At 42.9% G+C, this 461,251-nt stretch overlaps 5 protein-coding genes and 1 long non-coding RNA gene across 11 annotated transcripts; 4 read left to right on the top strand and 2 right to left on the bottom strand.

Annotated features, from left to right (window-relative positions):
* Nucleotides 1-2,163: 2,163 nt before the first annotated feature.
* On the bottom strand, nt 2,164-238,921 carry LOC142001564 (uncharacterized). Its single transcript, XR_012642523.1, has 3 exons — nt 238,868-238,921; nt 159,449-159,530; nt 2,164-2,177 (listed from the first exon to the last, which is right to left on the bottom strand). It is a non-coding gene; the product is annotated as an uncharacterized LOC142001564 (long non-coding RNA).
* Nucleotides 52,927-104,916, top strand: BARX2 (BARX homeobox 2). The gene is made up of 4 exons (XM_074977015.1): nt 52,927-53,281; nt 95,274-95,568; nt 102,626-102,710; nt 104,127-104,916. Exons 1-4 carry the CDS (start codon nt 53,095-53,097, stop codon nt 104,376-104,378), a joined length of 819 nt encoding a protein of 272 aa, XP_074833116.1. The 5' UTR covers nt 52,927-53,094; the 3' UTR covers nt 104,379-104,916.
* Nucleotides 214,917-249,266, top strand: LOC142001563 (transmembrane protein 45B-like). Of its 2 annotated transcripts, XM_074976945.1 has the most exons (7): nt 214,943-214,967; nt 219,875-220,010; nt 238,890-239,092; nt 239,908-240,120; nt 243,464-243,648; nt 245,500-245,645; nt 248,530-249,266. In XM_074976945.1, exons 3-7 carry the CDS (start codon nt 238,909-238,911, stop codon nt 248,645-248,647), a joined length of 846 nt encoding a protein of 281 aa, XP_074833046.1. In that variant the 5' UTR covers nt 214,943-214,967; nt 219,875-220,010; nt 238,890-238,908; the 3' UTR covers nt 248,648-249,266. The 2 variants fall into 2 exon arrangements, with proteins under 2 accessions (XP_074833047.1, XP_074833046.1); XM_074976946.1 differs by lacking the exon at nt 219,875-220,010 and having other exon boundaries at nt 214,917-214,954.
* Nucleotides 249,267-266,602: 17,336 nt separating this feature from the next.
* TMEM45B (transmembrane protein 45B) lies at nt 266,603-272,780 on the top strand. The gene is made up of 5 exons (XM_074977016.1): nt 266,603-266,786; nt 267,560-267,772; nt 269,618-269,802; nt 271,869-272,014; nt 272,651-272,780. The coding sequence occupies exons 1-5, from the start codon at nt 266,603-266,605 to the stop codon at nt 272,778-272,780; spliced, it is 858 nt and encodes a 285-aa protein (XP_074833117.1).
* An 8,409-nt stretch (nt 272,781-281,189) lies between these two features.
* On the bottom strand, nt 281,190-355,120 carry APLP2 (amyloid beta precursor like protein 2). 2 transcript variants are annotated; one of them, XM_074977218.1, is made up of 17 exons: nt 354,970-355,120; nt 316,128-316,301; nt 314,349-314,478; nt 310,405-310,517; nt 306,976-307,157; nt 306,099-306,307; nt 304,152-304,319; nt 301,973-302,103; nt 301,508-301,582; nt 300,001-300,159; nt 299,494-299,622; nt 290,000-290,099; nt 288,762-288,935; nt 285,055-285,137; nt 284,066-284,140; nt 283,461-283,616; nt 281,190-282,715 (listed from the first exon to the last, which is right to left on the bottom strand). In XM_074977218.1, exons 1-17 carry the CDS (start codon nt 355,054-355,056, stop codon nt 282,614-282,616), a joined length of 2,247 nt encoding a protein of 748 aa, XP_074833319.1. In that variant the 5' UTR covers nt 355,057-355,120; the 3' UTR covers nt 281,190-282,613. The 2 variants fall into 2 exon arrangements, with proteins under 2 accessions (XP_074833319.1, XP_074833320.1); XM_074977219.1 differs by lacking the exon at nt 304,152-304,319 and having other exon boundaries at nt 281,191-282,715.
* A 24,838-nt stretch (nt 355,121-379,958) lies between these two features.
* PRDM10 (PR/SET domain 10) lies at nt 379,959-454,167 on the top strand. Of its 4 annotated transcripts, none has more exons than XM_074976974.1 (23): nt 379,959-380,029; nt 393,663-393,852; nt 396,408-396,572; nt 397,461-397,520; nt 400,863-400,982; nt 402,085-402,304; nt 402,731-402,972; nt 403,897-404,100; nt 410,401-410,473; nt 411,418-411,535; nt 412,669-412,798; nt 422,661-422,888; nt 434,641-434,988; nt 437,322-437,477; nt 439,276-439,455; nt 440,576-440,686; nt 441,633-441,833; nt 443,043-443,186; nt 444,274-444,444; nt 447,302-447,442; nt 449,214-449,382; nt 451,477-451,589; nt 453,512-454,167. In XM_074976974.1, exons 2-23 carry the CDS (start codon nt 393,760-393,762, stop codon nt 453,746-453,748), a joined length of 3,624 nt encoding a protein of 1,207 aa, XP_074833075.1. In that variant the 5' UTR covers nt 379,959-380,029; nt 393,663-393,759; the 3' UTR covers nt 453,749-454,167. The 4 variants fall into 4 exon arrangements, with proteins under 4 accessions (XP_074833075.1, XP_074833077.1, XP_074833076.1 ...); XM_074976976.1 differs by having other exon boundaries at nt 453,577-453,764; XM_074976975.1 differs by lacking the exon at nt 400,863-400,982.
* Nucleotides 454,168-461,251: the final 7,084 nt, after the last annotated feature.

The raw sequence follows: 461,251 nt of genomic DNA, 5'->3' as shown, positions 1-461,251 counted from the left end.
TTTTTCTATGCATACACCTTCTTTTAATTAAATAAATGCAAGTTTGCACAGGGACACCATTATTTCAATTTGTGTGATTTACTGCATTTACTGTGATCTACAGAAACCAAAACAAACCACTCAGTTACAGAAATAAACTGTGTACCCACAAACTGGTATTGATTTGATTAAATGAAAAACACAACTTTAGTTAAACTAGTAAGTACTACATGTCATAGACAAGCCCCTAAATTTCAAGGGTGAAATGCTGACCCTTTTAAAGTCGATGTGAGGGTTGCCATTGACTTTGTGGGCCAGGATTTCATCCCAGGCCTAGATAATACAATGTTGAGCAGTCTAGATATGTTCTAAGAAGAATAAACATGTAAGTCAGGAGATGTTTAAGGGATAGCTTGTTATTTAAACTGTTTCCAGTGAGAGTAAAAAATTGTTTTTTGTTTGTTTCTTTTTTAAACTAAATCTAAATTTTGCACTGTGTCCTTTTTACTAGTCATCTGATACATTTTTCTCAGGTACTGAACATTCAGTATTAAAAACTTCAGCTATTACTAATTAGATAAATTACAGGTATGGGTGAATTTTTTTCAAAAGCAACCCAGATTTTTAAAATGGGTCGCTCCTAAAGATGCAGATAGGCATCTAGTGGGATTCCAAAAGCACCTAGGTGCCTTACTCCCAGGTAATAAATCCTAAATACCTGTAAGTATCTGTCCTGTAAGAGCCTAAGTCTCAATGAGACTTGGCTCCTAATTAACTTGTGCCCTGTATAATTTGTTACAAGTGACTGAGATGTTTGAGACCCAGAAACAGAACAATTATTGTACTAAGTGGACCTATAGTCTGCTTTCAGTGATGACAACATCCTACATGTCTCACCATCAGTCACTGATAATATACTCGTTACCAGAAACAATGATGCTATACTATATCTGTAGTAGTGGAACCCCAGTGTGCTCATGGATAATGCCATAACATACTGCCATTGCATAATACAATCAGACAGGTACTACAAGTGATGAGCAGGTGGGTTGTTAATAGCAGGCTCTTCGGATTGGAATCAGTGTTGTTGGCAAATTGCAGTCCTGAAGATAAATTACAGACCTTACTGGCATTGATAGAAATACTATGAAGTAGTTAAGGATCCTGAAATGTGTCTTCCCTTAAATAGCATAGGCAATATTCTGCTCTTCTTTACGTAAGTGAACATCTAGAATAACCCCATTAACCTAAGTGGATTTACAAAGATATAAATCCACAGGAATTTACAGCAGAATTTGATGAGAATAATGTAAGTGAGGAGTTCATAAAAAAGTCTAAAAATGATTTTTCCATAATATTCAGCAAATACTGAATACATTTACCACAAATTGGACTAATTTGGGATGATTCATAACCCCTTGCAAAAGAAAAAAAGAGTCCAAATAACTAATTGAAAGAAAAAAGGGATAAATTCATTACCTCTACTGAGAAGACTCTGTCAATGCTCCTTAGTTATAAAAGACAACTGAGATATTTACAGAATCAGGGTCTCAATATCCCTCTGTCCTGCGGTCACCCGTTTAAACACATAGGCTACGTCTACACTATCCCAAAACTTCAAAATGGCCATTTGAAGTTTACTAATGAAGTGCTGAAATACATATTTAGCACCTCATTAGAATGACGGTGGCCGCTGCACTTCGAAATTGCTGCGGCTCGCCACCACGTGGCTCATCCAGATGGAGGTCCTTTTCGAAAGGACCCCACCAACTTCAAAATCCCCTTATTCCTATCAGCAGATAGGAATAAGGGGATTTCGAAGTTGGTGGGGTCCTTTCGAAAAGGACCCCCATCTTGACGAGCCACGTGGTGGCGAGCCGCAGCAATTTTGAAGTGCCACGGCCACTGGCATTCTAATGAGGCACTAAATATGTATTTCAGCACTTCATTAGTAAACTTTGAAATGGCCATTTTCATGGCCATTTTGAAGTTTTGGGATAGTGTAGACATGGCCATATTTTTACAAAGTTGTTTGTGTACATAAGTAGTCCCTGGGACTACACATAGGTATAAAGTTAAGCACATGGGTAAATATATGTACAGTAAACGTTTCCATACCTGGCAGTCCTGGGACCAGGAATTTGTTGGATATTCAAATATTCTGGATAATAAAGAGCTGTACCTAGCCATGCATAACACTAAAGAAAAACAAGATTAGATACTAAGAAACAACAATGTATGCAGAATACTTTATCAACAACAGTAGTACTGTACACTCTAAACTTATACCTTATTTATTTGTATTTACTTTCACTAAACTGTACTTATGAAAAACAAAACAAGTTTACTTATGATTAAAGTACCAGTTATTTGAGAGTTCTCGATAATAGAATGCCAGATATGAAGGAGTTTATTGTCAGATGAAGGCCTAACGTTTTGATTTGCTCAGTCTCCTTAAACAAACAAATCCATCCTAATTAGAACTCAGCCTACAGAATGGAAATCCCCCAGTTTTCAGGAGTATTTTTATTCCCAATTGCATGCAAACTTGATGACATGTTTGAGATGGTTCACTTTTGATTACTTTTATGATCACATATATTCTTTTTAAGCTATCCTGGCATAAGGCATCTATGGCCATGTCTACACTTGGCCAAAAATTCAAAATGGCCATGTTAATGGCCAAATCGGAGAATACTAATGAGGTGCTGAAATGAATATTCTTCACGTCATTAGCATGCTGCCAGCTGCAGCACTTCAAAAGTGCCGCATTTCGCTTGCGCATGGCTCATCTACGTGGGGGTCCTTTTCAAAAGGACCCTGCAAATGTTGAAATCCCATAAGGAAAAGATACATGAAACACCCCCCCACCGACCCATTCATCTGATGAAGCAGGTCTTTGCCCACGAAAGATTATGCTCCAAAGTATGTTAGTCTATAAGGTGCTACAGGACTTGTTGTTGTTTCTGATAGCAGCTGGTGGTAACCAGAGATGAGCAGTTTATATCTGAACTTCCCATAAGTTCAAGGGTGCTTGATCTTGCATGTATGTGACATCAGTGGGCTTACTCTGCCCTTACATAGGTGTATCTGAAAGGAGAGTTTGTCCTACTGTATGAATACATCACAGCGGTAGAATGTGAAGTCAATGACTATCAGAAATAATATATAATCAATCAGTGGAACTAACTGCCACAAGATATTACATCTCAGAGCTTAACAAAATACAGATGTCACTGGACATTTATATGGAGAATGAAATATCCACAGTTATATAATGGAAGCAAATTATTATTAGGAGAAGAGCTATTTAAACCTCATGTTTTGGGGCATTAGTCAACCATTAACTGACGGGTCAGAAAAACTTTCCCTTTGGGTGATTATTTAATACTTTTTCATCATGAAGTTTCTTGTATCTTCCACTAAGCCAGTTGGTTCTAGCCACTATCACAGACAGCATGGTGGATTTAAATAGGCTGTTGATCTAATCTGTTAAAACAAATCCTATTTCAAGTTCCTGGTGTATTTCATGAGTGCATATGGGTTTGGTAGCCATGTCCCATAATGAATACTTGTCCATATCACAAAAATAATGATGACAAAAGAAAAGGTTTCTATAGCTTTTAATTTTTGGTGGTTTGAACGAGAAAGACAAATTCTTAGGTAATATTATTTAATTTATTCTAATTTCCAAAGTAATGGATAATTTTTCTGTATTAACTCTCACAAAAACATTCAGTTGGGATAAAAAAATCAACTTACTCCAAGTTCCCTATTAACCTGAATTACATTGTGGTATTTTCTTCACTTAATTTTATAAAAGATGCTATGCAAAAATTTATTTAATAATCCTATAAATATAGAAATCTATTTAAATTAACATCACCCACTTTAAGCTTCCTGAGATTTAATACGGACTGAAGATAACCTCTAACAAACTTTCAGCCGTATAAAGCTTAACACAGACAGACTGTAGGAAACATCAAAGCTTAACACTTTATCTTGACAGAAATAAAGTTAAAAGCTTACTACTGTGTTTTGTAAGCCCTGTAAATCTTAATACAGATGCTACCACACATAGGGTCAAGTTATAATCACTCTGAAGTCTATGGCAACATTTCTGTTGCTTTCAACAGCCCACAGGTTTTGACCAACAGCTTTTTTTAAACTCGCTTTAGATACTATTTCACATTAAGTGCTGAATATAGAGCTTAAGTCTGAAGCTAGAAATAAGGCTCAAAGCTTTAAACTGCAAAGCTTAATACAAACAGTAGCTAAACAATAGATAGAAAGAAGACTCAAGGTTTATGCTTTGGATTTAGTGGAAAAATACTAAAAAAAGGCCCCTTAGCAAGTGTTACTAGTGAGGACTGAAGTGCTTTGGCAGAGCTCTGCTCTCAGCCGAAGATTGGAACAGGGATGCATTTACAGGGAAGTGTCTGTGTGTAAGTAGAGGAGGAATTGGAGTGTGTCCAGATGAAGACTGACCTGGAAGGAGCTGAGTAGGATTGAGATGTTAGGTGTTACATTTCAGGATGTATATGCCTCTGCAAAGGTGTATATGGCCCAGTACTGGAACATAAGAGTTGCTTGAAAATAAAGTAGGGCAATTGCTGACATGCATCAGAATTCTTTCCTTTGGCATTAGCTACACCAAAGACTCTGAATGGATGATGAGCAGCTGTGCCCACTGAAGACACTGATATATGTGTAACTGCAGGGTGCTAAGACCACATACTAGAGAGAGTGAATTCTCTGCTCTACAGCCTGTGTTGTGACCCAGCTGGCCTTTAGCTCATGTGGCAAAGCATAGGGCTTTAGCCCATAAGGTTGCTTGTTTAATCCTTCCTACAGACAAGCTGGGTTTGTTGACATTATGTATGTTACATAACGCTAGGCAGATAAAATTGCCCAGAAAATTGCTGAATAGCAAAACCAACAATAAATATGAATTTGAAATGAGGCAAGCTGAAGAACAGCAGGATCCCCCTATCCAATTTGCCTAATAAAAATTGCTTTGTGTCTCGCCATTTGACCTTTGTTGTGTATCTGCTACTGTACATTTCAGCTTTTTGTTCGTATGGGACATTAGACACAAGACATGGGATAGTAGCAAGACCAGTGTCAGTGATTGGGACATGGACTGTCGTATTTGTTGGTTAGAGCAGGCATCAGTAGCCAGGAGTTGGAGCTCAGGGCCAAAGGAGATATGTCTGAAGGTATGCCTATGTTGCAATGTAAGTCCAGAGTTAGTAGCACTTGAACTATCAGACTCTGGGTTTGTTAACCTCAGGGCTGAGTATCTACACTCACTTATAACCCAATGTTATGAATTGTTGAACCCTGGGTCCCAGTTTGGGGCTCTAGCATTTACATGACATTATGTGGGTTCAAGTAGGACTATCTGCATCCCAGACATCCTAGTGCACTCCTAAAGAGAAGCTGCTATAGCCCTTTGTTCCTAGTGCAGTATGAGGAAACTTGTTTGCCCACCAAACGTGACTGGCCAGCAAACAAATGGCAGTACCTGTCCTTAGGGGATTACTTTTGGTGGGCTCCAAGAGCATGAGCCCAATAGAGGTCAAAGCCCAGAGTATATCTACACTGCAAACAAACAAGTGTAGCTAACCTGGGTTAGCTGACTTGAGCTAAGGTGGCTTGGGTGATGAGGTCTCCCATCTTATGGGATCCCAGAGCTTGTGCTCCTGCCTGAGTCTGAATGTTTATATCAAAATGTTACTGCCCTACACCCTGAGCCTAAGTCAACTGAACCAGGCCAGGTGGGATGTTCAACTGCAACATACACATACCTGGCTCATCCCAGGGATCTAGACACCTGCTTGTGGCCCCCAGAGCAGAGCTGTGGGACACCAGGCACACACTTACTTTTATAGTACCAATCCGACTATGCTGCTGGATCTAAGAACAAAACAGTTGGAGGAAGAGAATCTTCAGATCCAGAGGATCCCAGGTAAAGGAAGCAGAGCCATTGCCCATCTTATTAAGTAGTCCCAGCATGCTTGTTTCTTAAAGACAGTGTGGTAATTGGTCTCTGTGCAGTGAATCCACAGGTTTAACAGGTAGAGATTCAATGTACAGGTGCTATGCACAATACCATTAGCAATAACAAACAACAGTCAAGGGAAGGGTAACACTGTACTAAGACATCATTATGATAAAAGGAGACTGCACTATGATGAGAAGCAAGCTAAGGAGAAGGATCTGTGTATGTTCTGCAAATGTGCCACACACACATCAGTCTCTGCAGACAGATGCTGAACTAAAAATAAACCAAGGTGTCCCAAGCAGCTTCTTCCTATTCTCCTTTCACATGGCACTCTTCCTTTGTTGTCTGGCCCATAAGGAATCAGACAGAGCCCATGAGGAAGCCGACAGAGCTCCTACTGTCTGACAGTCTGTTCTGGAATTGGCTTGCTTTGCACTGTACATTTATGTCCCCACCTGTCATGAGCTTTTGGAATGTGGAGCAGAATATCACAACTGCAAGTTAAGGATGGCTCTGTCTGACTGAATCACTCTTTATTATTGCACCAGGCAGCGGATTTCAGACATACATTTCCAGCAAACGTTTATTAGATTGTGTATCAACCTGGAATAGATAATCTTTTTTATCGGCAAATTATGATGTGTCATGGAATCTATTAAACATATAAGCTCAGTGACGAGGAGCTTTTATCTGATTTATTTTAAGGGATCTTTCTATCCTTTCATTATTGTGTTTTGTTAACTTAGTCATTCTGATGGATGCAAGATTCACAGCTCCTGAGAATGAAACTTCCCATGTGTCCCCAAAACACTTACAGCCTGAATAGCAGAAGGGATCACGAGGAAGTCCATGGGATATTCAGTTCTCAGCTTTTTTTCTAAGACAGTGAGACTGCAAACAGTGCTAGCATAGTTGTGGTTTTCATAAGGTGTTTACTGGGAGTGAGACCCAGCAGACTTATTCCATATGTCACCACATAGCCATTGGAAAAAGCACATCTTTCCATCCCTGTTCAGCTGAACTCAGACAGACAACTAGGAGGTGAAAGGATCCATGTTACATTACCAAGACCAGGGTTTAAGGGTGCAGGAGAAATACATAGTGTCTGACACAGAAGAGTTTACACATAAGACCAGTTCAGCTTTTTCATGCTCTTGCATGATGGCTTTGTGTTTTACAGGTGTCAAAGGGAAAGGCTGCAAGCGTAGAGTTAGAAAGGAAGGATGGCCCAGAGGTTAGAAAGCCAGTTCTGACTTAGTGCAAAAGAACTTCAAGTCCTGCTCTGCCCCAGCTATCTAGTAAGAGTCAATGGAGGGTTAAAAATAACAATAATATCTTGGTGTAAAGATGGCTTTCTCTTTAAATTAATTTCTCCTTCTGCGTGATACCCCTTCATTTATTGCACAGAAAATGTGTTTGTTTCTGAGCTCTGCAGCTGTTGTGGGCCCTGCTGTTTATTGCAATTTACCTATAAGTACATGGTAGATCTATTTCCCTACCTGCCTTGTACTTGTACCAGCCTTTGACTTGTATTATCCCTTTGCCTGTTTTGCCCAGAACAATTTGGTCAGTGAACACACTGGGTCTGATTCTCCTAACATCCTTACTCAGAGTAAATCCTGAGTCCTGCTACTGAAGTAAATGGATTTTACTTATGTTGTTGCTGAGAGGAGGATCAGGTTAACTGATGCCTTTAAAAGTATTATCAGAGCTTCTACAGCACTTTTCTCTGCTTATTGGAGTGCTGAATCCAGTGTCCTGACCCATTTCTAGCCCAAGTTATTATGCTGATGTTAATTTCCACTGTATTCACAATTCATTATCTCTCCTTTATAGCTGTGTAATCATCACACACAACACCCTACTAGAAGGTGCCTGTCTGTTTTCTGGTCAGCAGAACTGGACTGGATGGACGTGGCACAGGGTTGGGACAGCTTACAGTGGAAGCTGGCAACTTCTAGAAACAGGCCAGCAAAACAGATAGCTTGTAGTATTACGTTAAAAATTAGAGTGTCTCTGATTAAAAACAGTGTGCAAAACCTGTGAGAGTCCTGACACTCTCAAGAGAAACTGCAGCCCAGATCACCACCATTTCTGCCTCTGTTTGGGCCAGAAATCAAGCAGGAAGACCCTATTCTGAAATAGCTCATTCTACTTCTGACCTCCACAGAAGAGCAGAGTAGTTGCAGAAATGAAAAATGATTGAGGGGAAATATTAACATTTTCTCCAACGGATGCTCAGATAATGTTATCTATCTAAAGTACTTACATGGCCCCCATTACAGTGATGGCACCACAATCTTTTGTGTATTCCTTCTCACAATGCCTCTGAAAGGCAAGGAAAAACAGCTGTTCCACAGATGAGGAACTCAAACTGAGAGAGGCTAATTGTGGGACTCAGAAGGGGGACTGAGTACTTCAGTGCCTAACTTTTGAAGTGCCTCACCAGCAGGGCCATCCTTACGATTTATGGGGTTCTGCACACTACTATTAAACTGGTGCCCATTGGCCCAATGGCAGCCAGGGAGGATGGATGATTTTCTAGAGATGTGATTTTATACTCTTTAGCAATATACTAATATTTTTAAAGCAAATTTTAAACTAACATCCTGAAGACCAGAGTGCTCAAAGTGGGGGGTGAACGCCCTCATTGGAGCATGAAACTTCGTAAGGCGGGGCACAGCACCTTTGCCTGCTGGGTCTCAGGCTCATCCATCTCATTAAAAATGTTGAACTGTGTTACTGTTTTTATGTCTCTGTATTCACATTTATATACAGATTAATAAAGTTCTTACATTCCACAGATTTATTTTCTTACACATATCAAAAGGGATTTTTTTTTCATATGAATATAACCAAAATTTCCATTGGTTTGGATTCTATTAGACAGGCTGGGTGGAGTGGGAGGGCTGTTAACTGCAAGGATGAGCGGACATTAAGACCCAGTAGGCCCCATATTTTGGGGGCCTGATGCAACTGTATTCTACAATATTCTGCATATGGATAAGGATGGCCCTGTCTGCCAGCAAAGGAGAAGTCACAGCCAAGCTAAGCACCCAAGCTCCCCAAAATGGTGAAAGGAGGGGTGTTGGCCTAAGTCTTACTCCTCAAAGGAAATAAGGATACCTCTATGTTGTAAAAATCTGGTGGCAGTGAGTCTCAGAGTCCAGGACAACTGACTCAGGCTGCTGCTTCAGGGCTAAAAATAAGCCTTCCTGCTTGGGCTGTATGTAGTCCAGGTTCTGTAACCTGGGGAAGGGGACCGGTCTCCAGCCCACCTGAAAATATCTGGGCACATGGGTGTTGGAACAGTTTTTATTGTGAGGGTGCAGAAGATGGGAACCAACTATGGGCCAGGTGGTAGGGCACCAGCCCTGGTTCCAGCACCTATGTCTTCACAGCTGGGCTTTTAGACAAACCCTTTGGCATCCAAGGCGGGGCCAGAAGGAGCTGCGTCCTCCTGCTCAGGAGCTGTAGCCCTGAATTATCTCTTGAGAGTAGGTATCTAAGCCAAGTCACTGCTTTGCCAGGAGAAAGTGCAGACATATTGCTCCTTTCCCTGTCATGCAGTAGCTTAGTGCACTCACTCAGAGTGGACAGCACCTACTTTTGAATTCCTGTTCTGTCTCATATGGGGCAGGGCTTTAAACCGAGGTCTCTTACTTCCCAGGAGAGCATCTTATCTTCTGTGGTATTCTGGAGTGGGTTGCTCTATCTGGCCATGTCTACACTAGCCAAAAACTTCAAAATTGCCATGCAAATGGCCATTTCAAAGTTTACTAATGAAGCGCTGAAATACATATTCAGCGCCTCATTAGCATGCGGGCGGCCGCGGCACTTCGAAATTGATGCAGCTCGCCACCACGTGGCTCGTCCCGACGGGGCTCCTTTTCGAAAGGACCCCGGCTACTTTGAAGTCCCCTTATTCCTATGAGCAGATGGGAATAAGGGGACTTCAAAGTAGCCGGGGCCTTTCGAAAAGGAGCCCTGTCTGGACGAGCCATGTGGTGGCGAGCTGCGTCAATTTCGAAGTGCCGCGGCCACCTGCATGCTAATGAGGCGCTGAATATGTAAACTTCAGCACTTCATTAGTAAACTTTGAAATGGCCATTTGCATGGCCATTTCAAAGTTTTTGGCTGGTGTAGACGTAGCCTCTGTTCTATAGAAGCTGTTCTATATTGTATAAATAAACATTTAGGGTGCGTCTACACTAGCCGGCTACTTCAAAGTTGCCAGCACAATGTCAAAATAGCACGCGTCGTGTCTACACTCGCCACATGCTATTTCGACGTTGAAATCGACATTAGGCAGCAAGATGTCGAAATTGCTATTCCCACCCAAAGATGGGAATAGCGCCCTACTTCAACATTCAACATCGAAGCAGAGCGTGTGTTGACAGTCCACATCCCGCTATTTCGAAATAGCGGGGTCCTCCATGGCGGCCATTAGCTGAGGGGTTGAGAGACACTCTGTCCAGCCCCTGCGGGGCACTATGGTCACCGCGTGCAGCAGCGCTTAGCCCAGGGCTTCTGGCTGCTGCTGCTGCTGCAGCTGGGGGTCCATGCTGTGTGCACAGGGTCTGCAACCGGTTGTCGGCTCTGTGGATCTCATTCTGTGCAGGGTGAGTGTGTCTGGGAGGGACCCTTTAAGGGAGTGGGTTGGTGCTTTGCTGGCCCCTTATTTCGAGGGGGAGCGCCTGTGTGTGTGGACGCTCCGCATTTTCTTCTGGGGTGGCTCCTTTCAAAGTTCTCTGTCCCTACTTCGATGTTGAATGTTGATGGCACCAGCCCTGGAGGACGTGTAGATGATACACGTTGAAGTAGCCTATTTTGATGTTCTTACTTCGAAATAGGCTACTTCGACGTAGTGTGCTAGTGTAGACGTAGCTTTATTGGGCCAGAGCCTCTAGAACCCAGGGGCTAGCAACTTTACTCACTCAGGATATTTGAATGGCAGTTCCTGCTCTGATTATGTTTAATTTATACAAAATGAAACAACTTCAAGAGGACAATCTGAGAGAAACCCACCCAAGCATTTCCGAAAGCCTTCAACCTGGGTTCAAATGCCCACTCCCCATCAGGCTGAGTGGGGATTTGAACCAGCATCGCCAGAGCCTGGCTGAGTGCTCATACTACTTGTCACAGGGCTCCCCACAGGCTTTATTAAAATTGGTTTAGAAATAGGAATAACTGGAAGATGCTTCATGCAAAACAGGGCATGTAACACACAGTCTGCTGTATCTGTATATCCTGTTTTTGTCCATGTATCATTCTAGTATGTAAAGTTAGAAATATGAAGTGTGGATCTGTTTATAATTCTACATGTGCTAATAAGAGCCATTATTGATGCTCCAGAAACATAATGACTCAGTACTCAAACCAATGACCTGCGAATGGCTGTTTGTCCTATAAGCCCAAACTGTGATTGGTCCTAGAAAAACATGGGACCAGGCCACCTTCTACTGGAATCCATCTTTAACCTGGTATTTTTCCATGAGGATGGCAGGGGATGTGGGGATGGGATGAACAAAGAATCTGTTTAAGCAAAGGGAAGCAATCAGTCCTTTTGTCTTCAGCTGGCCTTTGAAATTGCCTGACCAATCCTAAGAGAATACAAAGGACTCCGAAGAAGCTGTAGACCCAGGACAGTGCAAAGATTAACCCTAATTTGAAGCTTTTTACCTGAGATAAGAAGAGCTGTTTAGGGTAAGAATTTGTATGTAAGAAGTTTCTTAGTGGATTAGAATTAGGTGGAGAGTTTGTTTCTTTTAATTTATTAACTGACTGATCAGTTTTCACTTGCAACCACTGTAGCACTGCAACCACTCTTTCATTGATGAAATGGGTGGACCTTATGAGCTTTCTCTATGCAAAATTTTTACATAAAGATGGATTTATTTGGAGTTTTGGTGCTTTTCAGGGTTGTTTCCTGGGTGTTCAGCCCTTATTGCTGATGTGTTGCTCTGCAGAGGGGCAGTAACACCAACTCTGTGCTTTGACTGATGGGAGAACAGAGCTTGTGGCCCACCAGGACAGGGTGGTGGGCAGCCCCAGGGTCAGGACAGCAGGCATCAGTGGCTTCATTAGCATACTGGAGGACATCCCCAAAGGGATTTCTGTGATTCAACCTGTCACACTACTGCAAACTGATGTAGATCAGAAGGAAATCATCCCTCTCCATAGCTGTGTTATGTGCAGGGTCCAGAATGGCAGACATGTGACCAAGGCAGTCTCTGAGCCTGCTGACTGGATCTGGCCTTACAGGTGAAGCTAGGTGGGGATTGTGAAGTCTTATGGGGCTTAGGCATGAATTAGGCACTGAATTGCTCAGTGGTGTTGAGATTGCTATGCACACATCTGCCTCACCAGCAGAAACTTATGCATTCTGGGAAATTTACCAGGAGAAGCTCGGGCAACAGCAGAGTTAGGTGGTAGGTGGGCAAGCGTTTTGGGAATACCCCAGCACTGAAATGATGGAATTAAGTGCCTTCATCCCCCACATCCTAACTGGTTTGACCAATGTCATGCAGGAAGCCTGTGGGAGAACCAGGGAACAAACCAGGGGTTTCCAAGCCTTCAGCTAGTGCACTAAGCACTGGACTTCCTTCTTATCCTTCTAAAGGTCTGGAAAGAGTTTTGACCAGGCTCTAGTTTCTCTGAGATGGTCCTCCTGCCTCTATTCACAGTCACCCAAGTGGTTTCCTTCCTGCTTGAACCTCAGAGCACTTTTACTCTCCAAATTGTTTTTTTGCTGAGAGGATCTAAAATAAACTTCTAGTGCTATTACTTGCAGCTTTCAGGTTGTTAGCAAAACCTGGTGTTTCAACTACTTTGATAAATTCAAGTTGGGTGAGCATCGTCCTGGAACTGATTAAGATCAGTGTCTGGGTTTACCAAAGAGAAGGAAGTCCATTGGAGTGAGACCTTCACAATGCACTGAACAGCTAGAATCAAAACACTTCCTGGTTTTCCCGAGGATTTTATGAGTCTTTTTAAAACATTGTTGTATTGATTTTCTTTCAAACATGAAAAAAAGGAAAAGGGAAAAAATATAAGGATGCATCAGAAAGAATTTAAAAGAGCAGGGAGCTACATAAGCTGCAAATAGATCCGACATCACAGAATTAAACAAAAATCATTATGATTAACAGAGATTCAGGAAAACGAGAACAAATAGCACCAAAGGGATCCAATTTATCAAGCCATTTCAGCAAGAGATTTTCTAATGGACTAGGGTCAGCACACCAATACTCAGCAGCTGGAAAGAGGTGGATCTCCCCTGCTGCAGAATTATTTGTTATCCAACCTTGGATATACAGTAACATGACCGCTCTTGTAAAAATCTTGGTGCTGTCCCATGATTGTCACCACTGCTGAGGAAAAGCCAATGCCCCAGTTAAGTTGTTAGTAGAGATTGAACCCCAGACTGCTGACTCTGAAGGCTCCAAAACTAGCCCTTGACTTAAAAGATGAACTTCACTAGCAAGGAGAAAAAACACACTGCTAGCCTCTTTAACACAGCAGGGCCAATATACATGTTACAGGTTAAACCTCTCTAATCCAGAACTCTCTCATCTGGCAAACTCCATAATCCGGCATGATGTTAATTTGCCAGAGAACTGCTTATCATGGGTGTGGCCAAGTTTCCTGTGGTCCCATAAAGTTTGTTTACAGCCACCAGTCCTGGATCTTGGTGTTCTGTTCTGTTTTTTACCTCTAATAGACCCCTAAATGTCTTCAAAGAGTATAGCAAGCAATGGAAGTGTTGGTAATGCTGCTAGACAATATTGATCTCTCATTGTTTGGCAAATCCTCTTGTTTGGCACTGGTCAGGTCCTGTGAGTGCTGGACTGGAGAGGTTCAACGTGTATTCTGGTGAATTATAATAATTATTACTATTTTTTATATTACAGTAGACCTAGAAGTTGCAATTTAAGGATCACTGCCATATTATGCTAGATGCTGTACACACATTACAAAAAGAAGATCCACCCTATTTTTTACATATAAAGATAAATTATACGCTTACCTAGTGCCTTTCCTTTACCGTGGAAGATGGGTGTTATTATCTACATTTAGGATCCCATTATTCCACTGTCATATGAGCTTATGAGGGACTGGGAGGAGAGAACTGATTTTCTTTTGTTGAAGGATATGAACTATAACATTTTAGTGCCGTTCCCAGAAAAATTCCAGGTCTAAGTTGGGGTGAGCAAAATGGTGGTCAGGTCTACTTGGAGGGCATGAAATTTTATAACGGGGGCACAGCATGATCAGCTGCTGGGTGCCAGGCTCCTCCATCTCATTTTATGTATGTGTATTCAAATTTACATTCCAATTAATTACTTTTTTACATTCTACAGGCTTACTTTCTTACGTGTGCTGAAAGGGTTCTTTTTCATGTGACCATAACCAAAAGTTCCATCAGTTTGGATTAGATTAGACAGGTTGGGAAGGCCCAGCTATTTGTAGGGATGAAAAGTGGGGCCCAATGTAAAAAGTTTGCTCACCCCTGGTCTAAGTGACATGTCTGGTGAATGAGTCAGAATAGATCATATTATAGGCCTCAATATCCCACCCAAACCACTGGATAACATGTTTTCTCATGTTTCTCTCTCTCTCTCTCTCTCTCTCTCTCACACACACACACACGACTTAATATGGCCAAACAAAGCCCCTATTGGCAACATCAATAAACATTTTAAATCTGCAAGAGTTCACTCTCTTTGCAAGAGGCACTTTTTACACACCCAACATATATATTTAAGGCTGTGTCAACATGGGCACCAGTCTTCGAAATAGCCATATTTCGAAGATTACTAATGAGGCGCTGAATATTCAGTTCAGTGCCTCATTAGTAATCTTCAAAATGGCCATTAGCATGGCCGTTCTGAAGATTTGTGCCTGTGCAGACACAGCCTAAGTGTTGTAATAATTCTCCTATAACCTGCATTTTGGACCATTTTAGTACTCCTTTGTTGTGTCACTACAGCTGCATTCTCCACGACTCCACAACCAGCTGAGCAGTGCTACTATATTTTCCCCATTAGTTTGGGTCCTACAATTCTTCTCTAGACAACAACTGGAATCTTTGAACCTTTGGCAGAGCCCTGCTGTATAAGTGTTTCTTGATATGAGTAAGCTGTCTGATAAACCAAAACAAGATGTGGCTTCTTTTAATAGTGGTTAAGTACTGCTTGAGTGTCCTTCTAAATGACAGGGCTCTGGTGCCAGAGGCAGCTGCATGATCAGTTGCCCTGTGCCAAGCCCTGCAGAAGTGCTGGCTGGGGCAGATGGTGAGGTATGGAGCAGGCATGGTACATATTGAAATGTATAATGAACAACACATTTTGTGCCACTAATTTGGTTTATGTTCCAGAGGGGTCGTGAGAAGCATGCTAAACTTTTCAAGCAGTGGTTGCCTTTGCAGCTAAAGTTACAGCTGAAGGGCTCCTGGCCTTCAGATCCTGGGAGGCAAGATTCTTGTCTGCTGCCTTTGCAGGGATGGATCTAGAGCAGTACAAGACCAGATAAGTGTTAATGCTTTTCTTGTGCTGGTGACATTCCCTGGAGGTCCAAAGATTCACAGACCTCTTCCTACTGTCCCTGCAATGGGTAGATGTGATTTAATCTGCACCCACCATTTGGTCTCTTCCTGATATGTAACAGAGATTAGCTTATTAACTGTAACAACTCTGGATAATATCAATAGCCCCACAAATGTCCATTTTTGAATCCTGAAGGCAGATCTTGAGCTGGGTGAAAATGAGGACAGTGCAACTGGAGTCAACGGAGCTATGTCAATTTATAGCCACTGAAGATTTGTCTTCGGGTTTAAATATTACTTCAAGCTGCTGAGTGTTTGGTAGGCAAAACCTGGAAAACCTCCACATAAGAAGCCATCTACAGAAGTGGTGGCCTGTGGTATCATTGGAGAGACATTGCAAACTCTAGTATTTTGGACAGTTACTGAATATGCTAGTAGTGTTTTATAGGGGTAGGTGCTTGCTATTTGCAATTAGGCATGCGTATAGGATCAGAAGAGTAGGAGGTCAGTGGGCAGGGAGTAAGAGGGATTGCGCAGCCACTCCCATAAATTATATACGACAACAATAATCTTTTCATTACATAGTAACAAGAAACAAGGCAACATTGGTGTGTAGTTTAGATGACTACATATCAGGAGTCATTTCCTGGCTCTGCCACTGACATACTGTATGATCTTGGCGATGTCACTTTCCCTGCTATGTAACTCAGTTTCCCCATTTGCGAAAAAAGGCTTATAATAATACCCGACAACAGGGGTGTTGGAAGGCTTAATTCGCATCTGTGACCAGCTATGAGATGCTAGTGTGGAAGCTGCTGTATAAATGGAGGGTCTTAATAGTGTTTTTCTTGTTCTGCGTTTAAACTGTTAAACTTTAAATTTGCATGGCTGCCTTAAACAGCTTGTGCAGATGATCTGTAAAGGAACAAACTCTCTTTCTGTACGTAGGTTTTGAAATGTCATAATTGCAGGGGAAAACCAGGGAACTGTTACTGCCAGAGGGAGGTATAAAGGCCCGGGAAAGGAACTAATGCAGCCCTAGAAAGAGAAAAGGTAAGAGACAGCCACTCATACAAATCAATAATGGAAAATGTAAGTACCACCAAAATGATCCCCTAAACCAGACTGTTAAAAAGATTTTCTTATAATAAACATTCCTTTTATAAGTAGTACGACAAAGGCAGTCATCTATCCAGCAGAACTCCCCTGGGTGTAACTCAATAACACTTTACAAGTGAAACTGGTGCTGTTCACTGGAAGAGCTCAAAGCTTTTTACAGGCTTCAGTGTAAACCTCACAGCATCTTCTGCGTGGTTGGCAAAAGTCATTACACCCATTTTGGAACTGCAATAGATTTGGGAAACAAAAGGTTCTAAGTGCTATGTATAGTGTAGACCCCAAGTTTCTGGGCTCCCGGTCCCAAGGCAAAAGCAACGGATGTGAGGATGTGATAAAGGTGTTAAAGGAATACATCTGTCTCCTAAAGTTGCCCAATGGTTGAGAGTGGCTGATTGTACAGGGTACATGTGCCAGAATATAAATTAAAGGCCAGGATGCATTGCCAACCTCATATCATTCTTAGTTCATGTGACACTTAAAAGTGCCCTAGATGCAAGGCTCTGGTGCCTATTGTGTTGACATGGCCTAACTTGTGTCACTATGGATAGAATATGGATGGAAGATTTCTAAGTTCTGGTCCACACCTAAAAATTAGACAGATGTAACTACACCACTCACGTCCAACATTTCCTCTAATTTTTCCCATCCACATGCAGATTTTTTCCATCCATGTGCAGAATACACATTTTTATGTGTACCAAGGCATGTGTGAATGTGGACTCTCAGGAAAAACTAACATAGCTTTGGGTGCTCTGCTAATCAACCTGGTGGCATTGCAATCTCTCCTGAGTGGCCACACAAGCATGCAGCTTATAGGGAACATTGCTTGGGTCACTGAAAAAATTAAGTGCCCTTGTGCCTCTAGCCTTTTGAGCTAGTCTCATTACAGACCTGCAGTATGGTAATAGAGACATGCTGCATAAAGTCATGCTGGAACTCTTCTTTGCAACAAGGCCCATTGCCAACTTTGTCCACATATCTATTCTGGAGATACCATCACTGGACCTAACCAGGTTATTCACAGAATCACAGGCACATTCTCATATTCCTCAACTAACATATACGCCATTACGTGCCAACAATGCCCAGATGCTTTGTATATTGGACAGACTTCAAATGGTCGTAGACAAAGAATTAATGGGCATAAAACAGACATAAAAACACTCCTGATTCATAAACCTGTCAGCACTTTAATGAACTGGGCCATTCTGTTAATGACCTGAAAGTTTGCGTTTTACTGGAGAGGAATTTTCACGACAGTTTGGAAAGAGAGGCTGCTGACCACTCTTTTATATTCAAATTTGACACATTAACATGTGGTTTGAATTGGGATGGGAATTTTCTAGGTCATTATAGGGGAGCTTATACATACTTGGCTTAATCTAATTCTTGACTCCCCAGCTCACCCCTTCTGCCCCTTTGCTCTCTGATTTGCTCATCTTGGTAATATTTTTCTGATTTGTCAACCTTGATTACTATTTTTGGTTCTCTGTGCCTTAAATATTGAGTCTGTTCTGGTATGGCTGTGATCTGAAGAAGTGGGTCTGTCCCACGAAAGCTTATCACCTAATACATTATTTTGTTAGTTTTTAAAGTGCTACTGGACTGCTTTTTTGTTTTGATAGCATATAGACTAGCATGGCTATCTCTCTGTTACTTTTTCTCAAGGATAAGGATGGTTGCCCATTTCCAGCTGAGTTACTTCTGTTCTTCCTCCATACATTCCCCTGCAATTTTCATGCAGAAGTTATGACTCCTCTGCCATTGCTGTCCTAAACTGTTGTCATTGTGCAAACTGCTGTTAAATACCTGCTGCATTTTGGTCCTGGGAAAATTATTCCTCATGTAAATGTCTTACTTACCCCAATGAGCCATTAGGAGGGTTAATGAATTGTTTATTAATTGCTTTGTGACTCTTGGATGAAAGATGCGGCATATATGCAAAGTAGTATTTATTAGTTACTAACAGAACTGCTCCGCGCCAGCTGCCTCGTGAGGCTGTAGATGTTTTCATTTAATTTTAGAACATTATATGCAGTGCGCCTGACCTAACTGGACCACTAACATATTTGAGTCAAACAAATATGTATGTACACTGTATGTGTCATGTACATTTTATCGGCCACATTTAGAAGTAACCAAAAAAGTTAACAAAATGTGTTCACCCTTGCTCCCTCTGTCAACAGATTGTATCCATGCTTTTAGATTCTCCATTGACTGTGGGACCAATGCATTGTGGGTACGTAACCCACAGTGCCTGGTGACACCATCTGTTGGTGGGTGTGTGGGGCATCTTGGGACTGTGCTTTCCTTTCATGCCTTTTTTTTTTCCAATTGCCTTTCTCTGCTGCGTACTCTACACCTGCACTGAGAAACAATGGATCCTGCCCTCTTCTCACTCTGTTAACTGTGGTGAGGACCTTGAGGATGGCAATGGAGATCATCTTGATGTTACTGACAGAGGAAGATGACTTGGAGGACCCTGACAGTATATACAACAAGGATGGTGATGCAGTAGGAAAAGGGATTTAAATTTCATGGGGCTTGCAAGGGGGCACAGAGGGTAGCTGGTCATCTGGCTGCAGGGCAGTGGAATTCAAACTGCTGACCAGGGAAGCTGATTGAGAATTGTGGGACAATTCCTGGAGGCCAGAATCAGCAACCAAATGCCTCAAGGTATCCACATTGGATGTTTTTTGACAACATGGGAAGGGGAAACACCAAAGTCCTCATGGAGCTGGAAGTTTTTTGCTGACAAAAATGGATGTTTTTCACTCGTATTGCGGTGTGAATGCTCACGCAGTTTTGTTGACAAGAGGCACTTTTCCTCCATAAAACTTGCCAGTATAGAAAAAGCCGTAGAGATAGTAAAGTGCAACTAGAAGCTGACAACACTGATGCTGGCATTCAGGGTGATGGGGTGCTGCCCTGTCCTGAAGTGGTTTCCATTCAGGGTTTACTGTTTGATTCAGTGGCTCTCAGCACCCTCAATACAAAAATTGTCCCAGATTCCCTATCTGCAAGGCATCAAGGGCTTAGAATTCCTATCAAGTACCTGGGGACCAGGGACTCTCAGGCCCAGATCCTCAGAGGAATTTAGGTACCTAATGCCTACTAATTGCAGTAGGATTTAGGCTCAGCGCCTTGCAGCATTGAGAACATGGGTGCAGGGTTGAGCCAGTAGGTATCTTCCCATTGACTTCAGGGGCTTTGGATCAGGCCCTTTGTGCCCATTGTGCAGCATTTGTGGTTCCATCCCCTTCACTACCAAGCAGTACTCTCCTGGTGCAAGTGCTCCAGTGCAAACAACATAAATAATCCAGTAATGATAATACCTGAAACTTCGTTTAGTGAATAGGGTAGACTGTAAGGCTCTAAGTTTAGTTCATTGATGATGAATATTGGGAACTATCAGTTGTCATCTGCAAAGGGAATGGGCATTTACTCACAGCTGCAAAAATGTGAATGGGTGGATGAGTTAAGATAAGTTAGATACCAGAAGTCCATATTACCAGAAGAGGTTTGCAAGATGACACTTTGCTGATGCTCTGGCAGAGGGAGAAGAATGGTTTCTTTGCTTCTGTCACTGTCACAGCCTAGGAATTTAAAAACATCCTGAACTTTGATTACTATAACTCAGAACAAGACTTCCATCATGAATGCTCCAACTGCCTCACTTGCCACTTCATCAGCCTTTGGTCATCTGACACCCAAGGTAACCAGGTAAGATGAGGTGAGAGGTAGAGGTGGCTAAGCACCAATCTTTGTGGATACAATGTTTGATGCTTCTGCAGCTAACCCATTCTGGCCAGATCTAATCTCTGAAGGGTATCTGGAATCCAATCACATACAGCAGGGAGATTTCTATTTTCACAGGGGCAATGAACAGCTTGACTGGTGGAGGAGATATTAGCATAGTAAAGAGTTGTGTTTTACACTTCCAGATCCACACCAAAACTTCTTATTCATATTATGGCGGCGCCCAGAGACCCAACCAAAGCTGTAGCTCCGTTGTAGTAGGCACTGTGTAAATGCGTGAAACTCAAGATCTTTGTCCTAAGAAACATACGGTCTAAATTTGCTTCATTAACTGGTCCTACTAGTGACAGGTAACCCTTTTTTTTTCCTCCTCCTACCCTAGATTCTGCTTTTCTACCTCATTTTTCATCTGAAGAAGTGGTTTTTACCCACAAAAGCTCATGACCTAATAAATTTGTTAGTTTCTAAGGTGCCACAGGACTTCATGTTATTTGTGAAGGAAGTGACATTATTCATCTTTTACAAATAGGGCATTGAGCCACTGAGCAGTTAAGTGATTTGCCCAAGGTCTCTGACTAAGATTGTAGCAGAGATTTACTGAGTCTTCATCCAGCACCTTATCCATAGATCATCCTTCTCTCCCACTAACAGCCACTCTGTGCTGACTGGATCCTGAAACCACCTTGGACAGACCCCTAAATGTGCTGAAGGTCATGAGAGCCATGTGAATACAGAAGAGACATCTTTGATGTCAGTCACACTGCTCACTGCCATTAGCTCCCTTACTCAGCATTTCCTAAAACTAGTGAAAAACAAATCTACAAATTCAAATCAAGATGCCATTCAAAACAATGGAGAAAAGAACCCACCTCTTTGAAGACAGTGTACCAAGCCTCAGACCCTATTGTGCTTTATCATTTGGTGTCAAGGGGCAGGGATGTGGCCACAAGAAACTTCTCAATTGTTGGACCTTAACCTCCTTCTACAAAGAGGATAAGGATGAAAAAAGGGGGAATAATTTTCAAAAGGCGCAAAAAAATTGACCAGTGGGGAGAAAAAGATCTCAAATATCTCCAGCTCTCCACAATGCTCTAACATCCCCACTTCCAAACACACACATACACTGTGCCAATATTTTAGTCCTCCATGGGGTCCCAAACATATCCTGATAACTCTCCATCTCACACTCACTTGCCATAAGCCAATAGCCATGTAACAATACACCCATTCTGGTATCTACAGTTACTGCTGAGTTCCCATTCATCTACCCTCCCCAAAAACATGCACTGCTCTAAGAATTCTAGCCACCAAGCTTCTTGGTTTGCCTTCCCACCAGCATCTCCCCTGTCGCACACATATCTCTTTGACACCATCCCACCTCACTTCCCTCACAGCCTCTCCTCAGAGTTATTTATTCAGCCTAATTTACAGAGGATACAGAGTAAAAGGTAAAAACAATATGTACATAATTTGTCTTTTCTAAACCTTAATCTTTCCTTGCATGTTTTGATTAGATCTGTTCAGCCATATTACCTTCATCTCTGGAGTGGGAGATGCAGCCCACATTGCTCCATCACAATCCTTTGTCTCTCGCAGTTAGACATGCATCTGCTGCCATTACTAGCAACCCACTCAATCTGTCTAGGGCAGTTAGCATCCTTAAGGCTTAAGCACTCCTTCTAAGGCTAGATTCAGAATAAATTTCACCAACTTACTTGGAATCAGGCCAGGGATTTTCCCCCAATTAATTGTTCCCCTAACAACCCTTGGCATGCTCTGTAATACTACCTTATCTTTGCTTGCCAATGTTTCATTCCCTTTTGGTTTCCTCCTCGCTGCCTCTTTTAATCTAAGTCTATGCAGTCAAGCAGGATAATGTCTCCCAAGTAACCTGAAGTGCATGTGATGTGTATTAAAAATACAGACAGTGGTTTCTTTCAGTCTTCCTGCAGTGTCACAAAACAAATTGTCTCCCCAGATTCCATTCTATTTATTCCTTGCCTCTACCCTCCCTTCAGGTGTGGGGCATACCCAATAGAATATTTCCTTGCCCTAAGGCTTAGCAGTTACTCTGTTTACTTGGGTTTTGATGGACTGGCATTCGAAAGGAGTTGTTATAGAAAGATTCTGAGAATAGAATGGATGCAGAAGGTCACCAATGAGGAATTATATAGGAAGATACAGCCGAACCTTCTGCAGAAGGTTATAAAGAGATAAAGAGATAAGATAAAGGGAACCTTCTGCAGAAGGTTATAAAACAGAAGCTACAACTATTTGGACATATTTGCAGAACGAACGATGAATGAAAAATCAAGACCCTAATATTTGGCATAATGGATCGTTCGAATAGGAGAGGCAGATCCCACAGAGGATGGATAGATGATGTAGTAGATTGGTGCGGAGCTAGTCTACAGAAACTAAGCCACTATGCACAGGATAGGGAAAGATGAAAGGAAATAGTGAGAGAGGCATCAGACACCAACAGGTGCTGAGCCCACAGTTATTGAAGTTGATGTTAGGGAACAAAGACAGCACTTTTACCCTGAAGCTGTGCAGCCACCTACCTGAACCCTGGGGTAAGCTAGGGGAGACTCAGAGCCCAAGGAAGCAGAGACCAGTGCACTCTGGCTCAGTCCTGACCTATTTCCCTATGCTGGGGGCTATGAACAAGCTCTGCTTAGAGGCCTCAGATCAGCTTTATACTAGCCTGAAAGACAGGCACCCTACACGTGGCAAAAAAGTTAACTATCAGAGAGATAGCCGTGTTAGTCTGTAGCTTCGAGAACAACAAGTCCACACAAGAAATTCACTTCCTGGACACTACTGTGCAGATAAGCGATGGTCACATAAATACCACCCTATACCAAAAACCCACGGACTGCTATGCTTGTCTACACGCCTCCAGCTTCCATCCAGGGCATGCTACATGATCCATTGTTTACAGCCAGGCGCTAAGGTACAACTGAATTTGCTCTGATCCATCAGACAGAGACAAACATCTACAAGACCTTTACCAAGCTTTCCTCAAACTACAGTACCCACCTAAGGAAGTGAGGAAACAGACTGATAGAGCCAGACGGGTATCCAGAAGCCACCTGCTACAAGACAGGCCTCACAAGGAAAACAAGAGAACACCACTGACCATCACATACAGCCCCCACCTAAGGCCTTTCCAGCGCATCATCAGTGACCTGCAATCCATCCTGAACAATGATCTTTCACTCTCACAGACCTTGGGAGGCAGGCCTGTCCTCACCTACAGACAGCCTGCCAACCTTAAACAAATCCTTTGCAAATCACAAACCAGTGACTCTAGGCCTGGAACCAGCCCCGCAACAGTCCTTGCTGCCAACTCTACTCACATATCTACACCAATGACATCATCACAGGACCTAACATCACCCATACCATCAGGGGCTCCTTTACCTGCACATCTACTAATATAATATATGCCATCATGTGCCAGCAATGCCCCACTGGAATTTACATTGGCCAAACTGGACAGTCTCTCCATAAAAGAATAAATGGACATAAATCAAACATCAGGAACAGTAATGTACAGAAGCCAGTAGGTGAACACTTAAATCTCCCTGGACACTCAGTGGCAGATTTAAGGGTGACAGCTCTGAAACAAAGAAATTTCAAAAATCAGATGGAGAGAGAAATCTCTGAGCTGCGATTCTTTTGCAAATTTGACTCCATTAACCAAGGATTAAACAGAGACTGGGAGTGGCTCGCAGTTTACAAAACCAGCTTCTCTTCCCTGGGCATTAATATCTCCCCATTAGACTCTGACAAAGGCTCACATCCTCCTGTCTGATCTAACTTGTTTTTTCCTCTTTTGATAAGTACTATTGATACTGGGCCATTTCCACCTTGCTGAATAGATCTTGTCAGCGCTGGCCATCCCTTTTACTGGGACCTCACTCTTTAAATACCCCTCTGAAATCACCCCCCCCACTCATGCATCTGATGGGCTATGTCTACACGTGAAGCCAACATCGAAATAGCTTATTTCGATGTAGCAATGAATAACATCTACACGTCCTCCAGGGCTGGCAACGTCGATGTTCAACTTCAACGTTGCGCGGCACCACATCGAAATAGGTGCTGCGAGGGTACGTCTACACGCCAAAGTAGCACACATCGAAATAAGGGTGCCAGGCACAGCTGCAGACAGGGTCACAGGGAGGACTCAACAGCAAGCCGCTCCCTTAAAGGGCCCCTCCCAGACACAGTTGCACTAAACAACACAAGATACACAGAGCTGACAACTGGTTGCAGACCCTGTGCCTGCAGCATGGATCCCCAGCTGCCGCAGAAGCAGCCAGAAGCCCTGGGCTAAGGGCTGCTGCCCACGGTGACCATAGAGCCCCGCAGGGGCTGGAGAGAGAGCATCTCTCAACCCCACAGCTGATGGCCGCCATGGAGGACCCAGCAATTTCGACGTTGCGGGACGCGGATCGTCTACACGGTCCCTACTTCGACGTTCAACGTTGAAGTAGGGCGCTATTCCGATCCCCTCATGAGGTTAGCGACTTCGACGTCTCGCCGCCGAACGTCGAAGTTAACTTTGAAATAGCGCCCGACGCGTGTAGCCGCGACGGGCGCTATTTTGAAGTTAGTGCCGCTACTTCGAAGTAGCGTGCACGTGTAGACACAGCTATGAAGCGGGTCTTTGCCCACGAAAGCTTATGCTCCAAAATATCTGTTAATCTATAAGGTGCCACAAGACTTCTTGTTGTTATTAAAGTTAATGGAGCTACAAGGGTTTATAACAGCTTGGATCTGGACTATCAGTGTGGCAAAACTGCTTAGTTAACATTGCTGGGGGAAACATCACTTTTTCATCCCTGGATTTTTTTTTGGGGTGGGTGTGTGTGTGTGTGTGTGTGTGTGTGTGAGTGTGTGTGATTTTTTTAACTATGCATTTTCCTTTGTGTTAATGTAGTTTTCCCTCTGTCACAGACACTCTGCACAGCCTTTCAATTTTCAATTGAGGACACTGTACTCTTGAGCAGATAAAAGACTAAACCCTAACAGAAGAGAAAATAGTGCTGTGCTTTCTGCCAACTGGACTGGGGCACTAAGTAATTCTGATTTGCTTTTGTTGCTGCTTACAGCACTGTGGGATCAAGTCTCTTTATTCATGGCTGGCTGATGGGAAAAAACAAGAAATCTCATCTCTGGTGTGAACTTGTCTGCTGTGACTTCTACTTGAATAAGCAGAAAAAAATCCATATTCCACACATCACGCTTACAGATCAACCACGAAGAGAGCCTTGAATGAGAGAGAGAGGGAAAGAAGCTCTCTTGCTTTATTTTGGAGCATAAGCTTTTGTGGGTAAAGACCCGCTTTGTCACCCATGAAAACTTATGCTCCAAAATATGTTGGTCAGTAAGGTGCCACTGGACTTCTTGTTGTTCTCAAAAATACAGACTAACAGAGCTACCTCTCTGATACTTGTCTCCCACTTTAGCAATCTTTAACACCTCCTCCTTCTCAGTTGCTTGAAGGAATGAAGCTTTGGAAGGACCTCACTATGCAGGAACTTGGGGTGAAGAAGAGGCCATTAGCACATCTAGTCATCTTCTGATTCATTTAATAATAGTCTTTGAAAAGATTTAATTATATTCATCAAAGTTCTCAAAGCTGTTCAAAGGTAAGGCCATTTAAACAGATGGGGAAAAACTAAAGCACAGAGAGGTGAGATGTTTTGCCCAAGGTGAGTACTGACTGAAACCATGTCTTTACATCCACAATTGAAGGAGAAAACTTTTGTCCTTCAGAGCTGCTAAATTTCCCTCCCAGCAAAAAGACAAAAGATTTGCCAGAGCAAGTGCCAGTGTGAACAGCATATTGTTGGCAGGAAGACTTCTTGCCAACAGTGTAAATGTCGCTTTTTGAGGGTGAAATATTTTGTTAGCAAAAGAACTGACAAACAGTGGCTGCACTGTCCAACTTTTAGGGGGATGTCTGTGTTCACACAGCCATAATACTAAATGCTTTCCAAAGCTACTCCATGTCCTGATTCCCACACTCAGTCACTAGGCCACACTGCCACCCATATTTACTCTCGCTCCCTGTCGTGCAGGCTTTGTCCTATTGGACCTTAGAAGCAGGTCACTCATTTTTACAGCTGGTAAAAATAAAATACAAAACAAAGAACAAAGAAATAAAAAACAAACCACCCGCAAAACAAAAACAAACAAAAAACCCAACCCAATTGACCCGAATTGTGCAGCAAAGTTGAAAAAGCAAAATCTTTTGCCGAATTCAAAGTTTTGAAAATATTTTATTTAAAACATTTCAGTGTATCCAATCAAAAGGATTTGGGCTTTTGCGTGCCGTTTTTGGGTAAGATCCAAGTGTCTATTGACTGGGGACCGTGGCTCAGCCCTTTGGGGCCTGGGAGAACCTGTGTAGAGTTGGTGAAATAGGTTTTAAAACCTCTCCCCTAAGTTTGGGAGAGGGAGTTTGGTTATTAGTTTGGTTTGGTTATTAGTCTGGGCTGGTATAGTAGCTGAGAAATCTGTGGATTTTCTTGCGTGGTTTCTAGCTGACCAGTGGGGCTGGCAGAGGTCCTTTAGTGGCTGATTGGATTTGCTTTAGTGAGAAGGAAATCCCAGCCTGGGGCTGTAAGTGGCCCAGTTTTAAGCAAGGATACCCTGGATTTATTTCTCTAGCTGTGCCCAGAAACTCTGTCATATTACAAAGGGACCTAGTCAAAAGCTTTCTGAAAATCTAAGCACACTTTATTCACTGCATAATCATGGTCCACATGCTTGTTGACCCCCTCAAAGAAGTCTGGAAGATTTCTGAGGTATGAGTTTCTCTTCACAAAAAATCCCCCAAAAAACAAAAAACACAAAACATGTTCAGATTCCCAAATCAAAATGCTTTGTTTCAAGTCAATGTGACATTAACTTATATCTGCTTGAGGGGCCATGGCACCTGATGGGAATTATAGTTTGAATACCTTAGGTCCCATTCTTCACTATTGGCCAGGCTCTTTGGCCAAACTACATTTCCTATACAGCACTGCATCAGTTCAGTAAGGTGCCCATGGAAATTTTGACTGAGGAAACTGCATTTTCTGTTCACATGGACACCACCCCCCACCAACAGAAAATTCCCACAAATTCAGCTCTGTTAGTTTTACACAAAGGGGACTTTCAGATGAATCAGCTACTCTGCCTGGAAATTAAAGATCCCATAAGGCACTTCATATAAGCATATGGGGGGTTATCTTGTTGTGACCCAAAAATTGTCCTCTCCACCCCATTTTGTGTATTGTGCTGCACATTAGGTACCCTCCATACCAGAAGTAGCTGTATTTTGCAACCACTTCTGGTATGGAGAATATCTAACGTATAGCACACTGCACAACATTTGTGTATAGAGTTTTCAAAGCACTTTGAGATCCTTTGGGAAGAAAAGCTGTACTGAAACATGAGAGATTGTTACAAATCCATGGTCACTCACAATACCACAGTACCATGTCACGTACGTTGGCTGGTACTTTACAGTAGCCGCATGGATAGAACTCAGATCCTCCTGCTGCAGAAGCCCAGTCTCCTACCATATGAGCAAGAAAAGAGACTCTCCATAATCATTTATGATGGAACGAGTAATGACAATCATGGGACCGCAATTTATTGGACTGCAGCAGAAATGAAGTAGTAGGGCATGTATACACAATATCTTCTACAGACCTTTATCTTTTCAAGTGGACAGTGTCCCAAATTATGAGGGCAAAGAGGTGAGAGAACTAGTTGCCAAAGGCAAAGCAAACAGAAAAAAACAATATTTCTGATCATGACAAAAGCTGCACCCCTCGTGGCTGTGCTGGAAAGTGATTTATCCCAGTCGGTGCTTGTCTATGCTCCTTGGACTGTGTCTACACTAGCCCAAAACTTCGAAATGGCCACATAAATGGCCATTTCAAAGTTTACTAATAAAGCGCTGAAATACATATTCAGCGCCTGATTAGAATGCCAGCAGCCGTGGCACTTCGAAATTGACGTGGCTCACACGTGGCTTGTCCAGATGGGGCTCCTTTTCGAAAAGACCCCCGCAACTTCAAAATCCCCTTATTCCTATCTGCTGTTAGGAATAAGGGGATTTCAAAGCTGCTAGGGTCCTTTCGAAAAGGAGCCCCGTCTGGACAAGCCACATCAATTTTGAAGTGCTGCGGCTGCTGGCATTCTAATGAGGTGCTGAATATGTATTTCAGCTCTTCATTAGTAAACTTCGAAATGACCATTTGCATGGCCATTTCAAAGTTTTGGGCTAGTGTAGACATAGCCTTGAAGACGGACACGGTTAGGGTTGATCTTCCAGAGTTCGATTTCATACGTCTGGTAAAGATGTGCAAATTGATCTGTCTGGGGTCAGCAGTTGACCCCTGTACTCCTTGCTATTGTGAGGACTAAGGGAGGTCAATGGGAGACGCTCCTGTCAACCTTCTTTGGTGAAGACAACCACAAAAGTCAATTTCCAATATGTCGATTCTAGCTATGTAATTGCTGTAGCTAGAATTGTCTATCCGAAATTGATTTTCAGGTCTACTGTAGACCTGGCCTCAACTCACCCACCATCTGTGTTGCAATACCATCTCTAAGGGATGGCTGTGTGGAGGGGTTAGTATTGGGACTAGCAAACACCTTGGCTGCCCTGGTCCCATAAAGAGCTATGCACATCAGTGCTCTGGAATCTTTGCAGAGAAACGTAGAACTTTCAGACCATGAGACTGTGCTCCAGGGATTGACGAATACACAGAACAAGAAACAGCCAAAGACAGTTTTCTGTTCTTTCTGCCTCCTGCTCTTGTGTTGGCTCAGGTCCTGCTGAGACCCTGAAGACAATTCATGATCTGCATTTCCTTTTCCTCTTCCTCTGGGAATGGATAGCCATGTCGAACTGACCCTGGCCCCCTTTCCTTTCCCAAAGGGCTTCTGTAGCATACCTAGCCATCTGGCTGTTTGTTGCACCATGAGTTGAGTTCTAAGCTATATCCTTCAGAATCCAGTTCAGTTCACATGATTTTGCCTTTTGTCTGCATCTCTGAATTTCTTCTCCTGGTTAGCTGCTGTCCTCAGTGTCCTCCTTCACTTTGAATTCAAGGCATCTTCCCATCCCTACTGCACTCCCCAGATTACCTATGTTTTTGTTGTTGTACTGTCAGGGGCTAGTGGGTCCCAATTCCAGGGCACTAAAATCACCTGTCACAAAAACTGCTGCCTGACCATCGACATCAGCCTCTCCTGCCCTTACCCCACCAATCTAGGTCAAAGCCCTGACCTGAGATACAGTGTGGAAGTGGAAGATGCAAATGGTACCCGAGGAAATTCAGCCTTGGAAGCATGTGTCAAGGTAGTGAGCAAGAACCCCAAGCTCCCTGTTTGTGCCAAGAAGAAAGCACACAACAGAAAACCTGCATAACTCTTTAATTTTCAGGAGCAAGTACAGGAATGAAAGGGTATGTCTACATCACAGAGTTATTCCAGAATACATTATTCCAGAGTTGTTATTCTGGAATAATGTGTCCACACAAAAGGGAAGCCCCAAAATAAGCAAAACTTATTCCAAAACAGTGTGTCCACACCCTAACCCTAACTCTTATTTTGGATTGGAGCCCCTGGAAGCACCCTTTACGGAAGCACCACTTCCAGGGGCTCTAAGCCAAAATATTGGCTGCATCTACACTAGCGCTTCCTTTTGGAAGGGGCATGGTAATGAGCGAGTCAGAAAGATGCTAATGAGGCTCTCCCATGAATATGTAGCACCTCATTAACATAATAGTGTCCACACACGATTCAAAAGGATCTCCCTGGATCAAACCCAAATAGGAAGAAGGGGCTTTTGGAGCCTAGGGGGTCCTTTTGAAAGGCCCCCATCTACACAGGTGGTGCACGATTCAAAAATAGTGCTTTCGAATTGTGCACAGGCACTATTATGCTAATGAGGTGCTTCATATTCATGGAAGTGCGTCATTAGCATTACCATGCCCCTTCTGAAAGGAAGGGGCTAGTGTAGACATAGCCAATATGTCTACACAGCAGCTTTATTTTGAAATAAGCTCCTCTGGAATAGCTTATTTCAAAATAGTCCCTATTCCCTGTCTACACATAGAGCTATGTCTACACTAGCATTGTGCTTTTGAAAGAGGTATGCAAATGAGGGAAAATTAAAATGAAAATGTGGCACAAATATACATATCTGGTGCCTCATTTGTATATTTTTTCAAAAGAGCTTCTTTCGAAAGAAGAAAAGCAGTGGAGACATGGCTCTTTCAAAAGTAAACTCCGTCTTTGGGAAAATACGGGAAGGATCCTTTCGCAGATGGGGCTTACTTTCAAACGACCCAAACACAACTAGGCTCTGGTCCTGATTGGGTGCTACCATGATACAAACAAAATAATAATACTAAGGTGACAGAGGAAAGATGGTGAAAAAAAAGAGTATCAGAGAGGGAGCCGTGTTAGTCTGTAGCTTCAAGAACAACAAGAAGTCTTGTGGCACCTTATAGACTAACAGATATTTCTATCAACTAACAAATATCTGTCAGTCTATAAGGTGCCACAAGACTTCTTGAAGAAAAAGAGATCGATGCAACAGTGGTTATGCCCCTCCTGTTACAGATCTCCAGCTTACAGCTTTATAGAAAGAGATTTGGCTCATCCTATATTTTGGCAATTCATTTAATTAGTTGGGAAGGTTTTTGCAATGTACCCTTGGTCTGAAATTATGCCTTTACTCATGTTGTAGTAATAAAGGCTTCTGTGGACTACCAGCCTGATAACAGCTCCCATTGATACACTGCCATCTGGTGGATTCTTCCCCGTGAAATGGTTGTTCTTTGCTACTGGACGCTCACCTGTCTGCATTCTCAGGAGTCCACCCAAAGTAATTGAACTCTGTAGAGGACAGACGCTACCCTGAGTTAGACCTTCAAGGGCTGAGACTACAGATGGCAGCTGGATGTTCCAAAGCAGGGTTCCAGTGTTTTTTTTTTTCAAAGTACATTTTTAGTGCTGTTCCAAAGATCCCAATTTTTGATTTTTTCCAAGAAAAAAGGTGATTATTTTTGTGCGACAAACACTGTAAAAATCCACCACATTTTTCAACCTAAGCTAGTAAATTTTCAAGATAATTTGGACAAGCCATTAAAAAGGACAGAAGTAGGGATCTGATGCCAAATAATATTATGCAATTAGCACTCAGAAGCTGAAGAGAGACAAATTCAGATTAGAAATAAGGCACTCATTTAATAGTGCAGGTGATTAACCACGGGAACAAATCATAAAGCTAAATGACTCTCAAATTCTTTACATTTTCAAAGGAAAACTTTCTAGAAAATACACTTTTGTCTAACACAAACACAGGGGTTAACTGTGTAAAATGTTATGGCACATGTTGTAGAGGAGGTCAGGCTACATGATCCCTCTCTGAGTATGAAATCCCCACCTCACCCAAACCAACCTATGACTTGATTGCTACTGCTTGGCAGGAAGGCTGTGTGCTGTAGCAATTAAACCAGAGGATTTGGATTCAGGACTTCTGGGTTGTGTTCCTGACCCTGGGATGTAGTGGGGTGTAGTAAGACAGATTAAGGGGGAGCTTTGTCAGGAGTTTCACTGCCTGAAGTCAAATTGTTTTAAAAATGTATTGGGTTAAACTGGTGCAAGCCTCCTTTTGGAAACATGCATCAACATGAAACTGGTCTTGCTGGTTTAGCTTTTACTTGTAAAGTCATTGACACAAGCTAACTTGAGACAAGCCAGGTTTAAATGACATTGTGAGTGTCCACACAGGGCTTTGAACTGGGTCAATTGGAAGGGCTTACAAGCCCACCTTGAATTAAACCAGTTTGAGAACCACCACTAAGTCAGGATTTCTAGCTTCTTTCTGGCTCTACTGAGATCATCAGTGTTACAGCAGGTTGGTCAGGCTTGACTGAAGTTAGCAAAGTGCTTTAAGGTCCTTCAGTGAAAGATAAAATAAGGGAGCAATGTCATCACTGCTTTAATAACCTAGGAGTTCCTTGGCCAGCTCTTTCTAGATGTTATACCATCAAGGAAAGAGGCTTCTTCCTTTCAAGATGGGGATCATAAGGGCAGTCACAACTCTCAGTTAGTGCTCCCTGGGACTCAAGCACAGTCTAAGATGTGTCATGGCCAGTTGCAGAGGGAAGTATGCACTGAACCTAAGGGCTGGCCTCAAGGCTGGCTCCTGCTCAGTGTTCTTGTAAGCTGAGTGCTTGGGTGGCTGCCCAGGAATATGCAGGTGTCACCCAGCTGATGAGCAGAATGTCCACAGCCATCCACAGTGGGCAGCATGTGTTTCTGCCGGTGGTGCATATTCACACATGGTTTGGTGCACACAACAAAATTTATTTTGTCCACAGGTGGAAAAAACATAGAAAGAACACTGGTCCTGCTCTCCAGCAGCTCGAGGAAGCACTGAGTATAAGTGGGCCTTAGGACATGTAAAAGAGATCCTGCAAGTCTTTATTACCTGTAACACCTTTAGAACTGGGAGCTGTCATCAGAGGGCACATGACTAGGCACAAGCGCGTCAGCTACAGCAAGCCAGCTACAAAAGGCTTCTAGCCTCTTATAGAGGGGAAACAGACAGATAAGTCCAGGGTCAGAGTAGATGCTCTCCACAATAGATCTACAGAGCTACATAGTGAGGTGGGGAGTACACCTCCCAGCCTTACCCTTGCCTCATTTCAAGTTAGGGAGTGCAGAAATCTGGTGTTAAGATCTTTTGTATTGCTGTGAAACTGTCCCCAAGCAAAGGGATGTGGACATTGCCTTAAGGATTTGGACTTTATTTGGACTGGCCTGTTTTGGACAATCTGTCCATTGGCTTACACTAGCCTAAAGAGAGTAAAATGAGAAATGTCTGAAATGGAACAAAGCTCTCACATTATCATTAGGGAAGGTTGTGCCATGAGGTCACTAAACTGTGATCAAGATACCAGGGTCTGGTTTCCAGCTTTGTCCCCAAAAATCACTGTGTTACCTTGGAAAGTGACATCGTGCCTTCTATTCCTCAGTTTCCCAATCTGTAATGTGGTGGAAGTGATACAGCTCTACCTCACAGGGCTGTTGTGAGACTGCTCAGATGCCATGGTGATTGCAAAGCCGATAAGCAAACATAAGACAGCAAACAACAAATATGCAAACATAAGCCACGAACAGGCAATTCTATCTTGCAGGTTTTAGTGACTCCTGGTCTCTTGTCGTGAAAAATGTCACCGTAAATCCTGATGCAATACTAGTTTTGTAATGTGTAACCCACACACTTCCTGGGTGTGCCTAATTGTCCCAAGGAGTGGCACCTAAACCACTTACACAGAGAAAGAATGAGTCTGTGCTGCTGCTGTAGCTGAGAGGCAGCTGGCTTTTAGTCCAAATTGTAGAGGCTTCTGCACTAAGCTCCAGACGTCCCAGGTTCAAGTTCACATGTTGAGGGTTACAACTGTATTATGTATCCCATACACAGACCTACATATGCACCTCAGTTCTAGAGAGAAATCAAGAAGCTTTATGTTCTGCACATGCACAACATGCAGCCTTAAGATGCTTTGCAGTGACTTTGCTTTTTCCCCCTAACCTGGTAGCAAAGCATTTGCTTCTCATGTATGTCAGTAATTAGATGCTATAGCAGCCCATTGGTATTATGGACAGGGGTGTTCTAGAAAAACCTTAGACGAGAACAGAGAGGTACGCAAAGTGATAGATTTGATTGGTCATATGCTAACTTGCTAGTTACCACACACCAGCCACTCTGAGTTATAGGAACACACAAAAAGAGGACAACATGTGGCAGAAATGCCATCACAGCACATCCCCTCATGGCCATGCAAGGCAGCCGCGTAAGTTTCCCTATAGGTCTTCAGTCCACTTTAGCTATAGCTATAGCTTAACCTCTCCAGCCCAGGCATTCCATAGAATTCAGCCCCCTCCAGGGTAACAAAGACCTTTAATTTCAGTCCACCAGAAACTGAAAACCAAAGAATCTCCAGGACAGCTTTTAGAGACAGGCCTAGACGCAACAACCTGCCCTAAACCATAACAGGTTCCTAGACTCCAGCCAAATCACTAGCATTGGCCTACCCATCTGCCTAGAAAAGAGTTCTTGCAAGCTGCAATCTTCATACAGCTTCTAGTCCTCAGCCAGGCTTCCTCCTCACATTGCCATCAGTTGCCTATTCACCATTGCACCCAGCCTTCTACTGGTGGGCTTTCCTCTTCATAGGTCCACATCCCAGGCCTAGTAACCAGTGCAGGTGTAGCAGATTGAGGCGACTTGAGCTGCTGGCTTTTTGTGCTTATTTATACACATACATCAATATAGGGAGAGAGCCAGAGCAGAGGACTGGGAACCTGGACTCTCGATACTATCAGCTTGCTGGGTTGACATTAGGAAAAAAAGTACAGCAAGGAGCCAAAAGTCTGTTTTACACAGTAAGGAAGACATTAAGAATTAGCATTTTGGTCTGATTCTAACGTGGGAAGGTAAACTTCAACTGACTTCCATGGGAGCATTGGGGCATTGTAGGAGCACAGGATCAGGCATTTGTAAAGATACTGGAAAAGCCTGATGAGACACCATTCACAGTAATAATTAGAAATATCCTTGGAATTCATGGGTTGTATAATATGTACTGTACCCTGATGGCATGGTATGCATCTCTATCAGAAGTGGCTAGATGATACTCTTTTTTTTTTCCCCCAGTGATTTTGGTTTGATAAGGTTATCTTTTCCATGAATGCAGAAACACATCAGTCACTCAGACAGACCACTGAAGAGAAGGAGGTGTGTGGGAGGGGAATATCTGACTTACATGTTCTCTGCAGGACTTTCTGCCTTCACTGAGGCTCCTGAATCCCATTTCTTTATTTGTAAAGTTGGCTTATCCAGCTCTTGTACCATGCACAAGCCCAGTGGGCCAAGAGAACAGGGAGAGATGGTTTTGTACCTAATACATTGGCCAGCAACTCATGAAGCCGAAGTTTTGTCCCAGCTCTGCCACGGACCTGCTGTATGATGCTGGGCAATTTACTTCCTTTCTTGGGGCCTCAGTTTGCTGTGCTGTAGAAGCTCTCCTCTTTCTTGAGGCTGCTGTGACCTTTGAAACACTTTGAGATGTTTGGATGAGAGGTACATAGCACCACTGTCACCACTGTGATTATTTGGATACTTTGGTGAAAAAGCACTGATGATTAAGTTACAAGATAAACTTAGCCCTTTGAGCAATTTGTGAATTATCTGTGAATGGAGTTTGATTTTCCATGGTTAGTGTGTAATTCAAAAAGTCTTCATGAATACACCGACCCAGATTTTCTGGTCTGGCTGAGACGTGCTGAGCTAAAGGCCAGAGAAGGAGAGGGGCAAAGATGGCATTGTTCTGGCTTAAGCTGGCAGAGGTCTGTCAGCCTACATCAAAAGCAAAATATCCAATTCAAGAAATAATTGGAGTTGCAAGCTGAAAGTTCTGCCACCAGAGAGCACTGTGGTTCTTCCAGCCAATGACAGTGCATGCAAATAGTGAGAAATGCACTAATAAGAGAACTACTGAAGGTTTCTATCAGGCTAACTCCTCTTTCTCTCTTTCTCCTGTGGCACCCACTTTAAAGGTTCCCTGCCTAATTGTCACACAGGGTCCTCACCACATGATGGTAGTAAACAGGAATGTTCAAAATACAGCCATTATTGCACGGGTATCAGAATGGCCAACCTCAAATGGTCAAAAATCATATGTCTAACCCAAAGAAATCACAAATTTGGCTTAAAAATAAGTTATTTTTAAAAATCACTTTTTTAAAAAAAATTTCCTGCGATCATAGCCTTCTAGCTTTTCTCTGCAATCATGAGGGCTAGAAATTGATTTATAAGATAAAATCTGAGACTCTTCTGAGGCCTGACTTCAGAAGTGGGGATTTAAGAGCAGCACCAAAATATCGGGAGGCTCATGGGGAAATCGCAAGTGTTGGCAACCTGGCTCGACTCAAATGCCTATCTAGCCACTGGTGCTGTGGGAGAAATTACTGGGTGAGGTTTTCTGGCCTGTGTTGTGCAGGAAGACAGATGAGATGATCGCAGTGATCCCTTCTGGCCTTAACATCCAGGAATCTATCCATCTGATCCTGGGTGTGTGTGTTGACAGTGGGAATGCAAATAGTGATTCTTAAATGCACCAGTGGAGTCAGAAGTAATGAGCCTGACTCACTTCCAAGCCTCATTCAGTAGAATAGGGAGTAACCCCATTCAAGTGATTGGAATTACACAGGTGTGTGCTTCTGGGGAATCAAACTCTAGATTAATTTCCCTTCCAGTTTTGTCCTTATTAAATTTAGCAGATGTTGGGCCAGATTTGGATTTCATTTCTTTCCTAACCACCCTTGAGCAAGCCTGTCAATTTCAATGAGGTTACTCTGGGTTTACATACACAGAATCTAGCTCATTGATTTATCTGCTTGCTTGTACTACAGAAACCAGTGTTTTGGTTACTGTTGCTTATTTATTGCACTGCCCCAATACAGAGCAGCACCCCAGTGCATTAACTCTGAACAAAAAAAGCTCTCTCCAAAGAGCTTACCCTTGTTCTATGACCAGAGATGTTTGGAATAAGCTTTCTTTGCTGCTTGGAGACCTCTATTGCCATGGAGCAGAATAACTGGTATGGTGGGGATATGCTGTTCTGGAAGGACAGAGGGGACAAAGAGGGATGAGGTTCTGCATTATACACCAAGTCTATATACACTTGCTCTGAGGAACGGGAGGGTGTAAGGGGAAGAGCAGTGTCTGGGTGTGAAGGAATTGAAAAGAATCCAGAGAAGAGCCACAGAAATGACAAAAGGTTTGAAAACCTGATCTATAATAAAAGGTTAAACGCCTGGGCCTGCTGAGTCTTGAGAGAAGAAGACTGAGGGGCTGTTAGAAAAAGAACAGTGATCAGTTGTTCTCTATGTCCTCTGAAGGCAGGGTAGGATGTAATGGGCTTAATCCAGGGGCAACTGCTGAGGATGGACATGGGGGTGGGGGCACTGGCCATATGACCACCTCCCTCATGATTCCTTTGTGACTGACCTCTAGCCCACATTTGCTCCAAACCCTAGCCCTGCCCCACCTTTTCCCATCCCACCCCACCCTTGCTCTGCCCCTGCCCTGCCTCTTCCTGCCCCACCCCACCCCACCCCATTCCTGCTCCTCCTCCACTCCACTTCTTTCCCCCAGCTCTCTCCCCTAAGCCACACAGCTCGGGGACTAGCAGGGACAGGTCTGCTGATGGGGAACAAAGGGGACAGTTGCCCATGGGCCTGGCATTTCAAAGGGGCCTGGAGCTCCAGCTGCTGCTGCTGCCAGAAAAGCCCAGGTGACCCTCTATTGTCCTTTGAAATGCAGCAGAGCACGGAGGAAAGAAACTTTGTGCAGGCAGAAAAAATAATTGCATGAACAAACTGGGACTCATGGGCTACGTCTACATGTGAAGCCAACATCGAAATAGGCTATTTCGATGAATAACGGCACCACATCGAAATAGGCGCTGCGAGGGTACGTCTACACGCCAAAGTAGCACACATCGAAATAAGGGTGCCAGGCACAGCTGCAGACAGGGTCACAGGGAGGACTCAACAGCAAGCCGCTCCCTTAAAGGGCCCCTCCCAGACACAGTTGCACTAAACAACACAAGATACACAGAGCCAACAACTGGTTGCAGACCCTGTGCCTGCAGCATGGATCCCCAGCTGCTGCAGAAGCAGCCAGAAGCCCTGGGCTAAGGGCTGCTGCCCACGGTGACCATAGAGCCCCGCAGGGGCTGGAGAGAGAGCATCTCTCAACCCCGCAGCTGATGGCCGCCATGGAGGACCCGGCAATTTCGACGTTGCGGGACACGGATCGTCTACATGGTCCCTACTTCGACGTTCAACGTCAAAGTAGGGCACTATTCCGATCCCCTCAGGAGGTTAGCAACTTCGACGTCTCGCCGCCTAACGTCGAAGTTAACTTCAAAATAGCGCCCGACGCGTGTAGCCGCGACGGGCGCTATTTTGAAGTCAGTGCCGCTACTTCGAAGTAGCGTGCACGTGTAGACACAGCTATGGAGACTCACTGATATTTGTACAGTGTTTTGGGATTTGTGCAGCAAATGTACTATGGAAGAGCACAGCAGCACATGTAATGAATCAGGTTTGTATTTTGGCAGCACCTGGAGACTGAGTTGAGGTTGGCACCTCCACGTACTGTGTTTCTAAGGCTACGTCTATGCTAGGTCAGAAGATCGACTCACTCAGGGAGAGGGGAGGAGTAAGGGAGGTCGACCTTCCCCAGCATGGACAGCCAAGTTAGCTGAGTGCAGATACGTTGATTTTACCTACACAATTGCTGTAGCTAGAATTGTGTATTTGTGGTTGACTTGCTTTGCCTAGTGTAGACATAGTCTAGCTCTTCTGTACAGGAATGTGACTTCCCTGACTTCTGCTGTATCATTTCTCCCCAGATCACCCATGCAACCTTGTCTGAGAGGACTCACCAATATTGGGGCACCATGGTACTGATTGCCCGCAGATAATCACGGACTACCCCCCCCGTATGATCTAAACAGATAAAGGAATGCAGGGGAAACAAATGCACGGGGATGTGAAGACTAGCCTGGAGTCACACAGCAGGCCTACAGCAGAGCCAGATTCCCTGTGTCTTAGCCCAATTCCATGTCCAGTAGATCACATTTCTTCTCAACGCCTGTGTCTGACTATTTATTACCGATTCTCACAGGCCTGTCCAGTGCAATGACTCGGCTTTGTTCTTCCTCTGTCTGTTTCCTCCTCTCTTCTCCCCACTTCAAACCTTTCCTTTCAATCTTAATCCATAACGCAAATGTTTTGCCCCTCAGTTTGCTGGTGTAGGGCAGGAAAGCAGTGGAGAGACTCATCACCTTAAATGTAATGGAAATATTTGCGAATGAATGAGCCCTCGTTACACCCGTTGCAAGGAAACACTGAATTGACAGTAGCCACCGGCTCACAGGGTTTAATTAATAAATCTGGGTGGCGTCTCTTAAACCACAGGAAGGGATTATGGGGTTAATGCGTCTGTCTGATGTACTTTTATGGAAAAGATTTGCTGCCTGTCTTTAACTCACTCATCTTCCACCTGGTACTTGTGAAGGGGAGTGTCAGTTAGGAAGGAAAACGCAGCGGACCTGTCTGGATGTTTGAACAGGGGTGGCATCTGGAGATGGGGGTTGGACCAAGGCGATATTTGTTCCCTCCTCCTCCATCCAACAACTATGTTTCTATGGTGCTATCTGCATTAATAACTCACGCATCATCATGTGTTCCACAAATGAACCTTTCTTGAACATAATGGGCTCATTAGCTTCTCAGAGCTGCTCTTAGCAGCAGCCATGCTGCTGGTAGTGATGCTTTTGCTTTGGAAGCAATTTGTGGGCCAGATCCAGAGCTGGTGTAAGCTGACATAGACCCACGGACATCAGTGGAATGAGTCTGATTTACACTAGCTGAATATCTAGCTCCATATTTAATTGAAAGCTGTTCTCTGGTGTGCTCAGAGAGCTAGAGCCGGATTCACTGAGGACAGGTTTCCGTTCCCCAGGCTTCCAAACTGCTTGGATGTTAGGCCCTTTCTTCTTCACACTGTCCCTTTCCCAGGGTTCCTGACACAATGTGAACAGCTAAGGAAAGCCCAAGGACTGCTGATATGATGAGCGTCCATTTGAATGAAAGTCTGATCACAGATTCTTTTCTATGCACCCGCGAGGGAACTACACCAAAGGCCTGATTCTCCACCACCTTATACTCTGGGCCACCATTTATACCTCAGCAAAGCAGGGCTATCAGCAAGCTCTCTGACCCAGGACCATCTTTTTGCTTGCTGCTTGTATAGCTGCTGCCTCCTATACCTAGGGCTTCTCAGTGCTATTGCAATACAAGGAACTAATAACCATACCAAATCCAACAGAGAGCATTTGCACCCATTTTGCAGCTAATTGAGCCCATAGTTTTCTGGTACTTGGGCTCCCTTCTAAAGAGGTACAGAAGGCAGCGGGATTTGTGCTTCCTAATACAAGGAAGTTTCATATGCACATGTGCATTAGTGTATGGGCCAAGCCCTCAGCTGGAATAAATGGGCACTGCTCCTCTGGAACCAACTCTGTTTATACCAGCTGAGGATCTGGCCCATGTATATATATTTTCACACTGTAACAAAGAGACAGTGGCGCTTTCCACTTGAATAGGAAAACACTAATCTGGTTTTAAGGAGTGCCTCTCTTCAAACAATCTTCCCTGACCATGGGAGAAATGTCTGTACATACGAACAGGAATCTCATGCAGCAATGCAGCATTACCAGTTCTGCTGAAAGTGATTAGATACATAAAACCCCACATAGAGCCTCTCCCAAGGAGATGTTTGTGGTTCACCACCAGACCTTTGATAAATCCCTCTCCTTGTAATTTTATGCTTTTTGGTTTTGCTCTGCAAACTGTGTTACTATGTGTAAATTGGGGGGACAAGACATGACAATATTCAGGGTTTTATCTTATCTACAAAACTACCCCTTCCAACAGCCTGGGGAAAAAAAGTGTCCTGATTTTTCATCTGGTCACCTAAGCGCAGCTGCTGGCAACCAAAACAGCACAAAGAGACATTTTTTTGAATTCAGTAAAAAACTCAATAATTCAAGAGCTGCAATGCGTGAATAAGACTTTTGTAGCAACACAATTGAAACACAGATACAGTATCATATCCCACAATGCACTGCACATATTAAAGGAGGTGTTAGCCAACATTTTTGAGATCACATATCATTTGCTACTTAGATGTGAGTTGTTTATTGTTGGGCTTTTGGACATTCACCTTTTATTGAAAATAATCAGGAGGAGTTTGGGTGTTTTTTTGCTGGTTTACTTTGCAATTATACTGTTGGGAGCCACAAAGAAGTCCTTAGAGGGCGGCATGTGGCTCCGGAGCCTCAGGTTGCAGACCCCTGCCCTCGAGTAACCGTCTCTTAAAACTTAGAGATGCACAACTTCTGCCCCAAGTGAAATTGTCACAAAAACCCAAAGAGCATCCATAGAAGTCTATGGAGCTAACCTGGCCTTTATACTGTCTGCTGACAGCAGAATTTAGACAAACAAATCTCTTTAACTCTAATGGCTTCAGATCCTCTGATGATTTTTGTGTATTTGGTACTGTGCACAGATTGAATTGTCAGTGGATTTGTCCATGACGTAAGAAAGACATGAAGCAGCTGGACACTGTAAAGAGAGGGCCTGGTAGAGGTGGCAGTGGTGGAAGCTTAAAGTCTATCGAGTCAAAGGCATCCCTGGGCACACTTTGAAATCCCTGCTGTAGGCTATGACTAAAGGAGCATTAGGAAAGAGAGAGAGAGAGAGAGATTCTTTTCTGACAGAAGTGATTCTTTGTACCACCTAGAAAGGGCCCATAAACCTCACCCTGAGAACTGCTCTCCCAAAGCTGGCACTAAAGTATTGTATTTATCTAGTGCCATGGCACCCTACCAGTTCTGTAGTGTTACAGCTAACCAGCCACATTATTCTGAAAATATATTTATTGTTCAAGCCAACTAGTCACACTCAACCAGCCAAATATCCATGTGTGGCTAGTGGCTAGCGTGTTGGACACCATGGATGTAGCGACAGGGCAGAGAACAGAGCCAAATAGCAAAGCAAATAGACAGAAGTGCCAGATTTTCACTCTGGGATTGGCATTGCTCCCTCTAATACCAGGACATTGAGTTCTCTCTCCTTCTTTCCACATCCCTTCCAGTACTGAACAGTATGATGTTGCTTTGCTCCAATTCTTTCCTAGATCACAAACTCTTTGGGGTAGGGTGCATTTTTTTTTCTGTTATATGTTTGTACAGCACAGAGTACAATGGGTCCAGGACTGGGGCTCCCAAATGCTGGCACTATACAAGCAGTTATTAGTCAAAATTATTAATAACCTCAGATTCCTGTAAAGTGGGGGTGAGCAAAAGTGGGGGAGGGTGTGAAATTCCATACAGGGGTGCAGCACAATCAGCTGCTGGGTCTCATTAGAAATGTTGAATTATGGTACTCTTTTTATGTAAGTGTAGTCACATTTCTATACCACCACATGTGGAAGGCTGGTGTGGAGGTGTTCCGCTCAGGTAGCAGGACAAGCGAGGGACTCTCTTTGGCTGCCCGCCCTTCCACCTCTGAAATAATGGAACTAAATTTAATTGCTTTAACTGCTGGATCACTCCCATTGTCCTGCTGGCCATTAAACCAATTAAATTTGGTTCTAATGTTTCAGTGGCAGCAGGGCAGAGAGCCACAGAGGAGTCAGCGAGAGCAGTGCCCAGAACCGCAAATGACTCCTTAAAGAGTGACATGCAGTTCTGGAGCTGCAGATTGCTGACCTCTGCTCTAGGTATTACCAAGGGCATAAGTAAGGAGTAGAAAGAGTCTTCTGCTAAAAGTAGGTTGGAATTCACTCTCCTCTCTCTGCACACCTGGGATGAGCCTTCTTCTTGGCAGCAAGTGTCCCTTCCTGTTTCAGTTTGCTCTAAAGTCTGCTGGGCACTATTGTGCTATAAATATTAGTAAATCTATATGTGGAGCTACACCTATCTGCACTTACAGCAGGACCTATCACCATCCCTAATGGATTTATTCCAGATCCCTAAATGGCCCCCTCAGGGACTGAGCTCATAATCCTGGATTTAGCAGGCCATTGCTCAAACCATTGAGCTATCTCTCCCCCCATCTATGAAATGGTAGCAGTGAGTGAGAGGAATCGAAGAGGCTCAGGTGAAGGCTCAGGTGAAGGTGGGAAAGCATGTGCTCAGACAGGATTAGAAACTCTTGGTAGATAGGGGGTTTCAACCGTCAGGAGTTGCTCGTGCTCCAGAGTTGCAAAGACCACAAGAAAGAAGGTAGGAAGGGGAGTATGGGGCTACATGAGAGGATAGGAGAAAGCAACAAAGATGGACCAGGTCTACAGAGGGTTTCAAAAGCAGAGAAGGTGACTCTGGGTATGGGAATTTGGAGCTCTTACAAAAGGACACAAGGTGACCTTGGCATAAGAGTGGTGAGAGCAATCTTCTGTACATGCTGGAGTTGGGAGCACTAAAACCATGTCTCAGCTCAGCCATGACTGGTCAGCAGCTAATGTACCTGCTGAGCGCCATTGCAGATACTGCCAGGTCTAATTTGTACCATTTGAACTAACTCCCTGCTGGAATTGGTTGCCCGTTCCTGTTGGCTGGAATGTGAGCTAAATCCCAGCATAGGCATGCCTGAGACCCCTAGTGGCTGTAGCAAAGGGTGTTGCAATAGCCCAGGCTTGGAGAGATGAAAACTTAGATGAGGATTTCACATGAGCTGGCACGGAGGCACCATAATCACTGCGGTGGCTGGAGGCAGGTCTGCAGACACAGGTGAGGTGGAGGAAAGGAAAATTCAGGGTCAAGGGTAATGCTAAGTTTATGGATACTGAACATTAATGTGGCACCTTATAGATGATCAGATATTTTGGAGCATAAGCTTTTGTGGGGAAAGACCCACGAAATGCATCTGATGAAGTGGGTCTTTGCCCACGAAAGCTTATGCTCCAAAATATCTGTTAGTCTATAAGGTGACATAGGACTTCTTGTTGTTCTTGGAGATTAATGGGAAGTCCAAGTCAAGGAGACAGGAGAATTACATTTGAGGATGCTCCTTACACACACAATGCTTGGCATTGCTACCAGTTGTTTAATGTAATATACCACCCTTTCACTCAATATAACACAGTGAAAACTCCTAGGCTTATCCAATGGCACCAGGGCTCAAACCAAGGTCTTAACAGCTACATGAATTTTAATGTCCTAATTATGTGCAGTGGCAATTGGATTATGTCTGACCTCTCATGGTACCTCATTGATACTGAATGTTCTTGCTGGGGAGGCAGGGTTATCCCTAAGTGGCACAAGACAGACTTTTCATGCAAGCACATCACACTAAATGAAACAGCAGTGAGTTGGAGCTGCCAGAGCGGAAAGAATTTCCAGATTCCTGAATTATCCTTTGGGTCCTAGTCAGTAATATCATGCTAGTTAAAGTCAGGAAGACATACATTTTCTCCCCCACTTGACCTTCTTCTTCCTCTCTCAGATGCCCCACACGTTGCCAGCATCCTGACCTCCCCCTAAACCAGGAGCTTCCCCTTCCCGCCTTCTGACCTTTCCCCCTCAAATGTTCTGGGATCAACACAGCTATAAAATAAAGCACAGCTGGCTCATTCATGTAGAGCAGAACCTTGATTTCACCATACTCACAACAGACCAGGTAGATGAAGCCTTCATCCGGCCCTCTGAAAAACCAAATTATGCAATGAAAGTGATGCTGATGAAGAATAAACCAACAGCCCTTTGTATTCCCCTGACATCAGTGCACTTGAAATTGCTTTCACAGAGAGTTGCAGGACCCATGGTAAATGATGCAGTGCTCCATATTGCAACTTATGCACCATCCTGCCTGTCATTTTGGGATGTTTGATTTTAATTAGTTTGTAAAATTGGGCTTCTACTGTAATGCCTTTTCCCTCCCAGTCAGTGCATACAATGACTTCTGTTGTGGTTTATTTTGTATCTACTCCCAGGAAACCTACCTTACCTCACACTGGAGTAAATAAAGAGTAACTCCAGTAAAGTCAGTGGACTGCACCAAGGTGAGACATGTGTAAGTGAGGGGAGATGAGGGGTCTTGTCTTTTACACTGAATTGTGGTATCAAAGCTCCTTACAGAGCTTGGTCTGCACAGAATGTGGTCCCTGAGCTCTCAGTGTGGGCTATATGGCACCTTCAGTGTATCTTAGGTGGGGCTATCTGACTCCCAGGTGGAATAGTTGTACTGAGGTACTTTCTGGGCTCAGAGCTGGGGGCCTGCAGAACTATAGGGCATAGGACTGAAGAAGTCCATCTAGAAACCAGTTATAAGGAGTGGCATTTGATGGTGTCCATAAGTCCCTTCTTGCAGGCTGAGCTAGTTCCGTGATGTTCCTCATGCACCTTCCAATCCAGTCCTTGTGGAAAACTCCCATGATTGCAATGTTCTGTGGGTGTCTCTGTGGTAACTGCAGACATACTCTTGGTCTATTGGTTTGGATTTTTCCCCTTCTCCCCTTTCAGGTAAATCAGCCCAAGAAAAAAGAAAAATCAAGCAGGTCTGATCCCTGTGGACCATGGATGCAGCATCGGTAACTGAACATCAAAGGATGTTTCTCACCACATAGAAATTGAAGGCATCAGTGTTACAAGCTACCACCCAGTTCAGCAGACATCTGCCCAGAGCCTGGCGAAAATAATTGGCCTTGAGTACAGCTTGATCCAGATGTGGACTCTGATCAGTTTTAGGCCAGGAGCAAGCTAAAGGACAAACCAGGGCTAGAGTTTGGAGTCCCTGGTGCCAAAATCAGGCAAGCTGTTTGTTCTCAAGATATTTCAGCCTCAAAGGCCAGGGCTATACTAGCCCCTGCCTTTCGGAAGGGGCATGCTAAGGACCCACTGTGGCAGATACTAATGAGGTGCTGTCATGAATATGCAGCACCCATTAGCATAATGGTGGCCATGTGTGTTTCGAACTTACCGCTTTCGAAACACATGCCACCCCTGTACACAGGGGCCTTCTGAAAGGCCCTCTGGGTTTGAAAGCCCCTTCTTCCCATGTGGTTTTGGGAAGACGGGGCTTTCGAAGTCTGGGGGTGTGTGTCCTGAGAGATGATGAGCCAAGTTTTCTGATGGTCTGATTTCAGACGCTCCAACTCTGCATACTTACTCCTCCTCCCCATACCAAATACACTCCAGTGATTCAAATGGAAGCTCCTTTGATGCTTTTCCATAGCAGAATACAATGCCTCAGTTCTTGGGCTAGTTCAACTCCCGTTGGCTTTACTAGGAGGATTGGAGTCACATGGTATACAGGAATGGTCCTGAAGGTTGCAGCATAGACATATATCATTAGATGGGCCTGAGATAATGACAGCTACTTAAAGGGAGCGGTTAGATAAGATGAGGCTTAAGTTGTTTTTCCTCACTTTCATTGGAGCCAGGGAGGACTCTGGTGTTCTGCTTCTAGGTGTGCCACTGACTGTGGGCAAGTTGCTTAACTTTTCTGTGATTCAGTTTAACCATCTAGAACTTGTGAATAATAATAGTTATTCACCTGATGTAGGTAAGAAGAAGCTTAATTATATTCTGTCCCAAAGACCGTTAATGTCCTTTAGTTTAAGGCATTAATATAATTACAAAGTATCCAGTAGTATTGTTATTAGCATTCACATCAGATTTATTTATAGATGTGTTACTTCCTTCTACTTTGGGACATTATAAGAAGAAAACCTCCAGACTGAAAGCCTGATTCCAGCCTCACACTCCTTTAATTCTGGTGTAACATCATAATCAGGCTCTGAATGTGTAAACAGGGCAGGATCACAAGAACAGAAACATGCTCTCAAAGAACTAGGGGACACCAAACGAAATTAATATGTAGCAAGTTTAAAGCAAAAGGAAGTTTTTCTTCATGCAGCGCATGGTAGGCCTGTGGAACATCTTGCCAGAGGATGTTGTGAAGACCAGGAATTTAAAAGGATTCAAAAAAGAGCTAGATGAATTCATTGAGGTTTAGTCCATCAATGGCTATTAGCCAGAAAGAATAGGAATGGTGTCCCTAGCCTCTGTTTGTCTTTGGCTAGAAATGGATGACAGGAGAGGAATCATTTTGATGATTACCTGTTCTGTTCACTCCTTCTGTGGCTCTGACATTGGACTGTACTGGAAGAAAGGATACTGGGCTAGATAGACATGTTAACTTAATTTCCCTTGTCCTTGAGCCTGCTAGAATCAAAGGGAGTTTTGTTTTGAGCTTCAGCAGTGGCTGGATTGGACCCCTTGGAATGCAAGTATTCTCCTGGAAAGGATGGTTTGGTACTTCATGGGCTCAGTGGTGGGTGTGCCCTGCATTATTTAGGGTTCCAAAGAACACGCCAAACTAGCTAGAATAAATCTGTGCTAGTCATGGGGCAGGATCACTGGCAGAATTGGAGCTGTTTAGAAAGAGGTTTATGGGGCGGTGCAGATTTTCTAATGGGCGTTAACATATCACATACACCTGAATACATGCCAAGAAATGTAGGCCTCCTTTTGTCAGGTAAACATTAGGTTGTTGACCCCCTTGCAATGGCTGTGAGTCCAGAATTGGGACACCTAAACCAGAGCTGGGGAGGCTGGAAGCTACAGCAAGAAAAGCATGCCAGCCTGGATCTCCAGACATAGAAATAGGAGTTGACGTGCAGGATAGCCACCACTGCCTACCCTTAGAGCAGTGAGGAAAGCAGAAATGAAGAAGAGCTTTGTGTAAGTCAAATCCTTCTTCTGATCTCTCTGAGCATAGTGTGAGGTGGAGTGAGTGAAGCCAACAGATGGCTGAATCCACTGCATTCATAGCCAGGTGCTAATGCAGCAATTTGCAGTGGTTTGTCTGCCCAGCCATTTGCCCCACCAGCCACACACTGAGATCACCTTCCCCATTTTCTCTTTCCTCTCACACAGGCTTTAAGAAAAATGCTAAAAACGGAGTATCTCTTTACTCTTAATTCTGAAAACTGGTGTGTCTGTCACTCTTCCCCACCCCAGGCATTGAACTGAAAAAACAGGGAAAGAAATTTGTCCACAGACTTAGAAATAGCAGCCTAGGGTCTCCTGAAAGATGCCTTGGAAGAGTGAAAATAGTGCAGGGCAAGATGCAAAAGTTTTAAAGCTCAGGTGCTTTTCAGGTAAATCAGGCAGGTGGCAAAATGATATCTGGGTTTCAGTGTCCTTTTTCTGCATGTACTAAGTGCTAGTCAAGGAAGCTGCTTTGACAGGTCCTTTGGGACTGAATACCCCTCACTAGACATAGGTAAGGCATGTCGGGGCAGGGAGAAAGTAACCTTTTTTCTTGTGCTGTTGGTTGCACCACTGTTAGCAAATAGGGGAAGGACTAGTAGACAAGACACAGCATTCAACCTTTCTCAGAGCTCTCCTGCCCTCAGTGCTGGAGTTACTCGACATTCTTAGGATTCATACCTCCTGCAGTCGTTCACAGCAATGCCAAGCCAGTCCTGAGTAGGTGGTGTTTTGTAAAACATCTGTAAAATGGGGCTAAGAGTGCTGATTTCCTTTGCCAACTGGTGTGAGATCTCCTGCTGAAAAGTGCTACCCCAGAGGCTGGCACTATTATTTGATGCCTGCTATGCAGAGGTGTAAATGAAGACACAGGGTGTAGGGCAACAGTGAGTCATGCAAATGGTGTTGTCTAAAATGTCTTATGACTGGATTGCGGTCACATAAGCTGGCATCAGAGCTGGAGACAGAACCAGCATTCCCTGTAAACACTGAGCTTGTGCAGCTACTCAGTAGAGATTCAGTTGCTGCCCCACTGATTAGCAGAGCTCTTGCAGATTTTTTTTTGTTTGCTTCTATTGGTGGTGCACATTTACAAATGCCTCAGTGCACAAAAATTATTCTGCACATGGATGGAAAAAATCCACACATGGCTGGAGAAGATCAGAGGGCATATTGGACAGAACCCATGTCTCCTGCAGCCAGAAGCCCAATGCCACCCCTCTCTCTCAATTGAAAGCCTCTTTCCGGAGGTGGGTGACTGTTATTTGCACAATTTGCTTTTGTTCCTCTGTCACAAGGGATGAGCTCTCTTGTCTTCATCCTTACAGAGAGACCCTAAGGTGAGGGACCTGCTCAGATTCTGTCTAGTTTCATCCCTGATTCTGACCTTGCACAAACAAAATTCCCACTGGAGAGGATGGACTGCAGGATCAGATCCCTGGACTCTCTGCTCTCTCTCTCCCCACTACCTTTCTCTCCCTAGTAAAAAGGCACATGTGGAATCCCCATCCAGTCACTGGTATATTTCAGGCTGACTGGCCAATGCCTCCCTCACATAGGCACATGCATTTCACCATCCTCCTCCTCCTCCCCCTCCCCCTCCATCCCCACTCCTCCCATTTCTTGGGAGTGAGGCAGTCCTAGGGGAGAGGCAGTTACCAGTCAGACGGCCCGACTTTGGGAGATGCTTGGTGGCTCCAACAGCTGTGAGAGGTTTGAGTCTCCTTGGCAGATGTTTGCTTTTCCAGCCACTTCATTAATGTTAGAAACCAAATCCCTGATATTCCTGACCAAAGCACTCCCTTTATGATTGACGGCCAGTGTGTGTTTCATTCGACATAACCCATCTCATGGCTCTAGCCCTTTTTCTTTTCTTTTCAAAAGTTCTCATTATTAAAAATAATTCCTTGAGACACTTTAGGGAACTGATCCCATCTGCCAATTCAGCTCTGCCTGCGTCTAGCAGGGAGTTTGCAGCTCTTACGGTGGCTGAGGAGAACCTGCTAAAGGCTAAGTGTCAGCTCCAGTTCTGCTAGGAATCAGATGTTCAGATGCAGAAGTGAAATAAACAAGCAACAAAGGAAGCAGGTCCTTTAATCAGCTGGGTGTAAAGAATCACAGGTCCATTGAAATAGATTTCTGCGCTGCAGCTTGTCAGTTTCATGAAAGCATCTTTCCTGCACACTAAAATTAGCAGATGTCATAGATATCTCTACTGTGTCTTGTCAGCCTCCCATAAAGCTATTTCGTTCCAGCCACTGCACACTGAAATGCAAGGGGAAATCACCCCTTTCCAGCCACTGCAACAAACACAACCCTCAGCAAACGCAGGGCAGCAAATTATCCCATTTCTTTTCCAGTTGGGAAGGTTCCCCTAACCCCCGTTTCAGGATTCAAACCCCGACTTCTTTAGGATTTTATGTATCTATTTATGGTCGGCAAACGTTTACTATTTACTGTGACACTTTGAGTTACCATCGGAGATTTTATTTCCTTGAAATAATCCTTATTCATGTAATCTTTTGCACTGAAAAATGTAGTAATTAAAACCAATTTGGTTTCGAATTAAAAACTGCTATTGCAATAAAATAAATCATTTTTGGGGGAGGTTTTTGAAAATTAAACAACAGTTCCTCAATTTAAAAATTAAAATAATTAAAAGCATTGGTACACATATTTCTTTAAGCCCCATTTAATGAAATTCTTGTTCACCTTTAATTTCTCAGCAGTAACAAGAATAAAGTATATTCCAAGTACAGCAAAGAAAATACTATTTATTTATCTATTAATGCTTTTCTAATTGATTTTAATGAACAAGATTATTGGGGTACTCTCTGATTTACTAAAAATGCTGATTTTAAATGTAAAAATATTTTGGGGGAGGGGAGAATAAAAATTAGATCGTCTGTTTCCCTAAACTTGCTATGTCAATTTTGACAATGTTTAAACAGGACATAAGCATAGTATTTTTATCTCAGTGGGGTAGTTGTGTTAGTCTGTAGCTTCACAAAAAACAAGTAGTTCTGTAGCACCTTAAAGTCTAATAAATTTATTTATTAGGTAATGAGCATTCGCAGATAAGACCCACTTCTTCTGAATTCTTGCCCAATAAATAAATATGTTATTTTTAAGGTGTTACAGATCTGCTTGTATAGTATTTTGTGGTTTTTAAAACAGATCAAAACACCAAACAATATTTTCAACAGAAGAGGGAATATCGATCAACTGGAAGACAGTTTTAAGGATTCCAATACACGTTTTATTGTGGGTTCCACAGCAACAAACTCTACACTAAAGATGAGGAATAGGTAGTTTTTTTCTCTTTCAAAACACATTAGTTAAAAAACCCCCACAAATTTTATAATGTCTCAACTTGCTAAAATTAAAATGTTTTTTACTGATATTGAAAATAAAACGGGGTAATAAAGTTTTGTAGACGACATTAATGTATTTGTTATATCTAATAATAAATCTAGAATTCAGTCTATAGCTATATTCTTAATTAATGTAACAATCGTTCGAACCATTTATTCGATTCACGCAAGTTAATTAATGAGGGGCAGATGAGAATCAACAAATAATTTATGTAAAAAATAATTGAAATAATTCTGGTGCTGAAAAAGTCCGGTTCAAAGGAAGCGTAAGAGCTTTTTCAAAGCAATAGAAATTATTACCGACGAACGATTCTCCCTGCAAATCGGGAACAGAAGCCAGAGAAATAAACATCAGAGCAAAACCATCAAGAAAGTTTTGGCTTCTGCAACGCACCGGAAAATTGCACGGAAGCCCAGAGGCATCTGAAGTTTAAAAACAAAGGAAAAGTAATAGTCTTTAGAGTTAAACGACTTGACACATGAGCGTTTAAAAGAAGACGAGCAAATGACGCGCAGCACTTAAGAGGAACACTTATGGAACAAGAAAAACAATCATTTCGGCAAAACGCTTGCAAGCCGTGAAAGTGACGCTATTTGTCAAGTATCGGAGGGGTAGCCGTGTTAGTCTGGATCTGTAACAGCAACGAAGGGTCCTGTGGCACCTTGTAGACTAACAGAAACGTTTTGAGCATGAGCTTTCGTGAGCACAGACTCACTTCATCAGGTGCTGGTCAAGTGAGTCTGTGCTCAGGAAAGCTCATGCTCAAAACTTTTCTGTTAGTCTATAAGGTGCCACAGGACCCTTCGTTGCTGTTACTATTTGTCAAGAGTCTCTTTCCAGGTTTAATGTGTGTTAGCTTTACACCAGGGCGAGGTGTTCAGTGCTCGTTACGGGGGAAAACTGCCTTTCCAAATACCATAAAGTGTTCCAATACACAGCCGAGAGGAAAGAGCCAAGTCCTACTAACGCTGCATTGGTGGAAAAAGTGTTCACTATGAGCGATCCACCTATAGTTTTTCTCTGTGTAATACTTCAAGCCCTTCTCCGCAAACACAGCAAAATTCCTCAATTGTTTCGTCATTCACAATAGCTTTGTTAGCTTCCAAATACGTAATTACCTCCTGTTTTCCCCCTTTGCACGAACAACCTGCAGAGAAATGCTCAGTTGGGGGTCGGTGTGGGCATACAGCGACAGTGACAATTCTTGCAATGACAGTTCTTGCAAAGCGAGAAAAAAAGGGATGTCATTGGTTGTTCTGACCCTAAAACAGCGTCTCGCTCTGCAACGCATTTCGGAGCTGTGCATGTGCTTCCAAGCTGCAATGGTTCCAAAGTGCTTAATAACACTCCGGCGGACCACATCGCTACTTGAATTTTCAAGCCTTTGACTAAGTGCAGCTCGCTCGGGGAGGTGGGGGCGGGGGAGGGGAAGAGAGGGCGAGTCACCCTGGAAGTTTTCCAGCATTAAAAGGCAACGCAGAATGAAGCACACGCCCCGGCGGCTTAAAATAGAGCGCGCGCGCCCGTGCGCCCGGGATCCTGCCAGCCGCGAGACGCGCAGGGGACGGGAGCCGCAGGCTGCCCCGATTGACGGGCGGAATGTCCTAAAAAGGGCTCGCCGAGATGCTTATCGGGAGGTTTATATAGCAGCCGCGCGAGCGCACGCTGGAGAGCGCTCAGCCAGGCGCGGAGGGGGCGAGTCGCGCAGACCGCGCCTGGCGTGTGTGTGTGGGCGGGGGGTCGGCAGCTTTTTGCAGCCCTGCTCCGCTCCCCGGGCCCGCTCCTGCCCCCACTGCCCGTAGAGAGAGAGAGCGAGTCCGGGCCTGGGGCGGGCTCGGGGAAGGGGCTGAGCCTTGACCATGCACTGCCCTGGCGAGCTGCGGCTCGCCTCCCCCGGGCAGCTCAAGGCAGCCAGGAGGCGCTACAAGACTTTCATGATCGATGAGATCCTCTCCAAGGAGACCTGCGATTACTTTGAGAAACTTTCCCTTTACTCTATCTGCCCTTCCCTCATCGTCAGACCCAAACCTCTGCACTCCTGTACTGGTAAGAGCTTGAATTTTCTCATCTCCCCCTTAACCCTCTCCCCACCATTCCCCTTCTCCCATGAAGACTGGATGGGCGGGGGGTCTGACCCTGGCACCCAATGCCCCAAGGCTTTGCTGCACCAAGTCACCACCAAAGGAAGGGATTTTTGTCTCTGCAGGATCAATCCTGGGCCTGAGGGCTTTGTCTGTGTGGTTGGAACTAGCAAGGGTGTGGTGAGGAGCTGGCTCTGTACAGGGCTGGGTGCTCTCCTGGACCCAAAAGATTTGCAAGCAGAATCCTGGTTTGCTGCAGATGGTGGGGGCATCTGGGAAATCTTCCAAACCCTTTCTCTGAAACTGTCTTCTCTTGGGCCAGAATATTCACATGCTCCTCAGCTGGGATGTAGCTTTTCCTGCCTCCCTGTGGTTTGCTAAATATCCAGAGACACCGATCTGCGACTCTGAGAGCCACCTTCAACCATCTCTATCTTCCACAAATAAAAAACAAAAAGCAGTCAAGTAGCACTTTAACGACGAGCAAAATAGTTTATTAGGTGAGCTTTCGTGGGACAGACCCACTTCTTCAGACCATAGCCAGACCAGAACAGACTCAATAATAATCACCTATTAAACTATTTTGCTAGTCTTTAAAGTGCTACTTGACTGCTTTTTGTTTTGATAGTGTATAGACTAGCACGGCTTCCTCTCTGTTACTATTCCACAAAGAAATGATTGTGGGGAAGAATATGGAACATGTATCCCCCCGCCACACTAAATGGATTAACACCCTGATTCGGACTCCAATTCATGGGTAAAGCTGTCACTGACAGCAATGGGAAAAGGAACCAATAACAGTAACTCTAGAAAAGTGATCCAGTGTTGTTCAACAGCCTGATCTTGCATTATGTAGACACCAAAATCTCACATTAGCTTTCGAATAAGTTATGACGTGTCACGTGAAGAAACAGAAAACGTTCTGGTTGCGTTACAAACACAGGGCTTTATGATACACACAGATTTGTACCATAGAATAACAGAGAGGGAGCCGTGCTAGTCTATATCCCTATCAAAACAAAAAGCAGTCAAGTAGCACTTTGCTCACTTTGATCATTTTTTTCTGATTTGTCCTCTTTGATTATTGTTTTTGTTTCTCTGTGCCTTAAATATTGAGTCTGTTTTGGTATGGCTATTGTCTGAAGAAGTGGGTCTGTCCCACAAAAGCTCACCTAATAAATTGTTTTGCTAGTCTTTAAAGTGCTACTTGACTGCTTTTTGTTTAGATTTGTACCAGTAACCCCTCCCACCCCACACATTTGTGGAGCCCACTGACTTCAGCTGACGGATGGCTTCGGTTGCTGTGATTTGCAGAATCAGAGACACATATGCTTTTGCAAACAAATTAGTTTGCCCTCTGTTTGTGTGCACCCAAAACAAATGTCATGCTGCTGATACATTACAGGAGAAACGTTTTCTCTTCTCTGACACTATGAGCTTGGCAAGATTGCCACATAGTTAGATGGTTCTGCAGACTTTATTCACCGCAAAACTTTTTGTACTTCCCACACATGTTGGTAGAAATATGTGTAACTTTGGAGAATCTAATGATAACACTGGGCATTTTCAAAAAGTCAGGTTAGAAACATGTTTTGAAATAAAGGACACATTTCCAGTCATGCAGATGCTAAAAATGCATGCAGTTATGACTCTGAATATAAAAGAAGTCTCCACTGAAACTGATGAGGAGTGCTGCCTACATATTGATGGCACACATTTTCGCACCTAATTCCTCTGCTGCTTACCGGGGAATAAATGAAGAGGACCCTCACTGATGTTGATGGAGTTACACTGATATAAAACTTTAGTGAAATCAATCTGACCCATGGATTTTTTTTTTTTAATAGAGACCTGTTTAGTTCATGCAACGTCTACAGCTCCTATTGCCACTATACCTCAAATTGCAGATATTACTAATTTTCGATCAGGAAAGGTAATAATGGTCAATACGTTATCAAGCCCCAAATTTACCTGCTTTTGGAGAGAGTGGGGTTATGGTGCAGTTCTTATTCATATTACATTTCCTCAGATTGATTCCTGCTTGATTTTTATCACCATTTCCAGACAACCACAGATACACTTCCGGTGGAAGGAACAGGTATTAATCAAGATCCCACTGGTGAGGGATTGTGTGCAGTTAATTGTCTACTACAGTTTAGCCAGTGAAACTCTGTTCGTAATGAAAGTGGAATGAAAATCCCTGATGGCACAAACACGGAGGAGAGTGTAGGCCACAAAACCTTAGAGGGCCAATCCTGCTCACATTGGAGTCAATGGCAAAACACCCATTGACTCCAGTCATGCAGGAACAGGACCAAATACTCCAAGACAATCTCCTACTCAAAGATGTTTCCTTTATTGTTGTAAAATTCTATATTTTGCATGGAGGGGAGGTACCATAAAAGATGGCAGCTACTAAAAATCCCCCAAGCCCATCAGAGGAGCAATAATCTAAACATCCAGTAATTTACCAGTCTGTAAGAATAGCTCAGCATTATAAAACAATACTTAGCTGCTTCTCTGGGGTAAGCACTTCTGATTTATTTTCAGTGGGTGAATAAATTATCATTATCTGCTTCGTTATCATTCAGCCTGTGGGAAGGTTGAGTATATTTTTATGGGTGATTCCATGCCAGCTATAGAAAATGTTGGTTTTGCAAGGCTGAAATAGTAATTCATAGTTAAATGAACTGACTCAGCAGATGATCATGGATGATACTATCATGACACATATGTTCTAATTATTTAAACTCTGTTACTTTTTGTAGTCATTCACTGAATTTCCCTTAGGGATTCTGCTCATCATCTCAAATCCATCTGACCTATGCCAGGGCTGGGTTTATTGAAGATTCTGGTTTCCACTGGAATATGCTTCATTAAATTGAGAAGCACTGGGAGAGATTGTGGGATTAAAACCACCAGAGACGTGGCTACCCTAGTCCACTCTTCCAAACTGTAAGCCACTGATGGATTTATAACTGCAGTTAAATACTTAGGTTGTGTGAGTTATGAGAGATTATTATTATTATTATAAGAGAGAAAATTCTGTCATTGGCTAAGAAATGGAATTAAACCCATAAATATAAATAAAGATGAAAGGAAACAAAAAAGCACATAAAGCAACTCAGTTATCACTACAGTCCAGACCAAAAAATGTCAGCAGGAAAGGCAGTTCTGTGACTTTTGCCCAACTGTCAGACTGTCTTTTTGCATGAGTACATTTTAAACTCTAAAGTTTGTCCAGCTATTTTAGTAAAGGCTGCTTTGGAAATGCTTGAAAATAAGTTAACTAACCACTTCAGCTCAGTATCTCATTCTTGTATCCAGCTCAAAAGCCTGAAAGCAGTATTATATGAAGAGTTAACAAATCTTTCATTTTACAGCAAGTGGGATCTCACAAGGCTTCAACTTTTTGTGAGGTTCCCTCTTGGGTTGAGCGGTATACAAAGATGCATGTCTAGCAGTGCAGGTGTCCAACGTTGCCCTTTTTTGGTAGGAAGAGAGGTCTTAGAAGCACAGGAAGTCAAATGGAAAATGTTTTTCTTTTCCCTGCAGTCAAAAGTTAAATATTTAACATGTGCAGTGGGATCAGCACAGAATGATCTCCTCCTGCAGAGTGTGGCAGCGAAACAGAATGAAAGTTCTGAATTGTTTCACTGTGTCTGAAAGGGTCATACAGGTTGAACCTCTCTTGTCCAGCAACCTCGGGACCTGACTCGTGCCAGATGAATTTGCCTGATCATGGGAGTTTAATATTGGTTAGCACATTATCAACACTTCTGCTGCTTATGGAGCTCTTCCAAGACATTTAGGGGTAAATTGCAGCTAAACAACAGCACAGAATACTGAGAGCCAGGACTCATCACTGTAAACAAACTTTATGGGACTACAGGAAATTTGGCCATGCCCATGATAAGTGGTTGTCCAGTTAACTCAAATCATGATGGATTGTGTCTGTTGCCAGGTGAGAGAGTGCCAGATTAGAGAGGTTTAATCCGTACTGGAGAGATGAACCTAAGTCTTCTGAAGTGAATGGAAAAACACCTGTTGGTCATGGATCATGTCCAGGGTGAAAGTGGGATAGGGAGGAAAGAAATAACTTCACTATATACAAGATCTCATTATGATATACTTACCTGTCCTGTAGAAGTGTAAATATCTGACATCTGTTGACCAAAAGCAACAAGAGGGCCCTACCCACACACAATTTAGCACAAAATTGTTAGCCAGGTTCAGTTATATGTTGTGGTTAAGATCCCTCACAATCAGATGCCAAAATTACATATTCCTAATAAAGAGGAACATTTTTCAGATGGTTGCTAATAGTTTTCTGCTGCTAGCTTCTTGGACTCTGACATCTCAGAGAGTAAGATCATCCCTCTTCACTCATTTAATGGCCTTTGTAAATTGTGCAGCATCTAACCTGATCTGTTAAATTCTACTGTTCTAATGTTCAAAGCTTTCTATTTGTGGGTTTTGTTATTGTGAAATTTGAAGACATGAGAAACTTGAAAAGACTATTTTCAAGAGTGTGGGAATAAGTTATCAAAATGCCTGCCTATAATTTAAAAAAAGACTAAGTAAAGTAAAGTTAAGTAAAGAATATGCTTGAATGAGCATCTATTAATTCTTCCCTGTTTATTGGCTTTGTGGGGTTTTTTTTTAATCTTGATTTCAGTCATTAAAGTTGACACCGAGTTAGCTCTTGGAGTGTGATTTACTGCAAGTGTTTGAAAATTAATTGTGTATCAGTTTCAAGAGCTAAAATAACTGCATTTATTTTTACCTGGAACTGGTCATTTCAAAATAAGTTGGCTCCTTCGAAAAAATAAATATCAGGGCATTTGGATACTTTAAAACAAAATATTTATCCCACCTTGTGGTGGGGTCCCTGAAGTTAAATAATAAGAAACACAAATAATATTTGCTCTATGCAGCCTAAACTATTTACATTCATTGGCTTTGTGTGATAACACCACACCAAGAATCTTGGATCAGGGCTCCATTTCAGTACTGCAGAGCTGATATTGCAGGAGCATTCATTTTGATAGCCTATTTTATATATTCCATCTCCCACAACATCTATACTGTTGCTCATCTGAACTTGAGTAAAGTTTCAAAAATGCCCTGGTGACTTAGAAGCTTGGTTTACCACAGTTCGTATGATAGGGTCACTATTTTGAGGTAGGGGTATGCTTTTATTTTATTTTTTTAATTGAAGTGCACTGATACACCCCTTGTGTGGATGCAGTTATATTGGTATAAAGGTGTCTTTTACCAGTACAGTTTGTCCCATATGGGAATACTAACACATTTATAACCACATCCACGCTGGTGGGAATCGTGCCATTTTAGGTATATAGGAATAGTTAAAGTGCTACGACTTTTTTGCATAGACAGATCCTTAAGCTCTGAAATCTACTTTGCTTTTTTCCCTCTTCTAGTTGTTCTTTTCCATAGATACCAGTGCTTCCAAATGTGACTTTCTTAGCTTTATTCTGCTCCCACTGAAATGATACTTTCTGCTGAATTCAGTAGTGACACAACTCATTTCTATTTATTGTTTACATGAGACTTGAGGAATATGATTGTCTAACACAGTGTTTCTCAACCTTTTTTTTTTTAATAACGTGTCCCCAGTAAAGACAATTTTCAGACCCACGAATTTGTTTATACCATTGCAACACATTTGTTTACTTCTTAATAATTGCCTCAGTGTTACAAACCAGTGGCACTCAACCCTTCCAAATAAGCTCAGGTTCAGGAGTCTGATGGGAGTATGCAAGATGAAAATTTCACTTCACTTTTAAAAACTACTTGCTTCCAAAATCAAACCTTAAAATACAGAAGTGTTGCAACACACTATTACTGACAGTTTGCTTACCTTCACATTTGCAGTAAAATTATAAAATAAATGAATTAAAACATAAATATCGTACTTAATCTGAGTGTGTAAAACACAGAGCTGTACAAGCAAGTCACTGTATGAAATTTGTTTGTACTGACTTCAATAATGCTTTTTCTGTAAGCCTGTTGTAAAACTAGACAAATAGGTAGATGAGTTGACGTACCCCATATGGGTACAGGTACCCCAGGCTGAAAACCACTGGTCTAATGTAAAACCTATCCGAGACTTCAATAGTTGTTCAACATCTTTCCCCAAGGATGAGAGGGAGAAGCCGATATCAGTGCTTTTTAGGCTGCTGTTTTTCTTTTCTCTCACTTTTTGCTATGTGGATTAAACTACAGGGCATCTGTAAATGTTGGATCATATGGGAAGTTCTGGGCTTATGCCACAAAGCAGGAACACTGATCATTCTGAACTTCTGTCAGGCTTGTAAAGTTTTAGGAGAACACGCAGAGAAAGTAAAATTTCTTATGTCTTTAGATAAGTGACCACAGACCAATATGAAATTCCATGTTGTCAAGGTTGAAAAAGCCAAGGAAGGACAAACTTAACTCTACTTTGAATTTGATCTGGAACACTATTTAAAATCTGTGTGAAAACCATTTGTGTTGGGCTAATGTTCAGCCGGACCTTTTCCTTTTAATTAAAGGGATACTGTTACAGAGCTCCAGGGGGAGGACAGGGAACTGTGGGAAAGGAAAGGAGAATGGATACAGCATATGCATCAAAGTGTGGAGGAAAACGAGATTGTCTTCCACCCAAAGCCTATTATCTGAAACATAACAGCTGTATTAATCCAGTTCAATAAAACAAATTTAAAGTTGTGAGTAATACCTTCTAACAGACTAATTTACACCTGAGTACAACAAAGCTCCTGTCAGTCATGCAACTTGCACAGAGACTGAATTGCCATCACAGAAATATAATGCAACTGTAGCTATCCAGAACTAACAAAACAGTGAGAGAGGCCAAAGTCATCATTCTTGTTAATATAGCCCCAAAACAGCAGCATGCACAGATTTCATCACATTTGGTTAGGTTCCTCATCTCTAAAAGATTGGTGTGTAGGCGCTGATACCACAGTCACTTTCGTCTAGGTATTTGTACAGTGATGCAAGCAAGAAAACAAATCTCTCTCACTCTTTTTTTTTTTTAAATTCAGTTTTAGTTACGAAGACAAATAAAATCCTGTTGACTGATGTCAAACAATAAAGACAAAATTCAGAAGAAAACAGTAACCCTGGAAAAAATATACTTGAGAAATAATGGTTCATAACTCTCCAGATCACTATGGATTCTTTATTAAGATATTCCTGAAAATAGTCCCTAAATATTCCTAATAATAATAAAGTAATTGAAGAAATATTTTACAGTGTAGGGAGACAGTACCATACAACCATGCTAATATATTGTGAAATACAGCAACATGTCAGACATTGTACTGAAAATCTCTAAGGCTATACTTTGCCACAAAATTCTCTTCTGAACCAGACATGCACACAGGGTTTTGTTTTTGTCATAATCCCAACAAACAAACTTATTCCCATCTAGCATCAATCAAAACATGGCAGAAAAAAGGGCAGATCTGGAGCTAATGTAAATCAGCATAACTCTGTTGACAATAGTGGAATTGTGTCAATCTATAATGACTGAGTATTGGGCCCTAATAATCATTTTAAAGAGTGTGGTGTGTTGTATGGTGTCTGGACTTTGTCCTATATGTTCTAGATATTTGCAAGAGAAAAATAATAATTCATAAAGCGGCAAATGCCAAAATGTGATACATGAAAGAAAATAACGAGCTGGATAATGATAGCAATTAATTAACTATTTAGCAAAGGGCCTGAGCCAATGTCTCAGACCTGAATACAGTCAGCTTTTCACAATATCTGAGATTCAAAGCTGGATTGAAGGACTGAATATTGCAAACCTCTTTCTACTGAAACCGCACAGAAAATCCCTGATCTGAACAACTCCAAATTTTGCAGTGTCTGAAATTTGACTCCAAACCTGAATTTTGCAGCTTTAGTCCATTGCTAATACTAATAAATAAAATAACCAACAAAAGGCAAAATTGCATGGAATAAAACATTGACAACTACGTCAGGAAAGAGAAAATGGCAAGTGATCAAAGTTCAGTCTGGTCCCACTGTGTGAAAAATAAGCATAGATATAAGTAAGCCAAGATTTTCACTTGGATAACACCTTTGCCTGAAAGCTTGACTGAGTACTGCCTGAGCCCACCCAAGGGTATTTTCAGTGGATTGTCTGTAAGTCACATACAGTTTTCCTTCTAATTTTTTCCACCCATCAGCAGAATAAATTTTGTTGTGTGCACCAAGGCATGTGAAGATGTGCACCACCCAGAGAAACACCTGCTGCTTACTGTGGGAAGCTGTGGGTACTCTGCTAATCAGCTGCGTGGTACCTGAATCTCTCTTGGGCAACTGCCCGAGTGCTCAGCTTACACTGGTCACATACCAGTAGGGTGACCAGATATCCTGATATTAGGAGCTTTGTCTCATATAACTATACCCACCCCCTCAAGAAAAAAAAAGTGTCCTGATTTTTTCCACACTTGCTCTCTGGTCCTTCTATGTACCAGAGATTTTAAAATAGAATACCCCACTGGAATCAATAAGCACTCTGTTTGAAAACTTATGGTGCTATGTGGCTCATAGTATGTTCCCTTGCAAACACCCTGTGTTTTTTATTAATTAATATTATTGTTAGCCATGTTTTGTGGGTGTCTGTAAAATAAAGCTACATAGGGCTGGCACATCAGAATGAACATCTCAACAGGTTTTAGTTCAGAAAGAACAGGACCCCAGTGAGTGTTAGTCTAGGGCAGTGGTTCCCACCCTGGTGTCTGTGAGGGTAATGCGGGGTGGGGGGTCTGTGAAAAAGATAAAAGCTAAGTAAAAATAATCATAGAGAATAAATTTTAAATAAATTGCAAAGTTACAATCAATTATTAATTTTAAATTAAATATCTTCCAATAATGTTATCAATTGCTGTCTGAAAATCTATGTTGTTCCTTTTTCATGTAAGTAAGCGCACACAATAGCTAGAATTGGCTTTGATGGAGATCCGCAAATGGTTTGGGGCCGTGACTGGGAGTCCACAGTGGTGAAAAGGTTGGGAACCACTGGTCTAGGGGACTTGGATGGTAAAGAAGGGTCCAGACTCTGTGATGACTTTCAAATACCTTTCTGTCTTTTGTTGTCATTGAAAAATGTGTAAGTGAGATGTGATTTATATGCTATTCAGTAAATATAAGACATGTGGAATGGGCCTTTGACAATTAGCAAATGGACACTGAAGAGAGGCTGCTAGATGTGTTAACCAGTGCTGATGCATATCAGTAAGGGGCCATATTCTGCTCATGCTTACTACTGGGCATCCTCCTGGATTCCTATACATTTGGATAATGCATTCAGTTCTGTTCAGAGGGGTTGTAACTGACCGCCAAGTCTGGCACACAAAGAGACTAGAACCTGTTTTCTTTACACATGCCCAATTGTTTTTTGATTTCCAAGAGAGGCTGGAGTGCGCTCGGGGTTTGGGCTGTGGGTCTTCAGTGTGTATAAATGACACCTTCCCAGCAAAGGGACAACAAGAGGAGTCCACTGGGGTGGGCTGTGGTGGCTGGCAGAAAGGAGCTATTGGTTTCACTAAGAGCAGTCAGTCATCTGTTTTAACCTGAATTAGGTAGAAAACGGGATGATTCTGCTAACATGGACATCAGCGGAATCTAAATCATTGGAATACACTGGCATACGCTTCACTGAAGTGGCATAAGGGAGACCAGGATTAGGTCTCATGGAAACAACTTCAGCCAATATTCTCAAATACTTTTTGAAATCCACACAAATGCCTGTCCCTCATTTGCTTTGCTTTTAGTTTCCAGGCCTGATAGGAACGTTTTCATAGAACCGTGGTCTTCTCCAAGTGAAGGTATAGCAGTGTGAAGTGTAACCTGGAGCAGCAGCAGGGCCAAGCTCTTTATTTTTGAAGAGGTACAGTTGCTTCTTTGCAGCTCACATAGGAGAGGCAGACCCCCCAGAGAATGGGTAGATGATATAGTAGATTGGTGTGGAGCTTGTCTACAGAAACTAAGCCACTCTGCACTGGACAGGAAAAGATGGAAGGAAATAGTGAAGGAGGCATTGGACACCAACGGGCGCTGAGCCCATGATTGTTGTTGTTGATGATGATACACAGTTGCTTCCTTGTGAAGATTCCCCTCTCCCTCCAATATGAGTGCAAGTTATCTAACTCAGATTATTTGCTTTTGCAGCGTAACATTTGTACTGCCAAATAGCTGATATTTTTGCACTGAACAGTAGACCACCAACTCGAAATTGTGAGTGGAGGGGAGCTGGGAATCAGGCACCAGCCTGGCTCCCATCTCCCCTCCATTTGTGGGAGCCTGGAGAATGACCAGAGCTGCTGCGCCTGGCTCTGGGCTCCCCGCTGCTTATGGGAGCAGGGAGCCAGGCACATGCAGGACCAGGGGACCTGAAGGCAGCAGGGCCCCTCTCCCATCCGGTCCCAACTTACACAAAATTTGACTTACGTGTGGTTACCCAGGAATGCCACCTAACTGAAAGTCAGGGGTCTACTGTGTATGTATATAAGTTGCCATACGGAACTTGCTCCCAGTGAAGTCCATGACAAATTTTAGAGAACACCAGGCTTACATTCATTATTAGTCCTGCTCGGGAAATTATTTGTTTTTTCCCCTATGGAAAAAATATTTTTGTCAACTTTTCTTTGAAATGCTATGGGTCCAAAAACAAGACGCCTCAAATAAAAAAGTTTAATTTTCAGGTTTTCAGTTCTTTAATGAAAGACCATTTTGGACACCAAAAGTGGACATTTTCTGTAAAGCTTTTGTTGAATTGAAAAAGAAAGAGCTTTTGTGAAAAAAGGTTTTGATGGAAAACTTTCACATTTTGATCCGCAAGGCTTGGAAAATGCCTAACAATGACCTTGTGGGTGTGAGTGGGTGTGTAGACCTGTGTTTCTTAAACTTTTTGAGACCATGAAACACCAAACAATAATATTTTAATGCAGAACACCTGTGAAAATTTTCTTCAAAAAAAACCGTTGCTATATTAAAAGCAAAAACAAAAACAAAACACAAACCAAACCAAAACCAAAACCAAATAAAATAAATCACAAAACCAAAAACCAAACAGCAACACATACAGCAAAACCAAAATGAAGTAACTTAATCAGGTATCATAGCAATGAAGAAGTAACATTGTAACGAGATTTAATAACAGAAAATATATGCAGTCAGTGTGTGATATCAAAAAAGTGTCAGATACTAGCTGTACGCCTGCAAGTTGTTCAGGGAAAACCAGTGTTCTGCAGAACATAGTTTAAGAAACTCTGTTGTAGACCCTTATGGTGTGAATGTTCCTTACTCATTTAATTAGTTGACTAATTTAATTGGGACTGCTCACCTAGAGTAAAAGCTTGATCAGATTCTACATTTGCAAGGTACTTTATATAGTATTGTTAGACTATTTACCAATTTCTTTCAAAATAAGGGGTAGCTCCAACATAAGCCTAGTCCAAGTTCTGTAGTGTGCGCACAGTTCTGGAGGAGAAACACTGCATTTTTGAGATTCCATATGTTAATACAACATTTTATGTTGAAGTTTACACATGGCAAAAACAATATATTACTCAGGCCCAGATTCTCAGCTGATGTCAATCCCTTGATTTCAATGTATTCATCCAAAAGACCCTGAATTTTTTCAAAAAAGCTTGAATTTTTACGATCAAAGCAGAAGAGGGAGTAGGATACTATGTCTTACAGCATACAGGAGCCTATTCCCTGCTTACTACACCTAGATAGATGGCTTAAGAGTGGTGTTCTGCCCGGCAAAGATATGACCATATGTTTGTGATTGCTTAGGAGATCTTTTAAGACTAATTGTGCTGGTCCCTGGATAGGATTCACTGTACTAATGTACATATATGAAAGAGTCTAAAATGTAGCTATATTGAAATATATTAGGAAGATTGTGTGTCGGGGCTTGATCTTATTCACAAGTAGTAAAGGACGTGACAAATCTGACTGAAACTCGGAAAAATAAGGAGCTATACTATTTTGTTGCTGAGCATGTTCATTAATATTTTACTAACGCACCTGCCTTTATCCTCTTTTTGTTCAAAACTCCCATTTGACCTCAACATTTGGACCACATTTTATTTTCTTAGGACTGAAAGCTGAAGTAGTTGATATTTGAGATCTATATATTTTAGAGAGTTTGTCTATCTGTCTGTTCAAGAACACATACAGGGTAAGAGCTAGGACCATCAAATTCAGTACACAACTTCCTCTTACAATAACTTGAAAGCCAGTTTTAAGGGTTAGGTTGTGCCAGGAAAATGGGATTGCTTCTAACAAAACCATATAAAAAAGAGACAAATTCCCCAGGCAGGTGAAAGAGGCTGGCTGAGGGCACATCCCCCCTCCTTACAGGACTCCCCCAGCCCCAAGCCTTCCACTGCCCAGGTGCCCTTTAGGGCTAGCTGTTCCCTTTCCTCAGGAAGCAAGAGGAAAATGCACAGTTAGCTGCATTCCTCAATCTGGTGAGGGAGCACAAGAGGCAGATGAACCTGGACCTGTCCCAGCGGAAAGACATGTACCCCAACCCATCTGTGTCCGCTACAGCTGCAGTCTCCATAGCACTTCTCACCTGGCCCCACGCTGCTATGATCAGGGAGGGCTGGGGAAGTCCTTTCTCCCCAGGGCAGCCTGCGTACTGACTCCACATCCCCAGCCAGACCTCAGAGCAATGATTTAAATGAAGCATTGGCATTTCCATTTTATTTGCCAAAAACCAAAAACTGAGCTAGGGACCCAAGCAATGCTAGGTAAATCTTCCTCTCTTTTATAATGTAGGAGCATGATAGAAGGGACTACAGATAATTGCAAACTCAGTGATGTCCTTTTTACTTACTTTTCACTATTAGATACGTTTTAGATCACTTGAGAATGGTGAGGTTGCATTATTGGTGTACCTGTATTGGTTCAAGGATATTGAGAGAGATAACATGGCTGATGTAGTATCTTATTAGATCAACTTCTGTTGGTGAGACACACAAGTTTTGGTGCTAACACAAATCTGAAGAAGAGTTCTGTGCAAGCTTGAAAGATTGTCTGACTCACTAAAAAGGGTTGTTACAATAAAGAATTTTTTTTCACCCATCTGCTCTCTTTAATAGCAAGTTTGAAGGCTGAGTAATAGGGGACTGCGTTAGACTTTGGAATAGTTAGTTTCACTTTGTTGCAGTAAATCACAGAACAATAATAAATGGAACAGAGTTTGATGATGAGGATGAAGAACAATTGATGGACTGTTTTATTTAGAATGATTAGAGGTCAATCCAACTCTGACTGAAGTCAATTAAAGAGTAGTTGGATCAGGGCCTTAATGAGTCAATATGAATCATGCTCTCATTATAAATGCTTAAGTCATATTATTATCAGGTAGTTTAGCACCTATATTTAAGTAATGTTTCAACAAATGTTTTTATGGAAGCTCAAATTGGTAGATTTAATAAGAAAATTAAGGAACTCATTTTGTGTTTGGATTTAGATGTCTCTTACGTGCTTGAAAAGCAAATGTTGCAACACCTGGTGGTTTTTAAGTAATATTATAACAATACTTCTTTCTTCAAAGCCCAGACAGCTGCAAATCACATGAGAACAAGCAAGTGAAGCTAACCAGAGAATAATTTACGAAGAACCCAACCCCAAACACCTATATGTGTAGGACTTTACTCAGGCAAGCCCATTGAGTTAAAGGGACTGCTCACATGAGTAAAGTTACGCTTAAGCATTTGCAGATAAGGTACCAGCATGGTAACGATTGCTTTTATTCCCACTGTCTAATCTGAATGAAGCACAAAGCACAAAAGGTACACAACATACATGTTAAAAATGAGGTAGGTCTGTAAATTTTTCTGTAATCTAGGTTTACTTGGGCCTGCTTTGGGGTGGGGGAATGAGCTAGATCAGGGGTGCATAAAGTGTGGGGTGGACCCCCTCGGAGAGGTGTGAAATTTCATTAGGTGGCACAGCACAATCAGCAGCTGCGTCTCAGGCTCATCCATCTCATTAAATATATTGAACTATGTTACTGTTTTTATGTCTGTGTATTCACTTTTATAGAACTATTAATAAAGTTTTTACATTCTACAGACTTATTTTCTTACATATGCCAAAAATTTTTTTTGCCTATGAACATAACTGAAATTTCTGTTGGTTTGGATTACATTAGACAGGTTGAGGGAGGTGGCTTTGTTAACTGCAGGGATGAAAAGTGGGGCCTGGTGTAAAAAGGGCTAGGTGACCTTTCAAGGTCCCTTCTAACCTTACATTTCTACGATTCTTATAAGGAGTTATCAGCAACATTTGTCAATAATTTGCTTGGTAAATTATTACTTTTAAACCCAACTTTATCTCTATTTCATATTATGCGCCCTGACGTGAGAGAGAGGTCATGATTATTTAGAAAGCCCAAATATCAATCCCTCTTATATTCGGTCCATCCCAACATTTCTCCTAAAACAATTATTTTCTGTAGAGTTCAAAGTTATATCCCTCTTTGTCTCCCCCAACCTCCCTATTTATAATGTTTGCATGCCAGTAAGTATAGTGGCTCCTGACTTGGTTGTTCTGAGAGACAGACTGTGCTTATGGGGTTGTGGTTCCTAGCGCTATCTCCGTTAGTCTGTCAAAAACATTGTGGATTGTGACCATATAAGTGGGCATGAGTAGGGCTCACTTCCATCTATCTGTCTGGACTATATTTGTCCCTAGAAACAGGAGGCCTTTTATTCTCTGCCAAACATTGAAAGGAAGTTTGCAGGGTTTAGTACGAGGGGCCTGTTTTGTTGTCACACTTTGTAAACAGCTGTGTTAAAATGAAAGATGAAGGGCTGGATTCCCGTTTTCACTAAGGTTGCTTTACTTTGCTGTGGCTGTGCAAAAAGGAAGTAGACAAATTCCAGAGCAGTGCAAAGGAGCATCAGTGTAAATAAGACTTTGATCCAGATTGTTTCTAATGCCTGTTTTCGCTTTGTACTACTAGCTGTTAGAAGCAGGCATGAATGTCAAGCAGCAACTGGATTTTGATAACATTTGCAAACATTCCCTGATATTCTCCTTCTGATTCATAAAAAGGAATAAATCTAATGGCCAGAGGGACTCAATACTGAGCTACCCACAACACTTGGCAAACTTAGTGGGAACTCAGCACCTCTGAAGATGTGTCTGTAGTCATTGCAGCTTTTCACTCATGTTAAAATACAGCTAAGAATACAAGTGGAAAATGCTGAGGAAATGGATTGAAATTCATTTAGGACCATCTCAGGTCTTTGACTTTTGTTTTAACATAGACTTTCCATTGAAATGAATAAATAAATTGAGAGCACAGCTAGGGCAATAGCCTCTAAGTTCTGCAACATAATTTAGCCGGGTAAATTGCCTATATTATGGGGTTGGCATATTTAATTTGGAAACTGCTTCCTGTCTGATGGCACATGTCTTCTATCAGATAGTTGAGGTGTGATTTCATCCTTTCTTCGTTCTGTTTTCAGTGCTGTTCCATAAGAGACAAGCCCACTTAAATGGTCTTTCACAAGTGTTTTACAAAATGCTCGTTGGAAAAAGAAGAGTTTTTTCTGTTCTCTCTCACACTCACCCACAGAGTACTGGAACCTTCTTGTGGTGAACTCACACACAGAAACACTCCATTGAGAGTGGTGAACAAAGACCGCCCCTGAATGCTTCCATGCACCACAATGTACCAACTGTAATTTGGATTACACAGAACCTGTATGTAGAGGGAAGTTGTTGCATGAAAAAACTAACATCACGAGGTCTCACTTGCATAGTTGTTGTAGATAAAAAATCTGCAGCTGAATAGCTTCTCTTGGCAGTGAATTATTCTGTTTATTTTGCTGTGAGGTTAAAAAAAACAAACAGAAGAAGCCTAGAGTTAATTTTTGGCTTTGGTTTACAGCACTATTTAAGGTGCAGTGGGTTATTATATATTTTTTGCTAAAAATGTTTGCTTTTCTTTCTCTCCTCTGGGAAGGATGGCCCAGGCATTGGTGTATTTGCTTCAGATATGACAAATCCAGGCTCAATCCTGTGCTCTCCCTCAATTTTCCTATGTGACTCCTCCTCTGGGTATGTTTGCCATCTGTAGATGCTTCCATAACTCAGGGGGCAAATCCTGCAGAGCATCCACACACAAAATGCATTTTGTTGCCAGTCTGTCTGTCAACAAAACTCAGCACTTCCGCCGACAACCTTCTACCTCTCTGCAATGAGGAGTAATGCCTTTAATCACAGTTTCTGTTGACAAATAAAGCCATGTTGATACTCTGGGGCAGCCTGTCATCAGACAAGGCTTTCGGTTCACAAGGCAGGCCTGTCTGCTATGCTTCTGGTTGTCTGTTCTGTTGAGAGAGCAGCTGGCAGTCCGGCCACTCTCTGTCAACAGAGCAGATCGACAGAGCGATCCATTTTTGTGTGTGGGTGTGATCTGTTGACAGAAGTTTTGTTAGAAGATATCTTCTGAAAGTAACGTCTGCCGACAGATTGCTGTAGTGTAGATGTAGCCTATGTGATCTTCAGCAAATTACTTCCCTCATCATGCCTCAGTTTCCTGATCAGTAAAATTAGACTGGCACTCAACCACTATTATAAAGGGTTTGGAAATGCTTAGAGAAGAAGTGCTAGAGAAGGGCACAATATTATTACTCTGTGTACTTTTCTTCACAAAGTTGATTCAACTCAACTAATGAATTTAATAGAGAAGCCTCTAACCCAGGTTAGCCCTCTCCAAAAGTTACGCTGATACAAGCGGGAGCCCTACAGACAATATGTAGACTTTGTTAATTCTTTCACTGCCTTTCTCATTCCTCTCATCCGCTTCTTTTTTCCTGTTAACATTTCATTTGCTTTTCACGTGACCCATTCTCTGCTACGTTTTACAAGGTGTCTTTTTACTGCATTCTCTCTCTCTCTCTCTCATCCTTTTTTTCAGTCACTCTCCTAAGTGGAACACTGACTGGATGGCATTTGAGTTCAAGTCAAACTTTCGAAGCTGTGACATTAAGTGGATTTGGAATTAGGCAAAACCAGTTTGCCCATCCCTCATTGTAAAAGGGTTAATCCTGTAAACTACTGTGAGAAGGGCAGGGAATTATGAAAGAAACCCTGGCTTTATGAGCATTTCTATTACCAATGGTTGGATACCAGTAATAAGTAGGTTGCTCCTATGATTAATGACTGGTTTTCAACATGCGGATGGCTTATGATATACTTTATTTTTGTAGAAGACATTTAGTGTACAGGCTTCTTACCACGGCTGTGTTGGAAATTAGATGTTAATATCACAAAGAGTTATTTGTTTCCTGTGAAAATAATTTAACTAAAGGTGAACTGCAAAAGAGGAGAACATAATTTATCATGTTCCCTGTTTTTCTTCCTTAAACATCTTAAATAAATTCTTGAAAGGCTTTTTAATTTAGGCTTCTTTTTACATTAGAAATATAGTTTTTGTTCACCCCAGAAATCTGTGTGGACCACTGGAGAACTAATAAGATTATGACATCATGAATGAAATTTGATTTGGAACAGAAGTTATTTGTGGTCAGGCTCTTCGAAGCTTTTTGCTTGTTTATATTTTTGCTAACACTATTTCAGGGAAGAGCTGGCACCGAAATCACTAACTTGTGAATTGTACCATTAGTCATTTCAGGGCAAGATTCTTATTTTGGTTTAGGAGTATTTTATTTTGATTTAATTTAAATTATTCTTTAACTTGATCATTTGCTGATTTGAGTTTAAATTGAACTGGATGCTCTTAATCTGAAATAAGCAAATCCTTACATAAATTTGCACTGAAATAACTGAAGATATGAAAACAAAAAGCAGTCAAGTAGCACTTTAAAGACTAGCAAAATGGTTTATTAGGTGAGCTTTCGTGGAACAGACTCACTTCTTCAGACCATAGCCATACCAGAACAGACTCAATATTTAAGGCACAGAGAACCAAAAACAGTAGGCAAGGAGGACAAATCAGAAAAAGATAATCAAGGTGAGCAAATCAGAGAGTGGGTGGGTCTGTCCCACGAAAGCTCACCTAATAAACCATTTTGCTAGTCTTTAAAGTGCTACTTGACTGCTTTTTGTTTTGATAGTGTATAGACTAGTACGGCTTCCTCTTTGTTACTATTGAAGATATGAAGTATAACTGATTTAATTAGTTCAATTTCAACTTGTATGCAGACACACTCTGCAAGACATGGAAGGAAAGAGTAATTTTTAGGAGTTTTACATCCACACTCTTCAGTGAATGGTTGTGATACCTCCCAGAATATACGTTTGAACCTTTGGGTAAAATCCTGGCTTCAGTGCAATCAATGGCGAACTGCCCAGCATTTCACTCTAGTTAAACTGCCACAACATTGAATATAAAAACCTCTTTTTAAAAATGATTTAGGTGTGCAAATGGAAAACCCCCATGTGGGCACTCTTAAATCAAATGATGCAAAATGTCATTGGAATCTCTTATACCAATTTGATCCTCTACAGGAGCACTTGGCACAGTTTTAAAGAAGCCAATTTTAAAACTAATTTGTAGTGAAACTGATACATCAAACCATTAGCTTCCCAAAGTCCTCTAGGAAAAATATGGCAGGAGGACAAGACACAAGTGGCTGATCTTTCTAGAGGGAATGACGTTTAAAAGCCCCCAAACCAACAGCAACAAATCCATTTTTCACACCAACTTTGTGCTTCACAAAGAACCGATAAAAAGATCACAAATATTAAGTCAGTACTTGTAACGTGTGGGTTGACATCTGAGGCCTAATTCTCTTTTCATTTGTATCAGTATAAATAAGAAGCAGCCCCATTAATGCAGTTGCAGTGGTTCAAAACTGGAGAAAATGAGAGGGTAACCAGATCCTCTGTAGGCAGAACCTGCCTGTCAATGGACATTGATGTAAAACCTATTAACATCAATATTAATACTCCCTTTGGCCTCAATGAGGTTAGTTTAGGCTGTGAATGAAATACCTGGTTATCATAGAAATGCAAAGGCAAGCCAAGAAAATCTGAAAATTCTACATCATTTGCTCTCAGACTGGGAGTTTGTATTTAGTGCAATTTCACATAGATGTGTCCTGTTCCATATTTTTATTAATGAGTTAGATAATGAAGTGAAGATTACACTTATAAAATTTGTGGATGAGTCCAAAGTGAGAGAGATTGCAAGCACTTTAGAGGGTGTGATTAGAATTCAAAAGGACCTTGACAAATATGAAAATTGGTATGAAATCAACATATGAAAAAAATCAATAAAGACAAATTAAAAGTACTACACTTAGAAAAAAAATCAAATGTATAACTGCAACATGGGGAATAGCTAGCCAGTTGGCAGTGCATCTGAAAAGGATCTCAAAGTAATGGAATCATAGAGCACTGGAACTTGAAGGGACCTCAACAGGTCATCAAGTCAGTCCCCTTCCCTCATGGCAGGACCAAGCACCATTTATATCTATATCATGTGTTAGATAGTTATCCAGCCTTTTCTTAAATATCTCCAATGATAGCGATTCTACAACCACCCTAGGCAACTTATTCTAGAGCTTAGACAGGAAATTTTTAGTAACAAGGAATCCTGTGGCACCTTAAAGAGTAAGATATGTATTTGGGTATTAAGTTTTTCTGGGCAAAAAAACAACTTGTAAGATTCATGGAGTGGAAATTACAAAGACAAGCATATGTGCTGCATGTAAGATGTGGGAGATTGTCGTCTTGCTCTATTCAGCCCTCAGCTGCTGTATTGTGTCCAGCTCTGGATACCATACTTTGAAAAAGATGTGGCTCAAACTGGAGAGCGTCCGGAGGAGAGCAACAAAAACGACTAAATATTTAGGAAACCTGATCTCTGTGGAAAGCTTTAAAAATGTGCCCCGTTTAGTCTTGAGATGAGAAAACTTAGTGGGAGTGGGGAACCTGATGATAATCTTCAAATATGGTGAGGGCTATTATAAATGAAATGGTGATCAGTTTTTCTTTGTGTTCTCAGAAATTAGAACAAGAAGTAAGGCGCTTACTATATATCCAGGGACATTTAAATTAGATATTAAGAAAAATTTGTAACTAGTAGTTAAATTCTGGAATTGGCTTCCAAGGGAAGTGTGGAATCCCTGTCACTGGAGGTTTTTAAGACTAGATTAAACAATCATTTGTCAAAGATAACCTATAGGTGCAATTGGTCTTGCAGCAGTACAGGGGCTGGACTAGATGACCTTTCAAGGTCCCTTCCACTTCTACAATTCTATGCTTCTAAGATCGTCTAAGAACATATCAGCTATTCTAAAGATATAACAATAAACCCGAAGGAGTTGTCTGACCTGGTCAGTGACTGAAGTTACAAGTTGGTCACAACACCTGTTAAACTGAATCTCTGAAAGTGTTGTAAAGGCTTCAGCAATGCAAAGGAACTACATTTTTCAGAGTACAGCAGGAAACTGCTGGTATGCCAGATCTTTAAGTGTTCCATCCAGATCTGAGAAATCTGTTTGAGAAATGTCAAAATATTTGCTTTGGATTTATGCCTTTAAAATGATCGTGGTTCAGAATTTGGGAGGGGAGGTTGGTACTTGGTTAAACATGCTCTTTTCTTTCTCAATTTCAAAATTATAGACAGGCACAAAGTTTTATTTTGGTTGTGAATACTGCACACAGTTTAAGTGCCTGTTACTGGAGGTGGAATTATTATTACTCCCATAGAGCACTGTCAATTGCAGAAAAGCAGGCTACATACACTGCTTATTAACATATATATTAATGGAACATTGAGAAATTTCATAATCATATGACACAAGAGGATTCTCAGTATGCCATTCATGCAATTTACTTATATGGAAATGTGCTTAGCAAGTTGTGTGATAAGAATATTTTTCCCTAGTTCCATCTGAGGATCTCACAGGGTTTTTGCAAGAACTCTTGTGTGGTAGGTATCATTATCCTTACTTGACACATAAAGAATGGAGAGACACAAGGAGGTTAAATGACTTGGTTAAGGTCACACATGAAGTCTATGGCAGAGACAGGATACTCCAGGTCTTACACTTTCGAGACTCATCTCCGAACTATAAGACCATACTAGTCTATCATGGGCCTTCTCAGAAACAGAGTAAACCACATAGTCATGGCAATAGGGTGCTTTCTATGTCTTTTTTTTTGCCATAGATTTACCTACTACTTCACAGAACAGCCCAGTATTAACTTCCACAGTGATAGATGCCTTAGAAAAACTTCAGATAAGTAGATATACAGTTGAAAACTAGAGAAAGGAAAAAAATGGATGTTTGAATCCAAACCCCTTCAATCATTAAAATGGGGAAGAGTCTCTTGTTTGCATCATGTTTTGTTAGTATTTAAAGTGCTACTGGACTGCTTTTTTGTTTGTTTGCATCATGTACTGGATAGATACAAAACTCCAAGGCACCTGTTTTCTAGTTCCAGATGTGCCTTGCAAGATTTCAATCCTATGTGTCATGAATCTGGTGAGATCAGCTCACAATAAGAGTTTGCAGGATTTCAGCACCATACATGCCAAATTCACACTCTAGAGCTAATTAGAACTGAACTCCACCCCATATCTAATCTGAATAAAGATATGAACACTATGACCCCTTCAATCAACATAGAGAAAAAAAGTACTGCTTCGAAGGCTAACGTGAGTGGTGGTCATATTAAGGCTCAACTGACTGGAATTTCTGGCCCAGCTGAATCACTCTAAAACAATATTTCTCAATGACCGGTCCCATGGACAGGTTCCAGCCCATAAGATCTCTCTGACAGAGTTTAGGAAGGCAGCAGGCCAGTCCTTATTATCACAAAGATTGAGACATACTGCTCTACAGCTGTGTCTACGCAGCAAAGTTGTCTTGAAATAACAGCAGTTATCTCAAAATTCCACGAGGAATAACGCCTGTTTCGAATTTCCTATTTTGAAATAGGTGGTATTAAGATAGGCTACATCTACTCTACTGAGATCTTTTAAAAGAACTTCTTTTGAAAGCATGCATCCACACACAAAAAAGTGGATCAAAAGAATGATCTGCTCTTCCAAAAGAGAACACCCACACAGCCGCTGCTCTCTCAAAAATAAATCAGGTGCCATGAGGACTGTTCTTTTGAAAGAAAGGCCCTGCGGGGCATCTACACACATTTTCTTTTGAAAGAAGCTTTCAAAAGAAGGTGTTCTTTCTGAAACGGGAGTGGAAAAGTGCTTTTGAAAGGAGTGCCACATTCTTTCGATTTACTTTTGGAAGAATGCTTTTGCATGTAGACGCTCAGTGGGAACTTTAAAAAGATCTCCCTTCTTTCTAAAAATCTTTCAACAGAACTTGCTAGTGTAGACGCAGCAACATGGAATAGCGCTATTTCAAAATAAGCCAAATGGGCTTCAATGGCACAATTTCAAAATAGCGCTATGTGTCTGTAAATGCTATTTTGAAATAGCTGGGTGCTATTTTGAAATACATTTTGTGTGTGGATGTGTTATTTCAAAATACAATTTTGCGAAACAGCTATTTTGAAATTTCTTATTTCAGAATAGCACTGCCATGTAGATGTAGCCTAATAGATCTGTGTTGTATTCAGATATGTAACCAAAAGGAGAGGTTGTGATAGGGTTCTCTGATTCACACAGCATGGCATTTTTCTATAGTGCTTGCCACACATCAAACTAACATTTTCAAAAGGGAAAACTCATTTGGGATGCTTTAATTTTTGGCACACCTTTGTGGCTGATATTTCAGGGTGGCTGAGCCACAATGGGAACTGCTGGGCTTTTCTGACCATTTTTGAAAATACTGACTTAACTGTTAGATCAAAATAGCATGCAGCTTTTAAGATTTTTCACAAGCTTGAAAGAAAGATTCCCTACCATCACTATTCAGGACCTTAAGGGGGAGGTCTCCTTAAGGGACCAGTGATTTTCTATTATTTTTTTGCTGCCTTCATCATGTTTTCCTTCTGCACCCTTGAGAATGGCAATGCGGTCATCTGTACCAGCTTGCATTTGCAATGTCTGTCCTTCAGGAAACCATTTGTCAATGGAGTCTGGAGTGGGAGCTGAACATGTTCTCCTTTTGAGGAGAAGAAAGCAAACTTTAGGGCCAAATTCTACCCTTTAAAGTGTGCATAGGGCTTCAATGTAGGAGGGAGTGAAGCGTGTAATTAACAGCAGTTATGTGGAAAATCTTGGCTTCTGAGGAGTAAATGCCATTCTCAGTTAGATCTGGAGTAACCCATTGACTTCAATATGGCACCAAAGTTACGGTATTTCCTCTAACATTGGATATGTGGAATGAATAGTAGTTCATGAGGATTCCTGTATCACACTTCTTTTTCAACATAACCTTGCTGGGAATCCTATAACCTCACCCATGGATAAACCCCCTCTGCCTCTAAGAATGGCACTTTATAGACTAGCAGATACTTTGGAGCATAAGCTTTCATGGGCAAAGACCCGGTTTGTCAGATGCAATACCTATTGCACTCAAGAAAGACACGTCAGTTGTGTCCTCCAGTGCCTCATTTCTACGAGAGAGACCACAGCTGTCACATCCCATGCTAATGTTTTGGGAAGTATTACAAATGTAGCCAATGTTCTCCAAATGCAGACAGTAGGAGGACTTGTGCCATATGAGCACTCTCAAAGTGGGTGTTGCTCACGGCATCAGCTCATCTGCATATGGAGGACCTCATGCTAATCTTCCATCAGTTTCAACACAGAAATCATAGAATATTAGGGTTGGAAGAGATCTCAGGAGGTCATCAAATCCAACCCCCTGCTAAAATCAGGACCAATACCAACTAAATTATCCCAATCAGGGCTTTCTCACACTGAGACTTAAAAGCCTCTAGGGATGGAGCCATTAGGGATAGATAACCCATTCCAGAGCTTCACCATTCTCCTAGTAAAATAGCTTTTCCTAACATCCAACCTAGACTTCCCCCACTGCAGCTTGAGACTACTGCTCCTTCTTCTGTCATCTGTCGCCAGTGCGAACAGCCTCTCTCCATCTTTGGAACCACCCTTCAGGTAGCTGATGGCTGCTGTCACATTTGCTCTTTTCTCTTCTGTAGACAAAATAAGCCCAACCCCTCTTAGCCTCTCCTCATAAGTCATGTGCTCCAGCCCCTTAATTGTGTTTGCTGTTCTCCACTGGACTCTCTCCTGCGCATCCACATCCCTTCTGTAATGGGAACCTCACAACTGGATGCAGTACTTGAGGTGTGGCTTCACCAGTCCTGAATAAAGGGGAATAATCACTTCCTTAAATCTGCTGGTAATGCTGCTAATGTATTCCAATATGCCTTTATTCTTCTTGGCCGCAAGAGCACACTGTTGACTCATAAACATCATCAACAACAGAAGTCAGGATTGGATGAAATCCCTGAGCTACTGAAGGCTGGTCCTAGTCTATACTCCATGTGGCTATGGATTCCAACATGCATGTTCTGGAGTTCTTTGAATAATACTGCTAGCCTTGATGTATGTTGCTCCTTCATTACCCAGCCATGAGGGATTTGTCTCTGATCTAATTGACAAACACAAAGGATAGGAAAGTTGGACAAAACTTGTTTGTATATCATTTGCATCCTTCTAAATTGCATTGTGCATGCAGCTGTTCAGTCAAATCGCCCACCGAGTTTATTTTTGTCCTCAAGAGGAAACAGAGATGGATGTTCTCTCTATTTGGGCAGATCCAAGATTAAAGAATCACATGCAGCCAGGAGACACCTTCATTGGGGGTTTTGAGTTGGAGCGAGATTATAACAGGACAACATTTGATATTATAACTGGCAAAGTTTTACCAAAATGCAGTACTTCTCTAGCTGATTTACACTGGCACTTGTTGAAATGTTCCTTTCATTTCCTTAATAGAAAGTGGGGCTTCTTCCAAAAAAGCAAGAATTAAAAATTGGTCATTGGCACAGAAGGAGAAGGCGTTTGCCCCAAGGCCTGCCAAGCCAATATGAAACGAATCTCTGTTTAGCAATAATTAAACCCTATTGTCATTCACCAATTTGTTTTATGCCTCTGAAGAAAGAAGAGGCAGTGACATTTAGGGCCAGCTTTTTGTTGGCATGAATGGCAAGGGTGGGCTTGTGGAACCTGATGCGGGCTTTTGTGTGTGCTGCTAGACAGCAGTCCAAAGTTAGTGTTTGCTTATAGCTGTTGTGATAACAATTAACAGAGCAGGAAATAAAGGACTGATTGATTTAGGCATCCATGGCATGATGTGTGTAATTTAGAAACAAACAAGCCATTCAAAGTGGGAGCTGGCCTGCCTTTCTAACATGTGTTTCCAGGGGCACTTCAGAGTGGAGTCTTTCAGTCAGTAAACCCCTGCCAGACTACTTTCCACATCACATAGGGACAATGGGCCTGTGCAGGGGGAATCACACCAAGACTGTGCTCCTTTAGCAGCTGGGCACAGCTTAGCAGTTTTTCCTCCTCAACCATCTCTCACTGGTTGCTCCTGCCCTGCAGCAGTCTGTGCCTTCTTGTGACTCAGTCCTTCAGCCTGGCCCTTCAGCCTGGTCACCCACCTCTCTGAGGGTATCAAAAAGTCCAAGCAAATAATTGTCCCAATCCTTATGCCCAGAGTTCAGCCCTCAGCTCTGGGGTCACTATACCCTTTCTCTCAAGACTTTTAACTGCCCTTTATCCCTTTCTCAGGCTTTCCCATGACATTTGGCTCCAGTCTAGGGACCCCATAATCAACTGCCCAGGTCTGCTTCACCAAACTCTGTGCTGCACACCCTACCGCAGCCTGTCAGCTTGCCTCTCCACGTTTCACTCTTCATCTAGGGTGAAGGCTCTCACAGGCTTTTCCCTGGAATTCCCCAGTAAATCCCAAAATCAGAAGTGTAAACTGAAATCAGCCCCTGCCCTCTACAGGTTTAACCTTTCATACCTCTGACGTTCCCCTTTTTCTGTTCCTGATTTGAGTGTCTCTCAGGGCTCTTTCCCAGGCAGTCCAGATCCTGCCATTTCATCAGGGATCTTTATCACTGGAAATAGTTCTCACTACTAAGATGATGGCTGCTCCATGTCTCTCCTAGCCTCTTGCCAGACTTTGCTACTCAGGAGAGGGTCCCCTGGGCTTTTTCTTTGACTGTCCAGTCTCTAATGCTCAGAAGCATCCTTTCCCTCTCTCCTTCTAATCTGTGCTTTCTTTGATGATAGTCACTGCCCAGGTCCTTTCCCATCTGGGCTTCCTCTTTAATTAGGCCTGGCTCACTCAGTTGGGTTAATGGCCACTCAGGCCCATCTTAGATCTTTCCTGAGTTGATAGATAACCTATCACAGGGTCACATTCCAACACTGTTGATCATCAAGAGTGACTCTGTCATAGCAAATGGAGTAATACTAGTGTATAACTCATCCTCAGTGCAAGACGAGGCTCTCCTAAGGGTATGTCCCAATGGCTATGTCTACACGAGCCCCAAACTTCAAAATGGCCATGTAAATGGCCATTTTGAAGTTTACTAATGAAGCGCTGAAATACATATTCAGTGCCTCATTAGCATGCGGGCGGCCGCGGCACTTGGAAATTGATGCAGCTCGCCGCCGTGCGGCTCGTCCCAACAGGGCTCCTTTTTGAAAGGACCCTGCCTACTTCGAAGTCCCCTTATTCCTGTGAGCAGATGGGAATAAGGGGACTTCGAAGTAGGCAAGGTCCTTTCGAAAAGGAGCCCTGTCGGGACGAGCCGCGTGGCGGCGAGCCGCATCAATTTCAAAGTGCCGCGGCTGCCCGCATGCTAATGAAGCGCTGAATATGTATTTCAGCGCTTCATTAGTAAACTTCGAAATGGCCATTTCGAAGTTTGAGGCTAGTGTAGACATGGCCAATGAGTGAAATTTGCTGCAGTACTTATACTGGAGCGAACCACAAGGAATGGTGCTATGATGGTATTACAGTCCCCATCATGGCCAGGTGCATGCTAGGCTAGACCCCTCTTGACAGTCACTCCAGCATCCTGGAAGTTTCTCTATTAGGTAACTCAGCCCCTCTCATTAGTCCACCCCTTTTGGGGTAACCATTCTCCAAACTAAAGTTCAGAAAGGCCCTGGACAGAAATGAAAAGCTTCTACTGTCTGGGGCTCTTCTTCAGTCAGGTCACATTCAGTCTGCTGCTCCCCTGGCTGGGATCAAGTACACTCAAGAGAGGCTTATATGCCCACTCACTGGGACTGGTAGGGGAACTTAGTCCTACCCTGGACTCCAGGTTCCAGTCCAGGGCCCTGAACTGTACAGCTGCCGTATCTTCACTGATCAGTATTGAAGTTTTTTCTGGGATCACTTTCTAACTCCCATCTTCTCTTGCCTTCTGGGTCTCCAAGTTACAACTATACTGCAATAATAAACCTACAGCACCATGTCTCAGAGCCCACAGCAACTGATCCAACCCCGCAGGGGTTGGCCTCAGGGCTAAAAATTGCAGTGGGCTCAGCCTGGAGCCTTTGCTCTGAGACGCCCCCCACCCTCTTGTCCATAGGACAGCATTTATTTCCACTGTGTACCTGTCTGCTTCCCCTTCTTCATCTTTCCAAAAACACCCTCATATCTGGTATTGGCTAGCCACTCCGCTGCTGCAAATCAGCATAGCTCTACTGATGTCCTGACTTACACCAACAGAGACCTGACCCTGCAATTCTAGAGCATCCCAAAGTGGTCAGTGTTCTCTTTAGCTCAATGGGACTTAATGCAGCAACCAAACGTTTAAAGGCTGGGGTCCCCTGGAGGTGGTAGCATTGAATCTGAAGGCTGATCTATGCACAAACTTGCACCCAACGGATGACAAGTGAATTATTTTGGTGCAAGTCTGTGCAGACACTCATGTCAGAAATAAAGAGCCACTTTATTTCAAAATAAACCCACCTGCACACAGACTTGGACTGAAATAGTAAAAGCTATGAATTCAAACCCAGTAGGTTATTTTGGTGTCTGTATGTTTGCCTGTAAACCAGACTTCATTTTGGTGGCCTCTAGCAGATCCTTAAAGATCCTGTGCCTGGAAAAAGCTCAGTGTATATGAATGCCTCCCAATCGCTTTAATGGGGAAGCATTATCTTCATTATACAGATGAGGAATTGAGGGACATCTACACTACCTAGGAGATCAACCTGGTCAGGGTCGATCTTCTGGGCTTTGATTTCATGCACTGTGAGATGGGTGAAATCAAATTATCAGCATCGACAGTTGTCCTCTGTACTCTTTATTCTCCCAAGTTTCTCCCATCAACCTCCTTCAGTGAGGATGGTCAGATAAATCAATCATAGATATGTCGATTCCAGCTACTGAATTGCTGTAGCTGGAATTGCATATCTATGATCAACTTTAAGGTCTAGTGTAGACCTGCCCTAAGTGACTTGTCCAGCATCACCCAGGCAGTCTGTGGCAGAGTAAGGGTGATTGAACCTGGGTCTCTAGATTCTTACTGAATGCCCTGAATTTCCTTTTCATCTAACTGTCACCTGTGTAAGACAGTTTCTGAGGACAATCTTGAGTACACAGAAAGCTGTATCTCCTCCATGCAATATTCCCTTCCTCATCCTGGTAAACACCACCAGATGCTAAAGGTAAATCATTTCCCTGACTGTAAGTACTTGATTCTGTAATCTTTTGATTACTACATTCAGTACATAAAACTCTAGAGAGTAGAGATGATCGGTATGTCCTTCCCAGAGAATGAGATTGTGGCTTGACTTTGTGAAGTAGAATAGATCAATTAGGAAAACAGCATGTATTTGCCATAGAAATGGTTAGTCCACAGTCATTTGTGCTGCAACATTTGCTACACAGGATTTTTTGAGACCCAAGCTGATGGTTTTCTTAAAAGCTGCTTTCAAAAATATCCCTTTCTATATTTATTTCCAGCACTCTGGAATGCTCTCCGACTTTACAGGGAGCCAGGGATAGGAAATGCTGTATATAACAGTAACAATATTTAGCACTTCTACCTAGTATTTGTCTGTCTGTGGACCTCAAACACTCTAAAAAAGGGCCATTGTCATCCTTTGAGGCTGGGAAACTGAGGCAAAGTGTAGTTGTTTGTTGTCCAAGGTCAGTGGTTGAGGTGGGTCTTCTGACTCCTTCTGTCCGTTCAGTGCCCCCTGCCCCCAGTCTTACTGCTTGCTGAATAGCACAGAAATACAAAACATTATTATTTATTATTGGCAAGAGTCCATTGGCAGCATCCTTCAGGGATCTGCATTAAAGACCTTTATGCTGCAAGTGCATTTTGCGTTGTGTATATTAAGGTAGAGTTAGATGCAACGGGATTTGCTAACTAATGCAGGCTTTTGTACGGCGTTACCTAGATGATCTCTTGCTCTGGGAGTGTATTAGGGCTTGTCATGTGTTCTGGGCTAATTAGTTAAAGTCTCCACAGAGCCTTGACGATGTAAAAGCATGGCATAAATATTAAATGTCTTTACTATTAAGCAAGTATTAATTATCTTTCTGGTTAGTTTTTGTTAATGCCTTCAAAGGCCTTCAGGCACGAGTGTCTCAATACAATCACACTTATTAAATACTAACAGAGAGGGAGCTGTGCTAGTCTATACACTATCAAAACAAAAAGCAGTCAAGTAGCACTTTAAAGACTAGCAAAATAGTTTATTAGGTGAGCTTTTGTGGGACAGACCCACTTCTTCAGACCATAGCCAGACCAGGACAGTCTGGTCTGGCTATGGTCTGAAGAAGTGGGTCTGTCCCACAAAATCTCACCTAATAAACTATTTTGCTAGTCTTTAAAGTGCTACTTGACTGCTTTTTGTTTTATTAATTACTATTATTATGTAACCATTATACAGAAACATGGAGTTGATAAGTTGCTAATGGGGATGGGCCTGAATCAAAACCCTTGACAGCTCCAGACTTTGGTGAAATTTCCATGTGTGGGTCAAACTTCTAAATTGGGTCAAACCCAAACCCTCCAGAACTTTTGTCATGCTCAGCCATGGGACTGGTTCTGAATTAGTCACTACGTCCTATGTGTAGTAGATAAATGCATATGCAGTTGATTTTTTTTATGAACTTTCTGATTTGCATTTCATGTCTGTGAAGTGTGTGAATGAAAAGCTTTGTTTAATTGCTAGCTATTATTATGCTAACAACAACTAATACTTACACAAACTAGGGGTGTTAGACTTCTGCTTGCAGTTGTTTCCAGGTGCAAAACTCTTCTCACAACATTGAAATCTGATGTTATATTCAAAACAATGACTTTTAACTGTTACTGACCGTGTCTACACTCGCCCCAAACTTCGAAATGGCCACGCAAATGGCCATTTCAAAGTTTACTAATGAAGCGCTGAAATACATATTCAGCGCTTCATTAGCATGTGGGCAGCCGCAGCACTTCGAAATTGACGCGGCTTGCAGCCGCCGCGCGGCTCGTCCCGACGGGGCTCCTTTTCGAAAGGACCCCGCCTATTTCAAAGTCGCCTTATTCCCATCTGCTCATAGGAATAAGGGGACTTTGAAGTAGGTGGGGTCCTTTCGAAAAGGAGCCCCGTCGGGACAAGCCACGCGGCGTTGAGCTGCGTCAATTTCAAAGAGCCACGGCCGCCCGCATGCTAATGAAGCACTGAATATGCATTTCAGCGCTTCATTAGTAAACTTTGAAATGGCCATTTGCGTGTCCATTTCGAAGTTTGGGGCTAGTGTAGACACGGCCCAAATGAGATACAGGGCAACCAAGAATAGGGTTCGTGGTCAGAAAATCTCAACATCTGAAAACGGTCATTTGAAAGAGATTTTTGACAACAATTGTTTTCCTCCCATTTTCTTCCTATTTTGGATACATGGGTTGAAATCTTGTCTCCACTGAAGTCAATGGGGGCATTGCCATGGATTTCAATGGGAATCAGGATTTCTCCCAAGATAGAGAAACCACTGGTTACTGAGAAGCCCTTGGATGCTTGATTGGGTTGTATATAGTTGTGGCAATACTTGTCTTTCTTGTCATGCTAATAAATAAAATACACTACAACTATACCTGTGAACTCACCTGTGGTGAGTTGCTGCACCATGTACCCAGTGAGTAACCTTGAAGAAAATGTTTCCCTGGCAGCAGCAGAAATGATTCTGTGGCAATTGTGTAGCTGGAATAGACTTATCTATCATCAGTTTAGCTGGCTGTCCTCAGTGTGGGAAGTCAACGGGAGAAACTCTCACAAGATTAAGGAGTACAGGGGTCAACTGTCGACCTCTGATAGCTCAATTTTGCACATCCTTATTAGGCATGCAAAATGCAAATCGACTCTGATCAATTTGATCTACCGGGTAGTGTAGATGTACCCTTTTCCTATTCACCACCTCCTCCTCCCATGACAATAGTCTGATGAGCTGGAATGAGTGAGAGGAGATTCAGTGTCTTAGGTCATCACTTTAAAGCATCCCCTAACAATCTTCTTACAGTACAATTTTGTGCACACTTTGGTTTCTGAGCAGGGTGCCAGATACCTTGAAAATAATCAGACACAGGTAGCCATGTGTCACTATGGTTAGGTCAGAGCCAGATTCCTACCGGTTTGCGTAGTGGTCCATGGGTATCTGTGCGGACTGTGGGTAACAGCTGCCCAGGGTGATAGAAGGGTAGCCTCCATGGGATTGCTCCATCCCTGCACAACTCAGTAGGAATAGGAGTAGATGGGGACAGGAAAGAGTCTGGACCCTGCTCACACCACTCGCTGCCTGGAGAAGGAAGATTGGTGTGCTGGGGAAAGTAGCTCATCCAGCATGGATGGTAGTTATCAGAGGCAAAGGGAGGGTCTTAGCAGTCAACCTCTTCCCTCCTCTTCCTCTTCCTCTTCTGTCAGTTCATGAAGGCTCCTATAACAGCTCGCAGACAGGTGACTCTTTGCCGTAAAGTGTATCTGTTCACTTAAAAGTGAAAAGCCTCTCAGCTTTCCAGACCTATTAGCATAACATTGAACCTGGGAAAGAGCCTCAAAGTAGTAATTAAATCATTTAGGAGGCTTGTGCCAACCCTGAATTTACTGGATAAAAAAAAGTTGCGCATTACTATGTCTACAGGCTTAGTTTAAAATTCGCTTTAAATATTTCATTAGTTTATGGCTGAATCTAATAAAATCACATCTCTAAAAATCCTGGCATCGATATTTAGATACAGAATCTGAGTATTCAGCTTTAGCCTTAAATGCTTGGATCTTGAGACATAGCTTTTTAAATACATTTTTCAAAAGACCATCTTTGTCTAAAATACACGTTTTAATTTTAATTACTATAGTAAAAAAAAACTTGCTTCCAAAATGTTCCTGTCCTTTCTATACATCCCTAATCTCATTTTTACCCCCTCTCCCCAACTTGAGAACAGCCCTTAAACAGGCAACATTCCTTTTCTTCCAGATAGCTCAGTGGTTCCCAACCTTTTGAAGATGGTGACCCATTTTGACAATTCAGTAAGACTCTTTATTGAATTTCACCCTGTTTACTCAGACCATGTCTCCAGTTTGTCCAGGTCATTTTGAATTTTAATCCTATCTTATTTTAATCACAATAGCATGCAATATTTGTCAGGCAATCTCCAAATGATGGAGAAAGGTAAGTGTTCGGGGGGATGCAATATATACACAGACAAATATTCATAGGCAAGGAGGAAGGGAAACAATGATCATATATTGCCTGTTATCAGGTTCTCAGTCCAACATCATGTGCTGCACCAAACAGGCAATAGATACTACAAGTCAATACCTGAGCACAATCATACACACATATAAGCTTGGCTCCTGGTAGACAGCATGGGAGAAGTCGGTGTTTAAGCAGGGTGTGAATGTGAACACTGCCGGTTGCCAGTTCATGTAATCTTACTGCAAATCTCAGTACATGTGCTATTTCTCTTAGAACCCTCACCACTGGAGTCTGGAATTACAGATTTCATTTAAAAATAATGTAAGGTTCCAGCCCTTTGGGTGGAAGGGAAACTTCATTTATGTGTAACCTAACACACATGTCTGACAATGAAAGACAATAAAAGGATACCAAAATATATTATGGCCACCCAGGAGTGATTCAAATGCTACCTAGTTGATTAGCAGAGTGCCCACAGCCGGCAGCATGTGTTTCTATTGGTGGTGCACATCTACACATGCTTTGGTGCACGTAACAAAATTTATGATGCACCTAGATGGAAAAATTAGAGGGAACATTGATTATTGCTATTTTTTTTAAATCTCTTGATAATTCCTAGCTTCAAAGTATGCCACGTATTCTTGAGCACCAGATATTGGCACCTTATCTATGAAGAACCTATTTCCACATACAGAGGGACAGAGCACTCCCATTACAGAAAGAACCATCCAGGCAAAAACCTATTTGGACGTTAAAAGTTAGTGCACCACGTAGCAGCCTATTAAAGATGCAGAATTTCTTGCTGTGAGCATAGGCAGCTGGTGCTCCAAAATCTGTACTGTCTGCCTATGCAGTTTGGACTGGAGGATAAGCCATTGGAATGAAACTAGAAAGGCCTAACTGTTTTCGGACCTTCCTACCTGTGACTGTACCCCTCTCACTGTGCCATACTGCCATAGCAGATCAGCAGGGACACAAAAACTGGATCCCCCCCACAGAAACAGATTTAAGACTCTTCTGTGGCTTTGTCAAGGACCCCAAGGAAGCACCTGAGCTATCCCTGATGGATACCTGGGGGATATAGACAGTGGGTGAAGCTGCTGCTTAGGGAGGCAAGCTCCCCAGCCTGTGACCCTGCCCATCCTCCAACCCTGCTCCTTCTAGGCCCTGCCCTCTCCTCACTGTCCCACAACTTCCTGATTGTCTCTCTTCTCTCTGCTCACCCATTCCAGACAAAACAAAAAGCAGTCAAATAGCACTTTCAAGACTAGCAAAATAGTTTATTAGGTGAGCTTTCGTGGGACAGACCAACTTCTTCAGACCATAGCCAGACCAGAACAGACTCAATATTTAAGACACAGAGAACCAAAAACAGTAAGCAAGGAGGACAAATCAGAAAAAGATAATCAAGGTGAGCAAATCAGAGAGTGCAGGGATGGGGCGGAAGATCAAGAATTAGATTGAGTTAAGTATGCAGATGAGCCCCTATAGTGACTCAGAAAGTTCGCATCCCGATTTAAACCATGTGTTAATGTTCCGAATTTGAATATAAATGTCAATTCGTCCGTTTCCATTTCTACAAAGGAGCGATAATCTCTTTTCAGTAACACACATACCTTGAGGTCGTTGACAGAATGGCCCATTCCATTAAAATGTTGAATAACTGGTTTGTGGATCTGGAGTGTTTTAATGTCTGTTTTGTGCCCGTTGACCTTTTGTCTAAGGGAGTTAGAAGTCTGTCCAATATACAAAGCATCTGGGCATTGTTGACACATGATGTCATATATGATGTTAGTAGAGGAGCATGAGAAAGTGCCCGTGATTCTGTGAGTAACCTGGTTAGGTCCAGTGATGGTACTTCCAGAGAAGATATGTGGACAAAGCTGGCAGTGGGCTTTGTTGCAGGGAAAGGTTCCAGGACTGGTGGTCTAATTCTTGAGTTGAAGGAGTACTGCAGAAGTGGATCTAGGGGTCCTAGATCTAGTGGATCTAGGGGTCATAGTGGACCACAAGCTAAATATGAGTCAACAGTGTAACACTGTTGCAAAACAAGCAAATATCATTCTGGGATGTATTAACAGTAGTGCTGTAAGCAAATCACAAGAAGTAATTCTTCCTCTCTACCTTAACTGGAGGATGGTGTCTAGGCCTGGGTGCCACATTTCAGGAAAGATGTGGAGAAACTGAAGAAGGTCCAGAGAAGAGTAACAAAAATGATTAAAGATCTAGAAAATATGACCTATGAGGGAAGATTGAAATAATTAGGTTTATTTAGTTAGAAAAGAGAAGACTGAGAGGGAATATTGTAACAACTTTCAAGTGTTTAAGTGGTTGTTACAAGGAGGAGGGAGAAAAATGTTTCTCCTTAACCTCTGAGGACAGGACAAGAAGCAATGGGCTTAAAATGCAGCACGGGAAGTTTAGACTGGACATTAGGAAAAATCTTCTTAATTGTCAGGGTGGTTAAGCACTGTAATAAATTTTCAAAGGATGTTGTGGAATCTCCATCATTGGACAGGTGGCTATCTAACCTGCTCTTAAGTATCTTCATTCTGAAAAGCACCCCTTTAGAAAATGAGCTGGACTCCTCTTTGCTTTCCTTTTGTTTGACACTCAGAACTCTGCAGATTTATAGACTTTCTCATGTCATACATTCATTTGCTTCTTTTATTTACCTTTTGCTGCAGCATGTTTCAAGTGAGCTCTCCTCCTGCCTGGGAGCTGAGCTGACCTGCCAAGAGCAATTGATCCGTAGATCTTTCCTTCCTTTGCAAAACAGAATAAGCTGATTTAGCCCAGGAAGTGATATTGTTCTGCGGTTGCTGGCAGCCAAACAGAGCAATTAATTAGTGCTTTTCCTTTTCTCTTCACCCCACTCTGCATTCGTCTGTGTCAAAGGTAGGCAATATAGGTTTCACTGAGCCAAGAGGTGGAGGGGAGAGGGGGAAAGTTATTTCATTTTCATTAAACTTTTTAAATGTGATCCGGTGGAGTAGTGGTGGTTTATACTGCATCATGTCCAGTGGTCATAAGGAATATAATCAAAACCTTCCAACACATGGTTGGAGCTCACTTCAGGTTAGTTTAATGAAAAGCAAGAGTTTTCTGTTCCCATTAGCACACTGGACTCAGAAACAGTTCACGGGAACCTGAGTTGCCATTGGCTTGCACTTTGTGTTCACATCTGTGAGTTGTAGATATAAGATGCTGACATATGAGTTGGAGTTGTGCCCGAGAAATGAGCTCACTTTGGTAAAAGTACTCATTCGAGATTGAATCCTTTTGGGGAAATGGGATGATTTTCCTGATATTTTCTTTATATTCATGACAGGGGAAAAAATCCTTTTGTATGCTGAGCTGTACTGTATTTTGTTATGAATATTTTACGTGCCACTAATATGGGAGCAGAACTCTGGGTTCTTTCTATTCCTGGCCCTGTTGTGCTGGCAATATATGGTCTTCAGCAAGTCAGTTACTCTCAATGGCCGTGTCTACACTAGCCCAAACTTCGAAATGGCCATGCAAATGGCCATTTCGAAGTTTACTAATGAAGCGCTGAAATGCATATTCAGCGCTTCATTAGCATGCGGGCGGCCGCGGCACTTCGAAATTGACACGGCTCGCCACCACGCGGCTCGTCCTGATGGGGCTCCTTTTCGAAAGGGCCCGGCCTACTTCGAAGTCCCCTTATTCTTATGAGCGGATGGGAATAAGGTGACTTTGAAACAGGCGGGGTCCTTTCGAAAAGGAGCCCCATCTGGACAAGCCGCGCGGCCGCAAACCACATCAATTTCGAAGTGCCGTGGCCACCCGCATGCTAATGAAGCACTGAACATGCATTTCAGCGCTTCATTAGTAAACTTCGAAATGGCCATTTGCGTGGCCATTTCGAAGTTTGGGGCTAGTGTGGACGTAGCCAATGTGGCTCATTCATTAACCAGTAAAGAGGGCATAATAATAGTCATTCATCGCTTAGGGGCAATGCGAGTCTCAAAAACACTCAAGACAAAAAGTTCTATAGAAATGCAACTATTATTATTCTATAACAACCCTTGGAAAAACCATCCTTAACATCTGGCCAGTTCAGGAACAGATACAACTGAAGAGTCCATCTGTTGCTGGTGGTGAGTACAGTGATGTGGAAAAATCTATAGTGTATATCCTTTTGGAACTGTTCTGTAATATAGAGCTACAGAATGGAAAAAACAGCTGTCTCAGCTCCTTTGCATTTGAGACTGAACAAGTCATGACAGCACTGAGCAGACAGAGCTATTTGCCAATATTTAATTTACTGTAAATTAAGAAATTGCTTCATTTCCACAATTACTGTGTCTGTGTAAAGAAGGATCCAAACCCTGTTGAACTCTGGGATGTTCAGAATCTGTATTTGTGTCCAAAGTTGGGGGATGTTTGGAATCCAAAACTGTATTTGGATTTCAGTTATGCAAATGGCATTTAGATACCACAGTGCCTGAACCCTTATACATGGTATAGCCAGAACAGGAAGGGCCTTGCATTCAAATTGCCCCTAATTTTTGAGGTATCTATGTTCACATCAGTTAGTACCCTCATTTTATATTTTATGATCTAGAGGCTAGATCAATGATCTATACTTTATTAATTTATCTAGTTAAATCCAGGCAGGTCTCCTGATCACCTCACTTATACCCATATGGCTTGGATCTTGGGGACTGGATGCGTAGTTCCCTTAGGCTCCTTTGACACCCAATCCAGGTCTCTCTGCCGGTTACAACAGCTATTCCTGATTTACAACCAGTGGAAGAGGAGATTGAGGTCCATAGACTTTGGCCTATTTATGCAGCTGTAATCTTCTCTCAGACAGCATTGGTAGCTTCAGATTCCAAGTCTCTTTTTGAGTACTCTTGTTGTATCTCTCAACCATCCTGTGCAGCAAAATTTCTTTATTCCTTCAGAACTAGAGATGAGAACTCTAAAAAATTTTGGCAGGTGCTAAAGTGAAGATGAAGCATCTTTCCAGAATGATAGAAATATAGGTCTGGAAGGGACCTCAAGAAGTAGTCCAGTCCATCCCCCCATGCCAAAGCAGGATGTACCATACCTAGAAAGAAGCCTAAACACGAAGCTTTCATTGGGTGCAAAAATAATCTTTTTGTGCTATGTTTATACCATGCCTTGCACAATGGGTTCCTAGATGCTATGAAAATACAAATAATAAATTATCATTTACTATTATTATTAATAGTGGTCACTCAAAGAGATGCTGCTACCATCGTTTGCCCAATATTTGACCTACAGTTTTTTTTTATATTCATAAACAATAATGCATAGAAAATAGTCACAGCCAACGACTGTAGCAAGATGCCTTGCTGTCTAACACTCAGGAGCAGCCTGGGCCAGCATTCAAGCATCACAGACTAGATTTTCCAAAGTAAGTCAGTCCTCCTGTTCAGACACCTCAGCTCTTTTCAAAATCCAGCTTGAGTTGTCAACACAAGATGTGCTTCACGCTTTGGAAAATATGTTCCTTATTTATGAGCCTAAATAGGAGTTAATGCCTTAAAAACCTGTTCCGACTTGAGGAGACTGAATACATGAAGGTCTGGACACAGGCTCTTGTGAAATCTGGTCCCTTGTGCTTCCCTCCATTCATCAGCTGCCATACAGTAGCCAACCGCTGTGTCTTTAACCTGCACTCCTAACTCTGTAATTCATGTACAGCTAGTGATCCGGAAAGAGATTCCCTTTTCCCTGCCACATATTCTTCTTACATAAGTAGCTTTAAGAGACTTTCTGCAGACAATTTCTGAAGGATAATCCCTGACTCTGATTTTTTCCTAGCTCCATGAGGCTCTGGCCTGCCCTTCCCCTCTGCAGCCCAAAGAGGAAAGCAAATATCCCTGATGGCTCTGCTATAAAATACCTTTGCTAAGCTCCCTAGAGGCTAGTCCCTTGTGAAAAAACTTCCTCGCAAGGTTTCAGTCAGCTGAAGTCTTTCTGAAGTTGGAGCTTGGGTGATTTATTGCTCTTTAACATTCTTGCAGTTTCTTCTCTGCTATGCTGGAAAAGCACAGGAGGGTGAGAGAGAAATTATCAACTAGATGTCATGCTGGGGCCAAAAGCCACCTATGTGCAAGAATAGGAATGACATTTCAGGCTCTGAGAAAAGGTTTAGCCCATGAGCCTTGCAGAAGAACAGGGCGGTCTTGGGCTTTATAACAGGTTGCAAAGCTGTTAACTAGGCCTGCCTGGTATTGAGATAGGAGTGTGCTGGTGGGTATTCTCCTAGTGGAAGGCCTTGCAACTTGTTTGCCCTGGTTGTGCTGGCACAAAGGAATCTGCAGGCAGGGGCAACCCACATTGCCACTCATAAACTACACGTGCAGGAAAACAAATAATTGCGACTGCCTCACAGGATGATTCCAATGTCACGGGCAAGATTTTGCCCTCAGTTACTTCCTTGTGTCAATGGGGCTGAAGAGGTGTCAGTGAAGGCAGAATTCAATACACTGGGCATTGTAAAGCGGAGAGCAGAGTTCTGCCTCAGCTTACACTGCACAGCCACTGGTGGGTAAACTGGGGCAGAATTTGGCACAGGGAGCTGGTGGATTTGTAGATCTCTGCAGTTATGAGGTACCAAACCATCCATAGAAACAAAATATCACTATGTGTTTTTTTCATATTACACCAGTTAATGGTGACTGATAACTTCTTGCCTGGTCTTTTCTTGGATTTCAGGTTTTGTTTTTACAAAACAAAGCAGCAGAAATGTAGCACTTTAAAGACTGACAAAATAATTTATTCGGTGATGAGCTTTTGTGGGACAGACCCACGTCATCAGATCAATCTCATTTCCAATACAGACTGACATTTATAAGTACAAAGGACCAAAAAAAAAATTGCAATAAAAACTGACAAGTCAAATAGGATTGAAGGAGGGGGGCGATGGTTGGGGGGATGCTAATTGTCCTGTCTGAGATAATTACGAGTATTAAAGGAAGGGAAGCAGTCCTTGTAATGCGTGATGTAATTGATGTCTCTATTCATACCATGTGTTAATGTGTCGAATCTGAATGTGAACTCCAACTCACAAATTTCTCACTCTAATCTGTTTTTAAATTCTTTATGCTCTAGGATACAAATTCTCAAGTCTTTAACAGAATGGCCCACTCCACTGAAGTGTTCACTGACTGGCTTATGTGTATTGAGTTTCTTGATGTCTGCTCTGTGTCCAATTATTTTTTGGCAAAGCTTTGTCCCAGTCTGTCCAATGTACATAGTGGCAGGGCATTGTTGGCACATAATGGCATATATAATGTTGATGGAAGTGCATGAGACTGTGCCTTTGATCTTGTAACTAGCATGGCTAGGTCCAGTGATGGTATCCCCAGAATAGGACTGCTTCCCTTCCTTTGATGCTCGTAATTACCTCAGACATGATAATTAACATCCCCCCATCCCTCTCCCTCTCCTTCAATCCTATTTGCTTTGTCAGTTTTTATTGCAATTTTTTTTCTGGTTGTCTGTATTTATAAATGTCAGTCTTTCTCGGAAATGAGATTGATCTGATGAAGTGGGTCTGTCCCATGAAAGCTCATCACTGAATAAATCATTTTGTTAGTCTTTAAAGTGCTACATTTTTGCTGCTTTGTTTTGTTGGAGTACAGACTAACACAACTACCTCTCTGTTACTGTTCAGGTTTTGTTTTTGTTTCTAACTGAATAAAGTTTTGACATGATGGGAATAAATAGAGGTGGAGATCTCAAGCAAGGCTTTGTAGATCTCTGCAGCTACTAGAGGGGTTTGGGTAGCACTGCAATCAATAATATTCAAATATGACTAAATTTAGCCATCATTCTAGAACAGCCCTTTTTTAAGACTTCACAATGATCATGTAATTTTTCATTATTAAGCTGCTAAATGTTGGCTTTAGTCTCTGGTTTATTGTGCACTGCTTGCCATGTGGAACATGCTTGATTATATCTGACACCTCGTCCTCTAATTTAGAGGACAATAATATAATCTAACCCCAGTTGCATGAACAATGAGATTCTGAAAGGCTAATTTATCCAGAAAGAGAGAAATTCACTAGCAAATATAACTTAATTGCCCATCCTCTGAGCTCGATTCTCAGTCCCTTACCCATGATGTTGGGCAGGTGTTTGCGGACGTATTCCCAGTGAAGTGCACAGAACAGCTTGTGAAAAGATGTGCATCAAGAGGTTCACAGTCTGGTCCAGGGATGATAGTTATACCTGGCCTTTCCATAGCACCACTTGTCTACAGACTTCAAAGCACTTTCCAGACATTAATGCATTAAACTTAATTCCCCAGGTAAGTCAAGTCAGAGGAAAGGAATATTATTCCAGTGTTATAAATGTGGAAACTGAGGCATAGAGAAAATGCCATAACTTGCTCAAGATGACACAGCAAGTCAGCTGTAAAGCAGTGACTAAAATCTAGGAGCCTTGGCACTACATTTTTTGTACCTATCATATACAGCAGGGGGAGGTATAGCTCAGTGGTTAGAACATTGGCCTTGTAAACACAGGGTTGGAAGCTCATGCCTTGAGGGGGCCTTTCAGGGTTCTGGGGCAGGTTACATTTTGAAAAAAATCTGTCAGGGATGGTGATAGGTCCTGCTGTGAATGCAGGAGACCAGACTTGATGACCTCTCGAGGTCCCTTCCAGCTCTATGAAATATGATATGATACACCCAAGGTCAGCAACCTTTCCAAGGCTGAGTGTCAAAATTTGACCTTTTGACCACTATTTATGGACCGAGTGCCAGTGATAATTTTTAAAGTCACTAATATTTCTACTTACAACAGCTTCATTAAAAATAAATTAAAATGCAGAGCTTTATGGTTTAGGTGGTGGTTGATAACATTAGCTGGTCTTCTGTTAATCCACAGGCAGCTTGACTTTGAGCAAGCTCCTGGCTGCATGAGGGAGGAGGGGCGGAACTGAGCTCCTGCCTCTTGTGCCAATGAAAATCGGCTCATGTGTCACTCTTGGCACCTGTGTTGGGGGTTGCTGACCCCTGGCATACACAATCAAACATACTGTCCCCACAAATTTGTCCATTTTCACTGCACATAGGTTTAACAGGTTCTTAAAATGTAAATATATTAGACAGGTGAAGTGTTGCCTGTGGGAAAAGAAACAGAAGCCCAAAGAGGGAAAGTGGCTTGCTAAAGGTCACGCGGATGATTAGCAGCAGACCTAGGAATGAAAACTAGGCCCCTACTCCCAGTCTGGGACATTAGCCACTGTACCATGCATCCAGCAAACTGTACCTCCCTTCTCTGCTTCCTTCCTCCTAGGGTCCCCATCTCTGAGGGCATATCCTCTCATCTCCATCATCACCCAGCAGCCATCTGTGGTCCCTCACCTTATTCCTGCAGCTAGCAGCTCCCAAGCCCTGTCACCGCACTCCTCAGGAGCCAGCAGCTCAGAGCCAACAGCCAGTGAAACTCATGTCAGCAGCGAGTCAGAAGGGGAGCAGACTACGCCGCGGTTGAAAAAGCCTCGCCGAAGCCGGACCATCTTTACGGAACTCCAACTGATGGGGCTGGAGAAGAAGTTCCAAAAGCAGAAGTACCTGTCCACACCAGATAGGTCAGAGTAATGGGCTGGGGGTGTGGCTGGGCAGAGGCTGGGGAAGTGGCTCAAGGGTCATAACCCATAGAATAAACTCCTGCAACTATGAGTTGCAGAACCAGGCTCGTGCTTCAGCGCTAAAAATATCTGCATTGAGTTTGGACTGGAGCCTGGGCTCCAGCAAGGAAAGTAGCCCAAATATCTACATCGCTATTTTTTATGCTGAAGTGTAAGTTTGAGCCTGTACACCTGGGCTCTGAGAGTTGTTGCTGCAGGATCCTGATTGCTGTCTAGAGATGTACCCTTTGAGACTAGCCATCTCAAAGGGATTTGCGTATGTGACTTTTAAAAGCAGAAGGAAGGTAGGTAAACTCTGAGCTTACAGAGGCTTATTCCTAACAGCTTACAGATCTTATTCCTAACAGCTTATTCCTAACAGCTTATTCCTGTCTAACTGCCTGCCTAATCTAAACTTATTCCTAACAGCATCAGATGCATCTGATGAAGTGAGTCTGTGCTCACGAAAGCTCATGCTCAAAACTTTTCTTAGTCCATAAGGTGCCACAGGACCCTTCGTTGCTGTTACAGATCCAGACTAACACGGCTACCCCTCCGATACTTGAGGACCAAAAATGTTTCTTAAAGGGGAAGAAGGAGACATACAGAACACTAGAACTGGAAGTTATCTTGAGAGGTCATCGAGTCCAGTCCCCTGCACTCAGGGCAGGACCAAGCACCTTCTATACCATCTCTGACAGAGGTTTATCTAACTTGCTCTTAACTATTCCAGTGATGTAGACTCCACAACCACCTTAGGCAATTTATTCCAGAAGTTCCTGGCCCTGTTCCTGCCCCTGCTCAGCTATTGCAGTGCTGAGTGCTCTCCAGATGAACTTATGATGTCTTCTGCACTGGGAAAGATGACCCTGCTGTTGGTGGAGAACTTGGGCAGAGACCAGATTAAATTTCAAGACAAACTTTTCCCTGGATCAAAGGTGACATAAGTAGAATGAATAAATGGAAACCACATACCTTGAATGTGGTATACAGCAAGGGCTTGATGTGCAGAGATACATGAAAGAAACAGAGAGCAAAACAGAGAGCAAGTACGCATGTCTACTGCCCTCCCCCAAATTCTCGACATAGCGTTGTAGGAAGGTCACAATGTCTCCGTCAGTGTCTCTCAACCAATATTATTTATGTTTATATTTAGAGCTGGTTGAGATTTTATAACTTACAATTTTCCTAGTGGAAAATGTGGGTTTGGTGAAACTGAAATGTTCCATAAAGAAATTTTAATTAAATGTTCCTATTTCTGACTGGAAAATGTAACCTCCAAATATTCATTTTGAAATCAGTGTATTTTCTTGTCCAAAAACTAAACCAAAAATGACATTTTAAATTGTATCAAAATGTTATTGCTTTTGCATCTATTTATGTCTAAATAACATAAGAATGGCCATACTGTGTCAGACCAAAGGTCACTCTAGCCCAGTACCCTGTCTTCCAACAGTGGCCAATGCCAGATATCCCAGAGGAGTGAACATGACATGTACTCATCAAGTGATCCCTCCCCTGTCACCCATTTTCAGCTTCTAATAAACTGAGTGCACAGGCACCATTCCTAGCCATCCTGGTAATAGCCATAGATGGATCTGTACTTCATGAATTTATCTAGCTCATTTTTGAGCCCTGTTGAAGTTCTGGTGTCCACAACATACTCTGGCAAGGAGTTCCACAGGTTGCATAAAAATACTTTTTTGTGTTTGTTTTAAACCTGTTACCTATTAATTTCATTTGGTGACCCTTAGTTCTTGTGTTATGGGAACAAGTCAATAACTTGCCTTATTTACTTTCCCCACATCAGTCATGATTTTATAGACCTCCATCATATCACCTTGGTCTCCTCATTTCTAACCTGAAAAGCCCAAGTCTTATTAATCTCTCCTCATAAAGAAGCCATTCCAAACACCTAATCATTCTTGTTGCCCTCTTCTGAACTGTTTCCAATGCTAAGATATATTTTTGAGGTGATGCAACCACATCTGCACACAGTATTTGAGATGTGGCCATAATATGGGTTTATATAGATGAATAAGATATTCTCTGTCTTATTCTCTGTCCTGTTTTTAAACAATTCCTAACATTCTATTTGCTTTTTGACTGCTTTTGCACATTGAGTGGATGATTTCAGAGAACTATCCACAATGACTCTCTCAAGTGGTAATACCTAATTTAATCTCTATCATTTTGTACGTATATTTGAGATTATGTTTTCCAATATGCATTACCTTGCATTGATTAACATTAAAATTAACCTACCATTTGTTGCAAATTCATCTAGTTTTCAGAGATTCTTTTGAAGCTCGTCACAGCTTGCTTTGTTCTTAACTATCTTGAGCAGTTTAGTATCATCTACAAGTTTTGCTGCCTCACTGTTTACCCCTTCCTCCTGCTCATTTATGAATATATTGAATAGGATTGGTCCCAGTATGGACCCTTGGGGGACACCATTAGTTATCCCTCTCCATTCTGAAAACTGACCATTTATCTCTTTGTTTGCTTTCTTTTAACTTGTTATCAAGCGGTGAGAGGCTCTTCCCTCTTATCCCATGACAGCTTATGTTACGTAAGAGCCTTTGATGAGGGACCTTGTCGAAGGCTTTCTGGAAATCTAAGTACACCATATTTACTGGACCCCCCTTGTCCAAATGCTTGTTGACCCATTCAAAACATTTTTAGTTTGATTTTAAGTGCAATTTTATTTCAGGTTGGGAAAATAAAACATTTCCATTGCCAATTTTCAGTTTTTGGACTGGGGGAGTGAAATCTACATGTCTAGGGGTGATTCCCTGACCCATATTGTAACACCTAGACCACTTACACAGAGAAAGAATGAGTTTCCAAACTGTAGAGGGGTGTGCACTGAGCTCTGAAGTCCCAAGTTTCAGCCTTCCTGTGGGTGGTTACAGAAGCTTTACCCATTTCTCTCTTTTTTACACTTGAAAAAAAGGTCAAAAGTAAAAAAGCATGTGAACATGAGGTTAAAATCCACTTTTTGCATCTTTAGCTGTTTTCTAAAATTTTATGCACTTTCTATTCTCTGATTAGTTTTCCATTGTAAAGCAGCAAAACAGTGCAAAATTTGTTTTCATCCCTATTTCACATATTTTGTCCCTATTTTTACACCACTCCCAACCCCACCCCAATTTTCACAGGCTACGTCTACACTAGCCCAAAACTTCAAAATGGCCATGCAAATGGCCATTTCCAAGTTTACTAATGAAGTGCTGAAGTACATATTTAGCACCTCATTAGAATGGTGGCAGCCGCGGCACTTTGAAATTGATGCAGCTCGCCACCCCATGGCTCATCCAGATGGGGCTCCTTTTCGAAAGGACCCGGGCAACTTCATAATCCCCTTATTCCTAACAGCAGATAGGAATAAGGGGTTTTTGAAGTTGCCAGGGTCCTTCCGAAAAGGAGCCCTGTGTGGACAAGCCGCGTGGCGGCGAGCCACGTCAATTTCAAAGTGCCATGGCTGCCGCCATTCTAATGAGGTGCTGAATATGTATTTCAGCGCTTCATTAGTAAACTTTGAAATGGCCATTTGCATGGCTGTTTCGAAGTTTTGGGCTAGTGTAGACATGAAGGTTAAGGGAGAGACAAAAGAAGGGAAAAGGGAAACTCCTGAAAATTCAGTAAGTAAAATAGAAACTTGAAAATTTTCAGCCTCCTAAAAATGATGCAAAATGACATTTGAATGAAACAAAACTGTTAATTTTGTTTTGCCATTTGGAAATGAAATGAAAGTTTTCATTTCAAAGCACCATTATGAAATGAAACCAAGTGACGGTTTTTATTTCCTTTCTTTAAAATATTCCCATAGGACCCCAAAATATTTTAATTTGAAACATTTTGAAGGTGTTCCCCATCAGTTTTACATAGAATTAAGCGCGTGTGACTGCTCTTTGTCTGGAACCCTCACAAGGCGACTACCCTCTGAGGTAGCATGGCACTCAAGTGTTTTCCATGGGACACCTTACTGGTCTTGAAGCCAGAGGACTTGAATTCTGTTTCAGGCTCTGCTTGTATGCTAATCTGAGGCGAATCACCACACTGTGTCTCAGTTTCCCTTGTGTAACAACTGACCTATCTCACATACAGTGTTCTAAGGCTTAGTGTACTACTATTTACAAAGTGCTAAGAGATCCTCTCAGGTTAAAGTGAACAGATTTTTTTTTCTTTGTGTTACAGAACTTGTCATCCACGTGTCTGGGTGCATGGGGAGAAAAAATGTGGGGTTAAATTACAGAAAGAAAAAGGTTGCTACCGCAGATTAATTTTGCAAATCTAAATAAAGTGTTCAGAAGTTCACAAAATCTTAAACTCCACGTCACCAACCCAGAGTTTAAATTGTTTCTGAGATCTAATGTTTGAAGAATTATCTTTCTATAAGTAAACATCAGTGAATGCTGTTTTGATTGTACACACAGAAACTAACATTTTTTCCATAGATGATAATAAAACTTATAGAAAGGCAAAGAAAGAAAAAAATCCTGCTTAAGAACAACTTATAGTTTGATTTCAGGACATTTCCTTTGTATATTTCAACATTTATTAAGCTTTAACTCTTTGAATCTCAGTGTTAAATGTCATTAAATTATTATTGTGTGACTGCCTCCTTTTGCCTGATCTATCCCCACATAATCTCCTGTAACTATGGGTATGTCTACACCACCCAAGACAGAAATGCTTTGGAGATTGATTTCTCAGGGTCTGATTTAGTATATCTAGTAAGGACCTGCTAAATCGACGGATGATGGTGCTCCCATCAACCCTGGGTTGCAAGGAGTAAGGGAAGGGAAGTCAATGGGAAAGTTTCTCACAATGGCCTCCTGAGGGGCACCACAAAAATTCAACCTAAGCTACATTGACTCTAGCTGTACTCTTCTTGTAGCTGGAGTGCATATCTTAGGTTGACTTGCACTGTTAATATAGACCTGGCCTGTGACAACTTAAATTAACAATACAAACAGCATAAAATTAAATAGCTGCCCAAATTAGAAAAACCACACTTGGAATTCTGCCAAGCCTGCTTCTAATCTATGGGCTTATTTTTTCATCTGATGAATTATGGTACCAAAACTGGGGCTGCATTGTGCTCAACTTAGTTAAAGCACCGGCAGTCAGGGACAGGTTTTCAAATGACTGCAACTCTCATTTAAACCCCTAAAATGGTGGCAGATTTTAAGCAGCTCCCATAGTGACTCACATGCCATTATTTTGCAAAAGAGCTCAGTCCTCAGTATCGTGGGATATCTGGCCCATTGGTATGGTTCTATATCCCCTAAGGCTGAGGTGTTGTGCTGGCTGGCTCAGCACTGCTTCATGTGACTGGATGAGTGACACCATCAATCAAGTAGTCAGAGCTATTGAATTAATTAGAGACATGAAAGTTTCTTGGCTTTCTGTACAGCTGAGGCTAGTGAGCAATCTCTGGTCCCGTGGCTCTTCCTTTCTATTTGTTTCCTTGGTTTCCTAGGCAATGCCAGTTAGACTAATGCTCATGGAGAGAGGTTGCAAGGGTTACAGGTAATCTAGGTGTGACAAGACACAGGCTTCCTGGCAGAAGTTTGTCAAGCATATTTCCCATGTGAGCTCATACCCTGGTAATGCCGTGACAAAGCCATGGACTGAGATTTGCATTCACATTTGTGTCCTTTCACAGGGGGTATATTAAGGCATCTGGTGAGGTACGGAGTTGCATGATGAATTAGAACCAAAGGAGTATGCATAGAATGATGTCTGGAGCCCATGAGAGTATGTCTGTCTGGAGCACATGAGAGTGTGTCCAAACACGCTCATCTACTTTGCTCCTTTGACTTCTTTACCGCAGATGTTTAGTATAGTGATTAGTATGAGAAGGCAAATCAGACGCTTTAACTGCAAAGGGGAAAAAGTGTCGGTTTGTTTGTTAGGGTGTTTGAATATTGAGGTGTGACTGTCCCCACTGTGTGGCCAGTTGGAGCACAACTTTTGTTATGAAAAACAAAGTTCCTAACCAGGGAACACAGAAAGGTCAACAGAAGGTTCACAGGCCTGAAAATACATTTTGGTGCAACTCCTTGTTTGCCCCTGAAACCACCTGAGTTTTGCAAGACTTCACTTTGTTGCAGAATATTTCTTAGGACTTAGAATCCCAGAATCACACAGGCCAAATTAATCCCAAATGCAGCTCTATCACACCAGTATGCATGGATTTGTTCTCACTTCAGTGACAAAGAAAAGGAATTTTGTTGGAGATGAAGTCTGCCCTGGATCTCAAGATCTCAGGCTTTGTATAGAAATAAATAGATCAATACCATTAAAGGAACCTCTACAGAATTGGAGGTTTGGCCCAGATAAGTTTAGGATAAGCATCTGTGCTGCGTACTGTAGCTCTCCTAATGACCCAATCCACACAAGTCTATTTATAGGCATTTCTAGAATGCTCATCACTGTCATATCAGCAAATCAGTAAATTCAGACACGCAACACCTTTGTGAGGTTAGAAAGCATCCTTATCCCCAGACTATAGGTAGGGAAAGTGAAATACTATAAACACAAGGCCAACATGTTCAAAAGCGGCCTCTGATTTTGGGGTGTCAGTTCTTTGATGCTCTCTTGAGACACATTAAGTCCTGATTTTCAGAGGTGCTGAGCTCCCACAGCAGCACTTCTGAATATGAAAGTCACACTGATGACCAAACTTTTGTCTTCATTCACTTGCCCAATCAAACACACCAGAAGAGATGGAAATAGACCAGATATCCTATCTCTCTCCCCTGTGCCATCACCTCAAGACCATTCTTGCTTCCTCCACAAACTGGATTCTAAATTTGGATCATAGTGTTTACACTGATTGATAATTCCCAACTGAACTGGAGAGAAAATAGGAGAAATTGACAGATGTATTTTTCTGGAATTTACTTCCCTGTATTGGCTCTCTGCTGGACACAGTCAGAAGTGACTGTTGCAGTGCATTTGGATTCTACTTTGCCTCTGTCAAGTCTCTGTCTCTCTTGTCTTCTAGGCTAGACCTTGCTCAGTCACTGGGGCTGACTCAGCTCCAGGTGAAGACTTGGTACCAGAACCGCAGGATGAAGTGGAAGAAAATGGTAAGAGAACAGGATCCCAACAAGAGCTCCAGGCTTATGTCAGAGACAGATCTTGAGCTGAAGTAAATCTGGGTGTATGTATGAAAGTCTTTGGCAGAAGTTCTGCCAGTGAAACTATGCTCATTTATGCAAGCTGCAGATCTAGTCCAATATTTTAATATTCTGATTATGTTACTGAAAGATTCACATGGGTCAGAATGTTCATGGACAGCAATGTAGAATTCAAACTGAAACGATGAAATAGGGAAGGACAGAAATTTCTCCCATTGCATTTTTGGCATCCCTGAGATCTTTATTGCTCGTGAAAATTGCAGCTACACTTGGATGACAAGGAGACTTTAATTCAGTGAAACAAAGTTCAGCTCTCTTAGGCAACATCCCTGCTTCTCACTTTTAAAGCTGTCTTAAACTCTAACCATGCCTCCATCTCTCCCTGTACACTGGCTCCTGCTTCCTGTGGTCTACTCTTCATCTCCTACATACACTTCCAACTTCAAGCCTTTTTCATGCAGTTTCTCATTTAATATACACCAAGCCTCCTCCCTGTCCTTCAAAAAAAGCATGAAATCTAGAATGCCCATCTGTTCAATACATCATCCCAGCTAAATTAATGAAACACAATGCCTGTCCTGTATTATATTAGAGGAAAGGAAGGCCAGTGAGGTCCCATTAGTTCCTTTCTAGTTCTGTCTCTGCATAACCTTAGGCAAATTGCTGCCTCTCTTGACCCAGTTCTCCATGTGCAAAATGGAGATAAGAGAGGTGGTAGAGCTATTTTGCTGACTCAACCTGGTAGGAAGACCCGATGGGTCTCATTAGTGCCAAAAGAGGAGTGAACAGTAAAGGCTATGGTCTGAAGAAGTGGGTCTGTCCCATGAAAGCTCACCTAATAAATTATTTTGTTAGTCTTTAAAGTGCTACTTTACTGCTGTTTTGTTTTGAGGAGTAAAAAGGTTGAGTCTCTGAGAGTTGAGGGAGAGCCAAGAGAAGAAAAACTCACTGTGGAATCTCAGGCTGGGGTTTGATTGTTTTTACTTAAGCTAAGAATGAAAGTCAATCTCAGTAAGGGAACTGAATTTTGGACAAGCCTCTGTGTTCTGGGTTGGGAGTTGGGTATTGAGACCCTTTCACAACCTGCCTTCAACTCTGGACCCTAAATAGAGTTTGAAATGTAAGTGTGGGCTGGCTTTGTGCTTGCCTCCATTTAAATTGACTAGGTCTCTTTTAAGTCTCACAAACCCAAAGTATCACCTAAGTTTCATTTAAGTTCGGAGTGCAATAGTAGGGCCTAGAGCATGGGCCAGCTTTTTGACCAGGGGTAGATTTCAGCCTAATGTTAAAAGTACCATCAGGAACTTGGATGGTAGACACCCATGCAGTTTAGAATGGTCCAAACACCTCTTATCTTTGTTCCAGGTATTGAAAGGTGGGCAGGAAGCTCCAACAAAGCCCAAAGGCCGCCCAAAGAAAAACTCCATCCCCACCTCAGAAGAGATTGAGGCAGAGGAAAAGATGAACAGCCAAGTTCAGAGGCAGATGCCGGAGACATCTCAGGCCCCAGAAGAGCCTGAAGATACACAGGAGAAGCCTGAAGTCTCTTTGGAGACGGGAAAGTCCCCCGATCACGTGCTGGAGCCCTCCCAGGCAGAGACGATGCCCTCAAACTAAAAGAGGAAAAACAGAAGGAAAAACAAAGAAAAAGGAAAGAGAAAAAACAAAAATTAAAAAAATCAAACTAAATACTTGGTGCATAAGTCTTGTGCCCTTTGTGCCACTGGGAATCAAGCAGGATGGACTGCTGCGGAACAAAGAAATGCATATGGTGACAATCCTTCCCTTCCCAACAGCGTGTGTAATTCCTCCCTGCAGATAATGAGTACTTTTGAGTATTCTCTGGAGGAAACTGTGTGTCTACAAACCTGAGACAGCCTGGAGAAATAGAAAAAAGATCTCAAGGCTTTTTTCGTGCCCAGGGAGGTGCTTGTGTAGTGCTTATGACCATCTTGGAAGGTTCTGTGTATGTGGTTGGCCTTATTCTAACCTTTTAAGGTAGAACAAATGGACAGAGTACTTACCCCAGCCTCAAGGCAGTGACTGCCAAGTAAAGGGAACTTTTATGGCATGAAGTATTGGAGGGGTAGCCGTGTTAGTCTGGATCTGTAACAGCAACGAAGGGTCCTGTGGCACCTTATAGACTAACAGAAAAATTTTGAGCATGAGCTTTCGTGAGCACAGACTCACTTCATCAGATGCTGCATCTGATGAAGTGAGTCTGTGCTCACAAAAGCTCATGCTCAAAACTTTTCTGTTACTCTATAAGGTGCCACAGGACCCTTCGTTGCTTTTATGGCATGATGTCTCATTTAACCAGCACTTATTTCTGTTAGGGATGAGCCTGAGCAAAATAGATTTTTTGGAGGGTGCATGGACTCAGGGTTTTGGTTCAGACCCTTATAAAGGTAGATGACAAGATGCAGACCCAGGTCAAGGTTTAGATTTCAGACCTCCCTGGAAGGTTTGGGGTGATCAGGTCTGGGATGTGGAGCAAACTTTATAAAGATAAAGGCCACTGGATAAAAACTGGATTGAAGACATGGTTTGGATTTTAAGCTGCTCAGAACTGGGAGTTTGGCTTTAGGTACTTTTCTAATTATTGTAGGGTTTGTATTTTTTTTTCCCAAGAAGCACTTATATGTTTTCAGGGATAGGGTAAAGCAGTGGAGTTCAGAAGTTGCTGAGGAGTGTTCGTGTTTGTTTTTAAGACCTGTGTGCCAAGAATAGATATGCCTCATATTGCCTAAAGACTTGTTGAGGGTGTGTTTTGCCCGAAGGCTGCAAGAGATGTATTAAAATAACCTTTATTTTTTAATTAAAATTAAATATATGAATAAGAATCAGTGTCATTTCTCTTCCAAATCCTACACAGAGGATTTCTTCTGTGCATCAGACTCGTATGGGCAGTGTCAGCATTGTTCAGACTGGTTTGTATTCAGCCTTGCTACGCTGTACCACTCTCTCTGCTACTGTGGCTATAGTACTGTTTATACCAGGGGTTAGCAACCTTCCTGAAGCAGTGCCGAAATTTAACTTTTTGACCTCTATGTATGGTCCAAATGCCAGTGATACTTTTTAAAATCGCTAAGGCTATGTCTACATAGCAGGTGCTATTTTGGGATGTGGAAGTTTCCTGGCTTTGCAGGTGGAGGGGAGCCGGGAGCCAGGCTGCTGCTTGGTTCCCAGCTGCCCTCTGCTTGTGGGACCTGGGAAACTGAACAGCCCACTAGAGCTGTTCAGTTTCCTGGCTACTTCTCCCTGCCTTCTGCCAGCCCCATGGCTATCAGCCTGACAGTGACACCGCTGGGGAAAGGCAGTGAGAAGGGACTCTTAACCTGCCTAGCTGCTGATAGCTCCAGAGCAGCTTCAAGTTGTGCTTAACTCATGTTAAAGCGAGTTACGTGCAACTTGAAGCCACATATTTCAAGGGTTTACTGTATTTGGTTGTTTACTGCATAGTGGGAGGGTGTGTTCCTGTGCACTTAAGTAAGGTTTCTTTAAAGTTCAGCCAATTCTCCTGGACTCCTTTCTCCCTTGTTAGCGAACCAGGGGATCATGCTCATCGGTTCCCTGAGAGAATCAAGATCTTTTTTCCTGAAGTTCAGGTCTGTGTTTTTCTGCTCTCCTTTCTTCCTTTGGTGAGGATCCTGAACTTGACTATCTCATGATCACTGCTGCCCAGGTTGCCACCCACATCTGTTTCACCCACTAATTCCTACCTGTTTGTGAGGAGCAGGTTGAGTTGAACATGGATTCTGGCACCAGGAAATTGTCCCCAACATCCTCCAGAAACTTCCTGGATTGTCTGCACTACTGTATTGGTCTCCCAGCAGGCGCCAGGGGGGTTGAAATCCCTTATGAGAACGAAGGCCTGTGATCTGGAAGCTTCTGTCAGCTGTTTGAAGAAAGCCTCATCTACCTCATCCACTTAATCTGGTGGTCTATAGCAGACCCCCACCATGAAAGCACCCTTGTTGCACTCACCTCTAACCCAGAGACTCTCACCATGCTTCTCTGTTTTCATACTGGAGCTCTGAGCAGTCGTACTGCTCTCTGACATACAGTGCAACTTCACCACCTTTTCTCCCTTTCCTGTCCTTCCTGAACAGTTTATATCCTTCCATGATAGTGCTCCAATCATGTGAGACATCCCACCAACCCTCCATTATTCCAATCACATCATAGTTCCCTGACTGTGCCAGGACTTCCAATTCTTCCTTCTTGTTTTCCAGTCTTCTTGCATTTGTGTACAGACATCTAAGATAACTAGCCAATTGTCCTACTTTCACAGTATGGGTCTGGGGTCCTCCTCTGTTGCACCTTTCTTCATATATTTCTTCCTGGTATCTGACTTCCTCACTTACTTAAGGGCTTATGTCATCATCTACTGACAAAGCTAATTTAAAGCCCTCCTCACTAGATTGGCAAGCCTGGTGGCAAAGATGCTCTTTCCTCTCGTGGCTGGGTAGATGCCATCTCTTCCAAGCAATCATTCTGCCTTAAACATCATCCCATGGTCAAAGAATCCAAAGCCCACTCTCCTACATCACTTGTGCAATCATGCATATACTTCCAAAATTCGATGATCACTACTTGAGCCTTTTTCTTCAATGGGCAGGATGGATGAGAACACAACTTGCACCTCAAACTCCTTGATCTTTCTTCCTAGTGCCACATAACCTGCAGTGACCCACTCAATATCATTCTTGGCAGTATAAATGGTGTGCATGTGGTGAAATAGGAAGGGATAGCAGTCTGAGGGCTTGACCAGTCTTGGAAAACTCTCACTGACATCCTGAATTCTAGCTCCAAGGAAGCAGCACATTTCTTAAGTTTCCTGGTCTGGACAACAGATGGATGACTCTGTCCCCCTTGGGAGGGAGACCCTGGCCACCCCCACCCATCTCCTCTTCTTGGGAGTGGTGCTCATGGAACTTCCATCCCTAGGACAATGCACCCCAGGCCTTCTGGTTGATGGGGTCTCCTTCTGACTCATTCTCTCAGAGGTCTCTTCCAAAGCCTTCTCCACAATAGCATCTCTGCAGACAACCTGAAAATGACTACTTACCTCTTCCTGTACTAGGGACACCTGAGTAGCTTTTCTTCTCCTGGAGGTCACATGCTGCCAGTTTTCATCACTGTTCTGCACCACCCTCTCTGGTTCTTCAGCATGCAGTGCCTGCAGGATCAAATGCTGACTTGCATTCAAAAGCTGTTCATTTTCTCTGATGGAACACAGAATTGATTCTTGGGTCTCTAGTTCTTTAACCTTCTCTTCTAATATGGAGACCAGCTTGCACTTCATACAGACAATGTCTCTTCCACCCTCTGGGAGGAAGACAAACAAGGCACATCCGGTGCACATTCACAGAAGCTAAGTCCTCACAATCCACAATGCTATACCATATCATAGCAGTACTTGATATGTAGGAGCTCTCTTGCAGCTGCTGTGATAGGTCTGTGCCAAGAGAGAAAGGTGTGCAACTAGGCTGTTGCCAGGGAACAAAGGGAGCTAACCCTTCCAGTCTGTTCCAGCACATCCATTACCTGCTGGAAACATCGAAGCTATTGTTTTGTCAAACAACTTTCGGCAGGAGGAGGGTGAGTTGCTTCAGAAATACTAAGAAGCTACTCCCAACCTCAGGAGGTCCACAGCCAATTTAGCTTTTTGTTTTGCTTTCTGTGGGCAGCAAGAACGTTTAAAAAAATTCAGTAGACAAAACAGTTTCCTAGAGAAGAAAGTGGGTGTGAATGCCAAAGAGCAGGTACCAGCAGTAGCTGCCTTTGGGTGAATGCTTCCCACATATCCATCGGGGAAAGAAACCAATACACCAGAGACAAAAGTACCCCCACTTTACAAGTGTACTAAAGTCCCTCCCAAGCATTAGCTAACACTCATGCCCAGTAGGCAGGGTAACAGAATGGCCATTCATGCTCTCAGAGTTATCAGTCACCACAATGTTACATCCACTTGGAATTTCATAGTAGCACTGACAGAATTCTCACCGTCCTGTTCCAAAAGTGCAGGCCCTGGACATTTGAGCTAACGGAAAATCTTCATTTGCAGTACAGGGCCAGTGACACATGGATCAGCAATTCTGAATCAGTGCTTATGCAGACACAACAAATATGCTTAGGCTGCTGTTTCTGACTTTGTTTCTCCAGGGGAGGGCGAGAAAAACAGTTGTGGAGAAACCTGGATTGAAGCTGGAGTTTTCTGGTGGTTTCTTGTGCGGAGAGGAGCTTGCATGGCAATGTAGCAAGGAGGGCCCAGCAACTTCCTGAACAGGAATTAAGGACAGGCAGCGCTGTGGACTCATCAGCTGATCACAGAATCACAGGGCTGGAAGGCACCTCAGGAGGTCATCTAGTCTAGCCCTCTGCTTCAAGGATGATCAACCCCCAAGAAGTCATCCCAGCCACGACCTTGTCCAGCTGGGACTTAAAAACCTCGAAGGATGGAGAATCCACCACCTCTCTAGGCAACGCATTCCGATGCTTCACCACCCGCCTGGTGAAGTAGTTTTTCGTAATATCTAACCTACACCTCTCCCTCTTCAACTTCAGACCATTACTCCTTGTTCTGCCATCTGACACCACTGAGAACAGTTTCTCACCCTCCTCTTTAGAGCTCCCCTTCAGGAAGTTGAAGGCTGCTATTAAATCACCTCTAAGTTTTCTCTTCTGTAAGCTAAACAAGCCCAAATCCCTCAGCCTATCCTCATAGGTCTTGTGCTCCAGACCCGTAATCATTTTTGTTGCCCTTCGCTGAACCTGCTCCAGCAAATCCACATCCTTTTTATACTGGGGGCCCAAAACTGTACACAAGATTCAAGATGTGGCCTCACCAGTGCTGAATAGAGGGAAATAACTACTTCTCTAGATCTGCTCGAAATGCTCCTCCTAATGCACCCCAGTATGCCGTTAGCTTTTTTGGCTACAAGGGCACACTGTTTACTCATATCCATCCTTTCATCCACCATAACCCCTAGGTCCCTTTCCATCGTACTGCTGCTGAGCCAGTCGGTCCCCAGCCTGTAACAATGTTTGGGATTCTTCCACCCCAGGTGCAGGACTCTACACTTCTCCACAGGACAAAAAGACAGCACTGCCCCACTTTGTATATACATCATGGTTCTTCCAGGTTTATTTGCTAGGTGGTAGAATCTCTGCATTAGGAAAATGTTTGGTCAACTGTGGAGTAATGCTCCCTCTAATCTTTTCTATCCATGTGTGGAATAAGTTTTTCTGTGTGCACTGAGGTTTGTGGAAATGTGCAGCACTAACAGAAACAAAAACCCAGCTGTGAGTGCTCTGCTAATTACCTGGACAGCATTTGAATTTCTCCTGAGTGACTACACAAGCGCCCAGCTTACAGGGAACACTGCTGCTGAGTATTTTATGGACCCAAAGGGAGAGCTGGGGGACAAGCATTCATCTAGGGATAGCACATAGGAGCCCTAGAACATCATTAACCCTCCAGAATTGTTCTGGAGTCTCCAGGAATACAAGATTGATCTTTAACTAAACATTATGTTGTCTGATTAGTAACAGAGAGAAAGCCATGGTAGTCTATATACTATCAAAACAAAAAAGCAGTAAAGGAGCACTTTAAAGACTAACAAAATAATTTATTAGGTGATGCGCTTTCGTGGGACAGAGCCACTTCTTCAGACCATAGCCATACCAGAACAGACTGGTAAGCCAGGTTTGCAAAAGAGGCCCTATAATGACCCAGAAAATTCGCATCCCATTTCAAACCATGTGCTAATGTGTCGACTTTGAATATAAAAGAGAGTTCAGCAGCCTCTCTTTCCAAAGTAGTGTGAAAATCCTCTTCAGTAACACTCAAACTCTTAAGCCATTAACAGAATGGCCCACTCCATTAAAATGTCTGCTGACTGGTTTGTGGATAACTTGGCATAATCTAATTCTTGACTCCCCCCACCACCTCTCTACTCTCTGATTTGCTCACATTGATAATTTTTTTTCTGATTTGTCAACCTTGATTAGTATTTTTGGTTCTCTATGCCTTAAATATTGAGCCTGTTCTGGTATGGCTCTGGTCTGAAGAAGTGGGTCTGTCCCACGAAAGCTCACCTAATAAATTATTTTGTCAGTCTTTAAAATGCTACTTTACTCCTTTTTTTTTTTTACTATGTTGTCTGATGAAACTGCCAGAAAACTCCAGCAATATGTCCAACTAAAATTGGCAATCCGGTATTATTGTTCACCTGTGGTCTCTTTGTGCAGATCATGGGTGTCCAACCTTTTGGCTTGCCTGGGCTGCATTGAGTGAAGAGGAATTGTCTTGGGCCGCATATAAAATATATAATATTGTTAATGTATATAAATCACATAATAATGTTAAAAGTTTACGATCTTGTGGGGCCGCATTACTAGCTGTCCAGGGCTGCATGCGGCCCGTGGGCCGCGGGTTGGATATGCCTGCTGTAGATAGACTGGAACAAATGGGCTGCTTTGCAGGCCTAGGCCACTGGTGGGAATTCCTCTGGTGCAGTGGGGTCTCTATGCCCAGCAAAGAGAGGGTCTGCTTAATTCTGTACTCCACGGCTCCAGGAGCATTCTGGGGTATTGTGGGCTGGACATGGAGCAGGGTTTGGCTAGGGTAGGTCTGTGCTTTGGAGACTGTGCACCCCTTCAAAGCCTCAACAGGTGCACAAGGTGCAAGCAGGTGCATTGCAGCAGATGCACAAGTGACAGCAGCCCTACTGGAGCCCCTCTCCCCGGAGCTTACAATCTCAGTAACCCAAGGATAAGCCTGGTTTGTTGTCCCCTTCTCAATTCTCAGACCATTCTGCCAACTGAACCCCATGCTTTGTGTTCATCAGTTTGGTCTCTTTCTTTTGTGGCTTTACTAGTGAAGTGTTCTAAGGCCCAAGGAATGGGGGTTAGGGAAAAGGACCCAAAGATGATGGGCATTTGGGTGTTTGTCTATCTAAACTCAACCAGTCCTCCATCTTCAAATCTCAGAAGAACAAGATTTCTTGTGGGACACCCTGGTACGTACTGGTTCCACACTCAAGAATCAGAAAAGACCAAAAAACAGACTTTCATGTGAAATTACTGTTGGTTCTGGTTCCAGATTCAGCTAAATGCATGGAACATAAGACAGTGCAAGAATCACAACAGAAGTCAAATGCTTTTCCAAACTTGGAAAAGAAAGCTTTGGTTCATATAATTGGTGACGGCTCAAGCCTGTTTTTACCTGATTTTGACCAGTTAATTAGTCCAGCCCTGTTTAAATGTGAAAGGGGCTGAATATTTATCAAAATATCCACTGAATGGAAAAGAAAGTCTAACCTGAACCCCTTCCTGTGACAGCCCGAAGTGGAGTGAGGGGTCAGGGACCCTTCCAGAAATATGATCTGCATTATTACTCATGAGATCCTTTTTAACAAAGTTTAATATAATGGCAACACTACAGTATCTCTTGCTGTAGAAAGTGGTTCCCTGTCTTTTCAGTAACACAACACACTTCGATGTGACAAACAGTTCCTGTGCACATGCACTTTTTTCAGCTGAAACAATTTCTCATAGACATCACATTTACTTACATTTACTATGGTTGCAGTCTTACTAGAGAGGTTTGCAAAACAGTAGTGCCTACAACAAGGTAAACAAGGATCAAATGCATTCATGTTTCAAACCCACCCCAGAATACACCATCTTAGGTAGTGAGCACAAACACATTTTCAAAATCTGCTCAATGCTATGCTAGGGATGTTGAATAAATGAGTAACCACTGAAAGCAGGCTCCCCACCATGCCAGCCCTTTGGAGCCAGGATGCGGGATTTAAACAGCATCCCAGTTCCAACAGGCTCCTGCCCTCTCTCACTCCCCCTTTCTGCAGCAGGGAGTGGGGGAAGGCCCTCTGCCAGCTTGTTTGGGCCAGGAAGCAGCGTTTCAGCGGCCTCCCGAATGAATGGGGGCCTGCAAAGAGCCACAATAATGGGAAATTGACAAAATTTCACAGTGTGCTTGGAGAGTTCTCACAGTATACTAGCTGAAAACCACTGCAATCTGAACTGAAAAATTATTTATGAAGGAGAATCCAGCACAGTCTTTGGTATATTGTTCCAGTGGTTAATTACTGTCACTTTTTCTTTATCTTCAAATTCCAGCTACTGGATTGGGTTATATGTTTCTCTGCCTGAATGATGAGTCCATTATTAAATATTTGTTTCCCATGTAGATAATTATAAACTTCAGTAAAGTCATCCCTTAACCTTTGCCAAGCTAAATAGATGGAGTTTCTTTACGCTATCACTATAAGGCCTGTTTTTTAATCCTCTCATTATTCTTGTGGGTCTTCTCTGATCCCTCTGTTCCCTTTTTTTATGGGAAGAAGAGTTCTTTTGAAGATGGGGATTACTTTCAAAACAGCTCCATCTATACTGCTTTTCTTCTTTCAAAGGAAGAATATGCAAATAAGCTGCCAGATAGGAAGAAGAGGCTTCTGAATTCAGTGGGTCTTTTCGAAAGGCCCCCGGCTACATGGGCTGCCTGCATTCCAAAAGTGGCATTTTTTAATCGCACGTGGCCACCATTATGCTTATGAGGCACTGCATATTCATGTCAGTGCCTCATTAGCATCTTCCGAACTGCCTCAAATAATATGCCACTTCCGAAAGGGAGGGGAAATGTGGCCACAGCCAAAAATGCATTTTGAAATAGCACTTAGCTGTTTCAAAATACAGCATCTACACACATGGGCTGTGTCTACACTTGCATTCCTCCATCCAAATGAGGGAAATCAAAAATGCAAATGAGGTGCAGATTTACATATATCGTACTCAGACAAGAATCCAACTTAAGAGAGAACTATTGGTAGCAATGGAGTCACTCCAAATTTAAACAAGCATAGCAAAATTCCAAGTATCAACCTCACAGAATCATAGAATCACAGAATCATTGGGCTGGAAGGGACCTCAGGAGGTCATCTAGTCCAGCCACCTGCTTCAAGCAGGATCAACCCCCACTAAGTCATCCCAGCCAGGACCTTGTCAAGCCAGGACTTAAAAACCTTGAGGGATGGAGAATCCACCACCTCTCTAGGCAACACATTCCAATGCTTCACCACCTGCCTGGTGAAGTAGTTTTTCCTAATATCTAACCTACACCTCTCCCTCTTCAACTTCAGACCACTACTCCTTGTCTTGTCATCTGACACCACTGAGAACAGTTTCTCACCCTCCTCTTTAGAGCTCCCCTTCAGGAAGTTGAAGGCTGCGATTAAATCACCCCTAAGTCTTCTCTTCTGTAAACTAAACAAGCCCAAATCCCTCAGCCTATCCTCATAGGTCTTGTGCTCCAGCTCCTTAATCATTTTTGTTGCCCTCTGCTGAACCTGCTCCAGCAAATCCACATTCTTTTTATACTGGGGGCCCAAAACTGTACACAAGATTCAAGATGTGGCCTCACCAGTGCTGAATAGAGGGGAATAACTACTTCTCTAGATCTGCTCGAAATGCTTCTCCTAATGCACCCTAGTATGTTGTTAGCCTTCTTGGCTAGAAGGGCACGCTGTTTACTCATATCCATCCTTTCATCCACCATAACCCCTAGGTCCCTTTCCATTGTACTGTTGCTATGCCAGTCGGTCCCCAGCCTATAACAATGCTTGGGATTCTTCCGCCCAGGTGCAGGACTCTACACTTCTCCTTGTTGAACCTCATTGGATTTCTTTTGGCCCAGTCCTCTGATTTATCCAGGTCACTCTGGATTCTCTCTCTACCCTCCAATATATCTACCTCTCCCCCTAGTTTTGTGTCATCTGCAAACTTGCTGAGGGTGCAATCCAGTCCCTCATCCTGGTCATCAATAGAGATGTTGAATAACACCAGCCCCAGAACCGAGCCTTGCAGCACTCCTCTTGAGACTGACTGCCATCCAGATATTGAGCCACTGACCACTACCCATTGGGCCTGACCATCAAGCCAGCTTTCTATCCATCTTATAGTCCAAGAATCCAATCCATATTTCCTTAACTTATGGACAAGAATGTTGTAGGAGACTGTATCAAAAGCTTTGCTGAAGTCAAGGTATATCACATCCACTGACTTCCCCATGTCCACAGAGCTTGTTACCTCGTCATAGAAGCTAATCAGATTGGTCAGGCAGGACTTGCCCCTGGTGAATCCATGTTGGCTACTTGACCCTTTCACTTTTGAGCATTCAAAGGTTAGCCAGGAAATTCTGCACAATACTTTTACAATCAGTTTAAACAACAATCTCCTTGCATACCTGCCAATTTTTTTTTTAACTTCTCTGGCTTTGGTACATTTTTTCCTCTTCCCCTCTATTTATTTTTGTTGCAGATTTACAAGGCACTCAGATAAGTGCCATTTAGCTTTGCAGAACTGTCATCACCAGGACTTTATGAATGGGCTCATTCACCGACAAACTATTTAAACATTAAAAGAGGGGGAAACTACTGCCATAGGTCAACAAAGAGGCCACGATCAACCGAAACTCAGCTGTATTTCTCCTTGAGTACAGAAATGTGAGGAGGACACTATAAGAGTTTTCTTCAACTTAAAAACAACAAGAAGTCCTGTGGCACCTTATACAGGACTTCTTGTTGTTTTTGAAGATACAGACTAAAACTGCTACCTCTCTGATAGTTCTTTAATTTATTCACTTACATCAGATGTAATGTCATTTTGTCTGCAGTGATAGTCTGTCTACAGTACATGCTTTCGAATTTAGCAAGCACAAGATCTAGAAATATTAATATATATGCAATCATGGACCTGCTAGTAAGGCTCATGAAAATATATATATGTTCAGTCATGCAATCATGCTGTCCCATAAAGCATGAGGCCTTTACCACAGTTCAGCACACTTTTGCCAGCACCAACAATCAGTTCAAGGCAGTGAAGTTGTTTGAAAATGACCCAAGTCTTGCAAATGAGGCAATAAGCCTGTGTGACATTCTGTATTTTGTGAGAGTGCCCTGTAACCCCCAATATTTCTCATTTATATATAATTGTGATCTTTCCTATAAAGCTTTCCATGTGAGATATCGGGGAGAGGTATCTGTTTTCTATCTAAATATTTTATTTCATAAATACATATGGGCTATGTCTACACTAGCCCAAAATTCAAAATGGCCATGCCAATGGCCATTTCCAAGTTTCCTAATGAAGCGCTGAAATACATATTCAGCGCCTCATTAGAATGCTGGCAGACGCAGCACTTCAAAATTGACATGGCTCGCCTCGTCCAGATGGGGCTCCTTTTTGAAAGAACCCCAGCAACTTCGAAATCCCCTTATTCCTAACAGTAGATAGGGTTTTTTGGGAAGAAGGGAATTTTTGGAAGAAGGGGCCTCCAGAAGGAGGACTTCCTTCCGGAAGCCCCCTGGGGCCGTGCTTCTACACAGCGTTTTGGAGTCCGGAAGAACAGTTTTCCGGACTCCAAATCATGTGATGTTTATGCTAATGAGGTGCATAGAATTTGCATCCACACCTCATTAGCATCTTTTGCTCCGTGTATTAGCATGGCACTTCCGAAGAAAGTGGCCTGTGTAGAAATGGCCTAAGAGAAATAAGTTTGTTTACATTTATGGAAGACAAAGACGCTTGCTTCTAATTTACAATGCTATCTGAAAGTGAGAACAGGCATTTGCATGACACTTTCATGTCTGTCATTGGTATTTACATGCCAGATATGCTATCTTATGGACCTCCCCCCATGCTTTATGAAAATTAGTTTATGAATATAAATAAGCATAACTCATAGATGCTTTAGACAAAGTATCTCTTGTAAACTATCAATTTTAATGTTATGGTCTGCTGGATCTGTATATTCTATTTTTGTGCATGTATCATACTTGTACATGAAGTTAGAAATATGGAATATATGTTTGCTTATAGTTAATTAGTTAATGACAGCTAATTACTGTTGCCCTAAAACTGATGACTGGGTGATCAACTTAATGACTTGCAAACAGCCTTGTTTGTCCTGTAAGCCTAAAAGGTGGTTGGTACTAGAAAAACATCTAACTATACCACTTGGTACTGTAAGTCATTTTGATCCAGTATTTTTCCATGAGAGAGGGGGTTTGTAAAACAAAGACTTTTCCTATCACATGAAAAAGTCTATTTAAGCCTCCAGTGTCCAATACATTCACTACATGCAGCATGTGGCAAATAGGACACTGCATTTTGGTGAATACATGCATACCTAACTATAAGAAGTCATAGTTCTTCAAATTATCACATGTGCTCACCGAGGCAAGGCAGCCTTCTAGCCAGCAGTGAACCCCTGTGGGCACTGATGCCATCTGCACAGAAAAGGCCAGAAGGTTTTTTTTTAATATTATTTAATAAAGTTTCGTATCATAAAGCCTATGTCTTCACGAGCGTCCATTTGAAAGGGGGATGCTAATGAGACACTTCGGGATATGCTAATGAGATTCTGAAATGAATATGCAGCACCTCATTAGCATCATGGTGGCTGTGGCACTTCAAAAGTACCACTTTCAATTGTGTGCAGCTCATCTACAGGGGTCCTTTTCCGCACACTTTGAAATCCCCTTATTCCCATTTGGTTATAGGAATCAGGGGATTTCAAAGTGTGTGGGGTCCTTTTGAAAAGGACCCCATGTAGAAGAGCCACGCACAATTGAAAGCGGCACTTTCAAAGTGCCGCAGATACCATGATGCTAGTGAGGCATTGCATATTTATTGCAGTGCCTCATTAGCATACCCTGAAGTGTCTTATTAGCACCCCTCTTTCGAAAAGGGGGTGCTAGTGTAGACATAGCCATAATGTGGTGAATATGGAAAGCCAACAACCACAAGTGTGGTGAGCATTGAATTCCTGTTGGACACTGATGATTTAAACAATGTGAAGCTACCAGTTCTTTGTCTTCAGCCTGCTTTGGAATTTGCCTGACACACCCTAGGAGGAAACAAAGAGCTAGAAAATGCTGTTGACCCAGATCAGAGAAAAATAACTGCTCCAGTTGGAATATTTTAGAGTAAGAATCTGTATGCAATAAATCTGTTAGGGAAGTTAGAACTACCTATAAATTTTCATGTCATTTTATTCCAGTAACATAGCTTTGATCTGTCTATTTTTACTTATATCCACTTAAATCCTACTATATATGCTGAATAAAAACTCTTCTGTTTATGATCAAGCCAAGTGTAAGTAATTACTATGGGGAATGCCACCACTGTGCATATCTCCCTTCCTGAGGAGCCCTCCCTCTGCAAAATGTTTACAGAGAGACAGAGAGAGAGATGTTTAATTGGGGGGTTGATCCTTTTTGTGGGTTAGTTTCCTGGGTGCTATGCCCTAGGACTGCCTCCTCCATGACTTCGTCCACAATTCATGAGGTTATATAGCATCACACTGATAGACAATTTCTTTAATAATAAAAGGTGGTTTTGTTACAGCAATTTCAGTGCAAGTGTACAGAGTCATATTGGTAGATTAATTAAAAGGTGATTTTATTCTTCAACTCTACAAGAGGACATGCTTCTATGTTGATGCCAATAGTTTAAAAAATGCATTAATTGAACTCCTAAGGGGATCATTGTATGTTTCCTTCCTGCATTCTGCCATATATTTAATGTTATAGCTGCCTCAGATGTTGACCCACCACTTGTTCTTTTTAAGGACAAGAAATTTCATTGTAAATTTGACAAAATGCAAAGAAGATATCAATGTGAGATTTCTAAAGGTAGATACAGCACTCAATTCAAGGGTTAAGAATCTGAAGTGTCTTCCAAAATCTGTGAGGAAGACGTGTGGAGCATGCTGCCAGAAATCTTAGAAGTGCAACCCTGTAATGCAGAAACTAAAGAACTTGAATCACCAAAGGGAAAATCAGTCTTCTTCTGGTGGCTGCTGACTCAGATGATTAAAAGGAACTTGCATCAGTCTGTACTGCTTTGGCTTGTTATCTAGCAGAACCGGTCATCAGCATGGGTATATGTCCTCTGGAATAGTGGTTGAAACATGAAGATACACACATATCTTTAGCCTATCTTGTGCAGATGGTTATAACTGTGCCATAAAAATGCTTTTTCTCACTTTCAGATAACCTTGTGAAAAAGAAGTGAGCAGCATTATCTCCTGCAAATGTAAATGAACTTGTTTATCTGAGTGATTGACTGAACAAGAAATAGAACTGTGTGGACATTTTAGGCTCTAAAGTTTTACACTGCTCGTTTTGAATGTATTTTTTGTACATAATTCCACATTTGTAAGTTCAACTTTCATGACAAAGAGATCGCACTACAGTACTTGTATTAGATGAATTGAAAATCATCATTTATTTTGTTTTTTACCATGCAAATATTTGCAATCAATAATAAATAAAAAGCGAGCACTTTATAACTCCTATTCCATGTTGAAATTTAAATCAAATTATTTGAAAATGTAGAAAACATCCAAAACTGCTTAAATAAACGGTTTTCTATCTTCATTTAATAACATGATTGTGTGATTAATCATGATTCATTTTTTCAATCACACAGTTATTTATGATTAGTTTTTTTAATTGCTTGACTGCCATAATGGAAATGTAAAATTTCTTGCCAGAAGCCCATTTAAAACATGTTCTTTCAGAGCTGTTGGGAACTGTCTGTAAGGAACAACTCTGAATTGACCAAGTGGTGAGTAAAGAAGGGGGCCTAAGATTTCCTATTTCTAATGTCTATGATGCTCTGACTCAATGAATTTCACTACTTTTTTCCCTAGTGAAAGTTGTGTCTTTAGCTCATTCTGGGATATTGCCAGGCTTACATCTCATTATACACGGTGGATCAAGTTGTATTGTAAAGTTGACAAAAATAACAATTTTCTTCCCAAGCAATTCCAAATGACCACGCAAAGCCTCTTGACTAATACGGTCAGATTTAGAGTTAATCCTTGTCTGTTTGGTATATCTGTATGTAGGTATTTGAGAGATTTAAATAGACACTATTAGCTCCCAGGGGGCCTCATTTCATAACATACCTTAGAAACACAATCTGCTGAAGGAAGATGAGACACAGTGGCTTCCCTAGAGTAATCAGATATAATTCTACTCTTCTTACAGTGTGAAATTAATGAAAACAAGACCTTTATTCCCTCATATAGAAACCTTGGCTTGCTAAGTGTTTTATAAACATTAAGTTGCATGGTGAGGTTGATCAAACATCAATTTTACAGCTAGAGAAACTGAGGCATGGAGAGATTAAGTGACTTGCCTAATATTGCTGAGAAAGCCATTGACAGAGAGTGACATAGAATCCAGGAGCTCTGACTCTCCACTTTCTTGTTTTGACCACTTGACAACATGCTGCAGGGATAGACCCAAATTTTTAAAAAATAGTTCAGATGTTCATATTGATCTTAATTTGATGGAAAGTCATTGGTGAGATTACCAGGCCAGAACTCCCACCAGCTCAGGCCTGCTCATAAGTTTTCCTGAATGCCTATGGTTTTGATTTGAGTGAAAGTATTTTGACAAGCTTTCTGGTATTATTTTACCACCTGCAATTCCAGGCAAAATCAGTGGGTGCAGAGGAGAACGAAATTTAGAGACGGGAGATGCTGCAGAATTCAGATCTCTATCTGGATTTTGGAAGTGCAACAGTTTGAGGGTAGTTGGGATTCATGGTTTTGGTTTCATGGTACTGTAAAAGAAAGAGGTGATATTTTCAAAGGAACCTAAGTTACTTAGGCCCAGATCCTCAAAGATATTTAAGTGCCTAACTCCCACTAACTTCTCGTTAATGAAATAAATATCTTTGAGGATTTGGGTCTTAGTAGACTAAGTGCCACTGAAAATTTTTATTACTTGGACTGCTAAGTCACTGTGAGTTTGTTGAAAATGTAACCCCAGGGCCAATCATGAGATTTGGATATGGATTCTGGGTTTGATTTCAGAGTCACTAGCCCTGGATGTTTGAGGGGGAGTTGATATATATCCTGGGTATCAGTGATACATATCACTGAGATATCCCTAGGGATCATTTTGGCCCCGAGTCAGTAGAAGTCATGCAATAGTTTCTTAGAAAAGCAAAATAGTTTATTAGGTGAGCTTTCGTGGGACAGACCCACTTCTGGTCTGGCTATGGTCTGAAGAAGTGGGTCTGTCCCACGAAAGCTCACCTAATAAACTATTTTGCTTGTCTTTAAAGTGCTACTTGACTGCTTTTTGTTTTGTTAGTGTACAGACTAGCACGGCTCCCTCTCTGTTACTATAGTTTCTTAGCTGGAAGTTACTACCACTTACATGCTATCAGGCTCCACTCCCAGCATCTCTCTTTGGCTTTGGCTGCTTGATGCATCCCCTTCTCTATCTGTATTTTTTATTGTTTCTATGGTATGTAAAAATGAGCCATGTCAGAACTGACAGTTTTGGTTTCAGTGGCAAATAAAGACATGACATGATCTTCATATTCCCTTAATGTTCTCAACCAGACAGATTTTATCCTCAGTAGGTACAGCCTTAGGCTGAGTTCTCATCAGAGCTTATAAACTAGAGTTCCAAGAGCTGGTGCTTTAGAGGGAGGCCTTCAAGGAAAACTCCAGAGAAGTGCTGCAGCAATGTCTGTTAAAGTGAGTGGCGTTCTTCCCTTTGAGCCAAACTGAACCAATATCCTGGAATGCTCAGGGTGCGGGGAGACTGTGCTACCTTTTGGATGGGAGCTGAAGTTTTCATCATAGCTAATGATCTCATGGCACTGTTCGCACAAGTAAGTTTTTCCTCCTGGTCAAATTCTAACTCTCCATTGCATCTAAATTCCATCTGCAGCCTAGAAAGAAGGTGATATTCTTCATTTTTTCCCCAAAAATACTTTACAATTTCGCAACAGTTAAACTGCCAGACTAGATCAGTTCTACTATCTATCACCGTTTAATGTTCTCCCTGTGACAAGGGAAGGTGCAAGAAATGTCACAGTAGGCAGATGCAGAATAAATTGTCCTCCTTGACAGCTTCAGCCTAACCTCTGATAGCTGTCTTAACCCAGAAGCATAAGGTTTTATATTTCTTAAAAAAATCTTAGCATTCATTATAATAACCCTGGATATTGTAGTTATTGCTGAGGATCCATCTACACAGCAGCCTTATTTCAAAATAATCCATTCCAGAATAGCTATTCCAAAATAGCTTATTTAGAAATATCATAGCTACACACAAGAATGCATTTCAAAATAGCACCCAGCTATTTTGAAGTAGCATGTCCAGACACATAGTGCCTATTTCAAAATAGTGCCATTGAACGCCATTGTAGCTTAGTTTGAAATAGCATTGTTAGGTGTCTTAATAACTTCTATTTCAAGATAGCTATTTCAAAATAGGCATTATTCCTCCTGAAAAGAGGTTTACTAAATTAAAAACAATGCACCTGCTATTTCGAATTTATTTCAAAATAGAATATGTATAGTGTAGATGCTTGCAAAGTTATTTTGAAATAATGGCCGTTACCTCCAAATAACTTTGCTGTGTGGCCATAGGCTAAATGTCCAATTATGCTTTGGATCTTGATAAATTTTTGGTATCCTATCGCAATGAGTTCCACAATTTATTGTTTATATTTGCCCCAGATGGTGTTGCTTCTTTGTTGCTGTGTTCTAAGTTGGAGATTTCTGCATTTCAAAGACATGTGATATCATTCTCATATGGATAACTTCTTGAGAGCTTTTGGATGCTATAAACTCCCCTCCTACACAGATACGATACCACTGTAACTCCTGACTGACACTTCTGTGACAGCAGAGTCAGACTCTAAATGCTGTAAGATTACCAGGGCGATTATTATGAATAAGGTTCTAATTTTATCCTGGCTTTTGCAAGACCTACAGATAGTTTTGCATAATAACAGGCTGCATATTAAAAATAGAAAAGGCTGTTAAAGAGATTCTTAATAGTCCTGTTATGTTCAGTTCCATTTAAAAAACATGAAAGGAAGAGGAGAGGAATCTATGTTTGCCTAATAAATTATTAATAATAAATCATTGTTACTGTTATTATTCCATTTGGCAAAGACAAAAGTGTTCTTCCTTCCTGCACTGGGTTTCTGAATGGAGATGAAATTAATATGACCGTGTCTGTATAACAAACTCTATTTATAGGGCACAATCTTTTGTTGTGTCAAAATAACTTTATTTGTGTACCAGTAGCATTCTCAATGGAGTTAATTAACTTTTGGTACAGAGACAGACGAGGCCACAAGCGATGAATTTTGGCAGGGCCCAGAGAAGTAATGTCTGGGGTTTTTTAAAATCTAATTACATTTTTTAAATTCCATGCGATGGAAGGAGAAATTGAAATATCATTTAAAAAGATTCAGAAACCCAGATAATTTACCCCATTGATCAGAGTGACAGTGATCAACAATGACAAATGATAAAAGTAGAAAAAAGGCTCACTTTTTTTTTTTTTTTTTTTTTTTAACAGGAAGGGTAATTTAACAACGGAACATTTGACCAAGAACTGTGGCCCATTCTCCATCACTACAAGCAATTTTAAAAATCAAACTGGGATGTTTTTCTAAAAGACAGGCTGTAGTTCAACCAGGAATTAATTCAGGGAAGTTCTCTGGCCTGTGTTCAGCAGGAGGTCAGACCAGTTGATCACAATGGTTCCTTCTGGCTTTATAATCTATGAAAGTCAAACACTGCTTTTGGGAACCCATTGACTTGACTAATGCCAGGACCTTTCCTACAAAACCTGGAGCTGACAAATCCTTTGCGCAGAGTTTGGTTGGAAGGCAGAATGTCTTTAGTGGCATACAGCAGGGAGGAAATGTTTAAGGGCTTGACTGGGATTGCCAACCCAGTTTTGCTTAACATGGTTGCAATTGCTCTTTCAGCCCTGACATGCCAAACATAAAATACTCAGCTGGCAGCACATGGAATTGCTGCAGTGCAGTATTAGTCTTAATCTGGCCTTGGCAATAGGTGCACACAGTTACCCAGCATGCCTTGCCAACAATTTTGCTTTATAAATAGAGGTAGCAGAATGCAAATATTAAAGTGAGGAGGATTTGAGGTCCTTTACATGGTGTCATTGGGCATGAATTTATAGTGTACAAAGCGTGGATGACATTCAACTGCTGAGTGCTGTTTAATCAGAGGTCCCAAAACCAGTCTTTCTCCTGTACCTCTGCTCCTTCCTCTCCAGGGCTATGTCTACACTAGGACACTACATTGAAGTAACCTATTTTGAAGTATGTTGTTACTTCGACGCGTATCGTCCACACATCCTCCAGGGCTGGTGCCATCAATGTTCAACGTCGAAGTAGCGACGGGGAACGTCGAAAAGAGCCACCCTGGAAGGAAACGCGGAGTGTCCATACAAACAAGCACTCCCCATCGAAATAAGGCGCCAGGAAGGCCTGCAGATGGGGTCACAGGCTGGATTAGCCCTTCTGGGGCAACAGCAAGCCGCTCCTTTAAGGGGCCCCTCCCAGACACACCTGGCCTGCACAGCGCAAGGTCTGCAGAGCGCTAGCCACACCCTTGTAGACCGTTGCACTGCAGGCATGGACCCTCTGCAGCAGCAGCAGCAGTAGCAGCACCTGGAAGCCTTCCAGGTAGTCACCCAGGGATGGGCCTGGGGCACCCTGCACACCCTCATGGGCGCTTGTGTCCCCTCCCCACAGCTGGTCTATGTGCTCAATGCCATGCTGCTCCAGAGGGTCAGCTGAGTCAGGGACGTGGATGCAGCCATCGCCGGATTTGCTGCCATGGGGTTCCCAAACTGATTCGGGGCCTAGATGGGACCCACATCCTCAGCCACACCCCGGACTACAGCGGGGGAACATACATCAACCGGAGGTGCTACCACTCCATGGTCCTGCAGGCCATGGTGGACAGCTGGGGCCGCTTCCAGGATGTGTACATGGGCTGGCCCGGCTGTACACACGACGCCTGCATTTTTAGGAACTCGGGCCTGTGCCGCCAGCTGGAGGTGGGGACCAACATCCCCCAGGAGATCCCTCTGGGGGACACCACTGTACTCCTCTGCCTTGTGGTGGATGCGGCCTCCCCCTCCAGCTCTGGTTCATGTGCCCGTACACTGGCCACCTCACCACCAGCCAGGAGCGCTACAACACCCGACTGAACCATGCCCGTATGTTTTCTAATGCTTTTTTCTCAGCAACTTTTAAAATGATATGTCTTTTCTTCTAGTTTCAAGGCATTTCTAGTGAATGCATCACATTACTGTTATATTGAGATTCAATATACACAGAATACTATGAAGAATACCATTTGCTGGCAAATTCCCTGATGATTGTCACTTCTTGCTGTCCCTTGCCTTGTTCTTTTTTAATATTATTTGTTCTTTGTATTATTACTGCATCTAGGAATCTTATTAATGGATCAGGATTCTGTTGTACTAGGCACTGTACAACTGCAGAGGCTTCTAATTCTAGAGTAAACAAGGCATTCATCCTCATTCATCATATAACACTGACTCCTTTATTTAACACTGGTGCACTGAATGAGGCTGGTGTCCTGCAGAAAAATTAGTATGTGTAATTAAAGACTAGGGACCATATTTTTAAAGGCATTTAGGTGCCTAACTCTCATTAGTTTTGTTCACTCAGTGTAAAATCCCATGTGGGCACACAAACCAATTTAAACCTGATTTATTTTGAGTTAGCATAATTCAGTCCTTTGCCTCCTTAAGCTTAACCAACAAAAAACAGAATCAGATTTCCAAGGTGAAATTCTGGGGGCTGTACCATGAGGGAGGAAAGACTAGAGGATGGTGTTCCCTGTAAGCTGAGCGCTTGGGCAGCCACTCAGGAGAGAGTCAGGGGCCACCCACCTAATTAGATACACATCTTATAGAACTGGAAGGGACCTGGAGAGGTCATCGAGTCCAGTCCCCTGCCCTTTTGGCAGGGCCAAGCACCATCTATTTGTCCCAGAGCCCTAAATGGCCTCCTCAAGGATTGAACTCACAACCCTGGGTTTATGGGATGAGCAGGCGCCCACAGCTAGCAGCATGTGTTTCTATTAGTGGTGCACATCCACACATGCCTTGGTGCATACACCAAAATTTATTCTGCCTATGGATGGAAAAAAATTACAGGGAACACTACTCGAGAATCACAGTTCTGGCTTTAAAATCTATTACCCAAATTCAGAATGGCCACACAGGCATTTGCTCTAACAAAATTAGATATTACTTTAACCAGTGCAACTTTTTGAAGACAAGTTTTTAGACTACAAGAGACTGATTCTAAATTACAAGATTCCTACTGCGTCTGTGAAAACTGGGGATCTCATTAATGTATATGAGAATCAGGACCTAAGACCTTGGCCAAGGGATGGCCTTTATACCCACAACTTGCACAGCAATTAATACACTGTTGGGGTGCATCTACACTTGCCTTCCTCTTTCGAAAGAGGCATGTAAATGAGGTAAATGGAAAATGCAAATGAGATATAAATTTGCATATTTGATGCCTCATTTGCATATTTTAATTTTGAAAGCGCTTCTTTCAAAAGAAGAAAGCCAGTGTAGACACAACCCTTTCAAAAGTAAACCCCATCTTTGAAAGAATCCTTCTTCTCATTAAATAAAGGGAAGAAGGATTCTTTCGAAGATGGGTTTACTTTCGAAAGAGCAGCATCTACACTGGCTTTCTTCTTTCGAAAGACGTTCTTTTGAAATTAGAACATGCAAATAAGGTGCCAAATATGCAAATTTACACCTCATTTGCATTTTCTATTTACCTCATTTGCATGCCTCTTTTGAAAGAGGAATGCGAGTGTAGACTCACCCTTGGTGTTCAACATATACATAATTATTATGGAGGTCTGAGCCATCGAGTTCCATTTTGCACATAAAGCAAACATTTAACCTCTTTGTTGCGCATGAAAAGTACAGCATATCCTCCGCAAATGTAGAGCACTAAGTGCTTTACAAGTAATTTAATTTAACTTTAACTATTATTTTATGTTACTATTTGAATGGCTATGACAGATATTTTGATTGAATTCAATCTGAATACAGTAAATCCCCGCTTTATGTGATTTCAACATATGTGTTAATCTTATTAACACAAATGTGTAAATCCTGGGCTCCAGCCACCCACCTCCCCCAGCTGCGGGAAGTGGGCAGCTGGAGTCTAGGTGGGCACAGCTTTCCCTTTCAGGACTCCACTGCGGGCTTCCAAGCCTTAAGTTTCCTGCACTGGAATTCATGAAAATTAGGCCAGAAATGTAGGGTATAGAGAGGTTCCCTTCTTAACATGACATGTTCAGCTGCTAATCAGAAGGGCTGCAATGAACTGAAATTTGCTGGCTTTGCAGAGATTATTGCTGCTACCTGCCTGGGGGAAATACTCTCTTCCTTGAACTCTCAGGTTAGGCCACATTGTGCCTGTGGCTTTTTCACTGCAGAGAAGTTCCGTCAAAAAGATGACACAAGAGTTTGTTAAGAAACAAATATGTTCCCTCTCCTCTTGCTTCTTCTGGCCGGGGCTCAAAGGCACTCAGACTAGCAAAGCTCTACTGAAATGGGATAGACTCAGCGTATTAGTTTGGTGGCCCAGGTAGGCTTCCCAGAGCTGCTGCCACAAAACTTGGCACACAGCAACACTCAGAGTTATTTTGAAATAAACTATTCCAGAATATCTTATTTAGAAATAATGGTTCTATGTAGACATAGTGCTTTCAGGGGCTCTAATCCAAAATAGGTTTTATTGTGTGCAGACACATTATTTTGAAATAAATTTGGCTTGTTCCTATATCTAAGATGCCTGTATACCAATGCAAGAGGTATGGGTAATAAGCAGGAAGAACTGGAAGTGCTAATAAATAAATACAACTATGATATGATTGGCATCACAGAAACTTGGTGGGATAATACACATGATTGGAATGTTGGTATTGAAGGCTACAGCCTGGTTAGGAAAGATAGACAGGGAAAAAATGGGGGAGGTGTTGCCTTATATAAAAAAAATGTACACACTTGGACTGAGGTGGAGATGGACATAGGAGATGGACGTGTTAAGAGTCTGTGGGTTAGTTTAAGAGGGGTAAAAAACAAGGGTGATGTCCTGTTAGGAGTCTACTACAGGCCACCTAACCAGGTGGAAGAGGTGGATGATGTTTTTTTTAAACAACTAACAAAATCATCCAGAGCCCAGGATTTGGTGGTGATGGGGGACTTTAACTATCCAGATATATGCTGGGACACTAATACAGCAGGACACAGACTATCCAATAAGTTCTTAGACTGCATTGGAGACAATTTTTTATTCCAAAAAGTTGAAAAAGCCACCAGGGGAGAAACTGTTCTGGAATTGATTTTAACAAATAAGGAGGACTTCGTCGAGAATTTGAATGTGGGAGGCTGCTTGGGTGAAAGTGATCATGAAATCATAGAATTCACAATTCTAAGGACTGGTAGGAGGGAAAACAGCAAAATAGAGATGATGGATTTCAGGAAGGCAGATTTTGGTAAACTCAGAGAGCTGGTAGGTAAGATCCCATGGGAGGAAAAACTAAGGGGAAAAACAACTGAGGAGAGTTGGCAGTTTTTCAAAGAAACATTATTAAGGGCCCAAAAACAAGCTATTCCCCTATGTAGGAAAGATAGTAAATATGGGCAAAGACCTCCTTGGCTTAACAAGGAGATCCTGCATGATCTCAAACTAAAAAAGGAATCCTATAAAAAATGGAAACTAGGACAAATTACAAAGAATGAACAGAGGCAAATAACACAGGAATGCAGGAGTAAAATTAGAAAGGCTAAGGCACAAAATGAGCTCCAACTAGCTACAGGCATAAAGGGTAACAAGAAGGCCTTTTACAAATATATTGGAAACAAGAGGAAGACCAAGGACAGGGTAGGGCCATTGCTCAGTGAGGAGGGAGGAACAGTAACGGGGAACTTGGAAATGGCAGAGATGCTTAATGACTTCTTTGTTTCGGTCTTCACAGAGAAGTCTGAAGGAATGCCTGACATAGTGAATGCTGGTGGAAAAGGGGTAGAGTTAGTTTTTGAAATAAAAAAAGAACAAGTTAAAAACCATTTGGAAAAATTAGATGTCTGCAAGTCACCAGGGCCTGATGAAATGCATCCTAGAATCCTCAAGGAGCTGATAGAAGAGGTAGCTGAGCCGTTAGCTCTCATTTTTGGAAAGTCATGGGAGACAGGAGAGATTCCAGAAGACTGGAAGAGGGCAAATATAGTGCCCATCTACAAAAAGGGGAACAAGAACAACCCAGGAAATTACAGGCCAGTCAGCTTAACTTCTGTGCCAGGAAAGGTAATGGAGCAGGTAGTTAAGGAAGTCATCTGCAAGCACTTGGAAGGTAGTAAAGTGATAGGGAACAGCCAGCATGGTTTTGTAAAAAACAAATCATGTCAAACCAACCTGACAGCTTTTTTTGACATGATAACGAGACTCGTAGATAAGGGAGAAGCAGTGGATGTGGTATACCTAGACTTTAGTAAAGCATTTGATACGGTCTCGCATAATATTCTTATCGACAAACTAGGCAAGTCCAACTTAAATGGCGCTGCAATAAGGTGGGTGCATAACTGGCTGGCTAATCATACCCAGAGAGTAGTTGTTAATGGTGCTCAATCCCGCTGGAAAAGCATAACAAGTGGGGTTCCGCAGGGGTCTGTTTTGGGATCAGTTCTGTTCAATATCTTCATTAATGATTTGGATATTGGCATGGAAAGTATGCTTATTAAGTTTGCAGATGATACCAAGCTGGGAGGGGTTGCAACTACCTTGGAAGATAGGGTCATAATTCAGAACGATCTAGATAAATTGGAGAAATGGTCTGAAGTAAACAGGGTGAAGTTTAATAAAGATAAATGTAAGGTGCTGCACTTAGGAAGGAATAATCTGTTTCACACATACAGAATGGGAAAAGACTGTCTAGGAAGGAGTACAGCAGAAAGGGATCTAGGGGTTCTAGCAGATCACAAGTTAAATATGAGTCAACAGTGTGATGCTGTTGCAAAAAAAGCAAACATGATTCTGGGATGCATTAGCAGGTATGTTGTGAACAAGACACGAGAAATCATTCTTCCGCTCTACTCTGCGCTGGTTAGGCCTCAACTGGAATATTGTGTCCAGTTCTGGGCACCCCAATTCAAGAAAGATGTGGAGAAATTAGAGAAGGACCAGAGAAGAGCAACTAGAATGATAAAAGGTCTGGAGAACGACTTATGAAGAAAGGCTGAAAGAATTGGACTTGTTTAGCTTGGAAAAGAGAAGATTGAGGGGGGACATGATAGCGGTTTTCAGATATCTTAAAGGGTGTCATAAGGAGGAGGGAGAAAACTTGTTCTTCTTGGCCTCTGAGGAGAGAACAAGAGGCAATGGACTTAACCTGCAGCAAGGGAAGTTTAGGTTGGACATTAGGAAAAAGTTCCTAACTGTCAGGGTGGTCAAGTACTGGAATAAGTTGCCAAGGGAAGTCGTGGAATCTCCCTCGCTGGAGATATTTAAGAACAGATTAGATAGATGTCTATCAGGGATGCTGTAGATAGTGGTCGGTCCTGCCGTCGGGGCAGGGGACTGGACTCGATGGCCTCTCGAGGCCCCTTCCGGTCCTAGTGTTCTATGATTCTATGACTTCCCTGTAGTGTGGACACATTATTCTGGTATAGCTTATTTTGGAATATCAATTCTGGAATAAACAATTCCAGAATAACTCTGTAGTGTAGGCATCCTCTGAGGTTTACAGAAATTGAAATAAGCTGCCCGCTATTTCAAAATAGCAGTTTTGCTGCACAGATGCTCACAAAGTTATATTTTAGAATCGTGCCCTTTATTCCAAAATAACTTTGCTGTGTAGACACACCCAAACAGCCAGGGTCTTCTTTGTTTGCTGTACTGATCCTGTCTTTCCAAGCAGCTCTCTATTCCCAAAAAGCTTTCACTCTGAGCTTTCACTAAGGGTTACTTTGCAAGGTTTCTGTTACCATCTGCTTGGCTTTCTCCTTCTGCTTCAATTTATGGTGCATATCTCTCTGACTCTCTCACACACACAAACAGACATGGAGACAAAAATAATTCTACCATTTGAAATTCACACCCCTGCATGTGAAACACTTTTGGCCACATGGTTCAGCTGTTACATGTGCTTACATTTTGAGTGCTAATAGTATTGTTTCAGCTACCAGATTACAACAGGCTTAAGTGCCTATTGAAAGTGAATCTTGGGCTTCTAAGTCCTTTGGATGCTTTTGAAGATTTTAACTTTAAGTGATGGGGCCAATGGAATATAGGAAGTCTGTGGCAGAGTGGGATACTTGACCCCCTAGGTTTCTTAACTGCTAAGGCAATGCCCTGGCCACTGGACAACAACAGCTCACATAGAGGAAATATAAGAGCTCTGCCTGTGAGAATAAACCCCCTTCCAGTAGTCTACTTCTTGATAGCATCTCCCTAACATGTATGGAGCAAATCATTCATTTTTCTCTGGCAGTTAATGACAGATATGGTGACGATTTATGGCTCAGCAGTTAGTGGTTTGCTGGTGGACATGCAAGGCTCTTTAGATATCTCTGGGGTAGAAATCCATAAAAATGAAGGAGGAGTCTTCTGTGCAGGTAGTACAAAAAGTGTCCTGTTTTTCTGAACATAACTGTCAGCTTGTGAAGCTATCAGTTTTTTCTCTCTGCCTCCCCCTTCCCCTTTATTTGGCATAAGGTGTACAAATAGACACATTACCAAAAGAATGCTTCCCTCTCTAGGTTTACACATAAGGAACAGATGCTGCCTGCAGCAGCCTCAACCCACTGATACAGTGAGCAACTGCAGATGCTCACTTGAAGGATGGCAGAATTGATGGCAAAAGTAGATTTCCAGCAATGCTCTGGGAAGAACTGTAATAGAGTGCTTCCAACATGCTGGCAAAGGAAGTGCCATGTCTCCTTTGAGTGGCTGGTCCCCCTGGAGGATAGTAGTCTACCACTACTGACTGCTAATGGAGTTGCTCCATTGTTAGCAGTCTGTGTTTTTGACACTGGAAGTCCCACACCCAAAGTCTCCTAACTGCCTATGATGCGAGTCTGCTACAGGGGCAGGGTCCAGAACTACATTTCAGGGGCTCTCCAGAAGATTTCCAACTATTGCCATGCTATCTTATCTTTCAGCAGTGCTTTCTGTCTCTCCCTACTCTTTTCATAAGAACATAAGCTAATGCCAGATGTCCCAAAGAGATTGAACTGAACAGGTAACCATTGAGTGATCCCTCTCCTGTCATCTAATTTCATCCCTTCTTCCCCGCAATGTCTCTCCAGGACTCAACAGTTCTGTTAATACACCTCATATCATCCCTTCTCAATTCCCATCATGGGCTTCATATATTCTGGAGAACCACTTCATCTTTACATTTAAACTTTGCCTCATTCCATACATGCAACATTTTTGCCCTTGGGTCATTCTAAAATCCACTTCTTCCTCAAGCTATCTGTTATTTTGTCTCTGCACTGATACCTTTGCATCTTTCTCCCACTCCTGACTTTCTGCATGTCCCCAAGGTATCCTTAAATAGATGCTGAGCGCACTATTTTTATTATTGGTTATATCATGAAAGCAGCCAGCATGACTCCAGACTCAGAGGAAGCCATCCCAAAGAGTTTCCAACCCACTTCAAGCCCTACTCACAAATGATTTGCTAAGTGCAGGAGTGCCATTTAATACAACCTCCTGTTGGTTAGCCAGGCAACTTACTGACACATCTCTTTCTGCCCATGTGCCTACCTCACACCTGCCTGGGAACAAAAGGATGCATTTTGCAATAAATACACACTATCCAGCTCAGAAAGAAGTGCCACATGTGGGCCCTGATAGATATTCTGTTTTGGAACAGCACTTGAACAGAAGGTCTTTGAAGTACTTGGCAGAGCAGTTCTGCACTGATGTCTGACACCCACAGGCAGTGGAAAGGCTGGGAAGGGATGAGTTACACTCTGAGGTATCGACTGAAGTGTACTGTTCCTGCATGCGAGATGGGAAAGTTATCCCTGTCTTTAGCCAAGGATGGCTGGGGAATGCTAGACTCTACAACCTCATTGCCTGGGAGATTGGCAGCACCTGGGAAAGAAACTCAAACATTCAACCTCTCCTATGTGAGAAGAGAGCAACCTGGGTTAATTTTCTACTTTCCTGTTGGCCGTGTTAACACAGCACCCCAATGAGCGTCACCCTTGGGTAACAGTGTATATCAAGAAAACTGTACTTTTTGTGTGGCTGGTTTGAGTAACGTCTGAAAGTATTCACCTTGGGCTGCTACTTGCCCTGCCTCATTCTACTCCTGCTCATATTATCTCAGCTGTACTGAGCAATATGCTCCTCTAGCTACCAAAAACAATCCTAGCTGACCTCAATCACCTAGGCTCAGTCAGAAAATACAATCTTGCAACAGGAGTTACTGGGAAAAATTCTGTGGCCCATGTTATGAAGGAGGTCAGACTATCCATTCTGGTTTTAAAAACTAAAGATGAAGTCCCAGCTTTACTGATGTTAATGGGTATTTAGCTATTGACTTCAACAGAGCCAGAATTTCCTACTGTGAACTTATGAATCCATGCAGGATAGTGGAGGTCCATCAAAGGCCTGGCCTACACAACAAAGCTATGTTATTGAAACACACCTTCAGTCTCCCTTGGACACTCAGTAACAGAGCTGAAAGTTGCCATACTTCAGCAAAAAAAATAAAAAACAGACTGCAGCATGAAACTGCAGAGATGGAATTCATATGCAAACTTGTTACTATCAGATTGGGCCTGAATAGAGGCTGGGAGTGGCTAACTCATTCAAAAAAGTAATTTTCTCCTGTTAGTATTCTCACCTTCTTATCAGCTGTTGGGAGTGGGCCACATCCATTCTGACTGAACTGGTCTCATTAGCACCGGTCTTCTGCAAAGTAATGTAACATTCTCATCTTTGCATGCGCATATATATATATATATATATATATATATATATTCCTGACAAAAACTGAAATATCCACTTCATGCTTCTGATGAACTGGGCTCCTGCCCACAAAAGCTTATGCTCAAATTTGTTAGCATCTAAGGTGCCACAGGTCTCCTCATTGGTTTTGCTGAAACAGACTATCATGGCTACCCCTCTGTAATCTGTATTTTTTAGGGAACCGGTGTCCCAAGCCCTAAACTAGTGCTGTAAATACTGGACATCCTTCATTTCCTCCCTGATCACGTTACATGGTGCAAGAAATGATTGAGCAGAATGGTTATGTCTACATGAGAAGCCTCTGTTGACAGAAGTCACTGTCGGAAGGGATTTCCCAACAAAACATCTGTCAGCAAAGTGAATCTACTCATAAAAGCAGATCGAAAGAGAGCAGCCAGACTGCCCAGCACTCTCTTGACAGAATGGCTGACTGGAGGTTCTGCAAACAGGGCTGCCTGGTGAACTGGAAGCCCTATCTTCTGACAAAAGGGCCCCAGAGTGTCTATGCACTGTTTTGTCAACAGAACACTGTCAAGAGAAGCATTATACTTGAACAGGGAGATGTATAATTCTGCCGATGGATATGCCAGGTTTTGTTGACAAACTGTCAACAAGGCACATTTTGCATGTAGACACTCTGCAGTTTTTCCCAACAAAAGCCCAGTTTTGCTGGGAAAAGCCTCTTGTGTAGACATAGCCAATGTGAATAGAATCCACCACTATATGACAAATTTTGCTAGCTTTCAACACTCAACTCTGTGGTCAAGTTGCCACTGGGCCTATGCAGTAAAGAGCTGAAAGCTAGATAGAGGATTTCATTGAGTAGGATGCTACCTGACCTTTTTATACATGCTCCATCTTGCACCTCTCAGAGGTACCTCATTTTGAAGGATGTCACTTGTGAGCACCCTAGGCTCCACTTAGGGCTGGTGTCACGTACACTTCCAAAGTTGAAACAAAGAGCAATAAAGCAGAGGTAATTTACTCTACGTTAAAAATAAGCAAGCCCATAGCATTTTAGGGTTAATTTAATTCCTCTTTTGTAGTCTTTGTTGCTCATTGAATACCACACTTGAGCTGCTGCTCGTTGTGAGGCCTGCTGTGTTAGGTGCACTAGGAAACAGGGTTAATTTCTATGAATATATTGACAAAAATGTTATTTTTTGTCAAAAGCTTTGCAGAAAAAAATATTTTTGGCAAGCTATCAAATTGATATATTTCAGCCTGAAATCAAAATATTTCAATTCCAAATGGTACTGTGGCATATCCTATGAACTGTATTTCAGGTGCCTTATGCTCCCACTCTCCTGAATGCACTGGGGTTTCTGGCCCTCATGTTGAGTATGTGCCCCTGCATATTTTCCCCTCTCTTAAGGCCATGAGGGGATGTATTATAGGAGTCATAGGCTGTGGTGAATCCGGTGATGTGCAATCCATTCAGAGAACCTGGCCCATAGAGATAGAGGGCAACATAAGGGGCCAGAAACACAACCTCTATGAGGCACCACAGCACCAATTTGAACAAAAACATTGTTGGGGTTAGATTAGCTATTTCGAGCATTGAAATAATTAAATTTACCCCAACATAGACAATTTGGTGGGGAAAAAAAAAAGTCAAAACCTACTTTTCCACCAAACAAGAATCTACAAAATTTTTGACCTGGCCACAATGTTGCTCATCCCTATTAAAATATGGTGCTATTCCATAATAGTTTTCAAATCTTACAGGTTGCAATCCCAGTACCACAGTTTATGTGACATTTCTGTACATTATTTTTATTAGCGTTAATTATTGTATCATGGTAGCACCTAGATACCCCAGAAAGGTCAACAGATTTGTTTTAATGGCTGGAAGGGACCACTATGACCATTTAATCCAGCATTTCACATAGAATTTCATCCTGTGATTTCTAAGGCATCAGAAGGAAAGTTCACTTATTTAAGGTCACACTGGAGGACAAGGAGTAGAACTGGACTCCCTTGAATCCTAGCCTAGTGTGCTACCCACTAGATCCTGGTGCCTCTTTTCATTTATTTATTTATTTATTCTTTTAAATGCAAGGCCAGTTCGTGGCAATGTGAGCATCAGTTTTAGCTTTTGTGTTTTCCCACATCAAGCCTCACATTCCAAGCCTGTGTTCATCAGAGTCGGACCTGAGCCAAAAAACAGGGCTGCTTTCCCTTAGGCATGGAAAGCTTGATCAGAACTCTGGCCCTGCCCATTCTTGGATGCTTCATAATAATCATAATATTTTAATAGAAGATCTGTCACTCAAATATTTTAGGATTATTTTTAAAAAAGGAAAAAAAGGCATAACTAGAACCCCTGAGCCAAAAAAAATCAGCTGAAAAAAATGGAGTGGGTGAGAGACCCCAAACTTTAGCTGAGAGTCAGAATTCTTCTGGGAATCTGTTGGTTTTCTTGACAGAATTCCAGAAGGCTTTATGATTCATACACCAATCACATCCAGCAGTGGCAACTGCAGAGCAAATGAGGCACACATGGATTTTCAATTCAGATGTTAAACACACTCTCCCTCTTAGTCCTTCTCTCCTCTCTCTGCAGCCCTCCCTCAACCCCATTCCCAGGACGAGCACTAGATGCTTCAGGATGAGGTTTAGAACACAGCTGGTGGAGTTCCAGGAATGAGCAAAACAATTTGAAATGGGGCTGATGATTCCATGGAGCAGGGCGGGCAAAATGTGGCCTGTGGCCAGATGCAGCCTGGCAAGCTGCTGGTTCCAGCTCACAGCCCAGCAGGAGTTTTGGGCAGACTCTCAGCCTTCTGCATTCTCCCCATACTGCTCAAAGCTGCAGGGGCTGAGTGCTCTGCATGCCACAAGCCTCTGGGGGTGGGGGAGGTCTTTGCGTGCTGTCCCTCTTCAAAACACAGCCTTGCAGCTCCCATTGGCCCGACACCAGCCATTGGGAGCTGTCTGGGTTGTGTTTGCATCATAGGCAGCATGTGAGGCAGCATGTAGAGCACACAGCCCCTGCATCTGGCCACAATGCTCAGCATGAGGGTGAAGCAGGCAGGGAGCCTGACTGAAGGCCCCACTGGGCAGCTGGCCAGGAACTACCTATGTAAGTGCCTCCCAGGCAAAGCCCATACCTGGCACCACAGCAGCTCCCTCCCTCCAACTCTCTGCTCCCTCTCTGTACCCCTGCTCCAAGTCACAGCCCAAACCCTCCTGAACCCAAAGCCCCCAAAACAGGCCTTGCACCCCAATCCCTTCCCCCAGGTCAAAACCTCCTCCTTTATCCAAACTCCTCCCAGACCCACACCCCCTCCTGCCCGTAACTCCCTTTTGCACCCTAAGGGATGTTGTCACTTTGAGTTAATTGAAATTGACTGAATTTTTAAAATCTATTTTCTGATGGTGCTCCCTCTGCTGAGTATGTCCTGGCTTAATATTCTACAATTCCTTATGGAAAAAAACATAACAAGACATTCTTCCTGGTGATAAGTATGAGAGGGGTAGCTGTGTTAGTCTGTATTTGCAAAAAACAATGAGATGTCCTGTGGCACCACATAGACTAACAGATATATTGGAGCATAAGCTTTTGTAGGCAGACCCACTTTATCAGATGTGGCAGTATTTCTCATGGATTATCCTCCGGGCCGTGAGCACATTTCACAGTCACCCGATCATACACTTGTATGGTATCTAAACTAAATACAAAGTACAGTGGAAGTTTTCTTTTTCTCCCATTTGATTGTTCCTTTGGAACTGCAAGAGATTGGAAATGAAAAATGTGTTAGCTTGTATCAGCCAAACTGGCTGTTCCTCAAACAAGCAGATGGGAAATGATGCTTAGTCATTTATTTGAGAAACTGTTGGTTTTGGGAAGAATGGGCTTTCTAAATCAGCAGGGTCATTTCCAAAGGCCCCCAGCTACATGGGCAGTGTGTGTTTCGAAACCAGCAGTTTCGAAGCGTGTGCGGTTGCCATTATGCTAACAAGGTGCTGCGTATTCACAGGCCTCATTAGCATATTCTGAAGTGCCACATTACCATAGCCTTTCCGAAAGGAGGGGCTAGTGTGTAGCAGCTTTACTGCAAAATAACTTTTCAGGAATAGCTTATTTGGGAATAAGGCTGCTGTGCAGACATACCCTTAGGCTATGGCTACACTATAGTTGCTATACACTGTGCTCAAAATAGCAGTGCTATTTTGAACACAGTGTTCCACTTCCAGTACCCCTCATTGCACGATGGGTAGCTGAAACTTTGAAATAGCTGCTGATTTAGAACTTCAGTGCCATGTGGATGGCACCAAGTTTGAAATAAGATAATCGAAATCAATTATGTAGTTTGTGTTGTGCAAATTGCATAAGTTTTTTCAAGTTACTGCTACAGTGCAGCCATAACCTCAGAGACTAAGTAACAGAGTGAAAGCTGTGTTAGTCTATATACTATCAAAACCAAAAAGCAGTAAAGTAGCACTTTAAAGACTACCAAAATAATTTATTAGGTGAGCTTTCATGGGACAGACCCACTTCTTCAGACCATATCCAGACCAGAACAGACTCAATATTTAAGGCACAGAGAACCAAAAATAGTAATCAAGGTTGACAAATCAGAAAAAAAAATGATCACAGTGAGCAAATCAGAGAGTAGAGGGGCAGGAGGAGGGAGTCAAGAATTCGATTGAGCCAAGTATCCAAAAGAGCCCCTGTAAAGGCCCAGAAAATTCGTATCCCAGTTGAAACCACATGTTAAAGTGTTGAATTTGAATATAAAAGAGAGTTCAGCAGCCTCTCTTTCAAGACTGTTGTGAAAATTCCTCTTCAGTAAGACGCAGACTTTTAAGTCATTAACAGAATGGCCCACTCCATTAAAATGTTGGCTTATACAGCATCTTTCATTTGAATTTCTCCAATTACGTTATAAACACTTCAGAAGTCCCTAAGCGTTAAAGGTTATTTATCTCCATTTTACTGATAAACAAACTGAGGCACGAGTAGGTCAAGGTCATATGTCAAATCAGTTGCAGGCCAGAAGATGAACAAGCTAGGAGCCCCAGGGGAGTGAGGCAATACCTGTTATAGGACCAACTTCTTTTTAGCAAAAGTCCCTGGCTCAAAAGTTTGTATCTGTCATCCAAAGAAGTTTATCACAATAAAAGACATACCTCACATACCTCACCCATCTTATCTCTCCAATACCTTGGGACAAACATGGCTACAACTATGCTGCATAAAAATCAGGAGCCCCATTCACTTGTTTCAAACACTGCTCTGAGATTCTTCTCTCTCTCACACATAGAACAACTCCTCAGAACAAAGCTGCAGTCAAAGCTAACCTCAGGATGTAGAGGCATCATTGACAATGAATTGTACATCTTTTTAGAGGGTCTAAACCCTCATCCTGATGCCCCACACGATCGGCCTGGTTTGCTTTGCCTAATTGAAACCTCAGAGTTTTGTTGTAGGGCCTGTTGCTATAAACACTCTGCCAATTTGCATAAGTATGTGACATTGTTAAAGTTCCTGAAAGATTTTATCGTGTTGATTTTGGCTCGAAGCCCCATACTCATATAGAAATACCAGGTAGAAAGACAATGTTTGTGTATATTTTCAACTTCCTGAAGTCCTTCAAAGTGGAAAGGGAGTGGGTTTATTTAACCCAGGCAGTTGGAGACAAAGTAGTACAGAACAAACCTTTTCTTGTCTTTTCAGAACATTTTTCGGTTGTGCTCGTTGTAGGGGCAGTCTGTGAAATGTTAAACAATTCCTTATATCTTTGGGTTACTTGGACAATTTTTCAAATATTAATGAATCTATAAAAACACTTAAGCTGTCAAAGCTAAAAAACTGTGCAACATAACATTATAGTTACATAAACACAGCTGCTTTAGAAATATTTTTATCCAAAATACACATTTGTCATATTAATCATAAAGGTCTTTTTATTTTTTTTAAGCAACAAGCAATGAAAAATATCACACGAGCACTTGGCTCCATTGAAGTCAATGAGAGTTTTGTGCACTGAGCACCCATTAAGTTTTCTAAAAAGAGCCTTCGTGGGATGTAATTGTGTCTGATCTTTGTGCTGGTGCCTTTACACAAGGATGAATATCACTGTAAAATTGTCAGAGAAATGGGTACTGGGCAGTGCTGCTGATTAATCAAGAGAAATGAAAGCCTTTTCTCTCTAGGCAGACATTTAGAAAGGAAAGCCTCTTTTCCAGCATCTTTTGTGGATAGACACTAATTCCTTTCACCATGTTTGGGGCTGTCTGGATATCAGTTTGGCTTCCTAGATGCTTCTAAGATGTGTTTTGTTTTGTTTTTTTTACAAAAGTTCCAATTCAGCAAAGCACTTAAGAATGTGCCTAACTTTAAGCACATCAGCAAGTCCACTGAAGTCCTGGACTGCTCCTGTAATTAAAGTCTCATATGACTTAGTGTCCCATCGACTAAAGGCCTAACTAGCCAATTCATTAAATCTTCAGGAAAAAAAAGCCTACCAGGGTCATTAATAAAGAACACTCTACAAACAGCTGTTGCATTACCCCATATCAGATGAGAGTATGATCTTGTTTAGATTTATGTTCCAGAAATGCTCAATTTATTTTTTGTTGGCAGTTCTGGCATTTAATTCCTCTTCCCAAAAAGTAAATTAAAAAAAATCTTGCTAATCATTTAATCATTTTCTCCTCTTCACCCCACCCCAACCTCTGATAAGAGGTATGAAAGCCAAAGCATATTAACTGATTTTATAAACACTTAGTATCTTCCAGGTAGAGGTGATAAATCAAGATTGCAAAGTAACTAAATGGAACTTATAAGTCATATGTGAACCAAGCATGTTAACTGATGCTTTTAATTATGGATGCAAAGTAATATTTCAGGTTTAAATCAAAAGTAGAAATTGGATGACATATCAGATTGTGGTTAATAGCATATCAACAGTGGATGCAACTCTAGTAACCATTGAGATCTAAACACTTTTGTTGCACAACAGATGGCTATTTTTGAAATATTGTACTTAATGTTATTGCAAAAGGACCCTTAAGAGGTCATTGTTCCTGTAACTGTAGATTAATTAACTAGCAAGCAGAGTTATCTCCCATGAATTCATCACATGTACAAATGTGCAGAGGGATAATGATGGATTTGATTTAATAGGCCCAATTGCTTGCTTTGGTATCATTTACACCAGAGTGTGAAGTGGGTGTGAAAGGTTCACATCAGAATGGCTGTGGTTAACATCCACTTTGCCTGCCCTTTGCACTGATGCAAATGACACAAGGTGCAGGGCACTCAAGAATCAAACCCTGAATGTGTGGCTCACAAAAACATGAACAAAGCGCCACTTTTTAAAATGTGTTCAGTTGCCTGAAGATGCAGAGAGGGACCTGGTGAAATTTTCAAAAATGACTAGATACTTAACTCTCAAATCTTGATCTGGAGCACAAATTTGCTACTGATCCTGAAGGAAGAGGGTAAATAAATATCTGTAGGAGATATTTATCTTTTGAGGCATTTCCACTGCAGGAGTAGGAGTATGGAAAAGTATTAGGTGTGTCTTGTGTTCCCCCACTCCCACATAGGTAGGCAGGGAGTAGATAGAAAGGGGAAGGGAAAGGGTGGTTCCATCTCTGCAAAGTGCCAGCCCACACAACTGACCCAGAATGAGGAGTGATAACCTGCAACTGCAAAGGCCCTTACCTGAGTCTGGTTGTTGAAGACACTTTAGCCTTTTAAGCCATGTTCCCTCTATTTTTCCCATCCAGGTGCAGACCTTTTCCATCCATGTGCAGAATAAAATTTTAATGTTCACAGATGCATATGTCAATGTGCACCACCAGCAGAAACAAAAAACCTGGCCATGGGCACTCTGTCAATTACCTCGTTGTTATCTGAGTCTCTCCTGAGTGAACGCACAGATTACAGCTACCCCTGGTGTAAGTGCAGCTAAATCAATGGAAGAATGCTGCTGTTGACATATTTACTGTTGCTTGGGGAGGTGGCATTCCTACAGCAATGGATAAGCCCCTTTTGTTGCTGCAGCATCTGCTATGACAATAGCATGGCATAGCCATGGGGCTGAATCTGTCTCAGACAGGGGCTGTGACACACCAGAACCCCATAGCACTAGCTAGCTTTCCACATATCGCTTTGTCAAAGTATATAAATGCTGGGACATGCAATTCTGCTCTTCTACACTCAGCTGTTCTCTTGAGTCAGGCCGTTAGCTCTCCCTCCACAGAGCCTTAGATGGCACTTGTTAGCTGTGACAGACTGACAATTTCCTGAATGAGTGTTCTTTAGTTAACCTGAACTTCACTGAACTAGGCAGCAAACAAGCAAGCAGTCCTGTAATATCTTAAAGACTAAGAATTTTATTTATGAGCTTTCGTGAGTAAGAGCCACTTTATCAGATTCCTCTAATACATAAAAGTTTTATTCTTTAAGTTGCTACAGAACTGCTTATTTGGTTTTTTTTGTTTGGCTGTTTTTTTTTGTGAAGCTACAGACTAACACAGGTATCCCTCTAAGACTTTTCACTAAACTAGGTTTAATATCTTTGGAGCCCCATGGTGTTAAAAATGCAATTGGGTACCAGTTACTATGGAATTAATTAAGCCTCCTCCAGGTAGAGGGAGATGGTAATATAATTTTTGTGTTATCAGCTCTTTGAAGACACCCACCCACACCCCTGTGACCTGCACATGTAACTATTTCATACTGGATTCTTCAGGGACCAGCAGACCAAGGATCCATCCCCAGTCTTGGCTCCGCTCCTGTCCGGACACAGGGCCATTGTCCCTCTCCACCTAGTGCTCCAGCCGGTCTGAAAAATGGAGTCGGGGCAAGCTCTGCTTTGCTCACCCAGAGTTCCTGCCAGGGAATGGAGTTTGGGACACCCTGTCCCTGTTCCCTCCCAGAAACAGAAGGCTGGAAAGAGCAAGCCCCGGTGTCCCAATTCCACTCCTTGCTGGGAGCACCAGACAGGTAGAATGGAGAAAGCCCTGGAACACCAATCCCACAATCTGCTTGGAGCACTGGATGGCTAGAGTAGGGCAAGCCCACAATTCCAAACACTGCTCCCTCTTGGGAGCACTGGGCTGGGCAGGCAAAGCAGGGCAAGGCCCAACCCTGCTCACCACTGGGAACACCAACAGGGAGCAGCGTAATCCCCAATAGCCAAACCCAAACTCCCCAGTGGGAGCAGTAGCTGGAACTGGGCAAGCCCTTCACATCCTGACCCTGACCAGAACACTGAGAGTGGGGCAGGTAGCAGGGTAGGCCCCCAAACCTCAATCCTGCTCCCCACTGGGAGCACCGGACAGAGTAGAAGGACAAGTCCCCAGTCTCCCTCCCCATCAGGAGCACCCTGTGGGCAGAACAGAGCAAGGTGCCAGGTGGGACCCTTGGCCACTGTAGTTATCCCTCCCTTCCCCAAGGCTAGCTGGAGTGGCGAAGAGGTAGTCCCCTCTTTGCCCACCCACCTGAATTCAGGGCCCACCCACTCATCCCATCCTGGCTATGCCATTGCCTGGTAAGATTATAAGCATGTATATACATTTTTAATTGTTTTAAATATGTTTTCTTTGTAGTACTTTAAGAGTAAAATAGTCTGGAATAAACAAGAGTAGTATTGTACTTCATAACTGTACCACATATATCAGTTGACTATTTCTGAAGAGAAAGTTTGCAGGTGTTCTTGGGCAGCCTGTCTCTGCCAGGAATAACACAACTAAGGGAGGAATTTGGGCAGCCTAGAAATACGCTACTCAGGAAGGAGCGAGACGCCAAGAAAGGGCATGGTTGGCAAGCTAGAAAACTAAAAATCGATGTGCTTGCTGGACCACTGATGGTAAATACAGCTGCAGTTTCTGTGACCATAACTACCTGAAAACAGGCCAGTTTTCCAAGAATCAAAATAGTCATAGAATCAGAGGATTGGAAGAGACCTCAGGAGGCCATCGAATCCAACCCCCTGTTGAAAGTAGGACCAACCCTAACTAAATCATTCCATGCAGGGTTTTGTCAAGTCAGGACTTAAAAACCTCTAGGAACAGAACAAAAAAGAAGTCAAGTAGCACTTTAAAGACTAACAAAATAATTTATTAGGGCCTTGTCTACACTAGCCCAAAACTTCGAAATAGCCATACAAATGGCCATTTTGAAGCTTACTAATGAAGCGCCAAAAATATATTCAGTGCCTCATTAGAATGCTGGCAGCCGTGGCACTTCAAAATTGACACAGCTTGCCGCCACATGGCTCATCCAGACGGGCTCCTTTTTGAAAGGACCCTGCAACTTCGAAATCCCCTTATTCCTAACAGCAGATAGAAATAAGGGGATTTCGAAGTTGCCAGGGTCCTTTCGAAAAGGAGCCCCGTCTGGACGAGCCACGCATTGGTGAGCTGCAGCAATTTTGAAGAGCCACGGCTGCCGCCATTCTAATGAGCTGCTGAATATGTATTTTGGCGCTTCATTAGTAAACTTCGAAATGGCCATTTGTATGGCCGTTTCGAAGTTTTGAGCAAGTGTAGACGTAGTAGGTGATGAGCTTTCGTGGGACAGACCCACTTCTTCAGATTTGAAGAAGTGGGTCTGTCCCACGAAAGCTCATCACCTAATAAATTATTTTTTTAGTCTTTAAAGTGCTACTTGACTGCTTTTTTGTTTTGATAGAGTACAGACTAACACGGCTATCTCTCGGTCTCTAGTAACAGAGATTCTACCTTCCGAGGTAACCAGTTCCAGTGCTTGCCCACCCTGCTGTGGTCTGGAAACCAGTTTGTGACCTCTTAGCATCAAGCTCCCATTCATCGAGATGGCTGCTGCCAGCAAAAATTCCAGAAATCCCCCTGAATTTTAGTCAAACACTTATGATAAAAATGCAACTGAAAATTTGGTTGGCTCTTAAGTGTTGCTCACCTCAGTAAAACTCTATCCAGTGCAGATGATTCAGCACAAGGCCTGTGGACCACTACAATTCCACTTAAGCTTCAAGACAAGGCTTAATTGGTGGCTAGGCCTTAAGAGATTTAAATTGCACTGAGCTATTTTGCTGTTGCTCTGCCTGGAAGTATTTTCACGTGAACATTTAGGATGCTACACTGACTAATGTGAGTGCTTATATGAACTAGACCTTGGTTCCAAGAGGATGGAACATGTGTTTGACTCTCTGTCTTTGAGTGACACAGCACAAATCCTGAACTCTCTTCTCAGGCTTCTGCATAACAACAGTGACTCCACCCCCACACCTCAAAGAAAGCCTCTGGAGTGAATGAGTTAGGGCTGATCCTGCTTTAGGCAGGGGTCTGAACCAAATGATCTCCTAACATCCCTTCCAGCCTTAGGGTTCTATGATTCTGTGATTCTACAAATGAATAAATGCAAAATATTCCCATATCAAGTGTGTCTGGGGACAGGCAAACTGCCACAACTATCTACCATCACTTGTTTTCTGATTGCTGCAAAGAGTATTGAGAAAGGAACATGGTCCAGACTGCATAAAGGGATGAATCTGTGAAAAAAAAGGCTTTTTGATTCCTATGTGTCATTATTACAAATAGCTTATCAACACTTTCAAGCAGAAGTTTTCCATCAGAAAATGAGGATTCAATAGCACTGAAACATTCAGTAGGAACATGTTGATTCCATGGAAGTGTTCAGTGGAAGCTGGCAGCCAGTTGCACAGCTTCCTGTCCAGCTGCCCACCTCCCTGGGTCCCCAGCTATCAAGGGGATGGGCAGGCAGCTTTTTAACTGTATTTTATCTTTTTTTTTTTTTTTTAATTTTATGAAAATGTTTCAACCTTCTCAAAATGATAGGGGCAAAACATAATGTTTCCTTGATGTTTTCTGAGCAATGGCAATTCTGGGTTCTGACCAGATCGCTGGCTATGACTCAGCATGACAATGGCCAAATTTTGTTTCTTAAGTGTCTAGTTCAGGAATGCAATTAATCACATTTAAATTCATCCCAGTTCAGGAGAACACTTAAATACATACTTAATTGATCTTGGCTTTTACAGAAACTGAGTACATGCTTTCAGTTAAGCACGTGCTTAAACGCTGTCCTGAATACAGCTGTGTTCTTTTAGGACAGGAATGAAAGCTCATAAATTGGCAGTCAGTTGTTATGTATCCAGACATGTATAAGATGTTATTTAAATACTAATGAACTATAATTTATTAAAGATTAAACCATCCCCAAAAGGCATCTCTTTAGTCACATATCTATTACACCACTCTTAAGCCATTGTAAACATATTTCCAGCTAGCGCAGGTCCCAGATGTAGGAAACTTAACTGCATACTGAATTTTCTCCTTGCAAGTTTAATTATTTAAATTCTTTCAAATACATTTATCTAGATTTATGATAATTTTAGAAAAAGGCCCCTATCTAGTCACTGATTTAAATGCCCTAAAACCCACATACCTCATATACAGAAGGATAGTTTAGGATGACCCATCTCTGGCAAGCAAAGCAACTTAAAAAAACTCAAATTCCACTCCCAATCCAGCAACTCTCCTGCTTTGCCATTCTATCCTCATCCCTACTTTCAAATACGGAAGTAGCCTGAAGTTCACGTAATAAAGCAAGTTCCAAAGCAGTGGTCCCTTGAAAAAGAAATTCCTAAAAACAGTCACCTCATTCATATTGTAACAGGGTGCGCATACTTTGCACTGGGCTGGGAGGGGTATTAATGCCTGAAGGGCAGAGGAAGTTCTGCCCCCTGGCCATACTGAGCATGCCACAAGTGCTGGAGTACGATAAGGGGGAGCCTCCTGGGGATGTGCTAAATCAGGATGTTAGGGCTTGACAGTTGACCCTGATACTTCTTATTCCTGTGAGGAGTAAGGGAGGTCAATGGGAGAGTTCCTCCTGTCGACCTGCCTCTGTGTGGGCAACCTGATGAATTGATCTTAGATACATTGATTCCAGCTACACAATTCTCGTAGCTGGAATTGCATATGTCAGACTGACTTTCAGGTCTAGTGCAGACCTGCCCTCAGACCAGTTAGCCCAGTATCCTCTCTTCTTACAGTGGCCACTACCAGGTGTTCCAGACAGAAGGAGTAGAACAAGCAATCATCAAGCGATCCTGTTGGCCAGTCACAGTTTTTGGAAAACAGAGGCCAGAGACACCAAGTTTTGTGAGATCCCTCTATAACCCTTTTCAGTCTACTTTGGACGTAAGCAGTGCTTTTCTTGGCAGCCCCAGCCATGGGACTGGCTAGGGAAGGGGTGAAAGGATCTGGCTGAGTAATGAACTTACCTGTCTTGAGGAGTTTTGTATCATCCACATATTTTGCCACCTCCTTTTTTATCCTTTTTTTAAAAAAAAAGATTATTCCTGAACATACTGACCAGTACTGGTCCCAGTACAGACATCGGAGGGGCACTGCTATTACCACTTGACATTCTGAAATCTGGCCATTTGTTCCCACCTTTTGTTTCCTATATTTTAACTTGCTACTGATCTGTGAGAGGACCTTCCCCATTATTTCATGACAGCTTACTTTGCTAAAGAGCCTTAGGGAAAGCACTTTTCAAATGCTTTTTCAAAATCTAGCTACATTATACTAAGTGCAGTGCCCTGGTCCATGTTGCCCCTTCAGAGAATTCCAGCAGATTGGTGAGTCATGATTTTCTTTTACAAAAGCCATGTTGACTCTTCCCCACCAAATCACGTTCATCTGTGTATCTGATAATACTGTTCTTTACTATAGTTTCAAGCAATTTGCCTGCTACTGAAGTTATGCTTACTGACCTGTAACTGCTGGGATTTCCTCTAGAGACTTTTTAAAAAATTGCCATGATATTCGCTGTATAATAGCTATCTTCCAGACGTCTGGTACAGATGCTGTTTTATATGATAGGTTACATAGTTCTGAAATTTCACATCTGAATTCTTTCAGAACTCTCTGGTGAATACCATCTAGTCCTGGTGACAGATTACTATTTATCTTGTTAATTTGCTGCAAAACCTCAATGTGGAGCAGTTTCTTGGATTTGTCAGCAAAAAAAAAAGGCTCCTCACCCATGAAGACTGGTTAAAACAATTTATTTCATTTCTCTGCAATCACCTTCTCTTTGAGTGCTCCTTTAGCATCTTAATCATTCAGCTGCCTCACTGGTTATTTAGCAGACTTCTTGCTTCTGATGTACTTTAAAATATTTTTGTTTGAGTTGTTGGCTAACTGTTGTTCAATTTCTTTCTTTTTTTTTTTTGGCCTTCCCTAATTATATTTTTACACTTCAGTTGCCAAAGTTTATGAAGAGTTTATCCTTTCTATTTTCTTCTCTCCTTAGCCACATTGACACTTTTTGGTCCTCTTACTATTTTTAAAAAGTATGGCATATACATTTAAATTGGGGCTCTATTATGGTGCCTTTGAAAAGTTTCCATGCAGTTTGCAGGGTTTTCACTTTTGGCATTGTATTTTTAATTTCTGTTTAACTTGCTCATTTTTGTTTTGTTCCTCTCTCTGAAATTGAATCTGATTGAAATGTATCAACACACTCTTTAAATTGTGCTCAAGTATTTGATATACAAGTTATTTAACTATGGTTATAACAACTCTATTGCATGGCAGTGAAGCATGGATGCTGAGGAAGGCTGACGAATACTGGACTGACGTCTTCAGTTCTCATTATCTTCATCAGCTACTCCAGATTCAGTGGCTGGACAAGGTCAGCCGTGAGGATGTTTGTGGCTGATTCAAACAATCGCCTCCGTCCACACTGGCTTGGTTTGAGCAGCTATCGTGGTACAGATGTGTTATTAGCATGTCAGACCAGCATGCTACACAGACCATTTATCAAGAAATGCTGTTACGCAGCCAGTAATAATGTTGTTGCCAAAAGCTTTGGCTACATGATAAAATCATGAGTCACGGACACAAACTGAACGTCCAGAGAGGCTAGCGAAAAACCTGGCTATAAATTGATCTGGGTAGCGCTCATTCTGCAAGAGATGTGACATTCCGACAGTGGTGATGATTTGGAATGCAGGAGGAAATCCTGGCCTCATTCAAGTTAATGACAAAGGGCCCAGAGGCTCCCATAGAACCAGAATTTCACATGTGGAGTTAAACCCAACTCTGAGGTAGCTCCATTTGCTCCACAGGCTCATGCAATGAGGAAAGATTTCTTTGTAACAATCCTGACCACAGAGGATGTTGGGAGGATACATATTGCCTCTTGACGAGGAGTTAGAAACTGAGACCTCAAAGAGGAAAGAGGGGATCAGTGGCAACTGGTGAGGGAGGATTTGGGAGGGGCACCAGCTATGTTCCCCGTCAGCTGCTAACCCACCGGAAACACCTCCCCTTTCGCCATCTCTGTCCTACTCCCTCCCCAACACTGTTGTGTCTCTGCCTCCATCATCCTCTGGAAATGCCCTGCCACTTCTGGTGAGCGTGTGGGGAGGGGGAGCCTTTCCTCCAGTGCAGCGCAGCCCAAGAGCAGTACAAGCTTGCTCTACCATGTGCTGTTCTCAGGCAGTGCCAGTCCAGGGAGGGGCAGGTCTGCCCTCACATTCACTGAGTGCAGGGGGGGTGTTTGGTGCTGGGGGGGACCTATGACCCCTCATGTACCCCAAAGCATTGCCCTTGGCTGGGATGGGGATGGTGATTGTGAAATGCTCAGGGAGATTAAAGAGGCTACAAAAACAGAAAATTCAATAACAAGGAGGGATTTCCAATATCTTCATGTTGATTGGGAACCTGTCACCTCATGCCAGAATGCAGAGATACAACTTTTAGGCAATGACTGCTTCTTGGAGCAGCTAGTTCAAGAATCCACAAGAGGGGAAACGTAATTCTTGAACTAGTCCCAAAGGGCACACAGGAACTGGTCAAGGACAAGAGATGAATGTAGCAGAACCAGCTTGTGACAAAAAATATAATACAATTAAATTTTACATCCTTGTAGATGAAAAAATACCAAATAAACTAACTACACTAGTATGTTACTTAAAAAGGGGAATTGCACAAAAATGATGACACTAGTTAAATCAGAATTAGAACCGCCATAAGAGAGTAATGCTTGTAAGCTGCATAAAAAAATTTGAAAACCACCATAATAGAGGTTCAATGTAAGGGTCTGGCTGAACAGAGTAGAAACATGTTTTGAAACAAAAAGACACCCTTCAAAAATTGGAAAACAAATTGTACTGATAAAAAGAAAAAATAACAAGCTCTGTTTAGTCAAGTGTAAAAGTATAATTAGGCAGGTCAAAAACGAATTGGAAGAAGAATTAGCAAAAGAGAAAAAGAAAAAACTAGCAGCACCCATTTTATATTCCTCAGGAGCTGAAAGCCTGCCATTGAGGCAACTGGATGGTCACGGTGCTACAATGAGCACTCAAGAAGGACAAGGCCATGGTGGAGAAGCTAAATGAATTCTTTGCATCCTAGTGGTTGTTGCACCAGGGAGGCTTGGTGGTCAGAAAAGGAGTCAATAGCCAGAGGCAGGAACTGGTGTTAGGGATGAGAGCTGGAATGGATTGAACTGGAGTGAGGCTTGGAGAGAGACAAGCACGGGAGTGATTGCAGCTGTGGACGTGTGTATTGTGCAGTCAGACCTCAACTGTTACCCTTGGGCTTAAGAGCCAGTTTGCTACTTAGACACTCCAGCTGACTGAATGAGAATCAGGCAGCCTTTCTGCAGCTCAGCAGTGTGCTTACAGGCTGCCCAGAGACTGGTTAGACACAATTACAAATCCTCGTTCCTGACAACACCCAAGAGTTAGGAAAGCACTTAAGGATGAAGTGTCAGAGCTGCTGACAAAAAATATGTAGTCTGTCATTAATGTCCACTACCACAGCAGCACTGCATATGTTGTGCCCATCTTTACCCACGGCAATGTTTTGATCCATTATGGCAGCTAGCATTATTTACACACATATAGTAAGAGACAGTCCTTTCCCTGAGGAACTTGCAATCTGAATAGACAGGAAGCTATTATTGTCCCTAGTTTACAAATAGAGAACTAAGGACATAAGAATGGCCACATTGGCTCAGACCAATGGTCATTCTAATCTAGTCACCTGTCTCCTGACGGGGGCCAATGTCACATGCTTCAGAGGAAATGAACAGCATATGTAATAATGAAGTGATCCATCTTTTTGCCCATCCTCTGCTTTTGGCAAACAGGGACGAGGGTTACCATCACTGTTCATCCGGCTAATAGCCATGGATGGACCCATCTTCCATGAATGTATCTAGTTTTCTTTTGAACCCTGTTGCAGTCTTGGCCTTCACAATTTCCTCTGAAAAGAGTTCCACAGGTTGACTTGCATTGTGTGAAGAAATAATTCCTTTTGCTTGTTTTAACCCTTCTGCCTATTGATTTCATTTGGTTGTGACCCCTAGTTCTTTGATTAAGGGAAGAAGTAAATAACACTTTATTTACTTTCCTCACACCAATCATGATTTTACAGACATCGATCAGATCTCCCCTTAGTTGTATCTTTTCCAGGCTGAACAGTCCCAGACTTATTAATCTTTAGTTATAAGGTACAGAGATACTATATCACATGCCCAAGGACACAGAGAGAGTCTAAGGGGCATGTTGCAATCACATCTCCGATGGAAATGTTGTCCAGTAATTCAGCTCTCCTGAATCTCAGTTCAGGACCTTATCTCTTTGGGTTAAGGCAGGCAAAGTGGCAAACTTGAGTCCCATTTGTGCTTTCAAAATTCTCTCCCTTTCCTTCTCTAATCCACAGGTTTAGGCGATTGCCCCACACAGTCCTGCTGCCCCTTGACAATATGCTTGCCTAGGAAGCTGAAAGTGTTGCCAGGAAAGGTGAGTCTTCACAATCATGCCTTTTGAATTCACAAAGCTGCACTGTGTGAGAGTCACCGGATAGATGGAAACCTCCTGAAGGCGGGGAGGTTAAACCATTTTTTTTTTCAAATCAAAGAGCTGCTTTGTCAGTTAGGCTACAATGGCCTCACCACTATGGAGATTATTTTGACAGCACGGATTGGACTCGTCAAAATAGCAACATCAGTCTATCTCCCTGCCACCCCCTTTGAATTATTTATTTATTTTATCATTCTTCTACTTCAGAGCTGCTCCACCATTCCTCATGCCTCTGGGCAGATCTGAACACTTAAGCCTTGTGTGGTTTCCAGGATGACTGTCAGGGCCCCATTGGGATTAAAGTTATTTGACTAGAAGGAGAAAATGGCTTCGAAAAAAGCAAATAAATATTTTCTCCCTCACCTGTGTAACTTTGTGTTGTCTCTTAATAGGTTGCTCTGAAAATGAAGCCTCTTGCTTGCTTACTGCTCCTCTTGCCTGGAGCAGTTCAAACATTGGCCTCATTTTGTGGTTAGTCTTTCAGCTTCGATTGAGGGTGCTGGGTGAGGGAAAGGTGAACATTCCATGGGGCTTTCATTAGGCTTTGAGGGGTGAGGGCAGGGGGAGGGTACCTGCATCCTGTGTGTGAATGGAACTTGTTTCTATGATCGTTATCAACTTTGATTTATGACTCAAGAGTGTGATGCTATCATGAGGGCAGGTCAGTCCATTGACATTTTGGGCAGTGAGGAAGAGTTACTGTACATGCAGCCCATCCTCTCACTAAGATGGCATGGCTAATGCCAAGCATTCAAAAATCAATGAGTTTGGCTTCAAAATAATGAGATCTTAAAAATAAATTTGGGTTCTTTTTGTTTGCCCTGTAGGGGTCATGTTCCCAAATTATCTGCCATTATGAGGGCTTGAAGCTCTTTTTAAAATGAATGCCATGATTCTCCCATTTTCTTTGTTTCCTTATGCTCCTCCATCTGTCTGCTGTCCCTTGTTTTATATTTCAATTGTAAGTCATTTGGAGCTGGAACCCATCATGACAGCATCAAGCTAGATGGTTACGCGACAGTAATAAAAGGCAAGTATATTAGTCCCAGGTTAAATAGGCCTCCTTTCTTGGGGTAAGGTAAAGACAGAACAGTCAGGAACTTTCCAGAATCAATTAAGGCAGGCAAGCCAATTGAGACAATCAATTAAGGCAGACAGGTCTACTGAGGTACTTGAAGTTAATTGGAACTTTCTAGAATCAATTACGACAGGTTGACCAGGACACCTGGAGACAATTAAGAACCAGCCAGTACTGGTTAGAGAGGATTTTATGAGCTCACTGTGCAAGGAGTTGGAGGAGAGAAGGTGCTGTGGCAGGTCTGGGAGGGACAAGTGTAAGCAGGGACCAGGAGGAAGAGTCTATGGTAAGGAAGATGCTGGGGGGGGACCTGCAGAAGTGACTGTCACACAGCTAATACTGGAGACATTGCAGGCAGCTGCTGTCATAAGGCTGGAACCCAGAGTACAGGGTAGGGCCTGGTTCCCCCCATCTCAAACTCCCTATTCACCAGTGGAGAGTTGATACCAGCAGAGGGATGCACCACGGGGTAATGGCTAAGTTGGAAAAGGGTATGTTCTATCCCTGAATCACTTGGAGAGGCAGTAGAGACTATGGGGTTTGATCCTCTCTCCTTTCCCCCTTCTGTCCAAGGATGAGGGTGGCTAAACAAATAGCAAGCTTGTGCCCTAAAGAAAGCATCTAAATGAGGGTGGTTGTGAGGGGGAGTGTGGCGGCCATAAGCCTCTGAGTTGAGCAATCTGCCTGGAAGTGTTGGACTTGACAAGGCAGAGGAGTTTTGTTGTACCATCATTTTGTTCTGTGTTTGTACAATGCCTTGTACAACTGTGCCCTGGTCCATGACTGGGAGTCTAGGCACCACTGCAATACAAATAACAACACTCACATGACTCCAGGAACTGGCACTTGAAGTAAAACACTAAATTTCACAAGGCTTGTGACAAAAGCTTAGGAGTTGAAAACACTGCTACCAGAAAATGTGGTGGGGTGATTGAGTCTCTGCGACTGAACAGTCCAGAGCCTCATGCTGAGTTTTCTTCTCTGCTGATTTCTGTTTGCTTCCCTTTCTTTTTTTTTCCTGGTCACTTCCTTTCTTCCTCCCTCATCTGCTATTTCTTTTACTTCCACTGCTCCTCTGTTTCTATGGGCAGACGGAGCCAAAAATGAAACAGAGAAAAACTAGTCAATTTTACACTGCTCCAGGAGCACAGCAGGGATGTCAAAATGATCATAACTTGTAAGTTTCATTTCGTTGCTTCATCAGAAAAGGTAGGAGCCAGAGGCTCTTCAAGCATCAGCACAGAAGGCTTTGTGTGACCTCCCCTGATGGCTGGCGTTTATCAACTCCTGCCTCAAATATTCAGCCACCATTTTGATATATAATCACTTCCAGCATAGGTTATCAGCAGGGTTTGAAATTTCAGTGCAGCAGTACTGGACTTCTCTCAGTTGAACTAAAAGAATAATTCCCTAACTAGGAGCAATAGTAAACTCTGATCCTCTAGTAAACCAGCCATCAGAGGGGGGCATGATCCACACTTTGCCTAGTCTGCACTTTTTGACTGATTTACTATGTTACAAGGCTTCCAAAGACATCTCCGTGCTATTAAACTGCTCTTTTCAGAGCTATGGTAATTTGCACCCCCAGCTTCATTGTTCAACTAGATGGCTACATGAATCATCCTCCGTGATGTGTGGTGGACTTTGTGCACTGTCAGTGACAGAAGAAAAGCTGGGACAAATCTATCAGTGGTACAACATCACTTATTCTTGATTCCCAGTCCCACCAGGCAGAAGTGCTGAGATGCCACCAGCAGCATGCATAGTTCTAAAAGGCCAATGCTAAAATCTGGCAGAATAACAGCTTTAATCTTAATTACCTGACTTCTTATCCATTTGAATGGGATCCTTATCTCTGTTCACATAGGAGACTGTATTTAATTATATTTGGAGATAATTCTTCATGCACCAAGTGCATTATTAAGCAACTTCTGCAATACATAGTTACTGCATTTCCCATTATGATTAGACAGTGACAAACACGCTTTTTCTCCTTCCCCACTTTCCTGGGTAACTCATGCCAAATGCAGAGAAATAGGGTAAGAGAGGCACAGGGCCAATATGGGGTGCTGCCTTCCAAGGCAAACTTAAATAGAAAAGTGAGAGTTTATAGGGAAACCTATAGTTGGTGAGTAAGACCATTGCAAGGTGGGTGCTGTTAGTCCCAGGGGACTGATGTGTGTGTTTATTTATGGACAGCATGAATGGATGCACTGGGCTTGACTGAATGGAGGTTTGTTTCACCCACTAATGAGTATGTCCCATATTTCTCTCTGTGCAAAATTCAGAGGGCCCAAGTCTGTTAGAGCTTGTCCTATGGAGATTGAGCAGCTCACATGCTCAGTTCTAGAGGTCCATGGTTTAATCCCTGGTGTATTGACCAAGGCAGTGGCACACCTGAAAGCATCATAGTTTGGGATGTCGTAACATAATATTCCTGAGCTGGGTGGTCCCATGGTCCAATAAATCAATTTGGGAATGAGGGGAAGACACATTGCTTTTCCATGGCTGTCCTAGAAGAACCTGGGTTCTGTAAGCATATCTCCAGGGAGCACAAGGGGAGGAGAAGGGGGAAGATTGCTTGCCTCTTGGGGGCAGAGGAGGATCAGGTCTTTGATCATATAGCTATAGGCACTTGCTTTACATTCTCAAGGCGTAAACTAATGGGAGTCCCCAGGACATTCAGAATCAGTGCTACCTGAAGATTGCAAACTTCTCTGGAAGTTGTTTGGGGGCTGTTTGGCCAGTGCATCTGTCTGTCCATGACATCATCAGAGCTCCAAAGCTCAGTGTCCAGTGTTCCAAAAGAAATATATCTGAGAAAGGGAAGAGACTCAGCCCCTACCTGTTCTTTTCTCATCTGGAGGAAGAATAAACTCTGCAATGATGGTAGGCAGCTGGGGCTTAATGTAAAAAGACATTTAGTCACAAGATTTTTTCAAGAGCATCTAATTGGATTAGATGCCTATCTCCTTTGAGACAGGATTTTGAAAATCCCATTGGGCTCTGATCTGCATCTTTAGGGACATAAATATCTTCAAAAATCTGGCGCTTGATGCCTGGAGCTGAAGAAACAGCTGCGGGAAGAGAGTAGAAGGAACTGCTGCCAAGTGCAGCTCTAAGATTCCTCTCTTCACTCAGTCTTTAGTAGTGCAATGGAGACTTGGGCCCAGCATTTCTGAAACAACAAGGCTTTTATGCTTAGCTAAGCTGGGAATTTACCATGAGGATAAACAATATGGGCTGAATCCAGAGAACTCACTCATGTGATTGGTTTCACTTCTATGAAAAGGGATCTGATTCTTTGTAATGTTGCACCTTGTGTTATCATTTACACCAATTCAGTCTGCTACTAGATCAGAATTGCACGACTTCCACATTACACACAGTTTGCCAGTGACTAACCAGGTGCAGGGTAACAGTGAGTCCTGCCCAAGGGGTTTGGCTGAAGTGAGGTGTGCAGAATTAGAGTCTTACCTTACAAGTACAAAGCAGTTTACTCATAGTATTGATAACTTAAATCTCTCAAATTTCGCACTGAAATGTCTTGCAGGTGGTTAAATTTGCAATGTCTAGTTTGTGTGGGATTATCAGTGTTTCAGAGGAAAGTTACACATGCCCTGCCATTAATCTTACCTGGGATTGTTTACTTGTTCACAAGTTTTCTGATGTATAAGATTTATTCTAGCCTTTCTGGATCATTTGTAAGTGTTAAAAGAGCTATGGAGTCTACTAGAAAAGGTACAGTATAATTCCATTGATTTATACAAACAATGAATTGGACTCAGTATAACTTGTATATTGTGTTTGGAATCTCTTGCTTGCAAGTTAAGCTATGAAAAAAATGCATGTTGAGATTTTGAAAGAGGAAATATTCAGACACAACCAGTGTTCCCTTTAACTTTGTCCATCTATAGGCAGAATGAACTTTGTTGTGTGCACTGAAGCATGTGCAGACGTGCACCATCAATAAAAACACATGCTGTCCACTGTGGGTGGCTGTTGGCACTCTGCGAATCAGTTGGGTGATACCTGAACCTCTCCTGGCCATGCACTTAGCTTATAGAGAACATTGGACACAACTTCTGTCAGTCATCGCTGAAGATGTGTCCCATGCCTTGGTGCACATAACAGAATTTATTCTGCCCATGTATGGAAGAAATTAGAGGGAGCACTGCTGGTCATATATGTTATTTGTGCCTGTTTTTATCATTGTGTAAGGCTGATGAACACTGACTGTTGGCAAGAGGGACTGAACCTGCGACCTGAAGGGCTAAAGACATGTCCCTCTACAGCAAAAGCTAAAAGCCAGCTGCCTTTCAGTTAAGGCTGGGGAGTGGCTGTTACTCTCCCTTGTCAGTGATCTCATTGCCTCCAGGGTTACCATTGGATGAACAATCCACTTGTTGGTGATGGTGGCCCAACTGCTATGAAACAATGGTGAGCTGGAACCCCCCCACGTTGGTGTGAGTTTGGCACCTAACTCCTGTGGGCTCTTTTTTTAAAATCCCAGATGCAAACTCAGGAAGCCACTGGGAAAAGAGCAGTGTCTGGACCAGCCGGTGAAGATGCAATGATCTGGGCATCTTGCATGCCTCAAAAGTAATAGTTTGGGGAGGCACTCAACAAACAGGGGGTACCAAGGATGCCTGAGACACATTGAGCAGGGATTCATGTGGGAGGGTAAGGTGGATGCTGGAGTGGTTGGGAGCAAGTCATGGATCCTTCCTGAGCAATATTCCCTCTTCATTGCCTACATCTGAATGATATATGTGGATTGTTAGAAACCGCTGAAGTGTTTCACAACAACTCTCCCTATTCGGTGTATTCAATTTGCTGAAGCGTGTCCCTATTTTCTGTTGAGCAGCCCATCTTTATTGCTTTCAAAGTCCAGAAGGCTTGCCCCAGTAAGAATTCAGACAAACATAATGGATCACCCACCCTGGTCTTTAGGCGGAATACCCTGTTTTCCCCATTCACTACAAATAGCCAGGCTGCGAACAAGACTCCCATGGGAAAGAGTGTAACTTTTGCAGCACAGCATGCTACAACCGATGGCCCAAGTCTGACTCAGCCGGAATAGCAGCACCCACACGATTTCCTGTAGTACCTTGTATTTTTCTTGGAGGCTTCCCACCTGACTCCTTGCCCAGTCCAACCTGGCTTGGTGTAGGAAGGCTGACAGGATCACAGCCTGAGGGAGTTAAGCTATACTATATCATTGCTACAATATAATGGGGCAAAGGATTATGGGGATTATTCCTAAAGCTTTGCAGGAAAATGCTGTTGGTAAATGTAATGGAGAGGGTGGCTTTAGAGTCAATAAAAATGGATCAACCAATGCTGGGTCGTATTTCACTCTTTCAAAATATTCTTTAAGTGCTTACCAGAAAAACAAATTTCATTGTGCAACCTGAATTACTTTCCAGACGATTTACTGTCTCATTTCATTTCCTTGATATACAGTGGAAACAGATCTCTTTTGTCACACTTTAAAAGTTATAGTTACCTCCCCACTGTTGTGTGTTTGTGTGTTAAGTGATAGCCTACAACTCCAAGTGCGTAAGTGCTAATAGATCTCACAAGGAACTCTTTCATCCAGCACCCAACCTTTCCAGACAAAAGAAATCTTTAGTCACAGGTGGGTACAGGACCTCTCTAACCTTAACCTTGGAACATACAGTATCAAGTTAATTACATAGAGATAAATCCTTAGCCAATATAAACAAGTGGGTCTCCACTGAAATCTATGGAGGTATATGGATATATAAGAGCCCTGAAGAGCTTGTAGGGCCAGATACTCAGAAAAGCATTAGCCGAGCCTTTATTTTTGGACTTGCAAATAGAGCAAGTGAGGCCCCATTTGAGTCAGAGATGGACTGCACAGTCCAGTGTTAGTGTTTCCAGATCTCAGGACCAAGACCTTACCCAATGCACTGTCCAATTGAGGGGTGAAATCCGTTGCTTAGAGATGGATGTGATAACACTGCTCTGTCAAATAAATGCATGGGCAAGTATGCATACAATCCACAGCCACTTCAAGATGGTGTGCAGCCAGAATCCGAGGATGGTTCCTTTTGAGCCACTTAGAGCAACCCCGGATTGCCTTGATCTCTATGTGTGTGTGTGTGCAAGTGTGATATATATAATTGGCTTTCAGATGTGCCTCAATAGGGAACACTCATTTGGGCTTTGATTATTTTAGCAAGCTTCTTTTCCATTTCTCCATTTCACCTTGCCAGCTGCTATGCTTTACAGACCTACCAGTAAGGAGAGATTTTCACCTCTATCTAAGTAGAGTATTTTAGGGAGGCACCCTGTGTACAAGCAATATGCTCACATGCCAGTATTTTCTGAGCACTCAGTCATCGTCCCCCACTAATGAAAAATTTGCGAGGCGAAAAAGTATTCTGGGTATTACTGGCATGCAAATCATCATGCTAAGCACCTCTCTTTGCTTTAAGAGGAACAACAATAGCACAGTTGTGAAAGAGCATGCTGGGTAACAAGCTGTAAAGCAAAGAGACTTGGCTGGTTCTCTGTGTTCCAATAATAACTTATATTTAATAATACCTTACACTTTGATGGAAACGCTCCCAGTGCTTTGCAAACATTAATTAATCAAAGTCTCATAACAGCCTATGATTTAGGGAGGTGAATATTTTTATGGAGAGGCTGACATCCCAAAATCTGATAATGTCATGGTTATTAAGCTCAATGAAAATGAAAAGCTCACTATAAACAGACAGTATTGTTACATGCATAGAAAGGCATTTCATATGAAAATGAAGGACATTCATTGGAGAACTCACGGTTAGATTTGATTCCAGACTCTTCCACAGACTTTCTAGATTGCGGCAAGGAGTTAATATAATCTCTGCTTCTGTTTCCCATCTGTAAAATGAGCAGAATAATAAGAACATTTCTTTTCTCCCATACTATATTGTCCATTTAGACCTCAAGTTCACCAGGTCAGGGACCATCCCTTACTCTGTATATGTACAGAGACTAGCACAATGGGGGTCTGATCTCCTCGGTGCAGCAGCATATAAACATTAATAACAATTTAGCTCAGGACATGATAATATGTAGACTCAGCAGGTGGGGGAAAGATTTAAATCATCTAAACTACAATTCGATGAGGACATCAGGGTTGGGCTTGTCTTCCTACTCTTGCAAAAAACAAACAAGGCACTGGGATCATAAATTACCAACTATCAGCCTGGACTGGACTTTGACATATGTCCGAGCATCTCTAAGAGCAGTTTGGTCTTTAATACCTAATTGGGAGGCTATTTTACTATTGACTTGGGAATAAAACTACCATCTGCTGGCTGCTCAAACCCCTGACCCTCACCATGTAGATTTTCCTCAGAAGTCTCTCATCCAAGAACTGAACTAGGACAACATTTTTTATTGCAAGACTTTGGGATGGATTATTATCTAGTGGTTACACCAGAGCAGTGGGACTCAGGACTCCTGGGTTCAACTACTAGTTCTGCCACTGAGTCACTGTGTGATATGGATCAATACACCTGCCTTCTCTTTGCCTCAATTTTTCCATCCCTAAATGGAGAGGATGAACTTGTTCTACCATTGTGAAACACCTGTAAATTTTTGGCTGAAAGTATCACCTGTACCTGCACACCCATCACTGTTGTGCACAAACACACATCTGATCTGGTCTGAGCAAGAAGATATGACTGCAGCCCATAGTCAGAATGTTCTTCCATTCCCCACCTACATGTTAGCAGGGAATCCAAGTATCTCAGATATAAGAGAGTTCACGTGATTTCGTCCAGTCTGCTCTGCACACGAACAAAAATATCCATAGAGCCTGCAGTGGATCTAGAGGCCACCGAAATCTCGGAGTGTAGGTAGCACCCTGGCCTGTACAGACCCATTGATAAATATTTCCCATTCCCATGCTGAAGTGTGCCTGATATGGTAGGAAGAGCCAATATTTGGCTTTTTCTCTGAATTCATGCTCAGAGAAAACATAGCCCAAACCCATGGTTTGCCTGGCAGCTCCCTTGTTCCTAGTTTGGCAACAACAAAGAGCATTTGGAATTCATGAGGCCCCAAAATTGTCAAGCCAACAGGTGGCCAAAAGCAACCACACATCTTGTATCATTACTTTTCTGAGACTGTTGCAGGGCTGAATGTCGGACCTGCAGGGTTTAGAGAAGCAGTGCAGCAAACCATGTATGTGGGGTTTAATGGGCCACAGACTGTAGCGGGAAAATTCTTCTAGTGTTTTCTCAGGAACGTTTTTGCTTTGGGCTTGGAATTCACTTTGGCCTGGCTCAATGGTATCAATAACTGATATTAATGGTATTTAGAAACCTAACTTCTATTGATTTCAATGGGACTTAGGCACTTAAATATATTTAATGGCCTGGGCCTTTGTGGCAAACAATACACTATGCTTGTGATTCATTGATTACTTCACTAGATGACTTATCCAGAGTTGCCTGGGTGCAGAGTGAGGGTGCACACAGGCCTCCTGCTGGTGCTCTCTCGGGTGGCCTAAGGTCGGGGCTGGGTGGTAGGAACCATACAGGCCTCCCAGAGAGTTGTAACATACTGTGTTTGTGATCAGGCATGCTAAGTTAAAGTAGCTCACACTGCAAATCAGTGAAGAAAAACTGGGAGTGAGGCCCATGAGTCTTGGTGCCCCATCATTGGCTCTGACCTGGAAATGCAATTCTCCTTTAAAACTGCTGACTTTTTGACCTTCGAGTGGAAAGAGGCTGAAGAAGTTATTATGGATCTATACAAGATCAGACACAGAGGCGTAGGCATGTAAGTTCGTATCTTCACAAAACAAAAAAGTAGTCCTGTAGCACTTTAAAGACTAACAGTAGTTCATTAAGTGATGAGCTTTCGTGGGACAGATCCACTTCTTCAGATCTGGAAATTCTGATGAAAGTACGTAGGACAGAAGGGCATGGTGAAGGGTGGGGAAGAGGGGGAACAAAATTACTTACTGCAAATGTCTATTAAGTCCAGTGACTTGCCTGAGATTACTGCAAATATCAAAGATAGGGAAGCTGTCTTTGTAATGCATAAGGTAATTGCTATCTCTATTAAGATTAATGTCTGATTTGTGTCCCATCATTCTTTGGTGAAGTGATTGTCTGGGCTGTCCAACATACATAGCAGAGGGGCATTGCTAACACATGATGGTATATATAACTAGCAGAGGTACAGGAATATGAGCTCCTGATCATGTAATTGACGTGATGGTGTCTTCAGAGTAAATATGTGGACAGAGTTGGCAACAGGGTTTGTTGCAGGGAAAAGTTCCAGGATTAGCATTTCTGTGGTACGGTGAGGGTGGCTAGTGAGAATTTTTGTTACAGTATAGACATTAGGAATCTGAATACACAGAAACGTATCAGTGAGCATTTCAATGGAGCAGGCCATAGTATTAAAGACGTGAGAAGCTGCATCCTAAAACCAAGAGACTTTAACACCAGATTACAAAGGGAGACAGATCTGAAGAAGTGGGTCTGTCCCATGAAAGCTCATCACCTAATAAATTATTTTGTTAGTCTTTGAAGTGCTACATGACTGCTTTTTTGCTACACAAGATCAGTTAGCTCCCATGAAAGCCTGTAACACTCAGAACCACCAGGGAGGCTTGAATAAGCCAATCAAATTTAGGATAGACATCCAATTTTTTTTTTAAATTCTCTCATTTGAAAGGAATTGCTCATCATAAATTAAACTTAAAAAATTAGACCAGTGTTTTGTATTGTTTACAACAAGCACTTCAAGCTTATAGATGTTCCCTGTTGATTTATATCATTTAATATTCTCCCCTATTCAAGCTTTCCATAAATCAAGCAGAGATGTCAACTTTGTGTCAACATTTCAGTATGTCCACAAGCCACAGACAAGTTAGAACAACGGATATTATGGAGGAGGAGGTCGATTTTTTTCTTCCTCTTTCCTCGCCTGCTTTCCCATTTTGATGAGACAATATGAGGATGGGGCTGGTACTTGTCAGTTATTTCTGAGTCACATCTCATTAGGTCTTTTTCACACACTCTGGAGAACAATGTTAGAGGCAATACAGTCAAAACAACACATGTTCCCGCATGTGCACTTGTGGGATAGTCCAACAGCTGTCATGGAATTGCACTGGGAGGCTGAGCAGGTGTCTAAAGTTATTGGGCCAAGACATGACGCAGTTTCTAGTCAGATCTTATTTTGGCAAAATTCTCATCTTCATTAAGCCCAAGAAGGATACCGAGTAAAATTTCAAAAGCACTAAGGGCTGGTTTTTTAGACATATCTAAGTGCCTAACTCATTGTTTTCAATGGAAGTTAGGCACCTAAAAACTTATGATGATACAGGCTTAAACACCCCAAGTTTCACAGACGTTCAATAAATTTACGCTCGTCCATGCTTATGTCACTTTTGAAAATCCTATCTATAGTAAAAACTGAGTGTCAATTTTGCACAGTAATATTGAAAAGTACCATATGCATGCTTGGTGCTTTACAGACATATCTAGGAAGGTGCCTGCCCCTGCCCCAAAGACCTAACAATATACATATTATATGTTGAACCTCTCTTGTTCAACACCCTCGGCACCTGACTGGTGCCAGACGAGAGAATTTGCTGGAGGATGGGAGGTCAATATTTTCTAGCACATTACCAACACTTCTGCTGCTTACTGGTCTCTAAGAAAACATTTAGGGGTAAATTACAGCTTAGTAACTGACAGCCAGGACTGGTGGCTGTAACCAAACTTTATGGGACCACAGAAAACTTGCCATACCCATGATAAGTGGGCATCTGGCTAACTAAAATCATGCTGGATTACAGAGTTTGCTGGACGAGAGTGTCCCGGATAGAGAGTTTCAACCTGTTTAGGATTTAAGAGAAAACTCCAATCTCCAGTTTTCACCCCAGGTGGGGCAGACTGAACTGAAATCCTAGACTGAGCCCCATGTGAAAAAGATTTTGTTAGTTTCTGGCCAGTCCCTAGGCATATTTATCCCTGTGGCCCAACTCCCTTCCCTTCCTGCTTCCTTCCAAACATGCACAATATAATCAAGACTCAAGTAGCAGGAAGGCTGCCTGCTAACCCTGTGGTGCACTGTCAGACCTAGCTGTGTGTCTGTGGGAGGATATCAAGCATAATTTTACTGCTTACAGTTGCCTGACTCTAGCCAACCTGAAAGTTTCATAGGCTCACCTAATTTTAACACAAAAGTCAATAAATAATTTGTAATGGCTAGATGCTTCTAATTAACTATGTTGAAAAAGAGATTGATATCTCTCTTCAGAGCTAATAAAGCAGGCCATTTCATAACTTCACCCATTACACAGATTCCACTTGATCATTAAAAGAAAACATTTAACAATGCAGACTCGGATAGGTATCTGCTTTTACACATTGGTAATAAACGATTGACATTCCAGCAGCCGATCCCCATCCAGCCTCCACTGAATGCGAAGTGAAAGGTATTTATATGGCATTTGTGGAAAATAGATTTTCTGTTTTTCAGATGCAAAAGGAGATCTTTCAAAAGGTAATAAATAAAATAGAAACTAGGTGCTTTAACAAGACGCATGATGAGTCCTCTGGATTAGCTGAAATTAGTCTGTTGCTAATGGCAGGGAGGTTTGGCGGCTGGCCATTTATTTACCTAGAAAATGTAGAGCTAATTGGAAAAGCACCTGTGAGGAGGTATAGCTCACCACCTGCATTAAAGTGAAATAAAATAATCCTACCTAACTGACAACATTACTTACTGATATTATGAAATCACCTCCAGGCATTTTTAGTTTTATTTGTGTGTGTGTGCGTGCGCGCACATGCGCAAACTTTTATGAATCAAACCTTCGTCTCTCTCCCCCCTCCTTGGAAACCTCAGGATTGTGTCCTGATATCAAAGGCCACACATCTCCCTTCAGGGGAGACTCTGGAAATGGAATCCTTCCCCAGACAGGAGGTAATGAGACTGATACTTATCTGCCTGTTCTCACCAGCCAGGGTTACACCAGACGCCTCTTGAGGGTTGCCTGCATACTTTAGGGGCCTATTCCGAAGCTCTTCCTTGATAGAAGCCTCTTCATTGTCTTTGCTGGGCTTTACATCACTCCAGGGGCAAGCAAGCAGTCATGATTGCAAAGATATTTGCCAGCCCAGGCTAGCTGGAGCACGCAAAATTTTCAGTTGACTTCACTTGGAATTCTGACTGTTCTGTACTTAATTTACTTAAACCCTTGTACTCTGGGTGGACTATAGGTCATGTGTAAGTCTCCTCCACTTCACTCTGTCTAGGGACAAGACTTCTAACTGTCCCCAGCAGTACCCCAGTTGTTGTCCTTCAGTCTCAGTAGATCTTCTCCACATTGTCTGAGTTCTTCAACTTTTGCGTTTTCCTTGTGCATTCTGTTTGAGAGTTTGATGCACAATTCTGGATGATGGTTTCCTGAGAGTGTGGCCCAGACATCCCCGCTTTCTCCTCATGATTTGAACATTAGGTTGTTCTTGTCCTGCTCTGTTCCAAAGTTCTTCATTTGTGACTGCTCTGTACATCTCTGAAAATATAGGCTACCCAGTCCCTGCCCTGTGCAGTTCTTGATCTAATTTGGAATGGGATGCAGCTAGAAAGTGAGACAAACAAAATCAGGAAGGAGAGGTAAGATAAGATCATGAAGAGCTGTGCTTTTCTTTACACCAGCTCAGGAGCTGGTTGAATAGTTTGCTATATTGCTTTCCCTCCCAGTAAGACTGCAGCTTCCCCTCACTCCAGTATGAGTCCTTTTCTGCTTAGCTGCCTCTTGTACTATACTGCCCAAGCACTGGTCCTTCCCTGCTACATTTATTCCACTTGAAAATCTGGTCACTCCATGCAGGACACAGTCAATAAACCCAGTCAAATTGCTTACATTACCTTTGCAGCTGTGCTTTTGCTCCAGCAGCAGACAGTCACATGTTTGGGGGACACATATAATGTCCTGTGCCATTACAAAGGCACAGAAAACCTGCAAGCCTCTGCAAAGTCCGCAGCAGTTACTTGAGCCTTTCTTCCCACAGCCCCACTGAGCTGCCTGACATCCAAACCTCTGTGCTCATCCAGACTCCTCCATCTGACTCCAGCTGCACCTTCTATTTCCACCCTTTAAATCCCTTGCATGTACGTAGATCTTTCATATGAATCTCTCAGAATGATTTATGAACTCCTAAGGAGGAGGCAACTTGGTTCCCAATACTACGGATGAGGAAACCATGGCACAGAGCAATTAAATTATTCTGTCCAGTAATGGAGTGAGCGAGCAACGAAGTTGAGAATAAAATCAATGGTCCAAATCCATCCCCAGTAAAACATTAATAACTTGAATTTTGTCTTCATTGCTAAACATGTCATTTTTAACTTCTCTTTTTATGCAGATGAATACATGGCTAGTTCATAAAGGTAAAAAAATAGTATTCAGTTTAAATGAGAGATGGAAGGATGCATGGTTATTTGTAATATGTATTGTTTATTACTAAATGATTTTTATTTATTATTAATGATGATGATGACGATGAAAGGTGTCTTGACTGTCCTCAAGAGAGCCTTGTATCCAAAGACCTTGTGAAGGCCAATGGCTAGGCCAAGCACACTCTCTCAGGCTTAATGGGAGGTGAACATTTCAAGGCAGTAGAACAGCTACAGACAGAGGCTACTGCCTAGAGCACTGGACTGCATGGCCAGACCTGAGCAGAGCAAACAGAGGCTAAACTTGGCTTGCAGGCTCTACATACTGGAGGCAGAAAGTCTGGAGGAGCAGTTTTGAGAATTGCTGGGAAAGGAAGCAGAGAGAGCTTCTTCTGGGAAAATGGATTCAATGATATCCCTCAGGGGTCAGTCCTGGCTCTGGTACTTTACAATATTTTAAATATGACATGGATGTTGGAGTGTAGAATATGCTTATAAAATCTGAAGATGACAGCAAGCTGGGAGAGGTTGTAAGCACTTTGCAGGATATGATTAAAATTCAAATCAACCCTGACAATTCAGAGTGTTGCTCTGAAATCAACGAGATGAAATTCAATAAACAAGTACAAAGTACTACACTTAGGAAAGAAAAAAAATCGCATGCACAAATACTTAATGGACTAGATCTACTATTGCTGAAATGGGTCTGTGGGTTTGGGTGGATCACAAATTGAATATGAGTCAAAAATGTGATGCAGTTGGGGAAAAGGGCTAATATCATTCTGGATGTATTAACAGGAATGATCTGGGAAGTAATTGTCCTATTCTACTCAGTGGTGGCAAGGCTTCAGCAGGAATACTGTGTCCAGTTCCGGGCACCACATTTTCGGAAGGATGTGGATAAACGAGAAAGTGTCCAGAGGAATGCAAGGAAAAAGCTTAGAAATCCTGAGAAAGGTTAAAACAATCTGGGCATGTTTACTCATGTGAAAAGAAGACTGGAGGGGCAGCAAGAGACCTGACAACAGTGACCAATTATTCTCCATGCCTACTGAAGGTAAGACAAGTAACAGCTTAATTTAGAATAAGGAAGATTTAAGTTAATTATTATGAAAAATTTTCTAAGTTTAAGGATAGTTAAACTCTGGGCTCGGGTTCTAAGGGAAGTTGTATAATTCCCATTACTGAAGGTTTTGGAGAATAGATAGGCAAATACCTGTAAGGGATGGTCTATGTTTATCTGGTGCTGTCTCAGAACAGAGGGCTGGACTTGGTGACTTCTTTTAAGTCCTTTCCAGCCCTACATTTCTACAATCAGTGTTGACAGAGTTTTGCAGATATTGTCTAATTATAATTAACCCTCAGAACCTGTTGGGAAATAAGCAAGAAAGTCTGATTATCCCATTTTGCAGATGTTGAAAGAGAGACTAGATGTTTGCCTTCCTGTGATGAGAGCTTGGAAACCTGTCAGACCACAGATGTGAAGACAGCCTGGTAGGAGGAAGATCTATCTCCCATATCCACATGGACATCCCATCGGAGTTCACGTAGCCACGTGTCCTGCTAGTACTCTGCTTAGCCACTGGGGAATCCTCCTACTGGAGCCATGCTAAAAAGGGTCGGGGAAGGAGCAGCAGTGCAGAGGGCTGCTTAAACCACTGTTTCTCTGGGGCTTTTATTTCAGGAAAAGAACCTCATGTGCCAGGATGATTTGGACTCAAGAGAGCTGTTCAGAGCTACAGAGAGAGGTGATTCTGGGAAGATGTTAGAACTCAAGACTGCCTCTCAGACTGGTGTGCAAGTCACCAACCCACACCCCCTCCTGGTGGTGATATTTTTCCAGTTGCTGGGAGCATCTTGCAGGAAAGTCCAAGTCTTGATAATGAAGAAAGTTGTTTTTTTCCACTTAATAGCCTGTGCCTGCTCTCCATTTGAGACAGGATTACGGCGTTCAGTTCCAAACCTAAACTCCCTCAAAGCGGAGCTGGTCCCATGGCCCACACTACCCAACATTCATTAAAGTTTCCAAAGACTGGAGCCAATGTATAGCTTGAGATGGACTCCTGGAACCAAGACTTCTCAGATATTCAGAAGTCCTGGTTAAAGATGAGAGATGAAACCAAATCAAAACTCCAGACCCTAGAACCTTGGATCAAGTTCACAGCTGGCCCTATTTCTATGATGGACCTGAACTGACCAGATCCAAACCCTACTCTGAGCTTGGATAAGCTGTGGGTCAGATCAGAATCTAGATCCAAACCTCGTAACTGAAGCCCCTCTTTTATCAAGCTACCCAGTCTCCAACCTCTCTAGGCTCCTGCTCAAGCCATGGAAGATTAACAGTTTTGGCATTTTTGGGCAAAGCTGGGTGACATTCAGCTGTTTTGATTAAGCTTCTCTTTAAGGTATTCGGTTTCATTCCAAACTCAATGAAAGTCGTGGAATAGAGGACTCAGGGCCATGAAGCTCATGGACAGTGAAACCAGAAGAAAAGTTCATAAATACAACCCACTGATGCATCTTGTCTTGCAATAGTCAGGACACCCAAATAAGTGTGTGTCTTTTCTTTGGTGTGCATTATCTGTGGGCCAGAATCTGTTACACCAGGATAAGAGTATGACCCAAGAACCTGTTTGCAAAAGGGCACAGAAGAGATGCAGAGAGATTATAGGTATCTCCTCAGCTGGGCATGCGCATTTTACGACAGGTTGAGCCTCTCTAATCCGAACACTCTCGTGCATCACACTCTGTAATCCAGCATGATTTTAGCTAGCCAGATGACTGCTTATCATGGGTGTGCTCAAGTTTCTCATGGTCCCTTAAAGTTTGTTTCCAGTCACGAGCCCCAGCTCTCAGTTTCCTGTGCTGTTATTTAGCTGAAACTTACCCCTAAATGTCGGCTAAGAGCCAGTAAGGATTGGAAGTGTTGGTAATGTGCTAGAAAATATTGACCTCCTGTGGTCTGGCTAATTTTCTTGTCCGGCACTGGTCATGTCCCAAGGGTACCGGACGAGAGAGGTTCAACCTACACACCATAGAGGACCATGTGACCAAGGTCTAATAATTGTTTATGTCATAATGCTCCCCATAATCATTGCCAAATGTATGTACAGATGGTCTTCAAGGGGTTGTGTTTAAGTACTGAAAATGTTCAGAGTCTGACACCCACCAAAGAGGCAAACAGACTTTATTCTGTACAGGAAGTAAGATGTGCATCTTTGTGATTCAATGTGAACTGAGCTTTGCAAGCCAACACAGGAAGGTGCACATAGATGAAAAAACAAGCCAGGGGGTTAGCTTGGTTTATGCAAAGACAAGGAATACTGGGTGCATAGAGAGAGGCAGAGAGGAGGCAAAGGAAACACCCTCTTCTCCAGCTCCTAATAAGAAAACAGAAAGCCTCTTTACTTTCATGAAAATGGGAGCTAAACAAGGTTGGGTTAAAATCCTGCAAAGTATATTTGAGGTAAGTTTAGACATTAGGTTGGCTTGTTAAGTGCGGTCTCTAAAAATCATGTTATGATTTTTGTTTTGTACGTAAACCTGTTGTGTCCATTATCCTTTCTGGCTATCTCTGGAATCTCTAAACACTATTAATAAACATACTGCATGCATTATAAATATAACTCAGTGCTGTGCTATTCCATGGTGCTTCCCTGAAATTTGTGATCATTTGGCTTTTTGGGGGCTGCAGTGATTTACAGCCCCTACTGCAGTGTAACTGAGATCAGAATCTGCCCTGTGGAATAGGCTGTAAACTGAATCCACAACTTCACAGAGACTGATTTGTTTTCCCTAACACCCATAAGTCCTTTTTATACTTTCTCTACTTATATTTTAATTGACCTCTGCAGGAGAAACACCACCAAAGCTGGAGCTCAGATTACTAGAGTTTTTATCCCACTGAGTACTGAGTGACACGTACCTTTTTTATCCTTTTTTGCAGAGGCAGCAGTTCAATTAATAATTAATGTGTCTTAATCCTTCGGCTATTTCTCCTGTTGTAAAAAATTAATTGGCTTTTCCATCATCCATTTCACTATAACCTGAAGGTATTTGGCCCAACATTCTTGCCCCTGCTTAAACATGCCTTTTCTAATTGTTCTCATGCCCATGGTGCAAAACCTGGGCTATGAACAAATCAGAGACATTCCAGGCACCTCTAGGAAGATTTAGTAACAACAACACTTTGTTCTTATATAAAACACATCCGTCTGGGTATAATTAAGCCTCACTGCTCCCTGGTGAGGTAACTATTATCATTGTCAGTATGCGGACTGGTAAACAGAGTCACTCAAAGGTTAAATAACTTGGCCATAAGACCACACAGCAAGTCAGCAGCAGAGCTGGAATAGGAAGGATACTGATCAGCTGGGCCACACTGCCTCTCTTAGGGTACGTCTACACTTACTGGGAGATCAACTCAGTCAGGGTCAATCTTCTGGGGTTCAATTTTGCACACCTGGTGGGGATGCACCAAATCAAACTGTCAGGGTTGACAGTTGACCCCTGTACTCCTCATTATTGTGAGGAATAAGGGAGGTCAATGGGAGAGTTTCTCCTATCAACCTCCCTCAGTGGGGAGGGCCAGGTAAGTCTATCGTAGATAAGTTGACTCCAGCTATGCAATTGCCACAGCTGGAACTGCATATCTAGGACCCACTTGAAGGCCTACTAGAGACCTGCCCTTGTTGTGTTTGAAAAGTAGCCAGGGGATTTTAGTGACAAACAGGAAAGGTTCTTATACTGAGCTCCACCTTCAGGAAGATGCCTCCTGGTTAATTAACAATGATTTATTTATTGTCCCCATACTATTCTTGGAAGTGTGCCATGTATATTCTCAGTTGTTGACACATTCATCTCTAGAATGTAAACCCTTATGTAACACTCAAGCAAATTTAACCACAGAAGAAAGGCTCTGAAACAATCTAAAGTCATTCATGCAGCCCCAGATGGGCCTTTCAGTGTGGAGTTCTCTTTTGGTTCCTCCACTGGCAGGGATATGCTTCAAGCAAAAGCTGTTTCAGAATTACCTTTCTACAGTCAATCCTCTTCCTACGCTGACTCTGCTCAACACAGCCATTAACTTTTCAGACCACTTAGCAATGACAAAGAACCTTCTGCTGTGTCAGTCTAACTGCTCTTTGAAATGGGCTATTTCAAAGCCCATCACAGAAAATTGAGTGCACTGCAGTAAGTTTTGTGGCACTGAAGTGTAGCTGCATGGAAGAGTGACACCCTGACTTGCTACACACTAATGTCCCCAGTAGATAAGCCTCAAATGAGAGTCAGCACCAGGGAGAGGAGCTGCATTTGCAGTCTTTGCTGTTTTGCTCCCCTTCCATTTTATGTTTGTTTGTTTCATCAGGGAGAAAGGTTTGGACTTGGACAACAATGGATCCAGCCCAACTCAACTCACTTTTCCCTATTTCTCCTCACAAAAAGGACAGTTAATATCTTTAATACCAACTAAATGGGGTTACAAAGAGAATTTGCCTTATAAAAACATCCAAAAGCAAAAGGGAACCAGGGCTATTGTTGAAGGAAAAGCCTTGCTTAGCATTTCATTCAAATGGCTGGAAGCTGAACCAAGACATTTCTAATAGTGAGGGCTATTAACATAACTTAGCAAGTGTTGTGATGGCTTCCCCATCAAGGGCAACTTTGAAATCAATATTGGTTCCTTCTGTAAGCTTTGTTCTAATTCAAAAAGAATTATTTAGGGGAAGTTCTTTGCCCCGAGTTAAATTGGGTGGGGGGCGGGCAGACTAGAAGAGCACAATGTGCCCTTCTGGCCTTGAAATCTATGAAATGCTTCAACTGTTTCTCCCTTTCCTCACTGTGTCTTCACTAAAAGGGTCAAATGATTTTAAAGATGGGTTTGCCATGTCTCTATACTCAAAACTCTGAACCATGGGAACTGATTAGTGTTAGCGACAGGATTATTGCAGAAGAGTTGGCTCACTACCAGTGATGCACCCCCTTGTGGCTGGAGATGACATAACAGCTCTGTGATCTCCAGAACCACAAAACCATTGCGCTGGTCCCAAGGACCCAAACAGAAAAAAGGATTTAAGCAAAACGTACATTTCACACTGTAGATATGCCAGTACAGAATAATGACTGGAGGGTTTCCATCCCTGTCACTATACATACTTCAAACTTAACTATTTATAAGTGCTCTAAAACTCAAATAGTTACTTAGATTAGTTTGGCCAATCTTGGGATCATTTGACCAAGGAAGTCCCAGGCTGCCAGCCCCACAGCCCCCTCTCAAAAAGCCCAGGTTGTCTTTTGCTGCTTGTACCTTTAAACTTAGATGTGCCAATGACTGAATGGCAGCATTTCACTGAGGCTCTTCTGTTAATGCAACTAAGAATCAATGAATCATGATTACCCATTGACAACAAAGGGAGTTTTTACTACATGGCTGGAGGTTGCTACAGTTTGAGAGTAATGGTGGCAATTTAATCAAAATATTTTGGAGAGAAATGGATTTGTGAAAGATTCCTGCATGGAGAGGGTTTTTAGAGGCTAAGGGTGTGGGGAAATCAGAAGAGAGGGTTTGAGGGTACAGTGAAGGGAAAGAGTTTGTGAGGAAGGGTGAAAATGGAGATGGGAAGTGAGAGGGGTTGGGGGCTCAGGAGATGGAGGAATAGCAACTGCTAGATGTGTGAGTGATTCCCATCTGCCCTGCACCCCCAGCTCTGCCAGTGCCTGTTGGGGGGCGTGGTCTTTAGTACAGGTACCAAGCTGGAATGCTGTCTGTCCAATCAATCAGGGGCCTGGGATGTGGATGTTATGGGGCTGTAGATCTGGGGTGCTCAGGCTGTTGGTCATGGTTAGTGGCTCAGTGTAGTGTCAGGGAGGCTAAGGACCATGTACAGAGACTTGGCAGACCAGTGTTCAAGACATAAGAACATAAGAACATAAGAATGGCCATACTGGGTCAGACCAAAGGTCCATCCAGCCCAGCATCCCATCTGCCGACGGTGGCCAATGCCAGGTGCCCCAGAGAAGGAGAACAGAAGACAATGATCAAGTGATTTATCTCCTGCCATCCATCTCCTGCCCTTGTTCTGAAGGCTAGGGGCACCATACTTTATCCCTGGCTAATAGCCATTTAAGGACCTAACCTGCAAAAATTTATCAAGCTCTTTTTTAAACCCTAATAGAGTCCTGGCCTTCACAGCCTCCTCGGGCAAGGAGTTCCACAGGTTGACTGTGCGCTGTGTGAAGAAAAATTTCCTTTTATTAGTTTTGAACCTACTACCCATCAATTTCATTTGGTGTCCCCTAGTTCTTGTATTATGGGAAAAGGTAAATAATTTTTCTATATTCACTTTCTCCACACCATTCATGATTTTATATACCTCTATCATATCGCCCCTCAATCGCCTCTTTTCCAAACTGAAAAGTCCCAGTCTCTCTAGCCTCTCCCCATATGGGACCCGTTCCAAGCCCCTAATCATCTTAGTTGCCCTTTTCTGAACCTTTTCTAATGCCAATATATCTTTTTTGAGGTGAGTAGACCACATCTGCACGCAGTACTCAAGATGTGGGCATACCATAGTTTTATATAGGGGAAGTATGATATCTTTTGTCTTATTATCGATCCCTTTTTTAATAATTCCTAACATCCTATTTGCCTTACTAACTGCCGCTGCACACTGCGTGGATGTCTTCAGAGAACTATCCACTATAACTCCAAGATCCCTTTCCTGATCTGTCGTAGCTAAATTTGACCCCATCATGTAGTACGTGTAATTTGGGTTATTTTTTCCAACATGCATTACCTTACACTTACCCACATTAAATTTCATTTGCCATTTTGCTGCCCAATCACTCAGTTTGCTGAGATCTTTTTGTAGTTCTTCACAATCCCTTTTGGTTTTGACTGTCCTGAACAACTTGGTGTCATCTGCAAACTTGGCCACCTCACTGCTTACCTCATTTTCTAGATCATTGACAGGAGTCCTGTTACTGTTCACCAATACATAAATCATCCTTCCTCAGTCCATTCCCCTGTGGAGAGCTTCGTGGGAGAGCTTGCCACCAGTGCTCCTCCTCCTAAATAAAATGCACTGGGTGCGTGGCTGATGTGACAGCTTGCATTGCTGCCTGTAGTAGTCAATAGCTGTGCATTCATGTACATACAGTGTGTGAAAGAGTTTACTCAGGGAGAGTTGGGAGCTAGATGAGATTAGCCTACTGTAGCCAGCAAGTACAAACATTGTCTTAATGTGCAGCTTTGTTTAATCACTGTTGATGATGGCTTCAGCATGAAACGTCCTTGCAGATCAAACTTCAGGAGCAAATTCCTTTCCTCTGATTTGTAACCTGCTACCACCCCTACTGGGCACTCTTGTGCAAGCAGCCCTAAAAGCTATACATTCAGATGGAAAGCATGGCTTGCATGGTCCAAGCCAAAGGACTGTAATGGGGGAGGCTGGAAAGTTAGGGGGGAATGTATCATATTCTAAATCACCTTCTACATGTGTCAGGGCCAAGGTACCATTGACACAAGTGGAAACAGAGTCACATCCCTAAAAAGTCACATTTTCTCCTGCCTTACAATCTCTCCTCCCTTGGATAATGACATATTCAGCTGGATTCTCCTAGTGCATCTTCTAGCATTTACACTGTGGTAGCAGAACATGAGCTCACCTGCTGTGCCACTCGATACATCACAAAAGCAGAAGGTCCTCCTCGGTAAACAGCCCTAGTCTGTTTAAATGGATGTTTAAGCTGTCTCCTACTCTGCCATGACTGCAGTGGTCTTGCATAAGGATCCTAACCTGCCCCTAGATTTTCCAGGGTCCTGACTCACTTGGTATCATGCCAGAACCAATCCAACTTCCTCTTCAATTATCTCTTGGCTCTCCTGTCAACATTCATACTGAATACTTAATGGGTGATTATGATCATCCTTTCCCAGGCTGTGCCACTCCCTTTCTCATTCATGCTACTTCGTTCTGTGAATATTTCAGGTATGGCATGCTAGCTAATAACATGTTCTGGGTTTAAGGCTGGACTTGATAACCTCTTGAAGTCCCTCTAGTCATAAATTTCTATGATTCCATGAGAAGACTCTATGGCTGTATAAACTAAAAGGCTCTTTTTAAAAAGAATTATTTACAAGATGCTGCCCTGCAGCCAGCATTCTAGCCATGCACACACAGACTGACTTCCTGGTACTGCCTCCAAATGCCTTCCCCCACCACCTTCTGCCACTTGTTACACTGTAATCCCTGTATTATTAGTCGTCATTTTTTATTTTATGTATATGGGGACAGAGATGTGCTTGGCACTACAAAGAGAGACCAGACATGATCCCTGTCCTACATCATGCTAGTGAGAGCTGGGATTTCTCCTTTCCAGTCAGAACAGGCACAAAGCAGGTACGGCCAGACAGCATCAGACATTGCTAACAAGCCACAAATTCAGATGGAACCATGTGATGCAAGAGATGATGGCACTTGAACTGGTGAGTTGTAAGTGATGTGTGAGTTGTGGCAGGGCCTTATTGGATAGCAAAGGTCAAGTATGTTTACAGGCTTGAAAACAACAGAAGACAGACCTAAAGGAGGACAACATAACCCAGAAATGAGAGGATGCTCCTTTAATTAAGGGCTAATTACTAGACTATTTTCTATATTCCTATGTTCATAGAGTTTAAGGCCAGAAGAGATTGTTACAATCATCTCTTCTGACCTCCAGAACACAGAGAAATTCCCCCCTTTGATTTCTGCATTATGCTCTGCTTGAATTAAGAGCATATCTTTTAGAAAGAGATGTCTAATCTGTGTCTAAAAACTTCCAGGGAAAGCGTATGCACCACATCCCTCTGTAAGGTGTTACAATGGTTAATCATTTTCTCTCTTACAAATGTGCACCTGATTGCCAGTTGGAATTTGTCCATTCTCAGCTTGCAGCCATTGACTATTAAGGTGCTAATAGCTCAATCCTGTATTGTTAAATAAAGCCAACAGGACTCTGTGTGGATGCAACCATTGCTAACATTACCCAGTGCAGAACAGGGCCACTGGCCTTTACAACCTCATCGCAATGCAAGCTCCACAGTGGTGTCTTGGTAGTTGTCTTCTGCAAATTAATATGCAGCAGAAGTGACAGAGGAAAGTGTGAAATATTAGACTTTGCTTTAGATTTTCTGGAGTTGTCTTCAATTAGTGATGATTAATTTATTACTATTATTATTATTATTGAAAAGTATCCCTTTAATTAAAATTCCACTAAGGAACCGCCCACCCCTTTTCCACAGCTCCATGCTTATGAAGACTCTGGACCGATTTGAGATCTTCCATTTGTTTTTCACACAAATAAAGAGACGTCCATGGAATGAAACCCCAGCAAACCATCAAATTTTCCCTTTCTGCCTTTTACTCAAAACAAAACAGATTGTGAAACACCCTTTGGAAGGGCACACAGAATGAATGAAGCGGCCACAGGGCAAGCAGCATGGTGGATGAGTGCCAAATGACATCATCTCATGGATTTTTTTTTCTCTCTCTCTCAAATTCGCCCCGGCTCTTTTCTAGCAATTATCAGAAGTCACTTTTATTGAGAGCATGTCTGTCTAGAAGGCAAGCAGCACAATTCCCAGATTCGCTTTGTTTGGCTCACCTAGTCTTTTGATAGCAGAGCTTTGGGTTTATTTATTTATTTATTTTCCATTAAGGTGGATCCATTCGAAATGTGGGGGCACCCCAGAGACACAGTTTTAAATCAAAGTCAGTGAGGTTCCCAGTAGCAGCCCTCATGTTTTGCTGACCAGGGCAGAAAACAGTTCTGTCCATCCCCACCCCAACTACAGCAACCCTCCACTCCCAGCCTCCTGGTAGATGACACACAGGGCAGCCACCCTGCTTGTTTGCCCCTAAAACCATTCCTAGAGTGTACACCAATGCAGCTCTAAAGAAGGGGAGAATAGAGCCTTGTTTGTGTTTGATTTGTGTTGCATTTGACTTCAGTGTGGTCTCTGTCACTTCTGACTTGCTTTCTGTGAACATTATTCAAACTGAATAGCAAGTGGGATGAACCTTCTTTTCTTATTTAAATAATTACATTGCTTTAAAAAGAATGTGTCCAGGTAACAGTAATGGCAGCACAATACCTATGCATAACCAATAATACACATTGGGAACCCAGATGGTGCATTACACATAAGGGGTGACATTCTGCTCTCTGTTATACACATGGAAATCTAGAACGATGCTATTGACTTCAGCTGAAGTACACTGCATTTAACAATGTCAAATGGAGGAGCACTGTTTGGCGCAATAATCAACCTTCTTGGGAAGTAGAATTTATGCCTCATTTTCCCCACTTGTAAAACAAAGAGAGAGAGATGAAATAAGGAACGGAACAAAAAAGTGTTCAGAATGCTGCTATAACCATTGACCATTACTACACAGACCAACAAAATATGTCATTTGATAGGAACAAGGATCCTGTCTCATCCCAGTCTGGGGGGGTATGTTTAGGCCAGGGACATCGTCATCTTCCTGTCTGTCAAGCATCTCCCACATAATTTGCAGGATGTAAATAACAATTAGGTGACTCTTTACATGAAACTCATTTGCTTTGTTATTTAGGTCATTAGATTTCAAATCTTAGAGCAAATTGAAGTAAAGTGTTATGAGCAGATAAGGGGAGACAGAACTCAGGTTCCCAGCTCTAAATCTCTGCTCTGGCCAGCAGGCAACATTCCTAAAATGATCCTGGAAATTCTCTGTCAAGCAACCCTCTGCAAGAAGAGGCATTTTATTCATTAGGAGCTTGATCTTATGGCCATTGAAGTACAGGTGGTAGCTGCCCCTGATATCAGTGGGGCAGGATGACTCACTTAGCGCCTGACACAGCCAATACACTTAAAAGCTAATTCAGATTAAAGGAAGGTCTGATATAAATACACAAAATTTATTCTGGACTAACTCCCTGAGTTATTCCAAAATGAGCCCATCCACACATGGAGTTGTTCAGAACAGCTGTTCTGGAAAAAATATTCCAGAAGAATTTGATCACAGAATCATAGCATACTAGGACTGGAAGGGACCTTGAGAGGCCATCGAGTCCAGCTCCCTGCGTCAATGACAGGACCAAGTACTGTCTAAATGTGTAGACAAATTCTTAGGTACATGTTTAACCATTGGGGAAGTCAATGGGACCTAATGTGCTTACATGCTTTGCTAAATGGAGCCTTAGCATGTCTTAACGAGGAAGCAAACAGAAATTTAAAACTCTGCTTAATGGTGATATCAGAGGAAGCAAAGAATAGAGGTCAGTACAGCAAATAGATCATAATAGGTAAATGATCTTGAACCACTTTCATTAGAATTCTCTGCAATCTGCCACAAGAAAAACAGCCAGCAGTTTAAACTGTGCCTACTTCTAAGTGTCTTCAATTCATCCTTGATTCCTCTCATTTCAATTATGTAATTATTGCTTGTTGGATTAATATCAGAGGAGCCTCTTACCCATTAAGTATAAATACATACTTTGTTACCAAGGCTTTAGTCATTAATAGGTTGTATGAGGTGTGCATGAATTTGCGCTGGTGACCACATTTCATTCTGACCCTGCAATATGTCACATGCAGATCCATTTGTAAGATGTTAAAGTTCTTTAGTTTCAGCATCTACTGCTTGAGGAGCTATTTTCAGGTATTTGGGCTTCCTTGGGCCCAGTTTTGCCAACTAGATGTCAAGTCCTGCCCATCCCAACTGAACTGAAAAAGCAGAAGACCAGAAAGCTACCCAACAGCTAACCCCAAGTGGGTTGGTTTTACAAAAGTTCTGATTGCTCCCTTTTATAAGGTGTCTGCACCATCCAGGCTCTGAGTGCAGGTTCTCTTGATAACCATTTCCACAAGATAAAGGCATGATCTGCTTATGCACACAAACCCAAACTCCCTTGCCCTGCCTCGTGCCTAGCTCGCTGGCCTGAGGCCATGCCCCTGCCCTGCCCTGCCCTGCCCTACCCCTGCTCTGAGGCCCCATTCCTGCTTACTCCATTCCTCTCCCCCTCCCACTTCCTCTGTCAGCCCTCCCACCCCACTCACCTAGAGGCTGGAGCAGGAGATGGCGCAGAAGGGAGTGTGTGCTCTGGTAGGGAGTTTGGGTGTAGGAGGGGGTTCAGGGCTGTGCCAGAGGGTTGGGGTGGCTTGGGTAACCAGGTAATGATCATGTCCCTATAGCTCCTAGGTGCAAACAGGGGTGCCCAGGAAGCTCTGTGTGCTGCCCCTGCCTGCAAGTACCACCCCTGACACTTCCATGGGCCATGGTTCCCGGCCAGTGGGAGATATAGAATCAGCACTTGCGGCAGAGGCAGCACACAGAGACCTGCCTGGCTGACTCTGTATGTGCCTAGGAGTCAAAGGAACGTCCCACCACTTCTGGGAGCTGCATGGAGCCAAGGCAGGTGAGGAGCCTGATTTAATTTTGTTGCGCTCTCCCAAATGACTTCACTTAACATAAGAACATAAGTTCTTATGTACTTCTGGCCTATAAAATTCTCCTGGATTGCTTTTTACAGCAGCTGAAAGATTGAGGCCAATTTGGGGAGCCACCCAGCCAGTCTGGGAGGGTGTGGCAATCCTACACGAAGAAAAGACCATTGCTTTGCCAAGTCCAGGCAAGGTGGCTTTACTGACTTTCAGGATGCTGGTTCTGATTTAGCGATCCTAGGCATGTAACTTACAAAGCTTAGAGTAATAAAAAGCCTCAGAGGAGCCAGGCTTGGAGGCTTGAAGAGTGTAGAATCATAGAATACTAGAACTGAAAGGGAACTCAAGAGGTCATCAAGTCCAGTCCCCTGCCCTCATGCCAAGCCAATCACAGAAAAGATCTCTGTCAAAGCTCAGAGGCATGATTCAGCAGAATATTACATTAGCAAATCCTGCATAAAACTCAAGATGGTGATGACCTTATGAGGCATTCCCTACAAAGCCCTTGACAAACTATATGCCCAGGGGTCACTGTACCCATCGTTGAAGAGTAGCCATCTCTGGGGTGAAACTCAGCAGCAGCCCAACAGCTTACAGCAATAATACATGAAAGAATTACCCAGAGAGTAAACTGTTCCCCAATTGACAGTGCCAGAGGAAGGAGAAGCCACTCTAAATGAAGAAGACACACAAGGCTTGGGTGGGTCTGTGTTTGACCTGTCTAGCCCATGCTTCCACTCACCAATGCCTGGAAACACAAGTGTGTTTAAGCACTGTAGTTAAATGAGAGGTAGTACATGAGTTTGTCTATGCACATTGGAAATTGTTCCCTGAGCTTCAAATATAGGCATATCTGTAAATTGTTTGGGGAAAAGCTACAACATGTACATTATAAATGATCCGTTTTCTGATCATTCACAATATTTTGTGGACACAGTTTCACAAAAATAAGTTGAAAAAGAAAAAGTAATGAAAATAGTCTCCATTTCAAGTGTCCCATTGTGCACTTTGAAACTCTTGACTGATTCATTTTGTCTTAATTCAGACAGTTTAAATGACAAATTAAAAAAAAAATCCACTATTGATTTCAATGGGAATTAGGCTCCTATTTCACAGGCTCTTCGAAAAGTCCACTAGATGCTTATTTGCATCTTTAGGCAGATAGGCCCAGATTCTTGAAATTATGCGGATATTTAGTTCCCTTTGATTGTGAAGCAATGGCAGTTTGTCACCTAAAGTCTTTGAAAATCTGGTCCCAACTCCCTTTGACTTTCAAAGAACATTAGAGATTTAAGTTCCTACATCACACCTGAAAACAGAACTTTCCTAAATCACTTAGGCTGTTTTGAAAATGTTACCCTCGGTAACATAACCTAAGTCATACGATCAGAAGTCAGTAACTGAACACAAATTTCCCTGGTTCCTGTTAAGCATTTTAGGCAAGGATTTTCAAATAGGCTAAGTGAGTTAAACACCCAATGTCCATTGACTTTCTAGGGAGATTTAGGTATGATTAGACTCATAAGAAAATCCTAGCTATAAACACAAACTCTATTGGTTTCAATGCTATTAAATTCTATAGGATTATTCCATGAGGGATAGGCTGTATACTTTAATATTTGAAACCAGTAGCTCCTAAGAAACATGGTGAAAAGAGGAAGTGGGGCCACCTTAAGCAGCATAGACTGGCATGCTGTCGGGTAGGGGGATGTTGGGCTTTAACTGCTAATGAAATAACCTGGAGTATGAATTACACCATGACAAAGAATTATAAAAAATAATTGTAACACATAAAATATGAAGTCATTCTTATTTTCCACAATTAATTTATCTGTCATCAAGAGACTCGTAAAATATTTGACTCAGTGACAGCTTGAAGGAGCGAGTGCCAACTTTTCCTGCAGGTGTGCATCGGGGCGGAAGAGCAGAGCATTTGTACATGCAGGGAGGGAAGTAAAAGAGAGAGACACTTTCAGGTTGTGAAATTGGAGATAGGAGTAAGAGGTTTGGCCAGGGGTGCTGCAGTAATTTTTCCAGGGTTGTTGGTGGGGAGTTGATGATGGAATCCATATAATGGGTGTTTGTTATTGCTACTTCAAGTCAGGAAGTGTGGCAGTTCCCCTAGAACCCCTAGTTTCAGCACTGTGGGGTCTGGCAAAGAAAGAGCAGCCAGTGTTTGTAATTTTTATAGATGAGACGAGTTTTGGACGATCCAGGCTGTCACAAATGCCTGCTCTCCTACATGAGTCAAGTAGTCTTCCCAGAGCCATGCTGAGCAGTGTTTTCTCTAATCTTTTCCATCCATATGTGGAGTAAGTTTTGTTAAGTGCACCAAGATGTGTGGATGTGCACCAACAATAGAAACACATGCTTCCAACTATGCACGTTCTGCAAAATTGTCTGGACTGCTCCTAAATTTCTCATGGGCAGACACCCAAGTGCCCATCCTACAGAGGACATGGATGCTGAGAAACGGCCCCACTTCAGCAAACTGTCCCTATTGAGCAGAGCATATCCTTAACTTTAAGCCTGTGCTTAAGCCCCATTGAGCTCAAGTGCTGTGCTAGTCTGAAAGCCCTCTGACACTCACAAATGTGACTGCAGGCTGACTCTATCTAATGGCCATGAGCACTGGGTCTCAAAGCTCGGAGCACATGGAAATTGACCTGGGTGAAGACAGATCTGTTAAGTCCACTGAATGGTCAAAGGGGATTATGAAAACCGGACTGAATTACAACAAACTCCTTGTCTCCTATTACATTGGCTTGACCAGGTATCAGAATAATCCAAGAACGTCAGAACTCTCATTAGATATCAGCTGTTTCCTTTGTTCGTTCTTCTCAGCCCACACCGTGCAGCCCCAGACTGGGTATCATATGCTCTTATGAAGGGGAATAGGAGGAGTGGTGAGGCCCAGAGAGGCAGATGCTCGGGTTTGGATTGGATCTTCATGGGAGTGGATCAAGCACAGTGAACAAAGTGGGTGTGAGGCAATTCCACTAAGCACAGGGGAACACATTCATTTTGAATGTAACTTCACTGGAGTCAATGGACTTAGAGATGGGATGAATTAGGCCAGCAAGTTGCATTATGGGCCTAATTTGTAGATGACCTGGGTCCCAGTGCAACTTTGTTTGCGAGAATTGCCCAGCGGTTAGGTTCTACTTTGGGAAACTTGAGGTCATTCCCTGTTTTGCCACAGTCTTCCCCAGTTTCCTTGGGCAAGTCATTTTCTTTCTCCATGTCTCAGTACTGCTCCATCTCACCGAGGTGTTAGGTGGATAAATGCAGTGGGCATTGCCATTGGGAGCCATATAACAACACCATCAAGCTCTTACAAAGGAGGAGCTAAGCATGATTATCCCCATTTCACACATGGGAAAACTGAGACACTTGAATAGACCCGCCCCACAACTCTCCACCTTGGCCACTACTATACTAACTCCATCTAGTTACTAGTCAGAGTGGCTGAAGCAAAGGGTTGTGTGATAGAAGCATGTTCCACTCCCTCCACCCCCAGAAGGAGGCCTTTCCCATAGGCACAGAGCCAGCTCTGTACCCCAGCACAAGCCCCTGGAGTAGGAGTCAGCAGACAGCATGCTGGGATGTGGAAAGAGGAGTAGTTAGGATGGTCCTAACTCCTGGCCCTTCCACAGGTGTTACAAGGCCTATGAGGAGTTTGGATAGCTGGGTACATGCTAGCTCTCATGAACAGAGCCTGACTGAGGTGCTGAAGGGAGATGCATGAAGATGTTTACTCCTTGCCTTCTGAGCATCCTTGCCTTGTGGAGGCAATTCTCAAGATAGGGTGTGCAGCCAGAGATGTGGGCTGGACACCCCTGCCTGAGTCTCTTTCCCTTGAGATCCTTTGATCTAATCCATCTGTGCTAGACAACCTCCTCTTCCCTGGTCAGGGTGTTTTCCATGGAGCACTGGCAAGATAAATTGCCCTCTCTTCCCCTGTCAATTTAAGAAACCCTCCTCTGAAAGGCTGGGAGCCCACTTTGGCTAGGAGTCTCAAATGCTTTGACACTTGAGGGCTCATTAATGAAACTCCGGCTGGTTTGCTCATCCAAAACAGGGTTTATCTTAACAAAGCATATATATTATCAGGGAAATATTTCAAAGCATCACTCACTGCTGCTTTAAATGATTTTTTATTATTTTTTTTCTTTGACTCACATAATCCAGCTGTTTCCATTACGGAGTGAGACAAAGGCATGTCAACTTGGCAGGGGGAATCAAGGGGGCCTTTCTGAGCCTGAAATTCACACACTGTGGGTTACAATTTCCAGCTTAAAAGAACTTGGCTCAGTGTTCAGCATTATCTCTCTCCTATAATCTTGTGGGGCTACAATGTCTATGGTGTTATTTGGATTTCGCGCAACAGGATGCTTAACTGAACAGGAGGGGAAACCAACAGAGCGAACTTTTCAACAGCAGCCAGTGGGTCCTGGTGTTTTGGTGTTCATGCAACCAACTTGTGTTATCTTGGACATGTTTTTCAAACAAACTGAGCACTCAGCCAGATGAAGAACTTGGGAGCTGTGCGTGCTCATGAGTTCCACTGAATAGAAGGAATGACAAGGTAGGGTCATGCTACCTTCCCTTCCCTGCCACTCTATTTTTGATCAAAGTGAAGGGCTGGAAGCACAGAAATTCAGGGCCAACAATCGAGGACAGTTATTCCGAACCCAGGGTCTGCAGATCCCTGGGGGTCTGCAAGGTTATTGCAGGGAGTCCGTCAAAAAAAAAAAGATAAATAAAAAGGATCATAGAAAATAAGTTTTAAACAAGTTGCAAAGTTACAATCAATTATTTTTGTAATTAACTATCTTCCCATGATGTTATTAATTGCTGTCCAAAAATATATGTTGTAGTTCCCTTTTATTTAATGAAGTATATCTACTGGCTAGAATTGGCTTTGATGGGGGTCTGTGAACACTTTGGAGGACGACTGGGGGTCTGCACTAATGAAAAGGTTGAGAACCAATGATCTAGGAGACGAAAGAAACTCAGTTGCTTTGCCACGTATTAGGACATTTCATTTCAAGGGCCTGGTTCACCTCTCACTTACTTCAGTGTTAATTAGACCTAATTCCACTGGCATCTGTGAGAGGAAAAGCAGGTCCCAAATATTTAGATGACTGATCCGTGCAGGCAGGCTCCAGCACAAGCATTTAACACAACAGGTCAAGGTTGTCTCTGGTGCAGTCCTATTTAAATAGATCCCAGTCTAGAAGTGCTGCAAGGGCCAACCTTCTACTGCATGGGAATCCAAGTCCAGGGCAGATTCAGTACAGTGCATCGAAGACACACCAGCAAAAAAGGAACTGCACACATCACACTACTGCAGACTGAAGTGGGACAAATCCTAGTCTCATAGTGCTACATCACCATAGACTCCAAATTACTACAGCAGTGCAGCCTAGGGGCACTGCAGCAGTACACTCTTGCAGTGGTACAGAGCCAAGTGTGATGCTAGGGCAAAGATCCCAGAGCAGCGTTTGTGCACTCACATACATCTCAGTGTAATTCATCTGAGGAGACAAAATAGGGCTGGCATGATTGGGTCTCAGTCCTTGTCTTCCAAATGCTCTCTGGTTTGGTCCCAGGATATGTAAAAGATAGCCCTGAGCACCACGAAAAAGACTGCGGGCAACAGCTACACAGTCAGATGAACTAAACACCATCACCAACCTCACTATTTCCATTACAGGTGCATTTATTTCACCTTGCCTTCCCTCACACAACAAATAACAGATCTATTTAAAAAACCACAAAACACACCTTCCTGAAACAAGACTCTTGGCTGAACATGCTTTTCCCTCTAGGAAGAGGATGACGGAACAAACAACACATGACAGAGGTGTAGCCATGCTGCCTCATGTACAACTGGCAGGCACTCAGATACTATGCTGATGAGTGTAGTTCAAAAGCATCTATAGACCAGAATAAAACACACCAGGAAGGAGGCCTGGGTACTTTTTCTGTTTGAAGTGAGGCACATTTTTCAACCAATTATTTATCCCATGTTCTCTCCCAGAACAGCAAAAAGAGAGTGCCAAGGCTTGAAGACAAAAGTATCTGAGACACCTTGAGCCACGAACAGTGTTCCCTCCAATTTTGACTCTCCATGGGCAGAGGAAATTTTATTATGTGCACTAAGCATGTGCAGATGTGCACCACAATAGAAACACATACTGCCACCTGTGGGCACCCTGGTAACCATCTGGGTGGCCTCTGAATCTATCCTGGGTGGCCGCCCAAGTGCTCAGCTTACAGGGAACACTGGCCACCAGGTGGGCAGAGTAAAAGAAACAGTTGTTAGAATTCCAAGGGATTCACACCCTGGCTAGTGCATTGCAGGAATAAGAGGCAGACTGGCCTGTGTCTCTGAGTCAAAGCTCAGAAGGTCCTGGCTCAGCGTTGGGACACTGTCGAAGAGACAAGAAAGTTCATTGGGGAAAGAAGACGTAGCATCAAGAACCCTAGGGAGATCATAAGTATATGGCAGCAGCTTTATGCAACTTTTTAGATAGTTCTATTCCCTTCCTAGCCCTTGTGCACACACAGCTCAGGGATCTGTTTTGTTCTTTTTGCCCACAGAATTTGGCAGAACCCAATGGCGCAAAAGTAAAGGGCTGGACCGTCCTGCTATTGTTGAGGTGTAACATACAAAAACTCCACCATTCCCACGACAAGCTGACTCATGGAAATGAGTGCTGAGGAGAGCCTGCTAGGTTATCTGGTCCTTAATATGCCCACTCTTCCAGTCTTCCCTATGGGCATGTATACCCTGTAGCAAGAGGCAAGCCTGCCAGCCTGCGTAGTGAACTGAGGTTGTGGCTTAGGCTGAAGTTCAGACTGTCAAGGCTGTCCAACTGCTGTCCCCACACCAGCTTGAGACCCTCAGCTGCAATGTCCACACCACTATTTTTAATGTGCTTGAGCCCTACTAGAGCTGGTCTGTGTGCTTGGGGCTGCTGAATTAAGATTGGTGGTGCTGCAATGAAGACAACTGAAACCATGAGCAAAAGGGCTGTAGGCACTGTTAAACCCAAGCAATGAAAGGCAGGTTCTCTGCACATAAAGGTGAGCAAAGCCATCACAGTCCTTCTTAAATAGAAAAGAGTGACAGCTCTGGACAACTAGCAGGCTTCCACACAACTTGAGTTCAGTCTTTGTCTCCATGGTTTACCAGGACTACATTCTGTCTAGAATGCATATATTTTACACTGCATACCATCCTGTCAATGTACCTGAATGATGACCTGGATCAACCACTTTTATGGGGGAGAATGGCAATCAGTCTCTAGGGCCAATTTAATTCTTAGCCTCTTGGCTGAAAGTGCCAGCAGGGTGAGAGACCCTTAGCACTAGTGGAAGTGGTGCATTTTTCTTTTGTCACAGATAGGCTTGAACCAACAACTTGGAGACAAAGACTTCAAACTTTGCAGTGAATTCAGGCCAAATCCCTAATGCAAAGATCTGACATTTTGACTGTGACCTTAATATAGGTCTACAGGGAGCCAATAGTGCATTTATTTGGTCATGGAGCTGGCACAGCAGGATGGGCAGTGATTCCTGTTTTCTTTATGTCCCATGTGCTTCCACTGCACAAAGCCTATTGATTGTGTCTTTGCATCAGGGTATCTTTGTATGTGTGTTCCACACACTGTCTGCACAAATGCACAATCAAATGGCTGTGCTCTTCTGTACTCAACTGTAATGTTTCATTCTGTGCCTAAAATTGAATATATGAAAATGGGGCATGGGACTGGAGGAACAAGTGCAGGACAGATAAAAGAATTTCACTTTACAAATACGTAAATGTCTCAAACGTGCCATTGGCATGTTGCAGCAGACAGATTAAGCTGAGAGAAAATTCTTTGGCAGTGACATCAGTTCAACAGCAAGTAAATGCATTTTGTAGTGCTGAGATTTGATTTAAGGTCCTGCCAGTGAGTGGAATGATTGAATGATACATTAAAACAGAGGTTCTCAACCCGTGGTATGTGTACCCCCGGGGGTATGCTGAGCCTTCCAGAGGGTACATTAACTCAATGTTTCTCAACCTTTATGAATAAAAAAATTGGACTTATTCATCTAATTTTTTATTTATCCTTTTTGCACAATAGTAAGTATGATGGCAAACTTATTGTCTATAGGCAATTTCTTCCAACCAACCAGTTATGATCAACTTGTTTGAATAAATATGTTGCAATGGTAGAAAAAAAATTGTGCGTACTGAGGGTACTTATAATTTTTTAAAGGGGTAATTTATTAAAAACAAAAAGTTGAGAAACACTGCATTAAAACACTAGCAAACTAAGCTTTTTTTGCTAAGGTCCTGTCTGATCATAATCTGAAAGTTTCTTTTATTTTGCCTTTAAGCACTGGTTCCTTTCCTTCTCTACAAGTTTAAAGGAATCAAAAGATTTAAATTTTAATCCTTGGCTCTCACTGGAAATAGCTACCGGTTCTGTTTTAGAAAGTGAGTTAGGGTTCAGTCCTATTACAGCCCAGATTCTCAAAGGTATTAAGGTGTCTAATTTTGACTAATTTCAGTGAAAGCTAGATAGCTACCTTAGGAGGACGAGGCCATGGGTCTGCAACCTGTGGCTCCACAGCCGCATGCAGCTTTTTAAGGACTTCTTTGTGGCCCCTTACACTATAATTGCAAAGTAAAAATAACTTCTCCTGATTACTTTTGATAAATGGTGAATGTCTAAAAGCCCCGCCATGAACAACTCATATCTAAATAGCAAACTATACGTCTTCTCGAAATGTTGGATAACTCCCCCTTTAATATGTGGAGTGCATTGTGGGATATGATACTGTATCTGTGTTTTGATCATGTTGCTAATAAAGTCTTGATTTTGGTAAGGAAAAGGAAACTTGTGGCATTCCTGCTGTGATGGGCAACACACGTTTTAAAAAAGAAAACAAACTAAACGTGACATAGAATTGGCATAATTAAAGTGGGGTTGGAATGGCTTCAAAAAAAAGATGAAAGATGATGAAGATGAAAACAGATAGTTTCAAATTGAATGGACCCAATCCTTTGCATTTATATCGAGTTCAGCTGGGGTCTCTTTATGTCTCATTTGCAATGAGAAATTCACCACCAACAAAAAAAATTAACCTTGAGAGGCATTTTCTCAAAAAAAATACTCTACTTTTTCTGAACAGTGTCTAGCTGGAGATGCCAGAAAAAAAGGCTGTGGAGGAACTGTTAACGCAAAGCAGAGCAAAGTAAGAACACATTCACTAAATGAGGGAAATCACCAAGTAGCATAACTGTGGATAGTTTTGCGGCAACTCAAGAAATCGTGAAACAAGGAAAGCCATTCCAAGATGGTGAATACATAAAAGAGTTCTTTATCAAAGCATCAGAGCCGCTATACAGTGATTTCTAAAATGAAATTGTTCAGAATCTAGTGTCCTTCAGAGAGAGAGAGAGAGAGAGAGTGAGAGAGAGAGAAGTGCGGGAGTGAAAGTCAGGAAGACAGTGATACAAACTACACATATAAAGTGTAAAGAAATAGAATATGTAAAAAGTTCATGAAGGTCCTGAAGTAAACATGCATTATATTATAAATCGTGTGTGAACTGTTCTTAAAATACGGGTTACAAAAAGTATGGTTGATGTTAGTTATTAAGGATCGACTCATTCACGTGTGTTGTGGCTCTTGTATTACTGATTGTTTTACAGAATTCGAAAAAAATATGGCTCTTCTTGCTATCTTGGTTGCTGACATCTGGTCTAGGCCTAAATGACTCACACGAAGTGCTGAGTTCAAGTGGGCCCTGTGTGACAAAGAGGAGAAATTCAGATACCACCCAGATGATTAGTCCCCAGATGCCTATAGCCAGAAATACATCCTTCTGGTGGCAGTGCACATACACACATGCCTTTGTCCATGTAACAAAATTTATTCTGCACATGGTTGGAAAAAATAGAGGGAACATTGCTGAGTGCCCACAGCTCCCAAAATGGGAGGCAATCAGGCCCTTACATTCAGATATTTGGATGAAGCAGAAGTCTCATATGGACTGGATCCCAGAGCAGTAAATTAAGAAAAGGGCAGTTTAACCTAAGAATCTCTGTGAGTTTCCTACAATGAGAGATATTAGGAAGAGGTGTGAAGGCAGCCCTGTCATGCAACACATTTACAACTAGCCCAGACAATATGGCACAATCCGAGACTAACCAGAGTAGGGACTAAAGATCTCTCAACAAAGATTCTGGGAATGACTGAACCAAGTAGAACAGTGCCAGATGGGTTCAACTTTGATGGTGCTATTGTAGAGATGCCTAAATGTATGCCTATGCAGAGGGCTACAAGTTGAACCTCTCTCATCCAGCACCCTTGGGACCTGACTAGTGCCGGAAGAGAGAATTTTCTGGACAACAGTAGGTTAATATTTTTTAGCACATTACCAACACTTCCGCTGGTTACTGGGCTCTTAGAAGATATTTACAGATAAATTACAGCTAAATAACAGCCCAGAACACTGACAGATAGGACTGGTGGCTGTAAACAAACTTTATGGGACGATGGGAAACTTGGCCACACCCATGGTAAGTGGTAGCCTGGCTAATTAAAATCATGCTGGATTTGATTGCATACCTCTGTGGCCATCTGCCTGTCCATTAATATCTTACTAACTGACAGAAATCATACTTGGATTCTGAAGGCTGAAAGCACATTCGCTGAAGCTGGGTGATCCCATTTGGTTGCAATAAGAATAGGAGGAACAGTCCTGAACCTTTTTGTAAATATTAAAGAAACAGAATGTTTTCTTTAAAAACAGATAAATGTTTGGATTCCAAATGTTCGTGAAGAGCAAAGGAGATACAGTTTAAGCCAGACAGAAAGTAAGTTGTGGTTTGCTTCTGTGTACATGCTTTAACCTTGAAAGATAGGTTAAAATGTTCTTCATGTGAGTTCCAGCAGACAAAAGCTACAGAAGTTGCTGGAGAATTTATGGTTCCAATTCTTCAATTGCTTGCTGTGAAGTGTAATTATAAAATTTATTTAAGTTGGCATTTCTGATGCACTTGCTGATGCTTGATACTATGGATTTGGTGAAAAGTGATGTTAGAAAAATCTCATCCCTTGCTCAAAGAAATGACACTGTCCTCATCCATGAATCCAAGCTGCAAAAGAGCCAATTAGCTGCTCAAGCAATTTGCAGGAGTAGTGGAAGCTAAAAGCTTTCAAATGTCTCTCCTAAATTGTGATTTTGGCTGGTGGAGCCTACTGGGAGTGCAGGTGGGCGCTCTTTAATCATGCACCTTCCCTGAGCAGACATAAAAATGTACTTTTATGCCGCCATGAGTTACCATAAGGTACCATAGTACATGGTCTTTCTGTGACCTCCCAGTGGGGTTCTTTTGGTGCTTCTGGGGCCTTTTGTGTTCTGGCATGCTAAGACTAGAGATGAAAGGTTTCAGAGAAAGTATGGAAAAGCTTCACAGCAAATTTCAAGCAGATGATACTAGGTGTTTTTTTAGTCACTAGATTATTCCAGGGGTTGATAACAGCAGTATAGGTCCTCTAGTTCCTTGATTCTATTCCAGGCCCCTATAAACAGGTATTATAAGCTATTCCCACCTAAAGGTGGGGGGTGTCAGTGGGTTAGTGGTCTCAGTCTATTTCCCAATGGTTCAATGGATACATCAATCACCTCTAAAAATGGTACCATAGTTGTGTCTCTCACAGGAGAGGTTGAGGACTGACATAACTCTCTTCTAGGCATGGTCCTCCCATTCAGGATTGAGACATCACTAGAGAAGTGTGTAGAGAAAACTTCTATTGCTGCTACCCATACTGTAACTTGTTCTATAGATAAAAAGAGAAGTCTCGACATATCTACCCAGCATTTTTAATCAGAATTAAATCTATTCACACAACAGAATTTAGGAGGTCTGAGTCTATCTCTGGATTCCTGTTTTCTCAGTCTGATGAACATCATCTCTGCAAGGAAATGGCCATGAGATGCAAATATATTAGCTATGGTGTTTATGCTGTTTTGCCAGCAGGGAAAGAAAGTTTTGAGTGGCTGCAATGTAAAGAGTGTCACATCTGCATGCTGTGCCAGCTCCTTGCTTGACAAACTGGGAAACCATCCCTCAAGTTTGCACAGGCGACCTGCAAATAAAAAACCAGGTCTGTGGACTCCTAGCCCAGTGCCTAATTTCCTAAACCAGTCCACATCCCAGAAATTCAAAGCCCAAGAAATGGAATTTCCAGCAATTTTCACAATACTACTTAGATCAAATTAAACAAACTCCAGAAGAAACTCCTTCTAGAAATCAACAGTCTCTAAAGAATTTGGCTCCCCCAATGCAACCCATTTTTCTGTCCTACTCATGAACTAGTTGAAATTCTTATCAGTGTTTTATAGAATCATTTCAACAGAAGAGGGAAAAAATGCTGCTTAAAAAGAAAGTCAAAGGCTCCAACATGTGTTCTTGGCTGGTAGAATTCAAGATGAGGGTTTAAATCTCCCAGGAGAGTTCCTTTCACAGTTCTCCCCTAATCCTCTGGAAATCGCCTGTTCTCTACAGCTGTTGGTTATCCAGATAAACTATTTGTTCAATTATTCTTGGCCTATATGGTGCGGCCTACCTCAAAGGCTCTCAGCTTCATAGCTCAGCCTACTTCAATATTCCCAGCCCCTCCCAGAACAGCCTAAGGGAGACTGAGGCTTTTTTGAAGCCCTCTGTGCTCCTCACAAGACTGCCCCCCCATTGTCCCCAAGTCTATTAATCTCTACAAAGTTATTGCAGAGGCATCTGATGCTCCCTTCGTGGCAGAGGGCTGGGATGGAAAAGAACTGTTGTGGTGTTGGAGTGCCTGTGTGATAAAATAATTACAAACTGAAAGAGAGATTAGCAAAAGCAGTTGGGACAAATGCTTCCAAAATCGTTTCTGAAGTGCTGGCGGTTCCTTCTAACAGGAGAAGTCAGCTGCAGCTGCTGTCTCCATAGCAAGCCAAAGAAACATAGGCCCCTGTGGGAGCCTGTTATGAAAATGTGAGACCCAACAAGCAGCTACTCACGGGGAAGAGATGACAGACTGGGTCAGCTTCGTATCATATAAATGGACTGGTAATTAACACAATTTTTTTCACATTTGTCTTCCTCCCTTCCCCACAACGTGGCTTTTGCAGAAACATTAAAACCCTGCTAATAAATGGCTTACAGCTGCTGAAAGATGAATCCTGCCAAGCTCTGGCTCCAGGGAACACTGGCCCTCTGAGCTGATCGCCCAAGAGCTCCAATGTTAAGCTCTTCTCAGACAGACACCACCTTTCCCTAGCTACAATTTCCTGGATGGACAGCCATCATTTTTTCCTGCAAAGGACTTAGTATGATTTCCAATGACGCCCTCCCCTCCCCTTCTGCACAAGTGCAAGAATAATGCAAGGATGATCGATCAAGATGCCAGAACAGCACATAGGACATGAACAAGTGTCCTTGATTATACACTATCCTTGTGTGAAACCCTGAATAAGTGGAACTGTGCATCACATATGCAAGTTCCTTGCACTTTTTGCCAGTGTGAGTCTCAAGTCTTTGCATTAAGCTCAGGCTTGCAGCTCTGTACTGATGGGCAGCAGAGATCATTCCCCCATGTAGACTTGACAAGGGTGCTTTCTGCACCAAAAAAGGGTTTGTTGGACCTCTCCTACCCACATACCGATTCAGCTAGTTGGCTAGACAGAATGAGAGCACACGGTGCCATCGATGTTATTCTTACAAGGTGGACTGGTGGGTTATCACATAACATTTTCTATATCCACAGGGCAGCCGTGGCGTGGAGTCAGTCCTGGTGCATGACTTTAAAAAGCTCCAGCTGAAATGTTACCAGCAAATAAAAAAAAAGCCTCCTCCATTTATTTATAGCAATGAGGTAAACAATTACTGGGTGTTGTGAAAGGTGGCAATCCTCAGCTCCGGTCAGGCTGTCCAGTGCAGCATATTTTATTAAGGTTGAGGGTTAAATATAGTGCCTAATTTTTTTTTATTACACTCAGGCATAAGCATTGCACTGGATGAGTGGCTGATCATCTGGGCTGGTTGAATTAAAAGCTAATCCCACAAAGATGGTACAGGCAGCGGGTTTGGGTTGTGGGTAGAAAGCTGCCAGGCTGGGGCATGCGCCAGCAGTAAGTGGGAGACTAAATAGCTGCAGTATCTGGAACTGCAGCCTTGTGGGAGAGAAGTGATAACTCACAGAAAGAATGTGTGAGCAATGTAGTCATCAAAATGCAGGGCTGGAAGGACCTCATGAAATCATCTAGCCCATCCTGAGGCAGCACTCAGTATACCTAGACCATCCCTGACACGTGTTTATTTCACCAGATCCTAAAAATTTCCAAGAATGGGGATTTCACTAACTCCCTAGCTAACATGTTCCAGAGTTTAGAGTTAAATGATTTTCCTAATGCCCAGTCTAAATCTCCCATTCTGTGATGAGTAAGCCTCATATGGTTTAGTGAAAAATTTACCCAATATTTTGGATCTTTTTGTCATTATTTATTTTGCATTTGGACCCTGTGTCTTGGATCAAAGCCTCATTGTGCTGAGGGCTGAACAAGCACAGAATTAAAAGATGGTCTGTGCTCCAAAGAGCTCTATCCTGTGGTCTAGAAACTCCATGCTGGCTCAGCAGCCAAAGGAATAACTGGGTAGCTGTCTGCATGCTCAAACAGAGCTGATTGCTACTCCGGAGTAAGCACTGAGGATAAAAAGGATGCAAGGTAGGAGAGTGAGGCATCTGTCATAGAGACTGAGGGACTGTAGGTTAAGGCACTCATGAACAGGCTGGTGAAAAGATGCCAAATTAAGCAACCCTCAAAGGAGGAGGAAAAACAGAAGAAGTGGGAAGACTACAGAGGTACACGGTAGCTCAGGAAAAAGCAAGGGATGAAGAAGGATTGGCTCTGGCTGTCCCAAACAAGGGTCCTGAGCTGGAATCCAGTGCAATGAGTGGACCCAAGTCCCCCTACCTACTTCAGACAGTGGGTTCTTAAAAAGGACACTCCTTCACGCTGGAAAACTGGGGCTGATTAGACCCTAAAGTTCCTCCATTACCTTAGAAGAGACAGACCATTGATGATCAGGCCAGGCCAGGGTTTGTCCTTGACGTGAACTTGGCAAAGCAGAGCTAGGTATGATGCCACAGGGGAGGACAGAGCCAGGTGTAGCTCCCACCCCACCACAGTGGATGCTGAAGATTAGGAGCCTTTATTACAAAATCACAGTCCAAGGACCAGAGACAATAATTGGTGCATACCACAGACAGATAGCACAAGAATGCAATGACACAGCACTGGTCTGGCTGTCTGACCCATAAGGTGCTCAGTCACCTTGCTACCCAGGCTGATAATTTATGCCTGGCCTAACTTCATTGGAACAGACAAGAAAACAAGCTTGCTCATAAGATTCCCTTTCAGTATGTCCAGCTCTCTCTTGATCCAGATGCAGTAAAAACAGCCTTTCCTGGTCTTCTGAGTCTGAGACCTCACAGCAGCTGTTTGTGACAGAGGCAAGCAGACGAAAAATAAGTTATGGAAATCTTTTCAAATGTTGAGTGAGGGGAACTAATGGAGTGGAGCTGGGAGAGGGGTTTTGGCTTGAATTTGGAAGATCTTTGGGTTATTTGGGTTTGTCTGATTGATGAATCCTTTCTCTACCAGCTGAAAAGAGGAAATCTTCACAAGGCAAGTCAACAGATGTAACATGAAAGTCCAAAGTATTGGCTACCCAAACAATGGGAGAGTGAAGATGGCCTAAAGTCCACATCCAACCCCTCCAACCCAAATGTCTGGGAGCATTTCAGATCTGAATCTGAACTTTGAGGCACTCACCTGAAGTTTTAACCTTGCTTCATGTGCAAAGAAGAAATCTCCTGTAGAGGCAGAGACATACTGCAAATCCTACACCTAAGTTGTGCTTGGCCCATGTATGAATCCTTTCTGACTGCAGAAATTATAAAGTGTTCCACAGATAGACAATGGAAAACAGGTTCCTATCCTATCCCTCTTACCCTGCCACCAGACAGCCCCTAAGTCCTGATCACAGCACGACATTTTCAAAATACCCTGGACAAGGTTTTCTGAAGCCAGGTGAACAAAGCCCATACATAGTACAGCAACCAAGCTGCAGATCCCATTTCACTCCCCTCAGAGTCCAGTAACACCATAGCCCATTTGAAGCATTGCCCTGTTGCCCCCTCGCCTGTCCCATTTTCCAACATGTCCTGTTCCTCCATGTGCATTTAAAATAAAGCAAAACTCATGCACGCCAAGTTTGTGGCATTTGCTGATGGAAGAGCTGGGAATCAGATCAGACAGAGTCAGCTGACGCCACTCTGTCGCATGCTGGGGATAGCTCCCAGACTTGCTGTGCAGGGCTCCACCTGGCAAGCTGAGTTACTGAGCTCTCAACTCTCTGTGACCCCTGCAAAGCATAAAAATATTAAGAGAACTTCTCATGTGTAAGTAATTGGAAGAGCACTTTGTCTTCAGCAGGCACATATATCCCGCCTTCCCCACCAAATGCACACAAATTCCAAAGCTCCCAGTGGCCATCTTCTAGTCGAGTACCCTGCCTTGAGCTTTGCCTACTCTCTGTTCCCCAGGGGGATCCAGTGATACATCAAACAGGAAGAAAAGCCCAGAAAACAGAGAGTGCGAGGGGAAGGAAAACCAATGGATTTCTTTTGAAACAAAATCTTGAAGGAATGATAGACACCTCTGATAATCTCAGTTAAGGGATTCTGAGGCCCACTAAAATGATTGGGAATCAGCCCTCTAAACGGCCCATAAGTCTGACAGTATCAGCCTCCAGACATGCAGGGCTTTTTTTTATTTATAGCATGTTCCTGGAAAGATACATAACCATGAAAGACAGAAGGGTTCACACTCCCTAACATTTTCAAAGGAACTTAAGTGACTTTACTGCTTTTGAAAATGTTTCTCATTGATTTCACTGGTGTTACTGTGGAGTCACACCAGGTGTAGCAGAGAGCAGAATCTGGCCCACTGTTATTAAAAGCCATTGCTAAATTGAGTTGTATATGCCCCCATTTTAAGCAACAAACTACACACTCTCCTCCCTGAGTTGTGTCTGTGTGAACCCAAAGTAAACCTCACTGACTGGTAACATTTTCAGAAGTGCCTTTCCAAGTGCAGGCTTGTCTACATGGGATGTTACGATGCAGCAAGCGGATGCATTGTTGAATTACACCCTAGCTTGCAGTGTACTAACATCGCATCTAGACAAGCCTTTGGAAGCCAAGTCCAATTTGGAAGCCTCAGTCCAGACCTAGGCACTTGAATCTAAGTCACATTGAAAGTCAGTCTTTGTGTGCAGCTGTACAAAGGCCTCACAGGGGTTGTGTGGTAACAGATAGAACTAGGACCAAAGAAGATGACTGGCCTAGCCAGAAAAATATTGCTCTTGGCGTTTTCTGAAGAGAAGGGCCTTCAGCCACGGCTGCTTTGGTAGGGCAACCATATCTCCCTGTCCCCTACTTGGGACAGGAAGATATGTGGGGGAAGGGCAGCTCCTCTCACCTGCATCAAGCCCTGGGGAGTCCATGCTCTCCGCCTCCCTAACCCAACCGCAGAAAAGCAGCAGCCACAGACACACCCCGCCTGGAGCCCCAGGGAAGCGGCAGCCGCGGGGAAGAATTCAGCTAACTACTGGTTTCTAAATTAAAGTGGGCTGATTTTCAAAGGTGCTGTACACCTGCAGTGCAAGATGAAGTCATCTCCCATCGAAAATGCTATTAATCAATGGAAACTGTAATGCCCCTGTTCCCCCAGAATGTCAGGGCAGTTTTATCCAGGCTTCTAAGTACAAGGGTAAGGGTCAAACTCCTAAGTGTGAAATCTTCGGCTTTTACTCCTTTGTCTGCAAAAAGGCCCTTGACAATAAGGGCTGAACACTCAAACATCGGCAGTTCTGCAAATGTAAACAAGGCAAGGTGGTTTGCCACCCTTATTGTCTGCAGGTCCTCAGCAGGGACATGCCAGCTGGGTAAATATATCTGTTACCAGGTAACTAAATAATGAAAGGGTTTGTGGGGCAGAATAGGAGTTCTAGGGAAGTGGCAGCCATAGGCACTCCCAGCCCCACCCCAGCAGGCCTAAATATGGGACAATCATCCCTTTTAAAAAATAAGTTGGGATGCTTGGTCACCTTATGCTTAGGGAGGAGGTAGAGTTAAACTGTCAGTTCTTTCATGAGTGAGGGAGAGAGCTGCTGGCTGGTTGTGGCCCTGAAGTAACCTTCAGTGACCTGTCTCAGATCAGCCAGGGAAGTCACAGATAAAGTCAGATTTTTTTTGGTCAGAAGGTACCATTAACTTATCCATGCTGTCTTTCACTATAACATAGGACAGAGAATGTGCCCTCTGTATTGAGCCTAAATAACTTGCTTCACTACAGCATCTTCCAGAAAAACACCCACTTTGAATTTAAAGTCATCTTGTCCTAGATAGAATGTGTATGTCATGAAGAGTTCATTACTTTCATTCATTCTTGGTGTTATAGACCACCTAGTAGATCCCTGGACAATATTTGACTGTGCCCTAAATCAGTGAAGGTCTCACTTTGTGTCACACTATTTTAAAAAGAGGCTCCCAAGCAGGCAGTGTTGCCTAGTGGATGGATCATTGTTCTGGGAGTCAGGAGGACTGGTTCTATTGCCAGCTCTCTCACTGACTTGTTGAATTTGGGCAGATCATTTCACTTCTCTGTTCCTCCTTGTCTATTTAGACTGGAAGCTCTTTGGGATAGGAGCTGTCTTTTACTATTTGTATCATGCCTAGAATTATGGGGCCCTGATCTGAGTTAGCACTATTGCTATGCAGACAATTAATATAACAACAATCATATCCATTGGGGAACTCTGATGACAGGCCTAACAGTGCCCTTTGCATAATTTCATCCCATTACGCCTCATAAACCCTGGCTCCTTTCTTGGTGTTTATACATTCCAAATAGTTGCAGATAGACTATCAAAACAATCTCCCTTATAGATATTGTTTAGCTAAATTCATCCCCCCGTGTTAATCCACGGAAGTCAATGGAGTTACTCTTGTGATAAATTTGGCCCTGTAGAGCCAAAGCCTGCTTCTTACCTCCTGTGCATTCCCATTGATGTCAAATCAGCCGGTTTCTCAGTTACACAGTTGAAACTGGAATCATGACAGTTGCTTTTAAACCAGTTCCATTGAGAAAAGAATGTGTCCATGTTGATTAAACAATGTTGCAGCTTGACTTGAGCATGTCTTTACATTTTTAACAGGAAGTTAATGGACATGATTCATTCGCTGTTTTCCTTCATTTTTGCTATTGAATTCTTGCTTTCCATCAGCCATCTTTTACAGGAATGCAAGCAGCCCTAGCTCCTTCTTGCACAGATCCACACATCCTTATCAAACCAGTCTTTCTGCAGAAGTTTCTCCACTGCTCCAAGGCTATTACACAAGGTTCTTCTTTGTATACTCAATGATCTGCGTTCTCTCTTGGGTCCCTGATTTCTACTTTCAAGTCTACTGGCCACTGAGACAAAGATGATCCATTCCACTGTAGTTTGGAAACTTTTAATAACTGATGGGTAGCCTTCTTTTCTCTTTGCCTTGACCAAGGAAGTTTGTGGATTCATATCAACTGCCTTCAATTAAATGTCTTCCAGTGATACAGGCAAAAGGACTCTCATCAAGGAACAATTGTCTCCTTCCTTACCACACACCTTTCTTCTGTTCTCATCGACTGTCAACTTTCTTTTCCCACTCACACCTGCTTCATTGGCAAACCTACCCATCATGATGCAGCAGAAGGATGGTTTGAGGAATGTGCTGCTAACTTGATAAAGGGCCTTTGGTCTTTCTCTTCAGCTAAACTCTTCCCATGAATGCTACTGAAGTGAAGATCCGGGGGTTCACTGCATCTTTCCTGTTACATGTCCAAGGTATCTTGACAGGAAAGAGAAGTCAGAGTCCAAGTGACTATACCACAGGGGGTTCCCATTGGCTGAATGAGACTTTCCTAAGGATGCCTTTTTCCAGTCATGTCCTGTCCTCTTCCAAGGAGTCTTCCTCAACCTATATTCACATCCTGTTCAGCTTGGACCCATGGTAGTAGCACAACTGCCAGATACAATTCAAGCACACTGCAGTAGTGGCCTGGATGAAACCTTTATCGCAAAAGAGGTGAGATCTTTTATGGTCCCTTCGGAAGATGGGGAAGACATTGTCTAAAAAGATGCCAACTTGTGGGACTTTCAGCAAATGACAGCCACACGAGGAAACTGTATGGAAGTCTGAACAGGCTCTGTAAATCCAAAGAAACATGATGGAAAATTAATATTGCTAGTATGTATTGTTCCTACAATCACAGGTGATTTCACTGGATTAAAATGGGAGAGAACAATAAGAATTTCAAAAAGATTACATTTAATAAACTGAGAATTTCATGGCTTTCTGAACATAAGAGGCAAGATATTCTCTAGACTGAGTTCCAGATTTGTCTTCCAGAAATTCTCCTCCTTTAGCACAGGCAATTACTATTGTGTTTCTGTCATAAAAGAAAACCACTTATGTGTCAAAAATGTCCTGAAGTTTCCAGGGAGTGAAATATGCACAAAAACCTAGATCTGAGTGCAAAATCTTAACCGAAATAACTCCTACAGGGATTTGACAACCAATTAGCTGAAGTAAGAACAAACCCTAAACTCTGTACAAAACTTGTGAAGCTTTAAACCCTCCTTATTACTTGCTGCAGACTGACTCAAGGACCTCTCTCTATTCCCTCTCTTATGATTCTCTGCTCATGCAATATTAGTCTTCTCTTTGCTAGAATCTCCAACTGACCTTCCCTTTGCAGCTCCTGCCATCCAGTTGGATTAGCTATCATGTGAGCCTCCATCACAGCCACAGATTTTGTAAGTCCATTTGTCTGAAATGTGTCTGGGACAGCCCTACTCATCTTCCACTTTCCCCAGCCACTATTTTGAGTCCTATTCCCGTCAATGCTTATGCGTGTGCTTAACTTGACTCATGTGACTACACCACTGACAGCATCATAGCTTCAATGAACGATCCAGTGCAAGTGCTGAAGAACACTTCTCGTATTCCTGAATAAAGATGCAGTGGCATGTTCAAAAGCCTCTATGTTCAGCAACTGGTACAAAACGTGTTGTTGGGGCTCAGCTAGGCTCCAAGTGTTAAAGTGTCCACATTACAAATAACAAATGCTACTGGCACTAAGAGATGTCTTTGCTGGACAGGGAGAGAAGCCAAACAGCAAATGAATCACGAATACTGAAAAGTCCTTTATGCCCTTGAGAACATCTCCTCTGCAGAGTAGCACAGACTGGGCAGCATGGGAACCCTGCATTACTACAGGTCATGCTAAGAGGTGTTATATGAGCAAACAAAAGACTGGTCTCTGGGACTATCACACCACCATTAAACTCCAAAAACAACAATTAATGGTTGGAAGTCTCCCTCCAGCAGTGGTTGAATTGAGATTAAATTGCCCAGACAAAGTTATTAATTTTGTATTAATGGGGTGGTCAAAATTTCCATCATAATAGTTCCTTCAGAGAAAATTGGAGGGAAGGGGAGAGACTTTGGCTAAACAATTTTTTCCACAAAAATTGTCTGCTTCCTGTAGAAAATGTTGAGTTTTTTTCAGTCAAAAAGGAGCACACCTAAAACAAAATATTTCAGCCAAAAATATAAATATTTCAGAAATAAAAAGAAATATTTTAATTCTGAAATGCCACTGACATGCCTCATGGGAGTTGTAGTTTGAGTAACTCATTCCTCCATTCTGTTCTATGGCTAGGTTACTCAGCTGGACTTCATCTCCCCTAATGCACCCTAGGCCTGTGACCACCATGATGCACTACTGCTCCCTAAAAAGACAGGAAATCTTGATGCACCCTGAAACGTATAGTCTGAGCAGGGATCCTAATTTACAGAGAATGGTGGCATAAAGTCCCTAGACTGATATCCCAATGACGCACCATTTTAAATCAAATATTTGGAATTTTTTGTCAAAAATTCACAAATTTTCCATGAGAAACAACTCCCCCTGTGCATTTCCCAACCAATTCTATTTAACAATCAGTCAAGTTTTCAAAATGTCTTTATATGGGGAAAGTTCCTCACTCTCTGCTCATACAGAGCCCCTGCTTTCTTCCTGCACACTTCTCATGTTCTTGCTTAGCTTTTGCGTCTGAACAAGAGTTTCTCTTGCTATTTGTTGTGCTCCTGTGAGCCTGACCCAGTTAAACTATCACTCCTCACCATCATCATGTCATCACCTACCATCATGACTGCAGAACCTGCATCTGGCTGGCTGAGATCTGGCTCTTGATTGGTGCTAATGAATGAAAAGCACAGACTATGGTTTTGAGAAAGGCAGACTTGCTACGGATTAGCAGATGAAGCTTTCAATGATGAACCAGGCTATGTGGGACTTAAAGTGAGGTCAGGGGCTATAATCCATTTGGTAGGCAAACCTCAGAGAATTGGCTAAGCATCCATAACAGGCTTTTTGGGGGGTGTACATGTTTGGTACAATCTTGTTTGAACCAGGATGTAAATGTAGCCAGATCAGCCTATGCCAGTGGTATTTGTTTAAAGTCCTGGTGAAAGCCAGTTTGTGTGAAAAGGAAAAAAATCACAGCAAGGGTGCAAGTGCAGTTTGTTTTAACAGAGCTTTAGCTTGGCTTTTCTTTTATCTGAAGTGGTTTAAAAAAAGTCCATTGCCCGAAGAATGGCCATTTGGTAGGCAAGCCCCAAAGGAGCAATCTAAAATGGGAAACACAACACAGAGCATGGCTAACTTGCTTTTCCATTCTGCCCTGGGGTGGTTGCTTTTCAGCAGCGGGTGCAGAGTGAGGAGAATGCTTCCTGGATACTCCAGTCTAAAGTGGGCAGTTACATTAGGGTGAGAAGTCCAATTCCAGCTACTTTCAGTGTGCATATTAGTGAAGGAAGCCAAAAATGCCTCTTATTTATATTGTGTGCCTGCTTCTTGGTTATAGCACCATGAAGTGCCAATGAAAATATCCTCCCCCCACCACACAGAGCAAATTGTTTTAGGACACACACACGGAAGGAAAGGAATGCAGGATCAAGTTCAAAAAGCTACAGCCACCATCCTGACTGCTATTAGAGATCAGCTCCTCAGTCTGCCACCCAAGGATCAGCTGTCAGCTTTCAGCTAGGGAAGCTTAACACCCTCCTTTATTGAGATTTCACTTGGGTAGGCGATTTCAGTCACTGTTGTACAGAGTGACTTGTGATCTGTCAGTCAGGAAGGCGTGATCTTACTAGGAAAGATCAAATTCACGAGCCAGCTGGAGCTCAAAGCCAGGAAGTGCTGTCCTAGCAAAGAGTCCCAGAGCTATAGTGCAGGTAGAGGTAGCAGGTGTCTAACCAGAAAACTCACCAGCTTCAATTTTGGTAGATTTCATCACTGGGCTCAGAATTCTATTTTAATCCATAAAGAGGAAAATCCTGCCTTTCCCTGCAGATGGTCCCTCTACAGAGACACCACTACTGTTCTGCTGCTTGAGGGGTAAGGGAAAGGTAGAGGGAAGTGTGAAGTTGAGCTCTGCAGGGCACAGGAATGCCAGCAGTGTTCCCTGTAGGCTGAGTGGTTGGGCAGCCACCCAGGAGAGATTCAGGTGTCACCCAGCTGATAAGCAGTGCCCTCAGCCACCCACAGTATGGAGCATGTGTTTTTAATGGTGGTGCACATCCATACATGCATTGGTACATATAACTAAATTTAGTCCATCCATAGATGGAAAAAAGTAGAAGGAACACTGAGTGCCAAGTGTGAATATGCATCCAAAGGTGGAAGAATCCCCCTTGAAAGTGCCAAAGTAGCTCTTCAGGCTGAGCAGAAGGGACTCAACTGGGCCTTGAACATGCCTAACGAATAGTTTCTCTAGCTCAGTAGAGTCCACAAACATGGACACTGTTTAAAGATCAGCTTTTACATAGTTAGAAGCATTTTATTGAAAGTCACTTCTTAATGGCTAATACCACTCTGTGACAGCAGCTCTGGCAGAAGCCTGATTGGACTGTCCCTGTATGTGCTGTCTTAGAAATGACACATGAGCATCGGGGTGAGCTCTTCTCTTCTCCATCCATTCAAAGATAAGACTCAGGACCTGACCCTGTCCTGAGTACCTGTGCAAAGTGAAGTAAAGCACTGCCAATCTGACATTCAACACCCTCCTTGCACAGAGGAAACAGTGACTACACCATGTGTCCATCTACAGGGAGGCATGCAAGCTTCCAGTGACATCTCCTCAGCCCGACCCAGAACAGAGTAACACATATGCATGAGGAAAGGCTGAAAGGAAACCCAACTATCAGAGAATACACTCACCCCTTACAGCATCTTTTGCTGGTCATCCTGGGAATTAGCTCTCCCTGTCTTGTACTCTCTGTCTGGTGATGTCTTCCCTTATCTTGTCTCTACTGCCTCCCTCACCCCTTGAGCTGCAACTTTCTCTTCCTGATTTGGCCCTCTGATCAGGTCACTGAAATCCTCCCCTTCTGGGGAATTCACAATCTTTCCAGATCTGCTGTGCCATTGGCTTCTCCAGTTGCCTTTCCTACTCCCCAGTGGCCAACAGGGGAGCCCAAGTCCATCCTTCATACTGGGTTCCAGCCCAGGGACCCTAAAACAAGCAGCTTCTACCCTACCCCTTGGTACTGTCTCCCTGGGCTTCTTCCTACATCACTGGCTCCAGTCTTAGTAGGTTTGCCTGCTTTCTTTCACAGACAGGCTGCAGCTTGCTTCCCTGAAGTTTTTCCTAGCCGCAGCCCATGCCTATTCTTGAACAGGTGAGCCTGTTCCCAATCAGTGGCCTTCCAGTTTAATCAGCTTGCAGCATAATTAGCTATTGAGCCAACATGACTCTTGCAGGGCTTGTGTGTGGAACATATCCTATTACTCTGCTCTTGCAGTGGGAGAATTTATTAGATTGAGGTGAAATGTTGGCCCTAGTGAAACAGTGGGAGTTTTGCTATTGACTTCAGTGGAGTCAGGATTCCATTCTGTCTCCTATGTACAATTAGTTATTGGCCTTAACGTTAATTTTTCCCTTTGTCTTCCTCTGTTACAGCAGGTGTTAGTGACTGTTGGAATGAGGGAAAAGAAGAAGCGGGGCCACTGTAAAAGATGTAGTAGTCCCAAAGGGAATTGTTCTCACGTACCCATAACTGGGTAAATAAGAAGATATCACACATTCAGTACTGGTCAATTCACTGTCCAACCTACCTCCTCAGACATACAAGGGAGACTGGAATGTAAGGGGGAGAAAAAAGTTAATTTGTTGGAAATTTTTGGAATGGAGTTTTTAAAATAATTTTTGCAACCCATTTTATTCTTCAAGATTTTAGTGACAATTCTAGTGAAATTACCTCTCCCCTGGAATCAGTCAATTTTTTTTTTATTTACCAGAAATTGGGTTTTCAGTAAACAAAAAAATTCAGGATATTTCCCCCTGAAAGCAAAGGGTTCATTTCAGTGTATGTTTAAAATCTGTTTTAAGATTAAGAAATAACTTGGGGACAAGTTCTATTCTTAGACCTCTACAATTCGATTGTCTTTGATGAGGTTGTATGATGTAATTAAGCATATGGCTTGTTTTATCACATGTATCTAGGATCTTGCATTCTTAAGGATGTCAAGTCACTTTACAGCTCTGCTGCTATCTTATAACATGTACCCTGTAAAGATCGTTGTGTCTTTGCAGAATCAGTGCAGAACCAAGCTACAAAACTGCTTGCCCATCCACCAGTGAAATGCAGCCAACCAGAGGCTGGATAATGGCTATTCAAGGCAAATTTGAGAACAATGTTTCAAAGAGACAATTCAGAATCACACACCCCATTAATTCAGTGATGCTTTGCAGCCATTTCCCCAGTAAGACCTTTCTTCACATAACTGCCTGTGCCCTACTAAATCTCTCTAGTGTAGAACTGTCCATACGCAGAAACATTTTCTTGGTGTGCCTTTCTGGGGGCCGGCTCTTTACATCTGGCACGGAAAAGCAACTGCAGCTCTGAAGTCCCCATTTGACAACTGTTTGTGATGTGCTGCATCCCACAGCAGTTTCCTACATCAGTAACTATTTTGCACACCCTAGTTTGAGTTTTTGTCAAATGCTGTATCCCATCATGTTGCAGAGTGAGAAAGAGGGCTCCTGACTCCTGAATTGTTTCCCTTTGCTTTGCTTTTCTTAACTTCAGTCTGACAAAAGCTGGGAGGGTGAAGAGTGCTGTTTCCTACCCGCCTCTCTCCATGACCCTGCTCTTCTGAGAAGTGCCAGGCAGTCTACCTCTGACTCCCATCTCCTCACAACTAGCCAAAGAGGGCAAGTTTATGACGGAGTTACTCTTTATTCTAGTATTACACTCATCCCTCATTTAACGAGTATTTGACTTATGAGTATTCACTAAAACGAGGAACATAAATACATACTTTTGTTCACTAAAAGAGTGAACTTCCCCCGCTTACATGAGCCAGCCATGGGGTCCCTGGCCAGGGCACAGGGAGACCTGCAGCCCTGTGGCTGGCTCCTCTCCAGCCACTGGGTCCCTGGCCAAGGCGTGGGGAGACCTGTAGCCCCACCCAGTCAGCTCCCAACAACCCTGGCCTGCAACTCCCCATGCCCCCCCCAGCCCCACCCGCTGCCAACACCCACCCAGGTCCGGAATGCCCCCAGCCCACCGCACTCACCATGGGTACTACACCTTTTCCAACACCCCCCCTCCCAGGTTCACATACCTTTCAAGCTGCATGCTGCCACCCCTTCCCTCAATTAGGAGCACTAGGAACCAATCAAAGACTTTTACATGTATTTTAATAGTAACTTAGTGTCACTCGTATGAGTTTTCGCCTACAAGCAGAAAGTTGGGAACCAATTGTGCTCATATAGTGAGGGATGAGTATACTATGCAGAAACCATGAGGGAATGAAAGTTCAGACCTATGTTTAGTGTGAACCTTGTGGTGACAGCAGTCTGTATCATTCTGGGAGCTAAAGAGAAACACCAGATCCGTCTGCATCCAGCAGCCTCAGTAAGAATCCTTTCGGTATTCCTGACAGACAAGAGACCTCTCTCTTCTTTACCATGCAAATCTCTAACTTTCCATCACCCAATGAAATTGGTAGAAATTGTGAGTGCTCAGCACATCTCAGGACCAGGGTCCAAGAGAGGTAACCTTGATCCTGATAGTCAACTCACGAAGAGACATTTTGACCAAGGGTACAGCTGTAGTACTGTGAAAACTGACCCTGCTGTGGTCGATCTTCCAGAGTTGGATTTAGCGTGATTAGTGTGGATGTGCTAAATTGAATTTACAGGGCTCTCCCATTGACCACAGTACTCCTGCCTCCCTTTGGAAGTAAGGGAAGTTGATGGGAGTTTAGGGTGGGATAACTTCTTGCACATGTATATTGGCAATGTTTTTCAAAACCTGAGCCAGGAAGTGGGTGCAGGCAGATGACACCTTTTGCCTCGGGAGTAAAACAAAGGTGGGAGGAAAGGCCTGGCTGTATGGGTTTGAACTGGGCTGTTGGGAGTTAGGCAGTCTCGGCAGGCTGGGGAAGCAAGGAAGAGGGCCAAGGCCCTGGCTCCCCCTCTCTTCAAGATGGATTTGTACAGCCAAGTCTGTTCTATGCTTTGTCCCCATAGTCTGAAAAACCATCAGTTCTCACTGCTGGCTGACAGTCAAATCTAACTGCAGATGGGGGTGCACGGCTTGGTGGCTCCCCCACACTCAGTGACAGAAGGAAAAGATTAGAGGGAACATTGCTCAGTAGGAGTTAAAACACTGGGTAGCCAGGGCAATGCTGCTCCCCCTCATTTGCTGGAATTGGAGCGTTCTCTGACCCTGATTCAGCTAAGAAGAGTTGTCCATCCTCCTTCAGCCCCCCTCCCAATTCAATCTGCTTTAACCACTGCCAGATTCATCCTCTAGTGGAGTCAAAACAGGAGATGCCTTTATCCCGCTGGAGGCAGTGCAGTTACATGGAGTCTACACCTGGCCTCTGATGCCTGCCCAAGCACTTCCTCACGGCAATAGGAGAGTGAAACGGAATTAAGAGGAGTGACATGCACCATAACATAGCTGGGTTTAGAGCTTTGCAAAAAGCAGATTTGCTTATCTCTTCTGGCGCCTTCCCAGCATGGCTGCTCCCCTTTCCTCACCTGCTGGTTCCTTGGCTTTGGGGGATTGTGCTACTTTCTGCTTGGATCGTTTATAGAGACTTGCTCCTTACTCTCTTCAAGGCTTGCTCCCCCTGGCCTGCCTGCCCAAAGTCCCAGCTGCATTCTCTCATTCCCTGGCACATCCACCCCTTGCTCTGTGCATCCATTTCTACCTCCTGCGCGTTCAGAGCAGCCTGGTTGATGGCAGCATGTCTGCCCTTCTATTAAACAATTTCAGGGGTGGGAAGCTATCATGTGATAAGACATTAGCTCTCCTGTTCATCAGCAGCCCACCCTCACCTGTCCCCATTAGTTTCCAGCAGGTTCCAAACAGCTGCTTCCTAAACTTCTGGAGCCCCCGGAATTGTTCTTGAAACAACACATCAAAACCCCCTGCCCCCGCCCCCCCCCTGCACTGCCCCCTCCTCCCAACTCCCATGGCCAGGACAGGCTGGCGCTGAGGCATCACTCATGGTACTTTGAAGCAGCCATTTGCGTCGGGTTCAGACAGCTGGACCTGGCTTGAAGCCTGTTGGCCCTTCGGGCTAAGCTGGCTTTCTAAAATAGTCCCCCTTTGCAGGGTGACAACTGCACAATTATTTTAGACACTGTTTACAGACCTGCTGGGTAACCTGAGCTCTTGGACAAAGCACTGACATAGGAAGCAGAAAGGGGTCAGTAGGAAGGGCTACTGTTTTTCAGCCTTATCAGCAAGCCAGCACTGACGGGTGCTGTGGAAATAGAGTTAATTGGAGATACATACATCTCACAGAACTGGAAGGGGCCTCAAGAGGTCATCGAGTCCAGTCCCCTGCCCTCTTGGCAGGACCAAGCACCCCCCCACCCTGACTTTTTTAATCTATTTGCCCCAGATCCCTAAATGGCCCCCTCAAGGATGGAGCTCACAGTGCTGGGTTTAGCAGGCTAATGCTCAAACCAGTTATAGAAGCCACTGTCTCCCTATACTGACACTCAGCATCTCATTTTAGGCATCTTAAAAAACACGTATTTCATGGTACGCTTTAAATTCCATCAATGTGCAAAGCCCAGGAAGTGTCCAGAGGCATGCGTGATGATGGGAAAATAAACTAATAATATAAATTATGGGTCCAGTCCAGCAGGCAAAGCTTCCATTGACCTGATGGTGGACTGAATCTGGGCTCTGTGCACCCTTGGTCTTCAGATCCCGTGAAAAAGCTGAAGCTGAAAAGTTTGCATCTGCATCTTCATTTCCACCAGAGGGCAGTCTGGTTTAGTCCCTTCCAGAGTGCGAGCTGCTAAATTCATCTGCAGCGTAAGTTTCTCCAAAGAAAAATTTGGATATGATGTTTTGGTTCTGGCTTATCCATGTCAGGCACCTGAATATCCCAGCATTCAAGGAAATGCAGCTGGTGTTCAGGTGGGCAGAATCTATGTGAAGACAGGATGAAGGATAAGTGCTATGTGAATGCCCCTGCACAGAGGAGTAATAAATTGCAAGCAGAGCTGGTTGGAATATTTTCAACCAAATTATTGGATGTTGAAGCTGGCATATTCTGCAGAGATGCATAGGCTTTGATAGTTTTTTTTGTCAGGAAGGTTTCTGATGGACAGACCTTTTCTTACCTGGTGGGCACTGGCTGGAGATGTGGGAAACTCAGATGCAAATCCCTGCCTTCCTAGGTTTAGTGTGATCTGGGATGGAAAATGCTGCTCTGAATCAGGCAGAGCATGAGTTTGCAGCTGGATCCCGCACATCCCATGTCTGTGCCCTAACCACCTGTCTACACAGATACACAGTCTTCCTGAATCAAATAGGCTTTGATCTGCAAACAGACATTCTGACACAACTCCATTTTTATGACAACATTCCAAAGGTTTTGATTTAATTGCCATGTGAAACAAATACAAAGTGTCAAAGCCTCAAAAGTTGGCAAGAAACAGAACTGCCATCCTGTGGTCAGCTCTTATCTCAAACCTCCTGGTCATCCACTTCCTTACCCTCATAAGCATGGGGAAGAACATGAATGGCACATAGGCAAAGAATGGATCTCTTATGCATAAGCCTGATCTTCACTGAGTTCACCTGGTGGTTACTTGCCTCCCATGAATACCTTATGCCTGCTATGCTAAGCAAGAGTAATAGGTGGAGCTGTCACACATGCACCATCTGATTATCTTGTTCTGCATTTTGTAACCTCACTTTTGTACGTGCAATATTCCCCAGTGGAGATGGGCAGCAACTAGCCCTCAATAGAATCTCGTCCAACAGGTGTGAACGAAAGAGGTTTAGAACAGGCACGTTTGTTGTTATCCATCCTAGCTTAATAGCTGCTTCCTGGCACTCAGAACATGAAGAGACCAGCAAAAGTCCACCACGAATGGAGTAACATGATGCTCTAATGCAGGGAATTGTAAAGAGGCTGTATAGGGCCTGGACCAAGAACCAGGACTCTTGCCGTGACTCTCAATTTGGCTGTAGAGTCACAGCATAATGCTGGGTAAATCACTGCCTTGCTTTGTGCCTCAAAATGAGGTCAGTAAGGACCACCTCCCGGAGTGTTGCAAGGAGGAGTGAGGGGAAAATGTGAGGTGGGAAATACTGTTTATAAAACTCTCTGGAATGAAAGGCAGTTATAAGTGATTAATGCCCAATGTATCAGAGAGGTAGCCATGTTAGTCTGTATCTTCAAAAACTACAAGAAGTCTTGTGGCACCTTATAGATGAACAGATATTTTGAATCATAAGCTTTCATGGTCAAAGACCCACTTCGTCAGATGCAGCATCTGACAAAGAGGGCCTTTACCCACGAAAGCTTAATGTCCAATGGGAGACATTGGTCATAACCTCAGTAGGAAAAATGATCCAAATCAGGTTTTTCATAGGGACAGCATAGCAGACCAATGGTAAAGTCCAGAGCAACTAAGGCCATACTCTAGCCCTACATAACTATCTATACCTCAGCCCCAGTATTCACATCACCAGCACCAGCCCACCGTGAGGGTGACAGCTTGCTTTGATGTTACAGAAGGCTAGGGTATTTTGTAATCCCATAGCTCCATCTAGTGTTCCTAACTTGGCACAAACGTAAGTGCTATGGGACTGCTTTTTTGTTTGGATAGCTAGGCTCACTTTCAATCCCTGCCACCCACACATGCTCTCCTCCAAATGCAGACTGCAACCAGTCAGCTCAAATTGGTGTGATAAAGGGCTCTGAAGAGCCGAACGCTGACGAGCCAGCTGGCTTTGTGAGCAGCGGCGCCACGTGGATGCAATAAGCTGCTTTTTTTCTTACCCCTTCTATCAGGGTCTGCTGTGCCCAGGCCCCAGCCCTAAAATATCACACTTGTTTGTTTGTTGGCATCACCTTGGCCCACGCGACAAGAAGGGAAGGGAGTTTATGTTAGATCCCAACTAACAACTTCAGGAGAAGGGAAACCTGAAAAAACTTAGAACTGTCCCTTCTTACAACCTCTTTCACTCCATAAAGGGATAGGAACTAAATCAGAGGTTGTCTATGAGGGTCACATCTTAAGGCATCTGCATACTCACAGGAAAAATCCCTCCAAACAGAAAACAAAAACAAGAACAAAAACTAAACCAAAACAAACAAACAGGTTGCCTAATGCTCTGGTGTCCTGCCAGTTCTGAAGTAGTATCCACTATCGTGGTTATTGTGACAGTGAACTAGCCACATAATTCTGAAAATATATGTATCGTTCAAGCCAAATAGGCACACTCAACTGGCCAACTAGCCACTTGTGGCTAGTGACTAATAGGTGGACACTCTGGCTATGTCTACACAGCAGCATTACTTCAGAATACGCTATTTGGGAAGAGATTTTCCAGAACAGCTTATTTTGAAATAGTGCATCTACACATAAAAGGCTGCACCTATACTACCCCTTCCTCTCATAAGGGTTATGTAAATGCCATGGATCACAAATGCTAATAAGGAGCTGATATGAATATACAGTGCCTCATTTGCATAATGGCAGCCACCTGAGCGTCAAAAGTGTTGCTTTCTAATTGAAAACTAGCTATGTAGATGGGGTTTCTTTGAAAGGAAACCCTGATCTCAAAAGCACTCTTTTTCCCTCCTGCATCTCCTTTCTAGCAGAAAGATGATGCAATGCCCAGATGACAAAGACTATGTCTTCTACAGAGTTATTCCAGAATAGCTTGTTCCAAAGTTATTATTCCAAAATAAACTATTCTGGAATAACAAATCTATACTACAGGGAAGCCCCAAAATAAACAAAACTTGTTTCAAAATTGTGCGTCCATACACAATAGAGCCTACTGCAGATTAGAGCTCTAGAAGCACTGCCTCCAGTGGCTCTAATCTGAAATATGTTGTCTACACAGCAGCTTTATTTTGAAACAAGATATTCTGGAACAGTTTATTTCAAAATAGCCCCTATTCCCTGTCTACACAGCCGCTATTTCAAAATAGACACTATTCCTTGTAAATTTGTAAATTTGCTTCAGCTCTGATTACTACCACTTTGTTTGCTTTCTGAAGATATTTTAGTGAACCCGTTTCCTAGAAGCTATGCTGTCAGAAACAGGAGCTTGTAGGCACACAAAGCAGAACATTGAATAAACATAAACTGAGAATTTACCATCACAAGGATTTGCACCAGAAACTTGACTCTAAGTCAGGGAACAGAAACATACCAGCAGGGCCATCCTGGATGGGGATGCCAAGGCATCCTGTCCCCCTGCCCCTCTGGGACAAGCAGTAGGGCAGAAACTGCAGCAGATTGCTTCCTCTCCAGCCTCCCTTCCAACTCAAAATGCAGCACTCAGCAGTGGCCTCCTGGAACAGAGGCCTCCCAGCTGCAGAGAGGTGGGGCTCAGTGGGCCTAGAGGCCATGGCTGAGCGCTGTGTGGTAAAGGAAGAGAGAAGGCAGTGAGGAGGAGATCTGCTGCAGCTTCTGCCCTGCCACCAGCCCAAGGTAATTGTCCCACTCTAGTCCATAGGTGAGGTGTGGTGGCTGTTACAGTTCAAAAAACTCCTCCCTTCTTCTCAAAGAAGCTGTGGATGGGACAATGCCAGGCCTGCACTGAACTGATAGTTCATTTGTGGAATGAGACAAATACATGTAAATTCTCTTACTGCATCTAAAAGATAACATCTACTTCCTTGGTACAAATTCGCTGATGCAGATAGGTTAGATACCAGTGAAGCAGGTATGAAAGTGAATTACAGCTGTGTCTGGCAGCGCAATGGTTTTCAAGTACCGCTGTTACAAGTAGGGATAACACTATTTACCTCTTTGCCAGGGATGTTGTGAGAATTAATTACTTAACCTTGGTAAAGCACTTTGAGAGCTTTCAGTGAAATATTTTGAAAGTACAGAGAATAAATGAATGAATAATAATGAGTAATGAATTAATATCATTTTCTATGATAGTTATTTATCTATAACATAGTCTAAATCAGCACTGGGGAACCATTTCCTGGTCAGGGGCCACTGATATATTGAAAAATCAGTTTGGGACCACACACAAGCAGAAGTAACCCCAAGCCCTGTACAACATAGCTGCTCCCATGGTGGGAAGTGCCAACCGGACCCCTCACACTTAACTAGACATGTGCCATGCTCCAGGTGCTGAGGTGGAGGGTACTCAGCAGCGTTCCCTCTATTTTTTTCCCATCCATGGGTAGAATAAATTTTGTTATATGCACCCAGGCGTATGCAGATGTGCACCACAATGAAACACATACTGCCCACTGTGGGTGCATTGGTAATCCCTTGGGTAGTACCTGAATCTGTCCTGGGCAGCTGTCTAAGTGCTCAGCTTGCAGGAAACACTGGTGCTAAGTCCCAGAGCTTCCAGCTCATGGTGAGGAGACTTGCTTGCTCTATCCCTGGTATAAATGGTCTTTCCCAAGTAATTCAGAGTTAGCAACCTTACTCCAAATCCAAACACCATCAGCATCTGCAAATAGAGTGACACCTATGCCAGCATTTATTCATTTTGGAAGATCATTTATAACAACATTAAATAAGTTCAGGCTGTTAACGCTTCCCTGAACTGTACTATTTTTAATACTGTTTTAATATAACTTCCCAAACTCTGACATTCATTGTTCTTTTTCTCATAAATTTTCTCATCCATCTTTCTCCTTGCCCCTCTCGTACTTGTGCTTGTTTATTGTACACCAATATCAGTGTGCTGGTTTTGCCCAAAGAATAGGGCCCTGTTCACTGCTGTTGGGTACCAGTATGAGAATGGTTTACACTCACTTTTGACTGATGTAGATTTTTACACAGTACCAGACAGTGATGAATTTGACCTATTTTGCATGCTGAAGGACCTCAAGGCAATCTACCTGAGACACTGGTAATTCAGTCATCTGAATTACAAGAAAGGAAAATGGAGATTTGGGATGAAATCCTACTCCCATTGAAGTGAATAGCAAAACACACGTTGGTTTCAATGGGCCCAGGATTTCACCATTTTTAATGCCCTTTTTTATTTAAAGAACCTGTGTCAGAAAAAGTAACAAAGTGTTGGAAGAAAAACAATTGGAATGTCCAAGATATTCATGATTTAAAATACATGTCTGAATTTTCAGAGATTCAAGACTTTCCTTTCTCTTTGAAATGGGATACTTGCAGCTCAGATTCACTAAATGTTTGGAGTGCTACTGTGCTTTGTAACATAATAAAGCTAGAGTTTACTTTTCCCCTATGTTTTGTATTTTGTTTTAAGTAAAAGGAAAGTGACACAATCTATGTGGCTATCACCCTCAACATGTGCAAAGGAACTGGCTAGGCTGTATCCAGACACAGAAAACAAAGTGCAAACCAACAGCACAAGACAGAAAGGACAGGGGAGAATGTTAGCAGCAAGTGTAAATATTACAAAATTGAGGGCATTCTCCCAGAATGAGTAGCTCTTATGAAATTAACCATAAAGCCAGGGAGGCTCCCACCACAGCACTAATTGACTGCTGCGGCAGTCATTGACTAGAAGATTTTTTCCTCCTCCTTCGAGGTTTGGGCTCGGAGAGTGGGGCGGAGCTTTGTGCTTGCTTGCTCTGCGTCAGCCGCTCACCTGTATCCAGACAGGAACAGGTGCAGCTGGGTCTGGAGCAGCAGCAAGCGGGGAAAGCAGTTGGTGGTCAGGTAAAGTTCTGCTGTGAGTGAGCGGATGGGGCTCGGGGATGGAAAGTTAAGAAGGGAGAACCAGCTATCTGCTTTGTATCTAGAGATCACTCCCCGGATCAGGCTGCAGAGTGAAGAAAGGGGGTTCCGTGAGCTGGGAATCTTCTCCCTGTTCGGAGGAGTAGGAAGCGAACCCCGCCCCCGCTCCGCTCTCCTCTCCTCTCCTCTCCTCTCCCCCACCCCCAACAGGGCTGCACTCAGCCCTCCATGCAGCAGGGGACAGGTAAGAGCTCCAGGACGTAGTTCCTTGTCGTCCTGATGTGGGAAGGCTTTGCTCAGCTGACTCTCATATCAGTGTCCTCCCTCTTGCCTCCTGAAATGATAACTTTCCATGCAGAGGGGTAGGGCTTCCCCCGAGACCTAGCCCAACATTCACGGCTTGAGTTTCAGCAAGTGGCAAATAAAAGAGCAGGCAGGCAAAGGCAGAGCTGTGCAATATGATTGCTGTGATGGTGACCCTGCCTGTATGGGATGTACCTCCTTCTTTCTCTACATACCAATGTCACAGAGCGGTCCTTGATCAGGGCTTCTTAGGTTTGCTTTTGCTTGCACCTACCTGGGGAAGTTGGAGCGGGAGGGTAAAGTGTATGCAATGGTAGCAAGCTGACCAGGGAGCTCAGAATGGCTTCAGTAATTTACAAGAAGGAAATCACTAAACAAGGTTAGTCAGTTGCACTCAGGTCTGTCAGGTGAATCTGTAAAACCTCAAAGACTAACAATGTTATGTATTTATTATTTATCTCATGAAGTGGGTCTTGCCAATGAAAGCTCATTACCTAATAAATACAATTGTTAGTCTTCAAGGTGCTACACGACTGCTTATTGCTTGTGAAGCTACAGACTAACATGAGTACCCCAGACTGGCAGGTGAGTGAATGGCAACTGAAAGCTTTGGAAGCAAGAGAGGAAAAAGACCCGCTTTCAGTGATGTGACAGAACTGCTGGCCTGAAATGCTTTTGCCCTCAGTGGCTCTTGCTACAGCATTGTCTAGAAATGTTTTATTTTTATAGTGAATGAAAAACAAACAAATGTTTTGAGGGCAAAGAATAGCAGCAAGATTGAAGTCCAGAAATAACTCTTATCAACGGTCGATACTAGTGAGAGATTGGCTTCAGCAAAAATTCTGATAAGGTAAAGATAAAAAATTGTGTCCTCTATTAAAATTGATAAGCAATCTCTTTCTAACATAAGGTACAATGTCTGATACAGAGTTACAACCCTAACTATGCACTGAGCTCAAATGTTTATAAAAGGAAATTGCCACGACTTAATCTCTGTAGTCAACTGCATAAATTTCTAAGGTAGCACATATGAGAAGACTTCATGTATGTAAACCCCTTTACACCCAAAACAAGTAATTTTTTCAGCTATTTAGTTGTTAATTATAATTTTCACTGGATCCTTTTTAAAATGCAAGACTAAACATTTTCAGAAGCAACTGTCGAATGAACGAAAGTTGCTTTACAAGTCTTGCAGGTTTTATCTACCTAATTAGTATAAGTAATAACACAACAGTTCAAAACCATCATCATTCTCCCTTGATGCAGCTGGAGGAAAGAGTATAAGAAAACCTGTGGTAATAGAATGAAGTTCTGCAAAGGGGAATTTTAGCCTGACAGCAAGCACTAACAAACAAGGAAATAGATTCCCAAGGGAAGAGGATGACGTGCTAACATGATAAGTGCAGGTGAGACTTTGCAAACAAATAGGACGTCATCCTGACAGTCTGAATTTGATATTTGCATAGGGAGAATTTGCAGATAGGCAATGGGTGAACAGGATAAGAGAAGTGATGAAGTTTAAGACAACTTAGTTTGAGAGACTAGCTTTTTCCACAGATCACTTTTTGGTTCTTTTATCTTCATTTTGCTCTCTTTAAGAGCTGGAGGAGATATTCTTCTCTAACAGGTAGTGCCCTATCACTGAATGAAGGGCTCTTGGCAGTAGCTTTCCATCCTCCTTTCTATAGCATCCCAGCCTGTGAGGTTGCATGGTACAAAGAGAAACCGCAAACTCAGCCTATGTCTACACTAGGGAAAGAAAGTTGAATGCAGATAAACAATTCTAGCTATGGCAATTGCATAGTTAGAATCAACATATCTGCAATCAACTTACCTGGCTGTCCTCAATGAAGAGTGTTGATGGGGGAGTTTCTCCCATTGACCTCCATTACTCCTTGTATCTCACACAAGAAGTAAGAGAGGGTTGGTGCCACCCCCAGATAGGTTGATTGTGTGCATCCTTACCAGATGGACAAAATCAAACCCCAGAAGATTGACCCTGAGCAGGTCAATTTTCTGGGCTACCATAGATATAGCCTCAGTGACAACATTGGGAATACGGAAAGCCATGTGGGGAAGGAAAGCTACCTCTACCTCCGCTGCCCTGCTGTTGCCACTCCCTGATGCTCTTCCTATAGCCAACAATATTCTTCAGGGGCTGGAAATAGGAACTAGAACTGCACTGGGTTTGGGGAGCTTGCAATAAATGAAGCAAGTGTCCTGTCATGTGTAGCTGACTCTTATACAGCAGAGGCCAAGCTTAGCAGCTTTGTGAGATAAGCCCTTTTGCTGGAAATAGTCATCTTTACTAACAACAACAACAAAAAAAAAGAAACCCAAATAAACAAGCAGTCCTATAGCACTTTAAGGACTAATAATTTTATTTACTAGGTAATGAGCTTTTGTGGGTGAGACCCACTTCATTAGATTCTGGAGCAAAACTGAGCGAACAGGGTAAATACAGTGAAAAGGTCAGGGGGAAAGGCAGGGGAGCCTTTATATTTATTCTGTTTGCTCACTTCTGCTCCAGAATCTGATGAAGTGGGTTTTATCTGTGAAATCTCACAGCCTAATAAATAAAATTGTTTCTTTAAGGTGCTACAGGACTGCTTGAGTTTTTGGGGGAAGCTACAGACTAAGATGGCTGCCCCTCTGAGACTGTTTATCTGCGCTTGAGACTCAGCTTTCACCCAAGTAATAGTCTCAGAAGGGCAGCCCAGGGGTAGGCTGTAGCTTCACAAATAGCTAGCAGTCCTGTGGTACCTTAGAGACTAACACGTTTATTAGTTCAAGAGCTTTCATGGTAAGACCCACTTCTTCTGTAGTGAAGTAATGTCTGCCAGAGCCTGCAGACAGCATGGGACAACAGCACTGAGAAGTGTGAAATGCTACTGCCTGTCCCAGTAGGTTATTAACTCTGACAAAAGAGTCCTTGCCAACAGTAACTACTTCATTGTCACCCAAAGCATGCCAAACAAGAAAAAAAAGGGAGAGGGGCAGGGGGATGATCCTATGACCAAGCTCTTTGGTGAATGACATCTCACAACTGCATCTTCAGTGGAAGCAACCTGGTTTATGGATGGAATTTGGGAGAGAGTGATACTACTTTTTTCCCCAGTTGATTGGCCATCTAGTGAATGGTTCATAAACAATTGAACAAACAATGCCTTGCATGGGCACAGGTTGTTGACCATTAGTTCTATACAATATCTGTTGGCTCAGTTGAAGGCTCATAGGGACCCCCCAGTTCATCTTGTCTGACCACCTGTATATCATAGGCCACCAATGCCAACCAGAACCTGTGAATTAAATCTAACCACTGAAACAAGAACAGAGCATTACAGCCCATAGGAGACTAGACTATTATGGGCCACAGGCAGAGAACAGGAGGAGCTGGGGAGCACTGATGTTCATGGTCCCTGCAATGGCAGAAAAAGAGGTGTCTTGTGTGGAAATTCTAAGGGGACCACCAGCCACATGCCCCTGCCCTTCTCATGCTCCACCCCTCCCTGTCCAAGGCCCACTCTTGTCCCACTCTCTCCTGGCCTATGTTCTAACTATGTCCCTCCCACTGCTACCCTCTCCCCACCCCTGCTCCATCCCCAGGCCTCTTCCTGTGGAAATGCTGGGAGGATGATGCTGGGGGGAGGGGTGCATGTGACTCCTTGTGCCCACCCATGTGTTGTCTCTTGGCATAGAAATGAGTAGGTGAGCTGTATCCAGCTGATCCTGGCAAGTGAACTGCATCCAAAAGCTGCAGAGAAAAGATTTTTAAAAGATCCCAGAATCCAGTGGGGGGAACATAATCTCCTCTTGACATCTGTAGATGGCCAACTGAAACTGTGAAGCTCTTAGGAACTTAAGGTGTAGACAACAACTAAACCCCATGGCTGTTGAGCCTGACCTATCATCACGTGCAACCCTGTCAAACAATTGCACTCATATTTGCCCAGCATGTAAACAATGAAAGTGTATTCATTCCTTGGGGCAGAGAAAGAGTTCTGATGTAAAAGGGACAACATTCTTTTTCTGTTAACTTCGTGGCCATTAGTAGCTGGCAGTCAGGGTCACTGCTTCTGCTTGGCTTCCAACCATGCACTTATATTCAGTCTTTCCTTTTTATTTCTCATCTTTCCTGCCCACCTTTGAACAAGTTTGAAGGTCAAGAATAGACATGCTCTTGGAAATCATACACACTCTCCTCATAAAGTGCATGCCTGAGAGGAATGAAAATGTGAGAGAATGGGAAGCTTTGTTGATCTTTGATTCCTCCTCATAGATCAAAGGTTCTTTAGTTAAACACTCCATGTATATTTCTGAACTAGAACCAGGAGGGGATAATGTTGATTAAGGGGGACGTAGTTCCTAAAAACTGAGTGAGATGTAAATACAGATTGAACCTCCCTAGTCCAGTACCCTCAGCACCTGATTGATGCCAAATGAGAGAATTTGCCAAACCATGGGAGGTCAGTATTTTCTAGCACATTCCAAACACTTCCACTGCTTACTGGGCTCTAAGAGGACATTTAAGAGTAAATAACAGCACAGAACACCAAGATCTGGGACTGGTGGCTGTAAACAAACTTTATGGGTCTGCAGGAGGCTTGGCCACACCCAGGATAAGTGGACATCCAACTAACTAAAATCATGCCAGACCTTGCAAGTTGCCAGAATGCCAGACTAGAGAGTTCAACCTGTACAGAGAAACCTTAAGGAATCCACGGTATCTGACCAGGTAGGTAAACTGGCTTATGTGTCTTAATACTAATTAGTGATGAGTAGTACCAGATGATGGAACAGATGCAAACAGAGCAGTATTGCTATACAGTCAGGTGAGCAGCAGGTGAAACAGTCTGTTAACAGCTAGGTTTGGTGGCTGAATCAAACTGGGGGTTTGTTGCAAGAGAGGTACCTGCACCAAGACTGGCAGGACAGACACACATCCTTTCTGAGACTTTCCTGCAGCTTTTGCCAATGAAATGTATGCAGGAGTGAAATTTGTGTTGCAGTTGCAAGACATCCCAGAATACAATTTTAAGTGGCTAGCAGTTTCGTTATGATGGTTGCAATGATCCTCCTAACACCCTGCACACAGACAAGAGCCATAGGCACTGTTCTCAAACCTGTTTGGTACCTCCCATCAATATCTGGTCAGTTCTTCTCACATGGTCTGTATGTGAAAATGAGTTATTTAGTCTGAGTGAGGTGGGAGGGTGCACAGTGGTTGTCACTGAGCTGTTTGTTATAGTGGTACACTGGACTTTGGACTTTACTTTTCCAAATTGCACATAGCCAACAACTAGAGAAATTGTTCGAGGTGAAGTACTGACAGGCTAAAAGCCACAGACTCAGGAGAGCCTATGCTGGTCCAGTAAAGCAGATGAGACCCTTGGAAAGCTCCAGAGGTTCTGAACTTTCTGGTGAAGTGGAAGAAGCAGGAGAGAGCAAGAGAAGCATTAATGAACCCAGAGAAAGCTGAAGCTGCTGCATGAGAGAAGCAGCAGAGGCTGTGCTGGGTGGGAGGACAAGGGTCAGCATTTTACTAAATGGCAGGAGATAAGGGGAACAATAGAAAGATGTTTGCCTGTGAAACTTGAGATGGGAAGAGTGTTCCAAACAGAACAGAATTTGGAGTGAGATGGAAGGGGGAGAGGCCAGAAAGATTAATGTTTCAGGGGAGATGAGATGGGCAGAATCGGGGCAATTGGCTCTGGTGTGGCAGAAGAGGTGATAGAAGTAGAGCTGGGGCTGCATCTACACTGGTCTGGAAGATCAACCCACTCAAGGTCAATCTTTGGTAGTTCAGTTTGGTTTGTCTCGTAGGGACTTGCAAAATCAACCTCACAGGGGTCAACATTGACCTATGTACTTCTCACAAGACATGAGGAGTAAGGGAGGTCGACAGGAGAAACTCTTTCATCAACCTTGTTCACGTAAGCCAAGTGCAGATAGGTTGATTCTAGCTATGCAATTGCTGTAGGTAGAATTGCATATTTGCAATTGATTTTCTTTACCTAGTGTAGACATAGCCTGAGTAGTAGGGCAAGGAAGTGGGAGACGGAAAGATAGAGAAGTTGGAATGAGTGTTGGGAACAGATAAAAGGGCTGATAGCTTGAGCAGGTGCAGAAAGCAAATAAAGACTGACACTGAAGAGGTGCATTCAGAAATCAGGGTGAACAGAAGCTGGCTACACATCCAGACAATGCTAATTCCTTGGCAGAACTGGAATAAACAACAGAAACAAACTGAACTGTGAAAGTGATCAGAATAGAAGCCTCAGGTCAATGGTTAAGGTGACTAATAGCCTGATGTTGTAATAAGTAGGCAGTAAGGTAAAGGACAGTAATTAGAGTGGAGAATCAGGTATTCTGTGGAACAAAGGTGACCTGATTAATGGAAAAAACAAAAAGGAGTCTGGTGGCACTTTAATGGCTAACACATTTATTAGAGTATTAGGGCATATGATTTCATGAAACATAACTTATTTCCTCAAATGTTGAAAATGAAAAAGGGTTAAGAGAGTTGTATCTCTCAAAAGCTTATGCCTTAATAAATGTTAGTGTTTAAAGTACCACTGGACATTTTTGTTTTTATGAAACACAGCTCCCCCTCTGACACCTGTCTAATGGAATAAACAGGAAATTGGGTAAAGACAAGCCAGCTTCTGAAAAGGCAGCCTTCAGTTTTGGGCACCCATAGTGAGAGGACTTGCACCTGTGTTTCTCCAAAGGTCTTGAATACCCACAATTTCCAGCTGAAGTTACTAGGCTCTTTAAGTTAAGGTCTGGTGTGGGCAGTGCCCAAGTACCCCAGACAATGAGCAGGGCCCCTGTCTGCTTGGGGCTTTACAAACAAGTAAGACTGTGGAGCACTAGGATTTTGATAAAAGGCAAAAGGTGAGTGAAGAGGAAAGGGACAAGGTAACAGCAGAAACAAGTGCATTGTATTTCCAGTGATCACATTCCAGACAGGCTATTATGCCCTGTTCCAGAGTAATCAGAGTAAAGGCTCCACACAGCAATGCTTGAGATGGCCTATTGCTTTTTTTGCTCACGTGAGTCTTCATTTAAACTGGCTACAAACATTGTGAACAATTCTGTGCTGTGTAGGATATGTCCAGACACATGATCATTCTATGAGAGTGAGTCAGTCACATGAGGAAACATAAATCCTATCTTGGGTGTGCTTAAACAGGCATTGAAGATAATTATCCAATCTCCTATAAATGTGTCTTGATTCTGGAACAGGTGTGTGCACTCTGTGCTAACTGGGTAAAGGGTGTGGCCTGAACTTTACATGCCTCAATGCACCTGTGAATATTTATTTAGATGAGGCACATTCTGCTAGCACACTCTTCATTGCTATTAAATGGCTTTTAATAGTATAGCTGCTAGAGCTCTCTCCTAGCCTTATTGTGTGGTCATTTCTTTATCCAGAAACTTTCATGGGAAAGACCTACTTCTTCAGATCTGGAGAAGTACCGAAGAGGGGGAAAAAAAACCTGAAAGGCAGGAGGGAAAGAACCTCATAAATCAGCTAAATAGGGGAGTAGGAAGGGGGTGAGGGAGAGGAAAAAAAACAATTGCAGAGAGGTTTTTTCTCCCTCCCTCTCTTTCTTTCCCCCCTAGTTAACTGATTCTTCAGGTGGTTTTTGTTTTTGTTTTTCTCTCAGTAATTTTCCAGGTCCGAAGAAGGGGGTCTTTCCCACGAAAGTGCATCACCTAATAAACAATATTGTTAGTCTTTAAGGTGCTACAGGACTGCTTTCTTTTGGAGTGTGTCATTGTTGCTGGTAAAGGATTCTCTGTTGCATTCTGTGTTTTATGAGCCAATGTGCTCATTTGCATATAATCTCTCCCCTTCAGTCATGGAGTGAGGCAGTTACAGCCCCCAGCTAAAACTCCTCCAGCACATCATTGATAATCTACAACCTCTCCTGGAGAATGATCCCTCACACTCAGAGATCTTAGGAGACAGACCATCCCTTACCAACAAACAGCCCTGCAACCAGAAGAAAATGCTCCCCTTCAGCCATACAACACAGCACAAAACACTTACACAAGAACCTATTCCCTCAGCAAACTACACTGCCACCTCTGTCCAAATATCTGTACAAGTGACACCATTACAGGACCTAGCCACATTAGCTGCAACATTAGGGGTTTATATACCTGCACATCTACTAAAGTGACATATGCCATCAAGTGATAGCAATGCCCCTCTGCCATGTATACTAGACAAAGTAGATAGTCTGTGTCAAAGGCTAAATGGGCACAAATCAGACATCAAGAAAGGGAACATAGGGGAGCACTTTAATCTCCATGGCTATTCAGTAATGGATTGAAACATAGCCATCCTTCTACAAAAGCTTCAGAACTCAATCACAAAGGGAAACAGCTGAATTGGGCTCATTTGCACATTCAAAACTACATAATTAGGTCTCAGTAAGGATCTAAATTGGTTAACACACTACAGAGACAACTTCCCCTCCACAGATGGTCACATCTCTCCATTAGCTGAACTGAATGGCCACAATCACCCTGAATGATCACCCTAATTTACAATGGATAGCAACTTCTTTCTTTTATGGACACTTTCACATATATGCATACACTTTTCATTATATACACCTATATTTGTATTTGCACTCTAGTTAATCTGATGAAATGGGTTTATCCAAGAAAGCTTATGCCTTAGTAAATCTGTTAGTGTCCAAGATGTTACAGGACTCCCCTGTGTTTTCGCAAAGTCTTTTGTTGCTTCTAACTGCTGGCTACAAAGTTTCTAACAAATGCATTAGAAAATACTATTTTCTTGCCTGGGCTAGTTCTGTTCTAGGAGTGAATATCTTCCTATTAGAGCTACTGGCAGAAAGAGCAATATATCTTTACTGGTAGTTCCTATACGGTGGTTTTGTAGGAATGGAGCTCAGCACCCTAGCAACGGAAGCAAAAGCCTCTACCTCTTCAGCTGAAGAAGTAACTCTACAATAAACAGTAAGAAAACTAGAGACAGCAGTGGAATGAACTGCTTGTTGGTATGAAAAAGGCATTGATTTAAATTAGTGCAAGCCTCTGTGTGCATACTCCTTCTGGTTTTAAGTTAGCATGTTTTACTATACCTTAAGTCAGAGGTACATTACTGATTTGTGATCCCTCTCACTTCTGCCTGCAGTCCCCCTGCTTGCTGCCCCCTGCTGTTTCTGCTGGTGAAAGGGGGTCAGGCATAGGGGAATTCCCTTGCTCCGTGACAGGAACACTGGGTGGAGTGGGCACAGAAGGCCCATTTTTCCAGGATCCCCCATTTGACTGAAAACCCTGGGTGTGGGCCACATTGGCCCAGTAGTTAATCTGTCACTACCTTAAGTTGACTGGGACCATGTGTAAGTTAAATTGCAAAAGGTGTCCACAAAGAGATATGCACTGATTTTTGTGGTAGTAAGGGCTGAGCATTTAAGCATTGAGCTTCTGAAGATGATCTAGACAAGGTGCTGTGAAGATCTAGTTCACCTGAGCTGGAGTACTGTATCCAATTCTAGGTTCCACACTTTAGGAAAGAGGTGAAAAAATTGGAGAGAGTAAGAATAGAATAGCAGCAAAAATTATATATATTTTTAAAAAAACTGACCTTTGAAGAAAGGTTTAAAAAACTGGTCATGTTTAGTCAGTCCTAAGAAGACTGAGGCTGTCTCTACACTATCTCCCTACTTCGAAGGGAGCATGGTAAGTAGGGTGTTGGGAGATTATTAATGAAGTGCTGCGGTGCATATGCAGCACTTCATTAAGGTAATTATCCCCCGCGGTGACTTTGAAGTTGCCCAAGCACTTCAAAGTACCAGCGAGTTAGCTGTGGCTACACGTGAGCGGGCACTTCGAAGTTTTAACACCCTACTTACCATGCTCCCTTCGAAGTAGGGAGCTAGTGTAGACACGGCCTGAGAGAGGGCCTCTGTAGAAAGGACAAGAAGTAATGGACTCTTCAAGGGAGATTTAGTTTAGCTATTAGGCGGGGTTGGTAAAGTTCTGGAATAGGCTGACAAGGGAGGTTGTGGAATCTCCTGGACTGTAAATTTTTAAGAACTGGTTGGTCTAGGTTGAACTGGTCCTGCCTCAGTTCAGGGTGTAGGTTTCGCTGATCTCTTGAGGTCCCTTCAAGCCTGACCTTTCCATGAGTCTATGCATAGCTTGATGGAACCAGGCACAGAATAAAGCAGAGCTGCTGCAAGTAGCTTCAACATGAATGCTGTGAATTTAACTAAATTAATTTAAAAACTAATATAAACTAAATCCATCCAACTTTGCTGTTTAAACAAAGTCTCAGCTGGTCAAAGCCCTATAGGGATGCAGCCACTTTAAAATCTTAAGCCATATCTGATGGGAAACCCACATGGGACCAGAATCTTCAGGAGGTCATTATGGAGTTTTGGCCTGTGTTGATTGGTTGGCATTTGTATTTCCATAGCAACCAAGAGCCTTGGTCATGAACTAGGACCCCATTGTGCCAGGCGTACAATACAGAACAAAAAGATGGTCCTGATCCTTGTTGAGAAGTGGAGTGGAAAAGACCTCAAAATGGGAGGACCTTGAGTCCTCTGCTGGTGCTTTGTGTGTTCCGCTCAACTCTTGTGCCCCTTTGTGAAGCTCTGTTGCAACACAGCTCTGATGGAGCAAGGCTGTGGGGGCCTTTCTAGTCAGTGCTTTCGTGAGAACCACCTAATACCAGAGGAAACATGTGAGGGATGCACAGGGGGTCAACATGCACCCCCAGTGCCTGCCCCCCACTCACTATCGGGGCCACACCACTTCCAATGAGCGTGGGGGCAATCCTGCCTCTCCCTTGGAGCAGCACAAGCTTCCTAGCTCACATTGCTCTTAGGTCAGGCACCTGTAGGGGAGGGGGCACTGTGTCCCACACTCACAGGAAATGGTGCAGTGCTTTTGCAGGAAGATGCAGGAGGTAGGGAGCAGAGCAAGGGTAGGGCATGGGCAGGAAGGGTATGGAGCATGGGTGGGGCAAGGCAGGGCATGTAGCCAGTGCCCCCACCAGGAATCCCCACACCAGTTGTCTCTGCCTAGTACTCATGGTATTTTCTATGAAATCCCTGTGGAGTTGGTAAACTGAGGGGATGGGAATGACATGTCACAAATGTAACACCAACAGACCCAGGTCATCAACAGGGACCACTAGAACTTAGTACATAACCTAAAATGGCCTGTTAGCTAAGGTTATACAGCAGACTCATTATTCTCTCTCTAAGTGGTCTCCGGGCCACTAGATGGGACAGTACACCACACCTGGTAGAGATACAGGTTACACAAAGTCAGGTCCAGCTCTGAACTCTGCAGTTCAGCCCCATCTCATCATCTTCTGCTATTTAAGTAAATTCTTTCCAAGTAGCAAGATACATAGCTGCTGCTTCCTGTTAAATATGTCTATTTGAGAGAGAGAGAGTGGACAATAAACAGAAGAGGAACATTTAGATGCACTGAGTTCCAGCTTCAGCTATTAATTAAAAAAAGCCTAATTGATCATCCTGGCACAACTCTTCATTAATTATGCCAGACGGTCTCTCTGATGTAGGCTCAGGGCTACATCATATACCTGCCAGTTTCTCCACCTTGTTAAGCAAGCCAGCAAAAGGCAAACAGGAACATACTGTGTTTAATTGATACAATTCTCCTAGGTTACCAATCCCCTGACTCACTGAAGTAACTAGATGTATGAGTGCTTAGTGATTAAGTGAAACATAGGGACTGTCAACCTGCTGTTTTCTGTGCTAACAGGTGAAAAGTTTATTCCATGGTACTGAAACTGTGGTGCAATATAACACAGCTTACAGCATGGCCATACATCAGTGTCACCCAAGATCTGTGACTGTCTTAACCTTCCTGTCACACTTTATAAATTGAAGGATCTGTTCTACACCTTTCTTTTTTCATCCCTAAATTGTACCATACTCCATTTTGTCTTCTGAAATCCTCTGCCCACCACTGTTCTTATAACCCCATCTCTTGCTCATCTCTTGCTTTGACTGTCTCTTCTCTGCACTCTCCACTTCACATCTTGTGCCCACTTGATTCTATCCAAAACACTGTTATCAAAATGATCCTTCTTTCCCCAAGATGCTCTGATTGCTGGCGTCTCTTTGTATCCCTTCGCTATCTTCCACTCGTGTCAAGTTCAGACTTGTCTTTACCTTCAAGACCAATATGAAAAAGCAGTCATGTAGCACTTTAAAGACTAACAAAAATTGTGTATTAGGTGATGAGCTTTCAGGGACAGACCCACGAAAGCTCATCACCTTATCCATTATTTTGTTAGTCTTTAAAGTGCTACATGACTGTTTTTTTGTTTTGTGAAAATGTAGACTAGCACTGCTACCTCTCTGTGACTTCAAAAGCAGTCAGCTTCCTATTCACAACTTTGCTCTCATTCTTCCTCTGCTCCTAAACAACCTGATGGTCTTTTGTTTTGCAGCTAGTCAGAACTTGCCTTGGCAAATCCAAATAGAAAATTGACCTCTGAAAATTAGTTCTCTTCTAAATCCATAACCTACATTTTCAAATGAATTTTGAATTGTACTCTTTTCTATGTCTGGTTAGGATTTTGATGCAGAATATTGAACTACCTGAACTATATCTCACAAATAAAATTAATTACACATTTAATTTGTTGATTGGTTAGTATTTATGGACTAAATCTGATTTTTTTTTTTTTTTTTTTTTTTTTTTTGGCTGCAGCAGGATGTTCATTGGGCAACTTGGACAAGCCATTCTATGTTGATGTGCTATCTTAAAACAATTTATTAGTCAGATCATGTCATTGCTTCCTGATTGGATGATGATTTTTAACTCTGGAATGACCCTATTATGAAGTTCTGGGTGAACAAATCATGCTGCAGTTCAGAAAACTTTTGGTATTTGGAAACAGTCTCACAAATGCCCAGAAGTTTTTTGAACACTGGCAAGTAACTAAGGAATGACCATATGATTAGTAATAAACTCACTTTTCTGTGTTTAACCATGGAAAAATTAGTTTTTTCCTCCTCTCTTGCCCTGATAGAACTCATTAGTATCAAAGACCCTTGTGCTGCAATATTTGTAGAAGGATCAATTCATTGAAATGGAGATTTCAGGCCCCTCTTCTGAAGGAAAGTAACAGAGAGGGAGCCGTGCTAGTCTATATACTATCAAAACAAAAAGCAGTCAAGTAGCACTTTAAAGATTAGTGAAATTATTTATTAGGTGAGCTTTTGTGGGTCTGTCCCACGAAAAGTATGGCGATGGTCTGAGGAAGTGGGTCTGTCCCACGAAAGCTCACCTAATAAATAATTTTGCTAGTCTTTAAAGTGCTACTTGACTGCTTTTTCTTCTGAAGGAAGTTCAGCATAGAAGCTTATTAATTAGCACGGGTGCAAAATTTGACAGGGATCTTGCATGAGGTTAGGAAACAGAGGGAGGAGCTTTTGCAGTTGAATAGGGAGGATGGAAGGTAAAGAAGGGTGGGCATCATTAAGGGAAAATTTGAAGGAAATTCAGGATGCTTATTTGGTAAAAGTGGGAGACAGACAAGATGATGTGAGAAATATGGCAATTTCCTGCAACACTCTGAAAATAATTGATTGCATTAATTTTGCATTGTTGTGGGTGGGGTTTGTATATTGCCCCTTCTGGGGGTGAGAGATGTGGCTGATGTGAGAAATGGGAGTTGAAAAGACTACACTGAAAACGTGTCAGATGCAAATGGACTTTTGGGACAATACATGTGAAATGGATTTCCTCAGGCATCCCTAAAGAGAGGTTATTCCAAATTGCTCAACTCCAGTCATGCAAAAAACCATCTTTTAAAGCTATGCTCTGAGGGAGAGAATCTTTGTCTGTTACTTGAGCTGAGATCAAAGGCCAAAGCTGTATAAAGAAAGAGTAGATCTGCCCAGTCTATGTTCTGGTTCTGAATTCAAGACTGCTATAAACTTGTAACTAGCAGGGGAAATGTTGTGGATTATGACAGACTAAAACTTACCAAAGCTCAAGGTTGGAGGTTGGCATGACCTTTGGTAAGCTTTTCAGCTTGTGTATTGGAACTTCTAACGCCTTTTATCTGAAGAATGAAAGGGCTTGGTTAGACAGAACTGTAACTGCAGGTTATATCCTGGTCATGGAGAAAAAGCAAAGCACAGATGGTGGTCTGTTTAGGCAGTCTGGCTTTCTGGGGCTACCCAAGGAACTGTGCAGACTTAAAATCTTGTGTCAGGAGTCAGTGAGACTCAGGTTTCTGGCAAAGAGAGATGTCAACTGGGAGCCAGAATCTTTAAGTGGGAAGCCTCGAGTAATAATGGAGGGAATATATTGGTGCAGTTGTCTTGTAACTATGTGCAAGAGAGGAGGAGAGAATGGTGTTATAGTTCACAGACAGGCTTCATGAGCTGGTCTGGTTTGAATGGAAGACCCAGTTATAATGGTTATGAAATACAGTAACCATGCCAAATAAGAGCTGATCTGTACCTTAAACACGTAACTTTCCCTGTGTACTTTCTAATTCCGCTCCTCAAGGACTAAGAGCAAAAAGCTCAAAATAACAGGAGACCATTCTCACAAGGGTCAGTCTAGCCTTGCTAAATCCCTGGGGTCTGCTGTGGCTCTGGACCATTTTGAAGTTTACCCATCAGCAGGGCAGTTGGTGGCTGTGGCTTTTTTATATGAAGCACTCATCTTTGTATTTTCCCTTAGGCCCTTTCTGCTCAGGCTGCTTCTAACCAGCATCTTCCTTTCTTTTGTAACAGAAGTTACAGGCCCTGTAGGATTGTCATGTCTCCTTGTAGCCACTGACTAATCCTGATTATTTTAGTGGGCCAGTAAAAGCAGGTGTCTCTGGATGGTCTGACTGCTGTGCTGACGTCAATGTCAAATGAATTCAATGCATGCTGTGGGTAGTTGTGAAATAAGCCCCTTTCATGCAGTATTCACCTGTCTGCTCCCTGTCTGGATGGAGGAAGAGGGAAGGAAGTCTGCAGCAATCTCACGTCTTAGAGCTCTACAACTGAGCTCTGCATCTGATGAAGTGGATCTTTGCCCATGCAAGCTTACGCTCATACACTTCTGTTAGTCTATAAGGTGCCACAGGACCCCTCGTTGCTTTTGCAGATCCAGACTAACATGGCTACCCCTCTGATACTCAGCTCTACAGCTGTCACATCTGTCTGCTATTGTGTAACATCTCTTCCTTCCAGGTAAAGATCTGGTCTGTGCCCTCATTTTAGAACCATCTACTTGACAGAAGTCCAGAGCTGGTTAATACCCATAGTAAACTGGCATGGTAAATCTGCAGCTTATCCATCAGAGGACCCAAGGAAACGGCTGAGTCTTGCAACCAATGTTCCCTCTAATTTTTTTCCCATTCATGTACAGTGAAGTAAGTGTGGATATGTACCACCAGTAAGAGCAAATGCTACCAGCTGTGGACAGCTGTGGGTGCTCTGCTAATCAGCTGGGCAGCATTTGTATCTCTCCTGGGTGGCAGCCTAAGTGCACAGCTTACAGGGAGCACTACTTATGATGCACCTTGAAGAATGCAAGATGCAGGCTCAACTTTGCTCTCGGGTATCAGCAACTTCAAGGCCCTTCACTGAGAAAGCTAACTGGAGCACAGGCTCCATCAGCTATATTAACAGCACTGGACGAAGTGCCATGGTGGATGTGACTAGACAGACATGCTCTAATACAGTCCAGTCTTTCTAGACAATTTACAGCTCCATAGAGAAAAGCAAAAGTTTGAAATTGACCTGGAATTGGATCAGCAGCCAACATGAAGTATGGAGCATTGAAGACATGAGCTCAGGTCTCTATATTGCTGGAGGAATGCTTTGTTGCAAACTTTCCAGAAACTGATCTCCAGTTCCAGAGTAGATGTAAGGCACTAGCCTGACCTGTCCACTGCCCAGTGGATCCATGCCCAGTGTAGCTTCCTTCTTCTAAACTCCTAGTCATGTCTGTGCCACTCCTGATCAGCCTTTTCTCTGTCTGAAATACTTAGGGAGAAGAGTCATACCCTGTCAAGCACTGACACACAACCTGAGGTGTCCTAACTCTTGTAACAGGCCTATATCGGGGAAGGAGAAAAGGGAAATACAGGGAAAGGTGGGTCAAAAAGAAGAAGCAATTGACAATGCAGACTTGCTTTGGAAAGACCCATCTAAGCCAGGCGAGAGCACAGTGGCAGTCACTTGTCAAATGGCTACAAACAGCCTTGCCTTTGTAGGAGAGGGCAATGGGGACAGTTGTCCTGGGCCCATTTGAAGTGTCATGGCAGCACTACTCCACCGCTCTGTGTGGCTGGGGATGGCAGTAGCATGGTATGGGTGGTGCTAAGGACTGACTGCCCTAAGTCCTGCCCCTTCCAACCTTGGCCCTGCCCCTTCTGTGGCACAGAGCTGGGCACCTCTCCTGGCTTGCCCCAGGGCCTACGGTGGCTATTGGCTCTGCTGGCTACAACCACTGCAGTTCCTTCCCCAAACTATCTACTGTTGCCTTGCACTGTTAACACTTGGCATCCTTTTCCCCAGAACTGGCTAGGATTGTCTGCCAGGCAAAGTGATTTCCCTGAAAGGGAATAGGCTTATCTCTTTGTGAGGCACTTTGGGCATCTTTACCATAAAACGTACCATATAAATATAAATGAGTGAAACTGCACAGAACCAGGGAGAGTCTATTCACAGATATATGAGCTTTCTTCACTGCCCATGTCCTGCTGCATGCAAACCCTGGGCTTCCAGGCACAATATAATATCCAGTTCTTACTTAGCACTTTTCTCCTACTGGTGTCCTTGCTCCCTTGGAACAGATGGGGAAAATGACACCCACAATGACTTGCCTTAAGTCATTCAGTAGATCTAGGAATAGATCACAGGGCCTCTGAGTGCTCCGACTACTAGGCCACCCTGTCTCCCTAGAGTTTAGGGCTTCTTTTCTCATTCATTGTTTGTTAGGTTTTTAGGTAAATCATGGTGATCTGTAAAGCGCAGCATCCAAAATTGGCCCCTTCCAATATTTTGTGCACTCAAAGAACATTTGGGCTTTATAAGCCCTTTGAAAGAAAAATTTACAAAACTGCCAAAATGGGAAACCTCTAGCCAGTTGTCAGCATTATTAACACTTCCCACTTCCCCACCCCCAACTATTGATTAACTTTGGCTGAGTGTGAGTTTTTGTTGACTGGGAATCTAAAATAAGAGGAAACTGAATAAAAGGAACCAAAGCACTCAAGTAAAGTGCTACTTTACTGTGTTTTTGTTTTGATAGTATATAGACTAGCAAGGCTTTCTCTCTGTTACAAAGCACCCAAGGACAGCGAAAGCACAACAATGGCTGGTGAAGGCAGATCAGAATTCAGCATGAAGCAGGTGTCAGGTCGGCATTCATGGCACTGGAGCGTAAGGTGCCAACCATTCTCAGGTGATTTCACTAGTTCTTGGGCAACACTGAATCCTACTGTGAACTAAGAGGTGCCATCATTATTGCCCAACCGTTTTCATCCCTGCATCCCATCCTGAGGGAAATCAAAGCTCTGTTGTGTTACATGGATTTAAAAAGGGCAGTTCTACACTACAAAAAGAAATGTGACCTAAGATACACATCTCCAGCTACCAGAATTGCATAGCTGGAATGGATGTACCTTAAGTCAAATTTCTGTGTGGCCCCACTGATGGGGGTTGATGGGAGAAACTCTCACATTGATGTCCCTTACTCCTCACTGAGAGGAGCACCCCAGTTGTCAGGAGCACCCTCTCAGTTTGACATAGCACAGCCCTACCAGGTGTGCTAAACAGTACTCTGGAAAATCAACCCTGGCAGTGACGATCTTCCACTTAGCAAAGACATACCCAAAAATCATCTGCAACTACAGAGACTAAGTATAAGTAAAAGTGATTTCTCCACTTCCTGGAACTGCCTCCAAATTCTCTTCAGTAAAACCAATGAGAGGATATTAATTACCTCAAGGAATGGACTTTGAGCTCTTTGCCAATGGGGAAGTAACAGATAGGCACAAAGAACCTCAGTTCCTCTAACCACCTAAGACTTTCTCTACCTACAGACTGGTATGTTGACTACCTCCTCTGGGGAGTAGTCTATGTACAAACAGATCTCTGACAGGGCTGATAGCCCCTGAGGGCCCTGGGGCAAGGTGCAGGGATGGGGGCGGCTCCATGCCCTGGACGGCATGGGGTCTTGGGCATAAGGGGTGTGGATGATAGTAGTTAGCCCTTAGCGATGCCCAGCCTGTGGTGTGCCCCCTTCCCCTACCCCTCAGAGCTCCATGCAACAGTGCTCCTGTGGCAGTTAAAATGAGCTCAGGGCTCTGGCTGCTGCCACTGCTGCAGTAGTGGCTGTGTCAGCCAGGAGCTGTAGGGTCCTTTGAATCTCCAGGCCCAAGTGTCCTCTTTACCCACCTCCACATCATAGGTGGACCTGAAGGTCTAACTCGAACAGTTCAGAGCCAGGGAGAAAATCTGGTATCAAACTGAGATTTATTAAATTAGCAATTTTTAATTAATGATGAACTGCCAGGACTAAAATTATTTTCCTGCCTAAATATTAAGAGGTGGTGACAAATGCAAATGATATGAGGATACTGCTGAACTTACACAGCATTCTTTAGAGAGATCTATGTATCGTCATAAAACTCATTTCAGCATTTTTCAGTTCATCCTGTCCTCCTTCATAGTTTTGTTGTTAATATAATGTAGATAGTAAATCATTTCAGTTCTCTTAATCCCTTTGTTCTGCTCAGCCATCTTTCTGTAATTGGTATCTGGTTTTTCAGATCTATTTATGAAATAAGAGTATTGGCTACAGTCAAATTCTGAACAGGAATCTATGTTTAATTTCAGCAAATCAGTTCACTTTTCCCCCTAAAACTATAATGAAATGTTTGTTGGGTGGATCTCTGAAAATGGTCCTGCATTCGTTTTCTAGCAGATGGGAACATTTCTGGTTGGAGTAGGGTTTTTTCAAAAACAATTACTTTTAAGTATGTAACAAAGGCATATGTGTCTACTTTAGATGTTCACAGATCCCCAGTTGCCTGGTTTTCATACATTTATCTACACATCACACCATTCAGCTAGTGGGGGGGTTTTATTGCCCCTATTTTACAGACAGAGAGTAGACGCAGAAAGAGTTAAGTAACTCACCCAAAGTCCTCTGTGGCAGAGGAGATGTGCGACACTGTTGTCCTGAGTCAGAACCTGCTGCCCCTAATCCCTGAACTATGCTTCCTCTCTGTGCATCTGTATAATCATTGATGGCATTATTTAGGTTATCAAAATACAAAGTATGCTTGTCCAGTTCCTCATTTGCTATTTGGCTCTATTCTAATACTGCATAGGTAGATGATACCTCCATAGATGGAAGGATTCTCCTGTTGGTGTAGGTAATGCACTTCTCTGAGAGGCAATAGCTAGGTCAGTGGAAAAAAATCTTATGTCAACCTAGTGATGCCTCCCATGAGGGTTAGGTGGGCTTAACTCTCTCTCTCTCTCTCTCTCTCTCTCTCTCGGATCTGGATGTTTCACACCACCTGATTTGTGTGTGTGTGTGTGCGTGCGTGCGTGCGTGCGTGCGTGCGTGCGCGCGCGCGCGCGCGCACACTGAAGGCACTCTATGCCAATAGGGAAAAGCTCTCCCATCAGTCTAATAAAACTATAGTAGTAGGCATCCTTCAGTCTGCACAGACTATGGATCGCGCCCTTTAAAGTTTCAATTTAAGGCTTCATTTACAGCATCTATTGTGACTATAAAGACCCACGTGAGAGTGACAGTCCTTGCTGCATCTCTTGCAGATGTAGTGGGTGTCTGGCAAGTCCTTAGTGTGCTTTCTGTGCGTTCGCTTCTCCTCTGCTAGCTGTCTGATCTTCAACTCGCCCTTCTGAAGGCCTTTGTGTAACCCCTGCCTCCATCTGCCGTGGTCGTCTGCTAGTTCTTCCCAGTCGTCCAGCTTGATGTCTACCTCTCTGAGGTCTCTCTTGCAGACATCTTTGTAACGCACCTGGGGGCGTCCGGGGGGTCTTTTGCCAGAGGCTAGCTCACCATACAGGATGTCTTTTGGAATCCTTCCATCGTTCATCCTGTGGACGTGGCCAAGCCAGCGGAGTCGACGCTGCCTGAGGAGGGTGTGCATGGTCGGGATTCCAGCTTGCTCGAGGACGGCTGTGTTGGTAACTCTGTCCTTCCATGATATTCCAAGGATGCGCCTGAGGCAGCGCAAGTGGAAGACGTTCAGCCTCTTTTCCTGGCGGGCATACAGGGTCCAAGTCTCGCTGCCATAAAGGAGGGTGCTGAGGATGCAGGCTCTGTAGACTTGCATTTTGGTGTGAGTGTACAGCTTGTTGTTATTCCACACACTCTTGCTGAGTCTGGACAGAGTTGTGGCCGCTTTTCCGATCCTCCTATTTAGCTCAGTGTCCAATGACAGGGTGTCAGTGATGGTGGACCCGAGGTAAACGTACTCGTGGACAATCTCTAACGTATAGTTGTCAATGCTGATTGATGGGGATTCAGCAACATCTTGACCAAGTACGTTTGTCTTCTTTAGGCTGATGGTAAGCCCAAAGTCCTTGCACGCTTTGGAGAACCGATCAGGCAGTTTTTGAAGCTGGTCTTCTGTGTGAGACACTACAGCAGCATCGTCTGCAAACAGCATGTCTCTGATGAGGACTTCTCGCACCTTAGTCTTAGCTCTCAGCCTTGCAAGGTTAAACAGTTTCCCATCAGATCTTGTGTGCAGCAAGATGCCCTCTGTTGAAGATCCAAAGGCATGCTTCAGGAGGAGTGCGAAGAAGATCCCGAACAATGTCGGAGCAAGCACGCATCCTTGTTTGACGCCGCTCCTGATTCTGAAAGCATCTGATAATGTGCCGTTGACATGGTCTTCTCTCTAAGGCAGCTGCAGGAGAAGTGCAGGGAGCAGAGAAAGCCACTCTACATAGCCTTCATCGACTTGACCAAGGCTTTTGACTTGGTCAGCAGGGATGGTCTGTTCAAACTGCTCCACAAGATAGGCTGTCCTCCACGGTTACTCAAGATGATCCAGTCGTTCCACGAAAACATGAGAGGAACCATCCAATATGACGGCGCATTATCGGATGAATAAAACTATACCCATGTGAGAAGCTCTGCTGCTGGCATAGTAGTAAGTCACTCTAACTTACGTCGCTCAGAGGGTGCCTTAATTTATTCACATCCCTGAATGATATAAATTATGCCAACATATGCTGTAGTACAGACATAGCCATAGTGCTGAGATTAATCCTGGTCAAGCAGATCATACTGCACTAAAGAAAACAAATGTCTCAAGAGAATGCATGTCGGAATACAGCAGCTATGACAGCACAGTGAAACCATGCCTCTGGAAGCTTAATAAGAGCCACTGGATGTTTAACAAAGAATGCTATGGATGTAGCATTACAGTCAAGCGGTAGTTCCCTGGAGCCATGCAAAGATCCACAGGGGATTGTGCAGCTTGTGAGTGCATAGAAGCTGGACCATCCAGAGCCATGTAAAGTACACTAGGGCCCAGAGGAGGCAATCATATCTCACACCCAGCTAAGTTCTCTTGCTGAAGATGTGAGGTTTGGGAAACAGCTTTTCTTTAAATTAAAACACACCCTTATAGCATTCATGGATGAGAGGGCGTCAGGCACTGTGAAACAGGGTTCCCGCTAATTTTTTCCATCTGTGTGCAGAATAAATTTTGTTCTGTGCACCCGTGGATGTGTGGATGTGCCCCACCATTAGAAACATTGTACTACTGGCTGTGAGCACTGTGGGCACTCTGCTAACCAGCTGGGCAGTGTTTGAATCTCTTCTGGGTGACCGCCCGAGTGCTCAGCTTACTGGGAATGCTGCCTTGAAAACCCTCAGTGTTTCGTCTTAAACAAATGGCCTCCTTCACTGCCTCATTGCACAACAGATCTAAGGCTCTTGTATTAAGATTTGTTTTCTTGCTAGTGTTGGGAAGAGCTTGCACCACAAAACTGACCCGGTCTTTCTCCTCTGAATAGCTCTTTCATTGTGCTGCCCTGCCTACTCTGATCTTACCTGGTTATTTCCAAAATCTACAGGACTGGATCAGAGGCTGTGGGCTTGAATGAATATGTTGTGCATGAGGGTTTACTGCCAATGAATGCATCATTATTCTTACCCCTGCACTCTTCTCCTTTGAAGCCATTACAAATCTGCTGCTGTACCCTACTAAATTGGCAGCTCCATCCCGGAGCCTTACCTTATCTCCAAACCATCCCTCAAAATAGGTTTCAAGATGCTTCACTTGTCGTTAAGGCACAATACAGCAGGGAGGGAAAACAAGGTTGCATTATCTGCCAGGGAGTTTGAATGTGCTGTGGATTACCATGGGTACCCACAAGGTGGCTTGTTTCAAGTTCTTGCACATTTTCTCCTCTTGCAGTCTCAGGAGGATAGCTGCATTAGTCAGTATCTGCAAAGACAGCAGAGAGTCTGGTGGCACTTTAAAGACTAACAAATTTATCTGGGTCTAAGCTTTTGTGGGTAAAACCCACTTTGCCAGTTGCATCTGAAGAAGTGGGTTTTACTCACAAAACCTTAGGCCCAAATGAATCTATTAGTCTTTATGGTGCTACCAGACTCCTTGTTGTTCCCTTTGCAGCGATGCATTTGCTCTATCATCTGCAGAGGGGCACACAAATCACAAAAATCAGAAGATTTGTACAGTGCTTTACAGCACACAAGTATTTAGTGCTCACAGGTGCAATATACCTGGTGGAGCCTCTTGAGAGCATCGTGCTAATCTCTGCCCATGTTACATGTGTAGAAAGCTTATTCCAGCTCTTTAATGCTTTCTCTGAAGAGCCACTGGTCAGTTTCAAAGGTTCCAGAATCGTCAGGTGTGAAATGGCTCTGCATCACCAACCATGGTATACAGCAGGGGTTAGCAACCTTTTCAAGGCAGAATGCTGAAATTTGACCTTTTGACCTCTTTGTATGGTCCGAGTGCTGGTGATACTTTTTAAAATCACTAATAGTCCTACTTAATTTCATTAATAAATAAATTAAGATGCAGAACTTTACTGTTTAGGTGGTGGTTGGTAGCATTAGCTGGTCTTTTATTAATCCACTGGCTCCCAGCTATCGGGGGAAGCAGGGCAGGGGATGAGATCCCACCTCACATGCCAATGAAAAACGGATCCTGTGCTAGCCTTAGCACATGTGCCAGGGGTTGCTGACCCCTACTACACAATAAAGATTAGCTTAGTCCTGGCAGCTTAGGCAGAGGGATGCACTCTTCTCTAGTACAGGCGCTGCTGGCAGGGCATGGGGGTACTAGTTACCGACTACCTCTGGAACATCTTAACATATCTGCTGTGCCACTGCCTCTGTAAAAGCTAATGTGAAAAGCAAATATTTGAGTTGTAATATGATCTTGAAATAGATCGGGGGGGGAATGTGTTTTTTGGTGCTATTCACTGAGCTCTCTTCTGGAGCTAGACATGGTCATGTACCACAGGCAAGGCTTATTTGCATTGTTAGGGAGATTATAAAAGCAGTTCTCTCAATTACCTTTTATTTCCTTGCCTTTCAGTGCCAGCAGGTTGACCACAATGGCAAATTTCAAAGGTCATGCTCTCCCAGGCAGCTTCTTCCTGCTCTTTGGTCTCTGGTGGTCTGTGAAATACCCTCTGAGATACCTCAGTGAGAATATGAATAAGAAGTCCCATCGAAACTACTATTACCAGCGCCTGGATGTCATTGAAGGAGTGACTAAAATTATCTTTGCCCTAATAGGTAAGGATTAGAACACAGCATGTCCCCAACCATCCCAGACAATTCATCATACTATGATCATCGTCTTACCATAGAAACTGACCTTTCTACTCCTCCACCCCTTAATTTCATCTAAAGCAATGGTAAATTTTATCCTACACTTACAATATATAAACAAGGTCCTAGGACCTGCATACCACCAAATGTCTTCCACTGGGTGACAAGAAGCATAAGAACAGTCATAGTGGGTCAGACCAAAGGTTCATCTAGCTCAGTATCCTGTCTGCTGACAGTGGTCGATACCACATGCCCCAGAGGGAATGAACAGAACAGGGAATCACCAAGTCCGTTCTGTTCTCTCCAGCCTGGAGAATTTTCTGTCTTCAAATCTATTCCCCACTGGCATTTTCAGGCTGGACCAGACCGGGCTCCATCTTGCTCAGTGTCCTGTTTCTCACTGTAGCCAGAACTAGATGTACCAGAGGGTGATGTAAACACTTGGCAGTAGGCAGATGTGGAATCATATGCCCCCAAGAAAGGTCTTACCTGGGTCTCTAAGAGAGATTGGTTTAAGCTCTGAAGCACAAGCTTTAATCTCCCTTCCAAAGAATTTGTCACTAATTATAACAACTTGATACCCATATAAATATGTGCATCCATTCCCTTTTTGAATCTTGTTGTATTCATGGGCTTAGTGACTTCCTGTGGCAGTGAGTTCCACAGTCTAATCACACGTTGTGTGGGAAAGTATTTCCTTTTCTTAGTTTTGGAGTTCCTTTTTTTTAATTTCCTCCCTTAAAAAGAAAGGCATGTAACCTGTATATGTCTCTCTCTAGGGATGTTGGCTGAGCAGTTTGTTCCCGATGGCCCACACTTGTATCTCTACAGTGGCGAGGAACGAAGCTGGGTGAAGTTGATGAACTGGCAGCATACAACTATGTACCTGTTCTATGGACTCTCTGGAGTGGTGGATGTGCTCACTTACTCCCCACTTAAGATGCCCTTGGGATTAGATCGCCTCATGCTGTCAGTGGCTGTGTTTGTGGAAGGTTAGTAGCCTGATGGCAAATGGCTAGGGTTGAGATTCCCAGAACTGCACAGAGGATTTAGACAGATTCCCACTGAATTTGATGGGAGATGGACACAGAGATGTACCAGACAGCTTTGAATATGTACTGCTAGGGAGATAAGTAGATTGCAAAACCTGGTAACATACTGAGACAGGAGCCTTGACAGCCAGCCAGGGAAGGGGACCCTGCTCCATGCCTTGAAAGGGACAGGGCTTTGGACAGAAGGGGCAGGGCTAGGGCAGCTAGCCCTCCATGCTGCCTGGAGTATGCCATGATGCACTCCAGCAGCAACTTAAAGGGCCCAGGGTTTCAGCCATAAGCACTGTGACAGTGGGCCGGGGCAGCTAGACACTCTGGTCTCTTGTGTCACTGGGCCCTGGGATAGATGCCATCTTTGTCCCGCTGACACATTGCCCTTTCATTGATAAGCCTGTGCTGAGGTGTAAAAATAAAGAGATTGGAGACATGGCACAAAAATTCACTGGAACAAATTCAAGTTAATTGGATTCTGAAATGGCTAGAAACATCTCCAAATGAAAGTTGGGGGTGTCAGTACACACAAAACACAGGAGGTGTTGTGAAAGAAGGAGTCATGGTGCATTGCAGAGATACGCTGGATCTTGCCAAGTTCTGTGTCTCAGCAAAGTTGGGAAGTTTTGAGAATGAGATATTATTTAGGGTCCACATCCAGTGAGATGCAAAGTGCAGCCACCACATCTAAATCACAGGAGGCCTCTGTCTGGCTTTATTATACCCGAACTTTTATCTGCAGAAAAGGGGATTTCTCTGTGTCTCTATGTGTCTCTGTGTCTCTATGAAGACTATAAGAGATTTCAGGTTTCCTCGATGAATCTACATCAGATAGAAGTAGATAGAGTTGAAGACTGAAACCATTGAGTGGTCAGGATCTGGAAGCACTGAGCAGGGCATTTCTATAGAGCTGAGGTCAGGATGTGCCACCCCATTATCACAGCAAGGAGTTGTTCAGTCATTTTTTGCACTGTCACTAGAGCAAGAGCCTTTCTAATACCCAGAAATGAACATCAGGCAGGTGAGAACTTTGTGTTGACAAAAGGGAATATAATGTAACTGACACAGCTGAGATAAAGCTAACAATCCTGCCCCATGACTACTAACAGGCTTTAAAAACCAGCTGATGCTTGTTGTAGGCTGGCACGGATTCCTCAGATGATAATGGCTTTATGGTATGAAGCAGCAGACTGAATTCCCACGTTGCTATAAGCAGATGGCACATGCTGCTCTTACCTCACATCTATAGAGATTTGTCCTTGTACCACGTGTACCCCCAGAGAGCAATTAATTCCACTATAGGCAGTGTCAGGCTTGGTTTACACCAAACAAGTAAGTTGAATAAAGATACGTAATTCTAGTTATGACAATTGAGTAGCTATAATCGACTTTTCTGCAATTCACGTTCCTGCCCATCCTCACAGAGGAAGGTCAATGGGAGCATTCCTCCCGTTGACCTCCCTAACTCTCAATAGTGAGGAGCACCAGGGTCTAATGCCAAATGCTGATAGGTCAATTTGTGTATCTCTGCCAGGCACACAGAGTCAAACACCAGAAGATTGAGCCTGAGCAGGTCAATCTTCCATGTAATGTAGACATGGCCTCAGTCTTGCCTGCCTTCGTTTCACCTGTCGAATCACTTGCTTCAACACATCATTAATTAACATTTTCTGTTCTGATCATCTTGCACATGCAGAGCCAGGATTTCAGGCTTCACTTGACTTGAACAGAGCAAGATGATGGTAATGTGTGAATGGAGCTCCTGTGGGTAGTGAAGCCACTGTCTCTAGGTAGTAGTAGGCATCCTTCAGTCTGCATAGACAATGGATCGCACCCTTTAAAGTTTCAACTGAGGACTTCATTTACAGCGTCTATTGTGACTATAAAGACCCACACGAGAGTGACAGTCCTTGCTGCATCTCTTGCAGATGTAGTGGGTGTCTGGCAAGTCCTTAGTGTGCTTTCTGTGCGCTCGCTTCTCCTCTGCTAGCTGTCTGATCTTCAACTCGCCCTTCTGAAGACCCTTGTGTAACCCCTGCCTCCATCTGCTGCGGTCATCTGCTAGATCTTCCCAGTTGTCCAGCTCGATGTCTACCTCTCTGAGGTCTCTCTTGCAGACATCTTTGTAACGCAACTGGGGGCGTCCGGGAGGTCTTTTGCCAGAGGCTAGCTCACCATACAGGATGTCTTTTGGAATCCTTCCATTGTTCATCCTGTGGACATGGCCAAGCCAGCGGAGTCGACGCTGCCTGAGGAGGGTGTGCATGGTCGGGATTCCAGCTTGCTCGAGGGTGGCAGTGTTGGTCACTCTGTCCTTCCATGATATTCCAAGGATGCGCCTGAGGCAGCGCAAGTGGAAGACGTTCAGCCTCTTTTCCTGGCGGACATACAGGGTCCAAGTCTCGCTGCCATAAAGGAGGGTGCTGAGGATGCAGGCTCTGTAGACTTGCATTTTGGTGTGAGTGTACAGCTTGTTGTTATGGAACCTCTTGCAATTCCTTTCCTTCTCCTTCTCCCACAACTTTAACGAATGCAGAAAAGAAATGTGAGGGAGGGGACCAATATCAAGAACTTTTGACATGGAATGACTCAGACACTGAAATGATTATTTGCAGAGGCTAAGGAGACATGTTATGGCTATGTCATGCTTATCTTCACGTGCAAATTCTGAGAAGAAATAGTGAAGATTAAATTAATGAAGTGTAGGAGATAGCAAAAACTTGGTCGCGAGGGGAGTGATTGCTGGTGGCATTAGGAGTTGACCAAGCACCTTCAGACATGGACTGCTGGGCCATTCTGTTTTCTTTTGCATCTGCCATCCACACACTTTGCACAGAGGCTTTGAGTCAACTTCTTGGTTGCCTGGAAACAGGCTATAACTGGGGAAACTGGTCTGATGGGGTTCCATGGCTGCTTTTGTTTAGTTAATATGTCAAGATGTCTTTCTGCCTAAACTCACATGTGTACATGCCCTGGGAGTGGGGAAACAGCTGGCTTTGTTGCAGAGATACGCAGCTGAAATTAATTAGTCTTGCTGGTGATGTTTGTGTCAGGATGGGGACTCAGAAGACCTGGGTTCTGTTTCCAGTCTGCCGCTGCGTTCGTGGAAGACCTTGGGCAAATCTGTTTCACTCTTGTGTACTTCATTTCACCCGTCTGTAAAAGAGAGAGAATGGAATGGTGCTGGCCCTTTTCCAATGTGCTTTCAGAGTTTTCTGGGTGAAAACTGCCATGCAAAATCTAGGCGTTCCTTGCTGCGATGTCACTCTGAATCTGGTATAAATTTCCACAGGTTTTCTCTTTTATTATCACGTCCTTCACCGGCCCATGCTAGACAAGCACATCCACGGCCTGCTGCTCATCGCTCTGTTCGGTGCAGCCTTCAGCATCCTGCTGGAAGTCTTCCTGCGGGACAACATTGTCTTGGAGCTTTTCAGGACTAGCCTCACCATCCTGCAAGGAACCTGGTTCTGGCAGGTCAGTTCTGATTCCACGCCTTCAGCCTTGCTCTAGGACTGAGTATTGGGATGAGGAACCATGTATGTACATCATTGTACTTACAAATCAGTTACTACTACAGGATTATCTTTCAGGGTTTACTTGGTCAATGCTTCAAAACCCATCCACGCACATTTGTCTTGAAAACCTACCAGCCCCAGGTCCTTTTATTATGAGCATTGATCAGGAAATAACTGATTTATTTTGCTCACGTCGTCTTTTTTAAATTAAAAAAGAGATCAATTACTTGCTGTTATCACAAACTTTTGCCACATTCTTCTATTGTTCATCCATATTTATTGCATATATTGGGGCCCCACAATATTCTCTGTAGTTTAGTGGGAAGAAATGATCCACACACCATTCTAGAATGACTAAGTATCTGCTGGGTGGTGTGATGATAATATTCAACTGCGTGTGATGGAAACTCCTTGAAGAATCATTCAGTATCAACCACGTGAGAACCTTTAAGGGTTAAATATCTACCTGTAGAACTAAGTGGAACACAAGCAAATATTGGTCATGGTCTCTTTTTTTCATGCATAACTGCTTCCTTCAATGTGAGGCAGTCAAAAGGCAAATAGGATGCGAGATATTATTAAAAAAGGGATAGAAAATAAGACAAAGAGAATCTTACTGTCCCCATATAACTCTATGATACACCCACGTCTTGAATACTGTGTACAGATGTGGTCTCCTCACCTAAAAAAAGACATCCTGGCACTGGCAAAAGTTCAGAAAAAGGCAACTAAAATGACTGGGGACTTGGAACAAGCCCTGTATGAGGAGAAGCTAAAAAGATTGGGACTTTTCCATTTAGAGAAGAGGAGACTGAGGGGGGGAAATGATAGAGAAATATAAAATGATGACAGGTGTGGAGAGGGTGAATAAGGCGAAGTTTATTTACTTGTGCCCATAATACAAGAACTAGAGGACACCAAATGAAATTAAGGGGTAGCAGGTTTAAAACAAATAAAAGAAAGTTCTTCTTCACTCAGCACATAGTTAACCTGTGGAACTTCTTGCCAGAGGAGACTGTGAAGGATAGGATTATACTAGAATTTAAGAAAGAGCTAGGTAAATTCATGGAAGTTAGGTCCATAAAAGGCTATTAGCCAAAGGTAGGAATGGTGTCCCTGGCATCTGATTGTCAGAGGCTGAAGATGGATAGCAGGAGACAAATCGCTTGATCATTGTCTTCAATCCACCCCCTCTGGGCCACCTGGCACTGGTCACTGTCGGCAGACAGGTTACTGGGCGGGATGGACCTTTGGTCTGACCCAGTATGGCCATTATATTCTTATGATTGTAGAGAGCCTCCTTGCTTACCCAATCAAAAGTAAAACAAAAGTTTGCCGAGCAGTTCTTGTGAGCTGGTTAATCCTTGAGGATGGTGATTTGATCGGGAACCCAGAGCCTTCTGCTTCTCAGTGCTGCATTTATTGCCGGACAGGCTTTACTTCGGTGCTCTTTGCTGTAGTGTCTGGGCACCTTGGATGCCTTAAGTTATCTTCACAGTGCTCCCCAGAAATCAGGGAGCATTACCATCCTATTTTGTGGATGGGGACATTGACTCTCAGATTTAAAAAAAATCAGCTACCCAAGATCAAATCACAGATGTGTGGCATAGGTGGGACTCAAAAGCAAGTCTTTAGAGTTCTAAGCTAATACTTGAACCATAACTCCAGCCTTGTAGTTAGAGCAAGGTCAGGTCACACCATTAGTGAGTAAAGCATTGCAAAAATGAGGGTGAAGTAGAGTGATGTTGGGGGTGGGAGGGTCAGGCATGCACTCTTTTCTCAGAGTAACAAACCCTTTTATTCTAACCAGATTGGGTTTGTGTTGTTCCCACCATGGGGAGGTCCAGACTGGGTTGAAGATGACCACGACAACATCATGTTTATCACCATGTGCTTCTTCTGGCATTATACAGTGGCTATTCTCATCACAATTACCAACTACACTCTCGCTTACTGGTATGTTACTGGTGGAAGGGTGGGTGATGAGAGGGAGACAATTTGTATGACATATAATGGCTTTTCTCCTAACCTGCACGACAAAGTCATGGTTATGTTAGTGGCATCAGAGTGCTTCAAATTTCAGAGGGCAGGAAGAGGTGTAACCTTCCTTTACTAAGTGCAATGATTTGGTATGTCAGCAAAAGTTCCCTGTACTAACTGTGGAAGAGCCAAACCAATCAGGTCCCTGAAGTTGCTTTTTGAAGCCCTAACCATTTTTTTATTTTGCACTGGGTGCTGGCTGGCCACTGAAAGTGAAGGTTTAATATTTTAACAAAAGAATTACAGAATCAGCAGTCAAAAGTATTGCTGAGAACACGTGGCACTTGACACTGCTATGTCAATTTCATTTTAGTGATTTCAAAGCACTTTAAAACAGCAATGAACCTAGATTCACTGCACCTTTTGGCTACAAGACAGAACAAAATGTAGCCAACCCTAATTATTAACAAAAATATTTAGATTCCAGAAAATTAACTTAAAACCTCATTATTTTAAAATAAATGACCAAAACTGGGGCTCTTTTTAATGCTTCCTAGTTTCTGAGCTTTCCTGGTACAACAACGTCAGGAAGGCTATCCATCTGTCATGGATGTTTGTATGACTCCAGCACTGTAATACCTGAGTGCTGCACAGTCTGTCTTTATCTGGACAGTGCTCTGATGAGGTGGGGAAGTCATTTTACAGATGAGGAACTGATGCACAGGGAAACATGAGTTGCCCAAAGTGCCACAGGCTAAAAATGATTTTTTTCTAATAGAAGATGGGAATCTCAATATATTCACGGGACAGCAGCAACTGGAGCTTAAGGAAAAATGTGAATTATCACAAGACCTGTGATAAAATCATGTGAGTTGGCAACACTGGTATCCTAGATACCCTCAGATGGAAAACAAACAGCCACAAGAGATTATGGGGTATATATTTTTTTCAGCCAAGCTGAGACCTTGCTTCCCTTTTTCGCAGGTGCTATTTGCAGCTGTATTCTTATGCCTATAAAATAGGTTTAGGGGCAGATTTGTAAAGCTATTTTGATGCCTGAAGAGGCAGACTGGTGTCTTTTGGAAATCCTACTAGGTGCCTACTAATATCTGTAGGCCTTTAAGTACCTTTTGAAACATAAGCATGTGTACATGTCTAAGTCTCTAATTTGTACCTGCATTCAGGCAGTTAGAGGTGCAGATACTCAGATTTGGACCCACAGCTCAATCTCAGGTGCAAAAAATGATTGCTAAAACCTTGTGAGTATGACTTTGTGCCTATGACAGGAGGAACATCTTTCTGAAAACTTCCCCCAAAATGAGATGCCCACTGTCACACTGGCCAACCTTTTAAAAACATGACTTCCAGCCCTGTGCAGACCTCTGAGAATGTTCTTCTTCCCTCATCTCCCCAGACATGCAGAAAAATATTTTACTGTATCACAGCTGATGTCACCATAGCCCATCTGTAATTATGTATGGACTATCATATCAAGCTAATGGCCGTTTGTCTGAGCATCTATGCACTTGCACATCCAGCCTTGCCATGGCTACACTAAATACAGTGTTTGGAACGCGCAAGTGTAATGCCCCCAGCAGGATACAGGGCTGTTTGGGACCTTGCTACTGCCTGCCCTTAGGACGAGGCAGCCTTGTCTCTGCCTGCTGTGGATCACCTCCCTGAAACCATCAGCCTTGAGGCAGGATAAGTTCTGCCATCCAATTGTCGTTCTCTCTGTGCAGATTAGTGAAAGGCATATGCCAGCACCTTGGTGGGGAATTGCCCAAAGACTATATACTCCAAAGAGAAATTGCTGAGCTACAATTCATTTGCAAATTCAATACCCTCAGCTCAGGATTAAACAAAGACTGTGAATGGCTGGCTAAATACAAAAGCAGCTTCCCCTCTCTTGGAGTTCACACCTCCAGATCTACTGATGACAATACAACTCAGCCTGCCTGACTGAGCTAACCTCGTTATCCCCAGCCTTGCTATGGCCTATTTATACCTGGCCTTGCAGATTTCCAGGACCAGCATCTGAAGAAGTGAGTTAACTCACGAATGTTGAAATATGTTACTGTGTTTATGTATGCGTATTCCCATATATATAATGAGAAATAGACATTTTACAAACTTATGTTGCACATGCTGAAGGGTTTTTTTTTAAATATGAAATTTCCAGTGGGTTGGTTTACATTAGACAGGTTAGGCTGCTAATTGCAGTGATGAAAAGTGGGGCCTGATGCAAAAAGTTTGCTCATCCCTGGCCTAAGGCACTCTGTGTGTAGAGGGGGATGCTCCTTTCAGGGCGATTCTCCTGCAATACCAAACAAGGGGCTTTCCAGAGTGAGAGGTGAAATCTGCCCATCCAGTGCTTGGTGGTATTATTCCAGGAAAGATGGATAGAGATGTCTTCCTCTTATAAAAAGGAGGTACAGGCTATACAGCCCCCATCTCCCTATATGGTGCCTTATAGTGCATCACAACAGGTGGCTGGGGTCTTTCTGGAGATCATGAGGCTCCATTCTAAAAAGTCTCTTCTGGCTGATGGGGGGTCCCTTTTGACAGGGACTGGATTTGGGAAAGGCAGGTCACTGCAATACTCACCTGCAGCTCAGCCAGACTTTTCCTTATTCCTTCTCCCCACTTATTCGTGGGTCACAGCAGATGGTGAACCTGATAAATGAGAGAGTAGAGAAATCATTCAACATCACAGAAGAACACAAACTGGTGCCATCTGTGCAAGCAAATGTATATCTTAATATGTAATCCTGCTGCCCTAATATTAGCAGCCTGCAGAGCAACACTGGTGGGTGTTGGTGGTTTCATAACCATGACAATTATTGTTTGTGTGTTACAGCTGCTTTCAAAGATGTAAGAGAAACAATGGAGAAATAGATATTGGACTTAAGATTCGGAAGCAAAAAAGTGACAAAAGCTCCCATGCTGCCCTTTTAAATGGATCGGATGAGGAATGAAGACAGTGTACCTTGGCTGATAGCTCTTATTTCCGAAAGTTTATCAGAATCGATTTTTTTCTTTTTAAATCTGAGTAATATTTATATTGTATTATCAAGAAGGCAGGTCCCACAGTTTTATTGCTGAACAGTATGGATAGACTCAAGATGTGATCTTGGTCCTCCAGACATAAATTCCATGAGACCCTTTGGATCTGAAACAGGTGCATAATCTCCAACTTCTGAATGATTTCTTTAATGACAGAATCAAACTCAGAAATTCAACTATCAGGACAGTTTGTCTGATGGGATCTCCGCTATGTGTTGTCTCCATAGTGATGGACTGGAGCCTACAGCCCATCACATTTTTAGAGTGAATTGAGGGCTGACCTGTGATAACCGAAGTTGAGGAAACTGGGCGTCAGTTACTGTAGTGACACGCTGTGGACTGAAGGATTTGCAAGGGTCACCCCAATCAGGAAGAGTGCAGGCGAATGCTGAAGTATGCCAAAGAATTTGCAATACCCTTGTTCAATTAGATGCTACAGAAATGTTGTACCACATCTGTTGAATTACATCTTTTTATATTTTTGCGGCAAGCCTTATAAAGACAGAAAAAAATAATAAAAAAATAATCTGACTATTGCAGAGCACTACTGAACCTTACTTTCCTTCTCTTTGGCTTGTTTTGTACTCTTGGTTTTGCACTGCTGTCTATCACTGGAGTGTAGAAAAGCTTCCCACTTAAAATAGATTGGTTATCAAGGCCTTTAATGGCTATCCCAGAGTCTGAGGCAATCTGAATGAAACTTTGGGTGTTTGACAGATGTAGAACATACTCCTGTAGGCTGGACAGGGCAAATGTGTGTCCCCTCTCCTGGTGCTGCATGGGCTGATTTAGAGCCTAGCCATTTTGCACAATTAAGGTTATTTTAGGGATATGTTCCTCTTTCTCCTGCTTGCTAAATCCCATTTTTAATCTCAAGCAATGATTGATTGTGGGGTATTTTGCTTTTTCAGATGCCAGATAGCCCCCTGAAGGAGCTACTGTTAAGCTGGGTTCCATGCCAGATACAGAGCTACCCTGTTCTGTACAATCCACACCTGGTGGGTGGGGATGCTGTGAAACCCGCTCTGCAGCTGTCTGTCAGGTTGTTGGGCAGTCCCCATGAGTCTGGTCAGGCATTGACGGGAAATCAGCTCTGTGCTGCTGATGAACTGCTCTGACCCAGTTCAGCAAATCTACACTGACTCTGCAGGTGGGAAACCCAGAGTAAAACAGGGCCCTTGGATATCCCAGCCTCCAGGGAAAGGGTACTGTCCTCCTTCCTTGTTGAACTTGTGTTTTGTTGCCAAAACCCAAGACCATAACCCATAAGGTTAGGGTGACCCGCTGCCGCTGAGGCATGTACTGCACAAATGCATATGTACTCTAAAGAATACAGCAAAAGCCTTTTTTTTATAAAATCGAAACAAAAATTCCAACTACAAAAACAAAACTTTTGTGGAATTATGGATAAGCAACATATTAATTGATGTAAATAAGGATGTTTTTTCCTCTTTCCTATAGAGGAAGCAGACTTTCATCTCTTCAGGACCTCAGGGTTATGCTATTTCATTTTAGAATTGGGCTTTTCTGTCACCTACCTGTGTGCCTCCCTCTAGGCACTGAGAGAATGGGGGATAAGCAGCGAGTCATTTTCCCTGTGAGTAGGATACTGTAACGAACCTTCCAGGGTTGCCTATACCAGCAGCTGCGGTGTGTTGGTCCCTTCTGACACAACAAAGAGAAATGTCTGCTAAGGGCATTAAAAGAACTTGCTGACAAAGCTCTACTGTTTCTTCAACCTGCCCTTGCCAGATAATTAGATCCAGGGAGACACTGGAAATGTCATTTTCTCATTCAGGTAGAAAAGATCTGACTATGGTTGAGGGGAAGCTGAGGGAGAATTACATATAAAATGTATGTTCTGGGAAACCAGCTGCAAAGTCTAAAGTTCAAATCCTCATATCCTGGGATATGAATGATGCTCTGCCATCACAAACTAAAGTGCATTTTAATGATTGTTAGGAGTGGAATGGGAAATGATTTTCTTTTTGACCTGGCTGAACCACCTATTTATATTACAATAGGTTCACATTATATTTACACTTGGATGTATGTTTATACACCCAGGGAAAGCATGGTTTGTATGTTAATGTACTGTTGAGGTCATGTGAGCCTGGTGAGAAGACTTTAGCATTATCTAAAGAGCCTAGAATTGGAATATTATTGCTAAATAACAACGATGCAAAAACTAACAGCACAACCTTCCTGAATGTTAGCTTTCCTTCTCTCCTATTTTTTCTTGCTTCCGCTGAATAGAATGATTTTGCATTCCCAAATGCTAGAAGCATGAATGAATTGATGCAGAAAGAATCAAGAAATAGTATTTCGTCACAATTAATCCAGTTGACAAGCATCTTAACCGTAAATTGCAAGGATCTGAACAATTTTATACAATAGGCATTTTGCAGAAACCATGTTTAACTCCAGGAATGTGTTTGGAATGTTTTACCTAAATAAGCTGCCTCATTCCGTCCCCCTTACAATGGTACAAAACTTGCTCTCAGCATTCTTCAGAATTGTATTCCTTCTCTGATCATAAGTAAGTCAATATCCAAATGGGAAAAAACTGAATTACCTAAATTTCAAAGGGGTGAAAATAAGCTTAATTGAACAATAAGTAGAACTGATGTGTCACTGCAGAGAATTTCTGCTTATTTAAAAAAAAAAAAAGAAGTAAAAATTAAATGACAACATGATGGCAGCAGAGGTTGGAAGAGGAGGTGATAGTGTGTGACTCAAGTACTTTAGAAGAGTCAACTTGCCGCTCTCCTCCATCTCCCCCAAAAGAAACGAATGAGATCGGTTCCCATAAGACAGGATCAAGATTAAAACTGATCTAGGTTTTTGAACCATTCATTGGATTTGCTCCGCTCTTTATGAGAACTCCTCAAAGTGAGAATGGTCTTTCTACATTTCTTCAGGGCCACACATGCTGCTGTCAGTCAAATAAATTGCTTTGCCTATCACTCCTTATTGCCATCCAGCATCTTTTTATTCCCCTATCACAATCTGGTTGTACCAAAACACTCCTTTCCTCTGCTGTTTCTACCATCTGGAATAACTTCTCTTTTGCCTCGTTGACTCCTGTTAGAGAGGAGGCTAAAGGATCTTATGTGTTAATATCAGAGTGTGTTAAATCCCCCACAAAAGAAGCAAATCTGTTCCTCTGAGTCAGGGTCTATCACCTGTGGGTTACCCCTGAAGGTTGTCTTCCCCTCCCTTGACCCAAAAATGAGGAGTTGGAAGTATGATTCAAAACCAAGATTGTGTATTAGGGGTTAATTTACAGTATTAGGAGACGAGAAAAACATTAATAAACAGCAAACAAATACACAACTGGAACAGTGACTTCCCCACGAGGCATGAAGCCCAGATGCAGCTTAGTTACCCCAGACAACCAATGCGGTAAATATGCCCAATATAGAGACCTGATCTTGCAGACCGTCAGCAAGATGGGTGCTCAGGACCTATGACCATTAGACTGCATGGAGTCTTCAGGGAGGAACACTGAGGAGTCCCTTCAGTGAACCCACCGACGAGGAAGACGGCTGATGGTAAGAGCTTGCAAGTTTGTAGATGGTATATGATGTGATGAACGGATGGGGTGATGATCTTCTTCCTTGGCAGACAGGAAATGGACTGCGGTGGACAGGCAGTGTGCTGGTGCTTTGGTGGATAGTGACAGACAACCCATTCTGTGACATAGGTCACCATCTTTTATAGACTCTTAGGCAGAAAAATCTGTACTTTGTGATCTCTTGGTGGGAAAGCAGTGCTGAGGTAAATGGAATGTTCAGAGGAAAAGGGCGGGAAAAACCAGTCAATTCTGGTTCCTACCTCTCAGTGAATGACAATTTTGGAAGACTGAGACCAAAATGGAATCTTAGTCATGTGGTACAACTCCATTTTGAATATAACAACATCATGATTATAACTACAGTACGTATGTTTTAAACATGTCTTAGAACAACCTCTGACACTTCACAGATCTAAAAACGATTCAAGATCCATCAAGATAATGCTTGCTAATTTGTTTTCTCTCTGTGAAGCATGTTTCTTCCAAAGTATCAGCACATCCAAGCTACGTCTACAAGTGAAGCCTACATCGAAGTAGCTTATTTCCATGTAGCGACATCAAAATAGGCTATTTCGATGAATAAAGTCTACAGGGCTGGCAATGTCGACGTTCAACATCGACGTTGCGCAGCACCACATCAAAATAGGTGCTGCCAGGGAACGTCTACGTGCCAAAGTAGCACACATCGAAATAAGGGTGCCAGGCACAGCTGTAGACAGGGTCACAGGGCGGACTCAACAGCAAGCCGCTCCCTTAAAGGGCCCCTCCCAGACACAGTTGCACTAAACAACACAAGATCCACAGAGCCGACAACTGGTTGCAGACCCTGTGCATGCAGCATGGATCCCCAGCTGCAGCAGCAGCAGCCAGAAGCCCTGGGCTAAGGGCTGCTGCACACGGTGACCATAGAGCCCCGCAGGGGCTGGAGAGAGAGCGTCTCTCAACCCCTCAGCTGACGGCCGCCATGGCGGACCCTGCTATTTCGATGTTGCGGGACGCGGATCGTCTACGCGTGCCCGACTTCGACGTTCAACTTCAAAGTAGGGCGCTATTCCCATCCCCTCATGGGGTTAGCGGCTTCGACGTCTCGCCGTCTAACGTCGATGTTAACGTCGAAATAGCGCCCAACACGTGTAGCCGTGACGGGCGCTATTTTGAAGTTAGTGCCGCTACTTCGAAGTAGCGTGCATGTGTAGACACGGCTCCAGTGAGTTAGGAGGAGGGAGGAATTAGCAACAGCAGAAAGAAAATATGCAATTCCTTCCTCCGCCTATTAGCACCTCTAAAGAGAATTCTACTTTTTCTGTGGGAAGGGGAAATCTCATTTCACCTATGGACCTATTTTGAAATAATGTAGTATATTGAAAAGACCCTCTCAAATGTGGCTGAAAGCACAAAAAGCCAAAACAGTGACCAAAAGGGTGCTTTTCTTTTTCTCCATCCTCCTGTCTGGACATCCAGAAGCAGCTGTTTCAGCCAGACTTTAGTGGGTGCAAAATAAAAACAACACTTTTTCTTCAAAAACCTGAGCTCCATGACCCCAGCCCATCTCAGTTACAGGGGCTAATATTTTCTCTTTTTAAAAAACTCTTATTTCTATATCTATGGAAATCATAAGCTAAGCCTCACAACAGATCATTTTTTCCCAAGTCTCATCCTCTGCACAATTATTGACAAAGCTCAGTGACATGATACTGTTTGAATCCAATGACCAATAGCCGGAGAGATGAACACCACTACATACAATAGAGTACCTCACTGGTAAACATGTGTTACAGATACCACTCTGCACCCAGCCTGCAGGAAGGGAGACCCATAAGATCAAGTTGCATATTTTTAGCTGTTTCCATCCCTAGTGTGTTGGCCAAGTTGGCAGCCATCACAAGAACACTCTCATCCAAACCATCTGTCTCCCAGTTCTCCCTAGTAATGTAAACTAGAAATGGGGGTTAAAACTCTCCTCTTGATGGAAAGTTTTAGGAAAAATTAAAACCTCCCCCTGGACTCCATCTAACCTAGCCTGCAGGGACTCCTTTTGCTAATGGGCCTGAAGAAACTAACGACTCTAAATGAAACAGAAAATAAACTTGAATAGTAACAGAGAGGTAGCCATGTTAGCCTGTACTCTGACAAAACAAAGCAGCAGAAATGCATCACTTTAAAGACTCACAAAATGATTTATTCGGTGATGAGCTTTTGTGGGACAGACCCACTTCTTCAGATCAATTTCATTTCCTGTATTTCAGTCTGTATTGGAAATGAAATTGATCTGAAGAAGTGGGTCTGTCCCACAAAAGCTCATCACCGAATAAATCATTTTGTGAGTCTTTAAAGTGCTATGTTTCTGCTGCTTTGTTCTGTGAGACAATAACTTTCTTAGTCTTCTCCAAAAAGGTAAGATTGAAGATAAGGACATCCCTGGCCAAAATGTCCACATCAAGAGATGTTTCCTAGAGCATGAGTTTAATGATGGCTCATGCCGTTACATTGCCCTGGCCAAATGGGAGGATTTGATGACCTCAAGAAAACTGGATCCCAAATTGCAAATCAGAACCTTAATTTTTGGGCGAGAGAGAGAAGTTCAGTAGTTTGAGCGTTGGCCTCCTAAACCCAGGGTTGCAAGCTCAATCATTGAGGGAGCCCTTCAGGGGTCAGGGCAAATAAATTGAAAAAAAAAATCCATCAGGGAGCATGCTTAGTCTTGCCAAGAGGACAGAAGACTGGCTGCAAGGTCCCTTCCCATTCTACAAGATGTGTATCTCCATCCACGACCTCAGAAGCTAACGTTGGTCAAAATTCCAGGAGAGGCATTCCTACAGTTGTTTCTCCTGCCACAGGTTTGCTATTGCAGAAATAAACACAGCCCAAACGAAAACAACTTTATATAGTCTGCTTTGTTCATATCATTCCTAAAATATGACTAATTTAATTAGTGGTTTCCAGAGTATAAATGCTAACATCAAGCACATACTTTGAAGTCATAGGCTCAGCTATTTGTTTGCACTGATTTAAAATATACTAAGAAATAAACTCACATTTTAAATTATACATTCAACCATTTAAATTAGCTACTTTTTAAGTTTGCTTTCTTACTTCTGAGGCCTGCTCTACACTATACAGGTATCAAAACAAAAAAGCAGTCCAGCAGCACTTTAAAGCCGAACAAAATAATTTATTAGGTGATGAGCTTTCATAGGACAGACCCACTTCTGACCATAGCCATACCAGAACAGACTCAATATCGAGTCTTTTTTGTTTTGATAGTATATAGACGAGCATAGCTATCTCTCTGTTACTACACAGGTAAGTTGACGTAAGCTACCTTGTATCTACATAGGTGTGGAAGTGTGTTCACTTAAATTTAGTTCCTGACAATGTAAGTGCCTCTCTATGCTGATTTAGTCCTTGAGTGGCGTAGAATCACAATCAAAGATACTGGGTTGACATGGCGTCAGTGTACTCACTGTGTTGCTTACATTGACTGTTCCTGGCCTTCAGGAGTGCCCAGAATGCCCCAAAACTGACAATACACAGGATGCAATCCGTCTCAGTGGGGACATATATCTCTGACACAAGAAGCCAACTGTGCACTCACACAAGTGATTTAATAACTTTGGTCACTTGATGTAAATTAGAAGGCAATGCAAGTTAGAGCAGTATAATTTTGTAGTGTTGACATGGCCTGATTTCCTTCTCTGATGGGTAGCTAACTTGTCTTTCCACCAAAGGCAGACACAGACTTTAATAAGCAGTGCACCCTCTAATTTTTTGATCCATGTGCAGAATAAATTTTGTTTTGTGCACCAAGACACGTGAAGATGTGCACCACCAATAGAAACATAGGCTTTGTGCACTCTGCTAATCAGCTAGGCAGCACCTGAATAAGTCTCTCTCTTTTTTTTGTGGGGAGAAGGGGCAAGGACTGCTGTTTGTGTCTGTAGAGTGTCTAGCACAATGGGGTTCAACTTGCTTGTGGTGGCTATGAGCAGCTTCCACAACACAAACGTTAAAAAATTGCAGGAACTAAGTTTCTCTGAAGGAGGGAGGTGAGCTTTTCAAATCTTTTTTGGGGAGTGCTGATCAATCTTCCATAGATTTTGGGTGTCTTCTGAATTTAATCTAGCTTCAGTGTAGACCACATCAGCTCCATAGGGTTGTAGTGAGCACTATTCAAGTGCAGGTGGCTGCCTAAGCACTCAATTTACAGGGAACACTGAGAATAAGCCAATAATATCCTTTTCCTGCATCCCGTCTCCCCTCCCCGCTTAGACTCCTGTAGGCTTACACTGGGGTTGCAATAAGATTACTTTCCAGAGGAGTGGCTGTTGCAAATATGGGTGTCTATTGCAGACATGAGTAATCTGCTAATACAGGGCAGGAAAATGTTGTTGATGTTGTTGATCATACTTAAAATAATATCAGTAACATTAAGCCTGACTCACTTTCCCAATCTTAATAGTAATAACTTTTAAAAAAGGCAATTAAGTTGGAAATGTGCTGTTGTTCCTGCTGAAGACAATACTGCAACAAGTCTAATATTGCCACAAAAAGGCCGTGCAGTACTCATTTCATGACTTCAACTAAAGATAAGATCCACCAACACCTTCCTCCACTGCCTCTTATGCAAGACTGAAATCAAAGTGTAGGAAACAGAACAAGTCCTGCCTACGCTCAAACCACTTGTTTCAGGTTGCCTGTTTGTGATGCCTGTGTTAGCAATAATCCTAGTTCACACTTCTCAGCCTCCCATCTTCAGAGCTTAAGCCATCTGCAAACTTTCAATTTACTCAGCTTTCCAATTCTACTGTGAAACAGGCTAACATCTCAATTTTTTTTCATTAACTTCAAGTCTGAGCTCATAAGAGTAGGATGGGGACAAGTATCACAGTGGTAGCTGAGTTAGTCTGTATCTTCAAAAACAACAAGAAGTCCTGTGGCACCTTATAAACTATCAGATATTTTGGAGCATAAGGTTTTGTGGGCAAAGACCCACTTCACCCCTTATTGCTAAAACCAAATAGGAATAAGGGACTTTTGAAGACTGGGGGATCCTGATTAAGGATAGGTTGCAGGTCTTTAATAATTTGTTGCAGTGGTTTGAGTTGGGGGCTGTAGGTGATGATCAGTGGTGGTGTGTTCTTGGCTTTTCTGGGCCAATTTTGGAGTAGCTGGTCTCTGGGTATTTGTTTGGCCCTGTCGATTTGTTTTTTTATTTCTCCTGGTGGGTAAGTCAGGTTTATGAATATTTGGTAAGGATCTTGTAGTTTTTGGTCTCTGTCAGTTGGATCAGAGCAAATGTGATTGTACTTAAGGGCTTCACTGTAAACAATGGATCCAGTTATGTGTGCAGGATAGAAGCTAGAAGGGTGTAGGTAAGTACAGAGATCAGTGGGTTTCCAGTACAGTGTGGTACTGGTCAGGCCATCCTTGATTTGTACTGTAGTGTCCAGGAAATGTATCTCTTGCATGGAGTAATCGAGGCATAAGTTGATGGTGGGGTGCAGATTGTTAAAGTCTCTGTGGAATTCTTCGAGTCTCTATACCATGGGTTCAAATCATAAAGATGTCATCAATGTACCTTAAGTAGAGGAGGGGTAATAGGCGACGAGAGCTGAGGAATCATTGTTTCAGGTCAGCCATAAATATATTAGCATATTGTGGGGCCATGCGGGTGCCCATAGCAGTTCCACTAATCTTAAAAAGAAAAAGTCAAGAACAGAACCCCACTGGTTATCACCTATGGCCCCCAACTCAAACCACTGCAATGAATTATTAAAGACCTACAACCTATCCTTAATCAGGATGTCACACTCCAGAAGGCCCTAGGTGACAGGCCTGTTCTCTCCTACAGACAACCTCCCAACCTTTTGAGGATCGTCGCCATCAGCCACAGTCTATACCCCAGGAATACCAGTCCTGGAACCTTTCCTCGCAACAAAGCCTGCTGCCAGCTTTGTCCACATATCTTCTCTGGAAATACCATCACTGGACCTCACCAGGTTATTCACAGAATCATGGGCACATTCTCATGTTCCTCAACTAACATCATACATGCCATCATGTGCCAACAATGCCCAGATGCTTTGTACATTGGACAGACTTCTAACTCCCTTAGACAAAGAGTTAATGGGCACAAAACAGACATAAAAACACTCCAGATCCACAAACCGGTAAGTCAACATTGAAATGGAGTAGGCCATTCTGTTAATGACTTAAGAGTTTGCGTGTTACTGAAGAAAAATTTTCCCACCACTATTCAAAGGGAGAGAGATCCAATCTGTCTTTTATATTCAAATTTGGCACATTAACACGAGGTTTGAACTGGGATGGGAATTTTCTGAGTCACTATGGGGCTCATTTCCATACTTGGCTTAAACTAATTCTTGCCCCCCCCCCACCCGCTTCTACCCCTCTACTCTCTGATTTGCTCAACTTGATCATTTTTTTCTGATTTGGCCTCCTTGATTACTCTTTTTGGTTCTCTGTGCCTTAAATATTGAGTCTGTTCTGGTATGGCTATGGTCTGAAGAAGGGGGTCTGTCCCACGAAAGCTCACCCAATAAATTATTTTGTTAGTCTTTAAAGTGCTACTTGACTGCTTTTTTGTTTTGTGGGGTTTGTTTGTTTTAAACTGAGCTATTTCATACACCTTGCGCCAATCTGGGAATGTCCTTCACTTAGATCCTTTTCCACTCAGCCGCTTTCTAGCTTTATAGCTGAGTGAACCACACCATTGTAGAGTCATCTTTTATGGAAACCTATCCCAGCATGCTTTTCTCATTGCTGGCCCTTTATATTTGGCAGATAACAGCACTTTAAGCCAGAAAGTGCCTAGCTGGCTGCTGCTTAGAGCATCTCCTTTTCTTTCAGTCAGTAGGTCTTCCATTTACATTTGCCTAGTGGAGGATCAGCCTCAAGTTTCCCACCTTTGAAATGAGGTTAGGTCTTAACTGCTTTCCAGGGAGGGGAGGTTGAGGCTTCATTCACTTACCATGTTTTAAATACGCATTAGATTGCCATCTGAAAGGCACTGTGGAAGTGTGGGGCAGGACTGGGACTCAGGGGAGACCTGCGTGATAGCCCTACCTCTTCAGTCTAAAATACATGTATATCCATTGGCTGGCACTAGGCAAAGTCAGGCTGGAAATAGGACCTAAATTGTTAACAGTGAAGGCAATTGAGCATTGGGGCAAAATGTCAAGGGCCATAGGAGCTCTCCATCACTGGCACTTTTTCAGGCAAGACTGTGGGTTTTGTTGTTTTTTCTAAAAGCTCTGCTTTAGAAATTATTCTGAGGCAGTTCTCTGACCTGTGTCATACAGGAGGTTAGACCAGATGAGCACAGTGGTCCTTTCTGGCCTTGTAATCCATTTGTTGTGACGTCCCTCTCTAAAAAAAGTTTTGTGATCATCGTTGAAAAAGCAATGGTCAAGAGCTAAGTCGGACCAGCTATAGAAAGGAAAACTGAGTCACAGAGAGCTCATGTGACTTGCTCAGTGTTACTCTAGAATTGTAAGGGGCAGGAACAGAGCTCTCACCAAGTAGTCTCACTGCTACCACCAGCAGTACTGTACATGGCATGGAGTCACTGAAGGTGACGTTCATCAGTAATGAATGGGCCAGGTGGACACTCTCTGTCCTGTTTGTGGCATTCAGGTCCCTGACTGGTACCTCTGAGACGAAACTGGTAGGCTCCTTGTGCCATGGAGAGAATCCCTTTCCCCATGAACCAATCCTCACACAAGTCTCCGAATTATGCATTTTTTTTTGTGCTGGGGATACAGGTTATTTCTCAGGATCCGTAAGGTTAAACCTGGCTGAAACCATGTGCAGGGTGAGGGATGGGTTTCTTTTTCCTTCAGACTCCTCATTCTACCATGCTGGGTTCCCTTCTGCTTCAGGCTATAAGGGATGGTCAGCCTACACTGTGCAGAGAATTCATTGCACCCTGAATTATTCCCAATGTTTTTTCCTCACAGCTAGGAACGGTGAGAGGCTGGGTACATGTGGCGTGCCCCTCTATGTGAGGACGGAGTCTTCTTCCACGGCAGCTGTTTGCCTGAGGTACCTACCCCCACGTCTGCCTTCCTCTTAGGTAGGAAAGTTGCTTTAACCATGTTTGCTGTCCTCTCCACCCAGCTCAAATTCTCTCCTTTTCTAGTCTCACTGGGTTTCCTGGATTAGGCCCAGATTGTCTCCACTGATGTTAGTCCTAGTCAGCTGACATGAAAGCAGAGGTGAAAACTTCCATATCCCAGTTGTGTCACTTAGCAATGGGGGGGCTGCTGACAGTGCTAGTGCCCCCGTAAACACAGGCCACTAATCACTGAGCCAGCATCTGTGAGAGTGCCCCCCTTGTGACTTATTGCTCCCATTCCAAAGCCATCTGAGGTAATAGCTACAAGCCCTGCCATTGGTAGGAGGCTGCTTTGTGGTAATAGAGCGGTACTGTTTTGGATGTTTTCCACTGGATGAGAGACATGTATGGCTGTCCTTGGACTGCATTGAAAAATACCCTAATACATGGCGTGCTGGTGCAGTATACTTCAGCAGCCAACTCATGTTTCTAAATAAAAGCATGAGAAGGATAGGAACATACTGATTTGTATAAAACCCCATACAGGGGTGTGATATGCTGTAAGTAGAAAATGAGACAAGACTTTTGTCCTGAGGTGGTTACAACTTTTTTATATGCAGCCTACAAAGACTTAAAGGGTTCAGAATAGAGCTTAAAGAAGCACTTTGTATTGACATGCAATGTTAAACTCATGAGACTTTTGCAATTGTTTTAGTAGTTATATTGACTTGTCATCTTTCATTTAATATCGGTATGATGGTAGCAAGCAGCTGCTCAGTAGATGGTTAGTGGTGGGATGTTAAATGAAAGAAGTGAGTGCCCAGAGATGGATTAGGAGGTGTTTATAATTGAATCTTCATAGAAGATAGAAGGAGATTTCACAAGTTCCGTGCTTCAACTTATGAAATTCATGGCTTGAATTCTCTGGTATACTAACTAATACCCACCACCTCCTAACATTCTTCTGGTAGTTACACCTGCTTCCCACTGCCAAAGCCATACTATGAAGTATTAACATAACTGAGAATTTCAGGCCCAAGTGGTTATGTAAGCTTCTGACTTGCAACATTCTCATCCCCCACTCTGAACAGCAACAAACTTGACTAATCAGGCTACTGACCGGGCCTTCTTCAGAACTTGCACACGACATAACCTGAGCAAGCCTGATTATCACAAGAATGAAAATGAGCGTTGGGTTTATTTTTTTTCCTTTGTAAGTAACAGCAGCAAACAAGTGTCAATAATTGTGAAAACTGGATAACTCAGACCTTTCATGAGCAGGTTTGACGATATAAAAGCAGTCCCCGAGCACTTTAAAGACTAACAATATAATTTATGAGGTGATGAGCTTCTGTGGGGCAGACCCACTTCTTCCAATCTGGAAAATCCTGGTTTGAAGATGTTTAGGGTGGAGCATCTGGACTGAGAGTCACTTCCCTGCTCTGCTCCTCCCCTAATCTTGCACTTCTATCTCACACCTCCTTACTGCTGTTCACATCTGGAGCACAAGTGAGAACAGGTGCCCTGCATCTCTGCAGCAGGAAGGAAGCAGGCGGCACAGACAGCACAGGTAAATGCCTCGTCTTTCTTCTTCCCCACTCCGCTAGGAGATGCAGAATGATCTCTGTGTGAACCTGGATTTCTGAGCTTTCTAAGATCTAGGGAGTTGGAAGGAAGAATTACATAGATGCAAGGGGGAATAAACACGGAATATGTTTGATGCTGTTGTGACGGACCTGGATGAAGAGATGCTGGGGAGATCTTTTCAAGTTCTCAAGGCTAATCCCTCTCCCCTCCAAGAAAAGGCACCTTTTGAGGACTGCCTGGACTTTTAAACTTAGTGATCTTTAGTGGAGCAGGTCTTCCAGGGATATTGATGGTTTGAGGATGTTGGAAGCCTGTGCTGAGCTGAAGGTCTCTCCTTCATAAGAGATTCCCCTCCATCATCCTAGCCATTGGGTAGATGAGTCAGCAGCCCAATAAACAGATGCCTCCAGATGTGTGTGGATGGCCAATACCTGAGCAGCCTTCTTCCCCTCTTGGCAAATTATCTGCAGACAGACTGATTTTTTTTCAATGAATTTATGTGAATTATTTACCATGGCAGTTCTCATCGCAAGTGCTGTGATTGGTCACCAAAAATCACATGGCATAACAGTATATCCTGATTGGCTGACTGGAGTCCTTGAAAGCAAACCGCAGGCACTTGTGGCACAAAGAGTTACGGTTATGTGCACATTCAGGTATTTGAAGGGCTAACCACGGTGTCCCCTCCTCCCATGCAAGTGAAACCCTGTTCTTGGAAGAACAAAAAAGGGATGTGAACCTTGCCAAATGGACAGGGGATCTGCAATGTCCTGTGAAAGTTCATGACTAAATGGGCCCACTGTCAACCCCTCGTGTTTGACCACAGGGCTTTGTGGCTTAGGCTGGTATTTATCAACACAGCCGGGCAGGTTCCAACATGCTATCTGTATTTCAGGTCCCCTCCTCAGACAAAGTTCAGGGCTGCCTGGATCTTAGGGCACTGAATCAAACTCCTGTCTAGAAATAACTTCTTCATATTGTGCCATCCTATCACTTCTCCACCCATGCAGGCACCTATACTCACTATTGGTAAAAGAGATTGCAAAGCCCTGATTAATTTAAAATACAACAAAGCACATTTCTCTGTACAGACTGTTGCCAGAGGGACCTGCCATGGCCTAATCATTAAGCAGAATCTGTCTCTGTTAAGTTAAAAGGTCTGGGAGACTCTGTGGTTGTCTGTGCCTTGAATATCGTGTCTGTTCTGGTCTGGCTATGGTCTGAAGAAGTGGACCTGTCCCACGACAGCTCACCTAATACATTATTTTGCTAGTCTTTAAAGTGCTACTTGACTGCTTTTTGTTTTGATAGCATATAGACTAGCACGGCTCCCTCTCTGTTACTAAGGTCTGGGAGATTTGACATAGGGGAGGAGGCTTGTAAAAGAGAGCAGGGATTGGAGCTGAAGAGCTACAAACAACACAGGCAGTCAGGTGAGACTGAGCACAGCAGTCAAATGAAATGATGAAATGCTCTTTGGGGCGATGATTCAGATATCTTATATGACTATCAGTAGTAGGCATCCTTCCGTCTACATAGACTATGGATTGCGCCCTGACTATCAAGCAAGTGACATCAAAATCTCAAAAGCACTGCAATCTCCAAGAACAGAGAGAAGAGAAATGAATCTTCTGACCCAAACCATATTCCGAGTCTATTGGAATGCAGATTAGTTCACTGTAAATTATTACATGAGTTTTTGATACTTTGTAGATGATCTGGGTTTGTTTCTAAACTACAATATTTTAGAAATTGGTCCAGAATTTTCCTTAAGAATTTATATCTTAAATTACACAACTCATAAAGCAGGGGATGTGATGAAATAGATAGCGGCAAGGAGCTGCTTGATAGGCACTGTGTTCTCTTTGTTGTCAGTAATTTGAAAGTGTCTGGCCTCTGTGCTAAGCAGCAATTTTACAACATGAAAAAAGTCTGCCCATCTTTCCACCTGGCATGCCGCTGAACTATTATCTGCCAAAATGTAGAGTTCTGAGTCCAGAAAAGATTGTGTTTTTACGGGTACAGTGCCTAAAACTATATGTACGTGTTAATAAATAAAACAATAAACAAATAAGACATAGTCCCGCTCCAAAGAACTTGCAGTATAATTTTACATAAGACATACAATGTATTTAATAGGTTCTCTGATTTCAGAGCCCTCCCTAAAAGTCACTTCCCTTGTCTTAGTTTCTGCTGCCTATCTCCCTTTTGGTGCAATCCATGTCCTTTCTGACCCCTAATTATATCTGGGGAACAAACAAATGCAAAACAAACATCAGCAAGGTAAGTGTCTCACATGAACGAAACTGCAGTCTTCCCTTGGCAACAACTGACTTTTTTCTCCCCTGCCCTGCCCCCCAGGGTATTTTGCCCTTCCTTGTACTCCTGTCCCAATGTCCATAATTATCCGCCTGTACAGGAATGTAAACTCTGTCAGATGGAGACATTGTCTTCCTGTTTCGCTCCAAAACATTTTGTTGACTTACGGCAATATGTAGATTACTCAGTGACCAGAGTTGTTGAAAGACATGGCAGTCTTCAACAACATCCCAAGCCACTTCATGTCAGATAATTTAATTCAGACCCACTACTCTGAGTGGCCTACAATGTTTCTTTCCATGTCCATTAATTCAAATTTAACGTTTTAAATTCTGTTTTGCCATTTTGGCTTCCCATTGAGGTTTTCAAATTCATTTTGTTGTTTTTCACAATCCTTCAACGTCTTAAATATTTCACAGCAGTTTTTGCCAAGTCCCCATTCACTCTGCATGCTAGGTTACTGATGAATATATCTAGCAGTCCAGATCATTAGTTGGCGTAAATTAACACAGCTCCATTTGGGTTAATGGAGCTATGATGATTTATGCCACTGGCCCACAGAATACAATTCGCTCTTGTATCGATTTCCAAGATACTCCACTATTATCCTCAGCCCATGACAAGAAACGTATGAGAGTTCCTGTGCCATGTTAATGGCAACATTTTTAATGGTTACTCTAAGCAGAGATCCATCATAACTTATTGTACATAGGTGTCCTAAATGAGAATGACACATAGGCCCTAGTTGTCTAAAGGATAATACTTTTATCTGCGCATAAAGCAGTAAAGATGAACCAAAACCAGAATTATTTATTTGAACCAACTCTGCTTTGAAAAATGAGCCCATTTATCCCGATTTGGGTTTTGCAGAATATAAACCAAACCTTTTGAGGCTTTGTAAAGACATTCTCATCTCTAATCTCCAGGACCTATCCATACTGCACCCTATTGTAATTACGAATTGTACACTTAACTATTGCCTAGCACGGGAGGAATGAGACAATGTGCCTAGGTGTTGTTGACCTAGGTTTTGACTGTCCTATCCTTAGGACTCCATTAGGCCAGTCACAGTGCCAATGAGTTCACAGCATAAACTGGACATTAGTGATATATACAGGAAAATATAAACATCATTAGAGTACAGTGTTGGTTTCTCTTCTTGGTGGGCTATTATTAACGGAAGAAGAGGTTAACGGTTTGCAGAAAGAGATGAAGGTTTGTGTGGTACAAAAAGGGATATGTCTCCTGGTGTAAGAGTGACTCAGAAGAACACAAGAAGAGTGCAAAAAAGCAAAAGAAAAGTTTAGGTAGTAGGAGGGAAATGAGACGCTCTCTCAACTGAACATTTAATTCAGCTTTGCTAGTTGTAGCAAGCATTTGAATAACTCCTTGTTTATTCTTGTGCTTACTGCACTTGCTTCTTGGGACTCGTTTTTATATCCTGAGGGCCAGCTAATATTCCTCAAAATGTATCATTTTCCCAGAGTATGGCCAGAAATCAAAGAGCTCAACTTTTTTTGGTTTATTTTTTTAAATTGCTTTCTACTTCCTGGCCTTGCTCTCTGCACACACATGCACAATGCAAGAATCATGCATGGTATATGTATGCATGTGCCAGTACAGCCATTGTTACAATTTCCATACATACTACATGATCCTTGCATTTTGTACCTGGGACTCCGTACCGTTCCCCAAAATCGGGGATGTTCAGTCACCTTAGCTGTACAGGAATCTCATTTGTGTCTCCCTGTTGGCTCAGCAGTGAACCTTTAATGAAGCCAAAGTTCTCTAGAACTATTAAGAAATCACATCCAATCTGGTTGACTGGACTCACACACACAATTACACACACACGGCTACCCCTCTGATACACACAATTACTTTCCTTGAAGGGAGCTAATATTTCTAAAAATCTTACATACTAACTAGCTTTTGGCCAGCAGTAACGTTGCTACTTTCCCATTAAAAAAAACCTTTGGCTGCCAAAGTCTTCTGTAAGGGGTTAGCAGCTTTCCCAGAGCATTAAAAAGCTCTTGCCATGGGCAAGCCAGTTATTACACAAATCCTTCCCCCCCAAACTCCCAGCAGTATCATGGTTCTTTCTGTATTTATTTTCCAGTCACTGTTGATTACCACTCTATTGTTATATGTTACAGAGCTGTGCATTGGAATTTCACAGGAAGCTTTTGAGTGTTGTGATTTGACAGCATGTCAGACTCTAGGACACTACAGATAGAGGGATGAGGATGATTTTGAACACTGGTTTGTATTCTTTCAGGCCCAGATATCCAGCACATTGCCTCAGTGATGTCAAGCTTCATAGGCAGTGCGCTTAGGGGCACTTTCTTCTTGGTCTTCGGGCTTGGGTGGTCTGTGAAATACCCATTGAAATATCTGAGCCGGACGTGGAACGCAGACAGTCGTGCAAGCAGCTGGATCAAGAAACTGGATGTCCTTGAAGGGGCAGCCAAAGCTTTCTTTGCTCTAGCAGGTAAGGGTGGACTATTAGTTGCTACCACTTTGCCCAACAGCCCATAAAAAACCTACCAGTATCATGCTGCAACGGTACTCTCGGTGTATGTCTACATAGCAAAATTAGTCCGTAATACCTTATTCTGGAGTTATTCCAAAATGAGCTATTCCTCAATAATGCATCTACACTACACTGAAGCCCCAGAATAAGCAAACCTTATTCTGAAATAGTTGTGTCTACATACAATAGAGCCTATTTTGAAATAGAGCCGTTGGATGCACTATATCATATTTTGAAATAGGCTCTATTTCCTGTCTACGCAGCCCCATTTCAAAATACCTGTTTCAAAACAGGTGCTACTCCTTATACAATGAGGTTTACCTATTTTGAAATAAAACATCTGATATTATTCTGAAACAGTGGGTGCTTTGTGTTAATGTTAGCAAAGTTATTTCAAAACAGCAGCCATTATTTCAAAATAACTCTGCTGTGTAGACATACCCTCAGAGAGTCTGTGGACTTTACCTGTAAAGGAAAATGGATAATTCTGTTTTCAGCTATCTCAGTGGCCTTCATTTCAGCATTTTAGATAGCAGCCTTACAACATCGTCAAAAACAACTCAGCAAACAGAACACCAACCTGTGCTTTACACATTGCAAACTAGGAAGTGTCTCCAATAGATAATCCTAAGTGAACTCCATGGGGATGCCTCACACTCTCCAGCCTGGGGCATATGCCGCTTCTTATGTACAGTGAAAAATCATGATCTCTATTTGCCTCTGCTGTCTAGGGATACTGGCTGAGCAGTTCATCCCCAGTGGCCCCCACATGGGCCTCTACAGCAAGGAGTCCCAGAGCTGGGAGAAGCTGACTAACTGGCAGTACACGACCATGTACCTCTTCTATGGCCTCTCAGGCATTATGGATGTTCTCTTTTATTCCCCGTTCAAGCTGTCTCTGGGATTGGATCGTCTCTTGCTCTCTGTGGCTATGTTTAGTGAAGGTGAGTAGTAAAGCCTGAACAGTTTGTTTGTCTGAACTTTCAAATGACAGACTCTTGACTGAGAAAACACGGCTGGAGATCTGGTAAACTGTTTCACCAGTTTTGATGGAATTGGATATGAAAACATGCCTGGTTCCCAGGTTCACATGAAAAGTCTCAGAGCCTAAACTGAAACTCTCTATGCACATGGGCCAAGGTTTGGACCTGCAGTGAAACCTGGTGAGTTCCATGAGGTTTTGTGTTCTTCTTGTGAGTATTTTGAACAGTTCTAAATACATCCAGCAGGCCTTCCAAAGCAATGAAACAGTCTCAAGACCTTTTGTTTTTGGTGGTGCAACATCCCAATACCACCATGTTATGTGGACCAAAAAAGGCAGCAGTAGCAATGGTATATGGTCACTATGTGACTGCTAAACAGGAGAAACAAACTTTTTTCTAATAACCAAAAAGAAAGAGCCCCTTTTGGGGGCATGGAAAACAGGCATACTCATTTCGGCAGCACATATACTAAAACTGGAATGATACCGAGTAGATGAGGCATGCGTAGGGCACTCCATGCAGTGAACAGTTGGATATTTGGAGGCGTTTCGTGTTTTACAAGCATTAGATGGCAGTAATGGTTTAGGTAGAAAAAGCTCCTTGCCTTCTCCCAGGGTGTTGTGTGACTGCTGATAGTGACTCCTGGTGGTTTGGAACTAGTGCCTCATATGAAGCTGTTTTTCTTTGGCTGGATCCTTGTCAGAGAAGCAATGTCAGTATAAAGCTTATTGTTATGCTTTGAGATATGGACTGACTCTTATGTTGCCTCCTATTTTGCAAAGGGCCTGGGTACTGCAGACACATCCATTATGAAGCAGACTCTAGAGAGTCTAGGGCAGGAGCAGACAAGATAAGACCCAGAAGTTGGATCCAGCCACCCAAGCCTTTTACTCCAGACCACAGCAGGCCCCTATGGCTGCAGAGGGGGTAGAGCTTCAAGTGCTGTCCTTGCGCCCTCAGGAAATTTTCTCAGCTCCTACTGGCTGGAAACCATTTAATGGGAGATGAGAAACTGGGCTGCACTGCCCCACCCCCAACAAAATCTCTCAGCTCCTATTGGCTGCATACACAATACTGACCAGTGGGAATCAAGAGATTTTGCTGAGGACATGGAGATCACAGCACAATTTCTTACCTCCCATTGGCCAGTTTCTAATCAACAGGAGCTGGGAAATTTTGCTGGGGACAGGAGCAGGAAACCCTCCCCCAATGCAAAAAGCCACATGGCTTGGGGCTACTGGCAGGCTGGGAAGCTGGTCTGAGCGAGCTGCTGGCCAGGAGCTGCTTAGATAAGCGCTTTCCAGACAAAATCTGCTTCTGACAACACACCCAACTCCCTTCCAGACCCTGCACCCTCTCTTATTCCCTATCCCGACCTCCCTTCTGCACCAAAATTCCATCCCAAACTCTGCACCCACTCTAAAAATAAATGCAGCCCTTGAACACTTATCAAAATCTTGGCATCACCCCCAACCATCAAAAATTGCCCACCCCGGTCTACAGCAACAGAATCTTTCAAGATCTGCCTTGCTGGAGGAAGCAGATAATGTCATAGGGTGAAATTTTTTAAGCTTGTGTAGCATATTGTTTTATCCTCCTTGCTGCTCGCCATGAATGAAGATGATGAGTGGGGAGCTCTCACCTGGTTTGTCTCACAAAAATCAAATATCCACCTTTGAACATGCACAGAGCAGAAAAAAAATGTATTCATTTAGGCCATTAAATGCAACCTATGGTTCCTGTGGTCACTTCCTGTGATTCCTCTTCACTCACTGTCCCTGATACAACTGAATTATTATGTCGCAGGTTTCCTGTTCTGGTTCCATGACTACACCAACAACGCTCTGGGTCAGCACCTCCATTCCTTGCTGCTTATTGCTGTATTTGGTGGAGCCCTTTGCGCCCTGATGGAAGTGTTCCTGCGGGATCACACCATCCTGGAATTCTTTAGGACCAGTTTCTTCATCCTCCAGGGATCCTGGTTCTGGCAGGTCAGTTGTTCTGATCCGATACATTTAGCCGAGCTTTATCGGTTTGATGGTGGCAGGGAAAGAAGAGAAGACAGCTCTATGATGGTTTATTTATTGTGATGGCACTTGGGAATGCCCAGTCACGGAACAAGATCCATTATGCGAGGTCCACCACAAAAAGACAGGCTGCTCCAGAACACTGACATTACTCATTACAGACCATATTTACTATCCTGTACATATTGGTGATCCTATTGGGTTTTTCTTAGTAAACAAAATGTAGCAATTTATTCTTCCAGAAAATTTGGCAAAGCCTGGGCAACATTCTCCATCTTCAGTGGATTTACACCATGGATGAATTTTGTCCATTGGGTCTTTAAATCACTTAGCTCCTACTTTGGTGGGAAGGAAAGTCCATCTATGGTATTCCTGGTCATCAGCCCATTGTAGCTTAATGGTATGTAGCTTGCCCACTTTATAGGGAGAGCATGTGGCTATACTCATAAAAAATATTTAAGGTATTTAAGTCATTGTCGAAAAGGGTTTAATCTCTGGATTGTGTAGATTAGCCTGAATATTTCACCATACAAACCATATATTTGCATGCTCTTGTCTTGCACCACAGCTATGATGATGAGACGAGTATATATGCAGTATTGAACAAACCAAGCATTACACAATCTGGAATTGAACCCTCACAAAAATCAAGATTAAAAACCCACCAAATATGGTGGGACTTGCAATGTAATTGTGAAAGTTGGTGACGCAATACGTCAGGCCATCTTGAAAACTCACAAACTGTGAGGCTGGCATAACCTCAAATTAATTGTTCCAGTGGACAGGACACTTGGGTCTCTTACAGACACATGCTCATGGTCTGTTTCTCTGTGGGTCAAATAAGCATAGCATTCACCTGCCTTTTAAAAGTGTTGTGACGCTCAGTTGCTTGTTGATGAGTTACACATAGAATCATGTTGCCTGACTTCAAAACCTTTGTTTTAACCACTCTATATAATATTTGTCTATGAAACCTTTCTAATTGCCTTGTATCCTTGGACTAGCCAAATTCTAGTGCTCAAGAGAAAGGTTTGGTAGAGGTTAGGGAGGTGAAAACATAAGCAACAGGCTAGGTTCAGGTTTTCCCCATGTCAGTCGTCCTGCTCAGAATTGTAAAGGTGAGCTAATTAATTCCTGACACCCACCGAGTTAATAGAACCTTATGTAACATTGGCAAATCCCCTTGTTTAAAAAGGTTTGTCAAGCCAAGAGGTTATGGTAAACAGGGGGAATGGGGGAGGTCATTGGTTTGATAATTAGGCCTGGACTACACTACTTGGGAACACTGATGTGAGTTATGCAACTTCAGGTAGGTTAATAAATCTACTTATTGTGGTGTCTTCTCTGCAATGAGTCAATGGCAGACTCTCCCCCATTGGCACCACCTTGTTGTTCTGGTGGAGAACCAGAGTTGATGGGAGAGCACTCAGTGGTCAATATATGTCTATACTCAATGTGATAAATTAACCCCTGCTGAATCAACGGCTGGCCGTTGAGCCAGTGGTGAGCATAGACATGCCTGAAGTCAAGAGCATTCTGCCTCTTGTCTGGGGTGGGCAATAAGTGGCCCGCCAGCAGGATGCAGTTCACCAGGGTTAGTCTCTGCCAGGCCACCAGACACTTTATTTACCTGTGTGGCCCTAGACTCAGCTGCTTGCAGCTCCAGTTAGCCATGATTTGCTGTTCCCCGACATTGGGAGCTGTGGAAAGCAGTAAGCAAGCCTGCACAGCTTCCCACATCTCCCATGGGCTGGGAATGGCAAGCTGCAGCCTGTGGGAGCTGCACGTGACTGTGCTTGCAGACACACGGGTAAATAAAGCAACTGGCAGCCTGCCAGGAGCTAACACTAGTGAACCCCATGTCCAGCCCCCAGGCCACTTCTTACCCACCCCTGTTCTAGGCAAGGGGTGGGATTGTCCATTTCTCAACTGTACGCTAAAGCCTCTCTAATCATAATGGAGAAGTGCAGAGATGTTCTAGACAGTACCCTTCTTTCTCTGTCAAATGGTGCATCTTTTGTCCTCACCAGATTGGGTTTGTGCAGTTCCCACCATGGGGAGGGCGAGGCTGGGACCAGACTGACCGTGGAAACTTCACATTTCTCACCCTGTGTTTCTTCTGGCATTATGCAGCTGCTCTCCTCATCACAGCCGCCAACTCTGTTTCTTCTCACTGGTATGTTGTGGGGAAGGGCAGTAGCAGGTCTGGACCAGAGAACAATGTGTGTCTATTTTGCAATACCAGGTCATTGTATAACTGTCAGGTAGTTGCGCAATAATTAGAGCTATTTAAATAGCACTGCAGTGCTATGCTGGGTAAGCTGTTCCTATTTTCACATGCACACAGAATTCAAGTTAGCACTAATGAAAGTTAGATGTATATATCAAGTATAGGAGAGAATCAAAATAAGGAAGCACCTAACTCTGCTGCTGTGCTATGGTTAAGTTGTTTTTATAGAGAGTGCTTTCATAACAACTCAATTACTGCTTTGACTAAAAATATTTGAGTCTCCTTTTTTACACAGGTAGCAGTGGACATTTAGGGAAAAGTCTGACTAGCTGAATGAACTAGGTTCATACAACCAGATGAGCAGCACATACCTAAATGAAACGTTCTTACTGGAGAAATGATGGGGAAGGAGCCCATATTACATAAAAGTGAACAGTTTTCAACATAAAGGTAGCAGGGTTCCCAACCCATTTGCACTTGTGAAATCAGTCAGAGATAGTCCTGTTGCCCAAATCACTTACTAATCTAGATCAGTGTTTTGTCAGACCAGCGTGCACATTGATCTTTTTCTTTTTTATACAGGTACAGAAAGGCATGTCAGGCAAACTTTGGAAATATTGATGTTGAACTTGACTGGGGGTTTTGTTTCCGGAAAACCAACCAAAGCTCTGACCCTGTCCTTCTCCCAGAGGATGGGCTGGATGAAAAGTGAGGACTTGGCTGATTTCTGGCCAGAGGATTGTCCCTTAGTTTACAGCTCTTAATCATCTTTAAAATGGCAAACAAAATATCTTAAGACTTTATAATCAAGTACTTATGGTGAGAGAGAAGTATGCATATTACGCCATATATACAGAACAAAGAAGACAGACCTTTGTTTCCTGTCCCCCACAATCCCTACAGATTCCCTTAAGCCAGTGATTCCCAACCTTCTCACTAGTTAGACCCCCAAAACTGTTCAGACTCCCATCAAAGCCAATTCTATTTTCTATCAATTTTTATTTGTTTTTCCATGGACCCCCTGAAATACCCTTGTGGAGCCCAGGGTTGGAACCACTGCCTTACACCCATTAGCTCTGAAAAGGTGCTCAACTTTTTCCCCTTTAAGTGATCTTTAAAAGTAACACACTACATCTTGGGTGTAACTAATGAAGTTGGCATTTGGAATCTCATACCTATGTGGTTGGCTAAACTATCTACTCTTCCTTCAGATAATTCTGTTTCTAAACTGAATTAAGATTTAGCATTGAACTGTAGAGTTGGAAAACCTAGTCTGGTATTTTATGAACTTGCTGGAACAAAACCCACAAATTGCAACTCAAGTACTGAGAGATATGCAGGAAGGTCATCATTCTCTTTTGTGGTGTTTCATTATTTTTCTGTACAGTATAAGTTACAGAATTTTCAAGTATGCATCTACAAATAAAAGCAGTCTTTTAAAAGGGTATGTTTATGCACCTCTTTAGCTAACACACCAAGGAAGAAAAAACATTTTTTTCCCCTCTAAAAGCATTTCTGAAATTTAGCTGACCACTCCTCCTTGCCCCTTGCCACTCCAAAGATCAGGGGATCTCCAGACCGGGCATTCTTACTGTGGAACAGCCTCCTAGAGCAAGTGAGGGAAGCATCATCCTCAAAGGAGAAATCAAGTCCCGCTCATGGTGGAGGAATCACTGAAAATTGCACTATGGGGCTTGTTCCTTTGCAAGCTCAGGTACATGAGCTAGATATAGTGGGGCCACATAGGTCTCTTCCATGAAACCGAATACTTTGGAGTAGGAACTGAGAGATGAGAAAATGAACAAGAAAGATGGCAACTGTACCCATGCATTGTACAAGCAGAGATTCAATTGTTAGGTACTTCCATCAGGACATCCAGACAGCTAATTGATATACCGTGGGTGGGGGAAGCAGGATTTATTTATTTAGAGGCATGCAACCCTCTTTGTAACTACGGATACAAGCAGTACCTCTATCTACATCCTACAGGATTTTTTCTGAAGCTTTCAGTACATTAGACCACAAAGAACTGCTGACCTGCATCCCACGATGAGTGGCACAAGCCCCCTGAAAGCATAACACAGAAAAAGAAGGAAACGCTTTTCAACACAAGCTGCGTATGTTCCACCCCGCTTCTCTGAAGGCATGTCTTACCACTCATCGCAGCAGGTCAAAGTGATGCAAAGCCTAGGGTCTCATTCAATGCATAAGCAATTAGAAGATGCTTCCTACTCTGGAAGAATGAAGTGACATTTTGTCTAACCAGACTGGGTTTGTGCTGTACCTGCCGTGGCGAAGCCAAGGCTGTGACCAGCTTTACAGTGAAACCATCGTGTTCATCACCCTGTGCTTCAGCTAGCACGGTGTAGGTGTTGTTTTCCTCCTCCTTGCCACGAACTGCACCATTGTTGACTGATATGTGATGAGGCTAGCCAAGGAGAGAATAAGTGAAATGGGCATATGTGGAAAAAAAACTATGCAGGATTTGGGTCAGGGAGCCACAATAAATACAAAACTGTCTAAATTCAATTATACCATGAAAGGGATTAACACTGATGTGTTGAAATACTCCTACGGTGGTCAATAGCTTTAAGACACTGATACTGGGGCTGAGACTCATGAGCCCCAAATGGCTTTTAAAACCCCTTCTGCAACTCTTTGCAGCACATGATACTAAAACATTGGATTTAATTATTAACCAAAGTTATGAATCAATCAGGACAATTTTACTATGTTATTAACCAAGTAAGTTACAAACTTACAGTACCTTAGTGTTTACACTAGATGTACTAGTACTATACTAAACAAAAAATAAATTCACACTCCTGTGGCTCTTTTCAGTAATGTTGTTTGTTAATTTGGTTCCTGGACCACTGAGGTCCAAGCATCACTCTTTTAAGATGTACAGACCCCTGTAGTTCCATAGGGTTGCTAGATGCAAGGCAATATAATACACAGACTTGGATATTATTTAACAGAGAGCTGCTTATTTAAATTCCAAAGGCAATCTGAAAAAGCAAGCAATTTCAGTATCTTTTGGTAAGAATGGCAGGAAATAGCATGGAAATAATCAGTTTACTGCTGCCAAAAGCATACATTCCAGCTGTTGTCTTCTGTAGGACATCCAGTCAAATCCAATGAAATCTTGGGGGCACAAAACAGCTTGGTCTCAGCAGCATGACAGAAGTGTAATTATCTGGTGTGACGTTCTTCACTGAAGTGGTTTAACTAAAAGTTCCATTTTTGTGCTATCATCATTTTGAGGCAATGCATGCCAAGAGCCCCATTCTTGATATCCTCTAAGAAATATGCTGCCCCTGCCCCCCCCCCCTCAAAAAACCCCAAATGACTTAGATATAGGAGGTAAATCAGATTGTTAGGTTTTTTCAATTGCACACGTGTCAATGCATATCTATTGCAGCAGCCTTAATTAGTGAAGAAAAACACTGGAAACAGAGATTGAGACTGAAAAAAATAAAGTCAGACACACACATCAATTCTGTCACCCTCTACGGGCCAGGTGAAGAGTGAGGACGATGCCTCCTGCTGGTCGTTCTTTCCTAGAGATCCTGAGAATTTGAAAAGGAAATGTTTGGATTTTTTTGTTTCTTGCAAACACTTTATACCTATCACCTAATAAATTATTTTGTTAGTCTTTGAAGTGCTACTGGACTGCTTTTTTGTTTTGATAGACTACACACTAAGACGGCTATCTCTCTGTTACCATTCACCTTTATACTTGTACTTCGGAAGGTGTAGAAACACTTGTGCCTATAATTGTAACTAGCTCTAATTATTAAGAATCAGCTCCCTCTTCTCTTAGTCTTGCTCTCAGTATTTAGTCATTGCTCAAACCTGTCTCTGGAAACCCCCCCAATCTGTATTTCAGATCCTTCTGCCCCAGGTGCGCAGCTGTAAAGTAGCTTTGATGTCTGCAAGCACCTCAGCTCCTTTTCCTATCTCTTCCATAGAAATACAAGTGAACATATTGTCCTTGAAAAAGTTCTCCTTGCTCCTGGCTACAGCTAAGTCAAAAATAGATTTTTTTTTTTTAAAATCAATTGATGATCTCAAAAAAAAAAAAAAAAACAAAAAAAAAAACAAACACTATTTAGTTTCTAACCATAAGTGAAGGTTTTTGGGTTTGTTGACAAATGGAAAAAAACACTGTTTGGCCAAATGAAATATTGAATATTTCATGGAATCCATATTGTACAAATCACTATTGTACAATACATTTCCTCTGAACCTACCAGACTACTCTGCTCCTGTCAGGAGTCTGATTTGTCTTGTGTACCCCCAAGTTTCACTTAATTTAAAATCTACTTTAAAAAAAATCAAACCTAAAAATACAGAAGTGATACAGCACACCATTAATGAAAAATTGCTGACTTCCTCATTTTACCATCTAATTATTTTATAATCAATTGGAATATATTTATACTTACATTTCAGAGTATAAAGGTAGAATATAAACAAGTAATTTGAAACTTTAGTTTGTACTGACTTTGCTAGTGCTTTCTATGTAGCCATTTGTAAAATGAGACAATATCTAGATGAGTAGACTGAGCCCCTGGAAGACCTTTACACCCCAAGAATTATTGGTATAATATCCTTTGTACATTGTTCATGTAGAAATGTAAAGGTTAGTTTGCATATAAAGCTGGGAAATCATGAGGTGGCTGCGTCCCACATAAATGTGGACTACCTTTCAAAATAACCTGAAATTAAGAGTCATGTGCCCTCAGCAATCTTCTAATCTTTTTTGTCTACGTGTGGATGATTTTCCCCTCCATGTGCAAAATTATTTTATATGCACCAAGGCATAAGCAAATGTGCACTACAAGCAGAAATAAAATCTAGCTCTGGGCACCCTTCTAATCAGCTGGGCAGTATCTGAATCTCTCTTAAGTGGCAGTACAAGCACACAGCTTACAGGGAATGCTTGCCCTCAGTGATTATTGAGCCATAAATAGGATCCGAGCAATGTTCAAGCAAATACTTATCCCTCTGTCACTATTATAGAGATGAAAATGTGATGTGTAATTTATGGATGGTTTCATAACAATCACTGCTATGGGATGGGGTGGGGATAAGGGGTTCAGTAGGCAGGCTGCCCCAGGGAGAGAGGACTACGCCAGCTTTCTCTGCCTGCAGCAGCTTGAGGCCGTACAAGCAGCACTTCTTCACAGCTGCTACAGCTCCACTAGGCACAGCTGGGCAAGGAGTGCAAGTCCAGGTTCATCTGCCCCCTGTGCTCCCCAGCCAGAGCAAGGAATGCAGCAAACTGTGCACTTTCCCCTCACTCCCCTAGAAAAGCCAGCAAAGTCCCCATACAAATTGGGGGGAGCTTCATTCCCTCCCAAACTTCCTCAAGGGCACCTGACAGGCTTGGGGCTGAAGCAGTCCTGGGGAGTGGTGGGGGTGTCCCCAGCCAGCCCCTTTCACCTGCCTGGTGATGGTCTCTCTTCTGTTTGCATTTCTGAGAAGCAATCCCATTGGAGGCACATCTCATTTTCCTAGCACAACTGAACTCTCACCTTGCTTTAAATTATGAGAAGAGGAAGCTGCATAACGACTTTGGTGGTTCTAGCTCTTTTCACTTCGGAGGAGTTCTTGAACAAAGCAGACAAACTCTCATACGTATAGAAGCTGAGTAACTGCTGCATAAATTAATGAGATTAAAGGTCAAATTTATCTCACTAGCAAGCTGAATGGGAAAATGAAAAAATATGAAGAGAAGCAGAATGACAGACAATAGAACCCACAGCAGGCACCACTGGAGGACTTGCAGAGTTTTTTACCCCTAATGCAGCAGCAAAAAAAGCCCAGAATGCAACTGGGCTCAAGCAACTGTTGGATAGGTTCCAACAATGCACTGCTGTAACAGTTGAACATCAGCAATTAGTGGGAACACACTAAGTCGACTCTGTGGGTGAGGAGTAAATATGCTGTGCTCCAAGTCCTAAATAAGGGTGGAGGTGAGTGAAGTGTTGAACTGGGGGGTGGGGGGTGGGAAAGGAGGGCTGCATCTCAGCGATGACCCGCACAATGGGGATTGATTTTGCTATTACAAAACTGGTGTAGTTATAGCCCTGGCTTTCACATTACTAACAGGAGGAATAGGATTACACCCAAAAGAAAGAGAAACACCCCGAGGTTTTTCTTACTCCCAGTAGTTATATAAAACAGCCTACAGGTTGGTGGAATTCATTGGCTGTTATGTATCTTAAATTTCTAAGAGCTGTTATCCATCACCAGGAAGAGAGAGTTTTGGGGGATGGGACTTAAGGGTTTATAGGAGAGTGTGACATACAGATACAAACAAACTGTCCTGTAGAACATAGAAGTTCTATGGACCATGCTTCCCAGCGGAGGCAGCTTACTTTCAGAACTTCCCTGTCATTGGGTCAAAGCCCTTTCAGGGGCTCTGGGGCGTCTTTGCCTCAGCCTTACACGTGACCCTTACAGGCTCATGGAACTGAAGACATACAGACAGTAATACAAATAGCTGTGGCAGTGTACAAAAAGGAAAACCAGAGATAAAAATGCAAATGCTAACTTTTACTTATGCAGCTGAGCAGGTACAGGAACAAAACAGAACACTGCATCTGGCTATCTAAGCTATACTGTTACAAATTTCTTCATGGTGGGAGTTCCTCCCCCTCCTTATGTTGTTGCCCCCCTGTATGGTCCTGCCCTTTGCTGGCTCCACCAGAGGCCTGACACATCACATCCTGGTTGCTTTTGCTTCTGCTTCTCTTCGCCTGCAGTCCCTCTCAGCCCCTCTCCCCATTTTACACAACCATACATCTCATACTTATTTTTTCCTTTTAAGGTATACAGCTGGCCCTCTGGGCTGCTAGGTCAGAGGCCACGGATCTTTCCTGTATAGGTTTTTCCTGTTTGTCACTTTTAGACGGGGGGAAGGCTGCAGATAGTGCAATCTGCAAGCAATTCAGTAAATTCCATTGCTGACTGATTTAGACATGCTCAATTCACTTGGTTCCTCTGCTCTTGGTGGGTGTTAGTGGTCTAGCCTGTTTGTACTGAGGCATATTTCCCAATAACAATTTAAAAGAGTCTCTGGACCCTGCCTCCATGCCCCCCCGTACTTCACCCTCACCGCATTGTTCAAGTGCCTATGCAATTCACCCTAACATGCCTGAGCATGGCTGTTCACTTATGGGTCACCAGGTAATTTTGCACAGTGGGAAGGTGCAGACACCCAATTTTGACTTTATAAAATCCAGTGTTATAAATTCGACTATTTCACACTGTTGACATGCCGCTATATATGACAAAAGTTCTTTTCAATTTGTTGTCCTTGCTCCTCCAGTGGGGACCACAAAGTTGCTCTATTTTGTGTGCCATCTAGTTCTCAAGATAGAGCTTTCACAACTGACTTTAGAAGATTAACCCATGGCCTAGTTTCCTTAACAGAGATCGTACTTCTGATAATTTATGCTGGGGTCAGTTGTGGATGGCTTAGTGATCTTAATCATGAAAAAGATTAAAATATTAGCCCTGAAACCAATCATAAGCAACTCATTTTGAGTAAGAGAAAGTGTGAACAAAGGTATGTAACAGACCTAGATTCAAAACAGACATTTGACTTGGAAGGTAAGCCTAAGCCCTTAATTTGTATTCTGATGTCAATCCCCAAATGCTAGGAGTTGACATCTGGAAACAAATTCAGGGTTTGTTTCAGACCACGATAATGAAGATCCAGCTGTCAAAACAGTTTGGATGAGGAGCTACGATTTCTTAAGTGAAACTCACCATTCAAATGAGCTGTGACAAGCCAAGAGAGAGTTTTTAGGACAGCAGCTGTTCTTTCCTACAGACTCTGAATAATTCACACAGAACATAGCACTTTTGAATGACTAACCCCATTTAAGGCTGTATAGACACATGCCTACTGCCCCATATAATTTTAACATGAGTTGCAATCACTTGGCTCCCCCCAGCCTGACTCCCAGTAAAACTACTGAAGCTGGTTATAGCAGATCTGGGTCTAAGCAAGATTAACTCTTAAAATCCTCTCTTGGAACCACAGGTGGGACTGGCATTGACTCCATGTGCTATTTTTGCATGACGCAGGAGGTACAGCTCATGCCTGAAGTCTCATTTCAGAGATGGAAAGATCAGTAACAAGCAAAACTCAAGGAAAGCTGTTAACTCTATAGGCCAGTCATTTAAGTGTATTTTGGAGGTGAAGACTCATCCAGAACATGCCTGTCATGTTCTTAAAATATCAGAGAACTGCTGTAAAGATTTGAAGGAATTTTATTTACTTTCCATTGTTCTTGACATTCTGAAGACGTTTAAAAAGAGTATCAGACCTTTGCTTTGGCACTAAGACAGAAGGTTTAATGGCTTGTCAGTCTTTGTATCTCCGAATGAATTCACAAAGTGGATGCTGCAGCTCCCTTCACTTTTGGGCAATAGTGAACAACTCTTGTATACAATATAACCTGCTGGCAGGTATTTAAATCAAATATTAAAACCAAGCTCTCCTGGGGTGGAAGTTAGAGCTAGAATGTTGTATTTTAAAAATCCATGATTGTATCTACTGTCACCTCCAATTAGAATGGTGGGTAGAGGACTGAACAGCAAAAATGGCTTGGACAGGTTGTTTTAGCCATGTAGTTCCGACACTTGAGGGAAAATGCCAGTGTTTGCTTATACCTAGGGAATGAATTTGGCATTTCAGAGCTAATTAACTTGGAATGCGTTTTGGGAACAATCTCAACTCGAACACAGTGGTGGCTCAGACACTAAAGCACCTGGTGTGCTAAACAGCTGCAGCCTGAAGATAGACAGCTGTAGAATAGTCCTTATTGTTGGCTTACATCACTTTTGCCCCTTCCCCCTACAAAGGTTAGCAAGGGCTGAATGCTCTGTGAACACTGTGAGGGGCGTGTGTGCAGGAGGCCAAATGCTTCCCCATTAATAGCAGTAAGCAGGCCTGCACAGTACTTTCCTTCAAGGACTAACTATGAACTGGAATTGTAGCTATGCACAAAAAGACAGGGTGAGGGGGATACACCCCTGGATTTTGACAAGAGCAAGAAGGAGGACAACAAAAGATCCCAAGTGTCCATAAATAAAGAAAGGAATCCACCTGGAAGTTAAAGTGTTTATTGATGTGTTTAAACTTTTGTACATTCCCCACAGACCACATTAAGGAGTTGGCAGGTTAAGTTAAATCTGTGCATAGTGGGAAGAGACATGGAAGAAAACAAAAACAAAAACAAAACAAAAAAAAAAAAAACACAGGAAAATAGAAAAAAAACCCAAAACCACAAAGGTTACCAGAACCTCCAGATTTAAAAAAAGCCATGAGCATTAACATCAACTATACAATCATTAGAAAGACATGATGGTGAGTGGAAAAATACCCCACACCACTTTGGTCGGGGTCTATGCATCCAGTTTTCTTAAAATAGGCAGTATCCCTTTCTTGTATCTCTCCCAACTTGAAATAAAATCCCATGTTCTTCAGCTCCTCAACTGCTTGATTACTGTAAGGCTTGCACATTCTCTGAGCACGCAGACAACTCCAGAACAGCCCAGCATCATCAGAAAGAGATGCAGAGCTCCAAAAAAAATCCATTTGGGGACTACTTACCCTATGGTGGAAGGGGAGCTGGAGAAAGTTACAACGTAAGAGCAAGAGCGCTGTTAATGCCAGATGGGCACTGAAGGAGGCTGGTTAGAAAAATCAGGAGGGATTTAAATTTAATATCAAAGACTCCCAACTGTACAGCAAGACTGAATTCAAAAAAGTTAAGGGGAATGTGCAGATTCCAGTACAACCATGTACTAACATTCCACTAAAATGGCCATAAACAAAGGTGCTAGAAGCCTTATAACTCCTTGCCTCCAGATTGCTAGAAAAGATTGCTATGAAGCAGAAGTGCACAGATCACAGGCAGCAGGGGATGTTTTATAAAGCTCATTAACCATCTTTTTGAATTGCTTCCTTAGGTTATTTCTCACAGCTCCTAACCCTATTTTATCTCTTTGCAACTTCTGGCAAGATTTGTTTTTAGAAAAAGGAATACTGCTTTATATATAAAAGCCAAAATGATCAGAGTCACAAGTGTCTCCTTTATACAATGTGGCTGGTACAAATGACCTTCAATATACAAGTGGTCTATCAGAAATAAAAATCAACATCTCCCATTTATATATATAGCGCTTGTATCAGACAATACAACAGAACTGGGATTTTCAGGTTAATTTTTTAAAAAAAGAAAAACTACATCTCAGTCAAATATCTGCAATAGATCCATTTTTCCCACTGAAGAAGATTCATATATCATATATTGTTATATTATCGTTTCTTTGCCCATTTAAAAGAATGGAAATTGCAACTCTAAAGTAGTAATTATAGTCTTAATGATCCAGGAGTTCTGAATGTAAGATGAAGTCCTCTTGAAGCAACTGTTGGTCAGTAGTCAATCCAAAACGCTGGACCATTTTGGCCCTCCCTGCCCTGCCCCCTTACTGGTCAGGGCTGCTGCATTTTCATAGCCTTCAAATCTGCATCTGCTCCAGGTATTTGTAAGTTGGGTTTTCATAACCATGGTTCTGCATCTTGTTCAGATGCCGCTCCTCAGGGGTAAGCATTGGGTCAACCTTAAAGAGACCAATCACCAGAGTCAATGGAGTCCCCATAGCAACATGCAGGTCTAACTTCTCTGCAACCATGGCTGGTGGGAAGGAGCTAGAAGTGTAGCTGACAAAAGGCAAACCAATACCATGGTTTGTTGTTCACTGACAAATGGTGCAGCAGTTGAAATATTTAGTTTCACAGCCTTCTGCTGCTGCCCTCCATCAGACTAAGCAGTGGCTAGAGAGGGATGTGTCTTTAGTCACTTCCATAGCATGCTACAAAACGACTCATGCCCCCACATGAAACAGGTCAGCGTTTCACAAGCTGGAGGAAGAGGTGATGCTGCTTACCTGCAGCCGTGCCAAGTAAGCGTTACAGCTAGGATGAAAAATCAAGTTGTTCCTGTCTCCCAGCTCCATGAACTTTAATAGTTGCTGAATTCTGTGTAGGGTGAGTTACTACAGATCAGACCTGCTCATTCCCATGCTGAGGATTTGCACTTGAAAGCTCATTTAATGCCAAATCCCATCTTCCAACACACAAGCATGCCTAATTGAATTGGTTGTGATTAGTGAATGCAACCGTAAGTGGCAGATCCCAGCATGATACACTAATGAAAATATACCTACATGCTAATATGCACATCACAACTTTGTAGGTGCTGGTATGCTTAAGTCAGAGACTACGGAGCAAAGCAGTATTAGCGTCATAAGCTAACTATGCTAATTGTTACCTTGCTCAGATACTATAGCGGTAGTTCTCTCTCACCTCCACAATCCCATGGCTGATGGTCCCATATTGCCTCTTCCTCAGCATCACCAAGCTGATGACTATGACTGTGGCTATGGCAACGGCAAGTACCAGGAGACCAATGAGGGCACTGCTGCTGAAACTGAAGTCCTCACGAAGGGAGCCATCATTATCCTGTAGAGGAAGAGCAAGGGGTAGAGGAGATGGAGATACTTAAAAGCAACTCTAAAGTAACTACCAGTAAGGTCTTAAACCATCTGTGATATGGAGGCATGAGTGATTATGCTTGGTAGCCTGAGTATTTAGCATCTCCCTCCCTGGAAAAAGGGGAAGCTAACGTAAATGTTTTCCCACAAGATGCTGACCCATGCTGCTTACAGATCCCATGAGGCCTTTTTAAGCAAAAAAAGGTCAGTGTCACTATTAGTAGGTACTTAGAACTATAGTTCTAAGAAATAAGTCAGAGCAATGCCACTCCCTGCATGGCTTCAGCATGGCTCTGCAGTTCCCAAAACTTTATAGAAACATACCAGAGTAAGTGGATACACAAAACACCAGTCACTGAGATTGATTTTAGAATTCATTAACGACTAGTCCCCTTTTTTGTGTGGCCGCATACATACCGGTTCATCTGCCAGTCCACCGACTCGCTCTGCATTGAAAATCATTTCCTTCACATCAAGGGTTTCATCAATTACCTGAAAACAGTCACAAAGGCATTTTATACAAGGAGCCAGGAACACATGGTTGAAGACGAGACCTTGACTGCCCTATGCAGTCAAATGCTTCTGCTAGGTCAACAGCCATTCAACTCTGCTAGATCACCACCATCTTCTCACACTCTCATAGGAAGGAGATAATCATCCACCATGTATAGCAACTGTGCTAGTACCACAATATTTGGGAACAGTCAGCTCAGAAGAGCTCAACGATCTTTGTTCAGCTGCAAACATGTGCTTTGGGCACAGAAGTTGTTTCATGAATCTGTCCTCCTGGTTTTAAAATGAATTTAGAAGTCAAACCTCCAGCGTTGATTTTGACCAAGAAGGAGGACAGAGGTGGCTACAACTAGAACTGATCTCATTCATTCCTCTCAAGATAGAATGAATACAAATGGCATCCCCTTGGGTCACTGTAACTGGCTTTTAGTTTTTGTGCAGCAAAGTCTGATACATTACTCCAAAAGGTTGCCAAAACCAGTAGCTGCTTAGCAGGCATGATCTTACTCTAGAGGTTGAGCAGAGCAATACTCAGTACATCTGATGTGGTTTTAAGACAGGCAGCTGCTTAACAAAGGTGTACTTTCAGTGAGTTTTACTGCCTATTCATGAGCTCTGCTTTCTATCAAGGGAAGCTATTTCGCAACAAGACACTACAACAAGTCATTCTACACCTTGGGATGTGGTTCTCTCTTCCCTTGCACTCCCACACTTCCAGTGCTAAACAGTATTAGATAAGAAACTAAATCGGAAAACAGCAACTCCCCTGCACCATATGGATAATGAGTACGCTGACATTCAAGTGAGTGGAAAAAGGCATGGATATAAGCCACTAATGTTCATTTGTCTTCAAGTCAGGTTTTGTGTAAGAAAAACACAGGCAGAGTGCTTACCACATTCTCATCCACCTTTTTCTTGCTGTTAATCACTTTCTCTTCAGCCCCGATTAGTCCATTGAGATCAGCCATGCCAGAACCTATATCAAAAAGGTTAAGTATTACATTAGATGTAGGCCGATACCACTCGTAAGACTTGAGTGGCAACTAGGAAGGACTGCTTACTCTCCGCAGTTTGGAGACGGCTAGGGAAATTCACAGCACAGGCTGCCAAATACTGGTGTCTCTCCATGCTATGCGTCAGAGATGGAGCTCGTGCTAAGCTACAGTGAAATGATTCGTGGGTTTCCTGGTGGATGAAGACAAATGTGGTGAAGATGGTGGGAGCAAATAGGACAGACAAAACAGGTGTGGTGTGTAAAGCCACAACAATTTTGCTGTCAGGGACTGTCGTGGCAACAAATGTAAATGGAACCATCTCTGGATCACCATGACTCTTACACAACAGTGTCAGTGTCATGATCAAGCACATCAGCAAGTGCCTCAGTAACAGGAGTCGCAAGGTCACCCAGCACAGCACTATAATGAGCTGTTGTCCCATCACAGGCACAGGAGCAAAAGCAATCAATCCCCAAGAAAAAGAAAATAATGAACCAATCCTAGTGTCAGAATATCACTCATCCATGACTAGGCTGAGATCTAGCGTGGGCTGCAAAGGAGGAGGAGAACACCAATTAACAAAAAACTGCTCTGCGTAAGCCATTTGAGCTGGAGCTTTTATAAATAGATCAGATCGATAACATAAAAGGCTGATGCAACACAACACAGGACTGCAGCCAACAACCTGGGAGATGGTGAGCATCAAATATCAGGGTATGCAAATCAAGTGTCCTTCACAACCCCTGTGACAAAAGCAAAGGGGAAAATGGGCTGCAATCAAAACTCTGCTGAGCCTCCAGCCTCACAGAATGGCACAGGGGGAAAATACAACACAGCACAGAACAGTTCTAATTGAACCAATGCCTCTCAGACAGACTACAAGCTCAACAACTGTGAAGGCATTGCATCAGCTGCTACTGCAGTTGTTGCAAGTTCTCTGATGAGAAGTTGGCTTCAGGGCAGGCATTCACTGTGACGGCTTTTATTGACTGAAAATGCCAAGGAAACTAATGTCTCGCTGTCCAGCTCCTCCAGGAAGAAGCGTCTGGGGTTTTATCGTATCCCTTTCCCCATTAGCTTCTTGAGAAACATTCAGATTCTAAACACAGCTGCCTGCCCAAACTTGCATAGGATGAGTCACATTACTGTGAAAGTCAAGGATTTTGTTTTTTCTGAAGAGATTGGCTATGAGCATTTCCAGAGAACCTGAGGCTCCTCTACCTAAGTTGGGAATTTAGTGGCTGTGACAAATAATGCTAATTGGTATTGTGCTGTGCTCAAAGTTACAGCTGATGAGATTACACACAACCCTTGAAAACAGCAACTTTATATAGAATATCCTGAAATGGGAAGAATGTAGGGCCTGAGCCTACTCTACCACTGAAGTCAAGTGGGAGCTTTGCTATGTACTTACTGGGATCAAAATCAGCCTGTGCTTCACTTCTTGCGATCAGTCTGAAGATACAATGCCCAAAGTCAGCTACCAAAGTTTGGAGACCATGACAAACTCACTTCAGTTGCAGATGAATATTAAAAATGAAACGAGTTGCAGGTCATTCAGCCTTTGGACTGCAACCATGAATTGTGTTCAATAAGCAGTTATTAAAAGAAGTTCTCTTGGGAAATTCTAAAGCAAATTTAGAATCAAAAGCAGACAAGCAAATGGGATCACTTCCAGCTTGTTAAAGGAACACCACTGAACAAACAAGTGTCTTCATACACAAATATTACTACTGGTTGACCCCCTCTAGTCCAGCACTCTTGTCTGGCAACATCCATAATCTGGAATGATTTTAGTAAGCTGGACCATCACTTATACTGGGTGTGGCCAAGTTTCCCATAGTTCCATAAAGTTTGTTTACAACCACCAATCCTGGCTCTGTAGTCTTTGCTGTTGAACTGTAATTTGCCCCTAAATGCTTTCTAAAAGCCCAGTAAGCAGTGGAAGAGTTGGTAATGCTGCAAGACACTGACCTCCCTTGGTCTGGTAAATTCTCTTGTTTGGCACTCATCAGGTCCCAACAGTGCCAGACTAGAGAGGTTCAACCTGTGCAAGACTTGCCTTCTCCTACAGGAAGCACATCCAGACTAGTAGACAAGACAGATCTGATTCTCTAGTATTCCACAAAGCATTTGACAAATTAAAGCAATTTGTTTAGTGTCAGTTCTCCACTTCGCTTACAGCTCCATCAATCCCCATCAGCTAGTCCTTTGCTACAAGAATTAAGCGAGAGCTTGCAATGATGTTATACATACTAGCAGAGAAGGATGGACAGTGAGAACTCGCAGAGTACAAAAGAAATTCTAGATGTAAAAAGAAAAGATGAAAGGATACCAGAAAGCCAAGAGTGAATAAATCAATCATTTGCCTACATATTACTTTGTCTCAGAGGGGTATTAGGCTCCACTAGATAAATGCCTTGCTGTGTATGGTCAGAATACCAGAGCAAAACCCCACCTCACGCTCTCCAGGATTAGTGTGGTCACTTTGTAAGAGGAACACCACACAGAGTACAGGCTATGAAATGAAGTCTGTGTTTTGATTTAGTTCCTGTGCTATTAAATTTCTTTGAACCAGTGCTAAACTTTTCTCAAAATAAGATGGGTACACAATTCCCAAGGGGACTACTAAACCTAAACTGCTTTTGAGAGCAAAGTAATATCTACACATTCCTAGATTTCCCTCCGATAGGTTGGCAGAAGGTTAGATGCTAAAAAAGGGCTAGTCTGACTGCAAAGTAGGAGATGGACAAGTCATCCCTGTTCATCTACATGGAGAGAAGGTGGGGTGATAAGATGAGACTGAAACTACAGATGAAGCTACTAAACACTGTAAAGGTACAGGAGTGATGGGAAACACTGAAGGAGCAGCTTAGAACCAACCTTTTTTCATCGGATGGTACAAATCCGGCTGAGGATCTAGCAGGAGGAAAGCAAACAAAAATAGCAGAAAAAGGAGATTAAGAAAGAAAGGAAAAAAAGGCTTGTGTGATTTCTGACTGACCCTGAATAAAGCTTTTATTTTTAACAGCTTTGTTATAGCTTAGTCTGTTCAGGCATTTTAAAAAATATTAAAAACCCACAAATGCCATCTGGCAACACAGTCTGATTAAAAAAGAATCCCCCATAGCCCTGCACCAGTTTTGGGCAATGAAGTTTAATGTTACTCTAGAGCATTCTGGTTAGAGAAAGAAGGAATGATTCCCAGAATAAAGCCAAAAAAGGAGTAGTGGGGGGACCCTACATTAAGGGGCTCTGCAAAGGGAAATTAATGAAACACTGGAAATGGCCAACAGCATCAAAGTCAAGGACAAAATGAAAGGTTATATGGGATTGCAGATGACCAGCTGCACTGCATCTCCCCTAAAACAACAGAGCAGTTTCCGATGAGATGGGCACCTTCAGACTCTACTTCGGTTTTACATCATACAGGCATCTTTTACACTTGTTCTCTCATGGGTAATTCTGCATTTCTGGGGCAAGTGCTTCATCCTCAAGTGTCCACAGGGAGACAGAGCACACTATATTGCATGGGTTTCGATGTCCATTTAACCTGAACATGTCCAGGTTCCCTAAAATAAATGCACACTTTTGGCTCTACGTACCTTCGTTTCCAGGCAAGGCTGGGAAGGTCTTCACCTGGAATGGACGGAATGGTTTGCCCTCCTGGAGTGGAATCTCTTCGCTCTCCTCAGAGCTGACTCGGACATCTACCTGGGACTCAGAGATGGAAGATGTGAACTGGTCCATGTCAGCTTGCTGTTCTTGAAGCAGCTCATCTGAAAGGGTGAACAAGCAGTCATGGAGGGGCGCTAAGGGATGAAGAAACTACTATACTGCATGCAGTTGCTACAATGCCTCCTTGCTTCCAGAAAAACAATTTTTGCTCTTGGCAGAAGGCAGTAGTGCTTGCTTGTAGTCTTTTACAGGGACAATGACAACGATCCCACTTTTCAGGGGCTGCAACATGAATGTATGCAGCGGACAAACTAAACTAAACCAACCTGAATGCTTCCAAGCCTCTCAAGAAATGTTCGAGACACCTACTGTATAGAAAGACAATTTCCTGCTTATCCAATAGAAAAGCTCCCACTGTTTTGGTCATGTTCTATGTAGCAGCAGTGTACAGCTGGTCCCTAAAGAATCTACAATACATGAGAACTAGGATTACAGTTCAGCCTATAAGCCATGTCAGTTTGTGTCCCTTTGTTTCAACACCTTGCATTGTGAGAAAAGTCCAATCCTTACACTATGTCTACCTCAGTTCTCATAAGTACCCATTTGTGCCATAGCCGAGTGCTTATGGACTACAAAGGGACAGTTGGCAGCTGCACATGGTCTTTTCAAAGTAGTTGGTACGGGGCAATGGATCTTTCAATGGGTTATGAAGCATCTTGTATCAGTCTTGGAGGATCCCCACGGGCTGTCAATAAACATACTGACTAGAGGAGGTGGCACACTATGACCCAAGAGGTGTACAGTGGGTGGATGAGATAGTTGGACATGCAGATACAGGGCAGTGACCTGCCTGTATTCACAGATTCCCTTTTTACCCAAGACCAGGCAAGAAACGAGACTTCAGAGTTGTGAAATTTTTGTAGACTTTTATAGCTTCGGAGTTTAAAGCCAGAAGGAGCCTTTATAACCACTGGTCTCCTATATAGTACAAGGCACAGAATTTACACCCTCCAATTCCTGCATCAAGCCAAATCACTAGTGATTGTACTAGAGAATCTCTTAGACAATGATCTTTCCGGGGCAAGTTTTGCACTAAGAAATGCGGGCTTGGTATATACATTTTTGAGCTGTCCTAACATCAGCACCAGCAGAGAGATACACTAACCAATTTCATCCTGGATTTCTTCAGCCACGTATGGTACCTTGTAGAGCAGAGACAGGCTTTGATTCATCCTCTCCTCAATCACATGGAGATGTGTCATCACCTGCCAACACACAATGGCCAATTTAAGAGCCATCAGAGGTAATGCATCTATAGTAACATCTTAAAACAGGGGTGGGCAACTTTTATAAAAAGAACCCCTCACTGACCAGAAAGCCCTCACAGCTGGGAGAAGAACGACACTCACCTCATGCCCCTCCAACTTCCACCCTCCAGGGCCAGACCAATTCTTCTGGAGACCTTCAACTAGTAGATTGTGGGGCCCCAGGGATTGGACTGGGGGCCAGTAGGGTACAGGATTGCCCCTCCCCCACGTGCCTTGCCAGACCACTGGTGTACTGCACTTACCTACTTGTCTCCTCCCCACCAGCACGTTCAGAGCATATGAATAACCTGATTCACACTCCAACCATGCTCCTCACGCTCTCTCCCAGAGTTGTAACAGCCCAACCAGCTGATTTGTGCATGGGGAAGTGGTAGCCAAGGGGCCATGTACTGCAGATGAAGCCCCTGTGCACCACAGGTTGCCCACCACTGTCCCAGAAGCATGAATTCATGTATCAGCAATAATCAACATTCAATGTTCCATGTGATAGCAGACAATTTAGCAAGTAAATTGAAAACCCTGCTCCCTTCTGTCAGTGGACACAGTGTGTGCAGCTGCAAAGTCCAGAACATCTATTCCAGCAGACTGCACCTGAGTGCAGATCCAAAGGATGAGAGCAACTTTGTAAACCAAACGAAGACACGGTTTGGCAAGATGCTGCTGCAATATTTGCTATATGCAGCAATTCAGTGCCCTCATTTGAGAGCTGGGTCTCCTTGTACATAGACTGAATTCACCCATTAGCCACCATTAAATTTAAGAGTAACACCAGACTTGGCCCACAGAGGGTGCTACGTGATCAGAGATCATGTGGACTAGAGTATCCATTAATATGGATGACCAAATGTTGAAGAAAATTAATGAGTTGAATGCACCTGCTTTCATAGTCAGAAGTGAAGCTGACCTTTAAAAGCAAGGATGAAAGCAATTTAATTTTACATGTGGCCACCCGTCAATCAAGCAAATCGACTGAGGCACTTAAAGTGCATTCAAAAGTAAAGCAAAGTGAAATTGAACCATACCACCCACATTCTTCAGATGTCAATTCACTGACACTGAAGCCTTCAGAATAAATTAGAGCTCTTTAGGCTCCAGCTTAAGCCTACAGTTCACAAACCCCACTGTGGGGCTTTGACAGCACTAGAACAAAACAGAGTAAGGGGGCGTGTGTTTGATATACAGTTGCTCTTTTCAGAGACAGCCCAGGATATTCTCCATTGCCCCCACTTACTGAATATTTTGTTTATTGATGTCACTCCCAAAGCCCACACTTCTCTGAAGGTTTGCCTTGCATTACTACAGGTGAAATCCCAGGTTACTATTGAAGCAACTAACGAAAGATACTGGCTTTATTTTATGCCTCGGACAGCATGCTGCACAGCCTGCATCACCATCTCGCCAGAGTAGCTACTGCCTTTTATTGGTGTGGGTCGTTCACACAGCATCAGGGGGAAAAGCCGCCTTGTTAGACAGAGGAATGGCACATAGTCCAGCGACTAAGGTACAGCACTGTGCTCAAGGCCTTTGTTCCATTTTCAGCTCACTTACTGACCTCTGGCAAGTCAGTTTACCAATCTCTGCTTGTTTCCCCTTCCCCATGTGTCTCAAAGCATGTACAAGCTTTTCGATGCAAGGACAGTCTTATTATATGCATATGCAATACCCAACACAACACAGTTCAGCTGTTGGTTGGGCCTTCAGGGTTTGTCATGCAATTATGAGTGTAAAACCAGAGAAGTTAGCAAAAGGCTGAGGGATGAACATAGCAAATTACTTAACAGTTAAACTGGCTAGATGGTACGGCTAATGCCTGGTTAATCTGTAGGCTGTTCCAGGGTACAATCTGAACAGGAATACTTAATACATGGATAGGTATAAGGCAAGTTATAAGGGGAGAAAGAGAAGTTACTCACCTGTGTAGTAATGATGGTTCTTTGAGACGTGTCTCCATGGGTGCTCCACAGTAGGTGTCGGGCTCGCCCCGGCGCCACAGATGGGAAAATTTTCAGCAGTCTGTCAGGTCGCGCATGCGCCGATGCGTGCTGGTCCTTCGCGCGCCTTCGGTCACGTGCGCGATCTGGTCCCCGCCAGTTCCTTAGCCAACTGCCCCGGATGCTTCTGAAAAAAAAAACTCGAAAAAAAGAGCTCTGAAGGGGGGAGGAACAGGTGGGTAGTGGAGCACCCATGGGGACACATCTCGAAGAACCATCGTTACTACACAGGTGAGTAACTTCTTTCTTCTTCGAGTGGTCCCCGTGGGTGCTCCACAGTAGGTGACTACCCAGCAGTGACCCCAATTAAGGAGGTGGGTGTCCGCTTATGTGCAGCTTGCCCTTGCTAGGACTGCTGTCGACAAGCGTGTATCCTCATCGAACACCCGGTGCATGGCATAATGCTTGGCAAAGGTGTCGTAAGATGACCAAGTCGCCGCTCTGCAGATGTCTTTTAATGCGATTCCTTTGAAGAAGGCAGTCGATGCTGCCATCGCTCTGGTGGAGTGAGCCCTGGGCGGAACTAGCAAAGGGGTCTTACTCAGCTCATAAACAGTCTTATGCAGCATATGATGTGATTTGAAATGCTTTGTGAGGACAGGCCTTCCCCTTTCGACCTGGGTGCAAGAGACACCAGGAGTCTGTCCATTTTCCGGAAGGGCTTAGTTCTGTCTATGTAAAAGGCCAATGCCCTCCTTACATCTAGCAGGTGCAGCCACACCTCTTTGCTGGAGTTGTGAGGCTTAGGATAAAATGAGGGTAATACTATTGGTTCACTAATGTGGAACTCTGAGGAAACCTTTGGAACAAAGGCCAGGTGTAATCGTAAGATCACCGCTTCTTTTGAGAATACTGTGCAGGGTGGCATTGCCATTATTGCTGCTAGTTCGCTCACCCTGCGGGCCAGCCTAACAGCGAGAAGGAAGGTTGTTTTCAGGGTAAAGGAACCGGAGGGGTACCGTGGCCAATGGTTCAAAGGGTGGTCCCGACAGCGTGTGGAGGACCAAGTCCAAACTCCATGACGGTGATAGTTTCTGAGGGTGGTACAGGTTTACCAGCCCCTTTAGGAACCCTGTGACCATAGGATGGGTGAATATGGTTGGCCCTTCCTCTGTGTTGAAATGCTGATATAGCTGCAAGATGGACCTTTAGTGAGGATAGGGAGAGTCCATCTTGTTTTAGCTCCAGCAGGTATTCTAGAATTGCAGGTATAGGGACGCCCTGAGGAGCCAATTGCATGGACGAGCACCAGGAGATGAACCGTTTCCACTTCTGCGCGTAAGTCTTTCTGGTGGAAGTCCTTCGACTGGACTCCAAGGCTACGTCTACACGTGAAGCCAACATCGAAATAGGCTATTTCGATCAATAACGTCTACACGTCCTCCAGGGCTGGCAACGTCGATGTTCAACTTCGATGTTGCGTGGCACCACATCGAAATAGGCGCTGCGAGGGTACGTCTACACGCCAAAGTAGCACACAATCGAAATAAGGGTGCCAGGCACAGCTGCAGACAGGGTCACAGGGCGGACTCAACAGCAAGCCGCTCCCTTAAAGGGCCCCTCCCAGACACAGTTGCACTAAACACCACAAGATACACAGAGCCGACAACTGGTTGCAGACCCTGTGCCTGCAGCATGGATCCCCAGCTGCCGCAGCAGCAGCCAGAAGCCCTGGGCTAACGGCTGCTGCCCACGGTGACCATAGAGCCCCGCAGGGGCTGGAGAGAGAGCATCTCTCAACCCCCAGCTGATGGCCGCCATGGAGGACCCGGCAATTTCGACGTTGCGGGACGCGGATCGTCTACACGGTCCCTACTTCGACATTGAACGTCGAAGTAGGGCGCTATTCCGATCCCCTCATGAGGTTAGCGACTTCGACGTCTCGCCGCCTAACGTCGAAGTTAACTTCGAAATAGCGCCCAACGCGTGTAGCTGCGACAGGCGCTATTTCGAAGTTAGTGCCGCTACTTCGAAGTAGCGTGCACTTGTAGACACAGCTCAAGACTTGCTTCACCCCCTCCGAACATGTGCTCTCTAAGGGGCTGAGCCATGGATTAGCCACGCCTGCAGGCGGTGTCATTGAGGATGTGGGTGCACTATGGACCCCTGAGCCTGCGTGAGAAGGTCCAGCACTACCGGTAGGGGGACTGGTGGGCAGCATGACATGCACAGAAGCAGACGGAACCATTGTTGTCATTCCCAAGTTGGGACTATAAGTATTATGCATGCTTTCTCTAGAACTTTGTGAATGAGCGTCATGGGAGGGAACGCTTAGAGTAGAGGGCCGTTCCATGGCACCATGAAAGCATCCCCCAAGGATCCCTGTCCTATGCCTGCTCTGGAGCAGTACTGAGGGCACTGTTTGTTGTAAGTGGCAAACAGATCAATTTGGGGAACCCCCCCATTTGTGCAATACTTGTTGGAGCAGATCAGCACGGATCTGCCACTCGTGCGTGAGCGCAAAGCGCCTGCTTAGCTGGTCCGCCTTCACGTTGTGGATGCCGGGTAAGTATGAGGCTTTGGGCGTTATATTGATGACAATGCACCAGTTTCACAATCGGACTGCCTCCGCGCATAGCGCATGGGATCTGGCCTCTCCTTGTCGGCTGATATAGAACATGATGGAGGTGTTGTCGGTATTCATCCCGACTACTTTGCTGTGCAGGTATTTCCAAAAACGTATGCACGCATTGAACACTGCTCTGAGTTCTAGTATGTTTATGTGCAATGTCTTTTCCATGGGGGACCACAGCCCCTAAGTTACCTTGTTGCCGATGTGCGCTCCCCATCCTATGTGGGATGCGTCTGTCATAAGAAAAATCGCAATTTGTGGTTGGTGGAAGGGCACCCCTACTAGTAAGTTCTTGGGATCTGCCCACCATGCCAGCAACCTGCGCACCTCCGCTGTGGGCAATACTGCCCTGTGGATGGTATGGACTATCAGTTTGTAAATGCGCGCCAGCCAATGCTGCAGGCCCCGCATATGCAGCCTGGCATTCTGTACCACGAACGTGGTGGTCGCCATGTTCCCTAACAGTTGCAGACGTGTTAGGATTGGCACTGTGGGGCTGTACATCACTACTTGCACCAGGGATTTGATGGTGTGGAAACAGGCATCGGGCAGGTATACTCTTGATGTAGTAGAGTCTATGCATGCCCCTATGAACTCTATATTCTGCATAGGCTTGGCCTTTGATTTTGAGAGGTTGATAACTAGGCCCAACGAGGCGAATGTGTTTCTAGTGATGTGTATCATGCACAGGACCGCTGCCTTCGAGGCCCCTTTCAGTAGGCAGTTGTCCAGGTGTGGAAAAATGAACACACCCTGTCTGTGTAGGTAAGCCGATACTACCGCCAGTGTTTTGGTGAACACTCTGGGCGCCGAAGAGAGACCAAACGGAAGAACCCTGTATTGGAAGTGTTCCCTGCCCACTGTGAAGCGGAGGAAACATCTGTGTGCCGGGTGAATAGTTATATGAAAATAAGCATCCTGCAAGTCAAGGGCTGCAAACCACTCTCCATCGTCCAGTGCCGTAAGTATGGAGGCAATTGTAGTCATCCTGAAACTGTTTGCGCAGATGTCAGTTGAGGGCCCGTAGGTCCAGGATTGGCCTCCAGCCTCCTGTCTTCTTCTCTGTTAGGAAGTATCATGAGTAGAACCCTTTCCCTTGGAATTGTTCTGGAAATCTCTCCACCGCCCCTATGAACATGAGATGGTCTACCTCCTGTTTTAACCTTGTCTCATGGGAGGGGTCCTTGAAGAAGGACTGGGTGGGAGGTTTCGGTGGAGGTAGTGATTGGAAGGGGATCATGTATCCTGTGGCTATAATTTCCAGTACCCATTTGTCTGTGGTGATGTTTTGCCATTGGGAGTACAACGGTTTGAGCCGATGATGGAACATGTGCTGGGATTGGCATTGAGGGATGGTCTTGATATTGCAGTCCTCGACATACCCATCAAACTTGCTGTCTCAGGGCCTGCCCCGAGGGTGCGCAACCTTGCTGGGGGCGTCATCTGGGGACCCTATACTGTTGCTGCTGGTGATGGCACCCTTGGTCATAGCTCCGTTGGTATTGTGTACGCTGAGGTTGATAAGCGTAGCGCCTTTGCTGGGGGGTAAAACTTCTTCCTCCTGTACAGAGGGGTATATGCGCCCAGGGTCCTAAGTGTGGTTCTCGAGTCCTTGCTGGAGTGTGGGACCGAGTCAGTTGAATCTGCGAATAACTTCTGTTTATCAAATGGAAGGTCTACGATTTTTGTTTGCAGATCTCTGGGAATGCCAGACGTCTGGAGCCACGATTCCCTACGCATTACCACTGCTGTGGCTGCCACGTCCAGGGCAACCTGAACTCCTGTTCATGAGGCCGTGTAGCCCTCTGGACGATCACTTTCAGCACCGGTTTCTCATCCTCTGGAAGGAAATCCATGAGGGAAGTAAGTCTGGAATAATTGTCGAAGTTGTGGTTTGACAGGTGTGCTGCATAGTTTGCCATTCTGAGTAGTAAGGTAGAGGAGGAACAGACCTTCCTACTGAACTTGTCTAATTTCCTCACATCTTTTTCTGACCCTCCTGATTTATGTTGGGGTGTCTTGGATTTCTGCTGTGATGATTCGACTACCAGGGAATTTGGTTGGGGGTGGCTAAAACAGGAATTCCATGCCCCTGGCTGGAACAAAGTATTTCTTATCAGCCCTCTTATTTGTAGGAGGGGTAGAGGCTGGAGTCTGCCATATGTTGGTGGCTGATTCCATAATTGCTTCATCTAGTGGGATAGCGATTTTAGATGAAGCCGGGGGTCTTAAATTTTTCAGGATTTTATGGTGTTTCTCCTGCACCTCTGCTATTTGAATGTCCTGTGTTTGTGCTACTCTCTTGAATAGTTCTTGGAATTGCCTAAGGTCATCTGGGGGGGTGGAGGTGGGGGAATATCCCCGGGGACAACCCCCTCAACTGGGGAGGACGAAGAGGAGTCACTATGATATACCCCCTCTAGTTCCGCAGATTCTGGATTTGTTCATATGCTTGGCCTTTTGAGGATTCAGAAGGGAGGTCCAGGGCCTGTGGACCAACGTCCGCCTGGGAAGGCTGTGTTCTTCTCATGGAGTGAGACTGTGTGAAGTGGTGTTGGCGAGGCGTGGGTGGGGATCTACCCCTGGATCTGGACCCCCTGTGCTGGTGTTCAGTATGGTAAGGATGGCCATAACAGCAGAGCAAGGGCCCACTGATGGGGACCTGGACCATGATTTGAAAGCGTACGCATGGGGTCTAGACGAGCATGACCTCCGTAACGACACTGACAGTGGCAGAGATGCTCTGTGATAGTATTCATAGGGATCCCTACTGGAGATTGGTGAATGTTGTCTGAGCCAGGGGGGCGGTGGTTGAAGGAACGAGGATGGAGGTCTGAAGCAGGCCATTGGAGTTGCTGCCCAGTGTATCTCGGGCACGGGTTGCGGGTGGGGGGAGCTAGGCTATAACGGCAACGCGGTGACCTCCAGGGATGGGCTGTGGTGCCGGGTTTGGCTTTTGCTTTTCCCCATCCCTGGGAGGCAGGTACTGCCCCCTCCCGTGCCGGGGACCTCGGCACCATTGTCAGTGCCACGCTCGGTGCCCCCGTGCACAGCGCCACACAGGTAGCTTCCTCCAGCACCGTTGGGTCCCGCGCCGGGTACCCCTGCTCCGATGCCGTCGGTGCCGCAGGGCTCGATGCCATGGGAGTCAGTACTGCCGATTTCAGCACCTGCAGCGCCCCCCGGTGCCAACTGCTTAATGGTCGGAGGCCCTGGTGGAGCTGCATGCGCTACAGTCATCCCGCTTTGAGCAGCCCGTGGGTCAGAGCCCTGTGCTCCACTTGTCCTGCTCGCAGGTGTTACCGGCAAGGATCGAGCTGGGGAAAGCTTCCTTTTCTTTTGTGTAGAGGAGGTTTGGGAAGCTGCCTTCCTCTTATGCGACCCTGAGGGCACCTCTTTATGGGACTTCCCCAATAGTCCAAGTTGAAGGGCCTTATCAAACAAAATCATCTTCAGCCTCATTTCCCTGTCCTTTCTGGCTCTGGCTGTGAGCTTGGAGCAGTGAGGACACTTATGTGGAACGTGGGTCTCCCCGAGGTGACGAAGACACTCGCTATGCCCATCTGAGGCAGGCATGGGCTTGCGGCATGACGCAAATTTCTTAAACCCCGGCGAGGACATCTCAGCCAGGGCGTTTAAGTCTTTGAATGTTAATCAGTCCTGGAAAAGATAACGTTCGCGACTTTTGGGACAGCAGACCGCTTAGGGCGGCCGCCTGTCTTCTTTTCTCTCTTTTTTTTTTGTTTTAAACTATATTTACATTTAAACGGAACACTTTAACAACACTAACTAAAACTATTAACAAGATTAACAAAATTAAAAAACACAGTTTTATCTTTCTCAGGCGTTGGAGCCAGAGTGGAATCCGTCTGCAGCCATTGGCGGTTGAAAAGGAACTGGCGGGGACCGCATCGCACATGTGACCGAAGGCGCGCGAAGGACCAGCGCGCATCAACGCATGCGTGACCCGACGGAGACTGCTGAAAATTTTCCCCATCTGCGGCACCTGGGCGAGCCCGACACCTACTGTGGAGCACCCACGGGGACCACTCGAAGAAGAAAGCATCATTAGCCACAGCCAGCATGTATTCAAAGTGGGAAATGAGAGTTCCTCTTCAGCATGCAAAGATGTGAAGCTAAGGTACTCAGCTACTTAGCTAATTAGCACAGGGATAGGAGAAATTCCGTGGAACGCTTTTCTAGAGAGTCTCCAAGTACCACTCCAGGAATAACAATGTTCCCTTAAACCCTGGGTCTACAACCTGCAGCTCTGGAGCCGCATGTAGCTCCCAACACGATTATTACAAAGTAAACAACAAAAACCTCCTGATTTTCAATAAATGGTGGACATCTAAAAGCCCCCAAAAAGAACAATTTATATCTAAATAGCAAACGATATGTGATCTTGAAACATTGGCTAACTCCCCTTAGCGTCCTCCAGACAGAGACAAGGTTTGGGAGTGAAAGTCCAGAAGACAATGGACCAGACACACACGTAAAGCATGAGAAAACAGAATACGTAAGAAGTTTGTGAACATCCTTCAGTAAACATGTATCACATTAAAAATCACTGGTGTGTGCATAGTTCTTAAAATAGGAATTACAAAAAGTATGGTGTGACGTTATCTATTACCGACCATCTCGTATTTAGATGTATTGCAGCTCTTGAATTAGATTTTTTTTTTTTTTTTTTTAAAAACTGAATTTGAAAAAAAAAATGTCTCTTGTTGTTTTGGTTGCCCACCCCTGCCTTAAACTTTTTTTGCACCTGAGATTTCATCTGTGCAGCCTTTTCTGGGTCAACTGCTAGGACATGCTGATAATGACGGATGGTGTGCAGACGGTCCTTGTTCTCAGCACGAACATAACGCTTCAGGGCTTGGAGGATGCGGTGAGGCTGCAGAATTTAAGAAGAGTTAAAATTCAATTGGTGGCACAAGGAACAGTATTTTTCCATCAATTACACTGAAATATAGCATCTAAAATGGTCTCTGTTTTACTGCAAGGCAGAACGTTTATTTTAATCTCCTTTTACAGAAAGTATGTTTGCAAAGCAATCTAAGCGCCATTTTCCACACAGTAGCCAGAACACTCCATGAGTTTAGATACTCTGCTGATAGGCCTTTGGTACCATTTCCCTTGATCTGGCACTGCTTCCAAAGAGTCTGTTTTCATAGCAGGCTCGCCTCTGTCCCACAAGGCTCATTCCAGACTTCCATCTCCCCCAATGTGGTCCCTGTTTGCGCCACTCTCAAAATGCTCCAACACAACTCACTCGTGGTGGGTCAGCCTGCAGGGCAGCCAAGTAGTTCTCCAGGGCAATCCGACGTCGGTCATTCAACATAGCTTCCACTCGAGCCAGGTGAGTTTCCACAAGCTGCTGCTTCTCACTGGCTGCCTCTTTCTCTAGTGATTTAACCATAGCCTGGAAGTGCTGGAAAGGAAACAGAGCTTGTGCACATTTGCTACAGAACAGTAGCAACAGGAAGGAATGACCCTAGCAAGAATGCCTACTCTTGTTGATCTAATTCCTTCAAGTGTGCTGAGATGGTCCCATCCCCCTCTCCCTGCCTAAGGCAGCTAACACTGACTTCGACTTAAAATGTGCTATTCAAATGATGGTCCCAATATGCCTTTTGAAGGTACTCTAACAATTTAAACAGTTGCTGGAGAAGATAGGAAGTCTTGCAGCTACAGCATTAGGCCTGGAATGAGATTATATGGATAAATATTTTCAGCTCTAGGACAGATTTGACCATTTAAGAATCCACCTATTCTGTTGGTAAAAAAAAGGGGAAAAATAGCACCTCCTTCCCTCACAGGGATATTTTATGAAAGACACCGTAGCAGTTTAGTTCTAAGGCATCTGGCCACCTCCAGGTAACCAAAATATTAGACGGCAAGCTCCCTGGCTATAGTACATCATTGTCAATGGTAGCGATATTACTATCACCACCAAGATGGACCAGAGCAGGAACACAGAGTTAAGTTTCAGTACGCACTATTTCCTAAGCTAGGAATAACATTGGTAGAGATGATACAGGCTTCAGAGGCTTTAACAAAAAAAACCCACAAACCACAAAAGTCACACGAAGAGACCATGCTAGAGAAAAAGGCATTGGCCTACTATAAGAAAATTTAACAGCTGTCCTTAGTTTTGCATGAGTTTGACAGTCAACTGTCAGAAGACTGCGTACCCATCACAGACCCAATTCGTGGGGCTAAACCCTAGGTCTCCATGGAGATTTGATTATCACAAAGCAGAGTGCAGCAGTTTGCTTGGAAGCCATTTATTTTCAACCACATGATTTTTCCTACTAGATCTGCACAAATAGGAAGTCCATGTCTACAGAGACAGTCAGAGCCAGGCTGAATAAGACTGGGGGCTCATTTGTAAGCACAGATGAGCAAAACAAATGCAGGAGGTTTAGCGTTCCCTTTCAGCAGGGCTGCTTATGTGCTTGATGCTCCTGCCACTTTGCTGCTAGAGAAGGGAGAAAAACCTTGTAAAACCCAGCACTATTACCAGTTTTCAGATCCAAAGATCTAACTCAGTCTCTCTCTATTATAGGTTCATAATATATTACGTTACATGCTCTCTCTCTCTCTCTCTCTCTATTTTATGTTCATCCAAGTAAGGGGAGGACTGCTCTTCACTCACTGTGCTTTTCGGATTGAACTCTGACAAGCTGACTGGGGCACAGAACAGATGCCAAGCATGGAACATCTGGGAATAACACCAAACACCCCTTCCCTCTTCCCTTAGATGTCTCAACTCTTACCTGAATGAGAGTTTGCCTCTCAGCCTTGGGAAGATTCTTGGCTTGGAATTCTGCTTCCTCCCATTCCTTTTTCACCTAAGCAGCCAAAGGGGAGCACAGTTTAGCAAGGCACAAAAAAATTATTATTTCATGCATGTATTTCTAGGCTAACTTGCTCTTACTGCAGACAAAGGAAACTGATTCTAGGACAGCATTGCTATGCATGAGAGGTCTAAAACGGCTGCTGTACAGCACACCCATAATCATGAACAGATGTCTCAAACCTAGAGCCTAATTTTACCACTCAACCCCAAAGGGCAGCCAGTTTTACTCCAGCTGACTTTTGTCACCCAAGAGATGAGCTAAAGAAACAAAACCTAACCACAAAGCTGCACTGCCATGTTGCAAGACTCACACAGACAGAAACCGTAAAGCCTAGCCACTGACGATGCAGATCCCCCAAATGAAGTGATGCGAGATTCTCACCCGGTCCATGCGGTTGTGATGTCGCACCTCCAGCTGCTCCTTTGCTTTCTGGAAGCGGGCATGCTCGTTGTCATCAGCTGGGGTTTCAAAGTAGACATCCACATCATCAGTGGGTACAGGAGTAGGGGGAACTGGAGAGAGAAAATGAGTGGCTCAGACAATTCCTACAATCCTGGGTTAAGCTTGCTGTGATAAGGGTTGTAAGGGGTGGGGAGGGAAAGGCACCTTTACACCTGCAGAGTTTACCCTCTGTCAGACAGTGCATTGAACTACTACCTACCACGACTTTGTTTTAGGATCATTAAATTGACAATTTGTTGTACAACATCAGTAAGTTTCAACATTCCCAAAGCACACAGTAATGCACTAGGACCACCAGCATCTGTCCAGTCTTCAAGTTCATTCTAAGACAAGTGTTTTCCAGAAACACAGCTATGCTAGGACTGCAAAAGGCAGAATTCTCTCTTCCTTGTAATGCCAGTTGGACTCTGCCTGATGAGGACATTTGCTGCACTAGCTGCTCACTGACAAACTAGCTCCACGCAGCCTCAGTGAACTCCCAGGTCACCACAGGGAATGCCCCCACAGTAAAGTTCAAGGAGCAACCCATTCCCATGCAGCAAAAGCTTTTACACCTCAAGCCTACTTGTCCTATGAGGCGCACCAACAGGCAGGACTGATAGGCAAATGGAACGAGACAAGACAGCAACAGGAGGAAGCTGGGCAAAATGGCTTCAACTTTTCCAGTCAACCGGAAGGCAAGGAAGTCTCCTGATCCTGATATGAAGTCATACATCCCAAAGCCCTTTCCAAATGGACCATGGCAAACATGGCAGCTATGGTATACTCAGCCATACACAGCTTAGGGCATCAGAGCTTGTATGGGTAAAGAGAGACATAGAGAGGTCTAGTGACTACAACACTTGTTAGCCCTTATTTATTTTCAAGTGTGACAGACCACCTCAAATCAAACAGGCAGCCTTAAAATAAAGGCAGGAGGGACATCTGTTTAATGTTTAAGGTAAGACTGCACAGTTCAAAAAGCACAGGCTCTATTTCATTCTGCACTCTAGCATCTGCAATGGATAGGAGATGGAGTCCCAGCGGGCACATGAATCCACCACTTCAGTTCAACAGGGAAGTCACTAGGTGAAACACTGGCAAGACTGTAAAACAGGGGATTATTTATTTCTTCATGTACGTACCAAAGCCAGATGTGTTGCATACTGGGCCTGCACACAGCACCTCTGAACCAGACTGAAATGCAGACCTCATCTTCCAGCCCCAAATCCCTCCAGCACAGGAACAATTTTTGTACAAAAAGCTCCTGACAGCCACAGCTTTTATTCCTCTGTCTCAGTCAGATCAGCCCAGTCTAAAGCACCTCGCATGAAGCTCATTTTGTAAACAGGATTATGGCTGCATACACAGACTGCCAAGCCCCAGATAACACAAAAAGCCTTTGAAAAGGCTTTCATAGCTGCTGAAGTAGACATGCTGGAAGTTCAACAGTAAGATTAAGATCAGGTTAAAATGTTTTTGGTAGTTGTATCACCAGCCATAAAAGCCAGCAGAAACTGATTCTAACAATCGTAAGCTACCCGAGGCAGGGATTCAATCACCTTTTGTATTTCTAATGGAGCAGACAGTGGGAACCAGAATTCTGCACAACTATGGAGTTTGTGCCAAAATGTACCAGTAAGAAATACTTCTGACCAGAAGTCTACATTTCCAGAGCGATTGGTTGAACAGATATATGATACTCTGACTGGCAAGAGATTTCTACCAGCTGGATGAACAAACAAGTGGCACAGTTTCATAATAAGAATAGAGATTAAAGAGGCTTCCCAGTCACTGCTATAAATCTAGAAGAGGATAATTGGGCCCTGTGTTCATTAAGTTTGCAAGCCAAGTGTGGGTTTAGGTTGGTGAGACAGTCTGCGCATGCTGGGAAATCAGCTCTCCCTATCTGTAGGAAGAAACTTAAACCTAAAATTCTATAGAAGCACAGAGACAAGAGGAGACTGCTGCAGAAGGACAGACAGAACTGCTGCAGACACCAGAACCAACAGGACAGGCTACACAGGTATCATCACTTGGCCTAAGCAATGATGAGGAAACACCAAATGCCAGACAGGACAGTGCTTGCTGCAAAAGGCCAGTGGCAGGCAGGACTTACTCATCTTTTTACACACAGCCAAACAATATTCCTCTGACTCAAAATTGTTCCTGTTGCCTCCGCAGCCTCCATATATAAAGCGAATGCATTTTCTCTTGTATAGGTCGAAGTACCAACGAGGCATCACAGCCCGGCAGGGACCTGTCATCGCCTCCTGGGAGCAGACAGCTGTGTGGAGACGGGTTAGAACATAAGCCAGTGAGGAGTACAGGCTTTGCTTAGAGATACAAAGTCAGTGGTGCCTCTAGGTGAGAGATTTTGCTGCAGCACTGCTCCTTAACTCACTCTACTTTAAAAGCACTTTTGAAAGTGTCCTTCAGTGCTCTGCCGAGGCTGTAACAGAAGTTCAGGAAAGTGCCGTCTCTGCTGCTTTAGAGCATAAGCAATGCAGCTTGGGACACTGGAGCCATCGTCCCAGCCTGGAGCCATCATAATCTGAGAGAACTGTTCTCTTGAAAGCTCATAAGCGTGGAAGAACACTGAACTGGGGTACAGGTACATTTCAGAGGTTGCAGGGCCATACCCCATATGACTCAATGACAGGGTTTAAAATGGGCACTGTTTAAAATGCTCAAGATATGATGAAAAAAGCCATTCCATTCTGCATGAGATAGTCGATAGTGAAAGAACTATTTCCTTTCTTTGAGTGAGGGCTTGAATTCAGAGATGCACAGATTGGAAGCAAGTGGAAAATGGAAGCAACAGATATGGAACGTGTCACTGAGTAAATCAGCAGCTGGGCTTTTGAGTTTTAAAAAAAGCTGGGGATGAAGCAGGAGAATTCGAGACAATATTACAGATAGAGCGTTTTACACAGAAATAGGCATCTCTGCAGTAAGTAGTCAGCACAAGTGGCTCAGTTTAGATGCAGGATTGCCGATCTGCTGGACAGATTAGTAACAGTTTAACCATTCTAAAGAGAACTGGACTACCCTTACAGTAGGCATCTTCCTTTCTTTGAGGCACTGTAGAGGGAAATAAATTGGGCATCTCCAGAACAGACACCTTTTTGAAGCTAGCCAGTTGCATAGGTCACACTGTTCTGAGTCTATTTTAACATCTGCAGAACTACGGTAACCCCACATACACAATCTAAGTACCGTTTCAATGAATTTATCTGCAGCACGCTGGCATGTTACCAACAAGAGTTTTGCTCCTAAAATAGGAACTGCTGGAAGTGATTCAGTCACCTGTAGTAAACTGAATTTCACTCTTCCCTCTCCCTCAGCAGGTAAACACTCAAAATACAAGCATTTACAGTATGGAGTCACACCACAGTTGTCAGATGCTCTCCTGCAAAAGCACCTGCTGGCTGACAAGCTACAGCATATATTTAGATAAATGGGCGGGGTTGGATGTACAGAGTTGAGTTTTTCCACGAAAGAAATTTTATGCAGAGGTTGGGATATTTAAAATTCAACAGGAAGGGATATATCTACTGGAAACAATCCTGTTCAAGAAGCCAGATGTGAATCAGTGTAGTTCCATTATTGTCAAAATTTATACCAGATGATACCTAGCTCAACAGTTTTAATTTCCTGGGACCGCATTTACAGTAAAGACAAATCAAAGCTGGTTACCCAAAGCGAGGGAGATAGTCCAGTCTGCGAAGTACCCAAGCTGTCTACGGTCTCCAATAAAGTTAGGCTCTCCTGTTTCCTGACTCAACACTATCCCTTGTGGAAATTCCTGTTCTATGCATCAGCCACTGGGCTTTCTGCCAACAAGACTACCATTAACTGGCAATATACAGGCCATGCTCTAGAGAGTTAGTGTCACCTTCAGCACTTGAAACACAAGCATCAGCATTTCTCTGATGACCGGTGTGGCAAATAAAGCCTCCACTGGTCAATCTGCTGGATCGATTGAAAACACTATGCAGAAAGTTAAAATATCAACTGGACAGCCAGCCTGCAAGAGCCAGGAAGGCGGTGGAGTAAGACTTACCTTTAACATCACTGATTATTTCCTTTTCAGAAAGAGACCTGCCATTGTGGGACTCAGTAGGGGTCTCTTCATTGTAATCATCTACTTTATAGTTATCATAATAGTAATCACGATCTTCCACCACTTCCTCCTCCTCATCCTCTTCCTCCTCATTTTCTTCCACAGCTGTTCCTGTGAAGTCTTCTACATCTGGCACAGTTGGGAATTCACTAAAGTGACATAATTAAGAGGAAAAGTTAATACTAGTCACTTTGCAGCCAACCTTTGATGCACAAGCATAAGGATTTGCCTTCTCTCTCTTTTACAAGTGCAAGAGTGAGGAGTACCCACTGTTGACCATCCAAATAGCAGCAGCTACAGGGGTTCTCATTACAGCTACATGTAGTAGAGCCATAGCTTCTTTAAGCCTCTATCTCCAAGGCTTTTTTAAAAAGCGCTCTCACCCTCTGCCCAGTCAGCTGTACTTAACTAAAGACTACAGCATTTACAGCAAGGCATCTGGTACAGCTTCCAGACAGACATTTCAGTGGCTAGTGATGGAGGCACCAATTTCACAGGTATGCTGTGAAGTCATTTTTCCTCCTGTGAACTGCATGACTTCTCAACATCCATGATAATTCCCTTCCTGTAAATCCCAGAACTGAACAAGTTTCCTTCCCCATCCCAATCCATGAAGGAATCACTACTTGTAACAAGCTAGTGGCCTCACCGCTAGATGTATTACTGTAGCACGAACTGGGCTTAAACCCAGACCAAAACCAATGATGAATATGCACAGCTCCTAGCGCAAAAAAAATTCTCCCTGTCCTACAGGACATAACATCTACATGAGCAAATACATTAACTCAGGCTGCACAAATGTAATCAGAAAATGTACCTTTTATAAAGGTCATAGTCTTCATCTTCATCCTCATCTTCATCATCATCTTCTTTGGAAAGAGCTTCATCCACAATTTTTGACTGAGGACAGCATACATACTCTGTGCCATGGAACTGGTCCACCCCACAGGGAAGCAGCATGCCGTAACTGTGGAGGATCATCCCCTCTGTTAAACAAGCCTGAGAGGGAAGCCAGAGGTCATGTTAAAAGGTCTTGTCTTAAAGCATCATGTTTTATTGTTCTTCCCTCATGCTTCCAACACTCAGGAAGCACCAGTGGTAGTTCCAGTGATGTAAGCCTTTACTGCAGGCAGGCCATAGGCAATTTAATGCTTCTCATCTAACCCATGCAATAGAACAAAACAATGGGTAGGAAATCTCATGACATAGACAAACCAATACACAAATATCTGAGACTTGCATCGTACAATGCTCCTTGCTGTTGATCAATCAAAGCACTTCTAATGGGGCCTACAAGTTTACCCTAATTGTGAGCTCAACTGCAGCAAAAGCAAGTACAAACGTGTGCAGTATTCTTATTACATAAATGCTGTTGGGAAAAGCTGCAAAGGGAGACAAAGACCTACATAGAAACTTAATATAATTCAAGGACAGCATTAAGATCAAGCCTAGTGAACAAGAGAAGCATGGGACCAGAAATCAATGAACCAAAAACCAGTATATTTGAAGTTGGGCAAAATTACTAGATGACACAATAGATAGATAGGTTCATCTACTCATCACTCCCGGGGGTTGGGAAAGCTGGCTCCTGCGACACTGCTGACTGAAAGAAAAGGAAAGAGCAAGCTTCACCATCATGGCTACCACCTCCCACACTCCTGGGATCCAGAATGACAGCTTCATTGACCCTCGCTCACCTGATTCTTAGCTATGTCCCTACTAGGCCAAGCCACAGCGAAAAAGAGAAACATACTACAACTGCCTCCACCAGCTTACTCTCAAGTACCATCTACATTGGTAGAGCCTGTCCCTGCTTGGCTCAACATACATCCTTTTCCATTCCCACTTTATTTCTTCTCTTTCCTCATCTCTCTCCCAATAAGAGCCTGGTTTAACTGGCCAATACTAGACAACTAAAAGCAAAGCAGCCTGATGCTGGCTCAAGTCGGCCAGGTCTCAGAATCACTAATAAGATTAGCCAATGCCTGTTTGTTTCCTGCAATAAGGCTGAAAGTAAAAGTCACTATCAAAATGTGCATTGTCTCTCTATTGTTCCTTCCTTTCATCTGTCTTAATTTTCCAGGAAAGAGGGCCAACCTTTACCAGGAACAGCAGCCCATTTCCAACTGAAAAACTTCTCCCCAAAATAGACCATCGTCATCTTCAATGGGATCTACGACTGTCAGAAGGGAGTTTCCTCCCAAAGAATCCCCTGCTAAAGGGGAATGAAAGCCTTGCGAGAAGTGAGGTGTAACGAACACCTTCACTATTTTTCCTACTTTCCTTTTAACAAGCAGTTAAATATTTAATAGTAATATGACATCGGGCTATGCAGGCTGAAGTCTCTACATCAAACACTCTCAACCTTGTTTTAATTGCTGATATCAGACAGTGCAAGATCACATCAACACCTACAGGCCCATATATTTAATCTAAATTAATAAAAGTGCACCCACCCTCACTAAAAGGGTGTTCAGTTCTGGGAAATAACTAGATTCTTAGGTTAAATGTCACTGCAAACAAAAACAAAAAAAAACAAAAAAAAAAAAAGCACAGCAGCAGATCTCAGAATCCAGGTCAACTGACTCAGGCCAGCACAATGGACTAGAAAACAGCAGAATAAGTGTTTTGGCTTTGCTCCACCCATCTCACCAAGCAGGGACATCTACACTGCTGTTTTTAGCCTCATGGTCAGACACTTGGTGCTGGAGATTAGAGGGAAGGGTCAGGCATTGCTTCTGTAGTGCAGACATACCCTTAGCAGCAAAGAACAAATACTTTATCAGGAAGCCAGCACTTCAGAGCAAGAGTTGGGATCCTCCACAACTCTTTTTGCAGACCATTTTCTTAACTCTCTCTCTCTCTCTCATTAGAAAAAGAAAAGGCATAAAAACTGACTTTGTGTAACTCATTTTAACAGGCTGTGGCTGGAAATTGGACAAGTCAGTACAAAGCCAAATACAAACAGAACGTAGGCACGTGAGTTGCACATTTACTTGAAACTGAATACATATATGGTTTTACAGCCAGCCCAGTAAGTGAAAATGAAAGCTTTATCATGCACATTGGAGCTCTTTTGTATGCCCCTTTGCTTTCCAAAGTATGACTGAGTTTGAGCCAAGCTTCGCAGCTGGGTGAGCCTGTCAACTGCATAGTTAAGGCAAATGGGAACCACCACCACCAGTCCAGCAAAAGGTGGCCTAATGGGACAGATCTCTTAAATTAGCATAGAAAAATGGAAATCTTTACTGCTCCAAAACCGAGACATTTCAGCCTCATCTTCACTCAAATCAAACAAGAGTATCATATGAATACAGGTAGACTTAGATGAAGGATGTTAATGACTGACTGGTTAGCCCCATTCTAAAGAGTTACAGATAATGGTTAACTGGTATGGTTGAAGGTAGAGGATTGCTTCAGCCCCACTGGGCTGCTACAGTTGACGGGGTGCTCCAGCACAGCCAAAGCAGTCCCTGTCTTCTGTAGCCCCCATCTGAGACAGCTGACTATCTAGAGGAGCTACTGAGGAGGCTGCTCCTGCCCAGCCCAGCTGGACTGCTCTTCCTCTTCTGCTCCCACTTCAAGTGATTAACCAGTTAAATGGTAGGCTAACCAACTGGTTAACCTGTGAAAAGGGATTTTACATCCCTAATCTAGATATTGCAATCTCTTCACTAGCTGAGCATGCACAGAAATGACAATTTTTTCCAAATCAGGTTAGTCAAACAGAAGGATGGGGTGCTACTCATTTTGGGATTGAGGAACATGGCTGTAAAGTAGAAAATTGTACAGGAGCTAGTCCATCTCACGGCTCCAAAATGGCCACTCAATTCCAAACTCCAACCACTGTATTTCATTTAAGGAAGTGGAGTGCTACAACTGTGAAATCATGTCCTACAATTACTCTGGTCCTTATCCTTAGGAAGAAGGGCAGTCCAGTATTTAGGGGTGCTGGATATTAGAGTTTAATTCCCAGCTCTGTCACAGACTGGGAACATGAGCAATAGCTCAAAACCTTCAAGTAACTCAACAAGTAGGTGCCTAAGGCTCACTGAATGCCAAGGAGAGTCTGGAAATTTAAAGAGAGTACATATCTGGAAGCGAGGCAAAGCAGGGATAATAGCACGTGTCTATCTCACAGTAGGTGCTGTGAGGCTAATAGTGTGATTGTTCAGCTATAACAAAAAGGGAACCCTGGAAGTGCATCTGTATCTGGGTACAGTTAACATCCCATTAACCACATTACCTCTTTGGCCACAGTGTGCCAGTGCTGGTGACTTTCACACACATCCATCCGTTCCTTGTGGAAAAATCTGCATTTCTCTGGAACCAGCAGGACATCACTTACAAACTCACCCACTGGAAAACAAGAAGTCTCTATTAACAATAGCTGACTAGTCCTGTCAGATACATGTTTGACCTTCAAACTCAGAGATGATGAGCACTAAAATCCTCAACGCCACACTTAATTATTGACCCCATTAAGAATCTGTCTGTTAGACAAATCTTAATGACCCAATTCAGAGTAACAGACACCTTTGGAGACCTGTTCTAATACAAAGCCTCTAGTTCTATTCTTAGAATTCAGAACAGAAAGCAGGAGACGCTGAACAATGGAATATGCTGTCCAAAACCCAAAAACTTAAGCTGAATGCAAGTTTATAAAGTGTGTCAATGAACAATTGCTCAGGGAATCTGTAAAGCAGAGCCAACTTGTTTCTCACAAATATTGGGAAAGAAAGGATTGCATACGATGTTCTTTAAACAATTTTAATGATCAACCAACTCCTAACCTGGCTAGCATGGCATGAAAAAAGCTATTCCTGGTTGCTAAATGCTTGAGAAGCCTAGCTATTTGTCGTTATGAGCATTTTCTTTGACTATTGGGTTCTCTGGTAATTTTCTCCTTATGCCAGAAGATATGAATGCTAACTCACTCCATTTATGCCATGTTTGTTGAGGCTGTTTCAGAGTTTGGCTTAAAAAAAAAAAAAAATCAATGTTCAAATGCAGGGTAAACATAAATCAGATTTAGGGCAACTCAGTCACAACTGTGACAATGTTTCACTATTTGGATACTCTAGCCAGAATACCAAAGGTAGGAAAACAAAGTCCCGGAAGCCCACGCAACTGGGTAAAGGTCAGCTCAAATGGAATATGTGATGTTCTGGTGCATACTTAACCACAAACGCAGCTTTGTTTTTTCAGCAAAACCTCAGGTTACAGACTTTCACTGGGGAGCAATATGCTCTGTGATATTTCTTGTAACTTCTGCATTAGAGTCTAAAGCAAGTTAAACCTAGGTATCCAGAACAATTTGAGTCAGTAACCATCAAATGCCAGACTAGAACCAGCCTAACAATCACTTGCTAGGCCATCAGGCAGAAAAATTCACCTTGAAAGCCCCTATGAATAGGAAGGTTTAACATTCCTGACTCAAACTGATATTTTATTCAATCTTCCAGTAATTTTACCCAGACATGTCCCAATCTCCCAGTCTCCTTAGAAAGCAAACAATCTTAATTCCCAGATGTTTGAAGGAACAAAACCACATGGAACGATAGGATGAACATCCAGACGCAGGACTTGCAATCTAAAAGGAACGGCTGCATTAGCTTATGTCTGACATTTACACAGTGGTCTAAACTTAGGCGTTTGCTCTCCCAGGTTTTAAAAAACTGAACGTTAATTCCAAGGGCAAAGATCTTTCATTTGATCTACAGAGTAGATATATTTGGCAACGTAACCTTGAATGCATCCTTTGTGCGCAAAAAAAACCCACCTTGATGCTTGTGTGCGCACAAATTAGTAGCAATCCAATACTATTCATCATCAGCACTGACTCATGTGCCAAGGGAGGAAGAAGTGATCTTCCCCACAGCTCCATCCCTTGCAAAGGCCCCACCCTGCTCTACTCCCTCACGAGCTATGCTGCGATGTGTAGGAGATGCTACTGGTGTGGTAGGCAGTTACCTTCCCCTCTCCTACTTTGGCATATGTGCAAGTTAAAAAGTCTATGAAGTCAGTTACTAGAAAACAGGTGCAAAGTAAAAGGCCACTCTTGGGGTCCTCAAAACAATAAGAGACCTGTTCTTTTCCTTGTCACCTCTAAATGAATTTAAAGTTCTCTTTTCTGTTGAGATATGGACATGATTTAACAACAGAACAGATTCAGAGCAGGTGTTATGGAATATTTGCCACAGTCCTTATAAAGCTCTCCCCTTTCAGAATACATTTCCATTAGAATAACTGAGTCCTGTAAGCATGGCCATTGGTGGCCTGGGTCTCCTGGCTCAAGCTCATGGGACTCAGCCTACAGGGTTCACAATGCTAGGCAGACGTTAAGGATCAGGGTAGAGCCCAGGTTCTGAGACCCTCTCCCCTCCTTTTTCTGTCTTTGCCAAACTCAGTCCTGTACCTGTTATGCTATTGGGAAGGATTACAATTTAGTGAAGGTGCTAAAGGCTTCTCATCCTAATCTTTAAGGAACTAAAAAAACCCTCACTTGTGATGCACAAGAGGTTAAATATAATTTGGTAGCAAAGATGCAAGAGATTAGTACAGCATGGAAGAAATAAGTAGCAAGTGGAACATGACAACTGCCACTGTGATGGGAGGGAAGTCACAACTGCCTTCCGACGGCACAGGTAATTTGATTTTAGACACAAATGCTGACAACGGTGTGGTTTATCTGAAGAAGCACCCATTCACTTGAAGCTCGGAAAACAAAAACAAGTGTTTCCCTACACACTGGCCTTCTTTATCATAAGAATGGCCCACACCAGGTTAGACCAGTGGTCCTTCTAGCACAGTATCCTGACTTCTGACTGAACAAAAACAGGGCAGTTTTGAATAATCTGTTGTCCAGTCCCCACTTCTGGCAGTTAGAGACTTAGGGACACACAGAGCACAACTATCTTAACTAATAGCCATTGACTGATCTGCCCCCCAAAGCACAAGTCTTTACGCTCTATTTTAAACTAAGATGTTTACTTGTATGTCAGTACTGTTCTGAAATGGTCTTGTCTGTAGAATCCAGACAGAGCAAGATGCTGGCTGAGGTATAAGAAGGGATTTTACACAGCAGATTTAAGACAGGTCAAATGTTGGGCACTGTACAGGCCCTTAGTTGAAAGTCTCATGTGTCTCATGGACTAGGCTGTCCATCAGGAGACTGGGCTCTCTCATCTGCTAGAGGTCCCCAAAATAATGCTGGACATGTCACTGTTCCTTTAAGCCTCAGGTTTCCCCATGTGTAAAGTAGTAAGAATAATGAATTTAGTATCAAAAAACTGTTTGCTAGCATTGTTTGTAAAGTACTTGGAGATCCTCTTCTGAAAGATGTTACACAAAGGCAAAATAACCCTGTAATCCAGTGGGTCTATTATACCTATTAAACTAACTGCATTCAGTCCTAAAAATGGATCCAAAAATCATTTGATGCACTCCAGGAGGAGAAACTGGTTTTCAGAGCACAAAATGTGCTGATGTGAGTAATGACAAGTCACAAGCCAAAAGCCTGGGCTGCAAACAAGCTTGACATCTTGCCGGATGGATTACACTGTACTTATTACTAAATCTATCCATCACATTGTGCGTAGTGGTCAACTGCAGTTAAAATGGAAATTTTGATATTCCAGTCACAAGAAAAAAAAAAAAAAAAAAAAAGAGCCATTTGAAAAAGCTGCTATAAACAGTCTTTTTTTCAAAGGACATCTTGCCAAGACCAAAGCAGGGAATACAAACACACCTGAGTGTTTGAGTCTCCAAGAAAACGACATTAAAGCTTTGCAGAAACAGAATCAGAGTATCGAAGCTGAACATCTGTGACGCTCTTTGGGTTTTCTGCCCATAGCAAAAAAAGGGGCTGAGGGAGAGGAATTTCTTTTCCATGCCAGAAAGACTATTAATTAGGTAATGAACTTTTGTGGGTTATACCATGCCAGTTGCCATTGTTACTACACAGGAAGTTATTGATCAGGTGGAAAGCTTGTAAAATTTCATCTTCAAAACAGGGTATTTTGGAGGAACCTAGACACAATAGTGGGGTCTGATGTGAAAAAGCCTTTAGATTGGTTTCTTCTTAGAACAACCTCAGTAATAACCTCTGATACCCTAAGGAGAAAAAAAAATGTTTGAACAACTTATTTCCTTTATTAATTAGAGGTCTGCTCCACATTAAGTGCTTACCCAGACACTTGTAGGGCACCACAATATGGGTGTGGCCTTTGCATTGCTTCTTGCCTTTCTTACACCAGTTGTCAATGCTGACTGGTTGGTTGGCTTCCACCACATTTGTTATCCGAAGCTCTGGATAGATCTGTTCAAAAAGCCACATGCTTAACACACAGACCAAAATTAAGTTCCACTTAAACATTAGCAAAAACACAAAGGGGCATAGTAAAGCAACTTTTATTAAGGAAGATGGAAAGGGGAAGGCACATCAAAAAAGTTGGTTCTCTTAGCTAAAACAAGCTCATTAACCTTAGGTTTCCTGAACCCAGTTAGGGTGTACAAGATATTAATCTCTGCAATATCTTGCTGAGTTTCTCTACAAGTCTAGACACTAGCTTAAATTTAAGTCAGTCACAGAGGGGTAAGCCTATTTGCTTTTTCTGAAGCTCAGGACTAACAGTCCTGTCGCACCTTAAAAACTATTTTATTTATTAGGTTACATATTTATTTTATTTTATTTATATTTAGTTAGTGCTAAGTAAACAAAACGCAATATTTTTATCCATCTCATGTAAGGTTGTCAGACTAGCCAGTCTGTTCTACCACCCTCATCATGCAATCCATTAGCGATACGCTCTTTGCTTCTGAGAGTCCCTCACCTCAAAAGAGCGGATGAATAGATTTTGGAAGGCTGAGTATTGAGAGCAGTGGTGGCCAACCTATGGCCTACACGTGGCCCATGGGGGTTCTGCGTGTGGCTTGAGGCGCATTTTGTTTACTGTTGTCCATGCACCTAGTAGCTGGATTCCGCTGATTTCTGTCTGCATAGGTTTTTTCCCCTACTGGCATTTCTAAAGTGACAACTCAAAAACATGAGATGTGCAGCTGACTGCACACAATACTGAGTGGAAGAGATATACTCTCCCAGTCAAAGTGCTGCTATGATTCTATCAGCACATCCTACAAGTTCCAGGTACACAAGCACAGGTAGTCAAGCTACCCCATCCTGCCAGACTATCCTGGTTATGACAGAACACAACGAGCAGTCCCATGGCACCTTCGAGACTAAAAAACTTATTAGGTCATGAGCTTTCATGGGTTTGAAGTTACAGAGTAACACAGCTACACCTCTGAGACCTGGAAATGACAATCTTGCAGTCCACAGAGATGAAGGAAGGCCCCGAATGTGGTCCACTTACTAGCCTAGGATGTTCATCACTGATCTAGAGCATGTTGGAGAGGTAAGGGGTGTTTGTAACAAGAAATAAAAAGCTTTGAAACACTTAATGTTTTCATAAAAGACACTATCCAAATATTTAGGAGGTTTGTGTCAGCCTTAATGTAATTCAAGTGATGATAAAACTGAACTTCAAAAGGTTTATAGTAGATATGAAGTCCGGACAAAGGTTACACTACTTACAACATATTCTGATTTAAGTGTACATGTTGATTTTGGTCATATTAGCTCTAGACAAGGAAGATCAAAGGAACCCAAGGGAAACAAAAACTCAAGTCACACTGAATGCTCAGGAGACTGTTACCTAGCTCACTTCAGCTACTTTGGAAACCTCAACACAAGTCAATACCCAGCGAGTCACTGAGCAAAGGATCCCAGCAAACCTTTTTGGGTCTTCAACTATACACTGAAGTTCTAATTATAGGAACAGCATGCCATGTAGTGGTCAAATAAATCTCCTATTTAAGCTAAGTGGGGAGCTCAACCTGTGGTTTAACGACGATTCACAATCATCTAGAAAGCAGTTAAAATTCTGTTATAGAATGCGTTCTCCTCACCTCCCCACAGTATTGTAGAATTTCTTCCTTTCTTCCAAAGCAGCTCTTGGTACCAGAAGTATCTGGCTCCCATTTCCCAGTCTGGATATTCACATGCATGTTTAGCTTCCCACAGAACATGGCAATCTGAGGCTCTGCCACAGCAAAACCTGTTCCAGCATTGGCTGCAAGCGCCTGTGAATAAAGAGATGAAGCAGTCAGTTTCACATGCCTCAGAAAACTAGAATTGTTTGAATCACCTTAAAAAGAAGGAACAAATGCTTCTCTTCTCTAAAGCCTTGCCACCCTTCCTCTATCGTTCTCTAACATTCCATCATTTACTGAAGTCCAGTGCAAACTCCAGAACAAACTCTGTGGCTCAGATTTCGGGAGAGATTCAAGAGTTCATCTCCAAAACAGACATGGGAAAGTCATCTGCTCAAAGTACACAACGAGGACCCTTAAAACCCACTTAAAGCCAATATCAAATTTGCACCTTTCTCAAGAGAAAGGCCACCAACTGGCTCAGCTTGCTCAATTTCAAACAAGTCTGTTTCTCAAGATGGGTTTTGCTGAGAAATGGAATGAGTGTGGAAGGTGTTCAGACTGCCAATGTATTTCAACTTAAAAAGAAGTCAGCCGCCCATGAATAAAAGGTACAAGAGCCACCTAGGTGCTAATCTGAACTCTGCAAAACCTGACACTCCTCCTCCTGCTCCTTTGATACATTCCTATAGGTATTTGTTTTGGCATGACCTGGATGCAAATTCCATTGTCCGCTTTATTCACCCATTGAGACTGAAGTCATATGATATGAAACTTGAAACATATTAGTACAGATTCACCTTCTAAGCACACAGCAGAAAGCTCAGACAGCTTCTTCTGAAATCTTGCTCTTTGCCCAACAAGAAGGTAAGGTAGACTCATCATGCAAGAGATTTTAAACATATGAGGCAAGAGTTATACTGGATATTCAACATCCTGCTTATTTTAATGGTCCTTGTAAAGCAATGAGGCTAATGCAGATGGACCACAAAACCCACTTGCAACAATTCAAACGCTAAAACATGGAGATTTGTTAAAAAAGTGTTTCCAAGGGGACTAGCAGCAATTAGAGATAAAGCATCACAACCTCTGGGCTCCTTTTTTCCTAACAGATAATGTGACCTTAGGCAACTAACCTTCCAAGCACTCACTCACACTGTGTACTGTTCACACTCCACTGCCAACAGGTCCCTACTAATAGGTGTCAGCAAAAGTCAATTTAAAGCAAGCAACTGAACCAAGCAGCAGGCACTCACCAGTTGCTGCAAATTAAATAAAACAAAATAGCCTGCACAATGCATAGTCACAAACACACATGTGCCTCTCTCAGTCAAGGTCAGAGATAAGCTACTGTAACACATCTTGAGACAGGAACTGTATAGCACTGAGCACACTGTTAGCATTCAGGAAATAAGGTCAACTCAACATTTGCATATTTTTCCTAGTACCACAAGTATCTACAATCACTTTCAGAATTAAAGCGCCTCAGGAAAACTGATGGGGTTGCTATTTACTGAAGTCACTTAACCCATTGTGGCAGATCTCCAGTCAACCAAGGCTTTTACCTGGGTTTCACCCCAAAACATCCCCCTACATCCATGCGTACCTAGCTGTTTGAACCAGCCTGAAGCCCACACTCGTTTACACAGCTGAGATACCTAGGACTCCCATTTAACTCTCTGGAAACTGATCACTTAACAGCAGTCATGCATGCCAGAAAAAGAAAAGCACGAGTGTCAAAAGTCATCCTGTGTTCTTCTCGTAATCCACCCCTCAGGACAGTCAAATTGCCCCAAAACTAATAGGGAAAGAAACTTGGAGCATCTCTAGGCATGTCTATGCAGTAAGCTATTGCCAACACAAGTTATTTTACCATAAAAGTGCCACAGATAGCATACTCCTTCTGCACACGTATACTTAGCTCCTTGCATCAGTGTTGTGGGCACTCACCAGCAGTGCTTCTTTTGGGAAGTTCTAACAATGCCTTATACGGCAGAAATGAATCATGCAGGAGTGACAGACTGTGGGGTCAAGTTCCCATCCAGCAATTTTTTCTAGCCAACAGTGCCATTTTCACACTTAGGACTCATTATCCAGTATCTACCAAAAGAATGGAGCCTGCACCTTTGTCGTGAGTACAGCATGTCTGAACCTCTAGTATTTGCAGAGGCATAAGGACCTATAAGGAACATGGTTTCTTGAAGGTCATATTGCTGTGGGACATACCATCAACAATTCAAGATTACTGCAGACACTCATGGAGTAGATGCAAACACTGAAGCATTGTTTCTGGATGGAATAAAGAGGAACTGAGTGGTGGGAATTGCATTGTAATGCAGGCTTGGGATGACCAACAGTAGCTGCCCAACTGTCTAGTGTGCCAGTACATATCCCTTGACCTGTGTGCTCATCTCAGCCCAGTGCTCTAGCACCTGTACATCAGAATGAGTGCTGCACTCACACTGAAGAAATGATCCCACTGCAGAAACTTGCAACAGTGTGTTGCTACCGGCCAGAGGGAAGTGACTGTGGAGATAAAAAATCCACTATTAGGGCCACTGTTGTGACAGTGTGCTGTACAGGTCTGACATTCTGCAACGTGCAAAGCGTAAGGAATGGATTTGCAACAATGGGTTCCTAAACTGCAGCTGGGAGAGGCTTGGCACACACATCCCTATTTTGATAGTACATTACCTTGCTACCAGGCTTCTCTCTAAACTATGCAACTGCCTGGCTGTGGGGCCATGTATGGAATGACTGCAGCTGGGGGGAGAGGCATGCTCCTCTGGCTCCAGCAGCAGGGCTGGATCACAAAAAGGGGCTTTAGAGGCTGCAGTGCATAACGATCAGGCGTTCTGGGCCAGGGGTCCAGTAGGCCCAATATCTGTCTTCGCCAAGACAGCGTCTGGAAAGTTGGTTATAAATATAAGTTTGCATAACTCAGATGCTTTGGACAAAATGCCTCTTGTATCCTACTGGTTTTCAAAAGGTATAATCAGCTCTCTGTGCATGTGACTTAAGTATTGTCTAGGTATGTGTGTTCCAAGTGTTTGTTTCCGTGAAGACCTCAGTAGGAGGTATGGACACCCTATTGTGAGAGTACCGTTTGCAATAGACGCACTTAGGTGACAGAGGGGCTTTACTGGAGGGGAAGGGCATTCCACATTTGAAGAACTTTGTCTACCTTCAGATCAACAAAACAGGCAATAGATGGATTGCCTGATAAGGAGACAGTGAGGTGACTCACTCCTGTGACAGTCTCCATCCTGGAAGTATACTTTTACATAAAGAACAATGAAATTCCTTCCACAGGGGAAGGTTTAAAGAGAGTACTGGAGTTCCTCCATGTTTGTTTTCAGCCTGCCTTGGGAACTGCCTGATACACCCTAAGACACAGCGAGCACACGTGCTTTACAGTCAACTGAAGACCCAAGTCAGGGTAAGATCATTCCTGACTTGAAGCTTTCACCTGATATGAGAAATAGCTATTTAGGTTAAGAACTCACAGGCAACTGGATTCTTAGGAAAAAACAATTAGCTATGCATTTTCTTTTTAGCTCATTTTTATCTGCCCATTTTTATTCATAACCACTTAAATCCTACTGTTTTGCTTGATTATAAACAGGAATTTTTATTAAGCCCAGTGTAAGCTTACGTGGGGAGGGCTACCACTGGGCATATCTCCCTGTCATTGCTAAAGGGGCTTACCTAATAAGCCCTCCCTGCGCAAATCTTTTACAGAGAGAAAGACTGATTTAGGGTTTTGATGCCTTTTGGGGACTGACTTCCCAGGTGATGGGCCCTAGAACTGCACCTGCTCAGAGCTGTGGTTAATCGGGGTCTGCACTGCTCTACAGGGTGGGTGGTTATCCAAACTCTGTGCCTTGACTTGGGGGGAGACTAGAGGATCTGACTCAACAGGACAGGATGGGGGAGTCCCAGAGAACAAGGCAGGAAGTAGTATCAGTGGCCTGATCAGCACCCTGGGGAACATACCAAGGGGTCTTCTGTGATTGTACCCCAGCACACATATCATTAAAACAAGTTGAAGTGTGAATACATGCACAATCAAGTCAACCTAGAACAGCTAATTCGACCTAAATGTTGTAATTTAGACCAGACTTCAGCCCAAAAACCTCCTGGGATACAAATGCATCCCCCTCCCGCCCTCCCCGGGTGAAGGCAAACAAAAAAAAACCACACTGAACAAACAGTATTGGAGGTTGGGCTTTCCAGTGGGGCTGCTCACACCTGAGCGAGGCTAAGCTTGGTGCCAAGTACCCAAATTAAACTTTGCAGCATAACCAAGACAGGTCTGTGGGAACCACTTCTGTGGGGCTCCAAGTCTGTGCTTTAGCATCAACACTACAAGTTAATCTGAGCCAACTTTCAGTCTGTAATTTACATGCTGGCAACTGACAGGCATCCATTATGCAAGCAAAACAAGCTTGTGCACACCAACTAATTGCTCTCTCACACAAGAAAGCTCTCATATCTAAAACTTACAAAATATGTAGGAGGAAAAGAGCTCAAAATTATAACTCAGCCACTTTGAGAGTTCAATCCTGGAGGAGGCCATTTAGGGGCCTGGGGCAAATAGATGAAAAAAAAGTCTGTCAGGAATGGTGCTTGGTCCTGCCAAGATGACCTCCTGAGGTCACTTCCAGTTCTATGAGATGTGTGTATCACTGTCTCAAAGGAGGTTTAAGTGACTTGGTTGTATTCTATTTAATGGAGGGCTGAGATGGAGCCAGACTCCAAGAACTACTCCTCCATCATCCATCCTGTCCACCTTCAGGTATGTCAACACTGCAACAAAACACAGCTAGACTGTATCAGGTGACTCAGGCTCTTGGCACTCAAGCTTTGGGGCTATAAAATTGCAAGGCAGATGTCTGGGCCTGCGGTCTGTGCTGTAGCAGATAGCAAATAAGATCTACTCTACTTAATTCATGGGTTTGTTCCTGCATCTTTGGGGATTAGGATTGTCAGATATTTGGAAAGTTTATGCAGGCTCTCTTGGCACTAATGCTTTCCTTAGTGCATAAGACTTATTGGGTTGCAGGAAATTAATTATTTTTGGCTTTCTATAGGTGTTTAACTGAAGCTTGTCATTTCATGACCACATGAGCTAATGGCTCCAATAATTCACAAATAGATGAACAGCCAACATGAATTGCCAACAGAAACTTGAGATGGGGTGTGTTTGGAATGTTAGCCCTTGTGCTAATATAATCTAAAGCACCACAAGAGCGTAGTAGTTGTGTTATGAACTATGTACACATGGAGGCAACCCCTGGTGTTCGTTCTCTATGCCAATCAAGCAAGAGCTTATAACCGGTATCTGTTGCCTCCCGTGGTTGATGCAACGCTGTTCAGCGATGCCGGAGTACCTCTCTGGGCGCGAGCCTGGGCACTTATTATGGAGACTCTGGGCTGCCCAGACACCAGTGTCCCCCTCTCGGCTTTACTGATATAGTCCAAAGGAGAGGATCACCTCCACATCTGGTAGCAGCACTTGTCAGGTTCAGGAACCTTAAGCCTCACGCACCCAGCGAGGCAGGTGAACTGTGGCGGGACAGTACACTACTGGCTGGGGGCTGCCCAGCTTGAGGTGGGCGGCGACTCTCGAGTGATATGCGAGGATCTCTCTTCATCGACTTGACCAAGGCCTTTAACTTGGTCAGCAGGGATGGTCTGTTCAAACTGCTCCACAAGATAGGCTGTCCTCCACAGTTACTCAAGATGACCCAGTCGTTCCAGGAAGACATGAGAGGAACCATCCAATATGGACGTCGCATTATCGGACGCTTTCAGAATCAGGAGCGGCGTCAAACAAGGATGCGTGCTTGCTCCGACATTGTTCAGGATCTTCTTCGCACTCCTCCTGAAGCATGCCTTTGGATATTCAACAAAGGGCATCTTGCTGCACACAAGATCTGATGAGAAACTGTTTAACCTTGCAAGGCTGAAAACTGAGTCTAAGGTGCGGGAAGTCCTCATCAGAGACATGCTGTTCACAGACGATGCTGCTGTAGTGTCTCACACAGAAGACCAGCTTCAAAAACTGCCGGATCAGTTCTCCAAAGTGTGCAAGGACTTTGGGCTTACCATCAGCCTAAAGACGACAAATGTACTCGGTCAGGATGTTGCTGAATCCCCATCAATCAGCACTGACAACTGTACGTTAGTGGTCGTCCACGAGTTCATGTACCTCGGGTCCACCATCACTGACACCCTGTCATTGGACACGGAGCTAAATAGGAGGATCGAAAAAGCGGCCACAACTCTGTCCAGACTCAGCAAGAGAGTGTGGAACAACAACAAGCTGTACACTCACACCAAAATGCAAGTCTACAGAGCCTGCATCCTCAGCACCCTCCTTTATGGCAGCGAGACTTGGACCCTTTATGCCCGCCAGGAAAAGAGGCTGAACGCCTTCCACTTGCGCTGCCTCAGGCGCATCCTTGGAATATCATGGAAGGACAGAGTGACCAACACCACTGTCCTCGAGCAAACTGGAATCCCAACCATGCACACCCTCCTCAGGCAGCGTCGGCTCCGCTGACTTGGCCACGTCCACAGGATGAATGATGGAAGGATTCCAAAAGACATCCTGTATGGTGACCTAGCCTCTGGCAGAAGACCTCCCGGACACCGCCAGTTGCGCTACAAAGATGTCTGCAAGAGAGACCTCAGAGAGGTAGACATCGAGCTGGACAACTGGCAAGAACTAGCAGACGACCACAGCAGATGAAGGCAGGGGTCACACAAGGGCCTTCAGAAGGGCGAGATGAGGATCAGACAGCTAGCAGAGGAGAAGCGAGCGCACAGAAAGCACACTAAGGACTTGCCAGACACCCACCACATCTGCAAGAGATGCAGCAAGGACTGTCGTTCTCGTGTGGGTCTTCATAGTCACAGTAGACGCTGTAAATGAAGTCCTCAATTGAACCTTTAAAGGGCACGATCCATAGTCTATGCAGACTGAAGGATGCCTACTATGTACACATGAAAGACCCAACTTAAGAACAGATTGTGTTTCAAAGTTGGTTTGTACATCCCTTATTTGGAACGCTGAATGCATTCTCCCAGACACCACATTATAAATGGTGGTTAGGTTCCCAGACTACCAACCACCCCCTAAATTAAGATGCAGAACTTTAAATTGTATTTATTAATGAAGCTGTTTAGCAACTTTAAAAAGTATGACTGGCACTCGGACCATACAGAGGTCAAAAGGTCAAATTTTAACACTCCACCTCGGAAAGGTTGCTGACCCCTGGCATAGATGGGGCTTGGTCCTGCCAGGAGTGCAGGGGGCTGGACTTGATGACCACTTGAAGTCCCTTATAGTTCCAGTATTCTGTGATTTTCTGTAGTGTGCCATTACCACATACAGTACATTTTTGATTTAATGGACTAATGGGAGGAAGGGGTCTGTTAACACTCAAAGTTTTAAATCTCAACGGTTTACTGTACAGTACAGTACTTGCCACAGTGCCTCCCCCAGAAGCCACTCCCCAGAGCTGCTGCCACCTGGGTCACCAGAGCTGCTGCAGTGACTGGGGCCACCAGCTGCTCCTCCCACCAGGGTGGGGCAGGTACACACAGATAGGAAGCATCCATATACATGCTCCACCCCTGGTGGGAGGAGCACAGGGCAGCTCCTCCAGCCCTACTGGGCACACCAGCTCTGGTGAGTCACCAGCCTTTATTTGTTTAGGGGGTGTCTTATTTCCAATGTCCATTAAATCAGAGTCCATTAAATGGAGGGTCTATCGTGTATTTGGAATTAAAACCAAAATAAAACTTGTCTAGTCACTTGCTCAATAAATGGATTGCCTTCACTTTTAATCACACAGAAGGCTTTCATGGATTGCATAGCCCAATAAGTTAGTGGACTTGTATGATAAATAGTAGTCTTCTGCACTGTTCAAACCCAGGCACAATCTCCACTGTTAACGTTTAGAGAAGGGAGCCAAGCCCTCATACTCTACCCCAAGTGATCAGATAAGCATGCAGGAGGGAGAGAGGGAGCTATGGAGAACTTCCTCCCTACTTGTATACTCAACATTCATGTAGGACAATTACCATATCCACATTGCAGAATGGACAGCAAGGTAAAGGCATGAACTTCCCATGGGTTTTGTTCCTCTTCATTTGAGCAGCAAAATCCATGTCTATTCATATAAAACCCATCTGGGCAGACCTTCTAGAGGCATTTGTGTTGACTCTGGGGCAAGGAGGTGGTATAGATATTCAACTGTATGACTTCAGCCACTGCAAGAATCACTTCATTTTAAAGCTAGCCCACTTACGTTGTAGAGAAACAAGGCACACTGAAGATGTCTTGCACATCGCTGGCCAAAGCCATGAAGTGCTGTTCTCTGATTAGCAGGATAGGATAGATATCCATGACAAAGGCACTCTCAACCTGCTCTCTAGGTTACTAAATGACTTATGATTAACTGCCCGCTCCTTTTTCTCTTTAATTTTGTAACCCAGTTTTAGAAAGGGTTCTAGTGCACTCTCCAAGTGTTTAATGCACAAACAGCATTGCTGTGACATCTAGAGGATTTCAGTTTCTCAACATGCCAACATGTTAAGCTTGGGAAACAGAGGTAGAACAATAGTGCATAGATGTGCCCAACCAACCTGTCAGTGGAACGATCTTAATTGTTAGGAGCACGGAAAGGCTTCTGTTCTGTGCTTCCTTTCTATTTTGCCAGAACTCGTGATGTGCTGACCAGGAATTAACAAGGCATTCCAGTGTTCTCTTTAAGCCCAGCGCTTGGGCAGTTGCCCAGAAGAGATTCAAGTGCAGCCCAGATGATTAGTAGAGCATTCACAGCCACCCACAGTGGGCAGCATGTGTTTCTACTGGTGGTTCACATAAAATGTATTCTGCCTTTGCACAGAAAAAAATTAGGAATAATTCACAGTCCCACTTGCAGGGGTACACAATTCAAATTCCTGTATTTCTGTTTAGTCAAGAGCCTTATCTTTGTTGCAGCTCAGCTGCCTTTTATAATGATGCTGTATAACTGTTGAACTAGTTTAGGTTCCAGATACCTGAAGACCTGCCAGCTGATAGCTTCTGCTTTAGCCACGAAATGGAAGAACTTGTACTTCAGATTCAGAATGGTACCAGAACTGAATCTTCCAACCCTTCACCTAGTGAAGGATACACAGTTGGGTGGGATGAAGCAGGCTTCAATGCAGGCCATGTGACCTCCTCTGAAGGACTGGAGTGTGACTGTGTAACTTATCTTTTCAAAAGTCAATGTCAACATTTTCCTCATCACTTCCAAGCTGTACTAATTACTAATATGTCAGCAGATACCACTTCCTCTCTGGCTACAAGTACTGCACTGTGACTGAGCAGTTAGTTGTTAATGCACCACGAAGCTGTGCTCAGCCATGCTTAAAAGAGTCTGCCATACCTTTCACTCTGACCATCTTGTTCTTTCAAAGACAATTAGAATCTACTTTCAAATAGCATTATTAATTTAATAAAATTAAATTGGAGGCTTACAACATACCACTGAGGCCCAGGTGTTGATTTCAGAGCTGTCACAGCCAGATTTCAATGTTCATGTTTACAGGTAGCAGAAGAACAGGAAGGGAAAGGTTTCACAGACTGAAGTTGCTCTATTGCCGACAGTGCTTAAGTAAGGGAACCAATTTTGATTGACCAGGGCCAGAAAAGAGTTGGAGAAGCAACACATTAGGGCAAGAACTCCAACGAGGCCAGACGTCCATTTCAGCTAACTTGCCAAGTGAGCAAATATTTCGGTACAGATTTTTGGGGTGCTTAATAAATGTTGAGTTTCATGGCAATAAGGCACCAGTATTTTAGGTATTCAAGGTTCTAAACATATCATGAAAATCACCTTTGTGGGAATACTGCCTCTATAGATAGCTTGCAGCATCCCCCAAAGCATGTTGCTTGAAAGAGCTATTAAATCGCACTGTTATGGTCAGCCCTCTAGCATATTAGTAAAAACCATACGCACAGATCACAGCAAACCTTCCTTCTCCAGACACCACTTGATTACTGAGGAAGTGAAGGTGAGGACAGAGTCCAAGAGTAATTAAAGTGAACTCACTAGTTTTGCCAAAAAACCTGGTAAAATCCCCCCCACACAAAACTGAAATAAGGCTCCCAAGTAGTGACACATCATGTAGACTGCAAACCTCTCTGCTTCTCTCAATTCAAGAACTAAGGTCTGGTCTACGCTTAAATTCGGCTGACAACAGCTCTGTCCAAGGTATCAAAGTTCCAGACCCTGCACTAGATAGGGGTATGCCTAGCCATATAGGTTAAAGAGGAAGAGGTGTAGGTTGGATATTAGGAAAAACTACTTCACCAGGAGGGTGGTGAAGCATTGGAATGCACTGACTAGAGAGGTGGTGGATTCTCCATTCCTTGAGGTTTTAAAGTCCCAGCTTGACAAGGTCCTGGCTGGGATGACTTAGTCAGGGTTGATCCTGCTTGAAGCAGGGGGCTAGAATAGATGACCCTGAGGTCCCTTCCAGCCCTTTCATTCTATGCTATTATAATCTTGGGAGATGACATTAGGAAATGGAAAACCCCTTTTGTCAGTGTAAGTGGCATTTAAACCACAAGATCCTGCAAAATATAACGCAGCTATGCTGATATAGAGCCTAATGTAAACATACCCTCCCTTCAGGTTATTTTGCCAGTGCAAACAACAAACTTAGTTCTCAACTTCTCTGCAGGCATTAACATTCTGGAGTGGGTGGGTGGGGATTTTTTTTGTTTGTTTTTTTTAATTGAGGAAGTGGAGAAGGCAGAGAAAATGTTAAAATCACTTTTTACACTTACCAAAGGTAAAACTGAGTAGATCAGGGGATTTCTCCCTCCCCCTCAAAGCAGAAGTGTAGCTAAGTTTTCTTTTTGCAAGAGAAAACATTATCTTTGTTGAAACAGGAACAAAAGTTCTTCTACTAGAAGCAGTATTTCTGAAGAAAGTCAACTTCAACTCCATTCCGACATCTCAGATATTAACGATGCAAGCAATTGTCCGAACACCTTCATCTGATAAACCTATCCCACAAAACCAAAAAAGGATAACAGAAGCTCCTGGATTCATTTCTTCTCTAACCTAGAATTTATTGATACAGCACACTACTTTCAAAGAGGTATGCTACTTTCACGCATGTTATAGACAAGCTGTTCATTACTCTATATGCCAACAATGCTTAGATTCAAATTAATCGTCAATATATCCAAATGTTTTTTTTCAAAGTAACATGAAGTGTCACATCAGGGCAGACAAAAGATGGCCCACAGGTCCATCAAGCCACCAGATCTGGCCCACAGAAGCCTCCATCAGAGTCCCTGGCTGCTTAGCATCTGCTGTGTGCTCAGAGCAACTCTGAACATTGCCTGTTGGGGGGAAGGGGCTAGGGGGAGAGAGAGGAAGACAGTAATTTCAGCACAGAAAAACCACAGTTTGTTAGACCAAACTAGTCCACTCGTCCATCCAGCCCAACATTAGACCTTTAAGTGGTCAGTAACCAATATTTCATGGGAAGGAACACCTGCAAACAACTGATTTGGCACTTCTACAAATGCAGGCAAGATTACTTCTTAGAACACAGCTGACCAACAGACACCCCAAAGAAAGATGAACTTGCGTCATATCTTAGAGTTGAACTACACTACTGTTCAATTTACTCAGCCCTTTCAATCATACACTGAGTAGGAAAATTTAAGTGTGCACCCATTTTTTTACCCCAGGTTAAACTATTATCTGAAAACCCTCCTTTTTCTCTTATGCTATGAGCATACATTTTGCCATATTAGAGCAGACCATTGAAGATTTTCCTAGTCAACAAAAGTTACTCTAAAACTCTAGCCTCCAACATTTGTATGCTACTAAGAAAAGCCCTGGACATAAATTGAGGGCTTGAGTGGCCACAAATCATTCACAGACTAATGGGTATAGAGGGTACTAAGCACCTCAGAAGTAAGTGCATAGCTCCTTGCTGTATCAGCTTATGTGTCAGACGGGTTTCCTGCAGGAATGGCAGCACACCACAATATCAGCTATTAAAGAATTTTGAAACCTCAGCTTGCAACAGACCCATCCTCACTTAGCTTCAGGTTACTGCAATCCGTCACTGTGTTTTCTCTAATTAAGGTAGAGCATGACTCCCAGGAAGTATTATGGCTGATAAATGAAACTGTACAGAACACAGCTTGACTCCCACCTCTGAATATGCTGCACAATGGGGTGATTTCTCCACTGAGGTTCTGTATAGACCTGATGTAATAATTCAGCCTACAAATTGGACGGGTGAACACCAAGTGTCCGTAATCTATCACAATCAACTATGAGTTGTTGGGCAGGAGGGGGGGCATTACAGAGAGAGAGACAACAAAATAGCACAAACAAAAAGGACTGCTGATATAATTGCACAAATAGATTAAGAAGCAATTTCTTGCCTGGTAAATAAGTCGATGGAAGATGAAAAACTATCCAACTAGGTGGACAATATAATTAAAGGATGGGCTATTCCACCCTTAACTTCCTTACAAATAGGCTGGGGATAATTCTCCTGTTGATTTCCCTTACCTCTGTGACAACAAGGAATACCGTTGTCAACAGGTATCCTTTGGGTTTGATTTATTGCATTCTCACTAGTAATGTGTTAAATGAAAACCCAGAAGACACACCACAACGTCTCTCCCCTTAGCGTAGGCAAGCCTTGAGATAGGCACTCAGGTGTGTGCCATGCCTTTTTCAAAAATTCAGATGGTGATTGTTACATTAACACCTTTGATGGTTGGAGACTATGCATTAATCAAAATACAGAAGACCCTATGCTAAGTCAGTCACAAATCTTACATTTACAGATTTTTTTTTTTTTAAATTGCATTTCCTACTCTACAATGCAGTCCAACAAAGGAGTTGTCAGAACTCCAGGCCTTCCTATGATGTAATATCCACATACTGGAACGATCTAAGACAAGTTTACTTAAAATATTCTGGGTAATTCCAGCAGTTCCTTTGAAGCAAAGGCTAAATTCACTGCTTATCAGGATTGATTTTTGGGGAGGGGTGGAAAAAACGGGGGACGCTAAGTAAGCAGTCTTATCCTCTTCCTTGGTAGCAGCAAAATATACATGGATTCATCTTGTTTTCAGCACACAGTTTCAAGTGGCACCTTTCTGCCATCCATATGGCTGGCTTCTCTCCAGAGGATGCCAGTCTGATCAGATTACAATAAAAAAAAAAAACGAACAGATTCCTCTGTCAGGTACCACTTCAATTGTTGCAGTCCCATTTGAGGTTTAAATCAGAAGCTTTTAGAAAAAAGCAGAATCCCTGGGTTGATGATGTGCACATCCACTGCACAATGTATACACAGCACAGTTCAAAAGAGCCCTAAAGCATTCACATGGTTGTAAAATGCAACTGCATTTAATTGTGCTTGTAAAATGGTTTAGGGCAGGCTAGCATTCAGAAAGCCACATTTTAATGGGAAAGTTAAAGAAAAGAGAGGGATTTATATTTGAGACTTTCTGAATATAGTGCTTGAAATTCACCAGTTTTAGTGAGATTTTTATATTTATAAAGTGTTGTAATCAGAACTTGAATTGTGCTTCAAAATAGGTTTTGTGCTTTGTTTTTCCTAGCTGTTCTTCCTTAGTTTAAGCCATGAAGCCCACAAAATAAAGGCAGGAAGATTAATGCCTGACACAGCAGGCAGTAAATCTACAGACTAGCAGCTCATCCTGCCTTTATTGCTTTGTTTTTTGAAAAAATGCTGATAATTACAATAATGCACACGGGCAGGGATCCAAAACAGGAAGAATTATTGTCTGCAGGCAGATCTGGTGTGAGCTGATAACACAGCCAGTGTTTGCCTGTGAATGTAGATGGCACTCAAGTACTCTTTGGCTGACTTTACTTGCTGGAAGAGTTGGAGATTTTCATCAGCTCATCCTTTATTATACTGTATTCCCCATAATAAAACTCAAACAGCTAACTGAAATTGAATGCAGGAGCTGCAGTTTAAACTAAAATTTCCCCTCAGCTTTATCATTAATATACAGCACTGATGCTCAGTGTTTCAAGACACTGACTTGGAATACTCTTTACTGCTTCTGCAGCCTGCTCTCCCTTTTGGGGGATGCAGCAGTTTTAGCAGCCTGTGACCTTTTGCTCTTTGGAATGTGTGCAAATTGGAGTCTGGAAAGATTTAATTCTCCACCTACTCTAGTTTATTATGCCCCATAAACCATGCTTTCATGAGTCACTAGCAGATAATCTGCCCATCAGACATCTGCATTTTGGAACTGCAAAGTGCAGATAGGCAAATTGATAGTGTAAGCACCACAGTAAGTTAGCCTCAGCCAGGGTGACCGCTCTATACACCCATGATTCATCACAGCCCCGCTGGCATGCTGAAAGTTGCCTAACATTGATATACATACCTCAGAGCTGGAAGGGAGGTCATCAAGTCCAATTCCCTGCCTCCTCAGCAGAAGCAAGCACCCCCCGACAATTTTTTTTTTAAATCTATTTGCCCCAGATTTCTAAATGGCCTCCTCAAGGACTGAACTCACAACCCTAGGTTTAGCAGGACAACGCTCAAACCACTGAGCTATCCCTGCAGACCTATTTTCTAGAATTAAAACCAGATACAATGTTATGTCTTCATTTCTAGGATACCCAATTAAATTACTTCATTCTGGTTTTGCTAAATATAGTGTGGTTTGCTTTCTCTAAAAAATTGTTGCCAGACCAAAAAAGTTTTCATAGGTGTTCCATGGTCCGAAAAACCTTAAACACAGCTCTACAATCCCCTTAAAGTTCAAGTCCAAATCAACTCAACAACAACAACATTCCCTGAACAACAGTTGCCATGCTTAGAAGTGTGTTCTTTACCCAGATTCAGTGGCAAATATCACAGGCTTTCAGAGGTGTGGTTTAAGTGGAGAGTAACCAGAATAGCAAAAGTTATATGGTGTCTACCATTATGGTCACAGTGTGAAGAGAGCCAGCAAACACTATTTCCACCCTGAGAGACCCTATGCAGCTTACTGTTCGAGACACTAACTTCATCACACTCACAGCTGCTCAAATCTTCATATTGTATTACCACAACACAAGCAGTGAATATCCCTTTCAAAATAACTTTGCTGGCTTGTTTTGCTGAAGTGCTTTACTCCTAGAGGAAAGTCATCTGCAGCATGTACAACGAGACGACCCGTTCGACTACTGAACTATGGTAAAAATTCAAGTAACTGTACAAGAACACAGCCAGTAGGAATTACCTGATGCAGAGAGAAACCAAAAGTGTCTTATTCTGAACTGTGCACTCATAAGGTTGAATTTATTTTATAACCAAAGCTCTTCAAAAGCGTAAGTCCTACTCCACTAGGAAGGGGAACGTGCAAATCTTTTAGTGATATCCCTTTGCTTCTGTAATTGTGTAAAAGAAGGAGACTAGAATTCTTAGCCACTGGTTTACATACATTGTACCTTGAAAAGTAAGGCACCCTAAAGGATTTGTAGCGCTTTGGACACCTCTCTCTCAGTGATTATAGATGCCCCATGAAATTTAGACAGTCATACATGCATAACTGGCCTAATGCCATCTTACTACACCTAGCAAGCGTGTTCTGCTGTAGAGCAACTTTGGGCAAGATGAAGCCATTTGGCTTTTCCAGTACTAACCAAGCTGAAAGTTAACACAGCTTACAAATTCTTCACATACGGGCTACACTGATGTCAACACAACTCTAGGAATAGCATTAACGGCTATTAAACCACCTGGTGAAGCTCACTTATGGACTAAGTCATGATCTATTTTAAAATGCATCTTCTAGATTAGGCTTTCTGTATCTGCATTTATTGGTCCATCCTTACCCTCCCTGTTTTAAACTGAAAAGCTTTCCACCACCTCATGTATAGACACGAACAACTAAATCTTACTCACACACCACTGCCCCTATACAAACTTCAAAAGATATTCAAGTCTTTGCAGCTACTAGTAAATAATAGCCATCAATGTAAAACCAAAGACTTTGGTAACAGCTTTGTTCAAGTTCACTGATAAGACTGAAAGGGGATACAGGTTGAACCTCTCACCCATAATCCACCATAATTTTACATGTCTGGATGACCACTTATGGGTGTGGCCAACTTACCTGTGGCCCCAAAAAGTTTGTTTACAGCCACCTGCCCTGACTGTATTCTGTGCTGTTATTTCCCTGTAATTTACACACTAAATATATTTTAAGAGCCCAATAAAGAGTCAGTGTCAGTAACATGCTAGATAATATTAACCTCCTGTGGTTCAGCAAATTCTCCCATCTAGCACAGGTCAGGTGCTGAGGGTGCCAAATTAGAGGTTCAACCTGTAGTATTTTACCAGTTCTAACAAATAACTGCCCCTCTGAACAGTCAGCCTATGCTGTTCATTTTAGCATGTTAATGAACATGTTAGATGCTTTACAAAAAGCAAAACAAGATAAGTCCATGTGGCATAAGGCTAAGTCTAAATGACCGCCTTTAAAAGACAAGTGAGGATAATATCTGATCGAAAGCGTAACAACTAGGACAGGGTCTACCACTATATGCCGTTGTGGTTACGCAGTTTAGCCACAGGTCTTATCAGGTCACATATTGTGGGTTGGTTGGTGCTGCAAAAAACAAGCTTTTTCTTTAACAAGAGTTGAAGGCAAACATGAAACTGAAGAGCTTTGGAGTTCTCTTACTGCCCTTGACACTCAGAAGAAGGTACAAAGATTTACAAGGAAGGCAGCATTCTGATTCTTATCACAAGCAATTCAAACAAAGTCCCTGTGAAACACTTAATACTTATGTTGTATAGCTCTGTAAGCATCCTGCATCTATTTCAGAGTATCTCAATACCAGTTTGACACCAAGATTAAAATGGAAGGTCAGGTGAGGCATCAGTTTTCTTCCGTTGTGCAGGGATGCTTCTATATGTGTGTTCCCCAAAATACTTGGGCCATGGAACACTTTTGGGCTCTGAATATATTGAGAGAACACAAGGGTTTCATACTGAAAAAGTTGCTACATGTAATGGTCAAAACTTGATTTAAAAGTTAGTTTTTGGATGTCCTATTCTACAAAGAAACAAAAAATATGTTGGAAAACCATCTGAACAAACAGTTAATGTCCTTCTTGGCTACGTCTACACTGCCCCTGCCCCCTTTTCTGAAGTGGTATGTAAATACAGCAGATTGAAAATGCTAATGAAGAGCTGTTATGAATATTCAGCTTCTCATTTGCAAAATGGCAGCCAGCGCATCTAGGGTGCTGCTTTTGCAATGCAAACTAGCTGTGTAAAGGGGATTCCTTTGAAAAGAAGCCCTGCTTTCAAAAGCACCCTTCTTAATCATTTTCCTTTTGAAGGAACCCTGTTCTCCACAGCTAGTTTGCATTTGCAAAGCAGCACTTTTGACACAGTGAGTGGTTGTCATTATGTAAATGAGGCAGCAAATATACATATCAGCACCTCCACAAAATAAAGCAGCAGAAATGTAGTACTGTAAAAGATGAACAAAATGATACCGTCTTTGATGAGCTTTTATGGGACAGACCCATCTCATCAGATCAATCTCACATCCAATACAGACTGACATTTATAAGTACAGAGGACCAAAAAGCGGGGAAAAAAAGCAATAAAAACTGACCAATCAAATAGGATTGAAGGAGGGGGTTGAGGAGTAGGGTGGGATGTTAGTTGTCCTGTCTGAGATAATTACAAGAATCAAAGGAAGGGAAGCAGTCCTTGTAATGTGTGAGGCAACTGCTCTCTCTGTTCATACTACATGTTCCTGTGCTGAATTTGAAAATGAACTCCAACTCAAATTTCTTGCTCTAATGAATTTTTAAATTTTTTATGCTCTAGGACACAAATTCTTGGGTTTTTAAGAGAATGGCTCACTCCACTGAAGAAGGTGTTCACTGACCAGCTTATGTGTATTGAGTTTCTTGATGTCTGCTGCGTGTCCATTTATTCTTTGGCAAAGGTTTTGCCCAGTTTGTCCAACATACACAGTGGCAGCACATTGTTGGCACATAATGTTGCTAGAAGCTCATAAGAACGTGCTTTTGATCTTGTAACTAACATGGTTAGGTCCAGTGATGTTATCCCTAGAATAAATATGTGGACAAAGTTGGCAGTGGGGTTCCTTGCAAGGAAAAGTTCCAGAATTAGTATTACTGTGGTGTAGCCTGTGCTGGTGAGAATCTCTCTCAGGCTAGGAGTTTGTCTCTATGAAAGGACAGGCCTGTCACCTAGAGCCTTCTTGGTGTAGCATCCTGATCCTGAATAGGTTCTAGGTTTTTAATGATGCATTGCAAGGGTCTGAGTTGGGGGCTATAGGTGATGACAAGGGGTACCGTGTTGTTGATCTTCTTGGGCCTATCTTGAAGTAGCTGGTTTGAGTACTCATCTGGCCCTGTCAATTTGCCCCCCCCCCCTTTTTTTTTTTTTTTTTTTTTTTTTTTAAAAAAAACTTCTCCCGGTGGGTAATTCATTTTGTAAATGCTTGGTAGAGGTCTTGTAGTTTTCAGTCTCTGTCAGTAGGATCATAGCAGAGGCAATTGTATCCAAGAGCTTGACGATAAATGATGGATCATGTAGTGAGAGCTGGATGGAAGCTGGAAGCATACAGGTAAGTGCAGCAGTCAGTGAGTCTCTGGCAGAGAGTGGTGTCAATGTGGCCATCAGTGATTTGTACTGTGGTATCCAGGAAATATATTTCTCATATGGAATAGTCAAGGGTGAGCCTGATGGTATGATGCAGGTTGTTAATCTCTGTGGAATTCTTCCACAGTCTCTTTACCGTGGGTCCAAGTGAGAAAGATGCCATTGATGTAGCATAAGTAAAGGAGGAGGAGGGGACAAGAGCTAAGGAATCATTGTTCTAAGTCAACCATACTGCTGCTTCATTTGTTGGAGTACAGACTAACACAGCTACTTCTCTGTCACATATCAGCACCTCATTAGCATTTTCAATCGGCTGCACTTACCTGTCCCTTCTGAAGGGGAGGGTTGCTCAGTTCAAAAAGTACAAACCCAAAACAAAAGATCAGTGTAACAGCCAAAGGATGGATGTTATCCCCCTTTCTCAAAAAAATAGCCTTTCCTTTTCAGTCTTTAAACTACAGCTCCATTTGTATTGCAATCTTTAAAATATTGTTAAAAGCATAAGTTACAGGCCTATGAAAAAACAGCTAGCAGCTGGTAGACGTTACAGAGTGATGATCATCTTTTGTAATGCTTAGTCTCTACAGAGGTGGAGATGGTGCTAATGTGAATTAAATGTAAAGCAGAATCACACTCCTGCTATTTATTCCAGCCAGCCTCTAATATCTTGATGTAAACTGTCATTTTAGAGAACACCCTTTGACTTCAGGCACTTGGAGCAGATCCTATGGTGATAAGTGCTTTAGAAATGCATGCACCTGCTATTTCTAGGCTGCCACAATAATGTTTGGGTATGAGTAATGCCTGAATTTACACAGCCACTGTAAGCAACAAAATCTTTATTTCTCGTTGTGAAACAGGGCTTGGGGAAAGCCCACTTAAAGTATGTAAATTGGGAGGGGGTAGCAGAAACTGATTTTAAAACTAGTCAAATAAAAAAAGCACTTAAAGTCACTATGGAAACAATGCAAATGGAAATCTACTCACTCCTGCCTTCCCAAATCCTCTCAACTCTAGTGCCTCTGTTGCTGCTCAAATTTTTAACCATCTATGACAAAATGAATAATGCTGCTATTCTAAAGCATACTAAGTAGCGATACAGGCATGTTAATTTTCCTCCACCACCAGTCGGAAGAGCTATGAGCAAGGGGATGATGACTCCAGGGTGAAAATGGTCTTATGGGACTGAGACGTAAGAACTTTATTCTCCTACCAAGAACACACTTACCATTCCTTATTAGAGTATCCAAGGAAGTACAGTATTAGAAAATTAACGGGAAGGGTCACCATCATCCTTTCCAGTCATAACAAAAAATACAGTGTTTGATGTTTCAGATGTTTAGAAGCCAGAGTTTATCATATGAAAGAAAGAACCATGAGCAGAATCCAAGTTCAGCACCAGAAGTGGAATCCCAGCACTTTCCTTTCCATCAGGCTTCTAATCAGGACCTCTCTGCTGGATACTGGTCCTTCCACCTTCCAGGTGTCTGATAAGATTTAAGTACATACTTCAAGCAATTTCTGAAATGCTTTTACACCCTCAGAGGTCCGTAAAGGTGCTCAAGGAATGTAATTTCTACCATCCTCACAGATATGGTATAAGACCCTCTTTATCAGGTACGTGTTACTTCTATTACAATAGGGGGCATTCACACAGGACCAGTCACAAGAGGTCATTCAGACCCAAGAGACAAACATGCTGTTTCTACCAAATAGAACCCAGTGAATAAACGAGTGAAAACAAGAAGTTCACACTGATGAAGCACTACCTCTAAAGCTGTTTCAGGCACGCTTACATGCTTAGAAACAAACATGTCACAAGACTGATTTTTCTACCCAAATGGGGACATATCAATCGCATCTTGTTACAAAACTGCACTGCTTCAGTTTGACTTGCATAACATGGTGCAATCTTCTGCCTAAGCTCCAGAGAGGCAGTAGATGAATACTTAAAAAGGGAGCTTTTGTTAGTCTACTGAATGTGAACATGTTTTTAATAGGTCAGTAAGAATGACATCTTGTGGCTGGTCCTATCTGAATATGAAAGTTGTACATACATTTCGTGCATGTATACAAATAAACACCCAACAACTATGGGTCACCCGAGAGACAATACAGCATTTGTAGCCAATGCTGCTTCTTCATCACTGGGGAGCTGAATTCTCCAAGTGCTGTAATTGCCACATGCTTTAAAAGCTGTTCAGCACAGAAACAATATTTAGCTGTGTGCCAGTTAGCTAAGATCAGCAGGAGGTGCTCTACTGATTTTGTTTTGTGAGTAAACAGAATAATTTGATGATCTGATAGCTCCATCTAATTTCAATGTGTTTATTAACATTTTTCCAGAGCTGTGGCATCCAATTGGCTGCCTTTCATTTGTCACAATGTGCTTAAGACAAGTAAGTGTATTCATGGAAAGAGGAAATAAGTGACAATAAGGCTTCTTTTGACACAGGTTACTAGCTAGTATTACTCCATAAAGAGTTAGTAATGAATCAGTAGGGCACAACTGGAGGGAACTTCAAGAGGGCAGCTAGTTCAATCCCACCACAGAGAAGCAGGACCATATACACCTGTATCATTGCTAACAGATGCCTGTCTAACCTGCTCTTCAAAGTCTCCAGTGACAGGGAGACTCTACAACCTCTCTTGGTAATAATTTCATTAATTTAACTAGGAAGTATAGTATCTTGACTGGAACTTGAGGCTGACAAACAGTAATTTGGATCTGCTCAGTGTTTTTTTTTGTGCCAGTATGAGTACCAGCACCTCTGCAGCCCCAGCGATGGGATTGGCTGGAGGCTGAGGCAGGCTGAATACAAGCTTTTTTTTTTTTAAATATATAAAAATCAAGATACTGGATCTAGTTAAACTAGTCTTAAAATCATTGTTTGTCTGCTGTAAGTGCTGATGCAAAGATTTTATGTTTGCATGCATGTGTATAAAAATTATCTAAGTGAAGGGAGCATTAACAGCCAGAATGCTCTAACAGTCACTAACTAAATTGTAAACAAGATCAGTAACACAATACAGTAACTCAAGTCTTTCCCACAATACCTCTTGGCAAAATGGATGGAACTCCCAGGAAAGGAAAACTTAATTACCTCAAACTTTCACTAAGCATCACCACCACCAATTAACTTCTGAAACTCTAATTTGTCAATTTGTATTTTTTGTTCAGTTACTAAATTGCCATATTATGGTTAGATAAACATATTGAAACACGAGTGATTGCTGCAGCTCTAAAAAGGGGGTGCAGAGCTCTAGATTTAGAGTACCAGTTTAATGCTATTGGAAAATTGAGTAATTTTCAACATATAGTAAAGGGGATTGGATAGCTTAACTGGTACTATTAGGCCCAAGAAGTCACATGAACTGAAACGACTTCAGCAAGTGCTCTTGTAATGACTGCAGCACTACAGAAGTTTCAATCTGATCTAAGCAAATTATTAAGTTTTTGCACTTATATATGCACTACTTTTAAAATGCCCTAGGGTTGTATAGCTCTTTAGTTTGAGCTACGTTAGACTACAATATTACCAAGTGAAATGACAATAAAATTGGAGAACTGCCTTAATCTACATGAAAGAGCCTTTTAGCACCACTCTCAAAATCTTGCACTTAGCTTCTTCTTGTTTCAAGGGGACAGTAAGTACAATATACATAAAGGTATGCAATTACTTGGAGGTTTCTTTGATGGATTTTTCCCACAGGTTCTAAATCAGTATTTACTTACCAAAACTCTACAGTAGTTTAATACCATGTTGTTGGTGAAGTGGTCAGTTACTTCAACAGCTTACTGCTGATAGAAATACTTGGACTAAAATGAAGCGTCATAAAGCCCTTGAACTTTAGAGCTGCACCATTGTTAGTCTGAAGATTTTGGTATAAAGGGTGAAGTCAGCTAGTCTGCAAAAATTGGCTGAAGGTAAAATATGAGCCATTTCCAAGACTATAGCCAACTCACTTGCATGGGACTACTCCAGAGTAAGCTCCAGAACCAGGCTGAGTATCTAAAACTACATACTTTTATTCCTGTCAGAACCTTCTTTTGAAGTTGCTTAGCTGCTTTTGAACATGGTCTTATGGGAGCACACAAGGCAAAGGTACTTGCAAACCACAAGAACATAAAGCTCAAGACGACACTACTAATGGAGTTGATTCACTGTTCTGAATGAAAAGATTGTAGGTAGCCACAATACAAATAAGTTTTGTGGAACAATCTTCTCCCAAAAAAGGCAAAAGCTGGCTGTGGTTTTCCTGTGGAGATTTCACTGAATGCGAAGATGCTTCTTACTGGAGGTAATTAAGGTATGAGGTTACTGGGAAAATAATCGGGGAAATTTGTGTAAACAGCATGCACTTAAATGAAGGCAGGTCTACATTACAGCACAAGACTGAATTAAGGTTCAAAATTTTAGCTATTGTTAGTTACCTTGCTAGAGTCGATGTATAGCTGGGGAGAGGGATAGCTCAGTGGTTTGAGCATTGGCCTGCTTAACCCATTGGTTTGAGTTCAGTCTTTAAGCAGACCATTTAGGGATCTGGGGCAAATAGATTTAAAAAAGAAGGGTGCTTGGTCCTGCCAAGAGGGCAGGGGACTGAACATGAAGACCTCCCGAGGTCCCTTCCAGCTCTATGAGTGGTGTATCTCCATACCTTAATTCAGGCTTCTGTGCCGTCTCCAATAAGGTAGATCGACAGAAGCATGCTTTCTTGTCAACCTCCCTTACTCCTAAAGGGGGGCAGGAGTACCAGTGCTGACAGAGGCCCTGCAAATTTGATTTAGCACATCCCCAATAGGTGTGCTAAATCGAACTCCAGAAGATCAACCGTGGCAGGGTCTACCTTCCCTGTGGACAAGATGTACCCTGAATTTTCCTCAATCCAGAAGTAGCAAACCAAGTTGGGAATTGGACAGCTAAACATGGGGTAACTTCCTTTAACTCCCCAGAATTGTTGACTTAATACAAATCCCAGTAATACTGTGCTATTTGAGAGCCAATTGATTCTAGTATTGATTCAATAGGTCAAGTTCAGCCTGTGGGTAGGAAACCAGTGTGGAATTTCAGATTTTTTTTTTTTCAAAGTCTAAATATGGAAACATTGCATAAGTCAATTTTATGTCTTTATGACCTCAGGGAAGGCATTTTTGATTAGCTGACTCTAGACAGGGTCTATTGAGGTCTTCTGTGTTTCAGACACATTCATGAATGTGTATGAGTGTCATAACCATAGGGATTAACTTCACTGAAATCAAGTGAAACACTGCAGTAGGTTAGTCCCCTTAAAAATATTTAAATATTACATTTCTAACAGAAACTGATCTGTCCATTGAGAGGTTTCCACACTGAAACTATGGTGTGAACATGCAGTAGTCCACAAGACAAGGGACCACAATACACAGGTGCACTGCAAGCTTCAACAGCCTTCTGCTTTCGATTTGTTAAACAAGGTCCTAGGCCGAACATTTAAGGCCCTTATCAAAACTATAATATAGCTGGCTTTCAGAATGCTTCAACAAATCACTGCCCAAAACCCATCTGCTCACTAGGAAAAGATTTACATTTGACTTAACTATATGACACTGGAGGCAGAGCGTGTTCTGCATTTGTTACCTTGGGTGCTCTGAACAGAAGTCGGATGAGTCAGAGTTCAAATTTTGGCTAAGATCAAGTGTAGGAGAGACTGATGGAAGGCAAGACCAGAGAAAGCACCCATTGTCTCTTCCTGATGACCTTTAGACTGTTTTAAACGATACAGCTATGATTATCCACCAAGAAAGGCTGCAGCTAGAGGTGGGTCCTCAAACACTTTTCCTTGCAGGTTTGCTTCTTTCCACAGGTGCTGGAAGAGACCGTCAATAAGGGATGGAGGTGGCCGACAAGAAATGGGACCGAGGACAGCTCACAAACAATCCCCTATTGGACTACATTCCCAACATCTGCCGAAGCACACCAGGCAAGCCCCAAGAGACGACAACGATGACCCAAAATGATTGACAAGGGTGGATGCTGGGCAAGGTGCCTACAACCTCCCCTGTCCAACTATACTCAGAGACAGCAATCCCCGATAGATGAAGGATGACACAAAGGGATATGAAGAGGGACACAGTCAGGGAAGCGCTGGTTTCTTATACTTCACGTACTATTTACCTGTTGTGCTGTTTCATGAAGACCACCAGACTGAAAAGGATGCAGAACAGACCCCATCGCTAGATGTGCACCCACTCATGGACTTGCAAACTGTTACGTGACTGACTCTGCTTTGCCTTATGGGTGGTGCCCACATGGACATTTACAGACAAATGTTTCAGTACCCTCCAAAACACCTGGGGCTCGCCATCCTCAATGGATGGCAAGGAATGAGGTCAGGGGAAGCATTGGCTTCTTTTACCTGGCAGACTACGCATCCTTTCTCCCTCCCCCAGTTCCAGGTAGACCATCTGACTAAAGAGGATGCAGGACAGACCCCATCATGGGGCCCACTTCACCCTTTGGCTTATGAACTAAGATAGACTGTCTCTGCTTTCCTTTATGGGTGATGTCCAAGGACATTTACAAACTGAGATTTCAATCACTAATCGCCTTCCCCATCTTCATCCGGGATTAGGCATGTTATGACTACAGCTTTTTGAAACTTTTTCGCTTGCCTCTGCCCCTTTAATCCACCCTTGATCCCCAGGTCCACCATACTTAACCTTGTTCAATCCGCTGTCTGCTTCATTTTAAACATTCAGTACAATAAAACCTTTCAAGCAGATCTTAAGATCCAATATGCCAATACAGTGAACACGCTAAGTGTGATAATAGGTCAGTGGTATGAAGTTTTAGACACCCATCAAACTGAAGGGCTCAATTTCAGGAATGGCGGGAAAGGGAAGGTGGAAAATCAGTTCATTGGCAAATCAATACCTACAAGTTCAAGTTGTAGCTATGGAAGTGATTATATAAGGCTTTCCTAGTGGAACACAGACAACAGGTTTTCAAACTTTAGCTACTTGTCTCATGTAGTTAATGTACTATTAGCTTCATATGGTAAGCTATATCTTCACTGGTATGTGACCAAGATTTAATAATCACAAGTTTACTATTAAATCTAATAGCAGAAAGACATGAATATGCCACTTTTTAGGAAAGTGTGAGTTTAACTCCAAGAGATTACTCAAAATTTATGACCAAGGGAAATTCTTGAATCTCTAATTTTGAACTGTCCAGTTACAGTCTGGACACCAGGTCTACCAAAAGTAAAAGCCATTCAGGATCAATTTTCTTAAGTTCAATTTTGCACAGCTGATAGGGACATGTAAAACCAACCTATCAGAGGTTGGCAGCTATTGCGAGCAGAAAGGAATGTTGATGGAAGAAACTCTCTGATCAACCTCTCTCAGTGAAAGTGTCCAGGTAAGGTGATTACAGGTAAGCTGATTCTAGGTATGCAATTGCCATATCTAGAACTGTGTATCAGCAATCAACTTACCTGCCTTCGGCTTGGTCTATGCATTCAAGTTTAAAGTGCTGCTATGGCTGTGCTTTAAAGCAGCAGTGTGGTCACAGCAAGACCTCTGGGAAAGTGCTCTCCCCACACTCTTGGCAAACAACTTCTACAAGAAGAGTGGCAAATAGTGCTGGGAGCCTATTTTCCCCTGGGGCTTTACAATACTGTTATATGCTACACTCTAGAGCACTGCCTAGGGAGGTTGGGGAATCTCCATCATTGGAGATATTTAAGACCAAGTTAAACAGACAACTATTCAGAGATGGTCTAGACAGTGTTTTGTCCTGATGCGAGAGAAAGGGACTGGACTCCATGACCTTTCGAGGTCCCTTCCAGTTCTAGTGTTCTAGAATTCTGAACATTATGATTATTAAGCTATGTTCCATGGAACATTGGTGTTCTCTTAACAACTCTCAAGTATGCCATTAGCTTTTGGAAAACTACACCGATGGTACACATTTTCTGTTATTAAAATCAGATACAACATTACTTCTTCACTGCTGCAATACTGAATTAAATCATTTCATTTTGGTTTTGCTATATATGTTGCTTTTGCAGGGGGTGGGTGTCTGATTTTTCTTGGCAGGAGAAAGAAAATTCTGAGTGTACTGCATAAAAATTTTTGTGTTGCATGGTCTCAATAAGTTTGTGCAACACTGATTTAAAGAGGGTTTTTCTTTCACACCCAGGAGCAAGAAAGTGAAAGTGCAGTAAATTGCCAGTGCAGGCAAGCCCCATGTTGCTTTGTAGCCAATATGTAGGGATTTTTTCAAAATAGGTCTCTAAACCAAGTGCTTGAGATGCTGTTTACGTTCTCCCCATTAACAAAAATTATGTTCTCCAAATCTGAATCTTTACGTTGGCAGCTGTGTGGATGTGCCCACTGAGGTCAATTACACAAGCAATACACCATGCTGTGCTGTGCAGGACATGCATGTTCTGTGCTCCTTAACTGAAGTAAAATGAATCAGCATGATGCAACTGCCATATGGGAAGTGTCCCATTGGGATGAGTTTCTAAACGCAGCACTGTCCTCATGAGTTTGATTCCCATATGAGGAGCAAGTTGCAGAAGTCTGCTTGGTAATACTTAGGAACTGATTAGAGGCCAAGAACTTCTGTCTTACCTAGGAATACTAGTGCTGCAGCTTCAACATTAAAAAGGAGGGGAAAATTGGTTCTAGCCTCTTAATAGCCCTGCTGTGCTAGAAACTCAGCTCTTTCTGGATGCCCTCCATGATACTGCATGGAAGCTGAATGAAGTATCTAGAACAACAAGGGAAGAAAGCAAAAGGTACTTAGGAGGGTGAGCTGCTCAGGGACTATGCTGAGTTTCTTAACCTGAGAAACAAAGATGTTCTAAGGCAAGACAAGTGTTTAAGGGAACTTTCTAAAGACAGAGCTCATCTAAAGTTAACGCATGTGAGCAAATAGCACTAATGAAGCCATGTACTGCAGATAACTGCTGATCAGAACACACATATGAAGTTACTACTCACTGACTTGAGTATATTATGAGCTATGAAGTACAAATGAACTATCTACAATGGAAGAGCTTGATAAAAACCAGAATGTGTAACCAAAAGCTGAGGGTCCCAAACAAAAAGGTAGAAAAAGATTTAGAAAGCCAAATCAGACATCAGATCGAGATACATGCAGGATGCTACACTCCTGCAGCACATTCATCTTTTGCCTTTGCTATTTGTACATTGCTGCCCATGGGTGACAGGTGAACCTAAGGCTAGGCAAGGCAACTCTCAGGCCTAACCACTGCTGACCAAGGCCACAGTGGGAACCAACACCTCCCCCCACCACGCACAGACAGAGCAGGGGCAGGCTACCTTCTCCCAGTGGGCAGTACACAGCCCCAGCCTTCTCTATCTCCAGGAGGGCACAGAGAGGGTAAGGTGGTATGCGGCCCCTGCCTTCTCCTGAGCATGGGGAGTGCGGGCAGCCTCTACACTCCATGAGGACAAGGAGCACATGGTCCATGGCCACCCTGGCCCCAGAGAACAGGCAGCACCCAGCCACATGGCCACCCTGGTCCCTGACAACAGCCAACAACCAGACCCATCCTCCAATCCTGGGAGACTGCATGGTAGCAGAGATGAAGTCCAAGATGTCCCAGGAGACTGGGAGAGCTCTGCTGAAGACAGAGGCTGGGGGCAGAATATGGGCAGGTTAGCCAGCCTGCCTCTTATTCCCACAACCCATGGAGTTACCTACTGACAAGCTTTGGTACTGAGCCAAGGATTGATGCAATCTGAACAGAACAGGGATCAACAGGGGCAGGGCAGAGTCATACTAGGAGTAGCTAAAAGGTTAGAATAATTTACTTCTAGCTACAGACGATTAGGAAGAAAGGGTCATTCATGCACACAGCCCCCAAGGTACAAACATCAACCTAGCTAACATTCAGGGTGTGAAAAGCAGAATGCCTAACTAAAACACAGATTGATACAACAGGTGGGGGACCTCATTACCCAGGGCAATACCTTGGAGCAAAGCCCAGCAGGGTGCTGTTGCTGGATCACACTCAGGATTCCCAGCTGTCATATGCCATGGCAAGAATATGACAAGTGCTGTGCATTTTCCAAACCCCCTCACTGCTGAAAGGAGAAGCAGTCATCTATGCATCCCATTCACTGCTTCCTGTTACTACCACTTGCCTCATACTTCCGACAGCTGAGTCTGCTATGCTATGTCCTCCCTCAAATCCATTCTGAATCCTCTTTCACAGGATCTACCTCCCCCAGGCAACAGCAAAGTGAAACGGATATGATTCCGGTCAGCTTAGCTGATGCCTAGGGGGTTTGGACTCAGAATCATGAAACTGACCAGAGGCTTTACTCTTTGTAGCATGCTACACTATACACAGTTCTATAGTTTTGTTCTGAAGGCCAAGATAATCTTGGTCACACTGACACCTTTCAGAAGCAGGTTCCATCCTGGTGGGTTATCTTCTGAGTTATGGCTGAGCTAGAGAATGACCGTTCCATTACAGGAACTTCATTTGTAGACTCAGGAAGACAACACTGGGAACGCACACGTAAGGTTATCTTCAAAACAAGGGCTCACAAAACACTACTTTTAAATAAAAGCTTAAACAAGCAGTTTCTGCAGAACTGAAGTCCCTCTAAACTCAATGTTTTCTACTCACCACTATTGAGTGGTTATTTCAAACCGGGACATACTGCAACTTCTTAGCAGCCTGAGATGACCCTTAATTGTTCTAGTGATGTACACTGGCAGGTGGGAAGCAAGGGGTAACAGCAGCCTTGTCAATTCCAGACTCTCAATTCTTCTATGAATCATACCTGCAAAGCAGCACCTTGCCATTTCCCTTCTACAGGAAGGAAGCAAACAGGTTAAGCATGTGTGGGAAAACACCTGCCGGACTCCATGCTCAAAACCTTATTTTTGGCTGAGTCTGTTCCATGAGCTAATGCCCTTAATTTAGATTCTGACACTGTTTCATTCTCTTCAGTTTCCAAATGTATGTGTGATCTTGCTGCCAATGAGAAACTAGACATCAATTTCTTTAGCTGGAATTGATAAATTATGCAAAGAAAACTTCATGTTCAAATGCTGATGTATTAACTAGGAGCTCAAACTGCAGGTTTGTATTAACATTTCAGATTTAATCTTTTGAATGGAATATTTTAATCCACCGTTCTATTTCAGACCACACTTACTGGAAGACTGACTGCTAACACTGGGAACCAGTTTACAATCAACATCCAGTTAGTCAGTTATATTAATTTGTGCAAATTAACATGCCAAATCGTCTGTAGCCAAAATGTAGTTCTAAAGCAAACTTTTCCCATTCATATTAGTATTAATAAATCCAGATAAAAAGCTTATTGTTCAACGCAGATCTGGCAACCAACCTGAGTCCAAAACTACAACACAGAATTTGGTGATTAAGGATTTACTGCTGCCATACATACAAAGCAGAGACTAGCTTCAGTTGTGAAATACACACTTCAAATCAGTTTCAAATCTCAGGTGAATGCATATTTAGTCTAACAGATGGTGTCCTCAAGTTCTCTGTCGGCTGCTGTCACTTCACACTATGCAGTGACATACTTAGTGAGATTCATCTACTAGAGAGCTGAAACAAATGGGACAAAGCTTTTCACAAGGAGTTGGATCTAAAAAATAATGGAAGAGAATATAAGGCAATGCCTAAAATCTACCTCAAAATGCATAAGTTTAACTTTTTGATTAAAACATTAAGGCTCTGAATTTCATGTAGGACACTTCCTTAAAAATGTGTATGTTTAACTCACCTCAATGCAACAACAGGTATTTTCTGAATGGTCTAGTGAAAACTGTTGCAGAGCATGGCTTTTGGGTCTCATGCCTTGTCACACTCCTAATACAGTGGCAAGTTAAATACCAGCAACACTGGCAATAATGTGGTCAGTAAGCTACTTTTCATCACCAGACTTAACTCTATTACCAATCAGTTCTCAAGTTAGAAACCAAAAGCCACAGAGGCAGAATTTCTCTCCCCATTAAGAGGGAGAGCAAGAGAAACATACAGACCATGTGACTTAACCAAAGGGTTTGAATAAAACTTTTGAGTACACTGCCCCTCCCCCCCTCAGTCTGCCTAAACTACTGGTCAGTGAGATTAGTGTATTGGGCAGCAAGATAGCAAATAATTCCAACAACTGCCCACTGGAGAGGAAATCAACTATTACACAAGTAAGAGGAAGAACAATTACTCAGGCCCTGTGAAGAGCATGACCAAGGCAGCATTGTCAAAGCTTTTTCCCCTTAAACTTTGTAGCATGGGTGGGACTTAAAATTAGATTTGTCACTATAACTGAGCCAACGCCTAGAACAGATCATTCTACATTTTAACTGTACTCTAACAGCATCGTAACTGGGCACAGACAAATCCTAAAGATCCTGTCAGCAAGGATCTACCAAAACCCTAACTATATTACTTCAGAAGTCAACAGGAATAAGTAAGTTTGTATCAGACTATAAAATGAAAACTAAAGTGAAGGTATCTCGGAAGTTTCCATTCATTCAAAAAGTAGTAAGCACTTTTATTAAATCAGCTTCTGCAGTCTTAAAACTTCCTGGTGTTTAAGTGTGAAAAGAGAACACCCTTTCCCTCAATTTTCTTTTTTATTTTTGCGTTGCTGCATGTTATTTAATCAGATTTTAGTCCCTTATTTCCTGTCATTAGGATACAGAGTTCAACTCAATGGTTTGTCTATATACTCTTTTCAAAGTAAAGCCAACAAGGAAGAAACCATCTGACCACAAGCTATGAAATACAGAGTTACAAAATATTTTGTACACTTGTGTTTTATGCTCATTTCATACAGTTATCTACACTAGACCTGACCTCCCTGAGCTTAAGCATTCTACCGAACAGTATCTTATCACTTGTTTAACAATGAATCACTAACAGGCTGTGCTAGCAGTTGGTAGATAATTTCCTATTCAGTCTTTGAACCTTGGCAGGTTTTTACTAGTTGTTCAAGCAGGTTCAGTCTATTTTTAATCCCAATGTTATATTTTGCAGCAATCTCCAAAATTAAGACTACAAAACGAACATTTCTTCATTTCTGCTTCCACTCAAGAGCTGTTACTGCAAAACTTTCTGGCTTCTAATAGAAGAGGATTTTATATGAGGAAAAATGGTATCAAATGATAAGGCAGTTATACTTTTAAGTCAACACACCCAGTACTGGAAGCTTAACAGAAAAAACAACCTTAATTGTCTATTTTGCTGGCCAAGATGAGCATCCAATCTTGCTCTTGGGATGGGGGGAAAAAAAATTTCTTCAGGCTTTACACTTGGATTCTCTGTTTTATCTTATAGGCATTATACCTAGAAGCAGGCCTAAGTCTACAGAGACATAAGTTAAACACCAAAAAAACCAGAAACAAAACCAAAACACCTATTTTAATCAGCAGAGATTAATGATGTCCCATGGTCCAGGTGCCATATTTCATAACCAGTGACATTTAAGTTTTGAACTTAAGTAAAAACAGGCAGCATATAGATGAGAAGTCTAATTTTTATTTTTTCCCCCTCTAATTACCTGGGACTTGCATAGAAATAAGGATAAAAAAAGACACCGTAATAATGAAGAAAATTAACAGGGGGACTCCAGCAGCTGCAGTCCTCAAAAGTATTGTTCATTATTTTTAAGTTACAGATTTTCAAATAGGAGACCTATTTCTTGGACCAGGGAGAGTATACTTCTGAGCTTACTCTGTGCTCTTCTTGTCCTGAAGAACAGCTCAGAGTAAGCTTGAAAGCTTCTCTCTCCCCAACAGAGGCTGATCCAAGAAATTATATACTTGACCAACTCTGTCTCATATCCTGGAAGTAATATGGCTACACAACCACTAGATATCAAATTGGCAGTATCCTTTCAAGATAAGCGAGTGACATCACCATGCTTTACTTAAGATCAATTTAAAAAAGGAGTCCTGTAGCACTCTAACAACTCAAAAATAATTTGTTAGGTGATGAGCTTTTGTGGGACAGACTCACTTCAGATCTGGAAAATGATCAATTTGTCACTACTGCCTAATGAACAACCATATTTTTTTATATATATTAAAAAAATGTAGAAACTGGGAAACACCTCTGGATCTTTCAGCTACAGAACTGTATGTGATCCTTTATCACTTACTATACATTTCTGAAGTTATGAGTAGGGTCCTACCAAATTCAGACATGAAAACATGTGAAATCTTGTGTACTTTTACCTTATATCTCATACAGATTTCATGGAGGAGACCAACTTTTCTCATATATAGAATAATGCCCTAAAAGGACATTACAGGGGACTGCAACGTTATTTTAGGGGGGTTGCAGTACCACCACCCTTACTTCTTGCACATCCTTCACAGCTGGGAGACCAGAGAATAGCAGCTGTTGGCCAGATGAACAGTTAAGGCGGCAGCACTCAATCAGAAGCAGCATAAAATAAAAGTAAGAACAGCAACACCGTACCAGGCAATGCCTACTTCTATGCTGCTCCTTCAGAGCTGAGCAGCCAGAAAGCACTGACTGCAGACTGAGAACCCAGTTCTGCAGGCAGCCACGCAGAAGTAAAGACAGCCAGCAGCCACCACTCCACAGATGTCCAGCTCTGAAACAAGGGCCAATGCCAGAAGCAGCACAGTAGTAAGGATGGCAGAACCACAACCTCCACTACAATAATCTTGTGACCACCTCCCAACTCCTATTTGGGTCAGGATCCCCACAACTATAACTCCAGGAAAATTTCAGATTTTTATGGCTGAAATCATGAAAATTACAGGTTTGTGTGTTTCAGAAACTGACCAAAGTGGATTGTGAACTTAGTAAGACCCTAACTATGATCTATACAGACTTGTAGATTAAGCCATGCTTTTTTCTAGATGGTATTAATTAAAGTCTTCAGTAAAAGTAAGTTTTCCCTCACAAATGAAAAATGAACATGAACAGGCTACTTTAATGTTCAGAGTACTTAGTAATTAATCATGAGTAAAGTTTAAAATGGTGCAGTCTCCAATTAGAGTTAATGGCTCAGTTTATCTATAATTGATGTGAAAATGAGAAGTGTTATGCTCCTCTTGCATTTTCAAGTTACATGAATCTAGAATCAAAGTCTGAACCTTTAATAAAACATTTGTTGGTGATGCTGCCAGCAAAGTAAGTTCTGCCAGCAAGGTATTTAGTGTATAAACCTAATACTGAACTCTGCACAGACATTTCTTGAGACATGTTTACAAAAGTAAAAGATCAAAACATTAAAAATTTCTGGGGACTACTGGGTTTTCAAGGGCCAAAGGGGTGATATACAACAATAGACACTGACGTAATAACGTGTATAATTTTAAAGAGTGAATAAACCATGTCTTACAAGATTCCCAAATAATCAATGATTAAATGTAAAACACTGCTTCAGAATTTGTTTTCTTTTTATATTCAACACAGGAAATTATATATTGTTTCAAACGTCTACAGGCAAGCACCCTCTATATCTTAAATCCAAGCAAGCTTAAAAAATTTTCCAAAAAAGAGTGGGGTTTGCTTTTCTCCATAATTTTGATTTGCAATAAAAACAGCAGTACCTCCCCTGCATGACTTCTTGTATGTTTTCTACTCCTGTAAATACTTATCAGAAGGACCTTGCCTTCCAGAGTTGGGAAAATCTTTAGATTTGCTCATCTTGCTTACATATGGAAACTGATAAACTAGGAAACTAATGTCCTTTCACTTCTAAAAATTTAACATCCACACTGTCAGAAGCAAATTTTCACAGATTTGTTATTCCTTGGAACTTGAATCTGAGAATAGAATTTCCCCCACATGGTCATTTGCTGAGCCAAAAGAAAGTCACTGAGGTGGATAGAAATGGTGCAAGACACTTATGGCCACATCAGTGTACCAAACATTATGGCTGACTAAAATATTATGCCTCAACATGATCTGGTTTATCTCTCTCCCAAAAATCCTAGTTGTTGCTGCAAATGTGAATGGCCCACACATAATTTTTCACAATAGCTATATAAAAAGTCCATCAAAATAAATCTCACTTTTAAAAACCTTACTATGAATTACTTCAGACTCAGTTTCATAAAAGGTCACATGAATAAAGCAGAAATGTCATGTCTTTAAAGGGCTTTAGCATATGAAGGACTTGATACCTCGAATAAAGATTCTATTAAAAGGATTTTTGAGCTCACCATCCACCACGTTTTTGAAGCTCCTAGAAAACTTTGCAAACAAAAAGGCAGGAAGAACACATTCAAGTAACTTGACTAATATGGACAAACACTGTTAGCTGCCACAACCAATGCATCAGCTCTTCTGCTGCATACATACCAATTTATTCACAAAGGACCTTGTCCAAACTTAACTTCAATCAGCACAGGACAGGGCTCAGGAGAGAAGGCCTGACTGCCATCAATGAGAGGCCTGTGAAGAATGCACCGTACAATATGATATTCCATGTACACAAACCTACCAACACAATGCAAACACTGAAACAAAGTTCAAGTTGTTTGCAGGATTACTGGACATACCACAGAAAGGGAATGGTAGTTGAAGTATTAAAGTGATAGGAAAAAAAAGTCACATAATGGGAACATGCTGAAGCACCTAAACTAGTAAACACACAGTCATGTGTTTTCCCCAGGGCTAATACCACTTTTTAAGCTTATACATTATCAAAATCATCATGTTCTGTAAATTGTAGGAAGTGACCTGGCACCCATTTTATGGCACTGAGCACAATATAAAAGTGTAGACTGGTGGAGAATTTACCACTGAAGTCTCAAAAAGAACAGTTTTAACTCATCTACACTAAGATTTCACAGCTGCAATTCTCCACAGGTAATCACAACACTAGGGCTTACGTCTACACAAGAAGCCTCCATTGACAGAGGTCACTGTCAGAAGGGGTATCCTGCCAAAACTTCTATTGACTGACAGCCTCTACACATATAAAAGTAGATTAAAAGAGCAATCCACTCTGTCCACAGAGCGCCACCAGACTGACCAACCCTCTATCAACAGAGCCACTCAAGCTCTGCAAAGAGGGCTGCCTAGTGAACAGGAAACCCTGTCTGCCAACAAAAGGGCCCGACCCACTACATTGCTGTTCTGTCGACTGAACATTTTCGAGAAAGGAATAATGCTGCCAGCAGATGTGCTGGGTTTTGTCAACAAATTGCACTTTGCATGTAGATGCTCTACAGTTTTCCAAAAAAATCTCAGTTTTGCTGGGAAAAGCCTCTTGTGTACATGTAGCCCAGAAGTTGGAATATCAACTGGATTCAAACTAAACTGCTTAATCCTACTCAGAGGTTTAAATGACAGTGATAAAAAAACCACAAGCTACAGCATCTAATATTCATACCACTAATTCCATGTCCTAATTTTTCTAGCGTAAACAAGGCCTTCAAATAAAATTAAAGCTATTTTTGCTTCAAACAAAGCAGATGGTATTTCCCTCATGTAGTGTTGCTCATAAGCAAATCTATCTTCCAGAAAGGATGCATATAAGCAGCTGAATTTGTCTAGGATATGACCAAGGAAGTAGCCTACAGTTGGCAGAGGTTTTAACAGGTGTAAAAAATTAATCCAACCCTCAGAAATACTAAAGGTTCTTCACTTGCAAGTCAATGCCAAATAATCTGATCCAGACTGTAGTTGTAATTCCTCAGGCCAGTGTTAGTTATCCCTGGCAAAATAACCTCAAGGCAGGTTTTTCAGGCTCAGTACTGTCATCAGACTACCACCATGTTACATCAGACCACTAGTAATTATAATAGATAACCGTAACTAATGCAAAGAGAAATATCTGAAAAGCCACTCCCAAGAGGTAGTTGCACAGGGAGGGAGAAGTCAGACCAGAAGTCTGTACGGCATCTATGAACAACACAAACATTGTAAGCTGGCAATTACAGAAAAAAATCAGGGCTTCAGATTTTCATACAGGGATTTTGCAGCTTAATCAAGGCTTTGTACACTCTTTACAGTCAGTAAACGGAAGTGTGTCAAATCAGGTCATCCATAAATATCTCCAGCATGCCTGTCCTTCCTACTCACCCACTCTAACACACTACCAAAGCAAAATGGATGTAGCAATTTTGTGTATTACTAGATTCAAGCCTTTGTATTTGACTATCAGCATATGCCTAACTGTTGACTGTGAGATTTGATACTGATATATTATGAAAACAGAGTCCAAAATTATCATGATATTTTGCTATCATCCTCATCATGTATCTAATTGTATTACAGAAGTTTTGTGCTTATAAAGAAGAAAGCAAGCTGAGGGAGAGGGAAGGGAACAGAACGGAACATGTTCTAGCTGTCAGACACAAATCCACTGTGGTTGAAGAATGCTTTAGTCTAAAAAGGTCATGCCATCGAATAGTTTAAAATTGAAAATTTATTATTCAGGCTCTGTTAAGATAATTAAGCCTTGACCAAATGGCTGCATTTAATCAGAGGCTGTTCCCCATGAAGTTGCCATAGAACAGTCTAAGCTTGCAGACCAGTCTCAGAAACTCACATTTCTTGTCACTATGCCAAGAATGCAGAGGTCAGTGCTCAAAGAAGGAAAAAAAAACAGGCAGAGAGGAATTCAGCTAGTTACCTATCCCTGTTATCAGCAACTGGATATGGAAACACATACCAACTCTAATGCTGAAGTAAAAACAAAATGAAAATAAGAATGAATTCCTTCCTATCCCAACTCCAGGCCACAAAAAAGGCAGCTTCCTATAGCCCAAGAATTCTAAATTGCCTTCACAGGCAAAAGGAAATTTCAGCTAGCTAACAGCATTAGCACAGTGCCACCTGCTACAACTTACCCTTGCAGATCAGGAGCTGCTGCTGCTTTAGACACAACATGGCAAAATGGCGAAATGCCTGTTTTTAAAGAACAGAATTGATTGTCCCTTTCCTGAGCCATCTCCTACCTAGCTCTACCAGACAATTAATATTTCACTGCTTTCTTTTAAAGCAAGTGTTGTACTTGGAGCACATTAGATCCTTTCAGTGCATATTTTTAAAAAAAAACACACCAGCCACACATCAGGACATTGAGTTTGAGGAAAAGGTGTCACCAAACTACAGACCAATGAATCGGGATCACCCAATTGATACCAGACAGCTATAGCAAAGGAGCAAATACCAGCCAAACATATCCACTGGTACACCAACATTTCTAAGCTGGCCGCAGACACTAAGACATTACAAATGCAACACCATCCAGGTGAACAAGACTGTCAGAAACCAATCCTTGCTTACTGGTTTTGGTTCTCTGTGCCTTAAATATTGAGTCTGTTCTGGTCTGGCTATGGTCTGAAGAAGTGGGTCTGTCCCACGAAAGCTCATCTAATAAACCCTTTTGCTAGTCTTTACAGTGCTACTTGACTGCTTTTTGTTTTGATAGAAACAAATCAAGTTGCAAGACTGGGAATGGCAAGTTCAGCCGCTATGTGTGAAGAACGTGACACCAGCTACGTCTCCCCCGCACTCCCCCTCCAACACCCGGATGACTTTTATCACCAAGGGGACAATGGGGTAACTTTCTGACCCGTCTCTTTTCACCCTGATTTGTTACCTTCGGGGCGGCGGGAGCAAAGTCACGCAGCACTCCAGACTGACCCGAAATAGAAAACCGGCTGTGAAACGAGTGTTTAACCCCGTTAAACAGGGCTTAGCGATCCCCTCTGCCCCAGCGCAAAACGGGGGCCCGGAGGAAAAAAGGGGACTCCCCCTCCTCCTCTCCTGCAGCGCAAAAAAGGGGGGGCGCGGAAGAAAAGAAGGGGACCCCTCTCCTCCTCCTTCCACCCAGGGCAAACGGAGGCCCCTCCTCCTCCCCACCGAGCCCAGGGGTAGCCCGGTCCGAGACCAGGGTCCTCCTCCACCGAAGGGGGCGGGTCGCAAATAGGTGGCTGAAAACCGCAGTCGCTGGCCCTTCCCACCCCGGCCTTCGTGCCTTTCAGGGGGCCTCGGCAGCGGCACGGCAGAGGCTGGGCTCCGCCACTGCGCCAAGGCGGGGGGGGGGGGGCGTCTCGGCGGCAGTGCCCCCCTCACGCAGCCTTACCTCGATGTACCCGGCCAGCGTGGTCGCGGGACCCGTAAACCCGAGCAACAAGAGCAGCAGCAAACCCAGCTCTGCGCCCGCCGCCATCCCGTCCAACCTCCTGTCCGTCCGCGCCGCCGCCCAGCAGCTTCTGCGGTCCCAGAGTCCAGCGGTCTGCAGGGAACCGCCTCACAAAACCCCGCCCATCTTCACGCCAATCATAGGTAGTAACGAGGAAGCCCCGCCCTCCCCAGCTGCGGCCAATCACCGCGACGTATAGACAACATAGTCTGCCCCTACTCCAGCGGCCTCCAACAAACGATCTTGCGGGAGGAGAAAACCACGCCCCTACTTCCGAGTGTCCGCCAATCAGAACAAGCGTAACAGGGGAAAGGCAAGCCCATGCGTGCAGCACCCGCATTTCAAAGCTTCAGCCAATCACAGGGAGTGGCTCTAAGTTGCAAGCGGCACCACCACCTGCCACTATGTACCGCCACCAGGCGTGGGCTGGCATTGAGCCTGGTGCACTCTGCGGGTGGGAGGCGGATGCTACTAACCTCTGAGTCCCAGACCCACGCAACCGCTTTCCTAAGCCCTGCAAGAAATTGCTATCGTGCGTAGTGCATGACTCCAGGCCCGCTCTGCAACCTTGGAACGAAAGGGAGGTGGGCAGCCTTGCTGGCCTTAGAATACTCTGCAGCCTCTCTCTTCCCAGTGCTTTTGGATAGCCGCAAAAAGAGAGAGTGAAACAAGCATAAAAAGGAACTGCTTTCTAGAAGGGTCTCTCTACTGGTCTGCAACTAGAGCAACTAAACAGCAATCCCACAACCACTTGGTTAATAGGTAAATAGTAGCAGAGAGGTAGCCCTGTTAGTCTGTAATCTAACAAAACCAAACAGCAGTAATGTAGCTCTTGAAAGACGAACAAAATAATTGTGATGAGGTGATGAGCTTTTGTGTGTCAGACCACTTCTTCAGATCTACAGCATTGCCAGTCCAGTCTCAGTTATATAGCACAGAGTTCCCAAAAAATTGCAATAATTGGTAAAATGGAACAATGGGTCTGCATCAGTGTAATGTTCCTGTACGGAAGGAGAGGGCCACAAAAGCCAACCAAACCCTTTGGCACACCTTCCATTTTATTTTTGGAGACTACGTATCGCATAACTCAGAAATACTTGTTACAAGGCAGGTTAACATACAGTTAACAGTGACAACAGAAAATCCCCTTATACCATAAGCCTTAAATAAGTACATAAAAGTTTAAGCTACATTTTTCACTAACTTTTTTGCTGGGGGTTTAATACATGAAAATAAAAAATAGAAACTTCTTTCCTTTGATGGTCCAAATCATCTGGTTGTGGTCTTCAGCAGCGATCCCTGCAAACTGGGGGCTTGTGCAGCTGCTCAGGAGACATTCCAATCCTGCCAGGGTGGTTAGCAGAGTTAATTTTTTTCTCCTGGTGGTGCACATTCACACATGCATCGGGACACATAATTTATTCTGCACATGGGGGCAGGGGAGGTTAGAGGGAACATTGGTCCCCAACAGCCAGTGCCCAGCCCTGGTCTGTACAGTTATACATTAACAGCAAGTTTCAAATGATACACTCTATAACCACAGATTCAAATTCAGGATAGTGAATTTGGCTCTTCATGTTTTTAAGAAAGAAAAATTGAATAGTAATAGTAACAGGATTGCAATAAACCGTGACTCCAAACCCAAGCTCCATCATGTTAGGTGCTATACAGACAAAATGAAAGCACAAAGGTTTAAATCCTCAAAACTGTTCAGGCAAGTCATGCCCATTGAAATCAATGAAAGTTTGGTGCCTAACTATTGTTGAGGATCTAGGTCCATGGCTACGTCTACACGTGCATGCTACATCGAAATAGCTTATTTCGATGTAGCGACATTGAAATAGTCTATTTCAATGAATAATGTCTACACGTCCTCCAGGGCTTGCAACGTCGACGTTCAACTTCGACGTTGGGCAGCACCACATCGAAATTGGTGCTGCGAGGGAACGTCTACGCGCCAAAGTAGCACACGTAGAAATAAGGGTGCCAGGAACAGCTGCAGACAGGGTCACAGGGAAGACTCAACAGCAAGCCGCTCCCTTAAGGGGCCCCTCCAGACACAGTTGCACTAAACAACACAAGATCCACAGAGCCGACAACTGGTTGCAGACCCTGTGCATGCAGCATGGATCCCCAGCTGCAGCAGCAGCAGCCAGAAGCCCTGGGCTAAGGGCTGCTGCACACGGTGACCATAGAGCCCCGCAGGGGCTGGAGAGAGAGCGTCTCTCAACCCCTCAGCTGATGGCCGCGATGGCGGACCCCGCTATTTCGAAGTTTTGCGGGATGCGCATCGTCTACACGTGCCCTACTTCGACGTTCAACTTCGAAGTAGGGCGCTATTCCCATCCCCTCATGGGGTTAGCGACTTCGACATCTCGCCGCCTAACGTCGATTTCAACTTCGAAGTAGCGCCCAACACGTGTAGCCGTGACGGGCGCTATTTTGAAGTTGGCGCCGCTACTTCGAAGTAGCGTGCACGTGTAGACGTGGCCTATGAGTGGAAAAGATTGCATTGTAACAAAGTGATTATTTTAAAGGGATAATATTTACGTTAATGATTTCAAAACAATTTTTATAATATGATATAACATAATATGTTTGCTCCTAGCAACCTACCCTCACTTTTGTGCAGTGTGCTGTAGACCAGTAGTTTTTCTGTCCTTTAGCCAGGAAATGGTTTGATTGCAAACGATAGAAGAGCACACTGTCAACTTAAAAAAAAACAGAAAACCCCCAACTTAGTGTAAACAGACATATGCAACTTGAAACCTTAGGATTATTACAACTGAACAAGTTTTAAAATTCCTATTTACTTGTCAGATTTGTGACACTTAAAATTTATGCTTTTCTCAATTTAGAAGAAAAAGTGAATTTAGAACTTCTGTGCTGTTGAGTTGGAGCGTTTCAGAAAGTGTTTAAAATCAATTGTAGCAAATTCGAGTTGACATGTCCTTTTAAATAATTCCACTGTGTCTATTGTTTATAAAACACTTGAGTCCTTCAGAAAGAAAAAACACTGTATAAACGGAAGGCATTTATTATTTATTTATTATGTGTTGTTTGACTTTCACAGTAACAAAGAAAATAGTCAAACAAAATGTGGTGGGTAAAAACATAGTCCCACTAAAGTCAATGGTTAGCCATTAATTTTAAAGGAAGTAGGATATCACCACAAAAATCTCAAAGATGCTGCTACCTAAAACAGAAATAGTCTCTGTAATTTTATAAAAAGCAGATATAATTTAATATACATCAGACAATCTTCAGAGGCAATCTCTACATATGAAATAAGAAATATTACTTAAAACATATATAAAAATACCTATTAGAAGTAATTCATGGAATAAATTATAAAAGAATTGGTATAATTTATGTATTTTATACTCCATAATTTTCATAGCTGAAAGTGCAAGAGTGCTTACACCAAAATCCAAAGCAAACAGAAAAATGTCAACATTTTCTGACAATTAGATAAAATTACAACCTGTATATGTTCTTTAACTTTCACATTCTTCACACGCTCCCAAGTGATATTTTTTTCTCAAGTGGATGCAAGAAGGATTGCTGCAGTGTTCTAAATGGGAACAATCTGTAATACAGATCAATAAGCATCAGAGTTTTAATTAAAATGACCAGCTGGTCCACTAGTCACTTAACTACAGTCTCACTTTTGCTGTACTTGGAAACCTTTAAATCTCTTTTACTGCAGTCTTATGGCATCTGCAATCTTCTTTTAAATTTGCCCAAATCCCACTGGAATATTAATTGACTCCTTTGAAATAATACATTTTACAGTAAACTCTTTCATATCCAACATTCTATCACACAGAACTCTCAAATAACCAGCATTTTAACCATAAGTAAATTTCAGTTGTTTTTCATGAGTACAGTATAGAAATCCCTTGATTTACACGGAAGTTGCATCCTGGGCAACCTCCACATAAATCAAATTTCATGTAAATTGGGGGGTGTTGGAGAGATCCCCAGAATTCCCCTGGCTGGGAAAGCGGGCAGCCAGAGCCTCTGCAGAGCTTTGCTGCTCCCAGGCTTCTCTCAACTGGGGGGCACACCGTTCCTTACGATGCAGTTTCTCCCAGCTATTGGACTACTTGCCTAATGTCCAGCAATGTAAAGAATAAAATTGTCAGGCATATAGACTAACATAACTTGTGGGGGAAAAGTCAACATGGTTTATTTAAATGGAAATCAAGCCTTACTAAGCTGCTAGAGTTGTTTGAGGTGGTCAATAAGCATGTGTACAGGGAGGATCCAATGGATATAGTGCACTTAGATTTCCAGAAAGCTTTTGATAGGTCCCTCACCAACGGCTCTTAAGTAAAATAAGTTGTCCTAGGATAAGGGGGAAGTTCCTTTCACAGACTGAAAACTGGTTAGAAGATAGGAAACAAAGGCTAGGAATAAATGGGAAGTTTTCAGAATGGGGAGTGGTGTTCCCCAAGAGTCTGTACTGGGACTAATCCTATTCAACCTACTTAAAAGTGATCTGGAAAAAGGGAGTAAAAAGTGAGGTGGCAAAATTTGCTGATGTTACTAAGCTGTTCAAGATAGTTAAGAACAAGGCAGACTGTGACGAGCTTCAAAAAGATCTCACAAAACTAAGTGTCTGTGCTACAAATGACTTTTAATGTTGATAAATGTAAAGCAATGCACATTGGAAAAAATAATCCCAACTATACATACAACATGATGGGGACTAATATAGTTATAATTACTCAAGACAGAGATCTTGCAGACATTGTGGATAGTTTTCCGAAAACATCCATGCAATGTGCAGCAGCAGTCAAAAAAGCAAACAAAATGCTAGGAATCATTTAAAAAGGGATAGAGAATAAGACAGAGAATATCTTACTGCCTCTATATAAATCCATGGTATGCCAACAGCTTGAATATTGCAGACAGATGTGGTCGCCTCATCTCAAAAAAGATATATTGGTACTGGAAAAGGTTCAGAAAAATGATGTGGGTTTGGAACAGGTACCATATGAAGAAAGATTTAAAAGACTGGGACTTTTCATCTTAGAAAAAAGAAGTTTGCAGATGATACCAAGCTGGGAGGGGTTGCAACTACCTTGGAGGATAGGGTCATAATTCAGAATGATCTAGATAAATTAGAGAAATGGTCTGAAGTAAACAGGATGAAGTTTAATAAAGATAAATGTAAGGTGCTGCACTTAGGAAGGAATAATCTGTTTCACACATACAGAATGGGAAAAGACTGTCGAGGACGGAGTACAGCAGAAAGGGACCTAGGGGTTCAGTAGATCACAAGTTAAATATGAGTCAACAGTGTGATGCTGTTGCAAAAAAAGCAAACATGATTCTGGGATGCGTTAGCAGGTGTGTTGTGAACAAGACACGAGAAATCATTCTACCGCTCTACTCTGCGCTGGTCAGGCCTCAGCTGGAATATTGTGTCCAGTTCTGGGCACCCCAATTCAAGCACGAGGTGGAGAAATTAGAGAAGGTCCAGAGAAGAGCAACTAGAATGATAAAAGGTCTGGAGAACGACTCATGAAGAAAGGCTGGAAGAATTGGACTTGTTTAGCTTGGAAAAGAGAAGATTGAGGGGGGACATGATAGCGGTTTTCAGATATCTTAAAGGGTGTCATAAGGAGGAGGGAGAAAACTTGTTCTTCTTGGCCTCTGAGGAGAGAACAAGAGGCAATGGACTTAAACTGCAGCAAGGGAGGTTTAGGTTGGACATTAGGAAAAAGTTCCTAACTGTCAGGGTGGTCAAGTACTGGAATAAGTTGCCAAGGGAGGTTGTGGAATCTCCCTCGCTGGAGATATTTAAGAACAGATTAGATAGATGTCTATCAGGGATGGTGTAGATAGTGGTCGGTCCTGCCGTCGGGGCAGGGGACTGGACTCGATGGCCTCTCGAGGCCCCTTCCGGTCCTAGTGTTCTATGATTCTAAGCTAAGGGGGGCTATGATAGCAGTATATGAAATCATGACTGGGGTTGACAAAGTGAATAAGGAAAAGTTATTTACTTGTTCCCATAACAAAAGACCTAGGGGTCACCAAATGAAATTAACTTACAGCAGGTTTAAAATTAACAAAGGGAAGTTTTTGTTCACACAGCACATAGTAGGCCTGTGGAACTCCTTACCAGATGAGGTTGTGTTATGTTCTTAATTTTCTGTCAGCAGCTGCAGAATCTTTTTGCTCCAAGCCTATTAGAAGCCTAGACCAAAATGTCTTAAAGTGTAACATGGTGGTTTGACTGTAAGTAGGATAAACTGATACATCAGTCACAGAGCAGTAGCCATGTTAGTATGTATCTTCACAAAACAAAAAAGCAGTTCTGTAGCACTTTAAAGACTAACAAAACAATTTATTAGGTGATCAGCTTTCGTGGGACAGACCCACTTCTTCAGAATTTCCAGATCTGAAGAACTGGGACCGTCCCATGAAAGCTCATCACTGAATAAATCATTTTGATATGTCAGTGTCACAAGACCAGTCCTCCATCTGGCAGCCTAACTAAAAAGGAATCAAGTGTAACATTTTGCAAATGACACGCAGTGCAAAAAAAAAAAAGTGCTTGGAAATTCTAAGGGAGGAGTTTTTTAAATAAAACTTTCACTTTAAAAAAAATGGAGTAGTTTGGGGATGGAGCTTCCAAATCACTTGTGACAAAATTAATAGGTGTTTGCTATAAAAAATAATCTAACAACGTCATAGTCTTCTGGAGTTACTTTCTAAAGCTCAGTTAGGTACAGATTTCTGTGAATGTCTTTGTTGCTTTTATCAAGAAATGTTAAGTGTGAAGAGGATCATTATTCAAAGCTCAGTATTACAGTGTTCTGAGCACGAAAGTAAAAAGGGACAATTGCTATCACCATGACATGCTGCTGGGAAATGCCCCAGTGGAAAAAATGTTTATTTTATAAAGTTCAAGTTGTGAAATGGGTGAAAACAGGAAGCGAAAGAGTGTGCTGGTGGAAAATAGATGAGTGGGGTGGCCTGGTTGTGAGCTGCTTAAGATTCCCATTCGTCATTTAACTCCATAGTAAAAGCAAGGGACCAGGAGGCAAGACACAAAGTCTGTGGTTACACTAGCAAGTTTTGCCGATGAGTCCCCGCTTTTGTTGGTAAAACTGGTGGAACGTCCACACACAAAATGTGTTTTGTTGACAGCTTGTTGACAAAATTCAGCACTTAACCCAGCAGTGTTCTACCTCTCAGCCATGAAGCAGACCACTTCTGTCAGCAGATTCTGTCACCAATACAGCTGTCTGAACGCTCTGGGGGGGCCTTCTCTCAACAGACAGGGCATCCAGAACAATGGGCAGCCCGGTCTGCTGTGATTCCGAGTGCCTGTTTTGTTGAGAGAACAGCCGGGCCGTCTGGCCACTCTGTCAACAGAGTGGAGCACTCTTCCGATCGACTTTTGTGTGTGGCTGTTCTCTGTTGACAAGTTTTGTCAGGAAATCTCTTCTGCCAGTGACTTCTGTCGACAGATCAGTGAAGTGTAACTGTAGCCCTACGTTTTATTTCTTGGCCCCATCACTGTGTGGCCTTGAGGTAATAACTCAAATTCTATTTCATTTTGCCCATTAGTAATACTGAATATTAGTAATTGTCTAGCTCACACATAAAAAACCAAGCAGTCCAGCAGTACCTTAAAGACTAACAATTTTATTTATTAGGTAATGAGATTTTGTGGGTAATACCCACTTCATCAGCTCATTACCTAATAAATAAAATTGTTAGTCCTTAAGGTGCTACAGGACTGCTTGTTTTTTTGGGGTGAGGGCAGGCGGACTCTACCGGTTCACACTGCTACCCCTCGGAGACTATTTACCTCAAAGACATCAGTGAAGCTTTTTTAATTAATGTTTCCTACTGTTTCCTACTCTCCGATTAAATGTTCTATGTCAGTGCAAATATTAATTATCTGTGTTTTTGTCTGCAGTTTCTAATGAGTTCTTCACTCTTTACTTTAATAGACTGTCTTGCTAGCTTAGTTTCGATGCCAGCAGAATTTTCTCTGACTGGATTCAGAGATTTTAGAGTCCCTTTTTGCTGTGTTTACTTTTCACTTGTGCTAACGACTTTGTCTTTGTTTAGCTTCCTTTTTAAATTAAACATTCCTTGTTTGTGTTTCTCCTGTAAATAATGTTGTCCTGGGCCCTTTTCTGTTACTTACTGGCTTGTGAGACTGCACAGCTGTTTGAAAGGAAAGAGGCCACTTACTCCTGGCTGAAAAGATCTGCCCCTAAGGCATGTTAAGTCAACTGGTAAGGAAGGAGAACAGAAGAGAGAGAGGAGGTCTGTGGTTTGTCCAATAGAGGCACGGGCAGCAGGTAGCTATGACAAGAGCATTTGTCAGAATCAAACTCATTGTTGCAGAATGAGTCTATAAGAGTCAGAAAGTCCTGGAATATTCCCTCTGCTCAGCCCTGTAACTGAAAACGATGTAATCGAACTAGCTTTCAAAAAGTAATATTATGTGGGGATTTTAATTAAAATCTTGATAGAAGATTTAAATGGGGAATTATGTCATTTGTAATTGTAGTGAATGATAGTTCTATTCATGCAAGAAATTGCAGAGGTAGACTTGAGCCATGTCTGACTTTAGGAGCTAACGTACCACCTGAACACGGAAAAATTGCAGGCATAAAGATGCTTCCATCTCTCAGTCCTCTAAGCACCTTTACAAAGACGCTATGTAAAAATAATTGTATTTCAATTTTCTCCATTACTATATATAAAATTCTTCCAAAAAAAAAGTCAACTACACCAGACATTAGGATGAAAGAAAAGCCTTTTACCTTACTTTGGTTCCATCCCAAGCTTCAAAAACAGCAGAGTTCATGACACTCGGCTAATTCAATTACAAAAAAAAAATATTGCCAGTCGTGTCCAAATACAGCAGTTTTTTTCCAAACACTATACTTAATCAAATGGACGTGGCTATGCACATCTATTATGCTGCATGTGTTTATGTCAGTGCTTCTGGGAAATCTGGGCAGCTGTCCTACAACACCTCAGCAGGGGATAGAGTATTTGGAGGACATGAAAGCAGGGCAGTGCCAAAAGGATGTGGGGTGGTGCACTCTGAGACAAGAACGGACTGACCAAACTGGTTACACAGGCACACTGTCGGGGGTCCCTCCTATGCGGCAATATAACACAACTTGCTTCCAGAGGGAACCATGTGCCTTCCTAACCACCTGACCAGGGTGAAATACACTGAGGACCATATTTTGAAAGCTATGTAATTGTTCCTGTGCTCTGCACTGCAATGCCTGGTTTAGAAGCCCCAGTCCCATTTTCAAAAAGGATTTAGGCACCTAGAGGCCTAATTCCCATTGACAGTAAGTGGGATTTAGAGTAAGTGTCTAAATCAAAGTTTAGCCATGCTGGCTTACAGACATTGATGGACCTATCCTTCTTGAACTTATCTATTTCTTTTTTGAATCCAGTCGTGCTTTTGCCATTCACAACGAGTTCCACAGGTTGACTGTGCATTGTGTGAAGATCCTCCTTTCTTGAAAATCTACTGCCTGTTAATTTCATTGGATGACCTCATTTCACCTGATACTGGTAAGAGTAACTAACACTTCTCGAATGACTTCCTCTGCAGAATTCATAATTTCACAGGTTTCTATCCTAACCCCACTTAACTGTCTCCTAGACACTTGCAGTAAGGACTGCTTTTTTGTTTTGTCAAGATACAGACTAACACGTCTACCTCTCTGTGTCTCTTTGAAGCTGAAGAGTCTGTTGTTTTAATCTCTCCTCATACGGAAGCTGTTCCATAACCCCCAAATCATTTTTGCTGCCTTCATCTAATACATCTTTTCAGGGATGGGGTGACCAGCACTGCACACAGCATTCCAGATGTGGGTGCATCACGGATTTATATAGTAGCATTATATTTTCTGTACGTATGTATGCCTTTTCTAATAGTTTCTAACATTCTGTTAACATTTTAAACTGCTGCTGCACATTGAGACGATGTTATCAGAAAACTAACCACACTGACTATTAGATCCTTTGTCTCTTCTAGTTCACTTGTGAAGAGCTGCCATCATTAGATCCTGGAAGACTTGGAACAAAGGGTTTAGATATCAGGAGGATCAAATGAACTGTTCATCTTTCCAAGCTAGATAAATTGAATTGCAAGCAGTTGATTGTATAGAGGTCTTTCCAAGGAGACTTTAAAAACTAAGTCCAGTCTATTTTCTATGTACGTTAAAGATCTCAGGGACACTTCCACAGGAGGGATTTTCCCTTCTATCCCTGAACATAATTTCTCATCCTCTTTGCACTTCTGCCGATCAATCTCCATCCAAAAGAAGATCATCTTTCAGTGATGCTGAATGTCATATTTTATTTGGGATGAAAGAGCTAAATTCAGACTTGGAATAAGCAGGGTAATTCTAGAGAATTTTGTGAAATTGCACCTATTAATCCCAGATTGAATTTGATCTATATAAATGTAAAATATTACAGCTGGATTGTTAATAATGATTTCACACATTATAAAAAGGTGAGCATGGCTATAGAATAGTTATTTTATGGGAGAGATTTGAACTTTATCAATCTACATTTAGTTGACCTCTGAAGTAAAAGAAACCTGAAAATGAAATAAAAAATGGCTACTACCACTTACAAGCAAAGGCAATGATCCAATTAATAACTGAGTTCTTTATTCAGTATTCACTGATGGATTAAAACTGAAATCATCTTCTGCCTTCTTTAGAAAAAGAATCAGGACAGGCCTGATTCAGTGCATATTCACACATTAAGGAACTAGATTGTGCTAACAAGCTAACTGAGGTTGCCTGTTCATTCTTCCCCTCATTTGTTTGTGTGGTTGTGCGGTTCATAAGCAGCAGGGTGTGTTAAGTGGGAACGATGACACACAGGAACATAGTCATTTTAAAAAGTCCAGCAGAAATTACATCAAGACACTGCAAAGCCTTTTGTCTGTTCACAGGCTTCATTTTCTGCATCAGTTGTGTGCACTCCTGACACTTAGGGCTCATTTTATTCTCATTCTGGTTTTATACCAGCGTTTCTCCATCACTGGAGTTACTCCTGATTTACACTGGTTTGAGATTGGAATCAGTGGCTGATTCTCTGGGCGTCCCATTTTGATAGACATCAACAAGCTGTTTTTGTGTTAAAATAATCATTACATTGATAGCTTTGATGGGATTCTTGAGCTTCCCAATTAAAATTCATTCATACTGTAGCCATATTAATGCCCTTTATTTCTCACAATTTCTGTCCTGGGGAATCTACAACGTTAAGCAACTTGCAGAAGGTATTCCCAAACTTAGTGGCAGTGCAAAGATCAGAACCCAGAAGTCTTGGCTTTCAGTCCTTTGTGCTAGCCACTATATCACATTTCTGGTTTTGTACTGATTTAAGCCTCAGTCTTGCAGCTGTACCAATAGAGGCCCAGTTAAGTCAATAGGGCTCTCTTGGGCACAGAAGTCCACAGACTAGGTCTGACTGTAGGACGTCTAAGGGTCCATCGACACTTACTGGGAGACTGATGTCGTGACGGTCGGTCTCGCAGGGTTCAATTTAGCATGCCTAGCCACACAAAATTGAACCATTAGGGCTCCACCGTCGACTCTGGTACTACTTCGTGTCGTGAGGAATAAGGGAAGTTGATGGCAGAGTTTCTCCCATTGAGCTCCTGCTGTGGGGATGGCAGAAAAATATCGATTTTGGCTACATTGACTCCAGTTACGCAATTCACAAAGCTGGAGTTGCGTATCTTAAATTGATTTTTCCTGGTAGTGTAGACTGGCCTTAATTTCTCTCCTGAAGTAGGCTGGTGTCTCAGAAAAGGGGTTACTCCCATGATAATCTGCTTCTCCTAAGCCCAAGCCACTTCTACCATCATTTGCTTCTTATTATTGCTCTTCCCTTGACATTAACACAAATTAAAATTTATCTGATTTTGGTGGCTGGGTTCTTTGCTGAAGTTGTTTTATAACTTCTTATTAGGGTGCCTCAGCATATAAGAAGATATATAGAAGTTCCATGCCTCCGGCAGCATAAATTCACTTTAGATTGGGGGATCCTGTTTCCCAGCCAGAGAGGAATACCATCATTTCATAAAGACAGGCTATACAGTGGGAGCTGGAATTTTTAACACTGATATCAATAAGACCTACAGTTTTAAAACAGACTTACATGGATTATTCTGATTCTAAATTTCCCTGACTCATCTTAGTCATTTGTTTGAACCCCTAAGGTCTCCACTGAGACTGTAGCTATCTGGAAAGTTATACAAAGGACATCTTAAGTACAGCACTATTGGGGTTTGGTTTTTCCCTTTAAAATGCAAATAATTGGTAGCTAATCCCCCATTTGGGGTTTAACAGCTGAATTTAAAATATGCAGCTGTGATAGAAAAAAAATTCAGAAGCCCTGTGATGTGGGTAAAGCAACATTGTTATGTGAGTACAGATTCTTCTGGTTAGTCAGATATCTTTATTGAAACACATACTTACTCATAACTCATTCATTGCTTTTGACCAAATTCCACCTCAACATACATCTTGGCGCAACATCACTGAAATGTATACAAAGGTGAAATTTGATCCTGTTTACTCTATAAAATACTGTAAAAATATATATCAGCACATTTAAATATATTAGTGCAATAATCAACCCTCATTAAGAGAAGTCACACTTGAACATTTTTTCTTTTTTGAGATCTTAAAAAATTCAGCATGTGTTTCTTGAAAATAGACCCAGCTAATGGTAAAATTGTTTCCCTCCTTTACCTACAATACAGTCACTTATTCCCAGCTTCAAAATTGACAGAAAGGCTTATCCAACAAGGAACAGAAAGTGAGATTTCTTTACTAATTCTAATGGGAAATTTATATCTTAGTCTTTCATTTCACTGTCCTTTCAGTTTCAGTAATTGTCAGCTCTTCAAGTATAAAACATGAGGTAACTGAATTAGAATAATATAATATAAAATAAAATAAAATAAATAATAATAGTACAACTCAGAGGTATTTTAAATCCACACCTGGAGCTATAGTTTGAGTCCATCTGTGGTCGCTAGGGCTATGTCTACACTTACTGGGTGATCGACCCATTCAGGGTTGGTCTTCCAGAGTCTGATTTTATGCATCTGGTAAAGATGCACAAAATCAGTCTCTCTGGGGACTGCAATTGACTCCCTGTTCTCCTGCTCTCACGAGAAGTAAGGGAGGGCGATGGGAGAAACGCTCCTTTCCACCTCCCTCAGTGAGGACACACCTTACAATGGACTGCAGATCTGTCAATTCTAGCTTCGCAATTGCTGTAGATAGAACTGCATATCTGCAGTCAACTGTAGGGTCTAGTGCAGACCAAGCCTATGAGTTTAACTGACAATAAGCTGCAAGAGCTTGCTCCTTCCCATCCCATGCCCTCATATCTGTTTCTGCAGTGAAGCCTGAATTGGGGTTGTCTAATGTGTCATGCATCCCCAACTCCCAGTCACATTATTCCTGCCAGGAGTGGACATAACTGATATGGAATGCAGGCTGAATGGGTTGGAGGCACATATACATGCTGTGATCCATGGATTCTGCCCCTCTTTCTGAGCCCTGCCCACTGAGCACCATCTCTGAAAGTTTCTGGGGTTACAGAACAAGGACATGACACTTATACTTTGTACTCCTGTTCTGGCTGTGGCTTTTCAGGGCATATACAGACAACCAGTGTTCCGTCTAAACTTTTCTATCCTCCACACAAGTGAAGAATTTTGTATGTGTAATGAATCGTGGATGTGCTCCACCAACAGAAACACAAAACCTAGCTGCTGATCAGCTGGGTGACGTGAATCTCTGCTGAGGGCTAGCACGAGCACCCCACCTACAGGGACCACTCCAGAGAACTCACAGCAAGGATACTGCCCATAGTAGTGAATTTGGGAAGTCATGACAAGTAAGCAAATTCATTCATTCATTGGCTGAATTTCAGTGACATCAAAGTAGAATTTTGGTAAGCTTTCATGATGCGTTGCTAACTTTGAGCACTCAGCAGCTGCCCTTCCAGTGATCTGCTGCAAACCATCCATCCATCTCCTCCCATGTCATCCTTTGGCTATGTCCACACTAGTACTTTTGTCAGCATAACTTCTACAGTTCAGAGAGGTGTGACCAAATCAGTTACTGTGCAGACAAGTGCTGGTGTTGACACCATTATGTTGGCAGGAGATGCTCTCCCACTGACATGGTTATTGCTGCTTGGTGGGGATGGTTGAAGATGTAGGTTTTCAATAATTATATAATTCACTGGTTTAAGATGTCGGCAAAAAGCATCCACATGGGACACCTTAGAGCAGTGCAGCTGCATTGGTACAGCTGTGCCGCTCTAAGATCTCTATTATAGACATGGCAAAATGACCAAGTTAGTTTATTTCGTCTATAAACAGTTTCTGTTCATGCAAGTTTGTTCCAGTCTGAAATATCTTCTTTAAATACAGATGAAGAAAACACACATGCACAGTAAATTGTCCTACTTAACTGCATCTCAAATATTTGCCTTTGGGTTTTCAATAATTATATGAATCACTGGTTAGTAATGCATAGTCACAGCACCCCACCTTCTGCATTGCAGAGGGTTCTGTTATTGCAGATCAATCAAACAGCCAGATGTTGAAAAATCTGATGGAAGAGCATGAAGCTATAATAATTTCAAGGTGAATAAAGCCATTTAATGTATGTTAAAGGACTACTGCAAGGTTTTTAGGCCTAAATTATGCTGTCGATATGCTTTTACCATGCTGGGGTTTTTTTATTTCAATGAAAACAGCATATTGTTGAGGTATTAAATTCCCCTGCAGAAAGTGCCAGAGAATCTGAAAATGAACTAATGAAACAAAACCAAAACTCAAACTAATTTTCCTTTTTAAAGCTAAGTAAAATGTAAACAGCAAACAAAATCCAACAGGGTGGAAAGTAAATCAGATTTTAAAAAAACTTTCTGTTTTAATCCTAATCAATTATTAGTAACAATGGTAAAAGAATTCTTAAATGTGTGTGTGTGTGTGTGTGTGTGTGTGTGCGCCTGCGCACGCGCGTAAGTGAACACTCACACAAAACCAAGTAAAAGTGGAACCTGGGTTCTAAACCACAGGAGATGCCAGCTAGCTGAGGCTGAAGCATGACCAAATTCAAGTGAGAGGACTGAGTGTATAGACAGGAGGGATGCTTAGGGGCAACATCCAGGTAAGAGCCCAGGCTAACACTGCAGTGAAGACATATGTTCTATGATATTTTCCATGATTCAATGTGATGTGACCATCTGGCCCCTTGTTAATTAATATATAGGATGGAGGCTCAAGGTTTTTTGTTTTTCTGTTTTTTTAAATGGAATTAGAACCTAAACAGTAGATTGCTTGCCACTTTACTGGACACAATATATATGGGACTATGAGGAAAATAAAAAATTTCTTTTCAAAATCTGGCTATTTAATATAGCTATTAGGACTACATTTTGTCTCAGCCTTTCAGATATTTAACACTACAGGCTGACAAACCAATAAACCAAACAAACAGAGTCGGTTTCCCATGTTCTTTTCTCAGGAACAACTGTATAAATCCAGCAAAGAATAAGAGTTACCTAAACATTTTCTAGATCAGGGTTTCCATCCTAGACCTGCAGTCTTGGTTCAAAGCCCATCTGTTGCTGGATTAGCTGCTGTTTATGGCCCTAATCACAGAGCCCCTGTATTAGAATGATCTGTTACTAAATCCTCTTTTGCCCCTTAACTATTCCATGAACTTTCTATTTTATGTACTATGTTTAAAAGCTTTCCAAAACAATGAATTGTATACCTGCAGTGCAGAGAATATGCAGATGAACGAATAGGTCAGGGACTTCTAAAAAGTAGAGATCAGAATATTTTATGACTATTTATAATTGGTTTCTTGTATTATTAGCTATGAAATATTTACTTGCCACTTGACAAATAGCTCAGAGAATAAAAATAAAATCAATCAGCAAAACTGCAGACATGCAGTGAAATGGCTTTTGTTTAGAACTTCCAAATTGCTTCCACTCCTAACCCAGGGACTGAACAGATTTCACTAAATATAAGTCACTTCCCAAAAATATTTTAACAGCGTTAATGATTTGTGCCTTGTGTCCTTCCAAAACACCATGTAAACTTATGCTGAAACCAGGAGATATATATATCATCTCCAATCCACAACCTTAACCCTGCCCCTGAGCGTATACAAGCGAATGGGATATACTGTAGACATCTTTCAGCGTGGGCTGTCCTGTAATAAGCATAGATGCTTGAACCAGAAGTAGTGGTGGTGGGGCATGCTGCAGCACCCCTTGGTTTGAAGGGGTTTCCATTGTACCCAGGGTTTACACTTTGGTTCAATGGCTGTCAGCACCTGCACTATGAAAAACGGTTCAGGTATCCCTGGTAGTAGGCCATCATAAGTAAGTATGTTATTTTGCACAGAATTGTCATTTATCTGCATACATCCCAAACGCTGAAACAAATGATTCCAAAAGCACCCACACAAAAAATCCCCAAATAATAAAAAACAAAAACCCAACATTCCTGCATTGCTGCAGTTTATCAATATTCAAGATAAATTCGCTATGAATATCAGATGGATTTTAGACCATTTTAAAAATTACCATGGGATTAATAACGGGAAGCATATGATCAACTGACCCCCACATTTGATGACAACAGACATGTCCATATTTTCTAAAAATATAATTATTGATAAACTAATCCAAAAAGCAAAGAAAACATGTGAAGGATGGACTCAAGGAACCAGACTAGCACATTTTAATCTTTACCATAATTAGATATGAGGGTCTGAATTTAAAATGTTCGTATGCCATCAGACATTACTTCTTAGAACAAGGCTCCACCAGTCCTCTGTATCCTGGGCTGATCTTTGCATCTCCTCTGTGTTAAGTCCGATAAAGTTTCCCTTTCCTATAATGTTCAGAGGAGGCAATCTTTCAGTCAACGCCTTCTGCATGTTTGATTGCCCAGGGATACACCTGCCCTGGCTGACACTTGGACTTTGTCTTAACACAGGTCCCAAATATTCCCATCTTCTTTTCTAGACATTTTAAGGGATAAAGGATTGCTGAACTGAAATGGATTTTGGCACTTATACATTCACTCCATTCACTATCTAGTAAAATTCTAAGGCATCTGCTTTCACACATTTCAGAATCTGTCAGTATGTATGGAGGAATACACTAAGTTTCCAAATTCAGGTTATTTTAAACGCTCTCTTTCCTTCAGTTTATTCACCGAGATTAGATTCTCTTCTGTTGAGACAAGTATCAAACACATCTACGTGCAAAGAATAAATCTGTAAAAGTGTTTTGACAATAATCCATATGGTAGCCTATATGAGTAGGTAGGGCTTTTTGCTGATGCGGGTGTTTGCCTCTGTGGAGCTCATTGCAGGATCACTTAATTCACAAAGGAAGCTGCAGTCTGGATAGCATGAGAAGTAGATGGCATATGCAGTGCTTCCAACTTTTGCAATAGTTGCCTTGTTTCTTAAAACCCCACCTTCTTAGCTGAGACTCAAAGCTTTCATTTTGAAATAGTAAATTTCTAGCCCTCCTCATTGTGGAGAAACACATGAAAATGTGATGCCTCAAGGCTCAAAAACCAAAAGGCAAGTAAAGGGAACTCCCTTTTTATTTTCAGTCTCATGCTCCTTAAGTCAACCACATGATTTTAGGGGCTTGACTCACACCATATCTACACTACCCTTCCCTTTCCAAAGGGGTATGTAAACACAGCAGTTAAAAATGCTAACGAGGCACTGTTATGAATATTCAGTGCCTCATTTGCATAATGGCAGCCACCTGGAGTGTCGAAAGATCTGCTTACGAAATGTAAAATAGCAATGTAGATGGGATCCCTTTGAAAGGAAACCCTGATCTTGAAAGCACCCTGCTTCCCAAGTTTTGCTACAGGACTGCCTTTTTTCTTTTTTGTTTTGTGAAGATACAGACTTACACAGCTACCTCTCTGAAACTATCACCTCTGGCAGAAGAATTTATGATTTTATACTGGAGTCATGAAAATATAGGCAGGGTAGTGGCAAGGCATTTTCCATGAGGGAATCCTTTACTCTGGAATACATTCTCCAGTTGCTACACCAGAGCTTGGCTCTGTTAATGCAGACCTCCTGAGCAAATTGTAAAACTCACCTTTTCTCCTAGGCCTTTGATAGATTATTTATTAAACATGGAACAGAGATTTTGAAAGAATTGTGTGGCCAGATTCTCAATTGGTGTACAGTAAATCAGCATAGCTCCATTGAAGTGATTTACATGAGCTAAAAATCTGACCCATTGCCTTAGCAAGTATTAATTTATGTTACAGTTCTACACATTCTTTAAATAATGATGCGCTCAGATGGAACATTTCTACAACTGATCTGTCTGCCATTGTGAAGTTTGCTGATATATGATGATGTCTATTTACAAATGTGGAATCTCCAAGCTTGTATTAGCTTGATAATCTCTAGAAATTAACAGGCATTTTCTGTGACTTATTGTTGCAAAATTTTTGTATTGAAAATGGGTCCCTTTAATGGAAATAGCTTATTTCTTATTTTGACCTTTGTACGTATTTTTGCAAATGCTGGAGGGCAGAATTATGGCTGTGTGTGGTGGATGCCAGGTCAAGTGGCCATCATCAGAGATGAAGACAGGACTGGGGAACTAGCTTGCTCATTTGAAAGCTATATAGATATTTAGTGGGCTTTTTTTTATTATTATTATTGTTTTTTTAAGTGTAGGAGACCTGGAAAATAAAGTGTAAACTTTTTTGGGTGTTAAGTTGATACCTTTAGATCACACGTCTGAATAACTCTAAGTGTTTTACTAGAGAATGAGAAATACAATTAACTTGGTTTGTGACAATGAGAGATTGAACTGGTTTGGAAAAAAACTAAAAACCAATAATGGAGAAAAGATTTATCTGTATGGCTTTTTGATGCAATGATCTCCTTAATCTAAATTTATGATGGCTTCCTTCTAAATTATTAATCTTATGCCAATACCGCCACCGCATCTAGTGATCTGCACTTAGGCTATAAAACAGTGCAATGTATTCCAACAGTTCAGAGGTGGTCAGTCATATGTCAATAATTCTGACAAAAACAAGGTTTAAATTATATACAGACACAGAGGAGCAGCAGGGGAGTGACAAACTGATGATGGAATGTACAATCCAATAACGGTTCAATTTGCAAACCCTGAGTCATGTAAGTAATCATCATGCATATGAGTAGTCCCAGTGACGTCGATGAGACTACTAATGTAGAGCCTACTTACGTAACAACTCACATGGATTTATAAGATTAGATCAATGCTCTCCCTAGAGTATATAATCTGTATCCCACAATACAGAATTAGACTGTAACACAAAAAAAGAATCAAATACATAACAGCAAAGGTGGGAATTCAGCGATATAGGCAGGGGAGAATAAAGGCATCTTTAATTTAGATTTGAAATGAGGTGGAGCGTTGATGAGTTAGAGATAAGGTTGTTGCAGGCAGTTGGAGTTTCTGAGACGAAGGTTCATGTACTGACAGGGGCTTGTCGGAACAGTATGCCAATCAGCAGGTACGATTCAGTCAAGCAAATTTTGTGAAGTAGGCTGATGCAATTGAATAGGTCAGGGGTAGCAAAGTGGGAGGTGGGCCCCCTCCGGTGGGGCATGAAATTTTGTAAGGAAGGGTGTAGCACGACTGGCTACTGGGTCTTAGGCTAATCCATTTTATTAAAAATATTGAAACGTTACTGTTTTTATATGTGTTTGTTTACATTTCTATACCAATCAGTGAAGTGTTTATATTGTATGTTCTTATTTTCTTACACATGCTGAATTTTTTTTTCATATGAACATAACTGAAATTTCCATCTGGGATTTCATTAGATAGGTTGAGAGGCCCTGTTACTTGCAGGGACAAAAAATGAGGCCCGACGTAAGAAGTTTGCTCACACCTGGAAGAGGCCACAAAGAAGCCGCAGGATTACTGTCTAGCTGGATTTTGAAACGAAGGAGAAGCAAGCAGAATTACTGGGAAAACGTGGGTGTATTGTACACGTGAGACAGCAGACAGTGCCACTCACCAGGCATCAAAGGCTATGTCTAGATTACGGGGATTTGTCAACAGAAGGTTTTGTCGGAAGATATCTTCCAACAAAATTTCTGTTGAGAGATCATGGCAAAAGTGCAAAGCAGATCACAAGAGCAATCCACTGTGTTGACAGAGAATGGCTGGCCTGCTCAGACTCTCTGTCAGCAAAACAGCCAACTGGAAGTACAGCCGACAAAACTCTCTAATGTAGACATAGCCTGAGAGATTTGCAGAGGCCACAGGGAAGCGAACTGAAATAGATAAGAGGACAAGATGAGGGAATGGATGAGAAATTCAGCTGAAGTACTATTAAGACAGCAGTATATTAATGTGATAATGCATAAATAATTATATAGATTTGCAGACCTAAGACGTGTGGAAAAGCTCAGACTCAAGGATTACACCAATGTTCCACATAATTAAGGCAAACAAGAATCAGTTACAGTAGTGTAGTTTATGCTGGGTGCCTAGAAAAATGCATTGGTTTGACAAAGAATGCCTTTCTTTAAGGGGTCTCTGTGTATCAACAGGAGGACACGAGATAAATGGGCTCTCCATCAAAACATCAGAAACAAAAAGCAGGGAAATGTAGGCTTTACATCTGATTTCAAACACAAGAGTTGATGACTCATGGTTCTCTCTATTTGGCAGCACTTTATATCATATGATGTGCTGCGTGCTTAGGCGCAATAGTTCTCATCTGCTAAAAAGGAAAGCATATACCATAAATAACCCTTGGATTGTGGCCCATGCAAGAGGAAGGGAAAGAATGGAGCCAATACCACATATTTTATATGTCAAGTTATAACCCAAGACATGTCTGCATGAAAATATAACTCTGTAGCTTATGCGTATTTACGCAAATGTAACAACTCTCCTATTCTCCAGTCCAGAACCTTAAAAAGGCACTATCAGGAACCATTGGCCTAAAATGCAGATTTGCATACTTGTTTTCTTGTTTATTTGTTTTCTTTACAAACAGAGGCCTATACACAGTGGGGCTATACTTGTGAAAGGTGCAAATGTACCCCACCCCAACCATGTCTAGTTTCTCCCCTTTCCTTCCCCACTGCGCTGTGCAGGGGGAGCCTGCAGGGCATGGTGTGGGAACATGAGACACTCTGGGAGCCTTGCTTACTGTTTTTGGTTCTCTGTGTCTTAAATATTGAGTCTGTTCTGGTCTGGCTATGGTCTGAAGAAGTGGGTCTGTCCCACGAAAGCTCACCTAATAAACTATTTTGCTAGTCTTTAAAGTGCTACTTGACTGCTTTTTGTTTTGTGAGCTGTAATTCCTTGGCCAGCTCCCTGCCTAGAGAGCTGACCCTGGAGCAGGGACGGGACTACATTTCCCAGCATGCTCTTGGCTGCTAGCAACAGGAAACACACTGCTGTAAACTTACTGTCCTGAAAAAAGTTTGCTGTTACCACAAATCTATTTCAATACCACTAGCTTATATATAGCCTTAAGATGAAGACTGGAATATTTTGGAATATTGTTTTTCACTTGTGTTATTACAATAAGATCCCATAAGGTGATTTCTATAAAACCTTTATTACTGCATATAATTTTAGCATGTTGTAACAAAATTATTTTACCAACACTGTTTCCACTCAATTTTTTTTATTAACCTCTCTTATGCACACTCACTGCATGACTCTTTTGACTTTATATTTTAAAAATACTGTGGTCCACATTTACCAAAAAACACACACATACACACCATATACAGAAATTCCTGCATACAGGCCTGATACAAATGTGATTAAAATTGTTCTATGAAGTAAAAATAAAATGGAAAATGAACCTGTTTTCTTTGTTCTTAAATGTTCCCTTGTGGTGCTTTCCACTCAAATATGTCAGCGTAATTTCAGTGTGAAAGTATGAAATTGAGGAAAAAAATGAATAATAATAAATAAATAAATAATAAAAAGGAAAATAATATTATGACTTTTGTCTAATCAAGCACACATTATCAGTGGACAAAAGCAAAACAGACCCAAATCGTGCTTCCTGTACTCATGCAAGTAATGCATGGTCTTCAATTCTTAAAACTATCATCTCAGGTGAAGTTATTGACACCATTAAGACATGATTATACAATTTTGAAATTAACTGACAGTGCCCCTTTGAGTTTGAATAATTTTAAATACTCTAGTAAACGTTCAACATTTGAGGAGACAACTTCAGTTACACCTTACAAATAGAGGTTCTACACCAAATCCTCACCTGAAAGTCAGTTCTATTAATCCATCAGGGCAACAAAAATGATTACGGGTCTGGAGCACAAGACCTATGACGGTAGGCTGAGGGATTTGGGCTTGTTTAGTTTACAGAAGAGAAGACTTAGGAGTGATTTAATAGCAGCCTTCAACTTACTGAAGGGGAGCTCTAAAGAGGAGGGTGAGAAACTGTTCTCAGTGGTGTCAGATGGCAGAACAAGGAGTAATGGCCTGAAGTTGAAGAGGGAGAGGTGTAGGTTAGATATTAGGAAAAACTACTTCACCAGCAGGGTGATGAAGCATTGGAATGCATTGCCTAGAGAGGTGGTGGATTCTCCATCCTTCCAGGTTTTTAAGTCCCAGCTGGACAAGGTCCTGGCTGGGATGACTTAGTGGGGGTTGATCCTGCTTGAAGCAGGGGGCTGGACTAGATGACCTCCTGAGGTCCCTTCCAGCCCTATGATTCTGTGTTTCTGTCTGTGATTCTGCTACATCAATTTGTGTCTGATGTGGATATAGTCTGCTTGTCCAAGATATTGCATTTCTGTGGCACTTTTTGTAAAAATTGTGCTTTGGGTTTGTGTCCTTGATCAGAATTTCCCCTAGCTCCACTGCCCTGCTCTGTCATATTCCATACTTACCTGCCATACTCCACAGAGAAAACAACTGCTCACAGGAGGTGGCTGCCTCTCAGTGGCACTGTATTTGTAAAGCAATTTGGAATAGTATGAGAAGCTGCTATGAAGTATTTTTTAAAAAGAACTTGCTAAATAGAATAACTCTGGGTATGTAATAAACAAACATAAAAGTAATTAGCAAAAAATATTTTTCTGTGTCACATACCAATTCAAAGTCTCCCTCCTCCTACCCCTGTCTAAAAAGAATGGTGGTAACCTCCAGAGAGACTGGAATATGAGATAGATAGGTCAAGTTTCTGAATTATGTCAATTATTATCCTTGATTTATTTTAAAGGATATTTAAAACTCAATCTTATTATATAACAGATGAACAGAAAGAAGAAGTAAATGAGGCAAGCAATGTAGAAGTATCCAGAATACATAAGGCTATCATCGAATTGTCTGGCAGGATCACCTCAATTGAACGAATATGCATTTATTTGTCTACTGAAGTTATTCCTACTAAACCTATTCTGTTTCTTTTATAATTTGCAAATGTTCTTTCCCAAAGAATCTTGGTAAACTGCAGATAGTGTTAATTTTTATTTTTATTTAAGAAAACACCCTTTTCAGTTAGGCTAGATATTCTTGTATTTAGGTTTTCTAAATATGCTGTGAAGCATTTTATGTGAAATTCACATCTGTGCTGAACATGCCTTACAAACATACAAAGTGTAAATGGACCAGGATCCATTCTTTTATTACACAACAGAAACCAAGTGATTGTCCTGCAAATCCACAAAACAAACAAACAAAAACCATCAAAAAGACAACCAACCCTTTTTAACAAAAAATGAGTTTAGATCTGATTTTAAATTTACTTTTCCCCTACCAAATCATACAGTGAGGATGAAAGGATAAATTATGTCATCTAGCTCCTTCTGCCCTAAAGAATCCCTACAGCATCTGCACCAGTGCTTTCTTAGGTCTATTCTTATGTCTGTAACTAAATATATAGTATCCTTCCCCTCAAAGAGTCCAAAACCCTGTTATGTGCTATGCAAGCACAAGGATGCATTTGACTCCAAAAGGCCGCCACCTCTCAGGGGGACAGGGCTCCACCCACTGTGCAATGGAGAGGGATGGAAATGTAGACCAGTGTAACAGGACAGAAGTCCCCTCTCACAAGAAATTGAGGTGGGCATAGTAGATGGAGACACATGATAGAAGGCCCCATCCCAGATATGCACACGTACAGCAAATGATACTGAACTCAGTTTACCTGGAGGGTGGTGGACTGCCTGAGTTCAGAAGTATGGGGCCTAGAAAAGAGAGCCTTGGCATGAGGGGCTGGGTGTCAAGACTTCTGAGTTCCAGCCACGCCCTGCTCTCTCCCTGTCTCCCCTACCGTCCAAACATATACAATATATACACATATATACTAGCTCCCCCTTTCCCTTGGCTCATTCACCCTACCAGCAGAGGGCGCTGCTGGGCTTCCCTGCAACCCGGCCTCCCAACAGGGGGCAGTGCTCGTCTCCCTTCACCTCCTCCTACAGCAGGAGGGCGGAGCCCAGCACTGAGAGACACGCTGTGATTGGCGAGCATGCCCCGGCGGAGCTGCGCTTGGATGAGAGCAGCGCTGTGATTGGTGCGTACTGCTCGCTGGCGGTGGAGGGCGGAGGCCCTGGAGGGCCTTCTCCCCTTTTTGTGGAGGTGTGGGGGGGCTTTGTTCTACTTCTCCCCCCGTGCCCCGGCTGCCTTGTGCTTTTTATTTTGGGGGGGGGTGGCCTTTGCCCGGTCCCCGTTAGCTAGTGACTCCTGGCCAATCAGCATACAGTAGCGGTAGCTGTTGCCAGGCAGATTATGGTAATGAATTTGGGCGGCCGCCCCCCCTCCTGCTCTGCAGCTACCATTGTGAGGTGAGGACAGGTGGGGGGGTTTGGGGCGACGGCAGGGCCTGCGGCGGCGGTCGGGGCGCGGCACCCGCACGGGACCCCCTCAGGTAACGCGATGGGACGGTCCGGGAAGGGAGTCCGGCCCAGGGGCATCGCAGAGACCTGCCAGGGGTTTGGGACTTGTTGTTTTAGTCGCACCCAAGATGGCGCCGGAGCCGGCGGCTCCTTAGCACTGGGGCTGGGACAAACCGTTCGCTCCTGCGGGTGGGGGTGGCGGTAGGGCTTTGTCATTCTCCCCCTCCCTCAGGAGAGGTACATTCCACTTCCCCCCCCCTTCCCGATTGGGATCCCCCACCCGCCCCGGACGGGGGTGGGTAGCGGGCTGCCCCCTCCCGCCTCCCCCCCTCTTGGATGGTACAGTCCGGACCCCGGCACCTCATTGATGGGGGGGTGCGGGAGCCATCTTACCCCCCCGCAGCAGGCTGGGTATTTTGCCCCCCTTTGTGGCCCTTCCTTCTTCCCGACCCCGTGATTGGATCGTTCCCACTCTCCTCGGCCTCAGTCATCTTCCTCTCCTAGGCTTTACGGCGCAGTCTGGCTGCCTTTTCCCCCCTCCCAGCCCCAGAGTGGTTGGGGCTGAGTGACCGTTGGGTGCCAGCCGGGGTCGGGGGCTGTTGCGCCTCACGCTTTGTCGGGGGACAGTAGCATGTACGCGCTGTGGCGCGGTTCCCCTTGTGATTGGCCCGGAGCTCCGCACCCCTTTCTCCCTTTGGCTCGAGGGGAGATAGCGCCCCCTCCCCTGATTGGCTGGTGCGGAGGGGTGCTTTTGTGTGTATGTTGGGGAGACCGTTACGCTCCAGCGCGGGGGGAGGTGACCCCCAATCTGATTGGCTGGGATGGGGCTTGTCCCCCTTCTCTGACTGGGCGCGGCGGAGCCCATTGGGCTGCTAGAGCCCTATTTTGTCGGTGGGGCTGTTTTTCTGCCCAGTGCACCCCACTCCACCCCGCTCTGGGACCTTGCCCCGGTGGGTCCACCCCACATGCCCAGCTGGAGGCTTAGGAAGGTTGCTCAGGTGCAGATTGAGGGCAGAAGCCAGGTAGTGGCGGATACCTTGGGAGCACTGCTGCGGCTCCAGTGCAGCTCAGGGGAACAGATGGTACTGTCCCGTATCAAGGAGTTGCAGTGCAGCAAGCTTTGCAGAACCCAGATGTGACTTTAGGGTAAAGGGAACAGTAATAACCATCCTAAACATCTTGTGGCATGAAGGGGCGACTTTGCACTACCCATCCCAGCAGTATGGAGACTCTGCTCGTTTTTGCTGGGGATGATCCTTACTTGCTCGCTCACGGAATGCTAATATGCTGAAATCCCTTTTATTCGGGGTGTGTGAATACCAATATATCTCAATATATGGACTATTTGATGTCGGGCATTCACAGAGCCAGCTTTTGTCTCACAGATTGTATGAGAAGTTTAAAATGGCTGGATGCTTTAATCTAGAGAGTTAGCAAAAAAAGGTAGAAACACTACCACAGAAAAGGACAAAGAAATACAGAATCTGAGCAATTAGGAGATAACTTTGCGATGAGAGTGGTGAACAAGAGGAGGAACCAAATGACAAATGTAGGTTGGGGGCAAAACTGAGCATTATTGCAGTATTGATACGTTTTGTCACCTTTCTTCTGTGGAAATATAAGAATGCTCAGTACCTGGATGTTCTGCATGTGTCAGCTTCTGGCACATGTACTTTATCAAAAGCCCTTACTTTGCTTTGTGTTAAAACTTCTGAGGCCTCTGGTTTTTTTCCACTAGGTAGCTTTGATTTACAGCTATATATACTGCTTGTACAGTATATCATTGAAGGGATAAACTGCTTTCCTGAACAGTTTAACAGGCAAGACGCCTGGCTCAAATTGCTTAGACTCTAAGGCAGTGGTGGACCACCTATGGCATGTGCCCATTGGGGTTCCATGTGTGACCTATGAGCCATTGTGTTTACTGTGGCCAGTTTCCAGTGGTTTTCCTGCCTGCTGTTTTTCCTACCAGTATTACTAACATGACATGCACATAAAGCAGGGACGTGTGAAGTGAGGTGTGTGCTGATTGCACACAGCATTGCCTGTGAGAGCCTTGCACTCTGCACCAAATCAGCATGCTGCTACAGTTCATTTGGCACACCCTGCCCGGGCAATTAGCCAAGCTACCTTATCCCAGGAGACCGTCTTGCTTCTGGCAGTCTTGCACACCACTGAGATGAAGGAAGGCCACTCATGTGGCCCACTTGCTAGGTTAGATTGTCCATCACAGATCTAAGGATATGTCTACATTGCAGCTTATGTCAGCAGAACTGAAGTTGCTCAGGGATGTGAAGAAACCCCTCCCAGGAGTGACATAAGTTACACCTACATAAGTGCCAGTTTGGACAGTTCTATGTCACTGGGCGAGCTTCTCCTGCCAATCTGGCTTCTGCTGCTTGCGGAGGTGGTTTCATTGTACCAATGGGAGACCTCTTTTCTGTCAGAATAGAGTACGGGTAGCCACCCGGTTAGGGATGAAGAGCCAGGGATAGAGTGCAAAGAGCCACACATTATACATTTGTTTATCTATCTATATAGATAGATGAAAATAAATATCTGATGTGTGGCTCAATGCCCTCTGCCTCCCCCAGAGCCAGGCACCCTCATCCTCCTGCTCTAACTCAGTGTCCTCCCCCAGAGCCAGGCACCCCCTGTCCTCTGCTCAAACTTAGTTCTGGCAACTCACCAGAGCCGCCTTTGCTGCTGCCATGCACTTTTGCCACCAAGTGGTGGGGCACATATGCAAAGCAGCAGATGGCACTTGTGACACGTGATTCCAAGCAGGAGCACCATGTAATTTCTCAAAGAGTCACATGCAGCTTGAAAGCCCTGGAATAGAGCATCTTCACCAGACACACTGCTGCTGCACTGTGTATGTAGGTGTGCTCTAAGTCTGGGTAGTTTGAGGTGTGGGAGGTCAGTCTTAATGCCAGAAAGTAAAGCAGTAACTTACTGAAATTAAAGCAAGAAATCTTGGTGAAGAATGAAGTTGTGAAGGAGATTGTACCAAATTTAGTGGGCAACATAAAGATCAGTAAACTAAGAATGGGAGAAGGACAAGTTGATGTGTAGCTGGTGAGAGAAGGTGAAGGATGAAAGGAGGATACAAATATAGATAGGAGCTTTATGAAGTCAGAGTCCAGTCAAAAAGACTAGGACTCTTTCTTTAAAGAAAGAGCAATTTGTAAAAGCAATCACGTTTCTCTGGATGGAATATTCCTGTTACAATCTGCAGCCCATGGTCAGATACAATATAGTTAAGTATGCACAAGAGGCTTTTCCCAGCAAAACTGGGCTTTTGTTGGGAAAAACCTTGGCGTGTGTACATGCAAAACCTGTCCCTTTTCAAGTATAATGACTCTCTTGATACTGTTCTGTCAACAAAACAGCTGTGTAGATGCTCCAGAACCCTGTTGACAGACAGAGCTTCTGGTTCATTAGGAAGCTCTGTCTTCAGAGTTTCCAGTCATCCATTTTGTTGAGAGAGGGCTGGGTAGTCCGGCTGCTCTCTATGGACAAAGTGGATTGCTTTTATATGTAGACTCAATCTGTTGACAGAAGTTTTGATGGGAAATCCCTTCCTACGGTGGCTTGTGTCGATAGAGGCTTCTTGTTTAGATGTAGCATTTGGTATGATCTGCTTTTTGAATGATTTCCATTATCATCAGAATGTTAGTCTTGGGATTCATTCAGAGTGCTTGAATCTCTGTTATATTTAGTAAAATTAAATAGATTTTAGCAGCTAAATCCAATAAACTGGGAAACTAGGAATATGTGCTTTTAGATGATCAGATAATGTGACAATGGATGTGATATAAGAACCTAGGTATATCCATTCCACACAATCTGAGTAAAGATTTGTTTGGCTAAACTATTCTCTCTCTGATATGGTTAAATAAATTGCAACCGTTACTCTGCTCATGGAAATAAACAGACTTTTCTATCCTAGCATTGTGTGTGATTTCCATCTCTATTCCACCAGTGAAATATAAATCATGTGGCCATACATTACCTGATTACTTATATCGAACCAAAAAGCAGTGAAGCCAGAGTTCCTGGAAATAATGTGTGTGTTTGATGAATGAGAATTCAGAAAAAAGACAGCAGCCGTGACTCAGTAGTCAATGAGGTTAAACATATTGCACTTCCCAATCTTCTTACTGCTGTGAGAGCAGACTCTTCCAAAGGCTCTCAGAAAATCACTTACCTCACATGTGTGCTGGGATAATTAAATGTAGAATACAGCTTTTTGCAGACACATAATAAACCATTCTGATATTAAAAGCTGGATGGCAGTACACAGCGTAATTTAGTATGAAACCCACTTTACATGATGATCTTGCACTCAGCTAATAGGCATTGCTGTTTTTGCTGCAGGGAACCTTCGTTAGCATTCAGGCGTCTTTTGTACTATGAAGTAGATCAAACCAGCCCTTTTATGCATGGGTATTGCAAAGGGATTCTCATTTGAGATATTGTCATGGCTTTATGACTTTCTGAGCTGAGAGGTGGATAGTTATATTTGCATAGTTCCAGTTTTCTCCCAGGCTTATCCTCTTGAGTACAAGGACAACAACCAACAATGCTCGAAAACCCCTTGATGTTGGTTTCTCTCTGGGATCTCACTAGTTGGGCTCAGAAGAGGTACTGCCTGAACTTCAAGGGTCCTGCTGCAGAATCTGTCCTTTGCATGATTTGTCGGAGTTTTCTGCATATTTTCATTGTTGAAGAAAGGTGTCCTTTCCTTCACATCTGGAATGTAAAGAGACAGCACCCTTGTATTGTGCTATGTCCACACTAGAGAGTTTTGTAGATAAAACTGGGGTTTTGTAAACAAAACTCATGGAGCATCTACAAACAAAATATGTTTTGTCGACAGAAACTACCAATAAAAAAGCTGTGTAGATGCTCCGGGGTCCTTTTGTTGAGAAGAGCGGATGAAAAGATTGATCCGCTTTTATGTGTAAACACGATCGGTTGATAGAAGATTTGTCGGAACATCTCTTCTGACAGTAACTTCTATAGACAGATGTGTCTAGTGTAGATGTAGCCCGTGTGTGCCCACTTCAGGAACACCCATATCAAAAATCTCCATGGAAGAAGCACCAAAACATATTGAGCCCAGCTGTTCCTTGGAGAATAATGCTACTTCCCAGGCACAGTTTCTATCTAAGTGACTTGAATCTAAGATATGTCTGGACTACAGTTTATGTTGGTATAGCTTACATTGCATAAATCCAGCAACATTACACCAACATAAGCGCCAGTGTGGACAGAGCTATGTCAGTGAAAGAGTTTCTCTTGTGCAGCTTATGGTAGTTATAAGCTGACAGAAAAGCTTAGGGAGTCTACATTAAAGAGTTTAGAGTGGTGCAGCTATCATTGCAGCTGCTTGCACTGTAAATTCTCTCGTGTAGCCATACCCTGAATCTCCTCATAATGAGATGAAAGAATTCATTTTCCTTTGCTTCCATGAAAAAAATGGAAACAGTGTTGTTTGGGAGGTCAGAAGATGCTAATAGGGTGGAAGCTGTTAGTGGAGGCCATCGAGCTGGTATTCGATCTATAGACAATCTGAGACCCTGATAAAGTGATGGGTGTGCTAAACACCCTTCTTTCCAGCTGAATAAAAGGAGCAATTACATGTTTCTTTATGAAGTGAGATAACTGACAATTATAGAAACTACTGGCCAAGGCAATAGGCTGCATGGTAAGGCCTGATTAAAAAAATAACCCTGGGAGAGTAAGAGGATTTCCCTGGTACTGGGTTATGAATGCAGGGGCTAGAAGACTGTTTTGACAAGCTGTGTGTGTGAGAGGCAGCCAGCAGCCAGCCAGAGGTATAATCTGTGACCCTGGGAAGGAGAAGAGAGACTGCGTCTTGGGCGCAGAACTGACAAGAGGAGGAAACTTGGAAATAGCAAAGAAACTGCTGTTTTTTTTTTTAAATTATATTTCTACTATAATCAGGGACACAACACTTTGGATTGAACTGAAGAATGTATCTGAGCTGTATAATCAGTTTCTCTCCTTAACGGAAACAATGTCTTTAAAAAGTTTCCATGCAGTTTGAGAGGATTTCACTTTCTGTTTAACCTCATTTTGGTGGAGCTCCCCTTTCTGAAATTAAATGCTATAGTGTTGGACTGCTGTGGTATATTTTGTGCCACAGGGATGTTAAATTTTAATTTTATTATGGCTACTGTTACCAAGTGGTCCAGCTATAGTCGCCTCTTGAACAAGATCCTATGCTTAGGACTAAATCAAGAGTTGTGTTTCCTTTTGTGGGTTCCTGGACCACTGCCCCAAGAAACAGTCATTGGAGGTGTCAAGAAAATTACTCTCTGCATCCCATCCTGAGGTGACATGTACCCAGTTAATATGGGGATAGTTGAAATCTCCCATTATTACTGAGCTTTTTTATTTTAATAGCCTCTGGAATCTCCCTGACCATTTTGCAGTCATTATCACCATCCAGGTAAGGTAGTTGGTAATATGTCCCTACTGCTATATTCTTATTATCAGAGCATCAAATTACTACCCATAGAGATTCTCTGATACAGTTTGATTCATTTAAGATTTTTCCTCATTTTAGTCTACGGTTTCTTTCTCATATAGTGCTGCTTCCCCGCTAGCATTACCTGTTCTGTTCTGATAGACTTTATGCCTTGGTATTCGAACCAGTCCTGATGAGATTTTTGGAAAGATCAGGAGCCAAGTGCTGGACAAGAAGAGGGACAAGGTCTATGAGGTTGACAGTATCAAGTCTCCAGAAAATGTTAACAAAAATTGCACAGTTTTAAACTGCATGCTGAAATGAGTGAGAAGTCAGTAGAGTTATTGGAGTTTGCTGTTGTGATTGCAATTCTCTGTAGGTTTGAGAAGTCAGGCAACTGCCTACAGTATATGCTGGCATCTGGGGAGCTGGACCCAGGGATGCCATAGAGCAGGGTTGGGCAAGATCCAGCCCACAGGCCAGATGTGGCCTGCCAAGCCTTTTGATCCAGCCTGCGTCCTGTCCCTAAGTCTGTAAAGGGGAAGAGCTTCAGGGTCTGCCCTGCCCCACCAGCAAAATCCCTCAGCTCCCATTGTCTGGTTTCATACCCTCCCTTACACTCAGCAAAATCTCTGAGCTCCTATTGGGCAGAAACCAGCCAATGGGAGCTGAGAGATTTTGCTGGAGGTGGGAGCAGTGCACAAAACCAGCCAAGGAGAGCTGAGAAATTTTGCTGGAGAAGGGGGCAGTGCTGCACAGTTTCACAGTTCCCAGTGTCTGGTTACTGGCCGACAAGAGCTGAGAGATTTTGCTGGGAGCGGAGTAGTGCAGCAAAATCTCTGTTCTCATTGTCCAGAACCTGCTTCTAGCACCTGACTTCAACTCCCTTCACTCACTCCAATATCCCTCTCCCAGGTCAGAGTCCTCTCTTGCACCAGAGAGCCAAGAGTATTCCCTCATTTTACCAGATTTCGGGGGATCACAAATGGCAAGGCCCTGACAACTCACCCTCTAAACAACAGAAGCTGAAGAAAACCTCTTTCATACATAGTGCAATGAAGGCACCAGTCATAAGAATAGACTAACAAAGATTCAACATACTTTCCGCATAATTAAAATTAATTGCTATATTTGAAGAAAACTAGGTTGTAATTAAGATAAATATTAATGAAAGTTGTATCTTGTTTTTATGGTTACATATGCTACAGATGGGACAAACAGTTCATGTAACCCTTAAATTGGGTCATTATGAAATCACTGTCAGCTCACCCAGTTCCCACCCTTCTTGAACAGCTAATCTGTGTGCAACATTGGGTGTAAAGTGTCAGAGGGCGACTAGACACGTGTCAAGAGTTTTCACTAATAGATGACTTGATCCAACTCACTGCACTTTAAAATGCTAGTTTGGGTATATAGTACTCCGTTGGCCCCTGATGTCCCCTGTAAGCTGATCATTTAGCAGGTGTTGAGGAGAAGTTCATATGCCACCCAGCTGATTAGCAGAGTGCCTACAGCTTCCCACAGCTGGCAGCATCTATTTCTATTAGTGGTGCATATCTGCACATACCTTGGTGCACATGACAACATTTATTCTGCACATGGATGGAAAAAATTAGAGCCAATGTTGCGTGCGCTGAGCCAGTATGGCTAAGAGAACTGAGAAAAGAGCGTAAGAGAGTTCTTTAAAGTTGAGATATATTAGGACTGATTTCTTGCAGTTGGAGTAGCTGAAGTGGATCCTGAGCCATTTGGAGGAAAGAACAGCAACCTCTCATATTAATTCAAGGAGGCTCACCTATGAATAAGGATCAACAAGGAATCTTCTTTTAGTCTGTCCCCTTGGTATCCTCCTCTGAGCTCAATCATAAAACTTACTCAAGTCTGGTCTGAATTTTGGACTTAGGTTGACCTCGATACATTGCTCATGGCTGTAAAAAATGGCATGTCCATGCAATTGAACCTATAGTTAAGTTGACCTTACTCCCCGGTAGACTGGGCTGACAGAAGGATTCTTGAGTTTACATAGCAACTTCCCAGAAAGATGGATTACCTACATCAATCAAAAACCCCTTCTGTTAGTGTAGGATGTGCCTACACCATGGTTGTGGTATAGCTGCAGTATGGTAGCTGTACTGCTGTAGTGGCTTTAGTGTGGATGTACGTCTGGTATTTGCATTTCCTGGCATTCTCACATTCAGTGGTTCAGGGTGGAAGGCAGCTTCCATTTTCAAACTTTCTGAAGCCATGGGCTCTTTTTCTAAGGCCCTGTCTCCACTGGGAGTCTTTTGCTTCAGCTTAGCAGCATTGGTGCAGATCCCTGGTATAAAAAGAGACTTGCAGAGTCACCTGTGCCTTGTTCCAGGGAAAGGTGCTTTACTGTATAGTCTTGAGGATTACAGTGGAAATATAAAAAGACTAATGTAAAACCAGTTTTTGATAGCCATGTTTTCAGATATATAGACCTTGAAATAGAAAAATAACTTATCAGATTTCTTTTTACATTAATTGATTCAAAGCCACTAATGAGTTCTGCAGACACTCAAAATAAGGTGGTTTGCAGAAACAACGATCTAGTAAAGTAAATCCTTGAGTTACGCAGGGGTTGCGTTCTTGCAACCTCTGCCTAACTCAGATTTTCACACAAGTCGGGGGGAGAGGGAATCAGGCTGCAGCCTGGTTCCCAGCTTCCCTTTACTTGCGGGACTGGGAAACTAACCAGCTCACTAGGGCTGGTCAGTTTCCTGGCTCCCAGAGTGGCAGGGAGCTAGGAACCAGGGCAGCCTGGTTCCGGTCTCCCTGCGGCTTGCAGGACCCAGGAAACCGACCAGCTCATGGCTGATCAGTTTCCTGGTTCCACCAGCTCAGGGCAGCCAAGGAACTAGGATGCTGCTTGGTTCCCAGCTCCCCTCTGCTTGCGGGATCGGGAAACTTAGTTTCCTGGCTGCTTCTCCCTGCCATTCTCCAGCGGCATGGCTGTCAGCCTGACAGCTGCGCCACTGAGGGAAGGCAGGGAGAAGTTTTTAGCTTGCCTAGATGCCCACAGCTGTTGGCAGCCAGGCAAGCTAAAAGCCCCTTCCCCGTGCCTTCCCCCAACGGCAGGGCTGTCCGCCTGACAGCCATGCTATAAGCCTTCTCCCTGCCTTCCTGCAGCTGCGCAACTGCTAGGCTGACAGCCACGCAGATAAGGGAAGGCAGGGGGAAGGAGCCACAGAGCAGCTTCAAGTTGTACTTAATGCATTAAAGCAAGTTACACACAACTTGAAGCTGCATATTTTCAGGGTTTACTGTAGTTACTACAGGTGACTGGGCTCTAGTTTTCCTGGATTCTCTATGTGTCCTGTACAAATCACTGAATTTCTCTGCCTCCGTTCACCCACACTGTAAAATGTATTTACTCTTCTGTAAGCAAGTGAAATCTTCACTATGCTCTCAACACAATCTAAATATATCAGGGCAGATCTTCAGCCACCATAAAACAGCATAGCTCCATTGGACTGGAACTATAATGGAACTATGCCAGTTCATAGAAGGTGAGTCTGACTCTCTGAATGTAGACCAAACTTCTGTTCCTGTGATTTGGCTTTATAGTTGATGCAGAGTCCCAGCAACAATTTAAACCATGCCTTTTGCTTTCCCCAAAGCTTGACTCTTCCTTGTGTTTCTCTGCAGTAATTATATTTGGAAGTCTTTTTGGGGGCCAAAGAGTCATTCTAGCCTTTTTTATATTCAACAGAGAAGAACTATTCCTGCTACTATGAGTTGGCAGGAATGAATCAGCATCTGCCTTCAAAATTCCAAAACATGTTTAAAGAGTGAGTCAGTCAAAAATCTCTGGCACCCTTTTGCACCACCTGTTAATTGATTGTATTGATGCTTGGTTTACTTGATTAAAATCCTTAGAAACCAAATATCTCTCTTTCTCAGGTGTGCATGTAAATAGAATAAGTAACCAAACAAAAAAACATTCAGCATTTATTTTGATGCATTTTGATTGTTTTAGGCAGGTAATTGATTAAAGTATTGGCTGTCCAATTACAGCTATTTAATTAATATGGAAGGCCAAAAACAAAATAAATTGATAAAAAGGAGTGCAAGAAATATTATAATATTAAGATAACTATAGCGAATTGCAGTCTTGTTCAGACTTTGTTATTATTATGAGCAGTGTTGTGTGCTACACAGCGTGTTATGTACAAACTAGTGAGCATATGGTTTGAAAATCAGAGAATTTTTTCAGTTAAACTGACAGGGAGGATTTGATCAGAATAAGAAGAACATTTTATAATAATACTTACCTACATTACAAAGCACATTGAGGTTTTTGGGTGAAATATGCTATAGAAGGTAGGGTAAAATACTATGTTACCAGGATTATTACGAGACATTGCTATGTTACTAATATTATTATAGTAAACCCTTTATTTAATATCTTGTAGGATAGCCTCTTGGACAGCAGTGTTAGATAATTCTCAGCTCTGACCATTGTTCAATGCAGCTAATCATGTTATTTTTTCCCTTGCTAGTAAGATCCTGCACTAAAGTGTCACTCATTGATATGATATTACATTTTTCTTAACTCTTTTTTTCTTTGTCCAGATTTAGGATTGGGTACTATGTGGTGTATATGTACCATCAGTCATGAATGTAATGTTTGTTTTCTTTTCCCCCAGAGTCTAACAGCATGAGTGTATATGAAGTCACATCATATACCCTACTTTCTTCTGTCACCTCTTGGGTTGAGCAACACATGCATGTTTTGTGTTTCTTGGCATAAGGGAGCGAGTAGGAAGCTGTCACCAGTGGTGATAGCATGACATACTGTTTAATAATGTAGAAAAACCTCGTTCCTTTGTTTGTTGTTTTTCAGTGAGGAGATAGTAATTTTTCCATCACTCCCTGGGGTGACATTAGAGTAAAGCTTTCTTGAAGAATTGCTTTGTGCAGTATATGGAAGGCTTATGTAGGATGTACCCACGCAGGTCCTGTAAGACTCCTTCGTTATTCGTGAGATTAGCAGATGGCAGAAAGTGCCTGTTTTTTTTTCCTTTTCCTTTTTTAGCTTGTTCATGACCAACCAAATGCCAGTATTTATGGGAATAAATGATGACTATAATAATTTGCATTTAATATGTAAATAAATGATTGCATCAGTGACGGACCTTCTGCTTTCTTTCTGCTGTTCACGCAGGTGCTGGCATCAGATCAGCCCAACTAGACAGCCAGAATAAAATAAAGTTAATTGGACTTGCTCAGCCTTATGTTCATGCCTAAGTCTATGATTCAGTATGACATTGGAGACAAAGGACTGGGAAGGTGCTGAATGACTGACTAAGCCAATCAGCAAAGCTGTAAATTAAATTTTAGAGATTCTCAATGGCAGCCTGAGAGGCTCCAATAAAATCACAGAGAGTGACTAAAACCTAGTATGGAAGCAATTTGTCAAGATTTCCAGGCTTATATCAATTAGAATTTAAGCTTCATTGTTCTTTCTTTCTGTTAAAAATGTCTAGTTTAATAGTATCTGAAATGGCAGCTGGGATTGCAGATTTGTGCACATGGTCTATGTCCACACCAGAGAGTTTTGTCGGCAAAGCTGGGGTCTACGCACAAAATGAGTCAGAGTCTCTTGATCCCTAGGCTATTAGGGACGGCAATAGCTGTATAGAGTTGTTGCTAGGGAGAAACAAATCCCTTCTGACTAGTGCAGGAGCAACAGTGATGGGCTTCAAAGTGAATCCAGTCCAGCCTTAAGATAATCTATGATCACTGTAATATGGTCACAGAGATCCCATTGAGACTGTCACTTGATAGAATCATGGAATACTAGAAATGGAAGGAACCTCGAGAGGTCATCAAGTCCAGTCTGCCCTCACGGCAGGTCAAGCACCATCTATATCATCCCTGTTAGATATTTATCTAACCTGTTCTTGAACATCTCCAAGAGTGGAGATTTTACCACCACCCTATGCAATTTATTCCAGTGCTTAACTACACTGGCATTTAGGAAAGTCTTCCTAATGTCCAACCTAAACCTCCCTTGCTGCAGTTTAAGTCCATTGTTTCTTATCCTATCATCAGAAGCAAAGGAGAATGATTTTTCTCCCTCCTCCTTGTAACACCCTTTTAGGTACTTGAAAGCTGTGATCATGTCCCCTTTCAGCCTTCTCTTTTCCAAGCTAAACAAACCCAGTTCTTTTAGGGAGTGTCTACAGCCTAATTTCGAAAAAAGCTATTCTGGAAGAGCTATTTCCTTCATGTAGGAAGTCTTTGTTCAATGATACGCCACATGCTGCATTTTGCATAAAGCCAGAGGCCAGCTTGTGGGGTACATAGGGAGTCACATGCACTAACACCACAGTGTCAGATTCCCCCTGCACTCACTGTCTGTGCTGCATTGCTTCTGGTGAATGAAGGTGTGGTCCTGCCTCTCTCCTGGAGCAGCACAGCCTGAGAGCAGCATGAGCTTCCTACCTTGCACTGATCTCGGGCAGTACCAGTCCTGGGGAGGAGGGAGACTGCCTCTGCACTCACCGGAAGCAGCCCAGCAATTCTGCAGGAAGAAGCAGAGCAGGGGAGTGCAGAGGGCAGGGCATTGGTGGAGCAGGGGTGGAAGGGGAAGGAGTATGGGTGGAGCAGATATGGGGATGGGGTGGGAGATGAGTGGGAAGGAGATGAGATGGGGCAGAGTGGGGGCATGGCTGTGGACCCTCTGGAATCCCCACACTAGTTGCCTCTGCATTAAGTATATTTTAGTTATCCATATTCATATTTAAAACCACATTTTCATAAAAATATGAGGGCATGGCATCACAGAAGGATATTTTTAAAACTCCTCTTTCTGCACTGCAATGATTATCATATGCAGCGCTGCAGGATGGGAGGGTCCTTCCCACAGTATCTGTTTCAGCTAGGCCTCTTCAGGAGCTCTGTCAGTTGCAGTTGTTGGCTTATTTAGTCATCTGCCATAGCTAGAAAATACTGTACATCAGGATTTGGGAAGGAGAACCAAGAACAAGTATTTATAAAATTAAGACTTTTTCTGTCCTTGAAGCACATCCCTGCATGTGCTAATAGTAACACCTTTCATCTGGCTGGCTGTTTCAGTTGAAATTGATTGCAATGTGCTCGGCTATTTAACGTCTGGGGTCTCTTTTCTCTCATTATAGCCATGTTACAGAAGATCAACTTGTCTTGAGTGAGTAGAAACATAGCGAACAGATGAATCTATTCAGCCCAGCCCTGCTCCAGTAATTAGCTATCACCATGGAGCACCACAACAGGGAAGAGATGGACTCGAAAGAGGAAAGTCCACAGGTGTGGTCTGAATCTGCCGAGCAGGAACAGAATACTGCTCAGGTGATTAGCATCTCCTAGGAATTTCTCTAATTTATTTCCTAGCATCAGGGAATGAGCTGGGCTTGCTTGCCCAAGAAACTTATATTTATTTTCTGGAACCTCCCATCTTGAATTCCAGAAGATAAGCTTCAGAAGAAATCAAAGCCAAGACATCATTTTTGCAAAGTAAAGCTTTAGCGACTGAGCTGGGTGTGAAACAAGACAGCGATGAGTGAGTTTGCAGACAGCCTGAAACAACAGCTCTGAGAGATATTAACTATCCCTATTCATTTTGAGCAGTGTGATCTGTGGAATCTACCACTGGTCATTTAAGTGTCAGCATTGTCCATGATTTCTCTGCTAGTAAAAGCATACAGGGCAGGGGATGACAGTCACATGAAGCTTTGCACAGTCTTCTGATAGTAGCATCAGAGCATAGCTGGGCTGTGGGTGGAAGCTTGGGAAAGTACCACAACCTCTTTCTTTTTATTTTAAGGGTGGGCAATAAGCGGCTCACAGGTTGGATACAGTTTGCCAGCATTAGCCCCTGGAGGGCAGCCAGCACTGTATTACAGCCACTTGCAGATCTCACTGGCCGTGGATCACTGTTCCCAGCCAAGGATAGCTGCAGAAAGCAGCATGGACTGCACTACTACTTCCCACAGCACCCATTGCCAGAACAGTTCTCTGCAGCCAAAGGGAGCTGTGAGCGGCTGTATATGTGGACATGAATGTAAATAAAGCACTGGCAGCCAACTGGGGCTAACCCCGGTGAGCTTTGTCTGGCCTGTAAGCTGCTTTTTGACAACCCCTGTTCTAATCAGACCTCTGGTTAAAGTTTTATGGTAGTGCAGAGAGCATGATGCCAATAGGAAATATTTTATTTCTAAAGGCCACTAGAGCCAAATCCTTCTCTGATGTGAAAAGTTCATTTGAATTAGTCCAGCTGATGTTATTAAGATTAGTCACATGACTATGACAAGCCTGCAATAAGTATGTAGTAGAGTACTGCTACCATTTTTTCATTGTAAGTACAACACATCTGCTTTTCTTTAATTTTCTAGCACCAAAGTGGATGAGTTCGAAGCATCACTGTCAAGTAATACGTATACAGAATAGTTTTAAAGCTGTGGTTATTATTGGCCTGAGATTTATACAAATCTCATTTACTTTTCCCTTTCACTCTGCATTCCACTCAGTTTGGACAGCAAAACTAAGACTGATCAGTTTCACATTAATTTCAAATCAGTTTATTGTTTACTGCTTAAATATTAGTAAGATGTGAGTAAGACCTTGGAATCTTGGTTGTCCAAATAACTTGCTCTCTGAACTTTGCAGGAAATTACATTTCCCTGTACCTCAGCTCCTCCAGCTGTAAAATGGGAATAACAATGCTTCCTCTGCCCTTCATAAATAGGTATTGTGCAGATTCATTAGTATTTCCACAGCATGCTGGAAATGAAAGGCACTGTATGTACGCTAAATATTACTCTCATAATTATTACTAGTTTTAAGTTACATTTTATTTTACAAGATCTACAGTTGCCTAAACTAAGATGGTCAAGTTTCTTCTTAGAATAAATATCTCCAAAAACCAAACAAAATCACTTATTTTATAAGAAGTGTTAATAAAATAATACGAATTTTATTTCAAACTCTGTGAAAATACAGTGTCTGCATTTACTCTGGCTAAGATACTTTGGAAACAGAAATCTAAAGTTAGGTTCCTAATTCCATATTTAGGCATCTAAATAAATGGCCCAGTTTTAAAAAATGATGAGCACTCAGCTAAGCGTTGTCAGGAAAAGAACACTTGCTTATTGGCAACAAGGTGGAGAACGCAAACTCATTTCAGACAGGCACTGAACAGTTGGACGACTATGGACAACATTTTCAGTTACAACTTGGTGAGACACAAACAGCTGGCCTGAGGTGGAATCTCTTTATCCCATTAGCAGCTTTAGGAGCTATCCAATAATTTTTGTGGTTATATTTTTCCCAATTAAGTAGCTTTATGCATGTACATCTTCCAGATAGTTCCACATACCACATTCTAACATTACAGATGGAGTATCACTTGCAGAAGCATTAGTAAGTTAATGAATGTTTCATTATTGAAACAAGAACTCAGTATTTACTGTCCAAATGTGCAGAATTGAATAAATGAACAAATCTAAATTCACAAAACGATATTAAACTAAATTGAGAATGTAAAAATTAACAAGTCTTGTACTGTGTCACATCAACTTCTTTTTGCAAAAAGTAGAAGGGAGAAGAATGATCCAAGAACTAATGTTAGGAAAGACAGTGTATAAATATTTATGCGTCTAGTTAAAAAGTGGAGGAAAAAGGGAAGTATACAGTGATTTTTATGTCCTGGTTTCTACCATGCTGGCATTTAGTTTAGAATACTCTGTCTAAATTATACAGTATTTTTTGTGTTATGTCCATAACAAGTGGCTATGTAGATTGGACTCAGCAGATCTTTACATGGTGAATATGGCTGTAATGAGTGTGCTTGTGGATACTTTCACATAGATATTTATTTTAGTATATTATCTTCATTTCTTCTCCAGGTGCACTTTGTCCCTGAAGGTGGAGCAGTGGCACAAATTGTATACAGTGATGACCAGGACCGTCCCCCGCAGCAGGTCGTCTACACAGCAGACGGCACCTCTTACACCTCAGTGGACACCTCAGAGCACACATTGGTTTACATCCATCCTGTGGAGACTACGCAGGCATGTATCATTCCATATCCATCCCCTTTCTGCCCCCTGTGGGCTGGACAGAGCAGTAATTGAATTCAGACTTAAAAGACAGCTACCTACAAAGTTGGGTGATTTGTATGATGTCCGTCAGCTGTGCGCAACCACATCTCTCTAACCACCGGTGAAGAGGGAGTATGTATGGTTCATTTTAGTGAACTGTGCCTTTGTGTTAATGGAGCTGGGGTTATTAACCACAAAGTACTGGCTATTTCACTTCAGTTAGGTGGGCTTGTAATTAAATCAAAGATTTATTTTTTAAACACTTGTAATACCTCTAGAAATTGTGACTGCACTATGTTCCTAAAAGCTGTAGGCTGTGAATACATAGGAGAAGGAGGAGGTGCTACTTAATCCATAGTTTTCTTGGAAACAGTCTCCTTATTTTGCACAGCACAGTTCTGGTAATTAATAGTAATAGATTTGGCACCAGTATAGCGCTTTTTGCCTCAGCATCTTGAAGCATCAGCTCTAACCCAGTAGTCCTTATTTAGGCATTTCAGAGGCCTGATGTTTGTCCTGCATAATTATTAGCTTAAATAAATATCTAATAACTGCTGCTTCTGATGGTATGTATTTTATGTGATAGATAATGAAAAATGCTATATAAATGTAAAATTATTTTCCTTTTATGGAGCTGCCATTAGTTTATATGGCAGTCATTTATTTCAGTTTATTTCTACATATGTAGGGTTACTGATGTAAGCTGAATACAGCTGCCACCCACATAATATGCACTTTAGAACTTAAATAAAATAAATAATTCTTGCATAGGTTGCCTCTTAACAAGAGGGTAATTCTCCCTGTGTGATTTGGCAGTACACAGAGGCCTGACTGATAAGCCATTATTGTTTTGTTTAGACTCTGTTTACAGACCCATCCCAAGTGGCTTATGTCCAGCAGGATGCTACAACGCAGCAGGTGAGAAGCACTTTTTTTCTGCTGGATCCTGACTACCACAGGGAAACAATTGTCAGGGCAAGTAAAGGCGCTCTGTTGTGGCTTGTGCATTCTACTGTGGTACTTGGAGTTATGTCCAGATCAAATGGTATTCTCTTTCAGTCATTTAGTACCAGCTTCTTGGTGAGCACGAGCAACCAATCTTATAATAACAAGCCAGTGTTATCTTGATGGAAGTATGTATAAATGAATAGAAAAATTGTAAGAAAATTCAGTTTTAAATATTAAAGAGATGTTATTGCTAGTCCCTTTTTTTTTCTTCCTAAATATGAAAAATCACTCAACAGTGTCCCTTCAAATGGGAGAACAGAGCTGTGTGATTTTTCTTTTTTCTTTTCTTTTCTTTTCTTTTCTTTTCTTTTGATTTTTAGGTAGACAGGGCTTCTAGTTTTTGTCCTGCAGGGTCTGATCCAAAGACCATTAAAGTCAATGGAGTCTTTCTGCTGATATCAGTGGACTATGGATCAAATTCTTAATTTGCCAATCATTTCTCAGGTATTTCTTAGGAAAATGATTGTAAAGGCTAAATACTTAAATTATTTGGTCCATGCCTGATATGTGTGTTCCAGGCTTTCTCTCTGATGTGCTAGCAGTTTGAAATTGACTAAGAGTAGCATGAAACTGAGAGCTGTGGTTGTGAAATCTGGGTGATGAAAGATTTCTTTTTTCTTGTGTGGGTGGGTGAAGGATTATTTTTCATTTTGTCTAATATGTATCTAGGGATTGGATAGTTCAAAGAAATGGTAATGAGATATGGATACTTTCACTTCTAAATTATTGGTTTAAAGTCATCCCTGTTCATTTTTTATTTAAAAAACCGTCATCATTTGACAGCTATGTGGTGGCCTATGTGAAGTGAGATTGTAGGTCTCAATCAGTTCCACATTATAAAGACTACCACTGCAATTGATTCAAACCTGCAGCCTTGCTGAAAATCTCAGAAGAGATTCAAAAGAATGAACAGACACCAAGAACAAGCTCCTTTCTCACTGCTAGGAGACCCTCCAAATCAGGACTGAGACACATGGGTAGGCAACAGCATGAAGGACATTTACAGTGCTCCTGTTGCGTGGATAGAAGCATAGTTGTTATTCTGGCATTTTTTTTTACAGGACTGGATTCACATTTAAAAATAACAAACAAACCCCACCCATGTTATTGTCTGTTTAATCTGTGTTTTTTCAGCAGGCTTTTAGCTGTAAATACATGATCAAACTTAAAACCAGAATCCTTATGTACACAGTGCAGGTTATGAACTTAAAACACAACAAAAAGACTGGCTCCCACCACCACACACTGTATCTTCCAATAAAGACAGGATATAGTAAGTGAGGCCTAAGCATTTTATTTCAATATCCTCAAGGTCCCTCCCATGCACCAACATTTTTTGTAACATAACTTTCCCAGGCTAGGGCTTGCACTTGTTTGTGAACTGTTATCCTTTCATTAGGGTAGCTACTGCTTCTGCATGTGTTATACATACACATTTCCTGTCAAAACAAAACAGCAGTCAAGTAGCACTTTAAAGACTAACAAAATAATTTATTAGGTGAGCTTTCATGGGACAGACCCACTTCTTCAGACCATAGCCATACCAGAACAGACTCAATATTTAAGGCACAGAGAACCAAAAACAGTAATCAAGGAGGCCAAATCAGAAAAAAATTATCAAGGTGAGCAAATCAGAGAGCAGAGGGGCTAGGGGGGGAAGTCAAGAATTAGATTAAGCCAAGTATGCCAAAGAGCCCCTATAATGTCCCAGAAAATTTGCATCCTTGTTTCAAACCACGTGTTAATGTGTTGAATTTGAAATCTCTGAAATAATCATAGCATTTAAAATTATAATGAAGGCTTCTCCTGTCTTTTGGAAGAACTTCATTTCAAAAACCTGTTCCAAGATTCTTTTTGTAATGTTGATTCCTTGCAATGCATGTAATAGAGATAAGAGTAACAATTTGTTTGCAGTGTGATACAGATGGAGGTGCTATATGCACAGACACAAGCTTTGCGTGAAATCCTCATTGCTGGCAGGTCTGGAGTGATACTGCTGAATAGTGCTGCCTATTGCATTGCTATTTGGCACCAGGAAATGTCAACAGCAGATAGTTAATTTCAGTTGTCTAGTTGGGAGCATCCTGGTCATTTCCACACTGTTCTTTGCAGCTGTAATTTTAAAGCAATTTTATAAATTAGATTAATTAAAACAACAACAAGCTCCAGGAAACTAGGAACTTAAATATCCATGTACGTTTTGATGGTTTTTTGTCTGTTCCCTGAGAGAACAGTTTGCAGCCTTACGGGGAATTGCACTAATTTACAGCTATTTAATAAACTGGCAATATATCCGTTCTGTTGTGCCTACTTTTGCCCATAGCAAAGCCTGTGTGGTTCTAGTATTATTTCTTTTAGAGCAGAACCAGTACTAGAAAACATATGTATCTTCTCCATATATATATTTGAGTGAGTTTCTCCTTTTCTATTGTTGACTGCACACCTTGTGGTCTAGTAACAGAGAGGAAGCCGTGCTAGTCTATATGCTATCAAAACAAAAAGCAGTCAAGTAGCACTTTAAAGACTAGCAAAATAGTTTATTAGGTGAGCTTTTGTGGGACAGACCCACTTCTTCAGACCATAGCCAGACCAGAACAGACTCAATATTTAAGACACAGAGAACCAAAAACAGTAAGCAAGGAGGACAAATCAGAAAAAGATAATCAAGGTGAGCAAATCAGAGACTAATTCTTGATCTTCCCCCCCCCCCACCCCTCCACTCTCTGATTTGCTCACCTTGATTATCTTTTTCTGATTTGTCCTCCTTGCTTACTGTTTTTGGTTCTCTGTGTCTTAAATATTGAGTCTGTTCTGGTCTGGCTATGGTCTGAAGAAGTGGGTCTGTCCCACGAAAGCTCACCTAATAAACTATTTTGCTAGTCTTTAAAGTGCTACTTGACTGCTTTTTGTTTTGATCTTGTGGTCTGTTTTTTGATAATCATTTAATTCTCACAGAAATTTAAATTTAATTCTCTACAGATGGATGAGGGTTTGTGTCTCAGTTGAAAGACTTCTAATATAGTTGTAGGCAACACTAGCACCAGTGCAGTGTTAATGATCCAGAACCCTTTTCCTCACATTCAGGAATGCTTGGGTCCAGGTGCTTGGTTCAGGCTCATCATCTCTACCAAAAACACCTTTAGAATTCTGCCTTGAAGTGCTCCAAGAAGCTTTGCATGCAGGGACACTGCCTGTGTGTAAGTGACTGATAGAAAAATGATGCTCTGCTAAAATGAGTGCCTATGGTTTTAGGTAACTGTGCTCTTGCCTGCTGCTGCTCAGAGCATGAATCCCACCAATCTCTCCGTGCTCGGCAACGTTGCCGAAACCCCACAGCAAATGGCTCTGGAGCAGGGTCCACAAGCAGACAGAGTAAGTTTTCAGGACCCCATTTCTTTTAAATGTAGAGGTTTTCTGATTTCACTGCTCTGTGGAAATAGATAATTAAATATGACATGGGAAATAATATAAAAAAATGTTTTAGTGAAGGCATTTATAGCATTCTACAGTCTTATCGTGCAATGTGGAGCTTTTTTTGAGAGAGTGAGGGATATTTGTTTAATGTGTCATTGAAACATGCTCTAGGGATTGTTGTAACTGAAGCAATCATTTTAAAATATTCTCTCAAGACTTTGAATATAAAATTCAGTAATCCCTATTATTGTATATGACCAGTGTCTATTGGTCTCTTTTTGGTAGTTTAATAAGACAGATTTTACAATATATAATCTTTCTATGATATAACTCTTTTGGAGCTAGGATATTATTGTACATTGTATAGAATTTACCTCTGCTTTCTGTGTGGGAGAAGAGAAGGAAAATCTGTGTTAAAATCAGAACTAAAACCAAGTCCCCTTTAGCTGTTTAGAACCAGCCTCCTTGTCTTGCGTTGTTAGGGTTTTAGATCTTAATTATCTGCTGCCTCATTGAATTCTGTCTTTGTATCTGGGTGAGAGAGAGAGATCTGAACTTTGTTGCTGTGTGTATGCAAGAGGTTTTTTTCATTTGCTTTTGTGGTAGGAGGGAGACCATTTGCCAGAGCATTGAATGAGTATATTTTATAGATTAAAACAGATCGTGGAGACCCAAGGTACTTTCTTCAAGCATGGATAGGGAATGGGACTTGTTTATTTGCTAAGACTCACTGGGAAGATCCAAAATTCTCCTTTCATTGGTGCATCCTCCTGAAATGGCACTATTTTATGAAGCTGGGTAGATGTTTTCACAAACCACCTACCCAGCAGAGTTCTCAGTATAATGAAGCATTCCAGAGCACATAGTCTCAGCAGCCCTATACACATGATGGTTTTTCTCCCTCATTCTCTGGTTACCAAAGAAAATAAAGAGGCGAAGAGTAGACTAGAAATAATCTTGGTTACTTTCCTTTGTGATAGAAGTGATGATCTAGTTGTGATCTTTGATCCCCTTTAGTTAGGAGAGACATCTAACTCTGTGATGTGAATTCTTTCCTCAGGCATCATTACCAGGGCATAACCAAGTATTACCTCCTATGGAGGCAGTGGATGGTTCTGATCCTTTAGCGCCTCTGCAGAACCCAATGGGTAGGATGGAAACAAAAGAGGAAGATGATGAGGATGACGATGATGATGAAGATGAAGACGAAGATGGGGAAGACACCGACTTGGATGAATGGGACCCAGATCCACCTCGACCCTTTGATCCTCACGATCTGTGTAAGTAGAAGAGGAAGCTTTGAATTTATTGCCCCTCCACCCTTCCCCAGCCATTTGGGAAGTAGAGTCGAAGACCATGCAGGGATTTTGAAATCATAGCCAACATCGTGGATTGCATCTGAACCATATACACTCACACCAGCCTGGCTGATTTTGATGGTGGACAGCTGCATTCTCCCCTAACTGGAGTCTCTGAGAATCTTTTAAGGAGTGAGTGCACTGTTCGCTATTTCATTTTAAGATGGCAACCTTCTTAAAGCATAAACCGACTATTGGCTTGAGTGTTGTGTTACCTACAGTAATTTCTGTCAAATATTCAGGTCAGAGACGCTTAAAGGAATATCACATCTTGTGTGTAAGGGCCTTTCTTTATGCCAGTGCATGGGAATTCATGTCCATTGTTCACGTCCTCTCTGTGTGTTGCAGGGTGTGAAGAATGTAATAACGCACATCCCTCGGTGTGTCCGAAACATGGACCCTTGCACCCAATCCCAAACCGGCCGGTGCTTACCAGAGCAAGAGCCAGCCTCCCACTGGTTCTCTATATAGACCGGTTCTTGGGGGGAGTGTTCTCCAAAAGACGCATTCCCAAACGCACACAGTTTGGCCCCGTGGAGGGACCATTGGTCAGACAAACTGAACTGAAAGACTGCTACATCCATTTAAAGGTAACTGTGTGTGTGAGAGCAAGAGAGAGACCTTACTGCTCCTTGTTTTTCTGCCCTAGAATCTGTTGTTCTGACTTTATTAGAGCTGTTCTCCTGACACTTTCATCTCACTGCAGCATAACTGTTCCCTAGCTCATGCAGCCAGAGTGCTACTTTGTCCTCCAGGGTAGTGCCAGGAGCCACAAAATAGTAAAGGTGCAGATCCTGATCCCATTATGCTGTGATGTTTCTCTCTCATGGCACTGAGTGCTGTGATTCACTCTTAGTACATTATGGGCACAAACCTTGCAACTCCATCTCAGAACATTTTGCAGCCATTGCCTTTGGGTATGCTGCGACTTGAGTTGCAACATTTTCTCTTTCTGCCTCTTCTTCCCCAATCTTCTACATGGAAAGGGATTTTCTCCCCTTTTCATGTCTGTTTGGCTAGAAGAGGATGCATTGAATGGCTCTGATCTATTTGCTTACTGATTTGCACATAGGGCATACGCTTGTATTCAGTGGAGGCAAGACCACAAAGAGCTTTGAGAATCTGCAGAAGCACAGACTGAGGATCACTGGTCCATACAACCTAATATGTTAGGTCTTTTCCATTTCCAGCTGCCATGGCCCATTTGTAGTGGTACATCAGGTAGAGAAATATGGTCAGTGCAATGAACATACAGCTTCCAGTCACCATCCATGGTGGCTTCACTGTCTATGCATGTCCCTGATGATCCTAGATCCCATCATATCTCTTCTTAAGTGTTTTCTTAAGTTCCATCTGTTGCCAGAATCCTGTGGGCAAAGTGAACATCTCTGCTCTGGCTGCATTACCTCCCTCATGGAGAAGCTGTAGTTCTCATAAGAGATTTTTAAAGGCTTTGTATTTTGTGATCACTGTGGAATGTTGACTACCCTTGTGCATTTTGCTTTTTGGCTCAGGTGTCTCTTGAGAAGGGTGACAGAAAAGACAGAGATTTACAAGAGGACCTGTGGTTTGAGCTCTCCAGTGAGGCGCTTTGTAATTGGATGATGTTTGTGCGTCCAGCCCAGAACCACCTGGAGCAGAACCTGGTGGCATACCAGTATGGCCACCATATTTATTATACAACAATTAAGAATGTGGAGCCCAAACAGGAACTGAAGGTATGAGATTCCTCACACTCATGACCCCACTTTATATTGGGAAAGAAAGTGAATTGAATTGTACAAAATATCCTAAATACTCAATTCGGTTTTGTTCCCATCTGAATTGCACTTTCTTAATGATTTTAGCTAGCTAAAGCATATAGGGGCCTGATCCACCACCCACTGAAGTAAGGAGAAAGACTGTCGTTCATTTCTATGGGCTTTGGATCAGACCCTAAGGGTATGTCTACACATCAGCCTTATCCCAAAATACCCTATTCTGCAATAGCTTATTTCAAAATAAGGCTGTTGGACACAAAAATAGCCCGCAGCTATTTCGAAACAGAGTCATTGGACACACAATGCCTTATTTCAAAATAGGTTCTATTCCCTATCTACACAGCTCCTGTTTTGAAAGAGCTGTTTCAAAGTAGGCACTGTTCCTCATGGAACGAGGTTTACCAATTTTGGAAATAAGCCAACTGCTATTTTGAAATTATTTTGAAATACTGGTTGCGGTACGTAGATGCAAAATAATGGCGTTATTTTGAAATAACTGTACTGTAATGACCTACCCTTTGTAAGGAAGCTTAAAATAAATGTATACAAATGATCTCTCCTTCTCTTTCTAATAGTATACTCCTAGCAGTCATCTTGGCTTGTACGCCATTGACTATACAGTAAACTCTTTGGGTGCATCTACACTAGCCGGCTACTTCGAAGTAGCTGGCACAACGTCGAAATAGCATGCGTCGCGTCTACGTGCACCATGTGTTATTTCGACATTGAAATCGACGTTAGGCGGCAAGACGTTGAAATCGCTATTCCTATCCAAAGATGGCAATAGTGCCCTACTTCAACGTTCAACGTCGAAGTATGGCGTGTGTGGACAATCCGCGTCCCACTACGTCGAAATAGCGGGGTCCTCCATGGCAGCCATCAGCTGAGGGGTTGAGAGACGCTCTGTCCAGCCCCTGCGGGGCTCTGTGGTAGCCGCATGCAGCAGCCCTTAGCCCAGGGCTTCTGACTGCTGCTGCTGCTACTGCTGCAGCTGGGGGTCCATGCTGCGTGCGTGGGGTCTGCAACTGGTTGTTGGCTCTGTGGATCTCGTGCTGTGCAGGCTGTGTGTGTCTGGGAGGGGCCCTTTAAGGGAGCGGCTTGGGGCTTTGCTGGCCCCTTATTTCAATGGGGAGCGCTTGTGTGTGTGGATGCTCTGCATTTCCTTCCGGGGCGGCTCCTTTCATCGTTCTCCATCGCTACTTCGACATTGAACGTCGATGGCACCAGCCCTGGAGGACATGTAGACGATACGCATCGAAGTAGCCTATTTCGATGTTCTCACGTCGAAATAGGCTACTTCGACCTAGTGTGCTAGTGTAGACGTAGCCTTTCAGTAAACTGTATTCTCAAAATGCACTGTAAGCAATTTTAACCATAAGGAAATTTTAGTCACATTTTCCCTAAGTACAGTATAGTGGAAGTAGATACAAATAAATCTGCAAATACAGTATAAGTTTACAGTGTACAATACCACTGTCATTGGTAAATAAAGTACTCTGCATACCTTTTTGTTTGTTTCTTAATATCTAATCTTGTTTTTCTTCAGTGTTATGCATTGCTAGATATACATCTCTGTTTTCCAGAATATTTGACTATCTGTCAACCTCCTGGTCCTGGGGTGGTGGATATGAAAGGGTTTTACTGTAGCTAGTACTGCAGCAGCTTTAGGCCTTCTAGCTCTGTCTTTCTCTTCCCCTTTGCCCCACCCATATATGAATGTCATTAGTTGTTGGTGTACTGCAACTCTGTAAACTAAAGAGGTCTCTTGCCTCACCAAATTTTCCTGTGATTTTTGAAGCTTACAGTCTGCACATGGAATCTAATTTTTCTATTTCTGGTTAAGAACAACACAGTTACTTTTTGTCCCAGATTGAAAACATTTTAATTAAATTTAATTTAGCATGGGATGGTTGGGAGAAGCTGCCTTAATTTCAAATATCAATCTTGAGAACTAGAGGGCAGTTAGACAGCTATTGCTGTTGTCAGGGATTTTCTTGCTGTTCTGTATGTCCTTCTCTCTCTCTCTCTCAGGCCTTGAATACTCATTGAATTTTCAATAATTCAATGTAAACCTGTTTTAAACCCATATAGTTAAATCAGTGCAAAACATGGTGTGTAGATACTTTTATTTTGATGAAACAGAACAAAAAAAAGTCACTATTTTAAATCTGTTCCAAATTGTTTTAAGTGGAATCAATATAATCGTGGTTATATCAGCTGAAGAGCGTCCTGTTCCTTTTTAACTAAACCAGGGGTGTCCAAACCTTTGTCACTGTGGAACACACAGCAACGTTTGTGTGTTCCAGGGGGGGGCAAACAAAAAATATCCCCAAACCACCACCCCCCAGCTTAAACCCCTTGCAGTGCCAAACCGGCCCCATGCCCCCAGACCCCCCTTGAGTCCCCCACAGCCCCAGCCTAAGACCCCTGGCAGCCCCAAACTGCCCCTGCCCTCAGCCTTAAACCCTCCACAGCCTTAAACTGTCCCCTGCCCATTCCCAGGCTTAAGCCCCCTTGCAGCCCCAAACTCCTCTACCGCTGCCCTCCCAGGGCCAGCAGCTGCTCCACGGCCCAACCTCTGAGGCTTTGTGGCAGCTGGCCCAGTGCAAGCTGGTCCCACTGCAGCAGCTGGCCTCATGGGCCAGCTAAAAAGGCTCCATGGACTGCCTTTTGGAATCCCTGGACTAGACCAATGTGAAATCTCACTTTGGCTAACCCAGCACAAATTTGCCTGTAGAGATGCCCTTAATCTTGTTTCATGCATTAGCAGCGTCAAAATGAGGCTGATAATTAAAAGTTAAAACAGCTCTGTAGTTCATTTTCCTTTCTCTAATTAGACATTCATGAAACAGCAAGTTCTGTGTAAGAATGAAGCCAGGAGGCTCATTAAAGCAGAAGCTCACTTTGCTTGACAGACTCATGGACCTTGGTTATTAATGAGCTGTTGGTTTCCCTTACCCAGAAACGTTTCTTATGTTTCTTTAGACTGGAGTAAAAGTGAGTCTTACTCGCAAAAGCTCATTATCTGATAAATCTGCTAGTATTTAAGATGCTACAGGACTGCTTGTTTCTTGTGAAGCTACAAACTAACATGGCTCCCCCTCTTAGACTAGTCCCGGGGGTAGCCATATTGGTCTCTATCTGCAAAAAACAGCGAGAAGTGCTGCGGCATCTTCTAGACTAACAGAGTTATTGGATCATAAGCTTTCGTAGGCAAAGACCCACTTTGTCGGATGCATGGTGTGGAAGTTCCAGAGGCAGGTATAAATATGCAGGCACATGAAAAAAGGGGAGTACCAATCAAGAGGAAGGTCAGAGTTAATGAGGTCAATTAAGTCAGGGAGGATGTGGCCCACTTCCAGCAGCTTGTATGGAGGTGTGTACACTGAGAGAGGAGCAACTGCTTTTGTAGCTGGCCAGCCGTTCGCAGTCTTTGTTCAGTCATTGATTGATGTCAGATTTGCAAATGATCTGCGGCTCTGCAGTTTGTCTTTGCAGTCTGTTTTTGAAGCTTTTTGTTGCAGAATGGCTACTTCTAAATCTGATAAAGTGTCCAGAGAGATTGAAGTGTTCCCCTACAGGTTTGTGTATGTTACCATTCCTGATATCTGATTTGTGTCCATTTATTCTTTTACATAGAGACTGTCCAGTTTGGCAGAGAAGCATTGCTGGCACATGATGGCGTATATTACATTAGTAGATGTTCAAGTGAGTGAGCCCCTTATGGTGTGGCTGATGTGGTTGGGTCCTGTGACAGTGTTGCTGGTGTAGACATGTGGGCAGAGTAGGCCCTGAGGTTTGTTGCAGGGTTGGTTCCTGAGTTAGACTTACTGTGGTGTGGTCTATAGTTGCTGGTGAGAATTTGTTTCAGGTTGGCGGGCTGTCTGTAGGCGAGGACAGGCCTGCCTCCCGAGATCTGTGAGAGTGACGGATCATTGTCCAGGATGGGTTGTGGATTGCTGATGATACACTGGAGAGGTTTTAGCTGGGGCCTGTGGTGGTGTTTGATTATTTTCCTTGTTGGGTCTGTCTTATAGCAGGTGGCTTCTGAGTACCTGTCAATCTGTTTCCTCACTTCCTCTGGTGGGTATTGTAGTTCTAAGAATTCTTGGTAAAGGCCTTGTAGGTGTTTGTCTGTGTCTTAGATTATTTATCCAGAAATGTTTGTCCTCTGCCTGAGGTGCACAGGAAGGAACAAACACCTGCCAATGTGTCCAGCAAGAGCATGGTTTAGGCTTCTGCTATTGCAATGAACTCAGCCCTTCCAGGAGAGAAACACGTGTCTCAAGTCTCTCACTCTACAGCGTATGTTGCAGAACTTAGGTGGCTCAGGGGCATGAGTAAACTACCTCCGAGAGACATAAGTTACACCAACATCAGCACCGATGTGAGCAGCACTGTTGGTGAGAGGGCTCCCCTCACCATGTTGGAGGTGGACCAATCATGCTGATGAGAGAGCTCTCACCTGTTGGCACAGAATAGCTACATGAGAGATCATACAGTGGCACAGTTGTGTTGGTGCAGCTACATTGCTGTAAGCTCCCTAGTATAGTCATAGCCTAAAATCCAGTTTAAGGCTCATCTAAACAAACCATTTGTAAGCTTCAGTGAGATGCGTTGGTAACCTCTGAACTATTACCAGAACCCTGCCTCTGCTAAAATCCTTATCCAAACTGTAGTAATTATCCGTCTTGCTTTCTGCTCTTCCCTCTTCACTTGGCTTCCTAAATCCCTGTTTTCTAAATTACAGGGAGTCCAGGTTTTTCTTTGGGATGCAGGAGCATGATTCTCCAATCCATTGTTACCTTAGATGCATTTTAAATTAATCCCTGCATGCCACTCTGCATGTTGTCTGTAAAGAGAAGAAAGACCATCTCTTCTTGAAGAATCCCTCCTAAACATGTATACCATATACATGATATACAAGGCAGCAGGTCAACCTTTTCAGGGTTTGGGGGTCACTGACCCACAGAAAAGTCAGTTGGAGTTCACACAACAGTTTGAAGAAAAAAAACAACAACCCAACCCTCACTGATGATGTCCCTGACTGAGACACCTCACTCCCCTTGCACTCAAGCCCTTTGGTGGGATGGGGAGGGAGGACTGAGGTTCAGGGCTTCCCCTAGGCCAGATTATTTTTTTTGTGGGATTGGGGTTAGTAGATTTTGTGGGACTCCGTAGGATCTGCAGTGTGGACAAAAATGGGGGAGGGAGAGGGTGTAGGACTGGGCCATGGGTGGGTGTGCAGGGTCTGGGTGGGAGGTAGGGTGCAGGAGAGGTTGGGGGCACGAGTTCTGGGCAGGAATGGGGTCCAGGAGCAGGCTGAGAGTCAGGGATCTGGGTGGGAGAGAAGGTATAGGAGTGGGGTGGGGGTGCAGGGTCTGAGAGGGAGGTAGGGTATAGGAGGGGGCTTAAGGTTGGGGGTTGGTGAGAGAGAGGGTGCAGGAATGGGCTAGTCATGGGGGTCTGTGCTGGAGTTTGGGCACAGGACTGTTCTGGGGATGGGGGATTCTGAGTGGGAGGGGTGCCTGAGGGTGATGGGTGTGGGGCGCTTTTCTGGTGCTGCTCCCCAGGAGTACATTTAGCTCCACCCCCCCACCCCCACCCCGCAGTTCCAGCTAATGAAAGCAGGAGGGAGGGAGCTCCAGGCTAGCACTTCCCTGTGTGCCCGTCCACCCAGCCAGTGGGAGGGGGAGCAACAGGTTACAAAACTGCTTTCGCCCCCTCCAGGCAGACCACATGGGCTGGACCCACCCCCAGCTTGCCTGGATCTGGCCTATGGGGCTCGGGCCTCCCTCTCCCATCCCACGCAGAGAGGAGCTGGTGCTCACACCCCATCCGTGCGGGCAAGCTGCTCCCTGCCACGCTTCAAGCTTTGGGGGCCAGATCCAAGCAAGCCATGGGCCAGACCCAGCCCAGAGCCCGTAGCTTCCCCCCACCTGTTTTAGGATCATATAGTCAAGTCTAGTGAGATTAACCTCATTTCCTTTCCAAGTAGTGGCTACAATGTATAAGATGAAGATTCATATTAGGAAATGATACCTGAAAATTAAATGGATACACTTTGGGAGCAATGCTCTTTAATTCTTTGGTGGGGGGACATTAAGCTCAGTCGGCTTTACTGAGGGTAAGAGAAGCGATGCAAATTACTAGGTCAGAGGAGAGGACTAAACACAATGCTTGAAAAAAGCCTTCCAGGAATTCCCTTCAATTTGGGACCATCAAAGAAAATGCCTTTTTGCCTTGTGTCTGCTCTAGGTGTGGTATGCTGCCTCCTATGCAGAGTTTGTGAACCAGAAGATCCATGACATATCAGAGGAGGAGAGGAAAGGTAACTTGGTCTTTTTCTGTCCTGCGTCTCTCTGGCTGTTGTTTTAAAAAGAGGCAGCTAATGTTATGAATCATAACAGTGGTCCCAGTCCTTCTGGCAAAAATTCAAATAGGAATTTTCCCTATGTTGGCACTACAGTAAGGGGTCCTCCATTTGCTTATACATGCTAAAATCAGGAGAATTCAACTCATGCTTATGGGCTTGAGATAATTACCAAAGGGGCAGCCAAGGAATTCCCCCCATGCATAGAAGTATATTCTGTAGGTGGCCAGAGGTGATGGTTGCTTTTCTCTACAGCATCAGGTGACTGTTGATGCTGAAGTCCTGTACTCAAAGTACCAATGGAAGGATCCAGTATGATATATCTGTGTTCCAGTTGTTCTTCTGGGAAATTTTGTTTTACAGTGTAAAATACAGCAAAACCAAACCTACACCAAAGAAAATATCCTTAGTGGGCAACCACTTGTCTCAAATAATTGCATCAGTCTCAAGGAGGTTTAACCACGTATACAATGGAATTAATTTTGGTACCCTTTAAGTCAGGCTTACATTTCTGACTATTTTGGACTGTATTTTAGTGATTATTTATTTGAAAGTCTTATGTATTGTTCAGAAATGCAACGTCATGAAGGGATTTTGTTAGGAAGCAATGTAAATATTAAATTTATCCTGAACTTCAATATAAATATTCCTCCACCCCATTCGCTACCTTCTGCGTTTTTCTGCAATCAGCTGATGTCAGCCTTTTGAGCAGGGGTGCTAAGAATGAAGCTTGCAATCCACATAGAGCAATAGAGTAGACTGATGGCTGGCCACTACTCTTCGATACAGAAATGTGGCCTACAGAGACCACTGGGGACAAAAGGGCTTGGAGAAAACTTGCAACATTTAATTGTTGCTGACCGGAGTGCTGTCATTTATGCTTCCAACTTCATACGCTGTAGTCCTCCGAGACCAAGAGAAGAACTGGCCATGTTATGAATGCAATCGCCGCTTCATGAGCTCAGAACAGCTTCAACAGCACCTCAACTCCCATGATGAGAAGCTAGACTTCTTCAGCAGGTATTTATCATTACGCAGAAACTGAGTTTCCCACTCCCAGCATTTTACGACTGTATCTTGATAGAACAAATGATAGGTGACTCTGAAAAGGTCTGGCTTCATTATAGATCTTCATGGTGCTTTACAGAACTAGTAAAAGATGGGCTGCTGCCCTAAGGAGTTGACTGACCTACTCAGACAAACCTTGGACAGTGGTTCAGGCACAGGAATGTAGGGAGATATCAGTGGGGACATTGTAGGCACAGGTGACTTTGTATAAGAAGCAGTTTGAAGGAGGAAAGGAAGGGCATGGAGGTGGGAAGCAGGGGTATAATCCTGCCCTATTGAAGTCAGTGAAAGTTGTGCCCTTACCATCAATAGTGTCAGGATTTTAGCCATTTGAATGCTTATTGACATTACCCTGAACTCTTGAGTCTGAAGAATTGGGGTAGAAAGCTCAAGACAACAAACTTTCTAATGATCTTGCTAATACATCAGTTTCCTGTTGGGTCACAAGTAGAAATGGAAGGCTGCTACTGGCAGTCACTACAGAGGAGCTGGTAAGTGCCAGTAGCTTCACTGCTTGTCCTCACAGTCCCACATCAAGTGCAGTACAGGTTGAACCTCTCTAATCTGGAACTCTCTTGTCTGGCACCATCCATAATCCAGCATGATTTTAGTTAACTGGACAACCACTTACGGGCATGGCCAAGTTTCCCACAGTCCCATAAAGTTTGTTTACAGCCACCAGTCCTGGCTCTCAGTGTCCTATGCTGTTATTTAGCTGTAATTTATCCCTAAATGTCTTCTAAGAGCCTAGAACGCAGTGGAAGTGTTCATAATGCTTCTTGACAATGTTGACCTCCCATAGTCCGGCAAATTCTCTCATCCAGCACTGGTCAAGTCCCGAGGTGCCAGATTAGAGAGGTTCAACCTGTATGTTTGTTTGGCTTGGGGCTTTATTTCCATTAGGTGTTTGATAGACGTATGCACCAACCAGAGTCCCAGTTTTCTTCACATTTTATCATTTACCAGAGGCCATTTTACTGAACTCACTGGATTTAGAGGTGATCACCTAGAAAAACAGTCAGGAAAAGAGTGGATTCCAAATCCATGTCCTCTTTCTCTAACCTGGAGCACCGTATGTTCTGCAGAGCGAGAGGCAGAGGTCGCGGGCGAGGAAAGAGGAGGTTTGGGCCAGGCAGACGGCCAGGGCGTCCCCCGAAATTCATGCGCTTGGAAGTAACCAGTGAAAATGGGGAAAAGTGTGAAGAAGGAACACAGGTATTCTTGGGGAGCGATGGAGAAAAATGTAATCTCTGATGTACTCTCGTGATTTATTATGCCATGTTATTCAGGCCAGAATATGGCCACTAGTTTTTATTGTTCTGGCAGTGGCACTCAGCCTGGGAAAACACAGTAATTTATTCCTAACTTGCATTTCTACAGCACTTTTTAACACAAAGCAGTTCACCCCTATTGGAAAAGAGCTATGGGATGGAACCCGGTTAACAGTTCCATGGTAGCATTACATAGCTGTTTAAAGGGGACAGTGGGAAAGACCAGTTCCAGTTGCAACTGCAGAGGGAATTAGGTAAGCAGTTAAAGTTGGCTGGGACACTAGGGCCAGGTTGACACTAGAACTTTTTGTTACATAATAATGTTGGTTGGAGGTGTGATTGTTTACAATATTTTTATACCGGCAAAAAGCCTTAGATGCTGTTATACCAGCAGAGAAGTCTTTTTTTCTGGTGCCCTTTATTTAATTTGTGGAACTGATTTAAGCTATCCCTTCAGAAAAACTCTCCTTTGTCAGGAAGATGTGCACTTCACCTGCGAGGTCGGGGAATATGATGGATATAGCTGTTCAGGCATAGCTATGCCAGCAAACTCCCTCTAGTTCAGACCAGGCCTAGAGTTTACTGCCATTATTTTTATGAAAAGTGTTAGAAGTGATCAGTGGTTCAGTTTTATGTCTCAGTTGAAAACTGTCATCTGGAGCAATGATCTGTCTTTTGACGTGATACTAGGGTATTGGATCAGTAGGGACTCAGAGGGAAGATTGCGTACAAATGTATCTTTTAATGCAACACTTAGGAAGAGGCAGGTCTACGTAACTGGAGACTGCCTAACTCAGAAGAATAGTTGGGCAAGTCACCAGAGCTGATCCAGAGAGCAGGAGAAAACTGTGGTATGGGTTACGGACCAGAGGTTGAAGAGGGTCCAAATGAAAGCAGAGAAGAATCCACTGATGGTCATGCATGTGGGAATAAATGATACTGCTAGGTTCTCACTGGGATGTGGTAAGGAGGACTGTATCAGGCTGGGGAAGATAGATTAAAGAAATGGAAGCTCAAGTGATCCTTAGTGGACTTCTGCCTATCCATTGAAGAGGAGAGCAGAAATAAGACAAGATTAAGATGACCAATGTATGCCTTAGGCAGTGTTACTGTAAGGAGGGTTTGGAATATTTGTCCTCTGGGAGACATCTGTGAACAGAAGACTGTTCTCATGGGATGGACTTCACCTGCTTAGGGAGAGTAACAGACTTCAACTGATTTCAAAGAGAATTAAACCAGGAATTCAGGGGAGACAGCTGTAATCTCCATGCCTGATTCTAAAACAGAGTGGGAAGAAAAGCAAGTATAGGAGCGTGCAGCAATGGAAAAGAGAACAAGAGACAATAGGAGAATGAACAACAGGAAAGATTGTGCCATCCCTCCACTGACAGTAACAGGTGATTCTGGCAGAAAAATGACTACCTAATTTGGCAAGAAAATCAAGGTGAGGCCAAGCACAAACAGTGAAGATGTCTGTACATCAGTGAAAGAAGCTTGGGTAATGAAATAGATGAAGTAGAATTTCAGGTACAGGATAACAGAAACTTGGCAAAATAATAGTCGTGACTCCACCCCAGTTGTTCTCCACTTAGGACTGAGTCAAGAATTGCCTCTTGTTTTGTAGTTTCTAGAAGCAGCTGTTCCAAGAAACAGTCACTCAAAGTGTCAAGAAACTTTATCTCTGTATCCCATTCCCAGTCAATATGGGGATAGCTGCATTATTATTTTTTTGATCATCATTCTCTATTCTCCCTTAGCATTTCACAGCCATTATCACTCTCCTGGTCAGGTGGCTGATAGCCCTACTGCTATAGTCTTATTAGTAGATTATGGAATTACTATCCATGGATATTCTGTGGTACAGTTAGGTTCATTTAAGATTTTTATTTAAGTTGATGCTTTCTTTTACATATAGTGCCACTTCTCCACCAGCATGACCCTGTCCTGTTCTTCCAGTATATTTTGTACCCTGGCATGACTGCTTTCTACTGGTTATCCTCACTCTACCAAGTTTCTGTTATGTCTACTATATCAATATTTTCCTTTAATATGGGGCACTCTAGCCGTGTCTACACGTGCACGCTACTTAGAAGTAGCGGCACTAACTTCGAAATAGCACCTGTCACGGCTACACGTGTTGGGCGCTATTTCGATGTTAACATCGACGTTAGACGGCGAGACGACAAAGCCGCTAACCCCATGAGGGGATAGGAATAGCGCCCTACTTCGAAGTTGAACATCGAAGTAGGGCACGTGTAGCCGATCCGCGTCCCGCAACATCGAAATAGCGGGGTCCGCCATGGCGGCCATCAGCTGAGGGGTTGAGAGACGCTCTCTCTCCAGCCCCTGCGGGGCTCTATGGTCACCGTGGGCAGCAGCCCTTAGCCCAGGGCTTCTGGCTGCTGCTGCGGAGGCTGGGGATCCATGCTGCATGCACAGGGTCTGCAACCAGTTGTCGGCTCTGTGGATCTTGTGTTGTTTAGTGCATAGAATCATTATGGATAACAATTCATTCCTCTAATATGAATATGGCATTAGGAATATATTACCGACCACCTAACCAGGACAGTGATAGTGATGCTGAAATGTTAAGGGAGATTAGAGAGGCTATCAAAATAAAAAACACAGTAATAATAGGAGATTTCAATTATCCCCATATTGATTGGGTGCATGTCACCTCAGGACGGGATTCAGAGATTAAATTTCTTGATGCCTTAAATGACTGCTTCTTGGAGCAGCTAGTACAGGAACCCACAAGGGGAGAGTCGATTCTCGATCTAGTCTTGACTGGAACGCAGGATCTGGTCCAAGAGGTAACTGTTACTGGACCGCTTGGAAATAGTGACCACAATATAATAACTTTTAATATTCCTGTGTTGGGAAGAACACCGCAGCGGTCAAACACTCTGGCATTTAATTTCAAAAAGGGGAATTACACTAAAATGAGGAAGCTAGTTAAACAGAAACTAAAAGGTAGAGTAATTAAACTAAAATCCCTGGAAGCTGCATGGAAACTGTTTAAAGACACCATACTAGAGGCCCAACTTAAATGTATACCCCAAATAAAAAAACACAGAAAGAGACCTAACAAAGAACCACCATGGCTAAACAGCCATGTTAAAAAGGCAGTGAGAGAGAAAAGGGCAGCTTTTAAAAAGTGGAAGTCAAATCCTAGTGAGGAAAATAGAAAGGAACATAAACACTCCCAAATTAACTGTCATAATGTAGTAAGAAAAGCCAAAAAAGAGTTTGAGGAACAGCTAGCCAAAAATTCAAAAAACAATAGTAAAATGTTTTTTAAATACATTAGAAGCAGGAAGCCTGCTAAAAAAGCAGTGGGGCCCTTGGATGATAAAGATATAAAAGGAGCGATCAAGGAAGACAGTGCCATTGCGGAGCGATTAAATGATTTCTTTGCTTCAGTCTTCACGGCTGAAGATGTTACAGAGGTTCCTAAATCTGAGCCAGCCTTTTTAGGCGACAAATCTGAGGAACTCACTCAGATTGAAGTGACATTAGAGGAGGTTTTGGAATTAATTGATAAGCTGAATAGTAACAAGTCTCCAGGACCAGATGGCATTCACCCAAGGATTCTGAAAGAACTCAAATGTGAAATTGCGGAGTTATTAACAGTGGTTTGTAACCTATCCTTTAAATCCACTTTGGTACCAAATGACTGGAAGACGGCCAATATAACACCAATATTTAAAAAAGGCTCTAGAGGAGATCCTGGCAATTATAGACCGATAAGTTTAACATCAGCACCAGGTAAATTAGTAGAAACACTAGTAAAGAGTAAAATTGCAAGGCACATAGAAGAGCACGAATTGTTGGGCAAAAGTCAGCATGGTTTCTGCAGAGGGAAGTCGTGTCTGTCTAATCTATTAGAATTCTTTGAAGGGGTTAATAAACATGCGGACAAGGGGCACCCAGTGGACATAATATACCTAGATTTCCAGAAAGCCTTTGACACGGTCCCACACCAAAGGCTTTTATGTAAATTAGGTGGTCATGGGATAGGAGGAAAGGTCCTTTCATGGATCGGGAATTGGTTAAAAGACAGAAAACAAAGGGTTGGAATAAATGGTAAATTTTCACAATGGAGGGGGGTAACTAGTGGTGTTCCCCAGGGCTCAGTCCTGGGACCGATCCTGTTCAACTTGTTCATCAATGATCTAGAAAATGAGGTAAGCAGTGAGGTGGCAAAGTTTGCAGATGACACCAAGTTGTTCAGGACAGTCAAAAGCAAAAGGGATTGTGAAGAACTACAAAAAGATCTCAGCAAACTGAGTGATTGGGCAGCAAAATGGCAAATGAAATTTAATGTGGGTAAGTGTAAGGTAATGCATGTTGGAAAAAATAACGCAAATTACACGTACTACATGATGGGGTCAAATTTAGCTACGACAGATCAGGAAAGGGATCTTGGAGTTATAGTGGATAGTTCTCTGAAGACATCCACGCAGTGTGCAGCGGCAGTTAGTAAGGCAAATAGGATGTTAGGAATTATTAAAAAAGGGATCGATAATAAGACAAAAGATATCATACTTCCCCTATATAAAACTATGGTACGCCCACATCTCGAGTACTGCGTGCAGATGTGGTCTCCTCACCTCAAAAAAGATATATTGGCATTAGAAAAGGTTCAGAAAAGGGCGACTAAGATGATTAGGGGCTTGGAAAGGGTCCCATATGGGGAGAGGCTAGAGAGACTGGGACTTTTCAGTTTGGAAAAGAGGCGATTGAGGGGCGATATGATAGAGGTATATAAAATCATGAATGGTGTGGAGAAAGTGAATATAGAAAAATTATTTACCTTTTCCCATAATACAAGAACTAGGGGACACCAAATGAAATTGATGGGTAGTAGGTTCAAAACTAATAAAAGGAAATTTTTCTTCACACAGCGCACAGTCAACCTGTGGAACTCCTTGCCCGAGGAGGCTGTGAAGGCCAGGACTCTATTAGGGTTTAAAAAAGAGCTTGATAAATTTTTGCAGGTCAGGTCCATAAATGGCTATTAGCCAGGGATAAAGTATGGTGCCCTAGCCTTCATAACAAGGGCAGGAGATGGATGGCAGGAGATAAATCACTTGTCTTCTGTTCTCCTTCTCTGGGGCACCTGGCATTGGCCACCGTCGGCAGATGGGATGCTGGGCTTGATGGACCTTTGGTCTGACCCAGTATGGCCATTCTTATGTTCTTATGTTCTTATGTTCTTAACTGTGTCTGGGAGGGGCCCTTTAGGGAGCGGCTTGCTGTTGAGTCTGCCCTGTGACCCTGTCTGCAGCTGTGCCTGGCACCCTTATTTCGATGTGTGCTACTTTGGCGTGTAGACGTTCCCTCGCAGTGCCTATTTCGATGTGGTGCTGCGCAACGTTGATGTTGAACGTCAACGTTGCCAGCCCTGGAGGACGTGTAGACGTTATGTCGCTACATCGAAATAAGCTACTTGAATGTAGGCTTCACGTGTAGACGTAGCCTCTAGTTCACCCATATTATTATTGCATCTGACAAAGCAGGTCTTTGCCCATGAAAGCTTATGCTCCAAAATATCTGTTAGTCTATAAGGTATCACAGGACTTCTTGTTGTTTTTGGAGGTACAGACTACCATGGCTACCTCTCTGATACATATTATTATTTAGACTTATAGAGTTTATATATAAGCATTTAAAAACCGTATCACCTTTTAGGTGTTTGCCATTACATGATGTGATTGAATGGGACTTTTTTTCATTTGACTGTTTCTCATCAGATCTTACCTGTATTTTATCATCTTCCATCCTCTCTTTTTTACTAGGACACAGAGAATTAGACCCTCCCCTAAGATATGGCTCTGTCTGATCCACATGCTTCTCCGCATTTGGCCACTCCCCCGGTCCTTAGTTTATAAACAGCCCTATGATCTTTTTAATTTTAAGAACCAGCAATCTGACTCTATTTTGGTTTAGAAAGAGCCTAATTCTTTTTAGTTTGCTTTCATGACAAGCCATTTGTTACCTTAATAACTCTGCTTCTGTTTATACACAAACTCCCTGCAGCAAAGTATGTGCTGCTCCTGTCTTCAAATCCATCACAGTCACACTCAGGGTACATCTTCACTACGGGGAAGATTGTCCTGGTCAGGGTTGATCTTTCGTGGTTCAATTTCGCATGCCTAGTAGGGATCCGTGAAATCAAACTGTCTGGGGTTGTCAGTCAACACTTGTACTAAATACCATGAGGAGTAAGGGAGGTCAACGGGAGAGTTTCTCCCGTTGACCTCCCTCTGTGAAGTCAGACAGGTAAATCAGTTGTAGATAAATCAATTCTAGCTACACAATTGCCCTAGCTAGAATTGCTTATCTGCAATTGACTTGAATGTCTAATGTAGACCTGGCCTCAGACTCTGTGGCAGTTAAGAGTATTGGAGACGAGCCTTGAATATTCATGATGCCCGAGTGTCTCGATCCTGTATAACTCACTGCCTGTGTAATGAGGAGTTGTTGGGTAGTGCCAAGGTGATTAGTGCCACAAGGATATAGCAGTGGAAACTACCACATCAGAAATTGAAGTGGTACCAAATCTAGTGGAACCAAATCCAAGCTCAAGTATCTCCATCTAAAACAAAATTGCAAACCCAATAGTTAGGATTTTTATTGAATCCATAATCTCGGGGATTGTACTCTGTGAACAGAGAATTACAATAAAGTATCTATGTCTAGAGAAGGAGGAAAAAAAGTGATCTGGGAAACTTCAGGCCTTTTAGCCTGACCTCCATTGCATTCTGGATCTTAGAAAAAAAATTGAGAGACAGCGTAGTTAAAGTTAGCAGTAAATGGTAATTGAGATAAAATACATTATAGCTTTTAAATAGGTGGAGTGTGTAAGACCAGTCTAATTTTTTTCTTTGAGAAGATAACTGATTTTCTAGACAAAGGATATGCTTATCTAATCTGCCTGGATTTCAGTAAAGCATTTGGCACAGTTCCACAGGGGAAATTATTAATTAAATTGGAGAAGATGGGAGTTAATATGAAAATTGAAAGATTAGTAAGGAACTGGTTAAAGGGGAAACTACAGTGGGTCATACCAAAAGATGAACTATCAGCCTGGATGGAGGTTATTAGGGGAGAGCCTTTAAATTGGGTGTTTACCAGTTGGAACCAGCAGAGGAGAGGAAAGACCTGGGTATATTGGTCGACCAATTCTAGAATGTATGAGGTATTTCCAGTTATGATAGGAAAGGGCTCATATCATCGTACAAGCCACTGCTGAGACCGGAATACTGGAATGCAGTTCTGGTCTCCCTTATTTAAGAAAGATGAATTCAAAGTGAACCAGATGCAGAGACGGGCTACTGGGAGATGATGAGAAAAGTGGAGACAAGAGGAGACCTAAGGAGCTTGGCTTCTTTAGTCCAACAAATGAAAGCTGAAGGGAGACATGATTTCTCTCCAAAAATACGTGAGAAGGATAAATACCAGGAAGGAAGTTATTTAAGTTAAGGGCCAGCATGGATATAAACTGGCCATAAATAATAAATAAATAAATTGATTTATTAATAAATAAATAAATAAATAAGTTAAATTTAGGCTTGAAGTTAAAGAAAGCTTTCTAACCTTCAAAGGAAAGAAGTTTTGGAAGAGTTTCAGAAGAAAGTGGGAGGGGTGAAAAGCCTAACTTTTGTCAGACTGAGTGTGATAAATTTATGGAGGGAACGGTATGATGCGGTTGCCTACAACAGATATGTCTTCTGCAGAGTCGCTATTAGAACATATATTAGAATCCTGACCTGTATTATCCAGCTTTCCCTATCAACCCAACAACCAGTGCACAAAGGTCCAGAAGCCGGTGATCTCTACTGTGGCCACCAGATGGCTCTGTAGTCCTGCACGTTGCCATTATCCAGGTTACCTGAATTTTGGTTATCTGATCTGGCCATGATCCCTGTTAGATTAGATACACGGGGTTCTGCTGTATCTCCAACAACTGGACATGGGACACTAGATAGGGAGGGCTCTGAGTTACTGCAGAGAATTCTTTCCCACATGTCTGACTGCTGAGTTTTGCCCCACATACCCAGGGTGTAACTGAAAACTATTTGAGGTTGTGGTGCTGGAAGTTGCCCCTGTGCCAGATTGGCAGAAACCCTGGGGACTCTTTGCTTGCCTCTGCAGCATGGGTAGCGGTCCACTTTCTGGTGGATGCTCTATAAACTGAAATCTTCACATCAGTGTTTGAGGAATTCAGTAGCTCAGCCAAAGGTTATGGTCCTATTGCAGGGGTCACTGGGTGAGGTTCTGTTACCTGTGGTATTTAGGGGGGCAGATTGGATTATCATGATGGCCCCTTTTCAACTTACAATCTGCGAGTCTAAGGCTTCCATCCACGTACTGATCTGGCACAGTGCTATTTGTCTTAGCAGACAAGGCTCATGGTGGTATGACCACAGATGAGTATCATCATGTAGGTCCAAAGGAGAGAAGTGAACACTGTGCCATATCAACTCTGAGTGCCACACGAACATACTGTGTACACCATTGACAGGGAGGAAGGTGCATGTGATGTTGCAGAGCATCTCATTTAAGAAGCTCCCAAACTCTGCAGCCATCATCACTGTGGTAGACTTAGAAAGAGCCCATTACACTGTGGAACACTGACACTCTCCTGATTCACATTGACTCCACTCAGTGCTGTGTGGTATGCATTGCTTAAACAAATGACTTTGCCCAGCCTTTCATGCTTTTGAAGTCAGAAGCGATCAGTGTCATCATCTAATCTGACCTCCTGCACAGAGCTTCAACCAGGAATTCATCATCAGGTTCTGCAGTTTGTGGGAATTTATCAACCAAAGCACGATTTGAACCCTTGAACAATCTGTACTGGCTGAGCATTCAAGACTTATACCTGGAAGCATTCCCCTTTACAGCTCACTCTTTCTCCTCCTTCTACTGCTGATCTTTGCCCAGACACATCTTTTTCTTAGATGCCCTTGGCTCCACACTTCATGGCTTTCATCTTACTCATATTTCCCTATTTGTTTTTCAAGCAGTTAATGAAACAATAATTTTTCTTCAGCTATTGGAAGCTTCCATCTCAGAATGATTATTGGAGTCTGTTAGGGAGGAGAGTGTGGGGTCTGGAGCATTCTGCTTCTGACCACCCAGGTTCCCTCCTCTGACCAGGTTCCAAGAAGCAGCTCTGCAGCGTAACAAATGTAAAAACGCACAGGTTGCTTTTACTGCTGCCTGGAGAGATGGAGATTGGGAGTCAGATATAAAAATAAAAAGGCACAATTTTGTGTCCTAATGTCTTACTTCCAGCTTCACCGCTCTTGTCAGTTTGCTGGATGGGGCAAACTTTTAACATGAAAACATAATTCAATTCACTTGACAGTAAACTCACACAAGGGAGAGACTCACTGTATTCCCTTGAGGCCTCATCTACATGAGGAATTGTCCTTACAGTTTCCTACCATGGCTAACGGGTTCATCTCCCTTGGTGATAACAATGGTAGGCACTAATGTACTAAGATGCCTGTGGTTGAGCTCCTCTGCCATGAGCAGGCTTGGATAACATGGTGGTTAGAACATGTGCTTCCACTTGCAGCACCATCTACACCCCTGCTGTCAATGCTGTTATTGCTAAGTAGAGCTCAAATGGTGTTAGCAATGGGAAGCTTTAGAGGAAACAGGCTTGAGTGTCTTGAGAATGATCATTTTAAAATATGAAGAAATCCAATCATCTGCCAATCAAGTGTTATTAGAGCCTTTCTCACAGGGTGAGGGGAAATAGTCACCAGCTGTGTGATTTGTGATTTCAGGACTTGCTGCATTTTTCCAGCAAGGGACAGTTTGATGAGGCTGGACAAGCCACGCTCAATGGGCTGGAACAACAGGAGCCGACCCCAGTGCCACCAGAAACCCAGTCCGCACTTGATCAGCAACCAGAAGGCCATCCGCTGCAACTTCAGCAGCAGCACGATGAGAGCCCGGGGCCTACACAGAGCACCATGACAGCAGATGATATGAGGCGAGCAAAGCGCATTCGGGTAAGTGAAGATGATGGTGGCCCAGGCCATCCCCCACTCTATCACTTTGCTTTAGCCAGTGGAAGGCTTAATTGGCCAGACAGGCAACAGCTGTTTTTTTTCCCCAGTATGGTGTCTGTCTTCAAGTCCCAAACACAGCATCTCAAGCTCAGAGAATTCTCTTGCTCAGAGAGTAAGACAAGCCTAATACAAAGAATTAGTGTCTCATGAGATACCACTGTGATTTGGTCACCAATTGGAAACAGTTCAATTCCAGCACAGTAACTCTTTCATCAAAACATAGTCCGTCCAAGTTGACAGGCAGAAGTGCTCTGAACAGCCGGCCAACTCATGGTGCTGGGGCACGGAATAATGGCTTGTTCGGAGCACCATCTGTGTGTCTTGCAGATCTGCTGGCTTTAGAAGTCATTGCCAAAGAGGCACCGTGTCCATTCACTGAAGATTTTTAATGATAAAATTCTTTCTTGAAGAAGGAAACCTCCCCTTCAGAAGGGTAAAACCTGTGCTGAGAACTTTGCATACCAACAGCAAACATTTAGAACCTGTGATCTGTGGCAGCTGACAAAGCTGGGATTTTTCTATCATGCGTGGGAGGAAAACAATTCAGGCAAATAATCCTCCAAGCCGTGTAATTGTGCCATTGGTTTATTGAGCCTAAAATCTTTTTTTTTCTCCCTCCTTCATGTGTAAAATTGTGATTATAGCAGGAAACAGCTGCAAACAATTTGAGGCTTTATTTTTAGGGGATGAGAGAAAGAGAGAGAGGATTAAAAAAGGACAATGAATGATTCTTATAGGGGGATCCTGAGCCAGATTTTACTCTGTGTACACCAATGTGGATGTGTTGGTGTTGATGATGTTACTTAACAGATACAGTGACTTAACTAAGTGTAGAATTTGGCTCAGTCACACTAAAAGTGCATGAGCGTGAAGCATAAAATTCGTGCACCTAGTAGTCGGTGTTTTGTGAAGCAGTCTTTCTTTTTATCTTCCTCTCTATTGAAAACACTAGACATGTAATGGTGGCTTTATGTAAGGCCACCAGACAGCTGTAACCCAAGAACACTGGGAATGTGGTTGGTAGGAGCAGACAGTGGTGGTCAAACTAGTATAGAGTAAGAAGCCAGCTGTTGAAGCTCTGACAATAAATAGTGTTGGATCTGTTCCCAAATGTGTCTTGATTCATTTTTGCATAAGGTGGTATAAGTGTCCTACAAGTTGCAGTCATGCATGTCTGGGGAGAAGTAGTTTCATTGCATTTCTTTAATTACTGGATGTTAAATGGTCGGAAGGTCTCATTTGTGGTTTGGAGGTAGTGGGGAGAGACTGAGTTGGTTTGTCTCATGCATTAGCCTTTGCTTCCTGGTTACTTGAATTTGGGTCACAAGTTGGATGAGTGTGGTGGTTATTTATTCCTCAGCAACACATTTGTATCACAGATCTCCTCCTTCAGCAGATTGTTACATTTGGCAACCATTAATTAGCAGAGCCCTACAGAGATATGGTTCTTCAAAGCAGAGGTTATTCAATTCAAGGTGCATTGGAAGAACTGCATGTGGGATGGTTGCATAGAGGCTGCCTATGTATTTAGACTGTCAGCAATGCTGTCATGCAACATCAGATCTTTAACCAGGAAAGCTTCTCAGATCTTACTCTTGCAATATGTGTGAGCAATTCACTGCACCCTTTTATCACAGTGTGCAATAGGAAATGTCATAATCCAGCAAAGGGACGCTAAAAATATGAATTCAAATATGTAAAATGTCATCTATTTTTAAAGAACAGGTACAAAATTTGTGGCTACCAATTCAAACTGGACCTAGGTTACTCAGTCACCCTCATTACCAGACAGGATTTCTTACTGAAAAGCAGTAACTTGGATGCTATCCTGAGCTGACTGTTGAGAAGCTATGCAAGAAACATGAAAGTAATTTTATTTTTCGTAATTCAAACTTTGTGAACTCTTCTTCCTTTCTAAGAAAAGAATAAGGCATGAAGTGCTTGTAGGACTGTCCATCTTCAGGCAAACAATTCCAGTCAAAGATTTAAAAGAAATAATTATCATGAAAAGGCTTTGTATAATTATTCCAAGCTTTTATTAGGCATAAACCTCAGTTTTACGGTATCTCCTTCAATGAAATTAAAAATATAATCAAGTACCATGAAGCACAGTAATATTAAAAATAAAACTGTTACAAATGTTCAGTCATTTGCATCCTAGCTATGCTAATTTTAATTGAGGGAACTTTGTTCAATGAATAGATGTTCTGTTAAAATGACAGATGGTTCTTTTATAACCACAAGAAAGGGGAACAATGTTTTTTGCACTTTAAATTTAGCTAAGAAAAATGACTTTTGCATTACAATATACAGCCATAATAGCCTAGGTCTTAATGGACATTCACACTTGTACCATTGCATTAGGGTTTACATCATCCTGTAAGGTGCAGTGTCTTAAGGAAAGCACAGTATAGGTTGTGCACAAAAAACAGTAGTGGTGCACAGGATTAGCCTCTTGGTAGTGTGACAGTTCATGAACTCTCTAGTTTGGCACCCTTGGGACCTGACTGGTGCCGAATAAGAGAATTTTCCAAACCCTGGGCGGTCAGTATTTTTTAACAGCATTACCAACACTTCCACTGCTTACTGGCCTTTTAGAAGACATTTAGGGGTAAATTAGAGCTAAATAACAGCACAGAACACTGAGAGCCAGGACTGATGGCTGTAAAAGAAACTTTATGGCACCATGGGAAACTCAGCCAAACCCAGGATAAGTGGATATCTGGCTAACTAAAATCATTCCAGACCACAGATGTTGCTGGACAAGAGCGTGTCGGACTAAAGAGGTTCAGTCTTGTAACGTGAACCCATGCATATGCAAGGCTGGATTCAATAGAGGGCCATGTGCGAATTAGGTTTGAGCCAGACTCTGTTACCATGGATGGAAAGATTTCCATTGTCTTCAGTGGGTGTTGGATCAGGTCCAGGAAGTACTTCGGTTTAGATATATCTGTCTCTCTTCTGTTGGGTTTCTTATTTATAGCTCCTGACATAGGTTTACCTTTGTAGTTCTAGAATCTATTGCCTAAAGTATACATGTGAAGGGACATCGCCTTTTTTAAAGTGTTCCATGAAGTAAATAATTTTCTTGAAACATTTGCTACATTGCTTACTTGTGCAACATCACCTGGTGAAGGTTCAAAGCTGTTGTAACAGTTTTACAACAGCCAATGTAAACATAGGGCTTGCATGTGAAAAGCACCTGTTAACATTAGATATTTTGAGAAGGTAAAAACCTGCTTACCAAGAAGGCTACAATGTTTAGGTTGTAAGTCACAGGGACTGGCTTAGTGGTTTAAAATTTCTAATTGGAAATACCTGACACTCACTCGACGCAGTCCTAATATGGTCAACACATCCCTTCAGCCTTCTTGTGTGGCATTTACTCCATCGAAAACTTGAGATCAGAACTTGAGCAATGAGGTCCTACCTGTTTTGTGTGGACATAAAAGAGCCCATGAAATACATTTTGTATGAGTAGATAACCATTACTGAATTAATTTAAAAGTTATAGAATCAGATTTAGTACCTTTGGGGTCCATTGTATTAAAGTGTACCTGCGTATGTTATTGTGAAATCATATTTAATTGCTGGAAGAGAAGGGGAATGCAAATGTAATTCCTCTGATTATCAGTCCTTTGAAACCACGCCATGGAAAGGTTCAGATGTACTGTTTCAGACTGGAGTCTTCAGGGACCAATAGACAAAGGAATGATTTGTGGATGATTAGCCTAGTTTTGTGCAAGTCCAGGGCTTTCTTCCTGATCCCACAACCAGACAGGACCCATGCCCTCTGGAGGGCCCCAGTCCTTGTGGAAGGGGTGGAAGAACTGGTCTGACTGGAGTACTGTAACCCTGCATGCTTGTTCTGAGATGAAGTTGTGATGAACCTGAAACGTTGGTGGAGACAGCCCATTATAGAGTTGGCACAATGTGTGTAGGTTCTTTTATTGCTTTGTCTATCATAATGCTTTTACCTTAAGAATAAAAGACGCTTGCCTATAAGGAGCTTTGTGGTGACTATCCTTGTGGCTGTCACACTGTTAACCATCTCCAAAGAGAAAGACAGCCAGCTAGCTTGAGCAGCCTATCTCTGCTGGGAATAACATGCGGAAGGCAGGGAACTGTTGAGCCTGGAAGCACCCCTCTCAGAAGTAAGTCATATGCATGTCTCCATTTCAGAGAGGTGACGGCAGTGGGTGCCCTTCTGAAACAGAGGGAGAATGCAGGTACAGTGGCTCTGTACTGTGACAGAGGAGATTACATCATCACCCTTGGCCAAAATCAATGTTTCCTAGCTTCTGCTGCACAGCAGTGTGTTTGTTAGTTTCCACTCTCTGGCTGCATTTCAAAAATTCTGTACTTACATAGGCTTGATGCTGAAAGTTGCTCCATGTGGATGAAGCCCTGTACTCACAGGCTGTGTCTAGAATGAGTAGAATTGTTGACAGAGGATATGCAAATTGTGCCAAGTAGTTGCACATATCCTGCTGACAGTTCTGTCAGGAGAGGCTTTTCCAACATTCAGCCTGTCTACACAGGTTGAAATGTTGGAAAACCCACCTCTGCTGACACAGCCCTTCTTCCACATGGAACGGGGATAACCAGGATGTTGGCAGAAAGCGCCCAGAATGGCAGACTTCTGTCAGGAGACCTCTGGCCTCCCAACAGAAGACTGCAGTCTAGACATAGCCATACAAAGCAGCTTGCAGGGCAGAAGTGCAGTGTGTAAAGTGCAGAGGGATACAGGTAGCCCATGAGTTACATGGGGGTTGCATCCCTGCAATCCTCACGTGACTCAAATTTTCACACAAACTGGGGGAGAGGAGATGGGAATCAGGCTGCTGCCTGGTTCCTGGCTCCCCTGGGCTTGCAGGAGCTGGGAAACTGACCAGCCTTTTTCTGGCTTCCAGAGTGGTGGGGAACCAGGAACTAGTGGGCAGCCTGGTTCTCATCTTCCTGCTGCTTCTGGGACCCGGGAAACTGACCAGCCATGTGTCAGTCATGTTCTCAGGTCCTGCAAGCAGCAGGGAGATGGGAACCAAGCAGCAGCCAACTTTCTCCCCACCGCTTGTGGGACCAGCTCATGGCTGGTCAGTTTCCTGGTTCCTGTCAGTGCAGGGCAGCCAGGAACCAGGCTGCTGCTTGTTTCCCAGCTCCCACTGGTAATGGGGCCTGGGAAACTGACCAGCCATGAGGTAGTCAGTTTCCCAGTCCAGCAAGTGGCCAGGAGCTGGCAACGGGTCAGCAGCCTAACTTCTGTCTCCCCTCTCCTTGCAGAGCTGCAAAACTAACCAGAGCAGCAGCCTTGGACAGTTTCCTGGCTCCAGCTAGTGGAGGGGAACCAGGAACCAAGGGCAGACTGGCTCCCAGCTCCCCTCCACTTCCTGGCTCTGCAAGTGGAAGGGAGCCAGGAGCTAGGCTGCCTCCTGGTTCCCAGCTCCCCAGCACTCCCCAGACTGAGAAACCACTCCAGTTAGGGACAGTAAGAGTCAGGCTGCTGCTCCTGAGAGGAGCAGTTTCCGGGGACAGCACCTTAATCTCAGTTACTGCCCATGACAGGAGTGGTTTCCCATTCCTGTCAGGGGTGCCAATCACATTAACCTGAGACATGCAGAACTCTGTTGTGCATATCTTGGAGGTTTACTGTACTCCAGGCTACAAAGCACAATAGAAACATAAGAGATTACTAAATTCTGAAGCTTACTGACCAGTAAGACAGAGCTTAAATATATCACTACTCCTTATTTCCCAACAGTCTGATCCTTGCACCCATAAATTCTTTATCTTCCCATAGCTACCACCTCTTGTCATGCATACTTCATTCTCCCTGACACTCTGCAGGATTCATTAAATAGTTTTTAATACACATGCTATCTGAGGAAAGATGAAAGGCAGAAAGAGACTGTATCTTAAAGATTATCTGTGATTTTAATTTTCTCCCTTTAACTCCATGCCCAAGTTATTAGCTGAAATTCCGAAATCTCTGCTCGGTCCTTACTGAGGCAAAGCTCTCATTTTTGGGAGTTTTGTTTGAGTACATATTGAGCTAGGACTTCCAGATCTGACTCTAACGGACAAAGACCCACAGGAGACTGATTTCTGCCAAAATCAAGTCTTCTGTTGTACAGTCTGTTTCATAACGTAAATATTTTTCTCTCCCCACAATGCTGCCTGCTTAGTTGGAGCTGCAGGTAGGTTTGTTTTTTTTTTTTCCTGTGTGTAACCTAACAAAAAAAAACAAAATTGCCTGCCATATCATTTTGTGCAACCTTTGCTTAAAATCACCAGATGGAATCTGCGTTGTTCATGGTCTCACATTTGTTCTTCTGTGTACAGATTGTGCACAAAGCTAAGTGTAATCCCAATAACTATGTGTTTCCATAGTTTCTATAAGTCCTCTTCAGACCAAGTGAACCTCTGCAAGGAATTGATAAGTAGCTCTTCATAAGATGTTTAAGTGAATTATCCAAAACTTTAAGCTGGATATTAACAGATCTTCCGGTTAAGGCATTATCTCTCTGCAGCCTTGCAATCTAATTCAGGTCTGTCTGGTGCACCTCTGTTGGTTTATGTTAGTCTTCAATGGCTTTAGCAGTCTGGCAGAGCGTGCACTGTAACAATATATTTTAAAGTTTTCTGTCTAGCTCTTTTAATAGTACCCATTTAGGAAATATCTGATACGGAGCTGCATGCAATTTGAAAGAGACATTCTTAAATACCTTAGGTCTTAAATTTGATCTAAATATCTAGTTTTCTAGAGCAGCAGTTCCCAACCTTTTCACTTGTGAGGACCCCCTCATTCCCCACCCCCAAACCATTCACAGACCCCCATGAAAACCTATTCTATTTTCTATGGTCATTTTTATTTACCCTTTCTTTTTTCATGGACTCCTAGGTGTTTGCCTACCCCAGGTTAGGAACCACTATTCTAGAGAATTAGCGTTTCTTATAACAACTACTACCAAGTACGATGGTTATAAGCTGCACAGTAATGCCGCTAAATAAGTAGGTTTTTAAAATGCATCATTTTGTCCAGGTCTACACTAGGGAGCAATGTCTAACTAACTTACACAACTCCAGCTATGTGAGTAGCTTAGCTGGGCTCGGTGTAACTTAGGTCGAGTTGTCACAACATCTCCACTGTGGGGAATCAACCAGAGAAACTCTCCTCTTGACGCCTCTTATGCATCTCATTCCACTGCAGTATTGGAGCCAAGAGCACAATCAGCAGTCTATTGAGTGTGTCTTTACTAGTGCTGCTAAATCAAACCCTGGGAGACCAGTCCCCCTAGTGCCAATCTTCTGGAACATGTAGACCAGACCTTAGTTGTTAATAAATATATATCCACAACTACCACCATGTTTGTTGGACTTCCACACATTCATTGTTGAAACTTCTGGGGGTAATATCCTGGACCTACACCAGTCAAATGTGAGTTTTGTCATTGATTTGTATGGAGCCAGAATTTCAACATTGGTTCTTCAGCAACAATTAAGGGCCGTGTCTACACTAGCCCCAAACTTCGAAATGGCCATGTAAATGGCCATTTCGAAGTTTACTAATGAAGCGCTGAAATACATATTCAGTGCCTCATTAGTATGCGGGCGTCCGTGGCACTTCGAAATTGACGCGGCTCGTCCCATCGGGGCTCCTTTTTGAAAGGACCCCGCCTACTTCAAAGTCCCCTTATTCCCATATGCTCATAGGAATAAGGGGACTTCAAAGTAGGCTGGGTCCTTTCGAAAAGGAGCCCCGTCGGGATGAGCCACATGGCGGCGAGCTGCGTCAATTTCAAAGTGCCGTGGCCGCCCGCATGCTAAGGAGGCGCTTAATATGTATTTCTGCGCTTCATTAGTAAACTTCGAAATGGCCATTTACATGGCCATTTCGAAGTTTGGGGCTAGTGTAGACATAGCCAAGGAGACATTAGTCAACATAAAACTCATTTATCAACAAAATATCACTATCTTTGTTGCTAATAATTACAGCTATTACAACCAGGCGTGTTTAAAAATCAGTTGTTCTTGTACTGTTTACTTACTTCACTAAACAATGTGAAAAGGAGACTGGGTGGATCATGGAATTGGTAGCTGGGAATGACAACCTTTCCCCCTCTTTGGTCAGCTGATCCAATAAATATAGGCATGGTCAGAGGAAACTGGAAAAAGAAGAGTTTGCCATCTTCTAGCTTCCTCATGGTCTATGCGAAATGGGTCTCAGTCCATTTCCCAGTTAACAGGTGTTTACATTGCTGTTGGCCCACATTGACTGCCTCTGCTGAGCCGTTCATGAATATAAGCGAAGGAAAATATGAGTCAAGATGCAGTGTGCTGCTCTGCAAGTAGAATTTTGCTCTAAAATTAAAGCCAAACCTTACTGCTTTTTCTACAAGGCTTTACAAGTAACTGGCACTCCTGTAGCACCTTAAAGACTAACAAATATATTAGGTAGTGAGATTTCATTGGTAAGACCCACTTCCTCAGATTTACAGACTGAGGCAAAGGAAAGTGAAGGCATTTCCATCTGTAAATCTGAGGAAGTGGGTCTTACCCACAAAAAGCTCATTACCTAATAAATTTGCTAGTCTTTAAGGTGCTAGAGGACTGCTTGTTGTTTCTGAAGCTACAGGCTTACACAGCTGCTCTGCGGAGACTGTAAGGTTTTGTTCATGGTGATGTAGTTATCTATAAATTAAAATCTAATAAAATACATTACCTCCTCCGCCTTGTGTCTGTCTATGGTTTTCTGTAACTGTGCTAGATCTATTATAACACCTGTTGCGTGCAACCATGCAGAGTTCCTTCATTGTTTGAGATTCAGAATCCATTACAGCTAGAGCTTAAAAAGGAGTAGTAATAAAAAAAATAAGATTTTTAAACTTCTATGAGGTAAACAGAAGAGAGTGTAAAAGTCTTCAAAAGCCTGTTTATAGATTCTTATCTGGTATACATGAGCATAGCCTACCTGAAATCAGATGAACTATGTCAGTTTTTTCTGGGTAAGAATGTGACTGTTTTACCACTAAAATAAAGTGTGTGGATTAAATACCTTAAGAAACAGTATTGGCGGCAGTGGAGGGTGGCAGCTTCACAGGGCTGGCAGCAGTGGGAGGCAGATCTACAGGGCTGGATGTGGTGGCAGTGGGGAGCTCCCTGGGGCTGGCAGCAGCAAGGGCCCTTCTGGGCAGGGGGCAGGCAGGAAGCTTACCTGCACCCCTGTCCCCTGCTGGATCAATAGGGTTCTAGCTGATCTGACTCTACATGTCTGGTCCCTTACTGTCCCCTGTGGTCATTCCAAAGTATAATTGTCTCTCCTAGCAGCCCCCTACCTCTCCGTGTTATGGAAAACAATCACATTGCAGGCACATCCCATTGCCTGTACAGCCAAACCCTGATTTTGCTTAAAGTTATAATTGGAGGAAGCTTACACCAAATTTGGTGGTCTTGGCTCTTACCGTTTGGGAGCAATTCTTGAGCAGGCAGAATGAGTGAGCAAGTGAGTCTGTCATAGACAAGCTCTCTCAAATATATAGTAGACGTATTAGTGTTTTGCAGTTTTCTATATATAGTTGTTGTTTCATTTCCCAATTATTGGAAAGAGCAAACTGGTTTCTTCTTTACAGCTTAGACAAGGGAAAAGTGTTCAAATTCTCTTCATGTGTCTGTAGCCCAGTACTCCAGAATAACTTCTGAGATGCCTTCTAATTTTGAAAGAACAGCTTTGAACTCAGCTTTATCAGTACCTGCTCATTGACTCTCATTCAAGGGTAGAAGCACATGCCAGCCAAGAAGTCCTATAAAGAAGAGAGTGTGGAGATGGTTCTAACCAGGGCATTTTGTTTTCTGAGACTCTCTGTACTCAAAAGCATGTTAGTGGACAAGCATGTTCAAATACAGTAACTATCAGCATTCTAAACCTGCTCCCCTGACTAGCATGGATGTGGCTATAAAAAACAAAAACAAATATCAGAGAAGCTGAATGAGGAGGAGACAACAGTAAACATTGGAAGGGAGATCCCTGTCTGGAAAGAGTGCAAAAATTCCTTAGATTTCTATAGCACCGCAAGAGAAATTGCAGAATCGCCTGGCCCTTTCAGTCTTCTAAACTGTAATATGGGATTTCGTATTCATCAGTGTAATCCGCTCCCATATGCACTGCTCATCAGCATAAAAAGTTCCTGACCACTACTGAAATGCAGGCCCACCAAGCAACCAACATTTCCACAGGTTGCAAGTCCAGCTGTCACTGCTCCTAGAGCAGAGATCAGGAGCTGAGCAGAACTTTACTGAATGTGTGATCTAGAAGGCAGGAGAAGGAAGGAAACAGCAATTTGTTAAATGTTATAGGACAACTAAATCAAAAGATAACAGTCACTAAAAGAGGTGGCAAGAAAGAAAAGAAAGAAAGAAGGAATTGGAGTGAAGGGAAAGAGAAGGAAGAACAATAGCAGGAGATATATAGTAAGTTAATTTAAAATATATACTTAATATAGTTTAAAGTCTAAATGTCATAAATGAAAATGCAATTAATGCTTGACTGGGTATAATCAAATATATTTGATTGGCCCACAGAGTTCTACTGAAGTTCTTAACTTACCAGAACTCTGTATGTGTGTTCACTTCTCGACTTCACTCAGAAACATACACACAGTGCACATTTCATCAGAGAATTGTGTGGATTCCTTACAATATACTACATGTTGCTCCTGAAGCTTCCTCTCTGGCCCTACTGTAGCAATTTTGAAACTCCCATTCCTCCTTTTTGTTAATACTGTGACAGTTTAAGTTAGCACAAAGATCCACTTGAGTATCTACATCTAGCGCTATTATTTTGAGGCTATGCTAAACCACTACTGCATATCTCTGTGATGCTCCTTGATGCAGAAATCAACTTCCTGAAAGGCAGCAGATTTTCAGAGACTCTGCTAACAAATAAGGCATATGAGTAGTTGGGAGGTGCCTCAAAGTGCTGACTAATCTAGAAATATAAAAACAGAGAGCCATGTCCTGAGATAGCAGTTGCAGGTGTTCAGCACCTCTCAGGCTCAAGTTCACCCTTGAGAGAGAAGAATGACTTTGTTTTACAGAAATATTGTCTGAAAATGTGTTTAGAGCAGAGGACAGGAACTCAGGATTCCTCATTTCTGTTCCTGGGTCAGCTACTGTCTCACTTTGTGACTTTAGGCCAGTTGTGTAACTGTCCTCTGCCTGAGCTTCTCCATCTGTATAATGGAGAAAATGTATTTCTACCTCAAAGGGGCTTTCTGAGACTGAACTGCTCATTATGTTGGTTCACTTAAATTTGACAGTATAGATCAAACCTCTCTAATCTGGCAGCAGGTGCTGGACAAGAAAATTTGGTGGACCACGGGAGGTCAGTATTGTCTGTCAGCATTACCAACACTTCCACTGCTTACTGGGCTCATAGAAGACATTTAGGGGTAAATTACAGGTAAACAACAGCACAGAACACTAAGAGCCAGGACAGGTGGCTGTAAACAAACTTTATGGGACCATGGGAAACTTGGCCATGCCCATGATAAGTGGTTATCCAGCTAACTAAAATCATGTCAGATATGGATGTTGCCAGATGAGAGAGTTCTGGATTAGAGAAGTTCAGCCTGCACTTTTATGTAAAGCCCATATGAGGTAATAAACACTAATGTTCTTCTTTGGGTTTGTCTTTCAGAATGCAGCTCTTCAGCATCTGTTCATCAGAAAGTCCTTCCGTCCCTTCAAATGCCTGCAGTGTGGGAAGGCGTTCCGAGAGAAGGACAAGCTGGATCAGCACTTGCGATTCCATGGGCGGGAGGGGAACTGCCCTCTGACCTGTGACATCTGCAATAAGGGCTTTATCAATAGCGGTGCTCTTGAAAGTCACATGAAGTTCCATTTGGACCAGAAAACATATTCCTGCATTTTCTGCCCTGAGTCTTTTGACCGCTTGGACCTGCTCAAAGATCATGTGGCAATCCACATCAATGATGGCTATTTCACCTGCCCGACCTGTAAAAAGCGCTTTCCCGATTTTATCCAGGTGAGTGCCATGCTGACTGCATGCAACGGCTTCCAAGCCTTTGGCATGTGTAATCCTTATCAGTGCTGTTTCCATTTGAGCCAGTGTATGCTGTAAGTCTGTAAACTCTTACAAGCTAAGCAGGTTTGGTTCTTGGCGGGGAAAATGGACAGGATGGCAGGAAGCAGTAACATTCTTTTGTAGATGGCACTTTCCCCTCAGAGTTAGTAGCGAGCCAATATCCCAGCATGGCACTGAGTTGTTGGTGCAGCCTGTTGAACAACATAATAGGGCATTCTTGATTGCATATGTTTGTTTAAGATGCATGGCACAATAGTAGATATCTGATTGTACACTTATCTCTATCTGCTAGACTTACCAATTAAACCATGTTACGAATTTAAAATCCCATAGCCTTTTTTGCAGCAGTGATGCTGTTGATACCAGGGCAGTAATTTCAAATAATTTCAGTATGTTACACTTCCCTAAATTCCTAAGCTACAGCTACACTAGCGAGTTTTGTCAACAAAACTCACTGCACGTTCACACACAAAATGTGTTTTGTCGATAGTCTGCCAACAAAACTTGGCACTTCTGACAACAACCTTCTGCCTCTCCCAGATGAGGAAGAGCACCTTCGTCAACAGATTTTGTTGACAAAAAAGCTGTGTGGATGTTCTGGGGGGGCCTCCTATCGACAAACAGGGCTTCTGGGTCACTGGGCAGCCCTGTCTGCTGTGCTTCTGTTTGGCTGTGTTGTCAAGAGAGTGGCCGGGCAGTCCAGCCGCTCTGTTGACAGAGCGGATCGCTCTTTTGATCTACTTTAGTGTATGGCTGCACTCTGTTGACAGATGTTTTGTCAGAAAATCTCTTCTGACAGAAATGTCTGTTGACAGATGCTTATAGTGTAGCCGTATCCCTACTGTTCAGTAGAGGGCAATATTCCTCTTTATTTCCACATTCCATACAAGAAGCAGCTTTATGTGAGTGGTGGCTGATGTAACCCCTTTGTGCAGTTTTGCATGATGAAAGATGTGAGGGTATGGTTCTCTTGTTTGGTTAGAAGAATGTAAACCTGCTCTACATACATTCATTACACTTAACATGAATAAAGAAGAGGCCGTATAGCTCAATAAATGATCATGCCTGGAATATAAACATGGAAATTGAGTGCTAAATCCAGGAAGTGACAGGCATTGCCTAAAAATCCAAAGCCAAAAAGATGGAGGGGGTTATTAAAACAGCCCCCTACCACAAATAATCCAGCCTTTGTTAACATGGAGCAGGAAGAAAGTAACGAGATAGTTATACTAAGCTAGGAGCATCTCCCCTATCCATTTTCCAGAAAAGGAGATCCAGAGAGGAAAAGCATCCCTGATTTTTTTTCTGTTTTTTCATATGCTTCTATGTGAATAATTAAGTCCAGGCTCTCTGGGAATTAATCATCAGAAATCATAGTCTAGCTCCCTGACTAATTATTGTTGAGCATCTATAGATACCAAGCAGCTCCATGGTGCAGGAAGAAAACATGGATTGCACCAGAAGTCCTGTTCTTTTCAGTGCTGGGATATGGAATTCCAAGCCTTATTATCTGTTTTATTAAAGAACTTGCTGTGCACCTATTGAGTCAAAGGACAGTCCTAAAACATGCAAAGGAAACCATGCAGGAAGGTGTTCAAAATGAATTGCTCTCTACCTCCCATCCATACTGTAACTGCCACCCGGTTCTCTCTGATGTAAAGGGATCAGTCTCTGTTCTCAGATTTCCTTCAAATGAAAGAAATAGAGGGAATGAACATCAGCTAACTATGTAACTCGACGATGCTGCTCTAATAAAAGCATTGCCACTACATCAACCATTCTTTTTTATTGTCTTTAAAATGCCCAGTTATGCAATTGCAGGTGAGGTCAAGAATCATTCCTAGGGAGAACAGGATGTCTACACAGCTGTGTAACAAAGATCTGAAGATTCATCCATTATGCTGTTATTATCTTTTAAGCTATTATCAGCACCCCAAATATTCTGGTAAACCACATCGCTCACATGCAAAAACTGAGGTTCCCTAGAACAGACTAGGGAACGCTTAAAAATTCTTTTGGTTCATCCCCGCATCTCCCAGATGTGCAAGAGAATAGGATTCCAAAGTACCACAAGCAAACTGCTCTGTCTAACGTTTTCTTGCAAAGTGTTTTCAGGGCTGTTCAGTTTCTTGTGCTGGTGGATACTGTCCAAAGAAAAGAGCCTTTTTAGTAACCAAGTCTCCCCCTAGTGTTGCTCAGAACAGCTGCAACGGTTCTGTGGTCTGCTCCATATCTTGAGTGCCCTGAGTTTTCTCTGTGGTCTTCACTGCCAGGTGAAGAAGCATGTGCGCAGCTTCCATTCGGAAAAGATTTACCAGTGTACAGAATGCGACAAAGCTTTCTGCCGTCCCGACAAGCTGCGGCTCCACATGCTGCGACACTCGGACCGCAAGGACTTCCTGTGTTCCACCTGTGGCAAGCAGTTCAAGGTAATGAATCTAATGAGCTGTGGCGTTCCCAGAGCAATACCAGATCAGCATTTTCTCCTTCATCAGCAAGATTGTCCTCCCAGAAACAGAAGCAACCACATCTGTAGGCATAGTAGGTTTGCATGCAGGTGGCATGCATAGTAGATCTGCATCCAGATCCACGCAAAGAGCCACCAACATTGTGTTTCCCAGTACTTGCTGTCTTTTATATTGACACCAGTGGACTAATATCTCAGACAAACCACAAGAATAATGAGTGGCTATGGACATCTTATTCTAAAATTACAACTCTGCATGCAGAATAGATGGAACTAAACTGCTCTAGAGATTGAAGGGGTAGTACAAAAGTGTAAGATGTCTCAGCCTCTGAAAGGTTAAGAGTAGTGCAAGGTGATTGTAGCATCAACCTAGAAGGACAAATAAAACAATGGCATTCATGTTGCCTACAGAAGGGGTCATTTTAGAGGAAAAGTGATGGAAATACTGTGTTTATTGGAGGGTGTATAATGTGGAGGGCTGTGCCCAGGAGTCAGGACTCCAGATTTCCATTACCAGCTGTGATCTTGTCTTAGTGTGTGGCTTTGGGCAAGTCACTTTAATTTCTCTAGGCTTCAATTTCCCCCTCTGTAAAATGGCTGTAATAATATAGAAACTATGATATCTCTGGTGGAAAACTTAATGCCTCTAAAGTTTTTTGGAATGACAGTGGCTGCAAAAGTGCAAATATTGGTACACTGTTATTATTGTAAAGACTTTTAAAGCATTTGTAACACCAGCCCTAATATGTATGTTACCATAATGCAGAGTGCCAGACAAAGGTGCAAAAATGGAAAGAGGTGAGTGAAACATGTATAACAGTACTGAAGTCAGGGATGTAACTCAAAATGGTTACGTGTACGTCTTTGCCTTGCACAGAGCAAACTGCAGCTGCCCTCTGTGTTCTCCCCTAATGTTTTGTGTTGTTTTCCATGTTTTCTTTGAGAAGTGACCTATGATCACTACCCAGATATAGCCAGTGGTAGTGCAAGCCTCATGTCTGCCTTTGAAGGACTATTTCTAGAGTGTGCATATTGGGCAGAGGGCCTTGGTCTTTACAGCTTAGGCAAAGTCTACACTAAAGGGGAAGGTCTAGTGAAAATACGCAGCTCCAGCTATGTTAATTACACAACTGGAGTTGACGTACCTTAATTTAAGCTTCCATGCCATCTCCACTGCAGGAGGTCAAAGGGAGCAAACGCTCCCATTGATTTCCCTTAATCCTCGCGAGGAGCAGGAGTACTGGGGACACCCTCGGAGTTTGATTTAATGCATCCTTACCAGATGCACTAAATTGAACTCCAGAAGATCAACCACAGAAGTGTCAGTCGTCTTCATATTGAAGAGGTGCCCCAAGTCAACAGCTGGGCTCTGCCATCAAGAGTTACATTTTGTACCAACTTGTAAAGTCATGGGAACCCTTTGGCATGAGAAATTAGACTGAGACCCACCAGATTTTGCTGAATTAGAATTAACCAGATCATAGCTTTCGGTGCTTGCCAGCCATAAACCTGGAAATGAAAGGTTCTGTAGCTTCTTCCTGATCCAGTTCTCAAGTCAGCTTCTTCAACAATGAAATGGAGCTTGCAGAAGCAAAAGTTCCCAGCATGCCATGTTCCACCCAATCACAGCAGCCTGCTTCACATGGGAGATGACTGTTCCAAGAAGGGACATCTCTATGATATATGCATTTTGGCCTCCCCTTAACCAACAAATGCTGTACAGTTGATTTTTCTTCCTCTCTGACTATTCTCCTAAACAGAGGAAAGACAAGCTCCGGGAACACATGCAAAGGATGCATAATCCAGAAAGAGAGGCTAAGAAAGCTGATCGTATCAGCCGCTCCAAGACCTTCAAACCTCGAATAGCTTCCACCGACTACGAGAGCTTCATGTTCAAATGCCGACTGTGCATGATGGGGTTCCGGAGGAGAGGCATGCTGGTTAGTGTCCCAATACGCTAGCCTGTCTTGAGACCTCTGCCAATGAACATTTATTGATTAGAAATGGTTTATGACATAAGATAATTTTTTTATTTAGCTTTGGTGAATAGTAAGGACAAGTCTGCAGATTTCAGGTGAATAGAAGAGAGGGATTCTGAGAAAGAGCTGCTGGAACTGCCCTCTTTTTGTTTCTACTTTCTTGCCTGTGCCCAGGGTATATAAGCATTGTGCTGCATAATGCATCCAGCATAGTGCTGTCTGGATACCAAATTTGAGATGCATAATAGAATTACATAGTCCAGACAGGACAGGGAGGGGCCTCCAATCAGTTTCCGGATGTTCCTCTGTTATTTACTTGGAAGTTTGTTTTGGTCCTCTGTTCCTGTTGCTATTTCTTTCTCTCTCTCTTTTCCCCCCCTTTCCCTCTTTTTTTTTTTAACTTCCTGTGAAGAACCTTGCCAGCCTTTGCCACTGAGGAGAAGCTTGTGCGAACACATCTGTATTGCATGCCCCAGGGGCTCAGGTTGGTTGTGATGTCTACTAATAAGGTTACATAGCAAAGGGGCTTCATCCTTGCTCTCAGCCTTGGAGAGTTCTACCATCTTATATTATGTGGATCAGGCATGCATTCTGTAGTATGTGCCCCACAAGAAATAAAATGCTACTTCAGGAGATGATCCCTTTGAGATTAGTAGGCAAGGATGTTCAGTGCCCTGGGAACCTTTTTACATATTCAGACTGTAGTTCTACCTGGAGCGAGCAAATTCTGGAGTAATGTGAAAAAGCAATCTGAATTATATACCCCCTTGGCTTTTCCAGGAGCATTCATCAAAGGAAATTTGTGCTAGTGTATTTCTGCTTTTTCTAGCAGCAGGTCTTTCAGCCAAAAAACCTGAAAATGAGATGCAGAGTGATTAGGTTCACCTTTGACAACTTGACAACAAATGGACATTAACCCCCAGGACCATCAGATGGATGTTGTGCTGCTGGGTAGCAACATTGTGTTTTATGGTGGGGCTCTGCTCTAGAGAATCCATACCCTCCCAATCAAGAGAAGACTCCATTGTTTAGCTTCCAGCTGTGACATAGTCTCTTATCCTAATTTGCTTCTTTCTCTTAGGTGAACCATTTATCAAAGAGACATCCGGACATGAAAATAGAGGAGGTGCCGGAACTAACATTGCCCATCATCAAACCCAACAGAGATTACTTCTGTCAGTACTGTGATAAGGTATGTAAGGAAGTTACCAATCAAAACATAGCCCTGTACTTCCTTGTAACCAATTTGTGTGTCTAAACATGTGGCAGGACTTGTAATTTTCTTGAGAAAATACCTGGCTGAGCTGGCTAACAGCATTTGTACCAGCCTTGAAGCTAAGGCAACTAAATGCAACCCAAAATTCTAATAGAAACAGAATACTAGAACTGAAAGGGATCTTGAGAGGTCATGAAGTTCAGCCCCCTGCACCCATAGCAGGACGGACCACCATTTAGATCATCCCTAACAGATATTTATCTAACCTGCTCTTAAATATCTCCAATGATGGAGATTCCTTAACCTCCCAGGGCAATTTATTCCACTGCTGAGTCACCCTGACAGTTTGGAAGTTTTCCATAATGTCCAACCTAAACCTCCCTTGCTGCAGTTAAAGCCCATTGCTTCTTGTCCTGTTGTCAGAGGCCAAGAAGAATAATTTTTCTCCCTCTTCCTTGAAACACTCTTTTAAGTACTTGAAAACTGTTATGCCCCCTCTCAGTGTTTTCTTTTCCAAACTATACAAACCCAGTTCCTTTAGTCTTCCCTTGTAGGTCATATTTTCTGTCGACAGATTGCATCTAAACACAGCTTGCTCTGTTGACAGAGAACTGCCAGGCTGCACTGCCCTCTGGTGACAGAAAGCGGGATGGCAGCTCTGCAAACAGGGCTGCCCGGCAACTGGAAGCCCTCTCTGTCAACAGAAGTGTCTACATTGCGCTCCTATTGATAGTACTCTGTCGACAGAACTCTCCAGTGTAGACACAGCCAGAGAGAGAAGCAACGATCATGTAAAATTTGTTATCCAAATCTCTGTTAAAAAGCCACATAAACTTTCTGGAGGGAGACACACAAACTCTATCTGTTTTGGCCGCTGCCACTGGTATTATGCTGCTCTCAGTCACGTTTTTTTACGTCACAGGTATACAAGAGTGCCAGCAAACGCAAAGCTCATATCCTGAAGAACCATCCTGGTGCTGAACTACCGCCGAGTATCCGGAAACTGCGCCCAGCGGGACCGGGAGAGCCAGACCCCATGCTGAGTACTCACACCCAGCTCACAGGCACAATAGCTACTCCACCAGTCTGTTGTCCTCACTGTTCCAAACAGTACAGCAGCAAGGTACTGTGGGTGTCTCCTTGCCTCAGAACAGAGCCCCTCCCCAGTGGTGGTGGTCTGTCACAGAACTTGCAGTCTGCCAATCCCAGGGTCAGCACTTTCATCATGGATCAGACCACTGGTCTCAAGCTAACTGAATAATAACAATGTGAACACAGTTTATTTGATTTACAAAGAAAGGAGATGTTTAGTGGTTAGATTAGGGAACTGGCAGTCAGAATTCCCAGGTTCTAGTCCAAGCCTCTGTCATTGATTTGCTTTATCTGCCTTTGTGTCCAGGCTTGTCTTTTGGATATTGGCCCAAATAGCTATTGTGGAATAAACTTTTGTAGATTACCTTCCCATGTAGACATTCATATTACAGAATAAAGCTGTCTACATAGTCTTATTTCAGAATACCTTCATACCTTACATTTATACCCTACGTGGACAAGCCCTGAGCCAAAGGAGGTAATATTTATGCACCTCTTGGATACAGGAGTTTAAAAGAACTGGGGGGAAGGGGTCACTTTTCCAGGGTTCAGTCCTGATGAATTCCTGGTTTTCTAGGCACAGTGCAAGCAGAGCTTTTGCTCACAGTATTTCCTGCTTTTTAAATACTGTCGGCCAGGTTTTCCAAAGTGGCCTCTCACTCTGTATGCCTCGTTTTTGGATGTTCACTTGAGACACCTTGGGGGACTCATTGACTTTCAGAGGTGCTGAACATTCACAACTTCACCTGAAACAACGATTGTTGCAGGTCCTCTGCACATGGCCAAATCAGGCACAATGGGTCCCAAGCTGGACACCCAAACGACTCGGGGCTGCTTCTGAGAATTTTGTCGATATTTTTTTTCAAAGCTGTGAGCTTAGGTTTGTTTTGATGGGTGTTTTTATCAGATAAGTAGTAAAGAGAGGAAGGAGGGAGTCGGAGACAGGAGATTTTCTGCTTTCTTCTGAATGGGCACTGAAAACATTTGACAGTGTTACGGGAGATTGGTCCACGGAGCCATGAAGTTTCAGAGGCAGTCGCTTAGCATGAGGCAAGTCCAATCAATATGAACACCCTGGTCTCTGTGTTTTCTCACTGGTGATTTGACTGTTAGGTGATCTGAGGCTTGCTGCTCACCATTCAGGCTAAGTAAGGAGCTGAAAGAAACCAATATTCTCGCTGTGATCAGACCTGATCTTGCTGGCTGTTTCCCTAAACCTATTCTCTTCGCCCTTCCATAGACCAAGATGGTACAACACATTCGCAAGAAGCACCCTGAGTTTGCTCAGCTCCCTAACACGATACACACACCCTTGGCAACAACCGTCATCAGTTCTACACCTGCAGTTTTAACCACTGACAGCACGACTGGAGAAACTGTTGTGGTAAGAATGCAGAGAATGGTAAATCAGACCATCTGAGTGAACCAGTCAGATGTCCTGTATTATAAAGATTATTAGCATTTGCTTGGTTCACGTCACTTGGCTATTACAAGGCTTACGTTGAGACGTTCCCTTTGTGCTTTATTTTCATTCCCCTTGAGCAAGGATCAGCAACCTTTCCAAGGCAGAGTGCTGAAATCTATTCTTTTGACCTCTGTGTATGGTCTGAGTGCCAGTGATACTTTTTAAAGTCACCAATAGGCCTACTTAGAACAGCTTCATTAATAATTAAATTAAAATGCAGAGCTTTACCATTTAGGTGGTGGTTGCTAGAATTAGCTGGTTTTTTTGATAATCCACAGGCGGGATGGCTGCATGTAGAGGTGGGGACAGGGCTGAACTCCCGCCTTGCATGCCGACGAAAGTCGGCTCATGTGCCACTCTTGGCACCTGTGCCAGGAAGTACTAACCCCTGCCCTCGGGGTTCTGTATTTCCTCGTTTGAAGATCTGAAGACTTGTCCACTAACCTTACACCATCTCTCCTGTCCTCACTACCTCTATCCAGATGGTATTTTCAAAAGCATCTAAGTGACTTAGGAGCACAAGGGCCAGTGAAAGCCAAAGGACCTTACTTACTTGCTTGCTTGCTATCCTTGTGGCAAAAGACTGGATCAAACTTCCATTTGAGCTAGTCACTGTCATTCCTTAATCATTTAGGTGTGTTGTTTTTGAGTGATACAACCTCCCCACCAGCACAACACTTCCAACAGTGAATGGCAGCAACCAGAAAATTGTTCTTGCCTTGCCTAACCTGGAAGAGAATACACTTCCTTTCCTTATGCCATGTCCTCCTGTCAGTGGTATGGGAAGAGAGTGAGTATGAAAATATGGGTTCCCCAAGAGGCAGAGCAGAGCACTCCTGCTGGCTTGATGGCTGTCACAATCTTGTTAAGTGGAGCTCCATGCACAATAAGTTCTTCTAAATCACTGACTAGGCTTCAGTGATTTAGGTCAAGTGCAAACATGTAAAGTGTTCAGCCCGATACATGGCATGGCATGACGCAATGTGTGTGTGTCTCTCTCCCTCAGACAACAGACCTGCTGACACAAGCAATGACGGAACTGTCCCAGACCCTGACGACAGACTATCGAACCCCACAGGGAGATTATCAGCGGATCCAGTACATTCCTGTATCCCAGTCCACAACTGGCCTGCAGCAGCCCCAGCACATACAGCTGCAGGTGGTACAAGTGGCTCAGGTGGGTAATCTACTGAGGCTGTGTCTTGTATCTCCCCCAAGATTAAGTGACGCCACAGTTTTGAAGCCTTTAGAAAAAAATGTTGTGATGGTGAAAGGTTTTGGGCAGGTGTCACGTGGAGACTGACACTGGTGCTACTTCAGGGGGGAGCCCCTCAGGAGCTGACAAAATGGATTAGCAGGAGACCCACTTCTGCTGCTGGGAGGAGCAGTTTGAACTTATTTTTGCTCTGAGATCTGGAGTCACAATCTGAAAGTCTGGAAAGGGTTTGCTTTCTCTTTGTATTAACTCCGGAGGTATTCGTCCTCTGTGAGATTCCATAACCCCTTTACAAATAAATATGGAACATAACCGAATTCACAGAGCTGAGGAAGTGGATTTCTGATAGCTTGCAGAGTCATCAGAGCAGCTCCTTTAAACCCTTCTGCCTCTGACTGCTTGGGGGGATCTGACAGTGCCTGCTTATGTTTCTGGCTGAAATGGGAAGCTATTTTGTGTCCTTTTGTTGCTCATTTTTAGCAGTGCTGCATCCCTTGTTAATGATGGCCTAAATAAGGGCACCATTTGGCATGAATTGATGAAGCTTTAATGACTCAGCTGCTGAGATTCTGGTGCCTGCAGCTTTGCATTGATTTTAACAAGGTGTGATGGCTCTAATTAAATTACTGCAATTGAGTAGAAGGCAGGGCCCCTATGAGTCTTTAATAGGTAAGATCCTGGAAATGTCACTTTTCTTTCCCCTGTCAGAGCATGGATATGCAGTTCTGGAATGTATGAACACATACCTTTATGGAGAGGAGAGATGCATAGATGCATAGAATCACAGGGTTGGAAGAGACTTCAGGAAGTCATAGAATCCAACACCCTGCTGAAAGCAGGATCAGTCCCAACTAAATCATCCCAGCCAGGGCTTTGTCAATCTGGGACTAAAAGACCTCTGGAGAAGAAGTCTCCCTAGGTAGGGTTGCCAGACGTCCCGCAACATGTGGGGCAGTCCCAAATTTCCTTGACAAGTCCCGCATCCCACATTTACACAAAAATGTCCCAGCCGTGGGAGCCCCCTGCTCTTCCAAGTTTTTGGAAAACTTATGCAGGACAGGCAGCCATGCTGGGGAATCCCATGGCTGAGACTGCCTGTTCCACATAAGTTTTCCAAAGATCTGTCAACCCTACCCCTAGGTAACCCCTTCCAGAGCTTTACCACCCTCCTAGTGAAATAATTTTTCCTAATACCCAATCTAGCCTTCCCCCACAGCTACTTTAGACCATTGCCCCTTATTCTGTCATCTGTCACCACTGAAAACAGCCTCTCTCCATCCTCTTTATAATCTCCCTTCAGGTAACTGAAGGCTGCTATCAAATCCCCTCCTCCACTCTTCACTTCTGTAGACTAAATAAGCACAAATCCCTCAGCCTGTCCTCATAAGTCAGGTGCTCCAGCCTCCTAATCATTTTTGTTGCCCTCCGCTGGACTCTCTCCAATGCATCTGCATCCTTTCTGTAATGGGGGGGGCCCAGAATTGGATGCACTACTCCAGATGCGGCCTTGCCAGTGCCCAATAATCACTTCCCTAGATGTACTGGCGGTGGTCCTACTAATGCGCCCCAGTATGCTGTTAGTCTTTGTGGCGACAAGGGAACACTGTTGACTCATATCCAGCTTCTCATACACTGTAATTCCCATGTCCTTTTCTGCAGAACTGCTACTTAGACAGTTGATTCCCAGCCAGTACTTGGGATTCCCCTGTCCTAAGTGCAGGATTCTGCATTTGTCCTTGTTGAAGCTCATCAGATTTCTTTTGGCCCAATCGTCCAACTTACCTAGGTCACTAGGTAGGTAACCTTACCCTCCAGTGTATCAACTTCTCCCCCTAGTTTAGTGCCATCTGCAAATTTGCTATGGGTGCAATTCATCCCCTCACCCAGGTCATTAATAAAGATGTTGAAAAAACTGGCCCCAGATCCAACCCTTGGGGTACCCTGCTTGATACCATCTGCCAACCAGACATAGAGCCACTGATCACTACTTATTGAGCCTGACAATTTGGAAGTTCAAATTTCTGATCTGCCCTGGAGTCCTGTGTGATTTTGGGCAGATCACTAAGCCCTGGTCTATGCTACGGAATGGATCAATGTAAGGCAGCTTATGTTGACCTACCTCTCTTAGTGTGTGCACTAAATATCACTCCCACAGTGTAATTTGCCCTCTATACTGACTTAGTAACCCCACTTCCATGGCAGGAGAGGAACATCAGTTGATACAGTTAGATTGGCGCTGTGTCAGTGTAGACACTGTGTTGCTTACATCAACTGGTGCCACCTTTTGGAAGCCATCCAACAATTCCCCACAGTGATCATTAAATTGATGCAAGTGATCCTGGTGAGCATGCACACCACTGACATAAGAGACATAGCATAGACATGCAAAATTGATTTCATTACTGTGGTGGCTCTACATCAACCTAACTTTGTAGTGTAGACTTGCCCTTAGTCTCTCTGCACCGTGGATCACCATCTGTAAAATGTACCTCCCTACCTCACACAGGTAGTTGACACTGTTTAAATCAATTTATTTAATAATTAGAGAATTGTTTTTGTGCCACTAAATTTCTCATTTACCTTCCATTAGAAAGCAAAAATTAGTCCTGTTTGCCAGTCAGTAAAATCACCTGTTGTAACACAGGCTACAGATCACTCTCTAATTGTTGCTGGTTGTTTAATGTTTATATTTGTAATGCACAGAGTCTCCCCATCAGGTTCTAGCCCCATTGTCCTCAGCATTATGCAAACAGAAAGGTGGCCACAGTCCTTGCCCCAACAAGTTTACAATCTATAGCTGTGGTTTGATTTTTCCTAGGCTACTTCACCTCACCAGTCCCAGCATTCCACGGTGGACGTCGGACAGCTGCATGACCCCCAGACATACACCCAGCATGCCATCCAGGTGCAGCATATTCAGGTCTCAGAACCAGCACCAGCAACTCAATCATCATCACAGGTATCCTGCACTTTCCATGCAAAAATCATTCTCCATGTCAGGAAGTTCAAGTGGGAGTCTTACATAGCTGGATGTGTCTGGAACTCCCACTGAAGTCCTTAAGAGTACTCCGCATAGAGCACTGGCAGCACTGGGACCTTGAGGTTTCTCGTTCCCAGGCATTCCATCACAGATTAGGCTAGAAAAGGATATAAAGACACTTGGGTGAACATTCTTATGAGTTCATAAGGTTAAAATGGGATAAAAAAGTTAACAGATCTGAGAATATAGTCAATCATCAGAGGGAGCTCATGGAAATATGTGCATCACAGGGAGGTACTGTAGACTCAGCATGAGATTAGGAAGTCCTGAGTTCTAATCCTGGTGTGCCATTAACCAGCTCTCTGTGCCTTAATCTTCCCCATCTGTATAAAGGGGCTAATGATACTATGAGGTTTTATGTTTGTACAAAGCATACTTGGAAATATAAAGTGCCTATGTACAATGGTGGTAGGTGTTTTAGAAATGCCAAGAAGACTGTGTGAGAGGTATAGATAACTGATTTACTAATTTGTTTAGCTAGTTTAAATGAGCAGTCTCTTTTTAAAAATGCAAGTCTCTTCATGTATGTACAAAATTGAATATACTATTTCAGCAAAAGCCTTGTGCCAATAAAGATTTTCAGGGGTCTCCTAGTTACCGGTCTAAAACCCAAATTGGCAGCATCTCCTCTTCCCTCAGAAAAAGCTTGAGGTAAAAGATAGGCCTGGCAGTCTTCAACTCAGACTGTGGCACGTGCAGGAGTGAGGGAAACTCCCATTGATAATGTAAAGCCTTGTGGGAGAGGCAGTCCTAAAGGTAGGTACAGCCCTCACATTACTCTCTTGTTTTAAAGCAGACAGAGATGGCACATTATATTCCTGGGCAGTTAGTGGCCCACTAGAAGAGACAAGGTTCTGAGATCAGTAACGAATTACTTCTGTTACACGCTGAAATAATGTGAAAAAGAATGAAAGCCTTTTTTCTAAGGGTCAGAAAGTTCAAAAGTCAACTCCTCTTGCTCCAGAGAGTGTTTAGTTCGTATTACCCATCTCTCCTAATCAGTTAACGACATGTACTGTTTCTTGTGCTGATGTCAGTTTCCTGCCACAGACTAGCTGTGTGACCTTGGGCAAATCACATCTCTGTACCTCCATTCACCTATTTCTGAACTCGGTCTAATAGTACTGACTGGTCACAAAGAGAGGTTGTGAAGCTAAATCTGTTAATGTTTGCCAAAGGCCTTGAACTCCTCTGGTGGAAGGTACTACAGAAGGTCAAAGCACTGTTACTATTACAATGACCAGCGCTACAGTAGGACTTCATTGTTAACATGCCATTTAGAGTTATCCATAGAACAGTTGCAGCAAGGATGTCAGCCGCTCAAGTTTTCCATGTTGTCCTGCCACCCTGGATCTGGTATGAGACAGACCTAGGGATAAGAACGGAGTTCAGGCTCCATGGTCATTTATTCAGAGCTGGGCTTATTGGTTGTTGGGAGTGGTTGTGAAACACATTTTTTTCCGCTAGAAATGGCACTGGGAACCCATTGATTCTATGCCACCAGACAGCTGCATGTGTACAATAACTACTGATCACTGCCTACCTGGGTTGAAGTTTGCACTGTCGACTAGAGGATTAGTGTGTTCCTATCCTAGTACTAAGAGTAATGTACCTACATCAGTACAAATGCATGGGAGCCTTAACCATGCTGGCAGATTAATAATTGTGTGTTTGCATGGTGTTGTTCTAGGTGGGAGCTCAGCCGCTGAGTCCCTCATCACAGCAGTCTCAACAGGAACTCAGCCCCTCTCAAATGCAAACAACCACATCAGCCCCCAGCCAAACCCTCCAGCAACAGCAAGGATCATCTGTCCAGCACACGTATTTACCCAGCACGTGGAACTCTTTTCGTAGCTACCGTAAGCATCAGAAATGTGACTTGGTCAGCAAGCCCACTAACTGTCTTTGGGAGTGTATTCAAGTCACTTAGCCCCCTTTTTTCCATTTGCCCAGCTGTAAAATGAGGACATTAATCTACTTCACAGAGGTTTGTGAGAATTCATTAGTTAATGTTCAGTAAGCACTTTGAAGAGGATCTATGTGATATAAAGTATTGTAATAATTAATAAAAATGTAATTATATTTATATTATATATATTCTAAAAATAATAATTATGGTATTGTTATTGGGTTTCCCCTTTTCCAGGTTGGAGTCATGCCCTTCTGTTTTACATGGCCTGTTTTAGCAGGCTGCCTTCTTTTTTTTTGCCAAGGCGAGTGCATTTGACAAGAATAAGTCTAACTTTGAGAACGGATTGTTTAAATTCAGAGAAAAGCCATAATAGGACTTCTGAAAAGGCTCATTCAGGAGAAGCAAGTGACATGAAAAGGACTTTTCATGCCTGATGTCAAGTACCTTCCTGGCCAGCTCTGGACAGCAACCTCTAGAAATCCTGGAGCAATACATGCTTGAGGAATACATCCATGTATTGCAACAGCCAGATATGATGGTGTCAGGACTGCCTCCCCACTCTGACGCTCTGAGTGCAGAAAGTGGCGGCCCACAAAAACCTTAATAACACCTTGGTCTTGCTCTGCATAAAAAAAGCTTCCCAAGGTCATAGAGTCCCTGAACCTGTGTTGATAGATTGCTGCCACCAAGTGACTTCGGCCTCCTTAAAGCCCAGAAAGAAAAACTTGTGTATCTCCCTCTGGGTTATCCCACAAGCTTCACCTTTTCCTTAGGCGATAGCTTGGAAACAAAGAGCTGTAATCCGATAGTTGACCTTGCTGTAGCATACATTCACACAGATACTCTCAAGGACATAGAAATCAAAACCATTGCCTGAAAAAAATAATTTACTCACAAAATGAGAGATGGAAAAACAACCAAGAAAATAAGTAAACATACTTAGTTGCTACACGTAATAAAACAACTCAAAACATTTTGTTTACAACACAGAGAATTACTTTCCTGGGATTCACCGTAGAAGTTACAGAGTAGATGGGAAAGAGAAAATCATTAGCCAGCCTGAGAAGTTCCATACCAATTTGCAAAATAAACATAGCCTGACTATGTCTAACTAAACATTTCCTTTTTACTTACATATCTGTGCTCTGATTATGATGTGGCCAGGAGATTTACTGGATTCATTCAAGTGCTCAGGATCAATCATTTTTTGCCTGTCTCCTCTACCTCAACCACAAAGACCCCTCAGATGGCAGTTAGTCTCAGTCCTAAATAATTTCTCTTTCTCTCATTGGCTTACCTGACCATGCTGCACAGAGAGAGCCCTCTAAGGGTTAACCCTTTCCTTGCATTCATTCATGACAGATGGCTACCAACTAAAAGCCAGATGCTGAGATAATGTCAGTTGGTGTCACTCCACTGAAGTCAATAGGGCTATGCTAATTTTCACTACCTGAGGATCCATCCCTGAGTGTCTGATTCTTTTTTCCAGGGGAGCTCAAACTTTTCCCAGATGAAGGCTGTGTTGATAACTCACCAGGAGCCTGACACTTAAATTGTATGAACTGGCATCAGTCACTGCAACCCTAATCATGCAGCCCATAGAGACTGTGTGCCAGCATGCAACTTCCATCTTGATTAGGCACCCAGGCTGCATTGTACCTAGAATTCAGGGAGGAATAACTCAGTGGTTAGAGCATTACCTTGTAAACCCAGGGGTGTGAGTTCAGTCCTTGAGGGGGTCTTTCAAGCATCTGGGGCAGGTTAGATTTTAAAAAAAAGAAACTGTCAGGGATGGTGGTAGGTCCTGCTGTGAGTGCAGGGGACTGGACTTGATGACTTCTCAAGGCCCCTTCCAGTCCTATGAGATATGTATAACTTGTACTCTTTGTCCATCACCCTTACCTATGCTTTAAAATAGGGGTAGTCACCAACCCTACTGTAGCACTCCTGAGCTTCATTTGACTCTCGGGCCACCCTTATTATCGTCTTCCATACTACGCTCTGAGAGTGTTTAACTGAGTGTCTCGGTCCTTTCTTCCAGCATCTGAAATTCAGATGATGACCATCCCTCAGGGTCAGTATGTGATTGCAGAGACCGCTGTAGGTACCCCAGTCACCACAGTGAACACTGGGCAAGTGAAAGCAGTCACCCAGGTAAGTGGAAGGATGGAAGTCTCTGTTCTGGGAGGGATGAACTAGGCATAAAACTTTCAGTCTGAATAAATTAAAGAAACATCAGGAGAAGTGTCAGAGGTGCATAAAGTAGGAAGTATGGTGGTGTCATACCAGGGTACTTGTAAAGGTGTTTTCTGAAGTTAGGAACTCACAGGCCTTATAACTGGTAAAAAGTGTGTGTCTGTGTGAGAGAGAGAGAGACCTTCCACAACACTCATACCAAGTACCATATTGGGGCAGTGTCCATAGCTGGCAACACAGAATACATGCCGGGGCTGAGAAGAAATATTCCATTGTTCTTTAGGCACCAGGAGACAAAGAATGATCTATTTGGTGGGAAGGTGTCAGTCATCTACTTCAATGAAGAACATAGTTAATTATTTATGTAGTACCACAATCCCAGTGCGGTGAGAAAATAGGGTGATCTGACCCTTTACAGAGCTACAGGCCCAGGGAGCAGCAAACCTTGGCCTGCGGAGAAGCCCAACAGACAGGACCTGGGAGTCAAAACCAATAATTTTAGTTGGATCAGCTGATACTCAACACCTGCTTGCTGAGCAGCATCTCTTTAGGCCAGGGCTTGCTGCTCCCAGGCTCTGAAGCCCTTTAAAGGGGCAGATCAACCTGCTACACATGAGTAAAAATGAAGAATTCTGTAATGATGTTGCCACCATGTGGCAGACATTTACTCCTACAAGTGGCTTTACCTCAGCAAGTAATGAAGCAGGTCTTTGCCCACCAAAGCTTATGCTCCAAAATATCTGTTAGTCTATAAGGTGCCACAAGACTCCTGGTTGTTCTCAAAGCTACAGACTAACACGGCTATCTCTCTGATAGTAGTTGCATTTAATTCATCCAACTGAGTCCAGTAAGACTATTCCCTTGCATACATGGTTGCAGGATTGCTAGTGTTGATGAGTTATAATACTTCAGACAGGTATTTAGTAAAGCTGGGTAGCCATAGGAATGAATTTTCACAACAGTTTTTAGAAACTTCAGTTATTGTTAAAATCTTTGCCTCACTGAATTGTGTGAGTGATCTCTTTGGAAGCTGCCATGATACTTGTGTTACCTAGCAGGAAATCTAACATAGTAATGTAGGATACAGCAAATGCAGCTCACATTTGGAATGTATGGCAAAAATAGGAGAATTTCAGAGAGATTGAAAAGTGAGTTAGTTATTTTAATTTTTTTCATGGGTGGGTTAATTGCACAGTTGGTTTTAGCCAATGTTAAATTAGCCCTTTTAAAAGAAGTCATATGTGCCTTATAATTTTGAAAGGCCGTGTCTACACTAGCCCCAAACTTCGAAATAGCCATGCAAATGGCCATTTCGAAGTTTACTAATGAAGCGCTGAAATACATATTCAGTGCCTCATTAGCATGCGGGCGGCCGCAGCACTTCGAAATTGACGCGGCTCGCCGCCGCGTAGTTCATCCCAATGGGGCTCCTTTTCGAAAGGACCTTGCCTACTTTGAAGTCCCCTTATTCCCATCTGCTCACAGGAATAAGGGGACTTCGAAGTAGGCGGGGTCCTTTCGAAAAGGAGCCCCGTTGGGACGAGCCGCGCGGCAGCGAGCCGCATCAATTTCAAAGTGCCACAGCCACTCGCATGCTAATGAGGCGCTGAATATGTATTTCAGCACTTCATTAGTAAACTTTGAAATGGCCATTTAGATGGCCATTTCAAAGTTTGGGTCTAGTGTAGACATAGCCAGAGTGTCCTGTTACAGTTCTTACCTGTAAATATTTAAATGCAATATAATTTAATTTTGTAATTACTGAATCATAGAAAATTTCTCCCAGTGCTGAGACAGAAAAGTTATCATGTGAGAGAAAGATGGCTGTTCAGCTGGTCTGAAACATCAATGTGTAACTAGTGGTTTTACTCTCTGTGCAGACCCATTATGTGATATCTGAAGGTCAGCCCGATCTGGATGTAAAACAGAACTCTTCTCTCTCCAGCGGGGTACAGGTGGGTGTGTCTCAGCCATCAGCGCACTCTGACTCCTTGGAATCACAAACAACCAATCAACAGCAAACCACCCAGTACATCATCACAACCACCACCAATGGGAATGGGGGCAGTGAAGTGCACATCACTAAACCAAGAACTTTCTCTGCTGAGCATGAATGAAGAAATCGCGTCACGTCGCCTGACTTCAAGGACAACCTGTCCCTCAAAACATATGGGTCTCCTGGACCTCATTATGTTTTTAAGTGTTCAGTCATGTAACTTCAGCTAAAGTCTTGGAGTTCTTGCTGATGCATTATAAGGGAGTTTAGGTCGCAGCAGCACCTAAAAAACGTCCTCAAAATTTTTTTGGAATGCTGCCATCTTATGCAAATCTTTAAGGAAAAGGAAAAAAATGAGAAAAGAAAACTGTGCACAGAACTTTACTTTTTTGGAATGTCTGATGACTCTATTTTTTCTTTGTGGAAGTTTAACAATGTACAACATTTATTATAAAGATGGGGAAAATACTTGCCAAACAAATAGCTGATGGCAGATTATGCCCCGTGTACATTTCCACCATCTACAGTTAAACAAAAAGACATCATATAAACTGCCTGTGGTATTTGCTGTATGTCAGAACTGCTCCCTGTGTCTTTATTTTTAAATGGCCAAGGAGGAGGGGAATACATCAGCTAAAGAGCAGATGACCTCAAAAGAAGGAGCTGCAGCAATTTGGTGACTCGGTGTGTGTGTGATGTGAGTGAGTGTGAGAGACAGATGTAACAATGAAGCTGTGAAGCTCTGCAGAAGCAGTCAATTAAGTTATTCTTTTAGCAACCTTTTAGAATGGTTTGCATGTTGTCTGTGCTACCCTGCCAAGAAATTCTGGGACGAATGAATGGTCGGTCTTGAAACCTGTGTTTGGAATTGAAATCGTAATAGCCCATGATGGTAATACTGAGCCTGTACTCAGTTCGCCTCCTCTCCACCAACAAGGAACTCTTCTTTTCCCTTGTAAACCAATAAAAGGCTCAGTAATGTTTAAACCTTCATAGCAGCTTTGGGCTGTGACCCCTATTGATGGTGGCATGAAGAGAAAATTGAGGGTGGTGTGAAGAAATTGATTTTTTATTTACTTTTTTTTGGTAGTTTTAAAATAAAAAGGCACTCAGAACTCTGTGCCTTACAATTGCTGTTTGAGATTCACTTCATCCTGCAATGTCAAACGAGAACCTTTCTAACTTGCTCCCCCATACACATTTTTTTGCAGATGCGCTCTACTTATCTCTAGGACTGACTCAGAATTTAATTTATTTTCCGCATGAAGGTTGAATGGAAAATTGGTTGCTCTGATTTTCCATGTATCTTGTTAACACTGTGCTGCAATTCCTATGGACTGTTTCATAAAATGACCAGCCTTGGATTCGGAAAACCCCCAAAAAGAATGCTAGTGGACCACTATTAGAGGACAATGAAAGCCATCTCTAAGGATCCCCTAAGTGGCAGACCTGGTCGTTTATGGAGCTTGTGTTACGGTTTGGGACCAGGAGAAAGAGAAGCTGTGTCTTCAAAATAGTTATTTATTTTCTTACATTGCTCCCCTTTAAGGGTCTGTTTGTTTTTAAAGCAAGAGGAAGGGCATAATTTTTACTCTGATACTTACAAGAATATGACCACAGCTCCACTGACCATTGATGGGGGACACGAAATATGCTTAAATCTCTATTGATTCTGCTTGAAATGCTACCACAGAGTGTCAGTGTCCAATAGGATCACCTGTAAATGTTGGTCTTAATAGCTTTTTCTGACACCATAATTAACAGATGGAATCCCTATTTTTAACTTTGGCTTGGGTGGTGCAGTAAAGCATCCTTGCTTACACAAGTATCCACATTGGCCTTGGTAGGGCTACTCGTGTGAGAACTACAAATGTGTGTAAGAGTTGCAGTACCAGACACAACTATGCCAAACCTTACAATTTAAAACCCTAAGTGGACAACTACTGGCCAACTAAGTCTGGAGACACATATTGCTATGGTAAATAATGTATCTATTCATATGGAGTGGAAATAATGGCTGTTCATGATGAGATAAACCCTTTCAAAATCTAGGGTAGTCTTGACATGACTGACCAAAATGTAGACTAAATTTGCACCTGGAATCTTGCTGCTTTGGCTTCCCTGAAATGCTGGAGCCTTAATAAGTTAAAAGGCTTGGATCCTGCTCCAAAATAACTCGAAGTGAATGAGCATCTTTCCGTTGACTGCATTGGATCAAGCCCTTTGCAGAGGTGCTGAGCAATGGTCATTCCTATTGATTTCAGTTGGAGTTGTGTAAGCTGAACACTTCTGAAAATCAGGCCCTTGGTATGTTGTTTGTGTAGGAGAAAGGAAGGAAACAGCCTTAATTTTGCCTCACAGCTTCTTGTTCAAGAAAAGGGGCTTTTGTAAGGTTGCCAGATGGTCTGCTGACCAAAAAATGAAGCTGTATGTGTACCTGTTGCTGTCTTACAAATTTAAAGTCAGATGTGTCATACTACAGATAATGAGAATTAGGGGATTTGAAAATGATAAAGTTACTGTTTTACAGGCAACCGTTAAAGTCTTTAAAGGTCCTGTTTCCCAGGATGAAGAATAAGCCTCTAAAGCATTGCAAATGTAGACTTTAAAAAGTAATGTTTTCTTCAGTTTTGTTTAGAAAACATCACTAAATGGGAACATTTGTTCTTCTACGAGTTATTTCAAGTTGAAAATTAGCCAGTCGTTATGAAATGCAGTTTGAAAATGGGCATTTTGAATTAGTATCTTGTTTATCAAGGATTTTTTCCTGGGTCTCACAGAAGCACCATCTTCAAAACAAGCAGCCAGAAACCAAAGTGGTAGTTCACTTTGTGTCCCAAATTGATGGATGGATGAGAATACAATACAGTACATATACAGAGAGACATAATATTCCGTGGGAATTAAGCATCATGCATATTCATTTCAAGGTAATGAATTATAATGATTAAACAGATAGGCGCAGAGAGTGCAAATTTGGTAGCCAAAAATAGTTCTACAGTGGACCTGAAGTGCAGGACCCTCTTAAAAAATGAAAATCCGTTTCCATAGCTGTGTGCAGATCTGCAGTGCAGAAAACATGAGTTTATTTTCTTTTGCTGGATCCAGCCCAAAGATCTTTGTCTCCTAAATAAAGTCCCATTAGAGCTTAATTCTGGAGTACCCTTCATTGGTCACCGAAAGGTAATGTCTGCCCTAAGAAATGCATGCTGGGTGCTCCCTGCAGCTTCCATTGCAGCCCCTGCTCATAACTCTGAGTGTAGAAGTTGGCCCTGATTCTGTACTCTTCAAAAGAATCTTACTTGTTTCTTTCCAAGAACTGTTAAATGCCTGGGACTAAATCTGGATGTTTTGTGAGACGCTGAAGCTGACATACATCTGACCCTGTTCTGTTATTTAAAATGTGTATGTTTATTGTACATTCAGTGATGGTTATAGTGTTAATAGTCTTGTGCTACCTGGCAAGTGTAAAAACAAAAGTAATAAATTTTTCTTCTTTTTTTTAAATTCTGAACGTGATTTGTGCATTCACTATGAGGGTAGTAGCTGTTGCAGTCAACTATGATTCACCTTGTATCTCAAAGGGGTAGTTGTGTTAGCCTGTATCTTCGCAAAACAAAGAAAGCAGTCTTGTAACACCTTAAAAACTATTATTTATTAGGTAATGATCTTTTGTGGGAAAGACCCACTTCTTCAGATTCTGGAGCAGAACTGAGAGGAAAACTGGGTGAAAACTGAGGACTCAGCTAAATATAAAAATTAAAAAGAGGGGAGTGGGAGAGAAAAGGGGCAGAGAATGAAAAAAAAAAGCCCTCACAGAAGCGTCAATTAAGTTAAGTGGGATTCCTGTAAGCTATTTGTCTGATTCTTTCAGGACCTTAACTCCAGTTTTTGCTTTCAAGAGACTACATAATTCTGCCCCTCCATGGCTGTGTCTACACTTGCATTCCTTTTTAGAAAGAGGTATGCAAATGAGGGGAATCAAAAACACAAATGAGGTGCAGATTTGCATATCTGGTGCCTCCTTTGCATATTCTAATTTCAAAAGCTCTTCTTTCGAAAGAAGAAAACCAGTGTAGATGCTGCTCTTTCGAAAGTAAACCCCATCTCCGAAAGAATCCTTCTTCCCTCTTCTTATGGGAAGAAGGATTCTTTCGAAGATGGAGTTTACTTTTGAAAGAGCAGCATCTACACTGGTTTTCTTCTTTCGAAAGAAGAGCTTTTGAAATTAGAATATGCAGATGAGGTACCAGATGTGCAAATCTGCACATCATTTGCATTTGTGATTTCCCTCATTTGTATACCTCTTTCGAAAGTGGAAGGCAAGTGTAGACACAGCCCATATGTCTACCTTTGGGCCTTTTTGTATCACTCTCCAGTTTGCCATATATCGCTAGTTGGTAATTCTCCAATGAACACCTCCTCATCTCCCCTGAATGGAATGTCAAACCTAAACTCATGTGCAAAGCCACTTTCTTTGCCATGTTTCCTCCAGAGCCTATTTACCATCATTCCAGCAGGGTAATATGGGAGTGTCTTTACTTCTATAGCTAATCACTGTGTCACTAAAACTTTGTCCATATCCTTATGGGCAATGAAGACACCTACTCACGCCTCCCCAGATCCCCCTAAGTTTGCATTCAAGCACACTGACCAGGAAGTGCAAGGAAGCTTACGCTGCTGCTACTCAAGTTGCATCTGTGCTGTGAAGAATCTGAAGATAAGTGTGACAGGGTGCAGTTAGGGAAGACCCCTTGGACTTGTTCCCCAGTGTGCTGTTCATGCCACTGACACCTGCCTTCTTGCTCTCTGAGACTACTCACTACCCTGTCCCGCTGGGCCAGATCCTCTGGTCTCCCTAAGACAAGGCACAGAGTTGGGGTTCTTGCCCCACTGCAGATCAGTGCAGACACTGGCCCACTTCAGCTCTGACAGGCTGCAGTTCTAGCGAATACCATGGTGGAAATCAAACCCCAAAGGGATCAAAAATGCCAAATAGATCTCTCTCTGTCTGCGCAAAAGTCTTGCACAGAGTGGGCTCATCAGATATAAAGAGTGATATCCCCACTCACAGGTAAAAATTATTCACACTAGGCTTGATTATAAATAACAGAGTTTTTATTAAGCATGAAAAGTAACATTTAGGTGGTTATATGTGAAATCGGACTGATCAAATTAAGTTACTAAACTGAAAAGAGAACACATAACTAGTTCTAATTTCCCTAAGACACTTATCACATGTAGATTCTTACTGTAAATAGCTGTTCTCATGCCAGGTAAAATCTTCAAACCAGAGCTCTTCTTTTTTCTCTGATTTGGGTCAATGGCCTTCGTAATTCTTTATTTTGTCAGAGGCTGTGTTTGGCAATTCCCGAAGAAGGCGGCAGACAGAAAACTGATAGCTTCCCATTGCTTAAACAGACTTTACCATAGGCTAGGAACCCTTTGTTTTACAACCCCCTTTCCCATGGAAAAATACTGATAGTTTATGCAAGGTATTTTGTCTAAAACATCTCTGAGTTACGCATATTTACATTCATAAGCTAACTTTCATAAAGCATGGGATGGGAGACAGTTGCAATGAGGTTCCTGGGTGGTCAATCTGGTACCTTTTCAGTGAAACTAAATTAAGTTAAATTAAATTAAGCCTGTCAGCGAGAATGGGGCAGGTTCTGAAGGTACGGCTACTTTGGGGCTGAAGAGATGATGGCTATGATGGAGGGCCTGGAGAGCAGGGGTGGTGAGTGCAAAAGAGGTCCTCATGGTTCCATAAGAGATGCTGGAGATGGGAACCCCACAACTGAAAGGTTTACAGAACTGCTTGAGGCCTACACAAAAAATGAAATATAGAATATGCTGATATAATGATATAACCCAAAGATTACACTCAGTAAGCTAAAAAGAAATGAAAGATTCCTGTATCTCAGTCAGCGTTACATAGGGTGTACTAGTCTCTTCATGGTGTCTTTTCTGCAGAAAGATGTGGCGATCCCCTGATGTAATTATTAATTTAGTCATTCAAGAAAATGATAGGACTTCATACGTGAAAAATCACAGAGTGTTTAATCCCATAATTGATGTTACTGAACGAACTGGCCACCCAAAGTGGTTAATTCTAAGGAGAGAAGAGAGTTACGCCTATGGCATGTCTTCGCATCTGGGAAGATTGACTCAGTCAGGGTCAGTCTCCCGGAATTTGATTTCACACATCGGGTGGAGATGCGTGAAATTGATCTGTCTGGGGTCAGCAGTCAACTCCTGTACTCCCCTCAACCTCCCTCAGTGAAGTCAGGTAAGTCGATTTCAGATATGTTGATTCTAGCTACACAATTTAAATAGCTCAAATTGCGGATCTGAAATTGACTTATTTCCCTCGTGTAGACCTGGCCCTAGTGATGTCATATCAAGTCAGCATCACATGATTTCCATTTGTGGGTGCTTGATGCTTGACGTTTTATGCAATGCTCTTTCAGAGAAATATCTGAGGAGCACAGCTGGCTGCCAGGGAACTGCAGACCAAGGGTTTAGGACAGCAATGAGCAACCAAAAATAGTGGGTGGGCTGCATGAGTGGCCCTCCTTCATCTCAGTGGGCTGCAGTCGCCCACAGCACTTTGGGAGAATGTGAATCATCTGATTCTCACTCCCCCCGGGCTCCTCCTCCCCCCCAGAGCTTGAACAGCCAGGGACAGCTGATTTGCAGTTTTTCAGCTCTAGGAGGGTGGGGGAGGAGTGGGGACAGAGCCTGAATCAGTGGATTTGTGGTACTCTGAAAGTGCTGGGGAAGTAGAGGGAGGCATAGGAAGCGTGGGGCTTTGGTGCTCCAGTGTGCAAGGGGCATGTGGGGGGAGGGGGCAGACAGGGGGTCCACAGGCCACAAGTGAAGTTCCAGTGGGAGCTACAAACTTAGGGTCTAGGGGTACAAGAAGAGTGGGGGATGCAGGTGTTGGGAGAGGAAGGGGAAATCAATAACATAAAAAGTGGGCACTGTAAAGAGAGGTCTGATTGCATATTTTAGTATTAAAAGCTAGTAAGAAACTTCCCCATAGGTCATGTTACTGCATAATTGTCTACTACGGAGTTCCTTCCTCCAAAGCACTTGGCAACAGACGTTGTAAGTAAGGCTACAAACCAGTCATGGATTCTGTGATTTGAGACCTCTGTGATTTCTTGAAAATTCCAGTAATTCAGCCCCAGCTGGCAAGATGTGGGCTTGAATAAATACATGATTTATTTTCCTTGTCCTCTGTATAACTTTTGATAAGCATATAAGTGTCAGAATTGTAGCTTTAATTATAAGAGAAAGGATAATGGATTAAATGGACCTGAGGTAGTGCGACAACTTGTATGTTCTTGAAGAGTGCAAAGCAACTAAGATGGGGAACAGGGATTGAAATGTAGTCCAGGAAGGAGGCTGGGGGAACCCTCCCAAATAAATGTTTTCTGTTTGCATTTGCAAGCAAACTGATTCCCAGCAAACAGCTGCCATCCTTAAGGAGCCTTCTACATGCTTTTTAAAACCCAGTTAAACCTGGTCTGGAAGCTATTCAACCGCAGCATGCAAGAAGCCCGTTATAAGCATTCAGGTGCTTATTAAGCATATTTAGGAACCTTTGAACGAGAAG

Source organism: Carettochelys insculpta, chromosome 25 (assembly GCF_033958435.1).
Source record: "Carettochelys insculpta isolate YL-2023 chromosome 25, ASM3395843v1, whole genome shotgun sequence".
In the NCBI taxonomy this organism is placed as follows: Eukaryota; Metazoa; Chordata; order Testudines; family Carettochelyidae; genus Carettochelys; species Carettochelys insculpta.
Note: the sequence above shows the minus strand (reverse complement) of the source record. Positions and strands in the feature narration are given on the sequence as shown.

Excerpts from the sequence above, each read along its gene's own strand:
- BARX2 (XM_074977015.1), top strand. The coding sequence starts at position 53,095 with ATGCACTGCCCTGGCGAGCTGCGGCTCGCCTCCCCCGGGCAGCTCAAG. Across the intron at positions 53,282-95,273 it reads ACCTCTGCACTCCTGTACTG|GGTCCCCATCTCTGAGGGCA; the intron begins GTAAGAGCTTGA and ends CCTTCCTCCTAG. Across the intron at positions 102,711-104,126 it reads GGATGAAGTGGAAGAAAATG|GTATTGAAAGGTGGGCAGGA; the intron begins GTAAGAGAACAG and ends TCTTTGTTCCAG.
- LOC142001563 (XM_074976946.1), top strand. The coding sequence starts at position 238,909 with ATGGCAAATTTCAAAGGTCATGCTCTCCCAGGCAGCTTCTTCCTGCTC. Across the intron at positions 239,093-239,907 it reads AATTATCTTTGCCCTAATAG|GGATGTTGGCTGAGCAGTTT; the intron begins GTAAGGATTAGA and ends GTCTCTCTCTAG. Across the intron at positions 243,649-245,499 it reads AAGGAACCTGGTTCTGGCAG|ATTGGGTTTGTGTTGTTCCC; the intron begins GTCAGTTCTGAT and ends TATTCTAACCAG.
- TMEM45B (XM_074977016.1), top strand. The coding sequence starts at position 266,603 with ATGTCAAGCTTCATAGGCAGTGCGCTTAGGGGCACTTTCTTCTTGGTC. Across the intron at positions 267,773-269,617 it reads TGTGGCTATGTTTAGTGAAG|GTTTCCTGTTCTGGTTCCAT; the intron begins GTGAGTAGTAAA and ends ATTATGTCGCAG. Across the intron at positions 272,015-272,650 it reads AACTCTGTTTCTTCTCACTG|GTACAGAAAGGCATGTCAGG; the intron begins GTATGTTGTGGG and ends TTTTTTATACAG.
- APLP2 (XM_074977218.1), bottom strand. The coding sequence starts at position 355,056 with ATGGCGGCGGGCGCAGAGCTGGGTTTGCTGCTGCTCTTGTTGCTCGGG. Across the intron at positions 300,160-301,507 it reads AGAGGCAAACTCTCATTCAG|CACTTCCAGGCTATGGTTAA; the intron begins GTAAGAGTTGAG and ends TTTCCTTTCCAG. Across the intron at positions 284,141-285,054 it reads AAAAGGTGGATGAGAATGTG|GTAATTGATGAAACCCTTGA; the intron begins GTAAGCACTCTG and ends GACTGTTTTCAG.
- PRDM10 (XM_074976974.1), top strand. The coding sequence starts at position 393,760 with ATGGAGCACCACAACAGGGAAGAGATGGACTCGAAAGAGGAAAGTCCA. Across the intron at positions 400,983-402,084 it reads AGGGTCCACAAGCAGACAGA|GCATCATTACCAGGGCATAA; the intron begins GTAAGTTTTCAG and ends TTCTTTCCTCAG. Across the intron at positions 449,383-451,476 it reads GAACTCTTTTCGTAGCTACC|CATCTGAAATTCAGATGATG; the intron begins GTAAGCATCAGA and ends CCTTTCTTCCAG.